Genomic DNA, 576,716 nt, shown 5'->3' with positions numbered 1-576,716 from the left:
GGGCCAACATATAATGATCAATGGGACACTGCATCAAGAAGAAATAACACTTATAAATATCCCTGCACCCGACATAGGAGCACCAAAGTTCACATAGCAACTATTAACAAACCTGAAAGAAGATATCAAAAATAACACAATAATAGTAGGGGACCTCAACACCCCACTCACATCAATGGACACATCATCCAGACAGAAAATCAACAAGGAAACAGTGGAGCTAAACGCAAAGCTAAAACAGTTGGACATAATGGACATGTATAGAACACACCATCGAAAAACAGCAGAAAACACATTCTTCTCAAGCACGCATGGAACATTCTCAAGGATAGACCATATGTTAGGAAACAAGGCAAGCCTCTACAAATTTAAAAAAATTGAATAATGACAAGCATCTTCTCCGATCATAATGCTATAAAGCTAGAAATTAATTACAAGAAAAAAGCTGAGAAAGGCACAAGAATGTGGAGACTAAACAACATGCTATTGAACAAGCAATGGATCATTGAAGAAATTAAAGAAGAAATCAAAAAATACCTGGAGAAAAAGGAAAATGATAACATGCCATATCAACTCATATGGGATACAGCAAAAGCTGTATTAAGAGGGAAATTCATCGTAATACAGGCACATCTTAACAAACAAGAAAAATCCCAAATAAGCAATCTTAAACTACAGCTAACTGAACTAGAGAAAGAAGATCAAACAAAGCCCAAAGTCAGCAGAAGGAGAGAAATAATAAAAATCAGAGCAGAAATAAATGCTGTTGAAACAAAAAAGGCAGTAGAAAGGATCAGTGAAACAAAGAGCTGGTTCTTTGAGAAGATAAATAAAATTGAGAAACCCCTAGCCAGACTTACAAAGAAAAAAAGAGAGAAAGCTCAAATAAACAAAGTCAGAAATGAAAGAGGAGCAATAACAACAGACTCCACAGAAATACAACGGATTATAAAAGAATACTACGAAAAACTATATGCCAGCAAAATGGATAACCTAGAGGAAATGGATAAATTCTTGGACTCCTACAATCTCCCAAAGCTCACTCAAGAAGAAGCAGACAATTTGAACAGACAAATCACAAGGAAAGAGTTGAAAGAGTAATCAAAAGCATCCCAAAGAGTAAAAGCCCAGGACCAGATGGCTTTCCTGGGGAATTCTACCAAACTTTCAGAGAGGACTTAATACATATCCTTTTCAAGCTATTCCAAAAAATTAGGGAGGATGGAACACTTCCTAACACATTCTACGAGGCCAACATCATGCTGATACCAAAGCCTGACAAGGACAGCATGAAAAAGGAGAACTACAGGCCATTGTCGCTGATGAACATAGATGCAAAAATTCTCAACAAAATTTTGGCAACCCGAATTCAGCAATTCATCAAAAGGATCATACATCATGATCAAGTGGGATTCATACCAGGGACACAGGGATGGTTCAACATCTGCAAATCAATCAACGTGATACACCACATCAGCAAATGGAGGAATAAAAACCACATAATCAACTCAATAGATGCAGAGAAAGCATTTGACAAGATCCAACAGTCATTTATGATAAAAACTCTGAACAAAATGGGGATAGAAGGGAACTACCTCAACATAATAAAGGCCATATATGACAAACCCACAGCCAACAGCATACTCGATGGGCAAAAACTGAGCACCGTCCCCCTGAAAACAGGAATGAGACAAGGATGCCCTCTATCACCACTCCTGTTTAACATAATATAACATAGTACTGGAGGTTTTGGCCAGAGCAATTAGACAAGAAAAAGGAATAAAAGGAATCCAAATAGGGAGGGAAGAAGTGAAACTCTCGCTGTTTGCAGATGACATGATCTCATATATAGAAAACCCCAAAGAATCCATTGGAAAACCTTTAGAAGTAATCAACAACTACAGCAAAGTTGCAGGGTATAAAATCAATTTACATAAATCAGTAGCATTTCTATACTCTAGTAACGAAATAACAGAAAAAGAACTCAAGAACACAATACCATTCACAATCGCAACAATAAGAATAAAATACCTCAGGGTGAATTTAACTAAGGAAGTGAAAGACCTATACAACAAAAATTACAAGGCTCTTCTGAAAGAAATGGGTGGTGACATAAAGAGATGGAAAGACATTCCACGTACATGGATTGGAAGAATAAACATAGTTAAAATGTCCATTCTACCTAAAGCAATCTACAGATTCAATGCCATCCCAATCAGAATCCCAATGACATTCTTTACAGAAATAGCGCAAAAAATCCTAAAATTCATATGGGGCAACAAAAGACCCTGAATTGCTAAAGCAATCCTGAGAAAAAAGAACACAGCTGGAGGCATCACAATCCCTGACTTCAAAACATACTACAAAGCTACAGTAATCAAAACAGCATGGTACTGGTACAAAAACAGGTGCACAGATCAATGGAACAGAATTGAAAGCTCAGAAATAAAACCACACATTTATGGATGGCTAATCTTTGACAAAGGAGCTGAGGGCATACAATGGAGAAAAGAAAGTCTGGGAAAACTGGAAAGCCACCTGTAAAAGAAGGAAAATTGACCATTCTTTTTCACCGTTCACCAAAATAAACTCAAAATGAATCAAAGACCTAAAGGTGAGACCTGAAACCATAAGGCTTCTAGAAGAAAATGTAGGCAGTACACTCTTTGACATCAGTATTAAAAGGATCTTTTCGGACACCATGTCTTCTCAGACGAGGAAAACAATAGAAAGAATAAACAAATGGGACTTCATCAGACTAAAGAGCTTCTTCAAGGCAAAGGAAAACAGAATTGAAACAAAAAACAACCCACTAACTGGGAAAAAATATTTGCAAGTCATACATCCGACAAAGGTTTAATATCCATAACATATAAAGAACTCACGTAACTCAACAAGAAAAACTCAAACAACCCAATCAAAAAATGGGCAGGAGACACGAACAGATATTTCTCCAAAGAAGATACACGGATGGCCAATAGGCACATGAAAAGATGCTCGTCATCGCTGTGCATCAGGGAAATGCAAATCAAAACTACACTAAGCTATCACCTTACACCCATTAGAATGACAATAATAACCAAAACAAATAGTAACAAACGTTCGAGAGGTTGTGGAGAAAAAGGAACCCTCATACACTGTTGGTGGGAATACAAACTGGTGCGGCCACTATGGAAAACAGTATGGAGATTCCTCAAAAAATTAAAAATAGAACTACCATACGATCCAGCTATCCCACGACTGGGTATCTACCCAAGGACCTTGAAATCAGCAATTCCAAAAGTTCCATGCACCCCAATGTTCATTGCAGCATTATTTACAATAGCTATGACATGGAAGCAACCTAAGTGCCCATCAACAGATGATTGGATAAAGAAGATGTGGTATATATATACAATAGAATACTACTCAGCCATAAAAAAGAACAAAATCGTCCCATTTGCAACAACATGGATGGAGCTTGAGGGAATTGTGTTAAGTGAAAAAAGCCAGATAGAGAAGGACAATCTCTGTATGACTCCACTCATATGAGGAATTTAAAAATGTGGACAAAGAGAACAGATTAGTGGCTAGCAGGGGAAAGGTGGAGTGGGGTGGACGCAAAGGGTGAAGGGGTGCAACTACAACACGACTGACAAACAATAATGTGCAAGTGAAATTTCACAAGATTGTAACCTATCATTAACTCAATAAAAATTAAATTAAAGAAAAAAAGAACGGCCTTAGAGTGATATGAAAAGGTAAACCCTGATTTTATCACTCATTAGCCCCTAACCTTGGACAAGATGCCCAAATTCTCTGAGCCTCAGTTTCCTCATCTGTAAAATGGAGATGAGAATAGCTACCTGATAGAGCTGTGGTGATGACTAAATGTGCAGAGTATCTACAGTGGGGATACGACTTGTGGTCGATAGGTGAGTAGTACTTATTAAATGGAAGTCAGTGGTACTAACTAAACGGAACAGTTATCACCATCTTTGGATCTTAGAGGGGAGGCAGGTGTACTGAGGTGTAAACAGATCCGGATGGGGATGTGGGGCCTGAGTTCAGCCCCAGTCCTGCCCCTGCCCCACTCCAGCCCTCAGCCTCCACATCTGTAGAAGCTGCCCCCTCGCAGGGCTGGCCAACCTCCGGCCTGTGGGCCTGTGATGCTGGGGCTCAGGGCTCGGTGACTGGCGGAGGGCTGCTATGGAGGCCCTCTGTACCCTCCGTCCTCTTCTGCTGTGATGCTCCACATGGTCTCCTAGCATCCCCGCCCCTCAGGACGAACCCTTCGGAGCAGCTGGGCTTGTTCTGGGCTCATGGAGGGCTCATCATTTCCAGTTGGGAATGTAAGCACATGTGGCTGATACCATGACAGCTGCCTCTCCCTCACTCATACTTTGCAAAGCACCTGTGATCCCCTGCTTTGCCTGGTCCTCCCAGAGCCCTGAGAGGAGACTTCTTACCCTCTTTTTTAGAGGAGGAAACTGATCCTTGGCAGGAGAGTGACTTGTCTGAGGTCTCATAAAAAGTTGGGGCTGATTTGGGACTGGGGCTTGCCTTCCCAGCCAAAGACAAAAATCACCCCTTTTTCTTTGAATGCCTACAACATCAGAGCTGAAGGACCCCTGGAGATCTAAGAATTGAAACCAACTCCTCTGGGTACATATGGGGAAACTGAGGTCCAGAAAGGAGTATGGACTTCCCTCGGTCCCACAGAGCAGCAGCAGGCTCCCTGGCCCTGCGGTCCTGCTGGCCATGCTCAGTGTCACAAGAGTTCTGCAGATGGCCTGCAGGGACTCCCAGGATACTCAAGGCCTTGGTAGGGCTGGCTTCAGGCCAGGACAAGAGTCCTGTAGGGTGGAGTTCACACCCCTTTCTGTGCCATACTTATAGGGCCAACTTGGTTTAGATGTTTAGGTCTCCAAAGATCCTTCAGCTCTGATGATCTAGCTGGCAATAAAAATCATGAAATAGGTGATTTTTGTCTCTGAAGCTGGCCACGTCCCGTCTTCCAACCCTGCCCCCAGGAGTGTGTGAGATGCCAGTGCCCCCACCTGCGAGTGGGTTAATGTGCCACCTTCCTTGGGGGAGACCATTTGTATTTTTAGACTCAAGGGGATGGACACCGAGGACTAGATTGCTTGGCTCACAGAGTCAAGTTCATGGAGTTAGTCTACTCCATACTATCATAACCCAAAAAGATGGAGATGCCTTTAGCTGCATTAACAGACAAATGACAGAAATAGGGACAGTGATAGGAACCCAGGGAAGAGGAATGGAGGACTCCTGTCAGAGCCAGGGCTCCTTCAGCCCCTGCAGCCAAGAGTCACACCCCTTACCCCTAACCTGGTCCTTCTTGCCTTCCTTCAGGACAAGCTCCCTGAAGACCCACCTGCCATGCTGCTCTGTTGGGGTTGACTCACTGCCTCTTTGCAGATCCTAAGGTTCTTACACCAGGGTCTTCACATGTCAAGCATCTTGGGGAGCCCCAATTTCCACCACAGCATACATGGTCACCACTCCTGCTGCCTGTTAGCTTCCCAAGACTCCCGAATGGGGAGTGTCTCATATATGGCTCATTCCCTGTCAGTCCCCCTCAGGGCCTGAAGAAGCCACTTGGAAAATTCGATCTGTTCAGACCCTGGGGCTCTGGGGAGCTAAGGACAGAAAGGAAGGAGGGAATGAAGGAAAGAGGACCTGAGGGAGAAAGGGAGGGAGGGAGGGAGGATGTCTTCAGCACTCCGGACAGCTCCAGAGCTGGCTGGGACTCCCAGGAGGAAGGAAGGATGGGTGAGCAGTAAACAAACCAGCGTTATTGAACATCCACTGCGTGCCAAGCCCTGTGTTGGGCACTATTTGTAGAACCCACTGAGACAGGTATCATTATTATTCCCACTTTACAGATAAGGAAAGTACAGCCCAGAGATGTTGGTAATTTGACCAAGTGCACAGAGCTAGTAAGTGGCAGAGCTGACTACTGGTCCAGACTTCTGCTCATCACATCATATTGATTCTTTGGAAATTATAATGAAGGCTTTCCAATCTTCCCTTTTGCTGTTGACCTGTATATGGAGATAGACACCATAATCCAGTGGACTTTCAGCCCTTCCTCCTCTCCCTGCTCTCTCCTACCGAGGTGAAATTAACCTTTACTAAGTACACGGACTATCTGCTCTGTGCTGGGGACTGCACACTCCCTCTCGTTTAACCCTCACAACAACCTTGTAAGTGGGTGTCATGTTTTGCTTTCTTCACACCACTTTATTCGGTCAACGATATTTACCGAACAACTACTGTGTGGCAGGCGCTGTCTGCTTGAGATACATCCACAAACAAGCAAACAAAAAACAAAGACTTTTTCCCCCCCTCACAGAGCTAATTTTCTAGCAGGAGTGGGGAGTGGTGTGTGAGTCACCAAACAACAAACAGGATAAGTAGATTCTTTTTTTTTTTTTTTTTTTTGGATGTTAGAAAGAGATAGGTGGTATAAAAAAGAAAAAGAAGGGGAATAATGTTGTATTATAATTCAGTGTGTGTTTTCCATATTACTACACAAAATTTATAGTTATAATTTCAATGGCCAAGGGAAACATCAAGTGGATGTGTCCTAAGTTAGTAATTATCGTTTTGTCGGATATTTTTATGTAGCGCTAATCTTGTTGTGGAGGGATTTTAGGGCCCCTCTTGATGTCCCAGATATATGCCTGTTTGCTCTCAGATCCATTCCCTGACCTTTCCAAACCCGACTGGGCTCCCAAGCAGGAGGTTAGGGAGGAAGCTCTGTCCTGCAGGGGGCTCACCCAGAAAACTTCACTTCCCAGCATCCCTTGCCTCTGGCTTCTGGCTGGATTCAGCCAATAGGAGACACTCACAGGAGACTGGAGGAGAGGAGAAAGGCAGAAGCCAGGAGATTTCTCCCCCTCTCTCTCTGTTTTAGACAGTGTCCCAGTGACGGCTATGTCCCCTCTCTGTTCTGACCTCTTCAGACACCCCTCTCTATGTGGCCCCAATTTCTGGGCTTGGGTACCACCGCCTCCTTCCTCCCTTTGTCCCCCCCACCCCAGAGGAGGAAGAGCTTCCTGCTGTTGCCAATCTCTGAACTGCTTCATATCCCAACACCTTTGTAATCACCCCCCCCCATTCTAATTTCCCACTGTCGAACTACTGGGGAGGACTCTGTTTTCCAGAGGGTACCCTAAGGGATACACTACATATCCGAGTTGTTTGCAATTTCTCACCATTAAGAGCAATTCTTTAATAGATATCATGCTTCTGTCATCTTTTGAATTTTTTCCTTATGATAAACCCTCAGGAATAGTCATACTGGATCAAAGAATATGAACATTATTAAGGCTCTAGTTACATGTTAATTCATATTGCAAGCTCCAAAAGATGTATTAATATCAAGATAGTCTTCAGATAATTGGAAACATTTGAATATGGACTGAACATTAGCTGATACAAGGTTATTCTTGTTTTTTAGATGTCATAATGATGAGATGGTTATGGAAGAAATTAGCCATTTTTTAAAATATGCATACTTGAATGTATGTAGGGGGAAATGACATGATGTCTGGGATTTGTTTTGAAATTATTATACAAAAAGAGAAGGATAAAAGAAAAATGGAAAAATCTTAATTTTTTAATCTAGGCCTTGGTTATGCTTGGGTTCATTATACTGTTCTTCCTACTTTTGGGTACGTTTGAAAACTTTCACAACAAAAGAAAGTAGTACTGATACCAATTAACAATGTAGGTTTCCAGGTTTCACCATCTCCTCCTCAGCATTCAGTATTCTAATTTTTTTCTAGTTTAACCAGCATTTTTTAAAACCATGCACTGTACTGGTTTTCTATGTTGTATAACAATTATCACAAAGTTAGTGACTTAAACAACAAATGTGTACCACGGTCTCTGTAGGTCAGAAGTCTGGGCACGCCTAGCTGGGACCTCTGCTTGGGGTCTCACAAGCTGCAATCAAGGCTTCAGTGAGGGCTGAGTTCTCATCTGGAGGCTCAGCCAGGGAAGGATCCACTTCCAAACCCCTCAGGTTGTTGGCTGCAGGATCCATGGCAGCTTGCTTCTGCAAAGCCGGCAGCAGAGCCAGTCTGCCAGCAAGATGAGTCTTATCTAACGTAAAATAATCTAACATAACGCAATCATGGGAGTGACACTCCAATACCTTTGCCATATTCTATTGGTTAAAAGCAAGTCACATGTTCCACCACACTCACAGGGAAGAGATTATACAGGGCTGTCAACCTGGAGGCAGAAGTCACGGGGGCCACCTTAGAGTCTGTCCACCACGTGCATATAATAGTAGGAGAAATTGACAGCCTGGAGATGTCAAAGATTTGAGTAACATCCCACAGGGAACTGGGTCAGGGCTGGAGCCAGAATCCAGGCCTCTCTATGTACATCATCACCACCCACTTCCTGGCTCTGCCAGGTGGGGGAGAGCCAGAGCCACATTCTTTCCTTCCCTCCACACCTTACCCCTGCCTTGCCAGGAGCCATGACCCTTGGTTGAGGGACACAGCCAGCCCAAGACAACCCTGCATGGAAGCAGCAATGGAAATAAATATCTCGACCTCACTCCTCCCTCCCTTTGATCTGCCAGGGCTCTCCTTGGCCAAACTCAACCAGAGGCCAACAGGCATAGTGTTCTGATGATGTTTCCCAAACAACCCAGCCTCCCAGGTCAGAAAGCTCAGTGAGGAAGGGTGGAGAGATCACCTGGCAGGCAGAGGGAAGATATCTGGCACAGTCCACCCCTTTGCCTCTCAGCATTCACTCTTGCCCTTCATCAGGGAAAAGTATTGTCTCTATGATAGAGGACCTGCGAAGTCACACCAGTTACTGTGTTAGCAAGGAGCTGTCAATGCACCTTACATCCATTTGAAACTACAATATTTGTCACTACTGATGTTCTTTATAGGAGAAAGTGGGTACAAAAGAAATAATAAACACAACACATGGCTGCTACAGTCACCATTTGCACAGCTGACTGGTAATCGAATTGGTAATCACCATCGCCCACCATTCTACATCCCCCTTAGCCTCTCACAGCTCCTCAGTGGGTGCACTTCTCTACCCAGTGAGGTGATCCAAACCTTCATTCCTGAAGGACTGGAGTCTTCAGTGGTCTGGTCTTTATTGGCTTGCCCCATTTCCTATTGACCAGGACCATTGGGCAAGCGAGTACCAAGGGGCTCCCCAGTTAATATCCTGGGTGCCAGCACAGTCCCGCTTGCCCCCTTTGTGAGGCAACAATGAAATTTCCTCGTGGTAATTGGGGTCCATCACCTTGTTTGGATAGTAGTGATTCCCTTCTCTGCCTGTTGATTCAGGGTCATGAGGAGCCCAAAACGGTCAAAGGGCAGTTTCAGCTTCCAGTTCTTCAGATGAATTACTGTGTTCTCGGCTGGAACTGTTCCTTCCCCAGGAACTAGGTGCTCCAAACCACCAAGTCCAAAATCACAGGCACAGGCAGCAAGCACTCTTCCAGCGAGTTTGTGGGGTAACAGTGGGAGAGACCACTCTTCTTTATTCTTTGGTTCCCGACCTATGCATTCTGACTAGAGGAAGATGGCGCAGTGGGGCACTGGTATAAAGCATATATTGCATCCTGTAAGTACAGGATAGTGTCTCCCAGATTATTCTGTAGCTGAGCCTTCTGCAGACCATTCCACAGTTCCATCAAGCCAGGTGCTTCTGGGTGATGGGAGATGAGGTTAAACCTGTGAACCCAGTGCTTCCATTCCTTTGCAGTCAGATGCTCCCCTCATCAGAGGCACTGTTCTAGAGGACACCATAGCAGTAGATAGGCCTCTCTTGTGAGACCATGAGCAGGGGTTCCAGCAAAACACCAAGGACAAGGAAGGCAAATCTATACACAGTTATATTCCCATCTCTGGGAGTAGAGAAAGCGTTGCCTCCTTTTTGAGGGAGAGATCCAACATAACCAACAGTGGCTGGCTGGTGACCCAAGGGAAGTGGTACCAGTTTGGCAGTGGCCTCTGCTGTTGGCAGGTTGGGCACTGAGCTGTGGCAGTAGTCAGAGGTGCCATGATGAGTGGAAATCCATGGTGTGGAACCCATGCACAGCCTCGGCTCTGGCTGCTGTGGCCACTTTGTACATGGGCCCAGTGAACAAACCCTGGGGTGCTGGGAAGAAGCTGAGTGATAGCCACAGGTCATCTTCTCCACCTGAGTTTAGAGGGCTTCCTCTGTCATAGGTGCCCTCTGGGGGCATTCATTTGGGACACGTGTATCTTCACACCCTGCGACTATTCTGAAAGGTCCATCCAGACAGCTCATTGACATCAACTTTCCTATTTTGTTTGTATCAAGACCTTGGTCATCCATACAGCCCATTATCACCTAACCATGAGTCAAAGTGAATCAGTAGCCCAGGCCATCTCTCCTTCTACACAAAATGGACACTCAGGTGTACCTCCTGAAGTTCTGCCTGCCAGGATGATCTCCCTTCACCACTTGAGTTTCAGAGCCAGCCTTGACTGGGGGTTGGAATGCAGCTGCCATCCACTTCTGGCTGGTGCCAGCCTACCACGATAACCATCCATGAACCAGGCCCACTTTTTCCTCCTCCACTAACTGGTGATAAGGAATTCCCGATGAGGCCATGGGTGTGAGTTGAGGAAGAAGTGGCAAAAAATAGGAGTAGGTACCACGGGAGTCTGAGCCATCTGCTTGGTCTCATATTTGCCACTTCCATTGTATAAGGAATGCTTCTGCGCGTGTCCATCTTTTGGTTCAGTGCAGCAGATAACACCCAGTTCAACTGCCAATTCTGGGAGCACAGTCACTTGGTGCTTGTGGTCAAATGTTCAGTCTCTATCAGAACCAGGAGCAAGTCAGAAGCTGCTTTTCAAATGGATAAAAGTTGTCCACAGAAAAGAATATGGCTTTACTCTAAAACCCTAGGGGTCCATGTTGTGATTCTCCTGTTGGAACTTGTAAGAGCTTCCATGTCGCATCTCTGACTGCACAGACACCACTGGGCCTGTTGGGTCACAAGGCTCCGTGGCAGGGAAATGTGACGAATCCTCTGAGAGCCCTTTCGTGCTCTGGGCTTCCCTCAAAACTGGCAGCTTGGTGCCGGCCCGGTGGCGCAGCGGTTAAGTGACATGTTCCGCTTCAGCAGCCTGGGGTTTGGATCCCAGGTGTGGACATGGCACTGCTTGGCAAGCCATGCTGTGGTAGGCGTCCCACATATAAAGTAGAGGAAGATGGGCATGGATGTTAGCTCAGGGCCAGTCTTCCTCAGCAAAAAGAGGAGGATTGGCAGCAGATGTTAGATCAGGGCTAATCTTCCTCAAAAAAAAAAAAAAAAACCAGCAGCTTTATGGGCTACCTGATAAACAGGTAAGGGCAACACACCCAAATGTGGTATACACGTTGCCGCCAACATCTGCACAGGCTCACCAAGCACTAATGTCCCTTTCTATGTGATGGGTGGTACAAGGTGTCACGACTTGCCCTTCGCTTTAGATGGGATAACCCAACATGGCTCAAGGACAACCAGATCCCTAGGAATTTCACCAATGTGGCAGCCCCCTGAATATTTGCAGGATGTGTCTCCCACTCTCTGGCATGTGTCACTAAGACAGCTCAGATGCTGGCTACTTCCTGCTCACCATGTCCAGTTAGCAAAATAACGTCAACATCATGGACCGGCATGGTGTTCTGTGACATATCAAGCTGATTCAAGGTTCCTTTGAGCTCTGTTATGACAGAGAACTGGATTGGTGACACAGCTCTGGGGATGAAACAGTAAAAGCATACCGTTGCCCTACTAACCACTTTTGATTTTCTTACTGATCAGAATGGAAAAGAAAACCTGGCCAGACAAATGGCCACATACCAGGTGTCAGGGGCTCTGTTGATCTGCTCCAGCGAAGGCATCTGGAATGGCAGCTTCACTTGGCACAGCCCTGTGATTAAGCTTGTGATAATCTACTATTATTCTCCAGGACCCATCCGGCTTCGGTACCAGTCAAAATGCAAGTTAAGTGGGGACGGGATAGGAATTACCATCCCTGCTTCTCTCAAGTCTTTGATGCAGGCACTGATTTCAGCAGTTCCCTGAGCAGTATAGTATAACTTTTGGTGGACTCTCTGTGCAGGGGAAGCCAGGTGGGGAGCAGCTTCAGAGCTGCTGACTCTTCTACCTGACTCTTCCTCCCACACAGCGTTCAATCCACAGGCCGGGGAACCAATGTGGGATTCTGCTAGTTGCTAAGTCAGTCTACTCCCATCACGCATTCTGGGGCGGGGGAAATAGCCACTGGATGGGTTGTGACCCCACTGCCCGTCCACTAGAAGTTCTCAGGCCAGGACTGTGCAGACCACCTGACCATCCTACTCTTTACCGGTGGCCCTCAGGGAACTTGGTTCTTCAGGCAACAGTGACAGCCAGTGTCTAGTAATCTCCTGGATGGTCTGGGTCGTTTTCTTGTCCCCAAAGAACAGTTGCCCTGGTAAATGGCCATAGGACCCCTTAAAGGAAGATTCACGACATACACTTTCCTCAAAGGGACCCAGAATCCTGCTCAGTCAAGGGCTCTGACCCCATGAACTGCTCAGTCTGGGACCTGGGTAAGAGGCAAGGCACCCCACGATGATGACTCAGGATAGGTTTCTACGCAGCAGACCTAGAATTTTCCTTTCAATGTATGTCAAGCAGCACCTTGAAAGGCTTCCACGTATTTTTCCCCTAGGGTCCCTGTGATTAATTAGCCAAACCCACGGATCCCTAAAACAAGCCACTAACCACTCCACACCTGTGGCTTCTTATGGTAATTGTGCCCATCTTCTTTCTGATGGTTAAGTGCTGCCATCTACCTGGGCTCCTATTATCCACACTCAGATCAGGCAACTTCACTTACAACACCCGCCACGGCCACCTCTGGCCCACAGCGGACAGCTACCATAGAGTTCTTCAAGGAACGGTGAGGTGCCCCCACGCCCATCGATGCATTCCTTAGGGCTTTGGTGAAGCGAATGTCCTCTGGCTCCTCCTCAGGGTGTGAGCAGGTCACATGTGGTAGACCCCTCCAACAAGTCCACCTTCCCGAGCCTTCAGACCTCCCTACATAGTATTCCACGGAAGTTCCGGCACTTAAACCTCATTCAGTTGAAGCCATCATTGTGTCCAAGCTTCAATTAGTCAACCTAGTAGATAATTAACCCACTCCTGGGAGATCAAGTCAAAATACTAAACCCTAAATCCTAGGCTGGGACACCCATGTCAGTGACTTTGGCCCAGTCAAGTCTTAAAATTCTTCCCCTTGGTCTAACTCTCTCAGGATTCACTCCCACAGGCTCCGCTGATAGAGATGGACATGGTCTTGTAAGTATTTCAAGGTGTAGACTCTTCTGGTGGCACAGGCTTCGTTCTTCTCTTCCAGGTTATGCTGGTCTTGAACTCTGGTTATGGCCTTTGAGACAATGAGGGACGGTGAGAGTGTGTTCTGAGAGGCACAGGTATCAGCTTCTAGAATGACTGCTTCCAGCGTGACCCTGAAAGGCTTTTATGCCGAGAAGTGGATGTGCTCAGACGGTGGATGGGCCTGCCTCTGCTGGCAAAGGAGGGTCAGGGGGCCTTGCGGATCACACTTCTCAGCCCATCCATGTGTCCCCACATGTCTCCACCCCATGTCTTGGGGTCCCAGTCCTCCCCCATTTGTGCCCCTCCTTGAATGTAGGAGACCTGGGGCAGGGGTGCTGCGACTCTGCAGCCCTCACCATTGATCCTGGGCTTGGGCCTCAGTTATGCCTTCCCTCCACCTACAGGACGTGAGGGACTCCTTCAAGCTGTCGTGGGCGCCTTCTGCTGTTCGCACAGGTTCTCAATTGCATGGTCAGAATTTTTCACTTATTTCCTTTATTGATGCTCTCTTAGGCTATAGGAAGAAGACAGGTGCCCCTACTGTCTTTATAATCAGTGTTTTTGCCACAGGGTCAAGAACCACAGCCACTCGATGTGCCACCAATGTGCGCTGCATCCCATGCTGCTGCCCATGATCATGTAACTGTGATGAACCAGATGCCAAGAATTGCTCGCATCCTCTTTCCCGCAGCAAGGAGATTATCTCTGTATTTTTCAAATACAGAACAAAGCCGATTCCAGAATTCCAGGATCTACTTCCTGTGGCCACTCCTGGCACTAGTTGGGGTCCCAGCAGGAAACTAAGAGCACTCTCAAATTAGGATAATCTAGGAGAGCTTGTTCATAAAGGTGGGGGGAGGGCTTCCATCAAGAATATTGCTAATGGTCAATGGTCAATGGTAAAGGATATTGCTAATGGTCAATGGTCAATGGTAAAGTGTATTGCTAATGGTCAATGGTCAATGGTAAAGGATATTGCTAATGGTCAATGGTCAATGGTAAAGGATATTGCTAATGGTCAATGGTCAATGGTAAAGGATATTGCTAATGGTCAATGGTCAATAAGGATATTGCTAATGGTCAATGGTCAATGGTAAAGGATATTGCTAATGGTCAATGGTCGATGGTAAAGGGTATTGCTAATACTCAAGGCTAACAGTAGCAGAACTATTGCCTCCCCAGGCTCAAAGGGGTGAGGGGGTCAGTTTTCTGGAGCCCAGAAGAAAAGAGTCGGCTGCCTCCAAAGGTAACAGGACACACCCAGACTACAGTGTTCCTCAGGAAGAGGAAACCCCATCCCATGTCTCCTCCCCCTCGGCCACAGCTAGGGCTTCTCACTGGCCAGACCCAACCAGAATCCAGGGGCACAGACTATGATATTGTCCACACAGGTCACCCTCTGGGGCCCAGCGGGGGTGGGGAAGGGTGGAGAGTGGATCTAGGGGAGCAGAAGGAAGACACTGGCACAACCACTTTTCCCTGGGAGAGTCAAGGGGCCACGGCAGTCAGTCCATCCCAGCTTGAAGAAGAGAAGGTTTTCCCAGGAGCAGATCATAGGAGGGCCCCTAAGGAGAAAGGAGTGACACGAGGAAATGTGCAGAGGCCGGGGAGTGCCAGGTCCATCCGGAGGTTGGCTGTGTGCCCAGAAGGAAGGTCAGGTCAACACGCACAGCTGACAGGCAGGCCTGGGCCCGAATTTCCCTTCATCAGGAAGACACCCTATTTCTGGAGTCTGTCCATCCTCCTGGCTTGGCACCTCCTGCGTTGGGCACCCAGAGACCTCAGGAGGCTCCGCTCACAGTGGTCCACCCAGGGCTGATACGCCCGGCTAGGGCCCCGCACCTTCTACCCTGCCGTCCAGCCGACATATGTGGCGTTTCCAGCCTGGTTCTCACCAGGGCTCACTGACCAAACTTAGCCTTTAATGAATTCATCCTGGGTGCCCAGCCCTGCCATCAGACATGGCTTCCACGCCTGCAGGGGCCACGGTCTGGTGTCTGCCTCTTAAAGAAATTCCTGTGGCAATAACAACTCTGAGAGAAGAAAGTACAAGGTGTGCACAGGGCCAGAATAGGGGGCAGACTGCCTGGGCAGAGGCGAGGAAGGCTTCAAGGAGGAGGTGTCGCCGGACTATGTCTCATGTGTTCACCAGGTCGAGGGAGAGGAAGGCGTATGAGGCAGTGGGCCAGCATAAGGAAGTGCCTGGAGGTACGGGAGCATGGAGAACACCAGGCAGAGGGAATGCCAGGGTTCCTGTGTCTGGGGACACCGCAGGGGATGAGGCTGGAGGGGTCTACAAGGACCCAATGAAAAAGGGCCCCAAATACCAGGCTGGGGAGTTGAGACTTTACCCTAGAGACAAGGGGCAGGTGTCGGGGGGTTCACATAGAGTGCATTTTCAAGGCGTTACTATCGTCCCCATTTTACAAGTGAGGAAACTGAGACTCAGGGAAGGTGTGTAACTTGCACAAAGTGGCACAGCTTGTGCAAAACGCATGCCACACGTTCTGTAAGTATTTTGTCTCTTTGCATCCTGGGGGAGACGAGCAGAGCGTGGTGTTGGGCTCCAGCAATCGAATGCTGGGGAACCGCCTCAAACTTGAAGGCTTGCAACAACAGCAGCCATTTATTTTGTTCATGACTCTGCCATTTGGGCAGGGCTCGGCAGGGAGGGTCTGTCTCTGTGCCACATGGCATCAGCTGGGGCAGCTCGCCAGAGGCAAGTTGTGGTGGGGGGGTGAAGGAGGGGCGTGAGGGGGCATGTCTAGGACCAGGAGGTAGTTCCTGGGAAGGGGGGTCAGGTCTCCACTGGTCTCTGAGGTCCGGGTGGAGGCTGAGCCATGAGCAGAGGACAGCTGCCTGGCGTCAGGGTCGCGAGCAGGAGGCAGCAGCAGGAAGCTCTGGTGAGCGCCACCAGGGGGCAGTACTGCCCAGGCTGGCTCCTCTCCATCTTGGGGCCTCTCAGAAGGGAGTCAGAGTCCACGCCATCATTCCCCAGAAAAAGCCCTTAGCTGAGGAAGGAGCTTCAGTGGCCTCTGTGCCACCTCTCAGACAGGACAGGAACTCCGTGTGATATCCCCACCCATGCTTGCATGCCTCCACTGATGCGCCACTCACTGCTCCCTGGGCCAGCTGCCCTATTGTGAGCCACTCAGCTGTTAAGGCTTCTGCCCTGAGTTGAGAAACCTGCCACACTCTGACCCTCCACCCTGGTCCCCGTTCTATACTCTCTGCCGCGGAGCAGGCCTGCCCACTCTGGCTTCATCAGCCCCAGACAGTCAAGAAGCATCACCACACATAAAGTACAGATAAATAACACCCATAGCGCCTTCACAACAGTCAGCACAATCGCAACAGCAAACCCACAGTGCACATTAAGTTCAGGAACGTTTTAGGTGCTTGGCGTGTAATGATTCATTCACTCGTCCCCCTCCTACCGGACAGGACAGGCTTTCCCTGTCTGGTTCCTTTCTGGGTCCCCAAGACCCTGCCCGGCACTTTTAGACACACAATAAGTACCTATTGAATTACTGTCTCCAGTTTGCTGATGAGAAAGCTGAAGCTCAGAGAGGTTATCACTCGCTGTGGATCACACAGCACTTAAGGGGCAGAGCTGCGACTTAGAGCCAGGCAGTCTCGGCCCAGAGTCCACGCCCTCAGCCCCAATGGGGAATGTTTGTTTTTTTTTTTTTAACATAATTTCAGCCATCCTCTCATTTTTTTTTTTCCGGGAAAGTATCTCCAAATCCTCTCACGTCCCTCATATAGTAACGACATGACAATGACCACATGACATAAAGGGCACTTACACGACACTGTGACCTATTCTCATCTCGTTTAAGCCTCATTATGAGCTCCACAGTGTGAGGTTCGGAGGAGCAGGGGCCTTTCCAGTCCTGGTCCTCGCTGCACCCCTGGGCCATGCCTGGCACGTAGTCTCGACACGATAAATCTAAGCTGAGAGCGTGAACTTTAGCGATGAGGGGCTGAGGTCCACAGAGCTTAAGAAACTTGCCCGAGGTGGCAGGATCGGTGAACGACAGAGACCTGAGTTGAAACCAGTCTCTGTCCCCAAAGACTGTTTCTACTGCACCAGGCTGCCTGGCCTCTCTGGGTCTCAGTTTCCCCATCAGTTAAATGGGGATCCTAAGTCTCCTTAGGATTGTTGTGGGGACAAGGGATGCCATGGATGTGAGGTGCTCTGCACACAGGAAAGGGGTACACAGATGTGGGGCCTCCTTGCTTCCTTCTCTGCCTCACTGAGGTCTATGCAAGGCCTGGTACAGGGCAGGAGCCTGGGGCGCTGCCATGAGAGCCCCAGTGCATGAAGGTGATGCCCGCAGGACATCAGTGAGACTGGGATGGGTGGGTAGAAGGACAGATGGGTGGGGATGTGGGTGAGCGGGTGTGTAAGTGGATGGGTGAATGGAAGGATGGACAGACCATGGGTGAAGAAATAAATGCCCTTTAGAAGACGGCTGGTATTTTAGTCTGTCTCCAGCAGAGGGCACCCAGGCTCCAATACTTGGCCTGGACCGGCGTCCTCGGCAGTAAAAGCCCCCTGCAGGAGCACGGGAGCCAGGCCTGGCCTGCAGCGTGTTGGCGGCTCTGGCAGGTGAAAGAATGGAGACACAGAGGAGACGCAGAGTCCATGGGGCACAGGAGAGAGACATAAAGAGCACAGGCCTAGAGACAGACCCCGGCACCAGCCTCAGGAATCAGGGGCCCCGGCGAAAGCCCTTCACACGCCAGAGCCCCATTCCCGTTTGTGAAATGAGGACTAAGGGTACCTGCTAGTCATGTGGTGAGGACTGAACGAGATACACTCCAGAGAGGGCTCAGCACGCTCGAGGCCCTCGACACTTACAGGGGAGGTGTTCACGGCCCAGAGAGGTTTGTCTGACTTACGGGAGGCCACCCAGCAAGTACGAGGTGGGAAGTAAAGACGGACTCTAAAATCCTAATGAGATTTCTAGGAGAATAAAGAACGTTCTGTTAGGATAAAAGTGGCTCTGGGGAACGGAGATAGTTCTAGGGGAGTGTGGAAGTTCTGGGGGTCGAAGCTGCCCTCAGACTGGGGAAGAATCTCGGAGACAAGCAGCTGAGTTGTGAACCCGTCCTGCCACCCCGTGGATACCAAGTACCCCCTTACAGCCCCCCTTGAGCTCCAGGTGCCCCTCTGGGATGTGGGAAATTAACATTTTAACCGGCGCTGGCACCTCCTTCAGGGTGTGAGCACCTCCTGGCTGGTGTGAATTTGCCGTCTTTACAGGGTGTCTCACGAGGCTGTTTTCCCTTTGGCATTCATTTCATGTGTTGCTGTCACTCCTGATGCCTGCCAGGGACTTATCACAGGGACTGGGCCTGGCTGGAATTGCCTCAGAATGAGCTCGTCAACAGGCGGCACCCTGCAGAGAGCCAAGCCCAGTTCTACAGGGCTTCAAAAAATAAACAGAAAACCCTGTTTTCCTGAAGCCAGCGGCCTTGCTGAGCTGAGGGAGTGTCCAGCCCAGAACGAAAACAGCAAGCAGGCTTCAGATCCTATGCTGGTCCTCCGGCCTGGGCGGGGGCCCTGATCCTGAGCAGGAGTGTCGCCCACACTGCGGTGCTGCTGTTTCAGAAAGTGGCTTGCCCCGCGGAGGTGCTGCAGCCCGATGGAGAGTGGAGCAGGACCCTACCCACCCCGGACGAAACCTACTTCTGCTGGGCCCAAGACCAGCTCGGGTTTCAGAGGCCCCAGTGCTGCTCACCATAGTGGGCCGACAGCTTCTGCCACCTAGAGAGTCTGTCTCTTCCACCAGCAGCACATGGCCCAACCCCCTGGCCAGGCTCAAGCAGGATCTTTGCCTTGGTTCTTGGTAAAGTTGCTCCGTGTGCATCCCACTCATGAGCCCAGCTTGCTGAGATTCCGCCCTTCATTCGTCTGTGACCTCGATGTTTTCTGATCCTCTAGTCTATACCAGCTCTGTCCTCAGTCCCTGGGGTACAGGGTGGCTAAGCCAGGGCCCCTGCTGTCATCTGGTTGGGGAGGCAGAGGGTTGCAACCTAGTGGAGGGTGGTGGCACAAAAGAAGGTGGGAGCAATGGCTTTGGGATGGATCCAGGGGTCTGGTGAACCTCGGCCCCTCGCCTCCTCATGCACGTGCCGGTTGATGAGCCTGCCGGCTGTTGCTTCACCCCAAGCCCCCAATCTCCAGCAAAATGACTGAACACGACAGAGGCAACAGAGGGCCAGCTGGTGGAGACCTGCCAGCTGACAAAGAGCCAGCAGCAAATAGCAAGGAATAGCTGGGAGAACCCAGAAAACCGTGAGCAACAGTGTGATGAGAAAGAGATGGGCCCCTGCCGGCACCCTGGAGGGCCTGGGGCTGAGAGCTCGCAGCCTGAAGTGCTGTCAGGTGATTCTCCATGGCCCCAGTGCCCCAGACACGGCAGGCCTGGCACCGTGTCTAGAATAACCAGGGGCTGGGAGCAGGACTGAATGCACAGAGCCAACACTAGGCCCTGCAGGCCTAGAGCCCACCCTGACTCATTCAAGGGGCCCTGGGCCGTGAGTGGAGGAAGGAGGCCTCTCCTCCCCAGGCTAGCAGGCCACCAGCCGGGACCCTTCTCAGTCTGACATCTGAAGCCACTTTTGGGGGCCTTCTTGCTTCCTTTAAGTGTGCGCTACCTGACATGTGACCTGCCCCACAACCCTCACCACATTCCCTCACCCCTAAAATGCAGACCCCAGGCCTTGGTCAGAAATCTGACCATAACGTGGCACCTGCTGGTACGTCAGACCTGACCGGCCGCATTTCTGCAATGTCTTTTCCAGGACTAGAGCCAGCTGTCAATGCTGTGCTTCTGCAGGCTCTCTCGGCTTCTCCTCCTACCGTCAAATTTTCATCACTGGGTTGTCACAGTGGGTAGAGGACAATACGGCAGCTCAGATTTGCTCAGGACTGGAAATTCAGCTTCTGACTGGCCTGTGACCTTGGGAGCCTGAGCCTCCACACCCATGAAATGCAGGACACTTGGGCCTGCCTCTCGGGCCTGCTCTGAGGCTTCTGTGAGTGACAGGTGCCCGGGCACTGGTAGGGAGGTGCCCAGTAAGTGTCTGTTAGATCTGGACTCTAGAAAGCAGGGGCCCAGATGGCAAGGGGCAGAACCTGTGGGTTTGATGGGAACAAAGCCAGATTCTACCCTATGGATGGGTCAGAATTCTCTCTCCCTGCTGAGTCTTGATCTGTGCCTAGTTGGAGAACATTCCAAGGGCTAGAAGCTTGCAATTAAGGCCAGAGCTGTCTCCAAAGAGAGGAAGCACTCTTTAGGTGAACCTGAGTGCCAGCAGCAGCTCCTGATGAGAGAGGAGCCAGTGCTCACGCCCAGCTGTGCGTGTGTGTGTGAATGTGGGTGTGTGTGCATGTGCATGTTGTGTGTGTATGCACGCACACACATGGGGTGGAGATTGATTGTGGAGCCAATGCCTACTCTCTGGGCTGTGGCAGCATGGAACACCCCATCTGAGCGCCGTATCTGACTTTCTAGGCCTTCTTTGAGACAGAGGCAGCCAACGGGGCCCAACGTGCCTGCAGGAGGTGGCCTCACAGCTGCTGTTTCCATTACAGGGAGGAGCCTGGCTCTGGTAGGGGCCGCGTGGCACCAGATCCCAGCCCCAGGCCAGGACATGAATGGGGAGGGACAGGAAAGGGGTGGGGACCCAGAAACATTGCTTCGGGAAGAGGCTGGGAAAGCAATGTCAGGCAGGGAGTTGGGGCCAGTGATCAAGTAGCAATGGGATAAGAAGGAGAAACGGGATTCAGAACAAAGTTCTCACAGACAGGGAAGAAGTAGAAAGCCAGAGAGAAGGACAGAGAGAGGCAGAGACCATAACGTTGGAAGCAACAGAAACAGAGAAAGGGAGCGAGACAGAAAGAGAAAAATAGATTCAAGAAATAGAAATTAAGATAGGAAGTAGCTGTTCAGAGGGAAATAAAGTCATAGAAAAAGGAAGGAGGAAGATGCCAAGAGAATCAGAGGCAGAGAGGAAAAAGTACACGATAAGTAGCCAAGGAGCAAAAAGAGACGTGGCAAATAAAAGGACATGTGCCAGAGACGGGGGCCAGGAGGGGACAGAGCCAGGAGGGTCCTTAGGATCTACCACGTTCAACCCTCTCCCCATTTTCCAGACGAGAAAACTGAGGCCCAGCAAATCAGCGGCAGAATTAGACTTAGAATACAGGCGACAAAGATAGTGAAAGGAGAAAGAAACCTGGAGAAAAGCGGAGAGCCCAACAGAAAGCCCCAAAGTAGAGGGGGCAAGAAAAGACGGGGAGGACAGGGCTCAGAGTCCGGTCCCCAGGCCAGGCAGGCTGTGGCAGTGAGACCGCAGACCCCCAGAGCAGTGAATGCCTGGCCTCTCCCTAAACTGGAGGCCTGGCAGTGGCAACAGCCCCAAGGCCCTCCTGCCTGATCCGGGGCCCAGCTACAGGCAGAGAAAGTGGGTGTGGTGTGGGCTGAACAAACACTGACACAGGGATTCCCGTCTCCACACAATCCTGCCAGGCCCGCCTTCTGGCTCCTTAGACCTCTCCAGATTAAAACCAGTGAATCAGAAGGAAGCTCCCCAGGGGTGGACGCAGGGTTGACCTAGGAAATATCAGCTGACAGGACAGGAGGTGGTATAGTCATGAACAACAGACAGCAGGAGTCACTGCGTTTCTCCATCTGGGACCACGCAGAGCCTCAGAATCCCAACATCGAGTGTGCTCACCCATGATTCACAGTCTTCGGGAACGAGGAACCACCCGCAGCGACTGCTCACAGAGGTGTGGAAGCCTCACACGCTTTTAGAAAAAGGGTCTCAAGTCAGGGTACAGGGTTTCTATGAGGATATTTTTATCTGTGTGTTTTCCTGATTTTGACATTATTTTTATAGTTCTTCTCCCAGTTAGGAAAGCAAGTGAGTAAATTTTCTAATTCAAAATTAAAAGGTATTTCCATAGAATAAGACTTGAATTTCTTAAGTCAGAGTTACTCAAGAAACGTTGACCTTTACTTCTCCTTTGCCAGGCCCTGGGCCCATCTAGAGGCTGGCCCGGCCTGGAGTCTCAGAGCAGAGAAAGGGTGAGGAGGGTGTCCACACGAAGTGGGGGGCAGTGGCTGTGCTGGGAGTTTGGTTATATATGATCAAATAAGTAAACATATTCAGGATAATGGGAGCCGAGTTTCTCACTGTTAGAGGAGAGAGTAGCAAATATGGAAAGGGAGAAAAAGAGAATTAGCCACGTGGAGTTGCAGTGGAATTGGAGGGAGTGGGGTGAACTCATGGTTTTCCAGATAGATCTGCTCTCTACCTCTCTCAACTGAGAGGAGCTGGGAGTAGTAACACCCCCATAGCAATGAGCACCCCTAACTCTTAGATCTTGGCTTCTAAAAGGAGCCAGGGCTCCGTGCAGAAATGGCTTATTCCAGGCCCAGGGCAGGGAAAGAACAAAACAAGCCTGGAACAGCTTGTTCTGCAAAGTAAGGAAGCGCTCAAAGAATGATGGGGATGTATCAGAAAGACACAGATGCCACTGGTCAAATCTGGAACACTTTGTGCATCAAAATAAATAAGGAGAGTAAAAGATTATAACTCACTGAATAAAATAAGAAACCATGAGTCCAAACCATCACGGAGGGCGGGAAGGAAGGAGGAGGAAGGAAGAATTGGATGAGGAACGGGATATTTATGTAGTTTCAAAATACCTCCCCACAAAATACTTACTCATTACGAATGGAAAAGGAGTATTTTTTCCTGTGGAGAAGCTTGGCAAACACCATCAAAATGATCAAAGTGAACATAACCAGTAATGGGACAAACTGAAATCGTGTGCCACCCGACAGGATGCAATGAGAAGAGCCAGTGTTACTTCTGAGCTATTCCTGCCGAAGATTCAGAAGCTGAATCTAATCAGGGGGAAACCTCAGACGAACCAACACTGCACGGCATTCTACAGAATAACCGCTCTATAACCTTCAAAAGTAGCAGGCTCAGGAAGGTCAAGGAAGGGCTGAGGAACCGCTCGGGCTGAAGGAGACTAAGAGACACGACATAACACGAGATGCTGAGCTGGATCCTTTGGCCATAAAAGACGTTACAGGGACAACTGGAGAAAGATGAATGGAGCCTAAGAGTAGTTACAGTGATGGAAACATGTCCATGGCCTGATTTTGATGGTCCTTTTGTAGTTGGATAGGAAAACATCCTTGTTTGTAGGAAAAGTAAATTATGGGTACTCGCAACTTTTCTGTAAATGAAATTGCTAAAATTTTTCTTTAATCTTCCCACAATAAAACTTCCATAATAAAGAGTTTCTCAGATGCGTAAAGCCAAACCTTCAAAAATGAGTAACCTCTAATTCGTACAACTTTTCCATACCAAAATCAAAGTTGGCGTGGTAAAATTATAAGCTTATAGAATCTATGAACATGTATATAAAAATCCCAAATAAAACATAAACAAAGTCTCGGGCACCAGCCTCTAGGAGACTTTCTCTGAGCCAGCTGGCCGGCCTTCGCCCCTGCCTCGCTGGGCCCCCTCTCCTCGAGGCAGGTGACTGTGCCTCTTCAGGATGCCATCTTGGGTCCTGGGAGGTGACTGAGCACAACATGGGAGGATCCGGGGTGTTGAGCTCTTCCCTGAGCACAGCTGCCAAACTACCCCTGAACTGCCTTCTTTAGACTGGTCTGTGAGAAAGGCATACTCCTCTTATGTTTAAGCAACTATTATTTGGAGGTTTCTGTCATTCACAGCTGAATTTTACCTTAACTAATATTCAACAGTAGCAGATTAAAGGAGAAAAGCCATATTTTTATCTCATAGATGAAAAAAATATTCAATAAAATTCAATATTCATTCAAGATTTAAAAAAAAACTCTTAGCAAACTCAGAAGAGACAAAAACTTCCTAGGCCTCGTACAGAGTACCTACGAAAACCCCACAAGCAAACGTCCTATTCAATAGTGAGCTGTTTTTTTTGTTTTGCTTTGTTTTGTTTTATTAATGTTATGATAGATTACAACCTTGTGAGATTTCAGTTGTACATTTTTGTTAGTCATGTTATGGGTACACCACTTCCCCCTTTGTGCCCTCCCCCCACCCCCCCCCTTTTCCCTGGTAACCACCGATCAGATCTCCTTGTCAATATACTAACTTCCACCTATGAGTGGAGTCATATAGAGTTCATCTGTCTCTGACTGGCTTATTTCGCTTAACATAATACTCTCGAGGTCCATCCACGTTGCTGTGAATGGGCCAATTTTGTCTTTTTTTATGGCTGAGTAGTAGTCCATTGTGTATATATACCACATCTTCTTTATCCAATCATCAGTTTCTGGGCATGTAGGTTGGTTCCACGTCTTGGTTATTGTAAATAATGCTGCAATGAACATAGGGGTGCAACGGACTCTTGGGATTTCTGATTTCAGGTTCTTAGGATAGATACCCAGTAATGGGATGGCTGGGTCATAGGGTATTTCAATTTTTAACTTTTTGAGAAATCTCCATACTGTTTTCCATAGTGGCTGTACCAGTTTGCATTCCCACCAACAGTGTATGAGGGTTCCTTTTTCTCCACAACCTCTCCAACATTTGTCGCTCTTGGTTTTGGATGTTTTTGCCAATCTAACGGGTGTAAGGTGATATCTTAGTGTAGTTTTGATTTGCATTTCCCTGATAATTAGCGATGATGAACATCTTTTCATGTGTCTATTGGCCATATTCGTATCTTCTTTTGAGAAATGTCTGTTCATGTCCTCTGCCCATTTTTTGATCGGGTTGTTTGTTTTTTTGTTGTTGAGCCGTCAATAGTGAGCTGTTTTTAAAAAATCTTCTTTAAAATCAAGAACAAGACAAGGATTTCTTCTGTTGCACTTTTATTGAATTTGGTTCTGGAACCCCTAGCCAGCACACTAAAATAAAGAGAAGAAATGAGAAGTATAAAGACACAATAGGAAAAAGCAAAACTCTCAATTTTGCAGATGATATTATTGTCTACATAGAATCTGCAAAGAATCCTCAAAGAAATAATTAAAATGATAGAACTTAGCAAGATGGGTGAATATAGATAAATACATAAAAAGCAGCTGCATTTTTATACACCAGCAACATAAAGTTCGAAAACGTGATTTTTAAAAAGATGCATTTACACTAGCAACAAAAATTGAAATGTACCTTGAAATAAATTTCTCAAAAAGCATGCAAGCCCTTTTATGAAGAAAGATTTTAAACTTTATTGAAAAACATTCAAGAAGACCTTTAAAAAGTGGGGAGACATTTAAGATTCATGGGTAAAAAATGATCAATTATCAGTATCAATTATCTCCAAATCGATTTATAGATTCCATCTTATTCCAATCAAAATTTCAGCAAATCTTCTGGAGAATTTTGCAAGTCGATTTTAATGGTTTTTTTTTTTTTATATAGGCAAGCAAAAAGGCCAACAAACTCCTGAAAAAGGAAAATAGGGTGAAGGGCCTGCCCTACCAGGTATTGAGAACTATCATAAAACCATAGAAATTAAGAAAGTGTGGGTGTTGACACGGGTGATAAACAACCAGAGCAATGGAACAGAATAGAGACCCCAGAATAGGCCCCTGCGTATATGGCAACTGGATCTACAACAGCTGCATTGCGGGTAAGCAAGCACTCTTCAGTGAATGGTGCTGACACTTCTGGTTATCCTTCTGCAAAAAGTGTAATGTGATCTGCACCTTACACCATGCACCAAAATCAGTTCCAGATGGATTAAGAACTTAAATGCCAGAGCCAACTTTTGGTGTTAATTTTTGGAGAAAATAGGAACATTCCTTTGTGAACTTAAGATAGAGAAGGACTTTTTCAACAAGACATTAAAAAATGCAGACTTAAAGGGAAAAGTGCAATCAATTTGTCTGCTATGGAGTTTAGAACTTCTGTTCATCAGAAGAGACATAAAGAAAGTGAAAACTCAAGCTGCAAAGTGGGTGTGGCAAATTTTATTTTTCAAAGATGGCTGCAACAGTATCTCCCATCCCACGTGGTCTTTGAGCACCTTTGCTGCTCCCCTTCAAGAGGCAGAGTCCATGTCAGCTCCCCTTGAGCCTGACAGGCACTTGTAACTGCCTTGACCTACAGGGCACAGCCACAGCGGTGCCATGTGACTCCCAGGGCTAGGACACAAAAATGCCATCCACATTAACCTCCCTCGCCTCCTTCTGGCCGTCTCCGCCCCTCCCCACCTGCACTTTGCAGGTGACACAGAGTCACTTGCTGGCTCAGGGCCAGGCTTCACCACAACTGATATGCTAATATTTGCTCGGGCATGGCTTCTCCAACTGTGCCAGCAAGACCCTCCCCCAGGACCACCGGGCCTGGAGACCTGCCTTGGCCTTACCTAGGGCATGTATTTTCACAGTCTCCAAACTCAGAGGTGGAGAGAGGCACAGAAAACAGAAATCAGAGACAGAGCCAGCATCCACTTGTGTTGAGGAGTCAGGGAGAGGAGGGTGGCCTGGAGCAAGCACCTGTGGGTAAACTCAGAGTGGGTGCCGTGTCCCCACCTGCTGCCTGCTGCTGTCCTCTGGAGTCATGCCCAGTAAGGGTGAGTAAAGGTTGGGACCTGGACACTTCAAGCCCTTGCTCTGTGCCTGATGTGTTGTGTGACTCTGGACACGTCACTTTGCCTCTCTTGTCCTCAGTTTCCTTAATGCCAGGGTTCCTGTGTTTATCATTTTCATCCATCTAATACCTGGCAGGGGGGCCTGATAGATGGAGCAGGTGCTCCACAAATGGAGTTGAAGGTATGCCTCTTGCCCTGCCCCCCACCTTGTACATACCCTGCAAACTTCTACTCCTTAGTCAAGACCCATCTCACACGTCACCCCTACGGGAAGTCTCCATTGACTCATCAAGCCAGCTGGGGGGTCTCCGTGCTTCCCTCCATCGCAGTACTGACTCTGTCTTCCATCTCAGCCGCTCCTGACCATGAGCTCCCAGAGAGCAGAAATCGTCTGAACCACCTCTGGGTCCCACAACCCAGCCAGGGCCTGGCACAAAGCAGGTACCAGGGAGTGGCTGCTGAACTAATTATGTAATTAGCACATAATGAAACTGGTTCCTTTAAGAGGACCTAGAAGGGTCTGCTCTGGCTGACGGCCGCTCTGGCTAAAGGCCACACAACGTGTTACGGGCCAGGTTGGGAACTGAGTCCCTGTGAGCGAGGCCGGTCACGGGGCTGCCGGGGAAAGTCACCGGCTTCCAGACAGCTGCTTTCTCAGCTGATCTCATGATACACATGAGTCTCTCATTCATTCATTTATTTTCCAATATTCCAACAGTAACATACTTTTTTTCTGGTAAAATCTACAGACATATATGAGGATATTAATTGTCATTGATGCTGATTTAAATACATCTTCATACCTTTCATGCCTTAGTCAAAAGGCACAGGGTAAGCGCCCAGTTATCTTCATGTGGATTGTCCAAGGCCACTGTGGACTCCCAGGTGGCTTCCCTGGGCCTCCTGGGCCACCTCCCCGTCTCATCTGGTGCTAAGGACGCAACCTTTCCAATTTAACATGAACGAAATAAAATCTGATGTCCTGAGGCTTGCTCACACACCACTGCCTATTCCAGTCCAGGCCCGCCCAGCCCGGCTCAGCTTGGACTGAACTCAGACAGCAGGCAGTCCGTGGACCAGGCTGTAGCCCCTCACTGAGCCGCCCTGTGGGAGCCAACCTGTCCACTGCCCTCCGCCTGCTTCCTCTTTCCAGATGGTTCAGCCCGGGACACGGTGTCTCTGAGAGACCCCTGCAGCTGCAGGGTGGAGACGGGCAGGAGGAGAGACGGAGGCAGGAGACCAGTGTCGCAGACGCTATGATGTCCTGCTCTGGATCCCCTTGGACCACCCCTGGAAACCCAGAGGCAGCAGTTCCCATACAGCTGACAGCTTCCCACCGCACGCGCCTTCCTCTCTCTGTTCTCTCCCTCAGGGGAGAAGGGCTTTCCCGGGAGCCTGCTCAGCCCTGCAGTCTCCTCCAGGGGCCCAGGAAACCGAGCTCTGCTGTTCTTACTCCTCACTTATTGTGTTCTCCCCACTGCCTGATTCACTCCTAGGATCACCCCCTAAATAAACTATGTGCGCCCAAGTTCCTGTTTCAGGATCTGCTTTTAGGGGAACCCCAATAAAGACAGCCAAGGAGGAGGCTGGTGCAACGGTGCAGGGGAGAGGTGAGAAGGGCCTAGCCCAGCAGAGGGGCTGTGAGGGTGCAGAGAACTGTGGATCCCTGAGAAGTGGCAAAGGCAGAATGGGTGGGACTGGCAACTGATTAGATATGGGGGTGCAGAGCGAGAAAGACAGAGGAGGCGAGGTGACACCCAGGCGTCTCATTCGAGCAACACCTTCCCTGCGGTGAGGAACCATGGAGGAGCAAATTTGGCAAAGGAAGTGCGACAGATTTGCATGGATTACAATTTCCAATTTTGCGTATATTATAGTTAATCCTCAAACCAACCTTGTAAGATATTCATACGGATATTGACTTCTCAGCATGTCAAAAAGAAAAAAGGGATTTAAGCTGGCTTATAAGATCTTATAAAAATACAAGATGGTACATATACAGAATTGTATATCAATCAATAGAATGTCGAAAGCACTTGTAAAAATGATGATGTAGAAGAATATTTAATGACATGGAAAGATGTTTATGGCATTTTATTACGCTAAAAAAAATTAGCCTACAAGGTGAGCGTGAACTGTGGGAGTATGTATGTACTTGGGTCCGTGTAATGGATTCCAGTTGCAGACCACTTAGATGCATAAAAAAAGTGGTAACTTCATTTCTCTAACTAAATTTAATTTCTATTAGGAATCCCTGTTCTGCGAGGTGGAAACTTACTCTCAGTCATTTCTGGGTCCCGCGCCCACACAACCCGCCCCACCTCCTTCTCCTTGTTCCTACAGGTAGGTCCTCAAGGACCATCTATCTGTCCACAGTGGTGTCCCCTGTGACCTCCCATCGGCTTGTCTGAGCCCTGGCTGTCAGCCCCCACTGGGCACCCCTTGGTCAAGCCTTGTTCCTGGGCACACAGCCCTTCGGTTCTGGGGCCCCTGGGGCGGGCAGAAAGAACAGACCCTCCCCCAAGACGTAGTCACTTCCTAATCCACAGAAGCTGTGACTATTACCTTATATGGCAAAAGATGAATATTGCCTTATATGGCAAAACTTGTGATTAAGATAAAGACTTTTTTTTTTTAAATCTGGTCCCATAATTTTGAAGAGGAGGAAACTGAGGTCCAAAGAAAGGAGTTCCCTTACCCCAGATCACCCCCAGAGGCCCCTAATTTTTCCTCTTCTCTCCCTCGCATCAGAATAGAATGTAACGGGGCTCGATGATGTAGAAAAATGATCCCCCGGATACACTGAATTCCTTCATGGCTTCAGCACCTGACACGGAGTGCTCTGCCGGGCCCTGGGCTCCCGGACCCCTGCCCTCACTGCGCTTAGACTCTAGTGGAAGGAAGGAATCTTCCTCCACCTTTCTTTAATCGGTCTCCTATGTCCAGAAACTCTAAATAACATCTCCAACCCATCAGAGACCTATAAAATGTTCTTTCCTTTATTCTGCATACATTTTGTGCATTAAATTGGGCCCCTTCACTCAGGCAGAGAAAGTGAAAGAACAGCCGTGACTCTTGAGCCCCGCCTCCCTCCGCTCTTCTTTGGTCCCTGCACAGCAGGCAGCCACGCAGGGCTGAAGCGTGTGCGTGCACGCACATGTGGGTAGAGTGGGATAAAGAGCAGAAGACTGACGACTTTATTTTATTCTCACCTAGGACATAAATAAATTTATTTATGTACTTAATTATTTATGATTTTTAATGATTCGCTTATTTTAAACTATTATGATGTGTTTATAATTTTACTTATTTTTAAAATTTTGTTTAATTATTTTTATCTTATTTCCAGGATAAGTTTTTTTCATTGGGATATATTTGACATATAACGTTATATTAGTTTCAGGTGTACAGCACGATTTGATATTTGTATATTTTGCAAAATGGTCACCACAGTAAATCTACTTAACGTCCATCATCAAACATAGTTACATTTTTTTCTCATGATGAGAACTTTTAAGATCTACTCTCTTAGCAACTTTCAAATGTGCAATACGGTATTAGTAACTATAGTCACCATGCCATACATTGCATCCCCAGGACTTATTTATTTTGTAACTGGAATTTGTACCTTTTGATCCCCTCCACCCATTTTGCCAGCCCCCTACCTACCCTCCCCTGGCAAACACCACTCTGTTTTCTGTATCTACGAGTTTGTTTTTTTTAGATTCCACATATAAGTGAGGTCATGTGGTATTAGTCTTTCTCTGCCTGACTTATTTCACTTAGCGTAATGCCCTCGAGGTCCATCCTTGTTGTCGCAAATGGCAAGATTTCCTTCCTTTTTATGGCTGTATAATATTCCATTGAATATATACCACATTTTCTTTATCCACTCATTTATTGATGGACACTTAGGTTGCTTCTATATCTTGGCTATTGTAAATAATGCTGCAATAAATGTGGGGCACCAATATCTTTTGTTAGTGTTTTCGTTTTCTACAGATAAATACCCAGAAGTGGAATTGCTGGATCATATGGTAGTTTTATTTTTAATTTTTTGAGGAATTTTCATACTATTTTCCATAGTGGCTGCGCCAATTTACATTCCCACCACCAGCGCACAAGGGGTCCCTCTGCTCCACATCCTCACCAACACGTTATTTCTTGTCTTTGATAACATCTATTCTAGCAGATGTGAGGGGCTCTCTCATTGTGGTTTTGATTTGCATTTCCCTGATGATTAGTGATGCTGAGCATCTTTTCATGTATCTGTGGCCATCGTATGTCTTCTTTGGAAAAATGTCTATTTAGATCCTCTGCCCATTTTTTAATTGGATAGTTTGGGGTTTTTTGCTGAGTTGTATGAATGAGTTCTTTAATACATTTTTGAGTATTAACCCCTTATCAGATGTGATTTGTAGATACGTCCTCTTGTTCAGGAGATCACCTTTAACTTTGTTGGTAGTCTCCTTTGCTGTGCAGAAGCCTTTTAGTTTGATGTAGTCCCACTTGTTTATTTTTGCTTTTTTTTAAGATAAGGATCTTGAGAGGAGGAGCTTACCCTGGATTATCCAGGTGGGTTTTAACTGCATTCTCGTGTATCTTTATGAGAGCAAGGCAGAGGGAGATTAGACAGACACGAAGATGGAACAGAGAAAGGTGCAGCCACAAGCCAACGAATGCCAACAGCCACAGAAGCTGGGAGAGGCAAGGAGAAGATTCTCCCAGGAGCCTCTAGAGTCAGGGTGGTCCTGTCAGCACCTTGATTGCAGCCCAGTGAAACTGACTTTGACTCTGGCCTCCAGAACTATGAGAGAATGAATTTCTGTTGTGTGTGACATCTGTTACAGCAACCACAGGAAACTGGTCCAGCTACATAGCAGGTCCCCTGGGACTGTTTTACTTGTGTGTGAGCCAAGGGGAACCTGGGAGCCCTCCATCACACCCCACCACCCCCAGCAGCCCAGGACCTCCCTCTCCCACCCCAAGCCTCTCTACAGCTGTGGATCATTCTGCGAGGCTCTCGGCCCATCTGCTTGGACTTCCGCAGTCGTCTCTGCTCTGCCGTGCAGAGCCTAAGCAGGTGTAAGACAGTCAAGGGCCCTGGCCTCCCCAGGCTCTGCTGAGAAGGAGGCTCCGGTCCTCCCCGCTCATGGAGTCCCACACATCCCTCTGCCTCTCTGGGGTGGTCCCTGCACACCCACCTCCTGGGACAAAGCAGGGCGGAGGAGGGAGGGGGAGAGGGGAAGGGTGGGCGATGCGAGGGCCCCTTTGCAGCACCCACAGTTCCTCACCCACGCTCCTCTCTCTCCATCTGCTCTCCATTAGAATACTCCTTGTCTGGTCTGGCATCTGGGGTGCTCGACTCTTCATCAATTCTTCCAGATGTGTTGCTAACACCCAAACCTCAAAAGCCAAGTGTTCGCTTCCTTTAGGGTCTGTGTTCCACCATGAGATGAAGGTGCCATCCCCTGCAGCGTGGGCGAGGGCAAGGGCACGGGGTTAAAAGAACTATAGCGGAGGAAAAACAAACATTTCATAGCTCTATGTTTGTCTAGAGATATATGTGTGTGCATATATATATATATGATCAAAAAGAAATACTACAAAAAAGGTTAAAAGTGGCTGTCTTTGGCCACATATTTTTTCTTCATGGTGCTTTTCATGTCCATTTCCCAAAATATCTAACATTAACATTAACATATATTATTTCTGTCACTGAGGAAACACTGTTATTTTAAAGAAATTATTTAAAGGGCATAACATTAAAAAAAAATTTTTCAGCAGGCGTGGAGAGAAACAAGCACAGTCACGAGGCCGCGCCAGCCGGGAGACCTACACGTTCGAGCAGGCAGGGCATGAGCTCGGCGTTCAGCTTCCCGGCCTCCAGCAGGCGTGAGAAACGCAGCCACTGTGTTCACGAGACTGAAGTGGCCCAACTGCTCCGAAGGATGGCTATTCTTAGGCCCGAAAGCAGACAGGAACGTCTGCCAAGGATCTGTTAGACACATAGTCTTAATCTGCTTTTTTACAAAGAGGAAACTGAAGCTGAGTGGCAAACTGTCTCACCCAGGGATGCCGCGACAGAGAGGCAGAGCTGGGGTTTGAATCCATAAGGTAGCCACACAGAGTGATCCTTTTGAAACATAAGTCATGGGTGAAGGTGGTCAAGAAGGACAAACTTCCAGTTATAAGCAAGTCCTGAGGATGGAATGTACAGTGTGGTGACTACAGTTAACAATACCATATTGTATAATTGAAAGTTGCTAAGAGAGGAGGTCTTAAAAGTTCTCATGACAAGAAAAAAAAATTGTTTTTGTAACTATGCATGGTGATGGATGTCAACTAAACTTACTGTGATAATCCTTTCAAGATATGTGTATATATATAGAGAGAGATCAAATCATTACGTTGTACTCCTAAAACTAATACGATGTTAGATGTCAATTACCTCTCAACAAAAATAAATTAACAAAATAAAATAAAATCATGTCACTCTTGTGCTCAAAACCTACAATGGTTCCTTAATTCATTCAGGGCAAAAATCAAAGTCCTCAAGATAGCCTGTAGAGACCAGTAAAGTGGCCCGGTAACTGCCCTGGCCTCACACCCTGACCCTTTCCTATTGCCCTTCTCCGCACCAACAAGCGAAGTCAGCTCCACCTTAGGGCCTTTGCCCTGGCTGCTGCCCTTAGCCAGAAGCACACCCTCCCCAGATAGATCTGTGTGGCCAATGCGCTCACCCCTCGAGCCTTGGCTCATAGGTCCTCTTCCAAGGAGAACTGCCCGACACCCTATTCAAAGCTGTAACCCACTCCCGTCCCCCACACTCCCCTGGCACGGCTCTCTTTTTATCCACGGCCCTTGTCCCCTTCTAACACTCCCTATGTTTGCCATTTGTCATCTGCTCCCTCTGCTAGAAGCCCACTCCCCCAGGACAGAATCTGTGATCTGTGTTCACTGATGGTACCTCAGTGCTGTCAACAGAATCTGGCATGTGGTTGATGCTCACTAAGCGTTTGTTGAGAGGCTGAATGATGCTCAGAGAATGTTCCCCACGTTCCTGGCACACGGTGAGCGCTCAGAGAATGTGGCCCTATCCATCTTGTGACAGTCAGGGCCGGGGCCACTCCCCCTTGCGTGTGTCATGTTGGGCCGAGTCCTGCGTTAGGCACTGGGGAAGAGCATAACCCTGTCCTCAAGCACTTCCCATTCTGATGGGAACACATGCCAATAACGTAAGGGGGACAGCCGAACAAACGTTCTATTGGAGAAAGACAGAAAGCATCAGGATAAAGGAGAATTCATGTGCCAAAATCATGCTGGACACTTCCATGTGAGTCTTCTCACTCATGCTCATAAGACCGACAGGAAGGAAGGAACAGTCCCATTTTACAAATGAGTTCACTGAGGCTCGGTGAGTCAGATGACCTCTCCAAGGTCAGGTTGGCGCGGGAGTCACTCTGACCCAGGGAGACTGAAGGGCTGCAGCAGAGCTGGCAGCTGAAGATTGAGCAGGATAGTAGCAGAAGGAGAAGGCTGGACCACACATCCCAGGTGGCAGGGACAGCGGGAGCCAAGGCAGAGATGTGGTGGCATGTGGGACGTGTTCAAGGGCAGCCAAAATCCAGAAGGGGCAGATCTGTCTGGCTTGCCACTGGGGTCCATGCTTAGGTGGGGCAGGGGTCCGGTGGCCAGCCTGGGGAGAGGATGTCCCTAGGTTCACAACCAAGATGAGTTGAAGCCTGTAGTCATGAAAACAGCCTCATCCCTGGCCTATGCCCTCACGGCAGGACTGGCCGCCTGATCCTGGCCTCCTTGGATCTGCTCCAGGCTGCAGCTTCCCTGGGTTCAGAGCTCTGCTCCTCACCAGCCACCCTGGCCACTTGGATGAGAGCCTGCAAAAAACAACTTCCAGGCACCTTCCCTCAGTCGCCGTGAGCCTGAGAGCCACTAAAAAGCAGGTCGGGCCCTTTGCCCATGCTTCTTAACAGTTTGGGCTTAAATGGGGCAACTTGGCCCCATCTATAAGAATAAGGATTGACCCTTATATATTGAGTTTTTTCTTTTACTTCTTGTGCTATGATTATTATAATTTATATGAGGGCTAAGATTGAGCACAAACCATGCAATTTTACATTCCTTACTTAATCTCTTTCTCACAACAAGGCAAGGTTTCTCCATTTCACTGAGGACCTGGGACTTGCGCAAGGCCACCATCGATTGGTGACTGAGACTCAGTCATTCCTCCCCTCATCCCTTCATTTATTTACTCTTCAACGTTTTTTGAGAGTCCTCCCCATACCATCCGCCCCCGTGCAGCCTGAGGAGGCAGAGACGGGATTTGAACACAGGTCCCCCGACTCTGAGCTCCTTCCTCGGTCAGGCACTCAGGTTCCATCTCCAATAGCATTTAGCGTGAGCCTTCAGTTTGGGTGTTTTTTTTCATGTCAACATTTAATCCTCATAACAGAGCACCAGGAGGGAATCTCCTGTCCCATTTCGCAGGAAAGAGAACAGAGGCTCAGGAAGGGGACGTGATTTGCCTAAGACGACCCTACTGGAAAGGGGCGGAGCACAGAACCCAGCTGGGTGGAATCTCAAGCGTTTAATTCCCACCTCAGTTCTCACATTCCAGTCTCACGGTTGCCCTTGGGTTCCCTTACATCCCTCGGGCTGGGTCCTGGGGTCTGATTCCTCTCAGCTGAACAGGCTGACATCTAATAGCCCAGCCCCCAGCAGCCTCTGCAGGAAGAAGCCGGCAGAGCAAAGCAGCCCCCTGGGCAGCCCATGAGTGCAGCCCTTGTTTGGGGGGCCACTCCCCGGCCAGGGCACTGCGCAGTCAGGGACAGGAAGGGGGCCAGGCTGCTTCACATGGGGTGGGGGTGGGGTAATCCAGGCCGGAAAAGGCCCAGACAACCCTCTGCATGGGTCACAGCCACTCCCTCCTCCCCCTCAGGAAGGCAATGCCGGGAATCTGCGGGTCCAGCACGCTCCCCCTGACTGTACTGGGGTCAGTGCTGTCCTGAAGCTCCCGCCCCACAGAGGGGTGGGGATGGGGATTCAGGCTGGCCAGGGTTCGGACAGGAGCCAGGAGGGGGCTTTGGGAAAAACCGAGACCACCCTTCAGCCAGCTTGGGGAGGCTAATGCCTATGGAGGGGAGGGGGCCACTTGGGTGGGAAAGGGGTCTGGAGAAAGGGAACAGGAGAGAACACAGAAAATCCAAGACGAGGAGAGAGGGACAGAGACGGAACCCCAGATGGAAAGAGCAAGTAGAGAGAGAAAGGCAGAGAGAGAGAAAAGACAAAGCCGGAGGCCAAGAGACAGACACACAGAGAGAAGGGAGAGAGAGACAGCGACAGAGGAGAGAATAATACACGAAGAAAGAGAGGAAGAGCCTGAGTGGAGGAAGAGGGATCCCCCACAGCCGCGGGGCAGGGAGAAGCCTGGGGCAGCTCCCCAGCCACGCTGCTGCTGGCCTGCTGGACTCTGGGAAAGAGGCAGGGACCACACCCATCTGGAAGCAGTCAGGGTCCCCAAGGAGGAGGGCACAGGGAGGAAGCCAGACATGAACCACGTCTGGAAAGAGAAAGCGGCAGAGTTTTGCAAAGGCCTGAATTGGCAGAGGACAGGGAGGTCGCATAGGCTGGGTCCTCTGGTCTGGAATTTCTCCGTGGGCGGAGAGGACAGAACGCCACGCGGTCCTGGGCTCCCAGGAGAAGGATGGGGTGGGCGGCATGTCACAGAGAAGCCCGGCTCCCGCCTCCACCTCTTTGTAAATGGAAAACAGAGGCCCATGAAGGGAAAATGTCCGGCCCAAGATCACATGGTCTCCAGGTCTTCTATAAAGGAAGCCCGTCTCATTCATTCATTCCCTCACTTATTCAACAAGCATTAAGTGAGCACCTGCCAGGTGCTAAGTCCGTGCTAGGTCCTAAGGGTTCCTTGATGAATAGTAGATGGCCTGTGCCCCACCCAGAGCTCACAGTCTGATTGGGGAGGCAAGCAGGACAACACAGTGCGCCAAATGCTGTGATAAAGGGAAGCTCTGGGACGTGGAAGCCAGTCTAGGGGTTCAAAGCAGCTCCCTGGGGAGCATCAGGGCTAAAGGGACGGGTGGGGAAGAGCCAAGGGGAGGGGAAGAGGGGAAGAGGGGAAGCAGGCAGGCAGAGGAAACCAACTGCACAGTGCCCTGCGTGAGGGCCACCAAATTCAGCTCAGGGTGCGCTCCAGAGCACAAGGACGCTGTCAGTATTTCGTTTGTTCTTAATCTGACAAAAAGTTGGAAATGGACTAATCTGACAAAAAATTGGAAATATGGAAAAAAATGACATAACGTCATCTAATGTGATTTAAATCTCCGTCTGATATGATCATTTAAACAGTCTCTTTAGGTCATATTCAGTCTGTCCGTGTATAAAGATGTCCCATCCCTCAGGCAGCTTCCACCTCCCCCTGCCTCCCCAGCTGTGGGTTTGTGGAGGGGCCTTCACGTGAGCAGCTGGGCAGAGACAAGCCTGCCCTCAAGAGGGGATGCAGTCCGTACCCCCACCCCCCTACCCCCGGGGGATCCTGTACCTGCTCAGTGGCTGGACTCCTCATGGGAGGGCTCCAGCCCAGGCCACACCCCCAGCAGTGGCCCTGGCTGACCTGGCTACACCTTGGCTCGTCGTGCCTGCAGACCCACAGTCTCTGCCTTGTCCCCCATCTAGCCCCCTTCCTGGGGGTCTCCTCGCAGCCTCTACTGCCCAGGTCCCGGGCCTGTTAGCTCACTGGCTCTCAATTCAGCCTGCAGGTCACTTGGAACACAGCTCAGGGGAGCAAACGCCCAGGCCTCCCTCTCTTGGACCACATTATAAGTCCAAGTTGACAGGGCTGCACAGTATTGCAAACTTGGCTGCATGATATTGCATAGAATGAATGCACCATCCCCTATTGTTGCACATTTCCTCCAGTTTTTCACTATGGTGAACAATCCTGTAATAAACATCTTTGTTCCTTCCTCTGTGCACGTATGCAGGTGTTTCTCTGGGGTCGACAGGAGGAGGTGAACCGCTGGGTCAAGTACACCAAGGTCCGTGTATTTTAAATTCTGATAGAGTCTGTCAGTTGGCCTCCAAAGAGGCTGGATCAACTTACATTGCCAGGGACTCTTACCAACATTGGCTATCATCAATATTTTTCTTTTCTTTTTTTTTTTTTTTTTTGAGGGAGATTAGCCCTGAGCTAACTACTGCCAATCCTCCTCTTTTGCTGAGGAAGACTGGCCCTGAGCTAACATCCGTGCCCATCTTCCTCTACTTTATATGTGGAACGCCTACCACAGCATGGCGTGCCAAGCGGTGCCACATCCGCACCCGGGATCCGAGCCGGCGAACCCAGGGCCGCCAAGAAGCGGAACGTGCAAACTTAACCACTGAGCCACAGGGCTGGCCCCCAATATTTTTCAAAATTATCGATCTCATAGGCAAAAACTAATTTCCCGATCAGTGTTTGTTTTAAACTGTAGTTTCCTGGAGGAGCAGCAGGGCAGACGTCTTTGCTCGCATAAATCCTTCTTATTTCTTTTGTGACTTTCCTGTTCAAACACTTTGCCCAGTTTTCTACTGGGTTGTCTGTCTTTTCTTGTTGATTTATAGGAGTTCTATTTTCCAGACATTGATCTCTTCTTCCATACGTGGCAAATATTTCTCTCAATTTGTTATTTGTGTTTTGACGTTATGTTTTCTCTCGTTACAAAGAAGCTCCTGATATTGATATGTCAACTATAGCAAACTTATCCGTTAGGGCTGTTGTCTTTTATTTTTTCTAAATTAAAGTTAAAATTTCCTCAGGTCTCCCGAATTTTCTCCTATACAAGGGACTTCGTGACCCACCGAGGGCTTAGTCCACTTTCCCAGCAGTAAGCGAGCACCTGTGCCCAAGCGGCCACTGCCACTATGGCTCCTGTCTGCCACCCGGCCTCGCCATGGGGAAACCTGCCCCCACCATCTGACAGCCCAGGCGGGGCCCTCTGCCAGGCCACTTGTTCCTCGAGAGGCCATCCGGCCGCCTCCACACCACGCTCAGATAAAGGTGCGCAGCACTGGGGCCCCTTGCCTGGCAGGTCTGCCTGCTTGGCCCGCAGCCACGGGTGGTCCTGGTGGGGTGGGGTTTGGCCTCCATCCTCCGCTGGATGAGACTTCAGTCCCTTTTCCTCCTCTGAATCTGGCAGCTGTTCCTTTTCAGCCCAGAAAACACTCTAATTACACTCGCTCTCCCTGACCACACTGCTGGCCCCACCCAAGGATGGCTTTTCTCCACGTCTCTGTCCCCACGCCCATCACAGGGTGGCTGTGTTTCCCAGAGCAGGCAGAAGATGAAGGCTCTGGCATCCGCCTCTCTCCTCGCAGCCCCTCGCACCCTGACAGCCCGAGCCATGGCAGCTCTTAGGGGTCCCCCTTCTCGGTTTTCCTTCCCGGGCAACCCCACAGCCAGGGATTCAGATTGTTCCCAGTGTCTGCCTTCTCAAGAACCCTGACCCACCACCCCCTCGCCCCAGGAACCTTCACCCTCCTAGGACCTTGGGGCCTCTCCTGCAGCAACCTTCTAAGGAAGGCCACACTCGGAGAGTCCAAGGTCACTTTCTGCCCGCAACTTCTCTCATTAAAGAAAACATAACTGAATTCCTTACAGGGCAGTCTTTCTGATGGGGTCCCCACTGCCCATCTGAATTCTAGGGTGACCGCTAGCATGCATATAGCACTCAGAGTAGCAGCCATCAGCCACTGTCGGAAATGTCGCCATATGTATACTCCCTTCTGCCATGTAAGATACTGCCTTTTTGTGATTCTTCCTTTAAATGCAAACATATTCCGCTCTTTATCTTTATCATGAGTTAGTCTATCATTGGGCTCCTTTGTGACAAGAAAGACCATGACAACCAGATAGTCCAGATTTCCCAGGGACATCCTGATTCTAAATATCAAAATATTATATTAATTGATATCTGTATAACCAAAATTTGTACTGCCTTGATGTCATTCTGTTCTTTTCAGTGAAATGATGTGCTAAGTATGTGACTACATATGGTTTCATTTTTTTAACTTATTGACACTTAACCCAGTGCCAGGCCCAAGAACAAAGACATTGTCCCTTGATTGAAGACGGAGCTCATGGCCACAGGGGAGGACAGGGGGGCAACAATCATACCAGCAGGAGAGAAATGCTGGCATGGAGGTCTTTTTTTTTTTTTTTTTTTTTTTTTTAAAGATTTTATTTTTTCCTTTTTCTCCCCAAAGCCCCCCGGTAGATAGTTGTGTATTCTTCGTTGTGGGTTCCTCTAGTTGTGGCATGTGGGACGCTGCCTCAGCGTGGTCTGACGAGCAGTGCCATGTCCGCGCCCAGGATTCGGGCTAACGAAACACTGGGCCGCCTGCAGTGGAGCACGCGAACTTAACCACTCGGCCACGGGGCCAGCCCCTGGCATGGAGGTCTTGACCCAAGCACTTGGGAGCCAGTCCAGCTGGGTAACTAACTGCCTGAGGAGGTGGGGAGGGAGGACCTCTGGGCATGGCCAGGTGGAATACACTGTGAAGGGCATTTCAGATAGATGGAAGGGCTATGCAAAAGCCCAGAGAGCAGAGACAGCATCTTGCTTGGGGAAGTGGCGGATCCCCTGGTGCCGTCAGGGCCAGAGATCAGGGAGTATGGGGGTGGGAGGGAGGTGGCCAGGCAGGGCCAGGTCAGGAAGGGCCTTGCATTTACCAGGCTGGGAAGGAGATTGTGGGTTTCATCTTTTATTAATCAAGAGCCCACGGAGGATTTCATTATTTACTTATTTTGACTTTTTATTGACATACATACAGAAAAATTCACATATCATAAGTATACATCTTGATGAATTTTTACAAGGAGCCCACCATGTGGACCAGCATCCACATCGGAATCTTTAACATTTTCAGTACCCAGGGGGCCCCCTCAGGCTCCTTCCAGTCGTTGCCCCCATGCGCCCCCACCCACCCAAGGTTAACCACTGTCCTGTCTTCCAGCACCAGAGACTCATCTCACCTGTTTTTGAACCTTATGTAAGTGGAATCATGCATTATGAACTCTGTTGTGTCTTTTTTTCCTTTCAACAGTATGTCTGTGAGACTCATTGATATAGTTGCTGTAGCAGCAGCTTGTGTGAAAACACCACTATCTGTCTGTTCTTTCGACCGTTGATGGGCGTTTGGGAAGTCTCCAGGTCTGGGCTATCAAGCATAGTGCTGGGAACATTCCTGTCTATACCTCTTGGTGTGCGTGTGCACACGTTTCTGGGTATATTCCTAAGAGCAGAATCGCTGGGTCAGAGAGTGTACACATGTTCAGCTTTAGTATGTGGTGCCAAATAGTTTTCCCAAGTATTTGTAGATGGAGAGTTTTAAGTAAGGAGGAGGCAGGATCAGGCAAACCCTCTCTGAACAGGGTGAGTGTGAGGGGCGTGGGGACTTTCCAGCGGAGCGGTCCTGAGGCTGGGGGATGGTGACTACGGAGCTGGCGGAGATCTGGGAGTGGTCAGAGCAGGGAGGATGGAGAGTGCGTGGAATGGGGAAGGACCGGGACCAGGGACAGGCCTTGGACACAGCCATAGCGAGGAAGCCGTGGAGACAGGAGCCCTCAGAGGCGACTGAGAAGGCACAGGCTAGGGAAGAGGAAAGATCCAGCTAGGGGAGGGGGAGTGAATCAAAGGTACCAAAGGGGTTGTCTAAAGAAGGAAGGCAGGTCTAGAGCACCAAAGCCACTAAGGGGGCCAGCCGATCAAGACCAAGTGAGAAGTGCCCACTCAATCTGACAAGGAGCTTCCAGGGGAATCTAGTGGAGGGTGCAGTCAGTGGGTTGGTCTGCTCGCCAGACTGCAACAGGATGAGGCAGGAGAGCAATAAGGAAGGGCTTAAAGAGCTCAGCACTGCGTCTGTAAACATGATGTTGGTCCTACTGAAGTCATCCCACTGGAGGCTGGGCCGCACCTCCCTCGAGAAGCAGAGGCCGCCTGCTCCTCCCTCTGTCCTCTCCTCTCCCCAGCACCCTCCACGCCCCAAGTTCGGTAGGACTGTCCCACTGCTCCAACAAATAAAGGTCTCATGCCCAGCGTTGCAGAGGAGGGGTGTGGAGTAAAACGTGATGATTCAAGGAGATTAACAGTCTGAAGGCCCAGGCACTTCTCTTGACAATTCCACTGTTTATCTGAAGCTTAAATGTTATTAAGAGTGTAGAAATGGGAATGATGATTCTTCGTGGGATAAGAATGAGAGCAAAGAATTCCCCATGCTTTGTTCTTGGTACAAAGCAAGTCTGTCACTGTCCAGGTTCTCTCCTCCCTGGGGACACTCTGCCCTTGACTCTTCCCGGGCGTGGCACCCTCACACCAACCCCAGGGGACCTCCACTCAACACTAATGACGACAGCCACCCATGAGTATTGAGCCAGGCCCTGTGCTAAAGGCTTCCCACACAGCATGGCTTTTAACTCTCACAACAATCTGAAGAAGAAAGTAGAGTGAATCATTACTCCCATTTTCCAGGTGAGAAAACTGACTCAGGGAAGTGAAGTGATCCAGCCTAGGTTACCCTGGGGGGCTTACTGGGGGTTACTGGGGGGCTGCAGACACCCATTCAAAGCCTCTGTGTACTCCTGACCCCACCTCATCAGCCTCCCCTACACCCAGGGCTCTTGGGATCTTGGAGTTGTGTTGACCACCCGCCTCACCCTTTGGGAAAGCCCAGACCTACCCCTTTCTTCTGCATGTCCTCAAGTGGGAGTTCTGTCCTGCGTTAGGGAACAAGGGGGCCACCATGATAGGGTGGAGTTTTTCACTGGCTGCATGACCTTGGGCAAGCCCTTGCCCCTCTCGGAGCATCTGTTTCTCCCCTGTAGAGTGGGGACAATAATCTAACCTGCCAGGGTGGTGGTGAAGAGGAACTGAGTTGTAGACAAAGGGCCAAGCGCAGGTGTCTCAGAGTAACCGGCCCATCCAGCTAAGTTCTGTTCCTTCCTTCTTCCGGTTTCCATGCGAGGACCTCCCCACCCCCTTTCGTGCCAGAAGCCTGATCCTCTGCATGGACGGATCCAGTGATGGTCTTTGCTGTAAGAGCTGAGCGACGGTTTGTGTTTGTTTTGGGTGACCCAGAATATTTCCCTGGTCCTTGACGTTAGCCTCTTCCTACCATTTCAGCCTGAGGGGCCCCTCGCCCCAAGACACTAACGGACTCTGCAAAAAACTAGAGCTGGCATCTCGTCTCAGAGCCACTGAACCAGCCGACCCGACCCAGTAGGCTAACTGCTGGGATCCTCGTCTGAAACACACACCTCAACTCAGAGGCTGACGGGCCAGTAGCACTCAATGGGTCTTCATGCAGTGTTCTCTGGCTTTTTTCATTCTATGAAGTTCCACGTGTGGGCACACGTCCTCACACGCAAGCCTCACTCACGCTTATGTTCACAGTCAAGCCCGCAGTCACACACACTCAAGCCAAGAATGTATTCTCCCAGGAGTCAGCTACCACCAACTGAGTGGGGGGTGCAGCTGGTGGGCAGGGTACAGAACTCTATGTTGGTGGTGATGTCATGGTCCTGCACAAATGGGGTTCTGTTTCAGCCCCCACTCCAAAGGCCAGTGACGCTTTCCGCTGGAAGAAGCTTTGATGCTCCTCCCGTTACAGCAGACGGAGGGTGCTGGCCTCCGAGACTCAGAGATGTGACCTGGGCTCAGGCTGGAGAGAGGGATGGGCTGCTCAGCCGTGTCACAGGTGCAGAAGTGGAACCTTCAATCTTAACTTCTGCTGCTGATGGACCCAACTCTGGTCAGCTCAGGGTTCTCTCAGACAATTCAGGGCTTCTCCCCTCCCGTCATACCTGGGGTGCTGGAGTTCTGCAGGTTGGTAGGGTGCCCCGAGCCAGGGCAATGGTAAGGGCCACCTGTCCTTGGTCACCTTTGTTCCACAAGGGCAGCCCTCAGTGCCCCCGCATTCCCACTGGTGGCTCTGGCCACCAGCCTCTCCCCCCGACTGGTCTCTGCCGAAGGGCCCACATTCCCATCTGATCAGACCACCTTAGAGCTGGGCAGAAGGGCCCCTGCCCCGGCCTTGCGCTAGAGGCTCACGCATATAGACTGAAATACGGATACAAAGGTGTAGATTTAGAGACATAGTCTTGTAAGAAACTATTTTGGAAGTCCAGTAGTCGATTAAGCAAACAGAAATACCAGAGATGGAAGTGAGAGACAAATTGCCCCCATCCCTCCAAGGCCAGCGCCCCCAGGGCTGAGAATCCATCCCTGTGTAGGCATCAGACATTCCCGTGTCGGATTCCTGGGTCAGAAACACCGAGGTGTCAGGAGGCAAAGGAGCACGGAAAGACGGGACCCTCCCCCTCACACAGCCGGGCACACTCTCAGCGTGCCCGGCCCCCTGGGATCTGTACCACCAGTGCCATTAACCTCACAGCAAGTCTGGGCGCCCCTCAGAGGGGCTTTGGAGCAGCAATTAAATCAGGGCCAACAGGAGGGTGGAAATTGAGTGCAGGGAAGTGAGGCAGCAACTTCAAGGTCCTGAAGGCAAACAGAGGCACAGAGGCATTCACAAGAGGCCTGACAAAGCTCTGGGGGCGGCATGGGGAAGGGGACAGGAGTCTCCAGATGTGGCCTCCTCCCAGACTCATGCAACCTCAGAGCCGGAGGTCCCAGGAGCCTCTGTACAGCTGAGGAGGCAGACCCAGAGGGAGGCAGGGACTCTTTCAAGGACACACAGCTGAGCTGGAGTAGAAGCCGGGGCTCTGGATAAGTGGGCTCTGCCTACCTCCTCATGCGCCGCAGGAGCCCTGGAAGTTCTGGGGCTGTGACTTGTTCCTACGTGACTGGGGCTTTGTTTCTTCACCATAACATAATGATGCTAATGAGACCAAGGCACTGAGCCTTGACTTGGCCCTGAGCTGCACCCTTCAGCTCCTGACTACAGCTCTGTCTCATAATCTTAATAATTGGTCAAATGAGTAAAGTTAGCAAATAGCTTTTCTGCTGGTTGGACTGTTTCCATCTCATCTGACCCACCCACCTCCCCTTACCCCCCAGACCCAGGCAAGGAAGCAGGCAGCCCAGATCGCATCTCAGGATGATCTCTCAGTGGTTTGTGAGCAATTCAAGGGCAGGATCTGGGTCCCACTCCTCCCTGGGTCCCCAGCACCCAGCCCAGATCTTCTCACAGAGGCCTCAAGGGTGCTTGATGAAGGAAGGAAGAAAGAAAGGGACCACATCTGTTTTGCCTAGGATAATATTCCCATACCAACAGCAAAGCCTGACATGGCGCCACGGCAGGAGAGACATGCAGGGTGGACAAGTGGATGGATGTGTGCAGGGTGTCTTCCCAAGGCCCTCCAGTTCTGTTCTCCACCCTTCTGCACCCTGCTCTGTGCCCCGGAGGCTGACCTGAAGGGACCGCATCAACTGACTCCAGTGACCTTTGGCTTCTGGTTGGGTTGGCTGAAGGGGAGCCCAGGAGGAGATGGGGGGAGAGAGGAAGGGAGGAAACTGGGGTACCTGTTCCTCAGGCCCCCTCTTTGTGCGGTACCTCAGACTGGCACATCTGTTTACAAAGGGTGCAGCTCCTATCAGGTCCTCTCTCTCCCCAGGTTCCATTAACATCTCCCTCCCCTCACCCCTTCAGGTTCTAGGCAATATCAACCTTGCTGTTCCTAACCCTAGGATACTGCAGGATCCTGTGTGGTTTCCCTTCTCAGCACCCCCTCCCCATCTTCATAAATAGGCGCTTTACGAAGCCCACTTTGAACGATCGTAATTTAAGTGTGAATGTGTTTTCTACTGTGATCCTGTCTGATACAAATGGGTAAATGGTTAGACGGATGGATGGATAGATAGATGGACAGATGGATGGAACTTGTAGAATGTGGTAGTTAAGAGCCCAAGTTTTGTAGCCTAAATTTGTATCCAAGCTCTAACCACTTATTAGATGCCTGAACTTGGACAAGTTATATAATGTCTCTAAGATTTCATTTTCTCAGCTGTAAGATGGGAGCAGAAATAGTAACTTACAGAGCTTTGATGAGGATCAAATGTGATAACAAATGAAAAGAATTGAGCACCTTGCTTAGCATACAGTGAGTACTCAATGAATGCTCCCCATTGCTGCTATGGCTGGCCTGTCAGACGGTAAGACGAAGGCCCACAATGCCTCCCCCATCCTGCGCCATCTGAAGTTCATGAACAAGGAGGTCAAGCAGGTCATGGTGTAAATCATCTGTGAGTTCTCTCCCCAGGGGCCGCCAGTCTCGCCTCACCTCCCCTCCCCCAGCCTGGCTGTGGAAAGCGCCGATGTTCTCACTCCTCCCCTCGAGCTCGTTGGGCAGTTAGCTGAGGTGGGCAGACTGACAGCTCTTTCTGTCCCCTGCTGGGCATTCCTATGTCTTGGTCCTCTTTCTCTAGGGCCGGGGTGGGGAGCGCGTGGCTGAGTGCTCGGTGACGTAAGTGACTGTGGTGGCTCTGGGGAAGCCTCGAGTCCCACTTTTAGGAGGCCTAATAAAGGTCAAGAGCCGCAGACCTTCCTGTTGAGGGGCTTCCCAGGCTATGGGCTGAGAGTGGTCCCTAGCGTCTCCCCCATTGGAGGCCCGTCTGAGGCCTGGGCAGGGAGAACTAGCCCTGCCTCCAGGAGGCAGCCTCCACCTGCCAGGAGCAGCCCTGGCCTCCCTGCCACTCGCCCAGTGCCTGCAAGCACCCACACAGTGCCACAAGCTCCCTCCCGCCCCACAGTCAGTGAGGGTTCACTGATGCCCCTTCTGAGCCAAGGGCCACCCCAGGCACCAGGAGCACAGAAGAGGCAGACATGGCCCCAGCCTTCGGTGCACAAGGCACGCATGCAGAGGTGGGCACGGCAGGAAACGGGCGAGCGCAACCCCTCCCTTAACAGATGCCCACAGTGAGCCCCAGAGAGAGGAGGGACCTGCCCGAGACCACCCAGCACTTTGGGGCAGAGTCTGTTCTGCTGGGGTTTCCCAACCACCAAACCAGTGTCTTTCCACCTCCTGAGTCAGCATGAGTTGTAGGCAAGGAGACAAAGTACGTCCTCGCAGCTTGAGGGGCTTTGGACACTGACCTGACTTCCAGGCCCTGCCCGCCACTGACCCCCCGGCGGGGCGATGGCGTGTCACCCAATCTCTCTCAGCCTCCATCGCCTCAGCTTTGAAAGCAGAATAATAACTCCTTCCTTTGCAGAGAGTTCCCGTGAGAATAAGGAGAACATCCTGCGTTGTGCCTGAATAACACATATTAGGTTGAACCATAAGAAATTGTCAGTTTTTCAAATAACGGTTTCACCTAATAATTATCATTTTTGTTAGGATTAGAACAATCATTGTCAACTGTGTGCCCTTATACATGCTACTTTATCTCCCAGTCTCCTCATCCAAAAAAAGGGAGACGCTGTGCAAAGCGCCCAGAGTCAGACCTGCCGTTGCAGACTCTCGCTGACGCCTGGGTCCCTCCTGCCCCTTCCCCTCATCAGGCCTTTCTTCCGTGGGAGGCCATAGCAGGGCCTGTCCTCTTTTCTGAGTACCACAGCCCCGTGGGGATGAAGACGAAATTGTGACCGAGAGATGGGAGAAGAGTAAGGAGCTGGCTTCTCAAATCATCTTCTCAGAGCAGTTTGAAAAGTTAAAAGAAGGGGCCGGCCCCGTGGCCAAGTCGTTAAGTTCACTCTCCGCTTCGTTGGCCTGGGTTTTCACCAGTTTGGATCCTGGGTGTGGACATGGCACCGCTCATCAGACCACGCTGAGGAGAAGAAGTAAAAAGAAAGATTGGCAACAGATGTTAGCTCAGAGCCAATCTTAAAAAAACTAAATAAAAAGTCAAAAGAAAAAACACCAGGTTGTGTTTTTAAAAACCTGACACAGGGGTCCACCCCATGGCCCAGTGGTTGGGTTTGCGTGCTCCCCTTCGGTGGCCCAGAGTTCAGAGCCTGGGCAGGGACATGGCACCGCTTATCAGGCCATGCTGAGGCGGTGTCCCACATGCCACAACTAGAAGAACCCACAACTAAAATATACAACTATGTACCGGGGGGCTTTGGGGGAAAAAGAAACCTGACACAGTGCAACTCTATCGAATCACGCCCAGGACTTCAGGTCTCAGGGACGGGGAGACAGAGCCCCACGGATGGAGCCCCTCCCTCCTCCATTCCCCACTGCTGACACTCTTCCAGAATCGCTGAGCGGGATCTAGCAAGAAAGTTCAGCGTGTTCTGGGTCACAGCTGAGAAAACAGCCAAAATGTCCTTTTGGCAGCTGGATGCCACCTGGAGCCGCAGCAGAACGGAAGATTCCACATCTGGGAAGGGCCTGGAGTCCTGAGGCCAGCCCCTTGCATGTAGATAGGTGGCTGTCAAACCCTGAGGGCTGAGGCAGGTGGGTGCTCTCCAGGATGGAGGTTCCGCCCTCCCTGATTCCCCCGCAGGGTTTATCTCCTGCCAGTCAGGAAGCCCTTTCCTTTGTCAGCCTCAGCCCTTCCTTCCTTCATCCATTAATCAGGAGCCCCTGACAGCATCTCTGTGCTGGGCTCCTGTGTGCTGGCCCAGGGAACACCGGGACAAACAGAACAGCCCTGTACACTCCCCAGGCTGTCTCACTGATTCTTGTTACCCACGTAGCACCTATCCCTCCACCAGCCTGGACCCAGGGGAGGCAGGACCCAGCAGCACAGGACACACGGGAGCTACTCCCTAAGTAGTTGTTCAATGTCAAATGAATGGACGAACAAGTGAATGAATAGCCAGGCTCCACAGGAACATTTTCGGCAACGAGATGCTCCTACTTCACAGGGAACCCATTTCCCTGGAGGGAACAGTTTGGAGGTGGTGGGCCCAAGCCGAGGCAGGTCCAGCTGGCCCCCCAGCTCTCCTTCTGCCAGTGGGGAGGCGGTATCCATTGGAGAGGGCACGGAGCTTCCCACACACGCCTTGACTCCCAACCAGGAGCTGGGGGATCCCCAGGTCTGGAAATTCCCTCGTACCTGGTTCTGGACTTTCCCACTCCGCTCCCCGTCTCCCACAGGCCTGGACAGTCTCAGCACCATTTCTTGGAAGGAGGCATTGGCTCAGGATCACAGGTTCTGGGATTCACTACAGGAAGTTGCCGTTTGAATAAAGGGAAAGGACCCTGACTGAAGAGCAGAGAAGTCTGGGTTCTGATCCCCACTGCAGCACTACAGGCATGGGACGTGGGAGCGGACAGATCTGGGTTCCACTCCAGCTCTTCTGTTTAGGAGCAGTCCCGTTTCTGGCCAGTCATTCACCTCACTGAGCCCTGGTTTCCTCTTTTTAAGAGGGGATTATAGTATCTGTCTCAGCAGATTCCTCAGAGGATTATCTGAGGAACCAGGAGGGCTGACATTCAGCTGGCATGCAAGTATTCCAAATTACTCTCAGTAAAAAGCTGCTGCTCGGTGCCCCCTGAGCACCCCTGCCATCCAGCACCTCCCCCCATGATTCAGCAACTAAAGGGTGAACATCTAGCCCTATAGCGGGTCTCCAGGACTCTGGGGACCCTTCTGATTGGTCGGGGCCCGTGTTAAACTAATAGGTGTGAGTGAATGCGTTGTAAACGGCCAGGTGCTGGTTAAGCCCCACATCCACGCCTCCAGCTCAGATCCGTCTCCTGGTCCTGGATATTCAGCCCTGCCTCCTGGGCCCCGACCCCGATGTCTCATGGGCATGGCATGCTCTCCACTCCCAGACTGAACCGAGTCCTGTTAAACCCAGCCCACAAGTAAGCTCCACCTCTGTCCAGCTGTTCCCAGCGGCTTCCATACCCAGTCTCTCCCGTGTCTCCCAATTCTCTTTCCTCTAAGTCCCCCAGGGACATCCCTCCTTCCTGCCCCCACCCTCCTCGTGCCCTCATCATTCCTCTGCTAAGTCGGAACAACCTCCTCACTGGCCTCTGGGCTCCAGCCCCGCCTCCATTTCAATCTCACACTGTGGGCAGAGCCACCTTCCAAAACCAGGGGTCTCTTTTTTTTTTTGAGGAAGATTAGCCCTGAGCTAACTACTGCCAGTCCTCCTCTTTTTGCTGAGGAAGCCTGGCCCTGAGCTAACATCGTGCCCATCTTCCTCTACTTTATATGTGGGATGCCTACCACAGTATGGTGTGCCAAGCGGTGCCATGTCCACACCCGGGATCCAAACCGGCGAACCCCGGGCCGCCGAAAAGTGGAACGTGTGAACTTAACTGCTGCGCCACCGGGCTAGCCCCAAAGGGGTCTCTTTTTGACCCTCAACAAGATGTCAACCATCCTCGACATTCTTCCATGATGGTTGTCAGAGCTTGGCTTCCTGGGGAAGGGGATTCTGAGATGAAGATTTGCTGGCAGGAGGTTTATTGGGGATTGACTTCAAGATCAATACCTGTAGGGCAGTGAGTGAAGCAGGACTGGGCAGAGGGACAAGCTGGGCTGTGATGCAGACCCCACAGAGGTGTCAGCCCACCTCTCAGGAGCTCTAGAGCTGGAATGACTTTTCACAGTTACCCAAATTGGAGCAAGGGAGCTGGGCCTTTATACCCCTACATGGACCAATCATTAGATGCAGGCTGGTCCTGGGAAGGGGAGTGACACTAAATGTGGAGGGTCTCTTAAGTCTAAGGCAATGGTACGGAGGGCAGTCTCAGCTGCGAGCTGTCAGGCATTGGAGGGGAGAAGGCTCCGGTCTGAGGGGGGAGGCGCGGCATCCGAGCGGTGCATCACAGCGCCCACTGCGAAGGTGCTGTGTGTCGAGTAGATCCTCGGAAATGTTTGCTGCATGATGAAAAGAATGACTCTTCGTTGCCTTCAAGATAAATTTTAAGTGTCTTAGTTAGAACACAAGGCTCTTGATGCTCCGCCCCCAACATCCTCTCCATTCCGCTGTCATCTCTCACCCCTCCACACTTGCTCCCAGCTCTCTAACCATATTGTGCTTCTCGCAGTTTCCCAAGCTCGACGTGCTATTTCACACCTCTCTGCTTGTGCACATGTTATTCATCTGCCTGAAATGCCTTTAAGTGGAAACAGAAATCCTATTCTCTTCTTCCAGCCCATTCCTACTCCTCCATCAAGACTCTGGCGACATTCTCCCTCCCCCGGGAAGCCTTCTCCTAGTTTCTGCAAAGCAGGTGCTCCCGCCACGCGCCCAGGCGCAGCCGTTGGCTGCTGGTCTGCGTGGGATCTTCATCCAGGCTCAGATCCACAGGACGAGGTGCCGCGAGCGCCCTCGGTTACTCAGGATGCATTTGTGGAACTGCAGTAGAAGAGTCTGGGGGAAGGGCAGGCTGGAGAAGAGACTGAGCGCAAAGCGTGGAGGTGGGAAAGTACCCGCGTGTTGGGAGAGGGCCCGGCAATGTCTCATACTGTCCAACATGATGGTTGTCATCATCCTTCTCCTCTCACTGCCATCATCACCATCATCATTGTCACCAAGGCTGCACTGATGAGTGCTTACTACATACCAGGCTCTGAGCCAAGTGTGCAGACACACTGGCCTATAATCCTTATTTTATCCTCACTATTAATAACCCCCAATAGGAGGTACTGTTATTATCACTACTTTCCGGATATGGAAACTGAAGTTGAGGAAGGTTAAGAGCTCCACCCGGGGTCACACAGCTGGTTAACGGTCCGTCTGACCCCAACACTATCCACCTCACCAGGAGGCAGCTGGGCCACACTGCTCTGGTCCCTTCCCGCCCCTTCCTGTCCCTTCACTGTCTGCAGAACTCCCTTCCTAAATGAAAGGACATCCCGCTGAGCAGATGGAGGGCGGGCCCAGCTGCAGCCCCAAGAGACAAGGGAGGGGCTTTGGGAAGGGGAGGGGAGGACGTTCAGAACCCCATCTGCCCCTCCAGATCAGCCTGAGACACGTTTGATTCAGCTACAGTTATGAGTGTTGCTCGGAGAGCTTGTCCCCGCCTCCTGTCTGCAAATAAGAACTCTGAAGCCCTGAAGGGGAAGAGCCCCATCCAAGTCACACTGTGTCAGGGCCAGCCGGGGCTACAGCCCGCACTCGGGGCTCCCGGACCAGGGCCCTGCCCACTGCCAGGCTACTGCAGCAAATGCCACATTTAAGATGAAATTGGAGGGCACAGTGGGGAGACCTCCTCACCACACAAAGGCGGACCTCCCAAGGCCCCTGGAGATGCTGGAGTCCCTCCAGGGAGACGAGCCTCCTGACCCTCACTCAGGCCCACAGTCTGCGCCCCTGTTGGGAGCCCCCCGCCCTGGCTCCCCCGCCTTAGGAAATGCACGAGCAGCCAGGGTCTGGTTCTGAGGAGGCTCTGGAAGGGAGCAGACCCCAAACCTGGTCATGACAGGGACGGATGGACAAATGAGAAGCAGCAAGTCCAGGGAGAGGCTTTTCGCCAGATTGGTTTTAATCCGGCTCCAAGGGTACTAAGCACATGAACCTGGGGGAGGTAACTGATTGCTCTGGGCCTCGGGTTCCTCATCTACAGAATGGGAATAAGTGTTACTATGGGGCAGGATTCAACGAGGTATTGAGGGTATTTGATGAGGCAACGGGGCCCGGTGCCCAGAAGGAGATGTAGACGGCAGCTGGGATTATTACTGAGGCTGAAGTCGCGCAGAACTAGCAGATTTGTCCACATCTCTCCAGTCCTTGCTGGACAACATGGAAACTTCTTGGCCAGGCACCTGACACCCACACTGCCTTTTCACCTCTCCTCACTCATGCTCTGCTCCAGCCCTTCCAGAGTTCTCTTTCATACCCTAAGCTTTTCCTGAAATTGTGTGTTTGTTTACTGGTCTGTCTCCTCAACTTGACAATGATCCCCTAAAGGACCATGACCATTCTGGTTCCTATGTGTCCCCGGAGTCCAGCACAAGGCCTGGCCAGGGTGCCCAGTGCCTAGGGTCTATTGAATTGTATGGGGTTCTGCAGCCTCCAAAGGCAGAACCAAGCCCAGCGGTTGGGTGATGCAGGAAGACAGATGCAGTGTGAGGAAGGCCTTTCTGCTAGAACTCTCCAGAGATAGAAGGAAGTTGCAAGAGAGGTAGTGAGTTTCCTGGAAGCAGTTAAGCAGAACCTGTGGGTATTTGGCAGTAGCGTGATCACCAAAAACCAACTGGTTCCACAGAATCGCTCAGCCTGGCAAGAATATCTGAGCTGGAGAGCCACTCAGAGGCCCTCGGGTCTGTGAAGGATGACATGAGTGGAGTCATATTAAAACAGAGGTGGAGCAGCCATCTCAGAGAAATTGCCTTGCACATCTTGTCTTCTTTATCTTCCAAACTGGACCAAACCACCATCATTCTAAGAAGTCAGAAAGGACAAGAATATCCTGTCTGTAAGGACTGATGAAATTGGACTTTGCTGATGACCGAATCGCTAACCAACCAATGAAGGACAAGTCTAGCTTTTTGCCTGATGACCGAACCTCAAGCCGATGTTTGAAGGACAAAACCAACCCTACCTCTTCTAGCTCCAATGAACTCTTCTTTAATACAACTCACCTCCTTCTTCTCCCTTTTTCCCATTTAAATCCTAAGGCTCTCTCCTGTAATTGGGACACTATTTGGGTTTCTAGCTGAATCTGTGCTCCCCGAATTGCAATTCTTTGATCCCAAATAAACGCTTTGCCTCTTAAACTGGCTCCTGGTTTTGTAGGATGACAAGTCCAACCCTCTCAACATACAGATGGGGAGACTAGAGCCTCAAAAGGGGACAGACTTGCCCAAGGCCAGCCAATGCCAAGTCCAGGATGAGGAGCAGGTCTCCTGGCTCTGCAGAGTGAGGACAGGCACTGTTACATCCAATTTACAAAGGAGGAGACCAAGGCCCAGAAAGAGGCAGAAATTTGCTGAGGTCACCAAGAGAGTCTGCGACACACCAAAATCCATCTCACTGGCTTTAGTGCTCTCCCATGGCTGCCTGAGGCAAAAGGTTTCTGGCTGGAGGAGTAGGAGCCAGAAGCCTGATCCCCACCTGTAGCGAGGCTGGAATAAGTCACACTTCCTGGAGCCATCGGGCAGCGTCTTCAGGCTGGAAAAGCCACCACGCACTCCCCTGACCCTGTTCCATCCGCCAAAAGAATCCCGGAGGGGAGGCCTGCAAGGCACATTACCCACCCACTGCGAGTCTGAGGACACTGGGCTCGGAAAGGGGAGCGGCTGCTCCCAGAGCCCCTGCCACCCTGGCCTGGCCTCAGAGTGGGGGCAGCGGGGGGCCTTGACCCTAAGCCTGTTCTCTCTCAGGAGAGAGGCAGAGAGAGGCACCAGTTCAGAGGGCAGGTTGCGCTAACCCGGGAGAGTCGGGTAGGAAGGAGCCGACACCTGCAGCCGCTTGGCAAACAGGCAGCCCCTGGGCAGCACTACCTCTCAACAAGAGGGAAGCCTTTGAGAACCTGAAGAAAACAGCTTGGATTTGCACATCCCTCAGCTGTTCTCCCATCAGATCCCCGCCACTGTTCCCTCAGGTACCCCTGCCGGCCCCTGGCATCCACGGTCCCAGTTGCTGCCCTATCTCTACGCATCAGATGCCTCTAACTCCCATGATCTCTCTTGCCTTCCTGCCTTTGCATGTGCTATTCTTGGCCTGGAATGCTGTCCCCTCCCTTGTCCTTCTGACTCCTATGCCCGTCTTCAGCTGAGGCATCTCTGAGAGGCCTCCCAGGCCCTCCCACCCAGCCAGCCCCTCCTGCTCCCTGAAGCAGATCAGATGCCACATGCTCTGGCTTCCCCCAGCCCAGGTGCCTCCTTCCCTCTGTCACAGTGCAGGTCACACCCATGGTCACTGCCTTTGTCTGTGTCGTGTCTGCCTCCCCCACCAGACTGGAAGCCTCTAGAAAACAGGGCTGGGCACTGACTTAGGCAGTATCCTCAAATACAGCAAAGGGCTGACCACAAAGGATTAAGTCATTCATTCATTCATCCTTCATTCCACGAATAATGACCAGGCACCAACTCTGCCAGGCCCTGTTCCAGTGCAGGAGATGGAGCAGGGTACAAGACAGACAAAACCTGGCGCACGATCATCATTCTCTGGGGGGTGTGGATGGGGCAGATGAAAGTGAAAATATAGCGGTCCAAAGAAGTTTGGATGGTGACAGGTGCTGTAAAAAAGTGAAACAGTGTTTACTGAACCAGGAACTGCAAATAGGGAGACAAGGGTTTCAGACAGGTACAGGCGGCTGGGGGGAGGAAAATTCCAGATGCAGCTGCCCACTGCCTCTAGGTCCCTCTGTTACATTCTCTCTCCAGGGCTGCCAGGCTCTGGGGGAAGGAGGCATGTGGGAAGGAAGCCTTGGGCCCCCTGGAAGTGCCAGACGTCTCTCCCACCCACAGACACACTTCCTGGCTCTCCAGGAATTCAATTCAGCAACAGTTACTGAATAGTTAGTTATGAAAGTCACAAGAGCTGCCAATGATCATGGGCCTCGAGAGTTCCAGGGGCAGAGATGGCATCCCTCTCTCATGGAGCCTCGCACAGCCTGGTGAGGTGGGGGCCTTGCCCAGGGTCACACAGCTGGTCACTGGCCCAGGTGTGGTGACTCCTGGGTCCACGTGCTTCCCACGACACTCCCCAAGCCCCCAAAGCCTTGGAGGGCAAACAAGTGGTCCCAGTGGCAGAAAGAGCTGGAGCCTGAGTCTAGATTCCAAGGTCCTAATTCCAGCATGGGTTTGCTGAGTTGGGAGGAGCTCCTTAACTCCTCTGGGGCTCAGTTTCTCTCTGTTTCAAGAGGAGCCCCTTAGCGCAGTGCACCTGAAAGTGTTGCCAGGAGTATCAGATGAGATAGTGTGCAAGTATTTTGGAAAAATCACCATGACACAACAGTCCGCTCCTCCACCCCTGAGACCCCCCACCCCAGCCACCCTCCCTACCCCTCCAATCTCTCCCCTGTGTCAGGGGCTACACCAAGCTGGCCCCTCAACGGTGGCACTCAACGGTGAGTTTGCTGCTGAGCATGGCCAGAAGCAAAAGCCTTTGTGAACCCTGATCGCCTGGCAGTCTGGCAGACAGAAACCCAGTGTAAAGGCCAGGGGCAGAGCTGAGGGCAGGATTGCCAGTCTGAGGAAAGGTGAGGGCCAGATCAAGGGTCACGTGTCCTGCAGGTTCCTGCTGAGGCAGGATGACTCAGTAATATCACCACTCTCCTCCCCTGAGAGAGCCAACTGCAGTCCTCAGCTTATAGGGGAGGCAGAGATAGCATTTGCTAAGGGCCTACTATACGCTGGTGCTCTCTTAGGCATTATCTCATTTAATCTACTGTAGGAAGCACAGAGAAAGTTAACTACCTAGCTCGATGTTGCAGAATGAGTGTGTCAGTTTGCCAGGGCTGCCATATCAAAGACCCACAGACTAGATGGCTCAAACAAGAGAAATTTATTTTCTCACGGTTCTGCAGGCTAGAATCTGAGATGAAGGTGTCTGCATGGTTGGTTTCTTGTGGGGCCTCTCTTACTGGCTTGTAGATGGCCGTCCTCATATTTGCGTGGCATTCTCCTATGTGTGCGAGTGTCCCAATCTCCTCTTCTTATAAGGGCACCAGTCATATTAGATTAGGACTCACCCTAATGACCTCATTTTAACTTAATTACTTCTTTAAAGACCCTACCTCCAAATACAGTCATATTCCATACTGGGAATTAGGACTTGAACATATGGATTTTGGGGAGATTCAATTCAGCATATAACAGTGAGTAAGTGACAGAGCCAGCCTTTGAACTTGAGTCTTTCTGGCTCAAAAACCTACCCTCTTTCTATCATACCACACTACCCTCCTCCCTCTCCCCTGAATCCAACTGTCTCTCATTGGTCTGCCACAAGGGGAACTAAAATATTCTGACTGTCTACTGCATACCAGGAGCTTTGTCCCCATTTTTCCATTTAATACAACAACGCTGTGAGATGGGCACCTTGAAGAAACTGAAACTGAGACAGGGAAGTGGCCCGAGCACACCCAGGAGTTAGCGGCCGGCCGAGTCAGGGCGTGAAGTCATGTGTCTGATCCTCTCCACCATGACATACTGCTTCCCCTCCTGTTGTGATATTCATATTACTTGACTACAGCACAGTTGCACAGCAAAATGGCGGCATGGCCAAATGGACATTGGCACTTCTGGCTGGGCAGAGGGCTGCCAGGCATTAACCATTTAATTACTGGAGTACCTGGGCCAAATGGGGAGCACCAGGAGAAGTTAAGGGAAATGGCTATCTACCAACCAACATAGAAGTGTATCAATCTTTTTTTTTTTGAGGAAGATTAGCCCTGAGCTAACTACTGCCAATCCTCTTCTTTTTGCTGAGGAAGCCTGGCCCTGAGCTAACATCCATGCCCATCTTCCTCTACTTTTTATATATGGGACGCCTACCACAGCATGGCTTTTACCAAGCAGTGCCACGTCTGCACCTGGGATCCGAACCGGCAAACCCGAGGCCGCCGAGAAGCGGAACGTGCAAACTTAACTGCTGCGCCACCGGGCCGGCCCCTGTATCAATCTTTTGACACCTAGTAAAGCAGTTCTGATGCATAGAGTCTGAACGCCAGCCCTATTCTTCTTCATCAGACACTCTTTTGGGGGTTAGGACCGTCATTAAAAGCCAGGATTAGCTGGTGGGAGTAGAAAAACTGCCAGGAACTTCCCCTGACCTTAGAAGGTGCTTGACAAGAAGGAGTTTCCTTCCTCTGAAAAGAGAAGCTACGTCTAAGGAGTTATAACTCAGAGCAGAGGGTACAGGGCCGGCAGGCCTAAGAAACCATGCTGTCCAAGCCCCTTACCATACAGATAGGTAGACTGAGGCCCAGGGGCAAGGATTTGCCCGAGTTTGTGCAGTGAGCTGGGCTGGAACCGGGGCTGGAACCCCAGGCTCTGGTCTCCCGGACCACATCTGCCCAAGTGCCTTGACCCCACCAGAGCCATGAACTCACTCCCCTCATTGCCTCATGCGAGTTCAACAGCCTCTTGGTCTGCTGGTTTGCCCCAGAGACAAGAATTCCAGAACAGGGCACCAGAGTTCCCTGGAGTGTCCTCACCTGCCCTGACCCAGGCTGGGCTGAATGAGGCTGGCAGCCATCCCGGAGGAGGTGCCTCATCCACCTGCCTGTCCAGGGCGAGGCGAGTTGACCGTGCCATAGACCACAGGGCCTGGGTGGGCCCCTCTCCGTGAGTGAGAGGGCAGGGGCCTGGTGGCATAGTTGGAAGTCCCTCTACCTTGAACCCCCATGTAAGTGAAGCAGTTAAGAGCACAGACTCTGAAACCACAGGACCTGGATTCAAGTCTTAGCTCCACCACTTACCAACTCCATGAATCGAGGAAGTTAGTTAACATCTCTATGCCTCAGTTTCCCTTTCTGTAAAATAGGGATGATAGCAATAGTGTCTTCTACATAGAGTCGTGAAGAATAAATGAGTTAACAAGAACTATAGCCTGCCCGTTGTAAGTTTCAGCAAAGTTGCTAACTTTAAGTTTTATTTCCTGGGGCCATTGTCACAGGTGCCAACAGCACAGTAACTATCTTCAAATCCCAGCTCTGCCTCTTTCTCACTGTGTGGCCTTGGACAACTGCTTCCCCTCTCTGAGCTCCAGTCTGTAAAAGGAGGGCATGAGCCCCACCTCCCAGGGTCACTGTGAGCATCAAAGCTGACCACAGCATGAGCCCCACGAAATGCTCTATGAATTTAATTCCTGTGACTACCGCCAGAAAATTTAAATGAAAGTCTCTTTTCTTCTTTTAGTGCAAGCCTGCCCTGCAGCTCCAAAGAGTAGGACTTAGAGCTGGCTGGGGTGGGAGGGCGGTTCAATGACCCCAGCCGCTCACCGTGGACTGAAGCACCCCTCCTTTGTTTGATCATCCCCAGGATGTCTGTTCCGACAGCACGAACGAAGCCCTTGGCTGATGAACTTTCCCCACCTCTCTGGCAGGGCACGGCGTTCCATCACGTGCTGGCCTTGGGCACACGCCCTTATGTAACCATGTAACTGCCCTGCTCACTCCCCCTCTCCTCTCCCTCCTGCCCTGCCTCCCTCCTCCTTCACCTCCGATTCTGTTTCCTGCTCCAAAACGCAGACCCTCTCACTTCCTCTGCTCAGGCCCTGGTTCAGAAGACAGACCTTGACCTCCCAGCTCCTAGGCCTTTAACTAGAGACACTCAGGATTTCAATCTCTGGGGATACGAGAGCAGTCATTATGAATAGTGGACACAGCAGAGCAAAGGTTGAGTGGATAGAAAGCACAGAAGTGTCTGGGGACCTGTCACCTAGTGGGGGTGACTACCGGCTAGGTATGGAGGTGGGCAGATGTGTGGAGGGAGATGAGGCCGGACAGGCAGGGGGTCCTCACCTCGTGGTCGCTCAAGAACATTGAGAGGTTGAGACTGGCAGAAGGAATGGGGCAAAGCCCCGATGGTCAGTGTGCTCCCTGGGACCAGAGCCCACTCAGAGGGCCCAGCGTGGCCCAGCACAGGGCATGGAGCAGGGGACTTCTCATGGGGGAGCGAAGCTGAGTGTGAGTGTGAGTGTGGAGGGGTGGGGCCGAGTGATCATGGGCTCTCAGGCCCAATAGCCAGAGGTTTAAATCATTTAGCCACTCACAAGCCATACAACCACTTCCCCTCTCTGAGCCTCAGTTTCCCCAACTATAAAATCAGACTAATAATTTCACCTGCTTTGTAGTGAGCATTCACAGAGGCGATGCTGGCGATTATGACATGTAGCACAGTGTCTGGGCACACAGCAGGAGCTCGACAAATCTTAGCCTCTTTCCTCTCCTCCACTCCATTCCCCTCTGCTCTCAGCTCTGAGGGCAGGTGTGTGAACTGAGTCACCCCAATTGCTCAACAAGTCTTCACGGAACACCTACTTCTAAAATGTTTATATAAGAGATTATCATTATTGATAGCAATAGATACTTATTGTGCAATTACTATGTGTTCAGACTGTGAACCATTTTACGTGAGTGATTCCATTGAATCCCTTCCACCGTCTTGCAAGGTAATAATTTTCTTCATTTTACAGAAAAGGAAACGGTGTCATTCAGGGGCTCGATGGAAGTGGCAGAGCCAACATTCAACCCCAGGTCTGTGTGATATAAGAGCTGAGCACTTCCTCACTTTTCTTGCTGTTCCCACCATATTTTTTGGCCCATCCGTTTTCCCCGCAGCCTCCCCGCTCTGTCCGCCCACCAGGGCACGAGGCAGTGGGTATCTAAGGGAGGCAGATTGGCGCAGCAGAAACAGCAAGGGCCTCAGAATCAGAGACCTGGGCTCCAGTCCTGGCTGTTCCAGTTATGAGCTGAGTGACGTTAGGCAAGTTGTTTTACCTCTCTGAGCCTTGGCTTCCTCATCTAAACACGAGAGATAAGAGGAAGTAATGGATGTGTGTGCTCAGCCCAGAGCCCGACCCAAATGCCTCTTCTCTTCATCTCACACAGGGATGTGAGAAACACCTTGTGCGCAGGACATTGCTGTGGTCCTGTAAGGAATAACTAACCAGAACTCTCTGCTTAGTCGGTAGACCCAGAATGTAATGATCTGGCACCTTCTGAAGAATGGACTCTGAGCATCACTGTCTTCAGAAACCCCAAGCGTTGTTCTTGTTGTTCCAGACCAAAGCCAATGCCTCCAGATAGCCTAGAATTAGGGAGGTTGGGAATTTAAGAAGAAGCCTGACTCGGAGCCTAAAGGAGTGGCCAGCTGTGCCTCTGTCCCAACATGCTGTGTGACTATGGACAAGCCCCTACCTTCTCTGGGCCTCAATTTCTCCATCTGTAAAATCCAGGCTTCTAAGGCAGGTCAGCCTGTCCTGATTATAGAGAACTCCTCCTGAAGGGCTCTTGTCCTCACGCGCAGACCCTAACCCTGAGCACTGATGCGTGCCAGGCCGGGCAAATAGGCCCCAAGGCACGCTCAGCTTGGGTAAAATAAGCCAATGAAAGCCTCGCAATCAGAGCCCCAGGACAACTGCTGAGTTGCAAAGAGGCTCTCCCAGGCCAGACAGCCCCGTCGCTATCACAGAGGGAGCAGAATGTACACATTCACAGTCAGACTTTATGGTCTCATTGCTCACAATCCAGACTGGGCAGGCAGGGCCTCTGATCAGCACTTTATAAAAAATAAAACCAAAAGTCAGAGAAAGGGCTTCGTCGGCTTGCTCGAGATCCCAGCTGGGACATGGTGGAGCTGAATGGTTCTCTGGTCCATGAGTCCACATTCTGTGAATCCAACCACTGTATTTCCTTGATTCCAACTTCCCGTGACTCTGATTGTAACCGTCTATGTTCCAAACCTCCAGTTACTGTCCCTTCCTCACACTGTGCTGCTGCTATCATTCATTAAGTCAAAAAGCCCATTCTTCTACCCATCCTCACTGAGGGCCTACGATGTGCTAGGTCCTGACTCGATGTTGGGAACACAGCAGCAAGCCCAGGGGAGTCCCTAGACTCGCAGAGCTTACAGTTGGGAGGCAGAGAGGACAAAAATGAGCCAAGTATGGCAAAGTGTGGTGAGGGCTGAGGGAAGAAGCAGAGGGTGCGACAGGAGCACCGCCTGGGCGGAGCACAGGACCACACACGGTGGGTCAGGGAAGGCCTCCCGAAGAGCTGACGCTAGGATGCCACCGACTGGAGGAAGCAGTGGACTTTAGCCAGTGCTCCAGTTAGAGAGGACAACGGGTGCAAAGGCTGGGAGGGGGAGGGGACCGTGTCCCTGAGGTGTCACTGAGGTGGTTGTACCCGTCTGGAAAACAGAGGTACAGGCAAGAGGTGAGGGAGGACGGGGAGCTGGGTCGGATCACGCGTGGCACTTTGTGACGCGGTCAACAGCTGCAGCCTCACCCTAGAAGCGACAGTCACGGGAAGATTTTAAACCAGGTAGAGACAAGATCAGTATTGTGTTTTAAAAGAAACCCTCTTACAGGTCCAAAGGGCTTGATCTGGAGGTGATGATATGAAGGCAGGGAGACATGACGGAGGTGATTTCTGAGGTCTAGGCAAGAAATGCCATCAGCTGGACCAGGATCAGGTGATGCAAAGAGAGAGAAGAAGGATTTGAGAAACTTGGGGATGCACCGAGTATGGGCATAAGGAAGAGAGAGGAGTCTCAGACCATCCCAGTTTCCTGGTTTAGACAGCTGGGTGGGTGGTGCCACCTTTCATCAAGATGAGGACTTGGGAGAGGCAGGTTTGAGTGGGAGCTAAATCTTTGCTTCAGGGAGTGAAGTGTGAGGTCTGTGGGACCGCCCCCGGCAAGTGGAGATGCTGAACAGGCACTTGGCCAGAGGTCTTACAGAGGCGGACATGAGAGGTGACAGCGGGAGCTACAGACACATATCCTTCAGCAACTGAAGGCATGGGGAGTCTCCACAGGCCAGCCCAAGGACACAGTATCAAAGGGAGAGGAGTCGGGGTGCAGGGCACAGCCTGGGGGGCAATCATGTGTGGGCTGGGGACCAAGGAGGAGCCAGTAAAGGGGAACAAGAAGGGCAACCCATTGTCCAGGGAGAAAATGAAGAGGGAAGCCAAGGAGAAAGAGAGAGTCAGCTGTGACAACGTCACACGGCGAGGGCTGGTGAGGCATTGCTGGCAGCTTAGCAGTAGCAAAGGCCAGCTGACGGTTGTCTAGAGGGGATGAACAGGAAGGTGGGAACCACGAAACTGGACTGTCATTTAAGAAATTTGATGCAAGGCGAGGAACTCAGTAAACATTCCTTGAGCTAATGGATCAGAGGGCCGGGGAGAGACCGGGGCAGCTAGGCTGGAGGGGGAGACACTAAAACAGAGGTTCTCAAACTTCCCCTTGCACCCTTTTGGTGGGATGCAAAATCAATTTACAGGGTTGTGACCACATTGTTATTCCTAACGGATAGAACAGGATAGAAATAAAATAGCAGACTGGGAAGGGTAAGTATTGTTCTGTCAAGCTTTTGTTTCAGCTTTATATACATGTCTATGTCCCAGTGTCCCGGTTCTGTGATAATATCCATTTCTTACTACGGGCTGTCATCAAAAAAAAATCTGGAAACTCCTTGATTGGACTTGTTTGCTTACGGACAGGAATGACTCCACTGTTCTCTGAGAGTCAGCCTCTGTGAAGGCAGCGTACTGTTTGCCCTGGGACAGAAGGTAATAAATTGAGCACACAGCCCTTTGCACGCAATAACATAATCATGCAACCCAAGCCTGATAACGAAGGTCCCCGGAGTTCACAAGGTCCCCGGAATTCACTGGCGCACGAGGGCTAGACCTTGGCAGGAAGGCACCACGGTGTGAACGAGTCATCTTCCCCTACAGAGGGCACAGCAGCGAGGGGCCAAGGAGACAGTGGTCCCACAGACTCGGCTGAAAGTGGCCCTGCACATATGTTGTCATCAATAAGCTGCTCCGGCCCACCTCAGCTGGGGACGAGCTAGGACTGGGATCCCACGTCCTGACCCCGTCGGGCCTGTGTGCCTGCAGAGTGTGGTGGTCCGATACGATCTGTCCCCGGTTGGGGAGACGGGACCACAGGAAAGAGGGGAGGGTCCAGGTGACTGATAAGCACTGAGAGACTCAAGGGAGAGAGACAGGGGCCGAGGGGGACCCTACGGAGGGAAGAGGGAATGAATAGTGCGTGGAGGCGAAGACAGAAAGCAAGAGAGAGTTGCAGCCCTCAGGGAGGAGACTCAGGCTAACAGGAGGGGAACAGGGCCCCCCAGAGCCTTCCCTCCTCCTCCCCGGGCACCCTTCACTGAGGTTCTCTCAGTTGAGCGCCTGACACGCAGAGACCACCTGCTCGTGACAGAGGTCTCCCCACTGTACCCGGGAAGCACAGAGGAAGGCCCTCCAATGGTAGAGTTAAGTGTTGAGAAGATCAAGGGAGGCCTCCTGGAAGAGGTGACACTGAGCGGCATTTGGAGTGATAAGTAAGAGACGTGATGGGGCAAGGGGCACTTCTGTAGGGTGGCCAGCAGGAGCAAAGGCATGGAGGCGGCAACCAACTGCCAGAATCTGCGAGGAACCCCAACAGCTGGGGACATGGAGCATCAAGTTGCAGCAGGAGGCAGCGCTGGAGAAGGGCTACACAGAGACACAAACCAAATGCTCCCAGGCTTGAAGGAAGAGAAACTGTGGGAAATGGAAATATCTTTGTGGAGGAGGCGCAGGTCTTGGAAGAGAGCGAGGACCGCAGCTGGCAGACTGGGCTGAGACAGTCATTCCAGGCACGGGGAAAGCAGGGAGGTGGGAGAGTGGGAGAGAAATATTTAGGGAAGCGTCTGATTTGGCAGGAGAGGAGCAGTGCTCATCACGCAGTGATTGCTGAGATACCAGCAAAGCCCCTGCACAGCCTTCTGCCCCGCACAGGAGTGACTGGGGCGACCCCAAAGGCCAGTTTTACCTTCTAGCTTTGTGACCCTACATGAGTCACTCCTGAGTCTCAGTTTCCACATCTGAAAAATGGAGGTGATGAGCGACTACCTGAGCAGTTCACTCACACGTTTAAAACGAGAATGCGTGTGGAAGGACTTTGCAAACCCTCCAGCAGACGTGCTGCCACGTCCCCCAACCCCGAAGCTGACATCAGAAGCACCGTGGACGCTTTTGAAAACCCCAGCATGCTGTGGCGGCCTCAGACCTGCAGAATCAGAAGGGAGGCTGGACAGGTATTCTTTTTCTTCCAGCTCTTCTTTTCTATTATTTCCTTACGTGGTCCTGAAGCTCTATTAACTTCAGATCTGCCAGCTTCTGACAACTGAAAAAAAAGAAAGCGCAGCAAGAAAAACAGAGATCCTGGAGGGTCATGGGAACACACTGGATGTAGAAGGTTTTCTGGCAGAGCTTGACAGCTAAGATAAAGCAGAGAAAAAGAAAGACCTTTTACCTTTCTCAAAACGTGGGGTATGAGCCAGGCAGCCAAAGGGACTAATGGTGCCTTTGACCTCCAGTCTGGAGAGTTCTGAGGGAAAATCCCAACTAATCGCCCTCAGTTGAAAGATGGCTGGTCAAGTCAATCAATTAAAAGCGCTCAGCACCCTACTGTATACAACATATTTGCATCTGTATGAATTCGTTTGCTCCTCCATGTGTCCCTGTGAGGTGGGGCTTCTTATTTATCCCCATTTTACAGGTAAGGAAACTGAGGCTTGGGGGAAGACGTGACTAGCCCAAGTTCATGGACAGCCGAGGATAGAGCGATGATTTGCACCTGGACTCTAAGGCTCCAAGGCCTCTCTGTGACAGCACATTCTGCAATCTGTGTTGACTGCAAGGTAGCAGAAAGAGCACTGGAGCCCAAACTGTTGTTCCAGCCCTACAAAGAACATGCTGTGTAACCCTCGACAGATCTCTTGTCCTCTCTGGGCCTCACCACTATCGATCGATCTAAGGCAGCTATCATAGGGATGAAACAATGTAATGATCTTAAAAGTCTCCCAGCACAGTGCCTGGCAGGTGATGACCACCAGGTTGACCACAAGGAGGGTGAAGAGAGTGGGGAAAGTGATAGCTCCCATGAACAAAGGGCACAGCAACATAATAGAAGGAAGGACCAATTTTGCCAAGCAGAGGACTTCCTGGGGGAGGCAAGTTTGGACAGAGACTTGAAGAATGCAGAGACACTACCCTCCCTGCCCTCCCTCCCTCCCCCTAGTTTCCATTTACTAGAGGACTAGAGCTTGGGATGTGAAAGAGGCAGCGGCCAGAAATGAGGCTGAAGAGGTGGCGGGGAGGGGCACATCACAGGGGCCTTGAATGCCAAGCCAAGGAGTTTGGGTTTTGCCCTTGAAAGGTTTTAAGCTGGCAAGTGTCATGATCCATTTCACAGATTGGCAGTTTAGAAAGGTTGCTTTTGCTGCAGTGTGGACAGCAGACAGGAAGGGGTGCCTGGAGGCAGAACGACCGATGACAAGTGTGCGGCACAGTGCTAGGGGAGAGGTGGGTAGGCTGCTGGTGGTTCCCTATGCAAAGCCCCTGGGGGCCACCTCCCAGTTAGGGAAGATCAAGGGAAATGATAAATGCAGAAGTGCTCAGAAACCGCCGCCAGCCACGAGCCAAGGTGGGAGGGGTTGTTTGACTTTGTTCAGCAAGAGGCCCTCCGGAGAAGCCTGGAGCCTCTGGCCCAGCTGGCTGGACCTGCACACAGAGGGCAGTGGGATTGCATCCCCAGTCCCCGGGGAGTTGGGTATTCCTCTCCATTTCTCAGAGGCGGAGGAGAGCCTCACTCCACAGCTGCACAGCCAGGGAGGGGAGGATGAAAGTCCCAGGAAAGTCCCAGGCATGGGCAAAGGGGGGTTCCTTTGAAGGAAAGCCCCCTCCCCAAGGGAGGGGAGGAGGCGGCAGGCAGGTGGGCTAAGCCGCCCGAGGGTCAAGTGACCATTCCCCTGTCTCCTCCTCTCCCAAGCCTGCTGGGCTTTCCAGACTCTGCCCCACTCCCTGACAGGAGACAGACATCTTGATACAATGATACCGGTGATAAGCACACACAGTGGCTTCCTGTGAGCCAGACTCAGGCTTTACCAAGTCACCCTGTTTACTCCCCACAACTGCATCTTTACAGGTGCAGAAACTCAGAGAGGTCAGGGAACTTGCCTAGGGTTAGCCAGAGCTGGTAAGTGGCACCGCAGGAGCCTGTCCAAGCTCGGGGCTCTGTCTCCCCTCCAGGCTGAGACGCCTGAGGCCCCAGGACTCACAGAGACCCGATTGAGGGATGTGCAGTTGAAGCGCAGCAGCCCGTTCACTCAGCTCCATCGTGAGGAGGTGATGGATGCAAAGGGGCCTCTGGTACAATTTCTAAGACTTTTCCATGAGAAGTCTGAGCTGGAAGGCCCCCGCTGGCCTCCCACTTCTGGAAGCAGGGGTTCTAATTGGGGGAGGACACAGGGCAGAGAGGAGAAAGGGGAGCTCTCCTTGCTCCCACCCTGAGAAGACCAGGATCCCAGCCTTCTCCCCAACCTCCCTAACTGGCAGGGGCGGCGGGTCTCAGCCCGGGTGAGTGGAGTCGCCAGGACCACACAAGGTCTTTGAGTGTAGGGGGAGGACTTGCAAGGGCACTTTGTTCTCCAGGCAGCAGCTTTGGTTTTGCTGCCCGGAGGCCTGGGGTAGTGGCTTCCACGCCTCCCTCCCTGTCTCCCCCCTTGCTTCTCCTTCGCCAGGCAGACAGGCAGACACAGACACACAAGCCCAAGCAACTTTTTTAATTAAAAGAAAAACGTAATAGGGAAAGAAGGAGCAAGAAGACTGAGTGTGCAAGTCTGGGCCACTGCAGGGGAAGCACTGTGCAATCTCTGCACCCAGGGGCCCTCTCCACTGGAGGGGAAACTCCTGGGAGGTCCAGGGTTCAAAACCAAAGCCTGCTCAACCCCCTGGCCAGAGGCCTGGGGTGTCTGAGAACGCGCCCCCCCTTAACCCCACTTGTCTGGGCACATGGACTGAGAGCCTCAAACTCACCCCCCCTTGTAGGAAGTGCATCCACCAGGCAACTTCTCCCTCAACCCTGACAAATAGAAATGGCAAGCAAAAGGACATATTGGAGTATATGAGGAAGCCATTCGGCGTAAACCTAATTTGGTCTGACTTTGTTTTTTCCAAAAGGGCCTGACCCTGCCTGTTGAGCATGCATTGTATGTCTGCTTTAAACATTCACTAAGGCAAGATCAAATGCCCTTAAGATAAAGGTGCAACTTCCCCTACGTTGGCATTTCCTTAAGGATAAGCATCTTTCCTTAGGCTAGGAACTGATTGCTGTGCTCCCCTTAGACCACCCAGCTCACCTGTGACCACCCAGCTGAGACAGCAGACCTGCCACCCTGCTGTTTCCACCGAGACAGCAGACCTACCTGCTGTGTCCATCAATCGCTGTGCCAACAGAGCAGTTTTGCAACTATTACAAAAGGGACATTTCAATCATATGTGAAACATCCTCTTTGGGGGTATATAATCACTCTGTACACCCCACTTCTTTGGTGCCCTTTCTTCCTTCGGGAAGAAAGGCCCCGGGCCATGGTCCTCACATTTTAGCTCAGAATAAACTCACCCAGATTTTCATTTATAGATTGGTTATGGATTATTTTGGTCCACAACCGCCCATTTTCAAAAGCTTTTTGGGTGCTTTCCTGCCCTTTTACCATAATGAGGGATGGGAGGGACAAACAGACTTCAACTGCTGCCTAGGCACACATGTAGATTCTCTTCTTAGAAATCCAACCAGACGTCGAAGGTTCCCTCCAGAAAAAAATAAGTCTGTTGCTTTCTCTCTCCTCTCCCGCCAGCTCTTCTGCCGAAGCCAGACTCTCCTCTCTGCGAGTTCGTCTGTCAGCCAGTCTCTCTCGGCTCCAGGTTCTTGGTCTCTCTCTCCCTAACGTCTCTGGACCGCTTTCACCCGTTTAAAAAATGGGGGGACGAAGTGGAGAAGAGGGAACCCTCCCCCTTGCCCACTCCAACTCTTTCTTACCAACCTCTTTCTTTCTAACACACACACACACTCACACTCTCTCTCTCTCTCTCTCTCCAGCGACCTCCAGATGTTCCCGACCCTGGGGCCATCTGCTGAGAGGGCCGGGGCTCTCCCGGGGAGGGGGCGGGGATCCGGGACGCAGGAAGCCGGGAACGAGGCCGACTGGAGCGGGCGGGAGCTGCGTGCGCACTTTTGAGACGCTCCCTCGGGTGGAACCCGGGCTCGGCGCGGCTCCGCGGGCGGGCGGGGGGCGGGGCGCGCGCCGGGGAAGGCCGGCACTTTGGCGACGCTCCCTAGGCCGAGGCCCGGGCGGCCGGCGCGGGCCGCCACTGGGCGCCGGCGGGTGGGGGGCGCGCGCGACGGCGGGCGGGGGCAGGGGCGGGCCGCGCGGCGGCGAGAAAAGCGCCGGCCCGGGGGCCCGGAGCCGGGCCGCCTGGGTGAGCGTGCCGAGGCGGCTGCGGCGCAGGCTTCCAGGTGGGTGCGGGTCCCCGGGCGGAGCTGGAGCCCCCGGCCCCATGCCGGCCGCCCCATCCAGCGGGCGGGCGGCGCTGGGCGCAGGGGCGGGGCCGGGGCCCCTCAACTTTTCCTGGACCCGGGGCGTAGGCAGCCGCCGCCGGACGCCCGGGGCTCGGCCGGAGAGGGGAGCCCGGAGCGAGGGGAGAGGGCTTCCCGGAGACAAAGGCTCGGGCCGGGGGCCCAGGGCGTGGGCCGGCGTCTCTGGGGTCTTTGTGCCGGCACGTGCATCTCGCGTTTGTGGGTCTTTGTGAGTTTGGGTCCGGGGACGTGAATCTGCCTGCGCCTTTGTGTGTCCGTGCCTTTGCGTGGTTGTTTCGCGCCTGTGTCCATGTATTGTCGGCCCGCGTTTGGTTTGGGTGTTGGTGGGTGCATCGTTGTGTCCGCGTACGTGGTGTGTGCCTGTCGACGTGTCTGGGTTGGGTGTCCGTGGAGTGTGTGCGCGCCGGGAGCCAGACGCCGCCCCGACTCCTCGCTCTCCTGCTGTCCCCAGGGCCCCCGACTTGGCTGCAAACTTTTCTCCCGGTTCCTGGGGCAACAGCCAGCCCCCGTCCTCCTCCTCGCTGCAGCCCTGGCAGGGGGCGCTGGCAGCCCTCCTCTCCTTCACCTCCTAGGGTCCTTAGGGCCGTGAGGGGACGGCATAGGATTGGGGTGGGGATCGGCCTCGTCTGGGGACCGTCCCGGGCCAGGGCTGGGCGGAGCGTGCCGGACACCCTAGCCGAACCGGCTACGGGGAGGGAGGGAGACGTCCGGTCCTGGGCTCCGCCGGGGGCTGGAGAGAGGAGAGGAGAGGACGGCCGGCGTTGCCTGCCCCGCGCTTCTCGGAGAGAGAGTGTGTGACCGAGAGAGACGTGTCTGCTAGGCGGAGAGGCCGGCCCCAGCCCCTGGCTCCGCTTTGAGATCTGCTCTCCGTTTGCCTCCCGCCTCCGGGGTGGGGGGACAAGCCATCTGATCCCATAGGTGAGAGGGCGATAGCTTCTTGGGATCCGGGCCTGCCCGAGGCGCAGGCTCCAGGCCCCCGAGCTGGGCTTCGGGGAGTGGGAACTTTACACATACTGGTGTCGAATGGGACGGCCACTGGCCCACTGTACGGCACTGGACAAGTTGCGCGGCCTCTCTGAGTCACAGTGCCCTGTTAGGGCTGGGGCTGAGAACTCCCTGGCGGCGCAGAGCCTGCGTTCGGGATAACCAGCGCAGCGGGAGCCGGCTGAGAGCAGGGCCCGCCCACACTTGGCCGGGCGAGGTGGTGACTCAGGAACTTCTCGGGTCCCTCCTCTCTTTGCTCTACCCTTCGGATAAGTCCAGACTTGCAGAGCCCAGGTCTGGCCCGAGAGGGAGGGCTCAGGTGGCGGGAGCCTGCTGAGTTTTTGATCCTGAGTCGAAAAGATAACCCTGACACCTTCCTCCCTACCCCCACCCCTCCCCAGTCCTTGAGAACTTTGTTGGATGCTGCAGACCTGAAGCAGGAGCACAAGCCACTCACTTGGGAAGGAGGCAACCGTGGGCACTTTCGTTCCCCTCTCTGGGCCTCAGTTTCCCTTCTGGAAAGGGAAGTGTCGACTGCCTCTCTCCTCCCTTCCTGTTCTGGCTGACTGCTGGAGATCCCAGAGCCTGGAAACAACTGATGTTTATGTAACACCTCCCTCCATTCTGACCTGACTGATTCCCAGGCACTACTTTGCTCTTTTGAAGGAGGGGAAGGAAGGTGGCTGTGAAGTTAGGGGAGGGACAAGTGAGGTGGGCCTGGAACCCCTGGAAGGGAAGGCTGAGGAAGCCAGGTGAATATACCTGGGAGCCAGGAAGTGTCTCCCACAGAGGGAACAGCGCCTCACTGTGCCTTCTGATAACAGCACAGAGATGGTCAGTCTTTGGGACTGTCGGGTCCAAGATCTTGGCGGGAGGGAGGGGGAAGTGGAATTCAGCCTGAGGCTAGAAAGGAAGGCAGGCCAAATATGAGGGCCTTGAATGCCAGGTCTAGGAGCTGGGGTTTGAACCTGTAGGCAGTGGAAAGCTGTTGGAGGTTTAAGCAAGCACGACAGGGTGAGATTGGTCATTCTAAGAAACCTAGGACTGGTGGTGGTGCTGGAGGCCAAGGGCTCCAGCCTCTTTGAGTGAAAAGACCTGGATTTTACTCCCACTCTTGCTTCCTAGCTCTGTGGCCTGGGGCAAGTAACTTGACCTCTCTGGTTCTTTGTCTCCTCGTCCTTCGAATGAGAATAGCAATTCCTGTCTCACTGATCTGCTGAGTGTTAAATAGGATAATGAATTACCTGTGCTAATAAAATGAGAAGAGGTGTGCAGACAGCTGTGGGACTGCACTGACAATAGAAGGCGGAGACCATCTCCTGTGGTCCTGAGCCCGATTTCACCACCTGACAAAGCCCTAAGTCCCCTGCAAGCTTGAGCCAATTGTTATCCTCTCCAAGCAGAGGGAAGCTTTCTGTCCAGGACACTTCATTCATACGGTTTATCCCCCTTCACATCTCCCATGCAGGAGAAGAGCTGCACACGGTCAGATTCTGAGACGGCCACAGACTGCAAATTGTGTCGGGACATTGAGGGGGCAGCCCAGGGGCCACAGGAGCCCGGGGAGGGTGACCTTTTGCTGGATGAGGGGCTGGTTACACTGGGAAGGGCTCACAGAGGAGGTGGCTTTTTTTGTTTTCTAAGATTGGCACCTGGGCTAACAACTGTTGCCAATCTTTTTTTTTTTTTCTGCTTTATCTCCCCAACCCCCCCCCCCCCCCCCCCGTACATAGTTGTATATCCTATTTGCAGGTCCTTCTAGTTGTGGGATGTGGAATGCCACCTCAACGTGGCCTGACGAGCGGTGCCATGTCCGCGCCCAGGATCCAAACCCTGGGCCGCCGCAGCGGAGCAGCAAACTTAACCATTCGGCCGTGGAGCCGGCCCCAAGGAGGTGGCTTTTGAATCAAATGAGTGAGGGTTTCCATGGTAGGCCGAGAAAAGAAGGGCATCTGTTGTCACCTTCGTCAGAGGGAGCAGCCTGTGCAAAGGCTCTAGGAGCGAGGTGGGGCTCTCTGCTGGCACGCTGTCTTCCCGGGATGAGTTCAAACAGGGAGCAGTGGTGGGGTCTGTTGGAATTGCTCTCTGGCGCCCAGCCTGACTGGCAGTAGGAGGCAGGGGGTCAGGAATGAGGCTGTTGCAGGTGTCCAGGCCAGGAGGCCTCCTGAGCCAGCCCTGGGCGGGGTGAGGTGACTGCCTGGCTTGGGAGCAGTGGAGACAATGACTGACCCGCCTGGGGTAGCTGCTGATTCTGGTTCTGTCACAAGCAACACAACTACTTCCACCTGGCTCGGCCTCTGTGACCTTTCTGCTCCCCTTACTAATTCCCCAGGAGAGCCTGGGCAGCACTCATAGCCCGAGGGGGACTCTGGGGTGTGGGTGCACAGGAAGAGAATTCTAGGCCTCAGAGGATGCATTTTGGATTCTTGGTTTTTTTAAAGATTTTGTTTTTCCTTTTTCTCCCAAAGCCCCCCGGTACGTAGTTGTATATTCTTAGTTGTGGGTCCTTCTAGTTGTGGCATGTGGGACAGTGCCTCAGCATGGCCTGATGAGCGGTACCGTGTCCACGCCCAGGATTTGAACTGGCGAAACCCTGGGCCGCCAAAGCAGAGCGCATGAACTTAACCACTCAGCCACGGGGCCGGACCCGCATTTTGGATTCTTTATCCTCTGCCCCTGCCTTGCCTTTCTTGGCCCCTGAAATTAACCATTAGGGGGCAGGAGGCTGCATGCAGTGAGCACCAGTGTGTGCCAGGCCAGGCCGAGTCTCCACTTTACCTCGTGTCATCATCCCGGTGACGCGCTGGGAGCCGTGCTAGGATTCCCACCACACTACAGAGGCAGGCACTGTGGGGTTGGAGCCCGGTCTGCCTGGCTGCAAAGCCCACTTCTTCTGCCCCACGTTGCCTCCCTTGTGTCCAAACGTGCTGCCTCAGGCCAAAGGGAGCTTGAAAAGCTTCAGGAAGAAGACGCATTGGAAGGAGAAAATGGTATCTGGAGCCTTGCCCATTTCCCTGTGGATCATCCTCCTTGGATGAGGTTGCTGGGCCTCCAGGCCCACCTGCACCGGGGATGATGTCACAGAGGAGGCTAGGTACCAGGTGTCAGAATACCTAGATCCTGAGTCCAGCCCCTGTCCTCACTGGCTGTGTGACTCTGGACAGATCACTGAACCTCTCTGGGTCTCTATGCAGCTGTAAAATAGATACGATGCCATCTGATCTGCTGATCTTATAGGGTGACCAGACAGATAATAGTTGAGGAGGCGCTGGAAAGGTTGAGAATGTCCTTGGTGAGGTGGAGGTATCCTAAATACCTAGTATGTCTTCATATAGTACCTTCTTTGTGCCAGGCCCAGTGCTCGGCTCCAAGGACATTAAAATGAATCGAGCCCCATCCCTGGCCACAGGAGGACAGACAGGTCAACGCAACTACAGTCGAGCACGGTCAGCTCCAGCTGTCATCCACACGTGCCCATTTGTAAGCTGAGGCACAGCAGTAGAAGGAGCACTGGATTTGGAGCTTGGACATCTGGGTTGGAGTCCTGGTTCCTCTACTGCCCAGCTGGTAATGTCAGTCTCCTTGTCTGCAGAGCAGGGATGGTAATCCCCACGGTCAAGGATGGCAGCGAGGTAGAAACAAGATGCTGGCAGAGACGTGGGGGGCGGGCTGACGGGTTTGTACAGAGTGCAGCATTAGCGGTGCTGTTGGGAGGGCCGGCCCTCAAGGCTCCGGGAGTTGGCCCTGAAATTCTTTCTGCCTTATGTTTCTGGAACTGACTCAGTGGTCGAGGGGCAAGACGTTAATGGCATTTCCACTTGGAGATTTCCTTGGCGTCAGCTAGAGGGAGCTGATGACGAAGGGGAGCAGGGTGGGGGGCAGCTCCAAATTGAGGGGTGGCCGATGGAGGAAAGGCCTGTCTCGGGTGGATGCCGGGGCCGAGGCTCAGCCCCCTGCCCACCTCGTCCTTGTGCCAGGGGCTCCCTCTCGGAGTTGTGATGAAGCGCTGGGAAGTTCTATGGGCCAGAGATGCTGTGGTGCAGCCCCAGGGGCAGGCAGCTGGGGCCAGGAGGGCCGGAGCTGGGACCCCTGACCCTAGAGAGGTCTCTTCAGACGAGCGGGGAGATTGGGGCCTTGCCAGCAACTCCTGCACAGTGACCGGAGAACCTTAGCACAAGCGGTCACAGGCCTGCCGGGTCCCTGGCACTGCATGGGGTACCTGGGTAGAGAGGAACGTAAGGAAGAACATGGTCATTGCCTTCAGGAAGCGTAATAAATCGTCACCATTGCTGTCTACCATGCACTGAGCACTTAACATGTGGCAGATCCTCAACTGAATGCCACACGTGCTGTCCCTTAATGCCTTCACCAACCCTGTGTTGTCATCCCTGCTCTGGACACTGAGACTTGACAAAGGAGAGAGTGGCCCAAGCCCGGTAGGTACAGGGCTGGCTTCACACCGGGGCTGAGTCCAGCGGTTGGCTTACCTGCCGGGCTCTCCATTCGTCCAGCAGTGTTTGCCGGGCCCGCAGGCCTGGCTGTTGCCCTGAGTTGGGGAGGGATGCGCAGGTGAAGAGGGCAGGGTCACCGCCCCTCGCCGAGTACACTTCACGTCAGGAAATGGGCAGGTACAGGAGGGCAGAGAATTGACTGCGTTGTTTGGAGGTGTGCCCGTGGTGAGATGTGAGAGGAGGCAGGGAGGGCGGCCCGGGAGCCCGAGGGCACAGATGGGCTTTGTTCTGCTGGCAGGGCCAGGGCAGGCCGGGGGATGCAGGCAGTGCAGGCAGCAGTGTGTGGCATTGGGACCCAGGTCCCAGGTCCTGCTCTGCTGTTTCCTGGCCGTCACGGTCCCTCTCTGGGCCTCCGCCTCCTGTGGTCTCTGAGAGGCCGTCCAGCTCCCCAGCTCTGGAATTCCCTGAGTTGAGAGAAGCGTGAGCAGAGGCTGAGAGTCGTCCAGAGGCCGTCACCTTGGGTTCAGAGCAAGATGGGGGCTCAGCCGGGGCAGGGAGGAAGATGGGGACAACCTGCAGATGCCTCTATGCCAGGGAGAACCCGATTTCTGTAGGTATAAGTAGAAGTCAAGGAGTTTTGTGGCCAAAGCTGTTTTAGGGGCTCTAGCAGGGTCTGGGGTGTCACAATGGGGAGACCTGTAGGGCCACACCGTTTACCGACCTCACAGGCCATCAGCAAACTTTCCTGAGAGTCTCTGTGGGCCCAGCAATGAGTAACTCGAGGCCCCTGCCCGGGGGACCTTACACCCTGTCCCCCGCACCAGCGGCGGGTGCAGTTTCCGGGCCCTCGGCCTCCCTCCCGCCCTGGTGTTCTGCAACCTGGCCAAAAGTGCGTGTCTTATCTGCAGGTCAAGTTTGGAAAAGAAGGAATGTTATCTTGGGCCAAAGATCCCTTTTCTCCCTCGGCCTGCCTTGGTGGCCACCTCTGTGCCTTTCCCTTTCTCCCGTGGGTGGAGCACAGGCCCCAGAGGGAGGCAGAGTTCATACCTTACACAGAGGAGCAAACTGCGGCTCAGAGAAGTCAAGAAAACTGCGAAGGGCACACAGATAGTGCCCTTCCAGATGGTACCCGCCAGACAGTGGCAGACCTGGGGCTGGAGTCCTGGTCTCCTGGGTCCGAGGCAGGTGCTAGTGATCTTGAGCTGAGTTGGTGTCCTGGCCCACCCCCCTACCCCCCCAGCCCAATGCATACCTCACACGGCCTAGCACAGTGCCTTATACTTAGAAGAGATTCAGTAAATGCAGTTGTTTAATTCTGAGATGCTGGAGCTGGATTGTTTAGACTAAGCCCCTTATTATGAAGCAGGAGAAATGTTTAGAGAGGGGAGGGGACATGTCTGAAGTTGTGAACAGGCCACGCAGAGCAGGGACTAAGACTGGGGCTCCTGACTGCCTGCCAGGACTGTCTTGTCACTATGCACGGTTGCCCTGTGGCCTCCCCTCCAGTCCCCCTTCTAGCCTGTGGCCTAGGAGAGACACGCCACCCGCTGACTGTGCCTCTGTGGGTGTCCTGGCGCTGTGACCGCTAGTCCTCACAGCAGCCCCTTGAGGAAGGGATTGTTGTCTCTGATGTGGAAACAGGCTGAGAGAGAGGAAGTCGCTTCCCAGAGTCGCCCAGGTTAGCAGGTGACTTCTGTTCCCCGGGCTGTAGCTCCTTCAAATCAGAGAATTGATCCCAGAATGACAGTTTTCCTCTCTAGAGCCAACTCCGATCGGTGGGTAGAGGCAGTCTGAGCACCACGTCCAGGAGAGTTCTGAGGTCCCCTGCAGATTGCCCAGGAAGCGGTGCTGCGATTAACTGTGTCTGCAGTGGATATGGGTGAGTTAGATGAAAAGGCACAGTTTTTCCATTCTGTGGCTTCCACTCCTTGGGGCTTCCTTTCTCTGTGGGAGCGTTCAGCTTCTCAGTCTAATCTTCACAGCTTCCTCTCTGAGGCCGATGGGACCTGCATTACCATCCCAGATTGACAGTTGAAGGAACTGGTCCAGGGAGGTAAAGCGACTTGCCCGGTTCACACTGCAAGTTGGTGTGCAGGGCCTTCTGGCTCTCTGGGGGGGTCTTTCCTCTCCACAGAGCTGAGGCCGGTGGTTTTTGTCAAGAGGAACTCACATGACTCATCCCTCCCCAGATCCAGCAGCCCTGTTGAGAAACCGCATGGTGTGGCCTCCATGGAAAGAACTGCTCTCGGGGAGGCGCGGATGAGAGCCCTGACACATGTGGGACATGTCTGCTGAAGGAGGGAGGAGGAGAGAGCGCAGCAGGGGCAGGCCCACCTGCCCATCGCCACCTCGCCTCTCCCTCAGCTCCCAGGAAGCCAGGGCACCCACACTACGCCTTTCCCGTGTCCCAGGAGCCCTGCTGGGTGCCTGACTTCCACCATTTTGTTTCATCTTCATGATAGTCCTGTGAGGTGGCCGTTACTATCTCCATTTCACAGATGAGGAGACTGAGGTTCAGAGATAGTGACCAGCCCAGACCAGAGAGAGCAGAGATGGCCATGCAGCCATCCTACTAGGAGTCTTGGTTACTCAGAGTGTGTTTTTTATATATATATATATATACATACATGTTTTTTTATATATATATACACATATATGTATAAATATATATATAAATGCATATATATGTACATATATATTTATTTATTTATTTATTTTGGAAAGGAAGATTGGCCCTGAGCTGTCATCCATTGCCAGTCTTCCTCTTTTTGCTTGAGGAAGATTGTCACTGAGCTCACATCTGTGCCAGTCTTCTATTTTATGTGAGATGCCACCACAGCATGGCTTGACGAGCGGTGCTAGGTCTGCGCCTGGGATCTGAACCCGCGAACCCTGGGCTGCTAAAGCAGAGTGCACAAACCTAACCACCATGCCTTCAGGCCAGCCCCTGTATATATTTTTACTATAAGAGAGGAAAGGAGATTGAGATGTTGAAGTCACTCAAAGTCCTGCCATCTAAAGGAAAACCACTGTTGTCTTGATCTATTTTCTTCTCGGCTTTCCAAAGTTAGGATTTAGGTGGGGTTTTTTTTAAAGCATAGTTATTATTTTCTTAGACATGCATTTTATCCTTATGATAGCTGGCATTGTGGTATCAGCACCCTCCGTGAGGTTACAGACTCTTCTGAGCGTTACTTTTATGCACTCAGTAAGGTCCGTAGGAGACTTAAACAGCCGTCTTGACAGATGGGGAAGCCCTGGGCCTGGAGTCTGAGTATCAGCTGCCACCGCCTCACTGGGTATCCGCAGACCAGTCACTGCAGACTCCCTGGGCCACAGATTTGTTGCTAAAGCAAGAGATTGCACACCCTGCTCTGTGGCCCTCACAGCATCACATGAGCAAAGGCCTCTTGTAAACTGTAGAGGGCTGTGCCCCAGCAGGAGTTTCCTTATCTTCCCTCAGTCTCCTGGGAGAGTTCTGCCTTCCCCTTGGCTCCAGAACCTTTTTGCTAAGGGACTTGGAGTAGCAGTGCCAGACGTCAGCATCTCCCGTGACGACTTGACGAGAAGTGCCCCTCATATTACCCCAACGGGGGCATTTCCTCTGAGCAGAGCAGGGCGCTGACTCAAGGACTGCCAGCCCACACCCCCGCTTTGCCCCTCTCTGGGTCCAAAGTTGGGAAGCCTCTAGGGATTCCTCCCTTCTCTTCTCCCAACAGCCTGGGACACCCCTGAGAGGCTCTGGGCTCTGCTGTGACCTCAGGAAAGCCCCAGAGCCGTTGGGTGTTGAAAAGCTTGGCACCCACGTCATCAGTCTTCATGGCAGCCGGAGCCTGGCCCTCGGGCTCTGGACGCTTAGCTCTTCTGTCCCCAGCAACACAGAGAAGGTTGTGCGCCCACTTGAACCCAACTGATTACAAGGTTACAAAGCCCCGAGATCAGTTCCCGCTGTGCCACTTTCCTTTTCTGAGCCTCAGTTCCCTCCACTATAAATGGGTCCTGGAGGACTGAGGGTTGAACGAGAGAACGAGGGTCCAGCTCTAGCAGATAGTCAGGACTGGCTCTGACTGTCACCATCCACGCTTTCCACTGAATGTCCGGGTCTGGCACAGAGCAGGGGCCTGGGGGGGAGGTGTCCGCTGCGCAGGGCTGAGCAAGGACCCCATCCAGGGTGCCCTGGGAGCGTTCATAAGCGCAGGCATCCAGGTGGGTCTCAATCCACGCTTCTGCTCCCCTTACCCAGTCAGGTCCTCATCTGCAGCGGCCCCATGCTGACCCCCTGCATGCGTGCACAGCCCTTCGCAGTGGGCATTGCACTTCAGAGAGAGCTGGGTCAACTTCTGTGAGGGGGCAGGGCAGGATGACTGCCTCATGGTACAGGGGATAAGGCTGAGGCCTGGGGGGCGGCCAGAGGCCCTCTGGAAGGGCAGCATTTGGGCCGTGTTGGGGCTGCCAGTTACATAAGCGGGAGCTCAGGAGGGGTCATTTGGCATTTAATAGGCACATTGTATAATCACCTTTGGGGACCAATGGGTAGTCTAGGGGCCTTTTGTGTGTGTGTGTGTGGTGTTTGTGTAAACCCCAGGAAGGACGGGTATGAGCAGATCAGCTTAGCAGGGGGGGTGCAGCCGAGCGGTAATGAACCCCTGTGGTGAGGGCCCCCCCCTCCCCAGGGACAAAGGCGCCTGAAGCAACTTAATATTTTCCTTTTTGTTCCAGACATTGGAACACTCTGTCCTGCCTCATTTGGGACCAAGCCCAGGATGCACCTGGGCCGGGTTTAATCCTCAAATTGGACTCTACAAAAGAAAGGGGCGGGAGGGGAGGGGCCCCACTTCTCCCTGCCCCTGCACAGCGCTGAGTGCGGATCAAGTGGCTGCCCCTTTCAAGTGTTCATGGAGGACTAGTAAAGCTATCCTGCCGCTCCCTCGCCACTCACCCTCAGTCCAGAAGGTGAGCAGGTCCCAGGTCCGCCCCTCCCAGAAGGCCGGTGGGAGGGACAGGTCCGGGGAAGACTGCAGAGGGGGCCACCCCAGATGAAAAGTCCTGCTGGGGTGAGGCTCAGGGCTGCTGTCCCCCGGGATGAGTGGCCGCTGTGTGATGGGAGGGGTAACCACAAACTGCAGTTAGAAGCTCTCTGTGCTCGTCCCTCATCCTCCTGGGAGCACCACTGAGCACCACTGTCCCAAGAAACACAGTGGGCGTGAACTCGGGCCTTGGGTCAGACACGTGTGCATGAGTATGAGGACTGAAGGTGGTGAGGTGCATGTACTGCCTGGCATCCGTGGCAGCTGCTGTTATAGTTGTACAGGGAGGGAAACTGAGGCCAGGGGAGGGAATGTGGCTTGTGTCATAGGATGTGTCAGCGGGGAAAACCCACTGGGGACCCTGTCTCTGCCGGCCACCCTGCCAGGCCTGCTGGAGGCAGCAGGTGAAAATGGAGGAATTGGAATTGAGCAGGCCTGGGTTCTGATCCTGCCTTGCTTTTTACTAGTTTGCAGTAAGACCTTTTTCTTCTCTGAGCCCCATTTCTTCATCTGTATATTGGGGAGACCAGCCCAGCTGCCTGCGTGGGTTAAAGGAAGGGCCCAAGAGAGGAAATGGCTGTATCAGCTGGGGGTGAGGCAGGGCAGGGGGAAAGGGGCTTGGGACGGGTGTCCCCAGGGCCCTTCTGGAGGTCTAGACGCTGGGTCCCCAATTGGAATGAAGGGGGGTCCTGCCTCGAGGACAGGCCAGGTGAGGGGGCTTAGGACTGTGGGGATAGTCATTGCAGCCCCCCTTGCAGGGAGAGGCCTCGGTCTGGGAGGCTGGAGCGTGGGTCTCAGGCATGGCTCCTCCACTGCTGAACCACGATAGGGAGCCATGCTTCCTCTGTATGCCATGAGGTTCTGCTCCCACTATGTGTGGCCGTGCGTGACTCCTGAACCTCTAAGTCTCAGTTCCCTCTTCGAGAAGCAGTGACAGAAACTGCTGCCTTGCAGTTTTTGTGGTTGTGGGGGTTAAGCGAGACCGGGCTGTGAGGCAGCTGGCTCAGCACCCAGCACCTAGCACCTGTCAGCAGAGGTGAATGGAACCCCTAACCCCAAGCCCTAGGCTGTGAGCCCGTCCCCAGTAGGAGATGGGTCGAGAGTAGCCCATGGACCTAGACAGTTGGAGCTGGAGCAGCCAGCTGAAGACCTGTCTAGTCCAGTGGGTTTCCAACTGGGTTCTTTAACATCCTCCAGCACGGATGGTGAGCAGGCATGGAAGGCTCCAGGCCCCCACCCTCGCTTCAGCCAGAACAGCCCCCTTTCATCTGCTAATCTTACTTAAGAAAGGGTTCTGCTGTTTCTAGTTTAAAATCGACCAATCTGGCCTAACCCTCTTTACCATACAGATGGGGAGACTGAGGCCACAGAGGAACGGGGACTAGAAATTATATGAGGAGGGGTATCCAGGGAAAGCATCCCAGGGGACTGAGGGGCTGGCGGCAACCTTCAGCTGTGCCTAGACACATCGGCTGGTGTCTTAGGGGGTGGGGTTCAAACCATGTGGTCTGGGGAGCCTGCTGTGGCCCCTCACCTATGGCTCTCTTTCTAGCCCCCACCATGCCGTGGCCCCTGCTGCTGCCCCCGCTGCTGTTGCTGGCCGCAAGCGGGGCCCAGACGACCCGGCCATGCTCCCCCGGGTGCCAGTGTGAGGTGGAGACCTTTGGCCTCTTCGACAGCTTCAGCCTGACGCGAGTGGATTGCAGTGGCCTGGGCCCCCACATCATGCCCGTGCCCATCCCTCTGGACACAACCCACCTGGACCTGTCCTCCAACCGGCTGGAGATGGTGAACGAGTCGGTGTTGGCAGGGCCAGGCTACACCACGCTGGCTGGCCTGGATCTCAGCCACAACCTCCTCACCAGCATCTTGCCCACTGCCTTCTCCCGCCTTCGCTACCTGGAGTCCCTCGACCTCAGCCACAATGGCCTGGCAGCCCTGCCGGCCGACAGCTTCACCAGCTCACCCCTGAGTGACGTGAACCTTAGCCACAACCAGCTCCAGGAGGTCTCAGTGTCCGCCTTCACCACCCACAGCCAGGGCAGGGTGCTGCACGTGGACCTCTCCCACAACCTCATCCACCGCCTCCTGCCCCATCCCGCAGGGGCCAGCCTGCCCACACCCGCCATTCAGAGCTTGAACCTGGCGTGGAACCAGCTCCGCGCCGTGCCCGACCTCCACGACTTGCCCCTGCGCTACCTGAGCCTGGACGGGAACCCACTGGCTGCCATCGGCCCAGGTGCCTTCACAGGGCTGGTGGGCCTGACACACCTGTCGCTGGGCAGCCTGCAGGGTGTCCCCCAGCTGGCACCCTATGGCTTCCGTGAGCTGCAGGGCCTGCAGGTCCTGGACCTGTCGGGCAACCCCAAGCTCAAGTGGGCAGGAGCCGAGATGTTCTCTGGCCTGGACTCCCTGCAGGAGCTGGACCTGTCGGGCACTGCACTGGTACCCCTTCCCGAGATGCTGCTGCTCCACCTCCCGGCGCTGCAGAGTGTCAGCGTGGGCCAGGGTGTGCGTTGCCGGCGCCTGGTGCGGGAGGGCGCCTACCCCCGGCAGCCTGGCTCCAGTCCCAAGGTGGCCCTGCACTGCGTAGAAGCCCAGGAATTGGCTGCCAGGGGCCCCGACACCTTGTGACAAATGGTGTGGCCTGGGGCCACACAACAGACTGCTGCCCTGGGCTCACTCAGGTCCCAGGTAATTCATATTTTAACGTGCCAATGCCAGTGGGGACTCTGCAGGCTTCTGTGGCAGCATCATTGAAAGAAAGGCTTTGGACCTGGACCAACACCCAGGAGCAAAGTCTTGCCCCTTTGTCTGTGTTGCCCCCCAAACCATTAGCAGAGGGTCTTCCATGCCAAACCACACAGCAGTCCCCTGCTGTCCTTCCCCACTTGTCCCCAAAGTGCCTTCCCTCAGGCCTGGGCCAACCTGACCCGTGACAGGAAAGGGTGGGAGGGAGATCCCACTGCGGGGCAGAGGTCAGGTCCATGGCTGAGCGCCCCTGGGCCCATGGTCTAGTCACTCAGGGGCATGGGTTTCTTTTATGACAAAGCCCCCTCTGCTCTGGGCACATGAGGCCCACTTCATCCTTTTCTTTTCCCCTAGAACCCTGGGTAGAACTTTGGTTGTAGAAAAGGCTGGAGAAAAAATCAAGTCCACCTCCTCATGTGACAGATGGGGAAACTGAGGCCTAGAGAAGGAAAAATGCAGATCTGAGGTACCACATCAGCAGAGGCAGCACTAGACCCAGCGTCCTGCCTCCCAGCCGGCCCCTCTGCACTTTTCTGACTTCTCCAAATCATGCCCTCCCCTCCCCTTCCTGGGCTCCCCCTTGCTGCCAAGACCCACCTCCTGCTGTTTGTGACCTGTCCCTGTCATCCTCAGGACAGGCAAGGGCCTTGGACTCTGGGCCCTGTGACCGGCTGTGTGGCACAAGCTAAGTCAGTTCACTTCTCAGGGTCTCTGGAAGCTTCAGGCATGCCAGGCTCAGCCCTGCCAGTTTCCCACTCTGGGGTGGGGTCCCCCAGCATCAAGACTGGAAATGCACCCACTGACCCCTGAAGTGCATGCTCCCCAAGGAGTTGCTGCAGTCCTGGAGCCCCACCTGGCCCTGAGCCCAACAGTCCCTGAGTCCATCTCACCCTACTGAGGAGGCAGGGAGCCCCCACCTGTCTATGCGCCCTGCCCCAGGGTGGCATCTCAGCTTCCCAGCCCTGGGCTCTTTCCTTAGGGTTCCTTTTATAAAAGTTGTTGCCTTTTTAATGGACTGTCACTTTCAACCACGCCACCCCCCACCCCTGCTGGCAGGGGATGGAAACGTGTCATTTGTAAAAGAAGAAAAAATTGCATTTGTTCACTTTTGTAATACTGTGTCCTGGGGATGTGCTGGGAGGAGGTGTTGGATGGAAGCCAGCCACCACTGGCCATGTGGGCATCAGGGGGCGGGGCCCACAGAGACGCCCACAGAACAATGAGGGCTCTGTCCTCCCCCACCAGCCCCACCCAGCACCTACTGGTCCTTGGTTTAATAAACACTATAAAGAGCCCCTCTTTCCATCGGTCGGCCAGTGTCCACTGACATTCCCTGGGCTGGACCCTGAGGCCACAAGGATGAATCGGGACCAGCTCTGCCCTGGGCAGCTTGTTCTCCCTGAAAAGCCCGATGACCTCCCAGGATTTGGGGACTGAGGTGACATGAGGGAGGGAGTTGCTCCAGGGTGGGTGGGATCTCTCGCAGCAGCTTGCGCCCTGTCCACCTTCTGGATCCCCCAACTCCATGAACTCGGCAGGCCCCTGCACACTTCTGCCTTTGCTCAGGCTGTGGCTCTGGCATCTTGCCCTTGCCCCCACCCCTGCTTCTAAACTCCCTTCCACCCTAACGGACCCAGTTCCTGCCTCCCCTCGGGAGCTTTCCTTGAGGTCCCTCTCCTCTGAGCTCCAACAGTGCTTTCTTCCCTCTTGGCATTTGGACCACTGTGGTACCCTAACTCCTGTTTGCACACTCCCAGTGACAGGGAGCTCATTTCCAGCTCACCCCACTGGCTCTGCTGTCAGCAAGTTCTTCCTTCTAATTGGCCGATTTCTGCAGGAATACCCATCACCATCTTCACCAACAATGACAAGTTTTCCTGATATCTTCTCTGCCCTAAGGGGACTCACATTCCTGGGGCGGCGGGGGGGGGGGGGGGGGAAGGGGGAGGAAGGACACAGGACAGCTGACTAAGAGCAGCACAGGTGGCTGTGAGTGCCCTATACTAGGGTTAGGAAGGCTTCCTGGAGGAGGCTCATCCACACAGCCAAGGACAGCGGGGGCTCACACTTGGGAGGGGTCATAGGTAAGCAATAGTACAGAATGCAGAACATTCAGGCCACAGGTATGGGTGGGGAGCTTGCCCATCTTGTTACTCAGGCTCCTCCGCAGGACCTGGGCCCCCTGAGCCTGAGGCTGCCCACCACAGTCAACACGGGAAGGGGCTGAGGCCTGGTAGGGGGCTGTCAGGGTGAGACCCCAGCCCCCACAGTCCTGGAATTAGTTCCTCACCCCTCCTCCATTCCCTGCAACGAGAGATGCTTCAAATGTTGGGTTAGGAGAGGGATCTCGGGGTCTTTCACCCAGTGGCGCTAGGCCCTCCCAAAGCCCCCTTGAAGGAGTCCTCCTTGGGGGTGGGCCATGGGACATGCGGGTCTTAAAGTCAGGGAGAAAGCGAGGCTGAAGGTAGGGGAGGGCAGGCCGGGCGCTCACAGTGAGCTCGGGGCAGGTCGCCTCCGCCCTGAGCAGCAGCTGCACGTCCGCCAAACGGGGCGGGGGGTGAAGCTCCAGTGGGAGGATGGGCCGACGCTGTCACCCCCGCGGGGTCCTTCTTCCTGGTGGGGGCATGACCCCGCACACCCCGCAGCCCTGGCTCTCCACATGCCTTAGGGATAGCAGGAGCCCCGCGGGGCAGCGCCCGACCGGGTGTCCCCGCGGCCCCTCCAGAGGCTCCCGGCCCGCAGCGCCACCTCGTGGTCGCGCATGGCCAGACACGCCAGGTCGGAGGGGTCAGCGAGCAAGGCCCAGAGCGGCGGGAGGAGCAAGCGGACCTGCGCGGTTTGCACGGCCCGACTGTCTTTCCCTATCCCGACCGCCTTCATTCTGCCGCGCTCCACCCTCCCGAAACCCTGGAGCCAAGAGTGAGGCATTAAAACCTTACAGAATTATAGAGATTTCGTTTTGGTGTTCACAGAAGAGGGTTAAAATCCTGGGTCCATCACAAACTAGCTGTGTGACTTTGGCCAAGTCACTTTACCTCTCTGAGGCTGGAAAATGGGGATGGAAATATCTCCCCTCCATGGGATTATAGGAAGAATAATGGAAGTAACATTTGTCAAGAATGAAGTACAGTACCGGGCACAAAATACTCCCTCCACAAATGCTTGTTGCCTCCCTCACGCCACCATAGAAATAATGAAACACAGAACCACGTAGTCTTAGACTCCTATTTTGATAACTGACTCAGAACTGAAGAATTTCCTAAAGGTTGAGGATTGTAGAATTGCGAATGCTGCAAGCAGAGGGTCTTCACTCTGCGTGCCCACCGTGGAATAGGCCTTGCCCTCGCCCTTCAGCTGAGTTTCAGAGACGGGAAACAGCTGAGGCAGTTTGCCCTCATGGCCACGCTGGGTCACAAACATTTCCTTGCATTTCATTAATACAGTTGCCATTTACAGGGCACGTGTTCTTGGACTTGGTGTGTGTGCTGTCATTTCCTCAGGGATAGTTGTCACCATCCAGATGAGGGGGACCAGCCTGGGCCTGGCTTCATCTGGGATTCCATTTATTTTTCTGTTGAAAATAAATTGGGGAAGTTACGCAGCTCTAAATACCTGCAATCAGACCATTGATTCTAAATCCTACAACATGAAAAGCCAAAGATCCAAGTCCCTCCCCTCCTGGCCCCGTTTCACAGATGGGGAGACTGAGGCCCAGAGAGGAGCAGCCCAAAGTCACATGGCAGGTGGCCGAGTCTGTGCTTCAGAACTGGCTACAGAATTTGTGGGACCCAGAGTCAAATGAAAATGTGGGGCCTCTTGTTCAGAAGTGTTAAGAATTTCAAGATGGTGAGAGCAGAGCGTTAAACCAAGCACAAGGCGCTTCTAAGGTCCGGCTGCCCATGAGGCCAGCCTGCCGCGCTTTGATCATATCATCTACAGAGAAGCAAGGGACACACGCCCGGTGGTGGTCAGGACGGCAGAGCAGAGTCTGCGTGGATGTATGTGTAACCCAATCTGTCTGTAACTCAGAGCTAATTAAACTCTTTCTAAACCCAGGAATTTCCCTCCATAGCTGTTGTGACACCACTCAAATTGTCATAGCCAAAGCGGTTTCAGAGAGAGAGGACAGACAGAGATGTATATACTAGCACCCACCAACTGCCTCCAAACCAGCTCAGAGGATGTTTCCCTGGACAAGACTGCCAGGCATGGGGCAGGTGGGGCAGAGGCCGACTCTGTGCTCAGACTTCATGTCCACCAAGACAGGAGAGGTCATCAGAGGCTAATAGAGCCTTGCCCATCAATGTTCAATGTTCCCTGTTGGCTGATGTTCACCAGGGATCAAATGTCCATTAATACCTAATATTTACCGATACCTAATATCCATCAGTGACGGCCCTCACCAGTGGCTGATGTCCACAAAGGGAAGATGTCCAGTGGTGGCAATGTCCACTACTGCTGAACACACACCAATGCCCAGTGTCCGCAGGTAGCTAATTGCAATCATAATTGCCCTGCGCATCGACCCCTAATGTCAGTCTGCATCTCAACATCTGGCAACAGCAAACAGCCATCCAGTTAAGTCACATGCCCTGTGTTTATTCTTCCCTTGTATTTATTTAAGTACCAGTGGTTGTGTTTATGGGGATTATTGTGTTTGTTGAGCTAGGCGGGAAATTCTTCCTGTGTTTACTGTTTAATTCCAAAAGCTATTTATTATTTTGTTTTGCATACCTGTTAGTCAAAATATTCTGAATTAGGAGCACAAACACATATTTATGTTTCTTGAAATATACGCATATGTCTAGGTACCATGTATATATAATGATTACACACATGACACAGCAAGACAGAGAAAAAGAGAAACTGGTTTGAGGACAGAAGTGTCAAACTAGGAAAAATTTTCTAATTGGTTGATTCTTAGAAGTAGCAACTTTTCCAAATCTGAGTGATGGTTCAAGGCATCAGCCCCCCTGCTCAGGCAAAGAGGGACAAAGAGCCCTACTGTGGGCTGCAAAAAGCCAGGTTCCTTAATAAGGTGGAGGCACTGACATGAGCGCTTCCTTACAGCAACATAACCAGAGGTTCAGGCACAGGCTCAGAGGGAGAGCGCCTGGGCTCGGAGCCCGGCTCTGCTGCCGAGTGGCCTGGGCTAAGCCACTCCACCTCTCTGTGCCTCAGTTTCCACATCCATAAAAGGGAGATAGTAGCTACCTCATGGGGTTGCCGTGGGGAATGAGTAAGTCAATGTACATAAAATACTTAGAATAGTTCATAGCACATAATAAGTGCCATTTAATAAATAATATGAAATACGGTGACCCTCCACATCCATGGGTTCCACACCTGCAGATTCAATCAGCCACAGATGGAAAGGCCTGCAATGGTTGCATCTGTACTGAACACGTGCAGACTTTTTCTTCTTGTCATTATTCCCTGAACAGTACAGTATAACAACTCTTTACACAGCATTTACATTGTATTAGGTATTATAAGTAATCTAGAGATGACAAAGTATATGGGAGGATGTGTGTAGGTCATATGCAAATACTCCACCGTTTTATACAAGGGAGTTGAGCATCTGTGGTTTTGCTATCTGTCGCGGGGAGGGGGGTGGTCCTGGAACAAATCCCCCACAGACACTGTGGGACAACTGTACTATGTTTTTGGAAAATTCTTTATTTTGTCAAACTTAGAAGCATGCTATGACTCAAAATATTCTCCGGCAGGGTTCTTCCGTGGCCATCGGCTCTCAGCAGTTGCCCTCATAGAAGCTGTTATGTTTAGGAATTTGAGAAGAGGCTCTACCCGCCGCACCAGTACATCGAGACCGCCTCACCACGAGCTTCCTTCTGACCCAGCACTCGTATGGACACAGGGCTGAGGAGACATCGCCATGACCCTCCTCCCCAGGCCCGGAAGTCACGGAGGGAATGGCCCACCTGCTGTGATTTGAGAGCAGGGAGAATCTTCCACTCTCCTCGCTCTCCTGACAGCCTCACTGTCTGAGATTCCACCATTGCTCGCTGGCTTAAGCCATGATTGTTGTCTGGTGTCCTTGCTAGATAGGCAGGGGCCCAGGACAGCAAGAGTGCGATTGGGGGACGGAGGCCAGGGCATTCACTAAGTAATGAGGAGTGAGGGGTACCCGACCACTTCCCAAATGCGATCCACCCTAAGCATGATTTCAAGGCGGCACATGGCAGTTGCTAGGGCTGTGACACTAGAGGCAGGACGGGAGACTGACAGAGAAGGTGGCTCACAGATGAGGTCTTTACACGTGCTGCCATCTCTACCAACCAATGTGATGCCCCGTCATACTGAGGCCCCATGACCCACACCTCTTAGTATTATCACCCTCTGTAGAACCTTCCTCTTGGATCCGGGAAGGGCCCGGGATTTGTTTTAGCCACAGAATACAACAGACGTGGCTCTGGGCCAGTTCCAGACCGAGTCCTAGAACGGCCTGGTGGCTTTCACTTTGCAATCTTGGGAGTCAGGAGCTTCCTTTTACGGAGTCCGGTGAGACCACGCGGAGAAGCCCTAAGGCTATCTGGAGAGAGAACAGCTCAACGGTCCAGTATCCCAGCCCATCTCAGACCCGGCCACCTCCGGCACACAAGAGTGACCAGAGCAAAACCAGCAGAAGAAGCAACCAGCTGATCCCAGCCCTGGTTGCAGGATCATGAGCAAATGAAATGACAGTTGTGCTAAGCCATTATGCTTGGAGGGGTTGCTTACATGACAACAGCTACAACCATGTCACAGGCTCCACGTCCCCCCAGCCCTGTTGCCCCTCCTCCACCCCTCTGGCTTCCCTGGGAAAAGAACTGCTAACCTGGCCATGGGACATGAGCAGCTGAAGATGCAAAGATGCCAAATGAGAAAGCAGACCACCACGGCCTCCTCGAGCATGGCCAGTCTGAAGGGACCGGGCAGAGAGGCCCAACTGAGAGAAAACACATGTACCCAGTGTTTTTAAAGTTTATGAGGGGCCGCCCTGCACATGAGGTCATCTCTTGTTATATTTTTGTCTCCCAGCCACCCCGCAGGCTTGGCCTGTCTCCCCGCAGCCTCACACTCTCCTCCAGCCCCCGTCCCCAGCCCAGACAAATGACTAGTGGTCCCCAGACCCACCCACTCTCGCTTCCCCTTGTCTCTCCCCACAGCCACAGCTGGGAACTGGCAGAATAAAGACCTAAAGCCACTGTCCTGCCAAGATGCCTTCTCCTTCCCTCAGGGGCTTGCCTCCAGACGGAGGGGCTTACATGAGGGGAATTGAGGCTGGTCGAGGCCAGTCATGGGTGGGGGCAGGTGAGAGCTGCTCAGAGGAGAGGAGGCAAGAGGGGAGCCGGGCAGGAACCCAGCAGCCCTCCCAGCAGACCCTGGGAAGGGTGTAGCTTTTTGGTGCTTTCCGCAGACTGTGGGCAAAGTCATACTTAGCACAAGCTTTAAAAATACCCTCCCACACGCAGACACAAACACTGCCGTTCCCTTGACTGGCCCGACCCGCCAGTAAAATCCTATGTGGTGTGCAGACACATGGGGGTGTGGGGACCAGGATGGGTGCTTGGAGGGACTTTGTCTTGGGTTCTGAGCAGACCCCTCAGGAGCGACTACACAGAACTTCCCTTTGCTAACATGTTCTCGAGGAAAGTGACCCTCGAAGGAGAAGGGGAGGGGCAACGAATGCTTCCCTGTCCTCACACCCAGCAGCCTGATTACCTCCGACTTACCCTTCCTGTCTCAGGAACTACGCCACCTCCTCCAGGAAGCCTCCCTTGACCACCTCCCCCCATCCTACCTCAGGCAAGATTACATGCTCCTCTGCTGTGCTAACCTGGTACCCCATCTTCCCTCCAGAGTGACACTCATCAATTAGTTTCTGTTTAGTTTCCCAGCTTCCACTTTACACTGAGGGCAGGAACTGTGCCTACCTTGCTCCCCAAAGGGTCCCTAGCACCCAGGCTGGTGCCTGGCACATAGTTGGTTGTCAGTACACACCTGATAAATGAAAAAATGGGTCTGTTACGCCCATGTTATTTGATGGTTAAATGGAGGCTCAGAGAGGTTAAATGACTTTCCCAAGGCTGCAGAGCCAGCTTATGGCAGAAACCAGTTCTCCAGACTTCCAGTTCCTCTGCAACAGGAACCTCCCTTCCATGCCCCCTCTTCTCTCCCTCAGAGGGCAGGTGTGTGACTGATAGGCCTGAACCTGGGATGGAGCAGTTGTCCCCTGTGAGGTTCCACCTCCTCTCCAGCTCCCTGGCAGGGACCCACGTCTGCTCTGACTTCCTCCCGGTGACTAAGCCTGTGCCCCACCTCCTCCACCCCAACAGTAGCCCCAGTGGCTACAGAGCAGGAGGGGCGAGACCACCTCTCCGAGCCTCTTCCCCAGCCGTAGGACGAGTCCACACAGGAGACCACGCGGCTCCTTCTAACTTGTGCACCCTGTGAACAAGGCTGGCCCAGCGGCATGCTGCTGGCGGCAGGGCACAAAACACAAGCACCAGAAAGACCCCGAAATCTCATTTTTTCAGATGTGCCGGAAGTTTACTTCGATGTTGCATAAGTTTTCATCTTTCGCTATCGCGTGTGCGTGCGTGCACATGTGCCCATGAATGGCGATGGTGGTAGTTTCCAGGTTTTAAAAACAAGCAAGGCAGGCTGATTTTACGGCATAAGCAGGTTTGGGCAACACTTCACACAGATCTTACACGTCGCATCCAGACCTCGTGTGCTCTTCATAACCTTCTCGTGCGGAAGGCTGGGCAGGGCTTACCACTAACTCGTTTCACAGACGGGGACAGTGACGCCCAGAGGGCCCGGGGCCGAACCCGGGACTTGCACTCAGTAGTCCCGTTCCAAACGCCGTCTCCTTCCCACTTCCCACTCCTCCGCGGAGTGATTCAGGTTCAAAAAAAAAAAAAAAGGAAAAGGGCGAATACGATTACTTGGCTGGTAGACCCGCGCGAAGAACTTGGTCAGCCCTGGCAGAGAGCGACATCGTTTGGTGGGAAGCCATCCTCTGGGAGATGGGGGATGACAAGAATAATAAAACTCTGGGACAAAGGCAACAGGATGCTGAGGGAGTGACTCAAGGGATCCGGGCAGCCCAGGGGGCGCGCCCGCGGGCCTCGGTGGGTGCCCAGGCTCCGCCCCACACGCACCCTGCAGCCCAGTGTTGGTCCGAGGGGCATCGCCGTCCCGGCCGCGGGCCGCGCAGAGGAGGACCAAACGCACCCCTGCCCCGCGGCGCCCGGTCCGCTGCGGCCCACGGTGGCAAGTGGCTACGCAGGCCGGGCTGGAATTCGAGTTCCCATCCGACAGAGGGGCTATATGGGTGACCTTGCAAGACCCGAGCTGCAGGCAGAGCCCGGAGCAGAATGCGGGTCCCCGTCCCCACCAGAGGGCGCTGCCGGGGGCCCGGCTCACGGGATTTGCCCCGTTTCTCCGTCCTGTTCCCGGAGTGGCCTGCTGCCCCAGGCCGGGGCTTCGGGGCTGCCCGCCGGAGAGCAGAAGGCGCACCCTGAGAAGCACAAGTCTGATGAACAGCAGCTCTCGGCGGTCACCAGGGCCGTCGTTGCCCTCACATCTTCCCCTCTGATGAAATAACTCCCAATTTTTGTGTTTTACAAAATTTTAAAACTAACATTTATTCAGGTGTTTTTTTTTGGTTTTTGGGGTTTTTTTGCTGGGGAAGATTAGCCCTGAGCTAACATCTGTGCTAGTCTTCCTCCACTTTATATGACTGTCGCTGACACAGTATGGCTGACAAGCATTGTAGGTCTGTGCCAGGGATCCCAACCCGGGAACCTAGCCGCCAAACCTAACCACCATGCCAAGGGCCGGCCCCTCAGGTGTTTTTTTGTTTTTTAATTCAACAAATAGTCGGTGATTATATATTGATTTATTTCATGCTCACTATACAAAAACAAAAAATGTTTGATAGATGAGAAAACTGAGGCTCAGAGAGGTCAAATAATTTGCCCAAGGTTGCACAGCAGGTAAGTGACAAATTCCAGATTTTAAAAGCAAGTCTTTCTGATTCGGTAGCCCTTAAATAAGCTGCTCAGTGCATAGAACGGAAGGCAGAATGCTAACCTAACAGAATCAGAGACGGAGAATCCTAGAGTGTTAGCCTCCTTGGCTCTTCCCTCACAGAGGCCGACACTGGGGTTCGGTGGGGACCCTGGAAGGGACTCGAGGTCCTGCAGGCCAGTGGTCCGACTGCTTTGCCCCAGGCTCCAACCCTATCCTCCGACCTCTGAGCAGCATCGGGCAGGAGCAGCTTCCGGTCCCCACACTTGGTTGTTCTCCTGGCCAGGGGCCGTCACTCTGGGGTTGGGAAGCTCCCTACAGAAAAGCCATATGAGCCCAAGTCTTCATTCTTCCCCTCTCGGGGAACCTGCTCAAGGCCACCCAGCCGAGTGGGCCTGGCTTTGAACCTGGGTCCTCTGACCTTCCTGTCCAGGCCTCCTCCCTGCCCCTCAGGGCCCTGCTCAGCACAAGGGAAAGCTGAGAGCAGGTTGTGAGCCGCTGCGCCTGGCGGAGGAGGGCGCTGTGTAGTCCCTGCTCAAGCCCAAGTGGCTTTTGAACAGGGGCCGCAGAGAGTTAACTAAAAATAATTTTGTGATGTGGGAACACCTCCAGGCAGGAAGGTAGGTCAGCAGGGCAAATATTTTGCCTCTTAAGTCAGGTGGCAGGAAAAGTTGAGGGCACGACACATCCCATCGCTCTTGCCACTTTCTAGATGCGTCGCCCCAGCCAAGGCCTTTTACCCGCTGAGCTCCAGCTTCCTCGCTGGAAAGTGGGGACGTGAACACTGTTTACACGCTCCAAGCCCCCTTCACGTGGCCCGGCACATTGAGGGGCTCAGGCAGTGTCAGCTCCTGCCTCTGCTCCCCAAGGCTGAGGGTCAGGGTGCAGATCCCAGGACAGGGCCCCACGTGGGTTTTCACTGGACAGTACTGGTGCACGCTGGTACTTAAATCCTGTGACTCTCTGCCTGCTGCCCCCTAAGCCATTAGGTCTAATCTGGACTCCAGTGGGGATTGGGTCATCGCTTCATTGACGCTCAGCCAGGGGTGCTGATCAAACAAATTATGCTAACGCAAAGTGTAGCCAGACATTATGGAGGAAAAGGAACTAAAAGTAAGTAAAATTTGTAGTGCTTATCTACCATCTGAACAGCATGTAATGTTTCAAAGCAATTGGATGTCTGTGTTGTTTTGATCTTAACAAAAATCTTAGGAGGAGCTAGGATGGCATTCTTAGCTCCCTTTACAGAAGAGGAAACTGAGGGTCAGAGAGGAGGTGTATGGTTAGTCCAGGGCCGTACATCCAGTGACAGAGAGGAGAGTAAACTCTGGTCGCCCCATCCCCTGACCTGGTGAGAACCAGTGAGTGGGAAGACACGGGGAAAGAGGAAAGGATGTGCGCACACAGAATCCCCCTGGATCTGCTCCCCAAATTACCCTTAGCAAACAAAGAAATACAAATGAAAACAGAGTGGAGATACCACTTGCAGTGTTCTTGTTTTATTTCTAGGAGTTGGTCCCTCCTTGGAGGAAAAGACTAGAAAGAAGACTGTCTCATGCCCAGCTGGAGAGAGAACGTTGGCACAAACTTCGCTGAAGAGTGGTTTGGCAATACAAGCCCAGTGCCCTAAAAATTACCACGGTGATTCCACCTCTAAATGCTCTTCTTAGGAAACGGTCACAGAGAAGTAAAAGGTTTACCTATGAGGGTATCCATTGCTTATGGATAATAGCAAAATATCGAAAACAATCTAAAGATTCATCAATAGGGTGGCTGTTGGAATAACTTATGACATGTCTAAGGATAGAATGTTGGCCAAGCCTTAAAAATTAAGCTGCACATAAGCAAAAGCAAAACAAACAAACAAAAAAACCCTTAATCTAAACTCCACACTTTATACAAAATTAACTTAAAATGGGTCACAGACCTAAATGTAAAATAAAATTATACAACTTTCAGGAAAAAAAAACCCAGCAAGATGAAATCTTCAAGATCAAAGGCTAGGCAAACAGATCTTTAGAACTGATATCAAAAACACAATCCATAAAAGAAAATATTGATAAATTAGACCTCATCAGAATTTTAATTTTTGCTCAGTGAAATACTCCGTGAAGAGGGTGAAAAGACAAGATACAAACTGGGATAAAATAGTTGGGAACCACACACTTGACAAAGGACTCTATCTAGAATATATAAAGAACTCTTAAGTCTCAATAGTAAAAAGAACAAACACCTCAATGGAAAATGGGCAGAAACACATGAACAGACATTTCACTGAAGAAGATACACAGATGGCAAATAAGCACGTGAAAAGATGTTCAACATCATTGGTCATCAGTACAACGCATGTTAAAAACACAGTGAGATATCACCCCACACCTATCAGAATGGCTAAAATAAAAAATAGTGATGACACCAAATACTGGCGAGGATGTGGAGAAACAGGATCACTCAAGAATTGCTGGCGGAAATGCGAAAGAGAACAGCTATTCTGGAAAACAGTTTGACAGTTTGTTATAAAACTAAGCAATGCACTCACCATATGACCCAGCAATCACACTCTTGGGCGTTTATCCCGGAGAAATGAAAACTTATGTTCACACAAAACCTGTACACAAATATTCATGATAGTAATTCGCAATAATCAAAAAGTGGAAACAACTTAAATGTTCTTCAACAGGTGAATGGTTAAGCAAATTGTGGTGTATCCATACCATGGAATACTACATAGCAATAAAAGGGAGCAAATTATTGATACATGTAATAACTTGGATGGATTTCAAGGGAATTATGCTGAGTTATAAAAGGCAATCCCAAAAGTTTACATACTATGCTATTCTCTATTTATATAATAGTCTTGAAATAACAAAATTATAGAGATGGAGAACAGATTAGTGGTTTCCCAGAATTAGGGGTGGGGAGAAGAGAGTGGATGTGGTTATGAAGGAGGAAGCCTTGTGGCACTAGAACAGTTATGTATTTTTATCGTGGTGGTGGTCACATGAATCCATACAGTGATAACAATGCATAGAGCTATACACATGTGCGCGTGCACACAGAGTACGTGGAAAACTGGTGCAATCTGAGTTCTCGGTATATGATAGCGATGTCCATTTCTCAGTTTTGACATTGTGCTATCGTTATGGAAAATGTTGCCACTGGAGGAAACTGGGTGAAGGGTGCACTGGACCCTCCTTACATCTCTTTTGCAACTTCCTGTGAATCTATAATTATTTCAAAATAAAAAATTTTGAATGAAGTTGCAACTCCTGGGGTGGTGGGGGAGGTAGCGGCTGGGAGGAAGCCTGAGGGGACCCTCTGGGGAGGCTGCTAATATTCTGTACTGTTGATCTGTGTGCTGGTTACACAGATGAGTTTGATTTGAGAAAATTCAATGAGCTGTACACATAATGGCCCATGCACTTTTCTGTATCAATATTATACTTCAAGAAAAAGGGATTTTTGTTTAAACCTGTAGAAGAATATTAAGGATATAAGAAAATGTTCACATATATATATATATATATATATATCTTAAGTAGAAAGAAAAGCAGGGTACAAATAGCATATATTCTTTGACACAGTAGTTGGGTTAAAATTATATAAATGTATATATGCACAGAAAAGTGACTAAAGGAAGATATGCCAAAATATTAACAATGGCTATCTCTGCGTGGTGGAATTGTGGGTAATTCTAAATTTTCTCCTTTGATCTCTGTATTTTCCATATTTGCTATGATAAATATGTATTACTTTTGAAAAAACACATGAAAAATTTGTTTTAGATGCTAATCTTTGATATTTGTTGGGAATTTCCTAGCTTACAAATTGTTTTTTTAATAACTGTGTTCTTAGAAAGATCAGCAGGACAGAGGTTATTATTCTATTTTATTTATTTTATTTTTTTAAGATTTTATTTTTTCCTTTTTCTCCCCAAAGCCCCCCAGTACATAGTTGTATATTCTTCGTTGTGGGTCCTTCTAGTTGTGGCATGTGGGACGCCGCCTCAGCGTGGTTTGATGAGCAGTGCCATGTCCGCGCCCAGGATTCAAACCAAAGAAACACTGGGCTGCCTGCAGCGGAGCGCGCGAACTTAACCACTCAGCCACGGGGCCAGCCCCTATTTTATTTTTTTATTTTTTTTTCAGGTCACCTTGGTCTATGACATTGTATGAATGAGAGATTATTATTCAATTTTAAAGATCAGGAAATGGCAGCCCAGGGAGGGGGAGCCACCCATCCAAAGTCTCGCCACAATTACATATTTGAGTGAAGGCTAGTGCTCAGGTCTCCTGGCTCCAACCCGGAGCTTTCCCTATCACTCCCCTGCTAACATGGGCAAAGGACCATGCTGGGCACAAACAGGACTTCAAAGGTACTTACAATCATAGCTTTCTGAGTTGGACCTCACATATCATTCAGTCCTATCCTACCATCCTCTGCATCATGCCCAAAATTGGCCACCTGGTCCCTACTTGCATATCTCCAATGACAGGGAACTCACTACCCACTAAGGCAGCCCCTTCCGTTCTAGAGCTGCTCTAGTGCTCAGTAAATTGCCCAGCACTCCCACTGATGCCAAATATACTGTCCCTGTCTCTAGTTCCCAGGGATAGGATTACAAGCATCTAATTTTCTTTCTTTCTTTCTTTCTTTTTTTTTTTTTGAGGATGATTAGCCCTGAACTAACATCTGCCGCCAATCCTCCTCTTTTTGCTGAGGAAGACTGGCCCTGAGCTAACATCCGTGCTCATTTCCTCTACTTTATACGTGGGACACCTGCCACAGCATGGTTTGATGAGCAGTGCCATGTCCGCACCCAGGATCCGAACCGGTGGACCCCGGGCCACCAAAGTGGAACGTGCGAACTTAACCACTGCACCACCGGCCCAGCCCCAAGCATCTAATTTTCTAGATCCAGATCCTCAGGCCCAGAGAAATTGAGTGACTTGCCTAAGGTTACACAGCAATTTCAATAGATGATTACTGAGTGTCTGCCATGGTATAGCACTCTGTTGATTCTGCTGATATGGCTGGAGCTGCCTGGACACTGGGGGTCCACCTGGGAGCCCCCTTTCAGGAGTAGGAAGTGGCAAGGAGACAAAGGAGATATCTCAGTGCCAAACCTGCTCTGGGGTCCTCTCGGAGCCATAATCACCATCCCCCACAAGATACACACACACACATGCACTCCAGCCACATACCTTGCAGCCCAGGAACCACTTCCAGGCCCCTGAAATCCCTCAGGTTCCACCAAGAATCCCAGCTCTGCTCTTGCAACCCTGAGGGATGAGTCAGGCAGGAGGAGCTGAGGAAGAGAATGTGAGGAAGGAAGGAAACGGTTCCTGGTCTCCCTCAAGAGGTTCTGAGGTGACCTTGAGCAAGTCACTTCTCCTCTTAAGACCTAGCTTCCTCTTGCCAACCAGGAAGCCGGTCCCTGCCCTCAACCAGGTCAGTGCCGCTGTGAGGATCCAATAGGATCAGGGGTGGGGCAGGGTTTAGAAAAATCAGGGACCTGGGCTAACAGAGGTGCTGCTGCTGTTTAAAGCCATCTGAGACCCTCCTTTCTTCCCTTCTCCTTCACTCACTCAATCACTCACTCACTTATTCATTCAGGCCTCCTCTCTTTGCCAAGCCCGGGGCCAGGCACTGGGGAAAGAGAGATGAGTCAGCCAGGGCGCTACCCTCAGGAGTGTCCATGGTGGCGGGAGGGGGATGGAGAAGGTGGTCAGAATACAGACGAGTAAACCAACATTGCAAATAATCCAGAGCAGCTCAGGGCACTGTGGGAGAATCCAGAGAGATGGAGTCAGCTCAGTCTGCGAGCCACAAGGAAGGAGGAAGTAGCCTTGGGCTGGGATTCGAAGAAGGAATGAGAGTTCGCCCTGGTGGACAAGATGGGGAAGGCCGTAGCCTACTCACAGAGCAAGGGCATGCAAGTGAGAAGGGGCCTCCCCCTTGTGGTCCAAGAAGAGCTGTCTAAAGATCCCTACGAAGATGGGAAGACCTCCTGGAAGGAAGGCATGGGAAGGAGCTGGCTCTGTTCGTGAGGCTCTGGAGAGACAACAGCAAGTCGAGAGCAGAGAGGCTGGAATAAAAGGCTTTTCGGGTCTTCCTGAGGTCTGAGATTCAGAGTTGACCCTGACTGGAAGGAAAACATAAAGTCATTTTTCCTCTCCATCCAACAGGCAGTGTCACATCTCAGGACTACAGAAGTGTCTTGAGCCAAAGTCACAGGATTACAAAACTCACAGGTGGGGATCTGTATGCTGTTGCAGGCAACCTCCGACACGCACAGCCTTCGTTTTCCCAGAATCCAGCTTTTAGCATCCCATTCTGAGCTTCTTAAGGAAGGGCCTCACCCCACTCCTCCTGCCAGAGCGAGGACCTGTGACAGAGCAGGTTGGCAGAGTAAGGGCCGGGAAGGGCTGCAGCCAATGACCAGGGGCTGAGCTCGCGGTGGCAGAGCCAGTCCAGCCAGCGCCCTGACCCCCAGGACTCCCAACAGGCACCCAAGCGATTCACAAGTCCTTTCTCGTTCTGAGACTGTCACCGATTTCTCCTCTTTCCCAGACACCTGCCTCCTTAAAACAGTGGCACGGTGATCCCCATCAGATACGGTTTTCCTGCTCTGCCAAGACAAGCAGCTTTTGGCTTCTTTCTCTATCCTCCAGGATGGTAGGTGAGTAACCTGAGTATCATCCTGGTTCCAAGATGACTCAGGATGGAGAGGAGGAGAAACTGACGGGGCCTGCAGGAGGAGGCCTTTGTGACGGCCCAGAGAGGATGGATGAGGTCTGAGCTGGTGCTGAGACCCCGGGAGGAGAAGGCCACTTGGTGACTGACTGCACAGGGAGGGGTCAGGGTTGTCTCCAGAGTTCTGGCTTGGCTGATAAGTTGGGGGTGGAAATACAGAAGGAAAAACCAGGGGAGAAGGATACGCAGTGAGTTAGCAGGAAATGCCCATCATCTTTTTAAAAATTCACCTTTTGCATAATAGAAAAACATTGTAAACAACTTAGACGTCAAGAGACACAGTAAGTGAAGTAAACTGTTACATCTATACTAGGCAATATTATGAAATATGAGGTATGAGGAAATAGTCACAATAATTTATGCTTTGAAAGGGGATAGTAAAAATGTATTGCACAATAATCCTTTTTCGTAAAAATAGATGTATGTGTCTATACATGAATTTTGTTTAAAAAAGTGAAATAATAAACATCAAAATGTTGAAAGTGATTATCTCCTGATGATGAATCACAGGGCATTTTTACTATCTTCTTTGTGTATTTTCCTCATTCTTTTGTAAGGAACAACAAATGTTACTTATCTGTGTCCTCTGCCATGAAGATGTGGAGTCTGGATGGACAGTCCCTTGGAGCAATGCCGAAGGGTCTGAAGGTACTTCTGCCCCTGTGTGTGTGTGTGTGTGTGTGTGTGTCCTCGGCCCCCCGGGTGTTGTGTCCCACCGGGAAGCAGCCCCTTGGGCTGAGTGTACGCTTCTCTGTGCTCTGAATGGCACAATCCCTCTTGATTCTTGGGTCCTGGCCCAGGTGGGAGAGAGGCCGCCAACAAATTGCATCAGGGTCTCTGGCTTAGGAGGGGCTGGGAGCACACTCCAAGTAGGATGAGGCCAAAATACCAGGGCCAAGAATCTGGCAGAGGAAAAGGACAAAGGGCAGAGCTGTGGAGCTGGCCCAGGGGCACATGGTAATGTTCAATAAAAATACATTGGATGAACTAATGAAAGGGCAAGATCAATGTTGTGAATCTTTTGAATACATTGGGAATTCTTTTTTTTCAGATGACAGGTGAATTAAACAGAATTATAAAGAAATTGAATCCAACACCAAATGCTCGTCACAGTTTCTCAGCTGCCCCAGATTCACAGAGCTCAGTCCTAGCAAGATCCCACGGGCAAGAGACACCACCGGCCCCTTGAGATCCTGCTGGGTTCTGGAGCCAGAGGTCCTGCTCTTCTCTCACAGCAGGACCCAGGCCACAGTGGCAGCTCAGTTACATTCGGCTAAGTGAAGAGAAGGGGCTGGAACCAGGGGCCTCACCAGCTGCATCTTGTCAGTCCCCTGAGCTCATTAGATTCTCACACTTCCTTCCAGAAGTTCTGCACAAAGGATGTCCTTAGACACTTGACTGAAATCGGTGGAAAGCCCCTGACCTTTTCCTAGCAAGAGCATTATTAATGTTCGCTGATTCTAGAATGACAGCTCGTTGTTTTTTACTTCCTTTCCTGAAAACCTATTAACGTAGGAGTGTCTGGGGAATTTCAAAGTTGGTAATGACCTTGACGGCTTCTCCAGCTGCTCTGCCTGGGGAGCCCTCAGGCATTCAATGGTATTTCATGGGCTCACGTGAGCCCTCCAAGAAGATCCACGATTTCTAGGCCAATTCCCATCTAAACACTCTGACACCTTCTGAGCAGACGTGGTTGCCCTGCCCTGGTATTTACCCCTCATTCTGCTCCCTCTGTTGTGCATCCCTGTGATTTCTGCCCCCAGCATTGGCAGAGGTTTAGAATCAAACACTGAGTTCATGCCCTCACGAAGGTCAGAGCTGGAGGGGGCCTGGGAGAGACTTGGGTCCAATCCCCTCACGTGAGAATTCATTTCAGTTCTTTTCACCCAGCGTTACCAAGCCACTACTCTGTGCCAGGCTCAGTGCCAGGCTCTGGGGGCACAGAGCTGGCGTTCCTCAGTCTCCCTGGCAGCCCTTGAAGAATTTGCTCACAGTCTGAGGGTAGAGACAGACTGTAAACTTACCAAATTCGTTCAGTATGATAAAGCTTCAATAGAAGGCTGGGTAAAAAGTCCAGGAGTGGGGAACACAGGAGCTCGGAGGGAAGGGCTGACTGGACTTGATGAGGTCAAAGAAGGCATCACAAGTGGAAGGGACATTTAAAATTTAAAATGTGACATTTTAAGGATAACGGTTAAGGATTTTTCAGGGAGATGAGGGAGTGACAAACATTTCCAATAAAAACAGAGTAGCCTCATGATGCAGAGCATGAGCTCTGGGGTCAGGCGGATTCTGGGTTTGAGTCCACCGCTAACAGGCTGTGTGACCCTGGTCAAGGTAGTCAGCCTCTGAGCTCAGCTTCCTCAGCTGTAAATTCATAGACACCTGTATGCAGGTCTGTCACACACAGTCATGCAGAACGTCAGGGTGCTCCTTCTGAGGACGTGCCCTTCACCAGTAAGAGCTGTGTTTGTCGTGACAGTTTTCCAGTGGATAGTAGTCAAGGGTTTGCTTTCTCAAAATGTCATGATGCTTATGACAGATGGAAGGAAAGTGTCTCGAGGAAGGATGCCTTTTTCTAATTTGCACTAAGGAACCAAGTGAGCTACAGGTGGCCTGGTCCCCATGGTGTCTTTTTTTCTCCTGTCAAAAGTGAAACTTTTCTAACAGGTAGGGGTCAGAGGAGCTTCAATCTTCTTGCCTCTCTAAAGTTGTCCCCAGGAGCACTCCTGGCTGTTTGTGGCCACCGTCCGTAGGGCTGCAGGTCTCTTCCTAGGCCCCTGGGCCGAGGTCCCCTCAATGGGATGGTGACTACCTGCTTCGTGCCGGTCTCAGCCTGTCAATAACCAGTATTGTGGCTGCACCAGCCCTTGTGGTTCTTATTACTATTGCAAGACGCCCTTCAGCAACAACCATCAGGAAACTTTGAAAAAATGAAAGTTTATTACTTACAAGACCTGGAAATTACACAACACACCTGGGGCCACACAGCAAGGTCACAGGTGGAAAGAGAGAGAAAGAGTGGGCACACGGGCTTGGGGTTCTGCTTTTACTGGAGTCGGAGGTGAGGGCCTGGGGTTTTGTAGGCTCACTCTTCATTGGTGAATTTAAAACATAAGAGCGGGGATTTAAAGGGCGGGAAGAGAAAAAAGAAAAAACCTCAACAGCCCAAAAGGTCAGTTATTGAAAGCAACTGGGATCTCTACAACAAATGGGCTTCAGTTGGGGGAGGCGGCCTGGCTCTTTATCTGGGGTGTGGCTGGCAGTGTGTGTATCTGAGATAGCCCTCCTTGAAGTGGATACCATTTGAAAGGGATGCCTCGGGCAATCAAAACTTAAGTCGGGCACTTACATTATAAAAAAGGAAAAAAATCAACTGTTACAGTTGAAGCTACACCACCCTTCTCCCCAGAAGCCCTGGAGGAGAAACCCTATGGATCTTTCATCAAGGGACAGGTTCCCCCAGGGCACAGCCCAGTTTCTAACTTCCCCTCCCCTGCTCTGAGATTCACACCTCTCTTCCTCCAAATGCCTCTTTCTCTCAGGCCTCTCTATCCTCCTCTATTCCAGCCCCATGGAAATCCAGTCCCCACCAAGGGGAGGGAGGTCTTGCTCTCTGGATCCATCCTCCTCCACCCCCTCCCACCCCCAGGCCTGCTGAATCAGGTTCCTTGCTGGTGAGGCCAGAAATCTGTGCTTTTAACAGGGTTCCCAGTTGGTTTTTAGACACACTGAGGCTTGGAAACTTCTTTTTTTCTTTCTTTTTTTTTTTTTTTTGAGGAAGATTAACCCTGAGCTAACATCTGCTGCCAATCCTCCTCTTTTTGCTGAGGAAGACTGGCCCTGAGCTAACATCCGTGCCCATCTTCCTCTACTTTATATGCGGGACGCCTACCACAGCATGGCTTGCCAAGCAGTGCCATGTCCACACCCGGGATCCGAACCCGCGAAGCTCAGGCCGCTGAAGTGGAACAGGCACACTTAACTGCTGTGCCACCGGGCCGGCCCGAGGCTTGGCAACTTCTGCCCTTGGTTCTCTCCCTCAAATAAAGGAAGGACTCAGATTGACCATCCTCGTAAGGATTTTACTAAATTCTTTAGTTTTTCTCATGGTGTGTGTGGGATGTGTATGTGATGTAGATGCATGTGTTTTGGGGGGTGTGTGTGTGAGGTGTGCATGCGTGTGCGTGTGCGTGCGTGTGCGTGCGTGTGCGTGCGTGTGCGTGTGCATGCGTTGCGTGTGCGTGCGTGTGCGTGCGTGTGCGTGTGCATGCGTTGCGTGTGCGTGCGTGTGCGTGTGCATGCGTTGCGTGTGCGTGCGTGTGCGTGCGTGTGCGTGTGCATGCGTTGCGTGTGCGTGCGTGTGCGTGTGCGTGCGTGTGCGTGTGCATGTGGGTGTGTGGATGTTGAGAGGGTAGCGGGCGGGCGACCGGAGGGTAGATCAGTTTTTCACACCACTGACCAAAATGATAAAAGTGCTTATCTCCGGGTGGTAGGGTTGACAGCTATTATTCTTTTGCCTTCTCTGTATTTTTCAACTTTTCCAAAAGGAAAATAAACGACTTATGTAATAAAATGAAAAAAATTAAAAGGAATTCACCATATTCTGTCATCATCCATCTTGAATCTCTTAGTCCTCGCAAATCTTGTTGGCATCCAGCTATCCTAACATGATGTGACAGTGGGAGAGAGATGACAGATTGCTCTCAGAAAATGAACTGTTCATTGGAGCCCTCTGGAAACGTGGACCCCACCCTGTTCTGTCATCCAGGGCTTGCTCAGATGGCCTGATAGGGCCTTAGCAGGGTCCTGAGCATTTGGTTCCCAGAGTTCCAGGCAGCTTTGGAATGGATCCTGGCCAAGGAGAGGGAACCACGTGCAGGGGCCAGCTCTGGGGAGAGGCCTGGGGAGAGCCAGGGTGGCCCAGAGCAGTCCCACCCAAGGGAGCTGCCGCAGCTCCTCACCTCCGAGTCATGCACTGTTCTCCTTGTATTGTGTTTTGAAATCAGGGTGTATCTGGAAATTGACATGTACATTACTGACGTGCTGTTTCTTGTTTTCCCAAAAGGCTCATATTAAATCTGCGAGTTATACACAGAATGGAGCACAGTGGCTGGCTCATAGGAGATGCCAATAAGCGTCTTTAATAAATGATTACATATATGAAAAAGGAAAAAATAGTATCTGTCTTTTTGTAAGAGCGATATGCCTCCACTCATCCCAAAGTAAATGATGTTTATTTTGGGGTCTCCCTTGGGCTTGGTTAGCTTGGCACAGTGCCCCTGGGGAATGTGCAGGACACAGTGACCTGTGAGCCCTGCCCAAGGAGACAGGCATTTTCCCCCATGTCTTTATACACACTGTGCTCCTCAACCATCTCCCCAAGAGCACGAGAAAGTTCCTGGTGCAAAGCTGATGCTCAGCGCTGGGTTCCACCACGCCACAGCCCCCTCTCGTCAACGGCACATGGAGATTCCTGCCAGAGCAGGGCTTCTCCTTCAGGAACATCTGTGCTCACAGAAGGTAAGGGATGGACCTGAGCTGCCACAGTGTAACCAGATGTTAATTTAAAGCAACAGGAACATCCCACTCCTTATTCCAAGGCAAAGGAATGACGATATTTAAAGGGACATTAGACAGAACCTTACTAATGTTAAAAAAAAAAAAAAAGTGATCCATTCCAGATGTGGAGTATTTCATCACTACCAGAAAATTCATTATTTTGAATAATTGTCGCCTTTGCCTCAGAAGGGAGTGACTGAGTTCAGTGTCCACAGGGGTGTGGCATCTAGCTTAGTAATCTCTAAGTGGGTCCCCTTGGTGGGCTGGGGCCCTCCACCCCATCCTTTAGCTGCTGTTGTCCCCCCACACACTCTAAACCCCATTAAGTTTAGGTTTAGGCTAACAGGAGGAGAGATAAGGGGCAGCCAGCACCTGACTTGACTGGTGCAGATATAACTCAGCACTGGGGCCTCTTCAAGATGGCCGTGTGATCGTGGCATGTGTCTTGAGGGAGGGGCCATGGGGAGCGCACACCCTTTCCCACCCCTGGAGATCTTCCACCTACAGTATCTTGACTTGGCTTTGCCTTCTCTGACTGAAAGCTTTGCCTATTCCCTCACCTCAGCTCCTGTTCGCCCTCTGAGGGGCCACCTCCCCTACTAGAAGGTCCTCTTAATCCAGCTCCTCTCCATGCAGCCACATCTGGCCATGGGAGACCCCCAGGCATCTGTGCCCAGCCAGAATCTGGGCCATTCCCAAAGCTCCAGTGGGCACTCTAGCTGAGCTTCTCAGCCATAGAGATTTTCAGGTGTGGGTCAGGGACCGGTCCTACACCCACCGAAGATCAAGCCACACGGACCATATTCTCTGGATGGTTCCCTGCAAGCCCCCCTCAATTGGCTTAAGTAAGGAAAAGGCTCCCCTTTGCCCTTCCCACATGGGGCTTGGGAAGGGGCCCAGGCAAGGACACAGATGGATAATAGGGTCCACTCTCCAATGAAACGTTCATTTCTTCATTTTCCACTGAAGTCCCAGCCTTCTGTGTATCCTCATGTTGGGGGTTTTAGTTTCTTAGCACGTCGGCTGTCTTGCCCTCGGTCTTTGGCGCCTCCTCGGACACTCTGAGACAAACAGGAAGTCGTTTCAGCCCTGTCAGGCTTCACTGGTTCCAACACCCCTTAGATTCACACAGAGTCAGTGGAATGTGGATCAGATCCCTGTCCTTTGCTTAACAAGCCCCTGGGGCAAGTAGCTGAACTTCTCTTGGCCTTAGCTTCCTCACTTGCAAATTGGGCTTAAAAATCCTTATTTCTTGAGTCTTGGGAGAAGTTTAAAAAGATAATATGCCCTGCGGGGCATGGGACCCAGTGCCTGACGTAATAAATGCTCACTAAATGGGAATCATCATGGACGCGGTCCTGCTGAGACGTGAGCTTCCTGCCCAGGAGGCATTCTGGCTTTCAAGCGCTCTTCCGCAGGTAGCGGGATAACCTCATCCGTTATGCTGCCAGCTACTGGCTTGGCTCCCTGAGGCGGTGGGGAAAGACCACAGGTGTCGTCTTCACACAGGGCCTGGTTCGCATCTTACCTGGTCACTTCTCAGCTAGATGATCTTAACATTGCTGAGCTTCAGGTTCCTCCCCTGAAAAGTGAAGACAACATCAAACTGTCGTGGAAATAAACCCTCCTCAGCCTCACCAGGCTGCTGGTAGGATGAAATTAGGCGGCATATGGCAGGTGTCTGGCAGAAAGCTTGCGACCTCGTGGTGGGGGGGGGGGGGGTCCCTCAGCAGTGGTTAATTCCCTCCCCTTCCACCCTGAGACGGAGCAGTGGGGGTGGCATCTGTCACCTACATGTCTTAATCCACAAAACTGTTGTGATGGTTGAAGAAAAGAGCACGCAGAGCGTACATTGTAAAGGGTCGCGTGCATCGTAAAGGGCGAGTGGGCTCTGCCGATGAGCAGGAAGAAAGGAGGGGCCAGAGGAGCTCTGGGAACTTCCTGAAGAAGGAGCCACCTTAGACTTCCCTCCCCAAGGAGGATTCAAGGCAAGCTGCTCTGCAGAAATGTGTTTCTCCCTTGGAAGAGCTCGCACACGATTGGTTGAGGGCGCACAGCGTCCTTATGATGTTGAAGCCGCATGGATTCATATATGCAATATATTCCAGCATGTTCGTTTTGAAGTCCTCAGGAGCGAGCTTTCGCACAACTAAACAGGAAGTTGGACCATGTTTTGAAGCCCTTACGAGAATGCTGGAAATCCTGCAGAAGTGCTCTCCTCGGCGCGGGTGGTCAGAGTTAGCGGTTTTGAGAACCACTCTCCCTCCCGCGGTCGGGCTCTCTGGGGAAGCGGAGACTGCAGATGAAGAAGCTGCGAAGCTACTTCCCCACATATTTAAGAAAAAAAGATTTTGTTTTTGAAGAAGTCTAACCCTTAGATCAGGCTTTGATGAATCCAGTCTCCCTCTGTTGGAGGCGGATGCAAGGGTCCCACCCCTGGAGGAAGGACAAGCTCGGGGCCCAGGCTGCCCCGCGCTGGCGGCGCTTTATTTAGCCCTGCTGCTGTGTGATGGGCATCGGTGCTGTTTTTGTTAGAGCTCTGCTTACAAGGACCCATAGATTCTCAGTGGTCTGCCCCAAACTTATTTTTTTGTTAAACTCTATCATTTTTACACAACATGATTTTGTAAAAGCCTTTTGTTTTGTTTTCAGAATCACATATATTGCATTAGGGCAAAAATGCTGTGGACGAAAATAACCCATAACCAATCTATAAATGAAAATTTGGGTGAGTTTATTCTGAGCTGAAATCTAAGGACCATGGCCTGGGGCCTTCTTCTCGAAGGAAGAAAGGGCACCAAAGAAGTCGGGTGCACAGAGTGGTTATATACCCCCAAACAGGACGTTTCACATATGATTGAAATGTCCCTCCCACAATAGTCACAAGATTGCCCTGTCAGCACAGCGCTTGATGGACACAGCAGGTAGTGGGTCTCCTCTCTCCGAGGGCGTAGCAGGAGGCAAGTCTGTTGTCTCGAGCTGGGCGGTCACAGGTGAGCGCAGCAATCAGTTTCTAGCCTAAGGAAAGATGCTTAATCCTTAAAGAAATGCCAACGTTGGGAGGGGGAGGGAAGTTGCACCTTTATCTCAAGGGCCTTTTGCTCTTGCCATAGGGAATCTCTAAAGCAGATATACAATGCATGCTCAACGGCCTCGGTCAGGCCCTTTTGGAAAGACAAGGTCAGGCCGAATTAGGTTTACACAAGATGGCTTCCTCATATACTCCAATATATCCTATTACTTGCCAGTTTTATTTGTCAATGCCCACATCAGGATCCCCGTGGGCAAATCAGGATCCCCTAAACCTCCAAGAAGCAGAACTAAAGTGTTTTTGGGGTAGTTTGTTTCCCCTCAAACGCAGGTTTTCCAGGTTTGGTAAAAGCCATGACACCAGGACAAGAGAAAACTTTTCATATAGAAAAAGGCGAGACTGTTACCAATTGAGCTCTCCCCTCAACGGGGAGAAACCTGAGGAAGAGCCCTCTGCCCCAGGCTTGTTCTGAGCAGGCTTCTGGTTAATGTCTTATGGGATCACTGGGCTGGGGAACAAATCTCAGATGTCACCTCCTCCAGGAAGTCCTCTCTGCAACCTTCTACCAGGTTGGGTAGGGTCTCCTCCTCTCGGTTCCCCCAGCTTCCTGTGTTTCTGTCTGTCTCTGCTCAGGTTACATCATGTGGTCATTGCCTATCCTATGTCCACTTCTGCCCCCACCCCACAACCTGGTCTCACTGGTCTTTGGGGCTCCAGAGCCCAGCACAAGGCCAGGCAGAGGGATGGCGTCAGGAAGCATTGTGAACAGAACAGAATGATATAGAAGTGGGGCTGAGGAATATAACAGTGTGACTCTCTGCCTGTCCTCCCCCTCAGTGAGAGATTTATTTCGGAGTTTACCATTGTAAGCCAGTAGTAAGCCTGTGTGTAAACACTTTTTACAATGCTTGTGAAGTAGTTCAGTTTTGTTTACTAGCCCTGGCACAGGCTTCTTCAGAGCCTAAACATTCCTCCCCCTGAGCCTTGCGGAGATCTATGGATGCACACAAAACTGAGGGCAGGACCCAGAATGCTGTGTGTAAACAACAAATAAAGCCGGAGCAGTGGAGTGTAGGGGGACAAAAAAGCACTGGGCTCTAATAAAGCCACGCTCTAAGCCACACTCTGCCATTCACGTGCTGTGTGACCTGGAGAGCCACTTTGTAGTCTCTGGGCTACCATTTCCTCATCTGCAGAATAAAAGCCTTGGAGTAGGTGCCTCCATTTGTTCAACGTACACTGATCTGCAGGACCTGTGCAGTTCCACAGAGGAAATGATGAAGACAAAGCTGGCCTCAGGAGGTCACAGCCTGGAGAGTGAAACAGCTCAGGCCTGCAGAGCCCCTCGGTGCAGGGCGGAGGAATTAACATTGACTGAGCACCAACTGTGTCCCTGCCACCGTATATCTAATATCTAATTTAACGCCTCCTCTAAGGTAGGCTTTATTACCCCATTTTATAGCTGAGGAAACTGAGGCTCATGAGGTTAAGTGCCTTATACATGCTTGTGGGACTAGCAAGCAACAGGGCTGGCATTTGAGTCCAAGTCTGCCCGACTCTAAAGACTAAGATGAACACCCAATGAACAGTCTATGACTCCATGATTATAAAAAAAAGATTGGGGGCCAGCCCCGTGGCCAAGTGGTAACGTTCTCGCGCTCCGCTTCGGCAGCCCAGGGTTTCGCCGGTTCAGATCCTGGGTGCAGACATGGCACCGCTCATCAGGCCATGCTGAGGTGGCGTCCCACATGCCACAACTAGAAGGACCCACAACTAAAATATACAACTATGTACCGGGGGGCTTTGGGGAGAAAAAGGAAAAATAAAATCTTTAAAATAAATAAATAAATAAATACATAAATAAATAAAATTTTAAAAATATTAACTCAAAACAATTCATGTTCATTTCCTTCCTTAGATCTGTGCTTTTAATCAATTAAATTAAAAAAAAATTCTGAGTTAGGAAATGGATAATGTCCTGTTCTAGAATATATGTTACAAATAGCTGAAAGATGGCTCATTTGTTCATTCATTCATTCATTTATTCAACAAATACCTATAGAGTGTCTACTATGCACCAACCACAAATTGTTCTAAGCACTGGATAATCACAATGAACAAAGACAGATGAGGTCTCAGCTCTCATGGAAGTGACACTGCGTTGGGAAGACAGACAATAAAGGTGTACACAACTACATACTATGATTTCAGTTTATTCTAAGCTCTAGGAGAATTGATGTGGCAGATTGGGGGGTCCATCTCAGTTAAAGAAGTCAGAAATGGCCTCTCTGAGGAGGTGAAATTTGAGTTGAGATCAGAAGGTTAAGAAGGACTTAGCCATGTGATGGCATATGCTGTTCCCTCTTCTTTGAAGGACGCCCCACCTCCACACCCATCTGCCATTATCTGATAAATGGCTGTTCACGCCTTAAAACCCAGTTCTGGTGAAAGCTGTGAAGGAGGAGATGGCTGACTGCACGAACACCCCCCACAAATATGGGGCATTCACTGTGCACCAGATTATCCCTCTGGGCAGCTCCTGTCCGGGTCTGATAGTCAGATTCCTGTGGTTGCAGCCATCACCCTGGGTTGAGATGAACTGTGCTCCTACCTGCCTCACTTCCTTGCCTGGAGCCCTGAGGTCTGGACTGCTCCTGAGCGCTCACTGAGTGCTTCTGTTGGCCACTGAGTGCTAACACGGTGCGGGAGACCAGCAAATGAGATGCACTGCGTGGACAGGAGGGGAGGGGAGGAAGTCAGGTGGGGAAGAGAGCAGGACAGCTGTGAAGGTCCTACCCAAGGCTGACAGGGTCTCTTGCGTCTTATTTTAGGGTCCAGGATCCTGCTGATCCACAGTAAAAAGACATTTCAGCTTCAGCCGTCCTGGGGCTCCTGCTCAGACTTCAGTGAGTGGTTCTCAGTGGCAAAGTCCTCAGGAAATTCCTTGCACCCCCCAAAATGCTGGGCCAATGAATAGGTCATACAGGCTGCTGACAGCCCAGCACAGTGCGAAATAAGGCCTCCTTAACCGTGAGGGTGCAGGGAATAAGTAAGTCCTGGCCTTGGCTTTGACTATTCAGACCCTCAAGGTGTCCACTCTTCCCTTAACAAAGCTCGCTGATGCCCGCTCTGTGCTTGGCGCTGAGGACAGAGAAGGGAGTTAGATTGCTCCTGCCCTGGAGAAGCTCCTTGTCTGGGGAAGCAGCCCGTGTGCTCCAGGACACTTCCCTGACCCAGTCAGTCACCACGCGGCTGAGCGCCAAGGAGTGAGCTCCTGAAGGAAGAGGAGCATGGTACATTCTAGGAACTGAAAGAGGACGAGTGGGGAGCACCAGGAGATTAGGGAAAAGACCCCAAGGTGAACCTGGAGAGGTCGTGCAAGGCAGGGGTGGGGGAGCAGCACAGCCTCGTAACTCTAATGACAGTGAACGTTTCTGTGGCTCTCGCTATGTGCCAGGCACTCTTCTAGGTGTTTTTCACACGTTAACTCCTTTCCTTGTCCCGATACACTATGAGGTTAATAATTGTGATTATTATCTGATGAGTCATGGGAAGTCATTGAGTGGGATCAAGCAGAGAAAAGAGATCAGTTCATATATGAGAAACTTCCTCTAGCTCTGGGGTGGAGCCACTGAAGGGGGTCTGAGTGGATGCCAGGAGCCCCATCAGGAGGCCTCCGCGGTGGTGGTTCAGGGAGAAAGGCCAGGAGCTTGGACTTGGGGGGGTGGCTGAGGGGGTGGAGAGGAGCGGACATATCTGTGAGCTATCAGGGGGAGAGCTGACAGGACTGGTTAGCACTTACTCATTCATCCGGACTCAGCCCTGCCTCCAACAAACCTCCCCTCCTCCGGGCAGGCGGGTGGAGCTAGGGCCCCTCCTCCAGGCTTGCCCACGCTCTGCTTCCTACTGACGGCTCTGATCTTCCCACACAGACTCTAGGTCAATTTCCCAACAAGCAAATCACAGAAAAACAGCTGCCCAAATGAATAATTCCTCAAGGCATCATTTTGCCAAATGGGTAATAAGCCAGAAGCTAATTCACCAAAAGCCAAATCCTTCAAAGCTAATTCCCTAAATTTGCTTGCCTCTTTTTAAAACTATTATGTCACTACTTACAGCAGTTGGTATTACTGGTATTACATGGGATGGGTTTTCAATTGTTGGTATTAATATTAAGTAGGTTAAAAAAGATACTTATAAAATACGCATAAGGTATAAAAAACAATGATACAACAAAACTCCTGCCCCCAAAACTAGTTTTTAAAAATGAACATTACTGGGGCCGGCCCAGTGGCACAGCAGTTAAGTGCGCATGTTCCACTTCAGTGGCCCCAGGTTCACAGGTTCGGATCCTGGGTGCGGATATGGCACTGCTTGGCATGCCATGCTGTCGTAGGCGTCCCACATATAAAGTAGAGGAAGATGGGCATGGGTGTTAGCTCAGGGCCAGTCTTCCTCAGCAAAAAGAGGAGGATTGGCAGCAGTTAGCTCAGGGCTAAACTTCCTCAAAAAAAAAAAAAAAAAAGAACATTACATTTACCTTAAAAACCCCGAGTGCTCCTCCCTCATCCCATCGCCTTCTTTCTCACCCCAAAGATAATCACAGTCCTAAATTTTCTGACTTTCTCCCTTGCTTTTCTTTCTTTTTTTTTTTTAAGATTTTATTTTTCCTTTTTCTCCCCAAAGCCCTCTGGCACATAGCTGTATATTTTCAGTTGTGGGTCCTTCCAGCTGTGGCATGTGGGACACGGCCCCAGCATGGCACGACGTGCGGCGCCATGTCTGCGCCCAGGATCTGAACCGGCGAAACTCAGGCTGCCGCAGCAGAGCTCAAGAACCTAACCACTCAGACACAGGGCCCGCCCCTCCTTTACTTTTCTTTATAGTTACGTATTTGTATCCTCAAAGAGTATTTTTTTTAGCCTGGCATATTTTTGAACTTTAATAAAGGAGTTAGAGTGTATATATTTTTCTGTGACTCATTTTTTTCATTCAACATCATGTTCCTGAGATTCATTCTTATTGATGCATAGAGTTCTAATTCATTCATTTTCTTGGCTGTATAGTGTTCTGTTTTACGATTCTTTACAACAATCATGTGATACATATAATTAGCCTTATTTTATAGGTAAAGTATTTGATGTCCAGAAAATTTAAATTACTAAAGATATGAGTCTGATAAGAAGTGCAAGACTTTTTTTTTTGAAACAATTATAAAATGAGTATATATTTAAGTGTTGCAGGGGTTTAAATGAGGAAATATAAGGTTGGGAATATAGGCCTGATCCAGAGACTTGGGACAACTGCCTACAACAGATGCTGTGTTCTTCTCATCCTGGTTGGGAAGTGTTTGTCTCAGTCAGTCGAAGTCAGGTGTCAGAAACAGGAGTTGAAATCCACTCATACAGAGGAGCCTGGTGGGCTCTGGGGGCATCTTGGTGAGATGAGGGACCTCTCTGGAGACTGAAACATTGGTGGGGGCCATTGTTCTGAGCTGGTCCAGGCATCAGTGCAAGACTTTTATACATTGAATCTCCTCGTGTCATGAAGTGGTGTCTCAGAAGAGAGACCCATCCTCTGACCCATTCCCTAAGCAAAGAGTTCATCTCTGGACAACTCCTACCCTTTATTCCCTCCCCCAAACCCCCAGCCCATGCTTCACAGCATCCTTCCAGTCTCTCCTTCCCAACCTCATTCCTCCCTGTCTGCTTCCTCTCCATCCCTAAAACCCACCATTGTCCGTGTTTCAAATTGATGCTGACCACCCACTGAGTTAGAACTAAGAGCCAAGGAACTTAATCTCTATCTCTCAGCCTCTGGCCGCCAGGTAGGCGTCTTCCCGCCCCCTCTGACACCCACAGCTCTGCCCTGCTCTGATGAATTTAATTACTCTGCCCAGGATGCAGCATATCCCTCTCCTAGATGAGAGCTCTTTGAGTAAGGGACTGGGTCTTTCATGTCTTTTCCACAGCAGTTCCAGAGAACTTCACTAATGGTGTTTAGCACCTTTTATCTCATGTTATAAAGGACCAGTTTTATTCTCCTTTCTCTCCCTAGGACCCAGTTCAGAGCCTTGCACAGAGTAGTAACAAATATTTAATGATGGGATCAATTTTCACCCTAACCACTTCTCATCCCGTGCTTGGATTAATTTCAGCTAATGTTTACTGATCCATTTTAAAGTACCAAATACTGCGCAAAGCCCTCCTGCTCTGGGCGAGCCAATCCATTCCCTCCATCTCATCTCACCAGGCTCAAGCATAGGGCCGCCCCTGCATCTGGTACCTTGTTGGGCACAGTCTGCTTCAGGAGACATCTTAAAATTTTAGCCCACGGGGCCGGCCCCGTGGCCAAGTGGTTAAGTTCACCGCTCCGCTTCGGTGGCCCAGGGTTTCGCTGGTTCGGATCCTGAGTGCAGACATGGCACCGCTCATCAGGCCATGTTGAGGCAGCATCATACATGTCACAACTAGAAGGACCCATAACTAAGAATGTGCAACTACGTACTGGGGGGCTTTGGGGAGAAAAAGGAATAAAATAAATCTTTAAAAAAGAAAAATTCTACCCCCTAACAACAGGCACTAACACTCACGTAGCTCTTTCAAGTTTAAGCAGTACTGTTGATGCGGGGTCGGTGAGCCGAGGAGTCGAAAGAAAGATTTCTTGGACTCTCAAGATCTGGCAGTAGTGCTCTTTTATTTAGAGAATAGTGTAGCATGGGGACAGGACCCATGGGCAGTCAGAGCTTCTGCTGCCACCATGGGGACAGGACCCATGGGCAGTCAGAGCTGCTGCGTGGGGATAGGGCCCATGGGCAGTCAGAGATGCTGCTGGCATGGGGAGCTGCTGCTGCTGCCGCTGGCATGGGGACAGGACCCATGGGCAGTCAGAGCTGCTGCGTGGGGATAGGGCCCATGGGCAGTCAGAGATGCTGCTGGCATGGGGAGCTGCTGCTGCTGCCGCTGGCATGGGGACAGGACCCATGGGCAGTCAGAGCTGCTGCCGGCATGTTGCTGCTGCCACTTCTGCTGCTGCTTCTGGTGCGTGGGGACAGGGCCCACGGGCAGGAGGAGCCGCTGCTGCTGCCGCTTCTGCTGCCCACATGGGTGGAGAGTAAGGCTAAATTTAAGGCATAGGTACGTGAGTTATCTCTTTACAAGACAAAAAAAAGTTAAAATGGTACCCGTGCTGGTAGGGTCCGGCCATTGGGCAGTCCCACAACTTTTAGATAAGAATCAAACCGGATTGAGTAAATGGCAGAAGTCACCGCTTAAATATTATCCTCAGCTAAAGACAAAAGAGGATTTTGGGGGGGGGGGGTCAGTTACATGAGGTTGCCAGACAGTAAACAACTTAAGTCCTTGCCTTCCCCATTAAGAGTTTCCAGAGATAAGGCCATCCCCCCTTCCTCCTGGGGCAGAGAGGGAGGCATGGAGATTTCCTTCATGAATGCAACTGTCTCTGATCAAAGGGCAAGCAAATTCCACTCCTCGGAGCCTGCTTCTCATCTGAAGTTTTAAAATTAACCAGCCTAAAATCCTCGTCACTCTCAGACCCATTTGATCTGTCCAGCCACTCACTGTTAAGGTGTCATCATCCCCATTTTGCAGATAAGAAAATCAAGGTCCAGAGATACCAAATGATTGCCGTGGTCCACACAGAACGTCTCCAGAATTGAATCCAACTTTTCTAACTGCAGAGCCCTTGCCTCTCCACTACACTAGCCATCTCCTCCATGAAGCCACCATCAAGGCAATGGAAGTTGACAAGGTAGCATGATGTAGTGGGAAAGGATGCCAGCTGGGGGTAAGTCAGCCTTTGAGTTCGCGTTTGCGTTTTAGCTCCATCACTTATTAACGGTGTGACCTTAATCAATTCACTGACTTCCCTCATCCTGAGTGCTTCATCACCCACCTCACAAAATTATGAGGATTCAATGAAAAAAAATGTGTAGTAATTGCCTTACATGTAGTCAGGACTCAGTACATGTTAATCCTCACCTGGCTCCACCATGCTCTTCCCCCTTCTCAGTCTCTATGACAGTAATCCAATACTCCAAATTCCGTGCCCTAAACCAAAGTATTAGTCTGTGCACAAGGCAGATTGCTCACCCACAGAAGATGGGGACACTGAGTTCAGCACAAAAGAAAAATGCATAGTAACTTCCTCCCTCTCTGCTCCAGCTCTTTCTTTTCCTCTTGTTGCTTGCCTTTTCTGAGACTTTTGAGAGCACATGTACTTGGGTGTGCCCACAGCCTCCTGTGGCCTGCTTTAGCTACAGACCATAGTCTCAGCCTTCCTTCTGCTACACTGAACCCTTCACCCCACCCACCCACCAGCTACGAAGCTACAAAGGAGTTTGTGGGTCCTTGAAACCCACATCACCTTCAAGGGAATTTTTTTTACAGCTGCTTTTCATCTCAGAAAATATTCCCTGCCAGGCAAACGATCTATCAGTCCATTTCTGAAGACTTAACAAGTGTCAGTTCATGTGCCACACACCCGTAATAATTACTATCGTGACTGCACCTGGCAGTTACCGGGCATTTGTATGTGTGCAATGGCATCAGGGCTTTAGACATATGATCTCATCGAATCTCTACAATAAAATCTTGGGACCAGTGGTTACCCCCATCTCAAAGATGAGAACACTGAGGATCAGAAAGGTTTGGTGACTTGCTCAGGACTACTCTAGTCCCAGAGCTATGGTTCAAAACCCTGAGTCCAAAGCTTGAGTTCTTTCCTGCCCTACGAATCTCCCTTAATGGGACACACAAACCCAGAAACAAATACTTCATTCATTGCAAATGTCCCTTTGTTTCTGATTATAAAAATTGGTTCTGAATACAAAAGTCCCCCTCCGGGAAGGAGGACTAAGGCACTGGAGTGCGAGGAAGACTTTCTTTTTGAGTGCTTTTTTGTACTTTTGATGAATTTTTGAGTGTAATTATTATTTTTTTTACCTGATGAAGGGGGGTAGAATATACCACTGCAAAATGTGCCGCTCGGGCACGCACGTGGATCATTTTGAGCTGAAGGCAGTCAAGACCCAGCCGACTCAGGAAAAGCGTTTTACCTGACCTCCCTTTCAGCTGCCTAAAAGAATTTAGAAAGGGAGCCTGCACCAGGAAGAGAGCTGTTCCCACAGATAAGGCTTATCTGTATGGCAGGGCAAACATTTGCTTACCAAACACTTCTTCTCACCTTCCCCTGCATTGCCTTTCTCACCCCTCTGAAGCCCCAGGCCTCTAGCCCCTTCCTTAGCTCAGGCTGGTATATAAGCCTCAGTTGCCCAGCTGCCTTTGAGTCTGAAATCTTTGTGGGAATTTGTTTTTCTCCTGTTAATCTGTCTTTTCATTCCATGGGGGTCTCAGCCAAGAACCTAGAAGGGTGGAGGGAAAATGATTTTTCCTCCCCTATACTAGTTTTTAAAAACAATTTAAAAACATAGTAGAACATTGAGAAAACACAGTCAGCAATAAAAAAAATCATTCCTAATCCCACTTTACGTAGACACTCATTTCTGGCTTTTTTTTCTAAGCACAGGCTTAAAAATGGGATTCTATTTACACGCACTGTTTTGTCACCTGCTTTTCACTTATCAATATTTTACGATACGTGACGACATCTTTTCATGTCCATGAATATAGATCTGATGGTGCTGACGAAGTTCAGGTAGCATGAGAAGGCTGAGGTGAACTTTTGCGAACGGGCATTGGCTGTCCCCCGTGCACGCCTACGGCTCAGCTCCGGCTGACGTCCCATGCGGGGAGGCAGGGACTGCGGGCTGGCCGCAGGGCATGCTGGGTCCTGGCGAGCTGTCGCAGGGAGTGGGCGGGGCCGGGGCGGGGCGGGGCTGGGATCTGCCCAGGCTGGTAGCCGGTGGCCTGGTGTCCTCCCACTGCAGGCTCTCCGGTCTGCCTTGAGCTGGGCGGAGCAAAGGTTGAGCTGCCTAGGTTCCTGGCCGGTCCCCGCTCTTGGAGGGGGACTTTGGTACCACTCCGGCCCTAAGCTCACAGGCACTGGCGGGCAGGCATCTCTGCCTGGGGAGGTTGCAGACCAGGTCACACGAGTGCCCAGGGCTTGCTAGACCTCAGACCTGCGGGCTCCCAGAGGCACCGGTCAGTTCTCTGACGCTGACCAAGGGCTCCTGTAAGGGTAGGCGCCCAGGCACCTAAGAGGCTTGGGGAGGTAGCCACCATCAGGGATGGCGGTAGAATGGCCCAAGGGAGATTTAGGATGTTTCTGGACCCCAAAGTCCCTATTCTATGTGTTCTTAATGAAGCCTTTAAAAAATTATAAAATAAGGCATACACAAAATAGAATAATGTAACTAATCTCTAAGTACCTAGCTTAGTCACATCTTAGTATTTTCCTAGATTTGTTTCAGCTCTTTTGTTCTTTAAGAAATGAAGCATTAAATATACAGCTGAATGTCTCTGTATAGCCCTCTGTAGTTCCATTTCCTTCTCTCCCTATAGGTCACTGCCCTCTTAAATTCCAGGCTTATCAATTTATCAGCTCAATGTGTGGTTTGTTGTTTTGTTTTTTTGAGGAAGATTAGCCCTGAGCTAACTGCTGCCAATCCTCCTCTTTTTGCTGAGGAAGACTGGCCCTAAGCTAACATTCGTGCCCATCCTCCTCCACTTTATATGTGGGACGCCTACCACAGCATGGCGTGCCAAGTGGTGCCAGGTCCACACCTGGCGTTCCGAACTGGCCAACCCCAGGCCGCCAAAGCGGAGTGCGCACTTAACCCCCTGCGGCACAGGGCCGGCCCCTCAATGTGTGTTTTTATGTTTCTAGTACATATGTATTTATCCACAAAAATTGATGGATTGTTTTGCGTGTTTTAAGCTTTATATAAACGGTATCCTCCTGTGACTGTTCTGAAACTTCCTTTTTTTCCTCAATATTATGTTTTTGACATTCATTCAATATAACTGTTGTATACTATTTCATTTTGTGATTATACTTCAGTTCATTTAAACATCCTTCTGTTCAATAATCATGCAATAAATATTCTTGTACGTACCTCCCAATACATAGGTGTGAGAATTTTTTTAGGAGTGTATTCACTGAGTCATGGTGTATGCACACCTTCGCCTTTGCCAGACATTGCTCTGGAAAGTGATTATGTCATTTTACATTCCAACCAGCGATGTATGAAAGTTTATGTTGTTCTACATGGCTGCCAAACTTGATTTTTTCTTTAATAAAACCTTAAAAACTGTCTTTTTTAACCAAGTCCAAATTTCATATTTTCCTTTGCTCTCGATTTTACCTTGTATGAATTACTTTGCCTCTCTAAACCTTGTTTTCCTTTTCTGTAAAATGAGGATAATGATAGTTATCTTGCTAAATGACTGGGAGAATTAAATGAAATAATGCATATAAAAATGCTTACTCAAACACCTGGCTGGAATTCTTTTATTTATTTAATTTGTTTTTGAGATAACATTGGTTTATAACTGGCTGAAATTTATTGGCAGTCCATGAATGGTAGTCGCCATTGTCGTCATCATCATCATCATCACCATAATAAACGGTCAGTCTGTACTGAGTTCTTGCTGTGTGTCAGGCATTGTTCTAAGCGCTTTAAACTCCTTATCTCATTTACTCATCATTACCTTATGAGGTTGGCACAAGTAGTAGCTCAGTTTTTCAGGTGAGGGAGCCCAGGTGTATATACTTCAAACTGCTCAGAGTCACAGAGGCACTGCTGGATTCCAGTCTCAGGTCTGTCAGGGAGTTTGGACTTGAACCTGCAGATAATGGAGAATCACTGAAGGAGGATCACTTATTTATTTGTTTGTTGTTTGCTTATTTGCCCATCTGACAACAGTTTATGCTTCCCTGTAAATAGTAATCATTATTATGTGGATGAGGCAATGGAGAGGAGCGAAAGGAGAAGGGGCTGGAATTGGATAATACACTTTGTGCCTGGCCGTCTGCGAGGCACAGGGACATCCTGGTGACCGAGCCACTTTCCTTGCCCTGAGTTGCCTGAGTCTGGCTCAGTGTTTCTCCAGATCCAGTTCCTGGACCATCGGCCTCACAGTGGCCAAGCCTGCTTGTTCAACATACAGATTCCTGAGCCCCCAGAGATTCTGATTCTGTAGTTTTCTGGAGGAGCATAACAAGCCTCAGTTCTAACGTTCTCATAAGTTTGAGAGCCACTGATCCTGCTGGTGAGGAAGACAAGTAAACAGACGGCTACACTGCGTGAGGAGTCATAAGAGTTCCAATGGCTTACAACGGCGGGCCCAGGAAGAGTTTCTGGAGGAAGCCTCGTCTGACCTGAGACCTGAAAGGCAGGAAAAAGTTAGCCCAGGCAGCAGGAAGGGAAGGGAAGATTCAAACTGAAGGGAAAGTGTTCACAAAAGCGCAGCTTGAGAGAAGTGGCCCTTTTAGGGAGGAGTATTTGAAAGTATTTTAGTGTGACTGGAGAGTGGAATGCAGCAACGAGGCCTGAGAGGTGGGAAGGGTCCTGGTCACAAAGAGCCTTGTTGATCAGTCAGGGAGTTTGGACTTCATCCCATAGGTATTGGAAAATTACTGAAATTTATTCATTTGGAGGAGGGCATTGATAGTTTTGAATTTAAGAAACAACCCCCTGGCAGCCACAATGTAAAGAATAAGCGATCAGAACAGGGCAAGACTTTCCTCAGGGTGATCAGGCAGGGCACAGGCAATCAGGACCTGGACTGAGACAATGACAATAGAAGAATCCATAGGGGTGATAACTGATTGGATGTGGCTGGATGGAGATAGAGAGAAGTCAAGCCTTCTTTCTTTAGCAAACTAGGTCAATGGTTGTAGATTTCACTGCAGTAAAAAGTCACTGGAAGAGAAGCCAGTGTGGAGGGAAAATGACCAGATCTCTTTAGGACATACTGAATTTGAGATCCTTATGAAATATCCAAGTAGAGCTGTTCAGAAGATAGTTGGAAATGTGGGTCTATGGGATATCCTGCCAGTTGCTCACTTAATAGCCTCTCCCCCTTCTTCTTTCCTAATAGAAGCCAACTTTGTTTGGGACAACTTGGATGTGCCCAGTTAAAACAGCCACCCTCCTAGACTCTCTTGCCAGTCTTCCCAGACTCTCTATGGTTGGTCAGGAGACCCAGTTCTGACCAATAAGCTCTAAGTGGACGTCACTGGGTGGCAGTTCCAGAGAAGCTATTGTGTTTCTGATAACAATGGAGAGGCCCAGCTGACATTTGCCTTTTGCCCTTGTCCTTCCTTCTTCCTGCCTAAACAGAGTTGTGATGCTTGGACAAGATGCAGCCATTTTGTGACCATAACGATGAAGGGCCTACACTGAGAGAGGCAGAGCAGAAAGACAGAAGGATTCTGGCATGGTGGAGCTGTTGTAGGGCCCTGGGCTGTCTGCCATCTGAGAAAAATAAACCCTAATTTAGTTAAGCCACTGGGATTGGTTTTCTGTCACCTGCACCAAAACATGATCCTAATTGATTCAAGGGCTAAAGCTGCAGAGACAGATCTGGGTTAGAGATAGAAATCTGGGTCAGCCTCTAGACCATAACTGACAGCATTTGGGTCGATACAAGAAAACCAGGCACCCAAATATGCTCGTATGTAAGTGATTCTTATGAATTCAAGGACAGAGAGGGCTCCGCTTGTAAGCAATGTTGGAAGGAGGAATTCCTGTTCCCAGAGCCAGAGCCTTTGGGTTACTACTTTTTTATTGCTGATGTTTCCATAGCCTCATTCAAAACAAAACAATCCATTTAGGGATATTCAATTAATACTCAGCCCCATTCCATTTATTTTGGAACAACTTTCCAGGTGCTTAACTAAGGTCTGATGACTTTGGCCATATGTGTGGTGACTTACCTCCCAGGGTGTGGCGTGTTTGGGGCTCAGGAGCCGACTTGGTGATCCTCAGCTCTCCTCTGCTTTCCACAAGGTAGGTGCCCCTGGATTTCCTTCCGGGAAAGCTAGTGTGAGGACTGCCCAGGACCTGTTTTGCAGCTGAACTTGACTGTCCTTTCTCTTGCCAAGTTTATTTCCCACAGCCTCCTAATTGGTCAGGAGGCTGATCAGGCTAATTTTCCTCATTCCTCTCTTCTCCCCACTCTACCTCCTACAAAAAAATCCAAAAACCAAAAAATCTATTTTCCCTAACACATGGCAATGTGTTATTTTTTTCTTGAACAGTTTTGTTATGTATAGGATAAAGCCCAAACGCTTTATGACCACAGAGGAGGCCCTAATCTTTCCATCGCAGTCCCTGATCATTGTCCTCACCTCTCCCCCATCTCTGCACATACAGTGAGCCACACCAAATGTGTCATCCTGCCCGCATTTCTCTTGCCATTTCAAGCCCTTGCAGACTGTTTTCTTGTCCAATAATGCTTTCTCCGCCTCCTGCTCTGACTACCCCCATCCACCCACTGCAGCCAGATTAATTTTCCGGTCCTCCAGCAGCCGGGAACGGCTGGAAACTCAGGAGCGGTCCACCTCCTTCTCCCTCAATCCTTCCCCCCAAACTCTCTGCAGATCTTATTGATTCTACCCCCTGAACATCTGTAAATTTGTCCCCTTCTCTCCACCACTACTGCTACTGACCAAATCACTCCTATGGTCTCTTCAGGAGCCTTCATGTTTTCAGTCTTTTCCAAGTCAGTGACTCTGACCTTCCCTCTGCAGTTTCCCCATCTCCACTTCTTCCTTAAAACCCTTAAGGCCCTTAATGGTGTTGTCCCTGAAGACCTCTCAAGCCTCATTTCCCACACTCTAGGTGCAGAGAGAAATCAAACCCAGTGCTGGCCCACAGTCCTCTCTGTCTTACACAGCAGCCCCCTCTTCTGAGCCCCTGCGGGGCCAGCTTGGCACAGTAGTTAAGACCATGGCCTCTGGCACCAGATTGCCTGGATTCTAGCCTCTGCTCAGCCATTTATTGGCTGGGTGCCCTTGGATGAAATATTTAATCTTACTGTGTCAGTTTTGTCATCCGTGAATGAAGGCTAAAGGTAGCCCTCATTCATAAGGTTGTTAGAGAGATTTGAAAAGGTAATACTGAAGAGTACCCAAAACAGTGTTAGGAACAGAGTGAATTTTATACAAGTGTTATTGTCTGTTACATTTCATTTTGATCCTTGAAATGTGTCTGTTTTGTCCTCCTCTGTTGCTTAGAGTAGTGCAGGAGACACAGCAGTGGATGGCTTGTGGCTAAGGTACTAGAGAGAGGGCTTCATGGGGAAATGTTGGGAGACCAGGGGCCGAGGAAGCTTCGTTATCCCAAGGAGTATGAAACTGATTTTTCCTTCTCTGTAATCCAAGTTTAATCGTAGTTTAGAAAACAGGTTTATGGGGGGCCAGGCTGGTGGCGCAGCGGTTAAGTTCGCACGTTTTGCTTCTCAGCGGCCTGGGTTCGCCGGTTTGGATCCTGGGTGCGGACATGGCACCGCTTGGCAAAAGCCATGCTGTGGTAGGCGTCCCACGTATAAAGTAGAGGAAGATGGGCGTGGATGTTAGCTCAGGGCCAGTCTTCCTCAGGAAAAAAAGAGGAGGATTGGCAGTAGTTAGCTCAGGGCTAATCTTCCTCAGAAAAAAAAGAAAAAGAAAAGAAAACAGGTCTATGGGATAATAGGGCCCAAATGTTCCCCACCGCCTCCCCTCTGCCTGGTGGACAGTATGATTTCCTGTGCTTCACCAAGGAGGCTTTCTCCTCCCCTCAAAGTAGTGAGAATACCACAATACCGTGAGATGTATTGATCTCATTCCATTTCCCAGGCACTGTATTTTGCAACTATTTTTTCGTTTAATCCACACATGAAGTGGGTACTGCTGCTTCCCCATTTTATAGATGGGGAAGTTGAAGCTTAGAGAGGTTAATAGGACCAAAATCCCAGCTTATTAGGAGGTGAGTTTGGGATACAAGGTCATATTGGCCACGTTCCAGAGCTGATACCGTTAGCCGCTTCATAAAAGTGGATTTGTTACTTAATCTGAGAAATATCTACGGATTTGCTCACACGTTAGGCCCAGTGTTGGGCACTAGGAACACAGAGATGAATATAGATGATCCTTTCTCTCCAGGAACTCATAGCTGCCTTGTGAATACAAACTAGTCAACAGACAGTGAGGCCAAGTGTGGGAAATGCAGAGGGGGCCAGGGAGCAAGGAGAAGGAAGCATTAACTCTGCCTGAAGAGTGGGGCCTGGGGTCCAGCTAGAGAGGCGGCAATTGTGGCTCAAAGTCTGGAATTGGGAGTGATGATTACTCTAATGATGTTTCTAGAAGCATAAGCATCAGCTGGTGCATAAAACATTTATTCTTGGGGCCAGCCCAGTGGCCCAGTGGTTAAGTTGGCGTGCTCCACTTCGGCGGCCCAGGGTTTTGCTGGTTCAGATCCCGGGCACAGACATGGCACTGCTCGTCCCCGTCAGGCCATGTTGAGGTAGCATCCCATATGCCACAAGCAGAAGGACTCACAACTAAAATATACAACTATGTACTGGGGGAATTTGGGGAGAAAAAGCAGAAAAAAAATTAAAAAAATAGAAAATAATAGAAAACATTTATTCTTTAATGCTTATCACATATTGTAAGTGAAAACAGGAAGCTCCAGAACGATCTGTATTTTTAAACTCTGCACATATTGTTAAACATACACACAGAGAAAAATGTTTGGCCAGTTATACAACAAAATATTATCAGTGGTTACTATCGAGTGATGAAATTTCAGGTGACTTTTTTTTTTTAGGAAGATTAGCCCTGAGTTCTGCTGCCAATCTGCCTCTTTTTGCTGAGGAAGACTGGCCCTGGGCTAACATCCATGCACATCTTCCTCCACTTTATATGTGGGACGCCTACCACAGCATAGCTTTTGCCAAGCGGTGCCATGTCTGCACCCAGGATCCGAACTGGCGAACCTGGGCCGCCGAGAAGCAGAACGTGCGAGCTTAACCACTGGGCCACCGGGCCAGCTCTGTCTTTTTGACTGTAGCTTTCCTACCATATATGAAGTGACATCTTGTTGTGGTTTTGATTTGCATTTCTCTAATGGCAAGCAGGAACATTTTTTCATGTGTTTTTTGGCCATTTGTATATCTTCCTTGGAGAAATGTCAATTCAGATGCTTTGCCCATTTTTAAATTGTGTTATTTGTGTTTTTATTGAGTTGTAAGACTTCTTTATATATTCTGAATACAAGTCTCTTATCAGATACATGGTTTGCAAATATTTTCTCCCGTTTTCTGGGTTGTCTTTTCATTTTCTTGATGGTATCATTTGCAATAAAAAAGTTTTTAATTTTGATGAAGTCCAATTTATCTCTCTAGTCTTTTATTGCTTGTGACTTTCCTATTTTATATAAGACACCATCGCCTAACCCAAGTTTACAAAGATTTACTTTTATGTAAACTTCTAAGAGTTTTATAGTTTTAGCTTTTACATTCATTTTCAGTCAAATTTTGCTTATTGTGGCAGGAAGGAATCTAATTTCATTCTTTTACATGTGGACATCCAGTTGTCCCAGCACCATTTGTTGAAAAGATTATTCTTTCCTTATTGAAGTGCCTGGGCATCCTTGCTGAAATCAACCAATTGTAAACATAAGGGTTTATTTCTGGAGTCTCAAGTCTATTCCATTGAGCTACATATTTATCCTTATGTTGGTACCAACTGCCTTGATTAGTGCAGCTTTGTAGTAAGTGTTGAAAGGGGTAAGTGCAAATCCTCCAACTTTGTTCTTATTTTTCAAGATAGTTTTGGTTATTCCAGGTCCCTTAAATTTCCATGCATTGCTTTTATACCCGGGGGGAAAAGTATTTTAGAAAAGGGAGAAAGGAAGATACATATCTATTGCTGAAGGAACCGTGAAATGCATTTTGCGTTTTCTGAGATACTACTGTAGAGCACCGTTTCTCTTGAGTAGGGGAATTTTTCTCTCCTAGATTTTGTCCTGGTCATGGTAGTCCCCACCCCCACCCCCGCACCTGCTGTTGATGAACAATGTGCAGGGTGTTGATTTAGTCAAGCCCTCATCTCCTGCCTTGAGTCACCTGGCTGAGTCAGGTGTTCTTTCCATTTAGAGGATCGCACAACATTCTCATTTTGGGTTTACTCCTAGCAAAGTATTACTACACTCTATTATTGTGGTCTCTACACTGTTTCTTAAAAATTTATTTAATTTATTAATTTACTTTTTGCTGAGGAAGATTCACCCTGAGCTAACATCTGTGCCAGTCTTCCTCTATTTTGTATGTGGGTCACCACCACAGCATGGCTGCTGACCAGTGGTGTAGGTCTGCGCCCGGGAACTGAACCCAGGCTGCTCAAGCAGAGCACACCAAACTTAACCACCAGGCCTCAGGCTAGCCCCCTCTACACTGTTTTCATTGCAATCTCATCAGCAAATAATTTTTGAGTATGTATTTCTGCATATGCTTTTTGAGTATGTGAATATATGTATATTTTTTCATTTATAAATTATATACACTTATGATTATTATACATATTTAAAACATACACAAAATGGAAATTTTAGAGGATGAGATAAAAAATGACTAGAAACAGAAGTTTCCCCACACCTCAATGGCTTTTATTGATCTCTCTGGAGACTGACTGCCCTCTTGGATCTTCCATGTACCTCCACGTGTTTCTAGCACCCAGCCAAGGGCCAGGTATACCCCTGAAGCTTAATATTTTCTGTTCAAAAGAACCATTTCAGATATCCCACTATTTCTATTAAAATACACCACTTCTACTCCTAGGGTTTGCACCCTGAAGATAAAGGTTCTGCATCTATCACCTGCTAGGCTGGCTCACTTTGGAGAGGGGCTGTGGGCTCCTCATGTCTCCTTGTTTTCTTTTTTACCTTTGATTACAACTTATCTGACATATTTATTTAGAAAATAGCAATTGTATCATTCTTAACTAAACTCTTCATTTCAAACTACTTGGTTAGGCAGAGTCCTGGGTGCTAGAACCATAAAGAGTGAAAAGCAAGCTTTCTGATCAGGTTGCATCACAGGATAATGTGACAAAGGGCAAGAAGGATCTTGGGGTGAGAGTCAGGGAGGGTTTCAGGAAGCTGGATTTAAAGGGCCAGTGGGAGTTTACCAAATGGCCAGGGAGGAAGGTGATCCTAGGTGAACCCCACGAAGAAAGGCAGGAAGAGGGGAGTAGCCCCAGCTCAACCTGAGCTAGGGAAGAGTTTGGCAGAGCTGAACACAAGAGGCAGGGGTGGGTGCACTTGTGTTGTAAAAAGATCCCTGGGGCAACTCTGTGGAGTATTAGAGTCTTGAGGCTGGAAGTAGGGGAGGCTGCTGGTTGTCTGAGAGCAGGGCACCATTTCAGTTAGAGGGTAGAAACCTCTAGGGTTGAAAGTCCAAACTGAAGCAGGCCAACTCTGCTTTAGCGCTCCGGCTGCATTCTTTTTTAGGATCGCAAAACTCTTTTTTTTTTTTCCGATCCAGGGTTGTTGCTCTTTCCCTCTGTTCCCAAGAGACATGTACTTATCCCTGTATCAGAAAATCACTGTTTTTCTCCTGGGAGTTCCGGGTGCTGGGAGTGTTGTGTGTCTGGGCTCCATTTGAGGCCTGCAGCCAAAGGAAGTGAATGAGGTGCATCTCTGCACAGGTCTTACCAAGCCAGGGCTTGACTGAAGGCTTCACGCCACCCCAGGCCCGATAAAATGAAACCACACACACAGATACAGACGTAGACACATCCTGACAGAAAACAGCCTCCGGGATATCAGGAACCCCGAATCTGCAGCCACGGGCGTGTCTGGGCGGGGCAGGCAGCGCCGACCCCCGCCGCCAGCCTTCCCGGATCGCCAGCCTTCCTGGGGGAGGGGGGCGGGGCCACTCGGCGCCCACAGGGTGGGCGGGACCGGCGCCGGTGGGCGGGGCCTCCGCCGGGCGGGGTCTGTGACGGCGCCGGCCCCGCCCCTCGCGGTGGGGGGGCGGGTGGGGCGCGCGGCGGCGGCTGAAGCAGGGCCGGAGCTGGCCTGGGGGCCCGCGGAGCCGAGCGCAGCGAGCGGAGCGCTTGGGCGGCGGCGGCGCGCGCGATGGCTCCGGCCGGGGACCGCGAGGGCTACTGGGGCCCCACGACCTCCACGCTGGACTGGTGCGAGGAGAACTACGCGGTGACCTGGTACATCGCCGAGTTCTGTGAGTGTGGCTGCCGGCGCCGGGGCCCCGGCCTGAGGGGGAGGGAGGCAGAGAGGGCGCCGGGGTGAGGGTGCCGCCGGGGGAGGTGGCAGGCCTGGCCGGGAGGCGGAGGGGGCCCGGCCGGCGGGCAGGGACGCCGGCGCTGCGGAGGAGGGGAGCAGACGGGGCACCCCGCGTCCGGTGAGGAGTGCCGGGGTCGGGACGGGTTGGGGGGCCTCTGAGATGGGGGCAGAAGAGAAGCGGGGAGCCCCCGCCAGCCCTCAGGGGAGTCCGAGGGGCCGGGTCGCGCGGGGCGGCGGCAGGCTGGGGCAGCCCGAGAAGCGGTTGGGAGAGGGGAGGACTCGGCTCCTTTGAATGAGGGCCCGGGACACCTGCTCCTGGTGTCGCTGCCACCACCTTCGCCCTAAGGGCACGGGAGAAGGGAACAGTTCCCAGCTTAATCTTGCCCCTAGTACGCGAGGGGTCTTTCCCTTCCTCTTTCTCTGTTCCTATTAGACCTCTTTGGTCGCCTGCAGGGAACGGTTTTCCCAGGCTGAGATCCTGACCCCCAGCCCCCACCCCGCTCCCGCCCGGGCTGTCTTCAAGTGCGAGGGCTCATCTGCTCTCCGAGTACGACTGTTCATTCAGCCATCTCCTTGCAGCACAAGTAGAAGGCAGAGGACCTTAGTCTGTACCTTCTTGCTCTTGCCAGGCTCCCAAGAGCGCAAGGGAGTAAGTCCCTGCTCCACTCTGCCTCCTATCCGACTACCTAAGGGTTAGGGTTCTTTGAGGACACTGCTGCCACTGATTGCACCTTCTGAGGACCCTGGGACGAGTCCTCCTCCAGCTGCTGCCCCTGACAGGCACCGCTGGCCCCCTAGGCTTTGTGTGTGTGTATTTATCCGGGTGATCCTTCCTGCCAGGCTAGGAGAGCACCGGAAAAATCTGCCATTTCTTTTTGTGTAGTTTACTTTGGTCAAGTTTGGAGAGCACAATGTTTGATCCTTCTTCAGGTCCCAGCTTCTGGCAAGGTACAGAGGATATTTTTTGGCTAACTATTACGGCCTTCTTTTAATTGGATCTACTTTCTCAGGACGTGAAGCGTTTTTCTTTTTAGCTAACCTTCCCATTGTTGGGTCCTTCTCCCAGGCGAGCGTTTGGCTTTGCAGGAGAAAGGCAGGCGTTTCATGCCAGCTGATGCTACTTTATTCTGTTCATAGTTATTGGCTCAGTTAAAAAAAAAAAAGAAAACAGAACCCTTTTTGTAGTTTTCAAGACTTTAGTACCATTCTCTTTAAACCGTGACAGACTGAGAGTCACTTTTTCTGAACTACTAGTTTAAATTAATAATTTTTACGTAATAGCGGGAGACTATGGGCAAAGGGATCATTTATAGTATCGTTACTTGGCAGCCCGAATGTTGGCAAAAGAAGCGCTTTACCATTTTTTATTAGATCGTGTTGGCAAGCCCATACCTGGTCCAGAGGAGGTCCAGGAGGGAAGGGACTTAACATCATGCCGTCTGAGCTGGAAATGTGTGACATGGGAAAGAGAAACTCAAGGGTCTTCAAATATTGGATGGGCTGTCATATCAAGCTGTTAAACTTTCTGTATTTCTCTAGAATGTAGAATTATAGCCTATGGCTGGAAGCCAACTGTAAGGGGAGAGATTTTGCTTCAACATAAGGAAACTTTTTAGCTAAAGATATCCTCATGGAATGGATTGACTTGAGAGGTAAAGGGCTTTCTGTCGCTGAAAGCGATAAAACAGGTGTTGCTCAACTATCTCATGAATATTTTAGGGGGAATTAACTGTTTAGTAGAGAAAAGGGGTTGGCTTTAGTTGGCCTTCAGATCCTTTGCAACTTTATGGGTTGATATAGGTAATAATGACTCTTAGTTTAGAACCGAGGATTAGAATCAAAAGAGAAAACTGCCAGTTAAGTCATGTGAGCTATGAGAGAGCAAGATACTACTGTTCTGGCAGATAGCTCTGAGAAATGGGAAATGGCTTCAGTCTTAATGTCCTCAGAAGAGGAAACTCCGAGCAGATGCAGGGGGGGTTTTGACATAGGAATCAGGGGTTGCAAGAAGAGGATGAATGAATGTTGGCAGCCCTTTGCACATGGACCTTGGGAGAAAATGATCTGGAGGAAGGTGAGGTCAAGTCTTCTTACCCAGCAAGTGGTGGGTATCTATCATATCTTGGAGTAAGAGAACTTGTTTTTGAAAAATATGCTGATTAATAATGATGTGTTTAAAATAAATGCAACTTTATCATCTTTATAATCTTTACATTAATGATTGAAATATTAAAGATAATGATAACAGCGATAACAACTATATCTAAGTGCTTACTTAACTATGTACCATACTTTGCTAAGCACTTTATATATCTTATCACTTTCTATATTTACCATCATTCCAAAAAGAAAGTATTATTATCCTCATTTCACAGATTAAGAAATTGAAGCTCTAAGAAGTAACTTCTGTAAGGTTGCAGAAAGTGGTGGAGAGGTAGTATTCAAGTTGAAGTCTGACTCTAAAGCTACTATACCATATGACTTCTATCACACATTCATTGTTTTGCCCCTGCATGCAAGGGATGAGGACAAGCAGAAAAGAGTATAGTACTATCACAAGGGAGAAGCTGAAGAACTGTTTAAGAAGCCTGCCTTTTAGCATTAGGATGTGTGTATTTTGGGTAACATAAAGACGAGTTTGGGGAATAGCGTTTTCAGATATGGCAACGGTTCTCAGTCACTGAAAACCTGAGAAGCTATCTTCTTGACATCACTCAAGATCAGTTCAAATTCCTTTTTTGTTTGAGCAGATTGTAAGGACCAAGGGAAAAGGTCGAGGGTTTCTCTTTAGTTGTGGGAGGAGCGCCTTGCTGTGGCAGAAGTTGCAGTGCAGGCAGTGCTCATTTTTCATGGTAGTGTGGGATAGTACAAGTGACCGCACAAGTTAGAACCTGGCAGAGCGATCATAATCATCGATGGGAAAAGGTGCAATTGTTCTGTGACCTTTAAACATTTTTCTCAATCATTGCAAACCCTTTTTGTTGATTATAAATATAAAGAGAAATGAAAAAAATAGTAAAACTAATATTTATTTAGTACACTCATTTAAAACATTAAAAACAAAATTAAAATGTTTTATTTCTTTGTAAAAGAACTTCTCAAGAGTAGTTTGAACAGTGCTTGCCTTCTTCTTGTCATATAATTTATGATAGGGAATCGGTAGTTTTTCTTTCCCTTGGTGAATTTTTATACTCCTTTCTAAGTTTGAATCACCTCCCAACATTTTGTTCTTTGCACTTTCAGTATTGTGAAATATCTCCGAGAGTTCCTTTAATGCACAGTTTTTTTCTGGCTCGCTTCTTCTGGTCCATCTCCATCCTTTTCTCACAACCACTTTCTTTGTTTATGTTGATAAGCTTGCCTTCACTAAATTCCTCTGGCTGGATTTCTAGAGTCTCGAATGGCAGCAGAGTCATTGTCATGGTCAGCTGTTTCTTCTATAACTCCGTTTATGTTTGATTGGAATTTCACTTCCAACATTATCACTATTTGTTTCTTTGCTGCACTTTCATCATTGTTGGTCAGTTCCCTCTTTCGGTTATTCATTTATGTAAAATGCCGCATATTTTCATCACCACAAGGCAAGGAAGCAACTCAACTATAGGTTTTGTTGTCTGTATGTGAACTGAACAACGGATGTGCGTTGACTAATCCCCAACAGACTTTGCCTTGATGTTTTATCCATAGTTAGGCATTTAGGTAGAGAGTTATTTTTCCCCCAGCTCTGTGAAGATATTATTCCATTGTCTCCTGACTTATTGCTGCTGATGAGAAGTCCACCAACAGCCTAATTATTATTCTTTTGCAGTTTATTTTGTTAAATCCACCAACCGACTTGGAAAGAAGTGACTTGGTTAGTCGCTGGTCATGCTGTGCTTCAGTTATTTATCTAGTAATGTGGGGACTGAAGATCTAGTAGTGCAGTTTGTACTGTATTCAGTTAGAGTTAGTGTACTGTGGTAACTGAAATTTGAATTGTGTTGTTGGGGGATTGATATTATTTAACTAAACTGTGGTAGCAGAAATTTGTGCATATTAGAACCCTGTAAAGTAAAGATTTCCTGTGTACTTCTCTTTTTTTTGAGGAAGATTAGCCCTGAGCTAAAATCTGCTGCTAATCCTCCTCTTTTTGCTGAGGAAGACTGGCCCTGAGCTAACATCCATGCCCATCTTCCTCTACTTTATACGTGGGACGCCTGCCACAGCATGGTGTGACAAGCAGTGTGTAGGTCCGCACCCAGAATCTGAACTGGTGAACCCCAGGCCACCAAAGCCAAATGTGCAAACTTAACTACCGGGCCGGCCCCAATTTCCTGTGTACTTCTGATCCTTACAACATTCCTATTAAGTATGTGGTGTTATCCCCATTTTATAGATGAGGGTTAAGTAACCTGCTCAGCATATCATACAGCTAATAACTGGCAGAAATGGTGTTCAAATATAGGTCTAACAACTCTCTTTACAAGACATACTGTCTGCCAGAAGTGGAATTTCAGGTGCTGTTGGTTTCGTGGAACAAATATTACTTAAAGGGAAGTGGAAGGGAATTCTGTGTTTTGATTATGGTCTCAGAGGAGAATTACTCAGTTAAAAATTATTCAGAATGTTTCACTTATTCAGCAAATATTTATTTATTTGAGGAAGATTATCCCTGAGTTAACATCTGCCACCAATCCTCCTCCTTTTGCTGAGGAAGCCTGGCCCTGAGCTAACATCCATGTCCATCTTCCTCTACTTGATATGTGGGACGCCTACCACAGCATGGCTTGCCAAGCAGTGCCATGTCCGCACTTGAGATCTGAACCGGCAAACCCCGGGCCACTGAAACAGAACGTGCGAACTTAACTGCTGAGCCACCGGGCTGGCCCCATCAGCAAATATTTGTTGAACACCTATTTTGTCAGTGACTCAGAATACAAAGCTATGTGACGTCTGTCTCTCTGTTCAAGGTAGCTAAGAGGCCAGTAGAGGTATGAATAGATAAGAACAAATAGGCGTTTATTTCCTACTTCAAGGGAAATGCATTCCTAAAAGTGTATTTGATAGTAGAATGTTTAAGTATTGGCACATCATGAAAGAGGGTTTATTTATCACAAAACTAAAAAATATTTTAAAATTTCTCATTATGGGTGTTATAGGGGCTACCTCAGTCTGAGGGGGTAACCTAGTTAGTAAGACTTTTATGGATGGGAAGAATGGATGGTAACTTCCGGTAGGATCATGTAGCCGTCTCCCTTTTGTCCTTGGGCTAGGATGATTCAAGCTGGGTAGGTATCGTCCCTTCTTACAGGTTTGCTGCCCCTCTCCCCATCCTACTCGTAGGAATTGGGCAGAAGGAAAGTAGGGCAACCCTCAGTCTTTCTGCCTTTATTATGGGCTTCACTTAGATGGGGTAAAGAGGTCTTTCTTTCCTTGCCACTGCAGCTCAAGACCAGAGGGGCTTTCACTAGCTGCCTCTGCCACACATGTGCCACTCAGGGCACCTAGCTGCTTGTGGCTCATTGCTACCTTTCCTTTTCTTTCCTATTTTCCAGGCCCCTTCCCACCATCTTCTCTGAATAGTAGCCTCAGGTAAGTAATCATGCTTCAGGCTTCTTTTGGTCCCGGGATTCTCTGGCCTGGCAGAGGTGACATCCTTGCTGCCTTAAGGAAGACAGTCTTTTTCCTGAGGATTATTGACAGGCCAGCAGCACTGCCTCTAACTTATCGCTCAAAAGCACCTTAAGTCAACTGAAAAATGAAGGCCAATTGAAGGGCCAAATTTAGTGTTCAAAAGGCTTTAGATTTGGGGCCAGCCAAGTGGCGCAGCGGTTAAGTTCGCACGTTCCACTTCTCGGCGGCTGGGGGTTTGCTGGTTCGTATCCCGGGTGCGGACGTGGCACCACTCATCAAGCCATGCTGTGGCAGGCGTCCCACATGTAAAGTAGAGGAAGATGGGCACGGATGTTAGCTCAGGGCCAGTCTTCCTCAGCAAAAGGAGGAGGATTGGCAGTAGTTAGCTCAGGGCTAATCTTCCTCAAAAAAAAGGGGTTTAGATTTAATGTATGCAAGTCAAAGGCTGCCAGTGGATTGTTTCAGATGCTGTGATGGACATGTGACGTGGTACATTAGAATGGCAGAAGGTGCTGATTAAAAACTTAAAACAAAAAGGCTTTACAGTGTAAGTGCTGGAAGAACTGCCATACCAGCAATTCTTATTCTTTTTCTTATTTTTTAAATTGTGGAAAAATACACATAACATTAAAACTTAACATCTTAACCATTTTTAAGTGTACAGTTCCGTAGTGTTAAGTGCATTCACATTGTTGTACAACGAATCTCTGGAACTCTTTTCATCTTGTGAAACTGAAACTGTACCTATTAAACAACTCCCCATCTCTCCTCCCTCCAGCCCTGGGCAACCGCTCTTCATTCTGTCTCTCTGAATTTGATACTCTAGATGTGTCATACAAGTGGAGTCTTATGGTATTTGTCTTTTTGTGACTGGCTTATTTCACTTAGCATGATGTCCTTGTGGTTCATCCATGGTGCAGCATGTGTTAGAATTTCCTTCTTTTAAACGGCTGGGGGCCAGCTTGGTGGCTGAGTGGTTAAGTGTGTGCGCTCTGCCTCCGTGGCCCAGGGTTTCACTGGTTCTGATCCTGGGCATGGGCGTGGCACCGCTCATCAGGCCATGCTGAGGCGGCGTCCCACATGCCACAACTAGAAGGACCCACAACTAGAATATACAGCTATGTGCTGGGGGGATTTGGGGAGAAAAAGGAAAAATAAAATCTTTCAAAGGCTGAATAATATTCCGTTGTATGTATACACCACATTTTTCTTATCCATCCACCCATTGATGGACACATGAGTTGTTTCCAACTCTTGGCTATTGTGAATAGTGCTGCATGACATGAGTGTACAAATATCTCTATGAGACCCGAAAGTGGAATTGCTAGATCATATGGTAACATAGCAGCTATTTTAACCTTTTCATTAGAAAGAAGCCTTTTATTATTTTCTTTCTTAAGCCCCATGAAGTTATTATTACTCTTACATAAGTTGTAATTAATTATTACTTCTACATAAGTTGTAATTATTAATGTACTTTATCTCCATTTTAGTTAATCAGAGACACAGGTAACTGTCAATCAGAGATGTAGTCACTGTTACCACACTGTATTGATCCATATGAGATGCAGTCACTGATTACCTTAATGTATTGATAAATTCTAGTCCCTGTATATTTATTGCAGCCTTATTGTGTATAAATGGGAATTTTGAAATATTGGAAATAGCTAATAGAAATAATAATAGCTCACATTTTGGGGCACTTAATGTGCAAAGTTCTCTGTCTATATTATCTCATAAGAACCCCTTATTATAATTCTTAAAACAAGCCTTAGAAGTTAGATTCTGTTAGTAGTCTGCTTTTAAAGATTTGGAAATTTGGGGCAGAGAGGGGTGAGATAATTTGCACAGTTTTCCGCTTTGCAAGTGGCAAAGTGAGGATTTGAACTCACACACTTTGACTCCAGAGCACATTCTCTTCTCTCTCTTTCACTTTTAAAATTAGTGTTTTGAGGTATAATTTACTTAAAATAAAATGTATCCACTTAAAGTGTATAATTTGGAAAGTTTTGACAAATGTATAAATCTGTGTCACCACTGTCCCAATCAAGATGTAGAGTCTATCACCCTGAAAAAGTTGCCTAGCAAAGCACTCATTTGTGACTATATGATAAACTACTTGATCCCTGAGGTGGATACTATTATAATCCTAATTTTGCAGTTGAAGACATTGAAGTTTAGGAAGGTTAAGCGACTTGGCCTACGTTACACACTATTAAGTGGCAGAGCCTAAGTGACCCAAGGGCCATTTGATTCCACAGCTATGCTCTTAACTACCATACTGTCTAACCTCCCTCCATTGCCGCTTTGTCAGACTCTAGTGATCCAGGGGTCACAGGTTGGGAATTAGTGGTCTGACCTCATTTTACATATAAGGAGAAGGACCTTGAGAACTGAAGTGATTTGCCCAAGATTATGTTGTAAATCAGTGGTGAAACCTAGACCAGCATCCACGTGCAGTAGTTCCTCAGTATGGGAAATGGGGAAAGAGGAGGGAAGACAGTGACCAGTGTTGCTGATGTCATGTTGTTAATGACTTATCGGATCATAGGACTTCTTCTGAACAAAACAAGCTCCTAATGAACTGTTTTTTGTGGTGAAGATAGCTAACATCTGTAGTGTGACTTACTGAAGCAGTGCTTCTCAGACTTTAACGAGCATGTGAATCACACGGAGATCTTGTTGAAATGCCTTTTCCCATTCGGTAGGTCTGGAATGTGGCCTTAGAGTCTGCATTTCTTATAAGCTGTCAGGTGATCACAGTGCTGCTGGTCTGGAGACTCTACTTGGAGAAGCAAGGCTTTGCAGTTCACAAAGCACTTTTAATTCTTTTCTCCTGTGAGGTGTAGATGTTATCTCTGTTTGTAAGGAAATCAAATTCAAAAGGATAAGTGACTTGTTCAGGATCACAAGCTAATACTGGAACCTGGATTTCTAACTTTGAAAACCAAGTTAGGTGTTGATTTGTCCCGCACAGTAACAGGCTAAGAACACTGCATGTGAAGGAAAGTTTGAAAATGATTGTCCTGGATAATGAACTAAATTGAACTTACTACTTTTTCATTTCAGAAACAGGTTTCATTCTCATTTGCTCCTAATACCTTCGCCAAGCTCAAACCAAGCCACCTTTTAGACTTGTCTGTAGTTAGTAATTAGAGCTTAGTAATACTTGAAGGCTAAGTACATTTTTAAGTCTAATCTTGACTTAACATTTACCCAGGTCATTCAAGGTATTAGCTAGGAAGAATTGGGATTTGGTAGCACATATTGGAAGAAATGATTGATTTTTTTTTTTAACAGAAGGTAATTGGTGTATGGGTAAATTTTGGGGAACTTCACTCAGGTGGAATACATAGAATAGTAAACATTTAAATGGAAGTCTCACCCAGTGCATTATTATTTCAGGTTAAAGTTTTAAGTTGTTTCTTCAATTTTGGGTTCTGCCCTTGTCCCTTTGCCAACTATTTCCCAGTCAGTGGAAAAAAACCTTACCTGGACAGTTTTAGGTAATGCAGAAGAGCATTTTAAAAGGAGTGGAAAAAAAATAATGAAAAAATAAAAGAAATAAAGGCATGAAGAAACATTTTAGGACCCAGAAATGTGATAAAGCCCAAAAGACACAGCAAAATCAGTTTATGGTGACATGAAAGTCCTACATGTTTTACTGTGGGGAAGGTATGTGGTATAATGGCTTGGAGTCAGAATCAAGATTCCTATGTGAACTTTGCTCCAATAAACCTTGTCACTTTGGGCAAATCACTCAATCATTCTTTGATCAGTTTATTTTCTGTAAAATGAGAATAATGAGATTTGGTAAGGTAATGAGAATTAAATGGCATGATATATGTGAAAGCTCATAGTGAAGTGCCTGAAATACTGGGTGCTCAATAAATATTAGTTGAACTGGAATCTAATGAGAATAAGTTGAAAAAAAAATAAACCATGCTTTGTTATAGTTGTGGCTTCCTACCTGTGATGGTTGGTTTTATGTGTGAATTTGGCCAGGTTGTAGTATACAGTTATTTAATCAAATACTAATCTAGGCATTGCTAAGAAGGTGTTTTGTAAATGTGGGTAACATCTAAAATCGGTTGACTTTAAGTAAAGATTGCCTTCAGTAATGTGGGTGGGCCTCATCTGATTGGTGGAAAGGCCTTAGGAGCAGACCCTGGGTTTCCGTGGTAGGGTGGAGGAGGAGATTAGACTTTTATTTGGGGAGGGCTCCTACTTGACTCCTCACCTTAGTGGCCTTCCCTCCTTTCTCCTATCTTCCCTTTCTTCCTTCTCTGTTTCACTTGTTTGAATATATTGTGAACATACTGGAATTTTTAGATGTTTTTAGCTGGAAGGTCTGCTGGAGGATCTGGTTTATCACACAACCTTAACCTGATTGCTTTTGCACGTGCTGTTCCCTTGTTATTTGTAGCTGCATTCACTCAGTTAGTAGATAGTTCTTTAAACCCTGACTGATTACTCCTTACAGAAGTAGGTGCTTCTGCTATTTCCCTTTGAAGACTTTCTGTTGACTGAAAGATAAAGGCCAAATTCTAACATGACGTAAAAAGCTCTTCTTTTTTTTAATGAATATTTTCACACATAGAATAAGGTTGAAAGAATTTTGCAGTGACTGTCTGTTCACCTGCTACCTAGATTCTACCACTAACATTTTACTATACTTGTTTTATCACTTACTTATCCATTTGTTCATTCCTCTCTTCATCTGTCAGTTCATTTTATTTTTTGACACATTTCAAAGTAAATTGCAGACATCTGTACACTTTCCCCTAAGTACTTCAACATGCATATCATTTACTAAAGTTCAGTTCTTTATGTTTTTTCTTTTGATGTAAAATTTATATTCAATGGAATGTATAATGCACAAATACTGTATCTGTTTGCTGAATTTTGAGAAATGTGTACATCTGTGTAACCAAAACCCCTATCAAGATATAGACATTTACTATCGAGCAGGAAAGTTCCTCATGCCCCCTCGCTGTTAATTCCCATCTCCACCTTCCTGCTTCTCTCCAGGGGCAACCACTGTTCTGACCCCCCCCCCCCCCCATAGATTGGATTTACCTGTTCTAGAGCTGCATATAAGTGGAATCATAGTATTTACTATTTGGTGTAAGGCTTCTTTCACTCAGCATGATGTTTTTGGGATTCATCCATATTGTTGAATATATTGGTAGTTCCTGTTTATTGCTGAGTAGTATTCCATTGTATGAATATACCGTAGTTAGTTTATCTGTTTTCCCGTTGATGGATACCTGGCTGTTTTCAGGTTTTGGCAATTATAAATAAGGCTGCTGTGAATATTCTTGTGCAAATCTTCTTTTGCATATCTTTTTGATTTCTTGTAGGTAAATATCTAGGATTGGAATAACTGTGTCATAGGGTAGTTGTATGTTTAGTTTTATTAGAAACTGCCAGACCTTTTCCCAAAGTGGTTATAGTAGTTTGTATTCACAGCATTTGATCCACGTCCTTGTCAACATTTGGTGTCAGTCTTTTTAATTTTTGCTGTTCTGGTGGATGTGTAGTTGTGGCTCATCGTGGTATCCACTTTATTCTAAGCTCTTCAGCCTTTCTTCCTCCTTTTCCCTGTACTACATACTTTCCCTGCTTTCACTGTGCTCCTGCCCAAACAGGCTGTTTACATGTACGTTTATACTCCTGTGTACCTTTCATCGTTCATGCGGGCCCCTTGAGAGAGAGTAATAAATTGCTTTTTAAAGCCATGAAGGTTTGGAGTGGTTGTTATTCGATAATGGATAACTGAAACAGTGTCTGAAGTTGAGTTTTGAACAGTTTTGATTTCCTGTTGTGTAAACTCAAGAGTGAACCAAATTACACCATACCTTCTATTCTTAGAAGATGACTTTAAACATAATAATAAAGTTTAATACTTTTATAGGCTCTTCGATCTGAAGATTTCAAAGAATTTTATAAGCATCATTTTATTTATCCCTATAATGAACTCATGAAACTCAAAAGAAGTACTTTACCCAGTGAAAGTAAATAAGTACTTCAAGGTTGAAATAATTCAGTTGTGGAGCTGGAAAAATCTTTGACTCATGGTAGGTGTGGACTCTTGCTCTTAAAGTTCTTTAACTTTACAGGGCAAGCTGCTTTTAGCAGCAAGTGGAAAGACTGAATAGAGTCAGAAAACAAAACAGAACTCCAAAGTTATGCATGTTAAAATCCTTTTTTTTTTTTGAGGAAGATTAGCCCTGACCTAACTGCTGCCAATCCTCTTTTTGCTGAGGAAGACTTGCCCTGAGCTAACATCTGTGCCCATCTTCCTCTACATTGTATGTGGGATGCCTACCACAGCATGGTTTGCCAAGTGATGCCATGTCTACACCAGGGATCCGAACTGGCTAACCCCGGGCCTCTGAAGCAGAACGTGTGCACTTAACCGTTGTGCCACCGGGCCGGCACCTGGATTGATTTTTTTTAAAATAAAACTTGAAATATTTTAAGTCAGCATATCTTCAGTATTTTTGCTACTTTGTTTTCTGTTTCCTCTTTCTAGTACACCAGTTATACATGTATTAGCATATATTAAATAGTCTGATATTATCTCACCTGTCATTTCGTTCTTTTTTTTCTTGCCTTGTTTCTCTCTGTGCTTCAGTTTGTATAGTTTCTATTCCTTGGGTTCAAGTTCACTGATTCTTTTCTTCTGTTAAGCACATGCAATTAATTTTTCAGATACTGCATTTTTAAGCTCTAGAACTTCATTTGATTCTTTTTTATAGTTTATATTTTTCTCTTTGTTTTACTCATGTTTTTCTTTAAATCCTTGCACATAATTGATGATAGGTGTCTTAAATCGTCATCTGCTAATTCCACCCTTTTGTTTATTTCTAGGTCTGATTTTTTCCCCTGGTAATGTGTCACCATTTTCCAGATTTTTTACACATAGAGGAAAAAAAAGTACATATATTTACATGTAAATATAAATAAATATATATTTGTTTTAGGAAAAAAACACACTTTGAAAACAATCTCCAATGTAAAGAATAGTTGTAAGTACAGTACAAATAACTTTTTCTGAACCATTTGAAAGTAAGTTGCCAACATATCCCTTCATTACCCCCAGTACTTTATTGTGTATTTCCTTCAAACAAGGATGTTGTCCTACATAACTACAATACAACCACTAAAATCAGGGAACTAACATTGATGTATGGCTAACATCTAATCCTAAAATCCCGTTTAACTTTTCCTAGTTATCCCAATACTGCCCTTAATAGCAAGAGTATCCAATCCAGAATCATGTGTTACATTTAGATTTCGTGTCTTTTTAGTCTCATTCGATCTGGAACATTTCCTAAATCTTTTTTTAGCTATTATGACCTTGACACTTCTGACGCTTACAGACCAGTTGCTTTGTAGAATGACTGCTAGTTTGCTTGCTGTCTGGAGACTCCCCACTACTAGGAGCGGACTAATTGCAGTTTTTGTAAGGGAAATACCTCTTCCCTCAAATCAGATTAGGATTCTAACCTGATCAGACTCACAAAACCGGAAACCTGGCATCCAGGACAGAACTCAGACAGTCACTGCTTTAACTCGGCACGCATGCTGTGGATCTGATGGTCAATAAAACTGTTTCTAGTAATCACGATAACCACAAGAGGTTAAATTCTGTTCTGCAGTTGCTTTGCACACTTGCTGATAACTCTGAAGATTCTTTCAGTGTAAACGGCTTGAAGTACGTGGTTCTGAGCAGTTTAGAAATGCACTGCAAAAACAGGCAGGCTCCTCAGGGGGACCCTGGTGAAGGTCGTTTTTATCTTTCTCTGCCAGCTCTTATCTGAGTCTCTTGAGCCACAGTTCTTCAGTTGCTGCTGTCATATGGGTTGCTCTTAGTGCTAATTGTTGAACTAAAAGAACAACAACCCTCAAATTCTTTATTTAAATAAGAAATCCGTTAGAATCATAGTTTTATTTTACTTTTATGTATGAAGGGGGAAGGAAATTCCCAAAGCTCTTCTAAGCAAATATTTATCTTTTAAAAAACATTCATAGCCCCTGAGATGACAACAGTTTAAATATTGTTACAAGGCAATAAATTATCAGGTTTATCTCTGGTTAATGTAGTTGGGTTTGGGTCTACCATTTTATTACTATTTTTATATTAGTTTTCTCTATTCTTCATTACCTCCCTTTAAAAAAAATTTGAGTATTTTTGAGAATTCCATTTTAATTTTCCTGTTGGCTTTCCGACTGTACTTCTTTGCGTTATTTATTTAGTGGTTGCTCTAGGGATTACAGTCTGCAGCCTTAGTTTTTCACAGCTCACTTCATGAAAAATGTAGAAACTCGCAGAATAAGGCAACTGAAAAGGTCTGTAACCGACCTACCTTGTTCTTTATGCTATCGTTGTTATATGTACTACATCTACGTATGTTAGGAACTTCACAACATTATATATTAAAAGTAGTTAAGTAAATGAAAGAAAAAGGCAAAATAATTTATTTTTGCCTTTCACTGGAGGTTTACCATTTCCAGAGCTCTTCACTCCTGAAGATCGGAATTTCCCTCTGAATCATTTCCCTTCAGCAAGTTGAGCATCTTATATCTATAAATTTCTGTCTTCAATCACATTTTGGAAAACTTTGGTCATTCTTTAATTATTTTTTTTCTGCTTCGTTCTCTCTCTCCTATCATTTGGTTCCAATTACTGGTATGTTGGGCTATTTGATCGCATCTAACAACAGGTTTGTTACGATCTATTCATTTTATAAAAAATCTTTTTTTCTCTATGCACATGCAGGTTGGATAATTTTGATTGATCTGTCTTCAGGTTCACTTACTTTTTCTTTCCTGTCATCTTCATTTACCTGTTAAATGCATCCAGTGAGTAATTTATTTCAGATATTGTATTTTTCAGTTCTAGAATTTCCATTTAGTGGCTGGCTCCGTGGCCAAGTGGTTAAGTTTGCACGCTCTGCTGCAAGGCGGCCCAGTGTTTCATTGGTTCGAATCCTGGGCGCGGACATGGCACTGCTCATCAAACCATGCTGAGGCAGCGTCCCACATGCCACAACTAGAAGGACCCACAACTAAGAATATACAACTATGTACTGGGGGGATTTGGGGAAAAAAAAAGGAAAAAAATAAAATCTTAAAAAAAAAAATTTCCATTTAGTTCTTTTTTTTTATCATTTCTGTTTTTCTCTGGAGATTTCACATCTTTTTATTATTGTTAGCATATTATGTTTTAATTCATTCAGGATACTTACAGTAGCTGCTTTTTTTTTAAAGTTTATTTTCTTTAACTTTTTTTTATTATTTAAAATTTTTTTTTACTGAGGAAGATTGGCCCTCAGCTAACATCTGTGTCCATCTTCCTCTGTTTTATATGTGGGACACTGCCACAGCATGTCTTGATAAGCAGTGCATAGGTCCGTGCCCTGGATCTGAACCCACGAACCCCAGGTTGCTGAAGCAGAGTACACAAACTTAACCACTATGCCACTGGGCCGACCACTACAATAGCTGCTTTAAAGCCCTTGTCTGCTTTTTCTAACATCTGGGTGATCTCAACGTCAGTGTCAGTTGCTATTCTTTTATCTCAAGTATGTGTTTCATGGGGCTGGCCCCATGGCCTAGTGGTTAAGTTCGCGCGCTCCGCTTCAGGGGCCCAGGGTTTTGCAAGTTCAGATCCTGGGCTCGGACCTAGCGCTGTTCATCAGGCCATGGTCAGGTGGCATCCGACATGCCACAACTAGAAGGACCCACAACTAAAATATACGATCATGTACTGGGGGTCTTTGGGGAGAAGGAAAGATAAAAAATAACAGAAATAAAATCTTTAAGAAAAAAAAAAGAAGATACTTCATTTTCCTGGTTCTTCATATGTTGAATAATTTTAGACTTTATTTTGGACATTATGAATGTTAAATTGTGGAGATTCTGGTTTTGTTTTGTTTTGTTTCTGATGAATATTGTTTCTTTTGTTTTAACTGGCAGCTATCTTGACTAACTTGACTTGAACTCTAACCTTTGTTTCTTGGCCAGCGTCTTTTGGCCAGCATCTCTTTTGTCTTTAGCTGAACTTCTTTCAATCCATCATATGCGTGTGTGGTTCATGGATCAATTAGAGACACAGGCAGACAGAATTTGGGGATCCCTTCTCTGTCTTTTTCTCTTTTGGGGATTCCTCCATTCTCTTTAGTGGCCATGTTTGTTTCTGGTTTCTTTGGTTTTCTGGTTCTCCAGGCCAGAAAGCCTGTGGTGTTATATTCCTCTGCTCCTTGTGTGCTGTGCCAGCTGTTCTTGGCCTAAAGCCGAAAGCTGTGAAAATGGGAACTCACTTTGTACAACTCCCCTTCTAGTATGTACTCCCCGTTAGAGTCTGTCTCCCTCTCTTTTACTCTCTAATGCTTTCAGGTAATCTCTTTTTGTATTATTCTAGATTTTACCTTTTTTTTTTTTTTTTTAAGGAAGATTAGCCCTGAGCTAACTACTGCCACTCCTCCTCTTTCTGCTGAGGAAGACTGGCCCTGAGCTAACATCCATGCCCATCTTGCTCTACTTTATACGTGGGACGCCTACCACAGCATGGCTTTTGCCAAGTGGTGCCATGTCCGCACCCGGGATCCGAACCAGCGAACCCTTGGTTGCCAAGAAGGAGAACGTGTAAACTTAACCACTGTGCCACCGGGCCGGCCCCTAATTATTATATTTTTAAATGCACAGCTGAGCTCCCAAAAGACTAAAGGTAATACCCAGAGGAGAAAAAAAATGAGAGGAAACTGAACATCAATAATGGTAGCTGGGCTATGACTGTCTTACAGAGGGAAACAGGTAGGACAGTAAATTGCCTGTCTCAGTACCATAGGAGGTTGAGTTTCATTGCTCACACAGGAATAGGAGATGAGTATTGAAAAATTTTGGACAACTATTTTGGACAAGAACTATTGATACATTTTTCAAAAAGCATATCTAGGTATTTGTAATGAGAGGATTTTTAGATTTTCTGCCATATTGCTCAATAGCTGTTTCTTTATTTTCTTTTAGCTAAGGATTTATGTATTTCAAAACTGGAAATACTATTTACTATTTGTACATATAAATATGTATACTTATATATAATAAGAACTTCAGATAATGAGGAATATATAGTTGACAAGTATAGTGTGTAAAGACTCACAATCTAGCCCTTGATGACTTTTTTCCCCCCTAAGGAAGATTTACCCTGAGCTAACATCTGTGCCAGTCTTCCTTTATTTTGCGTGTGGGTCACTGCCACAGCATTGCTGACGAGTGGTGTATGTCTGCCCCCAGGATCTGAACCTGTGAACCGAGGCCACCAAAGTGGAGTGTGTGAACTTAACCACTACGCCATGGGGCTGGCCCCCTTGATGACTTTTCTGATGTAATCTCTTGCCTTTCTAAACACTTATATGTTATACTTCAGGAATATAATTCAGCTTTTATTCACTCAAACACAGAATGCAACTTCATGGTTTCATGTGTTTGCATACATTATCCTTTCTGTCTGGAATGTCCTGCTTTATTCTCTCGTCTCTTTACTTGGTTAATTCAGCCTTATGTTTTTTTCTCCTAAATTCTCTTTTTCTCTGTAGTATTTTTAATTATTATATTTCTCATTTCTAAAAGTTTTATTGTTTCTTTTTCAAATCTGCCTCACAATTTTTGATAGTTTTTTTCTCCCTTGGTTATTTCCTGTTGCTTTCCTTTACTTCTTTAAACTTATCAAACTTACTTATTTGTATTCATTAATTTCAGTATCTTTCATCTCTGCTTGTCTGTTTCTGTTGTTTATTGTTTTACTGATTTTTCCTTTATGGCTGCATGTTTCCTCATCTGTTCTTGTCATTTTTGACCATGAGTTCCTTTTTCTGACATGTGGGAAATCTTTGAGGCCATGTTAGATTGTACAGTCGATGAGGGTGGGAGCCCTAGGGTCTTGTTCACTGCTGTATCCCAGGGATTGTTAGAGTGTTTAGTATATGAGACTTTCAGTAAGTATTTATTGAATGAATGATGTGTGTACCCTTCACCCAGTGTTGTAATTATTTGTATACATGTCTGTATTCTCCACTACATTGATAATGCCTTAAGTTAAAAAACTTTTTAGCTTTGACTCTGTATCCGTAGCTCTTAGCACAGTGTCCAGTATAGATTAAGTTCTCAGTAAATTTGTTGAACCAGTGAGGAATTGCGTGGCATATTCTGCCCATTGTCATCTACATAATAAAAAAGATTGTTTTTACCTGGTTGTCATTATGAAGCCATTTTGATAAAATGGAGGATACCAGAGAAATGATGAATCAACTCAGATAACCAGTAGTATGTTTTGGTCGTGATTGATTAAAGCAGAACGCTTTTCCAGACTGAAATCCAAAATCAGAACTTTTAAATCCAGTGTCACTGAAGGCTAGTCCCATCATCAACTATTCAGGTACTTACTGATTTCAAGGCATTGTGAATGTACAAAATATTCAACCAACAAATATTTACTAAATACCTACTATATGTATATTACTTTGCAATGTCCTGTGATAGATTTTTTTCCTAATAGGTTATGTGCTAGCTGGGTATGAACTTAAAATGTGAAAAGGTAAGTAGCACAAAAGATAAATGGTTCATATAGCAGTGAAAGAATTGTCTCGACAGGACCATTTCTTTAATCATATGGATGACAAATGAATGAATTCTATAAAAGTTCAGATGAGTCTAATATAGTTGCCAGAATTACATGATTTGCTTGCCTCTTAAGAATTGTTGTTATAATATACATATAGAAAACTGAAAAGTAAGTTTAGAAATTCAATAGTGGAGACACAATATCTGAATAATGAGACTTATAGAAAGAGAGAACAGAGAAAGTGGAAAGAAGGAAAATATTACAGAATTAATTCAAGAAAAATTTCCAGAAATGAGGAACTGTTTCCAGATTGAAAGGGCGAATTGAATATCCAGAAGAGATGCAAATAGATTCAAACTAGCATCATGCATCAAACTAGCATTCAAGACATATCATCATGAAACAGAACACTGGAGACAAAAAGAATGTCCTAGAAACATCAAGAGGGGTGGGGTTGGTGATTGTAACATATAAAGGATCAGAAATTGGTTTTCCGTGGGAAACTAGTACAGTTATTAAATCTGAAGAAAACAAAAAGTCATACAAGTTATGCAAAAAGCTATGCAATATAATCAGAGTATACTACTTCACTACAAATATTAAATACTCATAAGAAGGTAAAACACTGAATATACTATGTTACTATGCGGGGAGGAGGATGGAAGGAGGAGAAGCATAGACATGATGAAAGACCTTGATTTTCATCTTTCATCATGAAAAGCCAACAGTTAATCTCAATCCCCATCACCCACTCCCTCCTTCTCTTCCCAATTGGGTAGTACACTGTAAACAGGATTATTTAGGGATGTGGAGATAAATGCCAATAGAAACAGCTCCAAGATTTATAGGCAGTTAACTCTGGGGGTTCAAAATGGTGGAAAGGAAAGCTATAAAGAGTAATAGTTTTCATAATAATTCCTTTAGAAAAATTTAACACTTAAAACTGTGTCTGTATATCATTGATTAAAACAAACCTAATTAAAAGGAAAAAGAAACAGCGTGGGATTGGAAATAAAACTGTGTTTCAATTCCAAAAAAAAAAAGAATTGTTGTTATAGACCGACACTCGTGATCGTATCTCTTTTGTCCCTTCTTCTCTTTTGCTTTTTCTCTTTGCATGATGTGGTAGGAGGAGCACAGCTTGTCAGCAAGAAAAGACGTGAGACTGAATCTAGATCTTCCCACTTAGGAGCTTTATGACACTGGGCAAGCTCCTTATTCTTGCTGTCTCCAATTTTCTGATAGATAAACTAAGAATGGTAACACCTAGCTCACAATGTGATACTTTATATTAAAAGAGATAGTGTAAATAAAGTCACTAGCATGGTTCCAGGCATCTAAACTCAATAGATGTTAGTACTCTCCTGCTTTATTTTTTTTCTTTTGTTATCTAATTTGTGATTTTTTCCCACTATTTCATTCTCTCAGTTTTTTAAAATAAAATCAAAATCAAGTTTAAAAATAAAAAAATCCAGTATTTAGATTAAAGGTTACTGGGAAAGACCATGGGACATATTCCAGTTGTAAGCGTGTGGGTGTAACAGTGCTGCCCGTTCAGTTGGATCACAGAGAAAACCTCTGTTGGCCATATGGGCACTTGTCTTGGCTGACCTATCTCATTTTCTCTGGTTTTCCTTAAAGCAACTTTTTTCAGATGTATTCTTTTGTAACAAATACTTAGTTGTTTACACTGTTAAAGAATGAAATACTGGGGCCACCCCGGTGGTGCAGCGGTTAAGTGTACACATTCCCCTTCTCGGGGGCTGGCGTTCGCTGGTTCGGATCCTCAGTACGGACATGGCACCACTTGGCATGCCATACTGTGGTAGGTGTCCCGCATGTAAAGTAGAGGAAGATGGGCACGGATGTGAGCTCAGGACCAGGCTTCCTCAGCAGAAAGAGGAGGATTGGTAGCAGTTAGCTCAGGGCTAATCTTCCTCAAAAAAAAAAAAGAATGAAATACTGCTAAACATTAACAACTATTGGTACATTTTTCAAAAAGAATTCCACAACTCAGAAAGCTTTTCATGTTTAGAAAATACAAATCTAAATTTAGTTATTTGTTTCATTATTCATTTTGATCTGGAGGCTGACTAAAAGAAATGAATGATTTTTATTTCATTTGCCAAAAGGTTGAAATTACGAGAAGGTTAAAGGTATGTAATTCAATAAATATTTAAGAAACATATTTATAACCATTAATTAGAGAATGAAATCATCTCTAAGATTTAAATTACTTTATTTTACTTTAAAATTCGAAATTATAAATAATTATTATAAAATAATTAAATATTTTACTTAATTATTTTCATTTTGTGGATTTTTTTAAACAAAAAATGAAATAGGATGTGTAAGTTCAAATTAACTGAAGAATAAGAGAAATAGTTTATAAAGTGTAAAGAAAAAAGATTATTAGTATCCTTGCATTTGAATCTTGACTTTGCCTTATATAAACTGTGTGATCTTGTATCTATTAGGACGAATTACTTCTTTTTTTCTTAAAGATTGACACCTGAGCCAACAACTGTTGCCAATCTCTTTTTTTTTCTTTTTCTCTTCAAATCCCCCCAGTCCGTAGGTGTATATGTTTTTAGTTGTATGTCCTTCTAGTTGTGGCATGTGGGACGCCACTTCAGCATGGCCTGACAAGCAGTGCCATGTCCGAGCCTAGGATCTGAACCAGCAAAACCCTGGGCCGCTGAAGCAGAGCACATGGACTTAACCACTTGGCCATGTGGCTGGACCCCGAATTACTTATTTTTGATTTTCACTTTCCTTAGTTGTGAAGTTGGATTAAAAATACCTCAAGATTTGTTTTGAGAGTCAAATTAAACAAAGTAATGACCTTATATACTCTAAAGTATATAAATGTTGGTTAATGGCTTTCTTAAGAATTTAGAATATCAGGGCCAGCCCTGGTGGCCTACTGGTTAAGTTTGGTGCACTCTCCTTTCACAGCCCAGGTTTGGATCCTGGGCACAGACCTGCACCACTCATCAGCAGCTGTGCTGTGGCAGTGACCCACATGCAAAATAGAGGAAGATTGGCAAAGATCTTGGCTCAGGGCAAATCTTCCTCAGCAAAAGAAGAGAATTTAGAATATCAGATTATGAAATTAAATTCAAACTTTCTTTCATCCATGAACTGAAGAAGTATTAATTTTTCTGCTTTAAATTCTCTCACTTTTTCACTAAAATTGTAAGCTATGCCTAATACAGTGCTTACGCCCCCATGATAGGTACTCATATAATTGTGGAGTGAAGGAATGAATATATGCAACCTCTTGATATCAACATTATATATTACTATTAACTTCTTTAATAAATAGGTAAATGCAGATGCCTGTGTCACTTGTTTCAAGAAGCCTCAGCAGGACACAGAGCTATTTCCTTAAACCCTCAGTTTACAGCATAGGCATGTAATTGCTGCAAACTTTCGAGGCAGCCTAGTACAATTGATAGGCTTGGACCTAGGCTTTGTCCAGTTCTGCCCCTTTCTGGTTGAGCAAATGTAGATAAGTCATTTAATCTTTTAAGCCTGAGTTTCTCCAGTAGATGTTGAGACCACCCCTTTATAGGGTACTTTGGGAGTTTAGTGTTAGTGGATGTGAAAGTATTTATAAACCGTAAAGTAGTGTAATATGTAGAAATTTTTGTTTTATTGAGGTTGACAAGGATATGAACTGGGCCATGTGGCTTATTTTTCCATTTGTGAAAGTATATAGAAAATATTATTGCCAAGATTTCACAAGTTTGGCTATTTGAAAGGACTCACAAGTCTCTATAGAGCATATTCACTTAACACTTTTATTTAAAGGCAAAGGATATGGTGCAGCAAGAGAGGGCAGACAGCATTGAGGACGTGGGGCATCAAAGGAAAACTCCCCAGGATCCTATTTCACACACACATCCACTTCATCTCTGGATTGAACCACCAGGATCTGTGTGATAAATCTTGGGTGCAGGAGAGCTCAAGGCAGAAGTTCCCGGTGGGGTATTTTTATGTCGCTCTGGTTATGTAGTCAAGTCAGGCTGGCTTACCAGTCCTGTCAGGTGAGAACCGTCAGTAAAGAAACTGGTTCACAGATGACCCGGGGAGTTTTAGACTTTAAACAGTACATCATAAATCCAACTGACCTTATCTTCTCCAAGAGCCAGACATCCAGGTATCCCCAGAGATAAGGATAGAGCTTTCCTAGTCCAGCTGTAAATTAATTTTATCCTACACAACTATATTCAGAGCACCTCCTATGCGCAAGGTATATGCTATGCCTTTGGAATACCAAAGGGAGTAAGACGTCATCCTTGACAACTGGAGAGATCAGAAATTAGTGAAGAAAAAATAGAAAATCAACAAACTGGTATTGGCCTTTAGAGGAGTAAGTAACTATGTCGGGCTGTCTGGGTGACTTCTTACTGACTCATTTAAGGCTTCGCTGAGGAAGTAACAATTTAGATGATTTTAAATGTTGAATAGAATTTTGAACAAGTGCCTGCCTGGCCAAGTAGACTTTCAATTAGTATTTGATATGTTTAATTATAGGGCACCTAAATTAGGCAACAGTATGTTCAAATCCATAGATGATGAAACTGCAAAGCTTCTCTGGGGTACAGATAAGCTAATGTGGTTATACATAGAATGCATGGGGTGATGGAAAAGTGATTTAAGGACAGATTATTAAAGCTCTTATGTGACATCTTAATGAGTTTCAATTTTATCCTATAGGTAGTAGGATGTCCTATAGACTAGCAATTCTTATTATAATTTGGTTTTGGAACCTGTTATACTCTGACAACTTAATTGAGAACCACAAAGAGCTTTTGTTTATGTAGGTGGTGTCTATCAATATTTGCCATATTAAGAATAAACATATCAGCTCACCTCTCTAAGCATAGCTGCAAGCATCTTTGACTTGGCTCTGTGCGTGCATGGTTCAGGAATCTGCCAGAGACCTGGGCAGAATTCATACACAGAATTTAGGGACTCCCCTTTTCTCTGTCCCTCCCATCTTTGTTTCTCCCATTTGTTTCATCTTTGTTTCATTCGGGGTGGCAGTGGTTGCCCTGGGCTCCTCTCCATTTCCTCAGGCCAAAGACTAGGCTTTCTCTCTGGGGATTACCTGCACTATTATGGCTGTAACTTGCTCTTAGGCCAGACTGCAACAACAGGAAATTCACTCCATGTCAGTACCTTCTCTGCGAAGGGATTATTGCTTTCAAATGTTTGAATTCTTGAAACATCTTTTACACATGCACTATCCATTAGATCCTTACTATTGCACCAAAGCCCAAGCTTCTGGAGCTGCATTGGGTTATCATGAAGTTTCATCCTTCCTTTTTGTCCTCACATACCCTGGTTAAGGGGCATAAAAAAGCCTAATGGAATCTCCCTTCAGGCAGTCTCACTACTGTTGCACAAAGTGGAAATCTGTGAGACAGAGGTGCATTATGGGAACTTTGCTAAAGGAGACCCCTTTCCACCCCCCAGTTGTGGCTGTTTCTGAAAGGAAGATTGGTAGACTGTGGAAAGTGTGCTAGGCTAGTGGTCTACTCTCCTGTTCTCAAACTTTTTGCTTTCAGGACCCCTTTCCACTTTTAAAAATTGAGGACCCCAAAGAGCTTTTATTTACATATGGGTTTTATCTTTTGATATTTACCATATTAGAAACTAAAGCTGAGAAAAAATTTGAGTATTTGTTTTAATTCATTAAAAAGTAGTAAATCTATTACATGTTAATGTAGCATTTTTATGAAAAATAACCAAAACAAAATTTAGTGATAAGAGTGTCATTGCTTTACATTTTTGGAGATCTTTTTAATGTCTGGCTAAATAGAAGTCATCTAGATTCTCACATCTGCTTCTGCATTTAATCTCTTGTAATATGTTCTTTTGACGGAAGTGTATAAAGAAAACCAGGCTTTACACACATATGTAGGTGGAAAAGGGAGGATTATTTTAATAATACTCTTTCTAGATAATGGTGGATGTTCTTCTTTGATAGTATACCAAAACTTGACAAGTGGCAGTCTTAGGGTTAATTGGAATGTGGAATCTAAGATCACATCATTGAACTTTTCTTACTATGTTACATTAAAATCCGTTCGTCTGTCTTACACTTTGAACGGACTTTTACCCAGGCATGATTTTGTAGCCTCATGCATCAGTCACATGGAGAATACTGGTTCACTGTTGATGTGGATCTTCCAGGTGTTGACATATTTCTTAATATAATATGCACAGGTCACATTTATTAATATGTCATCTCTGATTTCATGAGAAAAATCTTTTAAGCATTGGGAAGCTGTCAAACTCACAGTGGTAGATGCAAGTTTTCCAAAATTCTAAAGCTTGGATTTTATCATTGGCAAAAATACTGTCAGTTGTTGTTCTTGAAGTGACAGGCTCAGTTTACTCATTTTCAGGAGAACATCTTCCAAATACCTACCCCAAAATGAATAATCTTAATTTACCTGTCAGTTCTTCTTTTAAGTAAAAATAACATTCCATGGAAAGAGCAGCTAGTTGAGATCACAACTCAAAACAGTCACAGAAATGCTTTTCCTTGAGACAACTGTCATACTTCAGTATATAGTAGAAATTCTTTATGCAAGCTCTCACTTTATTACAGAGAGTATTAAAAAGATGTGCACTCAAGAGTTTAGCTTTAATACAATTAGTAATTTTTATTTTCATCAATATAAAAGGCATTGTTAAAAACCTTCATCAAAATAAAAGGCTTTATCAAAGACACTGTTAATTGAAACGGGTTTTAAAAAAAGATTTTTTTTAACGGTGACTTTTTTTAAGTGGTGGGGAAGAACAGTGACTGTAGTATAGTGGGGTTGCTACTGCCCTGATTTGTGCAGAGTTGCCAGCAGTGGTACCTACCATTGCTTTTCTGCAGCAGTGCGAATGTCAATACAGTGAATAAAGTAAATAATTCTCAGTATGAAAATAACTTTGACCTCAGGGACTCCTGAGAGGGTCCACAGACCATAGTTTGAAGAACTGTTGCTCTACCCTACTGAAAAAGATTTGTCCACTCTCACACAATGTTTAACCTTTAGCTTTTTGGAGTCTGTTACTTTGTAGAGGGGTTTTAATGGAGTATATTTTAGCAGGAAGTAAGAAGATATAATTAATTAGCTAATTAGGTAATGGATCCTACTCCATGCACAGACATGTTTAAAATCCTCATTGCTGACCTGCCTACCACTGTTAGATAGTTTTATGTACTTCCTCTTCTATTTAATGACTCTTTCAACAATTAGATGTGATGAAATTCCTTATGCCCCAGGCAGCAGGGAAGATTTAAAATCTGAGAACTCAGGCCAAGATTTCAAGGGGGAACCACTGGCTATTAGTTAAAGAATATACAGATTTCCAGGGAAAATGAGTTTCTTTTGTGGCCTTTTTGAGAATATTGAAAACAACAATATTAATAAAGTAGTTCATATTTATTGGCATTTACTATGTGCCAGCCACCATGCTAAGCACCTTATTTAATTATGATGAAAAATCTCTTTAGGGAATATATTTGATGATGGCCCTGCATATTTAAAGTTATTTCCTCCTTTCTTCTTTGGAAAGAAAGCAGGTAACTTTCTTAACATTTCTGACATTTTATTAGTTTTTTCAGTAGAGTAATGATTACAGATATGCATGCTTTTGGTTGCTTTTTGCATAACCAATTGGGAATATATTCTTTGATTATAGAAAACTCTCTTAAATGAGTCAAATTCATGCCTTCTCTTCCCTCTTCCGCATCTCACAGCCGTCTTAGTTCAATGTCTCATCATGTCTTATTTGGATTATTGCAGCAATGTCTTATTTGTCCCCGTTCTGCCATATCCAGTCTTTCAGGCTTATCTTAAAGTTCCTTGTCTTTTTATTATTCCTCTGCATCACGTGCTCTCCATTTGCTCTCTCTCCGGAATGGAGTGCAAACTTTTTACAGTTTGGTAGGGAGGTCACAGACATGTTATCCATGTTTATCTTAGTTCCGGTTTATCTTAGTAGCTTTATCTCCTGACCCAGTTTGCCCCCTAGACATAATATAAGTTACATCTTATGGTGTCCTTGGCACACCGTGTTTTTTCTTGCTTTTGCACATGCATGTATTATCTCTGCACTGAATACTGTTCTCTGCACTTGTCTAACTCCTATTCACCATTTAAGGCACACTCAATTATTATATTTTCTGTGAAATTTTTTTTTGAGGAAGATTAGCCCTGAGATAACATCTGCTGCCAATCCTCCTCTTTTTGCTGAGGAAGACTGGCCCTGAGCTAACATCTGTGCCCATCTTCCTCCACTTTATATGTGGGACGCCTACCACAGGATGACTTGCCATTGTGCCATTTCTACACCCAGGATCTGAACCGGTGAACCCTGGGCCACCAAAGTGGAACGTGCACACTTAACCAGTGTGCCACCGGGCCGGACCCTTCTGTGAATTTTTAATCATTTATACCAAGATGAAGCTTAATTAATTGACACCATTTTCTATCAGCCTCCATTATGGCATTTGTATTTTTTTATTGGTGTTATGTTCATATGAATTTCCTTTGTGAAAACAGCTTTTCTCGTTTTTCTTATTAGAAAGTAATTACCTTCCTATTATAGAACATTTTGAATCAGTCAGCAGATATTGATTGATTATTTTCAATATGGCAGGTACAATACTAAGCCTGGGAGAAACAGTGGTAAAATCTTTACAGAGCTCATAGTTTAGACTTAAGGAAGTACTTACATATTTCAACTCTTCAGAATGTTGTGAAGGAAAAATATAGAAAATACAAAGAAGCAGAAAAAGAAAATGAAAAGCACCAGTAATTACTCTACCTGGGATTACATTATAAAATGAAATTGGTAAGAATGAGACCTGGCATAAGCAGGTCCATGAGGCACAACTAAACTGCACAAACCGGTGGCTTAGATTCCATTGTACCAGCTCCTACTGCATCACTGCCTCACCCTCAGCCCACACCTGTGGTCTCGTGAAGAGTTTCTTATGACTAGTTAATTATTTGCTATGTATCTTCCAGACTGTTCTCTCTTTCTCTCTGTGTATATATATGTATATATATTTTTTTAAGTAAAAATATGATTATGCATTATGTAATATTTTGTGACCTGATTTTCTCACTTAAGGAGTATAGGGAACACTTCCATGTCTGTAAAAAATGATTTAGAAGATAAACTTTTAAAATTCTATATGAGCTTACCTTTATATTAGAAAATATAGAGGTCAGCCCGGTGGCACAGCAGGTAAGTTTCCTCATTCCGCTTCGGCGGCCCGGGGTTCGCTGGTTCAGATCCTGGGTGCAGACATGGCACTGCTTGGCAAGCCATGCTCCACATGTAAAATAGAGGAAGATGGGCATGGATGTTAGTTCAAGACCAGTCTTCCTCAGAAAAAAGAGGAGGATTGGTGGCAGATGTTAGCTAAGGGCTGATCTTCCTTGAAAATATATATATTGAACCTATATTTCTGTGTCAAAAGTGAAGCAATATCTGTTGACTCCCCTTGTATAAAATAATACATTTAGCATGCATTGTCCTTTTACTTTTTGCTTCCTTTACTTTTTACTATACAAGTCAAGGGAAGAGGGCCTGCAATATGGCAGTGATAGAGAGGATGCATGTAAGGGAACTCTGCTCTGTGAGCATTCCCATCCCTTGTCCATTGACCTTCTGCCTCCTGTGATAGCTCAGGACCCCTTTCCATCTCTTTCTCCTCTTTTCCTTTTCTTCTCCCCCAACTAGGAAGACTCTTCTATATGTATATAGAGGATAAAGCAAGACACTTGCATAAATGTACATAAAGAAGGATGTTCACTGAAATATTGTTTAATAGAACAACATAGAATGTTCATTGGTATGGAAGTGGATAAGTAAACTTTGATATATTTATGTGATACTAAACAGCAGTTGAAAGGGATGAACTAGAGTATGTATTTATCTATCCAGTGGATCTCTCAATCATAATTTTTATTGATAAAAACTGTATGCAGAATGATTTATACAGTTATCCTATTTAGATAAAAGTCAAAAACAAAAGTATATGTTTATGAACACATATATGTAAAGTAATTTTTAAATGAATTACAAGGATGTGCACTAAATTAACACTAGCTATTATCTCCAGAAATGCGTGAAGGGGAATTGGACTGGGGAGATGGGAGATGGGTGACTTTGACTTTATTTGTGGTAATTTATTTCCTTTAGTAAAATAGAGACATGACAATATGTAAATAGTGATCAGTTCTAGATGGTGGATGTGTTTGTTGTATTATTCTTTTTTCTGAATTTTAGAGTTTTTTTTTTTAAGGATTGGCACCTGTGTTAACATCTGTTGCCAATCTTGTTTTTTTCCCTTATTCTCCCCAAAGCCCCCCAGTACATAGTTGTATATTCTAGTTGTGAGTGCCTCTGGTTGTCCTATTACAGTTTCTGAAATTAACACAAAGGTCGTCTTGTATCGCAGCTGGTACCAGATAGATATTTAATGAATTTCAGTTCTCTGCCTGTTTTCTTCATCCACTCGTACAGGAAGAGTAGATCGGTAACTTATTTACACAGCCAGTTTAATAGTCCAGTTATTTAAAGCTTCTCCAACCACTTTAAAGAAACTCCCTTCCTTGATGATGTCCTAAGGTACAAATTCAGGAAACAAAAATTTTTCATGATAAATTGGGCCAGGAACTGGTTGTTATGAGAAATACTAATGATTCCTGTCTAGCAACTTTTCTGTTATCTGGTTATTACTTCTACACTTGAAAGTCTACTGTAAGAGAGAGTGACGTCAGCAACATTCAGCAACATGGCGGCGTGAGCTCACCCGGGACTCTCTCTCCTCCAAATTACAAACAAAAAGAGCAACTGCTTTCCAACCAAAAAAAAAAAAAAAAATCCTAATAACAGAAATCGTGGGAGGCCCACAGCAGCCAAATGACGGAGGGCGGAGAGGCTGGAGCCGCCCTCAGAGGAGCTGGTATGGGGTAAGAGAGATCTTCCCTCCCCTAGAGGCTGAGATCGCTCCCTTGGGTGAGAGAAGGAGCAGAGGAGGGCCTGCGTGTCCACGGGATCATCCAGGACTCCCACGGCCTGTGCAGTGGAAACCCTCTAAAGCAGGAAAGCTTTTGTTTGGCAGGACCCCATCAAGCCAGGGCCCTGGGGGACCACAGAGCGAGAGCTGATCGGAATCCAGGTCGTCGCAGGAGAGAAAGTGCCCCTCCTCCCCCAACCCGTGCTGCATGCCACCATCGGGCTGAAGGCAGAGGGCTCAGAATGCGCAGCTCTCAACCCCCATCTAGTGGCAACAGGCTGTAACTGCAACCACATAAAAGCATCATGTGCAAAAACCGCTCCTTTACCATCCAGCAATTTATAAAAGCTGCAGTCCACAAGGAAAATAATAAAAACACAGAAGTATGTCCTGAGGACTTGGAAATAGGCAAGCTAAGTGAAAATGAGTTCAAAATAGCTATCATCAAAAAACTCAATGAGGTAAAGGGAAATATAGAGAAACAAGTCAACGAGTTCTGAGGTTACTTCACAAAAGAGATTGAAACTATAAAGAAGAATTAATCAGAAATAGTAGAGATGAAAAATACAATGGATCAGATAAAACAGAATATGGATTCCCTGAATGCCCGTGTAGACACCATAGAGGAGCAAATTCGCAGAATTGAAGATAGACAGGCTGAATGGCTCCAGACAGAGGAAGAAATAGAACTAAGGAAAAAACTGAAGAAAATCTCCGAGAAATAGGTGACTCAGTGAAAAAATGCAACTTAAGAATAATCGGAATTCCTGAAGGTGTGGAAAAGGAAAATGGAGCAGAAAGTGTGCTGAAAGAAATAATAGCAGATAACTTCCCAAATCTAGGGATTGAGAGAGAAATGTGTGGGCAGGAAGCTTTCACATCTCCTAGATTTGTCAATGTAAAAAGACCTACTGCAAGGCATATAGTAGTAAAAATGGCAAACATGAATGACAAAGAAAGAATACTCAGGGCAGCCAGGCAGAAGAAAATAACCTACAAAGGAACCCCTATCAGACTTTCAGTGGATTTCTCTACAGGAACCTTACAAGCCAGGAGAGAGTGGAATGACATATTCAAAACTTTAAAGGATAAAAATATTCAGCCAAGAATACTCTATCCAGCAAAAATATCCTTCAGATATGAGGGAGAAGTTAAAACTTTTCCAGACAAACAAAAGCTAAGGGACTTCGTAGCCACAAGACCTGCCCTACAAGAAATCCTCAAGAAGGCTCTCATACCTGGAAAAGGAAAAGAAGAGAGAAAGAGGTACAAAACACAGAGTAGGGAGACAAATAGATAGAATCAGAATAGGATAGAAAATATTCAACTATAGCATTAGGATAAAGGGAAGGAAATCAACAAAGCAAAGACAATCTTATCACTCTAACCTCAAACTCACAACACAAGTTGGAATAAGAGAGGAAAATAATAATTTAGGAGGAGAGGAGGAAAGGGACTGAAACAGTCTAGGCTAAGTAAGTAAGAGACCACCAGAAAATGGACTATGTTATACATGAGATTCTGAATCCAAACTGCAGGGTAACCACTAAACTGAAAACAGAACAGAGCCACAAAACTTAAATAAGGAAAAATCTAAGAAACCCAGCAGAAGAAATTGCAGAAGTCAATGGGTAGGCTAAAACACACAGGACGAGAAACAAAGAAAACACAGGAAAACCGGAAAACGAGCAACGGAATGACAGCATTAAGCCCTCATGCATCTATACTCACCTCAGTGGAAACGGATTGAACTCTCCAATAAAAAGACACAGAGTGGCAAAATGGATTAAAGAACAAGATCCAACAATTTGTTGCCTCCGGGAAACACACCTCAGCCCCAAGGACAAACACAGGCTCAGAGTGTAGGGGTGGAAGACAATACTCCACGCTACTAGCAAACAAAAGAAAGCAGCTGTTGCAATACTTATATCAGACAAAACACACTTCAAGATAAAGCAGGTAAAGAGAGACATAGAGGGCCAATATATAATGATCAAAGCGACACCGCATCAAGAAGAAATAACACTTATAAATATCTATGCACCCTACACAGGAGCACCAAAGTTCATAAAGCAACTATTAAGAAACCTAAAAGAAGATATCAAAAATAACACAATAATAGTAGGGGACCTCAACACCCCATTCACATCAATGGACACATCATCCAGACAGAAAATCAACAAGGAAACAGTGGAGCTAAACGCAAAGCTAAAACAGTTGGACATAATGGACATGTATAGAACACACCATCGAAAAACAGCAGAAAACACATTCTTCTCAAGTGCACATGGAACATTCTCAAGGATAGACCATATGTTGGGAAACAAGGCAAGCCTCTACAAATTTAAAAAAATTGAATAATGACAAGCATCTTCTCCGATCATAATGCTATAAAGCTAGAAATTAATTACAAGAAAAAAGCTGAGAAAAGCACAAGAATGTGAAGACTAAGCAATATGCTATTGAACAAGCAATGGATCATTGAAGAAATTAAAGAAAGAATCAAAAAATACCTGGAGACAAATGAAAATGATAACATGCCATATCAACTCATATGGGATACAGCAAAAGCTGTATTAAGAGGGAAATTCATCGTAATACAGGCACATCTTAACAAACAAGAAAAATCCCAAATAAGCAATCTTAAACTACAGCTAACTGAGCTAGAGAAAGAAGAGCCAACAAATCCCAAAGTCAGCAGAAGGAGAGAAATAATAAAAATAAGAGCAGAAATAAATGCTGTTGAAACAAAAAAGGAAGTAGAAAGGCTCAGTGAAACAAAGAGCTGGTTTTTTGAGAAGATAAATAAAATTGAGAATCCCCTAGCCAGACTTACAAAGAAAAAAAAGAGAGAAAGCTCAAATAAAGAAAATCAGAGATGAAAGGAGCAATAACAACAGACTCTGCAGAAATACAACGGATTATAAGAGAATACTACGAAAAACTGTGTGTCAGCAAAATGGATAACCTAGAGGAAATGGATAAATTCTTGGACTCCTACAATCTCCCAAAGCTCACTCAAGAAGAAGCAGACAATTTGAACAGACCAATTACAAGGAAAAGAGTTTGAAAGCAATCAAAAACATCCCAAAGAATAAAACCCCTGGACCAGATGGCTTTCCTGGGGAATTCTACCAAACTTTCAGAGAGGATTTAATACCTATCCTTTTCAAGCTATTCCAAAAAATTAGGGAGGATGGAACACTTCCTAACACATTCTACGAGGCCAACATCACGCTGATACCAAAGCCTGACAAGGACAGCACGATAAAGGAGAACTACAGGCCAATATCGCTGATGAACATAGATGCAAAAATTCTCAACAAAATTTTGGCAACCCGAATTCAGCAATTCATCAGAAGGATCATACATCGTGATCAAGTGGGATTCATACCAGGGACACAGGGATGATGGTTCAACATCCGCAAATCAATCAATGTGATACACCACATCAACAAACTGAGGAAGAAACCCCACATGATCATCTCAATAGATGCAGAGAAAGCATTTGACAAGATCCAACAGCCATTTATGATAAAAACTCTGAACAAAATGGGGATAGAAGGGAACTACCTCAACATAATAAAGGCCATATATGACAAACCCACAGCCAACATAATATTCAATGGGCAAAAGCTGAGCGCCATCCCTTTGAAAACAGGAACAAGACAAGGACACCCTCTATCACCACTCTTATTTACCATAGTACTGGAGGTTTTGGCCAGAGCAATCAGGCAAGAAAAAGGAATAAAAGGAATCCAAATAGGGAGGGAAGAAGTGAAACTCTCGGCGTTTGCAGACGACATGATCTTATATATGGAAAACCCCAAAGAATACATTGGAAAACTTTCAGAAGTAATCAACAACTACAGCAAAGTTGCAGGGTATAAAACCAATTCACATAAATCAGTAGCATTTTTATGCTCTAATAACGAACTAACAGAAAAAGAACTAAAGAACACAATGCCATTCACAACCGCAACAAAAAGAGTAAAATACCTCGGGGTGAATTTAACTAAGGAAGTGAAAGACTCATACAACGAAAATAACAAGGCTTTTCTGAAAGAAATCGATGACGACATAAAGAGATGGAAAGACATTCAATGTACATGGATTGGAAGAATAAACATAGTTAAAATGTCCGTTCTACCTAAAGCAATCTACACATTCAATGCCATCCCAATCAGAATCCCAAGGACATTCTTTACAGAAATAGAGCAAAGAATCCTAAAATTCATGTGGGGCAACAAAAGACCCCGAATTGCTAAAGCAATCCTGAGAAAAAAGAACACAGCTGGAGGCATCACAATCCCTGACTTCAAAACATACTACAAAGCTACAGTAATAAAAACAGCATGGTACTGGGACAAAAGCAGGTGCACAGATCAATGGAACAGAATTGAAAGCCCAGAAATAAAACCACACATCTATGGACAGCTAATCTTCGACAAAGGAGCTGAGGGCCCACAATGGAAAAAAGAAAGTCTTTTCAACAAATGGTGCTGGGAAAACTGGAAAGCCACCTGTAAAAGAATGAAAATTGACCATTCTTTTTCACCGTTCACGAAAATAAACTCAAAATCGATTAAAGACCTAAAGCTGAGACGTGAAACCATAAGGCTTCTAGAAGAAAATGTAGGCAGTACACTCTTTGACATCAGTATTAAAAGGATCTTTTCACACGCCATGTCTCCTCAGAGAAGGGAAACAATAGAAAGAGTAAACAAATGGGACTTCATCAGACTGAAGAGCTTCTTGAAGGCAAAGGAAACAGGATTGAAACAAAAAGACAACCCACTAACTGGGAAAAAATATTTGCAAGTCATACATCCGACAAAGGCTTAATTTACATAATATATAAAGAACTCACCCAACTCAACAACAAAAAATCAAACAACCCAATTAAAAAATGGGCAGGAGACATGAACAGACATTTCTCCAAAGAAGATATATGGATGGCCAATAGGCACATGAAAAGATGTTCATCATCACTGATCATCAGGGAAATGCAAATCAAAACTACACTAAGATATCACCTTACACCCATTAGAATGAGAAAAATAACTAAAGCAAATAGTAACAAATGTTGGAGAGCTTGTGGAGAAAAAGGAACCTTCATACACTGCTGGTGGGAATGCAAACTGGTGCAGCCACTATGGAAGCCAGTATGGACATTCCTCAAAAAATCACAAATACAACTACTATACGACCCAGCTATCCCACTACTGGGTATCTATCCAAAGAGCCTGAAGTCAGCATTTCCAAAAGTCCCATGCACCCTAATGTTCATTGCAGCATTATTTACAATAGCCAAGACGTGGAAGCAATCTGAGTGCCCATCAACTGATGATTGGATAACGAAGATGTGGTATATATGCACAATGGAATGCTACTCAGCCATAAAAAAGAACAAAATCGTCCCATTTGCAACAACATGGATGGATCTTGAGGGAATTATGTTAAGTGAAATAAGCCAGATAGAGAAGGACACTCTCTGTATGACTCCACTCATATGAGGAATTTAAACGTGGAGAAAGAGAACAGATCAGTGGCTACCAGGGGAAAGGTGGGGGTGGGGGGTGGCCACAAAGGGTGAAGTGGTGCACCTACAACACGACTGACAAACAATAATGTACAACTGAAATTTTACAAGATTGTAACCTATCATTAACACAATAAAAATTTAAAAAAAGAAGAAAGTCTTCTGTAGATTACAACTCAGTAGACACTATTTCAAATGAGTTTATTGTGAAACCTGTGCTATTTAAGTAGTTTGTTCTTAGTGGACATGCTGTTGGTGTGATTATATCTGTTTCCGTGGTTGCCTGTTCCATATTGTCAGCTACAAGCATAACTTAATCATGTGGACGTTATACCAAGTACATGTGAGTGACTCTCTTCAATACTTTAGTTTTCACTTTGAGTTTTTCTTTCTTTTTTTTTGAGGAAGTTTAGCCCTGAGCTAACATCTGCCGCCAATCCTCCTCTTTTTGCTGAGGAAGACTGGTCCTGAGCTAACATCCATGTCTATCTTCCTCTATTTTATAGGTAGGACTCCTGCCACAGCATGGCTTCCCAAGTGGTGCCATGTCCGCACTTGGGATCCGAACTGGCGAAACCCGGGTCACTGAAGTGAAATGTGTGAACTTAACCGCTGTGCCACTGGGCCAGCTGGTCACCTTGATTTTTAACTGTACAGATTTACAAGATTATTTTTGAATCGAAGAAAATAAGCCAACAGTGTCCAGTTTTATAAAACTATTGTTGCTTATCATGGAATACAAACTATAATTTTCACGGATGAGTCTTAGAATAACCATTTTTCATTTTGCTTTTTTTTGAAGATTATTTCTAATTCCAATGACTCTATTACTGTTTTTTCTAACAAATGACTATAGGTATATATTTTTCTAAACTGTTTTACCTTATTAGAATAAAACTGTTATACCTTATTATTGAATAAAATCTTTTTTTTTTTTAAAGATTTTATTTTTCCTTTTTCTCACGAAAGCCCCCCGGTATATAATTGTATATTTTTAGTTGTGGGTCCTTCTAGTTGTGGCATGTGGGATGCCACCTCAGCATGGCCTGATGAGTGGTGCCATGTCCACACCCAGGATCCAAACCAGTGAAACCCTGGGTGGCTGAAGCAGAGCACGAGAACTTAACCACTCAGCCATGGTGCCAGCCTCTAGAATAAAATCTTAAAAACGAACTAACATTTATTGTGCACCTACTAAAATTACTTAGCGGTATTTCATCTTCACAGTGATAGGTATTATGCCTAATCTACACATGAAAAAATTAAGCCTCAATTTAGTTAAATAACCTGAATAAACATTTCATGAAATAAAGTATACCATTAATAAACACAAAGAAGAATGAATAAACAAACATAAAAATAGTTCAGTAACCTAAAGAAATGTAAATTAAAACAACAGTCATATATAATTTTCTCTCTCTTAAATAAGATATATTGTTCAGTGTTACTAAGGTTATCGTGTGAACCAGTCACCCTACACACTGCTAAATGGGAGCATAATTGGTCCAACTATTCTGGAAAACAGTTTGCTTATGCTGTGTAATGTACCCACAAATAAAAGGATTAAACAAAGTGATTATTATATGGTGGAACATTATACTGCTGTCAAAATGACATTTTAAATGATTATTACATTACCTGGATGAATACTCATGATAATGCTAAGTAGGAAAATTGGCATTCAGTGCTATTGAAATTATAGTGTGATTCTAAATTATGGTATGATTTTGAATTGTTTTAAATCTTAGATGGAAATATATGAGAGTATTGGCAGTATTGTGGAGGGCTTATGGATGATTTTGATTTTATATTCTTGTATTTTCCTCTTTTTTTCAATGTGCCTATAGTGCTTTTAATTTTATTTTTATGTTTTTGAGGACCATTAGCCCTGAGCTAACACCTGCTACCAATCCTCCTCTTTTTTGCTGAGGAAGACTGGCCCTGAGCTAACATCCGTGCCCATCTTCCTCTACTTTATGTGTGAGACATCTGCCACAGCATGACTTGCCAAGCGGTGCCATGTCCACACCTGGGATCCAAACTGGCGAAATCCCGGGCCACTGAAGGGGAATGTGCGAACTCAACCGCTGCACCACCGGGCTGGCCCTGCATATAGTGCTTTTATATTCATAAATACAATGACTATATTTAGAGCGGAAGAGTCATTTATAGTTATTAAGATTACTCTCTATAGTTTCTATCACCATGTGTTGTTTCCTGTCTGCTTCTATCTGCCCAATCTGCCTTTTTCCTCCTTCTCTATAGAATAACTTTCTGCTTCATTATACACTTGGCTTAAGTATGGATTTCTTTCTTTCTTTTTTTTTTTTCTGCTTTATCTCCCCAAATCCCCCTGGTACATAGTTGTATATCTTAGTTGCAGGTATTTCTAGTTGTGGCACATGGGACGCTGCCTCAATGTGGCCTAATGAGCAATGCCATGTCTGCGCCCAGGATCCAAACCGCCGAAACCCTGGGCCGCTGCAGCAGAGCGTGGGAGCTTAACCACTCTGCTGCGGGACCAGCCCCTAAATATGGATTTCCTGACTTTAGCTTTTATGCCACCTTCCAGTACAAGTATCCAAAAGAGTGTCGTTTTTATTTAAGTCCTAATCCTAATTTTCCAGACAAAAAGTCTGGAATTAGTATGAGATTTGTCGATGGGTATGAGGGAATGGGGAAGATCTCGAAACTTGCTGCCCACCCCAGTAGCCGCTGAGGAGCCAGATCTAAAAGGAAGCTGGGCGGTTTGTCCAAGAGGAGATTCTACTCCTAGAAATTCATCCTGTGAGCTTAGTAACAGTGAATAAACAAAGAAATACGTTCAAGGGTGTTGTGGCTTGAATGGTGTCTCCCCAAAATTCATGTCCACCCAGAACCTCAGAATGTGACCTTGTATGGAAATAGGGTCTTTATGGATATAATTAAGTAAAGATCTTGAGATGAAATCATACTGGATTTAGGGTGGGTGCGGAGTCCAACGATTAGTATCCTTATAAGAAGAAGAGAACCTGCAGAGACGCAGAGAGAAGAAGGCAGTGTGTAGATGGAGGCTGAGATGGGAGTGATGTGTCTACAAGCCAAGGAACACCAAGGATGCTGGTGTAGGGGAGGAGGACATTTCCTCTTCCCAAGTGTGGGTTCGTCTGGCTGGAGAACGAATTAAATTCACATGAGACAGAATAGCAAGAGAAAATTAAACAAAGCTTTATGAGCAGCCATGGCCCGGGGCCTTTCTTCCCGAAGGAAGAAAGGGCACCGAAGAAATGGGGTGCATAGAGTGGTTATATATCCCCAAACAGGGTGCTTCACGTATGATGAAATGTCCCTCCCACAATAGTCACAAGATTGCTCTGTCGGCACAGTGCTTGATGGACACAGCAGGTCTGCTATCTCGGTGGGCCTAGCAGGAGGCAAGTCAATTGTCTGGAGCTGGGCGGTCACAGGTGAGCGCAGCAGCAATCAGTTCCTAGCCTAAGGAAAGATGCTTAATCCTTAAAGAAATGCCAACGTTGGGAGGGGGAGGGAAGTCAGTTACAGGAGGTTACCAGAGAAGCACAATAAAATGCAGATTTAAGTCTTTGCCTTTGGTATTGATTAAGAGTTTCTAGAGAGAAGGTCATCTCCTTTCTTCTTCCTGGTACAGAGAGGGAGGCACCTTTTACAGATAGAGATTTACCTTACAAATGTAAACGTGTGCTAACAAAGGGCAAGTTCCATTCCTCAGAGCCTCTTTCCCTGTCCCAGTTTATCAAAAGCAATCAGCCTCAAATAATCCTCATGCCAAAGAGACATATCTTGGGGTGGCCAATTCCAGGTCTCCTCGCTGGCAACAAGCAGGAGCTGGAGAGAAGCATGGCAGTTTTTCCCTCGGAGCCTCCAGAAGGAACCAACCCTGCTGACACCTTGATTTCTGGCTTTTGACTTCCTGAACATTTTTTGTTTGTAATTTGTAATGGAATTTGTAATTTGTGGTGGTAGCCTTGGGAAACAAATAGAGATGCTCACAGTATTTTTTTCAGCGTCAAAACCTGGAAATAACATGACTGTCCACCAATAAGGGATTGATTACATAAATTATAATATATCTATATGATATAATACTATGTGATCATTTTTTTAAATGGTAAATCTCTATTTATAGATTAAAGAAGGCGATGATACATTGCTAGAGAAAAAGAAGATTATAGCACCCAGATTACTAATCTTTGAGGAAAGAGCCCTGAGAGTCTTGATTATGATGAGGATTTTTAGGCTGCTTAATTTTAAAATGGCTTATGATGAGGATTTTTAGGCTGGTTAGTTTTAAAACTACAGATGAGATTCAGGCTCCAAGGAGTGGAATTTGTTTGCCCCTTTGTTGGGAAACATTTACATTTCTAAGGGAAACCTCTATCTGTGAAGATGCCTCCCTCTTTGTGCCAGGAAGAAGGGGGGATGGTCTTATCTCTAGAAGCTCTTAATCAATGCCAGAGGCAAGAACTTAAGTTGGTTACTATCTGGCAACCTCATGTAACTGACCCCCCCCCCCAAATCCTCCTTTGTCTTTAGCGGAGGATAAAATTCAAGTGGTGACTTCTGCCATTTACTTAATCCGGTTTGATTCTTATCTAAAAGTTGTGGGACCGCCAAATGGCCAGACCCCACCTGCACTGATACCATTTTAACTTTTTTTCATGTTCTTTCCTTTGTCTTGTAAAGAGATGAATCATATACCTATGCCTTAAATTTAGCCCTAACCCTCAACTCGGGGCAGCAGCAGGAGCTCTGACTGCCCGTGGGTCTTGTCCCCACGCACCAGCTCTGCCTGCCCCTGGGTCCTGTCCCCATGCCAGCGGGGGCAGCAGCAGCGGCTCTGCCTGCCCCTGGGTCCTGTCCCCATGCCAGCGGGGGCAGCGGAAGCGGCAGCAGGAGCTCTGACTGCCCGTGGGTCCTGTCCCCATGCCAGCGGGGGCAGCAGAAGCAGCGGCAGCAGAAGCTCTGACTGCCCATGGGTCCTGTCCCCATGCTATTCTATACTATTCTCTAAATAAAAGAGCACTACTGCCAGATCTTGAGAGTCTAAGAAATCTTTCTTTCGACTCCTCGGCTCACCGACCCGGTATCAATTTAGAGTATCTTGGAGGCAGAGTAGCACTCAAAAAAAAATTTTCCCCCCTTGTGCCTAATATATCTGAGAATATGCTATTTAAAAACTTGTTTTGCATGTTTTAAGGCAATTTAGGAATTTTTTATGCCATTCTAAAAAACTTAATGAAAATAATCAAAGTGTAGACGGTGTCCTTGGTGAGATTTTAATAGTAATAAATAGTCTGCATTTTTATTAATGTTAATTTAGTCTAAAATTTTAAATGCATTTTACAGGACTTGTAAGTTCATGATTTTTTTTTTCCCAAGGAAGATTAGCCCTGAGCTAACATTTGCCACCAATCCTGTTTTTGCTGAGGAAGACTGGCCCTGAGCTAACATCTGTGGCCATCTTCCTCTACTTTATACATGATGCCTGCCACAGCATGGCTGACAAGGGGTGCCATGTCCACACCAGGGATCCAAACCAGCATACCCTGGGCCGCCAAAGCGGAACGTGTGAACTTAATGGCTGCGCCACTGGACCTGCCACTCGGTCATGATTTTTTTTTTTTGAGGAAGATTAGCCCTGAGCTAACATCTCCTGCCAATCCTCTTCTTTTTGCTGAGGAAGACTGGCCTTGAGCTCACATCCATGCCCATCTTCCTCTACTTTATATGTGGGACGCCTGCCACAGCACAGCTTGCAAAGTGGTACCATGTCTGCACCCGGGATCTGAACCTGTGAACCCCAGGCTGCTGAAGTGGAACGTGCGCAGTTAACTGCTGCGCCACCAGGTGGCCCCTCATTCATGATTTTTAACTTGCATTTCAGCTCTAGGTGAATTAAAGAGTGAATGTAAAATTATGGTGAAGTTAGTTTGGACTGAAGGATGAATCTGTTACATCAGGTTAATTTGGGAGAAAAGAATGACTTCATTACATCATAATTGAATTACATCTAAAATAATGCCTATTAGGTTTTACATATCTTAACTATTTTGTGAATTTGGTACTAGTTTAATTTGCATGACAGCAGAATCTGAGTGGTTTTCCTTTGTACTCCCTTATGGTGCCTTTCATAGTAGATGATCAGTATTTGCTATTGAATGAGTGAGTGAGAGGCTACTGCCTCTTACGAAATTTAACTTAAGGAGATAAGACGTAAATGTTTATATTCTAATTTAGTGAAAAGATTGTTATCTGTGCAAGACAGTATATGCTAAGTGCCAGATGAGAGCTTAGAACAGTAACTTTGCTGCAAGAAGAAAAGGGAGTGATCATTTTCAGTAGGGTGATTAGGCAAAACTTGCTTTGTTGAGTTGGTCCCTGAAAGAAAGTTTCAATAAAAATGGAGAGGAAGTAGGGATTTTCAAAATAATCATTTTCAGATTTTGTTATTTCAATAATGCCTCTTCATCCTGCTTTGGAAACTTCCCCTTTTTGACCTTTGCGTAAATCTAAAATCTTCATCTCACCAAATATTTCTCCAGGGAGTTCAAGATCGTCTTACTTCCCTTATTTTTCTAACTCTTCTCTTTTCCATCATGCTTATCTGTTAACTGTTTGTTCTCACTGTTTGTCTTTGAACCTTCCTCAGAGCAGTGTTTACACAAGTAATGCTCCTTTCGCTGAGTCTTTCCCCTCCCCTGTACCCTCCATCTTGTTAGGTTGGAGTTTACCTGAGCCGGAACTGATATGGAGCTCCCAAGTTCTTTTCTTATCTCTTTACCACTATGTACTTGAGCCTTTCTTTCCAAACCTAAAATGTACTCCCTCTTGAATTTAATATGAACATTTCCATTTTTACAATATGTAGTTTTTAAATATTTTTGTTATAATTTAAATACATTGAAGTGAAAGTGCAATGTATGTTTTTAAAAAGAATGTGCAAACCAGTTTTCATAGTATACTTTTATTTTTTTAATGTATTTTTATTTTTGTTTGAAGATATTTTCTTTTCTTTTTTTCTTTTTTGAGGAAGATTAGCACTGAGCTAACTGCTGCCAATCCTCCTCTTTTTGCTGAGGAAGACTGGCCCTGAGCTAACATCCGTGCCCATCTTCCTCTACTTTATATGTGGGATGCCTGCCACCGCATGGCTTTTGCCAAGTGGTGCCATGTCCGCACCTGGGATCTGAACTGGCGAACCCCGGGCCTCTGAGAAGCAGAACGGGCGAACTTAACTGCTGCACCACCGGGCCAGCCTGATAAGTAATTTTTTGAAGCTACTATATGTACTTCAAAGAAAATCGATGATTCTTGTATTGATGAAAATCCTTTTTATCTTTCTCTTTTCGGGGCGTAGCTGAAGTCCCTCCCCCTAAGTATCTTGTTGGTGCTCTTTGGTCCTGTGGTTCTTTCTCCCTTGCTAGTTCTTTACTTGCATCTCTTTCCTGCTAAATTATATAGATTTTTTCCTCAGGATAGGAACTAGGGTTATTCACTTGCTAACCTTTATTTATATGTCCCAATTCAACCCCTTACCCATAGAAAATACTTAGTAAATGTTTGTCAAATTGAACTGAATTTGTGTCCATCACTTTTTAAAGTAAGACATACCTGTTTTGGTTTCCTGGTTTTATTCCGCTATCTTTCTTAATTAAAAGCTACCGAGGAGTACCTAGTGCTGTAACATATTTATATGTTTTTTTTTAACTTTGGATGAACCAGAGTACCCCACAACTTACTTTCTTATTGGTCTGGATTGGAAGGCATTCTCCCTTGTGACGACAGTTCTTGAGCTAGTCCAAGTACCAAGACAATTCTCAGTCATCACTTAATAGTTAGCATAGCAAAATTGTGGAAGTTCCTGTATAATGTTCAATGGATCTTTCTCATATCAGAAATGATCTTTATATGCATTATTTGGTTATATTTATACTTCCATTGTATTTAATTATTTAAGTAATTTAAATATTACTGGATTTTCCCCCCATTTTACAGGTCAAGAAACTAAGACTTAAGCATAAATAAGTTGCCCAAGTTCACACAGCTAGGAGTTGGTGGTAGGTATGAACAAAGTGTTGCTTGCTATAAATTGAGGAGATTAAATTAGATGATCTCCCTGTCTTCTAGCTCAGTAATCTCTGAAGTTCTGGGGATCTTTAACATTATTTGGACATTTGCATAAGCAGTAAACTATCTGACAAAATCAACTTGCTTTGGGGAAAGTGCCAGGTTGCTTTCAGGCTCACACCGGCTCCTGCTTTCGTCTGGCTCATTTGCTGACTGTGCAGGAGGGCTCCTTGCAGAGGCACAGAAGCTGTATAGATCGCTTTTTCAGCTTCACCAGGTTTTAATGGTTCTGTTTTTTGTCTTTAGCTCTAGGTGGTAGTTATACAATTGTAAATACCACTGAGCTCTAAATTGTCTACCCAGTTGCCCTAGGGCTCTGTGTATCCTGCCAAATTCTGCAGAGCTGACTGCTGTGCACACTGGCTCCACCTACTGTCGCAGGAGACAAACGTCTTCCTTCTTATCTTCATTCAGAGTTGTTTCAAATTTACTCTTTTGCGCATTGCTTTTCTCCCCCGACTTTCTTTCCTATACTTCTGATTTTTGAGTTTTCTTCTTGCTTGCCAAAAGATGACTTTACCTATTAAGGAATCTGGAAATTATTGGAATATTGTCAACCTTGCCTATATTTTGGGGGTGAGAATACAGAGATTGTGTTTGGGGGTATAAAAATATCATAGCTTTCATATTTTTAAAAATCGCTTAAGTCTTTATCCAAACAGGACTCTCCTCTAGAAAAGAATAAGATTTTTTTACTTTAATGTTTTAATACACTATTGTGTGGTATATGAATGAATCTTGTGGGGTTTTTTGTTGTTTTTTGAGGAAGATTAGCCCTGAGCTAACATCTGCCACTAATCCTCCTCTTTTTGCTGAGGAAGACTGGCCCTGAGCTAACATCCATGCCCATTTGCCTCTACTTTGTATGTGGGACGCCTGCCACAGCATGGCTTGATAAGCTATGTGTAGGTCTGTGCCCAGGCTGCCGAAGCAGAACGTGCGAACTTAACTGCTGCATCTCTGGGCCGGCCCATGAATCTCTTGTTTTTATTTCTGGAAAAAAACTGTTTTAATTGAATTTTCCAGGAGCACCCCAACCCGGTTAAACTTAGTAGAAGTAATTTAGCCTTTATTTTCTGTGATTCATTTATATTATTAATGTTTTAATTTTAAATTGTAAAAACAATATAACCACATTGTAGAAAATATGGAAAAAAAGAAGAGGGGAAAACCCCATTATTTCACCATCTTAAAAAACACTTATTCTTTTCTTTTTTTTAAGATTGGCACCTGAGCTAACATCTGTTGCCAGTCTTCTTTGTTTTTGTGTATGTGTGTTTTCTTCTTCTCCTCCCCAAAACCCCCCAGTACATAGTTGCATATTCCAGCTGCAAGTGCCTCTGGTTGTGCTGTGTGGGATGCTACCTCAACATAGCCTGACGAGCAGTGGTATTTCTGTGCCCGGGATCCGAACCCGGGAAACCCTAGGCCACCGAAGCAGAGCACACGAACTTAACCACTCCGCCACGGGGCTGGCCCCTTAAAACATCCATTCTTATCATTTTGGTGCTTGGGGAACCCTTACCAACCATAGTTTTGGCCAGCCACGATTGGTGAAAACATAGTTTTATAATTGTGCTGGTTATCAATTTATTACCCCCAGCTCCAAATTCATCATTCATTGCATGCTCTGTGAAAATGGACCTGGGCCTTTTGAATGTTTCCTTTGACAGCTGGCAGGACATTAAACTTTGTCAGTAGAGGGCACTGAAGAGTCGTCGCAAGAGGAAGTTTTCCTTCCTGGTTGTGGTGTGCTAGCTTGGCAGCTTCTCCAGTACCTACCTGCCTATTGCGGTGCAAATGGTTTATCCAGCCTCTGCCTTGTGGGATGCCTGAGGATTCCACCAGTGTGCAGATCCTGAAACTTAGTCAGCTTCTCCACTGCCAGCTCTTGCAGAGGATTGCAGTTAGCAGCACCTAGTGGCCAGGAGCTCCCCTCTACAAGGGATCACCTTCCCCTGGCACTCCAGAGGGCAGATTAGGGACAATTTCCGAAGGGTGGATTTTTGGTAATCCCTGCAGGCATGGCGTCACAGCAACTTCTGCTGTTCGGAGAGCCATAGTCATGCCCTCTCCGATCAGGTCTGGATCTCAGCCCTCGCTGCGACCTCTTCTTTAAGGGTGTTCTATCTCTGTCTTAGGGGTAGTGGCTATTTCTTACATCTGCTATTCCTAAATTCTATAGAGTTCTCTTTACTTCTTACTAGCTAATCCCTCATTACTCCAGTTCCCTCTTATAGTTAATGATTCTTTGTAGTAAACTTTCCCTGTTCAAATTAATCTGTGGTTTATCTCTCCTGATTGTACCCTAACTGATACCATTTTTTAACCAAAAATTTTTATTCTATGATCAATTGGTATGAATTTTTTTGGTTCAGTAAAGTTAAATTAGCTAATATTTATATATCCCCTTGTTTACAAAGCAATTTCATGTCTCTTATTCTTTAAAGCAGCTTTTTAAAAACAACTTTTTATTCTTTTTGACTTCATAATCTTAGCTTCTTTACTTTATAGTCTTTTTGCCTTTGTGGTTAATCCTTTTCACGTCCTGTTTAAAAACTCATTGCTACTCCAAGGTCATGAAGATGTTCTCCCATGTTTTCTCCTAAAAGTTATATTGTTTTATCTTTCACATTTAATCCACAGTACATCTGGAATTTATTTTTGTGTAACAAATATGAGCTTGGGGTCCAGATTCATTTTTTTTCCCATGTAAATATCCAGTTGATCCAGTACCCTTTGTTGAAAAGACTGTCCTTTCGATACTACACTGCAGGGTCACGTTGGTTATGTAACTGTTGACCGTAAATGTTAGTTCGTTCTTGGAATCTTATCTGTTCTATTGTTCTGTTTGTCTGTCCTTGCTAATAGGCCTTGATGTCTAGTAGTGTAAATATTCCAGTTTTGTTGTTGTTACTCAAGATTGTCTTGACTCTTCTTGGCTTTTTAAATTTTCACATAAAGTTTAGAATAAGCTTATCATTTTAGAAAAAATTTTATTGAGGTCATAATAGCTTATAACACGAAATTTCAGTTGTGCATTATTTTTGGTCAGTCACCATATATATGTGCTCCTTCACCCCTTGTGCCCACCCCTTCTCCCTGGTAACCACTAAACTGTTCTCTTTGTCCGTGTCTTAGCTTATCTTCCACATATGAGTGAAATCATACAGTATTTGTCTTTCTATGTCTTCCTTATTTAGCTTAACATAATACCCTCAAGGTCCATCCATGTGGTTGTGAATGGGATGATTTTTGTCTTTTTTTATGGCTGAGTAGTATTCCATTGTATATATATACCACATCTACTTTATCCGATCATCGGTCGATGGGCACTTGGGTTGCTTCACTTCTTGGCTATTGTGTATAACGGCTGCAGTGAACATAGGGGTGCATAAATCTCTTTGAATTGTTGATTTCAAGTTCTTTGGGTAAATACCCGGTAGTGGGATAGCTGGGTCATATGGTATTTCTATTTTTAGTTTTTTGAGGAATCTCCATATTATTTTCCATAGTGGCTGCACCAGTTTGCATTCCCACCAGCAGTGTAGGAGGGTTCCCTATTCTCTATATCCTCTCCAACATTTGTTATTTTTTGTCTTGATGATTATAGCCATTCCAATATGTGTAAAGTGATATCTTCAGCTTATCAGTTTTTACCCAAAAAACTTGCTGGGAGTTTTATTAGTATTGTGCTTGCACATCTTTTGTTAGATTCGTACCTAGGTACGTGATATGTTTTGCTGCTGTTGTAAATTATATCTGTAGCACCACAGCTGCAGTTACAGGTTCAAGTTGTCAGTCTGACTCAGGAGTCAGAAGTGTCTTTAATACTATGTTTACTTGGCTTCAGAGAGAGAGAGTAGGTATAGAATCTTTATCTGATCTGGATGCCTAATAGCTGCTCAAATACACAGATTCAAGATAAAGAAAGAATTCATCAGGAGTCTAAGCAGAAAAGCAGGTCATTTACAAGGGAAAAATTCAGGCTAGCTTCAAACTTCTCCATCATAATGTTCAATCTGGAAGACAACAGCACTATACTTACAAACATTTGAAGAAAATAGAAACCTCAAAATTTTATAGCTAAGTCATCTTTTGAGTATAAAAGCTAAAGACAATATTCTCAAGCACTCAGGAAGTTGGGGAATACAGTACATGTAAATTCTTAAAAAACTGTATGAAGATGGATGATGAAATCTAAACAAGTAAAACTTGATTAGAAAAAAAAAAGAGAAAATGGAAAGAAAAGCCATGGAAAAAGACTGGTGGTGGGCACTGTATCCATTTAATAGAGAATTGAGGCTAAAAACAAGGATGACCATAGAATGACCGTATGACCCAGGAATTCCACTCCTAGGTATATACCCAAGAGAAATGAACACATGTCCACACAAAAACTTGTATATGAATGTTCACAGCAGCGTTATTCTTAATAGCCAGAGTGGAAATAACCCAAATGTCCAACTGATCAAATGTATAAACAAAATATGGTATATCCACACAATGGACTATTTGGAAATAAAAAAGATTGGAGTTCTAGATATATGCATGCTTCAACATGGGTGAACCTTGAAAACGTTATTCTAAGTGAGAGAAGCCAGACACAAAAGACTACAGATTGTTTGATTTCATTTATACGAAATGTCCAGAATAGCCAAATCCATAGAGACAGAAAGTTTATTAGTGGCTGCCAGGGACTGTGGGGAGGAGAGATGGGGAGTGACTGCTCCTGGGTTTGGGGTTTCATTTTGGGCTGATAAAAATGTTCTCAAATTAGATAGTGATAATGGTTGCACAAATCTGTGAATATATTAAAAACCACTGAATTATACACATGAAAAGGGTAAATTTTATGATATATGAATTATGTCTTGGTAAAACTTTTATTTAAAAAAAAACACAAGGATAGAAAATGCGCTTTGCAGAACTAAATGTAAATCCTTGACAGTGTGAAATATATAGTCCTTGACAATCTGGAAATGACTAATAAAATCAGTAAGTAGGGGAAGGGAGATGGTAGAAAATCTAGGAGTGTGAAGTTCTTTATGTTTCACAGCAAGTATGCATTTGCTATAAAAGTTAAACGTGTAAAAATCAAGACTCTAACCTTTTAGTCATTTTCATATTCAATTTTACTTTCTTTTATTAAATTAAGATATTTTTAATACTTTTTTTAAAAAAGAGCATATCTAATATCCTATACAACTTCGTCTTTTCTTTCTTAATTTATCCATCCATTTGTCTCTCTCTGTATATGTAAAGCTTAGCAAATATTAATGATGATAATTTCTGGGTGTTGGGATATTTAATTATTTAATATTTCTTACACTTTGCTGAATTGCTCTAATTTTTTATAGTGAACATTTGTCACTTTTGTTAGAGTGAAGTCATTCTAAAATAAACAAGCCACCATCTACTGTCACCAAGTCAAAAAAGTAAATAATGCATAATTTTATGACTAATACCAGAGGATAAAGGAGAAGCCACTATACCCAGGTTTCAGCAAGCAAGCATTCATGGATTTATTCATTCTGTCAGACTTTCCTGACTGCCTGCTCTGTCCTTGCTACTGTGCCAAGTGAAAAGCTTTCGAGTAAGACGTGGTCCTTGCTCAAAAAAAGTTCATAGTCCAGTAAGGCAGCTTGTTAGATTTTTGGGGCCAGCTCTAATTTTAGAATGTTTTACCTTATATTGAGGGGAAATCAGCTTCTCTGTAACTGCATTGGCTTTAATTTTGATATTTTACAGCAATGAGTCTCCTTCACCTTTAGTTTAACAATCTCAGATATTTGAAGGCAGCAGTCACACTATTCCTTCTATGACATGTCTTATTTACGTAAATGATTCCTTTACTTTAGTCTCTTTTGTTTAAAGTAGGGCGCCCCAATTGGTAAGCATTTCAGAGAAGCTGAATTAAAGCAGAGGGAAGTAGGATGACCACTACCCAGCTCTTTCCATATTTACCTCTATATATTGCTTTGAGGTAGTATGTTGAGATTTTCCCGTTCTTCCCTAAGAATAGTCTAGTGTCTTCTTTCTGTCTTTGGATCTTTCTCTCAGAGTTGTCCTTATTTCTTCTCAGCACAGTAGCCTGTATTTATGGTTTGCAATTCCTCATTCTAATTTGTAAAACTTTGCATTGTCCTTAATTGAGTTTCATGTAGTTTATAGGACCCTCCTCCCTGCCTCCAGGTCATTTGAAATGTATTTCTGACTCCTGTGGTATTGACATCTAAGCTAAATTTAATATTATCTGTACGTTTGGGCATGTTTCAATTCCTTTATCTCAGTCATCAGTAGAGATTTTCATTAGTTTGAATTCTAGGGCCCTCCTGAATGGCGCAATAGTCACATCTACAGGTTTACTTAATTGTTGTCAACAGCTGTTGATAACTGCTGTTTGAATATATGTATAACTTTTGATCTGTCTGGCTCGCTACCTCACATTTTCACCTTCCACCTAGGCAAATTTCTTTGCTATCTGTACAGTTTGAAATTTACTTAAACATTTTTAATAGAATAATCTTTGATATAAGTTTTAAAATATTGGTAAGGACCTTCCTTGTGCAAACATTGTGCTAGTGCATTTAGGGGGAGGAACATTGGCTATAAGAATAGATAGACTTGGAATAAAGTCGTGGCTCCATCATTTGCTTATTGCGAGAACTTGGATAAATTATATAATCTCTTAGCCTGACTTTATTGTTTCTGTAATGGGGCGATAATTCTTCACAAGGTAACGTTGTGAGAAGCAAGTAAGTTCCCACACGTAATGTGAGGTCTGGCACCTGGTGCTTAATAGACTCAGCAAGTTTTAGCTCCTTTCTCTCCTTTCAGGGACTAGCTCAAATCTTATCACGTCTATGAAACTATCTTAACTATTTTATTCCCTTTCCTAAAAGGTTCTTTAATTACTTTTTATTTTATCAAAGCAATACATTAAAAAATAGATAAAAATCCAGCTAGTGCCGAAAGGCTTGTAACAAAACCAGGAAGCTGTGCCCTTCCCTCTTTCCTCTCTACCCTCTAGTTCTACTCCCCAGAGGCAAAACTTTTTTTAAAAAAAAGCTTTATTGAGGTAAAGTTGACATACAATAGAATACGCCTATTTCAAGAGTACAAGTTAGGTTTTGACATAGGTATACAGGTGAAAACTATCACCACAATCAGGATAGTGAACGTATCCATACTTCCCAGTTTTCTCATGCCCCTTTCTAAATCCTCCTTCTCCATCCCTCCATCTCCTCCACCCCAGCCTCACCCCACCCACAACCACTGATCTGCTTTCTGACACTATAAGTTAGTTTGTATTTTCTAGACTTTTACGTGAACTGCTTTAATCCTTGTCTGCTAATTCTAACATCTGTGTCAGTTCTGGATTGGTGTCAACTGATTATTTTTCTCATCCTGGGCTATTTCTTCCTTATTTGTATGCCTGGTAATCTTTGATTGGATGCTAGACATTGTGATTTTTACCTTGTTGAGTGCTGGATATTTTTTGTATTGCCATAAGTAGTCTTGAATTTTATTCTATGACTCAGTTAAGTTACTTGGGAATAGTTTGATCCTTTTGGATTTTTTTTAGGTTTATTGAGGTATAATTGAAATATAACACCATGTAAGTTTAAGGTGTTTAATGTGTTGATTTGATACACTTACATATTTCAAAATGATGACCACCATAGCATTAGCTAACACCTCCATCCCGTCACATACTTACCATTTCTATTTTTGTGGTGAAAACATTTAAGATCTACTCTCTTAGCAACTTTTAAGTATATAATACAGTATTATTAGCTGTAATTACCATGCTGTATATTAGATATCCAGAGCTTGTTAATCATATCACTGGAAATTTATACCCTTTGATGAATATCTCCCCATTTCTCCCACTCCCAGCTTCTGATAAGCACCACTCTGTTCTCTTTTTCTCTAAGTTTGGCTTTTTTAGATTCCACATATATTTGAATACATGATATCATCCAGTATTTATCTTTGTCTGACATATTTCTCTTAGCATAATTCCCTCAATGTTCATCCAAGTTGTCGCAACAGGCAAGATTTCCTTCTTTCTCGTGCCTGAATAATATATCATTGTATATGTATACCACGTCTTTTTTATCCAATCATTCGTAGATGGGCATTTGGGTTGTTTCCACATCTTTGCTGTTGTGAATAGTCCTGCAGTGAAGAGGAGGGTACAGACATCTCTCTCAGATCCTGTTTTTATTTTCCTTGGATATGTACCAAGAAGTGGGATTCCTGGATCATGTAGTCTTATATTTTTAATTTTTTGAAGAACCTCCATACTGTTTTTCATAATAGCTGTACCAACTTTACATTCCCACCAACAGTGCAAAAAGGTTCCCTTTTCTCCACACCCTCCCCAACAGTTGCTATCTCTCTCCTTTTTGATGATAGCCGTTCTAACATTGTGCTTTGATTTGCATTTCCCTGATGTTAGTTATTTGGAGCATTTTTTCATGTATCTATTGGCCATCTGTATGTCTTCTTTGGGAAAATGTCTATTGAAATCCTCTGCCTATTTTTTAATCGAAGTTTTTGTCTATTGAGTTGTATGAGTTCTTTATATATTTTGGATATTAACCCATTATCAGATAGATGATTTGCAAATATTTCCTCCCACTCCATAAATTGCCTTTTCATTTTGTTGATTGTTTCTTTTGCTTTGCAGAAGCTTTTTAGTGTGATGTAGTCCCCCATTTATTTTTGCTTTTGTTGCTTGTGCTTTTCATGCTGTGTACAAAAATATCATTGCCAAGACCAATATCAGGGAAGTTTTCTCCTATTCTTCTTCTCAGAGTTCTACAGTTTCAGTTCTTATGCTTAAGTCCTTAATCCATTTCCAGTTCATTTTTGTGAGTGGTGTAAGACAGAAGTCCAATTTTGTTCTTCTGTGTGTGGTTATCCAGTTTTTCTAACACCTTTTATTGAGGAGACTATCCTTTTCCCACTGAGTGTTTTTGGCTCCCTTGTTAAATATTAGTTGATCGTATATGTGATGATTTACTTCTGGGCTCTTGATTCTGTTCCATTGGTGTATGTATCTATTTTTATGCCAGTACCATGCTGTTTTGATTACTATAGCTTTGTAATATAGTTTGAAATCAGGAAGTGTGATGCCACTGGCTTTGTTTTTCTTTCTCAGGATTTCTTTGGCTGTTAGGAGTCTTTTGGCTCCACACAAATTTTATGATTGTTTTTTCTATTTCTATGAAAAATGCTTTTGGAATTTTGGTAGGAATTTCATTGAATCTATAGATGGCTTTGGGTAGTATGGACATCTTAACAATATTAATTCTTCCAACTCGTGAACATGGGATAGCTCTCCATTTGTTTGTGTCTCCTTCAATTTCTTTCATGAAAGTCTTTTGTTTCTCTACGCTCAAGTATTGTCTTTTTTTTAATTGTGGTACCATTGCTTTATAACTATATAAATTTAGGGTGTACATCATTATATTTAGATTTTTGTGTAGATTACATCATGTTCACCACCCAAAGACTAGCTACAGTCCATCACCATACACATGTGCCTAATCATCCCTTTCATCTTCCTCCTTCCCTGCTTCCCTTCTGGTAACCACCAATCCAATCTCTCTCTCTATGTGTGTGTTTGTTGTTTTTATCTTCTATTTGTGAGTGAGATCATATGGTATTTGACTTTCTCCCTCTGACTTACTTTGCTTAGCATAATACCCTCATGTTCCATCCATGTTTTCCCAAGGGGCCAGATTTCATCGTTTCTTATGTCTGAGTAGTATTCCATTGTGTATATATACCACATGTTTATCCATTCATCCCTTGATGGGCAGCTAGGTTGCTTCCAAGTCTTGGCTATTGTGAATAAAGCTTCACTGAACATAGGGGTGCATATATCTTTACGCATTTTTGCTTTTATGTTCTTTGGATAAATACCCAGCAGTGGAATAGCTGGATCGTATGGTAGTTCTAGTCTTAATTTTTGGAGGAGTCTCCATACTGTTTTCCATAGTGGCTGCACCAGTTTGCACTCCCACCAGCAGTGTATGGGAGTTCCCTTTTCTCCACATCCTCTCCAACACTTGTTATTTCCTGTCTTCTTAATTATAGCCATTCTGATGGGTGTGAGGTGATATCTCTTTGTAGTTTTGATTTCATTTCCCTAATAATTAGTGATGTTGAACATCTTTTCGTGTGCCTGTTGGCCATCCGTATATCTTCTTTGGAGAAATGTCTGTTCAGATCTTTTGCACATTTTTTAATTGGGTTGTTACTTTTTTGTTGTTGTTGAGATGTATGAGTTCTCTATGTATTTTGGATATTAACCCCTTATCAGATATATAGTTTGCAAATATCTTCTCCCAATTGTTAGGTTGTCTTTTCATTTTGTTGATGGTTTCCTTTTCTGTGCAGAAGCTTTTTAGTTTGGTGTAGACCCATTTGTTTATTTTTTCTATTGTTTCCCTTGCTCGGTCAGACATGATACTTGAAAGTATGTTGCTAAGATCGATGTCAAAGAGCATACTGCCTATGTTTTCTTGTAGAAGTTTCATGGTTTCAGGTCTTACATTGCAGTCTTTAATCCATTTTGAGTTAATTTTTGTGTATGGCGTAAGATAATGGTCTACTTTCATTCTTTTGTATGTGGCTGTCCTGTTTTCTCAGCACCATTTGTTGAAGAGACTTTCCTTTCTCCATTTATATTGTTGAAAATTAGCTGTCCATAGATGTGTGGGTTTATTTCTGGGCTCTCGATTATGTTCCATTGATTGGTGTGTCTGTTTTTTTGCCTACCATGCTATTTTGATTACTATAGCTTTGTAGTGTATTTTGAAATCAGGGATTGTGATTCCTCTAGCTTTTTTCTTTTTTCCTCAAGATTCCTTTGGCTATTCAGGGTCTTTTGTTGTTCCATATAAATTTTAGGATTCTTTGTTCTATTTTCTGTGAAAAAATGTTATTGGAACTTTGATAGGGATGGCATTGAATCTGTGGATTGCTTTAGGGAGTATGGACATTTTAACTATGTTAGTTCTTCCAATCCAAGAGCACGGAATATCTTTCCATTTCTTTGTGTCTTCTATTTTTCATGAAAGTCTTATAGTTTTCATAGTACAGATCTTTAACTTCCTTGGTTAAATTTATTCTTAAATATTTTAACGTTTTGGTTTATATTGTAAATGGGATTGTTTTCTTTATCTTTCAGATGTTTTGTTGTTGTATAGAAACACAACTGTTTTCTGAATGTTGATTTTGTATCCTGCAACTTTACTGAGTTCATTGATTAGTTCTAGCATTTTTTTTTGAGGAAGATTAGCTCTGAGCTAACATCCGCCACCAATCTTCCTCTTTTTACTGAGGAAGATTGACCCTGAGCTAACAGCTGTGCCCATCTTTCTCTACTTTATATGTGGGACACCTGCCACAGCATGGCTTGATGAGTAGTGTGTAGGTCGGCACCTGGGATCTGAACCTGTGAACCCCAGGCTGCCGGAGCAGAGCATGCAAACTTAACTGCTATGCCCATGGGCCAGCCCCTAGTTCTAGAGTTTTTTTGGTGGAGTCTTTAGGATTTTCTATATGTGATATCACATCATCTGCAAATGAGACAACTTTATTTCTTCCTTTCCTATTTGGATGACTTTTATTTCTTTTTCTTGCTTGATTGATCTGGCTAGGATTTCTGTTACTATGTTGAATAGGAGTAGTGAGAGTGGGCACCCTTATCTTGTTCCTGATCTTAGTGGAAGAACTTTCAAGCTTTCACTATTGAGTATGATGTTGGCTGTGGGTTTGTCATATATGGCCTTTATTGTGTTCAGGTGTGTTCCTTCTATATCCAATTTGTTGAGTGTTTTTATCATCAAAGGATGTTGTTTGCCAAATGCTTTTTCTGCATCTCTTGAGATGATCATATGACTTCTTTTATTCTGTTAATGTGGTGTATCACATTTAGTGATTTGCATATGTTGAACCATTTTTGCATCCCAGGAATAAATCCCACTTGATCATGGTGTATGATCCTTTTAATGTGCTGTTGAATTCAGTTTGTTAATATTTTGTTGAGAATTTTTGCATCTGTATTCACCAGGGATATTGGTCTGTAATTTTCTTATTTTGTAGTGTCCTTATCTTGCTTTGGTATCAAGGTAATGCTGGACTGGTAAAATGAGTTTGGAAGTATTCTCTCTTGTTCTATTTTTTTTGGAAGAGTTTGAGAATTGGTGTTAATTCTTCTTTAAATATTTGATAGAATTACCACTGAAAGCACTTGTCCTTAGCTTTTCTATGTTGGAAGGTTTTTGATTACTGATTCAATCTCATTACTTGTTATTGGTGTATTCAGATTTTCTATTTTTCCCTGATTCAGTCTTGGTGGATTGTATATATGCAGGAATTTATCCATTTCTTGTAGGGTTTCCAATTTGTTGGCATATAATCATTCATAGTAATCTCTCATGATCCTTTGTATTTCTGTGATATTAGTTGTAATTTCCTCTTGCATTTCTGATTTTATTTATTTGAGTCCTCTCTGTTTTTTTGGAGTTAGTCTAGCTAAAAGTTTGTCAGTTTTGCTTATCTTTTCTGAAAACCAGCTTGGCGCTGGCCTGCTGGCACAGTGGTTAAGTTCGCACATTGTGCTTTGGCACCCCAGGGTTCACCAGTTTGGATCCTGGGTGTGGACCTAGACATTGCTCATCAAGCCATGCTGTGGCAGGCATCCCACATATAAAATAGGAGGAAGATGGGCATGGATGTTAACTCAGGGCCAATCTTCCTCAGCAAAAAGAAGAGGATTAGCGGCAGATGTTAGCTCAAGGCTAGTCTCCCTCCTAAAAAAAAGAAAGAAAGAAAACCAGCTCTTAGTTCATTGACTTATTTCATTTATTTCCCTTTCCTAACTTTGGGCTTAGTTCTGTTTTTTTCCTCCTAGTTTGTGAGATGTAAAGTTAGGTTGTTTATTTGAGATCTTCCTTTTTTCTTAATGTAGGTGTTTATTGCTATAAACTTTCCTCTTAGAACTGCTTTACTGCATTGTGTAAGTTTTGGTATGTTGTGTTTCCATTTTTCATTTGTTTCAAGGTATTTTTTTTTTTTTAAAGATTTTATTTTTTCCTTTTTCTCCCCAAAGCCCCCTGGTACATAGTTGTATATTCTTTGTTGTGGGTCCTTCTAGTTGTGGCATGTGGGACGCTGCCTCAGTGTGGTTTGATGAGCAGTGTCATGTCCGCGCCCAGGATTCGAACCAACGAAACACTGGGCCGCCTGCAGTGGAGCGCGCGAACCCAGCCGTTCAGCCACGGGGCCAGCCCCCTCAAGGTATTTTTTAATTTACCTTTTGATTTCTTCTTTGCCCCATTGGTTGTTTGGGAGTGTGTTGTTTAATTTCCACATATTTGTGAATTTCTAGTTTTCCTCTCATTTTTGATTTCTGGTTTTAAACCATTGTGGTTGGAAAAGATACTTTGTATGATTTCACTCTGTTTAAATTTGCTAACACTTGTTTTGTGACCTATCATATGATCTATTCTGGAAAATGTTTTGTGTGTGCTTGAGGAGAATGTGTATTCTACTGCTGTTGGATGAAATGTTCTGTATGTCTGTTAGGTCCATTTGGCCTCAAGTGTAGTTGAGTTCAACTTTTCTGTATTGATTTTCTGTTTGGCTGATCTATCTATTGTTCAAAGTGGGACATTGAAGTTCCCTACTATTATTGTATTGTTGTCTATTTCTCCCTTCAGATCTATAGCTTAATATATTTGGATGTTCTGATGTTGGATGCTTATATATTTACAACTGTTATATCCCCTTGATGAATTAACCCTTTATTATTATATTACATCATGGTCTTCTTTGTTGTTCCAAGTTTTGGCTTAAAGTCTGTTTTGTGTTATATAAGTTTAGTTACTTGTGCTCTCTTTTGGTTTCCACCTGCATGGAATATCTTTTTCCATCCCTTCTTTTTGAGCCTCTGTGTGTCCTTAAAGCTGGAGTGAATCTCTTGTGTCCAGCATATAGTTAGGTCTTGTTTTTTGGTCCATCCAGCCACAATATGCTTTTTAATTGGAGAATTTAATCCATTTACCTTTAGAGTAATTATTGATAAGTAAGGACTTAACTAATGCTGTGTTATTAATTGTTTTCTCGCTGTTTTGTAGTTCCTTTATTTCTTTCTTCCTTTCTTGCTGTTTTCCTTTGTGAATTGGTGATTTTCTGTAGTGGTATGCTTTGATTCCCTCCTCTTTATCTTTTGTGTGTCTACTGTAGGTCTTTGCTTTGTGGTTACCATGAGGCTTACATGAAACAGTTTGTAGATACAACAGTCACTTTTATGCTGATAACAATGTAACTTCACATACTAAAACTCTACCCTTTTAGGGTTTTGTTTTTTTTTTTGAGGAAGATTAGCCCTGAGCTAACTACTGCACTCCTCCTCTTTTTGCTGAAGGAAGCCTGGCCCTGATCTAACATCCATGCCCATCTTCCTCTACTTTATATGTGTGACGCCTACCACAGCATGGCGTGCCAAGTCTGCACCCGGGATCTGAACTGGCGAACCTTGGGCCACCGAGAAGTGGAACATGCGAACTTAACCGCTGTGTCACCAGGCTGGCCCCAGCCCCTTTTAGGTTTTTGATATCACACTTTACCTGTTTTTTATAGTGTATTCATTAAAAAATTACTGTAGCTGTAGTTATTTTTAATACTTCCGTCCTTTCACCTTTATACTGGAGTTAAATGATTAATACACCATCATGTTACAGTTATTAGAGTGTTCTGAATTTGACTATATACTTACTTTACTAGTGTGTTGTATATTTTCATGTTACTAATTAGCATCCTTTCATTTTAGCTTGAAGATCTTGTCTTTTTAATGTAAGCATTTATAGCTATAAATTTCCCCCTTAGCACTGCTTTTTCTGTGTCCCATTAATTTTGATATGTTGTATATTCATTTTAATTTATCTCTAAGTATTTTCTAATTTCCCATGTGATTTCTTTGTTGATCCATTGGTTGTTTAAGAATGTGTTGTTTAATTTCCACAAATTTGTGAATTTTCTCGTTTTCCTTCTGTTATTTATTTCTAACTTCATTCTGTTGTGGTTGGAGGAGATGCTTTGTATAACTATCTTTTTAAGTCTATTGAGGCTTAATTTATAGCTAACATATGATCTAGTAGCCAGCCCTGGTGGTCTAGTGGTTAAGATTTGGTGCTTTCCCCACCACAGCCTTCATTTCCTGTGGGAACCACACCACCCATCTGTCAGTTGTCATACTGTGTCTTTTGCATTTTGCTGTGATGCTGAAAGCTATGCCACTTGTATTTCAAATACCAACAGGGTCACCTGTGGTGGACAGTTTTCTTTGTAGCTTATGGACTAGACATACTAGGACCTGGGCACTTCTGAAAAAATTGGCCATGAAAACCCTATGAATAGCAGTAGAGCATTGTCTGATATGGCTCCAGAAGGTGAGAGGATGGCGCAAAAAGACCAGGCAGGGTTCTACGCTGTACACAGGGTCACTAGGAGTCAGAATCAACTCAACGTCAGTAACAACAACAAAAAGCATATGTTCTATCATGGAAAATGTTCCATGTACTCCTGAGAAATGTATATGCTGTTGTTCTGGGTGGAGTGTTCTCTATAGGCCTGTTAATTGATATTTATCTTGAATCAGCTCCCATATTGAAAATCATTCATTTGGAATTTTGAATGTATTGTGCCACTTTATTCTACTTAGAATCAGTTTATAAAATAGTTTAGCCATTTCTTTTCTCATTTTACTACTTCTGCTGTTGGGGTTATTGTTTCTTTGCTATTCATGTTTGACCTTTGTTTTTTAAAGACAGGAACAAAAATCAGATTAAGATCCATTACTTTTTGTCTTATACTAGAAACATAGAAACTAGAAACTAAAAACATTACTACAAAAATGAAATTTTAAAAAGACATGCAAAATGCAAACCCCAAGTTTTTGCTGTTTGATTCAACAGAGAAAATTAACTGAATTCTGTGTTTGATCTTGTCATGCTGTATCTGTGGATCACCCTTCCAGTAGCATTGGTGTAGGCTGCCTTCTTTAACTGGTTTTTTTTTGCTGTATCTTTGAGGTTCTTTCTGAGATACATTTCCTTTTTATGTTTGGAATGTAGAATTTCCTTTAGTTGATGTTCTAGTTGAAAATTCTTAGTTTCATATGTCTGAGGGTATCTTTATTTTACTTGGATTCTTGTAAGAAATTTTTGTTGAGTGGAGAATTATTTTTCTTTAGCGCCTTGTAAATATCTTTCCACTATGTTGCTGAGAAGTCACCTATTTTGTTTTTGTTAAGGGCCAAGTGCATGTATCTTTATTTAAAGTGGTATTGATGAATCTAATTATCTTCTTGTGTTTCTGTCCTATAGGGAATACAGTGAGTAACCTGATTATGATTATACCTCCAATTTTTGGTGCAATTCAGAGTGTTAGAGATGGACTGGAAAAGCGGTACATTGCTTCTTACTTAGCACTCACCGGTATGTATAACACTTCATCTAAAAAATGATATACAGTGTTCAGATGGGCTGTTTTTCTCATTCATTCCTAAAATTGGTTTTCAATTTTGTATTGTTTATTACAGAACTTGAATATATTCTGAAACGTCTGAAGTAAAATTCCACAAATCTTGCCAGTAAATTGAACTGCATTTTGATAAAATTTTTGAAAAATCATAAAATATTTTAAGCAGACAGAAACGAATGGAGATAACATAACAAATATACCCATGTATCTTACCACTCAGTGTTGTCAGAGCTTAACACTTTGCAATATTTGTTTCAGATCTTACTTTTTCTTTTTTAAAGAAATAAACTAGTATAGATAAAAATTGAAGCTCCCTTTGTATTCCTGCTTGATTTTACTTCTGTCATCTTCCCAGCTCACCCTCCAGAGTTAACTTCTGTACTGAATTTGATTATCATTTTCTCAAATGTTTTTGTCTTTATGCTACATATATATGTATCCTTAAAAGTATGTATACTATGGTTCGCAGATTTTTAAATTTTTGGTAAAGGATACCATACTGTATCTAACCTTCTGCAACTTACTCAATTTCCTGTGCTTGTCTGTGGGGCAGGGACTGTGTTTTAGGTATCTTTGTATCCCTCTTGTCTGGCAATTTAGTGGTCCTCGATAAATGTTGGATGGATAGATGAATGAACTTTACTAGAGCCTAAGATGGGAAAATCACTCTGTCATGTTCTTGCATTATCATTATAGAGACAAAAATAGCAAAGAAAGTGGATTCTAGTTTGTTTCTTCTACATAACTTTCTTAACTAAACACAATTTCTTCCATTTTAGCTCATGGTAGATATTTATGCATGGGCAGAAAGGACTGTTAATCACCACAAAACTGTAAGCCATAGTGTATCATATCACATTCAGTCATAATTAGATTCATTATTGGATATGAGAGACTTGAATTTCTGAATCTGTTTCTCATATGCATGGTGTTTTAAGAAAGTTACTTGGTTTGTCTTCACAAGGAAGACTTGTTCACCAACTTAGCCCTTTGCTGTATTTCCTGGGTTGTTTGAAGAATGTTTATAAAATACTGCCAAATCACAATCAGTAATAACCAATAAGAATAAAAAAGATTTGAGGGACTTTAAGGTTGTCCTTGCATAATGTGGCCTCCTAAGTTAGAATTTGTCCACTCATCCTCCCAGAAAACTATACAGATTAAGAAGGAAAGTAAATAAAACCACACTTAACCCAGACTTTCACTCTTACTAGGAGAAAAAGAATACTGTGAACTTCAAATTGATTTTAAATAAGAAATAAACACCAAATTACAATAGAACTATCTTTGCTGTTTTAGACTGTGTCCAGTATTTTTGCCATAAACATCTTTGCTGCAAGCAGTTTTGCCACAAACACCTTCACTACACAACTAAATTGGTTGTAAGGCAATTTTGCTGTAAAAGAAAAATAACTTGTTGATTGGTAGTTTAGGTTTTATTTGGTTCCAAATGGCTTTCATTTGGTTCGTATGGTTTTCATTTGGTTACAACACTTCTAACTGAACTAAATAGTCTCAAACAAAGAAATGAATCAAAAATTTAAAAACTAATAACAAAAATAGCCCCTTCTCCACGTAAAAGAAATAAAATTAGAATTGATTAAAGCTAGGAAAGAAATTAAGGCTGAATCACAGTGTGTTGAATAATAAGGGCTATTTAAGAAAGACAGAGAAACAAGCAAGAACATGAAAATGAGATAGAGTCAAAGAGAAAGTGATTGAAATGGAAGACAGGCAAGGAAGATCCAATATACATATAATTGGAGACCCTGAAGAAGAAGAAGAAGAAGAAGAAGAAGAAGAAGAAGAAGAAGAAAAACAACAATGAAACAGAACTTATATTTAAAACTGTAAATCAAGAAGACATTTTGGAAATGAAAGAAGATCTGAACCTCTATATTAAAAGGTCCATTTTTACCTCATAAAACTGACTTGGAATGGTCAGCTCTGAAACGTAGACTGGTAAAACTACTGCATTTTAAAAATGAAAAAATCCTCAAAGCTCTAGGGAAAAAGACCAGATTACTTACAAAGGCAAGAAAATTAGGCTGGCATTAGACTTCTGCAGCAACATACAAAGAAGGGTACCAGTGGAGCAGCATTTTTAGTGCAAGCCAAGGATTGTTTGTTCTAACCAAATTGTTTTTTAGGTATCCAGGTTATAGAAAAACAGTTTTAAGCATGCAAGTTCTCGTTGAACACTGTGCACATGACTTCTTCCTGTCGAATCCACAAGCACTGCGTTGTCTAATTTGCATTACCACATTAATCTAATTAAATTACCACATGTGGTAATTTAAATTTAAATTAATTAAAATTAAGTAAAATGTAAAACTCAGGTCCTCTGTCACACTAGCCACATTTCAGGTGCTCAGTCCCCATATGTGGCTTGTGGCTATCATATTGGGCAGTGTAGATACAGAACATCTCCTTCATCACAGAAAGTTTTGCTGACTGCATTGTACTAGAGAATGATGTTCATCCAACTAAGAGAAGACTGGGGAACCTTTGGCAGAATGTCTAATGATGAGCATTTGATATATTTAACTATAGATCCAAGACTAAAGCAGAGGTGGGATAAAGATCAAAGTATATGGATGTCATGTGCTCTGATAAAGTAGAAAGAATGCAGTTTTTCAAATAGGGGAAGGAAAGGGCAAAGTAGAATAAGTTAATTGACTGCTGCCTAGGTAATAAGTTGAGCATTAAAGAATGTGATATAAAAGTAACAAACCAGATAGTAAAAGGTTAGGTAGGAAAAAAAAGGGGGGGCCAGGGTACTGTAAAAGGCATAAAATACAAAAGTAAGCCCAGAACAAAAAAACCTCTTTCCTCAATACCAAAAGAATTTTTTAAAGAGCAATAAAAGACATCTCACTTACAGGAATAGACATTAAATATAAAATAATTATATATAGTAAATATAAAATAATATGCATTTAATATAAAATAATATATATAAGGTCTAATGCCAGCCTGATTTTCTTGCTTTTGTAAGTAATGTGGTCTTTTTCCTTAGAGTTTTGAGGATTTTTTCATTTTTAAATGCACATAATAAAGCAGTAATTATAGTAAAGTATATTAAAGCAATATAGTGAAGTATAGTCACATACTTTATAGTATAGTAAAGCAATATAATGTGACAGAGTTGAGATTAAACATATCAGTCATATCAATCAATGTGAATCAGCTTAACTTACTTATCAAAAGAAAAAGATTTTCGCATTTGCTCACTAAACAAGATTGAACTTTATGCTTTATACGAAAGGCACACCTAAAAGAAAGTGATTCAGAAAAGTTAGAAACAGAAATAATAAGAAAGCAGGGATAGTGATTGTAATATCATATAAAGTAGAATTTCCTTCAAAAGGCATTAAATGTAACAAAGAAGGACTTTATAATGCTAGAAGCCATGCTTCACAATGAAAGTATGACAGTTATTCATATCTCTGCACCAAATAATACAGCCACCGCTTTTATATGGCTACAAGAGATAGAAACAGAAATTGATAGAAACATAAGAATAATAGAAGATTATATGCCACACTTAGGACAAGACAGGTAAAGTGAACAAAAAAAACTCAATATCTAAAAGATCTAAACAACAGAACCAATAAAGAAGATGTTGTGGATTTATGCTGAACTTTACATCCTGATGATAGAGAATATGCTCTCCTTTCAAGTAAACATAGAACAGTCATAAGAACAAAACAGTAAGTTCCATGAAGTAGAACTATTAAAACAATGTCCTCTGATCACAGTGCAGCCACACCAGAAATTAACAACAAATTCAAACCATAAAAAGGCTCTTTCTTTCTGAAATTTTAAAATCTTCCATTAACTCTTGGTTGAAAGGGAAAATACAAACTGAAATTATAGACTTCCCAAAATACAATTATAGGAAAACTCCACATACCAGAATGGATGGGGGTTGATTTAAAGCAACCATAAGATAATACGTAGATAATACATAGGCTTAAACACTTAAGTAATAATAAAAGATAAAAACGGAAAGTGAAAAAGTAAGATCTCAACTCAAAAGGCAAGAAAAAAGACCACAAAGTAGGCCAGATGAAAGTTCAAGGGAGAAAATTATAAAGATAAAAGCAGAAATTAACAAGATAGAGGACAAATATAGTTCTACTTAATGAATCAAAATCCATCTTTTTAAAGAAAAAGTCAATAACTAGCTAAGTTAAACAAAAAGGAAGCAAGCATAAACATGCAAAATAAGAAATGACAAAGGGGGAATATCCATTGAAACAAAGGAAAAAGGTTTTAAAACCTCTATATAAATAAATTTAGAATTGGATAATTTCCTAGGAAAATAAAGTTTACCAAAGTTGACCCCAGGAAAAAGATAGAAAGCTTTGAACAGGCCAATTTCTATGTAGGAAATAGAATAAGTTATGAAGAAACTCCTCCAAAAAAAAAGCACACAAAAAAGCGCCAGGCCTGGATAGTTTCACACAGAGTTCTACTAAGCCTTCAAAGACCGGATAGTCCCAATACTACGTAAATTTTTCGAAAGCATAGATAATGAAGGAAAACTTTCAAGTTAATTTTATGAAACGAACAACATTGTTATGTAAATCTGATAAAAATGCCATAAAAAAGAAAGTTAAGGACAAATATCATGAATGAATATCAATGAAGATATAAATAATTAGCAAACAAAAAGAAATGAACTACTGATACATGTAACATGGGTGAATCTCAAAAACATTATGCTAAGTGGGAAAAACTAAAACACAAAAGACCACAGGTTTTATGATCCTATTTATACGAAATTTCTAGAAAAGGCAAAAATAGAGAAATAATATCTAGAAAAGGCAAAAATTATTAGTTACCTGGGGTTTAGGGTGGGAGTAGATATTCCCTTATACAAATGGGCATAAGGGAAATTTTTTGGGTGATGGAAGTATCATAAAACTGGATTGTGATTATTGCACAACTCTTAAATTTACTAGAACTCATAAAACTGTACACTTGCAATGAGTGATTTAATGGTATATCTCAATACTTGTTTAAAAAATAAAAGCCAACGGACACAGGAAATGGAGGAATGTGCTCATTGTATGAGAGGAGGGATATTTAGTCCTTATATCTTGGATGGGGTCAAAGGAAGAAAGAAAATAGTAGAACAGAATAGAGAGAGAGAAAATTGTAAGTCCGTGGTCGCGTGTGTAGGTGCTGTAATTCTTCTCTAGTGAGGTACAACTGCAGTCACGCTTCCCGTAACGGCAGGGATGTGTTCCGAGAGGCAGCCTTAGGTGATTTGGTCACTGTGCAAACATCATAGAGCGCACTTACACAAACCTGGGTGTATGGCCTGCTACACACCTGCGCTTTATGGTACTAATCTTGGGGGACTGTTGTCATATGTGTGGTCTGTTGTTGACCAAAGTGTCATTGTGTGACGCATGACTGTTCTTTTCCCATTGTTCCTGATAGTTAGCATCTGGGCAGCCACTCCTAATTGTTCAGTATTAGATAAATCCTATTTGTCACCCTGAGTTTGAGGATTTTCTCTTCTCCCTTAACAAGGATGACTGTCTGAAGTGATTTCCTTTGCATACTGATGACGAAAAGTCATTTTTTGATGTTTATACAGATGTGATGATTTGCGTAACTCTTCCACATATTACGGTAATCTGCCCTCTTCTGATATTCCTGTGAATGTATAGAGGTACGTATTTTCTAAATTACTTTTTCCTGTAACCTTCCAGCTGAAGAAGGTTGGGGGTAATTAAGGGAGCTGAAGATATGGCTCAATAGAGGCACCATGATCCAGTTCTTAACAGGAGACAGGCCTCTTTTTGTATCAGTATTATCTCTTCGTGGAAAACATCCTTATAAAATTCAGCCTCTAAAGTTCAGAGAGGGCCCTTGAGCTCAATTCTTTTCTTTTAAAAGGCAAAAGACTTATACGATCTGAAGAGAAACCAGAGTCTATCAATGTTTTTCTTTTAATTTCTTCCAATTGCATCATTAATATGGATTGATGAGTCCTTATCCAAATCCTTGGGACCAGAAGTATTTCTGCATTCAGATCGTTTTGGATGTTGGAGAATTAGTAGATGGTGTATGCTACAGGGTACCTCCTATGCCCCGGGACTGGGGGCAGCCTTCTGGGCGAGCATGTTCATGTTGCTGCTTAGCAGATGAATGCTCACACTGACTGGGCCAAGGAATTCCTGTTAATAGCCTCATGTCCAGTCAGGTCAGTTTTTGTTGTCAAAAGAATTTGTGCCAAACTTAAAGAATAAAACAGCTTTTGGTTTTAAAAGCTTTTTTTGGAATTATATTATTAAACAAGAGATTTTGAATTATTTAACTTTGTTTTCTTATTTTAAAAAGTAGTAAATAGTAAACAGAATCTAGCCCAACATTTGGAAGATAGTACACCATAACAACCAGAGTTTGTTTCTAGAGTGAAAGACCATTCAAATTTAGGAGATCCGTTAATATAACTTACTATATTGATAGATTTAAGAAGAAAAGCCATATGGTTATCTCCATAGATGCTGAAAAAGCCTTTGTCAAAATTCAACACCTATTTGTGATTAAAGAAAAAAAACCTCAAGAAAATAGGAATTGATGAATACTGTCTTAACATGTTAATATACGTACCTCACTCCTAAAGCTAGCGTTTTACTCAGTGTGGAAGCACTAGAAGCATTTCTACAAAGGTCAAGAACAAGGCAAGAATGTCTATCTCCACTGCCATTTAACATAGTACTGGAAATGTTAATCTGTGCATTTATACCAGAGAAAATGATCAAGGGCCTAAGAATTGGAAAAGAAAGAAAAATCTCTCTTTACAGATATTGTAGTATTCCTGAAAACTCTAGCCTACAGAATTAATTAATTATCAAGCTGATTCAAACAATAAAACTATTTAGTTAGATATCAGGTTTTAAGTTATCATAAAAAACAATAGCCTTCATATATACTAACAATATCACATTAGGTATAATAGAGAAGAAAACCCCATGTAAAATGGCATCCAAAAAAAGATAAAATATCTAGGAAAAATTTGATAAGAAATGTGTAAAGTCTGTATGAAGAAAATTTTAAAACACTTCTGAAAGACACGAAAGGTTTTAAACCTGGACAAATGAGAAGTTGTTTTTGGAAAGACAACTTAAAGATGTCAGTGTGTCTAAGTTAATTTATTAAAATAAATAATACTAATAAAAATACTAATAAGGCTTTTTTAGTAAGACAAGTTGATGCTAAAGTTCCTATGAAAATAAAAACATGCAAAGATATCTAGGAGATCTTTTAAAAAGAAGAGCTATAGGGATGTACAAACTCTCCTATATATTAAAACTTACTGCAAAACCTGCCTAGGTAAATCGTGTAGTACTGGCATGCCGATAGGTAATTCAGTGAAATGAAAAAAAGGCATGAATAGACCCAAATCTACCTTAAAGTTTAGTATATGATAAAGTTGGGATCTCTAACCACTGGGACAAAAATGAACATTTTAATAAATAGTGTTTGAAAAAAGAACAGATGTATTCCTTACATCATACATAACAATAAGTTCTAAATTGATCAGAGACCTAAATGTAAAAACTAAAATCTTATAAATAGTAGAAGAAAACTTGGGAGTTCTTCTATATCCGGTGTATGGGGAAAGTCTTTGTAACTATCAGTCAAAATCCAAATATAATAAAAGAAAAGGTTGGCCAGATAAATAAAAACTTTGGCATGGCAAAAACCACCATAGGCAAAGTCCAAAGCAAAAGGCCAAATGGTGAAAATATTTATGACATACACTACAGGTAGAGATTTAATGTCCCTAATACAGAAATGACTTTTAAACGTTGAGGATAAAAAGGACCAAAAATCTAATAGAAATAAATGGTCAAAGGCAGACAGAAAATTCTCCAAAAAGATATTAAAAAATAACCAACACATATAAGATACTCAGTTCACTCATAATAAAAGAAGTGCAAATGAAAACTACACTGGCATATTATTCTCATTTATCAGATTTGCAAAAAGTGAAACACTTGACAACATACTCTTGGCAAGGCTGTGGGAGAGAGAGGCACTCTTCACACATTCCTTGTGAGAATGTAAAATTTTTGTAGGTGAATTTGGCAATAGCTTATATATGCGTTTATCCTTTTGACTCAGCAATCACATTTTTAAGAATTTTCTATGAAGATATATCCCCAGTAATTCAAAATTAAATGTAAATGTGCACAAGATTATTTATTGCTGATTGATTTCTAATTACAAAATAATGTAAACAGCTTGAAAGCCCATATGTAGGAAGTTGGTTGAATAAACTGGTATATCTACATAGTAAGTACGGTGCAGATGTAGAAAGGATGAGGAACATCTCTGACTGATACAGAGTGATTTCCAGGATTTATTGTCAAGTGAAAGATGCAGAATGTAAAAGTGTGTGTGTGTCTGTATACACACATATAAGTATACATATATGACAGTGGTCCCATAAGATTAGTACCATAAAGCCCAGGTGTGTAGCAGGCTATACCATCTAGATTTGTGTAAGTACACTCTATACATGAGAATGTTAGATGAATGAATGAATACTTTATTTTAAAAACCTCTAACAACAGGCATGTTTTGCGAAGACTTTTTTCTCATATACTAGTTTGAATTTTTCAGTGAGATGTCTCCCCACCACAAAAATATATGTGTGTGTGAGAGAGAGGGAGACACACACAGACAGAGCAGACTTTATCTGGAAACGGATATATGATTAACAAATCAGGGACATTTACTGAATACCATAACAAAATTTACAGTATTTTAATTTTGTGACCAAAAATCAATAATAATTAATTTATATGCACTTAATTTTTGGAGTTGAGGGAGATTTTGTAGAAAGAATTGGGAATTTTGGCTTTGTGTAGAAGTGTATTAGGAACAGACTATTAGTAATTTATGAGGGCATTGTGTTCTGGCTTAGAGCCTAGATCCACTAAGAATTTAGTCACTTTTTAATTAATTCAACAGATATTTACTGAGAATCTATTATGTGCTAGGTATAGTTCTCAAACCGTTGTTCATTGGAGCTTATAGTTTAGCAGGGGAGACAGACATTAATCAAATAATTTTATAATTAAGAATGTATTAACAGTTGTGTTATGAAGAAAAGGTGCACAAGTACAATGAGGAAGAATTAGGGAAGTTGAGTTAAAAATATTACTTTCTCATATTTTTTCCCATCCTGTGTCCCTGAGCACTTGCCAGCTCTTCCAGTCCTCTGATCTGTTTCATGCACCATCCCAGTTACAGCTGCTTTGGAACCACCCAGTTGCTTTGTCTAATGTGTTTCTCTTCCTCTTGGTTTATTTTTCTACTATATATTGTCCCAAATATACACATTTTATGAAAGGAAGAGACTCTCATAACAGATCAATAGAAGAATCAAAGATGTCTCTCTGATTATTTTTCTAATAGATCTCTTAGTAAAACTTGCTGTTAAATTGAAGGGGGAATAAGAACCTAATATTTGTTTTAAGTAAACATTTTTAAAAGCAAAATTATTTTTCCTTTTGTATAGAGAGAAAGATGATGAAGAATTCAAATGAGTGTAATACTCCTTGTCCCATAATAAAACCAGGAGAATAAATTGAAAAGTAAAAGCAAGTTATTTGAAGTGAAATTCTGCCTGCCTGGTTAGTATGTAGTGTTTGACATTAGAATTCTTAGAATTTCCAAGCTTAATGTGATATTGGCTTAGTCATTAATTTTTATGAGGCCGTGAAATTTGCTGTTAATGTTGTGGAGTTTCAAGAGACAACAGTAATTATCATTCATAGAGCATTTATTATCTGCTAGGCTCTGTGGAAAGTACATTAATTTATATTATGTCATTTAAAACTTTCCACAACCTATGAGGAACTCCTTAATTTTGTTTTATAAATGTATATTTGAGAAGAGAGGTAACTTGACCAGGATCACACAAGTAGTAAATGATAGAGCCATACCTTGAACCCAGATCTATATGCTTTTAATCTTTATGCCATAAGCCAGTAATTTAAAACTGTGTATTATCTGAAATAGAACCAAGCCAAAAGAAATCTTTTCCATGAGATTTAATTTTTTTTCATGAGATTTAGTTTTTCTTTTTATTCTCAGAGTCACGCATTGTGGTTTATCTTATTCCTTTAAAATAGAAGTGTGTTCACTTGTTCTTTCCTTAACAAATATTTTTTGAGTACATATTATGTGCCAGCAAAAAGACAAAGTCCTTGTCCCCAGAGAGCTTGTGTTACATTGAGGGGAGATGAACTGCAAATAAATAAACAACAACAAAATCTATTTGTAGTTGTACAGATGTATTTGTGCAGTTATCTCAATGAGTAGGTAATTGGCAACAAGAAAAATAAAATGTTGTAAAATAGTCAAATCATAAATAAAAAAGAAGGAAAAAGAAGTCTATTAAAGAGTTTTATTATCTCTTTCTAAGTCCAATGCTGAAATAGAAAGTTACTGAAGTAGAAATGTCACAGAGACACAAAGTTATTTCCCCATGAAAAGGACCATTGGAAATTCTTTGCATGGAGCAGCCTTAAGTTTAATGTGATCATACCTATAGTGTGTCACTACCAGACTGAATCAGAGTCATCTGAAATGATCTTCACGTTATGCCTCTTGTCAAGGGGAAGGTGAGAAGACTGCATGCTAGACTCATAACCTTTTAGATTATACCAATTATGTTTAGTCGTGAAACATAAAATCAGTGTACTGTGGAAAGGACCTTTGGAAATCATTTTATAACTTGCCTGCTAACTTACCTTTTCAAATCCTTATTTAGTCCCAGTTTTCCAGACAGTACCAGAAACATCAATGATTTTTTTTCTAGTTTGTTGAAAAAAGTAATGTGATAGTAACAATGAAGACGAATTTAGAAAACAATGCAAAATACCCATAATCTCATCACCTAAGAAACAAAATATTTTCCTTTTTTGGTTAATAGTTCCTAATCTTTATACGTCTGCAGTTGTGGTTTTCATGTGACTACACTTTGAATAAACATGTCCCACCTAGTTACCAAAACTCAGGGACAGGCTCAGCCAGAGAAGCAGGAACTACAGATGGCTGAGGAGCCTGTGTAGTCAGTGGCCACGAAGTGAGGAAATGAGGTGGCCAGGAAAGCAGCTTGGTAGAAAGTAAAAGTAGAAAGGGAGAAAGCCTGGTAGAATAGAGCCTGAGGCAGAAAGCAGACAGCTGTAAGGGCTCTTCATCTGGTTCCTGTGGCCTCACTTGTGGCTTATATTTCAGTGTGGTTTATGGCCTCAGTGTGGACTTTTTTTTTTTTTAAAGATTTTATTTTTCCTTTTTCTCCCCAAAGCCGCCTGGTACATAGTTGTACATTTTTAGTTGTCACTCCTTCTAGTTGTGCTATGTGGGACACCGCCTCAGCATGGCTTGATGAGCCGTGCCATGTCCGCGCCCAGGATCCTAACTGGCGAAATTCTGGGCCGCCAAAGCGGAACGCGTGAACTTAACCACTCGGCCACACGGCCGGCCCCCTCAGGGCGGATTATGTTTCAGTGTTTTAGGCTGGAGCCCGAATAAGACAATAATTGAATGCCAATTATTTTCTAGGAAAATAAGTATAAAAAATCCTAACAGCTAGTCTCATTTCTGTTATTATCATGTCTGTTGTTATCACGCTAGCTCCGTTCTGTTTACCCTCATTTGGCTATAGATATCCTTGAACAGAATTATCCTTGTTCTCCCTTCACTTGCCATATTCTCTCTCAACCACTGTTATCATTGTTATCTTGTATTCTTACTTTTCCTTTGCCTGTGGAACGTTTGTCTTTTGCTAACTTAACCTGACTGAAGGCTTGGATAGGTGTCCAGAAATAGTATGAATAGAACTAAAGCAAGTCACTTAGGTGGCAGTGCTTTGTTGGGCAAAGTGTATTTGGAGCACAGCAGGCAGGAGGTTCCCCTCCCAGTTCTTTGTTTTTTTAAGTTGAGGTATATTTCATATATAGTAAAATGTAGAAATCTTAAGTATATATACAGCTCAATAAAATTTGACCTGTGTAACCACTACCCAGATCAAGATACAGATAATTTCAGTCACCCCAGAAAGTTCCCTTGTGCCATTTCTCAGTCAACATACCCCCTAAAAGATAACCACTATTCTGAATTCTATTCACATATATTAATTTACGTGTTCTTGAACTTTATAGAAATGGAATCATATAGTATGTATTCTGGCATCTGGCTTCTTTCACTTGATGTAATGCTTTTGAGATTCGTCTGTGTTGTTTATATCAGTTCATTCTTTTTTAATCATATGTAATATTCCATTGTGTGAATATAATAAAAGTCATTTACCCATTTTCCTGCTAATGGGCATTTGGGTTGTTTTCAGTTTGGGACTTTTATGAATGAAGAATCTATGGATATTCTTGTATATGTCTCTTGATGGACATATGTAGTCATTTCTTTTGGGCATGGGTCTGGGAGTAGAATTGCTAGGTCATGGTAGTCTGCATTTAAATTTATTAGAAACTGCCAACAGTTTTCTAAAATGATTGGACCATTTTAGACTCCCACCAGCACCATCTGAGACTTCCAGTTATTCCACATTGTTGCCTACACTTGTCAATCCTTTTTAATTTTCGTCATCCTGGTTTAGTGTGCAGTGGTGTCCCACTGAGGTTATGATTTGTATTTCTCTGATGAGTAATGATGTTGAGCACTTGTCAGAAATGTATTTGCCTTTTGGATATCATCTTTTGTGCAGTGCCTCTATAAGTCTTTTGCCCATTTTTAGATTGGGTTGTCTGTCTTTTTCTGACTGTTTTTTGTATCACGTTTTCCAGATATCAGCCTTTTGTCAAATATTATATGTGTTGAAAATATTTTCTCTCAGTCTGTAGCTTGCCTTTTTACTTTTCTAATAGAGATTTCAGATGAGCTGAAGTTCTTAGGCAAGAATTTTAAAAGACACTTAAGATACCAGTTTAGTAACTAGAATACTAGCCATCTGTTAGTAATTGTATTGGTTTTCTTTTTTTTTTTTTTTTTTTTTATTAATGTTATGATGGATTACAAGCTTGTGAAATTTCAGTTGTACATTTTTGTTAGTCATGTTGTGGGTACACCACTTCCCCCCCCGTACCCTCCCCCCACCCCCCCTTTTCCCTGGTAACCACCGATCAGATCTCCTTCTCAATATACTAATTTCCACCTATGAGTGGAGTCATATAGAGTTCGTCTTTCTCTGACTGACTTATTTCGCTTAACATAATGCCCTCGAGGTCCATCCACATTGTTGTGAATGGGCCAATTTCGTCTTTTTTTATGGCTGAGTAGTATTCCATTGTGTATATATACCACATCTTCTTTATCCAATCATCAGTTTCTGGGCATGTAGGCTGGTTCCACGTCTTGGCTATTGTAAATAATGCTGCGATGAACATAGGGGTGCAACGGACTCTTGAGATATCTGATATCAGGTTCTTAGGATAGATACCCAGTAATGGGATGGCTGGGTCATAGGGTATTTCTATTTTTAACTTTTTGAGAAATCTCCATACTGTTTTCCATAGTGGCTGTACCAGTTTGCATTCCCACCAACAGTGTATGAGGGTTCCTCTTTCTCCACAACCTCTCCAACATTTGTCGTTCTTGGTTTTGGATGTTTTTGCCAATCTAACGGGGGTAAGGTGATATCTTAGTGTAGTTTTGATTTGCATTTCTCTGATGATTAGCGATGATGAACATCTTTTCATGTGTCTATTGGCCATATTCATATCTTCTTTTGAGAAATGTCTGTTCATGTCCTCTGCCCATTTTTTGATCGGGTTGTTTGTTTTTTTGTTGTTAAGCAGTGTGAGTTCTTTGTATATTATGGAGATTAACCCTTTGTCGGATAAGTGGCTTGTAAATATTTTTTCCCAATTAGTGAGCTGTTTTTTTGTTTCAATTCTGTTTTCCCTTGCCTTGAAGAACCTCTTTAGTCTGCTGAAGTCCCATTTGTTTATTCTTTCTGTTGTTTCCCTCAACTGAGGAGTTACAGTGTCCGAAAAGATTCTTTTGAAACTGATGTCAAAGAGTGTACTGCCTATATTCTCTTCCAAAAGACTTAATGTCTCAGGCCTAATCTTTAGGTCTTTGATCCATTTTGAGTTTATTTTGGTGTGTGGTGAAAAAGAATGGTCGATTTTCAATCTTTTGCATGTGGCTGTCCAGTTTTCCCAGCACCATTTGTTGAAGAGACTTTCTTTTCTCCATTGTAGGCCCTCTGCTCCTTTGTCGAAGATTAGCTGTCCATAGATGTGTGGTTTTATCTCTGGGCTTTCAATTCTGTTCCATTGATCTGTGGACCTGTTTTTATACCAGTACCATGCTGTTTTGATCACTGTAGCTTTGTAGTATGTTTTGAAATCGGGGATTGTGATTCCGCCGGCTTTGTTTTTCTTGCTCAGGATTGCTTTAGCAATTCGTGGTCTTTTGTTGCCCCATATGAATTTTAGGATTGTTTGTTCAATTTCTGTGAAGAATGTTCTTGGGATTCTGATTGGGATAGCATTGAATCTGTATATTGCTTTAGGTAGTATGGACATTTTAACTATGTTTATTCTTCCAATCCATGTGCAAGGAATGTTTTTCCATCTCTTTATGTCATCGCCTATTTCTTTCAAGAAAGTCTTGTAGTTTTCATTGTATAGATCCTTCACTTCCTTGGTTAAGTTTATCCCAAGGTATTTTATTCTTTTCGTTGCGATTGTGAATGGGATAGAGTTCTTGAGTTCTTTTTCTGTTAGTTTATTGTTAGTGTATAGAAATGCTACTGATTTATGCACGTTAATTTTATACCCTGCTACTTTGCTGTAGTTGTTGATTATTTCTAATAGTTTTTCTGTGGATTCTTTGGGGTTTTCTATGTATAAGATCATGTCGTCTGCAAACAACGCGAGTTTTACTTCTTCGTTACCTATTTGGATTCCTTTTATTTTTTTTTCCTGCCGAATTGCTCTGGCCAGCACCTCCAGTACTATGTTGAATAGGAGTGGTGAAAGTGGGCACCCTTGTCTTGTTCCTGTCCTCAGAGGGATGGCTTTCAGCTTTTGTCCATTGAGTATGATGTTGGCTGTGGGTCTATCATATATGGCCTTTATTATGTTGAGGTACTTTCCTTCTATACCCATTTTACTGAGGGTTTTTATCATAAATGGGTGTTGGATCTTGTCGAATGCTTTCTCTGCGTCTATTGAGATGATCATGTGGTTTTTGTTTTTCATTTTGTTGATGTAGTGTATCACGTTGATTGACTTGCGGATGTTGAACCATCCCTGTGTCCCTGGTATAAATCCCACTTGATCATGGTGTATAATCTTTTTGATGTATTGCTGTAATTGGTTTGCCAAAATTTTGTTGAGGATTTTTGCATCTATGTTCATCAGTGATATCGGCCTGTAGTTCTCCTTCTTTGTGTTGTCCTTGTCAGGTTTGGGGATCAGAGTGATGTTGGCTTCATAGAATGTGTTAGGGAGTTCTCCATCTTTCTCAATTTTCTGGAACAGTTTGAGGAGAATAGGTATTAAGTCTTCTTTGAATGTTTGGTAGAATTCTCCAGAGAAGCCGTCTGGTCCTGGACTCTTGTTTTTGGGGAGGTTTTTGATTACCGTTTCTATTTCCTTACTTGTGATTGGTCTATTCAGATTCTCCATTTCTTCCTGATTCAGTTTGGGGAGATTGTAGGAGTCTAGGAATTTGTCCATTTCTTCCAGGTTGTTCAATTTGTTGGCATATAGTTTTTCATAGTATTCTCTTATGATCTCTTGTATTTCATTGGTATCTGTTGTGATTTCTCCTCTGTCATTCCTGATTTTATTAATTTGCGATTTCTCTCTTCTTTTCTTGGTGAGTCTGGCTAGGGGTTTGTCAATTTTGTTAATTCTTTCGAAGAACCAACTCTTTGTTTCATTGATCCTTTCTATTGTCTTTTTTGTTTCAATATCGTTTATTTCTGCTCTTATTTTTATTATTTCCCTCCTTCTACTGACTCTGGGCTTTGTTTGTTCTTCTTTTTCTAGTTCCGTTAGGTGTCGTTTGAGGTTGCTTACGTGAGCTTTTTCTTGTTTAGTGAGGTGAGCCTGTATTGCGATGAATTTCCCTCTTAGGACTGCTTTTGCTGCATCCCAAATGATTTGGTATGTCGTGTTCTCATTTTCATTTGTCTCCAGATAATATTTGATTTCTTCTTTAATTTCTTCAATGATCCATTGTTTGTTGAGAAGCGTGTTGTTTAGTCTCCACATTTTTGCACCTTTCTCTGCTTTTTTCTTGTAGTTGATTTCTAGTTTAATAGCGTTATGATCAGAAAAGATGCTTGATATTATTTCAGCTCTCTTGTATTTATTGATGTTTGCTTTGGTTCCCAAAATATGGTCAATCCTTGAGAATGTTCCATGTGCACTTGAGAAGAATGTGTAACCTGCTGTTTTTGGATGAAGTGTTCTATATATATCTATTAAGTCCATCTGGTCTAATTTTTCATTTAATTCTATTATTTCCTTGTTGATTTTCTGTCTGGATGTTCTGTCCATTGGTGTTAATGGTGTGTTGAGGTCCCCTACTATTATTGTATTGTTGTTGATGTCTTCTTTTAGTTCTATTAAGAGTTGCTTTACAAATTTTGGTGCTCCTGTGTTGGGTGCGTATATATTTATAAGTGTTATGTCTTCTTGGTGGAGAGTCCCTTTTATCATTATATACTGTCCCTCTTTATCTTTCTTTATCTGTTTTGCTTTGAAATCTACCTTGTCTGATATTAGTATAGCGACACCTGCTTTCTTTTGTTCATTATTAGCTTGGAGTATTGTTCTCCATCCCTTGACTCTGAGTCTGTGTTTGTCTTTGGGGCTGAGGTGTGTTTCCTGGAGGCAGCATATTGTTGGATCTTGTTCTTTGATCCATCCTGCCACTCTGTGTCTTTTGATTGGGGAGTTCAATCCATTTACATTTAGAGTGATTATTGAGACGTGGGGGCCTACCACTCCCATTTTGTGTCTTGTTTTCCGGTTTTCTTCAGTTTCCTTTGTTTCTCGTCCCATGGTTTAATCTGTTCTGATGTAGAGCTGCTACTCTCTGTTGTTGTCCTTCTACTTATCTCCTCTGCTCTTGGTTTTGTAGCCCCTTTCCTTTTTTGGATTTTTCAGGAATGAGGGTTTTCCTGAGGATTTCCTGAAGAGGAGGTTTTGTGGCAATGAACTCCCTTAATTTTTGTTTATCTGGGAAAGTTTTTATTTCTCCATCGTATTTGAAGGATATTTTCGCTGGGTAGAGAATTCTCGGCTGTAGATTTTTGTCCTTCAGATTTTTGAATATATCATTCCACTCTCTTCTAGCCTGTAAAGTTTCTGCTGAGAAATCTGCTGATAGCCTGATGGGGGTTCCTTTGTAGGTTAGGTTCTTTTGCCTGGCTGTCCTTAATATTTTCTCCTTGTCGTTGACTTTTGCTAGCTTCACTACTATATGCCGTGGAGTTGGTCTTCTTGCATTGATAAAGTTCGGAGATCTATTGGCTTCTGTCACCTGAAGATCCATCTCCCTCACCAGATTTGGGAAGTTCTCAGCCATTATTTCTTTGAATAGGTTTTCTGCCCCTTTCTCCTTCTCTTCTCCCTCTGGTATACCTATAATCCTTACGTTGCATCTCCTAATTGTGTCTGATAATTCTCGGAGAGTTTCTTCATTTCTTTTAAGTCTTGCTTCTCTCTCCTCCTCTGCCTGCAACAATTCTATATTGCCATCTTCCAAATTGCTAATTCTTTCCTCCATATTATCGGCCCTACTGTTCAGAGCATCTAGATTTTTCTTAATCTCCTCTATTGTGTTCTTCATTTCCAATATTTCTGTTTGGTTCTTCTTTATCGTATCAAACTCTTTTGTGACATAGCTCCTGAACTCGTTGAGTTGTCGGTCAGAGTTCTCTCTTAACTCATTGAGAATCTTAATGATGGCTGTTTTGAAGTCATCATCATTTAGGTTATATGTCTCATTTTCTTTGGGATTGTTTTCTGTGTATTTGTTACTTTCTTTCTGTTCTGGAGATTTAATGTATTTTTTCATATTGCTTGATGTTGTTGATTTGTGCCTCCGCATGGAGATAGAGTTTAGTTGCTCCTTTCACTTGTTTCAGCTGCTGCGGTGGGGGGAGCAGCTGTTTATACTTCACCAACCAGGAACCCTGTCCGTAGTTGCTAACTGGGCCTGGGCCCCTCTTCGTAGCCACAGTGGCCCTTTGGATTCCCTCCTCTGCCGTGGGGGCCGTCACAGGGGGGCTTCAGGCTGCAGGTGCCTACTGTTGCAGCCCACCTAGATGTGCTCTCTCCTTGGGGTCTGCAACGGTGTCATGGGCTTTTCCAGCGGCCAGGGGTGGGATCACTTATATTTGTCGCTCCGTTGCTGTCGGCACCCACCAAATCTCACTTGTCCTCTATGGGTCGCAGGAGAGCTATTGGCATCTTCTACAGTCTGTGGTTAGTACACCTAGCTATGCTGCTTTTGCCCTGGGGTCTTCCAGCCTTGTGGCTGGCGGCTGGGTGCCTTCTACTGGTGCTGTGCAGAGGCTTTCCCTAAGGCTGCTGTGAGCCTGTAGGGTTTCCCCCTAGGCTACTAAGCTGGGTCTCTGGAACTCTCTCCAGCCCCAGTCCTCTCTGAGATCTCCGGCAATCCCTAGACCCACGGGGCGGGCAACGGCAGCTGGGGGTCGCCCCGCCCTCAGGGTTTCTCTCCGGGCCTCTGCCAGAGCCGTGAATGCTGGGCGTGGCCCCTCTGCTAATGGCAGACAGAGAGTTTTGTCTGCTGCCTGGCGGAGCTCCGGCGCTTCCCCTCCGGGTCGCAGAACCGGCCTTTGAAAGTTCCCCCCGCCCTAGTCCTCTCCGAGATCTCTGGCAATCCCTAGCCCCACGGGGCGGGCAAAGGCAGCTGGGGGTCGCCCCGCCCTCTGGGATTCTCTCCGGGCCTCTCCCGGAGCCGTGAATGCTCAGCGTGGCCCCTCTGCTAATGGCAGACAGAGAGTTTTGTCTGCTGCCCGGGCGGAGCTCCTGCGCTTCCCCTCCGGGTCGCAGAACCGGCCTTTGAAAATTCCCCCGGCCCCGGTCCTCTCTGAGATCTCCGGCAATCCCTAGTCCCACGGGGTGGGCAACGGCAGCTGGGAGATCTCCGTGCCCTCCGTGTCTCTCTCTGGGACCGTCCGGGCGCCCCGAGCACCAGGCTGGGTCTCCCCGCCAATGGCGGGGAGAGACTCTCCCCACGGGCTCAGGTGTGCAACTCCAAAGTTTCCCTCTGCGTTTAGGAGTAATTGCAGGGGGTTTAGGTAGGGTTCTGGTCACCTGTTTCCACCGTCGCTCCTCTGTTGTGTTCTCGCTCCTGCCCTAGATGTGTGTGGATCCTCTGGGGGCGTCCGTTGGAAGAAAGCCGCTTGCGGGTACTAGGCTGCCCGTCGGGGTCGGAGAGTTTTCACCTATTTCCACATCCTCCCGGAGGAAAGTCCATCCGCCTTCCGATGTATAGTCGCGTGGGTGTCTCAGACGTCCTGAGATGCTGTCTGGATATCCTTTGTCAAGCGATAAGTGTCCAAATAATTGTAGACTCGAAGGGCGAGAGACAAAGAGGACTACTCACGGCGCCATCTTGGCTCTTCTCCGTATTGGTTTTCTATTGCTTCTGTAACAAAGTACCACCAATGAAGTAACTTAAAATAATAATTAAGGTAAATTTATTATCTTACAGATTTGTAGATTATAATTCTGACACAAGTCTCACTGGGCTAAAAAAAGGTGTCGGCAGGTCTCTATTCCTTTCTGGAGGCTCAAAAGTCAATTTCCTTGTCTTTTCCAGTTTATATGCCTGCCCACATTCCTTGGCTCATGGCCCCTTTCCTCCATCTTCAAAGTTAGTAACTTTACATCTCTCTGGCTATTCTTTCATAGTCACATCTCCCCCAAATTCCCCCTTTTGAGGATTGAAGTGATTAAGATGGGTACACTGGAATAATCTGTGATAAGATAAACTCCTTGTCTCAAGGTCCTTAATTTAATCACATTTGCAAAGTCATTCTTGCCACTTAAGGTAACATAGTCACAGGTTCTGGGGTTAGGACGGAGACATCTTTGGGAGCCATTATTCTGCCTACCACACTAATGTAGTTCCTACTATAGCCCCCGAGTTGCTAAACTAATGTAGTAGCCTGTCTGCTACTAATGTTGCAGCACCCTTATTGGGAGTGGGAAGGGAGAAAGTAATCCAGAATACATTGATAAGGTTAAATGGGATATTCTGGCCTCTGTGTGTGTGTTGCTATAATAAGGTTATACACTAGAAAAGTGGTAGATTAGAAAAGGGAGTGAGTGATCAATTCCCTTTAGGGTAGGTGGGGAAAAATTAGAAAAGCTCTTTTTAAATACCCTAAGTGGCTTCCCATCTGCTTAGGGATAAAGTCCAAACTTCTTAGGACAGCTCTCCAAAGTTCATGCTTTTAGTCACTACACTCTGCTGCCTCTCCAGTGTGATAGTGCGTTTGTTTCTACTGTGAATGCTAACTTCACCTGGAAAGGACTATCATGCATGCCCTGTAATTGTAGCTGGCATTGTTCTGACACCCCCAGTAACACTAAAAACCCTACCTGAGTTCATAGATTTTAAAAATAATCACACATTACACCATTAATGCCTTTGATACTTTATAGTAAATGCCCATCTCCTTTTTTGTTTATTCTGGGTCCCTTCTTACACATCATGGTAAATTATGATGTAATTTAAAAGGAACTCATAGTGTTGTTTGGGCCTTTAATTTTCTGTCATGGTAAATAAGCCGACCTACTTCCAAAATCGAATGACTCTTATTTTCTGTGCATTTGAGCTTTTTCATAGCTTGACTTAGGGACTAGAAAATAAAATTTGTTGATACCTATTCTATGCCAGGTACATGCTAAGTAATCCTCACAGCAACCTTTCATGATAAACATTGTTATCCTTATTTTACAGCTGAGGCAACTGAGTCTCAAAGAGATTTAAGCCACTTGCCAAAGTTGATAAGTGATAGACCTAATTTAGATCTGATTTAATTTAGATCTGATTCTAATTTAGATCTGATTCTAACACCCTTGTACACCTTCCCACAATGTGATCAGTCAAATGGCTCAAAATAAATGTGTATCAGAATATATTGTATTCTTTTGTAACCTTGAAAATCTTTGACTGGTACCATGTGAACATATTTGAATCAAGAGGTTCCAACTCAGTGAAATTCTATTATATGCTTGAGAGACTCTTAAAACTGTAGTAAAGTGCTATGAATATGAACATCTAATTATAAGATGCAGATGGTATGTTGACCTCTTTATTCCAATTCCATTACTGTTTGACTGCCTCAGTTTTCACATTAGTCATAGCCATGTAGGGAAACTTGTCCGTTATTTGTTTTTTGAAATGCTTTGGATAATTCCTACAAATGTGTATTTTATTTTAACTTTGATGCCTTAGAGTTTATAAGGGGAACATAGTGATGAAATGTTGGCTAAGAGCTACCCTTATATTAATTAAATGTTTTATTCTCCATGTGACTGAATCAGTCAGTTTGCATTCAAGAGGAAGAAAAGGAAAATGCTTAGATTCCTCTTTTAAATATCTCCAGAATTTCTAATTTGTATAATTTAAGGATCAATGAATGTTCTTTTGCTTTCACACATTTCACATTTGTTCCTTTGGCTTAAATAACTCAACTTCCCTATTCTTGAATTTCTTATTTGTGCCAATTTGGATAACATTTCAGAAAATATACACCTGTTGATGAATTGTAGCATGTCAATGGTGAAAACTGGTTTATTATGCTAAATTTCACCAGTGTTCTCCGGTCAGGTGTGCCTCTTTCAATTCACCCATTTTCTCTTTAAATGAGAAAACCTATTTGAAAATCTATATTCCTTGGCAGGTTGGTCCTTATTAGCCTCATCTTCCACAAGTCTCCACGTGGACCTTACACTTTAGCTGTATCAAACTACTTGCTGTTTTGGTACCATATATATGTTTACATCTCTGCCTTCACCCTCTCTTGTCTGATGAACTCAGCATGTTTGTCACTTAGGACTCAGTTTAAGTGTCGTTTCTTCTAGAAAGCCTTCTTTTAAACCTTCCTCAGCCCCCTCATAGAATTAGATGACCCTTTTCTGTGCTCCCACTGAACAATGCATGTCCTTGTCACAGTGCTTAATGCACCGTATTGTAATTATCTGTTTCCTTTCTACCTTTTCCCTTATATTCTGTGGTAGTTAAGAGGAAAGTGGCAGAATATGAGGTTGGAGAGATTTAGGCAGGGGCCAGATCATTCAGGGCCTTACCATAGACCAGAGTAAAGAGGATGAATTTTATTCTAAAAGCCAGCAGAGAGTTTTAGCGAGAGAGCAACATGATCCTATTTATGTTTTAAAAGATCACTCTTGTGGCCCTGTGGAGAATAGATGTGAGATTGAAGTTCAGAGGTGAGGCTTAGGCATCATTGTCATAAAGCTGGTATTTAACACCTTGGGAACTAATGAGATCACTGAGGGAAAGAATGTAGAGAGAGAAGAGGGCCCAGAGATGAACATAAATATCACAAGTTCATCACCCAAAGGCAGAATCTGGCATGCAGACGTGTTTTAGTTGGCCCATATTTAAAACTTAACCATGTTTTAAGTTAGTTGCCTACATGTGAAAATTGAGAGAGTTCCCATAAAAATCCTTTTTTGCCTTCCCTTGATAATTGGAAGATGCACCATCACTGGGCCTGTATTTCTGTGCAGTAACAGTCAGCTCAAGCTATTCTCTTTAGTATGATCTGTCCAGTTGACCACAATCTCTACACTGCTCCTTATTTTTCTTTCACTTAGCCTATTTTACTCAGATGCCTTTCTGGGCGTATGAATTTACAGTCCCTGGTTTAGATCTTAAGGATAGTGGGAGCCAAGAAAGGAACCGATGAAGAAGCAACGATGAGATAGGAAAACCAGGAGAATAGGATTATAGAAAACTAGAGAAGAGAATGTTTCAGTTATTAAATGCTACTGAGAGATTGGGTAAGATGAAGACACAAAAGCGCTGTTTCAGTGCTGTGAATAGATTTGAGGAATGGATGGGGAAGAGAGGTGAGGAAGTCTGGAGGCAGTTCTTTTGAAAACTCGGGAAAGTGTAGAGGCACAGGTAAATGGGGCTGGAGGGTGGGTTTTGGAGATAGTAGAGAATATGTGAACAATCCATTAGACAGGGAGAGATTGATGATACAGGAGAGAAAGGTGACAAAGTGAAGATCTTAGAGAAGAGATGATATCCTAGAGCACAAGAGTCTGCTTGGCCTCGGCCAGGAGGAGGCATGCTGTTTCAGGGATGGAGGGAAGGAGGGCATTGGTCCTTGACTGAAATCAGTCGTGCAGATCTTAGTAACTCTGGTGGGGCTTTCAAAAAATTGTTCTTTTGCTTTTGTGACTTGTTGATTTTTAGAGCTAGAAGAGTTTTTACTTCCCTCTACCCCTTTAAAGCGTTGCTTTTTTTTTTTTTTTTAAAGATTTTATTTTTTTCCTTTTTCTCCCCAAAGCCCCCGGTACATAGTTGTATATTCTTCGTTGTGGGTCCTTCTAGTTGTGGCATGTGGGACGCTGCCTCAGCATGGTTTGATGAGCAGTGCCATGTCCACACCCAGGATTCGAACCAACGAAACACTGGGCTGTCTGCAGCGGAGCACGCGAACTTAACCACTCGGCCATGGGGCCAGCCCCCCCTCCCCCTTTAAAACATACAAGCACATTATAGTTTTCCCTTGCATCTGGGTATAGTCACCATGATAAACCATTTTAAGAGACTCAAAATATCAGTGTTTATCCTCTTGGTCTTGTTTTCTTTCCAGTATTTTACTGTGTCTGGAGAACACTTGAGTTAATCACTGATTAGCGAGGAAGTAACCAAAATAATTCCTGAACACTCCTTTGATTACTTGTGAGATGTGGAGATGAGGCTGAGTCTCCTCCATCTGGCTCACATTAGAGAGCTGCTTCTGGGCAGCCTAGTTTCTCCCCCATCCCTTTGCAAACCACCTCCTGCTCTTGTTTCCTGTGCCCCACGTTTGCTAGGTTCTGGGCACAAAACCAGTTTCATCCTTGACTAGTCCTCTTCGTCCTCTTCTCTGGACTCCCATATTCCTTCATTTGCCAGATCTTCAGGTTCTATCTTTGTGATTTCTAGATGTGGTCACCTTCTTTCCATTTTTAGTGCCATCATTCTATTTGAGAACCTGTTTTTTCCTCACCTGGACTTCTCCTTATTAACATCACAGGTGGCATGGGCCACCATGCAGTCTTTTCCTAAGTAAAAGTTCTGTTCTTTTGGACACCTGCCTACAAGCTTAGCAAAATTCTGAAATTTCTCTTCATTACCTCCAAAGGTAGATGTGACACAAGGAAAGGCTTTAGGGCCAGACAGACTTTGTTTCTTTTATTTTTTATTTTTTAAATTTTTTTGTGAGGAAGATTGGCCCTGAGCTAACATCTGTTGCCAGTGTTCCTCTTTTTGCTTGAGGAAGATTGTCACTGAGCTAACATCTATGCCAATCTTCCTCTATTTTATGTGGGACGCTGCCACAGTGTGGCTTGATGAGCAGTGCTAGGTCCGCACCTGGTATCTGAACCTGTGAACCCCAGGCCACCAAAGCAGAGCGCACGAACTTAACCACTACGCCACTGGGCGGGCTCCCAGACTTTATTTCTAATCTCAGCTCTGCCACTTAACTAGCTATTTGACCTTGGCCAATTTCTAGACCTTTCTGAACACCACTTTCTTCCTATGCAAAATCGGGATAATAATGTAGGAGTAATGATAATGTAGGAATTACCTTGTAGGTCTTGTGAAAGATTTGGAGATAAAGTACATAAAGTACCATGTCTGGTGCTAGTATCATAGATGCAAACTTCAAAAACCACTATATATGCTCCCAGCTCACCCCTCTGCCTTGTTTTCTATTCCTCTCTTAGACTCACTGCAGTCCTACTGAATGAAGTGCTTATCCCTAAACATTTTCCACATCTCCATACCTTTACTCGAACTGTATATATGTTCTCCCTCACTATCTCTGCCTGTGAATCTTTCTAAGTTCTATGTCAGATGTCACCTTGTTAAGTAAACCTTTCCATTCTTATTGTCCACGTTCCACTCAAATAACATTCTTTCCTCTTCAGAACTCGTTTCCTCTATTATATTTTCTCAATTCAGGGACGTTCCTCACCATCCTCTGCCGTATCTGTACATACTCTTACTCTAATGTGAAATGCTGGATCGTCAAGGGAGAAGGAAAAAAATCACCCAATCAGCAAATACTTAGTAATGCATGGCACTGTGCCAGGTTCTGGAGTTTCTTTAGTGCACTATGGAGAGCTGGACCATGCCTTTATGAATCTTAGAATTTAACAGTGGTCTTTGGCTTTTGATGTTCAACAAAATCATTAGCAGGCCTTTAAAAGACAGGTACCAGGGCACCCACTGAATCAGGACTTTCTGGACCGAGGGCCGAGTATATATAAAGCTCTCTGGGCAAAACAGTGTTCCCCAAAAGCTGATAACTACTGACCTTGCCAGACATTATTAGATGCCTTGCACAGTTGACTTCTTGGGGAGGAAGCGGAGAAAGATTTGATTTAGGAGGTGACATTTAAAATGGATTTAGGATACACACTGAAGTATTAAGGGGTGAAAGGACATGATGTATCCAATGTACTCATAAATGGTTCAGAAAAATAATAGTAATATATATATAAACATAGCAAATTGTTAAAATTGGTAAATCTGAGTAGAACATATACAGGAATTCTCTATACTAGTCTTTCAACATTCCTGAAGTTTGAAATTGTTTCAAAAGAGAAAAACTGAAAGGAATAAAGAGCAAAAAATAAGTTGGATCGAGAAGTTGCATAAGATTTCAATAAGCAGAGACATAGGTTAGGGGCAGGTAGGATTGGACGACAGAGGGGATGGGTATTCCAGGCTGAAAGGACAGGGTAAGCAGTGAAGAGCAAAGGCAGAGCAGACTGGAGGTTGATGATGGGAGATAAGAGATCAGTTGGGTAAACGGTCAGTGTGACTGAACTACAGGTTGCGGTAAAAGAAACTGGGGGAGCCAGGTTATGAAGCCCCGTGTATGCCTTGCAAGGAGGTTAGTCTTTTTCATTTAAACTAGCGGTCACCAAGTAGGATGCGCACACCACAGGTGGTGAGACAAATGATCTGTTGGAGTGCAGAAAGAAGACTTTGTGACTTCTTTTTGTATATATGTTATTTTCTTAGCTCATTTTTCTAAATATATTTTATATGTTTTAAAATATATGCAGTATCTTAACAGAGCAGTATATATACAACTTATAAAAAATTTTTTTTGCGGTCAAAGTTGGGAAACTACTCATTTAGATATTTTCCTGCCTTGTAACCAGAGTGATATTTTTTAAAATGCAAAACCAATCACGTTAATCCCTATATGTATAGATATGTATGTATGTATTGTATGTGTATATGTGTATGTAGTTTTTCAGCGTACTACTTACACATATGCAACTTTGTCTTCAGGATAAAGTCCAAATCGGAATCAGATTGTAACCTGACTTTAAAAGCTCTTCTCGGGGCTGGCCCCGTGGCCGAGTGGTTAAGTTCGCGCGCTCCACTGCAGGCGGCCCAGTGTTTCGTTGGTTCGAATCCTGGGCGCGGACATGGCACTGCTCATCAGACCACGCTGAGGCAGCGTCCCACATGCCACAACTAGAAGGACCCACAACAAAGAATATACAACTATGTACCAGGGGGCTTTGGGGAGAAAAAGGGGAAAAAATAAAATCTTTAAAAAAAAAAAAAAAAAAAAGCTCTTCTCGGTCTATTGCCTACAAATCATGCCAGTCTCCTCACTGGATCCCTATTCCAGCATTGTTCGTGGTCTAAGCCAAGCTCTTTCAGTTCTTTGAATGCACTACCTTGCCTTTACTCTGGATGATCCTTCTACACAGAATGATCTCATTTAAAAAAAAATTCTAGGGCTGGCCCTGTGGCCGAGTAGTTAAGTTCGTGCACTCTGCTGCAGGCAGCCCAGTGTTTCGTTGGTTCGAATCCTGGGCACGGACATGGCACTGCTCATCAAACCACGCTGAGGCAGCGTCCCACATGCCACAATTAGAAGGACCCACAATGAAGAATATACAACTATGTTCCGGGGGAGCTTTGGGGAGAAAAAAGGAAAAAAAATATTAAAAAAAATTTTTCTCACCTAGTTAACTCCAATTTATTCTTCAGGTCTTAGCTTATGTGTTACTTCCTCTGATAGCCCTCTTCTCCCTCCCTAGACAGGGCACAGACTCCATAGCTGAAGCAGCCCCTTTCGTATTTTTAATGGCTTGCTTTGAGTTCTGAGGACAGGAACTATATCTTTCTTGTTTACTTCTTTATGCCAGTGGAAATGCTAGGAACATTGTTAAGTGCCCAGGAAATAGTTATTGAAAAGGGAATGGGGTTGTGGAGCAACAGGAACTCTCACTCATTGCTGGTGGGAGTGCAAAGTGGTCCAGCCACTTTGAAAGACAGTTTGGTGATTTCTTACAAAACTAAACAGTGTCTCACCATATGATCCAGCAATCAATCACACTCCTTGGTATTTACCCAAAAGGGTTGAAAACATGTCTACACAAAAACCTGCACACAGATGTGTATAGCAGTTTTGTTCATAATGCCAAAACTTAGAAGCAACCAAGATGTCCTTCAGTAGATGAATGGATAAATAAACTGTGATACCGCCAGATAAAGGAATATTATTCATTGTTAAAAAGAAATGAGCTATCAAGCCACGAAAAGACACAGAGGAACCTTGAGTGCATATTACTTAGTGAAAGAAACCAGTCTGAAAAGGCTACACACTGTATGATTCTAACTATATGACATTCTGCAAAAAGGCAAAATTATGGAGACAGTGAAAAGATCAGTGATTGCCAGGGGTTAGGGAAAAGGGAGAGATGAAATGGCAGAGCACAAAGGATTTTTAGGGCAATGAAACCATCCTGTATGATATTATAATGGTGGGTATATGTCATTATAAATTCGTCCATACCCAAGAGTGAACCGTAATGTAAACTGGACTCTGTGTGCTAACGATGTGTCAGGGTAGGTTCACCGGTTGTAACAAATGTGCCATTGTGGTAGGGGATGTTGATGGGGAGGAATGTGGGGGGGGTTTATATGGAAAATCTCTGTACCTTCTGCTCAATTTTGTTGATAACCTAAAATTGCTCTAAACAATAAAGTCCGTTAAGAAAACAGAATCAGACAAATCTAAAATTTGGAACATTCTACTAGAAAAGAACAGGGAATAGGACAGTCATTAGGGAAATGCTCGTCAAAACCACAGTGAAATACCACTTCAGTTCATTAAGATGGCTACAATCAGAATGACAACCAATAGCAAGTATTGGGAAGATGTGGAGAAATTCATGTATTACTGATGGGCATGTAAAATGATGCAGCCACTTTGAAAAACACTATGGCAGTTCTTCAAAATGCTAAATATAGAGTTTCCATATGACTTGGAAATTGCACCCTTAGGTATATACCCAAGAGAAATGAAAACATATGTCTGCACAAAAACTTGTATGTGAATGTTCACAGCAGCATTATTCATGATAGCCAAAATATGGGGAAAAAAACCTTAATGTCTGTCTTAGCTCAGGCTGCCATAACAAAATACCATAGACTGGGTGGCTTGAACCATAGACACTTATTTTTCACAGTTCTGGAAACTGGAAGTCCAGGATTAAGATGCTGGTTGCTTCGGTTGCTGGTGAGAGCCCCCTTCTTGGCTTGCAGCCAGCCCCCTTCTCCCTGTGTGCTCATGTGACCTATCCTTGTCGCATGTAGGCGGAGAGAGAGAGTGAGGTCTTGTTTCTTCTTCTTCTTGTTGGACACTATTCCCATCATGGGGACCCCACTCTCATGGCTGGTGTCTATTTTCCAAAGGAGAAATTAGAAGGTGCAAAGGTGGATAAATCAACGGAAGGGGGAAAAAATCAAACCCTGTGAGTTAAAGTCACACAATATACCAGAAGTAAAAAAATAAAACTGAAGTGGGATGACTCTTCATCCTGAAGGCAGACTGGCCACTTGATCAGGCCTCGCTCAAGGACTGTTTTGCTTCCTCCTTTCTTTAGTAGAACGAGTACAGTAACTCTTTCCTTTTCTTATCTCATCTTGAGCAATAAAAAATGATGTGATAATGTACATAGTGATTTTTTAAAAAGCAAGAGTAACAAAGAGTTTGACATTTTTCTCAAGTGGCTTTGTACAGATTATTTGGTGACACCCCCGTTTACCGTGTTTATTGGGCTAACTCCTTTGGCATCATTCTTGCTTTCTCCTGACATATGTGCCCCTCTTCTGTGTTCCCATGGCACTCTGTGCATATCTCTATCATATCTCCATGTACTGGCATCTTCTATTTATCTGCCTGTCTCCTCCATTAGACTATATGCTTCATTAAGGCCAACGACTGGATCTTTTCTTTGTCCCTCAGCATCTGTAACTGAATTTGGTGAATAGGAGGGGCTCAGTAGATGCTTGTTGAACTGAACTTAATGAATCACAGTGGAAGCCCTATTATCAGATGTGATAGGGGCTGATGGTTGGTCAGTTAATTTTTAAGACGTGAAAGAATATAATTATTGAAAAGTATGTATATACTGACAAAGTTTTATTTTAATTGAAAACATATAGTTTTATAATCTTTGACAATTATTTGATGTAGGGCATGGCCTTTGAATATGGGACCCTAATTATAGTTCTACTTAGTCTTTCTTGCATTAAGAAACAAAGGAAAAATTTTAAAAACCCTAGAGTGAAAAGTTTATTTAAAACAGAGGCACTTGGGAAGAACTTTGAGACGTGAATACAGAATCTTTAGATTTTTACTGTTTTTCCCAACCTGTAACAGAATCTTAACCACACCTAATTCAATAGAAATTTTTATTAGTAACTGTCTTTCATTGAGTATGTTTTAAGCATTTTAAATAGTTTTGGTAGAAACAATAGCTCTCTTTTTGCAGTCATATTTCTGATAACTAAATACAGTGGTGTTAACAGGTTTGGGAAGAGACATAACTGACTGGCTTTTAGTAAGCATACAGTTTAGCTATTTGGATCAGAAGTGCAGGAAGTACTACACCAAAATTCCATCAATTATAGAGCTTATGCAGAGTCTGCTCTATCCTGCCACAAGATTTCATAAACTTTGTTCTTCTTAAAACTCAGTGTTGTGAAATGTCTTATTGTCTTCTCAAGTTAGTCTGGCCACCCCCAAAGACTTTTATGCTAATTGGTTTTTTTATTTGTTTGTTTTAATTTCAGTGGTAGGAATGGGATCCTGGTGCTTCCACATGACTCTGAAATATGAAATGCAGGTCAGTAATGAAATAATTGACTAACTGCTTATTTCTCTTAATCCAGTGACACTTCAAATTTGAGAAAACAGCACATCACTGGAGGATGGTATTGAGACAAGAGACTGAAAAGAAAAAAGGGACTTGTAATCTCTGGAGTTCTGTACTTCAGGCCAAAGAATCCAAATTATCTAAGTGAAGTAAAGAGGCAAGCAAATAAGTTGTGCGTAGAAAAAACAAGTGAGAGCAGTATAGCTGCCTGACCCCCTCTTGCAGGCCTGTCCAGTTCTAGGGCAGGATTAGAGAGTAGAGGCCTATGGAGACGTCTTAAAAGACATAATCAGTTCACCCAAATACTGTATTCTTACTCTTAGATGCCTGCATTCCCTCATGTCTCTCTTTTATGGCATCCAGTCAAATAGTCTTGTCCCTCTAGCTAGCAAAGTTTTAGAGCGATGCAAGAATTTTTATTTACTGTCCTTGCTCTAAGGAGGCCATATAGCTAGTCCTCAGTCTTTTGACCTCTTTGTTCCCCATCACTAACCCAGAAACTACTAGAATAGCACTGTCCAGTAGAAATATAATGTGAGCTACAGATGTAATTTAAAATTTTCTGGTAGCCACATTTTAAAAAGCCACATTAAAAAGAAATAGGTGAAATTAATTTTAATAATATGTTTTATTTAACCCAGTATATCCAAAGTATTATTTCAACATGTAATCAACATAAAAATTGATTAATGAAATATTTCGTGTCCTGAAATGAGATATATATTTCACACTTGCAGTGTATCTCAATTTAGATTAGGTTTATTTGAAGTGATCAGTAGCCTCATAAGTCTAGTGGCTACTGTATTGGACAGTGCTATTCTGGAAGGATCTGTGTATACAACACTCTATGAATTATTAATTACAACTATATTAAATGTATAAGAATTAATTCCTAGGATTGATTCTAATGTTCCACACATATTTATAATAGGGTGTCGTGTGCTGTGCATGCTGTGCTTGACTTGGAGAATACACAAATGACTAAAACACGGGTCTGAGCTAATCAAGCAGAGAACACCCTTCTTCCCACACTTTCTGCCTGGGAAAACAGACTTATAAATAATAATATAGTATGAAAATTATTTTTAAAGAAGTACAAATAATCTATGGTAACATGGTGGAGCTTGAAAGAATCTATGAAAGTTAGACATTTAAACAAAATCTGAAAGAATTAGTTGAAACTTTTTAGGTAGTGAAAGGATAGAATGACGTACCAGACTTGCACTATGACATAAACAGAAGCAGGGAGTCATTACAATGTGTAGTATATCTGACAAAAATGGTAAAGCTAGAACTTAAAATGTGTTTGAAGAAATGGCAGGAATGATATTCAAAATATTTAACAACTATATGGCAAAAGTACCAACAATCAGAATGGTGATCCTGTGGGCAACAACTGAGTGATAATCCTGACAATGAGGCTTTGCATTTTATCATACTAAAAAATAATTGGAATTTGTCCAGCTCTGGCAATCATCAAGTGCTTTTATATATAGTATCTTAGAGAGTTATTACTCATGTTTTACAGATTCCAGTACTAGAACTGAAGGAGGCTAATTGATTTGACCAAAACCACACACAGTTTATAAATATCTCATATATATTTGTATATGAATACATATTTCTATACACACAACTATATGTTCATTCTCTAGCTCCGTCCATGAGAGCACCTGGGAGCAGAGAACCCCGGTTCCAAAGAGCACACCAGCAGCCAGATCTGGTTTCTAAATAGCATTCTCCATTTAAAGGAACCAGAGCTGATTCCAAGGGCTGACGCAGAAAAAAAGGACAGTATGAGCCTGGAACATCTTTTTGTGCCAGAAAGAATAGAAATGCTAAAAGAGTGATGGGGACATGTCAAAAGGACACTGAAGCCAACTTGAAGGGGTTCCCACTGGCCAAATTTGGGATAATTTGAGCATTAAAATAAGTAATGATAGTAGTAGATTATAGCATTTATCAAACTCATTGAATATATACCCCATTGAGTAAAGTGGGAAATCATGAGTCCACACTAAAATAATAGACAATATAATAAATGAAGCGATAAGTGATTATAGATAAACGAATAAATTAGAAGTTATGTTGAATTTACATAGTTTCAAAGTACCTCATCACAAAATAATTATATTGGGAAATAGAGTAACTATACAATGGAGGAGCCTAGGAGATATTGACCTTATTTAAGCAATCACAATGAGTCTCTTCAGTAATGGGACAAATCAAAATTGTGTGCCGTCTGATAGGGCACAGTGGCAAGAACATAGCATCACTTCTCTGATGTTCTTACCAAAGATGCATAATCTGAATCTAGTCATATGGAAACATCAGGCAAAATCAAATTGAGTGACATTCTGTAAAATAACTGCCATGTAATCTTCAAAAGTACCCATGGTCATAAAATTGAAAGACTGAGGAATTGTTCAAGATTAAAGGAGACTAAAAAGACATGACCACTAAATATATCTGCTCCTGGACTGGATACTTTTTGTGTGCGTATGTGTGTATGCTTATATTTATGATATTATTGAGACACTTAGAAAAACTTGAATGGGGTCTAAGGATTACATGGTAGTAATTAACCAATGGTAATTTCTTGATTTTGTTGATAGTATTGTGTATTTGTAGGTGAATTTTTTTTTAAAGATAGAACTCTCATACCATAAAATTCACCCTTTTAAATTATACAAGTTGTTTTGAGTATGCTCACAAAATTGTGGAACCATCACCATCATCTAATTCCAGAACATTTTCATCATCCCAAAGAAAGACCTCATGCTCATTAGCAATTATTCCCATTACTCCCTCCACCTAGCCCCTGATAGCCACTAATGTACTTTCTGTCTGTGTGGATTTGCTTGTTCTGGACATTTCATAGCAATGGATAATATGTGGCCTTTTGTGTCTGGCTTCTTTTACTTAGGCCAAATAATATTCCATTTTATGGATATACCACATGTTGTTTATCTATATATCAATTAATGGACGTTTGGGTTGTTTCCACTTTTTGGCTTCTATGCATAATGCTACTATGAACATTCATGTACAAGTTTTTGTGTTGATGTATGTTTTCAGTTCTCTTGGGTATATTCATAGGAGTGGAATTGCTAGGTCACGTGGTAACTCCATGTTTAACCTTTTGAGGAGCTACCAGACTTTTTCAAAGTGGCTGCACCGTTTTACATTCCCACCAGCAATTTCTCCATATCCTTGTCAATACTTTTTATAGTCCGTCTTTTGATTATAGCCATCCTAGTGAGCGTGAAGTGATATCTCATTGTGGTTTTAATTTACATTTCCCTATGACTAATGATATTGAACATCCTCATGTGCTTATTGGCTATTTGTGTATCTTCTTAGGAGAAATGTCTATTCAGATCCTTTGCCCATTTTTAAATTGAGTTATTTGCCTTTGTATCATGGAGTTGTAAGAGTTCTTTATATATTCTGGATACTGGACCTTACCAAATATATGGTTTGCAAATATTTTCTTCCAATCTGTGGGTGGTTTTTTCACTTTCTTAATAGCATCCTATGAAACAAAAATGTTTTCAATTTCGCTGAAGTCCTTTTACCTATTTTTTTCTTTGGTTGCTTGTGCTTTTGATATCACATCTAAGAAACCATTACATAATCCAAAGTCATGAAGATTCATACCTATGTTTTCTTCAAAGAGCCTTTATGGTTTTAGCTCTTACATTTAGGTCTTTGTTCCATTTTTAATCAATTGTTGTATGTGGTGTAAGGCAGGGGTCTAGCTTCATTCTTTTGCATGTGGATATCCAGTTCTCCTAGAGTCATTTGTTGAAAAGACTGTTCTTTCCCCTTTGAATTGTCTTGGCACCACTGTCAAAAATCAGTCAATCATAAATGTATTAATTTATTTTTTAACAGTCAATTCAACTCTCAATTCTGTTGCGTTGACTTATGTGTCTATCCTTTATGCCAGTGCCGCACAGCTTTGATTACTGTAGATTTGTAGTAAGTTTTGAAATTGGGAGCTGTGAGTCCTCCAAATTTGTTCTTCTTTTTAAAAATTGTTTAAGCTATGCTGGGTCCCTTGCATTTCCACATGAATGTTAGGATCAGCTTATTGATTTGTGCAAAAAGTTGGCTGGGATTTTGAAAGGGATTATATTGAGTCCACAGATCACTTTGGAGAGTATTGCCATCTTAATATTAAATCTTCCAATCCGTAAATACAGGATGCCTTCCTATTTACTTAAGTCTTTAATTTCTTTCAATGATGTTTTGTAGTTTGTGTGCAAGTCTTGACTTTTTTAAATTAAATTTATTAATATTATATTCTTTTTGGTGCTATTGTAAATAGAGTTGTTTTTTTAACTTCTTTTTCTGATTTCTCATGTCTGATATATAGAAATACCAATGATTTTTGCATATTGCTCTTGCATTCTGCAACCTTGCTGAACTTGTTTTTCACCTCTAATAGTTTTGTGTGTGTGCATGTGTGGATTCATTAGGGTTTTCTGTGTACAAAATCATGTCATGTGCAAATAGAGATAGTTTTACCTCTTCCTCGTTGATTGGATGCCTTTTACTTATTTTTCTTGCCTAATTGCCCCGACTAGAATTTCCAGTACACTGTTGAATAGAAGCAGAGAGAGCAGACATCCTAGTTTTGTTCCTGATCTTAGGAAGATGGCTTTCAGTCTTATACCATTAATTAATGGGGTTTTGTGTAGATGCCCTTTTTAGGCTGAAGAAATTCTCTTCTATTCCTAGTTTGTTGAGTGTTTTTATCATGAAAAGATGTTGGACTCTTCAAATATTTTTTCTGCATGTTTTGAGATGATCGTGTGGTTTTTCTCTTTTATTATATCACAGTTATGCACTGCATAACAACTTTTCAGTCAATGACAGACCACATATATGATGGTGGACCCATAAGAAGCGTATCATATAGCCTAGGTGTGTATTAGGCTATACCATGCAGGTTTGCATCAGTACACTCTATGATGTTCGCACAGTGAAAAAAATCACCTAGCAGTGCATTTCTCAAAACGTATCCCTGTTGTGAAGTGACGCACGACTGTAGTGTGGTCTAGTACAATCTGATACACTGACTGATTTTCATATGTTGAACCAACTTTGCATTCCTGTGATAAATCCCATTTGGTCAAGGCAAGTAATCCAAGTGAATATCTCTGTAGGAAACATGCATTAAAGTACTTAGGAGTAATGGAACCTCATGTCAGCAACTTAGTCAAATGGTTCAGGGAGAAAAAAGTTCTTTGTACTGTCCTTCAAACTTTTCTGTAAGTTAAAATTCTTTCAATTTTTTTTAAAATAGAAAAACAATGTACATATCCTTTGACTCAGTAATTGCACTCCTAGGAACACATCCTAAGAAAGTAATCAGAGGCAGAAAAAAGATGTTTCACAAGGATGTTTATCACAGTGTTATACATGATAAAGATTTTTAAATAGTCTAAATGTTTAATAGGGAGATTGTTAAATATACTATCATATATCTATGTGTTGAAATGCACTGTAGCCATTTAAAATAATATTGTGAAGACTTTTAACATGGTAAAATGTTATAAAGACTTAAAACTTTCTGTATATGATATCAATTTTATAGACAATAGAAAAAAGACTGGAAGTACATTTTGCCTAACTTCTTCTCTTACCGTTTTGCAAAATTTGTAATGTGTGACCCAAAATTATAACTCCCACCCACCCAGACAAATATCCTTAAAGCTCTTGCCCCTCTTTCTGAGCAATGCTCAACCCAGATCACGCTCAGTTATCTGCCTGTCCTGTGCCTGCACTGAGTAGCTAGATATGGCTCATAGATCACATCCCTTTGTTAAATGATTTCACTTTGAAATTATTGAACAATAATCTCAAATAACCACTCGGTTCCACAAAGCAGAACCATTACATTTCCCTGCCAATTTTACCTTCCATTCTCCAGAACTGTTATTTCACCCCGTTCCTCTTTCCTTAGATTTCTTTTTGTGTTTCTTTTGCCTCATACCCCCTTCTCTTTGCTCAGCATTTCACTGAGAATATAGAAAGAATCAATCAGGAACTCCCTCATCTTTCTACCACCACCTTCTTCCTCCTATTATTATGGAAGAAATGTCCCAACTTCTATCAAAGGCCAGTGTCCCCTTCCCCAGGCTCTGAATTTATCCCTCCCTCCTGCTCGAAAGAGTTCACTCCTGTGGTTACATACCCCACCCCAGTCTCTTGCTCCACCATAGTCTTTAGAAAGTCACTAGTCACTGCCATCTGCATACAACCATCCTCAAATAGCTCCCATCTTTAGAAAATTACTCTTCCCTTTACCCTGTGTCCAGCCCCAGCTATTGAGTCATTTTTTGTTCCCTTTCACATATAAACCACTTGAGTGTCTCTGCTCTCTCCACGCTTACCTCCTTCTCTTTTCCTCCCATTCTAGTTAGGTATTTCTTCCCTTCACGTCACAGAAACTGCTGTTGTCAAGGTCATCGGTGACCTTCATCTTGCCAGATCCAATAGACACATTTTTATCTTCTTATTTAACCTCTCAGTAGCATTCCACATATATTTGCTTGTTTCTTCATGAACCATTTGTCTTAGCTTCCCAGTTTTCCTTGTCTTAAGGAAAAGGAAGTTCCCTTAGCTTTCTTCCTTGCCTCACTGGTCACTCTTTTAGTCCTGGGCCACCTTCTCTATATTCTTTCCTAGGTGATCTCATATAATCTCATGGCATTAAATATGACTTATATGCTGCTGATTCAAAATATCTATCTTCAGCTCTAACCTCACCTTGGAGCTCTAGATTTGTATGTCCATCTGTGCGTTTGACATACGCTTCAATGTCTAGTAGAAGTCTCAGCCTTTAACATGGGCATTATGTAATTCTTTATTTCTTTTCCCATACCCATTCTTTCCCTAGTGTTCCTGTAGTATTCCCCATGATGCCATCACCCACCCAACTGCTGAAGCCGAAAACCTAGAGTTATCCCTCATTTCTTTCTTTCCCTCATCCCTCACACCTAAACTGTTAGTCCTTCCGCTGGTTTTACCTTTAAAATACACTTGACAGGGGCTGGCCCAGTGGTGCAGCGGTTAAGCGCTCACGTTCTGCTTTGGCGGCACGGGGTTCGCCGGTTTGGATCCCGGGTGTGGACATGGTACTGCTTGGCAAGCCATGCCGTGGTGGGCGTCCCACGTATAAAGTAGAGGAGGATGGGCACGGATGTAGCTCAGGGCCCGTCTTCCTCAACAAAAAGAGGAGGATTGGAAGCAGATGTTAGCTCATGGCTAATCTTCCTCAAAAATAAAATAAGATACACTTGGATCTGCCTACTCTCTCTGATTTTACTACTCCTACCCTAGTGTAAGCCATCACTGTCTCATTTCTTGATCACTGCAGTAGTCACCATTGCCCCTCCAACCAGCAGGGTGATCCTTTAAATTTTAAATCAGGTCATGTCATTCTGCTTAAGACTCTCCAAGGTATCCTTTTGCACTTGAAGTGAAATCCAAATTCTTTAGTGGCCTCCATGATCAAGCCGAGGTCTAGTTCTCCAACCTCTGCGTTGTTCACTACACTCCAGCCACGTTGGCCTTGCTGTCCTTTCGAAACTGCCTCAGGGCCTTTGTAATTATGTCCTCTGCCTGCAACACTTTCTCAGATCTCTGCATGTCTAGTTCCTTCTAATTCCTCAGATATGCCTTTTCTGACCATTTTGTGTAAAGCAACCCCTTCTGCAAATTACTTTATGTTATGCTTTTCATAGCACTTATCACCATTTGAAATTATCTTATTTTGCAGTCTCTCCCAACTAGAATAGAATGTAAAGGTCTGGAGAGCAGAGATCTCACCTGTGTTAAATACCACTGTATCTTTAGCATAGAGAATAATGCTGGCACGTGACCTGGGCACAGTAAATACATCTTAGAAGGGAGTGAGGAAGGAAGGACATTTAATTAACCATTTGCGTGAATGACTAAGAGATGCATTGAAATATTAAATTGTAGTTATCCCTGGATTGTGGAATTATAGGCAATTATATTTCTTTCTCTCTGCATTTCTACATTTTCCAAATTTTCTACAATAAACATGAAGCACTTTTATAGTAAGGAAAATACATGTTTATGTTTATCTTTTAAAAAAGAGACTTTAAACGACTCCAACGTTGCTTCCGAGGAATAATAGTACTAATCAGCCAGTCAGAATACCCACCATCCTAAAGCAAACTATCTTGTTCCTGGGGTTTTGAGTTTTATTTGTGTTGTAGATTATTGTGTTTTCCAAAGATATCTACACCAATATATCCCATCCCACCTGCTTTTCTTACAGGGTGGTGTTGACCCTGCTCAAGAGGTAGGATCTTTGTTCCTTGCCCTTGAATCTGGGCAGGACTGTGACTGTGGTGGGCATGAAGCTATACACCTTCCAAGACTGAGTCTCAAAAGGCAATAAAGCTTCTGCCTAGTCCTCCTGGGATGCTTACCCTTGGAACCCAGCACCATGTTGTAAAGAAACCAACTAGCCACGTGAAGAAGCCATTATAGATGTTTCTGCCACAGCCTCACCTGAAGGCCCCAGACTTCAGCCAGCATCAGCTGCCAAGTATTTCAGTGAGTGAATCTTTAGATGATTCCAGCCCCCAGCCTTTGAGCTATCCCAGCTGGCACTGAGTGAAGTAGGGATGAACTATCCTCTCCTAACCCTGCTCAAAAATGCACACTAATGAGCAAAATAAATATTGTTATTTTAAGCTGCTGAGTTTTAGGGTGGCTTGCTATACATTAGCAGATAGCCAGAACAATTTACAAAACATCTAGTCTAATTCTGTGCATACAATAACCTCTGACATTTCCTTAACACCTGTTTTCTAAGACTTAGATAAATTTTAAAATCTCAAGGATCATTCTGCTGTCCATTATATTATTCCTAAAACATTATTGCTGGAACTAGTGTGTTCTGCCCCATATATGAAGGAACAACTGGATGAATGTGTTGAGACAAGATGTCAGGCGAGACTAAGCATCTCAGTGAGGGAGGGGATAGGCTCCCCTACTGTGCGCTGAGCAGATCATGACAAGAAAATTGCATTCATTTCTGAGGAGTGATCTGGCTTGTGTTCAAATGAGAAACACCAGAAGAAAGAACTAAAACTCTAGTCATGATGCCCGAGAGGAAGGACCAGGAATATTTAACCTGACAAGAGAAGACATGCTCACTCACCCCCACTCAGCTGTGCACACCAGACTCTGTGCATTCTATGCTCTGGCCCTGTTGTTCATGTCTGACCCTATTGACTTCCCCTTCTCCCATGGACAATTCCTGTGCGTCTTTAAAGTCTCAGCCAAAGTGGCAGCTCCTTTAGGAAGCCTTCCATGGCCCCAGGGTGGAATATGTACCCCTCATATGTTCTTCCATAACACTTTGTGCATTTCTGTTACTGCCCTTATTGCTGTTGTTTTATAAATATATTTGTATGTCTGTCTTGTCTATCAGAATGTGAGTTACCTAAGAGCAGAGACTCTCTCTGGTTAACCTTGGTGTATCCTTTACTTCTATCACGGGTCTGGAACATAGCACTACATAAATCTTTTAAGAATCAATGTTTGAAGGGTTGACATGTTGAAGACAGTTAGGTTTATTCTGTATGGTCCTAGTGGGGTTAAAGATAAAGAGACATCTTGCTTAACCCAGGGAAGAATTTGTTGAGCCAGTAGGTGGTAAGGGCTGCCTTGGGAGATCTTGAGCCCTCTGTCCTTGGAGGTGCCCAAACTTAGGTTAAACAAACACTTTGATTAGTTCAAAATTTTTTATTTGGTACCTGGGCAACAGCTATGCATAGGTAAAGATGATATAGGCCTTCCCTCAAGAAGTCTATGCTCTAGGATTGAAGATAACATGTTAGTGAATGCAGTGATAAAGGGACCTACAGGGTGCTATGGAAATGGAAAGAGAAACTATTTAGGTCAGGAAGGTCAGAGAGGGCGTTCACATAGATGACTCAGATCCATGTTTGAGTTGCATCTTCAAAGATGAATAGGAATTTGCCAGGCCAACTAGAACCCACAGAGTTGTGAGAGTATGTCTGGCATCTCAGGGCACTGCAAGAGGTACATTATGGTTGTAGCCATGGAGTGGGAGTATGCGGTGATGGTGGTGATAGCGCTCCCAGTAATAGTAGCTAACATTTGTTACATTATCGAGTACTTGCTCTGGGCCAGGCATTGAACTAAGTGGCAGGAGATGTGGTTTAGGAAACTAACCGGAGGCTAAATCTAAGCCTCTTGGATTTTATCTTCTGTGAGCCATTGATGGATTTTAAGCAGAGGTGGGACACACTTTGATTTGCATATAAACTTAATTGTTGGCTAGGTTGTTACCTAGATAGCACAACGTTTGGATGGACAAGATGGCCTTTGATGCTGAGATCTTTGATTCTACTCTTTATCATTACTGTAATACTACTTTATCAGCTTCATGGACAAATCATACAAGTGCTTTGTTTCCTTCCTCTTTTGAACTACAAAGTTGTGGTTTTTGTGCTTGCTTAAATGGGCAGAAATGACCTATGACCCATTTTCCCAGTGATTGAGGAGGAGGGAGGAATCATCAATTTTGAAGGACTTGTTTCAACAGCTTCTTCATCTCTTAATCTGAACATATGATCATGAATATTCCTTGCAGGCTCCCTGTCTTGTCTCCACAAAGCTGGATAAGTTTGGCTCAGGTGGGCCATCATTTGTTATGCACAGTCACTGAAACAAAGTAAGAAAAGGCAGTGCTGCCGCGACCTGTCTTTGGTGGTCAGTGAACCATTCCATCAGCCTGAATTTAGCGTGTAGGTGTAAAGAAATTGGAGGCCCATGTTTCACTTCTGCCTAAACTGAGCACGAGAAACATTGACAGTTCTGTGTTAAGAATGATTTGGAGCTTGGATGGTATTTTCTTCAGATTTATTATCGCCAAGTGGCTGCTTGAGTCCCAGGTCTGATTCTATTACTTTACTACCTATTTGAGCATAGACATGCCATTTAATCTTGCTGAGCCTTAGTTTTCTCATCTCTCTAATGGGTCTGTAGGAGTATTGTGAGGATCAGTTGGTCAGCATGTATGAAACTGCCATCATAGGATCTGGTAAGTAAGTGTATGGATTTTTGAAATTTAGTCCAATCTACAAATTTTATAAATGGTAAAACAGGCCAAGGGAGGGGAAATGACTTGACTAGAAGTTACATGGAAAGTTAGACAAGATTGGGGTCCAGAGTTTGTTTTGTATTCTTTGTTTCCTTTACCTGTCTTAGGACTTTGTCCTATGTTGATGATGGTAAGAGTATAAAATCTTTAAGTTTTTAGGAGACTTCTCCCAGATTTTCTTTTCATTTAGTCACTCATTCAACTCATTCTTTTTTGCTGTCTGGGGGAGGGTAAAATTAAAGGCAATTTCTCAATTTTTTCTTTATGTTTTTCTGCTTTTTCCAAGTATTCTGTACTGAGCATGTAGTTTGTTGGATATTAGGAAAAAAAATCAATGCTAGTAATAAAAGGCAGTATTCACCTGTTTCTCATAAGTAAAAATAAATAAATTTATCTTAGAAAATAAAACCAAAGAAAAATATTTGTTCACCTATAACTTTATTTATAATACAAAACCAAAAATAGCTTAAATGTTAGGTAATAGTGTAAGCTAATTCAGACTTTGTAATGTAAACAACAAATGTTCTGTTACAAATACTACCCTCTTTCTCCTTTGCTTCCTATCTCAATGAATGGAACCACCTTACACTGGAAGCCCAAGGCAAAAACCTATGATTCATCTTTAATTTCTCCTACTTTCTCACCTCTGCAAACACTAAAACCTCTCAATTGAACTTTCGTGATAAGTCTTGACCACATCTACCTCTAGCTGTCTCCATTGTCGCTCCCTTAATTCATCATCTCCAACCCAGATTCCTGTAACTGTCTCCTAATTGATGTGCCTGTCTCCCCAGTCCCTTTGTCACACTGGAACAGAAATGCTCGTCCTACAAACAAAACTGTTTTCATTCTTTGACTAATGTTTGCTAGGCTTTTACGAGTGTTAGGGATGAGATGTGTAAAATACAGTCCCTGCTCTCCAGATGGTGTGTCACTTTCTAAATCTCTTTAATATTTCCCGTAGTTCGAGCTCATAAAGTGAACCATAGGCTCTGTGATCTGGCCGTGCCTACCTCTCCAGACTCCTCTTCAGAATGAATGAAGCTTATTTGTTCACAAACAATAAACTGAATATACACACTCAGAGTAAATTAGTTGATGATAAATATATAAAAGAATTAGTAAAAGATATTATATAGTTAGAGGTAACCATATTAATCATTCTGATGTTTTAATTTGCATAATAGTTGCAACTCTACAGTATTCATATCTGTCTTTGTTTCTCATAGCTATTGGATGAACTCCCGATGATTTACAGCTGTTGTATATTTGTGTACTGCATGTAAGTATTTATGTTTAAAATTCACTTGTTTGATGTATTTTAAAATTTATGTTTGCCTCATAGCGAATTAAGTAGTGTAACTAACTCACTTATGTTGCTGGCGATTGTAATAGTGTAGAAGATTATAACTTTGTGATCTAAATGTAGACTATAATCTCTGGGAAGTGATAATAATGTTGTTCATTAACTTTTGTAATCTCAAGACCCTATAGCTAATTTAGATAGACTCTTACTTAAATTTGACTTAAGTTGTATTTTTGCCTTTCCTTGAGTTATGAATGTGTACAAATTTAAAGTTTTATATATTATGCCATAAAAATAATATTTATCTACTTTGTACCTGTAATTGTGCTAGGCAGCATACCAAGTCATCTCTAATTCTCACAGTTGTGCAAGATAAATGGGTATTGTTCCCACTTTATAGATGCTGAAGTGAAGCACAGAGAGGTTTAGTAACTTGTTTGCAGATATGAGCAGAGCTTATCTTAGATGTCTTGCCTAAGGTCATGCAGTTAGGAAGTGTCAGAGTTGGAAATTGTACTACAAGTTTAATAGCTTTGCCTTCTAAGTATACTTTCTGTTCTCTAGCACTAATAGTTAAGACTTCTCTGAACCCCTTACGTGATGGTTATCTGATTTCTTTCAATATGGTTGTCACTGATAGCTCAAGAATATCTTCTTCTAAAGATATGTAAAAATCAGAATAGTTTGAAAAAATACGTTATTACAAAGAGCTCATCTGAAACTCTTTCTGTAAAGGGCTAGATAGTAATTATTTTAGGCTTTGTGGGCCTGTGGTCCCTGTTACAGCTCTTGAGCTCTGCTGTTGTAGCGTGGAAACAGTCATAGATAATAGGTAAACAAATGGTTGTGATTATGTTACAGTGAAATTTTATTTACAAAAATAAGGCTTAGGCTGAGAAATTGGCTCTTGGACTATAGTTTGCTACCCTTGACTTTAAAAATACTTTTAGATGAGCTCCTGTTAATAAGTCATCAAATCGCAGACTTTAAAGGTAAAAGAGATCTTAGAAATCATCTGGGGCAACCACCTTTCTTTACAGATGAGAGCTAGGAGTTGGGTCCAATTCCCACAGCAAATTAATTAGTAAACTGAGAACTGTCCCTCAGCTTGTACCAAAACATAGGCTCAAAGGTTGGATACTTAATTGATGGCTAAATGTTTGTTGATATTTCCTTATTTACTGAATCTTTCCTGTGTGTCAGATAGTATCCTAGTGACTAGATATATGAAAAAAGGTTTTATCCCTGCACACAAGGAATTCTCAGTCTGGTTGGGGAGACAGATAAGTAAAGAGACAATTATAATAGAGTGATATTTTCTGTAATAGTGTGTCTTAGTCAGGGATCCTTAGTGGCAAGATGTACAAACCTACTCCGGCCAGCTTGAGTTGAGAGATTTATTTATTGTAGGGACATGAGGAAATTCTATAGGATCCAAAAGCAGGAGAGACAGCCTCACTAGAACTGGAAGGACGGCTTCTCTCTCCCTCCCTCTTTTCTCCATTCCTTTCTCTCCACATGGTTTCAAGTCTTTGTATCTGCTTTGTTTTTCTCTCCCTACAGATCACTTCTCTGCTCATTCATCTGCTCGTTCATTCAGTTTTGTTGCCCAAATATCAGCATCAGATCTTGAATCCGTATGCCTTTATACTTTGACTCTACATGTAGTTGATTCAGTCTAATTCAGTCTGTGGCTCCCAAACTCCACATTTCAGAGGCGAGCCTCTCATTGGCCCAGTTTAAGTCAGGTGCCTATTCCTGGTCCCCACCGCCTCTTGAAGGCTGTAGACAATGTGGGTTCTCTAGGATGAGAATGTGCGTGGGAGGAAATGATGGGCATCACTGGACCTACAGGCATGTATGCAAGTGGTAAAACAGCATTGTATTTGTTTTCCTAGTTATATGTTCCCAAACATGTTTCTTTTTCTCTCTTTTTTTAAGGTTTGAATGTTTCAAGATGAAGAACTCAGTAAACTATCATCTGCTTTTTACCTTAGTTCTCTTCAGTTTAATAGTCACCACAGTAAGTCACATTTTGTTTCTGAAAGGTTAAGCATACGGAATAGCCATTTATGGAATTTGGCACATTTTGCTTCCAGTGTTTGCTTCATGCTTTTTAGACTGAAATGTTTCTGCACGAAACTCACAGATTTGTTCCATTGTTTTCTGTTTAGGTGTTATTTCTCAACAAAAAGTTGAAACAACTTTTTAAAAAATCTGTTTTTTTTTTTTTTTGTGGAAGATTAGCCCTGAGCTCACTACTGCCATTCCTCCTCTTTTTTGTTGAGGAAGGCTGGCCCTGAGCTAACATTCATGCCCATTTTCCTCGACTTTATATGTGGGACGCCTACCACAGCATGGCGTGCCAAGCGGTGCCATGTCCACACCTGGGATCTGAACTATCGAACCCCGGGCGGCCGAGAAGCAGAACGTGTGAACTTAACTGCTGTGCCACCAGGCCGGCCCCTGTTTTTTTTTTTTAAGGTGGGACAATGTCAAAAGGCAAATATTTAGTAGCAATGGAAAAAAATTAACTTTTTCTCATGGATGGACATGTTACCTCCTATTTGTTAAAAAAAAAGAGATTGGGGGCCGGCCCCGTGGCCGAGTGGTTGAGTTCGCGTGCTCCGCTGCAGGTGGCCCAGTGATTTGTTGGTTCGGGTCCTGGGTGCGGACATGGCACTGCTCATCGGGCCACGCTGAGGCGGCGTCCCGCATGCCGCGGCTAGAGGGACCCACAGCGAAGAGTGTGCAACTATGTACCGGGGGGCTTTGGGAAGAAAAAGGAAAAAAATTTAAAAAAATCTTTAAAAAAAAAAAAGAGATTGGCTCTGCTCTGTTGGGCCTAGTATGACTATTTAATGGTTAACCTCCTAATACATTGAGATAACTGGTCATTTCTGATTCTACCCTAGTGCTTTTTTTCCTCAAGTGTATTGCATTTTGTATTAAGAGAGACTCATTTGGGGGCTGGCCCCGTGGCCGAGTGGTTAAGTTCACGTGCTCCGCTTCAGCGGCCCAGGGTTTCGCCCATTCAGATCCTGGGCGTGGACATGGCACTGCTCCTCAGGTCGTTCTGAGGCAGCATCCCACGTAGCACAACCAGAGGCTCTCACAACTAGAATATACAACTATGTACTGGGGGGCTTTGGGGAGAAGAAGACGAAAAAAAAAGATGGGCAACAGATGTTAGCTCAGGTGCCAGTCTTTTACAAAAAAAAAAAAAGAGATTCATTTCAACAAACCTTTATTGCAAACCTACCATATCAGGCAGTAGAAAATACAAAGATGACTGAGAAGCAGTTGCGGTGCTTGAGGAGTACAGTCTAGTAGGAAAGTCAAACATGTAAACAAAGAATTGCATCAAAAGATGGTAAGAGAGGTAAAAACTAGTTATACAATGATGAGATGAAGGCAGATCAATGAAAACTGCTTGAGGGGGTCCAGGAAAACTCCAGAGAGGAGGCACTCCAGCTGAGTGTTAACTGATGATTAGGACTTCGCCACTGTCCACAGGGGTAGAACCTTGGAACAGTAAAATGAATTATCATTTTTAAGTGCTTACTATGTGCCAGATACTGTACTGAATACTTTACATTTATTTTCTCATTAAATCATCACTGCTAATAAAACTGGGAGAGATTTAATATGGCTGGAACGGATGTAACGTGGAGAGCAGTGAATGAATCTAGTGAATTAGACAAATGTCAGATTATAAAGACCTTTGTACACCATGTTTAAGTTTGAATTTTTATTCTCAAGTAGTGTAGAGCCATTAACTGGTTGAAAGTAGAGGAAAAACATAATTAGATATGTGTTCTAGAAAGATTACTTTGCTTGTAGAGGATGGATTAGGGGAGTTGGAGGCCAGACCCATGACTTTTGCATTTGCGTAGGGCAGATATGAGACTCAAACTGAGGTAAAATAGCTGTGGGGAGGAAAGAAGCTGTCATAATAGCAATCCACACGACTTGTGACCCACTAAGTAGGGGGTTGGGAATGGAGTCAAAAGAAGGAATTGTCTAGAATGATTCCTTAGTTTATGGCCTGTCCATCAGGATACATCTAGTAGGTCCTTAATTAAGATAGGAAACTTGGAGGAAGAGCGGATTTTGCAGGAAATGTAATGTTAGGTTTGTGTCATGGGATAGGGGTAGCTAAGTTCCGTTTGGAGTGTGTTGAGATGGAGGTGCCTGATATTAATGATATCTGAGGCTTAACAGGTAAGATGGACTAAAGATGTGGATTGGGGGCTGTCAGGGTATAGGGAGTACTAGAAATGTGGGAATAGATGAACTGGCACAGAGAAAGCATAGACCATTAAGATGACCAAAGATATGACCCTTTGGAACACTGACTTTTTTCTTTTACAGAGATAAACAAAACAGTATAATTTATGATATTATATCCTAAAAGTTACAGTTGATTTGTCTCTCTGACATTCAAAGCCTGTCAGTAGGCAAACTCTTTATGATAAAATTAGGATACCTCTTTTCATAATGCCTAAAGATTTCAATAAGAATCAACATTTTTTAAATAAAAATTGTATACATTTAAGATGTACAACATGATGACTTGATATACATAGTGAAATGATTACTACAGTCAAAGTAATTGATATATCTTCTCGCATAGTTACCGTTTGTGTGTGTGATGAGAGCAGCCGAAATCTACTCTCAGCAAATTGCCATTGTTCAGTCCAGTATTATTAATCACCATGCTGTATGTTGGAACACTGACATTTGAGGGTCAGGTGGAAGAAATGAAGCCAGCAAAGGAGACTGAGAACAAGTAATCAGAGTTGTAGGAGAACTCAGAGAGCCTGATGTCACAGAGTGCAAAGACATTTCTAGAAGGAGTAACAGTATTAGTTGCCTCTGAGAGGATGAGTGAGATGAAGATTGAGGTTTGACCCATAAAAATTTCGGTTAAAAGACCAAGTAAACGTAATAAGGATATTGTGAGCAGTAGATTGTTGGAAGCAGAAGCTTGATTTCAGTGAGTTGAAAAGGTGAATAGGAGACTGAAGGAGCATTTTCTTATGTTTCTGCATTGCCCTGCATAGTCCTTTGCATAAACTACACACTCGTTAATCATGAGAGAATCCTAGAATTTCAGAGGTGAAAGGAAGTCTTGCTACTGTATAAAAGAAAAAAATAAAGTCCAGAGAGATTTATGACTTGTCTGGCCAACCAAGTTCACATGGAGAATTGGTAGGAGAGTCACGACTAGACCCCTTTGTAGGTTAAGAGCTGATGTGGTTGAAACACAGGCTTGGGAGTCAGTCAGATCTGAGTTTGGACCAACACTGTTACTTAAGAAGTGGGACGTTGGGGAAGTTACTGAATCTCTCTCTGCTTTGGTTTTCCTCATCTGTAAAATAAAGATAATTGCATACATTGCATATTAGTTCTGAGAATTAATACCTGGCACATAGTAAGGACTCCATAATTCTTTTGCCTTAAAAACATGTCTTTAGGGGGCCAGTCTGGTGGCATAGTGGTTAAGTTCACTTGCTCCACTTTGGTGGCCTGGGGTTCATGGGTTTGGATCCCAGGTGCCGACCTATACAGTGCTCATCAAGCCATGCTGTGGTGGTGTCCCACATACAAAATAGAGGAAGACTGATGTAAATGTTAGCTCAGCGACAATCTTCCTCACCAAAAAAAAGAAAAAATACCTTTACTAGACATGTCCTTTTGCATTTCTTTTATTAGCAACAGTAGAAACCTGAAACTATAAAAAGGGAGATTAGTATTTTGAAGTAATAGATTTCAGAGATTAAAAGCATTCTTCCTCACTGAGTTTAGACTTACAGATACCTGTATAATGTCTCATACACATCTTACTGTTAAAGCTCTGTGAGTGCTTACTTAAAGGAAATAGCGTGCCCTCGTTGCAATGAGGGTAGGAACTTCCTCCAGAAATAAGAAATTTTGTAACCAAATTATAAAATTATGTAAAATTTTGTGAGCTCAGCACTGCATTAAATGGGGATATAGAGATATCTAAGCACAGTCCTTGCTGTCAGAGAGATTACTGCCTTGTAGGGGAGAGGAACAAATATCCTAATAAATGCCGCGAAGTTTATACTTGGACAGTGAGGGTACAAAGGAGGGTGAGTGGTTGCTTCTGCCGAATAGAGAGGGATCAGAAAAGGCCTCGAGCACGAGGTATAGTTTGAGCTGAGTGTTGAAAGATGAGCTTTTGCCGGCAGGGGAGGATTTCTGAATAAAGTAAAGAGCAGCATGTTTAAAGATACAGAAGAATGAAACTAGCGCATTTGGGGAAGCGCTGTATGCTCTGGAGCCTAGGATGAAGGAGACAAGAAGAGAGCAATGAGGCCAAACAGAAAGGCAGGAGTGAGATCATGGAAGGCTTTGAAATTTGGACTTTGTCTTGTAAGTGATGGGAGTCATTTCAGGGTTATAATTTGCATTTTGATTCCTCTCTACCATGTCATTTTAAAGGTGTACTCCTATAGGGCAATAAATGCATGCTAAATCTTAAATAGGCATTGAGCTTAATCACCCACATGGCCGTGGAGCTGAAAACTAGGGTTTGTGTAACGGGGAATGCATCTAGGTGAGTGACTTGTGTGTCTAGGTGAGTGAGTGAGAGGTTTTTGGAAGCAGAGGAAAGCACAAGAAATTTGTTTTAAATGTTTTCACTTATTGAGCACCTATTATATGCTACACTTCCACATATTTTAGCTTATTATTCCTTACTGATATTATTCCTGTTGTCCAAATAGGGAAAAATACGTCTTTTGGTTAAGTGACTTGCTCAAGGCATGTAGCAAGTAAGTGGCAGTCTGACATTTAACTCCTGTCTCTACCTCTAAGCGCTCTAGAGCAGATCTGCTATAGGGATTGTCGGCATAACCTCTTCAGCCCTCTTGAGTATCTGCATCTTTGCCCCTCCTTGATACTGATGCGGAGGCCAGGAGACCAGAGTAATGCACAACAGCTTTGAAACATTTAGTTTACCATGGTAAACTAGCACTAGGGGATCCCCACCTGTGGGTACTAGCCCCTCTGTAGCATGCCAACTAACCTAATTGGTTAGATCTGGCTGGAGTCACATCTAAGCAGCAGGACTACAGAAGCAGGAAATTTACTTGGGATTTGCAGAATTGTTGGAATAGGTTTTCTTCCCTCTCCATAATGCACTTCATTCATATGTGTTTCTTTTAATATTTTGCAGGTTTACCTTAAGGTAAAGGAGCCTATATTTCAGCAGGTAATTTTTAGAAATTATTACACATTTGATTGTTTAGCAATACTTGCTGCCTTGTGTTTTCCTTTTCTAGTAAATTATACGCAGATACAGCTTCTGAAAATGAAATCGTAGATATCCTGAGAAAGTCCATTGTTTAAAACGGAGGTTGCAAATGCAAACGCCTAGAGGAGCCAGGTGTGGATAATAGGAGTATACCTGGGACAGCCAGTGCCCAGGCCCGGCTGGCTGTGGGGAGTCAGTAACGCAGATGCGGCATGGCTCTTAGAAGCAGGAAAAAACCGGAAGCGTTATGCACATACACATATAAAATCTTTTTTATGACAGTATTTTCTAGAAAAGATAGACTGAAAAATCCTTGAATATTTTCCCCTAATGTATATTTTAATGAGACTTTTGTGGGGGAGGTTATTTACATTGAGGGAAGCAAACATAGGAAACTTTGCTGTAGGAAATAATGATTTGAGTGCATCCCACAATGAAACGAGAGTGAAATAAAGTAGCAGACCCTAAATAAAGAGAGCTTTTGTTTATTGAGTGCTACCATGTGCCTGGCACTATGCTCATTACTACACCAGACTCTGATCTCCCCAGCAGTCCCACAAATTAGCAATTATTGTCCACATTTTAAGGGAGATGAGCTCAGAGATATTAATTTGCCCCAGGGTTACACAGTTAGATTTGTTTAAATCTTGTCTCCCTTTTTTCAACAAAGTAGCAAACAAAAATAAATAAATAAGCACACGTTTCCAGGAGTATTGGAGGCTTTGTAGTTTTAGAATATTTTGTGCTTATATAACAAGTAAATGTTCCTGTAACTTTTTAAGCTTAAACTAGACGATAATCATCTGACTGAGATCTGTTTTTTGAAATAAATTCCAAAACCACATTATTGTGCCTTCCTTTTCTACAGGCCAGCTGAAAGTAGATGTCACGGGAGAGGTCATTCTCACTTTCCTGTTGATCATAGCTTGAAATGGTGTCATTGTGTAATTACCCCTTTATTTAGAAAGATTTATTGACACAGTGTAAAAAATGAAGTAAGTTTATTTATATGAAGAATACTTCAGTTTTTATGAATTTCTTGTTTGCCTTTATAAGAAAGAGAAATCATAACCACCAAAAACCAAAATTTAGAAATTTGGGATTAATTTTTATAAGTTTATGACCATCAAGTTCCCATTTTCTATTTTAGACCTATTTTGACAGTATGTTTATGTAATAAAAGTAACCAATTATTCATATAACTTCCAATGCTGCAATTTCTATGTGTTTTTCCCGTCATAAATATTGTCTTGTCTGTATATGGTGGGGATGAGGTTTGCTGATAGGAGGGGAAGCAGGATGAAAGCTTACAGCTATGGTTTATATCCTAAGCCTAGAGATTACAAATCAGGATAGAGAAGTGCAGAAGGAGGGCAGTGCTCAGGTAAAGTGGATAAGCAACTGAGGGTAGAAGACATTCATTCATTCAACAGATGTCCACTGTGTACGTTCTCAGTACCAGATTCTGAGCTGGGAGTTGGAAGGAGAGAGGCAGCAGAGCAGAGACTTTAAAATCTGAAGTCAGGCAGACCTAGATTCAAATCTAGTCTCTCCACTTACTAGCAGGTTTGAGCTTTGGTTTCCTAATTATTCAACAAACACTTTTTAACGGCCTTCCAATATGCCAGATGCTGTCCTAGACACAGGAGATATACTCATGAATGAAATAACGAAGTCCCTGCTCTTAAAGAGCTCATCATACTGCGTCTCTGAAATTGGTATAGTAACCTCCTGAGGTTGTCTGAGGTGGAATGAGATAATGCGTGTAAAACCCTTAGCACATAGTAAACACTCTGAATGTTAGCTAATACCAAAGCAAATAAGACATGGCTGCTGGTCTCAAGGAGCTCACCGTCTGGTCAGGAAGATAGACTTGTAAAAAATATGTGTAGTTTATGTCTTGTAACGCATATGCAGAAGCAGTGCTAACATAGACGGGCACAATCTGCCTGCTTAGATGACTCAGGGTAGGATTACAAAATACATCTATTGCATACAGCTACATTATTACTTACTCTGGTATTGAAAAACAAGTTAGGGAAAGTGACCCACTATTGTGATCCAATGGTATTTCTCACTGCTTTATTTGAGCTTTATTCAAAGAGGCCTTTGCCTCAGATGTCTAACCTGGAATGTCCTGTGCTGATCTAAGTAGTTAGAATTGATACTTTCTGTTTATACTTAGGGCTTTTAAAAATCTATCCCTGATTATTTTCTGAGTATCATTCTTAAGAAAAAAGAACTGCTTTTTATGAGAATCTTCTATTTGTCAAAGTTTAGAGTATTGCTCTCATTCTTTCATATGACTGTTGGTATTCTTATGTACCAAAACTTAGAAAAATTGTTTAGGAATTTCTAAGTGGAAAAATTGTTTGGGAATTTGTGGGTAGATTTATAATAACTTTTAAGATCTTTAAAATTATGGAAAAGGAGAAGAAAGCAATGTTGTCTAACCTGAAGGACCTCTAACTTGAGAGTTTAGAATCTTGATTTCTTACCACTTTGATTTCCTGAGCTTTGGAATCTTGTTTTTTGCCACTTCACTATCCATGGGCAAATTTCATGCTGTGCCTGTTCTTACCTATAATACCCCATTCTCATCTGTAAAATGTTCAAAACTGGGAGAGGTATTATTTCACAAGGATAATGTAAAAATAATTAATATAAGATAATGCAAAGCACAAGGCAATAAACATAGTAACACAGTGTGATACTAAAAATACACATTAAGATGGAAGGTGACATGCATAAATTTCTACCTGTGATAATCACGAAAGCTTCTGAAAGGAGATATTTGAGTTGGGCCCAGATAAGTATGTAGTGATATACAGTTAGAAGAAAGAGTTAATAAACACTTTAAAAGTATCTGTCGCCAGCAGGATGATTGCTAATCAGATTAGCTTCCCTGAGGGAGAAAATACTGATAACAGTCCTACTTTACTGTATCAAATCCAAGGTGATGCAAACATCTCCAAAGGAAACCCAGTGCTGTTTGTTTAATTCAGTGCCCTTGCAAAGGACAACACTCAAATCACATCGCTGTCACACTCAATAGAGACACCAGTATATCTTAAGAAGGAAACAAAAAGAAAAGCATGCATGAGAAGAGATTAAAAGACCATTTAAGAACAATGGAATACTACTCAGCTGCAAAACAGAACAAAATCATTCCATTTGCAATAATATGGATGGACCTTGAGAGAATTATGTTAAGTGAAATAAGCCAGCAAGAGAAAGATAATCTGTGTATGACTCCACTCATATGAGGAATTTAAAACTATGGACCAAGAACAGTTTAGTGGATACCAGGGGAAAGGTGGGGTGGGGGGTGGGCACAAAGGGTGAAGTGGTGCACCTACAACATGACTGACAAACATTAATGTACAATTGAAATTTCACAAGATTGTAACCTATCAATAACTCAATAAAAAAAAAGAGAGACAAAAAAAACATTTAAGAAGTTAGTGAACTCTCTTTAAGTAGCTAACTGACAAATCAGTAATTGAATATCTCAGATGAGATCTCATCTAATGTCTCAAAGAGTCCTGTTGCTTAAAATCTTCCTGCCAAAGCAGATGTCGCCTCAAGATTGTTTCTAGACATGACTGTCATGTCATTGCCTTCCAGTTTGACCCTCAGAGTTTGCAAGAAGGAACACACTATGTACACAATTTGAAAAATGGGAACTTAAGCAGATATATTTAAATTTTATTCTTTTCTTCATTTGTGCCATTTTATTACAAATTGGAGATGTAAGAAAACTACTGTGTAAGCACACTTGGAAAGGAAGCAAAAGAAGCTAACATTTTTGAGTGTCTGCTCTGTGCTAAATATTGTATAATCTGTCGTGTAGTTTATATAGATTGACTTACCTGTTATCTTGCTAAAATATCAGCAAACCTGTGTAGAAATTCTCACCTTCGTTTTATAGGTGAGATAGATAACTGAGAGTCAGAAAGGTTAAGTAATTTGCCCAATATTTCTCACCTAGTTACTGCAGAGCTAGAAATTGAACCCAAGTGTTTTTATTCCAAAGCCCATATTCCTTCCATGAGATGATGATGCCCCTGCAGCAGAATCTGTACTTTGAAATCTAATTTATCAGAAAGATTCATTTTTAAAAAGAATGAAAAATACTATTTAGATTTTAGTGTGATGATGAAATTATTAGAAAAAATGTGAAGACTGAATATGTAAAACTTAGGTAGAGCTAAGCCAGAATTCAGTTATCAACTTTAAAAACTGCCCAGAGTCAAATATAAGTGAAGTGCTTTGGGAATAAAAGAGATTAAGTAATTTCTATAGAAGGATTTCAGCAAGACTTCACACAGGAGATGATGTTTGAGTAGGATTTATTTGACCATTGAAATTTTTTTGTTTATTTATTTTTTTTGCTGAAGAAGATTAGCCCTGAACTAACATCTGTGCCAGTCTTCCTCCACTTTATTTGTGGGTCAGGTGGTATACATCCGTGCCCATCATCCAAACGCATGAACCCGTGTCACTGAAGCAGAGCGCACCAAACTTAACCTCTATGCTACAGGGCCCAACCCCCGTAGAACTTGTTTTTATACATTATCTCTTAACATCTCCCAGCACAATAGTATTCTGGGGGATACTATTTGGGAAATCCTGTGCTAAAATACAAGCTCCTGCAGGACATAAGAGAGGAAGGAAGACTGGTCCAAATTGGGAAGCACTAGATGTCATGCTAAAGTTTGGATCTCATGCTTTGCCATTGACGGAGGCATGGCATTCTAAGATCTATGTCAGATGCTTCTGGCAGTCATGTGTAGGAGGGATTAGAAGGCTGTATAGTTAGGATTTTAAATCATTTCTAAGTGTCTACAAAAGCTTTTTTTTTTACCATTAGACCTCATTGCCTTATGAGACTTGTGAAGTTGTTTTATAGTTACAAAGTAATATCTACATTTAGCCTTTTAGCATTTAAACTATCATCTAATTATGTAGGAAACACCAACCTTTTAGTCTTATCATATAAGAGTAACTTATATTAACTCCCAAAATAAAATGCTTCCTTACATCCCTATTTTGACTATAATTATAGGAAGATGAAACCACAGTCACCTAGTTCAGTCTCTTTATTTTACAAGTGAGAGTCCAAGGCCAAGGTAAATGAAATGACTTGTTCAAGATTATATAGTGAGGCAGTAATCAGTTTGTAGAAAAATCTAGATCCCCCAACCCCAGCCCTTGGCTTTTTCTGTTAGAGGTTCTTTACCATGTTTGGGCAATTAATTATGATAATTATGATTGTCATTAATGTACTGAGTGAGTCAATTACAAACTCCAAATGCCTAAATCCCATTTCCTGTCACCACAGGTTCCCGCTTACTGGGGCTTTATCCACAAATCCCTACGTGATGTCCCACTCTGATGAATTGTTCTTTTTTCTTTCTTTAATTATTTTATTGAGGTCATATCAGGTTATAACATTATATAAATTTCAGGTGTACATTATTTTATGTCAGTTTCTGAATAGACTGCATTGTGTTCACCACCAGTACTCTAGTTTTATCCGTCACCATACAGATGCGCCCCTTACCCGTGTTGTCCGCCCGCCCCCGTCTGATGAACTGTTCTTGATCACAGGCGAGCTGAGTGCCTTTCTCCCAGAGTGAAAGACTTGAGCTCCCTCTGGAGATTCAAATGTGAAATTAATGATTATTCTAGTGGGTTAGTATGGAATTGTTTCTTTATTGTTTAAATATGTCTATTTTTAGACACTACCAAACTTACAGAAAAGTTGTAAGAACAGTACAAAGAACCTTTTTCCCCTGAACCACTTGAAAGTATGTTGTCAACATGTTGGAACATGATCACTTAAGATAGTGTCCACCAGACTTCTCCACTGTAAAATTATTGTTTATCCCCTCAAAATTAATAAGAACTTTGTAGTAGCTTTGAGATTTATGAAAATACTCTGTTAATTATTAAACTTTCAACTTATTTATTTTTATTTCTGTGGACTCATATATTCCTACTTTATTCAATGAATTACGATTTGTTACTCATTTATTTTGGTTTACAGATTGTCTGAGATCTGGTGTTTGTGTCCTTTTGACATGTTCCCATCATGCTTTGAGTATTCCTTACTCTTTGGCATGAGAAGATGTTCCAGGCTCATCTTGTTCTTCCCCTGCCCAGGCCTGGAGTCAGCCATATCTCCACGGAGCCCTAGATCCTTTTAGTGGAGAATGGAATTTAGAAACCAGATCCAGGTGCTAGATATTCGATTACATATGTGTCTCCTCTACTAGACTGAGCTCACTGAGGTCAGGAATAGTGTGTCTTTTCATCTTGGAATGATGGATGCCTAGTCCAGTGGCTATCACCCAGTCAATATTCAGTGAGCACTTGTTAGAAAATAAACTGGTCAGTTATGTGGAACTCCTCTCCGTGTTTTGGCTTAATCGGAGGAATAGACCGTAAGGAATGAGTTATGGAGAATGTTAACTCTGAAGAAATATTGAAAGTCAGTCTTCCTCATTATCATCAGAATAATTATTGTATATCTACAGTCTCCAAGGGCCCACACTACAGCCCTATCCCACTTACTTTGCCCTCTTTTACCTCTCAGTTTCATCTGTCTTCAAATCTTTCCACACAGGCATCTGACTGCCAACTCACAGAACAAAACATTTGTCTTTTTCTGCTTTTCTCAAAATACCTTACCTTTCTTTTTAACTGATAAATAAAAATATAATATGCTTTTTTCCTAGGCTATAGGTTCCTTGAAGATAAATACCAGGTCTCAGTTTATACACAGCATATTTCTAGGATGCTTTAGCAGAGAGAAAACACTAATATTTTCATAGTCTTTGGAGCTTGGAGACTGAAAAAATAATTAAATATGGAAAGCTATAAAAATTCCTCATAGGGCTGGCCTGGTGGCGCAGCGGTTAAGCGTGCCTGTTCCAGTTCGGCGGCCCAGGGTTTACTGGTTTGGATCCCAGGTGTGCACATGGCACCACTTGGCAAGCCATGCTGTGGTAGGCGTCCCACATAGAAAGTAGAGGAGGATGGGCACGGATGTTAGCTCAGGGCCAGTCTTCCTCAGCAAAAAGAGGAGGATTGGCAGATGTTAGCTCAGGGCTAATCTTCCTCAAAAGAAAAAAAAACCTTGTAAAAATATTTTTAGATGAAAATTGCAAGGAGCAGAAAAGTATGTATTCTATTTTCTTTTTTATTTTAAAAAATGACTAATATTAGACTATGCATAGGAAAAAAGTTGCGAGTGTCATGTTGCCACCTCTAGCTGCCAATCTTTTACACTTGGACATATTGCCAGCTGAACAAAATGAGTCTTCTATAAAAACAGAAGGAGAAAATGGATACTGAGTAGACCACTAGGAGGTTCTGCCACAGATTCCTAGGGGAGAATCAGAATATATGGGGTGGAGGTGCTTGTGGAGAAAAGAAAATTAATTTGCAAAAGCCCCGTTACGCTGCCAGGGTATAGGTTCTGTCTTATCCAGCATTTGCTATGTCTAATGTACTCCCTGACAATCCGTTCTGCTTGACTTCTGTATGCTGATGATTTGTGTATCTGTTTCTTTAGCTCACATTTTTCTTATAAGTTTAGACCCAGATAATCCAACTCCTGCCAAAGAGCTCTACTCGGATACCTCAGCAGCAACTCAAACTCTGATTATATCTAGAAATGAAGTTGCCATTTTCCTCCCCAATCTTTCTTCTCTTCATGTATTCTCTAACCCAGTAAACAATTTCACCATGCACCTAACTGCCCAAATCATAAACCAGGCCATCATTGACTTTCCCAACGTTTCCTAACTCCCATATTAAATTAATTGTCAGTCCCAGCCCTAAGTATCTCCCTAATCTGTCCATCTCTCTCCATTCCGCTGATACTGGCCTAGTTCAGGCCCCATCTCTCGCCTAGGTTACTGCAATAGCTTATCATTGGTCTGTTTTCCATCAGTCTTACCTCCCTCCAATTCATTCTCCACCCAGCAAGACAGGGACGTCTTTCTAATACGTGAATGATCATGTTGAGCTACTACTGGAACTGTCATTGAGTTCCATAGCTCTTAAGATAGCATCCAACTCCTTAACATGACTTGAAAAGCCAAACTTGACCTCTACTTACCTTTCTGGCTCCATTTTTCTCACTCTTTGCTCCAACAATGTATTCTAGACATGCTGACTTTCTTCTAGTCCCCAGAATATAAGCTATGCCAGTTACTCTCTTCCACTTTCTCTTAATAATGTTTCAGTTATTAATAATAATGCTTCTCCTACTAGTGCTTCAGTTATAAAATATCATATCCTCCATGAAAGTCTTTCTGATCTTCGTAAGTCTGGATTAGGTAGCCTTCCTACATGTTTACAAAGTACTCTGTCCAGTCCCTCTCACAGAGTTAAAATACTACATTTTAATTGCCTGGTTACTTATCTCTCCTCACTAGACTGTAATTGCTGTGAGGACAGGGAGCACGCCTTTACTGTTCACCGTTACAGCACTGTGGCTACACTTATGGATTTAAGCTGCCAATCAGACTCTCACAGGCTTTAATCTAATACTGTGTTTACTTAGCTTTATAGGAGGATACAAGTTGGAGGATACAGCAGGTACAACACTATCATCGGGAAATTCAGAGCTGTCCATGTACACAGCTTCTTTTGCCCTCTCATCCGCATAAGTTACATACAGCTGCAGGGATGAGAGCTAAGCGCAGTCGAGGTTGTTGTAACACATAGAAGCTACAGCCCCTGTTTCTGATCATTCTTTATAATAGGCATCTTTTAGACTGTTCTGCTTCGGATCCCAAGCCTCCAACCTAGATACAGTCCTTCACCACAACCACAGCAGACACAACATTCCCCATTTATCTTAACTGTTGTATTCAAGGCTGGGACACTGAGGTCATTTTCAACCAGGCCTGCATCAGCCCACTCCGGATCTTAACCCTTTACTCACAGCACTATATCCCCTCGGTGTAGTATAATACTCAATAAACGCTTGTTGAATTCCACTTAATAGAGACCGCAAGTAGTAGGCAAGAGTCATATCAAGGCCTCATAAGAGAGTCCACCTAAAACATCAAGATATAGAAATGTTGAAAGTAAACGTATGGGAAAATGTAAACCATGCTAACACTAAGCAAAAGAAATATGATATAGTTGTTTTAATATCAGACAAAATAGACTTTAAGGGGACAGCGTTTCTATTGATAAAGAGGGATTACTTCATAGTATTAGAAGTATTCAATTCATCAGAAAATTATGATAATCAAAATTTATATGTACCTCTAATGTATATAATGCCTCAAAATATATAAGGCAAAGATTGACAGAACTAGAAGAAAAAGAATACAAATCTATAATCTTAGGTGACTTTAATACATAGCTTTCAGTAATTGATAGAGGATATAGAAGATTTAAACAACATGATTAAAAAACTTGACCAATAGGGCAAATGTAAAATACCGCACCCAGCAATCGCAGGAACACGTTTTTCTGTAGCGCTCAGAGAACAGTTACGAAAATTGACCATGTGCTTGCTCACACAGCAAGTCTTAAATTTCAAAGTATTGGAATCAGAATATAATTTTTGACTATAATGACTTATGTTAGAATATAAGTAATATAATTCTAAATAACACATGGATCAAAGAAGTCATAGAAATTGGAGAATATTTTGAATCATAATGAAAAAAATACATGTTAAAACTTGTAGGATTCAGCAAAATTAGTACTTGAAGGGAAATATCTAGCCTTAAAATGTGTATAGCAGAAAAAAAATCTAAAAAAGGAAAGATTTAGCATATATGTCAAGAAGAGAGGGAAAGATAAAAAGAAAAATGAATACAATAGAAAACAAACATACTATAGGGAAAGTCAGCAAAGCCAAAAAGTGCTTCTTCAAAAGACAAGTAAAATTAACAAACCCTTGGTGAATTCAAGGGAGAAGAAGGCAAGCACAAATAATATCAGAAATGAGGAGATACCACATGAAGTCCTAGAGGCATTAAAAAGTTAATTGAATATTATGAACAACTTTATGCCAATACATTTAAATTTTTATTTTTTTTAATGGACAAATTCCTGGAAAACTTAATACAGCAACTTAATAAAAAATAGAAATCCTAGGGGCCGGCCCCATGACTGAGTGGTTAAGTTTGTGTGCTCTGCTTCCACAGCCCAGGGTTTTGCCAGTTCAGATCCTGGGCATGGACATGGCACTGCTCATCAGGCCGTGCTGAGGTGGCGTCCCACATAGCACAACCAGAGGCACTCACAACTAGAATATACAACTATGTACTGGGGGGCTTTGGGGAGAAAAAGGAAGAATAAAATCTTTAAAAAAATAAAAAAAAAAAACCACAATGAGATACCACTACACACCCAACAAAATGGCTAAAATCTAAAGGACTTTATAGGGGCCGGCCCCGTGGCTGAGTAGTTAAGTTCGTGCACTCTGCTTTGGCAGCCCAGGGTTTCGCTGGTTCGAATCCTGGGAGCAGACATGGCACCGCTTGTCAAGTCATGCTGAGGCAGCATCCCACATGCCACAACTAGAAGGACCCACAACTAAAAATACACAGCTATGTACCAGGGGGCTTTGGGAGAAAAAAAGGAAAAATAAAATCTTTTAAAAAAAGGACTTTATAGTACCAAGTGCTGGCTGGCAAGGATGTTAAGGAACCCTCATACACTGCTGGTGGGAGTGTTAATTGGTATAACCACTTTGGAATACAGTTTGTGTAAACTACTAAAGTTGAATTTATGTATACTGTGTGATCCAGCAGTTTGACTCCTAGGCATATGCCCAAAGAAATCCCTGAACATATACACCAAAAATATATATTAAAATGTTTATAGCAGGGTTATTATAAATAGCTAAAAATCAGACCCCAGTGTCCATCAGCAGTAGAATGAATGTGTAAAATACACATATTCAAATAATGGAATATTAGATAGCAGTGAAAACTAATACACCACACAGTTCATATAACAAGTTAAATGAGGCTCACAAACATAATACTGAGTAAAACAAGCTTGACACAAATAAATATATGCTATAGAGTTCTTTTTTTTTGTTTTTTTTGTGTTTTTTTTAAGGAAGATTAGCCCTGAGCTAACATCTGCTGCCAATCCTCCTCTTTTTGCTGAGGAATACTGGCCCTGAGCTAACATCTGTGCCCATCTTCCTCTACTTTCTATGTGGGACGCCTACCACAGCGTGGCTTGGCAAGCGGTGCCATGTCCGCACCCAGGATCTGAACTGGTGAACCCTGGGCTGCCGAAGCAGAATGTGTGCACTTAACCCCTGCACCACTGGGCCAGCCCTAGAGTTCCATTTATAATGAGGTTCAAAACAGGCAAAACTAAACTAATGTTAGAAGTCAGCATAGTGGTAAACCTTGGGGAAAGAGGTTATTTTTTGTGTGATAATCATCAAACTGTGTTTATCTTTCGAGCACTTTTCTGTGTGTGTGTTATAGTTCAATTTTTAAAGTTTTTTAAAGCTAAGAAAGGAACGAGTAAGTAAGAAAATGACAATCAAATGAAAAAATAGGTTTGAACAATAGAGGACATCAAATGGCCAGTAAACATAACATACAACGTTCAGCTTGTAATCAGGGAAATACATATTAAAAACCACATAGATTGACAAAACTTTAGAAGTCTGACTATAGCATGTGTTGGTGAGTATGTGGCACAAAAGAAACACTCATACACATTGATTGGAGTAAACATTGGTATAAACACTTTGGAAAATAGTTTGACTTTTTCAGTAATTTTGATAATGCACATAGCATCTCACCCAGCAGTTCCATTCCTAAGTACATAGCCTAGAGAAACCTGCGTGCATGTGCACTGAGAGGGGTAAGAATGTTCATAGCAGTGAAAACTGGAAATACCCAGAAAGTCCATCAACACAAGGGTGGGTAAATAAATCGTGGTATTTTTATCCAGTTAAATGGTATATAACATCAAAAATGAGTGAACTGTGTCTACATACATAACCTAACCGAATCTTAAGACAAGATAAAAACAAGTGTATGCAATATTCTATTGTAAATTAAAATTCAAAAAACAGTATTTTTTAGGAATGCATATTTAAGAGACCAGTTCAAGTTAGTAAATATGTAAAGAAAATCAAGAAAATATTTATTATGAAAGTCAGGAGAGTGGTTTCCTCTAAGGAGCAGGGGAGAGGGTGAACTGGGAAGAGATGCCTGCAGTGCTTCTGGGCTGTTAATGGGGATCCGTTTCTTGACTTGAACGGTACCTTCCCAGCTATTGGTTTTATAAATACTTGTTAAACTGTGCATTTCTATTCTATGCAAAATTTTTTGTATTTAATATTTCATACTTTAAAAGTTAAATTTTCCTACCAGGTTCAATTTTCCAGACAGTAGTACCTAACCAGTGCTCAATATAGAGAGAAAGAGGTTAGTTGATGGAGCCAAGTCTAGAAAGATGTGGGAGCATCTAGAATAAACACAGGGGAATCGGTTAACCTCAGTCAGGAAGAAATGGACACCTGTTTCTCTAGAGATTAGGAATGGGAGAAAGAATGCAGGGAGAGGGCCAGCCCCAGTGGCCTAGTGGTTAAGTTCAGTGTGCTCTGCTTTGGAAGCCCACGTTCAGTTTCCAGGCGCGGACCTACACCTCTCTGTTAGCAGCCATGCTGTGCTGGCAGCCCACATACTAAAAAATATAGACGGAGATTGGCACAGATGTTAGCTCAGGGCAAATCATCCTCAGCAAAAAGAAAAAAAATGCAGGGAGAGGATACATATGAATGTGGAAACATTTAGGAGGAGAGTTTAAAAGAGTTCAGATTTATGTTGTTACAAAATGGGAAGTAGAGTCATGTGCTGAAAGTGAAGCTAAAGACAAATGAAGGGTCTGGGGAGTATGAAGCCAAATTATACCATTTGTTCAGGTTTCAGCAGATATTTAAAATGTCATGTAACCATTCAGAATTAAAATTGATTATGGGACTTCTGATATTGGTTGTTTATAAGCAGGCTCTTAATTCTTCATAATTACACATTTAAAAAAATCCTGTTCTTTAAAATGTATGAAAGAGAATAAATATTTACATTTAATTGGGAGGGCAATTTTTGTAGGCAAAATGTACTTCCTTTGCCAAAGAATAATGATTTTACTAACTTCATTTTTCCTTTCTTATTCAGGTCATGTATGGAATGTTGGTCTTCACATTAGTACTGCGATCTGTTTATATTGTTACGTGGTAAGTAGTTTGGGTCACCAGCACTATAATTAGGGTATATTCGGGTGGTAAATCTATAGCCTAAATTGAAAAACCACGTAAAACCCAACTCCAGCAGGGATGTTGATAGAATACCATAACTCAACATTTATTACGGTGGATTACGAGAATATAAGTTGTTAATAGGCATTACAAGAAGACAGGAGTTTCAAAATTAAAGAAATTTGAGAAGAGTTGTGTATGATGGCCTCCTTTTGAATATTTATAATGTATGTTAATATATTAAAGGCCGTGAGAAATCCTACAAAAAAAAAATTGTTTTTATGTTTCTCAAACTACTTGACTAGGGAATGCTTTTTACAGAACACCTCTCAAGGAAGGCTGTTAATGTCACAAAGAATCAGTGTTCCAGAAAGATCACTTAGGAAATAGGCATAATCTTTATAGGGTTTATGAAGATTAAATAAGAAATGTTCATGTGAGTACCTTACATAGGGCCTGGCCATACAGCAGGTGCTCAGTAAATAAATAGCATGATTTATAGGTTTCTTCTTTTTTTTTTCTTTCTTAATGAAACTTTTTATTTTGAGGTGATTGTAAAAGCTTATTTGTAAAAAATAGTAGAGAGCAATCCCCTCTACCATTTACCAGTTTCCTCTAATGATAGCATCTTGTAAAACTATAGTACAGTATCACAACCAGGATTTGACACTGATGGAATCAAGATACAGAACAACTCCATCACCACAGGATCCCTGTGTTATCCTTTTATAGCCACACCCACTTCCCTCCCACCCTACCCCCACCCCCATCCTTAACCCCTGGCAAACACTAATCTGTTCTTCATTTCTATGATTTTTTTCATTTCATGAATGTTATGTAAATGGAGTTATACAGTATATACCACCTTTGGGATTATCCTTTTGCACTTAGCATAATTCACTAGAGGTCCATACAAGTCATTGAGTGTATCAGTAGTTTATTCCTTTCTATTGCTGAGTAGTATTCCATGGTATGGGTGTTCCACAGTTTAACTGTTCACCTGTTGAATGACATCTAGATTGTTTCCAGTTTTTTTTCTTAAGATTGGCACCTGAGCTAACAACTGTTGTCAATCTTCTTTTTGCTGCTTCTTCTTCCCCCAAAGCCTCCTAGTACATAGTTGTATGTCGTAGTTGTAGGTCCTTCTGGTTGTGCGATGTGGGACACCGCCTTAGCATGGCCTGACGAGCAGTGCCATGTCCGCACCCAGGATCTGAACTGGCAAAACCCTGGGCCACCGTAGTGGAGTGCATGAACTTAACCACTCTGCCACGGGGCTGGCCCCATAGATTGTTGGCAGTTTTTGACTATAATGAATAAAGCTGCTATGAACATTTCTTTACAGGTTTTTGTGTAAATATAAGCGTTCATTTCTCTGCAATAAATGAACAAAGTGGAATTGCTAGATTGTTTGATAGTTGTATGTTTAGTTTTTCTCAAAAGCGCCAAACTGTTTTCCAGAGTGGCTCTGCCATTTTATATTCCCACCAGCAGTCTGTGAGTGATCCAGTTTCTGCACATCCTTATCAACATTTGGTGTTGTCACTATTTTTTATTTTAGCCATTCTTATAGATGTTCTGGTACCTTATTGTGGTTTCAATTCTAATTTCCCTAATGTCTAATCATGTTGACATATTTTCCTTGCTTATTTGCCATCTATATATCCTCTTTGGTGAAATGTCGTTCACGTCTTTGCCCATTTTCTAATGGGGTCATTCTCTTCTTTTTCCAGTTGAGTTCTGAGAGTATATTCTAGGTACTAATCTTTTATCAAATATGTTGCTCACAAATATTTTCTCCCAGTCTCTATCTTGTGTTTTCACAGAGTCTTTCACACAGCAGAAGTTTTTAGTTTTGATGCAGTCCAATTTATCAATTTTCCTTCTATGGATCATGGTTTGGTGTCAAGGGTGAGGACTCTATGCTGGCCCTAGATTTTCTCCTGTGTTTTTTTCTAAAAGTTTTGTATAGTTTTACATTTTACATTTAAGTCCATGGTTTATTCTGAGTTAATTTTTGTACAAGGTGTGAGGCTTCAGTTGAGGTCCATTTTTTTACCTATGGGTGTTCACCTGCTCCAAGACCATTGGTTAAAAAGATGATCCTTTCTCCGTTGAATTGCTTTTGCACCTTTCTCAAAAATTACTGCATATATTTGTGTTGGTCTACTTCTGGGTTTTTTGTTCTGTTGCATTGACCTATGTGTCTATCCCTCCACCAGTGCCACAATCTCTTGATTACTATAGCTTTCGAATAACTCTTCAAATCATGGAAACTGAGTCCTCTCACTTCTTTCTCAAAATTGTTTTCGCTGTTTGGGTTTTGTTTTTTTTTTTCCTTTTTTGTCTTTCCATATAAATTTTAGAATAGCATTGTCTATATTTAAAATCTTGTTGGGATTTTCATAGGAATTACATTAACCCTGCATATCAATTTGTGAAGAATTGATGTCTTTACAACGTTGTCTTCCAATCTGTGAACTCAATGTCTCTCTCCCTTTATTTAAATTATCTTTGATTTCTTTCATCAGCATTTTGAAGTTTTCAGTTTTTGAGCAATTGTAAATGGTATTGTATTTTACATTTTGGTGTCCACATGTTCGTTGCTATCATATAGACATAAAATTGATTTTCTTTATGTTTATCTTGTTTTCTGCCACCTTGCTGAACTTAATAGTTGTATGAGACTTCTGTAGATTCCTCAAGGTTGACTGCAAATAGGGAGAGTTTGCATCATCCTTTCTAATGTGTGTGCTTTGGAGTTGCTTTTTTGCCTTGTTGCCCTGACTAGAACTTGCAGGGCTACGTTGAATAAGACTGGTGAGAGCACATAGCCTTGCTTTGTTCCCAGTCTTAGGGAAAAGTACTCAGTCCTTCACCGTTGAGTATAACATTAGCTGTATGGGTTTGTAGATGCTCTTTATCAGGTTGATCATCTCTTTACCTCATTTTCTGAGAATCTTTATCATGAATGGGTGTTGAATTTTGTCAGATGCTTTTTCCACATCAGTTGATTTGATATATGTTTTTTTCCTGTAGTCTGTTAGTATGGTGGATTGCATTGATTGATTTTCAAATACTGAACCAGCTTTTATTCTGAATGAACCCCACGTAGTCAGGGTGTAAAATTCTTTTTATGGATTGCTGAATGATACTTGTTAATGTTTTGTTAAGGATTTTTAAATCTATATTCATGAAGGTTATTGGTTTATTGTTTTATTTTTTGTGCTGTCTTTGATTTTGAGAGCAGGGTAATACTAGCTTCATAAAATGAATTGGGAAATGTTCCCTCTTGTTCTGTTTTCTGGCAGAAATTGTGTAGAATTGGTGTTAATTCTTTAAATGTTTGGTGGAATTTTCCAGTGAAATCACCTGGGCCTGTAGTTTTTTCAGGGGGAGAATTTTAAAATTACGAATTCAGTTTTCTCAGTAATTAACAAGGCTTTTCAGATAACCAATTTCCTATTGGGTGAGTTGTGGTAGTTTGTGTTTTTTGAGGCATTAGTCCATTCCATCTAAGTTGTCAAAATTTGTGTGTGTAGAGTTGTTTATAATATTTTCTAGTTTTCCTTTTGATGTCTGCAGGGTTTATAGCAACAGCCCATTTTATTCTTGATATTGAGGATATGTGAGTCCTCTCTCTCTCTGTCTCTCTCTCTCTCTCTTTTTTTTTTTTGGTCAGTCTTGCTAGAAATGTGTCAGTTTTATTGATCTTTTAAAAAACAGATTTTTTTTGTTTCATGGATTTTATCATTTATTTTTCAGTTTTCAGTTTCACTGATTTCTGCTCTTTATTTCCTTGCTTCTGCTTGTTTTGGGTTTATTTTGCTCTTTTTTTCCAATGTTCTTGAGGTAGAAGCTTAGATTATTGATTTGAGACTTTTCCTCTTTCCTAGTAAGCATTTAGTGTTATAAATGTCCCTGTCAGCACTAGTTTAGCTGTGTACCAAAAATGTTGATATTTTGTATTTTCATTTTCATTCAGTTCAGTGTATGTTTTTAAATTTCCCTTGAGACTTCCTTTTTACCCATGGATTGTTTAGAAGTATGTTGTTTAGTATTCAAGTCTTTGAATATTTTTTTGTTATCATTCTTAATTGATTTCTAGTTTGATTCCATTGTGGTGAAAGAACACATTCTGTATGACTTCATTTCTTTTAAATTAGCTGAGGTTTGTTTATGGGCCAAGATATGGTCTATCTTGATATATGTTCCATGTGTGCTTGAAAGGAATATATTCTGCTGATGTTAGGTGAAATGTTCTATGAATGTCTGTTAGATTGTGTTGTTTGATGGTTGTGTCAGGGGTCCCCAAGACCACCCTCAGGTTCAATGATTTGCTAGAAGGACTCACAAAACTCAGAAAAACTGTTGTACCCGAGGTTACATTTGTTACTCAGAGGTCAAACTGTTACAGCATGGCCCAGGGCCCCAAGCACACAAAAACAGGCATTTACTATTAATCACATTATTAGTATAAACTTTATTCTTTGGCCCAAGATGTCAGGGGATATAAGACGGTCTTATAGAGCAGGGTATTCTAAGAACTAAGGTTATCTCACAAGAACCAGCCAAGGGCCACTCCTTTCTTTGGATTGTGCAATGTTTGCATACCCCAGGCCGACTGAATTAGCCATTTGCTGCACAGTGGTGTTGTTGAGTTCCTTTATATCCTTGTTGATTTTCTGTCTAGTTCTTCTATCATTAGTTGAGAGAGGAGCTTTGAAGTCTCCAAATACCAATGTGGATTTGTCTGTTTCTCCTTCATTCTGTCAGTTTTTGCTTCATCTTGTCATTCACCTCCTTTTGCAGTTCTTTTGTTTGCTGCATAGACATTTAGAATTGTTATGTCTTCTTGGTGGATTGACCTTTTCGCCAGGATGTAATGTCTCTGGTCATTTTCTTTGGTCTGAACTCTACTTTATCTCATATTAACATAGCCATGTTAATGTAGGTTTGTTTTGACTAATGTTTGCATGATATTTTTTTTTCATCCTTTTACTTTCAACCTGTCTATATAGTTATATTAGAGGTGAGTTTCCTTTGGACATTGTATATTTGGGTCATGATTTTTAATCCACTCGTCCAATCTTTCTCTCTCTGGCTCTCTCTCTCTTTTTTTTTTTTTTTTTTTTGCTGAAGAAAATTCACCCTGAGCTAACATCTGTGCCAGTCTTCTCTTTTTGTATGTGGGCCACTACCACAGCATGGCCATTGACAGACAAGTGGTATAGGTCCACACCCAGGAACCAAACCTGGGCTGCCAAAGTAGAGCATGCCGAACTTAACTACTAGGCCACAGGGCCAGCCCGCTAATCTCTCTTAATTGGTGTATTTAGATCATTTACTTTAATGTAGTTAATATATTAAGGATTAAGTCTGCCATTTTGTTTTCTGTTTGTTCTGTATGTTCTCTGTTTTCTTTTTCCTGCCTTCCTATGCGTTACATGAACATTTTTTAGAATTCCATTTTAGTATATCTGTAGTGTTTGTGACTTGTTTTCTTCGGCTAGCTTTTTTAGTGATTGTTCTTGGTATTACATTTTATATATATTTGACCATATATATGACCAGAGACAGAGAAGGACATTACATCCTGACAAAAAGGTCAATCCACCAAGAAGACATAACAATTCTAAATGTCTATGCAGCAAACAAAAGAACTGCAAAAGGAGGTGAATCAGAAGATGAAGCAAAAACTGATAGAATGAAGGAGAATATATATATATATATATATATATATATACACACACACACATCACAGTCTAATGGTGTCAGCATTTTACCAGTTCCAGTGACGTATAGAAACCTTATCTCCTCTTTACATACCTGTATTAGTGTCCTAGAGCTGCTGTAACTAAGTACCACAAATGGGGTAGCTTAAAATAACTGAAATTTATTGTTTCACAGTTCTGGAGGCTCTAAGTCAGAAATCAAGGTGTCAGTAGGGCCATGCTTTCTCTGAACCTTGTAGGGCAATCCATCTGCACTTCTTCCTGGCTTCTGGTGGTTTGCTGGCAGTCTTTGGCATTCCTTGATTTTTCCCTGCATAATTCCAGTCTCTGCCTTTGTCATGACACGGTGTTCTCCTGTGTCTCTGTGTCTTTACATGGCTCTCTTCTTATAAGGACAACAATCATATTGGATTAAGAGTCCACCCTACTCCAATATGACTTCATTTGAACTTAACTAATTATAACTGCAATGACTCTATTTCCAAATAAGGTCACATTCTGAGATATTAGGGGTTAAGACTTAAACATATCTTTTTAAGGGGAAACAATTCAACCCATAACAGTTGAAATATTTCAAATATTATAAATATTATAATAAACATATATAAAAACTGCCCCATTTAAAATATAATTATCTTAAATATTTTCTCTACATGCATTTGTAACCATATTAGACAATATTATGTTTTTTGCCCCAACCATAAAACATGATTTAGAAACTCAAGAGGAGAAGGAAAATGTATTCTATTTTCCCATATTTTTACTCTTTCCATTTCTTTTTCTTCCTTTTTAACATTCCAAGATCCTTTTCTCATCGTTTCCTTTCTGTTTAGAAAACATCCTTAGCCATTCTTTTAGGGTAGATCTGTTGGCAACATATCCTCTTAGTTTTCCTTCATCTGAGAATGTCTTGATTTCTGTTTCATTCCTGAAGGATATTTTCACTGGATATAGAATTCTAGGTTGACAGTTCTTTTCTTTCAAAACTTGAAAAATGTTGTGCCACTTCCTTCTGGACTTGAAGTTTTCTGATGAGAAATCCTGTCATTCAAATTGTTTTTCCCCTGTAGTATAGGTGAGGTGGTGTTTCTCTCTCACTGCTTTCAAGATTTTTCCCTTGTCTTTAGTTTTCAGAAGTTTGACTATGGTGTGTCATGATGTGCATTTATTTGGATCTAACCTGTTTGAGGGTGGCTCAGCTTCTTGACTCTCTGGGTTTATAGTGTGTTTTTGTTTGTTTATTTATGGTTATTTTGCCAAATCTGAAAGTTTTCAGCAATTATTTCATCAAGTACTTTTTCAGCTCTGCCCTCTTTCTCCTCCCCTTCCTGGACACCAGTAACATGAATGCTAGATGTTTTGTTATAGTCCTACAGGTTCCTGAGTGCCACCTCCCCCCTGCAGGTACTGGTAGCAGTCCAGGTTTCTCCTCAACCTCTCTTGGCACATCATGGGGGAAGGAGCTCCTCATTACTGCTGGGATGAGGTAGGAATTCCCACTCTCTGCTGGGCCTTTCTGATGCCACCCTAATTATTTCTTACCATGTGGCCTCCATTGACACCTCAGTGGTTTGACCTTTTTACCTCTGGCCTGTGGTAGAATTTCAACTCTCCAGTAGATCTCCTCTCACACCACTGTGGTGGGGAGGGAGAAGAACACCTCATTGTTGCCACATGAGAATGGAAGTCCAGGATCTCCACATGGTATGCAGGGAATGGGGAGCTCATGACTGCTGGGTGAGGGTGAAAGTCCCAGCCTCTCCCTGCTTGGCCTTAGCCTGGCAGGAGGTTGGGGCATCTTCTTACAGCCTGATGAGGAAGTAAGTTTAGGCTCGCACTCAGCCTTTGCAGCATGGATGGAGGTGAGGCCACAGTTTTTTCTGTGGTGTTTGACTGTAGAATAGTGTTTGTTGTGTAAGTTTTCTGTCTTGTTAGGATGCTTCTTTCCTGGTCCTTTGGCTAGAAGGAGAAGGCTTTTGTTGGGCAGTTTTTTTGTTTGTGCCTAGTGGCATTTCTGGGTTGCTAGCTTCTTCAGTCCCAACTCTGGGACATATGAGGCAAAAATAAAATACATGGAACTCATCACTGTAGTGTTACTCAGGTCCCAAAGTCCCTAACCAGTGTGCCTTCTTCTCTCTACCTTTCAGAGTTTCATGTTTATATATACTATTCAGGGTTTTTTATTGTACCTAGAGGGAAGAATAGGGGATTGTATGTCTGTTTCATCTTCCCAGAGCAGAAGCCCCTAGTTCACTCTGTTTTTAGTCTAGGCACTTTAGAGAAATGTAAAGAAGCATAAAACACAGTCCTTGCCTTAAATTAAGTCTGATAGGATACTGATACTTTTAGAAACACAAATGACAGACCTTTAAAAAGTATGTAACAGTGGAAATCCTATGAAATAAAAATATCTTTCTTCCATCTGCCTCACCACAGCTTTTTTCTTGTATATCCATTTCTGGATCATTTCATTTATTACTGTTCATTGTTTACTTATCTGTCTTCCCAACTAGAGTGTGGGTTTGTTGAAGTCTTAGTTATCTTGGTAAACTCTGGAACTCAGAATAGTGCTTATCAGTAAAGATTTTTTAAATCAAATTGAAATTCTGACACTTCTGTTTCTTTTAATATGTCTAACAAGATATCTGAAAATCTCTCCTGTGACAAAACATCTAGAAATTCTGGATAAAATACAACAAACATCCTTTTAAATGCATAACTAAGCTCAAAAGACTATAAAGAAAATTCCAGAGCATCAGCTCCAAAGAAGGAGCTGCAAACTAGATTGACAGATGAGTTCTAAGATCATGATCAACTTGAAGGCATTTGCATATGCCAGGAAATCAGAGCCTTAGGTTTGAATAGCTTCAAGGGAGATAGAAGACAAAGCTTTCTGCATATGTAAGATGGGCAGTTGGAACTGTTTCCCCACTGCCCCACACACCTGTACACATAAAGCCACGGCCATAAAGAGATACTGTCGGTGAAAGGCTAGGCTAGAAAAACATTTGCCCTTCAGTAACAGGAGGTTACAAGACCACTTGTCTTTCAGACTCAGTTTTAGGTAGGAAACATGACTCCTCTGAGAATTTGTAATCACTATTCTGCCTTCATATAGGTTTGGGATTCAAATGTACATAACCTTCATTGTCTGGGAGACCTCAAGGTGTAAAATTAACTCTAAATTGATTCAGCTTTCTCGGAGCCCCAGTTTTCTTATCTGAGGGATCTGAGGGAAGCAAAAGCAAATTATCTTCAAAGAAATGTACCCTTAATGTAGGCCTCTCAAGATTTCTGAAGATTTGGAGATCAAACATGTGCTAACAATCAATAATTCCAAAACCAGAGGAGGAAATAAGCTACCATAAGCAAAAGTCAGGAGAAAGAGAAAACAGCAGAAATAACACCTCCCCCCCAGCATGAGATGCTGAAATATAAAATAACTACTTTAGAAATATTAATGAAATGATAGACAAAATGAAAATGTGACCAAGGAAAAGGAGATTATCAAAAGTGAAATTCCAGATTTGAAAAAGAATCAGAGAACTTCTGACATTGAAACAAAACACATTGAAATAAAAAACTCAATGGATAAATTAAAAGTAGATTAGACATAATTGAAGAGAGAATTGATTGAATTGGAAGACAGATGTAAAGAAATAAGCCAGAAAGCATCACAGAGTAATAGCATGTCTAATTGCAGTTCCAAAGGGAGAGGACAGCAAAAATGGAGAAAGAAGAGATATTCAAAGAGATAATAGGTGAGAATTTTCTAGAACTGATAAAAGACATGACGACTCAGCTTCAAGAACAATTCCCAAGAAGGATAAATGAAAGAAGATCTTTTTCAGGTATGGCAGATTTGCTAGATTAGCTCATTCACCATTTTTCCAGCCTCCTTCAAATGTGCCTTCCTGTAATGTAGATGCTAAAAAGCTAAAAGGTATATTTCCCATATTTCCTTTGCAGGTAATGTTCCAGATACATTCAGGTTCTGCCAATCACATGTATTCACATGAGACTTGAATTCAGAACCAAGTTAAGTGGAGGAGAGAAGTGGTAGTCTCTAAGGCCTCCATTTATTGGTATGGATCTAAGATATGCGTCATGGCTCTGCAACAAACAGGTGTGATGGCAGCTTCCTGATATGTGAATTATAGCTAAGATGCTGTGATGCTGGATGCAACAGTTGGTTCAGAAGCTTCCCAATTCTTCAGCTTACTAAATGTGAAAAAGAGAAAAGTTCATTTGGCAAGATAATTCTGTGATAATGTTCATAAGTCATCCTGGAGGACCTAAATCTTGCTCATTCAGCATTTCTGTTGGAATTAAAAGTATTAAATTCTTTTCTGGTATAAATAGAGATATTATCTGCAGTTGAATCCTCATTGAGACCTGTAGGAAAAGCATACTGGAATTGCTGAAATCCAAAGGCAAAGATCTTGGAAACATCCAGAGATAAAGTACGTATTACCAAGAAAGGAATAGTAGTCTATAGCAGACTTATCAATAGCAACAATGGAAGCCAAAACAGAGTACACTGTTATCTTCAAAATGCTGAGAGAAATTAACCATCCACTTAGAATTGTATATGCAAATATTTTTCAAGAACATGGGTAAGATAAAGACATTTTGAGACAAGCAAAAATGGAGAAAGTTTACCAATACACCTCGCTAAAAGACCTACAAGATATTCTTTAGGATGAAGAACTGAGATACAAGAAAGAACAATGAAGGAGAAAAAATGACAAACCTATGGGACTATCTGAACAAAAAATTGTGACTTTGAAATAATAACTAATTTGAGAGATTAAAAAATGCAACTAAAATGGTGGACAAAATAACGTGAGATACAAGAGGATGATGGTTAGTTACATAGTTTCTAAGGTCCTTTTTATTTGGGAAGAGGGTGTTTACAATGATTAGTTTTAGATTTTACATTGTGCGTTTTTGGTAATCACTAAAAACAGTAATTGATTTTACAATAACTTTCAAAAAAATAAAGGAGTAAGTGGAATTATAAAAACTGAATCCAAAAGAAATCAGGAGAAGAAGAGGGAAAGGGAAGAAGAGAAGAGGCAACACAAATACAATAAATAAGAGAGTAGAAATAATTCAAAATACATTGGTAATCATGGTAAATATAAATGGACAAAACATAGTTAAAACATAAATACATAGTAATTTTGAAAGAATATGGTATAAAAACTTATGTCACACAAATCACTAAGACAAAGTTAGACTAGCTATTTTAATAATGGTCCAAAAAAAGTTAAGGCATTATTTGAAACAGATGTGTTCACTACATTATTATTGAAAGATTTCATTTACCAGAAAAAAATGACAATCCTAAACTTGTATGGAAAATTTTAAGCAAAAATTGACAGAATTGTCTTTGACAATTACAAAGAGAGATAGATAAATGTTCCGTCTTGCTGAAATATTTTAACACAGTAACTCAGACCAAAAAAGTATGAACAAGGATATAGATAAAACTTGAGTAACACAATAACAAAATGATCTGATACACTCAACAATTAAAGAATGCATTGTCTTCTTAATCATGCATGGGATAATTAATAAATCTACCAGATACTAGCTTTAAAGCAAGGTTCAACAAACTGAATTGGTACCATGCATAATGTGTTCTCTGACTGTAGTACAATTTGTCAAAATAAGCTTAGTCAAAATAGCCCGTATAGGGGGCCAGTCCCATGGCCGACTAGTTAAATTTCCACACACTGCCTCAGTGGCCCACGTTTGCAGATTCATATCCTGGGCGTGGACCTACTCCATTCATCAGCCATGCTATGGAGGCATCCCACATACAAAGTAGAGTAAGACTGGCACAGATTAGTTAGCTCAGAACTAATCTTCCTCAAGCAAAAAGGAAAAAGAAGAGAAAGATTGGCAGGGGATGTTAGCTCAGGCCAAATCTTCCTCACACACACACACACACACACACACACAATAGCCCATATAGTTGGAAAATTAAAACCACACTTCTAAATACAAGTAAAAAAAGAAATCATAATAGAAATATTGAAATACTTAGAATGGATTCATAATGAAAATACTACATACTGAAAAATCAAAGTGAGATGTAGCTAAAGTGGTTCTTAGAGGGAAATTTGTAGCCTTAGATGTTTACATTAGAAATAGAGGGGCTGGAGAATAATGAACTAAGCATCCAACTTCAAATATTAGAAAACAGATGAATAGAATAAACCCAAAGAGAAATGAAGAATGGGACTAATAAAGGGCAGAAATTAATGAAAAAGAAAATAGAGATATAATGAAGATCAACAGGTATCTAATTTTGGTCCCTTCTGAAACTCTACTAAGACTACAACAAAGGAATTTATTTACAAAGCATAAACCCACAAAGAAGATATTCAATAAAATTTTAGAAGCTGGAAACTAAATGGATTACTGCTAACTGCCTTAACTAACCCAAGAAAGCCAAAGTTCTATTCCAAGAACCTCCAACTTAGATCAGAGAATTTTCTTAAGTATCAGGCATTAGCAGCAACAGGCAAGTTTGGAAAAGGAGATGGAGGAGGGGTCTAAAATAAAGAGGATCATTTAAAAGCTTTGAGAAGCTGTTAAATGCGTAGATCCCTTCACTCACTTCATCCCTGAGCAACTCTAGAAGTCTGGAGGTTTATTCTCTCAAAAGGGTGAACAGTATCTCTAGATTGGATTTTGCTGGGCACAGCTGAGCCTGTGAATACCATATTGAAATCCAGGAAATTGGGTGACCTTATGCGTTCTGAATACTGAATGCAAAGATCTCTAGGAAGAAAATTGGAAGTCTTCTTTTAGGGAATATGAGCAGCCTAAAAGACCTAAAGATACTGATATTGGGAGTTCCCTAACTATTGCCCCAGCAAAATAAACGTACAGTGAAGGTTACTAGTATAAAGGCCTCAGCTATATGCTTAGAGGTTGTGGTCACCTTTTTAGTTTCCCATTCTTAAGAATGAGGAGATAGTGCCAGACATAGGATGAAGCCGTCCAATATGAAAGCTAGAGACCAAAATAAATAATAAGGAAAAAATGAACTTGGAGGAAACAACTTATGCGTGAAGAAGAAAACTTCAAAAACAACAAAACAGTATTATTAATTCACTAATATTCCTTGAAATATACTGTATCTATGAATCAAAGAATAGGATGCTAGACAAAAGGAACATCTAGAGAATACAATAAAAAATGATATTAAAAATATAAAATGAAAAACTGTAGTGATGGTTTTGAAAGATAAAGTAGGCACTGGAATCCCATCTCCTGTACACACATTGTGATTGGATTGTGATCCATCACCCCCCCACCCACCAGCGAGCATCCACCACAGGTGAAGCACTAAACCCATGGTATTGTCCAGAGTAAATAAGACAGCATGGGGCCTCAGGACCCTTGGGCCCACTCCCGCCACTGCTATGGCAAAAAAGCAAGATGTTTCCTCAAGTCCACGGGCTTGACAGTGGAAAGGGCAGAAGTAAAGACAAACACACACACACACACACCCATGCACACATGCACACACACCTTGGGGGCCATCAGGACGATGAGAAAGAAACGGAGACTAGAAGGAACTCAACAGGAATATTACTGGGCCAGAATAGAAGGACCAACAAAAAAAGGGGCAGGGGGAAGTGTGCAAAGAAAATGGAAGGGAGGAAATCATCACCAAAATAATTCAAGATAATATCCTATAATTGAAAGACATGAGTTATTAGATTGAAAGAACCCGCTGGCACAATGGGTAGAAATAGACCCACACCAGTTTAAGAATTCTAGACAAAATTCCACAAGTTTATAGAATTAGAAGGCAGGTATACATACAAAGGTCAGGAATCAGAATGGCTCTGGATTAAACAAAGCAAAACTATAAGCTAGAATTACAGAATTCTAATTTAGAATTCTGTAGCCAGCCAAAATATCAATAAGATATGGGGACAAAATACATTTACATAAGTTCTCAAAAGTACTTATATCCCATAAACTGTTGCTCAGTAACATATTGGAGGTTGTGTTTGACCAAAATGAGAGAGTAAACCAAAGAGGAGGAAGATGTGCAATGTAAGACAGGAAATCCAACACAGAGAAAGGTGAAGGCAATTCTCAAAGTGAAGGTCAAGGTCAAGGGAAGGGATTTCTCAGATGATAGCCCTACCATTAGACAGGCAGCCAGTCCAGAATGAAGCCGTGTGACTCCAGACACACACATGTTGAGGGCCTTCTGTACCTGATAATATGTGGGTAGTCTGTCCCCAGAGTCTTACCTGTACTTAGCTTGCATGGACCATGTGCTGATGAAGTTCTTGCTCTCTCCTGCCCACCCTGCTACCTGGATAACCAAAGACATTCATTTCACCCCACAGAGGAATTTTGCTTTGAACTACTACTGAGAGCTGAAGATTGGCCCGGGTAAGTAAGCTTAGAAGCAGAAAATAGAGAGTATCCTACTCCCCCCACTGATCATATTTCTGTCACATGTCAGCACCTTGCCTGCACTGCAACCCTGTCAGATGCCTTCACTATGTTGAGCCCTATTTTCCTGGGACTCATCTTCCCTGCTCCACATGGGGCTATGAGAAATTCTCTGAAAAGCTGAAGACAGACCATGACTCTCTTAAGCTCATCATCTCTGACAACCTCCATCAAACAGTGGCAATAATTCCCTTTTCATGCACAGCCAGGTTTGTGCTTTCTTGATGATTTTTAAATTCATCAACTTTTTCATTCATTTATATACAAATACTTATAGTTGAAATAACAAAAATATTTGAGAGAATCTGTTCTTGTCATTCTCCATATTAAATAAGGGAGAAAAACTACATGATGGTAGCAATAGTTTAGAGAAAGCATTCTGTAAAATGCAACACCTATTTATGATCTTAAAAAAAATAAAACCCTTTACAAATTAGTAATAGAAGAGAACTGTCTTAACCTGTAAACTCTACAGCATCTAACACATTTAATCATGAAACGTTAAAAAAATTCTCTTTAACATGAAGAATAAAACAAGGATAAATATTATCACCACCTCTGTTCAACATTATACTGGTAGAAGTCCTATCCAACATAGTATTTGCAAATGACCTGATCATGTACAGAAAGTATCACAGGACATATACCAGAAAACTACTAGAAGCAATTAAGTGGAATTCATGAAGGTCACAAGATTCAAGTCGATATTCAACAACTGTGTTTCTATGTACTAACAGTGAACAATTGGAAAGTGAAATTCTCAAAAGTACAATTTACAGTAGCATCAAAAAACATCAAATGTTTACGGATTAAATTTAGCAAATATATGCAAGACCTGTATATTGGAAACTACAAGGAACAGTTTTTTGCTGAGAGAAATTAAAGAAGACCTAAATAAATAGAGAGATTTACCAATTTTCATGGATTAGAACACTTGAGATTATTAAGGTGTCAGTTCTCCCCAGATTCATCTATACAATGCAGTTGCAATCAAAATCTCTGCAGACTCTTTGGTAAAAGTTGAGAAACTAATTCTGAAATTTACATGGGAATGTAAAGGATCTGGAAAAGCCAAAACTGTTGAAAAAGAACAACAAAGTTAGAGAACTTAGACTACTTGATTTGCTCTGCACTACACTAATCAAGACAATGTGGTATTGGTGCTAAGGATGAACTATAGATCAATAGAACATCCAAAAATAGACACACACATCCATACTGACCTGATTTTAAATAAACATTCTAAGGTAATTCTGTGGGGAAAGGACAGTCTTTCCAACAAATTGTGCTGATACTACTGGATATTCTTATTTAAAAAATGAACTTAAACTCACGCCATTATAAAAATTTACTAGAAGTGAATCATATCCCCAAATGTAAAAGCTAAAATTATAAAACTTCTAGAAGAAAATATAGGAGAAGTCTTTGCAACCTTTGGTTAGGCAAAGAGTTGTTAAATAGGACGTAAAAAGTGCAAACTATAATGAAAAAATTGTTAAGTTAAACTTCATCAGAATAACAAACTTCTTCAAAAGACACTGTTAAGAAAATGAAAGGCAAGTCACAGACTTGGAGAAAATATTTGCAGATATATATTTAACAAAGGACTTAAATTTAGAATACACAAAGAATTCTTACAACTCAATAAGAAGAAGTCAAACAACAATTTTTTGTATTGATGGCAAAGATTCAACAAACACTGTATTGGATGGCAAATAATCAGATGAAAAGATGCTCGATAACATTAGTTGCTAGGGAAATGCAAATTAAAACCACAATGAGATACTACTACACACCTACTCGAACAACTAAGATGAAAAAGACTGACATCATACCAAGTCTTGGTGAGGATGTAGAACAGAAAACGCTTGTACACTACTGGTGGGAATGTAAAATGATACAATCACTTAGGAAAACAGTTTAGCAGCATCTTAGAAAGTTTAGCATTCACCTCCCATAGAATCCAGCCATTCCTCTCCTAGCTTTTTACCCAAAAGAAATGAAAGTGTATGTCCATAAAAAGACTTATATATGAATGTTCATAGCTACTTTATTTGTTATAGAAAAATCTGAAAACAACACAAATGTCTACCAACATTTGGACAAATAAAACAAATTGTGATATATCCATAATGTGGAGTACTACTTAGCAATAAAAGGACATGAAGTATTGATGAACATAACAACATGAATGAGTTTCAAAATAATTACACCAAGTGAAAGAAACCATATAACAAAGAGGGTATACTGTGTTATTCCATTTATATAACATGCTAAAAAAAATACAAACTAAGTTTTTGGAGGTGATATAGATAGGTTTATTATCTTGATTGTGGGGTTGGTTTCATGGGCATTTACAGATGTCCTCATCATATGTACACTGTAAATATATGTAGTTTAATGTAAGTCAGTGATACCTCATTGAAGCTATAAAAAATATATAAGCTACTGTTAATATTTTGGATAACTCACCAAGCTTCAGTTTCCTCATCAGTGAAGTGAAAAGAATAATACCTGCCTCATAGGGTTTATTTGAAGATTTTATTCATAGTTGTGTGCTTATTTATGTATATTATGTGTGTATCTAATTTACAGTAGTGCCTGACACAGATCAGGTGACTCAGTCAATGTTAATTCTCTTCCACCACCCCTGCCTCTTCCGTGGGACTGATAAAGGTGTTGGGGGCGTTCAGATTGCCTTCTTGATACCTTTAGGGAAGTCTTACTGGCACATTCTCTCTCAGTACCTTTTAATGGCAAATGTATTAGAGAATTTAGTAGATAGATTTGCTTTTAATACTAATGAAAACCTTTCCTTCGCATGAAAGTGGTGACCTCAAGCCCTGATTATGACATGACTTGACAAAATTTCATTTTGCTTTTCTTTTTTTCCCCACAGGGTTTATCCATGGCTTAGAGGACTGGGTTATACATCCTTGGGTCTATTTTTATTGGGATTTTTATTATGGAACATAGATAACATCTTTTGTGAATCACTAAGGTAAGATATATTTTCAATCTTTGAGAATTATTTTTGGAAGCAGTCTGTTATACAGAGAATTTCATAGGCATATAGAATTATTAGTGCCCCTAAGTGAAATTTTGCCATTGTTAAAGTTAAAAAGATATGTACAGCACATTAAGGTCAAATACTGGGAATACTTGTTTAAATTACCTACAATTTGGACCTGAGAATATTTCATAACATCTGTAGGGATTTATGTGTGTGTGTGTCACAGAACTATACAGTTAATCAGATATTGACTAGGTCTTTGAAATCTGCCTCATCTGCATTACTGAAGACCTAAGAATGATCTGTAATAAGCGTATGAAATACACGTATATAATTTTGTACTTTAATATGCTTAAAGTTATTTTCTAAGAAAGGCAAGTGTTACTTTAACCATCTTGTAAAAAATTGTATATTGACTCACCCTGGGTTTCTGGACCCTAGTCTGTCACTAAGACACTATCTTTCTGGGCCTCAATTTCCATAAAATAAACTTATTGAATAGGTTAAACTAGTGGGTCCTTCCAACTCAAAATTCTGTGACCTAACAGCTTTTCAGAAACATAGAGGACAGAGGAAAATATTGAACAGCACCATAGAGAGGCCATCAGCAACATTCAGCCTGTGGGAAATCTACAGGAAGAGTGACATGGTCTCTTCAGCAAATGAATTGCAGTGGGGAAAAGGGGAGGAGGAACACACAGACTAAAAGAGACTTAAGAGACACAGCAACTAAACACAATGTGTTGACCTTTTTTGGATCTTGATTCAAACAAACTGTAAAAAAAACCAAAAACTTATGAGACGATTCTAACTTTGATTACTAATTGAATATTTGATGATATTAAGGGATTATTGTTAATATTTTAGGTGTCAGAGTGGTATTATGGTTAGTTTTAAAGAGGTTTTAATCTTTTGGAGATATATTCTGAAATATTTAGAGATAAAAAGATACAATATCTGGCATTTGCTTCAAAATAAAATGAGAGGGGAGAAGTGGATGAGAGTTTAGATCACACAAGATTGGCCATAAGTTATAATTGTTGAAGCTGGGTAATGGATATATTAGTATGTTGCCTATTTTTGCACATGTTTGAAATTCTCCATAATAAAAAATTAAATAAGTAAATGTAGACTTTAAATGTACACAAACAGACAAGTACTCAGAAAACTAAGATCTAAGCGAGTGTTTCTGAATCACTAAGATCCATCAGACCCCCTACTGGAGCTTTCACACTGTGGACATAAGTCATCACCCTCTGGGGGAGAGTCGCTAAAAAACAAAGTAGGTTCTTAGAGATGGCAGTCGTCCCAAAAATTCATGGGAGTATCTAGACAAATAATATGTTTCACATTGATTTTTCCCCTCTAATAAGTGAGAATATTAATATGGTATGCACTTAATCAAAAGATCTAGAATTTGAGATTCAGCTGTGCCACTAGCTGACCGACTTGGGCAATTCAATCTCTCTGAGTTTCAGGTTCCTAATTTATAAAGCAAAGGTCATAATAGCCACCTCAAAGACTCACTGTGAAGTGAAATAGCCGATATGAAAGGACTTGGTAGACTGGATGGTGCTCTTCTAATGTGATGGTTGTATGTAGGGCATGGGAAAAGCGTGCATCTAGTTTCTTGAGTGAACAGCTAAGCAGATCAGTGTTTCCCAAAGTGTGTTCCAGGAAACACGTGTTCCATAAGGTGTTAAGATCTTACCTGAAAAAAGGGCTTATGGATTAGATTACCTGAAAAAAATGAAGATAAACTCTTTTAATTATGGTAGGACTTTTCAAAGCCTTTAATCTGTTGTTAATATGCATTACAAATCTCCAAGAGGGCAATAAACTGTGTACTGTTTCTCACATTTATTTTGACCACAGGTTCATTTCTTCATGGAACTTCTGCTAGGAATACTATTCCTCAAAATGCACTTTGGAAAACGATAAGGCAGACTACAGCAGACTTAAGGAAACTAAATAATAGCTATCTTTGAGAATGACATTTCAGAATGCTCTAAGACTGTCAGCATTAGTTGCTAAATATGAAAAAAAAATTAACATGATCATTTTTTTTCCCCTCTCCACACAGGAACTTTCGAAAGAAGGTGCCACCTATTATAGGTGTTACCACACAGTTTCATGCATGGTGGCATATTTTAACTGGCCTTGGTTCTTATCTTCACATCCTTTTCAGGTAGGAAATAGAGACTTTTAGCCTAGTATTGGAGTGTTTTTTTCTTTATGCTTCTAATAGGAGGTGTAAATATAAAATGTCAGAGACGGAATAAGGAACTTACGTTCCAGCTTTGTCTCTGCCGCTAGTGACCTTAAGCAAGTCCTTTCCCGCCTCTGAAGCTCGATTTTCTCATCCTTAAAGTGAGAGAATTGTACTGACTGACCTCTGACACATGATCTAGATTTCAAGTAGATGATTCGTCTCCTTTTTTAGTGCAGGTAGGATATAAACATTTCCGTTTCTTGTTGATCAGCGGAGCTTTGTTTATAGAGAACAAATTGGGGTGGGGGGAGCAGCCAGATCCCCTGACGAGGGGACTGGGAAGGCATCAGTAGCTGAAGTCCCAGCTTAATTTGTCTCCTTTCTGGAAATAAATTGATTGCCACTTCTCTTCCCCTGCTCCCCTAATAAAGGGGCTATTGGAAGTCAGCCATTTACAGCAAAAATGGCATCAGAATTCTCTGTGGTCACCCTCTTCAAATAGTACCTCCATCTCCCTCCCCCTTACCAGACCTTATTTTCCTTCAAAGCATTTATGTATGTCTTTATTTACTTGTTCACCTCCCCCAACTAAACTGTAAGTTCCTTGAGAGCAGAGGCTTTATCTTATTCACTGCTCCTCTCCCAAATGCTGAGAACAATGCCTGTCACACAGCCATCAGTATATATTGTTAAAGGATTTAATGAATGAAGTGTACATATTGATCTCTTTACCAGGGGCTCAGGCTATGTTTAATCTCAAATTCTTCTCGAGAATTGAGAGAGCTGAAATATTTGTAGAAAGGGGAAGGAAATTTTCCTTAAACCATTGTGAAAATTTACTCAAGTGAGATTTTTAGAATTCCTCCCCAAAATAACATTTGCACTTCACCTATGTGGAGAGCTTATTCAGGCAACTTGAATGATTTGAAATCTAACTGACTCAGAATTACATAAAAAGAGCTTCCGGGCAACTTTGAATAAGAACCCCTGAATCCACGCCGTGAAGAGCTCAAGGTTATTGATCATGGAAGAGCTCTGTGAACTCTGCGCTCCAAGTACATTTATTTTACTATTACTTTCTGCAACTTCTTAGTGCATTGATTATTTGGATTCTCAGCCCATAGCATCTGAGAAATGTCTGATTTAAAAGGAAAAGTATATGGGTGGAAATATTTGGGGAAATTGATGAGTGATAGAAAAGGAGAAACAAGAATAACTATAAAGCAAACCCAAGAATTAAAAACTTGGCACCTTAACACTGCCAAGAGGTCTCAAGGACGTTTCTGCAGTGTAATACAATACAGTAAGGAGTTTCTATAGTAACTACTCAAAAAGAGGGGAAATTAGACTCATTTCATTTTAAAAGGCCGGGGCTTCCTACTTTCCTCTTCCATTTTCCACCTTACCCTTTCGATCTTGCTTTCGCTTTCTCATTCTTCTCTCCTCCTGGTGTGGAAACCCTTCCAGGAAGCAGGGCAGTGAGGGGAAGAAGTGCTGTGCAGAGTTGTCAGCATTCAATGTCCAGGAACTAGGGAACGTGAAAAGAAGGGGTCAGTGGTAGCAGCATGCTGAGCTTCCAAGAAAATCTGGCGGTGAAGAGGAAGGGGCTGCTGTGTGGAGCAAGGAAGTGGGGTGATGGGGGCAGGGCTGTGGAGGGGGGAAATGAGAAGGTAGCTGGAGCTGGGAAATGGGTTACATTGAACAAATAAATTAATTGATTAAACAGTAAGTAAATACATTGAGGATAACAAAAGCCTGATTTCTCCACCGTCTCAGAAGGGATTTGCAAATAGAGAGAGAGAAAACTAAAAGGAACTCTGAGCCGTTTAGATCGGAATTAAAAGTATTGGTGTGAACTCATGAGTGTGTGACACACACATACATATGTACACACACTCAGATATAGAAAAACTTAGATGTACGTGTGTTGCATAAATTTTAAATATATGTATACATATGTTTACACATACCTATATTGCCTACCTCTGTCCCCTTTGAAGGCTGCAAAGCAAGCAAAAGCAACCGTTGGCCAAAGCTAAGATAATTTGAGTATCAAAATTAAATAGGAAGAACATCAGATTATAATCTATTGAATAAAATAGGAATCTGTGAGTGCATACTAATGTAAATAAATAAATGAATAAATAAATGAGGAGAAGGGAAAGATGTTCTTTACAGAAAAATGCCAACTAATAAATGTAGAAGGAACAATGGAAACAGATAATCATCATTTGGCAGCCATCTTCGGGATAGTTGATAGGCATTAGTTATCAATGGATACCCTGGCTAATGGGCGGAAGTTTGATGAGGAACACGTATTGGCGTAATTCAGAATGTCTTCCAATGAAATACTAATACAAAAGGGAAAATGGTGACTTTACAGTGAAGAAAATTGGCAGCAATCAACTTGACCATGCATCTGAGGCTAACATTGCCCATGATGGAGCAGTCAGTGTAGTGTGTCTCCTGATGTAATGCACTGAGATGAGCTCAGCATCATTTTAGTGGTATTCCTGCCAAAAATACATGGCCTGGCTTTGGCCGTGGGGAAACAATGCTGGACCCATGTTGAAAGTCCTACAGAATGAAAGTCCTACAGAATGAAAGTCCTACAGAATGAAAGTCCTGTACTGTTTAAGACAATCAAGTACATGAGAGACAAGGAAAGACTGAAGAACTTTCTAGTTAGAAAAACACTGTTAAGATATGACATAAAGGGGCTGTCTCCATGGCCAAGTGGTTAAGTCCGCACGCTCTGCTGCAGCGGCCCAGGGTCCGGATCCTGGGTACGGACATGGCACCACTCATCAGGCCACATTGAGGCGGCATCCCACATCCCACAACTAGAAGGACCTGCAACTAAGATATACAACTGTGTACGGGGGGCGGGGGGGGGGGTTGGGGGGGTTGGGGAGATAAAGCAGGAAAAAAAAAAGACTGGCCACCGAAGCGGAGCACGAAAACTTAACCACTCGGCCACAGGGACAGCCCCCAAACCTCCTATTTTTGCTTGAGGAAAATTGTTGCTAACATCTGTGCCAATCTTCCTCTGTTTTGTATTTGGGACGCTGCCACAGCATGGCTTGATGAGCAGTGTGTAGGTCCATGCCCAGGATCCAAACCCATGAACCCCGGGCCACAGAAGCAGAGTGTATGAACTTAACCACTCCGCCACTCGTGCCACTGGACTGATCCCTCCTTTTTTTTAAATTAAAAAATAGCTTCAAACTTACAGGAAAGTTACAAGATTGCTGTGAAGAATTCCTATATCCCCTTCTCCCAGATTCCCAATTGTTATCGTTTAACCACATCTGTTTTATACACACACAAACACCAATACACATATGTACGTGTGCTAATCCTTAGGGGGAAAAAAAAGATATGATATAAAAACTAAATGCAATGCATCTTTCTGGATAGGAACCTGGATTAGCTCAGGGCTACTCTTCCTTAAAAAAAAGAATTATTTTATTGAGGTCATTTTGGCTTATAACATTGTGTAATTTCAGGTATACATTATTATATATCAGTTTCTGTATAGACGGCATGATGTTGTATTTACTTTAGCCTTTGTCCACATGCAATCTAGTTTTTACACAGGTTAATAATTACATATATATGATTTTAGTCTAACTTAAAAATCAAAATATCTTTCCATGTTACTATAAATTTTACATATTTATTATTTTAAATGGATGAATAAAAGACATACTATAACTTACTCTGTGATTGATTCTGCATTAATAGGTAGTTGTTTTATTTTTTTTTCTATTATTATTGTTGTTTTGCTAAACTAGATAACCCTGTGATAAACATTTTTGTGTTTACATACAGATTTTCATTTTTCTGGGTTATTTCTTTAGGATAAATTCTGAGTAATACAATAACTTGGATAAAAAATATAAATATTTTATTTTCATGAACACATGTAGTGTCAAATTTCTTTGAAATGGGTTGTATCAATTTTCACTGACAAGTAATGGGTGATCATACCATTTTCACTGCAACTAAAGAATACAGAAGGAAATTTCAAAATGCTGTAGCTCACTTAATGGATATAAAAAAAATCCCATTGTTTTATTTTTAAATTATCTTTTGAATAGGTAATATAATCATTTGGTAAAAAATTCAAACAGTATGAAAGAGTATACAGGAAAAAGGAGGTTTGTCTTCTACCCCTGCCCCTCAGCCCGGACATAACTGCTGTTACTTACCAGTCGACATATTCTTACAGTTTATGCATCTATAAGCATATATGTAAATTTAGCCCCTTCTTTTTCACAAAAATGAATATCCTGTTGTTTTAGAAGGCATTTTTTGACTACCAGTGAGGTGATCATTTTTCTAATTGCTCGTTTACTACAAATATCTCAAAAACACATATTCTGGAGGCCAGGCCTTCTCTCTTCTCTCTCTCTCTCTTTTTTTTTTTTGGTGAGGAAGATTGGCCCTGAACTAACATCTGTTGCCAAACCTCCTCTTTTTTTTTTTTTTTAAAGATTGGCACCAGAGCTAACAACTGTTACCAGTCTTTTTGTTTTTTCTTTCTTTTTCTCCCCAAATCCCCTCCTTGTATATTTTAGTTGTGGGTCCTTCTAGTTGTGGCACGTGGGATGCCGCCTCAATGTGGCCTAATGAGCAGTGCCATGTCTGTGCCCAGGATCCAAACCAGCAAAACCCTGGGCCACCGAAGCGGAGCACGAAAACTTAACCACTCGGCCACAGGGACAGCCCCCAAACCTCCTATTTTTGCTTGAGGAAAATTGTTGCTAACATCTGTGCCAATCTTCCTCTGTTTTGTATTTGGGACGCTGCCACAGCATGGCTTGATGAGCAGTGTGTAGGTCCATGCCCAGGATCCAAACCCATGAACCCCGGGCCACAGAAGCAGAGTGTATGAACTTAACCACTCCGCCACTCGTGCCACTGGACTGATCCCTCCTTTTTTTTAAATTAAAAAATAGCTTCAAACTTACAGGAAAGTTACAAGATTGCTGTGAAGAATTCCTATATCCCCTTCTCCCAGATTCCCAATTGTTATCGTTTAACCACATCTGTTTTATACACACACAAACACCAATACACATATGTACGTGTGTATATATATTCTATAGTCATTGTATGACGTGATGCCCATCACGCCTTAACTATTCCAGTGTGTATCACCATGAAACAAGGGCACTCTTAAGTTACCGTAATAGCACCCTTCCACTCAGGAAATTAACATTAATTCAATACTACCATCCAAGTCAAGGCATCATTCAAATTTTGCTAACTGTCTGAACAATTTCTCTTTCTTACTTTCTTTTTTTTTCCTCCTTCGTCTCTCCAAAGCCCCCCAGTACATAGTTGTATAATTTAGTTGTGGGTCCTTCTAGTTGTGGCGTGTGGGACACCGCCTCAGCAGTGCCTGACAAGTGGTGCCATGTCTGCGCCCAGGATCCGAACCAGTGAAACCCTGGGCTGCCAAAGTAGATCACACGAACTTAACCACTCGGCCACGGGGCCGGCCCCTGTGTAACAGTCTTGAACCAAGTTATTTACTTGGCTCTAAGCCTCAATTTCTTAATCCGTTAAATAAGGATAAAACTATTTACTCCCGTAGATTGTTGAAATGATTAAACAGGACTTCCTTTTGCAATTACGTCAGCCTAGGTTATTCAAACAGATTACCTGTCAAAAACAACTAAAAGTGTTGGGTAAAATATTAAAACCTTGAAAGACTGGCAAGATTAAAAGAAACTAACAAGTCATAAAGTGTAAGAGAAAGCAGGTACCTAAAAAGGAATACCACAGCAACTTTGGGCCAAAAGAATTTTTGTCAATCCATCAAATTTAGTCTCTGATTTCATGGCTTCATGGAACAAAGGGGACAGAAATCACGGCCTAGGGCTAACCTGAGGAGAGGAGCCAGCCCAAGGGAGGGAGTCAAATGGAAGACTCCCCCACATCAAGCTCGATGAATCAGTAGTAAACTTGCTCTATACTCCATCCCCAATTAACTGCAAAGTAAGCTGTTTTGGCACTGAGCAGAACAAGAAGGAGGAAAGTGGAGAAGAGGAATATGTTCCACAGAAGTCATGGCCATTAGCCACCCCTCGCAAAGATTTGCAGCCCATCCACCTGAGTGATCTGGGGAACTTCATGCCATGGAGTTGAGGAAGGTTGTCTTAGACCTGTAATATTCCCCAAGTGCCTGGCAAAAGCGAACACCAAACCTTTCTGGAGAAAGACTTCATCACAGTTTCCAAAGAATCTTCACAAGCAATTTTTAAGAAGAGTAAGCAGTGCACTGTCAAAAATAACCAAGCACACAAGGAGACAACACACCATGAGCAAGAACCCAACAGAAATAATACAGCAGAAAGAGACCTGCAAAAATATCAGATATTATAATTATTAATGATTATAAAAATGTTAATTCCTATGCTTGAAATCAATCAAACTTAAAAATAACTTCAAGGAAAAAGAAAAATTATTTTCTTTTATAATCATTTAGTTTTATTTATTTCAAATAGTAAGGTTTTAATTTTATTATTTGTATATGACAGTTTTTTAGAACACTGGAAAACCTCAGCCACTTAAATCACCTGATATATCTCCCTTAGACTTTGTCTTGTGGGGTCATGTCAGATTCTCAAGGATGCATCAGTACTTCATTCACTGAATAATCCAAGGCCAGGGTTACAAATGTAATCCCTTTAGTCACTAAGGAGCAGCAACTGGTGAAAGTTTTTACCGAGTTTGACCTTTTTTTTATTATTGAGTTCATAATAGTTTACATCGTGAAATTTCAGTTGTACATTATTTCTTGCCTGTCACCACATCAGTGCTCCCCTTCACCCCCCATGCCCACCCCCACCCAGCTTCCCCTGGTAACCACTGACTGTTTTCTTTGTCCATGTGTTTATTTATATTCCACACGAGTGAAATCATATGGTGTTTGCCTTTCTCAGTCTGGCATATTTCGCTTAGTATAATTCCCTCCAGGTCCATCCACGTTGTTGTTAATGGGATGATTTTGTCTTTTTTTATGACTGAGCAGTATTCCATTGTATATATACACCACATCTTCTTTATCCAGTCATTGGTCGATGGGCACTTGGATTGTTTCCATGTCTTGGCTATTGTGAATAGTGCTGCAATGAACATAGGGGTGCATATGTTACTTTGGATTGTTGATTTCAAGTTGTTTGGGTAGATACCCAGTAGTGGGATAGCTGGTTCGTATGGTATTTCTATTTTTAGTTTTTTGAGGAATCTCCATACTGTTTTCCATAGTGGCTGCACCAGTTTGCATTCCCAGCAGTGTATGAGGGTTCCCTTTTCTCCACACCCTCTCCAACATTTGTTATTTTTAGTCTTAGCAATTAGAGCCATTTTAATGGGTGTTAGATGGTATCTTAGTGTAGTTTTGACTTGCATTTCTCTGATGATTAGTGCTGTTGAACATCTTTTCATGTGCTTATTGGCCACCTGTATATCTTCTTTGGAAAAATGTCTGTTCATATCCTCTGCCCATTTTTTGATCGGGCTGTTTGTTATTTTGTTGTTCAGTTGTGTGAATTCCTTATATATTATGGAGATTAACCCCTTGTAGGATATATGATTTGCAAATATTTTCTCCCACTTGATGGGTTGTCTTTCTGTTTTGATCCTAATTTCTTTTGCCTTGCAGGAGCTCTTTAGTCTAATGAATTCCCACTTGTTTATTTTTTCTTTTCTTTCCTTTGTCTGAGAAGACATGGTATTCGAAAAGATCCTTTTAAGTTTGATGTCAAAGAATGTACTACCTATATTATCTTCCAGGAGTTTTATGGTTTCAGGACTTATCTTCAAGTCTTTGATCCATTTTGAGTTTACTTTTGGGTATGGCATGAGATGGGATGTCCCTTTGATCATTATATACTGCCCCTCTTTGTGTCTCTTCACCTGTCTCATCTTGAAGTCTTCTTTGTCTCATATAAGTATTGTGACACCTGCTTTCTTTTGTTTGCCATTAGCTTGGAATATCGTCTTCCATCCCTTCACTCTGACCCTGTGTTTGTTGTTGGAGCTGAGATGTGTGTCCTGGAGGCTGCATATGGTTGGGTTTTGTTCTTTAATCCGTCTCACTGCTCTTTGTCTTTTTATTGGAGAATTCAATCCATTTACATATAGGGTGATTATTGATGTATGAGTGCTTAATACTGCCATTTTATCACTCATTTTTCTGGTTCTCTTGCATTTCCTTTGTTTCCTACCCCATGTGTTTCGGTCTACCAATTGACTTATATTGTTTTTTATGTTGGGTTTCTTAGTTTTCTCCTTATTTATTATTTGTGTCTCTGTTCTGCTCTTTTGTTTAGTGGCTACCATGAGATTTGTATTCAAAATCTTGTAGATAAGATATTTTCTGATGGCTCTTATTTCCTTAGACTAAACTGATTCAGTCCCTTTCCTCTTCCCCTCCTAAGTTGTTTTTCTCATATCTTATTCCATCCTGTGTTGTGAGTGTGTGCTTAAAATGACAAGATTATCTTTGTTTTTGGTGTTTTCCTTCCCTTTATCTTTAATGTTATACTTGAGTATTTGCTATCCTATTCTGATTTTGTCTGCCTATTTATCTCTTTACTCCAAGCTTTGTAACCCCTTCTCCTCCTTTTTTTTTTTTCAGGTATGAGGACCTTTTTGAGCATTTCTTATAAGGGGAGGTCTTGTGACTATGACATCCCTTAGCTTTGGTTTTTCTGAGAAAGTTTTTATTTCTCCATCATATCTGAAGGATATTTTCGCTGGATAGAGTATTCTTGGCTGAAAGGTTTTGTCCTTCAATGATTTGAATATATCATTCACGTCTCTCCTAGCTTGTAAGGTGTCTGCAGAGAAATCTGCTAAAAGCCTGATAGGGGTTCCTTTGTAGGTCATTTTCTTCTGCCTCGCTGCCCTTAGTTTTTCTTTGTCATTCACTTTTGCCAGTTTCACTATGATATGCCTTGCAGTAAGTCTTTTTACATTGACATATTTAGGAGATCTGGTAGCCTCTTCCACATGGATTTCCATGTTCTTCCCCACGTTTTGGAAGTTCTCTGATATAATGTCTTTGAACAAGCTTTCTGCTCCCTTCTCCTTCTCTTCTCCCTCTTGAAAATCTATAATTCTCATGCTGTATTTCCTAATTGCATCGGATATTTATTGTAGACTTTCTTCACTTCTTTTTAGTCTTAGTTCTCGCTCCTCCTCTATCTGGAGCATTTCAACATGTCTATCTTTGATTATGGTGATTCGCTTCTCTATGATGTCCGCTCGAGCATACAGGGAATCCATATTTTGTTTTATCTCATCAGTTGTGTCTTTCATCTCCAGTATTTCTGATTGATTCTTCTTTATAGTTTCTATCTCTTTTGTGAAGTAGCTCCTGAACTTGTTGAATTGTTTCTCTACATTCTCTTTTAATTTGTTGAGTTTTTGATGATAGCTATTTTGAATTTTCTGTCATTTAGATTACATATTTCTGTGTCCTTGGGACTGATTTCTGGGTACTTGTGATTTTCTCTCTGGTCTTGAGATTTAATATAATGTTTGATACTGCTAGAGGGTGTGGCTTTGTTCTTTCGTATCGTGGTATTATTTGGTTGCAGTTACCACCTATCGCCACTGGATGGGGAGTGAAGAGCCACGTATTCCGAGCCCTCTGCATTCCGCTGGGATCCTAGGCGCTGGGTGGATGGGGGAGAGGCGCTTTCTCCTATGAACTGTCCGAGGCTTACTTGCTCTGCTCTGGCTGTCTGCTCTCCTGGGATGTTTGCTTGATGAGCTCATCCCCCCGCAATAGCTTTCACCACAGTAGGGAGCTTCCCCCTAGGCTGCAAGGGCCCTCGGGGATCTTTGATGTTCCCACAAATGGGCATCCCCTCCCCTCTTCGAGGCCGCTTGCAGTCCCAGATCACAGTCTTTTGGGGAGGGAGTGAAGTTTTCTCTTACCCCGTTGCACCTCATCTGAGGGGGGCTCCAGCCTCTCCACCCTCTGACATCTGGCCGTGTGGGTCTTTCAGACGTCTTTTGTGTTGTGTGGATGTCCTCTGTTGGAGTGTGAATGTGTTTTTCGTTGTATCCTGGAGGGGAGAGATCGCCAGGAGGACTGACTCTGCCATGATGCTGACGTCACTCCTGAAAAAGAAACTTTTTCAAGGAACTGTGAAAAAGAACCAAATAGAATCTCTAGAAATGAAAACTATAGTAGCCAAAATGCAAAACTCAATGTACAGTACAGGACTAATAACAGATTAGATTCAGTTGAAGAGGGAATTAGTCAACTAGGAAATAGGTCAGGAAAAAATTAACTTAAATGCAACAGAGAAAAATACAAAAAATATGGAAGTGAGGTTAAGAGAAATGGAAGATAAAGTGAGAGAGTCTAACATACATTTAATTGGAGTTCCAGAAGAAAAGTAGAGAAGGGCTGGGGCATATTTCAGTTAGTAATGTTACACAACAACCCCAAATTTACCATCTTAAAATAACCATTTTATTTGCTCACAGTTTGCGGGTCTTGCGTTTGGAAGGGCTCAGCTAGGTGGTCCACACATGGAGTCTCCATAGGGTTGGTGTCAGATGTCAGCTCAGGCTGTGGTCATCTGAAGGCTCCACCTAGAATGGACACCCAGGATGGCTCACTTAGGGTGTCTTTTGATTCTGGCTGTCATCTAGGAGCACAGCTAGGTCTGTAAACTGGAGCTGCCTCCACATGGTCTCTCCAGTCTCAGTGTTGTCAGCCTTCTTACGTGGCAGATGGTGTCTCCAGGGGGAGCATCTCAAGAGAACCAGGCAGAAGTGGCAGGGCCTTTTATAACCTAATCTCAGAATTCATATGGTCTCATGTCCACCAAACTCTGTTGGTCAAAGTCACAGATTCAACTAGAAGGAGCACAGATCCTGTCTCTTGATGGGAAAATTATTAAAGAATTTGGGGACTCCAAACTCAGGTGTGAAGAGGAGACATGGCTCAGCTGGTGCTGGTGTCTGGGCTCACAGGAGAGACGCCAGGGGCTGGGACCCAGGCCTCTTCAAGGCTCTGCTGCTAGAGGGACAACCTGCTGCTGCCACTGTGACAACGTTCTGTTGGGATGCTGTTGACAGGAACCACAAGCCAACAACCCCTCACAAAAATAAAACAAGAAGGAACAAGTCCCTTCTTTCTCCTCCAGCTTTGCAGTCTCTCTTGAATTTTAAGACAGTGGAGTATTCTTCATAATATCTCATGCTCCTCTTTACAGTTTTTGTTGTGGGTAGAGCAGAGTGGCATCGTAGCCACATTAAACTACACAAATTCAACTAGCCATGCTCCTTCACTTTTTCTTTCTCTTGTTTAAAAGAGAAAACTTTTCACACTATAAAATTATGTTTTGCATATGTATTCATGATAAACTATAGCACTATTCATAATAGTGTACTGTACATAAAACTGTGTATGCTATATGTTATGGACAGTTTAATGAATTTTTCGAGGATAAATTTAACTTTACTTTCGCTAGATGCACTGGTTTTAGAATCCGAGCTTATCTTACAGAGGTGATTCACATTAAAGGAGAGTATGAAGAAGACTTTCCGTTACCTTCCTGCTTATCTCATTGTAACTCTGATAAAGCTGATATAACCATTTCCAAAATATTCTAAGAATACTCTGCTTTAATCCTTACTGCCTCTAATCCTTTAATCCTTACTAATCCTTACTTTAATCCTTACTTACTCAAAGATGAAACGGGCACTCGTGATATGAATCATATCAAGCATGAGTGGAATGCTCCCTACGAAGCTGCAAACATCCTGAGGTCACAACCTGAGAGTTGATGATTTCTCCATCTTCCTTGGCTTCTTGCCAACTGTTCTGCACAGAGTAGATGCTAGAAAAAAAGCTTGCAAAATGAACAAAGGATATACTAATGTTGCTTTTTCTCTGTATATACTGAGGCACTATGGTTAAATTTGTCAGTAAGCCAGTTTGCATGGATTAAAAATTTAGTCTGAAGAGCTTTCTCCCTCTCCCCTGTTCTTTCAGTTTATATACAAGAACACTTTACCTGAGATACAGGCCAAAAGTGAAGGTAAGGCCCATTCCTGGGGGCGGGGTGGGGGGGGAGAGAGAGAGAGAGAGAGAGAGAGAGAGTGTGTGTGTGTGTGTGTGTGTGTGTGTGTGTGTTGAGGGAATGGGGGGGGGCTGGGAGGATGGGATGGAGGTGCAAGAAGGTAGTGGAGAGAGTACAGGCTTTAGAACCAGATGCTCTTGAATCGTAAGTCTTCTGCCTACTGTTCTGCAAATGCCCAGCTCCATGCTTGACAAAGTAGATGCTTAATACATTTAAATAAATTAAATAAGAATAGTTTTTGAGATCTTGTGCAAGTCTGGAAAGAATATGCCGCACTCAGGCTACTAATACCAGGACAACTGCTGGCAAAGCTACCAAGCACTGTAGTCATAACCCATAGATTCTATTTCAGGGAAAACGTGGAACAATTTTATCTTCTTTCATTTTGTCCTAACTTGTTTCCCAAACAGTTTCTCTTTGGAATCTGGCCAGTGATCCTGTTTGAGCCTCTCAGGAAGCACTGATGAATTATTCCACCAAGAAAACAAAAAAGCACCTACTACAGGCCAAATGAATAAGGAAGTTCTTAAAGATCTACGCATTCAAGTATATCATGACCATCACAGCAAATGAGTGACTTTCCGACTAATGCTGCCAACCACACAGAGAATGAGGAATGGGGCTTGTTGGATGTTTAGCTCATGCCTTTATCTCATTTGTCCTCTTCCCCCTCCCCGTCACCAAAGATGTTTAAAATGAAATAGATGTGATGTGTGTATATACTTGAAAGCTGGAAAAATTGGGCTTTTCTTGATGGTTTAACAGTTTTTGGTGATCATAGGAAATTAACCTTTTTCTCTTTTTTGACAAGGGTTGCATGCGAATTATACTTTTCTTAACATTTGATTAAATAATGAAAACAGCTAAGGGCTGGCAAAACCCCATATCCAGATGGCCAGCAGTGAGCTGGCACTTAGCTGTGTCAGCCTTGATTTATATTTTTGTCATAGTAACCTCACGGATGGTTTTCCAAGGTGAAAAAGAGCTGTCTGTGGGATTCTGGCTGCCTCCCTCTGTGTAGTTGGAGGGTCATAAGCAAGCTCAGACCTGCCACTTGGTCCTATACTTGTCACATCCCAGATTTGTGGTGGGCTCTGGGGTTGTCTGTGTATGGCCATAGCCAGTCAGAGTGGGCGGGTCATCTTGTAACCTTTCTGAAGGTCCACAAGGCACCTGTAGAATGTTGTACCTCCAGCCAGTTAAAGTTGCTCTGTTTCCTTTGATCTTTGCAGATCTTTAAGTTGTCACTGTTTTTATGGCTAGGCAAACTTGATTTGTGGTCTGGCCTACCCATATTCCATCCTCCTAGCATAGTTTATTTGAAGTTACCAGTTAAGGTCATTATACTCTGACTTTTTAAATTATGCAGTATTTTCCAGTTTTCAGAGAGGCCATGGTTATGCCCAGGGAAATGTGTCGAGTTAACTAGAGCTAAAATGATCAGGATTCTATTTACATAAACCCTATTAGAATACCTGATCCTTCATTTTTTGAAGGAAATAGATATAAGGATTAAGAACAGCTCTAACTTACTTGAACTTGTAACAGAACTCCCAAAAATTAAAGTGCCAAGAAATGGTAGTGAAATCTCATTGTAAGGCAGCTAGTTCTAATTTGGATTTGAATGTATAACAAACTGAATCGCCTTTCACAAATATAACACCTGCCTGGAGTAAACCCCTCATCTGACCCCTTTGCTCGTATATCACTGTATTTGGAGCTCTGTGCCGTGTAGCAGTTTACCACTTTTCCTGCTTACATTATTATAAAATCCAGATTGTTTTTATCACATGGTGACATTACCCCAGATTAAATGCTGAGCTACAGCTTCAAAAAGAACACCTTTTTTTCTTATGCAAAGGTATAAAACACTTCTGTCATTTTCCCAGTATTCAGTAAGTAGCCTTGGTACACATTTAAAACCAGTACAAATTTCTTTGTTTTCCTTCACCTACTGACTTTAGTTTTTGTCCAAGTAACTATTTTCCTTACTTTAGCAAGCCAACATGCCATTAGGCAGATACTTCCACCTACTTTCATGATCTTCCAGCGGGAGAAACACTTGCCAAAACAAATCTAAAAAAACTTTGGTTGTGCCTTAGCAAAGTATAAAATTAAACAGTTCTAAAACACTGTTCTTTCTTTTGCCACAAAATTCTGGCTCCTGGCCACATTTCCTGTGCAGCTACCCTGGCTATCAGCTGTCTTACATTTCTTAATGAGTGCATTTGTTTCCCCCTATTGTCCTTCTGTACTGCTCATTCACGATATACTTGGGTGTGCTTGATATAACAACAAAGGCACTTCCTTCCTGACAACGCTGCTGAACACTGTGAGCCTGAGGCTCTGCAGGGTTAACGGCAGATTAGGGTACAGGGACACACCCTCGCCCTGCGCAGTTGAGTGCATAGTGTTGAAGAAGCAGTTCAGCCGCCCCCAGCGCTGTCGCTTGTTGAATAAAGTTGTCCAGACCTCACTGGAGGAGCATCACACCACTGATTGAGTTGTAACAGTGCCACCAGTTCTTCAGAGACCCTTGTTTCTCTTGTGAAAACAGACAGCATGAAAGCGCAGCAAAAAAATATTTTAGGAGTGTTGAGCAGAAAGCAGAGACTAAATTTAGGCTCTTGAATTTTCTACGTTACTTTGTGGCTCTCTTTTTCACAACCTAAGTGTGAGCACACTCAAGACTCTCGCTCTGCCATTTAGAGTCTTATGGAAATACAGCTGACCTTCAGGATATTGCTAAACTGTCTTTATTTCACTGGCTTTCTTTTTTTCCTTCTGGGATTCTGGGTGGGCATTACAAGTTGGATTACCACCCCCTCCCTTCCTTTTATCTTCTTGAAAGACTTCCTGTTAACTAGAGTGTACAAAAAGCCTGTCTCCTGCTGAGCCAGTGATGGGTTTTTGCATGTCACCTGATGTGAAAGGTGCTCATCGCAAGCCCGGTGGCAAATTATACTTTAGGAAACATTATTTTATGAGGACCTGAAAGAAGCAGTTTGCTAGCACATTTTAATATCCTTCCCGTGCTGCCATTTTCACTCCAGAAAATTGAAAGCAGTTCGACTTTTTTTTAAGGGAAAACTAAGTGAAAGGTGGTGGTTCATCTGCTTAGTCACTCCACCTGCCCCTCCCCACCTTGGTGCTTTCAAGAAACATTGTCTCCACCTGAAGTGATCTCTTTTATCCTTTGCTATTATATAAATTGATGATTAACAGGAGAAACATTTGTTTTTGAATAGTCTACAAATGAGAACCCCAAATAGTGGTATTTGGTTTAGCAGAATTGCAATTAGATCAAATATTTTGGTTGAACCTTAGTGCAGATTTTCCAGGACTGTTAATCTGGGCTTTCCTTATACTAAGAGGGCTTTCTTATATGAAGGAGAGGAGGTGTGAGTCAAAGAAAACCAAGAGATCAAAAACTTCAGGTACACTGTGCATGAAAATCTTTAAATGCCTGAAAAGAGTAAGTTCTGTTTTAATGCAGCATCTTCAGAATTTAACCAATGCCCCTAAAAGTGTCTAATAATTTAGTTTAAGGTTTTCTCATGAGTCCTATGGGTTCCATATTACTTTGCTCTTGAAAAAAAATAGTTTGTTGCTAAGTTTGACGGTTTTAGGTCTCAATTCCACATTTACATGACAGAAGAAATTCTTTTAACCCTGTGGTTTATGCTGTGCTGCCGGATAAGCATTTATGTAAAATTGCTGTCTTAAAGAGAAGCAGTTAGAATTGGCATTGGCAGCTGTGTGGTGGCTTGTGGATCTCCCTCTGTCTTACGTTTTACATCGTATCAATGCCATGATATAATCAGTTTGACCACTTTGTCTTGTTTTTCAATGTGTAAAATTACAGCTTACTCACTATGCTGTAAACATTTGGAAATAATGACTGAAATTTGACTAAAAGCAGGTAAACTTTACTCCTTTGTGGAGGAGGCTGCAAAATGAAAAAAAAAGAACAGTCATGACCCATCTGATTGCAAGACTTCAATGCTGTTTTTTAAACCGTTGAACTTCCTTTAAGAATAAGAAAACCTTTTTTTTATGTATATAACTAACTGTAGTTGCTAGATGAGAAGTTGCCTGTATCGCTGAGGTTATGCGAGCACGCCACTGGACTCAACCATTGCCTGCTGGGGAGAAAAAATCTCTCTGCTACCCTCTTAGATTCAGTGCTTGAGGCCTGTGAATTAAACCGACGAATTAGCAATCAAAAAGGCAGATTTTTATTCATGTATGTACATGAGAGTTCAAGGTGACTCAAGGAGGCAGAATTAGAGGCTTATATCCCATCTTAGTAAGGGATGGGGAGGGGGAGAAAGGGCACTGATGGGAAAACAAATGATTTTTAGGAAAAATAAATGGTCCCTTAGAAGAATAGATGAGAGATATGATAGTTTTGTGATGATGTCTGTTTTGGTACCAAAATTCCCCCAGGGGAGAAGATTTAGGACAGTTGAGTTCTTTTGGGAAGTTCTGCTTTTAGGAGGACACAGGGAGTTCAGGAAAAAAGCCTCTACCTGCATCTGTTGATTCTTAGATGCCTTCAGCTCAAAATAATTTTCATGCCACATGGGGTATTCTGGACGCCTTTATTTCCCCTGTCTAAAACTTCCCAAGAAGTTTCACAAACCAGAAGCCGAGTTGGAGGCTGTGGAGAGAAGATTCGAGTTAGAAGTTGGGAAGTAGGAGATGTGCAAAGGGAAAGAAGACAAAGACATAGACGTAGACATTTTGTTTTATGGAAAAACAAAAACTAATGGCTGGAGCAGGTTATAAACTCAGTTTTTAAGTCAAGAGGGCAGTCAGTCAAAAGGATTTCCAGACCTTGGTCTCAAAGCATCTTTAGATGGTGGAGTAAGGATGGTAGTGGGAGTCTCACAGTCATGGCTATTTCCCAGAGCTCAAAGGATTATGTTCTGGTGAACTTCCTGAGTGGCCCAAACTGTTGTGGTAAAGCCTATAACGTTATATCAAGTTGTCCAGCTTCAGGAAAAGAGCATTTTTAGTTCTTCGTGATGCTAAGTCAGAAGGGTGGAAGGAAACTAGAAATGTTAATTACTGACAAAAGGCTCAAGATGGCAGGATCCAGCTTACACAAAGGTGAAAATAGCTCAAAGAGAACGAACAAGACTAGAATCTGATAATCCACAAAGGAGGATTAGTGTTTTCCATTGAAGCATAAGATCTCTCTCATAATCCCTCCTATTTTTATCAAAGATAATCAAGGTAAGACTATTTTTGTTTACAAGACAAGTCTAGTCTCATCAAACTTGGCCTGATTGTTTATGTAAGTTCAGCAAGAATAGTAACTGACAACATAGGTCTTTTTAAGTTTGTTTTGCTGGAACTTTTAATAGGAATCTCAGATTGGATTTTTAAAAGCCTTGAGGCTAGGAAGCCAAGCCAAGAACTTACCATCAGACTTCACTTGTGGTACCTACAGATTTGGATGAATTCTTCCTTCTCAAGTTCCCCAAAATATCCTAAGTGTCTTGGGGCTGCGAGGAAGTAGGCGCCCTGATGCACTTGTGAGGTAGGAGCACTGTAAGCCTGGTCCCAGGCCGGTTGTCCAGGAGGGCTTTGTAGGCACTGGCTCCTAAAGTCAACCTTAGTCCCTTAAAACTGGTCACACCTGGTTCTGCGCGCATCATTCTCAAGTCGGACATTCCAGTCAAAGCCTTGGTGATAGAGCCAGTGTTTCCAATTGTGTCTCGTTACAAGGAGAACGAATTCTCATTGAACTTACTCAAATAACTATATTGCCATGAAAATAAGAATATTCAATAAGGGTTTCCAAATTTTGGAGGCATCAGGCAGGGAGAAAAGATAAATGTTTCATTTTTGTTTACAAAGATATAATTTACTAAGTTGCCCTAAGTCATAGATAGGTTAAGAGAAAAAGGGTTCCTTAAATCCAAAAAAATAGAACATAGAAGAACCAGCGGTATTCCGAGCAAAAGTCGAAGAAATCATAGTTGTTCTTTATCGGTCCACTCAGTCCCATGTGATAAATCCAGGTCTTTGTTGATCTTGGGTTCCATTAGTTCTGGAAATCATTATTCAGTTCAGTGGTATGATCTTAAAGTTATGTAAGCAGTGACATCAGAAGCCTGTACCCCAGAGTATCTGTTACAGTCTTTTCCATGCTTCTCTGAGAGAGTCCTTTTTTTTGTTGACAGTGAAGCCTGCAGCAGATTACAAGAGGTTTCAGAAAAGTATCAGTAACACACTATCTGTGAATGACATAAGGCTTAAAATGGCCATGCTTAAACATCTGATGTGTTCATTATAATACAATTGACAAGGAAATTTGGTTGTCTCTGTGACAGTCAACATGTTAAGATAACTGGAGTTGTGAAGGATAACATTATACCAGGACAGATCATCGACAGCTAGGATGAACAGATTTCTACCGGCCGGCCCAGTGGCGCAGCAGTTAAGTGCAAACGTTCCACTTCAGTGGCCTGGGGTTCGCCAGTTCGCATCCTGGGTGCAGACATGGCACCGCTTGGCACGCCATGCTGTGGTAGGCATCCCACATATAAAGTAGAGGAAGATGGGCACAGATGTTAGCTCAGGGCCAATCTTCCTCAGCAAAAAGAGGAGGATTGGCAGCAGATGTTAGCGCAGAGCTAATTTTCCTAAAAACAAACAAAAAACACAAATTTCTAGAAATTTCATATGCTTTCTGAAATATTTATATTAATAACATATACCCATACAAATATAACCTAGAGAGGGTTAACCATCACTTCTTATTTGGCAGTGCTTGCCATGCAATTTAACTTATCAAGTAAACCCAATTAGTTTAACATCTCTCTTTTTACGAGTGAGACACCAACTCCTTTGAGATTTTCCAGGGGTCCTCTGGGAAAAGTCAGAGGTCAAGAATACTTCATTTAGAATTCTATTTGGGGGAAGACGTCTCTAGGTTTGAACACCTGATTAAAGAAGATCTCATGTGACTGTGAAACACTAGTTACCCACGTGACTGGAGTGACAATAACTACAGTCTCGTACTAGGAGCAGACCAGGAATCCAAGAAACTGTCCTTTTAACAGAGAATTTCAACCTCCAGTTTTGCATCAGTACATTACTGAGCTCATTAAAATATATATATATATATAAATATAAATAAATGCATTCAACCTTAGCCTGATATGAATAAGGTATTTGCCCCCCCACTTCCCTCCTCTTTCCCCCTCTCCCTCCCGCCCCTCCTTCGGCAGACCCTTTACAACTTGCTATACTCGCTCAGGTTTTTCTCCTTCACTTTCCTCCTCATTCTAGAACAACCTTTAAACCACCACCAAACAACTACTTTAGGACCAAACTGCTTTCCTTTTTTCCTTAACAAAAACACATGCTTCAGACTTTTCAGACCTTTCTGATTGCCTCCCTTCTTTACTGTTTCTAGTATTTTCATTTACTTATTGAGCAGAGTTCTTAACCCTTGGTAACCTTAATTTTTAGTGAAAATGAAGTAGACAGTTGTGATCTGTCTGTCACACAGCAGCAAATGAGGAAGTAGACATCTGTGAACTGTCACACAGCAGCATTCTCTAGGAGATTAGCAAACTTATGACTAAACCACCTCTATTTCTAGAGACACATGTTTCTTTATAGTATAGTTTTTGTGGTGAAAGAACATGTTTATTAACAGACCCGAATATCTTTTAATCTCTCGGTAAAAATAAGTCAAAAGTAGATAAACTTATATTTAGTAATTAATGTTTCAGTATTTTATCTTATTTGGAAATGACCTACACCAAGATATAGATACTCCTTCACTTGAAATTCAAATGGAAGATAAAACTCTAGCTTTGGACCATAAACTTTCACCTTGGGTAATGAAACCTTGCCATTGTAGGGGAGGAAGACATGTCCTCTACCCTCTCTGGGTTCTTCTGGCCAGAGAATGAATTAAATTCACATGAGACCAAATAACAGGAAAATTAAACAAAGCTTTATAACTTGTATACATGGGAGAGGCTCAGGCAACCTGAGCAACTCGCCAAAATGGCCAAAGCCACCACCTTAAACATCATCTTCAGCTAAAGGCAAAGGAGGATGTTGGGGGTGGGGAGAGTCAGTTACGGGAGATTATCAGACAAGTACAGTAAACAAGAGTCAAGTTATTGTGCAGATTTAAGTCCTTGCCTTCGCGTTGATTTACCAAGAGTTTCTAGAGATAAGGTCATCCCTCCCTTCTTCCTGGTACAGAGAGGGAGACACCTTTACAGAGGGAGATTTCCTTTACAAATGTAAATGTCACTTAACAAAGGGTAAGTAAATTCTACTTTTCAGAGTTTCTTCCCTGTCTGCAGTTTTTTTAAAAGTAACCAGCCCAAAATAAAATCCTCATGCCAAAGAGACATATCGGGTGGCCAATTCCAGTCCCCCACATCTACTACGGTTTCTATCTTTGGCAGTGACCAAAGTGCCATCTACAAGACATAAAACAAGTTAGAATTCCCACAACTCACCGTTTCCCACACCACAGCTTTCCTCTTCTTTTTGAGGTAACACTGGTTTATAGCATTACGTAAGTTTCAGGTGTGCATCATTATATTTTGATGTCTATGTAGATTACATCATGTTCGCCACAAATATTAGCTTTTCCAGCCAAGCCGGCTTGGATGGGCAGTTTCCATCACTGCTTCACTGCTGACCATATAGTAGATTCTTCATCAAGTCCTTCCTTCATGTGTCAGGGACAGACAGCCTTGCCTGGACCAACAGACAGTAGCTGGCAAGAGATGAACCAGGAACCCTTGCTGACAGAGAACACGAGAGAATCTGCAAAGCAGTTTGGACTGTGTTTTGTAAAGGAGATGACTGAAAAGGAGTTAGGATTGCTTTAATTTCACCTCTAAGCAGTACACACCTTTCTAAACCAGCCTGCCACACAGACACAGGCATCCATTACTTGATTTAACACATTTTTATTGAGCTTACTCTGGGCTCAGCTCTGGCATGTGTTGACGCAAATAATCCATAACCAAACTATAAATCAAAATTGGGGTGAGTTTATTGTAAGCCAGATCTGAGGACTATATAGCCTGGGAGAGTCCTTTCACAAAGGAATGGAACACTCCAAAAAAGCGGGAGTGTACAGAGCGGTTATATACCATCAAACAGCATGCATCACATAATGATTGGAATGTCCCTTTTACAACAGTCATGAAACTGCCTAGCTGGCACAGTGATTCACACAGCAGGTGATGAACAGAGCAGGTAGCAGGTCTGTGGTCTCCAGCTGGGTGGTCACTACAGGTCAGCAATCAATCCCTAGCCTAGGGAGAGATGCTTGCCCTTAGGGACACGCCCATGTTGGGGGAAGTTACATCTTTCTTTATGTTAAAGGGCACTGTTCTTGTCTTTGGGACATGGTAAATACTTAAAGCAGATGGACAATGCATGCTCAACGGCCACATCAGGCCCTTTTGGAAAAGCAAGATCAGGCCGAATTAGTTTTACACCAAATGGCTTCCTCAGATCCTCCAGTATATCCTATTGCTTAACATTTATTTATCACATGTCTGGGATGTCCCAGCTTTTTTTCTGGCTTCAGCCCCAGGCTGCAATGCAGAATGGGTCTACCCAGGTGAGAGAGAAAACAAGAGCTGTCTGACGTGGTAGGGTGGCCTAGTCTCAAAATAGGGCTGGATTCTCAAAGGACAACGTAAAGAAAGCATAAAAAGAGAAATAGGATTCATTTCTTGAGCCCTACTATATGGGGGCCATAAGGCATAGTGACATTCATTCAACAAACTTTGGAATGCTGTGTCCGTGTTAGATGCTAACAGTACCGTGCAGAACAAGACAGATGCCTCACAGCACTGACAGTCTAGTGTCTCACAAATAATGGTGCCAGTTACATTTGGGATAAGTGTCATGGAGGAAGGGTGTAGAGACCTCTGGGAGGGGGCACTAGCGAACTGGAGAAGGGAAAACTTCCCTGAAGATGAACATTATGTTAAGAACTGAAGGATGAGAGGAATCAGGGAAGGAAAAAGAGGTTGGTTATAACAGAGAGAGCAAGAGGAGAGATGAGCAAGAATTAAGTCACCCAGGGCTTTGAAAGCCATGTTAACAATTTGATTTGGGAAGCTCCTGAAAGGGTGGAGAATGGCTTACAGGGAGCCAGTGTGGATATAGGGATACCAAATAGAAGGAGAAGGCAGCAGTCCGAGTGAGAGAGAGTGATGGATGGTGGCACTGGACATAGAAAATCAAATATATCTGAGTTACATGGGAAAAAGATTTGAGTTACGTTATCAAGTAAATCCGGGATTCACTGAGTTTGAAGTCTGAGTGAGATATCTATCCTAGTGGAGAGCTTAAGGATAGTAAAAAGTGGATCTGGAGCTCAGCTGAGAGATCTGGGCTGGAGATATAAAATTGAGAATCAAAAGTATACATGATATTTGAAGCTATGGGAGTAGATGAGATCACAGAAGAAAAGAGGGTCTCAGACTGAGTACTAGAAACCAAAACCATTTAAGGATTAGGTAGAGGAATTTTGATGGACAAAGTCACCTCCAGCCAAAGGAAGCCTGGGGTGAGGGCCTGAGCTCTCATTCCCCAGGGTCTGTGGATGCCAGCGGCTGGGCTGTGTACAGCTGTGGCTGTTGGCAGGGCTAGCTACATACGTGGTCCTTCACGTGGCATCAAGGATGGAGGGCAGTAACCTTGACCCAAGATGGCGCTGAGGCAGCAGGATCTGGGTTGGAGTCCATTGGCATTAGTCCTATCAGGGTGCGGTTACATACTCTATATCCTTGTCGGTGTCTAAAGACCTGGCTTAGGATCCTGGTCCCCCACTGAAAAGCTGTGTGATTGTGGCCCGGTCACTTTAACTGTCGGATTCTACATCTGTAAAATGTAGGATTGTCTTGAAGGTTAGCACCATGATGTAGCATGGACTTAATCATCTTGGGTTTTCTGAATAGGATTCTTTCTGTAAGAGTAAGAGTGCCTGGCCTGGGCCTGCCAGGGGTACCTCAAAACTGCTGGACAAACCTGAGGTGTCAACCCCTCTTCCGGATCCGTCTCCCACTACCAGTTGGACCTGGAACAAGAGACCATCTGACTTTCCTTCCTGGTTGTCAGGCACCGGTCTGTGCCCACAGAACCTGTTTGTCTTGGAGATGGGGACAGGTTCCTCTGCCTTATGCCACCCCAGTTTTTCAGACTAAGGTGTGTCAGACTAAGCACTGGACTGGTAAATTTTACATGAAAACCCCCACCCATTGTAAAGGGGAGGCTGAAAAGGAGTTAGGTATGCGTTAATTCCGCCTCTGAACAGTACATGCCATTCTGAAGCCACCCTGCCACACACACCCACTACATACATCACACTCACTTCCTCCCCGAGCACCCCAGAACCTTCCTGCAGAGGTCACAGCTGCCTGGCCTCAAGTTTACTTTACTCCAGTAAACTTACCCCCATTTAACTTTCTCCCCCCTTCAATTCATCCCCAAACTTCCAAAAATACATTTCTGCTAAGGAGAAAAGATGAATTTGGGGGGCTTGAAGAAAATGAGTTAACAAAATTAAGTCATTTGGGGGGCCGGCCCGGTGGCATAGGGGTTAAGTTCGCACGCTCAGCTTCGATGGCCCGGGGTTCACCGGTTCAGATCCTGGGCGTGGACAAGGCACTGCTTGTCAAGCCATGCTGTGGCAGACGTCCCACATATAAAATAGAGGAAGATGGGCACGGATGTTAGCTCAGGGCCAGTCTTTCTCAGCAAAGAGAGGATTGGCAGCAGATGTTAGCTGAGGGTTAATCTTCCTCAAAAAAAAAAAAAAATTAAGTCATTTGGCCAACCCGAATAGATGTCGGCTCTGTGCCAGCCTTTATCTGTCAGCCATGAGTCAGTCTGGAGAGGAATATGGTCAGGTCCCTCCCTGGAGCTGACTCTTGCCCTCACTTATGTCAAATTTAATTGGTGTTCCCATCCTTTTTCTGTCCTTCACCCACCCTGAAGTTGCCAGTAAGTCTGGGCTTCACTAATCCTCCAGATATATCTCGCTATCTCCATCTGAAACCTATCCTATCCTCGAGCCCCCTGCCCAACTCTCCCCCTTCCTCCCACCACTCGCTTCCCTCCTCGTCCTTGTCTCTCACTCTTCTCTTATCCAGACATCCCCCCTGCCCAGGACCCTCAAAATTAGCAAGAAGGACAAGGAGCCTGAGGGGTGAGCATTTTCACAGAATACCCAGGAAGTCACCAAGCTAGGAGGACACCATCCCTACCACTCTGACGGCCCCTGCCAGACCTGGGCCTCACCTCTCTCCCGCGATCACCGTAAGAACCCCCACCGGGTTCCCTGCCTCCAGTCTTGCCCTCTCCAGCATCTATACCAGCAGGGGCTGCTATAATGGACTCGAAAACAGATTTGGACTTGTCGGAACTTTCAAAGGATCAAGGTAAAAGTCCAGGCATAGCATTCCAGGCCCTTTTCCGGATCCCTCCAATCTATCTTTGCACTTTCAACTCCCAATATTTACCCCTCCAACCACATTAAACCTGGAATATTTCCCAGACACGTCCTGTTTATTCCCACCTCTGTACCTCTGCCCGGAGTGCCCTCCCCCTCTCTACACCGCTCCTTGCCTCCTGGGAAAACTCCTGACCGCCTCAAAACTCAGGTGATAGGTTAAATATGGCCACAAATCTTGGGGACTCTTCCTCACCTCTTGTATCTGGGCTGGTCTTTGACTTGCGTTGACCAACAGAATGTGGTGGAAGTGACGTCATGCATGTCCTGAAGCCCAGGCCTCACGAGGTCTTGTAGTCTCTGCGTCGTCCATCTCGGAACCTGAGGCCACCAGGCCATGAAGCAGCCCAAGATGCAAGAACACAAGGAGAGGGAGGCCCAGCCGTCCCAGCTGAGCCCAGCTCCCAGCTTACACATTACCTGAATACAGACACATGAGACAGTCCAGGTGGGTCTAGCACAAGAACCTTCTGGGCAACCCACAGAATCTTGAGAAATAAGAAATGCTGGTTGTTTCAAGCCATTAAGTTTGGGGATGGTTTGTTACACAGCAATAGATAAGTGATACAGTCCAGTTCTAACGGGAAGTCTTCCCTGACCTACGCAGGTTCCCTTCTCCAAGCTCCCTCTCTGTGTTTTGGACACATCACATCACTTGATAACCATTTAGTATCTGGCTCTCCCAAGAGATGGTGAGCTCTTGAGGACCAGGACTGAGTCTGCTTCACCTCTCTCCCAGCCACTCACAGTGGTCATGGAACGAAGCCCTTCAACACTTGCCAAATTCAGTATACTCAGATGTCATTAACGTGTTCAGAAAGTATGTCTGTCTGAACCTTTTACATGCAACTCACTCAACAAACGTTTTAAAGCACCCCCTATGTTCACAGAACAGGTCCCGGGCCCTGGAGTTGCCCTCAGTCTAGCAGGGAAAACCCATCATTACAACACAGCACTAAAGGGTCATCGCTGGGGGAGTGCAAGGCAGCTGGTAGGTGGAGGCGTCAAGAAAGCTCTCCTAGAAGAGCCGACATTGAGCTTCATCAGGAAGGGTAAGCAAGCAGTCTCTGCTGGAAGGAAGCTTGGAGCTGTCCCCCCTTCACCCGGCCCCTTGGGAGGAGGAGGGATGTCATGGATTGGTCAGGTTCAAGAATACTGAAGTACGCCACCCTCCTGGGGGTGGGGCTTCAGGTGTGAAAGAAGGGAGTCAAAGGTAGGTTCAGTCTGGGGACTGCCTCTCTCTCAGACACTCAAGGTAAGATGGGGGCTTGGGCTTCTTCCCACGGGCAAGGAGGAGCGTCTTCTCCTCCTCCCCACTCCCCTCTCCTTAGAGCACCAAGCAAGAGCCAGAGGGAGGCCAAGGGCAAAGGAACCAGGACAAAGCCCCTGGGTTAGGGCTCCACATGGGGGGTTGGGGCCAAAGGGAAGACAAGGTTTATTTACCTGCCATAGCCACTGTGCATAGGGTCCCGAGGAATACCTTGTGTTCGTAGGGGGCTGGTGCAGGACCTGGGAACCTGCATTGCAATCATTTGTCTCTTGGCATCAAGCCAGAGGAGGGAATAACCAACAGGAACTTTTCCTGTTCCTGGGAGAATAAGGGGAAAAACATTCCAGGCAGAGCAAATAGCATTGTAAAGGCAAGCAAACCTCTATGTGGAGCAACGAACGGGACAGGAGAGGATGGCGATAGTCACAGAGGAACTTCATAAAACGCTGTGTGAGAAGGCTAGACTTAACCCATAAAACGATGATCTACTCTGTCCCGTGAACACTCCTGGGTTAGGTGGTACTTACTGTGTGCCGGGCATGGTTCTAAGTGCCTTATGCCAATCAACTCACGTCACCTCCTGAGGTGCCAAGATAAACAACTTGCCCAAGGTCCCACAGATGAGGGACCCGAGGCTCAAAAGGGTCACATAAGTGGCAGGTCTGCGCTCTTTCACGAACACTGCGGCTCTGCAACCATGTTATCAACAAGGACACAGGGTCCATTCAGCGGGACTTACCAGGAGGTTTCCTGAGGAGGCGGGACTTGAGCTGAGTACTGAGGGTCCATGGATCAGGGTGAGCAGAGGCCAGGAAAGCTTAAGCTGCGGGGGCTCCAGGGCACTTTGAGAAAAGCAGGGAATCCAGAAAAAAGAACCACAGAGGGGACGCCCAAAGCTTCAGAGCAGCAGCATCCGGAAACAGTTCAGCAAACCAGCGCCGCCCTCAGGACAAGGCCTGGCCCAACTTTTGGTGCCCTTTATATCAAAAGGCAGCATTGATCCGCGTTCCTGGATGAAGTTTATCAAAGTAAACGCAAGTCTGACGGAGACAAATTACTGTTGCGTTAACATTGAGATGGTTTTTGTTTCTGGAGATGATTCTACACAGGGAGAGGAGGTAGAGAAGGCTTTTTCATCATTTTTTTAACTAGCATCCGTCCGGCACTTTAGCATTGACAAAATCATTTTCTTGCTCTTTTTTTTTTTATTTCCTTGAGTGATGAGTGTTGACTTTCTCAATTTTTCAGATGAGGAAACTGAAACCTAGGAGGTTCACGAATTGAAACAAAGGCGCACAGGCAGGGAAAGAAGCCCACTCAGGCCCAGTTATCCAGACTCCAAATCCTGTTCTCGTTCATTCTTTTATTCTCTCATTCATCGCAAAAAAATGTACCGCATGTCCCACGTGTGCCAGGCACGGGACGAGGCCCTGAGCACATGGTGATGGCAAAACAGACTCAGTGCCCCTCGCTGTCTCTCTTCTCTCAGCGCAGCAAACACTGAGGCAGGCCTACTTAAGAGCTCCGGGAACCCACCTCCAGGATTTCTAATGGACTCAGCGATTCCACCAACACCTCTGCCAGGTCTGTTACTTTTCTTTGTGGTTAACTGCTGCCATTGTTCACTGAACACCTGCTTTGTGCTCATCTTGTGCTGGACATTGTGTGTGGACTATAACACCCAAGCACTAGAGAACAATGCTATCCAGTAACTCCTCTGTGTGCTAACGACCCAATCTCAAATTATTTCTCGAGCACATAGTTTGCACAAAGTGTTCATTTAACAAATATTTATTGGTGCCTCTGATAATCATAATAGCTAGTATTTGCTGACCACTTACCATGTGCCAAGTACCATGCTAAATTCTTTACATACATTATCATTTAACTTTCACAATAACTCTTAAGAGATAGGTATTAGCTTAAATCAGCTTACTCAGCACATGCAGCTAGAAAGTGGGAGAGGCAGAATTTGAACCCAGGCCACTAGTATTTTCCATCACTATGTGGTCCGGCCTCCAATCCTGTGCAGGTCACTAGGGAGACAGCGGAGCACAACACAGGTGCCATCCCTCCCTCAAGGTGCTTACAGACTAGAAGAGAAGATAAACTTTAAACGAATAATGCTCTGGTCTCCTTTGAGCCACATTAAAACTTTGCCAAGGAGATGCCTCTTCAAGCGGACCGAGAGGAGGAGGCTGTGCTGTAGGCGAAGGAGGGGGACAGAGGTCCATCCAGGCAGGGGGACACACCAGGGAAAGCTTCTAGGGAGGGAGAGCTCTGCCTGACGGCCAGGGACGGTGGGTGGCAGTGGGAAGCTGAGGAAAGGAGTGAAGAGCGGCATGGAAACCTGCATTGTTCACAGGTTCCTCCAGCCGCTGTAGCGGGGGATCAGGAGAGAGCGAGAGCGCGTGCAGAGACCCAGCAGGATCCCCTCCTCCGAGCAGCAGGTGCCAGTGTGGCCCAGCCCCTCGATGGTGCGAATGCAAGGGGACAGACTGAGGAAATACTTTGGAGTTATAACTGGTCAGCTTGGGTGGGGCGATGAGGGAAGGGAGAGAGCTGTTATCCAACACAAACACAGGTTCATTTACCTGCCGCAGAGGAGGGCCAATAGCTGGAGCGTCAGACTTGTGGCAAGGAAAAAGAGGTTTACCATCGACGGGCAGCCAGAGGAGGAGATGGGAGGTAACACTCAAATCCACCTCCTCAAAGGGAAAAAGGTAGGGGTTTTAGGGAGAGGAGTGGGGAGCCTGCCTGGGGCTGTAGGTAGGGGAGAGGAGGGGAGCCTGTCCTGGGGCTGTGGGTAGGGGAGAGGAGGGGAGCCTGCCTGGGGCTGTGGGTAGGGGAGAGGAGGGGAGCCTGCCTGGGGCTGTAGGTAGGGGAGAGGAGGGGAGCCTGCCTGGGGCTGTGGGTAGGGGAGAGGAGGGGAGCCTGCCTGGGACTGTGGGTAGGGGAGAGGAGGGGAGCCTGTCCTGGGGCTGTAGGTAGGGGAGAGGAGGGGAGCCTGCCTGGGGCTGTGGGTAGGGGAGAGGAAGGGAGCTTGCCCTGGGGTTGTAGGTAGGGGAGGGGAGCCTGCCTAGGGCTGTGGGTAGGGGAGAGGAAGGGAGCTTGCCCTGGGGTTGTAGGTAGGGGAGAGGAGGGGAGCCTGCCTGGGGCTGTAGGTAGGGGAGAGGAGGGGAGCCTGCCTGGGGCTGTAGGTAGGGGAGAGGAGGGGAGCCTGCCTGGGGCTGTAGGTAGGGGAGAGGAGGGGAGCCTGTCCTGGAGCTGTAGGTAGGGGAGAGAAGGGGAGCCTGCCTGGGGCTGTAGGTAGGGGAGGGGAGGGGAGCCTGCCTGGGGCTGTAGGTAGGGGAGAGGAGGGGAGCCTGCCTGGGGCTCTAGGTAGGGGAGGGGAACCTGCCTGGGGCTGTAGGTAGGGGAGAGGAGGGGAGCCTGCCTGGGGCTCTAGGTAGGGGAGGGGAGCCTGCCTGGGGCTGTAGGTAGGGGAGAGGAGGGGAGCCTGTCCTGGGGCTGTAGGTAGGGGAGAGGAGGGGAGCCTGCCTGGGGCTCAAGGTAGGGGAGAGGAGGGGAGCCTGCCTGGGGCTCTAGGTAGGGGAGGGGAGCCTGCCTGGGGCTGTAGGTAGGGGAGAGGAGGGGAGCCTGCCTGGGGCTGTAGGTAGGGGAGAGGAGGGGAGCCTGCCTGGGGCTCTAGGTAGGGGAGGGGAGCCTGCCTGGGGCTGTAGGTAGGGGAGAGGAGGGGAGCCTGTCCTGGGGCTGTAGGTAGGGGAGAGGAGGGGAGCATGCCTGGGGCTCTAGGTAGGGGAGGGGAGCCTGCCTGGGGCTGTAGGTAGGGGAGAGGAGGGGAGCCTGTCCTGGGGCTGTAGGTAGGGGAGAGGAGGGGAGCCTGCCTGGGGCTCTAGGTAGGGGAGAGGAGGGGAGCCTGCTTGGGGCTCTAGGTAGGGGAGGGGAGCCTGCCTGGGGCTGTAGGTAGGGGAGAGGAGGGGAGCCTGCCTGGGGCTCTAGGTAGGGGAGAGGAGGGGAGCCTGCCTGGGGCTGTAGGTAGGGGAGAGGAGGGGAGCCTGCCTGGGGCTGTAGGGAGGGGAGGGGAGGGGAGCATGTGGCCTTGCTGTTTGGGGCCTTCCCCCCAGCCTACTTTGGCCTTGAAGACTGAATTTCTTTCCCCTTGACTTGACCTTTCTGGTCAGTTTTCATCTTCAGCCAGTGTTTGGCCTTGTGACGCTGAATCTTGACGTCTGGACCTTGACATCCTGGTCTTACAGGAGCAGGAAGTATACACACTCCTATACTGAGGAAAGACAGAAAGAAGCGGTTAGTTTTAAACAATAGTTGATTCTGCTGGCAGCACAGCTGCTGTTAGCAAAGCTTATCTCAAAGGTTTTGCTCCACGTGAGATTTTTAACTCCTTCCTTCTCAGTTTCAGAGTCTGTCCCGGGTTTTGGCTTGAGTACAGGGTGGTCAGTGGCACTCTGGGACCCCTCTGGGAAGGAAGGTGAGTGCTCCACACCCACCTGGGTTGCATCTCAGGTGGCCGTGGATCGCCCAGGCAGCTGTTAGGTACTAAGTGGTGGCTGGACACACGGTTCTGGAGCCTGGCAGTCCTAAAGTGGAAGGAGATCATCTTGAACAAAGGTGAAGAGGGTCTAAGACACGGCCCTGGAGACCACCCACTACTAAAGGTCGTCAGAGAGGAGGCAAAGGGCAAAGGGAACAGAGAGACAGCGTTACAGAGGCAGGAGGGGTGCCAGGAGAGAGTGGCGTCTGAGAAGCAGAGAGGTGTGGCTCTCGAGAAGGCAGGGCCCAGCGTGACTGAGTAAATACAGGACAGACCGTGGTGGTCTGGGATTTGTCCTGGGGGGTCTTCTCGAAGGCAGGGGTCCGGGGCACCTGCGCAGGTGGGGGGCAGTTGGACGCATGGACGAGAGGGCCTGCCTTGGCACATCTGGGGAACAGAAAATAATACCAGCAGGTAGAAATAGAAGGAAGTGGGGCCAGAGGATGCAAAGAGATTAGAATATTGGTGCCATTCATTGACTGGCCACTTTATGCTCATTTAATGCTCCCAACATCCCTCCACAGTAGGAGGTTACTAACCCTTTGTTATAGAGGAGAACACTCAGCCCCAGAAATCAGCAATGACTTCTTCAAGTTGGTACACATAAGCGGTGATGCCAGATTTCTGCCCTGGGTCTGAGTCCAGTACCATCACCGCATCATCACCATCATCAGGTGGCAAGGAAGGAGACAGACTGGAGAGGGGCAGGGCTGGACAAGGAGGGAACACATGTGGAGAGGGCTGGATGCAGAATCAACACGATGTAGAGGGTGGATGCAAACTGAGGGTGGGGAGAGGGTCAGGGCCTCTGGTTGGAGCAACCAGGTGGAGGGAGGAACCATTTGCTCAGGAGAAAAAAGCAGGACGTGGATTCCTGGAAAGATGAAGACTTTGACTTTGACATGACGAGTCTGCTGGGCCTAGGTGACATCCAGGGGGATGTCGGGGGGGCGGGCAATGAGATACACAGGTCTGTAGGTCAGAACACTCTGGGCTGTGGGAGAGGCGAGAGGCATCAGTGTAATCCGGAATTGTGGCTTCTTTTTACCCTCTTAACAGCAGAGCTCAGAAGAGGCTGGTTCTGGGCTCTGGGAGAGACATGATGGGGGCAGGGTGCCATTCCGCGGATTCACAGACGACTCCTGGCTCACCTCTGATTCGGTTCCCCCCACAGATGGCTTTTCCCTGCCGCAGGTCGATAAAGAACCCCAAGACTCTGACCAGCCTTCTGGTGGGTGTGAGTTTCCTGGCCCTGCATCTGTGGTTTCACCAAGTGCCCAGCTTCCAGCAGGAGAAGAGGGGGGGTGGCTCCCCCCACGCTGCCCCTGTGACCCCTGAGGCCCCTGCTGCCGCGCAGCCTTCGGTGGTCAGTTCAGGGCCCCCGTGTGTGGCCAACGCCTCGGTGAACGCCACGGCCGGCTTCGAGCAGCTGCCCGCGCGCATCCAAGACTTCCTGCGCTACCGCCACTGCCGCCACTTCCCGCTGCTCTGGGACGCGCCGGCCAAGTGCGCGGGCCGCCACGGCGTCTTCCTGCTGCTGGCCGTGAAGTCGTCGCCCGCCAACTACGAGCGGCGCGAGCTCATCCGGCGCACGTGGGGGCAGGAGCGCAGCTACGGCGGGCGGCCGGTGCGCCGCCTCTTCCTGCTGGGCACGCCCGGGCCCGAGGACGCCGAGCGCGCCGAGCGGCTGGCGGCGCTGGTGGCGCTGGAGGCGCGCGAGCACGGCGACGTGCTGCAGTGGGCCTTCGCCGACACCTTCCTGAACCTCACGCTCAAGCACGTGCGCCTGCTGGACTGGCTGGCGGCGCGCTGCCCGCACGCGCGCTTCTTGCTCAGCGGCGACGACGACGTCTTCGTGCACACGGCCAACGTGCTCCGCTTCCTGGAGGCGCAGTCGCCCGACCGCCACCTCTTCGCTGGGCAGCTCATGGACGGCTCGGTGCCCATCCGCGACAGCTGGAGCAAGTACTTCGTGCCGCCGCAGCTCTTCCCCGGGCGGGCCTACCCCGTGTACTGCAGCGGTGGCGGCTTCCTCCTGTCCAGCCACACCATCCGGGCCCTGCACACGGCCGCTCGCCACACGCCGCTCTTCCCCATCGACGACGCCTACATGGGCATGTGTCTGCAGCGCGCCAGCCTGGCGCCCAGCGGCCACGAGGGCATCCGGCCCTTCGGCGTGCAGCTGCCCGGCGCCCGGCACCCCTCCTTCGACCCCTGCATGTACCGCGAGCTGCTGCTCGTGCACCGCTTCGCGCCCTACGAGATGCTGCTCATGTGGAAGGCGCTGCACGACCCCGGGCTGAGCTGTGACCGGGGGCGCAGGGTCTCCTGAGGCCGGCTGGGCCGCGCTGGGGGGATGAGCAGCCTCCAAATGTGACGTTTTCCGTGGTGAGAATGCATCTTCCCTGCTCCGGATACCTTCTATCCTACCCATCTTGGTGCAGCTGAATGCCAGCTGCACGTTGGAATCATCTGGGTGGGGGGAGGGGGGTATGGAAAATACCTCAGTCCTGGTCGCATCTCCACAGGTTCTGATTGCAGTGATCTGGGATGCCCTCAGACGTCTGGGTGTTTGTTAAGGTCCTCAGGTGACTCGAATGTGCAGCTCGGAATGGAGCCCACTGGGTTAGGAATGTCCGTTATCCTTCCAAACCCACCTCCATTGCTTCCTCTTGGAGCCGTCTAGGGCGCCTAGCTCCTGCACTCTAGTCACTGTGGGCAATGGAGCAAGGGAGGTGTCGGGGCCAGGATCCAATGTTACCTGTTGGGTGCAGCACACATACGAGTTGTCACTTGTATCATTTCCTCCACAAATGAGCAGAGCTGGAACTGGAGCTGAACTGACAGTCACGCGATGCATTCCCCTCCCCCGGAAGTCAGTCTACACTTGGGACCTAAAAAGCGACACCCTAGAGTCAGAGCTGAGAGTGTCTGAGAGTGTCTTCCTCCCACCCAGTTCTCTCCCACCCACTGTGAGGTCAGAATCTCCGCGTGCAAAGTGGGAACCGAGGCCGGGTCAGGGCAGTGGCTAATCCAGGGCCATGTCGTCCCCTCCATGCTGACCCGCCCGTTGGGGCCCCACCCAGGCATGCTTGCCCCACCAACACTCACTCCCCGGGGTCAGAGAAGCCTCTGCATCTTCGCACAAGCACTGATCTGTCTACTTGAAATGTCCTCTGACCGCACCACCATACCTGTCTTTTGCGTCAGTCACAATGCCGGCAGGGGAGGCTGCCAGCCCTCCACCAAAATCTGCTACCCTCTTCCTCCTGACACTCTCCAGACCACACTTCCCAGCCCCCGTTGCAGCTGGCGCGGCCGTGTGACCAGGCTCTCTCCCATGGATGTGTGTGGACGCGATGAGGACCACTCCCGGACCCAGGCTCACCTGTGCTCGCTCTCTCCTTCCCCTGGAGTGGAACATGGATGGGCCTGTGACCCATCCCTGACCTCGCAGATGAGGACAACATCCCAAGCTGGAGCTGGGGTTCTCGACCTCGGCACTGCTGACCTTTTGGGTCGGGCAGCTCTTTGTTGTGGGGGCTGTCCTGCGCTTTGGAGAACATTTAGCCGTGTGTCCTGTCCTCTGCACACTAGAAGCCAGCATCACACCCAGAATCACGACAACCAAAAATACCTCTGAACATCGCCAAATGTACCCTGGTGGGCAAATTTGCCCCTGGCTGAGATCCTCTGGCCTAGAGGAAGGCAGAAAAACAAGAGCGTCTCTCAGTTGCTGCCTAGAGCAGAGCTGGCCATGGACTGACCTGGAATACTCAGGCCCGACTATGGAGAAGAACAATGTAAACTTTTATGTGTTTTCAGCCTCTGGGGTTTTGTGGGCTCTTTGCTACAGCAGACTTGCCCCACGTAACCTAACGTGTCCTCTCTGCTCGCTTGTTTCTCCCCAGTCAGACTGGCTGCCCCCAGAGAGAGGGACCACGCCTGATTCACATCGAGCTGGCACAGATTGGCTCCGAGGGGACCAAAGGCAAGTCCTGTCACGCCCACTCTGGGAACCTGAGCAGGCCAGCTCACCTCTGAGCCCCTCTGTCCACGCTGATGATCCATGGAGGGAGGGCATGCAAGCGCAGCCCTGGTATCACCTGGACTCACCCGGCTGCGCCCGGCTCTTCTGGCTCTTGCGCCCCACGGCCACCAGGGGGCGCCCTCCACCCACCGTTTCCGCGCGGAGGCGGGCGGCGGGTCCTTGGGTCGGTGCAGAGTCGGTGCAAATTCGGGCTCCGGGAGCCTGTGCTGCCGACCCCCTTTACTGGGCCTGCGAACTGACAAGGGCCCCCTGAGCAAGGGAAATGATCCTGTCTCCCTCGCAAACACAGGCGCAAAGTCCTACACGAAATGCCAGCAGACGGAACGTGGTACTACGTAAAAAGGGTAACATCAGCACCTCGGTGGGTTCATCCCCGAAATTCGAGGTGGGGCTAGCGTTAGAAAAGGAATCGGAATATACGAAGAAAAGAGGAAGATCTGTCGATGTGGTACATCACACCAAGAGAAATATGAGTACCTCAGATGAGGGAGAAAAAGAGAATTTTTGATAAAAAATATCCATTCGTGATTTTAAAAAAATCTTAGTACAAGGTGAAAGCATTTCCTCTAAGATCTGGAACAAGACCAGATGTGCCGTCATCACCACTTCTGTTCAGCATTGTCCAAGACTTGAGAGCAGAGCAAGGCAAGGTAAAGCTTCAAAAATATAACAACTTGAAAAAAGAAAGAAAATGATCAAAACCTCAGAGGTTTGCAACCCTATCAGATCCAATTTCCCCTTTCTGTAACAAATTGATGCCGTACTCCCTATCCTGAAATGGAATTCTTAGATAACATAATCTGTCCACACAGACATTTTCAAAAAGTCGATATAATTTTTAATTGTAATGTAAAAGATTAATAAGAAATACTTTAAAATAAATAGTATGAATTTTGATGTGTAAATTTTGGGGCATAATGACAAAAAACTCCCTCGCAGATTTCCAAATCTCCTCCTAAGGGGCAATACGCCTCACTGAGAACCGCTGCCTTATATAGAAAACCCACCAAAAAGCCACACTCAAAAATCCTAGATAATTGATTAAATTAATAAAATGTACCAAGTTTTCCAGATACAAAATTAATGTACAAAAGTCACCTTAGTGGAGCCAGCCTGGTGGCGCAGTGGTTAAGTTCGCACATTCTGTTTCAGCGGCCCGGGTTCACAGGTTCAGATCCCGGGCACCACTTGGCACACCATGCTGTGGCAGGCGTCCCACATATAAAGTAGAGGAAGATGAGCACGGATGTTAGCTCAGGGCCAGCCTTCCTCAGCAAAAAGAGGAGGATTGGCAGCAGTTAACTCAGGGCGAATCTTCCTCACCAAAAAAAAAAATAAATGTAGTTTCTATATTGTAATAAGCAGTCAGAAAAAGTCCTTTTTGAAAAAAATTTTTGAGTTAATGATAGCTTACAACCTTGTGAAATTTCAGTTGTACATTATTGTTTGTCAGTTGTGTTGTAGGTGCACCACTTCACTCTTTGTGCCTACCCCCCACCCCACCTTTCCCCCGTAAGCCACTAATCTGTTCTCTTTGTCTACATTTTCAAATTCCTCATATGAGTGGAGTCATTCAGAAATTGTCCTTCTCTATCTGGCTTATTTCACTTAACATAATTCCCTAAAGGTCCATCCATGGTGTTGCAAATGGGACGATTTTGTTCTTTTTTACGGCTGAGTAGTATTCTATTGTATATATATACCACATCTTCTTTATCCAATCATCTGTTGATGGGCACTTATGTTGCTTCCACATCTTGGCTATTGTAAATAATGCTGCAATGAATACTGGGGTGCGTGGGACTTTTGGAAATGCTGACTTCAAACTCTTTGGATAGATAGCCAGTAGTGGGATGGCTGGGTCATAAGGTATTTCTATTTTTAATTTTTTGAGGAATCTCCATACTGTTTTCCATAGTGGCTGCACCAGTTTGCATTCCCACCAACAGTGTATGAGGGTTCCTTTTTCTCTACAACCTCTCCAACATTTGTTACTATTTGTTTTGGTTATTTTTGTCATTCTAATGGGTGTAAAGTGATATCTTAGTGTAGTTTTGATTTGCATTTCCCTGATGATCAGCGGTGATGAGCATCTTTTCATGTGCCTATTGGCCATCCGTATATCTTCTTTGAAGAAATGTCTGTTCGTGTCTCCTGCCCATTTTTTGATCAGGTTGTTTGATTTTTTGTTGTTGAGTTGTGTGAGTTCTTTATATATTATGGATAGTAAGCCTTTGTCAGATATATGACTTGCAAATATTTTTTCCCAGTTAGTGAGTTGTCTTTTTGTTTCAATCCTGTTTTCCTTTGCCTTGAAGAAGCTCTGTAGTCTGATGAAGTCCCATTTGTTTATTCTTTCTATTGTTTCCCTTCTCTGAGAAGACATGGTGTCCGAAAAGATCCTTTTAATACTGATGTCAAAGAGTGTACTGCCTACATTTTCTTCTAGAAGCCTTATGGTTTCAGGTCTCAGCTTTAGGTCTTTGATCCATTTTGAGTTTATTTTGGTGAATGGTGAGAAAGAATGGTCAATTTTCATTCTTTTACATGTGGCTTTCCAGTTTTCCCAGCACCATTTGTTGAAAAGACTTTCTTTTCTCCATTGTAGGCCCTCAGCTCCTTTGTCGAAGATTAGCTGTCCATAGATGTGTGGTTTTATTTCTGGGCTTTCAATTCTGTTCCATTGATCTGTGCACCTGTTTTTGTACCAGTACCATGCTGTTTTGATTACTGTAGCTTTGTAGTATGTTTTGAAGTCAGGGATTGTGATGCCTCCAGCTGTGTTCTTTTTTCTCAGGATTGCTTTAGCAATTTGGGGTCTTTTGTTGCCCCATATGAATTTTAGGATTCTTTGTTCTATTTCTGTAAAGAATGTCATTGGGATTCTGATTGGGATGGCGTTGAATTTGTAGATTGCTTTAGGTAGAATGGACATTTTAACTATGTTTATTCTTCCAATCCATGTACATGGAATGTCTTTCCATCTCTTTATGTCGCCACCCATTTCTTTCAGAAAAGCCTTGTAGTTTTCGTTGTATAGGTCTTTCACTTCCTTAGTTAAATTCACCCTGAGGTATTGTATTCTTTTTGTTGTAATTGTGAATGGTATTCTGTTCTTCAGTTCTTTTTCTGTTAGTTCGTTATTAGAGTATAGAAATGCTACTGATTTATGTAAATTGATTTTATACCCTGCAACTTTCCTGTAGTTGTTGATTATATCTAAAAGTTTTCCAATGGATTCTTTGTGGTTTTCTCTATGTAAGATCATGTCATCTGCAAACAGTGAGAGTTTCACTTCTTCCCTCCCTATTTGGATTCCTTTTATTCGTTTTTCTTGCCTGATTGCTCTGGCCAGGACCTCCAGTACTATGTTAAATAAGAGTGGTGATAGAGGGCATCCTTGTCTCGTTCCTGTTTTCAGAGGGATGGCGTTCAGTTTTTGCCCATTGAGCATGACGTTGGCTGTGGGTTTGTCATATATGGCCTTTATTATGTTGAGGTAGTTCCCTTCTATCCCCATTTTGTTCAGAGTTTTTATCATAAATGGCTGTTGGATCTTGTCAAATGCTTTCTCTGTATCTATTGAGATGATCATGTGGTTTTTATTGCTCAGTTTGTTGATGTGGTGTATCACGTTGATTGATTTGCGAATGTTGAACCATCCCTGTGTCCCTGGTATGAATCCCACTTGATCACGATGTATGATCCTTTTGATGAAGTGCTGAATTCGGGTTGCCAAAATGTTGTTGAGAACGTTTGCATCTATGTTCATCAGTGATATTGGCCTGTAGTTCTCCTTTATTGTGCTGTGCTTGTCAGGCTTTGGTATCAGCGTGACGTTGGCCTCATAGAATGTGTTAGGAAGTGTTCCATCCTCCCTAATTTTTTGGAATAGCTTGAAAAGGGTAGGTATTAAATCCTCTCTGAAAGTTTGGTAGAATTCCCCAGGAAAGCCATCTGGTCCAGGGGTTTTATTCTTTGGGATGTTTTTGATTGCTGTTTCAAACTCTTTCCTTGTCATTGGTCTGTTCAAATTGTCTGCTTCTTCTTGAGTGAGCTTTGGGATATTGTAGGAGTCCAAGAATTTATCCATTTCCTCTAGGTTATACATTTTGTTGGCATATAGTTTTTCGTAGTATTCTCTTATAATCTGTTCTATTTCTGCAGAGTCTGTTGTTATTGCTCCTCTTTCATTTCTGATTTTGTTTATTTGAGCTTTCTCCCTTTTTTGCTTTGTAAGTCTGGCTAGGGGCTTGTCAATTTTGTTTATCTTCTCAAAGAACCAGCTCTTTGTTTCACTGAGCCTTTCTACTGCCTTTTTTGTTTCAACAGCATTTATTTCTGCTCTGATTTTTACTATTTCTCTCCTTCTGCTGACTTTGGGCTTTGTTTGATCTTCTTTCTCTAGCTCAGTTAGCTGTAGTTTTAAGATTGCTTATTTGGAATTTTTCTTGTTTGTTAAGATGTGCCTGTATTGCGATGAATTTTCCTCTTAATACAGCTTTTGCTGTATCCCATATGAGTTGATATGGCATGTTATCATTTTCCTTTTTCTCCAGGTATTTTTTGATTTCTTCTTTAATTTCTTCAATGATCCATTGCTTGTTCAATAGCATATTGTTTAGTCTCCACATCTTTGTGCCTTTCTCAGCTTTTTTCTTGCAATTAATTTCTAGCTTTATAGCATTATGATCGGAGAAGATGCTTGTTATTATTTCAATTTTTTTAAATTTGTAGAGGCTTGCCTTTTTTCCTAACATATGGTCTATCCTTGAGAATGTTCCATGTGCACTTGAGAAGAACATGTTTTCTGCTGTTTTTTGATGGTGTGTTCTATACATGTCCATTATGTCCAACTTTTTAGCTTTTCATTTAGCTCCACTGTTTCCTTGTTGATTTTCTGTCTGGATGATGTGTCCAATGATGTGAGTGGGGTGTTGAGGTCCCCTACTATTATTGTGTTATTTTTGATATCTTCTTTTAGGTTTGTTAATAGTTGCTTTATGAACCTTGGTGCTCCTGTGTTGGGTGCATAGATATTTATAAGCATTATTTCTTCTTGATGAAGTGTCCCTTTCATCATTATATATTGGCCCTCTATGTCTCTCTTTACCTGCCTTATCTTGAAGTCTGTTTTGTCTGATATAAGTATTTCAACACCTGCTTTCTTTTGTTTGCTAGTAGCGTGGAGTATTGTCTTCCACCCCTTCACTCTGAGCCTGTGTTTGTCCTTGGAGCTGAGGTGTGTTTCCTGGAGGCAACAAGTTGTTGTATCTTGTTCTTTAATCCATTTTGCCACTCTGTGTCTTTTTATTGGAGAGTTCAATCCGTTTACATTGAGGGTGAGTAGTGATGCATGAGGGCTTAATGCTGTCATTCCGTTGCTCGTTTTCTGGTTTTCCTGTGTTTCTTTTGTTTCTCGTCCTGTGTGTTTTAGCCTACCCATTGACTTCTGCAATTTCTTATGCTGGGTTTCTTAGATTTTTCCTTATTTAAGTTTTGTGGCTCTGTTCTGTTTTTTAGTTTGCTGGCTACCCTGAAGTTTGTATTCAGAATCTCGTGTATAACATAGTCCATTTTCTGGTGGTCTCTTACTTACTTAGCCTAGACTGATTCAGTCCCTTTCCTCCTCCCCTCCTAAATTATTATTTTCCTCTCTTATTCCAACTCGTGTTGTGAGTTTGTGGTTAGAGTGATAAGATTGTCTTTGCTTTGGTGATTTCCTTCCCTTTATCCTAATGCTGTAGTTCAATATTTTCTATCCTATTCTGATTCTATCTAGTTGTCTCCCTACTATGTGTTTTGTGACCCCTTTCTCCATTTTTTTCCTTTTTCAGGTATGAGAGCCTTCTTGAAGATTTCTTGTAGTGGAGGACTTTTGCCTACAATGTCCCTTAGCTTTTGTTTGTCTGGAAAAGATTTAATTTCTCCCTCATATCTGAAGGATATTTTTGCTGGATAGAGTATTCTTGGCTGAATATTTTTATCCTTTAAAGTTTTGAATATGTCATTCCACTCTCTCCTGGCTTGTAAGGTTCCTGTAGAGAAATCCACTGAAAGTCTGATAGGGGTTCCTTTGTAGGTTATTTTCTTCTGCCTGGCTTCCCTGAGTATTCTTTCTTTGTCATTCATTTTTGCCATTTTTACTACTATATTGCCTTGCAGTAGGTCTTTTTACATTGACATATCTAGGAGATCTGAAAGCTTCCTCCACACACATTTCTCTCTCAATCCCTAGATTTGGGAAATTCTCTTCTATTATTTTGTTGAGCACACTTTCTGCTCCATTTTCCTTTTCCACACCCTCAGGGATTCTGATAATTCTTAAGTTGGATTTTCTCATTGAGTCCTCTAATTCTTGGAGCTTTTCTTCAGTTTTTTAAATTCTTAGTTCTCTTTCTTCCTCTGTCTGGAGCCATTCAGACTGTCTATCTTTGTGCTAATTTGCTCCTCTATGGTGTCTACATGGGCATTCAGGGAATCCGTATTCTGTTTTATCTGATCCATTGTATTTTTCATCTCTAGTATTTCTGATTGATTCTTCTTTATAGTTTCAATCTGTTTTGTGAAGTAACTCCAGAACTCGTTGACTTGTTTCTCTATATTTCCCTTTACCTCATTGAGTTTTTTGACGATAGCTACTCTGAACTCATTGTCACTTAATTTACCTATTTCCAAGTCCTCAGGACATAATTCTGTGTTTTTATTGTTTTCCTTGTGGACTGCAGCTTTTATAAATTGCTGGACGGTAGAGGAGCGGTTTTTGCTCATGATGCTGTTATTCTGTTGCAGTTACAGCCTGTTGCCACTAGATGGGGGTTGAGAGCCGCATTCTGAGCCCTCTGCACGTGATGGCAGCGTGCAGCATGGTTGGGGGAGGAGGGGGCACTTTCTCCCACGCACAGACCTGGACTCTGATCAGCTCTAGCTTTCTGGTCTCCTGGGGCCCTGGCTTGATGGGGTGTCCCCCCACCTCGTGAAAGCTTTCCCCCATTGGAGGGTTTCCACTGCACGGGTGGTAGGAGTCCTGGATGATCCCTGGCCGTGGGGCCCCTCCCCTGCTCCTTTCTGCACCAATGGCAGCAATCCCCATCTCTAGTGGAGGGAGCGAAGTTCTCTCCTACCCTGTTCCAGCTCCTCCGAGGGTGGCTCCTGCCTCCACCCTCTGTTGTCATTTGGCTGCTGTGGGTCTCTGACAATCTGTGTGTTACTAGGAATTTTTGGTTGGAATTCGGTTGGTTGTAGTTTGTACTTTGTACTTTGGTTGTAGTTTGGAGAGGAGAGAGTCCCAGGTGAGCTCACTCTGCCATGCCGCTGACATCACCGCTCTAGAAAAATTCATTTTTTAAAGTACCATTTATAATAGAAATAAGAAGGTACTTAGGACTGAATCTATAAGATATGCAAGAAAATAATGAAAAATTATTTTAAGATATTGTTTAAACATCCAAATTAGTGTTGAGAGATATCACGCTATAAAGCATCTCTAAGCCCTGACTGCCCTGGGTCCTCACCCCAACCAGGGAGCAGGGATAGCATCATCCCAACTGCCAGATGTGGAGACCCAGGCCCACGGGAGTGACCTGCCCAAAGTCCACAAGCCTGTGGGGCCTGGGTCCCCTGAGCCCTGACCCCCGCCCCAGCCGCCGTGCCTGCCGTCCACTGAAGCCTGCAGCTGCGCAAGGCCAGAGGCTGGGTCTCTGGGCTCCAGAGATAAGGAGACAGACACCAGTTCTGCTGTGTGCACACACTCACACACACACACACACACACACACACACACACACACACACACGGCCAGAACATTATTCATGCCTTCAGTAGGAGGAAACCTTCCTCAGCTCCACCCATCTCGATGGCACTGGGAGCAGGAGCCAGTGGCCTTTGGATGCAGGAGGTGAGGGTGGGGCTCCAAGGTCAGGCCCCACCTCAGTTGCCCCCACCCCAATGCCCTACTTACCCACTCCCTCCAACCTGGAAGAAAAGAGCAAATAACGTTTATGGGGAGACAGGAAGTCTGAGCCCGATGAGCCCTGAGAGATGCCTGCCCCACCCCCACCCCCAATGAATGGGAAGGTGGGCCCGGAGAGGAACAGTGGCCAGCCCAGCCTCACACAGGAGATCTGTGGCAGAGCGAGGAGGCCAGGCCTGACCCCAGCTCAGAGTCCAGCCCTGGGGAGGGGACACTTTGGGATTTGATTGATAGACCTTGTGAGTGTTTGTCTGTCTCTGGACTCCCGAGTTCAGTCGGGCAAGGCTACATTCGCCTGTGCCAGGGATGATGCTGGAGCACAACCAGAGCCCGTACTGGGGAGTCCTGCCTGGGTTGGGGGGCACACAGAGAAGGGTCCCCAATCTAGTCTGGAGCAGCAGTTTTCAAACAGTGAACTGAGACCCATGAGTGAGTCACGAAATCAATTCCGAGTCTGAAACCCACATTAAAAACAAGTTGAAGAACAAAATAGAAATATCAAGTGACTACAGAAAGTAAACATACAGGATCATGATGTAAAATGTAACACCACTTGTGGTTGTGGCTTAAAAAAATGCCAGCAGGCCTGTAGCAACTGGGTTGCCAGATTCAAGATCAACATGCAAAAACCAAAGCATTTCTCTAGACCAGGCATAACTGGCTGGAAAATGTCGTTTTTATAGGATAACACTCATGACGTTTGGAACTTACTTTCTAATGGTTCAGAAAAAATCATGAATATGTGAATATATGTGAAAGAGAGAGGTAGGGAGATAAAGCAAATGGGGCAAAATAGTAACAATTGGGGAATTCAAGTGAAAGGTATAAGGATGTTAATTGTTCTTTCCACTTTTTTCTAGGTTTGGCATTTAAAAAAATAAAATGTAGGGAGAAAATACCACTTACAATAGCAACAAAAACCATAAAGTATCTAGAAATTAAGTGAATATACAAGACTTCCATGGAGAAAAAAATATTAAACTTTAATAAGGGACACAGACAATGATCTGAATAAAAAGATAGTTCATATTCTTGGATGGAACTATGTAGCAGCACAAAGATGTCAATTATTTTTTATTTTTATTTTTTTTTGAGGAAGATCAGCCCTGAGCTAACATCTGCTGCCAATCCTCTTCTTTTTGCTGAGGAAGACTGGCCCTGAGCTAACATCCATGCCCATCTTCCTCTACTTTCTATGTGGGATGCCTACCACAGCATGGTGTGCCAAGTGGTACCATGTCTGCACATGGGATCCAAACCAGTGAACCCCAGGCCACCGAAGTGGAACGTGCTCACTTAACCACTGAGCCACTGGGCCGGCTCCAAAGATGTCAATTCTTCCCAAATTAATCTTCAATGAAGCCCTAATTCCATTTGGAATATTTTTTTTAAAGAAACTCAATAAGCTTACTCTAAAACGTAAACAAATAATTGTCAGCCTTAAAAGTGAAGAGTGAAGGTGGTATTACCACAAAGTTGTGGCGAGATGAAAAGTGGGACGCTATGGCAGAACCCGCCAGCAAAGAGAGGTGAGAGCTCGAGGCCAACCGTGTGTGTGGGGACCTGACCAGCTGGGACAGGGTGCAGATATATACCGGATGGCGTGGCTCACTCTGTGGAAACAAGTACAACTGGGTGCTGACTAATGCGGCATTTAAGGATGAACTCTAGTTGGGTTAGGGGACCTAAATCTGAGATGTAAAACCATAAAGATAACAGAGGAAAATACAGGAGAATGTCTTTGTGACCTAGGTGTGGGGGAGGACTTTTCAAACAAATTTCAAACTTGTAAACCATAAGATTTTTTTTTTCTTTCTTTTTTTTTTTAGGAAGATTAACCCTGAGCTAACTGCTGCCAATCCTCCTCTTTTGCTGAGGAAGACTGGCCCTGAGCTGACATCATGCCCATCTTCCTCTACTTTATATGTGGGACGCCTACCACAGCATGGCTTGCCAAGCAGTGCCGTGTCTGCACCCGGGATCTGAAGCAGCGAACCCCAGGCCACCAAAGTGGAACGTGCAAACTTAACCACTGAGCCACCGGGCTGGCCCCTAAAGCATAAGATTTTTAAAAGCTGGAATTTAAATATATGATGCGTAAAGATTTCTATTCAATGAAGAACAAAGATAATAGAGGCTGACAGTAGGAGGGATGTTTACACCATCTAAAGGCAACAATGGATCGATATCCAGAATCCACAAATGAAGACTCCAACAGAAAAGAGGGCAAAATGTTCAGAAGGAGGACTCCCAAATGTAACAGCACACAAGGAGATCCCCAAATTATTAATGATCATGGTAAAAACCAAATTAAAACTATGAGATATCTACACGTATAGACGAGTTATAGAAAGCCCTATAAATGCCCCTGTCGGCAGGGATGTGTTGTTATGAGCCAGTGGGGGCTGACGGGTGGGCTGTCTGAATACTGTCCCATCTACCTCATTAAATTGAGTGGCCCGATCTCTCATGCTGTTATCTGTCACACACATGGGTTCTTTACCTGCCACACGAGAGGGGCCAAATAAAAACTCGAACGCCAGGTGTATGGCAAGGAAAGGGTTTTTATTTGGGGTGACGTCCGCCAGGAGAGGAGAGTGAGCCCTCAAATTTGCCTCGTCTCCCCAAAAGATGGGAGGCAAGGGATTTTTAAAGGTTGCAAGGAATGCAGCTGCTTGCAGGGCTAAGCCTGTGAGATAAGGGAATCTGCGGATGGCTGCCCTTGGTTGTCTGCTTCCGTGGTGGATGGTGGATTTCAGCACCCGAGGGCCTGGGAAGCTGCAGCTTCGTGATATTCTCTGGACATCAGTTTCCCTGTAATATACTTCCAGGACCCATGATTAGCCCACGCTTTAGTGTGAGCCCAGCCAGAGGCCACCTGCACTTTAACAATTTGTAACTTCTATTTGGTTGTGAAGCTCAGGGAGACAAAGGTTAAAGACGCAGATATTTACACATGAGTGTAACTAAAGAAGCCGGAATGGGGTGCGTGCTTTTGGTTTTAACCCCATATGTGCTGGGTTCAATGTAGGGGAACTGATATCAGGGCCAGTATCAATGCCACCCAACAACAGGGCTCTGAGGTTGACACCCCAAAGAAAGTCTCCTCAGCCGCCTGTGGGGGGGGGTGTTCATTGCACCCTGATTCCTGGCAGCGGGTTTGGGGCCATCTGGTCGTCCGTGTCCCAGAGCAACCAGTGAACCATGGGGGAGACACGCCACAGAGGGCCACACCACATTCAGAAGCAACAGTTCAGACCTTATACAGAGACAAGGAGAGATCTTAAAAACTAAGTGCTTTGTGCAACAAGTAAGAAACAGATGGAGATAAAATTGCATTGGTGTAAATAAACAAGACATCACCTAAGAACACATGCAAAAGACGCACGTTAAACAGTTAGATTGGTTGCCTCTGGCACGAGGGGAATGGAAATGGGGATAAAAGGGAAGAAAAAAATTAAACCAGAGTTAGGCCTAGCATGGTCCAGAGGTGATCATGTGCCAAGGACCCAGAAGTGGGTAAACCTAGCGCCAGGGGTCTAAAACAGCATGGAGAGCCTCTGAGCCAGGAGGTGCTCGCGGAAGCCCAGATGGGGTGATGGAGGGGCAGGACAGGGAGGAGCAGTCCAAGCAGTGGGAGGCTCCAGAGAGAGAGTGTCCTGGGGGAACTGAAAGAAAGGGGTGCTCCTGGAGTGATGCTGCGCCAGCGGGGGTGGGGTGGGGGAACAGCCTGGGCGACCCCGTCACCTTGGCCAGCTAGCCTGGAGCAGTGCCACAGGGCTGGCCTAATGCCCCAGACATCCCGAGGGCGCTCAGGTCCCTACCTCTCCCCTCCCCACCTTGGCAGTCACATCCCACCGATAGGGGTGCAGAAGAAGCCCATCCTCCAGGTCTCTTTGAGAGGCATTGGAAGCACAAGTGGTCCTTCAAAAGGAGGAAGCACCCTTCCCTCTGGATTTTTCTAGAATTGGCGGGGCAGGGGCGGGGGGTGGGTGCTCCAACACAGAGAAATTGTTCACCCAACTGCTCCAGGGGCATTGGGCCCTCGTTCGTCCCAGGCCTGGGAGAGCTGATCACACCTATTATGTTGAGTGTGTTGGGGCAAGTGGGTCATACTGACACCACCAGCGCCCCACCTCCCCCATAGCCTCTCAATCTGGAGATGGGGACTACAGCTCAGACCAGCCCGCCCTCCGCGTTCTTCAGGAAGGACCTCTCAGAGATGGCTGTGGAGCCCTTCACTGTCCAAGCAGAGTGAGGACTCGCCGCCCCCTGCCCCACCGAAGCTGGGCTCTGTGCCCCCTATCCTGAAGCCAGGCCAGCAGGAAACACCGGCTGTCCACTTGCGGCTCAGCTGCCAGCCAGGGAAACTGCCCATCTCTTACTTAGCGTTCAATCCACATTATAACGACTTGTAGAGATGTCCGCTCTCCATCCTGGGAGGGTCATTTACAGAATTTTTGTGTAGTGCTGACGACCCTCTGCTCCTCTCTAGCCTAGACTCAGCCCCACTTTGGGTGACAAATAGGCTTATTCATGGATTTTTCCCAGTAGGGCAGTCTTTCGGGAATGCTAATTCTAATGCTCCCAGGGACACAGAAATGACACTAGTTTTTTAAATGTCATCCTTTGCTCTGTACTCCTGATCTCAAGAGTTTGAAGCGAAAGTAGGAGCCTGGATTTTGGAAAGTTCACTAGGCTGCTGGAGAAGGGATCTGAGGGGCAAGAGGAGTAGGGAGTGGAGAAGTGACTAGGAGACAAGGAAGGAGCCTGACCTGGAAGGGGCAGGAGAAAGAAGTGGGGGGTCCAGAGGTCACGGGGAGGTGGACTGGGCAGGGCTTGGAGCCTGGGAGTGCTGGGCGGTGCGGGGGAGGGAGGGCTTGTCAGGGCAGAGAGGAGGCGGCTCAGGTCCTGCCCTTGGGGTGGGGTGACCGGGAACAGAGGGGTCCAGCAGACAGGTGCCTTTTGGGCCCCTGGGTTGGAGAGGGTGTCCGGGCACCTGTATATGGAGACTGAGGAGGCTTGGGGGCCTGTGGCAGCAGCTAGGGGCACAGAGGTTCCCTCACAGCACTGGGACCCCCCCACCTCATCCCCACAGCTCTCCAGCATGCGGGCAGAGGGGGGGCCCTGAGGCTCTCCGGAATGTTCTACAGCAGGTGTGAGCCAGGCTCCCCCGTGCATCCCCTCCATGGTGGCCGTGCTGTGGGCTGGAGGCCATGTCCCAGCCCTCACTGCGGGGCCAAGGCTGACATGTCCCCCACCTCCCACCTGAGAAGTGCTGGGCTCTGCACAGAAGTTGGGAGACGAGAGCCCCTCAAACTCTCAGAGATGGGGGACAGCTGCCTGTGTGGCCTGAGACTCCTGATGCAGCCCCCACCCAATCCTGGTTCAAATCTGGGGTGTCCAAGGGGCTGGCCACAGCGGAGGGGCCTCAGAGCCCCTCCCAGGTGCCAGAGTACCTGAAACCTTCAGTTAAAGCCAAAAGCTTCTTAGGTGATGAGCTCCTGTCCCTAAGTGCCAGAGGGGACACCAGACCCACCTCTCCCTGCCTGCACTCTGGACCTAAGCAGCTTCTAAAGCCTAACCAGGACCTCTTGGGCACCCTATTCAGCAATATTCCACCCCCGTCCCCACCCCTCACCCCTGCCTCTTCAGTGCTGAGCTGGGAGCCCAGAGCAGAGCCAGATGCCCCTCAGAGGGGATGCGGTGGGAGTGATGACTTCTATCTGCCTGAGGGAGGGCCACGGGCAAGTGCCGCCTCTGCTGGGTCTCAGATGGTACAGGAAGGACCCAGGGCACCTGGCACCCCTCCTTACTGCCCCATCCCACCCACTGGTGCTGGCCTGCACAGGACACTGGGGGATCCAGGCACCCTTGGAATCCAGCTGCCCCACCTTGGCAGTGGCCTCCAGGTGCCAGGTCGGCTTCAGCTCCCTCCACCTGCTGAGGCCACGGGCAGGGTATTTCCGCTAAGAGGATCTTGGGGTCTGTGTCAGCGACTCTCAGGGTTCAGTGGGCAGGATGGCGGCTCTCCTGCGGATGCTCTGGGCTCTCTGGGAAACAGTCTGGCAGTTCCTCAAAAAATGTCACGTGGAGTTACTCTGTGACCCGGCAATTCCACTCCTAGGTATACACCCAAGAGAAACGAAAACATGTGTCCACACAAAAACTTGTACATGAATGTTCATAGCAGTGTTACCCATAAGAGCCCCAAAATGGGAAAACCTCAAATGGGTCAGCAAAATGTAGTATACACACACAGGGGAATAGTATGGAGCCATCAAAAGGAATGAAGTACCGATCCATCCAACAACATGGGCGAACCGTGAAAACATTCTGATTCTCCTGACGTGAAATGTCTAGGACAGGCAAATCCACGAGGCGGAAAGTAGACGAGTAGTTGCCAGGAGATGGGGGAGGCGTGAATGGGGAGTGACAGCTGATGGGCACAGGATTTCTCTCGGGGTGAGCAAATGCTCTGCTCGGGAATGAGATAGTGGCGATGACCGCACAACTTTGTGAATAGGCGAAAATCCAGTGAATTTTACACTTTTAAAGTAGTGAATTCTATAATACGTAAATTATATTTCAACAATAAAAATTGAAAAAGATAGTCTGAGAAGCCGCGCTCCCTCCTCTTCCCTGCTCTCTGTCCCACTCCCCACTTCCTTCCACCCCGTTCCACCTGCCCCTTCTGGGTAACCAGTCCCTTCAGCTTCTCATCCATCCTTCCTGCAATTCCTTCGACACACGAGCAGACACCTGTGTATACGCCGACATTCTCTTCTTCCTTAGGTGAGGAGTACCATGCTGTATAGATACACTCTTGGCCTTTGCTTTTTTCAGTTAACAGTGTGTCCTGGAATTCATGCCGTGTCAATTCAGAGCTCTTCTGCTTTCTTTTTTCATGGCTGCCTAGTACTCTGTTGTACGGATTTGCTATAGTTTATTCATCTCTCTCCCATGTATGGGGAGATTGTTTCCAGTATCTTTCAATTAAAACTCATGCTTCAGTGAAAAGCCATTTGCATATGTATTTCCACATTATTGGAGGTATATCTTCCTAGAAGTGGAATCACTGGGTTAAAGGGTAAGCACATATTGAATTTTGGTTGGTATTGCCAAATTTCCCTGGAGAGGAGCGTACCAATTTGCATTTCCACTGGCAATGGACTGGAGCATCTGTTTCCCTACAACCTTGCCAACACAATGCGTTGTGATATTTTTTATTTTTTGTCAGTCTGATAGGTGAGAAATGATGTCTACCTATGTTGTTTTAATTCGCCTTTCTCAAATTATGAGCGTCCTTGAGCATTTTTTTTTCATGTGTTTGAGGACCATTTTTATATCTTTTTTGGTAAATTTTCTGCTCATGCCTTTCCCCTCATTTTACTATTGGATTTTTGGGGTTTGTCCCTCAACTTTTTTTTTTTTTTTTTATTAATGTTATGATAGATTACAACCTTGTGAGATTTCAGTTGTACATTTTTGTTAGTCATGTTGTGGGTACACCACTTCCCCCTCCGTACCCTCCCCCCACCCCCCCTTTTCCCTGGTAACCACCGATCAGATCTCCTTCTCAATATACTAATTTCCACCTATGAGTGGAGTCATATAGAGTTCGTCTTTCTCTGACTGACTTATTTCGCTTAACATAATGCCCTCGAGGTCCATCCACGTTGTTGTGAATGGGCCAATTTCGTCTTTTTTTTTGGCTGAGTAGTATTCCATTGTGTATATATACCACATCTTCTTTATCCAATCATCAGTTTCTGGGCATGTAGGCTGGTTCCACGTCTTGGCTATTGTAAATAATGCTGCGATGAACATAGGGGTGCAACGGACTCTTGAGATATCTGATATCAGGTTCTTAGGATAGATATCCAGTAATGGGATGGCTGGGTCATAGGGTATTTCTATTTTTAACTTTTTGAGAAATCTCCATACTGTTTTCCATAGTGGCTGTACCAGTTTGCATTCCCACCAACAGTGTATGAGGGTTCCTCTTTCTCCACAACCTCTCCAACATTTGTCGTTCTTGGTTTTGGATGTTTTTGCCAATCTAACGGGGGTAAGGTGATATCTTAGTGTAGTTTTGATTTGCATTTCCCTGATGATTAGCGATGATGAACATCTTTTCATGTGTCTATTGGCCATATTCATATCTTCTTTTGAGAAATGTCTGTTCATGTCCTCTGCCCATTTTTTGATCGGGTTGTTTGTTTTTTTTTGTTGTTAAGCCGTGTGAGTTCTTTGTATATTATGGAGATTAACCCTTTGTCGGATAAGTGGCTTGTAAATATTTTTTCCCAATTAGTGAGCTGTTTTTTTGTTTCAATTCTGTTTTCCCTTGCCTTGAAGAAGCTCCTTAGTCTGATGAAGTCCCATTTGTTTATTCTTTCTATTGTTTCCCTCAACTGAGGAGTTACAGTGTCCGAAAAGATTCTTTTGAAACTGATGTCAAAGAGTGTACTGCCTATATTCTCTTCCAAAAGACTTATTGTTTCAGGCCTAATCTTTAGGTCTTTGATCCATTTTGAGTTTATTTTGGTGTGTGGTGAAAAAGAATGGTCAATTTTCAATCTTTTGCATGTGGCTGTCCAGTTTTCCCAGCACCATTTGTTGAAGAGACTTTCTTTTCTCCATTGTAGGGCCTCTGCTCCTTTGTCGAAGATTAGCTGTCCATAGATGTGTGGTTTTATCTCTGGGCTTTCAATTCTGTTCCATTGATCTGTGGACCTGTTTTTGTACCAGTACCATGCTGTTTTGATCACTGTAGCTTTGTAGTATGTTTTGAAATCGGGGATTGTGATTCCGCCGGCTTTGTTTTTCTTGCTCAGGATTGCTTTAGCAATTCGCGGTCTTTTGTTCCCCCATATGAATTTTAGGATTGTTTGTTCAATTTCTGTGAAGAATGTTCTTGGGATTCTGATTGGGATAGCATTGAATCTGTATATTGCTTTAGGTAGTATGGACATTTTAACTATGTTTATTCTTCCAATCCATGTGCAAGGAATGTTTTTCCATCTCTTTATGTCATCGCCTATTTCTTTCAAGAAAGTCTTGTAGTTTTCATTGTATAGATCCTTCACTTCCTTGGTTAAGTTTATCCCAAGGTATTTTATTCTTTTCGTTGCGATTGTGAATGGGATAGAGTTCTTGAGTTCTTTTTCTGTTAGTTTATTGTTAGTGTATAGAAATGCTACTGATTTATGCACGTTAATTTTATACCCTGCTACTTTGCTGTAGTTGTTGATTATTTCTAATAGTTTTTCTGTGGATTCTTTGGGGTTTTCTATGTATAGGATCATGTCGTCTGCAAACAACGAGAGTTTTACTTCTTCGTTACCTATTTGGATTCCTTTTATTTCTTTTTCCTGCCGAATTGCTCTGGCCAGCACCTCCAGTACTATGTTGAATAGGAGTGGTGAAAGTGGGCACCCTTGTCTTGTTCCTGTCCTCAGAGGGATGGCTTTCAGCTTTTGTCCATTGAGTATGATGTTGGCTGTGGGTCTATCATATATGGCCTTTATTATGTTGAGGTACTTTCCTTCTATACCCATTTTGCTGCGGGTTTTTGTCATAAATGGGTGTTGGATCTTGTCGAATGCTTTCTCTGCATCTATTGAGATGATCATGTGGTTTTTGTTTTTCATTTTGTTGATGTAGTGTATCACGTTGATTGACTTGCGGATGTTGAACCATCCCTGTGTCCCTGGTATAAATCCCACTTGATCATGGTGTATAATCTTTTTGATGTATTGCTGTAATCGGTTTGCCAAAATTTTGTTGAGGATTTTTGCATCTATGTTCATCAGTGATATCGGCCTGTAGTTCTCCTTCTTTGTGTTGTCCTTGTCAGGTTTGGGGATCAGAGTGATGTTGGCTTCATAGAATATGTTAGGGAGTTCTCCATCTTTCTCAATTTTCTGGAACAGTTTGAGGAGAATAGGTATTAAGTCTTCTTTGAATGTTTGGTAGAATTCTCCAGAGAAGCCGTCTGGTCCTGGACTCTTGTTTTTGGGGAGGTTTTTGATTACCGTTTCTATTTCCTTACTTGTGATTGGTCTATTCAGATTCTCCATTTCTTCCTGATTCAGTTTGGGGAGATTGTAGGAGTCTAGGAATTTGTCCATTTCTTCCAGGTTGTTCAATTTGTTGGCATATAGTTTTTCATAGTATTCTCTTATGATCTCTTGTATTTCATTGGTATCTGTTGTGATTTCTCCTCTGTCATTCCTGATTTTATTAATTTGCGATTTCTCTCTTCTTTTCTTGGTGAGTCTGGCTAGGGGTTTGTCAATTTTGTTAATTCTTTCGAAGAACCAACTCTTTGTTTCATTGATCCTTTCTATTGTCTTTTTTGTTTCAATATCGTTTATTTCTGCTCTTATTTTTATTATTTCCCTCCTTCTACTGACTCTGGGCTTTGTTTGTTCTTCTTTTTCTAGTTCTGTTAGGTGTCGTTTGAGGTTGCTTACGTGAGCTTTTTCTTGTTTAGTGAGGTGAGCCTGTATTGCGATGAATTTCCCTCTTAGGACTGCTTTTGCTGCATCCCAAATGATTTGGTATGTCGTGTTCTCATTTTCATTTGTCTCCAGATAATATTTGATTTCTTCTTTAATTTCTTCAATGATCCATTGTTTGTTGAGAAGCGTGTTGTTTAGTCTCCACATTTTTGCACCTTTCTCTGCTTTTTTCTTGTAGTTGATTTCTAGTTTAATAGCGTTATGATCAGAAAAGATGCTTGATATTTTTCAACTCTCTTGTATTTATTGATGTTTGCTTTGGTTCCCAAAATATGGTCAATCCTTGAGAATGTTCCATGTGCACTTGAGAAGAATGTGTAACCTGCTGTTTTTGGATGAAGTGTTCTATATATATCTATTAAGTCCATCTGGTCTAATTTTTCATTTAATTCTATTATTTCCTTGTTGATTTTCTGTCTGGATGTTCTGTCCATTGGTGTTAATGGTGTGTTGAGGTCCCCTACTATTATTGTATTGTTGTTGATGTCTTCTTTTAGTTCTATTAAGAGTTGCTTTACAAATTTTGGTGCTCCTGTGTTGGGTGCGTATATATTTATAAGTGTTATGTCTTCTTGGTGGAGAGTCCCTTTTATCATTATATACTGTCCCTCTTTATCTTTCTTTATCTGTTTTGCTTTGAAATCTACCTTGTCTGATATTAGTATAGCGACACCTGCTTTCTTTTGTTCATTATTAGCTTGGAGTATTGTTCTCCATCCCTTGACTCTGAGTCTGTGTTTGTCTTTGGGGCTGAGGTGTGTTTCCTGGAGGCAGCATATTGTTGGATCTTGTTCTTTGATCCATCCTGCCACTCTGTGTCTTTTGATTGGGGAGTTCAATCCATTTACATTTAGAGTGATTATTGAGACGTGGGGGCCTACCACTCCCATTTTGTGTCTTGTTTTCCGGTTTTCTTCAGTTTCCTTTGTTTCTCGTCCCATGGTTTAATCTGTTCTGATGTAGAGCTGCTACTCTCTGTTGTTGTCCTTCTACTTATCTCCTCTGCTCTTGGTTTTGTAGCCCCTTTCCTTTTTTGGATTTTTCAGGAATGAGGGTTTTCCTGAGGATTTCCTGAAGAGGAGGTTTTGTGGCAATGAACTCCCTTAATTTTTGTTTATCTGGGAAAGTTTTTATTTCTCCATCGTATTTGAAGGATATTTTCGCTGGGTAGAGAATTCTCGGCTGTAGATTTTTGTCCTTCAGATTTTTGAATATATCATTCCACTCTCTTCTAGCCTGTAAAGTTTCTGCTGAGAAATCTGCTGATAGCCTGATGGGGGTTCCTTTGTAGGTTAGGTTCTTTTGCCTGGCTGTCCTTAATATTTTCTCCTTGTCGTTGACTTTTGCTAGCTTCACTACTATATGCCGTGGAGTTGGTCTTCTTGCATTGATAAAGTTCGGAGATCTATTGGCTTCTGTCACCTGAAGATCCATCTCCCTCACCAGATTTGGGAAGTTCTCAGCCATTATTTCTTTGAATAGGTTTTCTGCCCCTTTCTCCTTCTCTTCTCCCTCTGGTATACCTATAATCCTTACGTTGCATCTCCTAATTGTGTCTGATAATTCTCGGAGAGTTTCTTCATTTCTTTTAAGTCTTGCTTCTCTCTCCTCCTCTGCCTGCAACAATTCTATATTGCCATCTTCCAAATTGCTAATTCTTTCCTCCATATTATCGGCCCTACTGTTCAGAGCATCTAGATTTTTCTTAATCTCCTCTATTGTGTTCTTCATTTCCAATATTTCTGTTTGGTTCTTCTTTATCGTATCAAACTCTTTTGTGACATAGCTCCTGAACTCGTTGAGTTGTCGGTCAGAGTTCTCTCTTAACTCATTGAGAATCTTAATGATGGCTGTTTTGAAGTCATCATCATTTAGGTTATATATCTCATTTTCTTTGGGATTGTTTTCTGTGTATTTGTTACTTTCTTTCTGTTCTGGAGATTTAATGTATTTTTTCATATTGCTTGATGTTGTTGATTTGTGCCTCCGCATGGAGATAGAGTTTAGTTGCTCCTTTCACTTGTTTCAGCTGCTGCGGTGGGGGGAGCAGCTGTTTATACTTCACCAACCAGGAACCCTGTCCGTAGTTGCTAACTGGGCCTGGGCCCCTCTTCGTAGCCACAGTGGCCCTTTGGATTCCCTCCTCTGCCGTGGGGGCCGTCACAGGGGGGCTTCAGGCTGCAGGTGCCTACTGTTGCAGCCCACCTAGATGTGCTCTCTCCTTGGGGTCTGCAACGGTGTTATGGGCTTTTCCAGGGGCCAGGGGTGGGATCACTTATATTTGTCGCTCCGTTGCTGTCGGCACCCACCAAATCTCACTTGTCCTCTATGGGTCGCAGGAGAGCTATTGGCATCTTCTACAGTCTGTGGTTAGTACACCTAGCTATGCTGCTTTTGCCCTGGGGTCTTCCAGCCTTGTGGCTGGTGGCTGGGTGCCTTCTACTGGTGCTGTGCAGAGGCTTTCCCTAAGGCTGCTGTGAGCCTGTAGGGTTTCCCCCTAGGCTACTAAGCTGGGTCTCTGGAACTCTCTCCAGCCCCAGTCCTCTCTGAGATCTCCGGCAATCCCTAGACCCATGGGGCGGGCAACGGCAGCTGGGGGTCACCCCGCCCTCAGGGCTTCTCTCCGGGCCTCTGCCGGGAGCCCTGAATGCTGGGCGTGGCCCCTCTGCTAATGGCAGACAGAGAGTTTTGTATGCTGCCCGGGCGGAACTCCGGCGCTTCCCCTCCGGGTCGCAGAACCGGCCTTTGAAAGTTCCCGCCGCCCCGGTCCTCTCCAAGATCTCTGGCAATCCCTAGCCCCACGGGGCTGGCAACGGCAGCTGGGGGTCGCCCCGCCCTCTGGGATTCTCTCCGGGCCTCTCCCGGAGCCGTGAATGCTCGGCGTGGCCCCTCTGCTAATGGCAGACAGAGAGTTTTGTCTGCTGCCCGGGCGGAGCTCCGGCGCTTCCCCTCTGGGTCACAGAGCCGGCCTTTGAAAGTTCCCCCAGACCCGGTCCTCTCCGAGATCTCCGGCAATCCCTAGTCCCACGGGGTAGGCAACGGCGGCTGGGAGACCTCCGTGCCCTCCGTGTCTCTCTCTGGGACCCTCCGGGCGCCCCAAGCACCAGGCTGGGTCTCCCCGCCAATGGCGGGGAAAGACTCTCCCCGCGGGCTCAGGTGTGCAACTCCAAAGTTTCCCTCTGCGTTCAGGAGTAATTGCGGGGGGTTTAGGTAGGGTTCTGGTCACCTGTTTCCACCGTCGCTCCTCTGTTGTGTTCTCGCTCCTGCCCTAGATGTGTGTAGATCCTCTGGGGGCGTCCGTTGGAAGAAAGCTGCTTGCGGGTACTAGGCTGCCCGTTGGGGTCGGAGAGTTTTCACCTATTTCCACATCCTCCCGGAGGAAAGTCCATCTGCCTTCCGATGTATAGTCGCGTGGGTGTCTCAGACGTCCTGAGATGCTGTCTGGATATCCTTTGTCAAGCGATAAGTGTCCAAATAATTGTCTGTCCCTCAACTTTTAACAGTCCCTTATATGGGGGTATCTGCCCTTGTCTATGATATTCTGTTATGAATATTTTCTCCCAGTTTGTGAGTTGTCTGGGGACTTTGCTTACAGTGTTTTGTGGCACACAAAGTTTTTTTACTTTCATGTGGTCAAATTTATCAGTCTTTTCTTTTATGGCATCTGGGTTCTGAATCGTAGTTAGAAAGCCTTTCCCAACACCGAAGTTAAAGAGGAAGTCATCCATGTTTTCTTCTGGTCCTTGGATGGTTTTAGTTTCTACACTTATAGCCCCCATCCTTGTGGCTTATTCTTTTGTTGGGAGTCACACATGGAGCCAATTTTATCTTTTTCTAAATGGCTACCCAGTTGTCCCAGTGCCATTAATGACAAAGTCCATCTTTAGTATGTACCAGAGCTGGCGTCTCAAATCACCAGGGCAAAGACGTATTTGGGTCTATTTCTAAATTTTCTAGTCTATTCTAATTTGTCTATTCATGCACCAGTGCTACCTATTTTTAATTATAGGAGCTTTTATTTATTTAATGTCTGGCAAAGCTAGTTCTCCCTGTTAATTTTCTTTTCCAGTGTTTTCCTACCTACTCTTGCTTGTTTACTTTTCCATGTGGACTTTGGTATCAACTCATCTGTCATCATAAAATAGCTTGCTGGTATTTTTATTGGGATTGCATTGAATTGACAAATTAACTTACTGAGAACTGACATCTTTATAATGTTGACTCATCCTATCCAAGAATGGGACATCCTTCCATTTATTCTTCTTTAGTGTCTTTCAAGTTTAAAAAAATTTTCTCATACAGGTTTTATACATTTCTTATTAAATTTGTTCCTAAGCATTTACTATTTTTGTTGTTATTATAAATATGGTTTTCTCTACCTTTATGACCTCTCTTTATTTTTTGTATATATAAAGGCTACTGAATTTTTTTTTTATTGTGGTGATGTTGGTTTATAACATTATATAAATTTCAGGTGTACATCATCATATTTCGATTTCTGTGTAGATTACATTATGTTCACCACCCAAAGACTAATTATAATCCATCAGCATGGACATAAGCCTAATTGCCCCTTTTGCCCTCCTCCCTGGCCCCTTCCCTTCTGTGTAACCATCAATCCAATCTCTGTTGCTATGTGTGTGTTTGTCATTGTTTTTATCTTCTACTTATGAGTGAGATCATACAGTATTTGACCTTCTCCCTCTGACTTATCTCCTTAGTGTAATACCCTCAAGGTCTACCCATCTTGTCACAAATGGCCAGATTTCATACTTTTTTATGGCTGAGTAGTACTCCATTGTGTAAATATACCACCTCTTATTTATCTATTCGTCCCTTGATGGGCACCTAGATTGCTTCCAAGTCTTGGCTGTTGTGAATAATGCTGCAATGAACATAGGGGTGCATGTGTCTTTATGCATTTGTGCTTCATGTTCTTTGGATAAATACCCAGCAGTGGAATAGCTGGATTGCATAGTAGTCCTAGTCTTAATTTTTTGAGGAATCTTCATACCATTTTCCATAGTGGCTGCACCAGTTTGCACCCCCACCAGCAGTGTATGAGGGTTCCCTTCTGTCCACATCCTCTCCAACACTTGTTGTTTCCTGTCTTGTTAATTATAGCCATTCTGACTGGAGTGAGGTGATATCTCATTGTAGTTTTGATTTGCATTTCTCTGATAATTAATGATGTTGAACATCTTTTCATGTACCTGTTGGCCATCTGTATATCTTCTTTGGAGAAATGTCTGTTCAATTTCTTTTGCCCACTTTTTAATTGGGTTGTTAGTTTTTTTGTTGTTGAGATGTATGAATTCTCTATATATTTTGGATTTTAACCCCTTATCAGACAGATGATTTGTAAATATCTTCTCCCAATTGTTAGGCTGTCTTTTCCTTTTATTGATGGTTTCCTTTGCTGTGCAGAAGCTTTTTAGTTTGATTTAGTCTCATTTGTTTATTTGCTCTATTGTTTCCCTTGCCTGGTCAGACATGGTACTTGAAAATATGCTGCTCAGACCAATGTTGAAGAGCGTACTGCCTTTGTTTTTTTCTAGAAGTTTCATGGTTTCAAGTCTTAAACTCAAGTCTTTAATCTATTTTGAGTTAATTTTTGTGTATGGTATAAGATAATGGTCTACTTTCATTCTTTTGCATGTGCCTGTCCAGTTTTACTAACACCATTTATTGAAGAGACTTTCCTTTCTTCATTGTATGTTCTTGGCCCCCTTGTTGAAGATTAGCTGTCCATAGATGTGTGGGTTTATATCTGGGCTCTTGATTCTGTTCCATTGATCTGTGTGTCTGTTTTTGTGCCAGTACCATGCTGTTTTGGTTCTTATGGCTTTGTAGTATATTTTGAAATCAGGGATGGTGATGCCTCCAGCTTTGTTCTTTTTCCTCAAGATTCCTTTGGCTATTCGGGTTCTTTTGTTGTTCCATATAAATTTTAGGATTCTTTGTCCTATTTCTGTGAAAAATGTCATTGGAACTTTGACAGGATTTCATTGACTCTGTAGATTGCTTTAGGCAGTATGGACATTTTAACTATGTTAATTCTTCTAATCCAACAGCACAGACTCTCTTTCCACTTGTTTATGTCCTCTTCAATTTCTTTCAAACAGTGTTTTATAGTTTTCAGTGTACAGGTCTTTGACCTCTTTGGTTAAGTTTATTCCTAGATATTTTATTCTTTTTGTGGCAATTGTAAATAGGAATGTATTCTTAATTTCTCTTTCTGCTACGTCATTGTTAGTGTATAGAAATGCGACCGATTTTTCATTTTGTATCTTCCAACTTTATTGTATTCATTTATTATTTCTAAAAGTTTTTTGGTGGATTCTTTAGGGTTTTCTATACATAAAATCATGTCATCTGAAAATAGTGACAGTTTCACTTTGAATTTTGTATTTTCATTTTATGTCCTCCTACTTCCCTAAGCTCTTTTATTGTTTTATCATTGATTCTATGGGGCTTTTCAGGTATAAGATTATGTCATCTGCAGATAGAGGTAGTTTTCTTGATTGTTTACTCAATCTTAGGCCTCCGATTGATATATCTTATCTAATAGCATTGGCTAATACCTCTAGTATAATGTGGAATAGAGGTGAAGATGGTGGCCATTCACCCCTTGTTCCTGATCTTAGTGGAAATACTTCCAGTGTTTCTTGATTAAGTAAGATGCTGGCTTTAGGACTATATATTATCATGTTGAGAAAGTATCCCTTACTTCCTATTTCACTGAGTGTTTTTATCATGGATGGGTGTTGACTTTTGTTAAGGCTTTCTTGGCATCTATAGAGAAAATCATATGATTCTCCTCTCAGTTTTATTAATATGGTGCATGCTTGTTATGGATTGAATTGTGTCCCTCAAAAGATGTTGAAGTCTGTCCCCCAGTATCTCAGAATGTAACCTTACTTGGAAATAGGGTCTTTACAGAGGTGATCAAATTAAAATGAGGTCATTAATATGGACCCTAATTCAATTGACTGGTGTCCTCATAAAAAGGGGGAATTTGGACATCGAGATGGACACACACGCAGGGAGAACACATGTGAACATGAAGGCAGAGATCAGGATGTTGTGTCTACAAGCAACGGAACCCCAAAGATTTAGAGCAAACCCCTAGAAGTTAGGGAAAAGGCACAGAGCAGATTCTCCCTCACAGCCCTCAGATGGACTCAGCCCTGATGACATCTTGATCTTGGACTTCTGGCCTCCAGAACTGGAGACAATAAATTTCCATTGTTTAAGCTGCCCAGTTTGTGGTACACTGTTATGGCAGCCCCAGCAAACTAATGCTGTGAATAGATTCCCTAATATGAAACCAACCTTGCATTCCTGCAATAAATCCCACTTCTGGCTGTTTTTCAAGAATATCCAGGATACTAAGGAAATATAAGCAGCGTTCCAGAGAAGCATGGAATTGAGAGCAACTCAAAGGTCATTTTGTCTTCCTTATTCCTGTTTTCCATGATGTCTGCTCTGCCCAGGAGGCCAATGCAGCCCTCCCATTTCCTGACCTCTCAGGAGAATACCATTAGCAGCCACTCCCAACATAAACGTTCTGTGCCTCTAATGCAACTCCTCTCCCCACAGTTCTGACCCCTTGGCTAGACAGGACTGAGGAAATCAGTTAATATGGTTCCTTGAATGCTCCACCGCAAGCCACCATGCCTTAGGAGCCTCCATTTGGAGTCACTCCCCATGCCAAGGGGCTTCCTTTAGGGTTCTCAAACAATAGCTAGACAATTAGATCTGCTGGGCTTTTAAAAAGAAATTGTTATTATTATTGGAACAATAGTAATTCTTTTAAAAAAATTATTATTAGTATAAGACTTCTGCCTGGGAAACCCTGTTACATACAGGAGCAGTGAAGATGGGGGTTTCCTGGCCTGGAGAGGAGGAGATTCTGTCTCCAGGGCTTTGGTGGGGTGCAGGGTACGGAGTCCTGCAGAATTAGGAAAAGGGAGGTGGGTCAGCTCTGGGTGACAAAGGACACGCCCAAGTAGAGTGGAAAGGGCTGCCCTGTGAGGGGATGAGCTCCCCGTTACAGGGGGATGCAAGCAGAGGTTGGATAGCCAGTCAAGGAGCCTATAGGAGTAGCTTCTCCCTGGAGGAGAGAGGAGGAGGAAGAGGAGAAGAGAGGAGTCGGGGTGGGATAGGTACGGATTACAGTTCTGCCATTTCCTAATTGTGTAACCTGGGGCATCTCCCTGAGGCTCAGTTCTGTCATCTGCAAAATGAGGCTACTGAGGGCTCCTGCAGGGGGCGGTTGAGAGAATTAAAGGGCAAGAGCACCCACACAGCAGGCCCCCTGATGGCACCATTAGATGACTCAGTTTACGAAAGCTGCCCAGCAGGGTCCGGGGGCTACAGCATCATCAGCGCCCCAACCCTTCCCCAAACTTGTCGGGAGGCCAGGCTCTTCCCAGCTTGTCTCGAAACCTCCTCCCTCCCCTCCAACAGGAGCAGGGCCAATGCCCCCCCCCCCCCACCAGCCTGGGTGCCTGGGCGGGTCACTGTCTCCCTGGAGACCTCCTCCCTCATCTGCTGGAGAAGGTGGGAGCTGCCAGAGAGGGGCTCTGAGGTGAGCCCTTCCAGTTCTAACATTCTGGGATGCCTGCTTCGAAGCATCCATGTGTACTGTACATGTCTCTGCTTCTGGGGACCCAGTGTCCTCACAAAACGAGGGGTCGGGCTAGATGAAAATAACATCCCCTAAGCCACGCTGAGCACTTACTCCAAGCCAGGGGCCACCCCAGGGACTTTACACGGACAGGCCCATTTAATTGCCACAACAACCCCATCATGTGGGTGCTACTGTAGGGATTTTATGGGTGAGGAGACGGGCACAGAGAGATTGGGTCATTTGCCCAAGGTCACACAGCTAATAGGAGCCCAGGCAGTGAGTCCAGAGTCCAAGCTTGCCACCACCACACAACACCCTTCTTGCGACTCCAACACTCTGAAACACAGAAGGGGCCCGAGAATCCTTCCAACTCCACCGACTCGCGGGCTAAGGCAGACATGTTTTCCCGGACGTGACCCCAGCCCGACCTCTGAACACGTGGGAGCTGCCCAGCCCAGAAACAACGTGCCCAACACTCTTCATGCCAGGGCCTTATTGGGCCCCACGACTTGCCTGTACCTGATCCCCGCGCACTTCTGCGAGAAGCCCATTTCACAGTCAGGAAATGAGGCTCTGCAAGGAGAGAGGACTTGCCTGGATCACATGGCCAGTAACTGGCAGAGCGAGGACCAGAGCCCGGAGCTGCCCGGCCTCACCAAGTACTAACTGTTCCCCGGGAATGAGCCCCAGCCGCATCCTCCAGGAGACTCCACCCCTGACTCCAAGAGAGGCAGCATGAGATTCGGACAAGCGAGGGGGCAGGAATGTTCAAGATGGGGGAGTGGGCGTTCACGGTGGAGACACGCACTAGAGCTGAGGCCTGGTGTCAGGACATGCTGTGCGGAGCGGGCAGGAAGAGCCTTCCAGACAGCCGGACAGGGCACATCAGCACCAACAAGGTTGAGGGTGGCGCAGCCCAGAGTGCTTGAGAGGAGTGTGGCGGGTCAGAATCGGCTGCCCCAAAAATGTGTCTTCTGGGCTTGATTACCTTTAAGGACAAGAGACTCTGGAAGAAACTTTGACCTTCCCCAAACTGCCTAAAAGACTTTAAGACAGAAGGACTGGCCCAGGAAGGAGCTAATACCGCAGATAATGAGAGTATAATATAAACTAGGTGTGGTAGATAGAAGGATCCTTGCTAAGCCCATTCTTAACAACGTTCCCTCTCTCAGGTCCCAGTGTCTACAGACGGCCCCGCAAACATTTGTCTACCAAACATTTGCTTTTCCATCTCCATGTCAGCTGCCTTTCTCCCATTTGAAGGCTCAAAGTACTACCCGCAACGTCCTGGTTTGTCTTTAGCTGAGATGGTATTTAAGGTCAGCCGGGGCCATTTGGGCGAGTTACTCAGCTTTCTTGGGTTTCTCCCATGTATGCGTGTTATTAAATTTTCTCCTGTTATTCTGTCTCATGTGAATTTAACTCTTAGAGCAGCCAGAAGGACCTAGAGGGCAGAGGAACATTCCTCCTCCCGTACAGGAGCACTGGGGGCTTGGGGCGGCTGCAGCCCAGGGCGCAGGCAGTGGAACGGGGTTTGGGTGGGGGAGTCAGGTGGGCAGTCTTGGAACATTGTTCTGTGGGTGGAGGTCATGGCTGTCTATCTGAATCTTCCTTGTCTGGATAGGGGCTCCCGAGGGGGCTGGAGCTACACCCAGGGGAGAAACATTCTGGAGGCCTGGGACAGAGGCTGTGAGGTGCTGGAAGAGGCCCTATTAGCTGGAGTGACTGAGACGTGGATGAAATCACTAACCGAGACTGGGAACACCAGAGGGGGAGATGAGTGGGCCTGAGTTTCTCCATCCGCCACGTGGGCTGATACAGGCTTCCAGTCAGTTGCTCAGACGCCTGTCTGCCCTGCCGTCCTAGGGCCACCGAGAGGAATCCCGCATGCCTGAGCTCCTACTGTGTGCCAGGATTGGTCATTCACAAACCTTCTCAACCTTATTCCCACAACATGCCCCTCCTGCCGCCATCCTAACACAGCACGGGTAAATGCTCACTGTGGGACCCGAGCCACTTTTCCCCATCTGACGCGGGCCCTCTTTGAGCCTCTGGGGTCTGGGTCCCCATCCTCCATCCCGAACCTTGGGGACGGATGTGGACATGGAGATGGGGACGAGATGGGCGCTCGCCTTTTCAAGTCCTTCTTTTCCCAGCCCCCTGTCTTGGGCCCAGCCGGGCTCACTGTTCGAGATGCAGGTCCAAAGCTCGCCGGCCTGCAAGCCTTTTGCGGGGCTCGCACAGAACCTTCCTCGGCCAGCTGTCGAGCTGGGCTGGGCCCTGGGGGGCTCCCAGAGTATTGCACAGCGGACAGAGCGGGGCTGGGAGGAAGGGAGGGAGAACCGGGGCCTGACCGAGCAGAGCGGGGTCCAGATGAACCGCGCGGGCCCCAAATCCGCCTCCTACTCCCCAGCGGGAACACAGCAGCCATCTCCCAGCCGGTTCTCGCCACAGCCTGGCGCCAGTTCGCATGCGCAGCGGTCCCGGCCCTCCCGACCCACTGGAGACCACGCCTCTGTCCCCAAATGGGCGGAGGCCGCGGGGCGGGGCGGACCGCAGCGGGGGAGTCTGAGCCCCGGCCCCGGCCCCAGGCCAGCCCCAGCGGATCCGTCGCGCGGACCGGTCCAGCCTCGGCTCCAGCGCCCGCGCCGTGCCCTGCATCCCCGGAGTCTGGCTCAATCCACGGCGGCGCGGCAGGTAGGAGGCGCTGCGCAGAGGGAGGCGTGTGCGGCCGCGCGTGTGTTCGTGTGTGTGTTTCGGGGGTGTGTGTGCCGCTGCAGCGAGGGCCAGTGCGTGTGCCCTGTGGGCATGAGGCGGTGTGGGGGGTGCACATCCCGCAGCCAGGGGAGGAAGGAGGTGAGCGCTGGCCTTCAGCCCTGGGGGGGCGGGGGCCTCGGGCATCCGCCGCTGCCCCGGGGTTCGTCCCCATCCCCACCCCCGCCCCGCGGCGAAGGGCCCCCCAGAGTCCGTTTCCTAGCTCAGACGCGCTGGGGTTTAACCCCCGGGGCTTGACCTGCTCTTCCCCTTCTCTTCCTCACAATTTCCCTCTCCTGTTCCCTTCCCAGCCCTCCACCCATTCGATTCCACAGCCCCTCCTGGGTGCCCCCATCCCCCGTCCCTGGAGGCTTGGGAAAGGGGCTAAGGCCAAGGCCGAGTCCCTTCCTGGCCCTCCTCTCGGGTGGAATAGGGGCCCTTTTTCGGGGCTGCTGGCCTTGGGTGTGTGTGTGAGGGGGTCGGGGGGAGGCGAGGAGATCTGGGAGAGAATGGATCCTGGGCTTCTCTGATCCTGCCTCCGCCCTTCAGAGCTGGGGGTCCGTGGAGAGGGGCGTGGGCTCCAGAGGTGAAGCGGGACAGATGGTCAGTAACAGGTGCCGAGTTCTCTCCCAGCTTCATTTCCTGTAGTGGGATTCAGCGCCAGACCCCACAGGGATGAGGAGGGCGGGCACAGAGGGGTGAAGTGAGCTCCTTTCTCTCTCTCAGGGCTGCTGAGCCAGAATTTGAACCTGGGTCAGCCTGGCTTTCAAGCCAGAATCTTCTCCCTGCACCAGGGTTGGAGAGAGAAGTGCCAAGGGCATATTCCTCGGATTCTAGGGAGGGAGAAATCTGAGCAGACTTCCTGGAAGAGAGGGGTTTGAGGGTGGGACTCAGTCTAGCCTATGAGTGTGAGGCCTCCTGGGGGACCACTGTGTTCTGCTGCAGGGATTGAGACACCCTCCCCCCACCACCCCGCCCCTGCCCAGGGTCTTTGGGTCTGGTCCTTGCTCCATTCCCCAGAGTCTAGGGGTGGGGATGGGGAAGCCTGGCTGCTTTCCCTGCTGAGGGACTGGGCGCGGTAGGGTCAGGCCCAGCTGCTGCTGCTTCAGCCCAGTCTGGAGCTGGGTGCCAGGACAAAGTGGTGCTCAGGCGGGGTCATTGCCCTGGGGCGCCCTCTCTTCTGACTGGTGAGGCAGATGGGTCAACAGATAAGCCTCTGCCCAGAGTTGCACCCCGTGCTGGAGCCCCAGGCAGGGCCAGTGTCTGCCTGGGAGCTGGGGAGATTTCCCCTGGATCCATGGGCGCTGAGCCGAAGGAAGGATGGAAAGTTCACCGAGCAGAAGAGAACCGGCAGGGCGCTGCAGGCCCGGGGATAGGCGGGGAAAGGCCTGGGGCTGTGAGACTGACTGGCAGTGTGGGGAGCGGCACTCAGTAGTCTGGAGTGTGTCTGAGAAGGGTCGTCCTCGGCTACTGCAGTGGGTGGGTTGCTGTGGAGCCCGAGCAGGGGGAGGCCCGCTCCCCAGCACCCCACCCTGGGCCAGGCTTGGCACGGGAGGAGGCGATGTGATAGGGGTTCCCAGAGCAGGGGTGGGGGCGAGTGGGAGGCGCTAAGGGGCTGCACAGGGCCCTAGCGTGGGGGAAGGGTGGGGGAGCCCCCTCTCTGAGATGGGGTGTCCACTGGCGGTGGACAAGCCTGGACGAAGTCAGAGAGGTAGGAGTTGCACAGAGTGATTGTGAGAGGCCCAAGGGCTTTTAGGGGCGACATCCAGGACGTTGCTCCCAGGCTGGTGCTGTCCCTGGCTGCTTCTGCCCTTGCTTTCCCCAAGGGTTCTCAGCACAGTCCTGAAGCCCCTCCTTGACCAGGCGGCCCTCCTGGACCCCCAGTGGGCACTGGGAAGGCTCTCTGCACGACCCCTCCTATCTACAGGGCCTGTCATTGTGTCCAAGCTTCTTTCTTGCCGGGGTTGGCTCTGCAGGGGACCTCAAGGCAGGGAACTTTCCCTGTGGGTCTCAGTTTCCCCACTTGCAAAGTGGGGATGAATGCTGCTAACCACAGGGGTTTGGGGGATGAGAGCGCTGAAGGTAGACAGGGTCACTAAAACGGCTTTACGAAGTACATGGAGTTTGTTAGCCGTTCCAATTCATAGTAATTAGCCATCAGCATCCCTTAGTCCCTTCCTCCCTGGGGGACAGCCCCAAGGAAGGAGAGGCCGAGTGGGAGAAGAAGGGTGAAAGGAAATGTGATCGCTCCTGTTGAAGTGGAAGCCCCTCTTAGCTTCAGCTGGTGAGGAGGGGAGCGTGACCTCTCAGACCCCTCTCGTGGTGGTCTCATCATCTGCCTGACCAAGTCCCTGGGCCTCCCAAAGGCTCCTGTTCCCTACAGGTCACAGGAGAAGCTCAGCAGCGGGCCCTGGGCCCCCCGGCCGAGCGCAGGTCTGCAAACCCCGCGCCCGGGGCAGCTCTCTGGCTGTCTTGGGGTGGGGCCCGGCCGATGGGGAGATCTGTCTGCAGCTGCTCTTGCCCCCTCACCCCTGCCTTTCTCTGCCCCCCAGGCCTCAAGTGTTTTGAGTGACTTTAGAGCCCCCTCTCTTCTACCTCTTGAGACCCCTTGCCCTTCCTGCTTAAAACATTCCTTGGCTGGTAGTGGTCCCCTCAGGCCTCGCCTTCAGGGCCCCCCACCTCGGCAGCCCGCTCCCTGGGTGAATGGTGACGCCCTGGGGTTACCTCTCTTCGGTTAGGCCCAGCACCCACTTCCTTTTGGCCTCAGGCCTTGCCTTTCCCTGCTCACTAAAGGCAAAATGAGCCAAGTCCCTTTGGGCTGCTAATCCAGATGTTTCAGGAAGCCAGCCCTCGGGCCTGGACGCGGGAAGTTGTGGAAGCTGAGCATTTGCTGCTGTAGTGGCCTGAGTTACCGCTCCCCATTCTACTTCTTCAGAGATGGGTTTCTAGGGCCCCCCAGCTTTCTGGGGGAGAGGGGTGTAAGGGTGCCCATGGCTGAGGCTCTGCTGGCCTGTGGGTGTGTGCTGTGGTTTTCTGCCATAGTGGGGCATGTGGCCAGCTGTGGGAGAAGTGGCTGGTGGCCAGAGCAGACAAAGTCCATCCATTGGCATGCAGCTGACCATCACTCTCGGGGTGTGCCAGGCGATGACCACAGGAGCTTGTAGCCTGGGGCAGAGAGCCTGCTGGTCTGCCCAGCCAGCCCCCCGTCCCAGTGTAACTTCTGTCATTCAGGGTGAGGTGGGACCCAAGTGGTTTGTCACTAATAATGGTGATTAAGACATCGAAGTTTGGGGCGACTTTTTCTTTTACATTGGAACAGTTCAGGGAGGAATAACTTCATCCTCACTCACTCACTGACTTCCTGGAGCAGGAGAGAGGCTGGAGGCCACGTACCCACCCTCCCTGTTCGTCGCGAACAGTATCCGTTTCCTATTGCTGCTAACTTACTGGCTTAAAACAGTGCAAATTTATTCTCTTAGAGTTTGGGAGGTCAGCAGTCTGAAATGAGTCTGATGGCGCTAAAATCAAAGTGTTGGCAGGCTGGTTCCTTCTGGAGGCTCTGGGGAGAATCCCTTCCCGTCTCTTCCAGCTTCTGGTGGCTGCTGGCCTTCCTGTGACCTCGTCACCCCATCTCTGCTTCCCTCGTTGAATTGGAATTGCCTTTTCCTCTTCTAGAGTCAGACCCCCTCCACTTCCTTCTTATGAGGACACTTGTGATGAGGTTTAGTGCCCACCTGGATCATCCAGGATAATCTCCCATCTCAGGATCCTTAATCACATATGCAAAGTCCCTTTGACCTTATAAGGTAACACTCACAGGTTCCAGGGATCAGGACGTAGATATTTTTGGGCGGCCAATATTCAGCTACCACAGGTGCCAACTGCAGCCTCCTTGCAGGCTCCATTCTCAGGGACCTCCTCCTCCCGGGTGCCCACAGCCGCTGGCTTCCCCTGTGAGGTCACCCTCTGTGTCCGCCTCCCCCGCAGCCTAGGAGCTTTATTGGGCCGAGCCTGGGCCTGCTGCCCCTCTGGCCCCGGAGCCCAGCCTGAGTCACGGTAGCTAGAGCTCAGCAGTGTTTGGCAGGGGGGATGTGCCAGCATGTGCCCATGGGTCTGCCTGACAGCCAGACCCCATCCTGCATTTGACGGCGTGTTAGGCCTTTCGGAGTGGAGTGTGGCTCAATTCAGACATTCTTCAATAAACCCAGTGCTGTGCGGGGTCGATCCCCACCATCACGCTGTGAGGGCTGGGGCCCAGCTGGGAGCCCCATCGTGCGGATGAGAATACCAAGGCCCGTTGAGGCTGAGTCCTGCCTGGAGCAGAGGGGTGCGAGGGGAGCATGGGGTGGGCCACCTTGGGCCAGTCGAGCAGAAGACCTTCATTTTACAGATGAGGACTCTGAGGCGCTAGGAGGTGACTATTTTGCCCCTCCCTGGGCCTCAGTCTCCCCATTTGAGGATGAGGATGTGGATGGGACATGCTGGGGCTCTGCATCCTCCTCTGCCTGGGCACAGGGAGGAGGAAACATTGGTATTCAGGGCTGCCACGGGCAGGAACATGACATGGTGCAGAGCAGTGCCAGAGCATGGAAGTGCTGCCAACACACCGCTCACCTGGAGACCTGGTTGTCGTCCTCTGAGGCAGTGAGCCTCCCGGTGCATCCGAGGCAGAGCCCCCAGCCAACCCCCAGGGAGCCCCAGGCCTGCCTGCTGTAGACCCCGCCCCAGTGTGGGTCTCTGTTTCATCCCACGGCCAAGGCCATGCCACACGGGCCCTGCTTCCCTCAGGGGCCGTTCCTACAGGCTCGTCCCCCTGCCTGCGTCCTGGGTTCCTCTCCATCGGACCTTCTTGGGAACTGTCCACTCCCGAGATCTTGGCCTGGCTTTCAGGGGTGCCATAACCCAGCAGTGGCCGGATCTCTATGCTAAGCCCTTCCTTCTTCCCCGTCCCCTGCACGCTGTCCTCCAGACTCGCCTAAATGGTTTCTTCCTCCCAGAATGTTCCATTGTCCTCTGAACATTCCTCATCCATCTCTTGACATCACAGTAACCCTTTGAGATCCCTCCTCCGCGAGCCTTTGGTGCCACGTCTGGTGAGTGACTGCCCTTTGAGGGCAGATCCCAGCCTGGTCCTGGGGTCGCAGTCTCTCTCCTCCTCCAGCTGACCCCTGGCCAGAGCCCTGTCTGACTCCTCGCTGTCCCCTTGGCCAGGTGCAGAGCAAGCGTGGGGGCAGCTTGGATGGGGGAATGCACACTGAGTGGGACTGCCAGGGCCTGGTGGGTGGGTCGTTGTCTCTGGCTGAGGGAGCAAGTGGGCCGGGCCGAGCAGAGCCCTGACTTGAGACAGGCCCCCGGCTCAGTCGTGAAGGCATCTCTTCCCTCTCCTGCCCCTGGACTTTGTCGGTCCTGTGAGAACAGGACAGCTCCTTTCTGAGGTTGTGCAGGAGCATGACCTAGGAATTGAGCCTCAGTTTGCCAGTCTGAGAAATGGGCACCATCTCACAAGGTTGCCCACCTTGAGTCTTGGAGGCAGGTGGTGCTGGGGCAGAGACTGCTTTGCAGGAAGCAGGACAGGAGGCACTCCTGGTGACAAACCCTGCAGATTGGAAAAGAGCAAGAAGTGTCCCACTCCCCACCATTCAGTGGTGAGAACCTGCAGGCCAGAGAGGGCAGGCACTTGCTTGGGGTCACACAGCGCAGTGGAGCTGAGATGGCTTCAGTGACCTGATCAAGTCACATTTTGTCAGCTTGTTTCCCCTGTGGGGAGTCAGCAGCACCTGGCACCTGCAGCTCCAGATGCTTCACCCGCCCCCAAGAGGAGAGAAGGGCTTCTGCTGGGGGCCCTCAGCTGCATGTGCTCCTCTTGCAGCACCTTCTGGGCAGGACGTAGTGCTGGCCTGGGAGCTGAGACGGGTGACCAACTGCCCTGGGTATCTGGTGCTCGGGACTTTCAGTGCCACACCCACTGAGCCGCTTGCCCTGCCTGAGGCTGAGCCTTGGCCCACCGCCTGCCCAGGGAAGCCCCCGCCCCAAGAGCAAGGCCGGCTTCCCAGCTTCTTCCTGTCCCTGCCCACGTCCCATGGGAGCCCAAGCTGGAATGACACCTTTGGAGGTTCCTCTCCCGGAAACACCCAGCTGACTGAGGCTTCCCGGCCCCTCCTCACAACACCCTGGGACCGGACCCAAGTCCCAACGAGGAACAGCTGTGGGGCAGAGGCCTCGGGACTCAGCCAGGCTGCACAGACAACCGGCCCAGAGGCTGGCTTCTCCCTCAAATGCATGTCCAGGGAACATCAGTACCCCAGGACGACTGTCGCCTGGGACCAGCGAGAGACCCTGAGCCCCGGTTGCCTGACCCTGCCCCTCAAGTCCACTGTGTTTCCTAGTAGGCGAGCCGCTTGTCGGGTTTGTGTGTGAGCAAGAGCCGGTTCCATCTGGGTGGAGCCTGGATTGGACACGGCCAGAAGCGATAAGGCGGGGGGAGGAAGACAGACAGGATTTCCCAGCCCCAGTGCCAGCCTGCCTGGCACTGGGTGGAGTGACTCACTGGGCCTGGCCCCCCAGCTCTGCTGCCGGAGCCCAGAGCCCGAAACCCCGGTGGCCCCAGCCCAGCTCTCCCTCCTCACACTCACCACCCCCCCACCATCTCCTCCTCAGGACACAGGCCATGGGGGAGGCAAGGTCCTGGAGGCCACATTACACCCACAGTGGCACAGAGATTCGCAGTAAGCGTGTCACTGAAATGGTGGCTTGTGGGGCAAGAGGAGACTGGGAGTGAGGTATGGGATCGAGGGGTGAACATAGCAACAAAAACAAAACCACATAAATAAGCAGGCAGTCACCAAACGTTGAGGCTCTGCCCTTTCCAGGCCCTGCTGCCCGTGCTGCACGACGGGTGCCCGCAGTGGAGTGTGGGGGATCCTAGCGGCCCTCCTGCCTTCTCCCTTTCTCCCCCACAGCTGGCTGGCCGCCAGGTAGAGTTGAGTCTCCTTTCCCTGCGGCGCTGGAACCTCTGCTCACCATTCACACGTGAGCGTGCCGGCTCAAGTCCTACGGCCTGCCTTCTGGTTTTTCTGCTCTAGTCTTGTCCTTTCCAGTGTGTTCTCCATGTGGCAGCCAGCTGGATCTCAAGTCCCTCCCCTGCCAGCCTTCCCCGGCCCCCCGACACCTCAGGATGGAGCCCACTCCCTGCCCCTGGCGTTCCAGGACCTCCGGCTGGGGTCCTGGGTGTCCCCCTGCCGTCAACTCCACTGTGGCAGCTCAGTCCTTTTCCGGAGTGCCGGGCCCGCCCTCGGGTCTGAGAGCGTCTCCTGGGGATGGTCCCTGGCTGGCTGGCAGAGGAGACCTTGGACCTCCAAGATTGGGGTGTGGGGGCACCACCTTCTCCTTGGTGGACCCTCTCTTGGACTAGGGCACCCCAGGGATCAAAGCCACAGTGTTCTGAGAGGTGGAGGTGGCTCGCAAAACGTCACACTGCCTGAGGTGACAAGGCCAGGCCAGGAGCAGTGCTCTGACCCAGCCTGGGGCTCCTTCCCCGCTCCCCTGGGTGCCAGGTAGGTCCCTCCAGATGTATGGGATCCAGCCCGACAGGCTAGAGCTGTGGAGGGCCCAGAAATGGGGGGATCAGGGTCACCAGAGTCAGCCAGTCCTTCTTCCCAGGGCCACCGTGCTGGCTTTTTTGGTTTAACTGTTTATCGAAGGCTAACTGACCTGCAGAACAGCGTGCAGGTCGCGGGCTGCAGCTCAGCGATCCACCCATGTAGCCGCCACCCAGATCGAGAGGCAGTGTTAACAGAACCCAAGAGCCCCCGTGCCCCTTCCAGTTGCTCCCCCCAAAGGAGCCGCTCTCCTGCCTTCTGTTCACTGGAGATGGGCTACGCCTGCTTTTCAATTGTATATAAATAGCATCGCAGTTTTGCTTCTCTGGTTTAATATTTTGCTTGGGAGCTCTGTCCGTGGAGATGCGTGCAACAGTTGCTTGTTCAACACTCCTTACATCGACACGTTTATCCTTTCTTCTGCTGGTGGACATTTGCATTGTTTCTGATTCTCACCTCTAGCAAATACCACTGCGCCAAACCTTGTACATGTATTTTGCTGAGTTTATGCACACATTTCTGGTCAGTGTATACTTCAGAGTCAAATTACTGCATAGTAGAGTACGTGTTTGTTCAGCTTTAATAGAGATGGTGAAACGGTTTTGCACACTGATTGTATCAATTTACGTTCCCACCACCAGTGTAGTGGCGCTCCGCTTGGGCGTGTGTGTGTGTGTGTGTGTGTGTGCGCACGGTGCTGTTCACTCTATTTTTATTTATTTATTTACTTACTTACTTACTTAGAGGAAGATTCACCCTGAGCCGACATCTGTTGCCAATCCTCCTCTTTTTACTGAGGAAGGTTTGCTTTGAGCTAACATCTGTGCCCGTCTTCCTCTGTTTTATACATGGGTCACCGCTACAGCATGGCGGCTGACAGGTGGTGCAGGTCTGTGCCCAGGAATTGAACCCGGGCCGCCAAAGCAGAGTGTGCCAAACTCAACCATTACGCCATGGGCCAGCCCGGTGCTGTTCCCTTTAGCAGTTCCGGGTGTGGGTGGGGCAAAGTGTATCTCATGGTGGTGTTAATTTGCATTTCCTTGATGATTGTGAGGTCCAGCACTTTTTCTTCCTATTTATCGGCCATCTGGACGTGCTCTTTTCTTTGTTTTCTTCAGAGAGCCTTGTTGTTTCACCTTTGGGGTCTGTGTGGAATTGTTTCTTGTGGAGACTGGGAGATCGGAGTTAAGATGAATCCTTTTCCGTCCGGATGGCCAGTCGACCCAGCACTGTTCATTGAAAAGACCGTCTTTTCCCCAGGGCACTGTGGCGTCACCTTTGTCCTGAATCAGGCGTCCTTGTACTCGTGGCGTCTTTCTGGGCCTTCTGTCCTGCTGTTGGTCAGCACGTCTGCCCTGCGCCGGGACCAGCCTGTCTCTGTTCCTAGAGCTCTTTGACAGGCCTTGTGAGCGCCAGCAGCCATCAGCTTGTTCTTCTTCAAATGGCCTGGGCTCTCCTTGGCCCTTGTGTGCTGGCTCCATCACCCCACCCTTAGAGCAGAGCCCCCACCTCAGAGAGGTAAAGTGACTTGTGCCTGCTGTACAGCTCCAGAATGGGGTCTCGGCCCCTTCCTCAGCCGCCCCCTGCCCTCTGCGCCTTGGTGCCATGCTGAGGCTGCTGCCTTCGCCGCTGGGAACTTAGCAGTTCTCTTTAAATCAGCTTCCTTTTTCCTTAATATTTCTTAAAGGAAGCTGTGTGTCTGCTGTGAATAGAAAGTCAGTATTACTTCCTACACATACAAGGTAATTGAAGAGTCTTAAAAGCAAAAACAACAGAAAAATCCATTCAGTCCCAGCTGGGTGCTGTTGCTCTGGGCCTGAGGCTGCTCCTCCTTTGTTAGGTAGGTGGGCAAGGCAGGGAGTTCTCCTTGAGAGAGGCGTGGACGGGGAGTAACTTTCTGGCTGACTTCTTTATTGCCGCGTCAGTATACCCAAGAAAATCATCACAATACTAACCCAGGCCCTGCTTTGGGAAGCCCTGGTGTGACGTGGAGTCTGGAAGCTTGGGGTCCACCTAACAGGCTACAGATTTGGGACACATTCCTTGATGTTCTTGTCTACAAAATGGGACTGAAACTCTGTCTCCCGTTTCTCCCTGGCCGTGGCAGCTGGAAAGGGTCGCTGGTGTCAGCCCCTCCTGCAGCTGGCTCAGTGTGGCCTGCTACGAGATGAGCCCTTACTCTGCCATGTGCACAGCCGGGCTGTCCCCGCCACCTCCAGTGGGTCCAGGGAACAGCAGACTATGCCACACCCTCCTGAAAGGAGGGACACACCATTTCCAAGGATAGACAGAGCTCCCATAGGGCAGGCCCAGGGCAGATGCCGCTTTCTTTCTCTGCCACCTTAGAGGCTGGAGCTGGGTAAGGTTGATAACAGCTCAGAGGGGTTAGCTACTTAACTCAAGACACACAGCGCCAAGTGGTGCAACTGGAACTCACACTCAGGTCTGACTGACGTGTTGGAAGGCTGGGTTCTCCGAGCTCCCTGGCCAGCATTCCCATGCCCTTGTTCTGACCCAGGTCACGCCCCTGTGCTCAGTCCACAGGCTTCACTCTGTCAGGCTGGGTCTGAATTGCCTTGCACTTTCCTGCCACTGAGCCTTTGCTTGGGCTGTTCCCTCTTCCTGGAAGGGCTTTTCTCTCCTGAAGGACAGGTGACTTCTGGGGCCAGGCCTTTGTGAAGGCTTCCTGGCGCCCCTCTTTCTGGAACCTCTGAAGAGACACATGTTCCATTCTGCCCTGTGTATGCTGGCCAAACTAGCCAATGAAGTTCCTTGGGGACAAGAACCCTGAGTTGTTGGAAGCTTCCTGGCAGGGGTCTGGACACACTGTAGATGTGCCCCAGATGTCGATATTGACCTCCCGCTGTTCTGTGCGCCGGGGTCTCATTTGACCCTCCCAGAGGCCCTGGCACATTATCTCTTCCTTCCAGACAAGGACCTTGCAGACCAGAGAGGTGACGTGGCTTGCCCTGGGTCACACAGCTGAGGGGACGTTGGGGAACTAAAGCCAAGCCTCCGTCAGGAGCTGGAGCAGGGCTGGGCCGCAGTGGAGAAGCGAGGCTGCAGGGGCACCTCCCTCGCACGGCAGGGTGTGGGCCGGGGCTGTCCCCCGCCATCAGGAGGGGGTGGGGAGGAGAGGAGAGGCCAGATCGGATGGGAAGAGGTGGGCCCTGGCCCTCCGGAGACCTGAGAGCGGGCGTGTCTCTGACATGGAAAGCTGATCCCCCTTGGCAGCCCGGCTGCCCTTTGAGCCTGATTTTGCCATCCGTGAAGAAATTCCTGCTGTGTCACCTTTGTTGGTTCATTCAACACGGATTTACTGAATCCAGCCCCCAGTGTTGGACCCTAGGAGTAGAGAGAGGAGCTGGACTTGGGCCCTGCCCTGGAGATGTGTGGGTGGGGCTGGGAGACCGACAAGTCATGTGTAGCTGGGGTAGAACATGACAGGCTCTGCCACAGGGGTTCCAGGATGGTGTAGGCAGAGGGAGGAGATGTCAGGGCAGGTGGGAGGTACTTGGCCTCCCTCTGAAAGGTGACCAGGAGTTCTCCACATATGGGTGTGGCGGGAGCAGTGTGTGCAAAGGCCCTGGGTAAACAGCTTTAGGGGACTGCAAGGAGCTCAGAGCGTAGAAGCTTAGGCCCAGGGGGGAGAATGGTGGAGGTGGGGTGTAATTGGCAGGGGCGGAGGGAAGAGGGCAGGCTGATGGGCAGCTGGGAAGCTCGGTTGTCCCGTTAGTGCCCGGCTCACACACAGTGTAACGATGTTCAGAACACGGAAAGTGCCACGGCTCCAGGCTTGGGCCCAGACAGGAGGCGCAGGGTTGGCAGCCAGCTTTCTGACTCCTGGTCTGTCCATGGCCTTCAGTGGTTATGCCTGGAACCACAGGGAGAGAGCAGAGCTCAGAAGCTGGGGACTCTGTGACCCCACGGGGGTGTTGACCCCATGGATAGAGTGGGAGGTGGCCTTGGGGCAGACGGAGGGTGCAGGAGGGCAGTGAACATGAGGTGCAGCCTGTGCAAAGGCCGGGGGCCAGAACAGTCTGGCATAAGGAGGTCAGGGTCAGCCAGGATGGCAGGGGTGAGGCTGGAGGATGGCTGAACTGGGTCACACCCTCAGCCAGCCAGGCCTGGCCCAGCCGAGCTTTCCCCTCTCTGCCTCAACCTCCCTTCTGTCCTGCCAGGAGCCTTGGCCTCTGTGTGGCCTGGAGGGCAGCCCAAACCCTCCTCCTCCACCTGCCAGGCTGTGTGACCTCGGCCACCTTGCTCCCCCTCCCTGGCCCGCTGGGCTCTGAACACTGGAATCGCTAGAGCTGATGTCTGGGCTCCTGCCTTCAGCTCCTTTGATTTAATTCTTTCAGCTTAAATTGCTTCCTGAGCAGGTCCTGCCAGAAACCGTGATGCTAATGACTCTCCTGGGTGGCTGTGTGCCAGGAGCCCAGGGGCTGGCTCTCCCAGCTCCCCTCTTCTCTTTCCCTCAGGCCCCTAACGCGAGGAGGGTGGGTGGGAAGGGGCAGGGTTTTTGGCTTTCCTGGGCAGAGGGAAGGCCAGAGAGGTTAATTGGTTGTCCTGAGATCACACAGCAGCTGAGCAGGCCCCGTATGGATGTGGGGGCCGAAGATGGAGTGGCTGTGGGTCCAGAGCTGGGGACAAACCACTCTCAGCCCCTCGGCAGCTTCCGTCCGTCTGGGTCCTACACTCACCACCCTTGCCCTTTCTTGCCACCTTCCCTTCCTGCTTCCCCCTTCCCTGTCTTTCCATTCCTGAGGGAGGCTGGCTCAGCCCGGTGTGGGTGGGGTGAGTCCCGCCCTGCCGTGCTTCAGGGTCACCAGGACAAGTTGGAGGCACCAAGGTCAGAGGATGTGAGTTCGAGTCGAGACTTTGCCGTGGAACTTGGGGAAGTCGCCTCCCCTCGCTGAGCCTCAGTTCTCCATTCTGAAAAATGGCAACAGTGAAAGGCCTACGTGTTACTGTTTGCAAACTGCACGCAAACCTCTGGCTGGGTGGTTTCCCCAAGGCGGGTGCTGGAGGAGTGAGGGGCTCTCTGGGCAATGAGAGGCGGTTCATCCACTTCTCTTCTCCTTCTTCCCTCTGGCCCGCTTGCAGTCTCCTCTGCCTTTGGTTAATTATGACGCATCCTCCAGTTATTGAAGCAGCATTGTTCCCATTGTGGAGATGAGACAATGGGGACTCAGAGAGGTTGAGTGACTTGTTCTAGGCCACACAGGAGATGAATGGTGCAGCTGGGACCAGCCCACATCAGTCTTACTCTCAAACTCGTGTTCACCCCAGAAGCCAGCCTGCCTTGCCTCGGTTTCCCTCAGCCGGGCTGGGAAGTTGGGGCCTGCACCCAGGCAGGGTTGTGGAGTTGCTCTGGGCGGGCCACAGGGTGAGTGGACTGGGGAAGTGTCATGCTCTGCCCGCAGCCCAGATGGAGCCTGCGACACGGGGACAGAGATGGGCTGTCATTTAGGTGCCTGGCTGTCAGGGCATCTGTCAGGGTGTCCGATGCGTCAGGCCCCACCAGCTCCTGCTCCACCCCACCCTCCCCTCCTCCAGCACATGAATACAAGGTTCTGGATGCTGGGCTAGGGACCACCTGGACCCTCCGGGGCTGAAGGGAGGATGCTGATGCGTTACAGCCACCTCCTGTGTCGGGCTCCCTGCCAGAGGCTGCGTGTGCAGGAGGAACAAACCAAGTGCACCCGGCCGTCTGGGGCTCCTGGTCTGATGGGTGCTTGTGGTCCTGTCCCTGGGCTGGGGGATGGGGGAGGTGTGGGAGCAGCTGAGTTCATTTGGGATTGGTGTCTGTGAGGGGCCCGTGGTCCTCATAGGGAGGGGGTGGGCCAGTCGGGGGCCCAGAAGAGGGGTCCAGGCTGAACACGGGGATATGGGGTCATCAGCAGGGGGGTGGTGAGCAGACCACTGGGCTTGCTGCAGCCTCTGGGGGACCCCGAAGGAAGGAAGGTTGGAGGTGGGAGGGGTCAGGAGCAGCCCCAGAAGCCCCTGCAGCCCTGGGTGGGGGCGGCTGTGGAGGAGTGTGGGACGCCCACGGTCTGCGAGGCTGTCGTGGGAGAGCCGGGTTTAGGGGATTGGGAGGTCATGGGTCGGGGTGGGGGGTCTTCAGGGGAATTAGGTCAGTGGGATTAAGGAGCGATGAGAGCGATCCCTGTGGAATTGGAGACGTTTATTCCAGAAGTGCCGCCAAGAAGGCAGTGCTGGAGGGAGGGGGCAAGAGAATGGATGTGAACGAGCCTGGAGGGGGCGCCCGGGTCAGGGGTTTTCCACACCGGGCGGGAACGTGTCGCTCTAGACTGAGGGATGCGATCTGGAGGAGAGGGACTTGGTGACAACCCTGCTGCCTTCCTGTGGGTGTGACCCCAGCCCGGGAGCTGCCGGTCACCACTAGTCTGATTCAGCCCCGGGGAGGTCTTGGGAGGGCTGGGGAAACAAAGGAAGGGAGGGGCTGAGTCCCCAGAGTGGCCCCGAGCACCACTGTGGTTGTGCCCTCGGCCTGTTGGCCTGCTGACTGGGCGTTACCTCTAACCATCAGAAATGGGATAATTCAGGCTGAGTCAGGCCAGTCGGTTCTTATCTCTGCTCTGCTGTGTACCAGCTGTGTGACCTTGGGCGGTCCAGTTCCTGGCCTGTGGGATGGGGATGAGGATGCTCCCTTCATAGGGGCCCAGCAAGGGAGCACCCAGGGAGCACCCCACTCAGCGTGCCGCAGGGGTGATGATCTTCTTGCCTTCTGTCCTCCCAGGGCCCCCTGGAGCCGCCCACGTACCCACTCAGCCCTCCGCTGCCTCGTCTCCGCCTCCCCTCCCGGGACAGCGGCCACCATGTTCTCGGGCGTGAAGCCCTATGAGAACCAGAACTACTCGGCCCTGAAGCGGGCCTGTCTGCGCAGGAAGGTGCTCTTCGAGGACCCCAACTTCCCAGCCACCGACGACTCGCTGTACTATCAGGGTGCCCCCGGGCCCGCCGTCAGGTGGAAGCGGCCCAAGGTCAGTGTCCGCTCCAAACTGGAGCTGAGGCGAGCGGGCCCAGACCCACCCAGTCTGCGGGGAACAGTAGGGTGGCCGGGAGGGGTCATCCCGAGGCCCCAGGTGGCCGAGAAAGTGGAGGGGCTGATCCTGGGCCCTCTTGTGCGGGGTTTGATCTGGATGACGAGCCAGGAGAACCGGCCCTAATCCCGTGGCCGCCATGCCCAGCCAGGAGCGCCCCCGCCCCGGGCCTCAGCCCCCTCACGGGGAAAATGGGGCCCTCTGCCCTGCTGCCCTCCTCCCAGGGCGCTTTATAGGGTAAAAAGGAGATGATGTGGGTGTGACCTTTTCTTAGAGAAACGTAGTGACATTCAAGTAGGAGGAATTTACTTTGCTGTTTATTGTCCTAATGATTTGAAATGGTCATTTGCTGTAAATGAAAAGTATTTATGATGATGATTCATCAGTAGTAATAGTAGTAAAAAATCATAGTACTTCATGGAGTGCTATTGGGGTAATAGTACCTCATGGAGTAATAATACTTCATGGAGTTGTGGTGAGCATTAAGAGAGATGATGCACGGAAGAGTCCAACTGGCGCCCTGGTTTGGGCAGCTGTCACCATTACTACCGAGAATGGTGAGTTATTCTGGCTGCCCCCTGTCCTGGCCTTGCTCACTGAGGCTAGAGTGTGTCTAAGAGAAGTGTTTGGCCTCGTGGTGTGATTTCCTCCTCTTTAACCCCAATTCCTGAGTGTGAGAGTGGGTGCCTCTGGGGGCCTGGGTGATGGGGACGCTGTTGGAGGTCAATGCCCAGCCCCCCCGCCCCCAGCCTCCAAGGCCCTGCTGGGGACACTGTGAGAGCTGGCTGCACGGGAGGGACTTCAGTGCAGGAGACCATCCTGTCTCACCCGAGGTGCTTGGGACGGGAGAGACTCCCGCTGCCCAGGAGTCAGAGAAGGCATCTCAGAGTTGATGGGTGAGAAGGCACAGTGTGAAGGGCTTATCTGGGACGTGGCAGGCGCATACGCTGGAGGGGAATGAGGGGAAGAGGAAGCCCGGGGCCCAGGGTCAGCAGAGCGCCCGTGGCTTGTGTGCTCGGAAGCGGGGTGTGACAGGGAAGCAGGGTGTGACAGGGAAGTGGGGTATGCCAGGGTCGGGTTTGCATTTTACAAACTTCCCTCTGGTCCCCGGGGTGCTTGGGGAATGGGAAATTTAGATCTCGTGTTCCTCCACTAGGCTGGGTCTCAAGTCCCTTCCTACTCAGAAGGCCCCGTGTCTTTCCTCGGACTGGGGTACTTGAGAGGCAGGGAAACTGAGGCCGAGAGGGCAAGGCATGTGCCCCGCCTGCCCAGCGAGCAGGTGGCAGGGCTGGGCTGGGACCCAGGGGTCTTGCCTCCCAGCTGAGTACCCTGCCTCCCTGGGCCCCACTCCCCTGCCCCAGATAAGGGGTCCCTGGTGCGTCTGACCTCAGCCCCGAGCTGCCCCTGAGCCGTGCCAGGGTCTCCAGAACCTCCAGCCTGGCTGCCAGATTCCTGCCTCTTGCTCCCCACCCCGCCCCGGCCCTCTTCCGTCTCCTTTGTCTGGTAGATGGGGAAGGAGACCAGCCTCAAAGGGCCTTTGTGAGGCCTTGGGTGTGGGGAGGGGGTACTAGAGCTCTCTGCCCTCCTCTCTCTCCACCCCCTCGCTGCCCGAGTCCTGACCCTCCCCTGCTCTCCGGTCATCACCCAGACACTTCAGACCCCTGGCTCTGGAAGAAGCCTGGTGAGGCGTGGCTAGGGAAGGTTGGATTTGGTGCAGTGATAGGAAATGCCAGGCTGGCTGGGCTCAGCATCCCCCTGCTGTGTGACCCTGGCAGAGTCACCTGCCCTCTCTTGGTCCCTTTGCCTGCCGATTCAGCAGTCCTGCAACGCCACCCTCTCCTTCACTGCCTTCCTCACTAGGCTTGGTGCCTTGTCCTTTCTAGACACTGAAAGAGGAGGAGCAGAGCTGCCCCTGTCCAGGATGTGGAGGCCAGTGACAGATGGCGTGGGGTGGCGGGTGTTGAGAAGGGGACGTCTGAGGGGGGCCCAGGGATGGTGGGGGATCCATGCCGGGTGGGGAGGCAGTTCAAGGCCAGGCACGGCTGAGCCGTGTTGGATGAGGAGGTGACACGTGCAGACCAGGGTGTGATGGGCGGTCCGTGAGTAAGCCATGTCAGCTGGGTGGTGGCAGGGCCAGTGTGCCGGGCAAGCCCACACTCAGCTGATGGGATGGGGGTTGGTGGAGCAGGAAGTCAGGCTCTGCTTGTTTCAGGCAGGTAGGGCGCGTCAGGCCAGTGGGGTGACCATTTCCTCCCAGCTGCTTGGCCCTTGGCCAAGGAGATGGAACTTTGGCCCCAGGCAGCTGAGTTTCTGTGGAATGTCACTTTCTGGGTCTTGTGACCTGACTATTTACAAACAGCAAAGAGCCAGCTTTCCCCACCGCCCAGGAGAAACCTTTCTTCACCCCTCTCCACCCCACCCCAGCTCCTTCCCTTTAACTTGGTCCGTACTGTGGCCTCTGTTCTTGGAGGAGTTCCTCAGCCAGCCTCCCTGGCTGCTGGCCCTCTTCCTTTCTCCCAAAATGGCAGGAGGAGGCTAGTTTTTGAGCCAGATGCACTTGGCCCTGCCTTACGGGAGGTGTGACCTTGAACAAGTCCTTCCCCTCCTTGGACCTCAATTGCCTCATCTATAAATGGGGAGAGTACTTCTTGCTGGTCCTGGTTTCTGGAGGCTGAAATGACTTCGAGGTATCTGTGGTGTCAGATTCACGGGAGGCAGATGACAACCTGGCTCCCCTCTCTCCCCGACCTGCCCCTTGCCAACCCTGTGTTGGGGACCCAGAGCCAGCCCTGCCTGGGAAGGCCCATCTCTTGTGGACTCTGCAGGCGGGCCAGGCCTTGTCCACTTCGGGCCCCATCTGGCACCTGCCTCGGGCCCACACCCTCCTGCTCCCCCAGGCTCATGGTCTCTCTGTTCCTTCCAGTTCAGTAAACATCTGCTGGCCTCCCCCACAGGCCAGCCAGGGAGATGAGGGGAGACAGGGACTGTCACAGGCCTGTGACTCAGGAGGAATCCCCAGGCTGCGGATGTAAGGAAGGGGGGACTTACTGCCTCCCTCAGGCCCAGGGCCTTAGTAGGGGTCTCCTCTCACCCCTGTGGGGGTACCCCCACACCCCGCACTCTGCCTCTCCCCATCTCTGGAGATTGGCCTGCAGGGCTCCTGGTGGAACCAAGGAGGGCGTAAGTGGGGCTCCTACAAACAGACGTCAGTTTTGGAACCTCCCAGGCTTCTCCCAAGGTGGCCTGGTGGTCCCCAGCCTGTGCCCGGGGCTCGCGCTCATCACACCAGCCCCTGGAGAAGGCCCCGCTGCATGGCCGTGCTGAACAGTAGGCCCCTTAATGCCACGAAACAGGCCGTTGGCACCGAGGCCAGCCATCTGGGCCTCTGCCCTGCGCGGGAATGATGCCCTGCGGACATGTGCTCAGGTGGCCTTGAAGGACCGGGTTGCCGGGAGGAGAGGGGAGCACAAGGCAGGCCAGGCAAGGAGGCGAGTGTGTTGCAGAGGGGGTGGGGCACAGGCTCTAACCCCTGAGAACGCTGCCCTTTCCTGCTGCTTCCTTCCTGGGCTCCGGTTCCCCAGCTCTCTGGTTGATCCCTGTTGGGATCTTAGATTCCAGGAGGGAGGTGATGGGGTGAAGGTGGATGGATGAGAGAGTGGGAGGAGGGGGTGGGGGCGGGGGAGGATCCGCTCTCTTGCTGCATTCCTGTTTGCACCCTGGGCCCAGAAACCTGAAGTTCTTGTTGTGCTCCTGCGGGAGGTGGTTACGGGCTGTGACCTGTGTCTGGTGGAGCTGGTCTGACGGGCCGGGCCGAGAGGGGCCGAGAGGTGAGAGATGACCACAGGTGCAGAGGGCTGTGCCGACATAAGGGAGGGTCACCTCCCAGCTCTAGGGGATGGCTTGGCCCAGGGCTCATTGCAGGCACCTGTCCTGTCCGATCCTGCTGGCCACTCTGCCCTCCCGTCCTCCCAGGCCTCCTGCCTGCAGCCCCAGTGGAACCTGCCAGGCCTTGTTCCTGACCCTGGAGATAGGCAGAGTCGGCCCGGCTGTGCCCTAGAGCTCACAGGCATGGACAGTGATGGAAGGGAGTGGGCGGCTGAGGGCCCAGGGGAGGAGGGTGTCAGGGGTGTCGTCTGTCTTGAGGCTGTGACTGGATCCCGCCTTGGGGGCGATGTGGAGTCCACATTCCCCTCTAGAGTCTCCTTGCCCCCCTGCCCTCTCCATGCCTGCTCTGCTGGCGTCACTGCCTCCAGGCAGCCTCCTCGGATCTCTCTCTGGGCTCCAGCTGTCACAGCTGTGCTTACACAGAGGGTCATAGTCCGACTCCTCCCCCTCGAGGGCCCTGCCTGTGGCTGGGAGCTTTCTGACTAGCTCTGTGCTCTGCCTGGCCGATCGCCCAGGAAAACTGGAAGGACAAACACCCTCCAGCTGGGCTAAGGACAAGTGCAAGGGACAAATGAGGGAAGTATGGCTTGGCCACTCATAAATCTTAGCCCATCTGGAGGCTCTGGAGCTGACTGTGTGAATTTGAATCTCAGTTCACCTTTTCTTGTGTGGCCCTGGGCAAATGACTTACCCTCTCTGTGCCTTGGTTTCCTCGTCTGTAAAATGGGGACGGTAACAGTGCCCATCTCACAGGTTGTTTTGCACAGGGCCTGGCACACAGCAGGTGCCCAGTCATCAGGAGCTGTTTCTATGATTGTTCCCTTCTGGGTGTCCTGAGGTGGCTGCTGGCCCCTAGGCAGGCCCCAGGTGCCGCCAGCCTCGAGTGGTTTCTCTGGGTTTGGGCTGGTGGACTTGCCCCTCTCCTGGCCGTGGGCACAGGCTCAGACTGCCCTCTCCGCTCTGCTCCCTCCCAGCTGGCAGGTTTGCCCATGGTCCCTGCCCGCCACAGGGAGTCAGGGCAGTGCAGGGCCTGGAACCCGGACTCCCGCCTCCTGAGCTCAGTCTGTCTCTCAGGGGCTGGAGAGGTGTCTGGGTCAGAGCCCTGTTCTGGGGCCATAGGGACAGGCTGGGATGCTTGGAGCTGCCCACAGGTCTGCCCTGGCAGGGCTGCTCAGTGTGGAGGAGAGCCCTGGCCGGGAGCCCAGCAGACCTGGGTTCTGGCCCATCGGTCCGCTCACTTGCCTTGTGACCTTGGGCATCACTGACCCCTCCTGGGCAGCATCCTCCTCTGTGGAATGGGGGTCCCTGTCCAGGGCCCTGGTGGGAGGATCTGAAGGGGAGGGGTGCTGGGAGGTCACCTCTGCAGACCCTGGGGACACCAGGTGGCAGCTATCTCTTCCCATGGTGGGGATGAGGCTGGGGTCCTCCAGATAGGAAGCCCCCTCCACCCCCGTCCTGTCTGCCCTTCCAGGACCCAGGGAGGCAGATGCTAAGTCATGGCTCCCTGTGCTGGGCTGGGCGTGGGCCAGAGCCTCGGGGAGGAGATAAAGAGGGTGGAGGGGGGGAGGCAAGGCTTCTGCCCGGGCAGCTGCTTCCTGAGGCATGAGCCCTCCTCCGGCCCCATCCGCCCCGCAGCCTCTGTGACCCGGGATGATATTACTCAGGCATCTGTACTCTGAGGAGGCTGATTTACAACTTGGCCGTAGGGCACCTGAGGTGCCACCTGGAGCTGCTGGTGCCCTCAGGGCAGTTCTGGTCCTCCATTGGGCCCTCCAAGACCATGGTTTTCTCAGGCAGATGTGGCAACAGGAGTCCCAGAGCCTTTGTGAGGACTGAGAGCCTTTTACCCCAGTTTCTGCTGCTGATTGCTCCCCCTCCATGATCTGTGGTGTCCTCACACAGCCCTGCAGGGATAATAATCTACCTCCCTTGCACAGGTGAGGACACGGAGGCTCAGAGAGGTTGAGCCGCTAGCCCAAAGTTGCACCAGTAATAAATGGTAATAATGGGGAGCAGGAATTTGCGTTTCTTCTTCCTGACTCTGTTACCCTCTTCTGGCTGCCTGCGGTAGAACCTCAGTAGCTCTGTTGTGATTGAACTAGCTTGAGAGCACTGGCTGAAGTGGAGGCAGGCCCCTGCTGTGTGGCTGGGGCATGTTATTCAACCTCTCTGGGCCTCAGTTTCCTCACCTATAAAATGGGCACAGTGCTGACCTCTCAGGACCATGTAAGGATTGATCATGGTGCCAGCAGGATGCTTGGCACATGGAAGGCATGTCTCAGGGTTTACCTCCCCCCCACTCTCCGTTGTGCCCCACCCCGGGGAGCGGTCACTCTCTCTCAGCTCTGTGGAATGAAGATGCTGATGGAAGAGGAGGAGGGGCCTGGGGCAGGCCTGCTGGACACAGGGGGACACGTGCATGTCCTAGAAGGGACCTGGATTAGGAAGAGGGAAGGGAACCACCTTCACGCCCAGCCCTGCCCCAGCCTGGCCTGTTGGGCCCACCTTGGGCACACAAAGGGCACTCCCGGAGCACTGGGGATGTCTGCTCAGCTCTGCTTTGCATTTGCTTGCTGTGTGCCCTTGACAAGTCACTACCCCTCTCTGAACCTTCATTCCTCCTCCATAAAATGGCATAACAACCTCGCACTCCTCAGGTGGGGTGAGGGTCAGATGGTACAGCCCGAGGATGTGCCCACACGGGGCCTGGCACATCAGTTCCCTTCTTCGCACTCATCACATGTCATTTTGGGGTGTTTCTGCCTTGCGCCCCCTCCCCACTTCATGACCATGGGCGCCTGAGGGCCGGCTGAGGTGGGCATGCCAGGCTGCTGGTGCTGGAGAATGATGGAAACTGAGCCCTTGCTGGGCAGGGAAGACCGCAGAGGGAGGAGGAAGGCGGGGGCCCAGGGTCCAGCCCCCGGAAGTCCTCCCACAGTGCTCGTTCACCCATGAAACCTTTGGCACAAGAGCAGAGTTCCTCAGCCAGGGGAGGGGGAGCGCGTGAGGCAGCACATGTCTTTGAGGAGACCGACTGGCCCGCGGGGGCCCCCATCCACAGGGGGAGGTGGGCGGATCTCCGCGCTGACCTGAGGTCTCTTGGCTTCTCCGCAGGACATCTGCGAGGACCCCCGCCTCTTTGTGGACGGCATCAGCTCCCACGACCTGCACCAGGGCCAGGTGGGCAACTGCTGGTTTGTGGCGGCCTGCTCGTCTCTGGCCTCCCGTGAGGCGCTGTGGCAGAAGGTGAGGCCTGGGTTGGACAGGGGTTCTGGGGAATCTCCCCAGATCGGGGAGGTGCCGCCTGAACGTGCAGGGGAGACTTTATGGAAGCCTGTGTGGGGATGGGGTGGGGTGACCCCTGGGCTCCCCAGCACTGGCTGAGCATCAGAGTCGCCTTCCCCTCACCTGCCAGCTTAGGACCCCTGGGTGGGTGCTAGGAATCTGTATAATTCCCAAGGGGATTCTGATGTGTCCCCTTCCCAGCTATCAGGGGCCCATAGTGTCCCTGGAGCTGCTTGGCAGGATACACACCTGTGAAATGTGGATGCTGCCTGATGCTACTAACTGGGGCCCAGGAGACCCCTGCCAGCACCCGCTGTGTGACTTAGCCAGTGCTTGACCTTCTCTGGGCCTCAGGTTTTTCACTTGTTCAGCAGGAGTGGTCCAGGCCATCCTGTTGCATGACTCATGGTTCCAGGCGGCTGAGGCCCTGGACCAGCGCCACAGGGTTTCTCGTGGAATGGGCTCTGGTGCTGACATTTCGCCCTCTTGTGGCGGCACTCGGCATTGCAGCCTTTAAATCCGACCCTCAGAGCTCCCCTCCTGGGGAGGCAGGGAGGCTGGAGTAGAGGCTAGACTTCTGTCTAAAGAATTATTGACAAGGACTGCATCCTGGTTCCTATGCCAGCAAATGCAAGTCATCTTTCTCATGTCTGCGCTTCCTGCTCTTCCTGTACGGGGCTAGCATCCTATAAGAGCACTGAGCATCTCAGTCTTACCGGCTTGATTTGAGCCCCAGCCTCACCATTCGGTAGCTATAATTAGCCTCAGGTTATTCATTGGAAAAATCAGGACATCAGGTAGCTCCCCCTCGGGGAGTCGTGAGGGTGGAACGAGCTGCTGTATTTGAAGGGCCTTGCACAGCCTGGGGCTCAGGGACGGCGGCTGCAGCCGCCGGTGTTAGGATAATTAGTATTCATAACGTAATGAGTGTTCTTGTGCAAGCAGGGTGCCAGGAGCACCGTGAGATCGTTCTCCTCTGAGACATCCTGCAATCATCAGAGGGAGCTCTGCCCTTGGCCGAGGCTGGGACCATGCTAGGGGCCCTGCTCTCATGTTGTCTGAACAGGAGTGTGACCTCTCAAATCCACCTGGGGTGGGCATCCCCGGGGGCCTGGCCCCTGATGGTCCTGTGGGGGTGGGGTAGCTGCATGCTCCAGGGCCCTTGCAGAGGTCACTGCGGCGGCCTGTAGACGTGGGTAGTCATGGCATGTCTGAGCTGGGAGGGCCTCGGAGAGCCACACTTGGGATCATTACATTCGTGGGCCTCACAGCCCAGAGAGAGTCGGGGCCAGGAGCTGTTCTCTGGATGTGGGGCTGTCATCCTCCTACTTCCAGGCTCCAACCCCGTTCTCTGAGCCCAGAATAAGGTGCCCCTGCCTCTGAGCCCCACCCCCAGCTACGTCAGGGCTCAGGCTCAGGCCAGACGTGGCACGTGGGAATCCTGTGGGGTTGGCCCCACGCCTCCCACCCTGCCGTTTAATTGCTGTTTATCTGTGGTCTCTCCTCTTGAGATGAGCTCCCCCGGGCAGAGCTCATCCAACTTATGTCTTCCTGCTGAGCCCTGCGGAAGCCTGGCATAGAGAAGGCTCAAGAAAGTTTCGAGAACAGAGCCCCTCCCCAAATCGTCAGATCTAGCCACTGGCTAGCAGCCCCCCAGCCACCTTGCTGCCCCAAGCCTCCTGGGGCCTTCAGTGGGGCCCGAGCCAGGCCCACGTGTCCCCTCCTGGGAATGGGCTGTCTGGTCATTTGTGTGTCCTGCCCTGGGCCTGGCCCTGGGCTATCCCCTGGTGTAGTTCCCCATCTAGCAAGTGGATGAAGGGGCCCAGGATCTGCAGGCAAGAGAGCTGTCATTGATGCTGTGTGACCATGGGCAGGCCTGTGTTTGTCTCTGGGCTGAAAGTTCTTCTTGCAGGGTTTCGGGGCATCTGGCCTGCCTGGTCTGGAGGTGTCGACGGCTGCGAGGCTGGGTCCCCGGGGAGGCTGGGGCACAGTGGGCTGCTCTTGGCTCATTGCGCTCTGCCTTCTGCTGTGGTGAAGGCCCTGGGTCCCGGCAGGAGGCGCAAGGCCCTGGGGGGCTCATTACTGCGCCTCACCTCCCGTGCTGTCCCTGCTGACTGGCCCTGTTTGTTGTCACCCCTCACTTTCTGGGCCCGTTGCTGTGCGGGGCCTCCCCTGCCCCACCCTGTTCTCTCCATGGAACTAGGGTGCTCAGCCTGAGCTGCACCCCTGCTCCCCCCTTGCTGGTCGTGTGACCTTGGGCAGGTCACGTTGCTTCTCTTGGCCTGTGTGTAAACCTGACCTTTCCAGTGCCTGGGGTCATGGGGGGATTAAAGGAGCCCGTGGAAGGCAAGCCCTTGGCCTTAGGGCCCTCTGCACGCGTTAGAGCCCCTCCTGGCCCTCCTCTGGGCTCCCCGCCTCTTCCTCTGTTCTGCCAGATACCTCTTGGCAGTGGGCCTCCCCTCCTATGGGACCCTGCGGGCACCTTGTGGTCTCCCTGACTTGATTGTACCTCCCCTGCGGGCAGGGCAGTGGACTTGAGGGAGCCAGGTTTTGTGGACCAGAAATCAGGATGTGATGGTAGGTGGAGCATTTGTCATCAGGCCTGGTCTGGCCCAAGCCAGGTGAGTTCACCTCCCCAGAGCCTGGCGCAGCCCTGGGCATGGGCACAGGCCGCTCCCTGCCCTGAGCCACAGGCTGCTCGGGCCCAGGAGGAGTCGGCTGGGCCCCTGGCCGGAGGAGAGCAGAGTGAGCAGAGTCCCCCGAGCGCCTGGATGTCCGAAAGCCAGTGTGGGGGTGGGCAGTCCTGGGCGGGGCCTGGGGAGGCGCCTGGTGGCAGCGCCGGCTGTTTTTTACTTTAGGAGGTTTCCGGTCCGCCCTGCCCCTGTTGTGTAAGCAGTTCACGCCCTTTAGCTACACAGCAGTCCGTTCAGCACACGGTAACCATTCTAGGTACTGGGGACGGATTTGGAAAAGTCCACAGTCACGTGAGGTTTTGATTATCTGGAAACAACCAGTGTTAAGGGTTTTCTGTATTTCTTTCTTGTGTTTTTTTCCATTTGGGGTTATAGAGGTGTTTTTTGTTTGTTTGTTTTGCTGGGGAAGATTCTCCCTGAGCTAACATCTGTGCCGGTCTTCCTTTATTTTCTATGTGGGTCACTGCCACAGCATGGCCACTGACGAGTGGTGTAAGTCTGTGCCCGGGAACCAAACCCGGGCCTCTGAAGTGGAGTGCGCTGGACTTAACTACTAGGCCTCCAGGGCTGGCCCCTATTTTGATTCTAATACACATTTTTGCAATCACTTATGCAGGTTTCCAGCTTGCTTCTCTCCTCTCTGTTCATTCCTATGTCCAGCTTTTCGTGGGCCTTTCCAGGGCGTCTGGTGGCTGAGCAGAGGCGGGTGGTCGGCAGTGGGCCCAGCCCCAACCGCAGCCTCCTGCCTCCCCGCCCTTCCCCCCGCCCTTCCCCCTCTGACCTTCCCCCCCGACCTTCCCCCTCTGACCTTCCCCCCCTGACCTTCCCCCCTCTGACCTTCCCCCCCTGACCTTCCCCCCTCTGACCTTCCCCCCTCTGACCTTCTCCTCTCTGACCTTCCCCCCTCTGACCTTCCCCCCCGACCTTCCCCCCTCTGACCTTCCCCCCTGACCTTCCCCCCCGACCTTCCCCCTCTGACCTTCCCCCCCTGACCTTCCCCCCTCTGACCTTCCCCCCTCTGACCTTCCCCCCCTGACCTTCCCCCCCGACCTTCCCCCTCTGACCTTCCCCCCCTGACCTTCCCCCCTCTGACCTTCCCCCCTCTGACCTTCCCCCCTCTGACCTTCTCCTCTCTGACCTTCCCCCCCGACCTTCCCCCCTCTGACCTTCCCCTCTCTGACCTTCCCCTCTCTGACCTTCTCCTCTCTGACCTTCCCCCCTCTGACCTTCCCCCCCTCTGACCTTCCTGGCTCTCATTGCCCCCTCCCTCCTGCCCTGTCTGTCTGGGAGGCCCAGGCCCTGGTAACAACTTCTACCTTCAGCCTCTGCTGCCCAGGCTGAGACCAGGTCCTCCCCAGGGTCATGTGGCCCCTGGGTCCCCATCAGTAGAAGCTGATCACCTCTCCCCATGTCCTGCAGGTCCAGAGCCAGGGCAGCCTTCTCTCTTCCCTCAGTGCCGCCTCCCTATATAAACCCCTACGGGAGCCTGCTGTTTGCCTCCCCCCACCGCCCCAGCCCACCTCATTGCCATCCCTGCCACCCAGGCACCAAATGCCCGACACCTCCAGTTTCCCAGCCTCCCCCACCGACCCCACTCAAGCACTGCTGTGTCCCAGGGATTACTGTGCCCGTGTGGCTGACACCCTGCCCTCATCTCCCGGCCTCGCTTCTCGATCGCATCTCCGTCAGCCGCCTCGGCCTCTTGCTCCCATGGGGGCCGCGCCTAGATCCGCCCTCCCTGCAGGTATTCAGCTGAAGGATCAGTCTCTCAGCCTCGCCTCCTGGCATCTCCCTCCCTCCTCCACTCTGACGCACACCTGTCCCTAATCCTCCTTCTGGCCTTGGGCATTGCCCGTGGACTCTCTCCCTGTCTGCCTGTCTTCCTCTTATTGGCCTTGGCCTTGGGCTCCATGGTCCATCACCTCAGCCCTTCTCTCATCGGTGTCCTTCATTCATGCATTCATTCAACAAGCCTGTTCTGAGGGCCTCCTGTGGGGCAGGCCCTGTTCTAGGCGCTGGCTTAGAGTGATGAACGAGACAGATACCATCCCTGCCCCCTTGGGGCTTCGGGTCTAGAGCAAATGTACCAATAAAAAGCAAAAGTTAGGGCTGGGAAGGAGAGAAACACTCCTCCTTAGAAGGAAGGAGAAGCCACCCCAACAGGAACTCCTTCCCCAGCCGCCTTGCTCCCTTCTCCTCTGCCCTCCAGCTCCACAGTAAGAGGCGCTGTGAGGGCCAGGCCCTTTGACATCTCCCATTCTCTCAATACCCTTGGGGAATTGCCAGAACTTACCCCAGGCCTTGAGGTGTTGTCTTAACGGGACCAGGTGCTCTGTCCCCGTTTTTGTCCCCCTGCTGTTCGGGTAGCCCAAGATCCCACTCACTTACTTAGCCTCCATCTAGAAATTTGACTGTGCTTGTGGTCCACCAGACCCTTCAGATTGTTTCCAGTTGTTAAACTTTGGCCTGTGCCTCTGTCCTCTTTTTTGTGTGTGGCACGTCATGGCAGCTTCCCCTCTCCCCAGCTGCACTCACACACTCTAGGTCTTCCATTTGCCCGTTTGTGATAGCTGAGCTCCTGGTTCCGCCTCAGACACTGGGGATACAGATGTTTGTCGGATTCTTCCTCGGCCTCAAGTCTCCTGGGGGAAACTGAGGATCCATACGGGTGGAGTAAGTGGTGGGATTTTAGTAGGAGAGAAACCTGGTCACGTGGCCGCCATGTAGCGCAGGGCTGAGGCAGGGCCAGCACGCAAGAATCACCTGGGTCAGAGATTCTCAGAGCACGGTCTCTGGGCCAGCAGCGCCAGCATCACCCGGGAGGTTGTTAGAAATGCAGACTCTCGGGCCTCATCAGAGACCTATTACATCAGACACTCTGGGCGTGGGGCCCACCGTCTGTGTTTTAAGTCCTGCAGGTGATTCTGATGCTCACGAAAGTTTGAGAACAGGGGTCTGGGTGAGAGATGGTCGTGCCTGCGCTGGAGTCCTGGCAGCTGGGAACAGGGGAAGGGGCCTCAGGGCATCAGGGTATCTGGGAGGCAGAATCGACAGGCCTTGGCGATGGCGTGTGGAGGGGTGAGGGTGAGGCTGAGTCAAGGATGGCTCTAAGGTTTGCTTGGGTGACTTCAAATCTCAAATCAGTGGCCCTGTGGTCCTTGTTCCCCCCTCCTGCCAGAGGGTCTTCCAGCCTCCAGTGAGCTCCTGCTCCCCACCCCCCTCCCCCTCTTGCTGCGGGTTCTTCACAAACAAGCCGCTCCCAGCCCATCCGTGGTAGTCAGGGCCGTTGCCACAGCAATTGACATCACGGTCTGGTCCCGGAGGAGCCTGTCACCCTCTTGCCTGCCTGCGATGCCTCCATTACAGCTTCAACTGGCAGTGGAGAGGAGGCATTTGGGGACTCCCATCCTCCTACACACCCCATTTTGAGGACTGGGTGGGGCTGAGGAGGGCCCTTGGCAAAAAAGGGAGGGAGGGGGGGCCCTCCTTGGTGGCCTCTTCCCTTGGTGGCGAGGCCCCAGCCACTCGGCTCGTGGACGGTGGTGGCAGCAGCGGCAGTGGGCCATGGCAGAGGATGAGCCGAAGCAGCTGCAGCTGGAGATGCCCCTGGTCCCCGACGAGTACCTGACCAGGCAGATGCGGCTGCGCGTGGAGAGCCTGAAGCAGCGTGGGGAGAAGCGCCAGGACGGCGAGAAGCTGCTGCGGCCGGCCGAGACCGTGTACCGCCTCGACTTCGTGCGGCAGCACAAGCTGCAGTTTGAGCGCTGGGACGTTGTGCTGGACAAGCCGGGCAAGGTCACCATCACGGGCACCTCCCAGAACTGGACGCCCGACCTCACCAACCTCATGACCCGCCAGCTGCTGGACCCCACCGCCATCTTCTGGCGCCAGGAGGACTCGGAGGCCATGGGTTGGAACGAGGCCGATGCCCTGGAGTTCGGGGAGCGCCTGTCGGAGCTGGCCAGGATCCGCAAGGTCATGTACTTCCTGATCACCTTCAGCGAGGGCCTCGAGCCCGCCGACCTCAGGGCCTCCGTGGTCTTTAACCAGCTCTGATGGTGGCTGCTCGCTGCGGCCCCTCCGCTCACCCACTTGCCCTGTCCCCTGCCGGTACCCGCTTCCCCCAGCCGTGTGTCTGGGGAGATTCTTCCAGCTGCTGGCCTCTACTCAGCTTGGCGGGGACCCCCGAGCCTCGTCCTTCCTCCTCTCCTTTCTCTGGTGCTGGCGCTCCTGCTCAGGGAGGCCGATGCCCAGGCTCTAGAGTCTAGAAGCTGCGCCAGCTACCACTGCTTTTGCTGTAGACCAAGACGCCTGGCCAGGGCTAGTGCGGGAGGACGGAGCAGCCGTGGGTCTCTGCCGTCCCTCTGCATCATTGTCAGGAGAGCAACTGAGAGGGACCGAGAGACAGACAGACACGGACACAGGGAGCGAAATCCAAAGAACCAGCCGTCGGGCATCTTCTGGAGATGGGGAGACAGAGACGATAGAGCAGCCTCCTTGGAGAATCCAGCAAACGGGCGTCTGCACCCTTTGCCGCCGCCCGTGTCCAGAGGTGAATGCAGCCTGAGGACCCAGGAAGGCGCCGCTCCTGGCATGGGCCTGGTGTGGTCCCTCGACACCTCGGGGACCCTCAGGACATCGGGAGGCTACTGTGGGGTCGATTTGGGCAGTGGGGAGTGGCCGGCACGCTGGAGGCTGTGCAGGGCAACTCTTTCTCTTCTGGGGATGACTTCAGGACGGGAGAAGTGAAGGGGAGAGTATGAAAAAGTCACATAGAGATCTATCTATCCACAGACATCAATATTGAGAGAGCATGCTATATTCACATGGATATATTCTAGAGTCTATATGCCCCCTGCGAACAAGTCTGATTGTAGGTTATCTATTATATAATTGTCCAGCCGGTTCTCGGGTGGCCTTTAGCAGAGGCTTGGTCAAAATGACATTGGGGAGGGGTCCTTCCTGAGCTGGGAGACTTTGAGGTTCCCACAGTGAAGCGGGGAACAGTGTGGTGCAGGGGTTTCCCTCTGTCTGGGGAGCTGGATAGATGGATCCGGAGCCCTGGCGTCTTTAGTGGATCAAGGGACAGGTTGGGGGCAGGCTGATAGGGCAGTTATGATGGCTGAGGGTCAGAAGTGGGCTGCAAGTGACAGTGGGGTGTGACAGTGGGACAGTGGCCTCAGGTCATTGGGTGCAACCCACTCACCAAACAGACGGCAACGGAGGCCTGATCGTCAGCAGATTCAGTGCCGGCCCCCAAGCCTCATTCCTACTCGCGCTGCACAGGCCCAGTGACCTCTTCTTTGAGGGAGGAGTCTGCCTGGCCTGGCATCAGCCAAAGGCCCCTCAGGACGTGCCCCCGACACCCTGTCTCAAGGCCAGCCCTGTTTTTTGTCAGGAACGTGCCTGTGACATTTCCCTCACGAAGCCGAGCCGTCGGGGGGCCGCAGGGCCCTGGGAACAGATGCACTGAGAGACAGAGGGTGCGAGTCATCTGTAATTGCCAGGGCTGCCGGGAGGGGGAGCCCCACTCCAGAGGCCTGGAGGCCTGCCAGTGGGAGGGGGGTGTTGAGTCGGGGGTCTTTAGCTGGGAGATAGACTGTGGTGTGAGCTGTGGTCCTTTCTAACTCCTGGCTCTGGGCTGTCCCCTACGTGCTGGAAGAGGTCCCGGCATGGCCTGCCTGGCTTCTCCGCTCGCTGTGGGGGGAAGCCAGACCCCTGGGGGTGGCCCTGCCTTTCTGCCTTTTTGCTTGACCTCTCCCTGCAGCTCTGGGAGCAGACTGCCTGTACCCGACCCTCCCCCACCACATCTGCACCATGTGGGCATGTGAGTGCCTCTGCTGTGCCCACAGTGTGTCCTCAATAAAGCCTGTGTCCCCGCCTCGGTGGTGTGCAGTCTTTCACCGCAAGCCACCCCCTCCCGTTCCAGGAGATCTTATCACCACCCTGAGCATACCCTCCCCTGCCCCTCCCACACTCCTGACCCCTTCTCCCGCCACTTCCAGGGACAAGGCCCAGAGCAGTCAGGTGACTGGCCCAGCGTCAGACCTCAGGATGGAGTTTAGAACCAAGACACCCAACCAGGAACCAATGCCCCCAACAGTTCCTCTCCACTGGCCCGCAGCCCGGCCTCTGTCGGGATGTGGAGAGAGCCATGCTGAGTCTACAGGGAGGCGCCATCGCCATCTGGTCCTTGGCAAGCGAGGCCTGGAGGGCCTGGGTGGGGACACACCATGCCATGTTCAATTTTGAGACTCCCTCCTTTGCAGGGTGGCTGGGCAGGGGGTAGACAGGGCAGGGGCATGGCAGGGGTGGGCTGGGGTCAGGCCTGTGCCCAGGTTTAGTCCAGACTCTGTTGTCGCCAATTTGCTGCATGTCCTCGGGCAGCCCCTGACGCTTTCCCAGACTCCGACTTTCTAGAGGGAACAGCTGGTTCTGTGAAGTCCCTTCAGCTCTGCCCCACTGGCCACATCACCTCAGGGCCCCGCCCGACCTTCTTCAGGGCTCGGGCCCTTGCCTCTCTCTCAGGCTCACCCATTTTTTGGACAGAGACAACCGAGGCCCAGAGGAGAAGGCCACCTGCCCAAGGTCATAGAGGCCAGGGAGGGGCCAGAGGAGGGGTGTGAGTGGACCATGCTCTACGTCTGTGGACCTCTGACCCTGTGACGCTGGCCCCCTGGGATGGGCAGGGGCCATGCGCCCACCACACCTGAGGGCCAGACCCGGGTGAGGCCAACTTCTTCCTGGAGACCAAGGTCAGCCCCTGCTTCAGAGGCCACACTTGGCCACACTTTGCTTCAAAATGCTCCCCCAGGTCTCACACCCCCTCCTCCTCCACCCCAGAGCCACCTCGCTTCCCTTCCCCAGCCCTGCCCCCACCTCCACCTCTTAGGGCTCTCTGCTTCCAGACATAGCCCTCCCCAAGCCCTGCCCTTCCAGCCATGGCCTCTGCCACTCCTGAAGACGCCTCTGGGAGGGGTGGGGCAAGTGGAGATGAGCGACCCCGCCCTTCCCTCCCCCTTCCCAAGCTCTGTGCTGAGACTGAGACTGGTCCTGGAGGGAGTGCCGGGAGTGGGAAATGAGGAGCCATCTTGCATGGAAACCACCAGAAACCTTGGAGCAAAGAGACCTGCCAGATTCCACGGAGACAGTGGGGCATAGGGACCTGTCCCGGCTCTGCCACCCGCCACCTGTGTGACCCTGGGCAACCTCTCTGAGCCTGTTTCCTCATCTGTTGGGGGTGCTAATAATGGTGCCTCCCTCCTAGGGTCATTGTGAAGGGTAAATGGGTCAGTGTTCGTAAAGCATCCGAGCTTCAGGACTGGAATGTGGGCACTGTCTCTCGGTTTGCTCACTGTTATTCTCTCGTCACTGTAGACACGTGGTCTCACTTTTCAGTTATTCTGAAAAGAGGGCAGTAGGAGAAGCTGTTTACCTAGGAGGAGCGCACGGTTCAGAGAGGTGCCTTGAACTGCCTGAGGCAGCACAGCAGCCCAATGCTCATGGCAGCAGGTGGAGTGAGGTGGAGGGACTGGCAGGGACTGGGGCCAGGCCTGGCTCTGTAGTTGCAGAGAGTGGACACGGGGGAATGGATTCTCCTCTGCCACTGTCACCAGGCCCACAATGGCCCATCTGAGGGGACCTGTAGCCCTCACAGTGTAGCTGGGGAGCCCAGCGGGAGGGGGCCTGCCCCAAGGCCGGGGTCCCCGCCCAGGTCTCTGAGCCTCTGGCTGTGCTCACGCCCTGCCCTGTGAGCTGGAGGCCCTGGGGCCCCTGCAGGTGTGTCAGCGTCCTGCTCTCTGGAAGGCGAGCCGGGGGCTCTGCTCTCCTGAGGTGGCAGGTGGGGGCGCCCCATCTTCCTGGTCCCTTCCGGTCATGGCATCTGAAACTCAGGAATTTGCACCTCTTGGGGTCAGAAGCTGAGAACTTCAGCTTCAGGAGCTTCAGATGCTCAGGACCAGGGACCCTGTAATTTTGAGGACTCAGAGGCCTGTGGCTCTCCTCCCCTGCCGTGGGTGACACGGGAAACCCCACTGTGACCCCTCATCCTGAGGCCTGGCCAGCCTCATCAGAAATGCTCCGCGCTGGCCCTCGGGGGTCCCAGGCAGAAATCTTTGCAAAGCTCCTTCCCTGGGCCAGGCCCGCACGCACACTCACACATACACTGACAGTCACACACTCGCACACTCACGTGCACACCCCAATCACACATGCATCCCGAGCAGTGCTGCACCCCCCACCCCGGGCTCTTGACCCTCCCAGCCTCTCCTCTTCTCTCTGTCACATGCCTGGGCAGGGGTCCCAGGAGGATTTGAGCCCAGCCTCTTGGGTCTAGGTGGGACCCCCCCCCCCCCCCCCCACCCAGGGAAAACCCCGGGAGCACCAGGGGATGCTGTGGTGCCTGCATCAGTGGGACCCTGGGGTTTCTGTGCCAATTCTTCAGCGGCCGGCTGTTCACGGCTCCCCTGGGTGTGAGGGGTCTCTAGCCCCACGCGGTCCTGTCTCACTGCCTGGTCAGCCCAAGCAGGTGCCTCAGCCCCTCAGGCCTCGCTTTCCCACCCGCACGGGCGCTGTTGTTGAGGTCCTTCTCTTCTGGAGAGGGGGCTTGACCAGGTCACCTCCGCTCCCTCCCAGGCCCGAGGTTTGTGGCCCGTTGTGTGAGTGTGCACACTTGTACTCCAGACACCAGCAGGGATGGCCCCTCATGGGTGCACTGCCCTCCAAGTTTACGCAGCCCTGCCAGGCCATTAGTGACCTTGTTTCCCACAACAGTCCCGGGGGTGGGGTAGGTCGACGCAGACGCGGGGCTGAGAGAGGTGGCCCAGTCAAATCCAAGTCCTTGCCCCACCCTGCAGTCAAGAATGTGGTGTCTGGTAGTGGGGACGGCGTCACCAGCTGGGGCCTCGCTGCGGCCCATGCTCGGGGATTTTCCTCCCAGAAAGACTCGACCGGCTGGGCTGTGGAGCTGGGTCAGGCCCCGTGCTGGGTGCCGGGGGTTGGGGCGTGAGCATGGCTGGGCCCTGCCTTTGAGGGGCTCCCGCCGTAGTTGGGGAGAGAGCCTGGGGAGCGGCTGCCCAACAGTGCCCGAGGGGACGTGAGGTCAGGAGGCCCCTGCAGGCCCCTGCTCAGCTGGCTCCTGAAGGACAGGGACCACAGTGCCACCCATGGGAGCCACACATGCCTAGCAGAGGTGGCCTGGAGCATCACGGGGTGTCGATGTCCTGGGGGCCTGGGGGAGGCAGTGTTCAGGGGTGAAGCTGAGAGAGTCGGCAGAGCTGGTCTGCAGGGCTCCAAGTGCCAGGCCGGGGAGCTAGTGTCCTGGTGATGGGGCCTTTGAACTGGAGACAGCATGAGGGGGGAGAGCCGGCCTGACGGGCTCGCTGTACCCGTCCCTCTATAGCTGTCAACTCGTGGCCCATCTCCTTTCCCCTCCACCCCCACTTCCCCCAGGCAGCGTATCATTTCATCCATAGATATTTCTGGATGCATCTCTGGATGATAAGGACATGTTAAAAACAAAACAGAACAACAACCAAAAAGTAACCATAATAGCATAACACAGCTAAAATAATTTTACAATTATTTCTGAATATCATCAAATAACCAGTAAATGTTCTGGGTTCCAAATTGTGCCATAAATGTGTGTGTGTGTGTGTTTGTTGGAACCAGATCCAAACAAAGATCCATACTGCAGTTGGTTGGTCCCCTTCATCTTTTCATTTTTTTCCTTGCAATTTATTTGCTAAAGAAACCAGCCGTCCTGTGGCGTTTCTGACTATCTGGATTTTGCTGGCTTCATTTTCCTGGTGCCTCCGAACACGAGCTCCTTCCCCTGCGTCTCCTGTCAGCTAGGACTCACTTCTGGAAGCTTGATAAGGTTCAGGTACAAATTTTTGTCGTGACTGCTTCATAGGAGACACTGTGTACTTCTCTCCGGAGGCACATGGTGTCTGGTTGTCTCTCTTTTTTTGAGATGTTAGAAGCCACTGATGATCCTAAGCTGTGAAGGTTAGAAGCCACAATTGCCTAGATCCATGATTTGTCAGTGGTTGCAAAATAGTAGGAACCTCATATTCTAATTTCTTAGCTGGAATTCATCTCCAGATGCGAAGCTCTGTTCGTCTGCTATTGGTTAACCTCTGGTGCAGTTTGTATAGAAAAGGCAGGATAAATCCTCGGTTCTTTCCCTTAATTTTTCATTTTCAAAAAAATGAGTTGAGGGGCCGGCCCCATGGAGTAGTGGTTAAGTTTGGTGCGGTGCACTCCGTTCCAGTGGCCCAGGTTCACAGGCTCGAATCTTGGGCACAGACCTATACCACTTGTCAGCCATGCTGTGGCAGCAACCCACATACAAAGTAGAGGAAGACTGGCACTGATGTTAGTTCAGGGCTAATCTTCCTCAAGCAAAAGAAAAAAAAATGGAGGAAGATTGGCAACAGATGTTAGTTCAGAGCTAGTCTTCCTCAGCAAAAAAGAAAGAGTTGATTTCCTGCCATCCTCCAAGAGTGACTAATTATTTGTTTGTGTAAGTATCATTGTGACCTCATGGATGTAATATATTTGATGTGTTTTCATCCATCATAGTTTTTTTAGCCAGTGGGAGCCTGTTCGGATTTGTTCCTGAATCTCTTGACGTGGTCCTGGGGGTCTTTGGTCCCTTCGTTGATTTCTGGCGTGAACAGATGTGGTGTGGAAGGGTTTTTAGTTTATGTGCTATGTGGACACACCTTCCTGGACAGTCTCCTTCTCGCAGGGAACCCCGGCTGGCAGCAGAGGGGCAGAGGGCTGAGAGGGCTGATCTGGGTCCACCCCATGCCAGGTCCAATGGCTGTGATGCAGGAGCGGAAATTGAGGCCCATGGGGATCCCTGACTCTGGGTCTCGAGGCCCTGGAGCCTCCTTAGCTGCTTTTTGAGCCACAGCAGGCTAAGAGCCGAGGCCTGGGTTTGGCTGGTGATGCTCCTGTGGTCTCAGCGAGGGCTCCCTCCTCCGCCCCGTGCAGTCCAGAGCTTTCAGAGCAGGGAGCAGTCGGGGAGGGTGCAGTGGCCTGGCCGTGTTCTCAGCTTCCGACTCCCCATCGCTCTGCGTGCTTGGGTAGCTCCTTGCTCCTCCCTGGACCCCAGCCTTCCCATCTTTGCAGGAGCGATGGTACCCCCACCCTGCACGTGCCCCGTTTTGATACAGCTTTCTGTCCTGCAAGCAACATGGGAGAGAGTGTGGGGGTCAGGGCCGAGGCCGGCCTGGGGGTTTTTACTTAGAAAGGATGGAGTTGACCGAAAAGGGACCAGCCAACATCAGGCCCTTGCTGGGTTCCAGACCCGGTGCAAGGCTCCAAAGCCCTGAGTTTGAATCCTGCCTCCCTCACCCATGCCTGGGTGGCCTTCTGCCCGAGACTTCCCGTAGTATCGCTTCAAAAGATAGCAATGAGGATGAGGGGTGAGGAAACAGCCAGCCAGCGGGCCGCGCCCACACCCTGCGGGGCTCCATTAGTGGCCTCAGCGCCTCTCCCTGAAATGCTTTGCATTTTCATTTTCTTGGTCTCCAGTGTCCCCCCAGGGAGCATTTCTCTTTACCAGCATCCCCGTTGCTGGTTGACGGTAAGAGGCGTGTAAACAACAGCATCCTTAATGGCTGTGGGGGTTGGGGAGCGGCCTGGGCCTGACATCTCTGCCCAGGCCCGTCTGGGCCTCTGGATTCACAGCCTCCTCACGCATCTCTGGACGGCCACCCCTGCGCCCGAGGGTGGTTTTCTTCTAGAAGCAGCTGGTGTCAGGGGGATGTTGTCCAGTGCCCAGCAGGGCCAGCAGGTCCCCTCCCTCACTAGATGAGGGCTTTTCCCTCCCTGCCCACCTCCTGCTGCCCCCATGCCACTGTTTGTCCTCATCCACTTGGGGGACCCCTCTGCCAGCTCTCAGGGCGCCTGCTCAGAAGCTGTGCTGGCCCTCTGGGGTCGGGCCCACCACTCCCTTCTCCCCACGCCCCCACATGCACCCCGTGTCAGCCTCGCATTTGCCTGCGTGCCCCCACCAGGCTGGGAGCCTCCCGAGGGCAGGCACTGTGTCTGGTTCATTTGGTTCCTCGGTGCCAGCGTGGGGCTGTGCACAGAGCTGTCCGCACTGATAAAGAATGTGTGTGTTTTCTCACCATGTGACCCTGGACAAGTTTCTTGCCCTCTCTGAGCCTCGGTTTTCTCATCTGTAAAGTGGAGATGGATAGTAGTAATCTACTCATGGGGTTTTTGCACAAATTTAACCGAGATAACCCGTGGTGGTCACAGGCTGGGTACCTGACATTTCCAAGATGCTCCATAAACAAGCAGTATCATTAGAGTTCCAAGCGGTGCCTATGAACGTAAGCATTCGGTTAACCCCTGTTTATCAAGCACCCTCTGGGCCAGGCCTGGGCTACGTGCTGAGTAGATAACAGTGACCAAGACTGATGTGTCTCTGCCCTCAGAGAGCTGACGCACCAGTGAGAGTGTCAGAACTGAACACAACATCACACACTCGTTTAATTAAAACTGGGCGAAGTGTCTCAGAGAAGTTCCGGGGGCCACAATGGACAGGGGTTCTGGCCTAGTCTGAAGAGTCAGGGAGGGCTTCCTGGAGGAAGCGGAGGATGGACCCTAAAGGACAAGTGAGAGTCAGCTAGAGGAAGAGCCTGGAGGAGGGGGCAGGGGTGGGGGGTGGGTAGAGAGCCTGGGAGGTGGGGGTGGGGGGCAGAGCACATTGGTGCTGGACCTCATTTTCCGGGGAAGTGACTGGATCAGAAAGATCACTCTGCTGCTGTGGCGGGTGAGGGCAGATGTGACCCCTGATGCTGTTACAGTGTGCAGGGGCCACGAGAGGGGGACTGGGCCTGGGCGGTGTCAGGCGGATGGAGAGGAGACAGATTTCAGCAGAATGTAGGAGCTCGGATCTACCTCATTGGTTGGAGAGAGGGAAAGCGAGGAGGCCAGCGTGGCCCAGCTTCGGGCTCGGGCTGGACTGGGTGGCCGGTGGCACCATTCACCAGGTGGAACTGGGATGGATATGGCAGATTTCTGAGTGGGGAGGATGCAGATAGAGGCACGAGGAAGGGAGGAGGAAGCTCACAGAAGCAGAATGACAGAGCTGGAAGGAGCCGAAGGGAGTCTGCAACCACTGCAGAGATGGGGAAACTGAGGCCCAGAGATGAGAAGGGTTCACCCACGTCCCACCTTGGTTCGTGGCAGAGATAGGGATTGACCCGATATTCTTTTCCATTTGGATCCCCTGGAGGCAGGCACCCCCATGTCCTCAGGAAGCCCGCTGTGCCCCTCACTGTGTTCCCATCCTGTTCCCCCACCCCAGGTCATCCCGGACTGGAAGGAGCAGGAGTGGGACCCCAAGAAGCCTGACGCCTATGCGGGCATCTTCCACTTCCACTTCTGGCGCTTTGGGGAGTGGGTGGACGTGGTCATCGATGACCGGCTGCCCACGGTCAACAACCAGCTCATCTACTGCCACTCCAGCTCCCGCAATGAGTTCTGGTGTGCCCTGGTGGAGAAGGCCTATGCCAAGTAGGTGCTAGCATTGGGCAGGCGGGCGGATGGCCAGGCTGGGGCGACAGTCCTGATGGGCTCTGCATGGGTGTTCCTCCAGCCAGGGCTCCAGGCACAGAGACATGAGGGGCTGGTGTAAAGTCACACAGCAGGCTGAGAGCCTGGGCACCCAGAGCTGAGCCTGTGCTGGGTGGGGTGGAGGCCTGGACTGAAGGTCCTCTGGTACGTGGTGTCAAGTCCCCACGACCAATCCACACATGGAGGAATAATTACTCTCACTTCCACCGGAGGAGACTGAGGCCACAGCAGGTGTCTTGCAGGTGGCTGGGGACAGAGCCTGCGCTCACATTCAGGTCGGTGGTTCTTTCCCAAAGATCCAAGCTGCCCAGCCCTCCCCAGGGGTCTTGCTGGGGCTGTGGTGGCTCTGAGCCTGGGCTGGCTGTACAGGGTGGACCAATTGACCTCCTTCCCTGCTCACTGGGCTTCCCTCCTCCACCTGTCCATCTGTCTGCCTGCCTGACTGTCCGTCCATTCTGTCTTTGCTGACCCTCCTCCTGCCAGCACGTGCACCAGCAGAGGTTTGCTGAACTGTGGAGGGCTTTGGAGCAGAGTGACCATCCCAGACCCCTGCAGGACAGGGCTGGCCTGGGGCAGGAGGGCCAGCGGGCTCAGAGACCAGCCCCGCCAGCTCTGGGGGAGCCTCTCCTGGTTCCTCCTCCCAGGCCCATTTGTGAGTCTCCTTAGATGATGTGTGTCTGTGTCCGTGTCCGTGTGTGTGTTTGTGTGTGTGTGTGTGTGTGTGTATGAAAGGAAAAGGAAAAACAGAAACTCCCAACATCAAAAACAAACCCAAGAAAACACAACGGTTGACAGATTCCGTTTTTAATCCTAAGACAGCAAAACCTGCCCCCTGGTGGTCACTGAGTCTCCGTGGTCCGTGGTGCAGGCCCCTCGCCTCCCACTTCCAGGAGAGCCCCCAGGGGGCTTGCTCGGGTTTTTTGTTTTTGTAATAGTTTTATTATATTTTTACTGTGGTACAGTAGAGTATTTATCAGTTTGACTGTGTATAAATGTACGATTCCGTGGCATGAGTTGCATTCACAGTGCTGTGTACCCATCACCACTGTCTATACCCAAAACTTTGTCATCACCCCCAACGTAAACTCGGTACCCGCTAAACAGTAGCTCCCGCTTCCCCGCTCCCTCAGCCCCTGGGGACCTCTCTTGTGCTTTCTGTCTCTGTGGATTGGCCTATTCCAGGGAGCTCATGTGAGTGGAATCACGCAGTGTTTGTCCTTCTGTGTCTGGCTTCTTTCGGTTAGCAGAAGGTTTTCAAGGTCCGTCCAGGTGTAGCTGGTGTCAAAATTTCATTCCTCCTTGTGGCTGAATCGTATTCCGTTGCGTGTCTGTGCCGCACTCTGTTTATCCAGTCCTCTGTCCATGGGCACTTGGGTTGCTCCCCTGCGTGGCTGTTATGGATAACGCCGCTGTGAACGTCGGTGTTTGAGGCTCTGCCTTCAGGTCTTTGGATATGTACCTAGGAGTGAATCGCTGGGTCTTATGGTGGTTCTATGTTTAAATTTTTGAGTAACCACCAAACTGTTTTCCACAGTGGCTGCACCGTTTATACTTGTTTTTTCGTTTATTTACTTTTTAAATTATAAAACGAATGCACGTCTGTTGTAGCAAATCCAGAAAGTATAGAAAAGGGGCCCGTGTGTTCAGGACCTGCTCCGCCATGGTCCCCCCTGCATGTCCCCACTGGCTCCCTTTGCCCTCTGTGCCCCTCCCACACCCTCCCCGACCGCTGGCAGCTCTTTCAACATCGTTGATGCATCTTTTTGTTTGTGGGTTCCTTACAAAACCTGTGTTGCTGTTTCGCTGGCATGTGTTTTCAATGTACGTAAATAGTGTTATGTTATATATCCCATTCTGCTTCTCACGTTCACATCCAGCACCCTGCCTGTAAGCCAGGCCCCAGGCCTTTTCCTAACATTTAAATAAGGAGCCACAACTGGGTCCCCAGCACCTGGTGTGTTACACATAGTAGATGCTTAATATATTTTAAGTGAATTATTGCATACCTTTTAAATGTGACAGGAATCCAGCTATATTGCTTTTTCAAATGTAACAAGTGAGTGCTAGCGTTTCCCTCCCAGGGGACTTCTTCGGCAGTGCTGTGTTCACTGGCTGCTGAATGTTCCAGAGTGGAGACCCAGCATTAGTTTTTAAAACCAGTTCCCTTGTTGTTAGACATTTAGGTGATTTCTAGTTTTACGTTGTTATAAATAATGTTACTCATCCAGAATTGATGTATCAAAAGATATACGAGCATTTAACATCAGGGCTGGCCTGGAGGTGTAGTGGTTAAGTTTGCGCACTCCGCTCAGGTGGCCTGGGGTTTGCAGGTTCAGATCCTGGACACGGACCTAGCATCACTTCTCAAGCCATGCTGTGGCGGCATCCCACATGAGATAGAGGAAGATTGGCACACATGTTAGCTCAGTGACAATCTTCCTCAAGCACAAAGAGGAAGATTGGCAACAGATGTTCGATCAGGGCCAATCTTCCTCATTAAAAAAAAAAGATATATGAGCTTTTAATGTTTTTGAAAAGAATTAACTAGATTTCTGGACAGCTTATTTTTGAAGATGGGGCTGTGAAGGCAAAGGGGAATTTGAGTGATATAATGGTGTGGGTCAGTGGGACAAACGTTGGCCTGGGAGCTGGAGACCTGAGTTCTAGTGTTGGCTGTCCCAGGGGGCCTGCTGTGTGACCTAGAAGTTTGCTTGACCTCTCTGAGTCTCAAAAATCTTCCCATATGGATGGTTCAACATGCGCAAGTCAATCAACGTGATACACTACATTAACAAATTGAGAAACAAAAACCACATGATCATCTCAATAGATGCAGAGAAGGCATTCGACAAGATCCAACATCGATTTATGATAAAAACCCTCAATAAAATGGGTATAGAAGGAAAGTACCTCAACATAATAAAGGCCATATCTGACAAACCCACTGCCAACATCATACTCAATGGACAAAAACTGAAAGCCATCCCTCTGAGGACAGGAACAAGACAAGGGTGCCCACTTTCACCACTCCTATTCAACACAGTACTGGAGGTGTTGGCCAGAGCAATTCGGCAGGAAAAAGAAATAAAAGGAATCCAAATAGGTAATGAAGAAGTAAAACTCTCGCTGTTTGCAGACGACATGATCTTATATATAGAAAACCCCAAAGAATCCATAGAAAAACTATTAGAAACAATCAACAGCTACAGCAAAGTAGCAGGGTATAAAATCAACATACATAAATCAGTAGCATTTCTATACACTAACAATGAACTAACAGAAAAAGAACTCAAGAACTCACTCCCATTCACAATCACGACAAAAAGAATAAAATACCTTGGGATAAATTTAACCAAGGAAGTGAAGGATTTATACAATGAAAACTACAAGACTTTCTTGAAAGAAATTGACGACAACATAAAGAGATGGAAAGACATTCCATGCACATGGATTGGAAGAATAAACATAGTTAAAATGTCCATACTATCTAAAGCAATCTACAGATTCAACGCTATCCCAATCAGAATCCCAATAACATTCTTTACAGAAATTGAACAAAGAATCCAAAAATTCATATGGGGCAACAAAAGACCGCAAATTGCTAAAGCAATCCTGAGTAAGAAAAACAAAGCTGGAGGCATCACAATCCCCGTTTGAAAACATACTACAAAGCTACAGTGATCAAAACAGCATGGTACTGGTACAAAAACAGGTCCACAGATCAATGGAACAGAATTGAAAGCCCAGAGATAAAACCACACATCTGTGGACAGCTAATCTTCGACAAAGGAGTGGAGGGCCTACATTGGAGAAAAGAAAGTCTCTTTAACAAATGGTGCTGGGAAAACTGGACAGCCACATGCAAAAGATTGAAAATTGACCATTCTTTTTCACCACACACCAAAATAAACTCAAAATGGATCAAAGACCTAAAGATTAGGCCTGAAACAATAAGTCTTGCAGAAGAAAATATAGGCAGTACACTCTTTAACATCAGTTTCAAAAGAATCTTTTCGGACACTATAACTCCTCAGTTGAGGGAAACAATAGAAAAAATAAACAAATGGGATTTCATCAGACTAAAGAGCTTCTTCAAGGCAAGGGAAAACAGGACTGAAACAAAAAAACAGCCCACTAATTGGGAAAAAATATTTACAAGCCACTTATGCGACAAAGGGTTAATCTCCATAATATACAAAGAACTCACACGGCTTAACAACAAAAAAACAAACAACCCGATCAAAAAATGGGCAGAGGACATGAACAGACATTTCTCCAAAGAAGATATAAGTATGGCCAATAGACACATGAAAGATGTTCATCATCACTAATCATCAGGGAAATGCAAATCAAAACTACACTAAGATATCACCTTACCCCCGTTAGATTGGCAAAAACATCCAAAACCAAGAACGACAAATGTTGGAGAGGTTGTGGAGAAAAAGGAACCCTCATACACTGCTGGTGGGAATGCAAACTAGTGCAGCCACTATGGAAAACAGTATGGAGATGTCTCAAAAAGTTAAAAATAGAAATACCTTATGACCCAGCCATCCCACTACTGGGTATCTATCCTAAGAACCTGAAATCAGAAATCCCAAGAGTCCTTTGCACCCCTATGTTCATCGCAGCATTATTTACAATAGCCAAGACGTGGAACCAACCTAAATGCCCAGAAACTGATGATTGGATAAAGAAGATATGGTATATATACACAATGGAATACTACTCAGCCATAAAAAAGGACAAAATTGGTCCATTCGCAGCAACATGGATGGACCTCGAGGGCATTATGTTGAGCGAAATAAGCCAGACAGAAAAAGACGAACTCTATATGACTCCACTCATAGGTGGAAGATAACATATAGACAAGGAGAACTGATCGGTGGTTACCAGGGAAAAGGGGGGGTGCAGGGAGGGCACAAAGGGGGAAGTGGTGTACTCACAACAAGACTAACAATAATGTACAACTGAAATCTCTCAAGGCTGTAATCTATCATAATCTTAATAAAAAAAAAAAATCTTCCCATATGGTAAAGGATTTAGACCAGCAGGGGAACAGGAACTGGGAATTCTTTCCATATTGCTCCCCAGGCTGGCGGGCTGTTACCAGGCCCTCGATGGAGGCAACACAGCAGATGCGCTGGTGGACTTCACAGGTGGCGTTTCCGAGCCCATCGACCTGACAGAGGGGGGCTTCGCCCATGACGAGGCCAAGAGGAACGAGCTCTTTGAGCGTGTGTTGAAGGTGCACAGCCGAGGAGGCCTCATCAGTGCCTCCATCAAGGTGAGCGCAGAGCTGGGCCCCAGAGGCCGCCCCTCCCCGACACCAACCCCACGGGGCAGGAGGTGGGGGCTCTTTAACAAACCCTCAGCCTCATGAGAGGAGGGAGCAGTTGGAGGGTGCAGCCCCCTCTGTGCTGGGCAGCCCACCCACAGGCGTCCCGCACTCCCTCACACACTAGGAAAGCCTTGCCCACACTGTCCGACCAACATCTCCCTCTCCCGGGCCTCTCATGCTGTGCTGATGGGTGTGGATGCCTCTGAGGGTCCCTCCGTCAAGGTCTGAGGCTAGAAGGTGACCAGAAGAGGGGAGGGAGCCCCCCTGCCTGCTGGCACGGGCCGGGCGCTTTAAGAGGATCATCTTATTCCGGGTGGGAAAGCTGGGGCTCAGTGAAGGCAGAATTTGAACCCAGGGTTGGCTGACCCAGTGACACATTGATAAACTGCTCTCTGGAAAAAGAAAAGGCCCTGATTTGCAGCATTTGCTAACTTCTGTGGTGTAAATATTCCCACCATGCCTTGCAACATTGAGCCGGTTGACTCCAACCCCCCTCACGGGACCGACCATAGACCATACTGCAGTCTCTTCCTCGGCCCCACACTGCTGCTCACAGAGCGCCCCGTGAAGGCTGTGCCCCCCAGGCTCGGGCCCTAACCACACAGGAGCCTGCTCGCCCCTTAGTGCAGGGCCGCCATTCCCGCCCCGTCCTGTAGCCTGACCCAGTGCTGCCTCCCGCCAATGGTGTCCTCCTGCAGGCAGTGACAGCGGAGGACATGGAGGCCCGCCTGGCATGCGGCCTGGTGAAGGGCCACGCATACGCCATCACCGATGTGCGCAAGGTGCGCCTGGGCCACGGCCTGCTGACCTTGTTCAAGTCGGAGAAGCTGGACATGATCCGCCTGCGCAACCCCTGGGGCGAGCGGGAGTGGAATGGGCCTTGGAGCGACACGTGAGGCCCGGGGAACAGAGGGTGGGGGAAGGGAGGAGGCACAGGGCAGACCCCAGGGGGACGGCCCCTGGTTTGATGGCTCAGGTGAGGACAGGGGTGGGCTTCCTGGAGGAGGTGGCACTGGGGCTGGGCCTTGAAGGATTTGGGGGAGGGTGACCTTAGGAGGACGCTTCCTTTGGAGTGGGTGTAGGGGGATGGACTCAGCATGGGCCAAGGCCTGGAGGTGGGGATGAGCTGATTCCTGCAGGGCCGTAGAGACCAGTCTGGCGAGTGAGTGGGGAGGAAAGCAGGCAGGGAGGCCACCAGGGCTGAGGATGGGGGTGACTGCTCTGTGCTTGGCTCCTGGCCCTGGTGAGGCAAGGAGAGGAGCAGAGTCCAGTCCCCAGTGACGGAGCCCCCTCATGGAGGGTCGTCCCTTGCTTGCCCCCCAACCTGCAGCTTTGCTCCCAGACCTCTGGGCCCCTGGTGTGGTGGCAGCCACGGTTGCCTGCGGGAGTGAGCAGATAGGGCTTCTCGTAGAGGGGCTGGCCCTGGGCCTCGGTGCCCCTGGCCATACCCACACTGATGGGCTTCGTGCCGAGCTGTCCCTCGTGCCTCCTCTTCCTTGCCAGGGTGGTCCTGGGGGGTCCCTCCTCTCATACCCCTCCCTCATCCCTCTTCCGTGCTCACATCCCAGCTCAGAGGAGTGGCAGCAAGTCAGCAAGAGTGAGCGGGAGAAGATGGGCATGACAGTGCAGGACGACGGCGAGTTCTGGTGAGTGTGCTTCCGCAGGCTGGGGAAGGAGCCTCCTGTGGGTTGGCAGGGAGAACTGGCTGGTGGGGCAGGAGCCAGGGCGCTAGCAAAGGCCCCACCGTCACCTTGCTGTGTGCCCTTGGACAAGTCACGCCATCTCTCTGAGCCTGGTTCCTCCTCTATAAGATGAGTTGGGCAGTAATGGGCCCTTTTATTCCCACAGTCCCCATGCCCACCTTAGGGTACCCTGGACTGCTCTGGCACCCAGGCTGAGCCCTCGGCAAGGGGGCCAGGATGCCAGCCGGTGGGGGATTGACCAGAGGACAGGGGCATGCTGGCAGCCTGATTATCTAGAGCAGGTAGGGGAGAGGAGAGGCCTCACGGAGGAGCTAGCCCCTAAGCTGAGACTTGGGGTGCTGAGGAGCCCCTGGTGGGCAAGGAGAGAGCCCCACTCAGAGACAAGAGAGCATGCCTGGGTCTGGGAAGAGCGAGGCTGGGGATGTGAGGGGAGCTTAGGAGGCACACGGGTGGGGGGTGGGCTGGTAAAATGGCGATAGCCTTGCTTAAGGAGCCTAATAATGATTCTTGCGTTCATTCATTCATTCGTGCAGCCTGCATTTATTCACTCCTACATCCATTCTCTCCTGAATTCGTTCACTCCCGCATTCATTCATTCACTCCTGCATTCATTCAGCCTGCATTCGTTCACTCCTGCATTCATTCACCCTGCATTCAGTCCCGTCTTGGGCCAGGCTCAGTGTCATTCTTCAGCAGGACACTTGATTTGGAGAATCACCCATTTCCTGGATGGATACGGGGCGCCCCATGTGCGGTGGACATTGTGAGAGCACCAGGCCGGCTCAGAGGCAGATGGCAATGATCCTGGCACCCTAGTGAGGACCCCTCCTGCAAGTGTCAGGGGAGCCACTGCAAGAGGCCCTGCAGGCCCTCTGGTCTGGGCTCCTGTGGACGAGATCCACTTTGTCCAGTCTGCCTCAGGGGTCAGTCAAATTAAAACCTGGCACTAGGAAACCCTCGTCAGTGGAAAGGGCTTCTTCCTAAGGCCTTCTCATATGTGTTCACACCTAGTGCATCTGCGTGCATGTTCTCATATATGAGTACCCTTGAAGGGAGTGAGCATCCCCATCCCCAGGCTCTTGGAGGTGTGTGCAGTGACATCCTGGCCACTGCAGCATGCTCACCGAGGGGTTCCTACCCCCAGCTTATTCAGGCCTCACAACAGCTATGGAAGATAATGGATGGAGGCATGCTCTATAAACTATAGGACTGTACACATCAGTTATTCATACTATTAATAATTGTAACAGCCAGCCTTTTCCAGCTCCTTCTTTCTGCCGGAAGTTGTGCTATGTGCTTTTCTCGCCTCACTTAGTTCCTACACTAACTCTGAGATAGGCAGCTGTTGTTAGGTTCATCCCCATTTTACAAATCAGGAAACTGAGGCCAAAAGAAACGTGAAGGGTCCCAGTGACGCCGTGTCCACGCTCGCTCCTGTGTGGGCCGTGGTTCAGAGCACGCGGGGCAAGTGGGAGGGCAGCTGGAGGGGTGGGGGGGATCTGCCCAGCTCAGCCCCTTGCTGCGCCCAGGATGACCTTCAAGGACCTGTGCCAATACTTCACCGACATCATCAAGTGTCGCCTGATCAACACATCTTACCTGAGCATCCACAAGACGTGGGAGGAGGCCCGGCTGCACGGCGCCTGGACGCACCACGAGGACCCGCATCAGAACCGCAGTGGGGGCTGCATCAACCACAAGGACACCTTCTTCCAGAACCCGCAGGTGGGCGTTCTCAGGGACCCTTGAGCAGCTGCGGGGGCCCTGGCCGCTGTCCTGCCGTGGACTCCTGCGTGACCTCAGGCACATGTCCCTCCATGGGCCTCAGCACACCTGTCTGTACAGTGGGGCTGCGATGGGCACGTCTGGGCGGTCACATGGCCCCACTCTCACAGTCTGACCCGCAGAAGCTAAAAATGCGAAACCTGAGGCTCTGAGCACTCGTGAGTGCCTTGTCCAGAGTTACAGGGACATTTAGAGGATGAGCCAGGGGCTCCGGCCCCTTGTTTCCACACACACAACGCTGCTGCTTCTGGGGAATGTGGCCAGGTGGGCTCCCACGCAGGGACCTCTCCCCTGCAGCCTCCTCCGTCACAACCCCGGCAACTGCTTAGTCTTCACTCTTGGTGTGCCTTTATTGAGCACCAACTGTGTGCAGGCTCTGAGCTGAGCATCCGTGATCTCCTTGAGTCCTCCCACCCTGATGCAAGGTGGGCATTGTAGGCCCATCCTACAGGTGAGGGATGGAGGCTCAGAGAGGTGATGTGGCTTGCGCAGGCTCACACAGCTGAGCTGGGGCCCGGCTCTGGGCCCAGCTTCTGGGAGCCAGTAGCATGGTCTCACTGTGGTGTTTCTCTTCCTCTGCCGAACCTGTAGTACATCTTTGACGTCAAGAAGCCAGAAGATGAAGTGTTGATCTGCATCCAGCAGCGGCCGAAACAGTCCACCCGCCGGGGCGGCAAGGGTGAAAATCTGGCCATTGGCTTTGACATCTACCAGGTGAGGTCAGCTGGGACCCCTGCTCTGGGTGAGGAGAGCAAGGGATCTGGAGTTTGGGCCGCCTGGGCCTGGAGGAGAACATTCTAGAACACCTTGGTCACCAACATCACTCCGCCACCCTGGCCACGTTGGCTGACACCACGAGCATGTGGCATGGGTCCTGTTTGGAATACCCACAGAGGGCCCAGCCCACCCTGGATTGGCTCCCGTGGGAGCTCTCTGCCTGATTTCTTCCTGCCCCAGCCCCACAGGCTATTTGGTGGGTGGCAAAGGGGAGGATTGCTGGGGTTTGGGGCCGGGCTCTGGGAGGCCCCTGCCTCTCCTCCCTCAGGGCTCCGTCCCCCCTGAGTTGGAGGCTGTCCTGGGCGCTGGGGAGAGGCGTCCTGGGCAGAGCCAGGCAGGCTTCCTGCTGGCCACTCCCCCGGCCTGGGCCCCGCGGCCCTATGCGTGTTGTGATGCCTGGTGTGTGATGACACTCAGCGTAGTGGGACACCAAGGACCTGCCAGACACCGAGAACCCAGTGAAATCGCGTGAATGTGCGAGGCACGTGGTCTGAGTCGAGTCCCTGGCATTTGATGTGCTCCCACTGTGTCATAAGAGCTGCTCGTGTCGTGTTGGTCACTCATTGTGTGCTGACGTGTTGTGACTTTGATGTGTTGTGAGCTTCCCGGATGTGACTACAGCTTGTCGTGGCATTTGTTTCTGGAAAGGTCTAGCATGTCCTGGCAGCTGGCCATGTCGTTTCATGGGCACGAGCTGTGACCGGGGCAGACAGTAATAATTGATTCTGTTGTGATGGTCAGAAGCCCATGGACATTGTCATCAGGGGGATTCCTATTGCGCCCCCCTCCTTTTAACAGCTGTATTGAGATATGATTCACATACTGTACGATTCACTCATTGAAAGCATACAATGACTTTTAGCGTATTCATGGAGTTGTGCAGCCTTCACCTTAATCAGTTTTAGAACATCGCCCCAAAAAGAAACCCCACACCCTTTAGCCATCACCACCCAGTCCCATCCGCCTTCCTGCCCCCGGCCCGGCAGACGCACGTCTACTTCTGTCTCTGTAGGTTTGCCTGTTCTGGGCACTTCATGTAAGTGGATTCTGTCCCTCTGTTCACAGCTGCGAGGGAGAGATGTGGGATGTGGGATGGGGCGAGGTGGAGTTGGGGGGGGCCCTGGGTGACCTGGCCCCTCCCTCCCCTGCAGGTGGAGGAGAACCGCCAGTACCGCATGCACAGCCTGCAGCACAGGGCCGCCAGCTCCATCTACATCAACTCGCGCAGCGTCTTCCTGCGGACAGAGCAGCCCGAGGGCCGCTACGTCATCATCCCCACCACCTTTGAGCCAGGCCACACCGGCGAGTTCCTGCTCCGAATCTTCACTGATGTGCCCTCCAGCTGCCGGTGCGCGGGGCCCAGGGCTGCTAGGGCTGAGGTCCGCACCAGGCTGACCTGCATCTGCAGCTCGGCGCTGTTCAGTGTCATCCCAAGGCATGGGGCCCAGGCCTCCCGCCTCCCTGGGCTGACCCAATGCCGTCTCCTTCCTCTCCCTTCCCCCGCTCCCCTGTCCCAGGCTCTGTTGGCCACATAAAGGAACAGCTTCTCACATGTGCACGCTACTTCACAGTTTACGAAGAAGCTTTCCCTCATCTCATTTGCTCTTTCCAAACCCTGAATGGGAGGTCTGACCCCTCCATTTTATGGATCAGAGCTGGGGATGGAGGTCGGGGGACAGTAGAGTCGGGCTAGGGGGACTGCTGAAGTCATCCCCGGCTCTGCTGGGGTGCAGACCCTGTGGGTCCCACACTGCCCTCCCACCTTGGGAGGTAGCCCAGGTTCCGTGCTCCCTGCCCACATCCCAGGCCGGGAGGCAGCTTTTGTGGTGGGATCAGGGTACCTCAGTCCTGCTAGTCTAGACTCCACTGCTCCCTGGCGAGCCTCATGCTCCCTAATCTGTAAAATGGGCATAATAATACCTGCCTCCCAGGGCTTTGTGAGGATTAGAAACAATACCTGTAACTGCCAGCAGAGGCTTGGCCCACAGGAGGTGCTCAGTAAATTGCTGTTCCTGTCGGGGAGCATGGGGCCCCCTTGGGTGGGGATGGAGCAGCAGGAAGCTGTTGGGAGTTTGCCCAGGATGAGCAATGTCCGGACTAAACACTGCTCCACTCCCCCTCCCCACTTCTTGAACCCCCTCACCTTCCATCTCCCTGGCCCCTCTCCGTCTTTCCCCTCTGCCCTGTCCCAGGGAGCTGCGCCTGGACGAGCCTCCCCGCTCCTGCTGGAGCTCCCTGTGCGGCTACCCCCAGCAGGTGACCCAGGTGCACGTCCTGGCGGCTGCTGGTCTCAAGGAGTCCCCGTCAGGTGAGCTTGCCCGGGGAAAGCCCTGGCCCTCCTCCCCGGGGAGGTCGCCCCGGGCCCTCTCCCCTGTCCCCAGCCACGGACACCCAGCCTCCAGAGCTCTCCTGTCTTGCTCATTGAGCGAGCAACTCTTGCCTGACCTCCTTCCACTCTGGGCCCAGCCCTGGAATGAAACTGTGTGCAGAGAGAGGAAGCAGCTCTGCCCCCGGCTCTTGGGTGGCTTCCAGTGTGGTGGGGCAGTTAGACCTAGGACAGGCAGCTGGGAGGGAGGGCTGGGGGGGGGGCTTCCTGGAGGGGGTGGCCTTCTGCAGGCTGAGGAGGTGTTAAGGTATGAAGCCTGGTGACGTGGAATAGGAGAGAAAGGTGTTCTGGGCAGGGGAAGAGCATGGGTGAAGGCCTGGAGGCCAGAGATTGCCAGGGTGTCCCTGCTATCTCTGGAAGTCAGGAAGCGGGCCAGACTCTGGTCTCCCTTCTGCTGAATATGTGAGCTCAGGCTTCTGCTCCAGGTAGGGGATCTCACTTCCCAGACGTTTGTCCCGTCTGCGCCCTGCCCCAGCCCCCACCCTAACCCCATCGCCCACTCCGTCTCTCCAGAGCCAAACTCTTATGTGATCATCAAGTGTGAGGGGGACAAAGTCCGCTCGGCTGTGCAGAAAGGCACCTCGAAGCCCGAGTACAATGTGAAAGGCATCTTCTATCGCAAGAAGCCGGGCCAGTCCATCACCATCCAGGTGAGCCCACCCGTCCTGGGGCCCCTTCTGGGCCCCCAGCCTGATGCCTCCCCACTCAGAGGGGCAGGGCCCAGGGTGACAGAGCCTTGATGGGGACCCAGGAATGCTGGGTTCTGGTTCCCACTCTGTCCCTGACACTTGTGGCCTTGGGAATTCTCTTGCCTGTGCCTCCTGGTGCCCCTGCCTCCCCTCTGTGGGGTGAGCGGATTAGCCGGTGTGATTCTGACCCCACCAGGGTCAGTCTTCTGGTCAGTGACAGTGGTCATCTCTGCCAACCTTGCCCCAAAGCCTTTGGAACTGTTCCTTAAATCCCGCGTCGGTGGGTTTACCTGCAAAAGCGGCACTGAGACGGCGTATGGTGCAGGTGGCTGTTTCCTGAGAACAGGGGACCTCCCCTCTCAGGCTAAGGTGGCCAGTGACAACAATTCTGAGCTCATTAGCAGGAAGCCCTCTGTCCCCCAGGCCCAGGCCACCGTGTCTCTGGGTGAGAACCGTCTGTAAACAAATACTTGGGTGCCCCGGGGGAGCCACTGGGTCCCACTGGATCAAATCACAGACCTGTAGATGTCAGGGCTAGAAGGGCCCTTAGAGGCCATTGATCCAACCCTCATATTACAGATGAGGAAACCAGGCAGAGGGTGTATCATGTGTCCAAGGTCACCCAAGGTCAATAGCAGAGCTAGTAATAATAGATTTAGCTTTATATGTGAAGGGGGCCTTGACAGCTGGGAGCAAGCCCGAGGCTCCAGAAGGGGCATAGTCTGGCTCGAGGTCCTGGGGAGCCCGAGGCAGTGCCAGTCTCCTCTTCCTCAGCCGGGCTTGCCCTGCAGAAGGGGATCCAAGGCCCTGCCACTGCTGCCAGCACCCCACAAACCTGTGCTCCTGGTCTTGGAGATGCACCCCATGATCTCTGTCTCCCCCCAGATCTGGAACCACCGAGTCCTGAAGGACGAGTTCCTGGGCCAGGTGTGCCTGAAGGCTGACCCGGACGACCTCCAGGCCCTGCACACCCTCCGCCTCCAGGACCGCAACAACGGGCAGTGCAGTGACCTGCCAGGCACAATTGCTGTGCGCGTACTGAGCAGTGCCTCCCTTAGGGCTGTCTGACTCCTGCCCGCCCACCTGGCCCCCACAGCTCTCACCACCACCTGCATGTCCCCAACCAGGCCAGGGACTAGCCTGGGAGCCAGGACACTGGGGTCCTTTTCCCAACTTTTCCACTGACTTGCTGTGTGACCTGGGGAGGTCTCTGTCCCTCTCTGGGCCTCAGTGTCCCCAAGACCACAAGGCATCCCCTTCTTATGGAGGAGTCTTCTTCCCTGAGATTCAAAATAGCCCTCCTTACCCCACCTGTCACCACCACTAAGGGACTCTTATCCGTTGAAAACATTTTCCCAAGGCCCTGCTGTCTGCCGATGGAGTGCCAAGAAGATGTCACTTGTTTACACACCAACTGCCAAGTCCCCCAGCCCCACTCTTGCCCCTCGTGTCCTGGGCCTGCTCCCATGTCCCAGACCTTGCTTTCTCTGTCACCTACACCTGGTTTTCCAACCACCTTGAAAAGACTCTTGGCTCTTGCTGGGTTCCTGCTCAGGCTGGAATCTGGGAGATAGACAGGTGACATCCGTTCATTCTCTCATCCCATCCATTTATTTATTCAGCAGAGATTTGCCAAATGAGTAAATGATGCCTGTGAGCCCCTAGCAGGAGCTGGGCCCCCCCAACCCCCACAGCCCCCGGAGATCCGGGCTCCGTCCTGGGCCTCGCCTCTGCTCTCAGGTCCTCTCAAAGGAAGGTGCCCAGGTGCCAGGAGGGGCTGCGGCTACCCTCTCATTCCAGGCTCTGGTTGCCTCCCAGCCCCTGGGGTAAGGTCCCTGGAGAGGTGGTGACAGTGTGGAGAAGGGCCTCTTCCTGCCTCCACTGCCCTGAGGCCAGAAGGAGTGGGTGAGGGGGTTGGGGGGGCGGCATGGGGACCCCCTTCTACTGCGAGACCCATTGGGCTTGGTGAGAGATGGGTAAATCCATCGCCTGACCAGAGGCCCCTCCACCAACATTCCCCCCAAGATGCAGCCAGAGAGGCCACAGGCCTCTTGCTGCCAGGACCAAAATGTTACTTTTAGTCCTCAACATTTTATATTCTTTCTGTTTTAAAACTCAATTTTAACCAGGGGTTTTTAAGGCAGGCTGAAAGTCTGAGCCCTTTTTCCTCCTTAAACTCCAACTCCTGTGGTCTCTGCTTTTATTGCGACTCCACTGGGGGAGGGATGAGGGGATGTCCCAGCGTCTCAGAGGCAGCCTGGAGGCGGGGGAGGAAGAGGGCGTTTTGTAGTGAGTGTTTTGTAAGCTGGCCCCAGTCGCGTTCTTGGCTAGTGCTGGCGCCATGACCCGCATAGGGCGGGTCATGAGGAAGCACAGCTGGTTCAAGAATGGGAATGCCTGTGGCCCTCTGGGAATCCTTTTGGGAAGCTGAATTTTGGCTCCAGATCTGGCCGTTAGTCCAGTGTCTGGCTGGAGGTTCTGGATTCTGGACTTTGCCTCCTCGCTCCATGGCCACTTCTGCTCCTGTGTCCTGGCCTTGGGCCACATGAGAGGCCGGGAACTGAACGACAAGGAGGACAAGAGGATTCCTTCCGAAAGCCGGGACTTCCCTTCGAGAACCGGTGCCTGGGGCCAGGACTCTGCGCATGACCAGGAGCAAGTCACTTAAACCTCCTGTGCCTCGATTTCCCCCTTCTGCAGAGTGGGGCCAACGATTCTTGTTTGTTAGCACTGTCCTAACAAGTGCTGGATAAGGGCAAAACCACACCCTTTCTCTGTGTATCTCTGTATGCGTGCACACTCTATACACTCATGTAATCACCTCTGCTCCGTGTCTGTTTCCACTGGGGACTCCTGAGTCAGTGTGAAGAGGGAAGGGCGAGATAAGCCAGCTTGGGGCCTCTGGGGCCAACACTTGGGTCTTTGCTCAGCCGTGTCCACCTGGGCTACGGGGCAAACCAGGACTAACTGGCAGACTCGTGTGGGCTTCAGCCTGGGGGCTGGGCACTGCCCCCACCAACAGAACCAATTTGGCAACACTTCCCTTGCCTTCTGCCCCTCTGCGTGGGCCAGGCTGGCTACTGGCTGGGCGGAGATCCCTGGTCCCCAGGAGGCCCTGGGGGCTGGGCAGGTGAGGATGATGTTATTCCAGGCTGGGACTGGGTTCTTCCAGGTGGGAGAGCAGTTGCTCGGTTCTGATGGACCCTTCAGCCCATGGAGGCCTGAGTCCCCATTTGCAGGTGGGTGGGGCCTCCCATCCACACCACCCGGTCTGGGCTTTGCTCCCCTCAGGGGTGCCCGGGGGTCAGGAGAGCAGAGACCTGTTCTGTTCTCAGAATAAACATTGCCACATTCCCAGAAAGACCTTCCTGTGTCTGTCTGTCCCTCTGGGGGTAGGGGACAATGGAGGGACTGTTTCCCAGCCTTGGGTGACTGCTCTGGTCAGAGAGACACATGAGGGAGGACTTGGATGTTAAGGCGGAGGCTGCGCCCTGCTGCCTGTCCCATGCGTCTGTGAGCAGAGATCACCAGCATCGTTCAGTCGTTCCTTCTGCTGGACTCGTCCCAAGCACCATCCCAGGCACGGGGGCTGTGGGCAACCAGCCACAGTCCCTGCTCAGGGGCAGTCAACAAACTAGTGGGGAAGACCAATAGGCACACTGTGGTCCTGACAGCCACCGCGCAGAGGATCCCTGGTGAGGCAGTGTGGGAGTCCTGGGAGCTGTCAGGAAGGCCTCTGCCTGATGCAGTGGTGAAATGGAATTGAGGAATGGGGGGGGCACAGGAAGAGGAGGTGGGCCTGTGGGGGCACGAGGGATGTGGGGGGAACAGGGTGGAGGCTGTTGAGGGGAAGATGCTGGCGGCTCGAGTCACGAAGCCAGGGGTGGCGATGGGAGAAACTGGGTTAAATTTTGACGGTAGAGTGGACAAAAGTCAATGATTGCGCTGAGATGGAGAGTGAGGGAAAAAGAAATGAATTAAGGCCAATTCCTAGAATTCCCCATAGGACCATGAGAAAAGGACATGAATTCTGTGACCCACTTAGCGTGGGTGTTGAGTAGATGGTAGCTGTTACGGCATCTGGAGGTCACCCCACATCCCCCCAACTTCCCTGCCTCTCCACGCCCTTCCCTCACAGCTCAGACCTGCGTTCTGCCTCGGTACCGTGGTCCTCTCGGCGTCCCTGTTTTCCTGTGTGCGTAGGGCTGCCAGCACTGGCCTGGCCGCCCTGGGAGGCTCAGCAAAGAGAGGCAATCGGAGGAGTGGGAGGGACCAAGTGCCAACAGCAGGTGCAAGTTCAGGAGCCGGGACAGCGTTTGGAGGAACTCCTGTCGGGGCTGCCCGGCCAAGCGCGGTCCAGCAGCCAGGGGCCTGCAGGGGTCAGGACTGTGGGTCTGCTGGAGCCCCCGGTCCAGCAGAAGCCAAGTCCTGGCGCTGTCCCTTCCCTTCTGCAGCCCCAGGCAGAGTCTGCACGGTCAGCCTCGCTCCCCTGGGGGCGCCGAGGGGCGGCCGTGCCTGTGCCCAGCAGGTGGCGCACTTGAGCCGTTGGACCCTGCTGGGCCCCAACCCCATCCCCTTCCCTGTGGACACATCCCGGTTACAGAGGCTCAGATCCTAAAGATCGCCTCCCTGTACCCAGGCCTAGAGCTGCCCCAGGAGAGGCCTGCATTGATGGGGCAGCTGCCAGGGTGGCCGTGGCAAAGGGTTGTGACGAGGAAGTGCCAGGTCCCTCTCAGCCGGGAGTCTTCGATGTTACTGTCTTTGCCAGTGCTAACAACCAGCCTTTTGTTTACTCCTTGTTTATGCCCCGCCCCCGCTTTAAACTCACACATTTCACTTCAGTTTGTGTGTGTCCCTTGGACAGGCAGGGTTGCTCCAAGTTGGCTGGTTTGAGAAAGTTTCCCGGGTCATCACAGACAGCCCGCGCCCCTCCACCCCCAGAACAGGTTGTGGGGGCAGTGGCGAAGTGCCGCGCTTTAGGGGGCCCGTCTGAGGGGAGCCCTCGGGGAAGTGGTCTGGCATGAGGGAGAAAGGACTGGATCGTGGGGCTTGCCACCGCCTGCCCTGCCTGGTCCTTTCCTCTCAGAGTCTCAAACAGCCATTTACAGAGCAGAAAACGGACTTGGTGGAGGGCGGGCAGCGGCCGAGATTCAGCAAATCGGTCACCAAATCAGGATCCAAGTGAAGTTTCCTGCCCAGGTGCTGAGAGAGCAGGTGTTTGATTGCAAATGACAGGAGGCGGAGGAGGCCAGGACGGGCGGCCCCTGGCCTGGATCCCTTGCTGGTCAGCAGCACAGCCCAGAGAGACCCCAGCGCCCCTGCCTCCCCGCTGGGCGGCCAGTGCTCCGCACAGAGCCCTGGGCAGCACAGCCCGCCCCCCACGCTGATGTCACCGCACCCAGACCTTGGAGGCCCCTCGGACTCCGCCTCCTGGGGGAAGGCTCTGGAGTGGGGAGATGAGGGCAGCAGTGCTGGCCAGCCGGCTGGCTGCCCTGGGTAGGAAAGAAAGGGAGAGACTGAGAGGGAGACGGAGAGTCACACAGTGGAGCACCCAGAGACCCGGAGACAAGTAAGACACAGGGAGAGAGGACGTGTGTCTGCAGATTGTCCTGGACCTGTGACCCCACTTCCAGAGCCCTCTGTGCAGGTGGCAGCTGCACCCAGGCTGGTGGGCAGCTGAAAGCGGGCAGCTGGGCCCCAGGTAAGGATGGGTGTCTGCTGTCCCGGGTCCTGGGAGAAGGGTTTCCCGGCCTTCGGGAGGGCCATGGGCTTGGGCCACCCTGGAGCCCCTGCCCCGACAGCCACTTGCTCCTGGGTTTGGACCTCCTGCCACCTTTGGGGGCTCAGCCACTGCAGCTCTCGAATGAAACTGTCCTGAGCCTGGAAAGATGGAGGCTTGTACCCTGGAGAAGGGAAGAGCCAAGGGCATGGTGTCTATCAAAGTGTCTCTGACCAGGGTGAGCCCGGGGCAGACACGCTGGGGTGACAGAGAGAGAGTCCTCTGTCCCTGTCTCTGTCTTCTTTGGCCTCTCTCCAACCCTCTCTTTATCTTTTTCTTTCTCTCTCTCCCTGGATAAGTCATTTCCTGCCTCTTTTCCTCGAATTTCCCATCTGTGAAATGGGAATATGAAGCCCCAACAGCCAGGGTTGTTGTGGGAAGGAGGTGAAATCAGGCATGGGCACAGAAATGCAAATAAAATTCTGCACTCCTTGCTGTCAATTTAAAAAGCAATTTACTTGACTATGGACTAGTTCCTATTTTTAGAAAAAAAAGATGTCTATCTTGTAGCTTTTTCCTTATGTGTGGCCCTTAAATTCTAAGCTTTTGCCAACTCCTTCTACCCCTTCAAAGCCCCAAATCTGGGTTTTCTTTAACAAAAACCCTGGTTCTGTTCCCTGGCCCTGGTGGCTCATGCTGGCACAGGATGCCAGCACGACGGCTGGGCATCGTCTTCGGACATAGCTCCCCATGGCAGTCCCCTGATTCCCAGCCCTGCCAGGAGCCCCGGCCGGGTGCAGGCCTCTGGAAGCACCGTGTGCCCTCTGTGTCCCAGAGCTCCGGGGCAGGGGTCAGGGCTCAGGTGTCAGGCAGTGTCATGGGCAGAGGATCGAATGCCCCGGCGCCTCTGAATGGGCCTTGTGAAAAATTGATGCTCATCCTGGGGAGCGGGGAGGGGGCCAGAGGGGCCTCATGCCAGGGCCTGTGGGCTGGGGCTGCCCTGGATCACCACACTCCACCCCACAGACCCTTCCTGAGCCACCTCTGGGCCTGGTCCTGTGCTGTGTGAGGCGACAGCTGAACCCCTAGATCACTTCCCCAACTTTGGGGGTAGAGGTGCGGACAGACCTCAGCCAGACAACATAATGTGTATAGTCAGGGCTGGATAGAGGGAAACATCGGGGCTCTTGGCAGCCTGGGGGTGGTCAGGGAAGGCTTCCCGGAGGAGGTACCATCTGAACTGAGCCATGAAGCTTTGGTGGGAATTTACCAGTCAGAATTCCAGGTGGAGGGGCCAGTGTATGCAAAGGCCAGGAAGTATGAAAAGGGATGGCACGTGTCCGGAATAGTGAGGGCTGAGGAGGGCCCAAGCGCAGGTGTGGGGAAGGAAGACAGCAGTGAGAGGCAAGACTGAGACATCAGCAGGAGCCACACAGTGCTGGGCCAGACTGGGGAGCTTAAAGCCTTCACTCTGAGGGCAGTGGGTGCTCTGGAAGGGTTTTAGGCAGGGCGTGCCATGAGCTGGTCATGCTCGGCTTGTGACCCTTCTTTTGGGCCCGGCTGCCCCCATCACCCGCAGTCCTGGGGCAGCCCTGATCTGGGGGCCAGAGACCAAGTTCTAGGTCTGAACTTGCCCTGTCCTGCTGTGTGATCTTGGGCAAGTCTTGGTCCCTCTCTGGGCCCTTGGCCCATATGTCCAGGGGAGGGGCCTGGACTTGCAACTTCCTGAGAGCCCTTTGGGAATCTCTGAATGACAGTGGCCAAGAGAAGAGCTCAGCTGCTCTGGGCAGGGGAGCTGGTGACAGTGGCCGAGGCTCAGGTCACACAGGCTTGGTTATGGCCCAAGGGGAGGGTGCCCCCGAAGGCAGAGGGGTTGGGGCTTTGGGAAGACCCCAGGCAGGCTCAAGGCTGGCAGGCTGGCCTGTTCAGAAGTGTGACATGGTCTCTCCCTGCGCAGAACCGTGTTGGCCAGGCAGGCCACAGGAGCATCTGGCAAAGGACAATGGTGATCCTGCAGCAGGTGAGTGCTCCCGCGCCCCACTGGCCTGCACCTCTCTGTGCCAGAAGCCCTGGTTGGGGAGCTTATCCGGCCCCGTCTGTGATTCCCTCATTCATGTGCTTAGCTATAGCACACCTTCTCCAATCCTTTCTTTTAGAAAACTCCTATCTATGCTTCAAAACCCAGCTGTGAAACTTTTCCTGACTCTTCCAGGCCCAGTCTAGAACTCCTCCCTCTGATATATCTGTGGGGACCTACCTTTCTCACCGCACTCCCCACACTGGGTAGAAATTATTTATTTACATACATCTCAATCCCCAGGCATTTCAGGCAGTGGAACAGTATGTGCAAAGGCCGAGATGTGGGAAAGCCCTTGGGGAAGGGGAAGAAAAGTTGGCAGGTCTACTGAAGCCAGACCAGGAAGGGCCTTGAGCCTAACTGGGGAGCAGTGAGTGAGAGATGACACGGCAGGAGCCGGAGCCCCCTGGGGTCATGTGGGGAAGAAGCGGAGGTGCTGTCCCCAGCTGAGTGCTCCACCCCCTTCTTCCCAGGGCCCCGCTGGCCCCAGACCCTCAGCCCTTCCCCGTGATCAGCCTGCGGCTCTAATGAGCTCCTGGTCCCCAGAGCCAGGAATGTGGGCCCTGAGCCAGCTGGGCCTGGCACCAGGCCCCTGGGCTGGCGGGGGAGTGTGCTGTGGGGGCTTGACCAGTGGCTTTGTGTCCTCTGGGCCCATCACAGGCCACTGGGCAGCCTTGTCTTGCAGATGTGTTTGTGTGTGAGTGTGTGCACGTGAGAAGGTGGGCATCGGGCAGTATCGGGATAGACAGTCTTCCATCCCAGGGCTGGAGGAGACCCCTCCAGAGCCCCTTGGCCTGAGAGCCTGTTCAAAGGCCCATCAGAGACGGCCAGGACCAATGGAAAGGAAGCCGCTGTCACTGAGTGTTGGCTGTGTGCCAGGGCCGAGGCTGCAGGCGGGGCTGGGAGAGTGGGGGCATGCGCAGCCCTCCAGAGGGAGGGCCTGGGCCCCCAGAGCCATCCGAGGGTGTTTTCCTTGGGCGCCTCTGATGCAGACCTCTGGTGACAAGCCCTTCCCCACCCCTGCCCCCTCTGAGCGCCGGCCCACCTCACCCTGTGGGCGGCCTCTGCTGGGTGCGGTGTCTGCAGGTGAATGCGGCTCTGCCCACCCCTCGCAGGGAAAGTCCACTTCTGTTACTTCTTCTGTCCTGAAAAGGGTCCCAGCGCTGGGAAGCCAGCCAGCTGTGCAGCGCCCCAGGCAGAGCCCACACACCTGGGCTCCGCCGTCCTGTCCCGGGATGGCTGTTGTGAAGACAAAATGCCTCACAGGGGATCAATCAAGGTGCTTCTTCTTTCACCTGCCTCCTGGGGCTGCGTGCCCCTCCCTCATCCTGCCACTCCTTCCTGTCTTGAGAGACCCACGTGCTCTCTCACGTCCTGGCTGTCTGCCCAGAACGTTCTGTCGCCCCTTTTCTGGCCGGCTTCTCGTTAGGCCTCACCGTGGCCACTGCTGCCTTTGGGAGCTGCCCTGCCCTGCCCACTTTGCAGTCCGGATCACCCCACCTTCTTCCCCTGCTCACCCAGCACCTCCTGGGGAGCCTGGAAATGGGGGACGGCCTTCATCCCGCTCCCACTGTCTCCTCAGCCCTGGCACCAGCCCACTCAGAATGAACAAATAATGTGATTACAGCCTCATTTGGTCTGAGGGGGTAGGGCAGACAGTGGTACCTGCTTCAAAGGGATGTTTGAGAATGAAATGTCATAGTGCAGGTACCGTGCTCAGCCCAATGCTGGACACCATTCAATAGAGGTTAGCTGCCATGATGACTACTATTAATAAAATCATATTATGTATGAGAGTTCCCCATTCTTTCCTCCCCCTCACTTTATTTGGGATAAAAATCTCAGGGGACCTCAAAGGATACGATGCTTTTCCCCCACGTGTAGAGTGTCCCCATATGGGACATATCAGTGACAGAGATTCACGCCTCCCTCCTTCCACTCATTCATCCACCCAGCCATCCGTCTATCCATCCATCTATCCATCATGCAAGCCTTTCTGAGCCCCCACAGGGTACCAGGCACAGGAAACACCTTCATAAAGGTGAGCTAAGGATCAAAATCTCTTCACCAGTGAAAAAACTTTATTCATTTGTTGAGGGTTACAAGTCTTCAAAAGTAGCATCCACATTGGTCCTGCTATGTGCCGGGCACTCTCTATACATGATCCCGTTTTATCATCATGAGGCTGTGAGGTAGGCATCTTTGTGCCCATATCACAGGTGAAGAAACCGAAGCCCAGATAGGGTAATTTAGACGTAAGCTGGGGCAGGTCCAGACAGGGTAGAGAGCCACGCTCGTGAGGGGGCAGCAGGCTGGGACAGCAGATCTTGGCAGGGGGCTGCTGTGCAGGGCACAGGGTGTGGCACAAGGAGCAGGCACAGGGCTTAAGGGAGGAGAGGTCAGACTGCCCCTGTCTGGTGGCATTTGCAGAGCATGGGCTCTTTCCTAGGAACCCGGTGGCAGTCTGGGCAGATGCATCGTGTTGATGGCTTTGGAAGTTGGCTGGGGGGGTGGGGGGTTGGAGATTGCTAGTGTGCCAGCAGCCACCTCCTCCAGCCATGTTCTCACTCACCCACCCAGCAAAGCGGCACTGAGTCTCTTCTCTGACCAGGCTGGGCACCAAGGACGCAGAGATAAATTGACTGCTCCCTGGCCTGGAGGAGATCCTAGACCAGAGAGGGAGGTGGCTCAGAAACACAGCAAGGGTGCGTGTGAGCAGAACTGTGACAGCAGGAGTCCAGGAGCAGGGGGCAGCCTGGGGATGGGGCTCTTCTGCCCTGCCTGAAGTGGCTGGGTGGGTGGGTGTGTGGGGAGTGTTCAGGGGAGGCTCTGAGGCTATTGCAGTAGCTTCTCACATACAGATGGGGGACTGAAGTCTCAGGAGGAGGGACTTGCCCCAGGTTGCAAGGCCAGCTGGTGCTTGCAAGAACCCAGAGATGCGTGGTGCACACCACCCACTTCTTTAAGGACCTCACGGAGGGCTGCTGTGTTTCAGCAGGACACGATTTCCGGCTGCGTGGTGGGGCCAGACTAGGGACTGGATGTACTTTGCCCAGATTCACGGGCAGAGGGAAGTTTAAAGATAAACTGTGGGCTATTGGTAACAGCTGGTTTGACCCTTTTATTAAAATATAATATCCTTCTCTGTCTCTTCTAACAATTTTTATCTTAAAACCTATTTCATATAGCCTATATCAGTATAGGCCCCCGGCTCTCTTTTGGTTACTATTTGCATGGAACAGATTTTTCTATTCTTTCACTTTCAACCTATTTTGTGTCTTTGGATCTAAAATAAGTCTCTTGTAGATACCATTTAGTTGGATCATGGGTTTTTGGGGGTTTTTTTAACCTAGTCTGCCAACCTCTACCTTTTAATTGGAGAGTTTAATTCATTTCCATTTAAAGACTTACTTCTGCCATTGTGCTATGTTTTTCTATATGTCATATCTTTTTTCTTTCAATTCCTCTATTACTGCCTTCTTTTGTGTTTAACTGATTTTTCCCCCAGTGCACTGTTTTGATTTCTTTCTCACTTCCTCTCTGTATACCTATATTCTAGGGGTTGCCCAGGGTTCACAATTAACATCTTACATTTAGAACAATCTAGTGGGAGTTAATGCCAACTTAGCTTCAATCGTACATAAAAACTCTGCTCCTAGACAGCTCCATCTCTCTCCCTTTATATTGTTATTGTCAGAAATTACATCTTTAGATACTATGTGTCCATTGACATAGATTTGTAATTATTGTTTTATGCATTTGTCTTTTAAATCATACAGGAAAAAAAGAGGAGTTACAAACAAAAGTAGCAATAATGCTGGCTTCTATATTTACCTTTGTCGTTGCCTTTCCCAGGTGCTTGATTTCTTCGGGTGGCTGGGAGTTCCTGTCCAGCGCCCCTTCATTGCAGCCTGAAGGACTACTTTTAGCATTTCTCGTAGGGCAGGTCTACTGGTGACAAACTCCCTCAGCTTTTGTTTATCTGGGAATATCTTAGTTTCTCTTTCACTTTTTATTTATTTACTTTTTTGAAATAAATGACAGAAGTTTATTTCTTAGAGTTCTAGAGCCTGGGAAATCCAAGATCAAGGTGCTGGCAGATTGGGTGTCTGCTGAGGGTCCGCTTCCTTGTTCCCTGTGTCCTCACATGGCGGAAGGGGATGAGGGAGCTTTCTGGGGTCTCTTTTATAAGGGCACAAATCCCATTCATAAGGGCTCCACCCATGTGACCTGACCACCTCCCAGATGCCTCACCTCCTAATACCATCACATTAGGGGTCTCTTTCACTTTCGAAGGATAGTTTGGCCAGATGTAGAATTTTTTTTGACAGTGTTTTGCTTTGTTTTGTTTTTCTTTCAATGCTTTAAATAAGTCATACCACTGCCTCTTGGCCTCTGTGGTATCTGATGAGAAATCAGCTATTAATCACATTGAAGATCCTTTGTATACAATGAGTCACTTCTCTCTCACTGCTTTGTCTTCGTCTTTTAACAGTTTGATTATAATGTGTCTCAGTGTGGCTCTTTTTGAGTTTATCATACTCAGAATTTCTTGGGCTTTCTGGATTTACAGACTTACATTTTTCATCAAGGTTAGGAAGTTTTGGGCCATTGTTTCTTGAAATAGTCTTCCTGCCCCTTTCTCTCTCTTCTTCTGGGATTCCCATTATGCATATGTTGGTCCACTTGATGTTCGTCCCACAGGTTTCTTAGGCTCTGCTCATTTTTCTTTTTTAAAGATTTTATTTTTCATTCCCCCCCCCCCCAAAGCCCCCTGGCACATAGTTGTGTATTTTTTTTTTAGCTGTGGGTCCTTCTAGTTATGGCACGTGGGACGCCACCTCAGCATGGCCTGATGAGCAGTGCCATGTCCGTGCCCAGGATTTGAACTGGTGAAACCCTGGGCCGCTGAAGTAGAGTGCACGAATTTAACCACTCGGCCATGGGGCCACCCCCCTCTGCTCATTTTTCTTAATCCTTTTTTCCTTTCTACTCCTCAGACTGGACAACCTCAATTAACCTCTTCAAGTGTTTTTTTTCTGTTTTTTGAGGAAGATTAGCCCTGAGCAAACATCTGCTGCCAATCCTCCTCTTTTTGCTGAGGAAGACTGGCCCTGAGCTAACATCCGTGCCCATCTTCCTCTACTTTATACGTGGGACGCCTACCACAGCATGGTGTGCCAAGCAGTGCCATGTCCGCACCCGGGATCTGAACCAGCAAACCCCAGACTGCTGAAGCAGAATGTGTGCTCTTAACCCCTGTGCCACCGGGCCGGCCCCTCTTCAAGTGTTTCTGATTCTTCCTTCTGCCTGTTCAAATCTGCTGTTCACCCTCTAGTTAATTTTTTGTATCAGTTATTGCACTTTTCACCTCCAGGATTTCTATTTGGCCCTTTTTAATAGTTCTGTCTCTTTATTGACATTCTGTATTTGGTGAGATGCTGTTCTGGTTCCCTTCAGCACCCTGAACATGTTTAAGAGAGTGGATTAAAGGCTCTGTCTATTAAGTTCAACATCTCAGCTTCCTCAGAGAAAGGTTCTAGTAATTTCTTTTTTTCCTGTGAACGGGCCATACTTTCTCATTTCTTTGCATACCTCATAATTTTTTTTTGAAACTGGACAGTTTGAATATTATAACGATGATAACTCTGGAAGTTAGATTCTCCCCTGTCCCCAGGTTTGTTGTCGCTGTTTGCTGTGAGCTGTGGTTTTGTTTAGTGACTTTTCTAAAGCATTTTTGTGAAGACTGTCTTCTTTGTTCCCTGTGGTCACTGAAGTCTCTAAAACACCTGGAGCCAAAAAAACCCCAGAGCACCAACCTCAGTCTTTGCAGCTGGGCTCTGTGTGTCGGCGCACGCCTTCAACGCTCAGTCAGGCCATTTACAGCTCTGCCTTAGCCTTCACTTCCTGTCTGCATGGAGCTTGACGGTCAGCCAGAGGGGAGAGCTTAGGGTCTCCTTGGGTGTTTTTCTGAACATTCGTCCAACCCTGGGCATGTAGGTGGTCTTCTAGATCCCCCAGTATATGTAGGAGTTTTTCAAAGCCCTTATTCCCCGAAGCATCTCACTCCCCTGCCTTTCCTCCAGGCTTTTTGGAATGTCTATTGTTTACTGCAACTGATTTTTTTATTCCCCAGATGCTAGTGGGTAGTTCATTTGCCTTTGGATGTTTTTGACCAATGTCCTCCATAGCTGCTTCTCCATCCTGCAGGATTTCCAAGTTAGGGAAATAAGGCCAGCTCTTTGTACTATTCCTTCAGAGAGCCCCCAGACAGGTTAAAACAATCACGATTCTTTGATAACAAAGTCTGTTCTGCTCCCTCTGGCCCCAAGCACCCACACCAGGGATGCAGGCTGCCATCTTCAAGACTGCCACCAAGGCAGGGGTGGGGTGTGGGGTGGGGGGATGGGGAGGTTAAAACACCACAAAGCTCTCCTGTTGGGTTTCAGTCACCTTTCTCTTCATTAAATGTTCAGTTGATTACTGTGAACCTTTGACTATTTTCTAGAGTTCCAGCAAAGTTGATTCTGACAGTTTTGGCCACGTTTTTTGGTATTTCTGCAGAGGGATGGGTTCTTGGGGTTCCCTACTCTGCCATCTTTGCTGACGTCACTTGCTGGTGATAGTTGGCACAGTTATTTCCTGAAAGCTTTTTGTCCCAACTTTCTATGTATCCTTGAGTAGGTCCCTTTGCCCTCCTCTGAACCTCAGTTTCCCCATCTGTAAAATGGGTGGCCAGAAATGGACTGGAGGGTGGTGTGGTGGGGTGAGGGCAGCACCATGGGTCTACATAAGGTGCCAAGGGAGTGCAGAAAGGAAGGTAGTGGGGAGAGGGTGTGGGGACCAGGGAGGGCACATGGCTCAGTGGAGCCTTGGTGGGTGGGTGGGAGCAGGGAACAGGATAGTGGGGTGAAGCATTCCTGACACACGGCTCAGAATAAGCAAAGGTGAAGATATGGAGGTCCTAACCCCTGTGGCCAGGGCAGCAGGAGATGCGGCTGGAGCAGCAGGCAGCCCTGGTTCTGGGGGAGGCTGTGGTGTGATGCCAGAGCAGGTCACGGGGCCATTAGACTAGCCGCCCGGACCTGGCATGCAGGCCCCCTGCAGGGAAGGGGTCTATTCCCCGGCCTCAGTTTCCAGGTGGCCTGGGTGCAGGGGCTCGAGCCGTGGGTCTGGGTCAGGCAGGGCCAGGTTCTCAGCACTTTGCTGACTCTCCCCCACCACGCCTCTCTCCATCCACCAGACCTCCTTCGCCACTGCTTCCTTCTTACCTCTGCTTCTCTGTGCTCGGCTGTTCCTTCTTCTGGAACGCCCTTCCCCTTCATGTCTGCCTGAAAAATCACATCACTCAAGTGTCACCAGTCACATGACTTGCTCAGTTAATAATAACCAACACTCATACAGCATTTGCTCTAACAGGCACATCTGAGTTACACACGTTCTCCTGTTTAATCGTCACGAGTGCCTCATGAGTTACTCTGTCATTGGACAGATGAGGGAACAAAGGCACAGAGAGGGTGAGGTACTTGCCCAAGGTCACACTGCCTATGAGTGGCCTAGCTAGAATTGAACCTAAGCTGTCTGCCTCTGGAGTTCCAACCTCTTAGTGGCCATACTATCCCGTCTCTCCAGGGCTAATCCGCCCCCTACCTGGTGGCACCATGCTTATCTGTGTCCGGGTCTGTCCACCCCCAGACTGGGAGCTTGGAGGACGGTGTCCCCTAAGCTTTAGTCTGAGCCCGTGAAGGGTGGTTATGTGGATGGATGAAAGCATGCTGGAAGCCCACCACCGGCACCTCCTCTGTCTGAGGGTCTGAGTCCTGTGCCTGTGGACTCCCGTGGATGGGGGGTTGCTGGTTCTGGGCTTGACGGAGGGAAGGACCCCTCCTGGGAGCAGGGGCCCTGAGGGCGCAGGAGGTGGGTGGGAATTCCTGCCGTCAGTCCGTGTTGGACTGGGTGGCAGAGCACTGGGGTCCCCGAGGCTGGGACAGGGGCCGGGTAGAAGGTGGCGGGGGCTAGCGGGGCAGCTCCGAGTCCTGTGCAAGGCATGGCTGTCTCTGTGCCATCCCCCTACCTCCCACCACAGTTTGCTTGTTTGTTGTGGGAGCAGCTGGGCTTCCAGGATTCCAGACAATTCCAAAAACAAGAGGCCTGGAAGAGAGAAGAGAAAGAAGGAGGCAAGAGGGGAGGAAGAGAAAGATAAGTGGGGAGAGGAGAGAAGGCAGGAGTGGGAGGGGATCACAGGGCCTGGGCATTCCACACCCTCTGGATGGGATGGTGGCTGCTGTGGCTCATGGCCCAGCATGGACCCAAGCCTGGTGTCCAGCCCTGTGTGGCTGCCAGGACACAGGAGCCCAGCTAGACGTCCTCTGTGGGGTGAGCTCTGAGCCATCAGGGGTAGCTCACTGTCCTGAACCCGGGAGCTCCCTCCCCCAGGCCTCAGGGCCTCCTCTGCAGGCTGGCCATCACCTCCTAGCCGGCCCCAGAGGCCGGGTGAGGACCAGCGCCAGCGTCTTCAAGGGGTTTCCCTCCAAAGTCTTGCGACCCCAGGAAGATTTTTATATGTCCTCACTCCCCAGGGGAGCCAGTGAGCTAGAAAGATTTCTGATGCACCTTTCCCTTGAGTCTTAAGAATTCACAGAGGTTACTGTGTTCTACTCCATTACCTCCCCATGTTTCTCTCCACGGAAGAAGTACTGATTTCCTCCAAAACCGCAGTCAAGATGAGTTCCAGGCGCCTCGTTTGTGCCGGGGCCCGCAGCTCGAGAGGCCCGGGTGAAGCCGGCCGGGAATCCCGACCATGTTGGGGTGTTGGGGGTCCCGCCGAGACGGGAGGGGGCCGGGGCGGGGCGGGCGCCCCCTCCGCGTTCCCGCCCGCAGGCGTCACCTAAGCTGCCGTCGCCATGGGCCCGCGGCAGATGGCCGGGTCTAGGGTTCCCCGGCTGGCGGCGCGCGCGGGATCAGGTGAATTAGGGAGCCCGAGCCCTGCGGCCGCCGTGGCCGCCGCCAGACCCTCCGCGCCATGGAGCCCCCCGCGGACCCCGCCGACCCCGCGGACCCCGCCAACCCAGGGGCGCGCGCCAGGCCGCCCGGCAAGTGGGCGCTGGTGCGCAGCCTGAACCAGGCGTTGAAGACCTACGCGGTCATGCCGGTGAGACCCGGGCCGAGAGCGGGTGGGCGCACCCCGGAGACCCCGCCTCGGGCCTCAGTTTCCCTGCCTCTCAGGAGCCAGGCGGGCCTCAGGGTCACAGAGCCCCAGGGTGCACGCACACGGGGACACTCCGGAGCCGCATGCTGTCCCAGCGGGAACTTGGCCCCGGCGGCCCTCCCTGGCGGCGGTGACTTTTGCATCCAGGCATGGTGGATGGGCCAGGGCGGGGAGGGGCTTCCCTGCCTTTGCGGGGTCGGAGCAGGCGGAGCAGCCTGATGTACGGGGCGGGGGATGCCTGGGGGACTTTGCGGCCTGGCCTGCGGACTAGTAGCAGGACAAGTCCTTGCTCACAGGCGCCTCTGGCAAGTCGGTGGGCTCACCTTCCCCACCTGTGAAAATGGGGCTAATAAAACCATCGTCCCAGGGTGGGGTGAGGCGGTAAATGTTCTGAAATAGACTCCTTTTCATTCCACAAACAGGGACCGAGCCCCAGGCCCTGTCACCGAGGAGGGAAGAGGCATAATGGACTAAGGCCCCATGGGGAGTTAACACTGATCCTGCCGTGGGCAGATGCCTGGTGGGGAGTCAGGTGGACCTCAAAGACAACTCCCATTTTTCTGGGTCTCTCCTCTTTGCCTGCGTTGACTCCTTCCATTTTAAGGCCTCTCTGAGGCCCAGAGAGACTGAAAGACTTACCCAAAGTCACACAGTGATACTGGCAGAACTGGGACCTGAACCTAGATCTTAACTAGGGTTCACTGTGCCTGTGTGCTGGCTTCCCTGGGGGGAGGCCCCACTGCAGTTTTCGGGACCCTTGAGAACTTTTAAACAAACCCATTCTAGGAAATCATGCCTCTGGAACTGGGAGAGCCTCTGCTCCAGCCACCCATGTGACATCAGAGAAGCTGGAACTTGCTTCAAGTTACCCAGGCACACTGAGGCACTTCTGTTGGCTGTGTGGCCCTGAGCTCCTTGCTCAGCCTCTCTGAGCCTCCATTTCTTGCTCTATTTCATGAGGTCTTTAATTTTGGTTATTCTCTGTTCCCTGAGTGGAAGCATTTTCTGTGAGCCAGGTCCTGGGCTGGATCAGGGATACAGGTGTCTCAGAGAGACCCCTGCCCTCCAGCTGCCCACAGCTGAAGCTTCCAGCTTGCCTTGTGGGCCCATGAGCCATTTACAGCCAGGCACCCCATCAGGGCTTCCCAGTTTGCTCACAGATCTGGGTTCAGGGCTGGGCCCAGGGTATTTGGGGTTTGGGTTTCATTCCTGGCTCTACTGCAGAACAGCTGTGTGACCTTGGACACGTTTCTTGACCTCTCTGAAGTGAAGTGGAGATAGAGTCCTCTGCATAAGGGCTGTCCTGGGGGTCAGTGAAACAGTTCATTACAGAGACGCATCTCACTCACAACCCAGCCTGTGTGGCGTGTTGTAAGCCAGCACAGAGCAATGTGCTGGTGCCACGTCCCCGTCACGGCCTGGCCCAGGAGTCAGTCCGTCTCTCTCTTTCTCTCTCACACGCACACACGACACATGCTCATCCTCTCATGCACACTCTGTCACGTGCTCCCTCTCTTACACACTCACACTCACTCTCTCGTTTATTTCCTCATACACACACCTTCTCTCCCTCTCCCTCCTGGAGAAGCAGATTCTATTTCTCTGTGTGTGACTCTGTTTGGCTCTGGGGAGTCACAGGTGAGAGACTCAGACCCAGGCTAGCGGGGATGCCGATGGCGATGACCCAGCATGGAGCTGGCTCTGCAGGGCAAGCCAGGGGCCGTGGAGCCATTCTCTTCCCAGCAGCCCGAGTCAAAATTTGAAACTGGAAATCCATCGTGCCATTCTCCTCTTAAAACCTTCCGGTGGCTTCCTGTCATACTTACAAGAAAGTCCAAGTCCCGTCCATGGCTTACAGGGCCCTGTGCGACCTGCTGCCCCCCACATCCTCACCCCATCTGCCTCTAGGCACTCTGCCTTCCGGTCTGTCCCCAGAGTCTGGAACAGGACTGGCCCACAGCGGGCTCTCCACAAATGTGTGCTAATGAATAAATGAACTCTTCAGGGGTGGGGAGGAGGCAGAGGAAGGTGGGGACGGTGGGGGGTGGTGGGAAGGGAAGAGTTGCTATTTGCTCTGGGTCTGGACAGATGGTTGGGTGTCCATTCAATGGAAAGGTCGGCGGGGGGGCAGGTGGGGAGCAGGGGTGTGTCAGGTGGCCCTTGGAGTGGAGAAGGGGTGCGGCTGGCAGCCAGCTTGGGCTGGGCTAAAGCAGTCGTGAGTATTCAACGGGACAGTTTGTGGGGCAGCCATGTAGCCCTGGGCACACAGTAGATGCTCAGTAAACTTGTGAGTGCCTCTCCCCTCCCAGAGGCTCTCTAGTTTTTCTTTTTTTTGAGAGAAAGCTTGGGTTTGGAGCTGGCATGTCTCTAACATGTGCTAACCTCCCAGGGAGCGAAGGCCCACAGTGGCATAGTTGGTTCTGATGGGAACAGGAGGAATAGTTGGTTCCGAGAGGAGCAGGAGGAGGCTGAAACAATGATGGCTTGGGCTTGGGACTCACCGAGAGTGTAGAGACCGAGGCTTAAAGAGGTCAGCGACTTGTCCAAACCCACTTGTCCAGGTCCTGGAGCTCAGTCTCCTGACTAATGGCCCAGAGCTGTTTCCACTGGGCCGTTCCTATGGGCTTATTTCATTGTGAATCAGTTTTATAAGCTGTTATGTTTCTAACTGCCACTTGATAGTAAGTTGGAATCAGGATGTCTATGTTCGCTTACCCTCCTGGGGAATTGGGGAAGCACCCCAAAAGAATACTCTTATTGGTATTAGAATCACATCCAAACTTTCACTTCCAGGACAATCTGTGTGTCCTGGTTCTTGCCCACCCCTGACTTCCCCTCTCTCTCATCAGGTCCTGCCACAATGACCTCCTTGCTGTTCCTTCCTGCCTCAGGGCCTTTGCACTTGTCATTCCCTCTGCTCAGATTCCTATCCCTGCTCTTTCCCTGTCTGGCTGCTTCTCACCCTTCAGGTCTCAGCTCAGGGACTTCCTTCACAGAGTGGCCTTCCCAGGTGGCCGGCTCAGTCACTCTCTGCCATGGGTGTGCTTCTTTCCATCACAGCACGTGCTGCTCTCAGGGGGGAGGTCAGGTTGAGCTGCTTGCTCAGTTGTTTGTTTTCTGTCTCCTCCTGCCTAGAATGTAAACTTCACGGTCACTGCTCCATCGTCAGCACTTAGATCAGTCAGTGCCTTGTACTCAGTGGGTGCTCAATATATGTTTGTTGAATGCATCTTTGCTGAAAGTGGTTGTTCTAAGTCCACTTCTCTGACTCTGGGTTTTGGATTTGGCTTCCCTGAGCCCTTACTGAACGTGTGCTGAGAGCCAGGCCCTGTGGCAAATGCTGCAGGGGATGCTGACAGGATGCCCCTCTCCCTCGAGGTTGGGCTCTCCCCACAAGCCAGGGGACAGCATGGCTGAGAGCCGTGTCAGCTTGTGTCACAGGGCCCGACACAGAGCAGTGTCCCTGTGAGGAACCCATAACTATGAGTGTGACAGTGGACCCTGGAGGTGACGGAGGCTGTTTGGATGTCCTGTGGGGACCCCTTCTTTGGGACAGAGGGGAAGCTTGGCGTTTCCGCCTAAACCTCGATGAGTCCGCTGTCCACGGCTGGAGTGCAGAGCCGTGGCAGGAGCCACACTTTGGACAGGCCTGGGTTTGAAGCTGCCCAGCTGTGTGCTCGTGGCTCGTCCCCTCCTTGAGCCCCTGCTGACTCATCTGTAAAATGGGGACAGTAACGGCCACTACAGAGGAGGGATTGGTGACCCTGCCTAAGTGCCCAGCCCAGGGCCTGGCACCAGACAGCACCCGGCAAGTGCGAGCTCCCTTTTCTTCCCTCTCCTGTGGTCAGCGCTGGAGCCTCTGGTAGAGGTCAGGGCGGGCACAGGACTTCCTGGAAGGGGTGCCAGATCTGCTCCCTGCTCACCTGGCCCAGGACTCTCTCACCATAGGGGGACTATGTCTGGATGGACCTGAGATCCGGGCAGGAGTTCGATGTGCCCATCGGGGCAGTGGTCAAGCTCTGCGACTCCGGGCAGATCCAGGTGGTGGACGATGAAGGCAATGTGAGTAGTCCCCTGCCTCTCCTGTCCCCATGCTTTGGGGAGGACGCAGGCTGACAGGTAACCGGGGGGAGGGCCCACGCAGTGACCTACTTCAAGGGGATGGAGGCGGGGCCTGTGCCTCACTTCTGCCTCTCAGACCCGCTCCTCCATGGAGCTTTCCCCGCTCCCCCTGCTCTATTTCCACAAGCGCTTCCATCCATTCTGCCTGGTATTAGAGAGGGTGTCTGCGCGGGCAGGTGTGTGTGTGTGCGGTGGGGCAGCGGTGGCACTAAGCTGGGAGCTCCTCAGGCACAGGGGTGCTTTGGGGTCAGACAGACTGGAATCAAATCCCATCCTGCCCTCTTTCTAGCTATGCAACTTTGGCCAGGGCTCCTTCCCTTCCGAGCCTCAGTTTCCTCTTCTGTAAAATGGGAATAGTAGTAATGCTCTCACAGGCTTGTTGACCCGCAGTGAGCTCACACATGGAGGAGACCTCAGTAAAGTGGGAGTTAGTCTGGCAACGCCCACCGTCTCATGCTCTTGGGTGAAGGCATCATCTGGATTCATTTTCCACCTTAGCATGGCATGGAATCAGTCCAACAGATTAACCCTTTATCTCTTGTGGCCCTGAAGGAAAGGGACACAGAAGTGTGAGTTGGCAGGTAGTGAGAGTGGGGCCTTGGGGAGGGAAGGAAAGGTCTGAAGTCACGGTCCTGCCCTGGAGGAAGTGGGTGGTCCTGATGAGGGCCTGGGGGAACCTGGGGCTGCTGAACACATGCGCATGTGTATTGCACGTGTGCATGTGTATTGCACGTGTGCGTGTGGCATGGGGACATGTAGATGTGGTGCAGAGAGAGGGGTTGCAGCTACGCAGGGACATGAGGGATGCAGGGCTTCAGCTCCTCCATAATTTCAGTGGTTCCTGGTGCTGGACATCTAGAGACAGGACCGAGTCCCTGTCTTAGTCTACTAGTCTGATGGGGGAGAAAAAGGGTGCAGTGGCTTACAGCAGAAGGGTCTGCTGGGGGCAAGGACCCTGGAGGCCTGGTCCTGGACATGGAGGGGGCAGGGACATCGTTGTTATCCAGGATAACAGCCCCCCAGGACACGCCCCAAGGGGTTTGCAAAACCCCTTGACCTACATTCTGTCTTTGGGTCCTTACACCATCTGTGAAAGGCAGGGAGGGCAGCTACTGTTACCCCAAGGGTAAACTGAGGCACATAGAGGGATCACCAGGACTCATCACACAGCGAGTAAGTGACGGTGCTGGGATTAGGACCCAGCACCTCTGGCCTCCTGCATGTGTTTCCTCTCCCAGTATCTCAGTGGCAACTTTGGGGCTCAGGTTCTGTTAACCACACTTTTGTCCCCTGGGCGTTCAAGCTGGAGTGCCTGCACCGTTGTTCCAGGGGCTCCTGTTCTAGGACCCTTAGGATGCCACTGCAAGGCTGCAGCCACAGAAGGGGGCACAGGTTTGGCTGACAGCACACACAGGACCACAGACCTGCTGGAGCCCCCAGGGTGGGGCCCAGGGACTCTGCCTGCAGGCTTGGGTTTCACCTGGGTCATGTTGCATGTCAGATGGTGTCCCATAACGGTGTCACCAGATCCCAGAGTTCCCTTCCCACTTGCCCCCACCAAAGCTCTGAGAGTAAGGGCTGGAGGGGGGGAGGGACGTGATTGGCTGGCTAGGAACAGGTTAGGGAGGCTGGGTCTGCTTCAGCGGCATTGGGCCCGGGGCTTCTGGCCTCCTCTTTCAGGAGCCTTTCCCACTCCCATGCCCTCCCCTGCCCCCAGGCCATCATCTCTTACCCCTGTCTTCCTACAGACTCCCTCAACTTGAGGGCGGGAACCAGGGGAGTCACATCTGGTTCCCTAGAGCTCAGCGAAGGGTCTGCCCAGAGAAGTTTCTCTGTAAGGACTTGCTGAATGAATGAATGAATGAATGAATGAAAGGTTCTGGTTCCAGTCCTCCGTGGAATCCTAACACTCTCCCTTTGCCTGAGCTGTTCTCATTGTCAGGTGCTCCCCTCCTCCCTTTCCTCTATGGGGCACGTGGTCCCTGTCTCTCCAAGCTCAGGGTCAGGCCAGCAATTTCCTAAATATGTCCTCAGTCCCTGGAATTGGCTGTGTCCTCCCTCTCTCTGTCTCTCTCTCTCTGTCTGTCTCCCTCCCTCCTTGTCTCTGTCTGTCTCCCTCCCTCCTTCTCTCTGTCTCTCTCCCTCCCTCCCTCGCTCTCTCATTGGCATTCCTCAGGCCAGGCCTCATTCCTTGTTTACACTTTGGTCTGTGCAGTGGTGTCTGTGGACGTTGACCTGAGGGGTGCTGACCTCAGCCAGGAGACCTTCCATGAAGGAAAGGGGTGGGGAGAGGCTGGGCTCTGCCATGTGATGAGGTGAACCACTTGACCTCTGGAGCGTGACTCCTCACTGTAAGACGTGGGGGGCAGTAATTCTGTTATGGGATGTTGTGAGGAAGAAATGGGTAGCAGGCATCTCCTTTGCAAAGCTAGACAGCATTAGAGTAATAAATACCCAGCATGGTTGAGCAATTACCAGGCACCAGCGCTTTGTAGACCTGCAGGAGTCAAACAAAGGTTGGCCTTTATTGTATTCATTAATCCTCCCAACAGCCCCCTAAAGAAGGGACTATTACTCTAATTCCCATTTCGTAGATGAGGTTGGGGAGGCTCAGGGAGGCAAAGTGCTGTGTCACGCCATGTCTGAGCCACCTTTTAACTCTGTGCTGAACTGTGATGGGAAGAATTATGGGACCAGAGGTCGGCATCGAGTGGAGAAGGCAGATGGCCTGCCCAGGAGTCTTCCCCTCTCTGGCCCACGCCGGGGCCTAGGACCAAGTCAGGGAGCCCGGACCAGGCAGAGGGAATTTTCCAACTGGATCAGCTTTTATCAAGAAATAGGGTGCCTGGGAGAGTGGAATGTTCCACATGGGATTGGAAAGTCCAGGAGCATTCTTTGATCTCACCACCCAGCTCTATCATGCCTCGGGGAGGGCTGTGTGAGGGCCTGACCTGGATTGAAGTGCTCCTGGCCCAAGAGATGCCAGGAAATGCCAGGGAAACTGGAGTCCCCGGCAGTGCTGGCCCTGTCACTGATCCCTCTGAGGGCCTTGGGTAGGCCACCACCCTACTCTGATCCTATTTTCTCCTGTGAAGTGAGGGGGCTGGAAGAGGGGACTTCCGGGGTCTCTCCATGACTAGGACTCTGCTTCTAATTCAGACCTGGTTCCCAGTAGTCCCCAGCTGGCCACCTGTCTCATCAGAGATCCCCTGCAACATCATTAGTGCCTGGCCCTGTAGGAGGAACCGGGGACCAGGGGTATAGCAGACATGGAATCTGACCTCCCAGACTTGGGGCAAATTGGGAGGTCAGAGACAGAACTGCCCTCAGACAATGGCAACCCACTGTGACCACTGCCTTGCAGTGGGAGACCCAGGCAACGTGGGAGCCCAGAGGAGCCCCCAACCCAGCCTGGAGGATAAGTCAGCTTCCTGCCTGGTCCTGAGTCTCCCAGGGTTCTGGCATTTGGCAACAGGGAGGGGTCCACGAGGGCTGCGGGGGTTTGACTCAGGCTGTGGCCACACCCCAGAGCACAAGTCAGACTCTCACTTTCCTGAGAGGCTGGGGGTGTGAGTAGAAGGTGCTGGAGACCACGTAGGGGAGGGGAGGCTCCAGCCCTCCGTGGAGACCGGGCTTGGCCAACTTGTTGAGCCAGCCAGGGCTGTTGCCCAGACGTGCAGCCGTCTGCCACCCTGTGGCAGCAGGAAATATTGCAGGGAAGAGCAGGGGGGCCGGGAAGGCAACCTCCGTCCTAGTTTCCGCTTCAGCTCCGGCGTACTGGAAGTTCACCCCGCTCCACATCCATCCACAAACCCGGTGAAATCTGTCCTGAATGCGCCCACCCCTCTCCGTCTCCACCGCTACTGCACTGCCTTCCGGCTTTTCCGTGACGGTGCCAAGCCTTTGCGCGCCTCAGAGGCTTGCTTTTGCTATTCCCTGGGCGTGGAATTCCCTGTCCCCACCTTACAGTGGTCTCTTTTTTCATCGTTCGAAGGTCACCTCCTCGAAGAAGTGACCCCTGACCTCTTACCTAAAGTAGCTCCCTAGGTGATTCTCCGTCCTATATGCCTGTTGGTTTATTCTTGGCACTCTCTGAATAACTTTTTGCGCATTTGTTTAGCGGTGCCGTGATTGGAAGTCAAGTCTAAGTCCAATGATTACGCTTTCTAATCCCCTTTATGACAACCGTAAGGTGAGGCCACAGTCCCTGCCCTGCCCGCCTCTTAGGTCTGTAGAGAGAACCCCCGCAAGAGGAAGTCTATCAGGTGTGGGGTGGGCGGTAGCAGCCTCATCGACTCGAACCTGTTGGAACCGATAGTGTTTGGCCACTGGAGAGGACGAGGCCCTTACCAGGGTCGCAGAGACCCACCAGGGCCCCTTCCCGAGCACCGCACAGCCTGGCCCAGGAGAGCGAGCTGACGTTAGCCGCCGTCCCCCCTCCGGCAGGAGCACTGGATCTCCCCGCAGAACGCCACGCACATCAAGCCCATGCACCCCACGTCGGTCCACGGCGTGGAGGACATGATCCGCCTGGGGGACCTCAATGAGGCCGGCATCCTGCGCAACCTGCTCATCCGCTACCGGGACCACCTCATCTACGTAAGTGCCGCCCCGCCCCCTCCAGCCCGCCCCGCCCCGCCCAGGGTCTCAGGCTCCGGACGCTGCAGGTCCGCTGGGCCATGGGGCGCCAGGGACTTATCTGCGTGCAGCCGCTCAGGCTGGCTCATCCTCTCTTTTGGGCCGTGGCTTGTGTGGTCTGTGGCTTGGGAAGGAGGAGGTTTGTACCACAGGTTCATGTGCTTCTGTAGGCTTGAAACTGCTGGGAGACCAGGGCGGTCGCTGCTTTGCCCAGGGACGGGGGAACTGCTACCCTTCCCTGGTTTGCTGTGGGGTCACCACCTGCCGTCGGTCCTCAAGGTCAAGAGAGGATAGGTCAGGAGTCTGTATCTTGCATGAAGGAGGGCACATGTTCCTTGATCCCCCAAAACCTTGATGTTAGAACCAGTCATACACACACCCGACACTCCTCCACCTTGAAACTCAAGAGGACAAATAAAGACGGTTTCACTCAGCCGCATCCCAAGCTGATCTCAAGAGGTGGCCTCAGAGACCGTCAGAGCAAGAAGGACCCACGGAGATCATTTAGACTAGAGGTTCTCACACTTTTTGGCCTCAGGAACCCTTATACTCTTAGAAATTATTGAGGACCCCAAAGAGCTTTTGTTTATGTGGGTTATAGCCATTGAAATTTACAGTATTAGAAATTAAAACTGAGGAAATTTTTAAAAATTATTAATTCATTTAAAAATAACCATGAAAAATCCATTACGGGATAACATAAATGACATATTTTTCTGAAAAATAACTATATTTGCCAAAATAAAAAAATAGTGAGGAGAGTGTCATCGCTTTACAATTTTTTCAAATATCTTTAATATCTGGCTTAATGGAAAACAACTGGATTCTCGTACCTACTTCACATCCAATCTGAGGTTTTTTTTAATTGAGGTCACATTGGTTTATAACATTATGTAAATTTCAGGGGTACATCATTATATTTTGGCTTCTGTATAGACTGCATTGCTTTCACCACCAAAAGTCTAGTTTTCGTCTGTCCCCATATGTAGGTGCCCCTTTACCCCTTCGCCCTCCCCCCCTGAAGTGATGTTGTTTTGGTTGAAGCGTATGAAGAAAATCTGGACTCACAGATATGGAGGTGGAAAAGAAAAGACCTTGCAGACTTCTTGAATGGGTCTTGGGGACCCTCAGGGATATTTGGATCACACTCTGAGAACTGATCTCGTCCCATAGTCCCATTTTACAGAGAGGGAAACTGAGTCTCCACAAGGTTTAGCCAGGCACAGAGCTGTGCACTGGAGTCCCTGCACAACTCTGACCCAGACCCTCCCTCAAGCAGCTCAGGGGTGAAGGAAACCATGAATGTGCCACAACAAGGAGAAAGCAGGGGGTGGGGGATGGGGGTCCCGAGGCAGCTCCCCAGGCCCTGAGCAGGCTGGTGTGGAGGGCATGTTCGGGAGCTGTGGGGTGATAAGTGCCCCAGAGAAGTGCAGAGTGGATTCCGAGGGGTCTACAGGAGCGAGGTGTCACTCCCAGCTCGGGGAGAGCAGCAGGGCTCCTGGAGCTGGGTGAGGGTGGCCGGTAGAGATGGCCTTCAGGAAGGGGCACACAGGAATAGAGGGCCAGAGGCAAGACCATGCCAGGCGAGTGAGGAGCACAGTGTCACTCCGGTTGTCTGGACCACGAAGGGGGAAAGCCAGGGAAACAGGGCTGGAAAAGTCTGAGGGAGCCCGGGGCTTGTCCCTGAGGAATCACAGGAATGAACTCTCAGGGCCAGTGTCCATCCCCTCAGAAGCCCTGGCATTGTGGCCCCTCAGCTGCCAGGAGGCCCTCCACACCCTCCCCACTCTGGGTCCCTCTGTGGCTTTGGGCTCCCAGGGAGAGGCTGTGCTCCAGTCCTTGACGACTGTCTATCACATAGGTGGAGCGGGCAGGGCCCCTTAGGCCCTCTCACTCTGTCCCTCACCCAGAGAGGGGCAGGGCACGGATGGCAGCTCCAGACGTGAGGAGCATCACTGAGCTAGCAAGTTGGGACTAGAAGTCCAGCCCAGGCCTGAGTACCCCATGGGGAGCCACTGGTGTCTGCACCCCGGTTCTTGGTGGTGCCCTCCTTGGCAGGTGGACACAGGAGGGTCCTGGGGCTCGCCATGGCTGCTCACCCACGCCCCGGCTGAGTCTGAAACTCGGGTCTGGAAGTCAGCAGGGAGCCCCCCTCCTGCCTGCCCAGGAAGGCCACTGCCAAAGCTGATGTCCTGAGCCAGCCTCCTGTCAGGAGGAGGCCGAGGGCCCCTCCCAGGGAGGAGCTGAGTGAGACAGGAGCTGTCTCCACCGGGACCCCGCAGACCATGTCTAAGGATAACTCAGAGGCATGTACTTGGTTATTTTGCGTGCAGGTTAGTGATTTTGCAGGCAAACTGGTTCCTCACATGTGGGGAGTCGATTGGTCGCTTGAATCAAGGAGGAGAGGCAAACAGGATTCATGGGGAGAGGGAGGAAAAAACCTCAGACGGTCCAGGCTCAGGGAACCCTGCTTGTGGCGTTGGGGGCGTAGACTGGTGAGCTGACAGCTAGCAGAGAAATCAGCCTGGACGTTGGGTCCTTGAGTAGGCCAACCAGGGGATCCAAGAAAAGACTTCCAGAGCTGTCTGGATTCTCCAGGAAACCTCGAGATCTGCACCATTTGCCTCATTAGGAGTTTCTCCACTAACCTTTCTGCCGCTTTTCCGGATGAGGGAAAGGAGACGGGAGGGGACAGGGGATGCAGCCGTGATGAGGGGTCTCTGCTGCCTTCTTGTTCGGGGCCTCAGGGTTGGGAAACCAAGCCGCGGCCCTGGGAGAGCCGCAGCATGGATAGTCCGTGTGCCTAAGAATCTGGATGTCGGTTGATCTGGGGAGCCGGGCTCCAGACCTGTGGGGTTCTGGGAGGTCTCCTCCATTTGCCGGCTCCCCACTTCTGTGACTGAGGAGGTGAAGGAGGGTTAGAGCCGGGCTTTGAAGAAGCGGCCGGGCCATTGTCCCACCCAGAAACCATCTCTGTCCCTAACCACGGCAGCCCCTCGTCACTTCTCGGCTTGGGTTACCCTGGGCACAGGCCATATGTCCAGGATTTCCTCAGATTGCTGTGCTGCTCCCAGCCGTGGGCTGGGCGGACGCTCTGTCCCTGACTGTCTGCCCTGGGCCTGCCTGCTCCGGCTGGCCTGCCCCCAGGAGCCTGAGGGACAGCAGCCCAGGGCCATACATCAGCCCTGCGCACCTGAAATTGGGGAAAGCCCACAGAGGACACCTAGCAACCTCTACTGGGTGGTCTCGGGGGCTGTCCCTGGGTCCTGCGGGGAACAGGTGGCAGGGCTGCTGGGGACCTGAGCTCCTCAATGCAGAACAGAGGCTGGAGCCCTGGTCTGGGAGGTAGGAGGCCTGGGTCCAGGTCTTGGCATGTGGCCTTTGGGGAGTCCCTGCCCCTCTCTGGGCTCAGCCTCCCCTCTGGCACAATGGGGAGACTTCTTGGGTGGGCACCTCTGTGACTCTGGGAAGCTGTGTGTGTCCCGGGATGTGTGTCTTGGTCTCTATGGCCCGCTAAGGGGGAGGCCCTGGGGCTAGCAGGCCTGGGGGCCTTCCTGGAGGAAGTAGAGCTATTCCTGCCACATCTCCTGGGGCATGTCTCTGGTGCCAGAGAGGCCCTCTCATCTCCACCTGGGCACTTGGGGGCCCCTAGGGACCTGTGTGCTGTGTCCTTGGCTTAGAAATAGTCCTTATCCTCCCCGGCCCCAGCCCCTGGCCCTGCAGGGCAGGTTTTATTACTGGAGACTTGAGCAGGAGGCCTGTGCTGGGCAGCTGGGCATTAACACTCTGCTGACGTGGGCCCTTGGAGAGAGAGGGCAGGAGGGCTCAGGGGGCAGTGCCGAGAGCCCTGAGGGATGGACAGCACTGAGGCCCACAGCGGGGCAGGAGGGGCCTTGGTCTCACTGTCAGCAGTGGCCAAGCTCCTTGCTTCCTCCACTCCCCTGATGGCCAGCTTAGCAGTCCCACAGGTGCATTCCTTGGATTTGGGGAAGCCCAGTTGGGGAGGCGAGCTGGGGCTCTGGTGCCAGGGTCCCTACTTCCTCTCACTCCCCGCTTATCTGCTGTGTGAACTTGGCAAGTCCCTCCCCTTCTCAGAGGCTCATCTCTCCCATCTGGGAAGGGGGGACATGACCACACCTCACAGTGGTGGGGGGAAGCTGCCAAGTCCTGCCTTCCGGGCAGCTGCGGTGACCTTGCCCTTCTGCTGGGGACGGTCCCCTCCCCAAAGGAAGAGGCCGCGTTCTTATCAGTTATTTTGAAACGGGCTGTGACGGATCACACAGGAGGGTGCCCGGCTTCCTGCAGGGGGGTCATCCCAGCTTGGACCTGAAGGATGAGCGGAAGGTATCTGGTGCACAGGCAGGCGGTGGAGTGTGGTGCCTTTAGCTGAAGATTGAATGTGGAGGGAGCCTCTGGCTGTGGGCTGTGGCTGGCGGGGCCAGGGCTGGGGCTCAGGGCTTGGGGTCTTGTGGGAAGGGAAAGGATATGGACTTTGTCCTGAGGCCATGAGAAGCCACCTGAGGGTTTTCAGCAGGGGCATGACATGGGCAGGTTCTTTAAAAGCTGACCCTGGCTCCCAGTGGAGGATACATTGTAGGGGGTAGTGGGGAAGCCAGGAGCCCAGAGGCGAGGTGCCTGGCCAGGGAGGTGGTCGTGCCAATGGAGAGAGCTGGGCTGGTGTGAAGGAGAGAGAGGCATCGAGGGGCCTTCAAAGTCTCGCCTTGGGTGAAGGATAGTGGCGGCACTGTTGGTGGAGACGGGAGGCTGAGAAGGAGCAGGGTTGGAGGGGAGGGCGAGCTCTGGGCTGGACAGCTGGTGGACATCAAGTGAGACTTCCAGGAGGCAGGGCGCTGAGGGGCCTGGGGCTCAGGAGGGCCCCCTGGGCTGTGGGCAGATGGAGAGGGCCGTGGAAGCTGTGGGTGGGACAAGAGGGTCCAGGTCCAGCCCCAGGAGGGCTTCTCGTGGTGTCCCAGTGCACACTTCACTCTCTCTGGCACTGCCCCCGCCCTGTGCTCAGGCCACCTCTGTCTGGCTCTGACTCCCCCATTGCCTGGTTCATTAGGTCTGAAACAGCGTCCCGGGCTCCAGCCTCCGCAGCTGCTATTCATCCTCCCACGGCTGCCAGGGTGACCTTTCTCCAGCAGACCTCCCAAATGGCACGCCCTTTCACGCCTCTGTGCTTGATTCCCACCGACAGCCCTCTGCTCCCCGCTCCCACCCCTCCCACCTCGAGGAACCCACGGGCCTCCTCTGAGCTCCCACATCCCCGGGCTTTCCCTCCCTGTCCTCCATCCTCCCCGGGTGTCTCAGTGAAGGATTCTCGAACGACTGTACGGAGCCAGCCTCATGCTGTGTGATCACGGGCCAGAAGGTGGAGGATCACATTATTGAGGAAGTATCAGGAAGAAAGGAAGGTGGCACTTAAGGACAGCCAGTCTGTACCAGGCAGCTGTCAAAGGTTACGCCCTTTGGTCTTTACAACAGCCCTGGGAGGTGGGTGTTAACTGCACCCCCCTTTTCCAGATGAGGAAACTGAGGCTTAGAGCAGCAAAGTGATCTGCCAGAGGGATGCTCATTGTGGCTGACTCCCCCACCTGGGGACCAGAGTCTCGCTGCTCCCACAGCTAGGCAGGGCCGGGCTGGAGGGGATGGTGGCTGAGGTGTCCTGGGGCGGGAGGTCACTGGGTTCTGCTTGGAGGAGTTAGCCCAGCCCTGGGCCATGTGGGCTGTCATTGGTGGAGAAGGCCCTCATGCCCCACTTACCCACTGACTAGCTCCCTTCTCTCCTGCCCCCGACTTTCCAACCTCAGACCAACTGTGGAGGGCGGGTGAGTGTGGCCCAGCTCTGGCCATGTGCTCGGCCTGGCCGCTCCCCCTAGCCTCTCTCCCCAGCCCGCCCCGTCTCTTCCCGCTTGGGCTCTTGCGCATGGTCAGTCGGTCAGCATGGCGAGGCTGAGCTGCTTCTGGCGTGGGCTGCTTAGATGGGAGAGGAGAGTCCTCTGGGGCCCAGGGGAGGGCGGTCTGGCCAGGTCTCCTGGCCCAGGGAGGGCAGAGCCAGGACTGGAGCCTGGGTCTCAGGTGCCCAGGGCTGCTTTGTGTGGCCACCTGGCCTGGGGTGGGCGTTTCCCTGGCAGGCCGTGTGGCACAGTGCCTTCCCTGCATGGCCACCTTGGGCTGAGGCTGCTGGGGCACAGTTGTGGTCTGGTGTGATGCGCTGAGCCCTGGGCTGGACGAGGTGGGCGGGGCTGTCACCTCCCCTGTGCCTTCACATCTTCCTTCAGCCTCTCCAGGCCCAGAGGTCAATACATCCATCACCAGTTATGGGCTGGGCCTGACCTTTTCAAGCAGAGGTGGGGAGGGTTGGGAGGAGGGAGCATTCTGAGTGCCTCATTCCACCCTGGCGGTAGGAGGGCCAGGCCATGCTGTCCCCTGTGTGGCAGGGCCCTAGGCCCACAGCAGGACGTGTTGCACACAGGTAGTCAATCTACGCACTGAGAAAGGAGCCCAAGGAGAGAAAGCCCCCCAGAAGGCTCTCTGAGGTGCACCTGGCCCCCGCACCTGTGCTACCCAGGACGGCTGGGGGTACCATGTCGCTCAGAGCACGGGCTCCTCTGCCCTGAAGCAGTCCTGCCGAAACTGGGGCCCACCCAGCCCCCAAACCACACACCTGGCCCCTTCAGCTCTTTGTGGCTTCCCCTCCCCTCTCCCCAGCCCAGCCTCCACTCTGAAATGGTCCAGTTTATGGATTTCACTCCAAAAGTTTGGGATGCAGGCCTTGGAGGCAAGGGCGGAGCCAGTACTGGAGGAGTACGTGTGCTGTGAATTCCACAGTCCACTATTTCCATGAATTTTCACACACAGTTATATTCTGCCCATTTTACAGATAAAGGTAAGGCTATGGAGGCTTAGAGCCCCTCCCTCCTCTCCCCGTTCCCTCCTCGCTTCATCAAACGTCACTGAGCACCTGCTCCGAGCCAGACCCAATGCTAGTCTGAAGGCATCACCCCCAGCTCATAGGGAGGCAGGATTCTGACCCCAGGTCTGTGTGACTCTAAAGCCAGTGCTCTCCCTTCCAGAAGGATGGAGCAGCGCAGAGCTGGAGAGCTTTCTAGAGGCAGAGCCGCCCACATGGGAAGTGGTGAGCTCCCTGTCCTTTGTTGCCCGCAGACATACACGGGCTCTATCCTGGTGGCCGTGAACCCCTACCAGCTGCTCTCCATCTACTCGCCAGAGCACATCCGCCAGTATACCAACAAGAAGATTGGGGAGATGCCCCCCCACATCTTTGCTATCGCTGACAATTGCTATTTCAACATGAAACGCAACAGCCGAGACCAGTGCTGCATCATCAGGTGGGTGGCCCAGTACCAGCGTGGCACTCCAGGCTTAGCACCCAGATCTCCAGCTCTGAGCCCCACTAATGCCTCTGGGGATTGCCTATACAGTCAGAAATGCCGTGAAGCTCAAGAACCAGACCGTATGTACTCTGTGCTGCATCCTAATGTAGAGAATCACCTCCTCTTTCCCAAGTCTTATATCTCTATTAATGCCACCAAAGCTCATGTTAGCTTTTGAGTCCAGCTTTGTTTACTGCTGGCTCCTATTAAACTATGATCACTTGAAATCTCAGGCTCCTGTTCTCTCTTGGGCAGAGGGTATAAGGACAAAGCATTGATGGAATATCTAACAGGTGCATGCTCTATGGCAAGAATGGATGGAGGGGTGTGAGTGTCTGAATGAAGGAGAAGGAAAGTAACCCTTGGATGTGGCAGAGCACTGAGCTCCTTTAGCCCTCCCCTAGCCCTGGAAGGTCCTTACTGTCAGCCCATTTTACAGATGGGGAGTTTGGGGGGGGGGAGGTCGGCTGGGGGCTGTGACAGGTCCTGCCTCTCCCTGGGCCTCCTCTGCAGTGGGGAGTCTGGGGCAGGGAAGACAGAGAGCACGAAGCTGATCCTGCAGTTCCTGGCAGCCATCAGCGGGCAGCACTCGTGGATCGAGCAGCAGGTGCTGGAGGCCACCCCCATCCTGGAAGGTAGGCCTGGGGCTCTCAGGGGGTGGCTGGGTGCCAGGGCGGGGGGCGAGGGGAGGGGCTGACCTCGCCTGTGAGCCTCTCCTGACCCCGCAGCGTTCGGGAATGCCAAGACCATCCGCAACGACAACTCCAGCCGCTTTGGGAAGTACATCGACATCCACTTCAACAAGCGGGGCGCCATCGAGGGCGCCAAGATTGAGCAGTACCTGCTGGAGAAGTCACGCGTCTGTCGCCAGGTGGGCCTGAGCCCCGGGGCAGGGCTGTCCCGGCACAGGACCCTTAGCCTCTGGGTGGCTAGGACACATGGGTTGCACAGCCCGCTTGTCCCTCTGCAGCTGGCTGCCTGCTGGCCTCAGTGCCTGCAGTCCCACCAGGACCCCCACCCTGGGGCTCGTTCATGAAACCACTGGTTGACATAGTAAATAAACCACGTTTGCTGTCTCCCCTCCCACGTGGACCTGTCTGGTTCCTAATGGCCTTCCCCCGTCCTCCTGACACCTCACGACCACCTCTTCAGGCCCCAGATGAACGGAATTACCACGTGTTCTACTGCATGCTGGAGGGCATGAGCGAGGAGCAGAAGAGGAAGCTGGGCCTGGGCGGGGCCTCCGACTATAACTACTTGGCCATGGTGAGGTCCAAGTGGGGCACCTGGGGAGGGGACGCCCATCCCAGCGAGGTGGGGGCACCCACCCAGCCTCTCCCCAGCTCCAGGCCTGGGGGGGTGGGAACTTCCCTGTGGGCTTTCACCTGTCCCCTGACCTGCCCAGGCTGCCCTGGGCCTGTATATGCGGTAGGGCCTGTCCCCTACTTGCAAGCACGCACCTGCTTGCACAAGCATCTAGATAATTTCTCACCGTAGATGCATATTCCTAAACGGGTGTAGTCCTCCCAGATGCAGGGACCCATAGACACACACGTGCCCCCATGGACACACACATGAACCTGCCCGCACACGTTCGCGGTGTTAGTTCAGTCGTTGAGGACGTGAAGACTGGTTGCTCAGCCAGGCCCCCAGGGTTGTAGGGCGCAGGCTGCTGCGGCTTCAGCCTCGAGGGCTCACTGGTCTCAGGGCCCAGGGGCCAGCCTCTTGCTGCTGTCAGGCCACCAAGGAGAAGTGGGCCCTGGGGCCGTCGCTGCCTCCTGCACCAGTGGGGGACCATGCGCACAGCAGGCTGTGTTGGGGGCAGCAGCTTCCTAAGCCGTGGGGAGAGCCCGTGCCTGTTTGCCTGGAGCTGGGCCAGGCCACATGGACACAAGTGTGGGCTACGGCACCTGAGGGATGTGGGACAACAAAGGGGGGTGTGTGTGTGACGTGGCACTCCCTGTGGCTGGCTGACACACTTGAACACATATACACGCACACACCACAGGTCTCATAGGCACACACAGTGGACAGACCCCTGTCGACGCTCCGAGTGTCTACACTTCCCCCTCCTCCTTCCACACCAGGCTGCCCCCGGTGAGGGCTCAGTCCCTGAGTGCAGTGTCCGTGGGGCGGGGGAGCATGGGAGGACCTTGGTGCTGTGACTGCCTGGCAGGGTGACGGGCAGGCTTGGCATCAGTGACCCGGCTCCTCTCGCTCATGAGAGGAAGGGGCATCGGGGTCCCCAGAGATGGGAAGTGTGTTCTTGAGAAGCCCAGGCAGGAGCTTTCTAGATTTCCAGAGGAGTCCTGGTGCTTACTGGGCGAGGTCGGTGCCCAGGGGCCCCGGGCTGGCCTGGCAGAGGGTCCTTCAGCCCAGGCACTGCCTCTCTGGGGGCCCCCATGGCCTCCCTGACGCCTCCTGCACCCACTGTGCCCCTGTCCACCAGGGGAACTGCATAACCTGTGAGGGCCGGGAGGACAGCCAGGAGTACGCCAACATCCGCTCGGCTATGAAGGTGCTCATGTTCACCGACACAGAGAACTGGGAGATCTCGAAGCTCCTGGCCGCCATCCTGCACCTGGGCAACCTGCAGTATGAGGGTGAGGGGCCTGAGTGGTTCCCCCAAGCCTGCACTGGATCCAAGGGCAGCATGACACCCAGCTGTCCATGGGGTGTCGGTGGCTCAGTTTCTGTCCCAGCATGTACCCTCTTTGGGATGGAAGCTGGGGTCAATTCACCTGTGGGTAGATTTGAACAGGTCTGCTAGCCTCAGGGGTGGTTTCACTGTGCTGAAATTCCACCATAGGGATGTACAGATAAAGTATATGGGGGTTGATTATGGGCCCTTTAAGACCCCTTCTGAATTTGGTTTCTTCTTTAAGGTCAGATGTCTTGGAGAGAGGATAGATCTAATTCATACTAAAGTGTGAGTGACCGAGCCGCCATATTCAGAAAAGGGGGAAGGCTAGGGAAGGGAACATGTTCACTCATCTAACACTCCCTGGGCACCTACTATGTACTGGGCTAGGAGGTGGGTCCTCTGAGGCAGGCACCAAGTCCCACTCTGCTCTTGCTCTTGGTACCCAGCCTGGTCCCTAGACAGAGTAAGACCTAACCCTGAAGTCAAAACTGTCCCTCTGGGGAAGTTTGCTCCGTGAATGAATGAGTCATCCCAGCTCTAAAGGAGCTCACAGTCTAGTGAGTCTTGAAAGATTAAGAGACATGGAGAAAGGATGCATTAGGCTGAAGGAAAAGTTTGTGCAAAGGTCCTGAGGCCTGAAAGAGCAGGGCATCTGTGGGGAAGGGCAGGCGGTATCAAGCACTGAGCTAGGCAAGTCCACGAAGCCTGTCTCATAGGAGCCACTGAGAGCTCTGGGGAGTGGAGGTTGGGGGAGAGGAGTGTGGCTGCCAGTGTCTGCTCCTCAGATGCCAGGCGTGGAGCCAGGTGCTGGTGTCCACAGTTCCCACACTCATGGTGCCCGTAGCTCATGGTGAGAACATACATCAAACATATTGACCCAGAGAGGCATGTACTCACAGTGCTGCTGCCCTCTGTGACGGGGAGGCCCCTGAGAACAGGCCTGGCAACCTGGGCCTCCGAGCCGGGCCCCTGGTCCCCACGGTGCCCGCCATCCTGACACTGCGCCTTCTTGCTGCCAACAGCCCGCACGTTTGAAAACCTGGATGCCTGCGAGGTCCTCTTCTCCCCGTGCCTGGCCACAGCCGCGTCCCTGCTCGAGGTCAGTGTTTGGCCTCCTGTCCCTGCAGCTGCTCTGTTTATCTCAGAGGGACAGGTCTGACTTCAGGCTCGGGGAGCTGGGCAAGTAGGGACTGGGGGGCTGGGGCCCTCTGCCCAGAGAGTTCCGGAAGTTCCATATTGAGAACCAACTGTGTGCAGGGTCTGTGCTGGACCCGGTCCCAGCGGAGGAGTGGAGCCGGAGCCTGGGCCTCTCACAGCCCGTCCCAGCCCGGCGGCCCTTGGGGGTGGCAGGGGCATGGGGGCCCTGGGCTGGGGCCCTGAGGACGTCAGTCTGTCAGTCTTTTAGCAAACGCTTACTAGGTTCCGCCCTGGGTTGGAAAACTGGGATGAATAAAGCCGAAGTCAGAGCCAGTTGTGGGAGGGACAGGCGACCCGCTGGCGGGGGGTGGGGAGGTGGGGGGGTGCTGTCGACGAAAGAGCCGCTCCTTCCAGGCAGCGTTTTCGCGGGATTTGATCATCGGTGGGAGGATTTGGCTTTGGGGCCATGGGGAAGGGCCTTCTCAGTGAAGGGAACAGCCTGAGCACAGCCTGGCTGGAAGGCAGGAGCGAGGTGGAGGTGTGGGCAGAGGGAGGGCCGGGCTGGCGGGCAGCTGGGTGAGCGCCTGAGGTCACCCCACCAGGTGAACCCTCCAGACCTGATGACCTGCCTGACCAGCCGCACCCTCATCACCCGGGGGGAGACGGTGTCCACCCCGCTCAGCAAGGAGCAGGCGCTGGATGTGCGAGACGCCTTCGTCAAGGTGGGCCATGGTGAAGCGGCCGCCGGCTCCCCTGCCCCTCGGGAGGTTGGGGTGTTGATGCTCAGGACCCTCAGATTCCATAGAGCTGGAAGGACATGGGGGCCTTGACCCCAAAGTGGCCTTGGGTCCAGACTCCGGCCACTGGCTCTCTCTGTGGCCTCGGCAAGAGTCTGTCTTCCCCTGAGCCACATTCGTCCCACAAGGGGCTGGGTGTTGTGCTCTCCAGGGGCCGTGCCAGCTCTGGTCCCCTCTAGCCTTCCACCCCTGGCCTGCTTTGATCTCCAGCCCCTTGGGCCTCATGTGGGATCATATTCGTTGGGCACTCGGTCTGCTCTGCTGTTCCCAGCCCAGGGGACACCCTCTCTGGTGTCTCCAAAGAAGACACCGCAGAGGATGTGGATTGGGTGGGGAGGGTCCCCAGTCCTTCCTGTTCCCACCTTTGCCATTCATTGAGCGCCTCCCCTTCACCGGGTCTGTGCTGGGCTCTGGGACCCTTGAGATACCCAGAGCTGATGGGACAGACAGAGATGGATGAGAGATGGAAGCCCAAACACAGGAAGCTCCTTCCCAACCGGCAAGGTCAGGGAAGGTTTCCCGGCAGAGCTGGTGTCTCAGCAGAGCTTTGACAAACGAGGAGGCATTGTTCCAGCAGGAAGGGTGCTCCCGGCAGAGGGAACAGCTTGAGTAAAGGCTTGGGGGTTGCAAACGGCATGCTGTTCCATGGAAGAAGCTTGAGTGGGGCCGCCAAGGGCCCAGAGCCTGACCTGTCTCCCCGGGAGGTGCGGCTGGCCCAGGAGGTGCGGCCGGCCCAGCGGCTGATGTGGCCGGCCCTCTGCTCAGGGCATTTACGGGCGCCTCTTCGTGTGGATCGTGGACAAGATCAACGCAGCGATTTACAAGCCGCCCTCCCAGGAAGTGAAGAACTCTCGCCGGTCCATCGGGCTCCTGGACATCTTTGGGTTTGAGAACTTTGCTGTGAACAGGTACCACCTGGGGGTCTGCCCTGTGGGGATTTTCTTCTACAACATGGGCCTGAGAACTGTCACATCTCCCTTTAAACCATGTTTCGTTGGCTCCAAGCACACTCTGGCGGGCCGTTGGAAAATTTGACTTCAGTCGTCCCGGTGGGCCCCATCCCCACCAGTGCCCGGGGTCAGCTGGGGCCAGCAAGGGTGGTGGGGATGCTCTACACGCCAGGCCCCACCGCTGATCTGGCCGGTGTCCAAGCTGCAAGGGGCCTTGAAGCACGCGAGGCCGGGCTTGAGCCAAGCTTGAGATGGGCCACGCTTGGGGTCCTGCACCCCTTGGGGGCCATGTGAGGGGCTGACGGATGGAGCAGCCCACTCTGCCCCACCTCCTAGCTGCGTGACTCCTGGAAAGTCACTTCAATAATTCAATTCCTGCAATGTGTGACGTCTCAAAGCCCCCACACTGAATACACCAGGTGTCACCTGCGAGCACGCTCAGTCGGCGGCTCATAGATGTCAGCTGTCAGTCAAGGCTCTGCTTGCCAAATCTCATCAGCCCCCTTCCCACGTCCGGGCACTTTGGGTCTCTCTTTTGGCCCACCTTCCCCGCGCCCTGGCTCTTCCCATCCCAGGGGCTCTGTCAGGGGTTTGGTGCCCACCCGTCAGCCCTCTCACAGGGCCTGGTCATGCAGGGTTCTAGCCTCAACTCTCCTTCTGACTCACTGGGTGACCTCGGGCAAGTGCTTTGCCCTGGCTGGGCCTCGGTGTCCTCTTCTGAACGTGGAGGGGGTTGGAGTTGACGATGCCGCCCTGGCTCAGAGGTTGGAGATTCCATGATGGGAACAGTATGGCCAAGGGCACGCTGCATGTGGAGCAGAGCCGGGCCCCTGAGCGGTGGAGCAAGGCCTGAACCACACCCCCCCTCCCCGCCCCCGTGTCCCCCGTGCCCCGGGGCCCTGCAGCTTCGAGCAGCTCTGCATCAACTTCGCCAACGAGCACCTGCAGCAGTTCTTTGTGCGGCACGTGTTCAAGCTGGAGCAGGAGGAGTACGACCTGGAGAGCATCGACTGGCTGCACATCGAGTTCACCGACAACCAGGACGCCCTGGACATGATCGCCAACAAGCCCATGAACATCATCTCCCTCATCGACGAGGAGAGCAAGTTCCCCAAGGTGGGCCTGCCACAGGGCGGGGTCCCCTGCTGGCCGCGGGCAGACAGCTCCCCTGCGCACTCCGAGCCCCAGCTTTCCTCATCTGTAAAATGGGACAATGACACCCATCTCTCAGGGTGGCTCTGGGGCCAACTCAAGTGCGTTCATCTGGCATTTGGGGGTCACCTACAGTCCCCTGGGTGCTGGACCAAAGGATGAAGATCTGAGCACTCAGCCGGCACAGAGTAGGTGCTGCAGACACGGAATATGTCTCGGAGTCGGAGAGGGACTCCCAGGATTTTAATCAATTTTAATCATGGGAAATAGATTTTCTAAACTGGAATATACTATCAAGGTGGTGTAGTTGCGGTTCACCCACTTAACAGATGGGGAAGTGGGGTCCACAGAGCTACTGTGTGGGGTATAAATAAAGGGAGGGGAAGCTTTTAAGAAAGACAAAAGATGGGGTGCAAAGACGTGGGGCAGGAAAGGCAGCGCGGCCTGGTGGAGGGGGGTGGGGAGGAGAGGGCGGCTCCACAGCGGCCCCTCGGTCCCCACAGGGCACGGACACCACCATGTTGCACAAGTTGAACTCCCAGCACAAACTCAACTCGAACTACGTTCCCCCCAAGAACAACCATGAGACGCAGTTTGGGATCATCCACTTCGCAGGTGTCGTCTACTATGAGAGCCAAGGTATGGGCGCTGTCGGCCACTGCCTCTCTCGGCCTGGGCCCTCCCTGCCTCCTCCAGCCCAGGACTGAGACGCCAGGGGCCTGGAATGCAAAGAGGGAAGGGGCCTTAGGGAACACTGGGCTCAGGGCTCTTTTTAATTTTTTTAAGAGATTTTTAAAAATTGTGGTAAAATAGATGTAAAATTTACCACTTTAGCAGTTTTTAAGTCTATGGTTCGGTGGCATTAAGTGCCTTCACAATATTGTGCGCCAATCACCGTTATCCATTCCCAGAGCCTATGCGCCACCCCAAATAGAAGCTCTGCATCCATTAAACAATAACTCCCCATCCTCCCACCTCCTAGCCCCTGGTAACCTTTATTCTATTTTCTATTTCCACGTATTTGATTATTCTGAGTACCTCATATAAGTGGATTCATGCAGTGTTTGTCTTTTGTATTTGGCTTATTTCACTTAGCACAGTGTGCTCAAGGTTCATACGTGTTGTAGCACATGGCAGAATTTCCTTCTTTTTTATGGCTAATATTTCATTGTACATATATACACACCACATTTAATTTATCCATTCATCTATTGATGGATATTTGGGTCGTTTCCACCTTTTGGCTGTCGTGTATAGTGCTGCCATGAACACGGGTGTGCAAGCATCTGTTGGAGTCCCTGCTTTTGTTTAATTCTTTTGGGTGGGCTCAATGCTCTTTGGTACACATGGGGAAACTGAGGCTCAGAAGGGACGGGTAACTGTCCTTCCATGACATAGCCCATGAGGTGCAAAGCCAGGCCTCGAACCGGGCCGGTGACCACCAAGGTTCTCTCAGCAACAAGACCAAGTGAGACCTTTGAAGGGGATGCACCTTCTTCCTCCTGGGACACGCAATCGGGCTCATTTTAAAGGTAGAAGTGAAGAGGAGGGTCACAACCGTCCGGCTTACCCACTTGGAATTCCGACAGGGACCGTCAAAAGTTAGCAGACCGCCCTTGCCAACCCTGCCCTCCCACCGGATGTGAGGGGCTGGCCTCAGCCTCGGGTGAGGGCGAGGGCGCAGCAGCTGTGGGATGTGTCTGCGTTAACTCCTGCCGCTCAACCCCAAAGAGTCCCACCCACAGTTGAAGGCCAGGGAAGTTCAAAACAAGCCGGCCAAGAGACATGGGTTTCAGACTTGCTTGTCGCGTTGGTCCAGAAGGCGGTAGCTTGTGTCAGTGAGCCGTGCTGGAATCTGAAGGCTGCCAGCCCTCCTTAAAATACTGGATGTGAGATCTGACCCCGCTGTTAAAGAGGAGGAAGGCAACGTTATGTTTGAAGGACTGTCGGGCAAACAAACGGGGCTGTCGTTTGGAGTAACAGAGGATTGTGTTCTTCAGTTCGGTTCAACCACCAGTCACTGGGATGTGTTACGTACCAGGCTTCAGGCTGCTGCTGAGGATGCAGAAATGGAAACTGAGTGGACTCTGTGCGAAGCTATAAAACTGTAGAATGTTAGGTCTGGAGGGAACGTAAGGGTCATCTACTTTCATGGATTTGTAAACTGAGGCCCGGAGAGGGAAATGACTTGCTAACTAACCAGTTTTGAGCTGCTTTAAACACTTCAACCAGCATCTCCTGGTTTGCAAAGTACTGCTTTAATCCAGCGTTTCATTTATGAAGTGGGTGGCGTTAGGTGATTTGAAGACAAGCAAGAGCTTACGGGTAGTATCATCCCCATCTGACAGGTGAGGGAGCTGAGGCCCAGAAGGGGACCTTCCGAGGGTCCCAGAGTGAGTCTGTCACAGAGCTGTAATTAGAGCTTAATTCCATCCCAGCTCCAAAGTCTGTGAGGTGCAGGGCAGCCTCCCTGAGCTGGCACCGGGGTCCTCGGTTTGAGTCTTAACTGCCTATTGTGGCTCGCTGTGTGTTGTTAGACAACTTGCTTAGCTTCTCTGAGCATCGGTTTCCTCCCTTGTGGGATGGGGAAGATAATCCCCTCCTGTCCTGCACACACAGGGGGAGGTGTGAGCAGCGGTGCTGTGGCGGTCTTTGTAAATAGAACACAAGGCACTGTCCAGACACGAGGCATTTTAAATGAATTCCTTTACTCTTAGCTAGTACCGCATCCACATGTGCTCTCTCCCAGGTGACACACTTACTTAACAAGGGTTTCTAGCACTTTCATTCAAAAGACCAGGGCTGGCATTTCAGGCACTGGGGAATCAGTCAGGAAGGTGGCCTTGCTCCCTTCCGGGGATTGGGACCTCCTGCCCTTCTCTTTGACCAGGCCTGAGAGGGGACTGTGTGGTCGGGAGACAGCGTTCCAGTTCCAGCTCTGGCGCTGCCTTTCCCTGTGATCTTGGGCAAGCTGCTGTTCCCTCCAGGCCTCTGTGCCCCCCACTGTAAAATGGGTGTAGTTGGCCTGGATGAATTTTGAGGGTCCTCCTGGCTCAGACATTGCGGATCTGGGCAGGGCTGAGTCGTGTCGGCGGGAGGCTGCCGGAGCCGGCAAGATGTGACTGCTCTCTGTCGCTGCCCAGGCTTCCTGGAGAAGAACCGGGACACCTTGCACGGAGACATCATCCAGCTGGTCCACTCCTCCAGGAACAAGTTCATCAAGCAGATCTTCCAGGCCGACGTCGCCATGGTAACGTGGGGGCGGGGCTTCCATTGGGTGGGAGGGGCCCGCAGAAGCCGGGTCTGTGTCCGACAGCTTCACCTGAGGGGACATCTGCTGTGCTGTGAGGGGGGCTTGGGGGCCTCCAAGATCCTCCCGTGTGGTCCTTTTGTACTGACTGGGGGTTGTGGATGGGGTCACATGACAGGTCACAGAGCGGAGCCTGATCAGGACTCTGTTTACCCTGGGGGTCCCCCCTCCTGGGACCTCCAGCCATTAACAGGGAGCGCTGGTGAAGGGAGCATGTCCAGCCTCGAGGACGTGGATGAGTGTGGGCGTTCAGAGAAACGGGCACAGAGGGTGTATTTGCGCCAGCCCTGCACCCATACGGGGGTGGAGAATTTTCCATCCTCTGCATTGCCTTTGTCCCTAGAGTGGTGGTCTGGTGGACTTGTTTCCTGCAGGAGTGTATGCCTTTTGATTTCCTATTTTCCTCCATCCCATGGCTTCCTGGAGGGTGCGTCAAGGGGCTCACGAGGAAGGCACAGCGGCTGCCCCCTCGGTGCCTGTCCGGGTGCCCGTGCTGTCCTGGCCCCCAGGAGCCCAGACCTCTGCCCTGAGCATCCTCCTCTCTCCCTGGTGGGTTTGGCCCTCCGTTTTCTGACCCACCACGTTCTCCTTGCCCCCCATCTCGCCCTGCACTGTGGTTCCTGGCATAGTTTCTCTGTGGTTATTCATCGGGCACCCTCCGCCAGTCAGCAGCTGCTGCGAAGGTAAAAGACCCTGGCCCCGGCAGAGGATGGTGGGAGAGGCCTCGGCGGCCCCTGGGGAGGCGCTGAGGCTTGGGGAAAGGGCTGGCTGTTTCTTCTTTTTCTTTTTTTTGGAGTGTGTTTTTTTGTGGCGTGGTTTGTGGAGTGGTTTTGTTTTTTGGGTTTTAGTCTTGTGTACTGCAGGCATCTCAGTTTCTTAAAGGAGGAAACTGAGTCCTAGAAAAAGAGGCAAGACTTGTCCAGCGTACCCCGTGAACCGGGGGCAGAGCGGGTACTTGAACCCCTGTCTCTCAAGCCCTGCGCCCATGTTGAGTCTCCCTGAGGCATCAAGTCCTGCTCCTTCCTCCCACCAGGCCCTGTGAAGCATTTCTCCATCTGAGCCTTGGTCAGACCCTCTGATAACCTTGTGGAGCAGGAGGGGCGGTGGTATTTTCTGCATTGGCAGATGGGGGAGTGAAGCTCAGAGATGGTGTGTGACTCACCCCACGTCACACATCCTGGGGAGCAGGGACTAGAAGTCATCACCCTGGACCTCCTTGGGTCCTGGAGCAGCATCCCTGCTGTGTCCTGGCAGCCACCGTCAGGTCATGGCTCCCCAGGTGCTTTAGGCCCCAGAGGTGCCGGGTAACCCTTAGCAGCAGTGTGGCTCTGCCATCCCCTTGGCCTCCCTTCTCTCTTCTCAACCCTCGGTTTCCTCTCTGCCTAATACTGACATCCTCCCGCATCTGGTCTTATGCTCAGTCCCTCTTCCTTCCTGCATGTCTGGCATCTCCCTGCTGCCCAGCGCCTCGGAGAATTCTGAAACGATTCACGAAACCCACGGCAGCTGAGCAGAGCCTCAGGCATGTCAGGGAGCCTGCCTGGACGGCGGCCTCTGTCCTCTGCCTGTGGGTCGGCTCTGTACCCCCCACCCCTGTCCAACACTGTGGCCCAGCCGCTGAAAAGATGAATGTAGGGCCACCAGCAGAGAGGGACCCTGGGCACTGAAGCTCCAGCCTCCAGCAGTTCCCACCCAAAGCCCGAGTGTTGTAGGGTCGCAGCACCCGTGAGCCAGGTATGGCTCTGGGCTCTCCCTCGTTCTTTCCTCTGGTCTTCAGCCCCCTACCCAGGTCCACCCTTCCTCCTGATCTTGGGTAGTCCTGGACAACCATCGAACCCATCTTCTCCTCCTACCCCTTCTCTGCTTCCAAACCGCCGGGAGGCATCCAGGTTCCTGTTCTGAGGCTTCTCTCCCTGAAGTTTCCTGTTCTGAGGCCCCTTCCCCTGGACCCTGGCACTAGAACCCACCGGTTGAGGAACCATAGGGTCTCCGGAAGTGGCCCACTCCTGAGGGAGTTTTGGGAGCACAGAATTAGAACACAGCAAGGACAAATTTGATACCAATGATATCTACTCTTCTGGGCCACGCTGTGAGCTACACACTTACACAGCAACCCTGTGAGTCTACTGCCCCCACATTACAGGTAAAGAAGCTGGGGCTCAGAGAGGCCAAGGTGCTTGCTCCAGGTCACACAGCTTGTGACACACAGGGATCGGACCCAGGTCTGCCTGGGGGAGGTGTGGGACTTGTCCAAGGTCACATACAAATGAGGGCTGGAGTGAGGCTTTTCAGGTCCCTGCCCCTTTTCACTGTACTATGCTGTCTCTGTAAGCGTCCCCTCTAGGGAGAGAATGCTTTGTAACTGCTGGAAACATGATGGCTCTGTAAAGGGAAGTGGAAATCCGCTTGGTGAAGGGAGAGTGAGTAGGTCAGTTTATCCGAGGACAGAGTTCTGGTGCAGCGCTGTCCTCAGGCTGGAGGCCCGCACCCTCCTCCCAGGGATCTGAACGCCCGTCCTGCAGGTCCCCGACCCCTGCACCTCCATCCTTGGACTCTTGTGTCTGCCTCCCCCGGGCGGCCCCACCCCAGCCACTGCTGCTGGAGGGATGGTGAGCGGCGAGGATGGGGGTTCTTCCAGGGCATTGTACACCCCCCCACTGATGTCTAACCCCAGTCACATGTCCAGGGCCCGGAGTCCACAGGACTCCTGTTCACTCCTTGTGCAGGTGCCTTCTCCCATCCACTCTTCCAGCCCCGTTCACCGCACGCTCAGGTGTCTGCCCCTCAGGTCTCCTCCGTGGAGTCATTTAACACTGACCTTTAGCCTTTTGACTTCCGCCTGTCCCCCAATCCCCAAATACCTGCAGGTTATCCCAGAAAACAATGAATATCAGAAAGGACAGCCCTTCCCCTCAATGAAATAAAACTACCTAGGGCAGAAACCCAGGGCAGTGAGAGCAGACCCTGCCACTCACAGCTCCCATTGGCTCGTTCCTGCATTCAGTCACAAACATTTATGGAGGGCCCGTCACACGCCAGACATTGTCCTATGTCCTGGGGACACACTAGTGAACAAAACAGAAAAAAGTCTGTGTCCTCATGGGACTTACATTCTGGCAGAAGGGGAAATAGTTAAGAAGCAAATAAAATAAGTAAAATATATAGTATGTTGGACGGTGATATAGGAGACAGAGAAAAATTAAGGAGGGAGGAGAGCCGGTGGTGGGGCTTGCGGTTTTGAGTGGGGGTCAGGAAAGGCTCGACTGAGAAGTTGATGAGGAGGTGAAGAAGCCAGCCACGGGCATTCTGGAGGAAAAGCATTGCAGGGAGAGAGAACAGCAAGTGTGAAAGCCCGAAGGTGCTTTTGGAGGCCCACGCCTGCCTGGTGTGTTCCAAGAAGAGCAGGGAGGCTGGAGCAGCTGGAAGGGAGTGAGCAAGGTGGAGGAGAGACTGGAGGAAACGGGGACCAGTCTCTGCGGGGCCTTGTTCGTCCTTACAAGGACCTTGGTATTCATGCTGAGTGAACTGGGGAGCCATCGAGGGTTTGGAGCTGGGTAAGACGTGACTGGATTTGTGTTTTGACAGTCTCCCTCAGGCTGCTGTGTCTGTAGTGCAGTGGGGGGTGGTGTGGAATGTGGGGGACAGAGGGAGCGAGGCCAGTTTGGGGGTGATTGCCATAATCTGAGAGAGCCATACTGGCGCCCTGGACCAGGCTGACAACGGGGGAAGTGGTAAGAAGGGTCCGACTCCGGCTTCATTTTGGAGGTAGAGCCAATAAGATTTGCTGACATATTAGATGTGAGAGGAGTCGGGGACGGTTCCTAGATTTTTGGCCTGAGCAACTGGAAAGTATACAATCTTGGCGAGCCCACGAACACTAGGAACCAGTCCAGCACCGCTTCAGCTCAGCAAAGTGTTGTGGCTTTTTACGCGTGCCAGGCCCTGGGGCACAAACGAGGCGGACCTGCGGGCTCACAGCCCAGCAGGGAAGACAGACAGAAGTAGTTTCAGTGTGATGTTTGAAACCAAAGAAGGGTGTGTGTTATGTGTAATGTGTGTGTGTATGTTGTATGTGTGTATTGTTTGTGTGTGCTGTGGGTATTGTGTGTGTGTGTGTGTGTGTATGCTGTGTGTCTGTGTGTCTGTGTGTCTGTGTGTATGAATGTGTGTCCTGTGTGTGCTCCTGGCGGGGGCTCTCACGCATGCTGAGGACACCCAGCCTGCACAGGCAAGTGGGGTGGTCACCCAGTGCTGCCGCTGGACGCGGTTCTGAGGCCACCGTGGGGCTGACCTGACGCTCGTCCCACCCCAGTGTGAGCACTGCCAGCTTCCTCGGCAAAACCCTAGCGTATATTCCACATAAACTAAAACGGAAAATGCGGCCCATTTCAGACCAGCAGGTGTTCGCTGTCTCTTGGCCAGTTCCCCTCAGTCTGGGGACGTGTCGTCCAACGTCAGCACGGGCTCAACGCCTCTGTCCGCCCCTCCCCCCGGGCCCCAGACATCAAATGCACACTGCTGGTTTTTGGTGCTACAGGATATCAAATAAAATTATGACTCATTTAAATATAAAATCTTACAATAATAATCAAATTCACCAATAAGAAATTCTCACCCACATGAAATTGCCACGAAAGCGGTAACATCAAAATGCTCTGGAATCCAACCTGCTTTCAGCGTCCAGTTTTTCCATAGCCGTCTGAGACGGTCGCCTTCCGTCTGCTGCCGCTCAGGTCGTCCCCCAGCAGCCCACCTCATCTCACAGCGTGTGACAGGGCCCAGCAGGGCAGGAGCGCAGGGGCTGCTGGCCAGCTCACCCGCACCCATGGCGGCTGGCTCATTGGGCCTCGGGGGGCTGCAGAGTGGGAGGCCGGCTGGGTGCCTTCTCAGCGGCTTATGGGGCCACCCTCCCAGCCTGCTGCTGACCTGCTAATCCCACAGGGAGGGGAGGGGGCACAGGCAGCACCCTGCCACACACCCCCACGTGCACGCACGCACGCACACACATATCCCGGTTCCCAGGTTGCTGTTTACCAACACGCGCCCTGCCCACCCTCCTCACAGCCCCGTCAGCTGGATGTATGGCACCATTCCCACTTAGGAAACTGAAGGTCAGCGCTGTTTAGTGACCTGCCCGAGATCACAGCTAGGGTGTCGTGGGGCCAGGGTTTGAATTTAGGTCTGTCTAACCTGTCCCTAGAGACGACCTCTGTGTCCCAAGGTGACCAAGTCCGGCCACTCATTTATAGTGGGAAGGAAGGAGGGAGACTCAGAGAGGGGCTGTGCCTCACCCGGAGTCATCCAGCTCACCAGGGCAAGAACCCTAGGCTCCTGCTCCGCGTGCAGCGCTCCTCCTGGCCCAGACGCCACACCTCTGGAGGTCCTGGGAGGCTCCCCAACGGGTTCGTCCGGTGGGGTCAAGCTCCAGCCCAGACCCGGCGGGTCACAGGAAGACCCCAGCGCCGCTTGCCTGGGCCGGCGGCTCTCCCTCGGGCCCTGACCAGCGCCCTCCCCGCCGCTTCCCTTCCCGGAGGGCTGAGGGCCCGGCCAGCCCCTCCCACGCCCGGTCCGTCCCCCAGGGCGCCGAGACCAGGAAGCGCTCGCCCACACTCAGCAGCCAGTTCAAGCGGTCCCTGGAGCTGCTGATGCGCACGCTGGGCGCCTGCCAGCCTTTCTTTGTGCGCTGCATCAAGCCCAACGAGTTCAAGAAGCCCATGGTGAGCTGCCGGGCCCGCCGGGCCAGCGGGGACCAGCGTGGGGCGGGATGGAGGGCCGGGCGGGGGCTGGGCGGTGGGAGACTTGGTCGTCTCTGGGAACTGCAAGGTCCCGATTTACTGGAGGCAGCAGGTGCCCTGGAACGAGCCTGGACTCTGCAGCGGGCCCCACGCAGGTTCAAATCCTCACTCTTAACACCTTCAAGGTGGGTGACTGGAGACAAGTCACTTAATCCTCTCATGCCTCAGTTTCCTCACTGGGCAGATGAAACTGGGCAGATCCTACCCACCTCCTGGGGGTGTTCTGGGCAATAATGCAGCAGACTGCCTGGCCTCTAGGAGGTGTTCAGTAAGTGGCAGCCATGGTTCTTGCTGTGGTCCCCACTTTGAAAGCCCCTTCTCCTTCAGTAGGACAACCACCACCTCCTCCTTCAAGCCTTCCTGGATTCCTCTGGCTGGTTGGGAACATTCTGTTTTGGCTCTTCTGAATAACATTTATTGGGTTCTTTCTGTGTGCCCGGCACAGGCCAGATTGTCCCTCTGCAACCCCATTCAACCTTCTCGATGGTCTAAGAGGGAGGGACTGTTATGGCCCCACATCTGAGATGCGGGACTAGAGGCTCAAGGACATTAAGGGGCTTGAGGCTGCACAGCCAGGAGCCTGGGCCGCTCCTCACTGGGGGCCCTCTCCTTCCATGGCTCTGGGAGGTGTTGTTTACCACAAGGCTCTTCCCAGAGGCCCAGGGGGAAGCTGGGGCCTGAGGGGTCCGGGGAGGGAAGGAAGGCGGGAGGCCAGATCTGGGCCAGGGAAAGTGCCTGGAGGGAGAGGAAGCAGGTGGCGGAAGCCTCCTGCTGGCCCTGCCCCTGCCCCCTGCCCCCAGCCCCCTGCCTGGAAACATTGCCTAGAGTGGGCTGGCCAGTCTCCCTGGGGCTCAGGACGTGGTCTGCAGGGACACGAGGGTCAAAGAGGGCTCCAGGGAGCCCCTCTAAGGCAGAGGGTCTGGGGACTGAGGCCAGGGACCAGCCAAGGCAGCTGGGTACTGTCTTTCCTGCTCTCAGATGCTGCCGGGACCTCCTCTGGGCCCAAACCTCAGCATCTGCAGCAGGATCTCCTCACTGGTCTCCTGCCACCCCCCTCCAGCCTCTCCTCCCCTGCAGTGAGAGACTTGGGTCTCAAATGCAAATCTGACCTGGTCACTCCCTGCTGCCCCACTAGTCTGGCCTCTGAGGTCCTCCCCAACCCTTCTGGGAGCCCGGGGCCAGGCCTGCCCTGTTGCCATCACAAAAAGAACTTTATGCCCGTTAGAAAAAAAAAATGTCTCCTCCTTAAGGCACCTTACTGTCAGCAGCCAGAAAGTTGTCTCAGTAACTAGAAATCTATGATGGCTGTAATATGAAGGGGGTCCCTGGGGTTGTGCAGGGCACCCACCACTGCACAACCATAGTCTTGGCATGGATTAGCCTTCTCGGTCCCCGTGAGTCCCCCGCGGCGTCCTTCGCTTTCAGGCTTCTGCACCTCTGCACATGCTTGCCCCGCCCCGCCCCCCCCCCCCCCCCCCCCCCCGCCCCAGTGCCCTCTCTCCTCTCAGGGTTAGATCAAAGACCGCCTCCTCCATGAAGCCCCCTTGAGATATGCCAAGAGGAATTAAGCCATCTCTCCTCTGTGCCCCCAAACCATGCAGCTCACCCCACGTGAGAGTCTCATTTTGTGCTGCTTGTGGGTTTGAACTGCAGATTTGGGTCCATTCCTGCCTTTGCTCCTCATGTGCTGTGTGGCTTTGGCCTCTCTGGGCCTTTGTCTGGGGCTGGGAGAATGCGGAGCAGAGCTGGCCTCCCAGCGGGAGCCTCCAGCGCTGATGCCCTTGGCCCTGTGCCCGGCAGTTGTTCGACCGGCACCTGTGTGTGCGCCAGCTGCGGTACTCTGGGATGATGGAGACCATCCGAATCCGCCGGGCTGGCTACCCCATCCGCTACAGCTTCGTGGAGTTCGTGGAGCGGTACCGAGTGTTGCTGCCTGGGGTGAAGCCAGCCTATAAGCAGGTGCAGGGCTGGGAGCACAGACACTGGGAGGGAGGGTCCCAGCTCTGGGCTGGACGGGGCCCCAGTTTTCTCATTGGAGCATCACCTCATCCATCTCAGCTACAGCTGGGAAAATTGGGGGTCAGGCACTGGAGTGCATCTGAGGGCTTCGATTGCCACTCTCAGCTGACATCAAATTCACACATGTGGTGTAATGAACAAGATCAGGGCTGCCGAGTGGGCCCTGGATGTTAGATGTGGGAGAGGGTTTTGAAATCATCCAACTAAGCTAAGGAGAAAACTGAGGATCAGAGAGGGCAGGACCCGGCCAGGGTCACACAGACAGTCGGGGGCAGCGCTGGAGCCAGAGCCCTGCCTCCCAGCCTCAGTAGGGACACTCAGGTGGTCTTCTACTGGCTGGGCTGCCCATTCCCTTGTGCACCCCCAGGACGACCTTCGGGGGACATGCCAGCGCATGGCCGAGGCTGTGCTGGGCACCCACGATGACTGGCAGATTGGCAGAACCAAGATCTTCCTGAAGGTGAGCATAGCCTCTGACCTTGGCAGACTTGGGGGGCTGTGAACTCACCGTCGTGGTGGGGACGGGTCCTCCTGGCCTCTGTGGAAGAGGTGCAGCCGCAGAGGGGGCAGTGCTGGCCCCGTGCAGTCCTCCTGCCCTGCAGCTGTGGCCGGGAGGAGCCGGTGTGGGGCAAGTCTCTGGTGGCGGAGGGGAAATTGGTACTGAGACCATCTATGACCTGGGGGTCGGGTCAGAGCACTGGATGTGGGTGAGGAAATGGAAGGCCAGAGGTGGGCTCACCACGGAGTCCTGGATTCAGTCCTGACCCTGTGGGGTCTGCCCTGGGGCTTTGGGCAGGTCGCTGGCCCTTTCAGAGCCTTGTTTTCCCATCTGTAAGATGAGATATACCTGTGTGTTGGGGCGGGGGAGGCTCATGAGTGTATCTTTAGGTCCCTTTCTGTGACTTCCTGCCAGATGGGGTTCATCCTAGGCTATGGTCGGCCATGGGCCACCCCCTCGCTCTGTAGGAGACCCGTTCCCACCCCCCTGAGCATGCACGTGGAGCTCCTCTGGCTCCCATCCCAGCCTGGTCAGGACACAGGGAGCTGGGTGGTTGGGGAGCAGCCAGGGCTGGGAGCAGGAAGCTGGTCCATGGGGAGTCCTGGCCTTGGAGCAGAGCTTGCTGGGAGCTGGTGGTGGCGAGGCAGCTGCAGCGGGGTCAGCGTGAGCTCCCAGTGTGCCAGCTTCCCTCTTTCCATTTCCGCTGTACTAGATTTCTGGTTGTCCTGGGTGACAGGGCAGGGCTCCTTCCTCTGGTGTGGGTGGGGCTCGGGCAATCCAGGGATGGGAGGCGCCCAGCCTGAGCTGGAGGGAGTCCTGGGGTCTAGTTTCATCCCTCCCCGGCTGAGGGGCCAGAGGCCCATCCCTTCGTCATCCTGAGCCATCGTTTCCTCGCCAGAAAGGTGTGTCGATTGTACCGCCTGTGCATCTCACAGCTGCCACCTGGAAGGCGCGTTCTGTGCGCCAGGCCCGAGTGGGGCTTTTTGTCCATGATCTCATTTAGTCCTCCTGGCAGCCCTGTGAGGTAGCATTATTCTGCCCATTTCAGAGGCTCAGAGAGGAGAGGCGAGTTGCCCAAGGTCAGGTGCTGACCTTGAACAGAGAGCAGGGCTTCCAGCCTGGGTTGGTCTGACCCCAGCCTGTGTGTGTGAGGGAGGGTGTGCAGCACAACGGTGTCCAGTGCCGGAGAGCTCTGAGGATCATCATCGTCCCCATCCTCACCTCTCTGGGCTTTTCAGAAATGGGCAGTAGTTTTGAGAGTCCAACGCCCGCTTCTCATTCATTCATTCATTCGTTCAGCCTTGGCTGAGCAGCTCCCCTGTGCCGGGCCCTGTCCACGAGTGATGTGGTCTGTGACTCTCTGTGACTGTCTGAGACCCCCATGAGACTCAGCCTCCCCAGGGCAGGGCCCAGGTCTGCGTGGCTCACTGCAGCCCCACCCCAGCACCTGGCACAGTGCTGGCACGTGCAGACATTCGATTCATATGTATTGAATGAATGATGGAGCTTCGTCTAACCGAAGTGAGGGTTGGGGGCTCGGCAGGGGTGAGGAGGAGAGAGGGCTGGAGAAGGCAGCAGGGCTCGATCGTGGAGGGCCTAAGTGCCAGGGGAGGAGACCAGGCTGGATCCTGGGAACCGTGGGGTATCCTGTGAGATCCCCCCATGAGGGAGATCCAGAGGGGGAACACCAGGGGCCAGGACACTGGCTGGAGGCTGCTGCCAAGATCTTGGAGAGAAAGGACGGTGGCCTGGCTCAGGTCAGGGGCCAATGTGACAGAGACATCTAGAACAGTGGGAGCTTGGGCACAGATGGCCCAAGGGATTGGGCTGAAACCAGAGTGTGTGCCTGTGGGGCCCTCTGATCCCATCCGGTCGAATCAGGCTTCTCCTGCTCCGTTTGTCCCACCCGGACCTCTGGGAAACAGCCACAGTTACCCTTCTCTGTATTAGTGGCTGCAGGAGGCTGCCCCATGGGGCCAGAGCAGGGCTGGGAGCTTGTGGGGCCCAACTGAGCCCCAGGCCTGGGCTCCCAGTGAAGGACAGGGCCCACCTGGGGCGGCCTCCGCCCTGGGACTGGAGACATTGGTGGGGGTACCGCTCAGGAGCTCTGCCCTGCAGGACCACCATGACATGCTGCTGGAGGTGGAGCGGGACAAGGCCATCACCGACAGAGTTATCCTCCTCCAGAAGGTCATCCGGGGGTTCAAAGACAGGTACCTGCCAGCCCCAGCTCCTCCCCACCTCAGCCCACACATTGATGTGTGTGCGTGTGCTTGGCTCACCTCTCTTCCCCCCACATGAACACTAGGAATAAACATGCGCGCCATGTGCACACACATAGCATGCACACACGATCGTGCAGACACTGATGAACACACAGACTCATGATTACACAGACCTGTTCCCGTCAACACACAACACAGTACGCTCACCTTCATACAAGCACGCACACGTGGATATGTGAGGTGCACACACATGGCCACTCTGCTGGTCTTGGATGCCTGATGAAATTTCTTACAGAGGAAATTTGAGACTTTATAAATTACAAAGTGTGTCCCATATTCCACGTAAGGGACAAGCTGTGACAATTCACAAATGGCAGGGCTGACTCTGGAGTGTGATTCAGGCTCCACAAAAATCCCACAACCTGCCCCTTTTGCAGTTCATCTAGTCACTCCCTCCCTTTCACCATCTAGCCGTCTGTCCATCCATCTGTCTATCTGTCCATCCATCCACCTGTCCATTTAACCATCTGTCTGTCCACCCATCTCTCCATCCTCTCCACAGTTGCTCTCAGTGCATCCAGGCGTGGCTTGTGGGCTCCCTCACACGCTGACACATCCACCCTTCACTCCTCCTTTATTTGTTTCTACACTCAGCAGACACCTGCTGTTTGGTTTGTAGTCTCTTTGTCCTCCATCAGGTCCAAGGTGACCATCGTCCTGTAGAAGCCAACTGGCATGTGCAGGGGGATGGCACTGCTCTCAGAGTCCGTCAGATGACATGAGCTCAGTCCCAACCTCAGCGAGTCTCAGTTTCCTCATGTATAAATGAAGATGTTAGTCAGTAATACGTGATGTTTACAACGTTCAAAGCTTTTGATCTTTTTTTTTTTTTTTTGAGAAAGATTAGCCCTGAGCTAACATCTGCTGCCAATCCTCCTCTTTTTGCTGAGGAAGACTGAGCTAACTTCCTCTACTTTCTATGTGGAATGCCTGCTACAGCATCTTCCTCTACTTTCTATGTGGAATGCCTGCTACAGCATGGCTTGATAAGCGGTGCTATGTCCACACCCGGGAGCCGAACCAGCGAACCCTGGGCAGCCGGAGTGGAACATGTGAACTTAACTGCTATGCCACTGGGCTGCCCCCAAAAGTTTTAACCTTTTATAGATTTTATTTACTTGTTATTCACACCCTTATTCATTCAGTAAACACCTTCTGAACGCCTACCTTACTGGGTTTCTGTGACTAGCCTGTGAGGCAGGCAAGGCAGCTATCAGTCTACCCATTTCACAGGTGAGGAAGCTGAGGCATAGAGAGGTTATACGCCTTTGCCCAAGGTTGCGTAGCTGGAGAAAGAGAGCTGGCACTGGCCCTGCTCTCGCGATTCCAGACCCCCGTACCCTGGCTGCCTTCGCCCTGGTACTCTGCTCCGAGATCCTCCTGCGTCCCTGCTGTTTCAGGTCCAACTTCCTGAAGCTGAAGAACGCCGCCACACTGATCCAGAGGCACTGGCGCGGCCACAACTGCAGGAGGAACTACGAGCTGGTGAGCCTCCCCAGGGGCCGCTGCCTCCCCCAGGAAGCTTTTGAACTCAGCCTCATTGCCATGGCAGCAGGCACTACCTGTGCCTGGCCTGGCTGGCCTCCTGCCCTGCCGCGGCCCAAAGTCCTTGTCTGCTCCTTGTGGCTCATCCCTTCTGGTCAGCAATGTTTGCGGCTTTCCTCCTGGAGTGTTTCGGTGGGTCATGAGCACCTGGGTCATTACAGACCTGGGAGGAGGCCGGGAGTCGGGGCTCACATGGACCTCTGCAGAGCACTGGGGCTGCAGCCTGGACTTGGGGCTGGGGACGGGAGGGAGACTAGCTTCTGATCTGAGGTTGGAGGTCCCTGGGGGGGGGTCCCCATTTCCGGAGAAGCCAAGGCCACTCCCTAGGGAACATTCCTCTGAGAGGAGACATTGCTTAACTCTGGGGTGCCCTCCTCTGAGAGAAGAGAGAGCTGTTGCCCTCGGGGCCTGCCAGTGGGAGAGGGAGCCCAGCGCAGGGATGCCCCCATTGGCGGGGCCGGGCTGGAGCGGGCTCTGAGCGGGCGGCTGTCCTTCCAGATGCGGCTGGGCTTCCTGCGGCTGCAGGCCCTGCACCGCGCCCGGAAGCTGCACCAGCAGTACCGCCTGGCCCGCCGGCACATCATCGAGTTCCAGGCCCGCTGCCGCGCCTACCTGGTGCGCAGGGCCTTCCGTCACCGCCTCTGGGCCGTGCTCACCGTGCAGGCCTACGCCCGGGGCCTGATCGCCCGCAGGCTGTACCGGCGCCTCAGGGCCGAGGTGAGGGGTCCCGACTCCTCCGCACCTGCGGCTCCCAGCCCCACCAGAGTGTGTCCTCCGTGGGGTGCTGCTCCACCTCAGACAGATCACCCAGCTTGTTGGCTGAGGCCTATGAGGGGACAGAGGGCTACGCCTCCTCTGAGGAAGGCACAAAAGTGGGGCCAGACCCCCTCATTGCCATCCTCCCAGCCAAGGGCAGGGCTGGGGCCCTGGTCACTCTCCTGAGTCTTTGGGAGGCCCAGGCCAACCAGGTTTGGCTTTGGGATCAACAGTGCCGCCAACTCCCTGCGTGACTGGGAGAACTTCTCAGCTGCCTCAGTTTACCTCTCTGCCAAATTATTTGGCAAAGTCGCTCTCAGTCCCAGAACTCAGTGAGGGTGGGGTGGGGCAGAGCCGGTGGGAAGCACCGTGACAGCTACACATGGTTCGGTGCCCACCTGGCTGCCCCTTCCCTCAGTACCTGCGGCGCCTGGAGGCCGAGAAAATGCGGCTGGCGGAGGAGGAGAAGCTCCGGAAGGAGATGAGCGCCAAGAAGGCCAAGGAGGAGGCCGAACGCAAGCATCAGGTGAGCCGAGGCCGGCAGCACCTGCGACACCCTTTCACTGGTTCAGCAGCTTTCCTCCAGCACCGCGGATTCTCTGTCCCCGCGACCTTCCTTCCTTCCTGCATGGGTGCCTGGTCCTGTGCCAGGCAGAGGACAGGGGTAGTGGCTCCAGAGTGAGAGGGTCTACGCCCTCAGGAGCGTGGAGGTGACGCCCAGGTAAATAGCCTGAGCCGGGGCGACAGCACCCTGTGGGGGAGCCACCAGCCGCCTGGCTCCTGAGCCCATGAAGTGGCAGAGCACTCACAGTGTAAAGTACACACTAGGTTTTGAAGACTTAGTAAGGAAAAAACGGAATATAGGGGCTGGCCCAGTGGCGCAGGTGGTTAAGTTCGCTCGTTCCGCTTCAGCGGCCTGGGGTTTGCAGGTTTGGATCTGGGTTGCAGACATGGCACCGCTTGGCAAGCCACACTGTGGCAGGTATCCCACGTATAAAGTAGAGAAAGATGGGCACGGATGTTATCTCAGGGCCAGTCTTCCTCAGCAAAAAAAGAGGAGGATTGGCAGCAGATGTTAGCTCAGGGCTAATCTTCCTCAAAAAATAGAAAATAAAAGGAATATAAAATATCTCAGTGCTATTGTTAAAATATTAATTACATGTTGAGATAACATTTTGGAACTATTAGGTTAGATAAAATATATTTTTGAAATTGATTTCACCTGTTTCTTTTTACTCTTTTAAGCGTAGCTGCTACATACGTGGCTCCCATTCTATTTCTGTTGGGCGGCCCTGGTCTAGATTCTTGAAACGATGACTGTGAGAGTTCTGGGTGGGTGTGGTCCTTTCCAGCTGGGGAGGCATAAGCAGGCTTCCCCGAGGAGGTAGTTCCCCGCTGAGCCCCAAGGACAGGCAGCACTATTCTCTAGGCTTGTCTCAAGGCTTCTCTGTGGCCTGGGGCTGGGCTTCTGGCTGCAGTGGACTGTGAGGGCTGAGCTGGGCGTGGCCCAATATGGAGAAGCTGAGACTCAGTCCTTCCCGGGCAGAGGGCCCCAGGTGAAGGTTGGGACTGAGGCCTAGCTGCCGCAGGGCTCTCTGGGGCTCCCTGAGCAGGGCTTGCTCCCCGATGCTATGGCCCTAGGTGCTGACACCCATCTCCTCTGCATCACCCCCCCCCTCCCAGGAGCGCCTGGCCCAACTGGCTCGTGAGGACGCGGAGCGGGAGCTGAAGGAGAAGGAGGAGGCTCGGCGGAAGAAGGAGCTCCTGGAGCAGATGGAGAGGGCCCGCCATGAGCCCATCAATCACTCAGACATGGTGGACAAGATGTTTGGCTTCCTGGGGACTTCGGGCGGCCTGCCAGGCCAGGAGGGCCAGGCACCTAGCGGCTTTGAGGTACCAGGTTGGGGACAGGCCCCAGAGTGATGGCCTTCCCTCCACTTGCACCCTTTTAAAGTCCACCTGGTCCCCTCTGAGCAGAAGGCAGCAATGATGACCTGGGTCAGGGGCCACAAGTCCCAGGCCCTGTCCAGCCAGCAGCCTGCCACGTGACCTTGAGCCAGTCAGTGTTCCCCTCCATGCTATTCACAAACTTTTTTCGTTCATGTATTGAGGACCTACTATGGGTCAGGCTCTGTCTGGGTAGCGAACAGGATGACACAGCCTCACCCTTGTGGAGGAAGGGCTGGCCCCACAGGGACAGGCTGGGGGACCACAGCCCAGCCCTGAGTCTGCCCCCCCGGCAGGGAACCCCTCCTGTCTCCTCAGGACCTGGAACGCGGGCGGAGGGAGATGGTGGAGGAGGACCTGGATGCGGCCCTGCCCCTGCCCGACGAGGATGAGGAGGACCTCTCGGAGTATAAATTTGCCAAGTTCGCTGCCACCTATTTCCAGGGCACGACCACGCACACCTACACCCGGCGGCCACTCAAGCAGCCGCTGCTGTACCACGACGACGAGGGCGACCAGCTGGTGAGGGCTGGGCTGTGCTGGCAGTGTGGCTGCTGAGGTGGCGGGTCCCTGCTGTGCACGGATGGGGCCTCATGGGCCAGATCCTGAGGAACCCCCATAACGCGCTCAGCTCAGGGGCCCGCCCGCGGGTTCTCCAGCCCTCTCCCCAAACCCCCGGGTTATTTTGATGGCTTTAGCAACATGCTGTGCCCGGGCTCTCTGACTCGGCGGCTCTGTCTGCAGGCGGCCCTGGCGGTCTGGATCACCATCCTCCGGTTCATGGGGGACCTCCCTGAGCCCAAGTACCACACGGCCATGAGTGACGGCAGCGAGAAGATCCCTGTGATGACCAAGATTTATGAGACCCTGGGCAAGAAGACATACAAGAGGGAGCTGCAGGCCCTGCAGTGTGAGGGCGAGGTGAGGCCCGGGTGCCCTCTGGTAGACGTCCCTCCCAGGCCAGTGGGGAGGGCTGCCCAGCATCCCCAGCCTTGGGGTCCTCAGCAGAAGGAGCGGCCTACCTAAAATTGGCCTCTGCCTCACTTCCCCGACCCCTGCTCTCCTCTGTCTACTTGTGGGAACAAATGTGTGAGCATTTTGTAAACTGTAACGTGCTGACCGCGATTGAGTGAGGCCACATGCAGAGCAGACGGGCTTTGCGGTCAGAGCCAGCGCCACTGTGGACTTGTTGGGAGGTGTTGTGCAGGTCACCATGCTTTTCTGAGTCTGTTTTCCCACCTGTCACTTGGCTGGTGGGATAGATGTTGGGGGGGGTGGGGAGGGGGTGGCAACGTGGGGAATACCTCATCACCCTTAGTGTGAAGGTGAGACAGTCCTCCGGGCACAGCCCTGTTGTCAGCTGCTCTTGTCATTATTTTGGGCCCAGTCACTTGACCCTGACCCCTATTGGTCCTGCAGGCCCAGCTCCCCGAGGGGCAGAAGAAGAGCAGTGTGAGGCACAAGCTGGTGCACTTGACCCTGAAGAAGAAGTCCAAACTGACGGAGGAGGTCAGAGCAGACCCCGGGCTGCCTTAGGTGGCTCAGGCTGGGGCAAGGCTGGGCTCGGGACCCACGGGGACTGGAGTGGGAGCGGACACTGCCTGTCCCCAGGGGTCCTGGCTGGACAGTGTGGGGAGTGATCAGGCAGACAGGGCAGTGAGCTCGGGCTGGGGCCGGGTCAGGGAGGGCTTCCCAGAGGAGGGGACCTGAGAGCTGGGGAGGGCTGGCGTGGCAGCTGGTGAGAGGGAGGACGTTTCCTGCCTGCTGGGCCCCGTTACAGCAGAGTCAGCCTCTTCCTCCGGGCTTCCACAGCCTGCTTTGCCTCCGCCCCTGTCCTGTTCTGTGTCTGAAGCTCAAGTCCAGTCTTGCAGCCACGTAGCCCCAGAATTGAAGGCCAGCCCCGCCCCTTAGTATGCAAAGGCCCAGGGAAGAAAACCCCTACTCATGGGTCCCTGGCAAGATGGCGTGAAATGATGGCTGTGTGTGCCCAGCAGGCGTGAGGACCTCCCACACCCCTCCCGTCTGCAGGGGCTCTGCTACCCCTCGCCCTTTCACTCACTGCGTGTCTCTGGGCAGAGCGAGGGGTGGCATTGTGGGCTGTGTGGGACCAGAGAGGAGAAACGTGTCTGTGAGAACCCGGGCCTGGGGCTGTTCACTCAGGGGCGGGGGGCACTGGTGACGGTGATGGTGACCGGGTGGTTGGAACCTGGGATGTACTTTGGGTGTCAGAGTTTGTTTGGATCCCACCCCAGAGAAACAGTGATCCCACCAAGAGTCAGGGGAGCAGGTCTCAGTCCTGGCTGAAAGGGCTTCCCTGGGTTGGGGGCATGGGTGGGTGTCAAACAGCTGCAGAGGAGCCTTATCTCCGGAAGTGGGTGGCACCAGGCCAGTGCTCCCTGGTCGTGTGGCCCATTCATTGGGTCAATGTCTGTTCTGCACAGGCCGGGGGTATGACACTGGTGGGGTATGACAGAGCTCAGGGTATGACAGTGGCAGGAACTGGCTCTTCTGGCCCCTCTGGGATTCTGCTCCCGGGGGAGGGCAGACTCAGCACGGGGCAGGGCCCCTCACTTCACCCTCCCTGGTCAAGCCTTGTCCCCTCCCTCTGGCCAGGTGACCAAGAGGCTGCACGACGGGGAGTCCATGGTGCAGGGCAACAGCATGCTGGAGGACCGGCCCACCTCCAACCTGGAGAAGCTGCACTTCATCATCGGCAACGGCATCCTGCGGCCAGCACTCCGGTCAGCGCCTGAGGGGCCGGGGCGCAGGGAGGGGCGGCTGGCGGGGAGGCAGCCCGCTCTTCCTGGAGTGTGGCCCTGAAAGGCTTTTGGTGGCTGCTTTGTGGCTGTCACCTTAGCAACAGATTAAGCTGAACAGGCCGGGTTTAGCTGTGCTGCCAGCTAGTCGTGTGACCCTGGTAGTTATTTCATCTCTCTAAGCTTCAGTTTTTCATCTGCAAAGGGAATACATAACAGTACCCACTCACGGTTTGTGGGCGGATAAAACTACGGGGTGTCTGACACAGGACCTAGAGAGCAGGCGCTCAGTAAATTGCGGCTGCTGTTAACATTGTCTGACCTGCATTTTCTGCTTCAACCCCATCCTGCCAGCTCACCCTCAGTGTCCCACACGCAGGCCCATGGGCAGGGTTACCGTGCTCAGCATGACTGGAATCCTGTAAGTGCCTCCTTCTCCACCCAGGCCCTGCAGAGGCCTCTATTCAGGCCCCTGGGGTGTTGGGGAGGAGAGGAGAGGATCCAGGAGTCACTGGAAGCAATCGAGGACTCAGCTCAGCTGGGTCAGTGGAGGGACAATGGATAGTACTTTTCTGAGAACTCCTTCTGCACGGGATGGTCAGTGAGGAGAGCTGATGCCCTGAGCCCGTGCATGCTGGGACGACAGCAGGATGGAGCCAGGCAGGGGAGGGTTGAGCCCCATTTTACCAAGGGAAAAACTGAGGTCCGGAGAGGAGAAGAGACTTGCCCAGGGGTCAGTAGCCTCCCAGACCTCCTGCGTTCCAGCCAGGCTTCCATTGCTCCTTGAGGCCAGTTACTACCTCGCCAGAGACGGGCATAGCACCCGGGTCACCGGCCTCTAGGAAGAAAAGGTAGCCGCCCAAGCTGTGTTTAAGGGGCACGATTTTGCCGCCTAATTATCTCACATCAGACCTGGAGTTGTCACATCTTAGAGAACACAGAGCTGGGATGCTGGACCAGGAGTCAGAAGGCTGGGGCGTCGACTCCCGGAGGGACCACGGTGGATCCCTCCCTTCTCTCTACCTCGGTCACTCCATCTCTCTGTCCATAAAGTGAATGGGGTCAGGGGCTCCCAGTGGCAGGTGATAAAGTTTCACTGGTCTGTGACACGATGGGAAAAATAAGAATGTTTCTGAAGCTAAATTTGACTTTTTTGAAGGACTGATCTTTGTTCTGAGATTTCACCCTTCCTACTTTTGGATATAAAATTACCTTTGTTTCTGAAATGATTGAGATAGATCGTGAGCAGACTGTGTGTATAAGTGGCGTGTTTTGAATGTCCTTATTTATTGTGCTAAAAAGTTAGCACCCTCAGAATTTATTTTGGAGTTGCCCTGGTCTGTGAACTCTCAAAACTGAGGAGACGCTGAATGGGACTGCCCTGCCTTCCTGCCCAGGCCTGCCCTTCAGGGAGGGAGGAGTGGCCGCGGGCGCCCCCTGGCGGTCACGGCTTCACTGTGGGTCCTGCTTTGCCTCTGACCAGGCGGCAGCTACACTGTAGCTGGGCGGGCATTATTGAGGGTTTACTGTGCCGGGCACCCTGCCGTGGGCTTTCCACGCCTCGGCTAGTGTTTCTTCACAGCAATCCTATAATTTCCCTTTAAAAAAAAACCCCACAATACTTCCTTCATTGCTTTCACCCGATTATGAAAATAATACGTGGCCACTTAAATATTCAAACGTTACAGAAGTTTATCAAGATAAACTCGAAGTCCCTACTCATTCCATCTCCCAGAGAAACTCCCCAGATGTTTTCCTGTCTCTGCTCCGCCGGGTGCCGTTAGTAGAAATTGCACCTGCTGCTATGACTATGCGCTGGGCTCAGAGAGCTGAACTCACCTGCCTGGGTGACCCAGCTGGCAAGGGAGGAGGCAGGGATGGAGCCCATGCTGCTCAGCAAAGTGGTCACCGGTGGTTGTGGCCACTGTGTGCCAGAGCAGGACCCACACCACCCTCTGGATCCTGGGGCCCCAGCATAGATCTGGGTTGGAGTCAAAGACATGCTTCCTGCCTGATGAGCCTGTGTCCAAAGCCAGACCCTCTCCAGTAGCTCCCCAGAGCCCTGGGCTCAGCCTTCCCCACCGGCCCCACCCCGCCTCCCCCTGGGTGGTCTCAGGCAAGTAGGAGAGGACAGCAGTGTGTCCCGCCTGCTGCTGGGAGGGGCAGGGCTGTTCCTCTGAGGCAGTCGCCCTTCCTTGCTCCCCGGCCTGCCTAGGGATGAGATCTACTGCCAGATCAGCAAGCAGCTCACTCACAACCCCTCCAAGAGCAGCTATGCCCGGGGCTGGATCCTCGTGTCTCTCTGCGTGGGCTGCTTCGCCCCCTCCGAGAAGTTCGTTAAGGTAGGAGAGGCACCTGGCCTCCTGGGGTGGAAGGGGAGCTGGACCGCATGCCTGGCGTCGAGGGGAGAGAGCGAGGGGGAGAAGCCAAGAGGGGCTTGGTAAGGAGGCGCCTCCTGAGTCATGTCTCAGGCCTCACAGTCTCCCCCCAGCCCATCCTCCTGGGCCGTCCTCCCAGGCGCCCAGCACTGCCCTCTGTTCCCCGCTCAGCCCCATTTCATTTACAAGGAGACTGAGTTTGACAGCAGCGTCTCCTGGACCCTCATGTGTCTTGGAGCAGGCACTTTAGTTCGTCTCATCAAGTCACTTTCTTGACTGCTCCTTGGTGCCAGGCCCTGGGTGCTGGGGACACAGAGGCAGAGCAGGTGACAGCAGGACCAACCCAGCTGGTCAGCGCTGTGGGGAGGAAAGCACTTGCCCAGGTGGGAGGCGTCAGGGAGGTGGGCCCTTGAGGAAGAGGCGCAGTTACGTTTGTGAGGAAGGGGTGTCGCCTGTGGGCTGAGACTAGACAGGGCCAGATTGTGGTGGCCTTGCTGCTGGGCTGAGGCATGCGGCCTAGATCCCAAGGTCAGTGAGAGCCACGGAAAGCAGAGGAGGGGCATGGGCGGACGTGCCTTGAGGATCAGGTCCTGAGTGTGGGTGGAGGGACCTGAGGCAGGAGACCCGGCGAGGCTGCTCTGACCGTCCAGGTGGGGAGGCCAGGGTGGGGCGCCCTCAGTTGGTCCTCTGTCTGCAGTACCTGCGGAACTTCATCCACGGGGGGCCGCCTGGCTACGCCCCGTACTGTGAAGAGCGGCTCAGGAGGACCTTCGTCAATGGGACACGGACACAGCCGCCCAGCTGGCTGGAGCTGCAGGTGTGGCCCCGGCCCCACCCAGGCGTGTGTGTGTGTGTGCACGTGTGTCTCCAGTGCCCCAGAAAGATTCCCTGCTTTGGGATTCTGTGGTTCTTCAAGCACCCACCCTAAAGTTCTGGAATCCCAGGCCTCTTGGAACAGGAAAGCCCCCAGTGGATGATTGACCCCATCTGCTGGCTTTATGGTCAAAGTGACTTGGGCAGGGCATTCCCTCTGTGTCTCAGTGGCTTCATCTGCAACATGGCAATAACAGTACCCATTTCACAGGGTTTTGTGATAGTTACGTGACGAGAGGACAGAAGCTCCTGGCATGTGGCAATGCCCGACCTCCCAGCCCCAGTGCCTTGGCTCAGGGACCCTAAGGGTCCTATCCCAGTGGGGAGCACAGCTGTGACCAGGGACAGGCAATGTCCCAGTGGAATGCTGGAGTCTGGGGGTTCTGGGGCAGCCCCAACCTCATAGGAAGCAGGGAGTCAGGAATGCAGAGGGAGTGAGCTGGTCTGAAGTGAAATGATTCCCACAAACTCTTTTGGTCACTTTCAGGCCACCAAATCCAAGAAGCCCATCATGTTGCCCGTCACATTCATGGACGGGACCACCAAGACCCTGCTGACGGACTCTGCGACCACAGCCAAGGAGCTCTGCAACGCACTGGCTGACAAGATCTCGCTCAAGGACCGCTTCGGGTTCTCCCTCTACATTGCCCTGTTTGATAAGGTATGGCGGCCCTGAAGCGCCACCTCCTGGACCAGCCTGGGCTGTCCACCCGCTCGATCCCAGTGCTGCCACCTATTGGCTCAGGTGCCCTTGCGCGGTTACTTCCCTTCCAGGGCCTCCGTTTCCCTGTCAGCCAGTGATAACAACCCTGGCTCTGCCTGACTCATTAGGAATGTGAAGATCTAGCATCTAAAAAAAATCCAACCGTACACTGTGCATTGAAACCCAGAACTCACTTCGGTCACGCCTGCCCAGGCCGAATCCTCTGGCGCTGGAGAAAGAACGTGGCAGAGACAGCCATGCCCCCTGGAGGGGCACACGGCCTCTTGACTCTCTGAGATTCGATTTCCCCATTTGTAAATGGGAATCTAACTCCTTATTAGGTTGCTATGGGGGTTTCTTTTCACTTGTTAGTGACCACCTGGAGTGTGTGCGTCCCAGGGGCACATCTGGGCCTGGAGCCTTCTCTGCTGACCTGGACCTGGGGGTGGGTGGTTTGGCCTCCACACCTAGCAACGTCACACACCGCAGAGGTGCCCCCACCTCAGCAGGTCCAGGGACAGAACCATGTTGTCTGACCCAGTTTGCCTGGATTTTTCTCACCTACAGCTACCTCCTGTGTTTTCAGTGACCGTGGTCTATTAGGGTTTCACATAAGGCTTACACTAGGAAACAGGAGCTATGTGGCTGTGCCACTCAGAGCCCGTGGCTGGGACCTGGGGTCCCGTGCTGGTCTGCTTCCTGGACGCATCCCTGCCTCTCTCTGAGCCTCGTTCTCCATTTGAACGAGAACATTTGGCACGGTTGTGGGCTCTCCGTAGTCCTTCCCTGGCTGCTCACCCTTCTGCTAGGTGACCTCCAGCCCTATGCCCCCAGGTGTCCTCCCTGGGCAGTGGCAGTGACCACGTCATGGACGCCATCTCCCAGTGTGAGCAGTATGCCAAGGAGCAGGGGGCGCAGGAGCGCAATGCCCCGTGGAGGCTTTTCTTCCGCAAAGAGGTCTTCACGCCCTGGCACAACCCCTCGGAAGACAACGTGGCCACCAACCTCATCTACCAGCAGGTGGTGCGAGGGGTCAAGTTCGGGGAGTACAGGTGTGAGAAGGTGAGTGAGTGAGGGCGAATCTTCTGGCTGAGCTTGCTTGGCTCACGGCCACCTCTTTCCGAATCTGACCCACCATCAGCTAATGCGGAGGTTGGCCTGACTGAGGCTTCTCCTGGGTTTAACACCACCCATGGGGGCAAGGGCTTTGAAGAAGAGCCCGAATTCTGCCAGTGGGAGGTGTTCCTACGTGACTACAGTGATTGTATGGAGTACGTGCTTCAGAACTTGCTGAATTGTTCTGAGTTAGTCTGGACAACTCTGCTCTGAAGGAGTGAGAGATCCACTCATCTTTAGACCAGAGTTTGCAAATGGGTATCCTTTTATCTCCTGAGGACAGGAGCGACGTGGTTGTTTTGATTTTGATGATGATGGTGATGAGGGTTCTCATGATACTTATGATTCTGCTGGTGATACTGATGGAGGAATGAGGATGGGGATGATGGAAATGAAGGGGATGGTTGTTGTTGGTGGTGATGATGGTGTAGGTGGTGCTGATGGTGCTGTGTTGGTGTTGGTGGTGACAGTGGTGTTGTTGGGGATGGCAGTGGTGTTGGTGTTGGTAATGATGGTGAGCTGATACTTGGGCAGAATGCATAATGCAGCCATATCAGTTGCCAAAATTCTGAAATACTTTGAACTAGTTGGAAAATGCCTACTGCCTTCAAGGTGCCCAAGAGCCTTTCTCTATTGCCTCTGCTGCCAGAGCCCTCGGAAGCCCCGGGCAGGCATCGCTGGGGCTCCGTCCACCAGCCCCAGGCAGAGAAGGGGCAAATGCCCAGGGCCCATCTGGCCCCCTGAAGCATTCAGCCTACTGGTTGTTCAGTACTTTGAACGGGTGGGGAAGTGATGGTGATGGAGACAGTAGTGGTTATGCCTTCCCCTCACTCCAGCCATCTCTAGTGGTACCCAGGCCCCCCATTCTCCAGGGCAGTCCCTTCTCCTTCTCTCGTTTGTCAGCCCCAGTCGCTCTCTTCTGGGGCTGAGAATGTCGTGGCTGACTCATTACTGATGGGTTGGCTGGTCTGTCTGGGTCAGCTCGTGTCCCCCTGGGCAGGGTCCAGCTTTGTGCTGATGCTGAGGGGACCCAGGAGAATGCAAGAGGGTGGCCTTGCCCTTAGGGAGCTCATGGTTCCACCAGGATCAGTGACAGCACAGGTCCCAAAGGCCAGGCTCTGAGCACTACAGGAGGCAGGGGCTGGCAGGTGCTATGATCTGGAGGGGCTTCTTACAGGGTGTGTGTGTGAGACCTCCCCGCCCTGACACCTAGGAGGACGACCTGGCCGAGCTGGCCTCCCAGCAGTACTTTGTGGACTACGGCTCCGAGATGATCCTGGAGCGCCTCCTGAGCCTCGTGCCCACCTACATCCCCGACCGTGAGATCACGCCCCTGAGGACGCTTGAGAAGTGGGCCCAGCTGGCCATTGCTGCCCACAAGAAGGTAGGAGGGCTGCGAGGGGTCTTGGAGGATGGGCTCTGTGGTGACCTGGGCCGAGGGGCAAGGACCTGGGGAATCAGAGGGGTCACAGCTCTCACCCGACAGGTGTCTGCCCATCAGGCTGCTGGGGGATGGGACAGCACTCTTGACTTCCTGTCTCCCGACAGCCCTTCTCCATTGTGGACATCAGTCCACTTGTGTCTTCTGCCGTCTCTTCTGGGCTGGGTGCCAGGGACACAGAGATGGATCAAATCTGGGCCGGCGGCCTCTGAGGGAATGGGTCTGTGGGTATTGGGGTCCCTGCTCCCGGCCTCGCACCAGCCATGTGCTAGAGCTCCAGCTCACGAGTGTGGTGCGTGCTGGGGGGGCTTCTAGGAAGTGCACCCTCCTTTCTGCCTGAAAGAACTTGGGCCCAACTTCCTACTTGGGGAACTCAAGGTACAGGCCCCCTCCACCCCTTGCTTGAGGCCCCAGGCCCATAACCAGCCCTGAGTAGCTCTTGTCCAAGCTAAGGGACCTACCCAGGTAGGGCAGTGGTAGCCTGGGGAGGAAGAGGGTGGGGAGACCTTGGCTGCTGGAGGGGACGCACAGGCCTCCCCACCGCCAGGCCCTGGTTGTGTAAGAGCAGAGTCGTCTTTGCACACAAGTTGCCGAGGGCTCCTCAGAACAGCACTCTCCCATCCCCTACACCACCCAGCCTCTTCCCTAATCCCGGAGCCTCCTCCGCCTCTCTCGGCTCTCTGCCTGCCCGGGTAGCTGCCCATACGCCTGGCGCACACATGGCTCTCCATCCGTGTTTGTCGAGAGATGATAAAAGCCACGAGTTCGTTCCAATCCCTCCCCTTCTCCAACACTGCCGAGTTCTCATTAGGGCTCGGAGGGGTATTTTTAGATAATAAAGCGCCAGTGCTTGAGTTGTTTGCTTTATCCACCGGCTGCTGCACCCCTTGTCTACGCCCCCATCTTCCTAACTCCCGGGCTCGGCTGTCAGTTTCCGCTGGAAGCCCAGTCTTGTGCGGTGGCCTCACCCACGATTCCCTGTGACCTGGCTCCGGGCCTTTCCCATTCCCTCTTGCTGGTCTGGTCTGGTCTGGCATGCACAGCCCAGCTTAGCCACACGTATGTTCCCCATACGCCTCCCTCTGATCCATGGCTTTGGGCCTCACACGTGCGCTGGCTGAATTGTGGGCTTTTCTGTCACTCTGCTGAATTGGGAGCTCTCCATGAAGGGGACCCACGGTTCTCTAGTGAGTGGGCACTGCTGTCAGTGGCGGAAGAGGAAGAGAGGGTGGGGCTGTCTGTGCGCTGCTGGGGTGGGGCGGGGCCACGGTGCACAGGAGGGCGCCGCAGTGCGGGGCCGCTCCTGGCTTAGGGGCAGTGACATTTGATTTCCAGACAGAGCCTGCATGATGTCTTGTGTCCCCTGTCGCTGTCTGTCCCCATCCAGGGGATTTACGCCCAGAGGAGAACTGAGGCACAGAAAGTCAAAGAGGACGTGGTCAATTACGCCCGCTTCAAGTGGCCCTTGCTCTTCTCCAGGTTCTATGAGGCCTACAAGTTCTCAGGTACCCCTCAGCCCCCTGCCTCCGGTGTCCCCAGGGCCCTTTTCCTGCCCTCTCTCCGCGGCTCCAGCCCCCGGCGGAGGGAGGGGAATGGCCGGAGCCGCGCCCCCCAGTCGGCCAGGCTCCTGCCTGCGGGGTGGCTTGGTTTCTCCAGGTCAGTGCGTGGAGTGGGGCCTGCCTCCTCGCAGTCTAGTAGGGCTCCGTGACACACAGTTGGTGCTCGGTGACACACTGGGTTGAACAATTGACTGAGTATTGAGATCATTAAAGCACCTACTGTGTACAGAAGAGGGTGGCCCAGAGAATGGGCTGGGCCAAGTCTATGCAGCTGAGAGTGGATGTGGCCGACCCAAACCCACGTGGCCACTTGCCCAGCCCTGCTCGGGCCATCACCACTGGGCATGTGCTCCGTATCCGGCCATGTGCTGGTGCCAGCTTCACAGAATCACCAAATACAAGGCCGGAGGGAACCTTGGGGCTCCGATGGTCCAGTCCCCCCCACACCCGGCCTCACTGCAGGGCAGGGACTGGTCCAAAGCTGCCCAGGACAGTGGCAGGGATGGGACTCAGTCAGTTTCCTGACTGCAGCACTCTCTTCCCACTCTCCTTAGGTTTTGGCTTGTAGGGAGGTTGTGGTCTCCGAGCCTCAGTTTCCCCAGCTGTAAAATGGAAATCCGTCTATTCCCCCCGGCCACCTTCCTGGTAGTTATGAGGATTGGGAGGGTCAGGGCCCGGGAGAGGGGGCGCTCCTCTCAGTGCCTCGGTCTCTGCCCCAGGCCCCAACCTCCCCAAGAATGACGTCATTGTGGCTGTCAACTGGACGGGCGTCTACTTCGTGGATGAGCAGGAGCAGGTGCTTCTGGAGCTCTCCTTCCCCGAGATCATGGCCGTGTCCAGCAGTCGGTTAGTCTGAGCCCCCCAACGTCCCCCGTTCATGCAGATGGGGAGTTGTCCACAGCTGCACACAGAGCAGCGGCAGGGCTGGCGCTCGGGCCCTGCATGCTGGTTCAGTGCTCTCTGAAGCGAGGAGGGCGGGTGGAGACGAGGTGGAGGGACGGGGAAGGGAAGGCTCCCGGAGCTCTGCTGCGGGGCGTGGGGCCTTGACAGAGGACGTCACTCAGGTGCAGAGACCCGCCGTGGCCTGTCCTGGTTCCATGTGATTGAGGCATTTGTGTGCACTGTGCAGACCCCTCAGCATCTTCCTCCTGACTGGGTGGGGGTCTTTATAGCACGTTGCTGGTTGATCTGAGATGGGCGGTGGGAAGGACAGACAGCGGCAGCTGAGTGTGTACAAAAAGAGCCTGGCCTGGGTCTCAGGGGCTTGGGCGAAACTCGCCTCCATATCCTCATTCCTAAAATAGAGAGGCCTTAATACTTTCCTTCAGTAACAGCGGTGAGGAATAGATGCAACAGCTGATAGGGGAGCTCTGTGTAAACTGAGAAGTGCGGTGCACATGGGAGCAATGGTGGGGAGGGGTACCTGGAATAGACCAGCGATCCCAGCAGTGCCTCCCCCATCCAGGGCTTGTAGGAGTGTCTCTGGGCGGTGTCCAATGTGGACCTGGGTTGGGCCATGTCCAGCTCTGACCAGGCAGGTGCCAGGCACAAGGGATACAGTGGTGACAAGACAGTCCTTGCCCTTGTAGCTTTAGTCGAGAGGGAAGATGGACATTGAACAAGCCATTTTAAAGCAGGAAGCAGCATGCTAAGGGCTGTGGGATGGCAGGGAGGACTTCCCGGAGGAAGTGGTATCTGGGCTGAGACCTAAAAGTGAGTGGGAATTAGACGGCAAAGGGGAAGTGGGCTGGGCCACTGCAGGCTTTTCCCCTGCCATGTGTACCTTTGGCCGGGCCATGTCTGACTCAGGCTGAGCTGTGTCCGACCTGGGCCGTGTCTCACCTGGCTGGGCCACATCTGACTGGGCTGGCCTTGGTCTCCTTCAGGGAGTGCCGTGTCTTGCTCTCGCTGGGCTGCTCTGACCTGGGCTGTGCGGCGCCTCACTCGGGCTGGGCAGGACTGAGCCCATCTGGGCCCTGTTCTCCGTGTTGGTCATGCAGGGGAGCAAAACTGACAGCCCCCAGCTTCACGCTGGCCACCATCAAGGGGGACGAGTACACCTTCACTTCCAGCAACTCCGAGGATATCCGTGACCTGGTGGTCACCTTCTTGGAGGGGCTCCGGAAGAGGTCTAAGTATGTGGTGGCCCTGCAGGACAACCCCAACCCTGGTGAGTGGCTCCTGGCATGGGCTGCTAGGCACTGGGGGTCAGGGCTTCAGGCAGATCACACACCTTGGCCTTGGCCTGGCCTCTGAGGCTGCTAGTGCCTTTTACCCATCCTTCCCCAGACACCCTCGGCTCCACCTGGACCAGCCAGCCAAACTTGTGCCTCCCCTCTGTGCCCTGTAGGGAATCCACCTCCCTCCCCATCTCGGGTCCTGAAATACCGTCTCCTGTCACCTTCTCCAGGGGAGATCAGGGGTTCCTCCTCAGTGTTCCCCAAATACCCACCATCTCCAAGTGATGGCAGCAGTAACAACCACCCTGACTGAGCATCCCCTGGCCTCCTGGGCGGAGCGGGGAAAAGACAGAGATGGAATGGATGGAAGCCCCACCCTCAGTGGGGAGAGGGGGTGGAAGCAGACAGTGCAGGGACCAGGGAGGCCCAGAGGCTGTGGAGCCTGGAGGAGAGGCCCCCATGCAGCCGGGTTCAGGGAGGACACATGTGAGCAGAGTTTGAGGCAGAAGGAGAGCACGGACGGAGCACAGGGGCTGGAGAAGGCAGGCGTGTCTAGTACTGTGGATAGTTGGGTTTGGCTGGCAGGGGCGAGGTGAGGGAGGAGGGGCATGAAGTGAGGCGGATGAAGTCAGAAGGCCAGCCCACAACAGGCCTGTGAGCATGTCGAGGAGTGTGGGCTTTCTCCTAAGGGCAATGGGGAGCCATGGAAGGCTTTTGAGCAGGAGAGTGGCCCTCTCCGCTGCCTGTGTCTGTGTGGAGGGATATGGCAAGGTGGAAGGAGGCTGACCACTGAGCAGATATGAGAGGGAGAGGCCTCAGTTCTTCAGTGGGGAGGAGCGGCTTATACGTCTTCCACCCAAATAGAGTAGTTCCAACTCAGCCTCTCTCTCTACCCCCACGTGGCCCCGCTCACCTCTGCCTCTCAGCGGGCGAGGAGTCTGGCTTCCTCAGCTTTGCCAAAGGGGACCTCATCATCTTGGACCATGACACTGGCGAGCAGGTCATGAACTCAGGCTGGGCCAATGGCATCAATGAGAGGACCAAGCAGCGTGGGGACTTCCCAACCGATTGCGTGTATGTCATGCCCACTGTCACCATGCCACCGCGGGAGATTGTGGTATGTGACCTGGGGGTGTCAGATGGATGGGAGGCTCCCCGGACCCCTCTTTGTCCTCTTCCCATTTCTGTAAAATGGAGTGAGGGATTACAGTAGATTCATGGTCCGCAGTTTCTGGGAAGATGATCTGGGGGTCTTATGGGACCACAGACTTAAAGTTGGGGCAGGTTTCAAACCTCTGCTAGGTGGAGAGGGACCTAGAAACAGTATCAGAGGAGGAACTGCCCAGGGGAGGGGGATGGGAGAGGGGGCATCACCTTACACTGTCTGAAAGGGCAGTGAGGGCAGAGTTGGGAAGGGAGGCCCTGGTTCTTCCGGAGCCCCCTGAGCACAGCACTGAGGACTCGGGGCCCAGCCTTCCAAGGAGCTCCTGAGCCAGCTACTGTTGACTGCGTAGTTCTCATATCGTGTCCCCTGCCTTGTCCAGGCTTTCTGACTGACCCAGCCTGGCTCAGACGCCGGGCACCAAGGGAAGGGTCTTGAGCCCAGCATGATGGAGGCAGAGTAACTTCAGAGAGCCCAGGAGGAAAGGGGTTCCCAGGGTCAGAATGGGGCCCAGGGCCCACCTCCATGGAGCAGTCTCCTCAGCCCCAGTCTGGAAGGCTCCAGCTGTACCGTGTTGACCCCAGGGACCCCAGGCAGGGAGCTGACCTCAGCCCCTGTCTCTTGGCCCCCAGGCCCTGGTCACCCTGACGCCCGACCAGAGGCAGGACGTCATCCGGCTCCTGCAGCAGCGAACAGCGGAGCCCGAGCCGCGCGCCAAGCCCTACACGCTGGAGGAATTTTCCTACGACTACTTCAGGTGACGGACACAGGGAGGGCCGGATGGCAGACACAGCCTCTGCTGCTCTCTGGTGGCCTCAGGGGTTGCTCTGGGCTGCCCGCCGTGAGCAGGGCCAGGGTCAGAGGGTGCTGGAGGGCCGTTTCTCTCCGTGGAACTGACCTTTCTCATGTGTCATCTTATCCTTCCTTCATTTGCGGAAGTGACTGTGCCCATGGAGAGGGAGGGTGGGGTGTCCTGGGCACTCCCCAGATCCCGGTCCTGGAGGGGAGACAGGCATAGAACCAGGCAGATGTGATTCTGGGCGCCCAGTGTTGGCGATGGAGCTGGGGACAGAGAGGAGGCCTCCAGGAGGAGGTGGCATCTGAGCTGAGCAGCGAGGGGTGACCGGTGGAGGAGTGCTGGGGGCAGCACGTGCCGAGGCCGGAGCAGAGGGACCAGAGAGGAGCAGGGGCGAGCAGACAGGGCAGGCGGCAGGGCTGGCTGGGCTGCGACGCTGGGTTGTATCTCCATGTCTTACTGAGAAAATAAGGCCTAGGGAGGGCTGGGGTCTCTTCCCAGGTCACATGGTGCCACAGGGACGGGCAGGGCCTGTTCCCTCCCCTCAACCTGGGCGCAGGGCTGGATGGGGATGGGGTCTCAAGCCTACGAGTCAGTGAGACTGTCCCTGTGCCGTGCAGGCCCCCGCCCAAGCACACGCTGAGCCGCGTGATGGTGTCCAAGGCCCGCGGCAAGGACCGGCTATGGAGCCACACGCGGGAGCCGCTCAAGCAGGCGCTGCTCAAGAAGATCCTGGGCAGCGAGGAGCTCTCGCAGGAGGCCTGCATGGCCTTCATTGATATCCGCACCCTCGGGGATGGGCCGCACGGAGGGTCAGGGCAGGCGCCACAGGGATGGGGACCCCAGGGCAGGGCAGGCCCAGGCTTCTAGGGTTTTGGACAGAGATGGAGGGGAAGTCTGTGGAGTGGCTCCATCCATGTGCCCAGCACCTTACGGTGTGCGAGGGGCTGCCTCACCCATTGTCTCCTCTGACCCTGTCATTTGGTTGACAGATGTGTATTCTGTTGTGTGCCGGGCCAGGCCTGGAGACACAGCAGTGACCAGACCCAGTCCCTGGCCTCATGGTGCTTACACTTAGGAGGGGAGATATGCGGATCAGGGTGGGTGCTGTGATGGGGCTGGGCGGCACAGTGACCTGACTCGGCCTTGGAGGAGGGCAGGGAGGGCTTCCTGGAGGAAGTGGTGTCTAGGCTGAGACCTGAAGACTGAGTAGGCCTTAGCCAGTCAAAAGGGAGAGGGGCAAGGAGTGTTCCAGACAGAGGGAGCAGCTTGTATAAAGGCCCTGAGGCAAAACAGAGCAGGGCCGTTTCGAGGGCACAAAATAATTCCGCACAGCTGGAAGGCAGAGTTGAAGGGAATCTGAAGTGGTGGGCTGACTGACTAAGGGCTCCCAAGCCCTGTTAAGAAGCTTGGACTGTGTCCTAAGGCTGTGAGGAGCCACTGGGCAGGGGTGGCATGGTCAGACTTGTGATTCGGGAAGCTTGTCCTGGTTGCTGTGAGGACTTTGGATGTGGGGTTGGAGGCCTGAGGCAGGATGGCCAGTGAGGAGGTGGCCAGAGGAGTGAGGAGGAGGGTGGGTGGTGAGTAGCCTCAGGCTTTGGGCCCCATCACCAGGCGGTGGGAGGGACACACCCTGTCGGAGAGTGTGGCCTCCTGCCCCCCGGCCCAGTGCTCCCCCATCGGCCGCAAGCCCTTCCTTGACGGCTCCCCACCCGTGCTCAAGTACATGGGCGACTACCCGTCCAAGAGGATGCGCTCTGTCAACGAGCTCACCGACCAGATCTTTGAGGGCGCCCTGAAGGCCGAGCCCCTCAAGGACGAGGTGTATGTGCAGGTCCTGAAGCAGCTGACCGACAACCACATCCGGTGAGCAGGGATGGCGGGCGGGCGAGGGGCAGGCCCCTACCCCTGGTGCTCGCAGCCAGAGGGGATCTTAGCGGTCCTCCGCCCGTTGTGACGGGGAGCTCATTCCCTCGGAGGCAGCGGCTGGCTCTGCCTGGAGCAGTCCTTCCTCACTCAGAGCAGGAGCTGCCCTCAGGCCCCATCATGTCCTGGCTCTGCCTCAAGGCCCAAGGAGAACAGGTCAAGAACCGATAGGGGGTGGCTGTGCCCTCTGAGTCTGTCCTCCGAGTTCTACAGCCCCAGCTCCTCCTGATGTCCTGCCGCTCCCTGCCTGAGCCTCCTCCGGACAGCCCTCCCCAGCCCAGACTCCGCGGTCTGCCTGCAGGCTCAGCTCCTGAGCAGATGGCCATCACTGGCTCCACAGAGCTGGCTGTCAGTCAGAAGCTCTGGCTGAACACTCCGGTGGGCTGGGGGGTGGGCCCCAGAGGGTATCACTGTCTCCCCCTGCTGGGCCAGACAGGCCCGAGCTGGAAGTCAGGCACACGCTAGCCTCAGATCCTGAGAGAAGCCCCACCCTCTGCCCTTAGACCCAGACCCCCAACTCCCTCCCCAGCTTTGTCACTCTCTACATCTCCTACACAAGTCCACCATCGAACCATACATCACATCTTTTCACACTGCCAAACCTTTGTACATGCCGTGCCCACAGCCAGGAAAACCCTTCATCACCTTTGCATATCAGAATTTACCTCATCTTTCAAGGCCACCTCCTCCTAGAAGCCCTTCAAGCTTCCCTCCTGCCAGGCCCAAAGAGCTCAGAGTGGTGCCAGAGGGAGCCCAGGGGCTGGTCGAACTCAGTGCTACTCAAAGAATAGATGAGTTAAAGAGCTTCTGCCAGAATAGGAATCACACTGCTTCTTTCATAGGCAAGGCTTGCTATAGAAAAAAATCTTAGCTGAGTACTTGGTGAAATAGTCGGTTTTCATTCTGGCACCAGCCCCTTATCTCCATGTGGACTGGTAACTGCGTGGCCTGGCGTGGCGTGGCTGCCCACGCTTCAAGTAGCACCAGTTGGATCTGGCTGGCAGGGAGGTGGGTCCGCGGTGGTCCTTAGACAGGGGTGGGGGTCAGGGCCGGCATGGGCTTCTGTGGTGAGGAGCCGAGGGGGGTGTGGCCCCTGGGGGTGCTCAGGGATGGTCTGGGGGGTCCGCAGGCCCCTGCTGGACACGGCACCACCTCCTCCTCCAGGTATAGCGAGGAGCGGGGCTGGGAGCTGCTCTGGCTGTGCACGGGCCTTTTCCCGCCCAGCAACATCCTCCTGCCCCACGTGCAGCGCTTCCTGCAGTCGCGCAAGCACTGCCCCCTCGCCATCGACTGCCTGCAGCGGCTCCAGAAAGCCCTGAGGTACAGCTGTTCACATGGGGCGGGGGGCAGGCACCGGGCTGGGCTCCTGGCCACACCAGGCTTGTGGGACGGGTCCCTTGGGGATGAGGCCATGACCACGGCTACCAGCTGGACAAAGGTTGCAGTACCCAGTGCCCACAGTGGACACAGTTGGAGAGTCTGGTTGCTCAGAAGGGCTGGGCTCCTCCTGCCTTCAGGTCTGTGGGGGAGGCAGATACCTGGGCCACCTTTCGTACTGTGCACAGCCCGCGTGCATCTTTCGCTCCCTTACGTCCCCCCAAGCCCTACGCAGCAGGTACTGTTATCATCCCATTTTACAGAGGAGAAACTCGAGGCTCTGAGAGGTTGAGTGACCGTCACCTGGTAGGAAGTGGTGGACGAGGATTAGAACCAGGGTCTGTCTCCCAAGTTCCCTCTGTTCTCCACTCCCCATGGCCCCATGAACCCCTGGCTCCTGACTTTGCCACCCCCCACCTGTTTTTCAGAAACGGGTCCCGGAAGTACCCTCCACACCTGGTGGAGGTGGAGGCCATCCAGCACAAAACCACCCAGATTTTCCACAAGGTCTACTTTCCCGACGACACTGACGAGGTGAGGACCGCTGGCTTCTTGGTCCGTCGATGCCCCTGAGGGCCCCAGCTCCCTTGGGGACACAGGGAGCCTCCGTGATGCCCCCCCCCCCCATTGTCCTCTTACCCTTGAGTGGAGTCAGGGCTCAGCCAAGAGACCGCAGACTCTGCGGGGGGCGGTTGGCTCCTGGTTCCAGTCCCCTTTTCCTTGAACCGCTTCCTTGGGACGGTCTTCCCTCCTCGGCCCCTCTGAGGAGGCTCTGCCTTGGAGAAGGGTGCTTGCTCCCTCTGAGCTGAGCTCGTGCGGGGGCCACCTCCCTGATGCCAGCCCTGTTCCTGGGCACAGGCCCATCTGCCCCCTGGCCGCGGCCTCTCACATTGCCCTGAGCCCACTCTCCTGCAGACCCCTTCCTGCCTCCTCCACCGACCTGACTGCGGGTGCCCTCCACCCTTGTCCAAAGGTCCTATCTGTCTGCCCGTCATTGCGCCCGTTTGGTCAGGCTGCCTCCTGACCTCCACTCCCCGCCCCACCTCAGCACAGCGTGTTCTTCAGACAAACGAGCCCACATCAAAACTTTCAGTTAGAAAAGCAGTTTTAAAACTTGTCTAGAGACTAGAGACTCAGAAATGCCATGACAAGATTCTGGTCGCAAGGACAGAGAAACTCCTAAAATCCTTTGCTGTCCCCTCCCGTGGAAGGTTACACAAAGCAGCACCACCCCCTCATCGCACTCCTCCCCCATCCAACTTCCCCAGACTCTCAATCCCTCTCCCTTTTCTCCTCCCCCTTTCTGGAATTTGCTTTCTTCTGCCTCCAGTCTTTGTCCTCGCAGTCGCCCCGGTCCGTGCTCCCTCAGCCTCTGCCATCACTCACGCTGCTCGTACAGCCAGGGGGCCCTGTACCCTGGAGGCCATGGCTGAGTGGCGTGTGGATGGCTGGGGAGGACAGGATCCGGGAGGACCCAGATAGGAGTTGCTTCTTCCTTTTCTTAAATGCCGGCCCGGCTCTGGACCCTCGGGGAAGCCCCCTCAGAGGGAGGGCGTCTTTCATGGGAGGGGGCTCCACAGAGTGGGAGGCACAGCCAGAGGGGCGCCCGAGGCCCCAGAGAGGCCCCGCCAGAGCCCAGCAGGTGCCTCCCCCCAGGCCTTCGAGGTGGAGTCCAGCACCAAGGCCAAGGACTTCTGCCAGAGCATCGCTGCCCGGCTGCTCCTCAAGTCCTCCGATGGATTCAGCCTCTTTGTCAAAATTGCAGACAAGGTGGGTGGTGGGTCCTTGGCCAGCTGCCTGCCTGCTCTTGGTCTGTCTGTTGGGAAATTTGCTGGGGCCATAGGCGCTCCTGGGGCTGCAGCGGGAGGGGCGGGAGGCATAGGAGGGAGGGAGAGAGAAGGAGGGAGTGGCACTCTTGCATGCGGCATCTGACTGTGCCCATCTCCTTCTTACCTGCCTGCCTCAGCCCCCAGACATGTAGCAGCCCCCTCAGTCTCTCTCTGCAGAGGCGTTGTACAGCATGGCCTCAGACCTCTTGGGAGCCACGTGGTGCTCTGTGTCCTGGACACCCCAGGCTCCTCACCCTCCCAACACGCATGTACTTTCCACATTTGCTTGGTCTGGTCCCTCAGCTGCCAGTCTGAGGCCAATTACCCTTGAAATAACCCTAAAGGGAGGGTGATTATCCCCACGTAATAGATCACAAAACCTGGGCTCAGAAAGGTTAAGTAACTTATCCAGGGTGACACAGCAGGGACTCAGATCCAGGTAGGTCTGACTCCAAGTGCAGGCTCCTCACCATCCCACATTGCCCTCCCCCACTTCTCTGCCCACGGGGGTCAAAGGCCCGGGGGAGGCTTTCCCGTCCATCTCAGGCAGATCGAGCCCTCCCTCCTGTTGCCCACTCACAGTTCCCTGTGTATCCATGTCTGTCTCCTCCCTTCCTGACTGTCCCTGTGGCAGACACTGGTGACCCAGAGGTGACCTCAGGGAGGTCCTGCGAGAGCAGCAGGACACGGGTGCTGGAGAGTGTCCAAGGCAGGGGCTGGGCCTCACTCTGGGCCCCTTTCCTGGGGCGTGGCGCAGCGTCCAGAAGATCTTTGCTGAGTGACTGAGTGACCTTCCCTTTGCTGAGTCACTCGGGGCAGAAACTGGGCTGTGTTCTGGAGACGCTCTGTAGACACCGTCAGGGCGGGGCAGGGCGGACACACGGATGATGCCCCTCCTGGCTGTGAGTGGGAGTCTTTCTGGAGAAGGGGCCGCCGGGAAGGCCTTGGGTGGGAAAGTCAGAAGAGTTAGTGTTGCTGGAACTAAAATGTGTGGACCAGAATGGCCATGTCCCTAGGTCATCAGCGTCCCCGAGAACGACTTCTTCTTCGACTTCGTTCGACACCTGACAGACTGGATAAAGAAAGCGCGGCCCGTCAAGGATGGTAACGTGAGGCCGGGTCCTGGGATCCTCTGAGGCCCGGAGCAGGGCAGGTGCCGGCTCAGGGCCATACAGCGAGGCCCACACGGGTGGGACCTGAGCTAGGGCCACCTCTGGGGCTGATGCTGAGCGTGGGCACCCCCTGTGTTGGAACCCTCTGGGTGACCGCCGGCCCTCTGCCACAGGAATCGTGCCCTCGCTCACGTACCAGGTGTTCTTCATGAAGAAGCTGTGGACCACCACAGTGCCGGGGAAGGACCCCATGGCTGACTCCATCTTCCACTATTACCAGGTGGGCCCCCAGCACCTCTCTGCTGCTGTTGCCTCCATGTGCTGCTGGCCTCGCTGTACTTGGACTGTGAAAGCAGAGACCTGCTGTCCTAGCCAGGGGAGGGCGGGGACCCCCTAGAGTGGCCCCACCCGGACCCTTCTCCTTCCTAACCCTCCGGCCCCCGGGGGCTTGCTCATGTCTTCTGAGCTCCCAGTCCCCACCTGTGCAGGCCCTTCTCTTGCTGAGGGGCTGTCCTCGGAATTCGGGATTCTGATGCTACTCTTGCGTGTATCTGAGGCCTCAGTGTGCGTCTGTAGACGTTCTCCAGCTCAGGCACGTGCCTTCGGGAAGCCAGGAGGGCGCTCACATGTTGAGCCCTTATTAGGTGTCTGGAGCTAGTCACTCATTCTGCCCTCCCAACAAACCCCAAGAAGTAGGCATGTTGTTCCCATTTTAAAGAGGGAGAAACTGAGACTCAGAGAGATCAAGTGATGTAACTAGGATCACAGTGGTGGGATTCCAGGTCTTGGCGACCTCAAACTCAGCCGTCTTTTCTGGGTTAGCCCATTAACTGTTCTGTGGGGAAGAGAAAGCAGGATGCAGGATAGGCGGGGGAGGCAGAGATGGTGGCTGCCGTGGTAGAGGGAACCCTGGCCTGGGAGTCAGAGAGCTGCCCTCATTCAAACCTGGGATCACCTCTCCCCCACGCCTCCCCCCACCCTCACTCCACGTTGCCCGTTTAGTGAATGGCACCATCAACTACCAGTTCTCCTAAGGCAGACACCCGAGTCAGTCTTGACGTCTCCCTCTCCTGCCTCTCCCTTGTCCCGATCATTCGCCTGCCAACTTTACCTTCTGATATCTCTAAAATCCATCCACGTCTCTCCATCACCACCCCAACCAACGTGGGTGTGTCTGCCATCTTCTCTCATCTGGATGAGCCGGTAACCTTTCCCCTGATCCCCCCATCCGTGTTTGTCCCCATTCAATCCCTTCTCCACATGGTGGTCATCATGCTTCCCAGGTCCTCTCCGTGGCTCCCCTCGCTCTTAGGGTAGAGCCCCAAGTCCTGACTGTGGCCTGCCTGGTAGGAGGCCACTGCCTACTTCCGCTTCCTTGTCCTCCACCCAACACCTGTGCTTAGTTCACTCCAACCACATTCTTTCAAATTCTCAGGTTTGCCACAGGGCCTTGGTAATGTCCTCTCTTTTGGGATGCTCGTCCCTCGGTTCTTCCCCTCGCCTACTGAGCTTTGAGATGTCAACTCAATCATCTTATCTTAACTGAAGTCTTCCCTGACCCCAAGACTAGATCAGGTCACCTCGTTCTATGCTCTCACAGCACTGAGAACACTGCCTTCAAGGACTGTCATCATACAGTGATTTTGTGTGATGATTAACATCCGCTCTTGCTTTGACTACAGGTTCTATGAGAGTAGGGAGCATATATGTTGTTGCTAAAGGGCCTGGCTCATAGTAGATGCTCCATAGATACTTGTTGGCTGGCTGGATGGGTGACTGTGTGAACTGGTGGCTCAGTGAATGGATGGGTGGAAGGAAGGATGGTGAATGAATTTGTGGGTGGATATTGGTGGGTGGATGGGTGAATGGGTAGGTGGCTGGGGGGGGTGGGTGGGTGGATGGATGGACAAATGGGGAAATGGATGTGGGTAGGTAGACGCATATGGGTAGGTAGGTAGCTGGAAGTATGGCTGGGAAGATAGGTGGGTGGGTGGGTAGGTGAAGGGGAAGATAGGTGGGTGAGGAGGTGAAAAGATGGGTGGAAAATAACTGACTCATGTTTCTGACCTGCAGTGTGTCCTCAGGCCAGCGTCAGTTTCCCGACACTTCAAACAGCAGATAAGACAGTTACAAGGCTCCAGGAGCCTGTGAGCAGTGCTGGCCCTTTAGAGGCTTCATCTTTTTTTTTTAGTCCACTCCTCATCCTCAGTTTCTCTGGTTCTGGGTCTGGAATCTCAAGGTGGGGAAGGGGCTGGTGCTGCTGCTGAACCAGCAGGTCTCAAGGGAACACAATGGGAGGAGGCCAGCCTGACAGATTTTGTTCCATGGAAGAACAGACCTGGGAGATTAGGGTTGTGGAAGGGTCTCAGGTTCACCAGCTGGTCACTCTGAGTTTCTTCGTCTTTGAAATGGGGCTGCTGGCCTCATGGGGCTGTTAGAGGGGAAATGGGATAACATTCATGCCTGGGAGAGGGGAAATGGGATAACATTCATGCCTGGCTCTGCTTCCCAACTGTAATGTGCTGCACCTGTGCAGGCAGAATTGCTGTTCCCTGCACTGCGCCATCTCCCCTCGGGTGGGGAGCAGGGTCAGCTGAGGCTGGAGAAGTGGGTGGGCCCAAATGTGGGGTAAGGCAGTAGACCTGGCGTCGGGGTGCAGGGAAGGAGGCTGCTTCCTCCAGGTCTCTCGACGCCCGTGACCTGTCCCTGGCAGGAGTTGCCCAAGTATCTGCGAGGCTACCACAAGTGCACGCGGGAGGAGGTGCTGCAGCTGGGGGCGCTGATCTACAGGGTCAAGTTTGAGGAGGACAAGTCCTACTTCCCCAGCATCCCCAAGCTGCTACGGGAGCTGGTGCCCCAGGACCTCATCCGGCAGATCTCACCTGATGACTGGAAGCGGGTGAGCATGGGGGCGGCGGCAGGAACAGGGGCGCCCCACGAATGGGTCTCTGGGCGCAGCCGGGGTCAAGGGGACAGGTGCTGGCCAGCAGCCCAGGGAAGTATCTCTTGTGGCCCCTGTATTTGATAAGGTCACCCTCCCATTCTCCCTTCCACCTGCTTTAGTCTCCAGTCCTCGAGGCAAAGGATTCAGCTGCCACTTGGCAGTAATTTGTCCTGTCCTGGTTACCATGGTGACCTGCTTTTACTTGCCACTCTTTGGCCTGCTTGCTTGGGGGAGGGAAGGGAGGTCAAGAGTCCATTAACTAGGATGGGGGGGCCTTCATGGCCCCCGAGACCCGCATCCTACTCCTGGCCCTCCAGGGCCATTGACAGCTGCTGACAGTGCGGATGGGGCAGGAGTAGCTGAGGAGGGGACTCTGACCCACCCTCCCCCTGCAGTCCATCGTCGCCTACTTCAACAAGCACGCGGGGAAGTCCAAGGAGGAGGCGAAGCTGGCCTTCCTGAAGCTCATCTTCAAGTGGCCCACCTTTGGCTCAGCCTTCTTCGAGGTGAAGGTACACGGTGGGCGGCTTCTCAGAGAGAAGGAAGGGGGCAAGGAGGGGGGAAGAGGGCACAGAGACTCCTCCCCAGGACTGTGGGAAACAGTGATGGCTTCTGCCACGTGCCCTGGCAAGGAAAGGAGAGAAGCACCCTCAGCCTTGTCCCAGCGAGGTGTCTCAGCTAATGCTGAGCCCTGGGCTCTGTCCTGGGACACAGAGGGACCAGAAGCTCAGCCTGGCAGGGGAAGCAGACATGTAAACAGATCAGAGTAACGGAGGATGATCTGAGCTGTGACAGTGGGGAGCCGTCATTGAGATGGCAGAGCCTGGAAGGCCTACCCAGACTGTGAAGGCTGAGGAGGCTTCCTGGAGGAGGCAACACTTGAGCTTTCCAGGGAGACCCTGGGGAGAGTATTCCTGGCAGAGGGCCTAGCATGAGCAAAGATGCAGAGGTGCGAGAGCTCAGGCCTGGGCAGGATGTGCAGGTGGTTGAGTGTGGAGGGGTGGAGGGTGTGAGGGGAGCAGACTGCCCTGAGAGGCAGGCTGGTGAGCAGGCGAAGGGGTTGGTTTCCTCCTCCAGGTGGCGGTCAGCCTTGGAGGGTTTTAAACAAGGATGGTGGGGCCAGAAGCCCACTCTGACTGTGGGGTGGGGGGTGGATCTGAGCGGCGTGACCAGAGGCAGGAGAATGGTGAAGAGGCTGGTGTGAGAGGATGGAGAGGAGAGGATGGCTTTCTTACACATCTAGGCTGGGATGCCTTTTGAGAAGCCTGGCTGTGCAAGGAAGAGAGGGAGGGAGGGGCTGGAGGTAGGCATAGTGTTTAGGGAAGGTTTTTAAAGATGACAGACATTTGGGCTGAGAGAGAGGAGACAGCAGAGACTCCTGGAGAAGCAGGAGAGAAGGGAAGAGACTGCTGCTGGGGAGAGTGGGAGAGGGCGTTGTTTGGGGACCCATGAGGGAACTTGGGGTAGCACTGAGGGCCCAGCAGAGGTGGAAACCATGAGGTGGTGGCAGGACATCCAGCACCGCTGCACTCCTGGCACCGGGTCACAGCAGGAGGGGTCAACTCAATCCTAGCTGGGCACCGCTTCGTTCCTGCCCCAAATGCACACAGCCTTTCCTGCTCTGGGTCTCCATCCGATGGTTTCTGGCTTTCTTTACTAGCAAACTACGGAGCCAAACTTCCCTGAGATCCTCTTAATTGCCATCAACAAGTATGGGGTCAGCCTCATCGACCCCAGAACCAAGGTGAGCGGTGACAAGAAGAGCAGGCAGGGCAGGCTTCTCTGTCTGCACCTCTAACAAAGGCCCCCAGCCCCAAACCCTGGAAGCTGCTGCCAGCCGCTGTCCTCATTTCATCTGCCCTCTTGGCTACACATCTTGAGAGGGTGTCTGTGTTTTTGTGTCTGCTTCCTTACCCTTCATCCACTCCATCAAAATTGCTCTCCTAGAGTTCCTAATAAACGCCTTGCTACTAAACCCAGTGACCTCTTTTTAGTACCTGGCCTTTCACCGTCCTTTGACGCTCCCAACTGCTCCCTCCTTCCAAGGTGCTCTCTGCCCGTATTGGTCAGGATGGCAGGCTGTGCTGGAGAAACTGCTGCTCTTAGCTATGGCCCAGAGCAGTCCTCACCAAGGGGTCCAGGAAGCACAGTCCTACCACTGGCACAGGAGGGCTCAACAGGACCATTGGTGAAGGGTGCCAACGACCACCATCTTCCCCTTGGCTTCCTGGGCCCCCCTTTCTCGGTTTTTCTCCTATCTCTCTTGGTCATTCCTCTCAGACACTTTTGTGGGCTTCTTCTCTACCCAGCCCATACACATTGTGTTCCCCAAGGCTCTGTCCTGTCTTCTTCTTGTGTCTCTGGACCGTCTCCTCCAGGACCACAGTTTTAGTTCCTTCCAGCCTCCCAAATTTCCAATTCTGGCCCCACATACCCAACAGCCTGCTGGACTTCCTTGAGTGTCCCACCAGCTGCTCCCAGCCAAGGCATGGAGACAGAAAGCACCTGCCTCCCTCAGCAGCTTCACAGCACAGCTGGCCTCTACCCTCTTGCTCCTTTTCTCATATGAGGGCCTGGGACCTTTTGTGTGGGTGGTGTTGGTGGGCTGGAGTTGAGGAGAGTGAGGCGAGAGTGTCCAGGTTGTGCACCTTCTCTCTGCTTTCCCTCCTCCCCCAGGACATCTTGACCACTCACCCCTTCACCAAGATCTCCAACTGGAGCAGCGGCAACACCTACTTCCACATCACCATTGGAAACCTGGTGCGCGGGAGCAAACTGCTCTGTGAGACGTCACTGGTGAGCGCTTTTGCTTCCAGGCTTGGCGGGCTCCCCTGCCTCGCCTGCAACTTCAGCCATCTGCCCAGCCCATGGGACAAACATGAGGGGTGTGCAACTTGGCCTGGGGTCAGGATCAAGAGTCAGGTTGGGGCCAAGGTCAGGTCAGTCTGAAGCTCAGCTTAGGTCTGAGGAAGGGGCTTAATCTGAGGCTGAGGCACAAACTCCTCGTTCAGTAACTATTGTTTGAGTGCCTTCCGTATCTGGGCCCCTGAGATCAACAGTAGAACCATCAGCAATGGTGCCTCCTAGACTGAACTCAGCTTCCAAGGCATAGCTTAACTGGTAGGGCCTGTAGAGGCACTCCTGAGGTAGGCATCTAGGATTTGAGGGGCTCGCGAGCTAGGGCCTTAATGGGGAGTCATAACAGCTTAGAACCCTAGACATCTGGGTGGATGAATCCAGCCCTTCAACTATGCGGCTGGGGAGACTGAGTCTAGAGCAGGACAGGATTTGCCTTTGTCTAGGGTTCTGCCCACTACTGAGTTTCCTGGGAGCTGTGTTTTGGGTCTCAGCGGGCTGGCCCTGTCCCACTTTGTGCTCTGTTTCTCTCCTTGCCACTGTTTCCAGGGCTACAAGATGGATGACCTCCTGACTTCCTATATTAGCCAGATGCTCACGGCCATGAGCAAACAGCGGGGCTCCAGGGGTGGCAAGTGAACAGTGGGGAGGTGGCACTGGCCCTGTGCCTGCTCTCTAGGCAGCAGCTGGCTCAGGCTCATCAGCTACGTCTGCAACTGGGGAAGAGCTTTGCCATCCAGGCAGGGAGGCCGGGCCAGCCGGCCAACACTGACTGCACCAACTTGGCCTCTGATCCTTCTTCCAGTGAGGCAGCCTTGCTGGGATGCAGAACTCCCCTCCTGAGGCACCTGGGTTGGTTCTGTCCTGGCTTGCTGTGGCCTTCCCAGTTTTAAGAGCCTGTGCTCCTTGGATGCATTTCTTATCTCAGACCAGCCCTACCATGCAACCTCCTTTGACTTTCTGTGTACCACTGGGACAGGGAATCAAGAGGACAACCAAGTTCTCTGTACTGGGAACAATGAAACCAAACCAACCAAACCAAGAGTATTCTGAAACCTAAGGGAGTGGCTTAGTTCCCCTAAGTCCAGGCTCCTCAGCTTGGGTGAGGGACACAGACCACTTTTACAGATTGCAGTGTGAGTGCTGAGCCCCTGCTTGAGTTTTGCCTGATCATCTCAGGGCATAAAGCATGTGTTTCATCTTCTGGCCCTACGGTGTCTGCTGGGGGAAGGGGAGAGGGAGGGGGAGAGTGTGTGGGGCCAGTACGGGGCCCTGTTGGGGAGTGGCCTGTATGACTGTCTCCTTGGTCTGTGCATGCAGGGCCAAGCTGGTCTGGGTTTGGATGCCTGAGCCCAAGCTGCACTTGAAAGAGGCTTAGAGGGACTTGCTGGGCCCAGGGCAGGTTAGGGGGAAATGCTGGACATCGGCCTGGGAGGTGGGGACCTAAGTGTGCATGGGTTGGGGATCTAGACAAGCTTCTGGGCCTTAACTAGAAAGATCTCCTTGGCTCATCAAGAAACCTCTAAGAACCCCAAGAACAATGCTGCCTCGGGTTAAATCCTATGTCCAGTGGTTACCTGTAAAATGTTACTTTGTGACCAGGATGGAACAACCAAGTTTGTTCATGAACTGGGCAGGTCTGGGGGTGAGGGCTTTAGACAGGGAAGATGTGATTTGGGAGTGGGGCATCCTCCTGGGCCGTCGCTAGGATGAGCGCCAAGAGAAGAGATAGTGAAGAATACCCTTGAGGTGGGCATGTTTGTGATCTGTCCTCAAGGTCCCCCTGATAGCTCAGCAGAGTCAAGTCCTGCTTACCCTCACACTCAAGTGTCTGGGGTCGTCTGCATCTAGGTGCCCAACACTTTGCAGAGAGTGCTATTCCTGTTCTCCCTAGCTGCCTGTGTGGGAGGGGGAGCGGTTGGTTGTGGAAATGGAGGCCCCAGATCAGACAGCCCTGCTTTCTGGGATGATAATTTGGACGTCTGAGGCAGCCCTACGCCACCAATGTTTGCAGGACTCCACAGTCAGCCCAGGATAAATGTGAGCCAGAAGAAAGGTGCTGCGGTGGTCTGTCTCTACACCGTCACTGTACAGCTGGGGATACTGAGGCCCAGAGAGTGTGTGGATAGGTGAAGGTCACATAGTGGAACTAAATTCACTGCTTCTAATATTAGGCTCTCAGAAAGAAGTGGCTCCAAATGCTCGCTCTAAGCTCTAGTTTCCCTTCAAGGCCAAAGGCTATTGGGTGGACATGGGATTATGCACATCATCCCATTGGGGAATAAGCCATCAACAAGCTATTAGGAAGGATCCCACTGCACACTAGATCACAGAATGTGTATGTGGGATGAAATCTCTGCCCCTGACTCATGCCCATGCCACCTCTCATTCTCTTACTCAGGATGGCATCACTTTTGCACTCATCCCCTAGTCTTTGTCAGTCTGAGTAACCAGAAAGGGATCCAAAGAAGACACGATTGACCTTCTGGCTTCCTGAGAGGTTGCCTTTATTTACAGGCTGATGTTCACCACAGCCACTCCTGCAGCAGGGAATACTATGAAGGGTTAGGATGAGACAAACCCTCCAACACCCAGAGAACAACCAACTCCAGCTCCAAGACCACAACTCTTTTTCCCTTGCCCATCCCCTTGAGGTACATTCTTTATATAAAGGTTAGACCAGAATGGCTCTCCTGCACCCTTTCTTGACTACCCCCCCCATCATCACCCTTAGACACAGAGAGGAAGAGGAAGAAAGGGGCAAGATGTGGCTAATTATTCTTGAAGACAGCCCAAAGGAGGAGAAGGACATGCTGGATGTGGTGGAAAACATAATAAAAGATGATTATTGGGAGGATTCAACAATGGGGGTGTAATCTGGTTGTGTTTCAGGATGAGGGACCTCTGCAGAAGAAATTGTTGGTTCATTCGCCTTCAAGTCAGGCAAAGCAGTTTTGTGGGTGGCCTCTCTGGTGGGTTCCTGGGCGAGTTCAAAGTCCTCCTGGGTGGGCACTGGTTGTGTTACGTCATCTTTGACAGGCTTCAGTGGTTTGCTGGCTTTCTCCTCAGGGACTGCTGAAAACTGCTGAGGGCCTGGGTGTTTCCTTGTGCTTCTCGTTAAAGCTGGGGTGAGGGCTTCTAAAGTCCAAGGGCTTTCCTTAACTCGGGGGGGTGGTTTGGATATAACAGAAGCTCCTGACTTCTTAGTTTTTCCCTTTGGGAGGTTCCGAGTATCTGTGGGATGGAAAAGACAAAAATGTATTCCTCAACTGTCACTTCTCCAGTCTTTGCTGGTCACGTGGTGAAATCCTAGTCATCTTGAAAATGTTAGTCCCTTACTTACCATCTCAGGCTCCTTCCCCCTAGTTCTCTCCCTATCCCAGACTTTGTGCAGACTTTATTGCGGTCCTCCAATTCAGCATGGTGCTGGAGTTTGAGTCTATTGTATGAGGTTCTGGCTCACCGTGGCAGCTCTCAGAAGGGAGAGACTGATATTTGCTTAAATTTCATGCATTTCACAACCTCTGCTTCCAAGTCAGTTTGAATAGAAAAATGAACACATCCTTAATTAGAACAGGAGCTTTTTAAAGGCAGAGACTTTATCTTGCTTGCCACTGCATATAGAGTGCTCAGAAGTATCTGTCACACAATAAGTGCTCAAAAAAATAATTTTTATCTGATGGAAAAAATAGATGATGGAAGCTTCTTCCAGTGATGGAGCTAGGAAATTGACTCTTATCAAAGACAAATTAAAAACTGGATAATATACCAAACCAAGAAAACATCTTAAATTTATCTAAGAATTTACAACATGGTAAGGAACTATGGGGCCAAAATCTAGAAGAAAGTGAGAATCCAAAGAAGCCAGCCCAGAACTCAGTTATTTTTGCCCTGAGTGTAATTTCAATCTTGAAGAAACAGGTGTACATGTGAGCTTGATTGTTTGTCAGCTTCACAAGAGGGTTTTTTATTGCACTTGAACTGAATTTGTAAGTAAGTTTCATGACGACTAACATCTGTAACATTAGGTGTTCTAACTCATGAACGTGGTATATTGCTCCATTTATTCAGGTCTTTGTCTCAGTACACTTTTGTAGTTTTCAGTGACCAATTATATATCTTCTTTGAAAGGGCTTGCAACATTTTCCTTAAGTTCATTCTTATTTTATGTTTTTGTGCTGTTGTAAATGATGCTATTTAAAATTTTTTAGAATACTTTTCGTATATTCACCTTGTATCCTGAGACATTGCTTAACTCACTTATTAGTTCCAGTAGGTTTGTTTGTTGTTTGAATCTTTAGAATTTTTTAATGTAAATAATAATATCTTCAAATCAGGAGTTTTATTTCTTCCATTATGTCTGTTATTTATCTTAGTAAACTGGCTAGGATCTCTGGTACAGTGCTGAATACAAGAGGTGAGAGCAGATACCCTTGCCTTATTTCTGATCTTGGAAAATATTCATTGTTTCACCATTAAAAATTATACTGGCTGAAGAGGTTTTTTGTAAATATCTTCCATCAGATTGAGGAAGTTTCATTCTATTCCTAGTTTGTGCAGAGCTTTTATCATAAATGGGTGTTGACTTTTGTCAATACACTTTTTCTCCTGTATTTTGTTGATATGGTGAATTATGTTAATTTTCAAATGATGTATCCATCGTGACTACTGGGCTAAACCGCACTTGCTCATGATCTATTATCCTTTTTATAGAGTAATGGATTCAATTTGCTATTATTTTGTTAAGGATTTTTATGTCTGTAAATCTAGTTCTTGAAATGTCTTTGTTAGGTTTTATATGAGAGTATTACTGGCCTCAAAGAATCAGCTAGGAAGTGTTCCTTCCTCTTCTTTGTTTCTGAGCTGGTATAAGATGAGCATTTCTTAAATATTTGATTAACCAGTGAAACTTTTTGGGCCTGGACTTTTCTTTGTGGCGAGATTTTTGATATACGAATTTGATTCTGATAGTGAGTTGTTAAAAATTTCTATTTCTTCTCTCAGTTCTGTTAAGTTGTGTATTTCAAGGAATTTGCCTACTTCCTTTAAGTTGTCAAATTTAATGGCATTAAAACACTCATAATTTTCTTTTTTATGTCTAGGATCTGGAGAAACAGTCCCTCTTTCATTTATCATTCATCATGTTGACAATCTCTCTCGTCTGCTAAGAGTTTATCAATTTTATTAATCTTTTCAAAGAACTAACATTTTCTCTGTTTGTAGTTTTTGTATTTTATTGATTCCTGCTATCTTTATTCTTTCTTTCCTTATACTTTAGGAAAAATTTACTCTTCTTTTTCTAGATTCTTAAGGTAGAAACTTAATATTAAACCTTTCTTTCTTCCAACATTTAAACTTACAAATTTCCCTCTAAGTCCTGCTTTAGCTGTGCCCCACAAATTTTGCTATCGTATATGTATTATCCTTTAGTTAAAAATATTTTCTAATTTCCCTTGTGATTTATCCCTTGATCAATGGGATGTGTAGAAATATGTTAATTTCCAGCATTTAGAGGCTCATCTAGATATTTTATTGATGTTTGTTCCTAATTTAATTTTATTGTGGTCACAGAACATATTCTGAAGATTTCAGTTTTTTGGAAGTTATTTATTGAGACTTGTTTTATGGCTTGTCATGTGGTCTATTTTGGCAAATATGCCTTGTACATTTGAAAATATTGTACATTCTGCAGTTGTTGGATGGATTCAATTTGGTATTGAATATACTGTTTTATGTCAGTTAGGTCAAGGTAGCTGAAAAGTGTTTAGATTTCTGTATCCTTTCTGATTTTATTTTTTTGTGTGTTTAGTTGTTATTTCAGGTACTGAGAGAGGAATGTTAAAATTTTCAACTGTGATTTCTCTTTCAGTTTTTGTTTCAGGTGTTTTGAAACTCTGTTATTAAGTGTACAGACAATTATGATTATAATGCCTTCCTGATACGTTGACCTTTTCATCACTATGAAATCTTTGTTTCCAGTAATGTTCCATGTTTTGAAGTATATTTTTTCAGATATTGTTTATAATGCTTATTGTTATGCATGGCATATCATTTTCCCATCCTTTTACTTTTAATCTATTTGTGTTTTTGTATCTTAAGTATTTCTTTTGTAGACAGCACATGGTTGGGTCTTGCTTTTTTCTATCCAGTCTGAAAATCTCTCCTTCTAATTTCGGTATTTGGTCCATTTATATTTAATGCAATTAATAAAATGGTTAGATATATGATTACCATGTTTCAACTTGTTTTCTATTTGTTTTGTCTGTTATTTTGCTTTCTTTGTTCTCTTTCCTGAATCCATCTGCTATAGAGATATCTGCCTGCTGGCTTTGAAAAAGTAAGCTACCATGTGGTAAGAGGGCCATATGGCTAGGACACAAAAGTGGACTCTAGGAGCTCAGAGCAAAGCCCTGCCAACAGTGATCAAGAAAACAGGGATGACTTCAATCCTACAACTGAAAGGAACTAAATTCTGCCAACAATCAGTGAGCTTGGAAAAGGACTCTGAAGTCTCAGATGAGATTGCAGCCTAGGACAACACCTTGATTTTAAACTGGTGAGACCTAAGCAGCAGACCTAGCTAATCCATGCCTGGGCCCTTGGCCCACAGAAACTGTGAGATGATAAATTTGTATAGTTTTAAGCTGCTAGATTTGTGGTACTTTGTTACACAGCAATAAAAAAAACTAATGCATACAGCAATAGAATCTACCAAAAATGAAGCATAGAAACTAAATAGGTTAAAAATAAAAATGAACAAAGTCTCAGTATCCTATAGGATAACATCAAACTGTCCAACATCAATGTAACTGGAATCCCAGAAAGAGGGTAGGGGCAGAAAAATATTTGTAAAAATAAACACTAAAAATTTATCCAATTTGATGAAAATTATACTTTGATCTAAGAAGTTCAGCAAACTCCAAGCAGGATAGACAGACACACTCACATACACTAAGGTAAACCATAATCAAATTACTGAAAACCAGTAATAAAGGGAACAATCTCAAAAAGCAGTCAGAGAAAAACGACATATTACGAGTAGAGGAAGAAAGATAAGAAAATGGAAGACTTTTTCTTTTTTAAGACTATTCATAAGAAACTATATGAGACATAACACAAAGGATTTACCGCTGAAAAATACATCCCAAAGCTAGAAAGATGATCAGTGGCTTCTGGTGGCATCAGCAGGTACAGCAGTACATGCCCATCCTAGAGGTGGTTGTGGTGCAAGATGTGACAGTGTGCTTAGTGTTCAAGGCTCCATTCTCCTCAACCTGAATGGATATTGGCTATGGTTTGGGCTTTCCAGTCTTCCTTGTTCCTTCCCTGATTCTAAACTTGGTCCTGCACCTTCTAGGGGTCTCTTGGAGGTACTCAAACAGCCTTTTGATACATTTTCTTTCTGCTTATATCAAGCAAAATTGGTTTCTGTAACAGGCAACTGAAAACTCTTAAAAACAGGAAAAACTCTTATTTTCTACTCACCTTATTTTCTTATCATCATTTCAATACGGTGGGGAGTTGGGGTCAAGTTAACTAAATACTTTTTCTAAAACATGATAGCCACTTCATTCATCCAAATTCATACAGTTCTTTGAATTTTCCTTCGAAATTTCTCTCTCTCCCACGCCTTCCTAACCATTCCCATGTTCTTTTCACGTCTTGGCTGGCTGCTGTTCTGGGCTGACTCGTGCATCCCTCGAATCCAAATGTTGAAGCCCTAATGCTGAGAACTTCAAAATCTGACTGTATTTGGAGGTGGGGCCTTTAAAGAAGTGATTGAAAGGAAGCTATTGGGGTGGGCCCTAATTCAGTCTCACTGGAGAAGAGAAAATTTGGATGCAGAGACACCCTGGGGGTGCGTGTGTGCACAGAGGAAACACTGTGTGAGGACACAGCAAGGAGGCGGCCACCTGCAAGCCAAGGAGAGAGGCCTCAGAAGAAACCAAACCTGCTGACACATTGAGTTTGGACTTCCAGCCTCCAGAATTGTGAGAAAATAAATGTCTGTTGTTTAAGTCACCTAGTCTGTGGTATTTTGTCATGGCAGCCCTAGAAAACTAATACAACTACTGAAAGTTATAAGGTGGCTGGAATACAGCCTTCAGACTTCTTAACAGCCAAGAGAGTGATCTTCTTAAAGTCTGTGTAATTCAAGTGTTACTTGAGGTCTCTCTGCCCCTTGAGAGATTTGAGTGAGCTTGGTTTGAACCTTCAGTTTCATAGTGGGAAAGACCATTGCCCTCCATTTAACTTTTTCAAATTTCTGAATTTATTCTTTCATGGTCCCAGTGGATACATTCCTGCAATTCTAAGTATTGTATCAGTTCAACCCTCTGCCAGCTGGTAAATAGCATCTTAGGATCTTTACCACTGTCCACAATGAGTTAATTCATGATTTTGTGACCGTACCAACTTTACTTAAGGCTGCAGGATCTATGGAAGGAAACTATATCATGTACTACACAGTCCTCTGCCTCCTGATTGGTTTTCCCTTTGACTTTGGCTTCCCAAACCAGTAACTCACTGGGTGATTATCCCCACAACCTCTCAAAAAATAAAATCTAGCTCTCCTTGTCTTTACTGGGCCTATCTCACTTCCTCAGCCTCTGAGTTATTCTACTGAATAATATTAAGTTACTCTGTTATTCCATCCCTCTACACAGAAATCTAAGCATAGTGCTCCCTTGTCTTTTTTTGTTTTGTTTTGAGGAAGATTAGCCCTGAGCTAACTCCGCTGCCAATCCTCCACTTTTTTTTTTGGTTGAGGAAGACTGGCCCTGAACTAACATCCGTGCCCATCTTCCTCTACTTTATATGGGGGATGCCTACCACAGCATGGCTTGCCAAGTGGTGCCATGTCCGCACCCGGGATCTGAAATGGCGAACCCCAGGCCACCAAAGCAGAACATGCTCACTTAACCGCTGTACCACTGGGCTGGCCCCTGCTCCTTTGCTTGAAACTCATTTGCCATCTCCCGATTGCTTATATGCAGAGCGCAGACTCTAGTCCAGCATTCCAGGGTCTCAGCAGTTTTCTCCCTCCACCTTCCAACATATATCACCCATAACTGTAGCCCCATAAGAAACATTCCGCCCTAATGGGCATGGCAGCTACTCTGTCCTGGACTCAGGTGCCTGGTCCAATGGCATCAACGGCTCTACTTTTGCCTGCTTCCTCACTGCTCTCTGTGGGCCAGCCCTCCTCTTTCTTGGGCCAGCCTCCATAGAGAGCTTTCAGTTATCTTGAATCCCTCTCAGAGTGCCTGGCACAAGTGGGTATTCGATAACTGGTGAATGAATATATGAACAGGTGAACAAATAAACACCCATGTTCAGAATTTTCCAAGGGGTCTCACTGTTTAGAGGGTGAAGTCCAAAACGAAGCTGGATGTGAGGGCCCTCCAGAAATCTGTGCCTAGCCTCCACTTCTCAACTTCTCCCTGGTCCCTACCTCTCCAATTTCCCTGACTCCCTTAGCTCTTCTGAGAGACATGAAAAGCAGGCCCTGTGTCCTGGAGGCAATGAGTAGGGATGAACAGATAGGAGTGGGCTAGCCCTCTGACTTTACCTTTATGAGTACTGGTGCTTTTGAAGAATTTTTCTTTTTCGTTCTCATTCCACCTGGAAGGAAGCAGACTATCAATGAGCATCACAGACCTCTTCCAAAAAAAGGCAATAATCTAAGGCAGTGGCCAGAAAAATACATTATCAAGTCAAATTCTCACTTAAGCAGAGGGTTTGTACTTTCCACCTTTAAAGGATAACTTTCAAATGAAGAAAAGATGAGCATGATGAGGTCTAAACAACCATAGTCTCCTGTAGCTGAAATTCTTCTACTAGGATGTTCCCTCTCCCATTTTGAATCTTGCAATCCTGTAGCATTTGCCCTGCAAGAATTCTCAAATCTCATTTTCTTGGGCAGATAAAAAGACTATGGCCTGGAAAAGGGCAATGATTTTCCCAGGGTCACCCAGCAACTAAGGGGCGAAGCCAGGGCTAAAACCCAGGCTTCTTGGTTTGTGAACTTGCTCTTGCAGAGCATGCTGCTACGTCCAGTTTCACGGAAGGTGCGAAGATGGAGGCATTTGTTCTGGAAAACCTTCAACCCCTGTCCTCTCTCAACTGATCCACACTGAATATGTAGTAATAGGCTTTGACTAAGCTTTAGTGAGAGTCCTTAGAGTACTGTCTCGTGTTGAGGAGGTGGAAGGGGTGTGAGGAGCTGCAGGCAGCATGAGAAGAAATGAGAGGTTCAGATTATAAACCCTATCTTCCTGACAATTTGCCATGTGGGATTACAGGAAGAGTGTAAAAGAGTATAACTGTTTTCTCTCAACTTTCCATAAGAATCACTTATACTTTTATTTTGGGAAAAATTCATTTAAAATTACAAATATATGCTTACCAATGAAAATAAAATATGGCAACAATGAAAATTGCAGAAACACTATCCACGAAAAGCCACATGAAGACATAGTAATTTGGCGTCTGCAACACAGAAAACAAACCACAAAGAACTTTACAGTTGGAAGGGATTTAGATCATATGGGCCAAGTCCCTTGCTCCCCTGCGAGGGCTGGGGGAGGTGGTGGCAGACCAAGGGGAGGAACCTTTATTGATGCAGTGGTCTCAAACACAGAGAATACCTGTGCTATCCTAACAATCACCGCTTACATGTGCTGGGGGCTCTACAAGTGATAAAACGCTTCACACCCTTCACCTTCCTTGACCCTCAAGACAGGGGTCTGAGAGAGCCCCTGAGAAGTCACACAGCAAGTCTATTCTGGACCCAGGACTACAGGCTAAGTTTCTTGTCCTCCAGTGCTCTGTTTGCATGGCTTCCCCAGCTGGCTGTGCATCCAAATCTACCTGGGCAGCTTTTAGTAATACAGGTTCCTGGTCTCACTACAGACCTCAGGAATTTGAATTTCTGCATTTTTTAAAAAGCTCCCCAGGTGATGCTAAAACAACTAGTCTGTGAACTAGCATTTAGGAATCATTGTTCGAAATCATCATGCTTCAAAGAAAGATGACGAAACTCTAATTTTCCCTTACCTAACATGCCCTCTTCTCCACACTCCTTGACTGAATATCACTCATTCCCCAGAGCTCCAGCTCCTAGGTCCTCTTGTGTGAGTTTTATAATTCCCTGGTTTGATCATCCCTTTCCACTCCATTGTTCTCCCTCCAATTGTACTTGATGCTACCGGGGCTGGCACTTTTTATTCTTTCTTAGGTCATTCTCCACCCTATCCCAAGGCCTTGCCTTGGATTGAACAGTAATACTAATAATAAGAATAACACTAATGATCAATAATGATAACAATAACTAACAACTAATGAGCATTTATAGGAGCTAAGGAAGTGTTCTAAGCACTTTAAGAGTATTTTCACACCTAATCCTCACAACAGCCCTACTAGGCAGGTACAGTAGAAGCTCTTAACCAACTTCCACTAAACTGAGGCTCTTAATCCTTTTGGGAAACATACTGACTAATGCCTTGGCCTACTCCAGGATGCCCACCAGGTGAGCTGAACGTTCACCACAAATCAGTTGTTCTTGCTCCCCAAATGGCTTAGAACAGTTGTACTTGTTGTTATAATTGTGCAGTGTAATTAAACGTTACCTAAATTTGTAAAATTTGAGTGAAAAAAAAGTACAGCATTTCCAAGAAAACTAAGTCAATGCTTCAAAAAACTCAGTGAAGACAGCATAGGTCATTAAAAAGTAAACTGCAAGTGAATTAGGTGTGAGTGAAACACTGTAAGAGATTGGGGCAGGAGAATTATAAAAATATGAGTGCATTCTTCATTCAGATTGTTTTTTCTAATGACTTTAAGTTTTTGTTCTGCTTTAAAGAAACAAAACTTAGAAACCATAGTTGGTTCATTTGGCTGTTTCAATAATCAAGAGAATACAGAATTCAAATAGCTGAAGTATCCTCAAAGAAAAGATCTTGACTCTATGTCAAAGGAGTGAATATTTTAAATTAAAATAAAATGTGTGAGGTATGTGTGTGGTAGATTGTTTGGAAAAATGACCACAATATTCCTCCCAAAATGCAGGCTCCTATGCAATGTGACTTTACTGTGTCACCTTGAATCTGGACTTGGCCATGTGATTTTCTTTGGCCAATGGAACATTAGCAAATATCACACCGGAAGAACCTTGAAAAGTGCATGTGCATTGGGTCTTGATTTTTGCTGCTGGGAACCCATTGCCATCAGGTGAACATGTTCAAGTTGGCCTCCTTCAGGATGAGTGACCACATGAAGAGAGATTCTCTCAGTAAGACCCTAGACATATGACTAAGGCCATCCTAGACTATCCAGCCCAGACAAGCAGGCTCAGACCAGAGGAAATATTGAACCATCATATAGAATGTGACAAATAAAAAATATTTGTCTTAAGCTACTAAGTTTTAGGTGGTTCTTTTTGAAGTAGTAAAAGCTGATAGACATATATCATTTTTAAATGATTCTCCACTTCCATTTTTTCAACAGACCAATGATTAGACCAGATTGCGTTGGATAAATGTGCTTCTACTGTACTATTATTATCCCCAATTTACAACTAAAAAAACTGAGGCACAGACAAGTTAACTAACATTTCTAAGTTCACACAGTAAGAAGCACAGCCAAGATTTGATCTGCATATTCTAACTCCAGAGTGTGGGCTGCTTGGGAAAACCCGTGCGATACTGGCCCCACATCCCTGAACAAAGTGACATTGGGTCCTTTAAAAAAGCCCCAGCCAGGTGGAGGAGGAAGTCTTTCTTTTTAACTTATATCCTTTTATACTTTTTGAATTTTGAGTCACATGAATTTATTATCAATTCAAATATTATTGAATCAAGTGTTAAAACAAAAGGTTTTAGTTAATAACATTTTATTTAATATACCCAGCGGGACAATTTTGAGACATTACTGATTTAGGGGGATAGGATTATAGAGGGGTGTGTTGCTTTCTAATTTACGCATTTTTGTAATGACTGAATTTTATATAACGAACAAGTTTACTTTGTAATCAATTTTTAAAAATAAAAATGTTAGAAAAATATATAGTACATACATGAAGGGGTATTGTATGGGGACACATAAGTTAAGAGGCTTCACCTATGCCAAGAGATCTGCCATCCAAGGTTTCTTTCAGGGTCATCTCCAGAAAGCTGCTCAGGCCACCAAGACAGAAAGGGTCAGCAATTTTACACTGCCACCAGAGGGCCTCAATGCAGTACTGGCCCTATGAGAATGTGCCCTTTACCCTGATCCCCCTTCTCTTGGTCCTGACCCTGAATAGGTCAGAAACAGAGGCTAAGGCTGGAGGTATGGAGAAGGCAATCTGAAACATTTAGGCTTCTCTGCCTAAAGCTTTACTTTTTTTTTTTTTTTCTCCCTAAAGCCCCCTGGTACATAGTTGTATATTCTTCGTTGTGGGTCCTTCTAGCTGTGGCATGTGGGACGCTGCCTCAGTGGTTTTGATGAGGAATGCCATGTCCGCGCCCAGGATTCGAACCAATGAAACACTGGGCCGCCTGCAGCGGAGTGCGCAAACTTAACCACTTGGCCACGGGGCCAGCCCCTAAAGCTTTACTTTTAAGGCAGTTTGGAGTCTGGGCTGGACACTTAAATTTTGAATTGAGGCTTTTTGGTGACTACAAGTGAACTTTTAAAAATTACTTAAGAGTGACTAGGAAAGCTATGGGACCTGAGCAAGATTTCATTCAGGAGCAGAGAAAGGCCTAGCTCACAGAGCAGCTTAAAGAGTCAACGGAGAGAAATGAAGCTGTTTCCTGTTATATGCCATTGTGTCCCATTCAGTCAATCTACTCTACACAGACAAGAATAAAGGACTCTGTTGCAGTTAATTGGTTAGCCAGGGGTCCCTCCACAGATAATAATAGATAGGATTTAGCTGAGATTCTAACCCAGATCTTCAGGTCCCCAAGCCTCTGGCAATAAGCAGTAGCAGGGCCAGAAGGGGAAATCAAGCTAGGTGACTGGACAGTGGCTCTTGTCTTCAAAAGCATTTTTTTCAGTACACATGGTTTTCACTTGGGGGTCAAGGACATTGGTTTTCTCTCTATATCCTGTGCTACAGTCATTGTTGCCATTCCCCTAGGAAGGTGGGGCTGCAGTAACAAAACTCTGGAGTTAGACCTCAATCTGAATCTTGCATCATGCAACCATGTGCAAGGATCTTAATATCTTTGAGCTTCAGTTTCCTCATTGGGATAATAACAGTGGCTAACTCAGGGGATTAAATTACACAATGCATGAAAAGCACATTGTGAGGATTCAATATATGGCAATTATTATAAGAATATTAATTTTCCCCTGAAAATTACACAAGGATCTGGGTTAGAGAAGGAAGGATGCCACATCGTCAATATTCAAAGAAGTCTCTGCTCTTGAGTAGCTCTCCTGGGGACTGCACAGTACACAACGTAGAGATGGGGTGGCAGACATAGACTCCTACTGTACCAGACTTGGAAGAAAATGTGGACAACAAGCTCACCATAAAGAAGTAAGGGTGATTTAGCTGACTTAGGGTCTGAATGTTGTCCGTGGTCACGGAGTGAATCCTGGAGCACCAGGCCAGTGAGTAGAGCCAAGGCTCATTCACGAGGTATAAGTTGATGGTGATGTTAGCTGCTTTATAGTCTCTGGAAAAAAACAGAACCCACAGGGGATTTAGACTTAATCTCACTCTCATTATATAAAAGGGGAACAGCCACCATGCTGTGAAAGGCTGTTGCTTAAAGTGCCAGAAGCAGCTGGTCCTGGGACAACTTATGACATGACCTGTAGAATGGGGTCATGTTGCAATGAGATAAAAGACTGGATTTAATACCGCTGCTCCTATACCAACGGTAGTATGTTGGTAAACTGGATGTCCTAAGGGAGAGAAAGAAGGAGGGAGAGGGGGAGGGAAAGAGGGAAGGAAGGAAGGAGAAAGAGAGAGAGAGAGAGAAAGAAACGAAGAAAAGGAAAGCCCTATTTGTAGCATTTGCCAATTTCCACAGTGTAAATACTCCTACCACAGCCATTCTCAGCTACCACTGGTAAAATAGGTTTGAAAAGTTTCTGAATATTTAATAATTGGCTCCCATGAGCTGCAATGAGCCAGCTCCAGCACATTATTGCACAACACCTATACTTACTTCCATCAGAGCACTTACCACCCTCTACTCTATTTATCTGCTTTCCTATCATTCTTCTTTACTTGACTACAAGCAAATTAAAAGCAGAAACTTACTCATCTTTGCGTATCCAGTACCTAGCATAATGCCTGCCTTCATAAACAGTAATTGAAGGAATGAATACCAATCTGGTGAATATTTAAATTTCAAATATGAAAAATTTATACAAGCATTGAGTAGGGGGAATGGAACCCAACTTTGCCCAATGCACTAAATATCAATAGATACTTGTGCACTGTCTACAGAGACAGGAAGAAAATAAGTAGAGGAACATCTAGCAATTCTAGTAAAATTGTCATTTTCAGGGATTAAATTTCTCAGAAAATGCACCATGTAAGTGCCTTCAAACAATTTTTTTTAACTCTGAGATGGTGTAGCATATTGGAAACAGCTCTTTACAAGCTTGAATTTCAATCCCAGCTCTGTCATATACTAGCTTAGCAAGTTCTAGGCTCAGTGTACAAACTATAAAATAAAAATAATGATAACACCTTTGCAGGAGTGCTTGCAATTAGTTACCCAATATGTTGGAATTATCTCTAAGACAATTCTACAGACCACCTAAAGATAAATTAAAAAAATAGAAATAAACAGTAGTAAAAAGCCACTTTTTAAACTTTTTGAAATCAACACAAAAGCCAATCACATTTCTGTATATTAATGATGAACACACAGAAATTTAAATTAAAAACACAACACTATTAATAGTCATTCCAAAGAAAAGTAAATACTTAGCTATAAACTTAACAAAAGAAGTTCAGAATATGTAAGCTGAAAACTTCAAAATATTGATGAAAGTAATCAAAAAAGATTTAAATATATGGAGAGACATTTGTGTTCATGGACTGGAAGACTCAACATCATAAAGATGTCAATTCTCCCCAAACTGGTGTGTAGACTTCATGTAATTCCTATCAAAATCCAGGCAAGGTTTTTTGTTCAATTAGGCCAGCTGATTCTAAACTTTATATGGAAAGGCACAACCCCAAAATAACTAAAATAATCTTGGACAAGAAGAATAAAGTGAGAAGGAATCACTCTATCCAATATTAAAGTTTACTATATAGCTACTGTAATTAAGACAGTGTGGTATTAGAAAAGGGACAGACACATAGATCAGTGGAACATAATTTAAAACCCATAAAGAGACCCACACAAACATGCCAAAATGATTGTTGGCAAAGGTGCAAAAGCAATTCCATGGAATAATGAGAGTTTTTTTCAACAAATGGTGCTAGAGCAATTGGACAGGTATACGCCAAAAAAAAAGAATCTCGACCTACACCACACACTTTATATAAAAGATTAATTCAAAATGGATCATGGGGCCGGGCCAGTGGTGCAGTGGTTAAGTTCGCACGTTCCGCTTCTCGTTGGCCCAGGGTTTGCTGGTTCGGATCCTGGGTGCGGACATGGCACCGCTTGGCACGCCATGCTGTGGTAGGCGTTCCACGTATAAAGTAGAGGAAGATGGGCACGGATGTTAGCTCAGGGCCAGGCTTCCTCAGCAAAAAGAGGAGGACTGGCAGTAGTTAGCTCAGGACTAATCTTCCTAAAAAAAAAAAAAAAAAAGGGATCACAGACTTAAATATATACTGCAAAACAATAAAACTTTCAGAAAAAAACAGGAGAAAATCTTCAAGATCTAAGGGTTAAACACAGAGCTCTTAGACTTGACTCTAAAGCATGATCCATTAAAGGGAAAAAGGGTAAGTTAGACCTCATCAAAATTAAAAAACTTTTAGTCTGTGGTAGACCCTGTTAAGAGGATCCTACAAACTAGCCACAGACTGGGACAAAATATTTGCAAATCAGATAGCCAACAAATGACTAGTATCTATAATATATAAAGAACTCTCAAAACTCGACAATAAAAAAAAATCAAGCAATCTAATTAAAAAAGATATGAAGGGATATTTCACTGAAGAGCATATACACTGGCAAATAAGTACAAGATAAGATGTTCAACATGATTAGCCATCAGAGAATGAAAATTAAAACCACAATGAGATATCACTACACATCTATGAGACAGGTTACAATAAAAAATAATGACAATGCCAAAAATTGGCAAGGATGCAGACACTCTGGATCATCATACATTGCTCATAGGAATGTAAAATGATATAGCTCCTCTGCAAAAGTTTGGCAGTTTCTTATAAAACTAAACAAGTAATTACCATATCCAAACAATTGGATTCTTGGGCATTTATCCCATAGAAATAAGAACTTACATTCACAGCGGGGGATTCTGGGAAGATGGCAGAGAAGAAAGCACCAGGAATCTGTCTCCCCACCTAGACAACAACTGCACTGGCAGAATCTGTCTAATGTAACTATTTTGGAACTATGGAGTCTACTGAAGGCTTGCAACTTCCAGGGGAAGGTTTGGATGGTAAGTTATGGTTAACTTTGGTCAACTTCAGCACTTAGCACAGTAGCAGTTACCCATCCTACACCCCCAACCGCATAGCAGGCAGTTGTGCACATGAACCTGGAGCAGCTTGCGGGAATCAAGGTGGGTCAAAAGGAACCTATCCTCTAAATATTTGGGATCTGTTTGACTGACAATACTGACTGCTGCTTCTGGTCACAGAGGTGCAGATAAAGAAGAGGGCATCCATTGCTGTTGACTGCAAACCCCTTCCCTTCCAGCTGAAGTGACTTCCCGGGGATTTAAAGGGCCAGTTCTCTTTCCTCCCCATCTTTCATTTTTCTCTTTTTTCCCTTTTGCAAGCCAGATATTAAAGACTAGGACATTTAAAAGCAACTGCGTATACAGGGATAATTAGAAATTGACTGTGTATGCTCAGGGAAATGTACAGAAGAGATCTGAGAAGGCCTCAAGTTTATACCTCAGGCTGATCCTTGGCACAGAGACAGCCAACAGCAACAAACAAATAAATAAATAACAAAAAAGCCCAGCAAGCCCTGGTGAAGGAGGAGAATCTGCTTTCCAGAGTTACCAGAGTACTAGATTCAAATGTCCAGTTTTCAACTAAAAACCACAAGGCATACAAGCAAACAAGAATGTAAGGTCCATTCAAAGGAAAAAATAAATCAACAGAACTGTCTCTGAAAAAGAGCTGATGGCGGATTTACCAGACAATGGCTTTAAAACAACCATCTTAAAGATACTCAAAGAATTGAAGATGTGGATAAAGTGAAAAAAAAAAAAAAGGTAAGAACAAAATAGAAATATTAAGGGAAAAAACCTAAAAATAAACAAAAAGGAAATTCTGGAGCTGAAAAGTACATTAACTGAAATGAAAAATTGAGTATTAGGACTCAAGGGCAGATTTGAGCAGGCAGAAGAGAGAATCAGTGAACTTGCAGATGGAACAACAGAAGTTAATGAGTCTGAAAAACAGAAAGAAAAAAGACTGAATAAGAGTGAACAGTGTCTAAGAGATCTGTTGGATACCATCAAACAGATTAATACATGCACTATCAGAGTCCCAGAAGGAGAAGAGAGAAAGAAAGGGGCAGAAAGAATATTTGAAAAAATAATGGCTGAAAATTTCCCAAATTTGATGAAAGACATGAATGTAAATATCCAAGAAGCTCATGGAACTCCAAAAAAGATGAACTCAAAGAGACTCACACTGAGACACATTATAATCAAACTTTCAAAGACCAAAGATGAAGAGAGGATCTTGAAAGCACCGAGAGAGAAACGACTCGTCACATATAAGGGATCCTCAATAAGATTATAAGCAGATTTCTTATCAGAAACTTTGGAGGCCAGAAGGCAGTGGGCCCACATATTCAAAGTGTTAAAGGAAAAAAACCAAGAATCAACCAAGAATCCTATATCCAACAAATGGTCCTTCAAAAGTGAGGAGGAAATTAAGACATTCCCAGATGACCTGAAGCTAAGGGGGTCTGTGGCTACTAGACCTGTCCTGCAAGAAAAGCTCAAAGGTGAAATGAAAGGACTCTAAACAGTAACTTGGAGCTGTATAGAGAAATATATAGATCTCAATAAAAGTAGGTACACAGGCAATTATAAAAGCTAGCATTATTGTAACAATGGTTTGTAACTGTACTCTTTGTTTTCTACATGACTTAAGAGACAAATACAGCTGGAGGAAAAAGCAATTATTAGTCTAAATGCTAGTATTATTATAACTTTGTAACTCCAAATGTTGTTTTCCACAGAATTTAAAACACTAATGCATTTAAAAGAATTATTAATTTATGCTTTTAGGCACACAATGTATAAAGATACAATTTTCTGACATTAACAACAAAGAAGGGTAGGCATGGAGCTGTAAAGGATTAGTTTTTGTATGTTATTGAAGTTAAGCTTCTATAAATTCGAATTAAGAGTGTTACAATTTTAGGATGTTAAATGTAATTACCATGGTAACCACAAAGAAAATAGGCATAGAATACACACAAAAGGAAATGAGAAAAAGATTTAAACATTTCACTACAAAAAAAATGAACTAAACACAAAAGAGAACAGTAACACAGGAAATAAGGGACAAAAAACTATAAGGCATCTAACAATAACAAAATAGAAAAAAATAACAAATATTTACAGAAATGAGAGAAGTAACAAATGACACAAGTCTCTCCTTATCAGTAATTATCTTAAATGTAAATAGATTAAACTTTCCAATCAAAAGACAGAGACTGGCAGAATGGATAAAAACACATGACCCAACTTTATGCTGTCTACAAGAGATTCATTTTAGATCCAAAGACACACATAGACTGCAAGTGAAAGGATGGAAAAAGATATTCCATGCAAATAGTAACCAAAAAGAGCAGGGGTAGCTATACTAATATCATATAAAACAGGCTTTATATCAAAAAAGGTTACATGAGACAAAGACAGACATTATATATTAATAAAAGGTTCAATACAGCAAGAACATATAACAATTATAAATATTTACATACCTAATGACAGACTAGCAAAATTTATAAAGCCAAAACTGACAGAATTGAAGGGAGAAATAGAAAGCTGCATAATAAAGTTGGAGACTTCAAGATCCCACTTTCAGTAATGGATAGAACAACCAGACAGAAGGTGAGCAAGGAAACAGAAGACTTAACACAAGAAACTAACTAGGTCTAACAGACACATACAGAACATTCAACCCAACAGCAATAGCATACACATTCTTCTCAAGTGCACATGGGACATTTTCCAAGATAGACCATATGTTAGGTCACAAATTAAGTCCCAGTAGATTTAAAAAGATATATATCATACAAAGCAGCTTCTCCAACCACAACAGGATGAAATAAGAAGTCAATAACAGAAGGAAAATTGGAAAATTCACATATTTGTGGAAATTAAACAATATACTTTTAAACAACCAATGGATCAAAAAACAAATCATAAGAGAAATTAGAAAATACTTAGGGACAAGTGAAAATGAAAACACAACATACCCAAACTCATGAGATGCAGCAAAAGTGGTGCTAAGGGGGAAATTTATAGCTATAAATGCTTACATTTAAGAAACACAAAAGATCTCAAATCAACACCTAACTTTACAACTTAAGGAACTAGAAAAAAGAGAACAAATTAACCCAACAAAGCAAAAGGAAGAAAATAAAGAGTAGAGCAGATACAAATGAAATAGACAACAGAAAATTAATAGAGAAAATCAGTGAAACCAAAAGTTACTTCTTCAAAAAGATCAACAAAATTGGTAAACCTTTAGCCAGATGGACTAATAAGAAAAAAAAAGAGAAAAGACTCAAATTACAGAGATCAGAAATGAAAGTGGGGACATTACTACCAATCTTATAGGAACAAAAAGGATTATAAGAGAGTACTAAGAACAATTGTACCTTAACAAATTGGATAACCTAGATGAAATGGACAAATTCCTAGAAACACAACACCTACCAAGACTGAATCATGAAGAATTAGAAAATGTGAAGAGGCCTATAAAGAATAAGGAGAGTGATCAATAACCAAAAATCTCCTGACAAAGGAAAGTCCTGGACCCTATGCCTTCACTGGTGAAGAACTAATACCAAACCATTAGGATGGCTAAATAATAAAAAAATGTATATATCAACAAGGATGTGGAGAAATTGGAACCCTTGTGCACTGCTGGCATAGCTGTTACAGAAAACTGTGGTAGTTTCTCAAAAAATTAAAAATATAATTACCATATGATCCAGCAATTCCAATTCTGGGTATATACCCGCCCCCCCCCAAAAAAAAACCCTGCAAGCAGGGTTTTGAAGAGATATTTAAACCCGTGTTCACAGCAGCATTATTCACAATAGCTAACATGTGGAAGCAACACAAACGTCCATTGATCAATGAATGAATAACCAAACTGTGGTATATACTTACAGTGAAATATTATTCAGCCTTAAAAAGGAAGGAAATTCTGCAATAGATGGATTCAACATGGATGAACCTTAAGGATTTTACGCTAAGTGAAATAAACCAGTTGCAAAAGACAAACGCTATGTGATTCCGCTTCTATGAGTCAAAATCATAGAGACAGAAAGTAGAGTGGTGGTTTCCAGGGTCTGAGGCAGCAGGTTATTGTTCAGTGAACAGAGATTTTGAGTTCACAAGATGAAAAGAGATAGGTAGATGGATGGTGGTCATGGTTACACAATGTTATAAATGTATATTAAAACCAATGAACTGTACATTTAAAAATGATTGAGATAGTGAATTCCATGTTATGTATATTTTATCATAATTACTACATATTTTTAGAAAAATGAAGGTAAACTGAATAAACTATAGACTTTTAGTTAAAAAAAACTTATGTTGGGGGCCAGCCTGGTGGTGCAGCAGTTAAGTTTGCACATTCTCCTTCGGTGGCCTGGGGTTCAGATCCCAGGTGCAGACCCATGCACCGCTTGTCAAGCCATGCTGTGGCAGGCACCCACATATAAATTAGAGGAAGATGGGCACATATGTTAGCTCAGGGCCAGTCTTCCTCAGCAAAAAAGAGGAGGATTGGCAGCAGATGTTAGCTCAGGGCTAATCTTCCTCAAAAAAAAAAAAAAATGTTAACATGAAAACCTGTACACAAGTGTTCATAACATATTTATTTATAATAACTCATAGATGGATACAATCAGATATCCTTATGTTGGTGAATGATTAAACTTTAATACATTCATACAATGGAATACTGCTCAGCAACAAAAAAGAACACACTACTGATACAGGCAAAAACCTAGATGAATCTCAATGGAATTATACTGAGTGAAAAAAAGCCAATCACAACAGGTTTCTATGATTCTACTTATGTAACATTCTTGAAATGACAAAATTATAGAAATGGAGAACAGATGACTCATTGCAAGGAGTTAGGGTTTGAGGTGAGGGGAAGGGGATGGAAGGAAGGTGAGTGTGGTTATCAAAGGGCAATACAAGGAATACTTGTAGCAATGAAGCTGGTCTATATATTGGTTGTGGTGTTGGATCCACAAGCCTACAAATGTGACAAAATTACACAGAACTATATACGCCAAATACACAAAATAATGAATATAAGTAAAACTGGGAAATTTGAATAAGCTTGGTGGATTGTATCAGCGTCAACATCTCGGTTTTGATATTGTATTAAAGTTTTTCAAAGTGTTACCACTGGAGTAAACTGGTTAGAAGATACACAGGATCTTTCTGTATTATTTCTTACATGTTAACAGACATCTCAAAACAAAAAGTTTAATTTAGAAAGTGCTATTGACTATTTTTAAAATATAATAAAAATGTACTGTGGGGTTTATAACACAAGTATTATTTAGAACAACAACAGTACAGAGGGTAGCAGGTAGTAAATGGAATTATGCTGTCCTAAGGTTTTAATACTCTATATTGTGGAATAATATTAATTCAAGATAGATTGTAATAAGTTAAGGATACTTTTTATAATCTCTAAAGCAACCACTAAAAAATAATTCAAAAATGTAAAAAGCTAATAGAGAAAACAGAATAGAATACTAAAAAAAATAATCAATTAACTAAAAAGTAAAAAGGCAGGAAAGGAATGACCAAAATAACCCACCAAGAACAGAGAGGACAAACATAAAAAATAGTATGACAGTAACATAAACCCAAGTATATTAATTAATAAATTAAATATTAATGGACCAAACATTCCCATTAAAAGACAGAGATTGTCCTACTAAATAGAAAAGCCAGAACCAATGACATTCTATTTATAAGAGATGCACTTTAAATATAAAGATACAAAGCAGTTGAAAGGTAAAGGACAGAAAAAGAAATATCACACAAACACTAATGATAAGAAAGCCAGTGTCAATATTAATAAAAGAAAAAGTAATCTTTAGACAAGAATTATTACCAGAGACAATGGACGTTTCATAATGAAATGGCCAATTCACTAAGAAGAGCTAACAATTCTAAATGCAAACACACCTAATAAAAGAGTTTCAAAACATAAGAAGCCAAAACAACGACAACAACAACAAAACAGAGCTAAAGGGAGAAATACACAAATCAACAATTGTAGTTAGAGCTATTAACATCCCCTTCTCAGTAATTAACAGATGAGGCATAAAAGAGCCATTCCTTTCTCTCCCATTGGGGAGGTTGCTACCAGAAGAAAGAAGGCAGAAGACTTGATCTAATCTCCTTGTCAACATGATAACTACATCTTTTATAAATAGAATAATGACATTTACTAGGAAGAGAGGCCTTATATAAAGAAAATGTTCTTAAAAGGATGTTCCTGGTTAAGTACTTCTTTATTACATATTTCGGCCGGGAAAGATTGACCCTGAGCTATCTTCCTCTTTTTTTTTCCTCTCCAAAGCCCCAGTACATAGTTGAATACTACAGTTGTAAGTCCTTCTAGTTCTTCTATGTGAGCCACCACCACCACATGGCTAGTGACAGACGAGTGGTGTGGTTCCATGCCTGGGAACCAACCCTGGGCCACTGAAGCAGAGCACCTCAAACTTTAACCACGAGGCCATCAGGGCTGGCTCCATATTTTTAAAATAAATACAGAATGTGGATTTACGAGGCACGGGCCCCTGGAAAAGGCCACATAAGCTATACGACTCTCTGGGAGAATTTAATGGAGATGTTTTGTAACTCAAATGCTCTGCTTCTATGTGAAATAATCCTGCAAAAACTCACTTGGAAGCCTTATCTATTACTGTGGACCATAGAGTTTGTATCCAATAAAGGAAGATACCTACAGAGTCAGAATCAATATCTCTGACCTATCCTTGCTTTGTCTGAGCCTCTGTTTTGTCTTCTTTTCTTTTTGAAGAATATTAGCCCTGAGCTAACATCTGCCACCAATTCTCTTCTTTTTGCTGAGTAAGATCAGCCCTGAGCTAACATCTGTGCCCATCTTCCTCTATTGTACACATGGGACACCTGCCACAGCATGGCTTGATAAGGGGTATGTAGGTCCATGCCCGGGATCTGAACCCACGAACCCCAGGCTGCCAAAGCAGAGCATGCGAACTTAACTGCTATGCCACTGGGCTGGCCCCTGTCTGAGTCTCTTGACTGCCTGCTGTATCTCTGAAATAAATAATAAAGCTTGATAGGCAAGTTCTCTGATGTGTGCACAACCTAATTCTTTGTGTTAACTCAATAGAAAAAGCAGGGAAAAAATTCAATATGAAATGTTTGAAAAGACTATCAACCAACTTAAACTGATTGACATTTATAGAATACTATACCCAACAAATGAAGAGAGCACATTATTTTTAGGTGAACAGGGGAAGTTTACCAAGATAAACAATACAGTGGGCCATAAGACAAGTTTAAATATATTTAAAAGTATTGAAATCATACAAAGTTGTTTTCTGGTCATAATGAATTTAAATCAGAAGTCAATAACACTAAGGTAGCTAGAAAAATCCTCACATTTTTTAAAAGTCAGCAACATACTTCTAAATAATCCATGAGTCAAATGAGAAATGAGGAAAATTTAAAATATTTTAAATTGGATGCTAATGAAGATATATCAAAATTATTTGTGGAATGCAATTAAAGCAATGCTTACAGGAAAATTGGTAGCTTTAAAGAATTATATTAGAAAAGGAGATCTAAAATCAGTTACCTAATTTTTACCTAAAGAAGCTTAATAAAAGAAGAGCAAACTAAACCTAAAGTAATAGAAGAAAGAAAATAATAAAAAGCAGAAATCAATGAAATAGGAAAGCAAATGTGCAATAGAAAAAAGCTAACAAAGCCAAAATTTGGTGTTTTGAAATGAGTAATAAAATACCTAAACCCCTGGCAAGACTGACCAAGAAAAAGAGGGAAAATAAAAATTTCTAGTATCAAAATGTATTGGAACTAGAGGTGATAGTTACACAACATTGTAAATGTACTAACTGCTGCTAAATTTTTCACTTTAAAATGGTTAATTTTATGTTATATGAATTTCACCTCAATAAATTAATTTTTAAAATTAGAAATTTTAAGAAAAACACACTTTAAAAATTCCCACATCAGAAATAAAACAGAGGGCATCTCTATATTCATATAATTTTGATTAAAATAATGTATTTAAAACATTTTCAGTCAAAATAGCAAGATCACAATGTCTCATGACAGTGGTCTGATGGACTAGGAAGTGAGTACCGATCCTAGAGAATGTATTGGAAATGTGATCATAATCACAAATATTCTGATCATAAACATTAAATAAATAACTTAAGGTACAACTGCTTAATTTTTTTTAAAATTTAGTGGTCATCAAGGGGAATGATTTGGAATAAAGTTCAGCTCATGAATTTATCATGATCAACTTTGTAGTATAGCTATATGGAAAAGGCCCTTATTCTCCCATACTAGAGTATATGGTTTCCTTAAGGAAAAGGATGATGCCTTGCTTATGCTGACTTTCACATAAAGCTAGCACAGTACACTGTACATATAACTACTCAGTAAATATTTGCTGAGCTAAAATAACTACTTGATTTTATAACAGAACTCAGGATATGATCCCTCTTAAATCTGATGCCAGTTGAAACTATGCCCACATAACTATGGCCAAGGAATAACTCTAAAAGCCTAGTGGTGAAAGAATCTGGACTCTAGATTTTGCCACACCTTTAAATCTTTAAAGAATTTTATCTTTAAATCTTAGTTTGGTTTCCTACTGACCAACTGTATTAACTTTGGTGAATTACCTAACCTGTCTGAACACTTCCTCTTTATAGGCAAGTTTCCTCATTTCCAAAAGAAAGATGATGATAACTTCCAGGGTACAGCATGTAAGGATAGTGATGATAAAAGCAGCAGCTAACATTTATTGCATTCTTCCATCTGCCCAGTATTTTGTTATGTGCATAACATGAATGATCTCACTTAATCTTTTAACCATTCCATCAGATTATTCTTACGCTCAATTTATAAATGAGAAAACTAATGATTAGAAACTTGTCTATAGATTGCTGGGAAGATGGCGGCATGGGAGGACTCTAAACTCACCTCCTCCTATGAACACAACAAATTTACAACTACCCTTGGAACAATTACCCCTAAGAAAGAACTGGAAACTGGATATAAAGAGCCCTCACAATCAGGGACAGTGATGACTGAGATTGAGAGGCAGAAATAACTTTCTGGATAAGAAAAATGCCAGATTCTAGCTGTGGTGCTTCATAGCTGGGAGAAATCTTAAGGTAGGAAGTTTTCCCTGTAGGAGCAGGGGATCTGAGTGGGAGAGCTATGCCACAATAAGCAGCTTTTAAACTCAGCACAACCCAGTCATAATATCTGGCTTTGCTGGCTATTAACAACAATGGGGAATATCCCCAGAAAAGCTACTGAACATAAGAGAAAGAAAAGCCTGCTCTTAAAAGGCCCACACACAAATTCATCCATTTCAGAAAGCAACAAAAAATCACCAGGAAGAAAGGTGCACAGTCCTTTGGTGAAAAGAGACTCACCCGATATGCTCTGGGCACACCTCAGGGAGGCAGGAGGTGGCTGGAACCACCTCCCCAGGGACTGAGACATTGGCGGCAGCCATCAGTGTGACCTAGTACAGGTGTGCTGATTCAGATGCTAGCAGATGCCATTGGAGTTCTTCCCTTGGCCTTTTAGGGCAGGGGTTTGCCCTGCCCACTAGAGCACCGATTTAATCCAGCTCAGCCAGGGCAGGGAGCCCTCCGTAGGGACTGGACCCACCCACTAGCAAGCCCTCAGGTCACTTGTGGGCTTGCATGGGCAGGGGATATGGGACCTCTGCAGTGAGGTGAGTGGGTCCACCTTTGCAGGGCAGTGTGCGTGTGAGGGGCAGGCCTGCACTAGTGGAGTGTGTGGAGCTTCTGCAGCAGGGTGACTGGGTCTGCTTCAGTGGGATGGGATGTGCACATGGGCCAGGACTCTGTGCACAGGGTACATGGGCCTGCAGGCAGTGGGGCTTGTCAGCTTTAGCAGACTTGTGCTTCTTAAACAGCCATATAGACGATCTACCCCACCTTCCAGTGCCTGAAACAACTGTGTGCTGCCATGTCTGGGTCTGGCCCCACCCAGCTGCACTACTAAGAGAGCTTCAGGCCAGAGGTCTACAGCAATTGTGAGGCCCCAAGCCTAGCACCCAGCCATGCTGGGGGCCTAATCACTTAATAGAAAAACTGCAGCAGGAATGTGCTATTAGACCTTGGAGCCAACTATGCTGAGGCTCCCCTCGCCCAATAAAGTGACTGAAGGGATCAAGCGGCCACATGCAGCTGAGTCTTACAATCAGCTGGCCAGGGGGACATCCTAGCCTTCTCATGCACCTACAGTAAGAACAACCCTGCCACAACAGAAGGACACATGTAGCCCACACAGGGGACATTCCTGGAACATTTGGAACTGGTGATGAGAGGGAAGCACACTGAGGGGCTGCATAAGGCATTTGACATAAGGCCACTTCTCCAAGATTGGAAGGCGTAGCTGATCTACCTAAAACATAGATAAAAGCACAGAGAAATAGACAAAGTGAGGACAAAGGAACATGTTCCAAATAAGGGAATAGGACAAATACTCAGAAAAAGAACTAAACAAAATAGAGATAAACAATCTACCTGATAAAGAGCATAAATTAATAGTCAGAAGGATGTCCACCGATCGTGGCAGAAGAATAGATGAATACAGTGAGAACATCAACAAAGAATCAGAAAATATAAAAAAGAACCAATCAGAACTGAAGAATACAATAATGGAAATGAAAAATTCACTAGAAGGAATCATAAGCAGAGTAGATGATACAGAAGAATGGATCAGTGAGCTGGATGAAAGACCAGAGAAAATCAACCAAGCTGAACAGAAAAGATAAAAAGAATTAAAAAGAAGGAGGACAGTTAACGGACCTCTGGGACAACATCAAGTGCACTAACATCCATAGTATAGGTGTCCCAGAAGGAGAAGAGAGAGACAAAGGGGCTGAGAATCTATTCAAAGAAACAATAGCTGAAAAATTCCCTAATCTAAGGAAGGAAACAGACATCCAGCTACAGGAAGCACAGAGAGTACCAAACAAGATGAAGCCAAAGTGGCCCACACCAAGACATATTATTATTAAAATGTCAAGAACTAGGGGCCAGCTCAGTGGCATAGTGGTTAGGTTTGAGCACTTTGCTTTGGCAGCCCAGGGTTCATGGGTTCAGATCCCAAGTGCAGACTTACCCATTGCTCATCAATCCATGCTGTGGTGGCACCCCATATACAAAGTAGAGGAAGACTGGCATAGATGTTAACCCAGGGCAACCTTCTTTAAGCAAAAAGGCAGAGTGACAACATATGTTAGCTCAGGGACAATCTTCCTCACCAAGAAAAAAAAGATGTCAAGAATTAAAGACAGAGAGAATCCTAAAAACTGCAAGAGAAAGGCAACAAGTTATATACAAAGGAAACTCCACAAGGCTATCAGCTGACTTCTCAGCAGAAACCGTACAGGCTAGAAGGGAGTGGCATGATATATTTAAAGTGCTAAAAGGAAAAAACCTACAGCCAAGAATACTCTACCCAGCAAGGTTATCATTCAGAATAGAAAGAGAGATAAAGAGTTTTCCAGACAAGCAAAAACTAAAGGAGTTTATCACCAATAAACCAGCCTTACAAGAAATGCTAAAGGGACTTATTTAAGTGGAGAAGAAAAGACCACAAACAGGAATAAGAAAATTGACCAAAAAAATAATAAAATCACTGGTAAAGGCAAATGTACAGTAAAGGTAGCAGATCAACCACCTATGAAGCTAATTCGAAGGTCAAAAGACAAAAGTACTAAAATTATCTGTTTCCAAGATAGGAGGTTAACAGATACACACACACACACACACACACACACACACACACAAAGAGGTTAAATATGATATCAAAAACAAAATGTGGGAGGAGGGCAGTAAACGAGTAGAGCTTTTATCAAGAGGTCAAACTTTAGAGAGCATCAACTTAATATAGATTGTTTTTATGTAGACTATTATAGATGAACTTCATAGTAATCACAAATCAGAAACCTACAATAAATACACCAAAAATTAAGAGAAAGGAACCCAAACATAACACTAAAGAAAGTCATCAAACCACAAGAGGAGAGAGCAATAGAAGAAAGGACTAGAGAAGAACTACTAAAACACCCAGGAAAATAGTAAGAAAATGGCAGTAAGTACATACTTATCAATACCTACTTCAAATGTCTATGGACTAAATGCTCCAATCAAAAGGCATAGGGTGGGGGCCAACCTGGTGGCATAGTGGTTAAGTTCACGTGCTCCACTTCAGCAGCCTGGAGTTCATTGGTTTGGATCCTGGGCACAGAGCTATGCAACTGCCTATGAAGTCATGCTGTGGCAGGCATACTACATATAAAATAGAGGAAGATGGGCACAGATATTAGCTCAGGGTCAATCTTCCTCAGCAAAAAAGGGGACAATTGGCAGTGGATGTTAGCTCAGGGCTAATCTTCCTCAAAAAAAAAAAAAAAAAGACATATGGGAGCTGACTGGATAAAAAAACAAGACCCATATACCCATATATATGCTGCAGATAAGAGACACACTTCAGATCTAAAAACACTCACAAACTGAAAGTGAAGGGCTGGAAAAAGATACTCTATGCAAACGGCAATGAAAAGAAAACTGGCATAGCAATACAGACAAAATAGGCTTTAAAACAAAAACCATAACAAGATACAAGAAGGGTACTAAATAATAATAAGGGAACAATCCAACAAAAGGATATAACACTTGTAAATATCTATGCACTCAGCATAGGAGCACATAAATATATAAAGCAATTATTAGTAGACATAAAAGGAGACATAGATAGTAACACAGTAACAGTAGGGGACTTTAACACTCTACTTACATCAATGGATAGATCATCCAAACAGAAGATTGATAAGGAAATATTGGTCTTAAATGACACATTAGACCATGTGGACTTAGTAGATATATACAGAACATTCCATCCAAAAACTGCAGAATATACATTCTTTTCAAATGCACATGGAACATTCTCCAGCATAAATTACATACTAGGCCACAAAAGAAGTCTCAATAAATTTAAGAAGATTGAAATAATACCAAACATCTTTTCTGACCACAATGGTATGAAACTTGAAATCAACTACAGGAAGAAAACCAGAAAAGCCACAAATACGTGGAGATTAAACAAAATGCTACTGAACAACGATTGGGTCAATGAAGAAATCAATGGAGAAATAAAAAAATACCTGGATACAAATGAAAATGAAAATATGACACGCCAAAATTTATGGGATACAGCAAAAGTGGTTCTAAGAGGGGAGTTTACAGCAATACAGGCCTACTTCAACAAAGAAGTAAAATCTCAAACAAACAATGTGACACTGCACCTAAAGGAACTAGAAAAAGAAGAACAAACAAAGCCCCAACCAATCAAAGGAAGGAAATAATAAAAACCAGAGTGGAAATAAATGAAACAGAAACTAAGAAAACAATAGAAAACATCAATTAAATTAAGAGCTGGTTCTTTGAAAAGAAAATTAAAATTGACAAACCTTTAGCTAATCTCACCAAGAAAAAAGAGAGAAGCCTCAAATAAATGAAATCAGAAATGAAAGAGGAAAAATTACAATGGACACCTCAGAAATACAAAAGATTATAAGAGAATACTATGAAAAGCTATATGCCAACAAATTGGGTAATCTAGAAGAAATGGATAAATTCTTAGAATCATACAACCTTCGAAAACTGAATCAAGAGGAAATATAGAATTTGAATAGACCAATCACCAAAAGGAGATTGTAAAAATAATTGAAAACCTCCCTAAAAATAAAAGTCCAGGACCAGACGGCTTCCCTGGTGAATTCCGCCAAACATTCAATGAAGACTTAATACTTACCCTTCTCAAACTCTTCCAAAAAATTCAAGTGGAGGGGAAGCTTCCTAATTCATTCTATGAGGCCGACATTACCCTAACAACAAAACCAGACAAGGATAACACAAACAAAGAGAATTATGAGCCAACATCATTGATGAATATTGATGCAAAAATCCTCAAAAAAATACTAACAAATCAAATACAACAATACATTAAAAAGATCACACACCATGATCAAGTGGGATTTATTCCAGGGATGCAGGGATGGTTCAACATGATACACCACATTATCAAAAGAATAAAAATCATATGATCACCTCAATAGACGCAGAGAAAGCATGTGACAAGATCCAACAACCGTTTATGATAAAAACTGCGAATAAAATGGGTATAGAAGGAAAGTACATCAACATAATAAAGACAAACCCACAGCTAATATCAGACTCATTGGAGAAAAACTGAAAGCTATCCCTTTAAGAACAGGAACCAGAAAAGGATGCCCACTTTTGCCACTCTTATTTAACATAATATTGGAAGTCCTAGCCAGAGCAATCAGGCAAGAAAAAGAAATAAAAGGGATCGAAACTGGAAAGGAAAAAGTGAAACTGTCACTATTTGCAGATGACATGATTTTATATATAGAAAACCCTAAAGAATCCACCAAAAAACTTTTATAAGTCATAAGTGAATTCAGGGTCTGGCCCAGTGGCATAGTGGTTAAATTTGCCCACTTCACTTCAGCAGCCTGGGGTTTGCAGGATCTGATCCAGGGCGCAGACTTACACACTGCTCATCAAGCCATGCTGTGGTGGTGTCCCATATACAAAGTAGAAGAAGACTGGCGTGATGTTAGCTCAGGGACCATCTTTCCCAAGAGAAAACAAGGAAGACTGGCAGCAGATGTTAGCTCAGGGCCAATCTCTCTCACAAAAAATAAATAAAAATAAATACAGTAAAGTTGCAGGAAACAAAATCAATATATAAAAATCGGTGGCCTTTCTGTACACTAACAATGAAGTAGCAGAAAGAGAAATTAAGAATACAATCCCATTTACAACTGCAACAAAAACAATAAAATACCTAGGAAAAAATTTAATCAAAGAGGTGAAAGACATACATTGAAAACTATAAGACATTGTTGAAAGAAACTGAAGAAGACACAAAGAAATGGGAAGAGATTCTGTGCTCTTGGATTGGAAGAATTAACATAGTTAAAATGTCCATAATTCCTAAAGCAATCTACAGAATCAATGCAATCCCTATGAAAGTTCCAATGACTTTTTCACAGAAATAGAACAAAGAATCCTAAAATTTATATGGAACAACAAAAGACTCCCAATAGCCAAAGGAATCTTGAGAAAAAAGAACAAAGCTGAAAGTGCCACATTCCCTGATTTTAACATATACTACAAAGCTATAGTAATCAAAACAGCATGGAACTGGTACAAAAATAGACACACAGAACAAGAGAACAGAATTGAGAGCCCAGAAATAAACCCACACATCTATGGACAGCCTATTTTCAACAAGGGAGCCAAGAACATACAATGGAGAAAGGAAAGTCTCTTCAATAAATGGTGCTGGGAAAACTGGAGAGCCACATGCAAAAGAAAGTAGACCATTATCTTACACCATACCCACAAATAAACTCAAAATGGATTAAAGACTTGAATGTAAGACGTAAAACCATTAAACTTCTAGAAGAAAACATAGGCTCTGCTTCTTCGACAGCAGTCTTAGCAGCATATTTTCAAATACCATGTCTAACCAGGCAAGGGAAACAATAGAAAAAATAAACAAATGGACTACATCAAACTATAAAGCTTCTGCAAAGCAAAAGAAACCATCAACAAAACAAAAAGACAACCTAACAACTGGGAGAAGATATTTGCAAACCATATATCTGATAAGGGGTTAATATCCAAAATATATAAAGAACTCATACCTCTCAACAAAAAAACAAACAACCCAATTAAAAATGGGCAAAAGATCTGAACAGACATTTTTCCAAAGAAGATATACAGATGACCAACAGGCACATGAAAAGATATCTGATATCACTAATTATCAGGGAAATGCAAATCAAAACTACTATGACATATCAACTCATGCCCCTCAGAATGGTTATAATTAACAAGACAAGAAATAAGTATTGGAGAGGATGTGGAGAAAAGGGAGCTCTCCTACACTGCTGGTAGGAAGGCAAACTGGTGCAGTCATTATGGAAAACAGCATGGAGATTCCTCAAAAATTAAGAATAGAACTACCATACAATTCAGTTATTCCACTGCTGGATATTTATCCAAAGAATGTGAAAACACGAATGCATAAATATATATGCACCCCTGTGGTCACCGTGGCATTATTCACTATAGCCGAGACTTGGAAGCAACCTAGGTACCCATCAAGGGACGAATGGATAAAAAAGATGTAGTATATATAGACAATAGACACTACTCAGCCATAAAAAATGACAAGGGGCCAGCCTGGTGGCATAGTAGTTAAGTTCACGTGCTCTGCTTTGGTGGGGTTCAGAGGTTCAGATCCCAGGTGCCGACCTAGCATCACTTGTCAAGCCATGCTGTGGTGGCATCCCACATAAAATCGAGGAAGATTGGCACAGATGTTAGCTCAGGGCCAATTTTCCCTACACACACAAAAGACAAAATCTTGCTATTTACAACAACATCCCTCAAGGATGGACCTTGAGGGTATCAGGCTAAGTGAAATAAGTCAGAGGAAGAAAGTCAAATACCGTATGATCTCACTCATAAATACAAGATGAAAACAACAACAAACAAACACATGGTGACAGAGATTGGACTGGTGGTTACCAGAGGAGAAGTGGGGAGGGAGGAGGGTGAAAGGGCTGATTAGGCACACGTGTATGGCGATGGATGGTAACTAGTCTTTGGGTGGTGAGCAAGATGTAATCTACACAGAAATCGAAATATAATGACGTACACCTGAAATTTACATAATGCTATAAACCAACGTTACCTCAATAAAAAAAGAAAGAAACTTGTCCAACTCAGAAGTGCAGCTGATGGGGAGGCCAGGATTTCAAAAAAATCATGTGGTCTACCAAGCACAGAACTTGACACATAATAAAGGCTCAATAAATGGAAGCTATTATAATTATTTTCAACTAATAGATTAATCTAAATTATGATTAGGAGAGAAGGAAATCATTTTAGAGCCATTTTCTATTTGAAAAAAAGTAAAAGGAAATAGAAATACACTCGAAATAGAGGAGGAGTTGGGCAAAGAGAAATCTTCTGATTGGGAAATAGAGATAAAATATATATAATTTTCCAATGCTAAAAGAAAAAAGACATATTTTATGACCTACCACCCCATGGCCAGCGAGGAGGAAAAGCAGGAAGAGAGGTGCATTCAAAAGCCTAGCTTATGGCTTGAGATGCAGAAAGGTATCTAGGGGAATTTTTATTAAGCCCAAGGAGATTTTGGAGATATATATATATATATATATATATATATATATATATATATATATATATCGCCAAGGAAGGCTGTCTCTGAAGCATTTAGAATTATCTGAAAAAACTTATTTCTAAATGTAGGAGAAAGGGGATATGGATTAAATTAAGCAGTGATTAATAACAGTTAAGTTTGAAAACATTACCATTTTATTCCCTGGTGCGTTTAATTCTGAAAATCTGTCTCTAATTATATACTTACAAATGTGGTGTTTCATAATTTTAGTTTCTTCTTACGTTTGGTTGTCTTAAGTTTTTTGTTTTTGTTTTTTTAAATAATGATTTAACTATGTTCTTAACTATGCCTATAAGAAATCTGGCTTTCTGGATGACAAAGCTATTTAGGAGGTACTGCAATACATCTGGTAATGACAGGAGGAAATAACTTTTTAAGTTCTGACTTTTCAATGATCGCCTTGTATAAAAACAAAAACACAAAGCATACAAAAAAGTGTATTGAATGATGAGAGATTAGAACACAGAGGAGAAGGGGCTGAAGTCTATGTTCCAGGGATATCGTCTATACTTGATAAATGTTTATTGGCAGAGGGAGGGAGGAAGAGAGAGAGGGAAGGGCAAGAAGGGGAAAACAGGAGATTCCAAAAAGACAGCCACACAGAGTAATCCTGAGATGGGAAGGGGAAGCTGAGTAGCTTGGTTGGAATGAAGATTTTGTGCAAGTAAGGCAATACATATCAAGGCCGGTATGGTCACTTACTTCAATCCATTGTAGAACAATTCCTTATAGTCAACATTTATTATACTCAGATTTTCATATGCAAGGCTTTCGATGGAGTAAAGCCGGCCGACTTGCTGAAAACCAGGAGCTGTGCTCCTGACATAGTCCCTATCAAAACCTGGCAACCAATAAATCTGTAAAGAGAAACAGTAAGTATTTCAGTGGATAATCAGCTGTCTAGGTATAAAGAGCCCCATGTAGAATGGATGGAACTCCATTCCAGCACGGGTAACAGTCTATAGGGAGCAGAGAGATTCTAGCCCTTGCTGAAAGAGTCAAACTGGCTTAATATTGTCTAACAAACAATTATAATGCGACTTTTACCAGGGGTGTTCTGGAGCTGAGTTTTCTCAGTTCACATCATGGGTCAAGGGCCCATTTTGTGTAGATAGTCTCACACTAGCCAAACTGGGTGAGGACTTGGTAGGTGTGGATGAAGGTGGGAATCATAAACTTCTCCTCTGGCTGATGATGCTAAAATAATCTTTGAGAAGGGTCATTTCCTGCCAACAGGGAATGCTTTTATGACTCATCTGTGGAAATAGTTCCATTTGCAAAAAGACACATATTTGTTTCACTTATAGCACTCTTCCATATTCTGAGAATTTAAGAGATTTGGGATGATTGACTGCCCAAATGCAGAGAGTTGCTTCTGAAAAACATGATGAACAAATCTCTGCTCAAATAAGACCCACCTATTCTTTCTACCTTTGAGCCAAGTTCTCAAAGTCTTAGTGTTACCCAGGCCCTTTCTAATAGTTCTATGTTGGTGATGGTGCAGATAACATCATATAATCATTACACTTATTTCTTTTTAACAGAGTGCTGATATTTCATTTGGTTTGGAATAACAAACAGCCTTGATGTTTCTCCCTAGTGAGATAAATTTAATTGGGTCATTCTTAGATTGCCACATATAGCTATATAAGCAACAATCTCCATTTCTATAGAGAGCAAAATTATTTAAGGGTCCCAGGGAAGATCTATAAGGTAGGTCAGCTTCAACTGTTATGCTCCTGGGACATGCTACCCGCCCCCCAATCTCTACCATAAATACTAAGACAGACATACCAGATGTTGCTCAATTTTAGAGTCAAGGATCACGCTTACTACATGGCGGACATACGTGTTTCTGTGAGGATGTTTTTGTTTAGGGCTGTTAAGATCAAATATCACAAATTTTTTTTCCTTCCGTGCAAGTTCCAATAAATCAGCTAGTTTTGGAATCGTCTGACTTTCTGCTTTTTTACTATCAGCCTCTGATATGGGTTTCATATTGTAAAATGGTTTGAGCTAAAAATAAATACATTAGAGAATACATTGGCATCTATGAAAAGCATTTTCCAATTCTCCTGTTATATAGCCCCACACCCAGCCTTACCTCCATGTTGCTCCATTACCATTCAACCCACCAGGCCCTCTGAAATACTGGTCATGAAATAAAAGTTGCCAAGGAGAGAAATTAAACGCAATCTCCATAGGTAATTATGGTATTTGGGATGATTTCTTCTATACCATAGAAGCTGTTGTATTTGCACTGAAGGTCCTTCATGTTCTTGTCTGGACCTTCCTTTTCAGCCTTTTTTCGATAACCCACGGTAATACAATCCCTTTTCAGTTGCATTGGCTTCCCATATTTGCTCTCACTGTTCTAATTTTGTGTAATAGAAAAAAATAGGCTTTGGCTTCAGACTGAATTGGATATTGGATTCAATCCCAGCTCCACCATTCATTTACCTTCCTGCCATATTCACCTGTTAAAATCCTACCCTCAACCTGCAAAGCCCAGTCAGTCCAAACACTACCTCCTTCATGAAGACTTCCTTAAATGTTACTCGAGAGACTTTGATGGTGTTAAACTCCAATGGCCCATTTTTATGCCTCTGTAATTGTATGTCTCATTTTCTCTTCCATAGTTATTTGCATATGTCTTAGACCAGATTCAAATCCTGGCTTCATATGCTTCTTGCTGTGTAACCTTGGTAAAACCATTTAAATTCTCAAAGTCTTCATTGACCAAACTATAAAATGGGGAAGGGGAGGGGTGATCTATGTATTCCTCAGGATTATTTTGAAGATTAAATATGATAAAATATTTACGGGGTCTAGAAGCACGTCTGGTACATAGAAAAGTACACAATTCACATTAGTTCCCTCACTCTCTACTGCTTCTACTGGAATGTGAATCTCTCACTGCAGGAACTGTCATATTTTCTTTGCGATACACAGTATTTCATCTTACACTTCAGTCCATACACATATTAGCTATATTAAATTTAGTAAATAGCTACTTTTATCATCATTTGCCAATTTTAGATCATTCGTGGCTGAAGTCAGTGATAAAAAGGCTATCCCTCAGGAGAAGGAAGCAGCAGCTACCTCACATTTTCTCAAGACTCAAATAATCTCTCTCTCTCTACACAACCTTGTCTTCATTCTCATTCTCACTCTTTCTATTTCCTCCTCTTGACCTCCTAAACAAGCTGCCCTTTCTTACCTTTTTCTTAGGAAAGAAACAATCACATCGCACAATATCCCCAGGCTAGACCAAAAGGTACATCATAGAAGTTGAATTAAACCATGGTCTAGATCTGAGTTGAGCTCTACAATTAAGAGTTAATTCTCAGGAAGTAATAAATTTGTTTCAGAATTCAAGATTTTGTTCAACTCTACCAGATCTAGACCGACTGATTCACTTAACAGTTAGACCTTCATGTGGGGAAAATCGTTAAAGAATAGGATGGGAAAGACCAAGACAGGATTTAAATAATTCAGCTGTGCATAATTTTTTAAATGCTCCTAAATGGGAAAAAAAAGGAAATGTACAATCAAGAACATTTATGAAGCCTTTCCCTTAAGGATAAATTGGATGAAAAATTCAAAACAGCAAAAACTATAAAGATTAATTAATAAGAGAGTTTAAAACTAGACTCCAGTAAGCTTTAAGTAGTTTTATGGGATAGATCTAACAGCTGAAGTAAATCGAGTCTCTTTTTTTTTTAATATAAAATAGGGGTCTTAGAAAAATAAACTGGAATGGGACAATGCCAGTTTAAACTATCTACAATATGTGATTGAACATTTTCAAAAACCCCTAGGAAGTAGCAAGCTAGAAAAGAAAACAAAATCCTGGTTCTCCACACAAAATATCTGGTTCCTCAAATAAAAACAATATTTAAAGGTCCTCGGTTCTCTAGACCTATGCTTAGAGAAATTATAAGTAGAAAGGCTATTGGATGATCCAATGTATCATATTGGTTAACAAATAGCATAATTATCCAAAATCTGCCAATGATGCCACTTAAAGGAAACCATTAGCACTCAACAGAAAATTCTGAGAACTATTTGTAAAAACTGATGAACAACAATATGGTTTTCTTGTCAATACAGGTGTCACTAACTTTACTATTAATCCCGCTACCATAGAAAATCAGATCTCTCAGAGTACTAAAATCATTCAAGTAGTAGGAATCGCTAACAATACTAAGTCTTTGTTCATGCCCCAACCTGTAACTGTTAGTTTGAGACCACAGTCAGAAGAACACTCCTTTCTTCTCTATGGCATTTTTCTATAAACTTCATTGTCAGGAATCTACTTTGCAAAAAGAACCACCTGAAGAAATATACTGCAGACAAACTGTTTTCAGGAGTCACAGAAAATTCTACTGCACATTATCAAATTACAGCTATGGACATTAGTCTGTTGATTCAAAAAATAACCAAATAATTGGCCATGGTACCAGAACCCCTGAGGGGAAAAGAGGCAGAATAATTGGAGTGAAACCCATAAGAGTTCAGATTGATTCTGTTGACACTGTGGCCTAAAATCCTCTTAATGCTGAAGTTAAGGAAGATCTAAGCCAACTAAACAGACTTAATATAACAAGGATTAATTATCCATTGCATTAGTCCAAGCAATGTCTGTTTCACCTGTTTAAAAAAAACAACAAAAACTGCGATGGCGAAGGATACAGATTCATCCACTGTCTGTCAGCTATTAACCAGAGTTATACCTCATTCTCTAGTATTGTCTAACGCAAATGTACTCCCTTTGGTCCTATTTTTACTTTCTTTCATGTCCTTAGCTGATGAAAATAGCCAATATATATTGCCTTTACCAGGGAAAAATCAACAATTTACCTGGAAAGCTATACTTCAGGCATTTACTGAAGCCCCATCCTACTTTTCTCATGTCTTAAACCAAGAGCTTACGGATATGCAGTAACCCATCTTGAGATTCTAAGATTGGCTCTATAACTCTATTCAAACAAAACAAAGAAACAAAGTTTCTAAGGCAAAATTTTAATTCTACAAAATAACAGTTAATTATCCAGGGTTTAGCAAACTTAATCTGTGAAGGGCCAGATACTAAATATTTCTGATTACACTCAGTATTTTTATCTTTGTTGATTAATTACAAAATAGTTACTTTCTCTATCTCATACTACCATTCACCAGTATAACACTCTTAAATACAGCAACTGTATCGTCTTCACCAATGAAGGAGAATCTCATGATTTCTGTAATTTGAGAACTGTCCATACCTGTCCATACCTTTGTGAGACATATAGTCTCTGTCACATCTATTCAACTCTGCTATTATAGTGCAAAAAATAGCCATAGACAATTCATAAGTGAATAAACATGGCTGTGTTCCAATAATTTTATTTATAGACACTGAAATTTGAGTTTTAAATAAGTGTTATACATCATGAAACATTATTCTTTTGTTTTTTTTCAACCATTAAAAAATGTCAAAACCATTCTTAGTTCACAGGCTGTACAAAAACAGCCAGTGGCTAGATTTCGACAGGAGGCCATGGTTTGCCAACCCCTGATCTAGGCCATGATATATCGGCTAGGAAGGACATGGTCTAATGAGAGATCACTAATAATCCAAAATGACCCAAGGCTGACCACTAAAAGCAATTAAGATGATTTTTGGGATTAACTGGATATTGTAGAGTACAGGTAACAAGCTTTTTCTGAAACAGACAGGCCTCTATATGATTTGACTTAATCAAACATCTTGGAGTCATTCTCACAAAATGCAGAAAACAAAAAGACCTTCAGTGATCAAAATATTTCTTCAACAATATTCTTTTCAGACCTTCCAGATCATCATAAAGCTTTCTTTTTGAAATACACAAAACGAGAGACCGTAGTCTAAGGGTATTAACTCAACAACGTGGCACCCATCAAAGACCCATTGCCTCTTAATGCCTATTCCTGATCTAGCAAGGCTTTTTAATCTTTGTCTTGGAAAAAATGCAATCTTAGCTAAATTACTCTAAGAATCTTCAGATCCTGTACTAGGTTCATCTTTCTATTTTATGGTATCACATTCGATACAACCCCTGTTGTTAACTGAAAAACACTCAGTATTTTTATCTTTGTTGATTAATTACAAAATAGTTACTTTCTCTATCTCATACTACCATTCACCAGTATAACACTCTTAAATACAGCAACTGTATTGTCTTCACCAATGAAGGAGAATCTCATGATTTCTGTAATTTGAGAACTGTCCATACCTGCACAAAATTTGGCCCCAATTTTTTTTTTAAAGATTTTCTTTTTTTCCTTTTTCTCCCCAAAGTCCTCTAGTACATAGTTGTATATTCTTCATTGTGGGTCCTTCTAGTTGTGGCATGTGGGACACGCCTCAGTGTGGTTTGATGAGCAGTGCCATGTCCGTGCCCAGGATTCGAACCAACGAAACACTGGGCCGCCTGCAGCGGAGTGTGCGAACTTAACCACTCAGCCATGGGGCCAGCCCCTTGGCCCCCAATTTTTAAAAGAAACACTAGAACTAATCAGGTTGCCAGATTCACGATGGCTATGTGGTAGCACCAATTAACCTCAAATGGATACTTCCCCAAATCCTCCATGACACAACTCACCACAGTAGGGATAAACTGACTGCAGTATTAAACAAACACTGGTGGGGGTAACTTTTCTAAGGTATCAGAAGATGTGACCAGTTCTTTCCTCATCTGTAACCAACATAATCCTGGGAAAACTATAAAAGTGAGACATGGATTGGAACCTTGTCCAAAGGGACCCTTTGAGGATCTCCAAACAGAGTTTGTACAATTTCTTCCCTCTGTGGGTTAGGAATTTATACTAGCAATTGTGTGTTTATTTTTTGGATGGGCTAAAGCAATTCCTGATTGAATAGTTACTGCAACTTAAAATAGCTTTAAAAACTACTATATATTTGTGTTCTCTACCTAAGCTATTCCAACTTAGCCATCCAGTGATATGGGAAAATATTTTACTGGGATAGCTATTTATTTATTTATTTTGCTGAGGAAGATTCACCTTGAGCTAACATCCATTGCCAATCTTCCTTTTTTTTGCTTGAGGAAGATTTGCACTGAGCTAACATCTGTGCCAATCTCCCTCCATTTTGTATGTGGGTCATTGCCACAGCATGGTGGACAAGTGGTGTAGGTCTGCACCCAGGAACTGAACCCGTGAAACCTGGGCCACCAAAGTGGAGCACACCAAACTCAACCACCAGGCCACGGGGCCGGCCCCCTGGATATTTATTTTGAATTACGCAAAACTTTGCCGCTTACTAAAAAATCTCCTATCCTTATATACACAATACCCTGGAAAAGTGGGAAGAATACATGAAATATAAAAACCAAAATCAGCCAAACTATCAGATACCCAGAAATCCCATACCCTCAAGGACTACCCTTTTTCTCTTAGGCTTTGTGTTCTTTCCCGCCAGGAAGTCCTAGATTACCTCCCTGTCAACTACTCACTTACAGGCACATGCCTGAGGAATAGATCCATCCAAACTTCTTATCAGTCCTTTACAAAAACTCTTTTAGCTAAGTATTATAAAAGATTAACCAATATATCTCAGTCCTTTCATTAACAGAAACAGGCTGCCTTTCCTTGCCAACCATCTAATCAGTGTGATCCAGTACGCTAGAAAACAGCTCATAGAAAGACTGTCCCTGAACATCACTGGACAAAACCACATCAGATACTCTTAACTCTAATAGAACAGTAGAAGTAGAAGGAATTGACCCTTGGATACACATTTCCCAACAAAAATGGCATCACCCATCTGACAAGAATTGGCAAGTTACACCCTGAGGGCTCATAAACTTAGTCCTCCAGAGAGAACCACCAGCAATCAACAGCTGACTCAAGATCTTTGGAACTAGCAAACAACTCCATAAAGCATGAAAAAACAATGGAAAAAGATTCTCCTGATAAATGCCAAACTCTTTTGTTCCTTATCTTTTTAGTCATACCGTTTCTTTTTATTGACTTAAGGTTATACACTTCTGATTTAGCCTATCATGGTCTTCTCACTAAAAACAATGATTTGCCTAACTTTAGGCTTTTCTAGACAATCATCACTCTAAGTACAATTCAGTTCCTCCACGCTACTACTAGTGTAGATAACTTGAAAACATACTGGATATATCATCCCTTGCCAACTCCTAGAAAATCCAAAATTAATGCTTCTAAAGTAAATTTTGGTCAAAAAATATTCTCATCAATAAAGAGCCTTAACAGATGTAAGACTACTATCTACTGATACATAGATAGACAGATATAGTCAGTCAGTGGAGGACTGCCACAGCTATACTTATAGAAAGACTGTGACTCAACTTGATTATATAAATCAGTCTAATTCCCAATCATACTTCCCCTTGACGGTTACCCTTATTATTTCCTTTGTAGTATTAAGGCATATCAAATCCCTAAAAAGACTCAAAAATTTAAAGCAGTGTGTTAATTCCTATTAATTGAACAAAAGTTTAAGTTGTTCAGGTACATAAATAACTGAAGACAATATAAAGACACCTTATACTAACTGTATTAGTTTCTGAGGGCTGCTATAACAGATTATTACAAACTTGGTGATTCAAACAACAGAAATGTATTCTCTCACGGTTCTGGAGGCGAAATGTTCAAAATCAAAGTGTCAGCAGAGCCATGCTCACCCTGGATGTTCTGGAGGGGAATCTGTTCCCTGCCTCTACTAGCTTCTGGTGTCAGCTGGCATGCCTTGGCTTGTAGCCACATCACTCCAATCCCTACCTCTGTGGTCACATCGCTTTCTCTTCTCTGTGTGTCTATTCTCTCTTTGCCTCTCTCTTATAAGGATATATGTGATTGTATTTAGGGCCCACTCAGATAATTAGGAGAAGCTCCTTCTCTCCAGATCCTTAACTTAATCACATCTTTTGCAATATATGATAGTATTCATAGGCTCTAGGGATTAGGATGTGGACATATCTTTTTGGGGGCTGCCAATCAACCTACTACACCAATTTTATCAATAATGATTATTTTTGTAAGTAATACCTAAATGAAAGGAAATATCCTTGACTTAGTAGTACAAGACAAAAATATTCTTGGGGTATAACAGTGAATGTTTATCACAACAATTCTCAAAGAAAATATACTTAAAACTTCGGCGAAGTTGACTGTATTTCTTGTAAAACTCCTGTGTTAATATGCGGGAATCAGGCTTTTTGATGTTAACCCAGGGGAAGGTTAAATGTTCTGTGGGGCTGTTAGACCTGTCCAATTGTAGGACTCCCTAACCCCTCAGTAGACAATATCACTCTATAAAGAGTCTGAAGGAATAGCATATTTCCTAGGAAACAGCCTTCTAAGGATACTGATCCCATCACCAGAAACTGAATAATTTGAGGTGATTATAAAAAATTTGTCTTTCACTTTGGCTGTATGATAAATAATAGAGCCCTAGCCCTAGGTTTCAGGGCTTGGCCTGAAACAGTTTCAACTCCTTGGCCTGAGTAGTTAATGGAGAATAGAAAAGCCCTGGATTTACTTCTGACCAACCAGCACCGTCATTAACACTTTTTGTTGTACCTGATTAAAGATAAATTGAGGCTTGATTAGGGAGGGGTTTATTAAATACAATTATAAGAACTTGCACTGGACTTGGTTTTGTGACAGTGGATGCTGCTTGCAATGCAGTGTTTCAGAAACATAAACTTACGGATGCCATTAACTGTACATTTTCAATGACACTGAGAGAGAAGAAAGGAGTATGACACTCAGACTTGTTTACTAAGCTCTGGATACTACATAATCATTCATTCAGCAAGCATACTCTGTGTGCTCATAAAACACGATTCCTGCTCTCAAGGTACTCACAGTTTAGTAAGAGAGATAAGACAGACAGGCAAATAAAACATGATAGAAGTTCTATGACAGTGGTCACTTAAAAGTACTTTGAGCTCTTTTTAGAGCTGGACTATGGTAACGATAAGACAAAATTTCTAAAAAAAAAAACTAAAACGCATTGTTCAATTTGACTTCAGAATACTCTTTATTAAAAACGAGAAAACTGAAGCTTAAAAAGGATAAATGACATGCCAAATTATTCAACTTATAGGTAAACGATAAGTGACACGCCCAATCATTCAACTAATAGGTGAACAAGTCCAAGAATAAAATCCACCCCTGAAGCTGGGATTTTTTCCTTGGGTATATTATTTCTCACTATATATATCATGCTAGAACAAGGCTAGTCAAAGTGCTGGTTAGTAATGAGATGGGGAGTTTGTACTAGAAGACATTTTAACAAACTACTTTCTTCACCAAGAAAATCTTGCTATGAAAAGAAAAAAGTCAACTAACTGATAAACAGTGTGTTTAGTGATACAGCTGATTTAAAGTATCCAATTACTCTAGAATGTGAAACAAAATAATTAAAGACAAATGAGTGGGTACAACAAGTTATAGAAGATTTGAGATAAAGTATATTTGCTTAATTTATAATACCTGCAAATAATGTGTGGTAAGAAGCAATGAAATGTGTTAAAATTTTGACAAAGTTGGTTTAGTTTAACTTAAGATTTTTAAAGAGCTTGTAAATCCTTTACTAACAAACGTTATACTACTGCAAGACTATCATTTAATTTTCTGTTAAAATAACATACTGATCTTTGAATATTTAATCTTCACCTTAAACTATGGAGTAAACCTTTATTTACATTGTGGGTCATATGCCCACATAGCAGAGGTCCTATATCTCCCCCAAATAATTGCGTGCTTTGTGCTAACTTTGACATGTCCTTTATCATTAGAAAATAACAAAAACAAAAGTTATTTACTTCTGAAGGAGCTCAAGTTCCTTAAAATTATGTTATCTTCTGCTATTTTTATTTTGAAACATTGTATTATCAGTCTGATTAATAGGTAGTCAAACTGCCATTCACTGTTCTCAAGTATCTAACACTCCTGTCTTAAGTGACCAACCTACTATGCCATTTTTTTACACTGCCTTTCAAACATAGGACTCTAAATTCAGAAGAAGAAAGTTGTTAAATGTTTCTTCATCCCAAATCATGTGCTATTTCTTAGACACCAAAATATCAAAGGTTGGTTCCTTTATGCTACATTATAGCACAGTCATGCATCACTTAACAATAGGGACACATTCTGAGAAATGCGTCTTTAGGTGATTTTGTCATTGTGTGAACATCATAGAATGTACTTACACAAACCTAGATGGTATAGCCTAACTATACACCTAGGCTATATGGTATGAATCTTATGGGACCACCATCATGTATACAGTCCATCATTGCCCAAAATGTCATTATGTGCTGCACGACTATATTTGCAATCAAGAAGGATGCCAGAAATAATTAGATATGTTTGGTATGCTTCATATTACTTCTACTCTTGGTAATATTCCTTCTCTTGAAATCTGTGGTAAGTGTATGTTTAACATTAAACTATGGTTTTCCAGAGTGGTTGTATCGTTTCACATTCCCACCAGCAATACATGTGAGTCCAACTGATCCACATTCTCACCAGTTGTTGGTATTTCAAGTCTTTTGTTTTTTTAAGTCATTCTAAAAGGTATACAGTAGTATCTAATTGTGGTTTAAATTTGCATTTCCTTAATGACTAATTAAATTGAGAATCTTTTCATGAGCTTATTTGCCATCCATGTATCTTCTTTGATGAAGCGTCTATTCAAATATTGGGCCCTTTTTTAAAGTGAGTTGGTTTCTTATTTTTGAGTTTTGAGTATTTTTTGGATACTCTAGATGCAAATCCTTTGTCAGATACGTGATTTGGAAATATTTTCTCTTAGTCTGTGACTTGTTTTTCCATCCTATTAATAATGTCTTTCAAAGAGCAAAAGTTTTTCATTTTGATGAGGTCCAATTTATCTATTTTTTTTAAGAATCATGCTTTTGGTGCTCTAAGAACTCATTAACTCAGGGTCATCACAATTTTCTCCTACATTTTCTACCAGAAGTTTTATACTGAATACGAAAAATAAAACATTTTATTTTAGCTTCATTTATTCCTTCTCTGACACTCTTTATGTAGATCTGAGTTTCTGATCTATATCATTTTCCTTCTCTCTGAAAAACTTCTTTTGACATTTCTTTCAAGGCAATTCTCTTGGTGACAAATTCTCTCAGCTTTTTTTTGTCTGAGAAAATCTTTATTGCTCCTTCAATCTTGAAAAACAATTTTGCTGGATATAGAATTTTAGGTTTTTTTCTTTTGTTATAAATAGTTTGCTCTTTTCTTGTTTGCAGGGTTTCTGATGAGAAATCTGATGTAATTCTTATCTTTGCTCTTCTATAGCTTAAGGATTTTTACTGCCCCCTGCCTTCTGTCAAGATTTCTTTTCCATCTTTGGTTTTCTGCAGTTTGCCTATCTATAGATTTTTGGCATTTATCCTGCTTGGTGTTCTCTGAGCTTTCTGGATCTGTAGTTTGCTGTCTGTCATTAATTTTGGAAAATTTTCAGCCACTATTACTTCAAATATTTCTTCTGTTTCTTTTCCTCTTTCTTCTTCATTTGGTATTCCTATTACAGGTATGTTATACCTTTTGCAATTGTCCCACAATTCTTGGCTATTCTGTCCTGTTCTTTTTATTCATTTTTCTCTTTGCATTTCAGTTTCTAGTCACGTATCTTCAAGATCACTGATTCTTTCCTTATCCATGTCCAGTCTACTGATAAGCCCATCAAAGGCATTCTTCATTTCTGTTGAATGTTTTTGATTTTTAGCCCTTCCTCTTGATTCTTAGAGTTTCCATCTCTCTGCTGACATTACCTATGTTTTCTTGCATGTTGTCCACTTTTTCCATTAGAGCCCTTAATATATTAATCAGAGTTATTTTAAATTCTCTATCTGGTAATTCCCAAATCTGTGTTATATCCAAATCTGGTTCTGATGTTTGCTTTGTCTCTTCATACTGTGTTTTCTTTCTTGTATTTTAGCATATCTTATACATTTTTTTGCTGGAAGCTAGACATGAGCCAATGGGTAATAGGAACTGAGATAATTATGCTTTTAGGGTGAGGTTTTGTATTAATCTTGCTAGGACCTGGACTGTGTTTAATGTTTGCTATAGCTATAGGTACACAGAGGATTCAGTTTCCTTATTTTGTTTTGTTTCCTCTCCTATTGTCTTTGGGTTCCTTAAGAACTCCTTCTTAAACAGAGTCTGTGTGGCAGCTCACTCAGTTGTAATCCACTATTATTATCTGAAGCCCTGTTCTTGTAGTGGTAAGGTGCTGGGGAAGGGAAGTGGTCTACAATCTTTTATTAAATCTTATTTGTTTAGTGGGTCTGAGTCTTTGGGCTATGACTTTCAGAAGCATATTTTTAGTCTTTTTTTCTCTACCCTTATATGAGACAGGAAGGCTGGAGGGGGCTGGAGTTGACTAATTACCCTCCCCACATGTTAGATAAGGTTCTGGTAAAGTGGTTTGCCCTGGAGACTAGGCCTTTGTAATGGAGAACATTCTGGATCTATTTTAAAAGTGCTACTTTTCTCCTCCTCCTGCCCAAAACAGGAGAGATTTTGTTCCATGATCTTCACTACAAGAACCTGATGGAATTCCTGGAGGTAAAACCCACAAAAGTGTGGGGCCCTATATAAAACTAGGCCCCCAGAGGTTTTTAATTCTCAAGCTGGTCCACACTCAGCCTCCAGCAATTAGTTACAATAACCACTTATTTAAACTGTTCCTACCAGTTACTGGCTCCAATGGTCTCTGCTTCTGGTAAGCTGATCTTGTCTGTGATCCTCTGTAGTCACCTGTCTCTCCAGATTTTGGAGTGGTGGTTTACCCTGTGACTTCAATTCTCTGATGGATCTAAGAAAAATCACTGATTTTCAGTTTGGGTTTTTTCTTGTTTTAAGGGTGTGAGCAACAACTTCCAAACTCTTTACATGTTCAAGTTGAGACCAGAAGTCTTCCCTGATTAGATTCAGGTTTTTTTGGTTTTGTTTTTTCTTTAAATATTGACCTTGTTTCCTGTGTCCTTACTAAACTCACCTATTAGTTCTTGGATATTTTTTGTAGATCCCTTGAGATTTGATACATATACAATCAGGTCCTCTGCAAACAGAAATAGTTCTATTTCTTTCTTTCCCAATCTGTATGCCTTTTTCCTCCCTTATTGCACTGGCTAGGACTTACAATATGATGGTGAATAGGAGTAGTGAGACATCCTTCCTTTTTCCAGGTCTTACAGAGAATGAGTTGTCTTTCACCATTAAGTGTGTGCTAGCTGTAGATATACTGGAGAATACCTTTATCAAGTTAAGGAAGTTCCTTTCTATATTTAGTTCTATGAGAGTTTTTATCAAAAATGGAAGCTGAGTTTTGTAAAATGATTTTTCTGCATGTACTGAGATTATTATATGATTTTCTTCTTTCTGTATGTTAACATGGTTAAATTCATTGATTTTAACTGTGAACCAGCCTTACATTCTCAAGATAAAACCCCTTTGATCATGACATATTATTCTTTTTATATGCTGCTGGATTCAGTCTCTTAATATTTTGTTGAGTTTTGCATCTGTATTCACAAGGGATATAAGTCTCAAGATTTCTTGAAATGCCTTTTTGTGAATTTGTTATCAGAGAAACGCTGGCCTCATAAAAATGCACTGGGAATTATTCTCTCCTTTTCTATTTTCTGGGAGATATCTGTAGAATTGGTATTATTTCTTCCTTGTGCATTTGGCAGAATTCACCGTGAAAACATCTGCACTTGGAGTTTTCTGTTGGAAGTTTTTAAACTACAAATACAATTTCTTTAATAGGTACAGGACTATTTAGGTTATGTACTTCGGTGAGTTTTGGTATTTTGTGTCTTTCAAAGAATTGTTTCATTTTATCTAAATTGTCAGAATTATAAACATAGAGTTATTCATAGACAATGGCATGCTTCTAAATGTTTAACAACAGGCTCTCCAGGAATATAAAGACCTGATTTGTAGTGTTTGCCAAATTTTGTTGCTTAAATACTACAGCCACACCTAATTTCATACTGGTTTAACAACTGGTTCCAAAAGTGCCGAAATGTAATAATTGGCTCTTGTAAGCCAATATGAGCCAGTTTCACTGTTCATCATATTTCATTATTATCCTTTTTAATGTCTGGAGGGTCTATATCGATGAACCTTCCTTCATTCCTAATATTGGAAATTTGTGTTTTCTATCTTTGTGTCTTGGTCAGTTGGCTAGAGGTTTATCAATGTTGTTTATCTCTTCAAAGAATAAACTTTTGGGGCTGGCTGTGTGGCGTAGTAGCTGAGTTCAGCACACACTGCCTTGGTGGCCTGGGTTCAGGGGTTCAGATCCCAGACATAGATCTATACCACTCATCAGCCATGCTGTAGCGGCAACCCACATACAAAATAGAGGAAGACTGGTACAGATGTTAGCTCAGGGCCAATCTTCCTCAGGAAAAAAAAAAGAATAAGCTTTTGTTTCATTGATGTTTTCTATTTCTCTGTTTCCATTTCATTGATTTCTGCTCTTTATTATTTTCTTCTGCTTACTTTGGATTTAATTTGTTCTTCTTTTTCTAATTGATTTGAGACACTTTTCTAATTAAGCAGATAATCCCAGGGTTTTCATGTAAGCGGTGCTTTAGTTGTATTCCACCAATTTGAATATGTTGTATTTTTATTTTCATTCGGTTCAAAAATTTATCTAACTTTCCTTGAAATTTCCTCTTTGATATATGGGTTATTTAGAGACATGTTTTTAAAAATATTTTGGAATTTTCCATTTAAAAAAAGAATCAAACAGAAATTCTGGAGCTGAGGAACTCAATAAATAAGATGAAGAATGCATTAGAGAAAGCACTGGAAATACAGCAGATTATATAGAAGAGAGAATAAGGGAGCTGGAAGACAGGAATCTAGAAATGATTCAGGTGGAAAAGGAGAGATAATTAAGATTTTTAAAAAGTGAAGAAAGCCTACAAAAGCTATGAGACTCCACTAAGAAAGCCAATATAAGAATAATGGGTATACCAGAAGGAGACAAGGAAAAGGGGGCAGAGAGTTTATTTAAAGAAATAATAGTTGAGAACTTCCCAAATCTGGGGAAGAACTGGAGATATAAGTCCATGAAGCAAATAGATCACTTTATTATCTCAATGCAGAAAGATCTTCTCCAAGACACATTGCAATGAAGCTGTCAAAAGTGATTGATAAAGGAGGAATCTTAAAGGCAGCCGGGGGGTGGGGGGTGGAAGTAACCTACAAAGGAACACCTTTAGACTACTAGCAGATTTCTCAGCAGAAACTCTACAGGCGAAGACAGAGAGTGGAATGACATATTCAAACTACTAAAAGATAAAACTTTCCAGCCCAGAATACTCCAGTAAAGTTATTCTTCAGGTACAAAAGAGAAATAAAGTCTTTCCTAGATAAATAAAAACTGAGGGAGTTCACCACCACTAGAACTGCCTTACAAGAAATGTTGAAAGGAGCTCTTCTACCTGAAACAAAAAGAGAGATGTACACAAAAACTCTGAGTAAGGTGATAAAGAGAATCAGAAGACTGTAACTCTATTTTAGAATACAATATTAAACATTTAATCATAGCATAAAGGTTAAAGGAAAAGAGCATTAAAAATAACTATAGCTACTACAATTTTGTAATGAACTTGCAGCATAAAAACAGAGAGTTTCCGACAGCAAAAATATAAAAGAGGAGGAATAAAAGGATTGAAGCTGTTAGGCAAATGAACGTAAGTTGGTATCAGCAGAAAAGGGCCTATGTTATCTATGAGACATTTTATGCAAACCTCGTGGTAACCAGAAAAAACAAAATCTAGAGTAGAGACAAGAAATATAAAAAAAGGGGAAACTCAGTAAACCATCATGGAAAACCACCAATTTTTAAAGGTAGTCAGAAATACAAGAAAAAAGAGACAAGGGAGATTAAGAAATAAGAAGAAAACAAAAGATAAAATGGCAATAGTAAGTCTTTATGTATGAATAATCACCCTAAATGCAAATGGACTGAACTCACCAATCAAAAGGCACAGGGTGGCTGGGTGAATTAAAAAATAAGACCCAACTATATGCTGCTATTAGGAGACTCATTTCAGCTCTAAAGACACACATAGGCTCAAAGTGAAGGGGTAAAAGATGATACTCCAAGCAAATGTTAACCAGAAGAAAGCAGGTGCAACCATGCTTATATGAGACAAAATAGATTTCAAGCCAAAAATGGCAACAAGAGACAAAGAAAGTCATTATATAATGATAAAGGGGTCACTACATCAAGAAGATATTACAATCATAAATATATATGCTCCCAATGCCCAAGCACCAAAATATATTAATCAAATACTAATAGATCTTAAAGAAAATAGACAACAATACAATACTAGTAGGGGACCTCAGTACCCCACTATCAGCAATGGATAGATCATCCAGATAGAAAATCAATAAGGAAATGGAAGTGAACCAAACTTTAGAACAAATGGACTTAACATACATACATAGAACATTCCATCCAACAGCAGCAGAATACACGTTCTTCTCAAGTGCACATACAACATCTTCCAGGATGGAACATATGATAGGCCACAAAACAAATTTTAGCAAGTTTAAGAAGACTGAAATCATAACAACTATCTTCTCTGACCACAATGGTATGAAATTAGAAATCAACAGTAACAGGAAAGTGAGTTGATCTACAAATATGTGGAAACTAAACAACACACTTCTCAACAACCAATGGGTCAAAGAAGAAATCAAAAGGGAAATTTTTTTTCTCAAATCAAATGAAAATACAACATATAAAATTGTATAGGATGCAGCAAAAGCAGCTCTGAGAGGAAAATTTATAGCAATAAATGCATATATTAAGAAATGAGAAAGATCTCAAATAAACAACCTAACTTTACACCTCAAGGAACTAGAAAAAGAGGAACAAATTAAGCCCAAAGTTAGCAGAAGGAAGGAAATAAAATTTAGAGCAGAAATAAATGAAATAGAGACCAGAAAAACAATAGAAAGGATCGACAAAATTAAAAGCTGATTCTTTGAAAAGATAAAGTTAGTCTTAGCTAGACTAACTAAGAAAAATAGAAAAGACTCAAATAAAATTAGAAATGAAAGAGGAGACATTATAACTGATACTACAGAAACAGACAGAATCATAAGAGACAACTATAAACAATTATATGCTAACCAATTACATAATCTAGAAGAAATAAATACATCTCTAGAAACACACAACCTACCAAGACTGAATCAGGAAGAAATAGAACATCTGAACAGACCAATAATGAATCAAGAGATTGAGTCAGTAATCAAAAAGCTCCCAACACAGAAAACTCCAGGACCAGACAGCTTCACTGGTAAATTCCATCAAACATTTAAAGAAGAATTAACACCAATCCTCCTCAAACTCCCAAAATATTGAGGAAGAGGGAACACTTCCAAACTCATTCTATGAAGCCAGCATTACCTTGGTACCAAAACCAGATAAGGATACCAAAAGAAAAGAAAAACAATATCCCTGATGAATATAGATGTAAAAATTCTAAACAAAATAATAGCAAACTGAATTCAAGAACACATCAAAAGGAATATACACCACGACCAAGTGGGATTTATGCCTGGGAAGCGAGGATGGTTCAACATATGCAAATCAATAAAAGTAATTCATCACATCTATGAAATGAAAGATAAAAATCACATGATCATCTCAAAAGATGCGGAAAAAGCATTTGACAAAATACAATATCCTTCCACGATTAAAAACCCTTAACAGACTGGAGATAGAAGGAATATATCTCAACATAATAAAGGCCATATATGACAAATCCACAGCTAATACTATACTCAATGGAGAAAAATTGAAAGTGTTTCCTCTAAGGAACAAGACAAGGATGTCCACTCTCACTACTCCTATTCAATATAATACTGGAAGTCCCAGCTAGGGCGATTAGGCAAGACCAAGAAATAAGAGGCATCCAAACTGGAAAGAAGTAAAATTGTTGCTATTTGCTGATATGATCTCATATATAGGAAGTTCCAAAGAGACAACCAAAAAACTGTTGGAACTAATCAATGATTTCAGTAAAGTGGCAGTACACAAAATCAACATATCAAAATCAGTTGCATTCCTTTACACTAATGATGAAGCATTGGAAAAAGAAATAAAGAAATCTATCCCATTCACAATAGCATCAAAAACAATAAAATACTTAGGAATAAATTTAGCCAAGGAAGTGAAAGATCTGTACAATGAAAACTAGAAGACTTTGCTAAAAGAAATGGAAGAAGACACGAACAAATGGAAAGACATCCCATGTTTACAGATAGGAAGAATTAATACTGTTAAACTGGCCATACTACCCAAAGCCATCTACAGATTCAGTGCAATTCTCATCAAAATACTAAAATGCATCCTTCACAGAAATAGAAGAAACAATCCTAAAATTTGTGTGGAACCCCAAAAGACCCTGAGTAGCCAAAGCAATCCTGAGAAAAAAGAACAAAGCCGGAGGTATCACACTTACTGATTTCAAACTATACTACAAAGCCATAGTAATAAAAACTGTATGGTACTGACACAAAAACAGATACATAAACCAATGGAACAGAATAGACAGCCCAGAATTAAATCCCAGCATATATGATCAACTAGTATTCAACAAGACAGCCAAGAACACGCAATGTGGAAAGGACAGCCTCTTCAACAAATGGTGCTGGGAAAACTGCAGAAATACGTGAACAATGAAATTGGACCTCTATCTCACACCGCTCAGAAACATTAACTCAAAATGGATCAAAGACTTAAACATAAAACCTGATACCATAAAACTCCTGGAAGAAAACATAGGGAAGGAACTCATCAGTATTGGTCTTGGCAATGATTCTTTGGATGTGACACCAAAAGCACAAATGACAAAAGTAAAAGTCAATAAATGGGACTACATCAAACTCAAAAGCTTCTGCACAGCAAAAGAAACAATTAACAAAATGAAAAGACAGTCAACAGAATGGGAGAAAATTTTTGCAAACCATATATCAAATAAGGGGTTAATATCCAAAATATATAAAGAACTTACACAACTTAATAACAAAGAAACCATTAATTAAAAAATGGGTAGAAGAACTAAATAGACATTTTCCCAAAGAGGGCATCAAAATGACCAATAGGCACATGAGAAGATGTTCAACATCACTAGTCATCAGGGAAATGCAAATAAAAACCACAATGAGATATCACCTTGCATCTGTTAGAACAGCTATCATCAAGAAGACAAGAGACAACAGGTGCTGGCAAGGATGTGGTGAAAAGGAAACCCTTATACACTGTTGATGGGAATGTAAATTACTCCAACCACTACGAAAAACAATATGGAGGTTCCTCAAAAGAATTAAAAATAGGGGGTCGGCCCCATGGCCGAGTGATTAAGTTTGTGCGCTCAGCTGCGGTGGCCCAGGGTTTTGCTGGTTCGGATCCTGGGCACAGACATGGCACCGCTCGTCAGGTCACAGTGAGGCGGCATCCCATATGCCACAACTAGAAGGACCTGCAACTAAGATATACAACTACGTACCAGGGGGGATTTGGAGAGATAAAGCAGGAAAAAAAAAAAAAAAGAATTAAAAATAGATATACCATACGATCCAGCAATTCCACTGCTGGGTATATACTTACAGGAAATGAAAACAGGAGTTCAACGAGATATATGTGCTTCCATGTTTATTGCAGCATTAATTACAATAGCTAAGATGTGGAAATAACCCAAATGCCTATCAATGGATGAATGGATAAAAATGATGTGGTATATATACAAAATGGAATATTATTCAGCCATGAGAAATGAGGATATCCTGCCATTTGCAACAACATGGATGGACCTTGAGCACATTACGCTAAGTGAGGTAAGTCAGAGAAAGACAAGTACTGTACGATATCACTTATATGTGGACTCTAAAAAAGTCAAACCTGTAAAAAAAAAACAACAAAGTAAAACAGTAGTTACCAGGGGATGGGGGGTGGGAGGATAAGACTGATGGTGTTTAAGGGTACAAATCTGTAACAAGTACTAAAGAAGCCATAGAGATCTAATGGACAACATATTGAATACGGACAATAATATTACACTGTACATTAATGTGATAAATATTATTACAACAGCAACATTACAATGTATAAATGTATCAAAGTAATATGCTATACACTTAAATTTACACAATGTTACATGTCAAATTTATCCAATTAGAAAAAAGAAAAAGAAATCAAACGTTTGGGAATTTTACAGCTATCTTTCTGTTAATGACTTCTAGTTTAACTCCATTTTGCTCAGAGGACACACTTGATATTATTTCTGTTCTTTTAAATTTGTCAAAATTTGTTTCATGGCCCAGAACATAGTCCATCTTCTACCTATTTGCTGATTTTTTTGCCTACTTGTTCTGTCAATTACTGAAAAAAGAGTGTTGAAACATCTAATTGTGGATTTTTCTACTTCTCCTTTAAGGTTCTATCAGATTTGCTTCATAAAATTTGAAGTTGTATTGTTCAGTGCATACACATGCAGGATTGTTCTGTGTTCCTGACGAATGGACCCATTTATTATTATGTAATGTCCCTCCTTTATCACTAATAATTTTCCTTGTTCTGAAGTTTACTTTGCCTGACATTAATATAGTCACTCCAGATTTAATTTGATCAGTGTTTGTATGGCATGTCTTTATGCATTATTTTACCATTAACCTATAAAACAGATTAAAATAATACAGCAGTTATCGTTGAAATGAGCTTCTTGTAGACAGCATGAAGTTGTCTGTTTTTTTTTAATCCAACCTGATTATCTCTGTTTTTAATTGGTGTGATTCAACTATTTACTTTTAATGTAATTATTGATATGGTTGAATTTAGGTATTTCAATTTATGATTTTCTTCTGCTTGTCCTTTCTATTTTTGTTCCTTTGTTCTCCTTTCTCGCCTTCTTTTGGACTATTTGAATTTCTTTTAGTGTTCCATTTAAACTTACCATTTATATATATACATAAACTGCACATATAACAATAATTTGGCTATATCTCTTTGTACTATTTTTAATTGTTGCTTTAAGGATTACAAAATATTTTCCTACTCTAACCTTTCACAGTCTATTTAGAGTCAATATTTTAACACTTCAAGTAAAATGTAGAATTCTTACAACTATATAGGTCCCTTTACCTTCTCCCTCCCCCCATTATGTTATAGTAATTCTATATATTACATCTACATACACTGAAAACTTCATATGAAAATGTTACAATTTTCACTTTTAACAGTCACAAATTTTTTAAAAATTAAGAGAAGTAGTCCATCCTATTCACCTACACATTTACCATATCTGTTGCCATTTCTTCCAGCTTAAAGTTCCAAGTTGCCTTCTGATATTTTCTTTAGCATTCCTTTTAGAGAGGGCTTCTGGCAATGAATTCTCTAATTTTTCCTTCATCTGAGAAGGCCTAGATTTCACCTTCATTCCTGAGGGATACGTCAGAATTTGCTATTATGTTTCTTTGATTTTAGCCATTCTAATGGGTGAGTAAGGTTATTGCATTGTGGTTTTAACTTGCATTTCCCTAATGACCAATGATATTGAAAATCTGTTCATATACTTATTTGCTATTTGTGCATCTTATTTGGTGAAGTGTCTGTTAAGCTCTTTTGCCACTTTTAATATTGGCTTGTTTTTTAATTGTTGAATTTCAAGAGTTGTTAATATATTCTGGATGCAAATCCTTTATTGGACATGTGATTTGCAAATATTTCCTTCCAGTCTGTAGATCATCATTCATTCTCTTAATGGCGTCTTTTGCAGATCGAAGTTTTGATTTTTTTTTTTTTAAGATTGTCACCTGAGCTAACAACTGTTGCCAATCTTTTTTTTCTCCCAAAATTCCCCCAATATATAGTTGTATATTTTTTAGTTGTGGGTCCTTCTAGTTGTGGCATGTGGGAGGCCACCTCAGCATGGCCTGATGAGTGGTGCCACGTCCTCGCCCAGGGTCCGAACCAGCGAAACCCCAGGCTGCCAAAGTGGAGTGCGCGAACTTAATCACTTGGGCATGGGGCCGGCCCTGAAGTTTTGATTTGAATAAGTCTAATTTATCATTTTTTTATGGATCATGTTTTCAGTATCATAACCAGAAGCTCACTGCTAATCCAAGGTCACAGAGATTTTCTCCTATGTTCTCCTCTACAAGTTTTATAGTTTTATGTTATATATTTAATTCTATGATCTACTCTAAGTTAACTTTTGTATAAGGTGTGAATTATGTTACGATTCTTTTAATCTTGTAATTTTGAAATTTTTTCCAATTATTCTAACACCATTTCTTCCAAAGATTGTCGTTTTTCCAGTGAATTGCCTTTGTACCTTTGTCAAAAATTAGTTTCTTTTGGTGAAGGTCTATTTCCGGGATCTCAATTGTGTTCCATTGATCTTTGCCTATCCTTTTTTACCAATACCATAAATTCTTGATTACTTTAGCTTTATAATAAGTCTTGAAATCAGGTAGTATGAGTTCTACAACCTTGTTCTTTTTCAGAATTATTTTTTCTTCTAGTTCCTTTGCCTTTTCATACACATTTTTAAATCAGCTTGTTGATACCTTAAAAAAAAAAAGCTCACTTGGTTTCTTTCATCACTGTTTTATAGTTTTTAGCATGCAGATCCTGCACATATATCTTTTTAGGTTTATGGCCAAGTATGTGATTTTTTTGGATGCTATTATAATAGTATTATTTTAATTTCAAATCCCAATTCTTCATTACTGGAATATAGGAATACAGTTGACTTTTGTATATAGACCTTGTATCCTGTGACCCTGTTAAACTGATTTAGTAGTTCTTGGAGCTTTTTTGTAGGTTATCTTGGAATTCCTACATAGACCATCAGGTTGTATGTGAATAGAGACAGTTTGTTTCTTCCTTTGAAACCTATTTGTCTGCATGGCTTTTCTTTCTTTTTCATTCCAAAGTATACTGTCTAGGACTTTCAGCATGATTTTCAATAGGAGTGGTAAGGGAGGGCATTCTTATCTTGTTCCCAATCTTAGGAGAAAAACATTCGCTCTCTCATTGTTAAGAATGATTTTAGCTGACTGATGTGAACCAATCTAACACTCCCAAGATGGACCCTACTTGGTCATGATATATTCTCTTTTTTATATAATCATGGGTTTGAGATGCTAATATTTTGTTGAAGCATTTTATGTCTATGTTCATAAGTTACTATTATCATGAATAAAGAGGGCATTATATCATAATTAGTTTTCTATTGCTACTGTAACAAATTACCACAAACTTGCTGGCTTAAAACAACACAAATATAACATCTTATTATAGTTTTGTAGGTTGGAAGTCTTGTATGGGTAAAGTCACAATGTGGGCAGGGCTGTGTTCCTTTTTGGAGTCTCTGGGAAAGGAAAATCCATTTGCTTCTCATTCAGGTTGTTGGCAGAATTCAGTTCCTTGTGGTTGTAGGACTGAGGTTTCCATTTCCCTATTGTCTGTCAGGTAAGGGGCATCCTCATCTTCTAGGGGCCACCTGAATTTCTTGGCTCATAGCCTGCTTCCTCCATCTTCAAAACCAGCAATGGTGGGTTGAGTCTCTCTCATGGTTTGAATCTCTCTGACTGCAGCTAAGAAAGATTTTCTGCTTTTAAGGATTCATGTGATTAGATTGGGCCCACCCAGATAATCCAGGATAATCTATTCATCTGAGGGTCCATAACTTCAATTATATCTGCAAAGACCCTTTTACCAGGTATAGTAACATATTACAGGTTCCAGGAATCAGGGCATGGCCATCTTTGGGAGGCCATTATTCTGCCTACCACACTTCATGACAAAGGGTCAAATTCTCCAAGGAGACATACCAATCCTAAATGTGTATGCTCTTAAAAACAAAGCTTCAAAATACATGAGGCAAATATAGATCTGAAAGGAAAAATAGACAAATCAACAATTATGGTTGAAGACTTCATTACTCCTCTCTCAGTAACTGATAGAATAGGCAGAAAATCCATAAGGACGGAGACAACCTGAACAACAATATTAGCCAATTTGACCTAATGACATTTACAGAACACTCTACCAAACAATTGTAGAATACACATTCCTCTCAAATGCACTTGGTACATTAATATAGGACATCTTCTCGACCATAAAATGAACATTAATAAATATAAAAGAACAGAAATCATACAAAGTAGGCAATCAGACCAGAACAGAATTAAAACTAGAAATCAATAATAAGAAGATAACTGGAAAGTCTGAATACATTTGGAAATTCAAAAAAATCTCGGAATAACCTATGGGTCAAGAAAGAAGGCTCAAGAGAAATTTAAAAATATTTTGAACTAAATAAAAACTAAAATGCAACATACAGTTGAAACAGTGGTTAGAAAAGAAAGAAAAAAATCTAAAATCAATAACCTAAGTTTGCACTTTAGCAAACCAGAAAAGATAAAATCAAAACCAAAGAAATTTTGAAGGAAAATAATAAATATTTGAGCAAAAATCAATGAAATTAATAATACAAAAACAATAAAGAAATCAATGAAACCAAATACTGTTTCTCTGACAAGAGCAACATAATTGATATATCTCTAGCCAGCTTAACAGAAACAGGGGATTGGAGAGAACTACAAATTATGAAAATCAGGAATGAAAGAGGGAATACAACCACTGATCCCACAGTCATTAGAAGGATAATAAAAAATATTATGAATAACTCTATGTCCATAAGTCCGACAACTGAGATGACATAGACCAATTCCCCAAAAGACACAAACTATCAACAATTATTCAAGAAAAAAGAGATAACCTGAATGCCCTATATCTATTAATGAAATTGAATTTATAAGTAAAAATCTTCCAACAAAAAAACTCTAGGCCCAGGTGTGTTCACTATTGTATTCTACCAAACACATAGAAAGAAATAATACTAATCCTTTCCAATCTCTTCCAAGAAATAGAAGAGGACAGAACATTTTCAATTCATCTTATGAGGTCAGCATTACTATATCAAAACCAGATAATGACATTACCAGAAAAGAAAACTGTGGACCAATATCCCTCAAGAAAATCCTGTGGATTTTTAAATTCAGATATTGTAGTTTTTCAGTTCTAGAAATTCTATTTGGTTCTTTTTATATCTTACATAGCTCTCATTATCTTCTTGTTTTCCTTTGAGTCCTTGATACATTTGTAAAAGCTTTTAAAAAGTCCCTTTCCGTTCATTCTATTAGCTCTGTCTTTTCTGGATCTTTTCTTAATGAGCAGTTTTTCTCTTGGTTTTAAGCCACATTTTCCTTCTTCTTTATATGCCTAGTAATTTTATCATTGGATGTTGGACATTGAGACTGTTACACAGATCTTGATACTGCTGTCTCCTTTAAAGTACAATGGTGGGGTTTTTTTGCCAGACATTCAAGTTAATTAGGTTAGCAAATCAATTTGATATTTTTTAGAGCAGGTCTAAAATAGCCTTTAATCTAGTAGGGCTAGTTTAACCCTATTACTGAGGTGTGACCTTTCTGGGGTTTTTACTGAAGGCCACAGATGTCCAACAAAATCTCTCCAGTATAGCTAGTTAGAACCTGAATATCTTCTAGACCCATGTGAGCTCTTAGAATAGTTCAGCTAAAAGCTCCCTAGTTGTACCTTTCCCAGTCTTGAGGAGCCTCACCCTATGTGTGCATACTTTAGATATCAGCAAAATACTCAAGCAGACTCCTATGTAGATTTCTGGAGTCCTTTCTCTGGAGAGCTCTTTCTCTTTTCATATTCTTCCCTGAAAATTCCAGCCACCTTGACCTTTCCAAAATCCAGTCTCTCTCTCTTCAATTCTACAAGATAGCCATGCTTTGCTTAGGTTCCTCCTGCTGTGTGACAGGTGGAAAGTGCCTCCAGGCAGAACATGAGGGCAATCATAGGCTCTCCTAATTTGCTCCCTTCTCTCATGGATCACAGTTCTGCACTGCCTGTTGTCCAACATCGGAGAATGGCTGTTTCATATATTTTGCCTCGTTTTCTAGTTGTTTGCACAGGAGGACAAGTCCAGTACTTGTAAATTGTCATGGCCAGAAGTAGAAAGGTCCGTGTTTCATACATAGCTGAACACTGTTATAAAAACTGCCGGTTCATTAAGTCCTCATTATGACAGGAGCTGTAAAATATAAAAAGGGAACCTCTACCTTCCCAGTTAATACTGTGCAGGTAAAATAACAATATAAATATGCTTCAGAGTTTGACAGTTTTAAAAGTTTTAAAGAATGGATTGGAAGTACCAGGAAATCTGTTCATGTTCTCAATGCCTATCACATGTTTAATCTTTTAAAAATAGTTATGCATTATACTCTACTAATAGAGGACTTTATTCTCTTCCTTTCTGATATTGTTGTTTACTCTAATAAATTAGGAAGGCAAATTCCATTTTATTATGCTCAAGTGGTTTCTGCTTTATTCCCATGCTTGTCTGAAGGTTTCTTCTATAAGATACAGATCAGAAATTGGAAAGATTAGACTTAAAATCTTAGTTGAAAGGACTGTAACAGATCCTCTTACCTATTGATATGGCAAGGAATAAACTAATAGAAACAGGCTTCCCAGTGTAAACTGACATTGCCACTCAAGTAGACACCAATCCATCTGTTTTAGGGGACTGAGTCAGGATTTCCAAGATTAAATTTTTAGACCAAGAGCAGATAATTTTGTGAAAGCACACTGATAACCCAAGATATAGCAGGACATTAAGTATGCCAGATTGAATGAACTGATGAAGGCAATCTAATCATGCTTATTCATTTTGGAATTCTGTTGGTACTATTTTTAACATTCCATTATCTGATGGGCACATAAGAAAACCCATTTTCTTTTGACTTTCCTCTAACACTTATGCTTGTACAAAACATTCTTTGTATTTAGTATCTTATTCTCATCAACTCCTCAGAATTCAGGTACAAATACTTTTACTAAGCCTCAACTTTTCATGGCAATGCAGTCCTTTGCATAAATTGAATAAAAATCTGTCCTCCTTTTTGCTGGGATAGAATTGGACAAATTGTGCAACTGAGGCCATATCTGGAGGATCATATTTGAGAATCCATTCCATTCAACCAGATATCACAAGTCCCCAGTCCCCATCAAGGACATAGATGTAACTGATATTTGGAACCAACACCTATAAGCCTTCCTATGAAAACTGTCTGGTATCTGTTGTTGTACATTGTCCCAGAATTACAGGTAGTAAGAAAGGTCACTGCCTAGCACATTCTTTAACAAGCCCATCTAAGAGACATCTGACTCTTAGGGGAATGTACCTTTGTTTAAATTAGTATGTACTTTTGATTAGGACCAGACTATGTAAAGCTAGATGTTAACCTACAAAAAACTGATAAAAGTAGAAATGATTTTTGTCCAGTAGAGATGCAAGTGATTTTTGAGAGAGAAGATAACTCCAAAGATACGGCTTTTTTGTCATAGAGTATATTGACCAAGTTAACACACTAGGTTTGTATCTAACTTAGCAATCTAAATTCAGCATTTCTTTGTTGCACTAGTTATATACATGTTGGTTTCTCACTTGTTTTTGGAGTGGGTTTTGTCATCCTGCTTGTTCCCTCATTCATGTGCTAAATAAAACTTGTATTCATGCTCACTATATGCATAACAATTTTATTTTTGTCATTTTGAGAATTATACCTTCACAAAAGGATTTAAGAAAGCTCCATAGAAATGTTGATTTTGCTGAAGAAACAGGAACTCAGCTGAGCTTCCAGGAACAACTCCCAGAACTTCTGTATCTATTTTTATTCCATAATCAATCAGATTACTTAATTTTCACAAGTAATCTCAAGAATAATAAATATATTAACAAATAATAATGAACTCACCATCATCAATCCATAATCCAATGACGAGTGACATGCCACAATTAGAAGGACCTGCAACTAAGATATACAACTATGTACTGGGGGGATTTGGGGAGATAAAGCAGAAAAAAAAAAAAAGATTGGCAACAGTTCTTAGCTCAGGTGCCAATCTTAAAAAAAAAAAAAAAAAAGAGTGACAGAATAATCTTCACAAACAAAACCAATTTCTTTGCTATGAAAAATTATCCAAACATCCAAATCTTTTAAATCACATGCCAATACTACTTCAAACACCTCTGACCACACAGCATGCAAGCAAAGAAAGCTTGACAACCAAATCTAAAAATAAAGCATCCTAGACAACCATATCTGAACCTGAGGTTTCAGGATACTCCTCAGTAGCCATAGTAGTAGTATAACTAAACACTGCAAGCATACCACCTAAATATGCCAAAATAAAACTATTAATCCTAAAAAATATCCATCAAAATTTATTGCAATAACATATCTGACCCTACCACTTAGAATAAGTAAGACTTTTACAAGCCATACGTGACACATCAGATATAAGAGCCTTTTCATCTGGAACACACAATTTGCCAGAACATTAACTATGCCTAACCAATCCAATATAAACATTCTAACGTAGCATCTCTAGTTCGTATGTGTTCATTTATTCGTATATGATGGGACTTACATACAGAGCCTACATACACACAGAAACCTGGAATATCAGAGTGATCCCATTGTTTTCACACATGGAAAAAGCATTTATAGACTATGTACTCCTATGAAAACAAGTATTCTGAGGAGATGCATTAATTACTACTTTCAGTTGAAAAAATCTACTTTCAGATATTCCTTATATTAACACTAGTTAATAGAATGAGTCTGTGGTGGATGAGTCCATCCTTTTATAACTATTTACTTTTCACTACTTTTACATGAAAAAGGATCAAATATGTCCTCAGGATTAACATCAAATACAAATAAAATTCCATTCTACCCTTAGTACACAATGAAAAATACCTTAAGATTTTCCTAATTACCCAATTAGCTGATAAGAGAGTTATTACACAGCTGACCCCCACACCGTGCCATCTTTGCTGCCACAGCTGCTAGAAATACAGATGCCTGATTTCTGTCCTGCTCAGATGTTTATTTTCAAAATCAAAGTCTCAAATGAGTATATCTAATTGGTAAAACCTAGGTCACATGGATTTCCCGTAGACATATGATAAGCTAGAAAATGTAAGTTGTTTTATTTTCTGTAATCTATCTTAAGAAGGCAGGCTTAACTTATCAAATGCAAATCTGACCTTTTATTTCACCCACTTTAAAATACCCAGGGTAATTCCAAACTCTCTAACTTGTTATTTAGCATTATTATAATCTTCTCTCAACATGTTTTCCCAGATTCTTCTCCTAATCTATCTTCCATCTCCTTCCTATCCCTCTTTTGTCATTCTCCTTCCCTCCATGCTTCCCTTCCTTTCTTTCTTTTACACCCCCCCATATCCCCTCTTGCTCCAGTATACTGTAATCTATGAAACACACCACCATCGTTACCCATGGTTCCCCTTAGTAACGATCTTCCCTCAGCTCAAATGATACGTTTGCATGAAGTATTCAAGTCTCTCAAGTAGAACCAGTCACTCTTGCCTCAAAATTGCAATGTACACAGCACATGCTTTAAATATCACCACACCTTTATCAGCCTATATACCTCCTTCTTCCAGAATCCACCATTCCCATCCCTCAGAATGAGAAAGAAGTTGTTCTTGTGTGCTCCTAAGCAACCTGAAATTAACTGTAGTTCAGCACTTATAATGAATTGTAATTGCCTGTTATGCTATCCTGTGAACTCCATTAGGGCTGGATGTATGTTTATTCACCACTGTATTCCATGTGCCTAGTATCCAACAGATACTCAATAAATATTTGTTGAATGGTAAGAAGAAGGAATCAAGAATAAATATGTTTCTTACTTTGCCTCATCTATGATTGTAAACTATCCAAAATGCTATACACATGGTAGGCCCACTGTAAAAGTCTATGAAATGCTTGGATAAAAAGGAAATACATGACAAGAGCAGGTTTACAAGTTTGTTTTCAGAATTTCCAGTGAATGTAGACAGCAGTAATTACACTGACTGCATTACAAGAAAAACCCTCCTGCCAATGTTATAGTGCTGCTACCAAACTGGAATAAAATTGTGTGCATGTGTGATTATCTTCATCTAAAGTCTTTATCTCCAGGAGCAGCACATGACCTCGTACAGAAGAGGGATTTATTAAAAGTTTGTTGAGCTGGGGAATGTGTCTTACCTGTGGTTGTACAAACCATTCGCCTGCATTCAGAGTCGACAGGAAATCCCATGTGAAAGAAGAAGGGTGTGCAAAGGAGGCATTTGGCATGACTTTCCGAATATTGGTTGTTCTTCTCAGGTCATAGTCATGCATGAGAAAAGGCACGCTATCATAACTGCAGCCAGAGGGAGAAAAGAGGGAAAGGGGTAGTAGACTGAACTCAAACACCTTGGCAGATAGAGTTTTCAGAAAGCCTATCAAAGTCACAAGTCTTACTAGGGCTCCTTACTCCCTCCCAAATCTCAGCAAAGGACTAAGTACTAGATATTTACACTTTGATGCCAATATTTTTCTGCTCTATAGATCAATATTTTGTGATATATAATAATAATAATAGTAAAGAATAGCTTCCCTATCCAGGGCTTTCTGACATCAAGAAAACAATAGGTACAGCAGTGACCTGAGAGCAAGGTGAGTGAGGTTAGGATGGGGCAAGGCCCTGAGGTCCCCAGAACCATACTAAACAAGCATCCACACAATCTTTCTCTGTTTTTCTGACCCATTTCTCAGTTAGGCACCTGCCCTGAGTCCTAGATCCTTCACTCAGATGGTATTATTAGAAAAGTTCCTGGTTCCGTTATCTGCTATTTGCCTTGAAGAATCTCTGCTTTTATAAAAATCTCACTTCCTTGCTCATTAAAATACCTATTAGGAGAACTCTGTAATGGCCATGAGGGAGACTTAGCCTCCTGCCCATAAATAACTAGAAAATGGGACAAAATAAGAGAAATAACTTTTTCAGCCAATGGAAAAAAGGAAGCACAGTATGACGATCTCTAAGAAAAGGCAACGAAATGAAATAAGCTCTACCACTATGAAGGCTTCCTTCTTACAGGTGAATACTAGACTGTGGCACAGGACCGGGTAACCTACAAGGAACCCAACTATCATGCTGAAATAAAGAGAAAGAGATCAGATTAAGGAGAAGTGAAGACAGCTAAAATTTGTGGGCCAGAGTCCCATAGAGGATGGAGCTATGCAGAAAACAACAACAACAAAAAGAGTTCCAGGAAAATAAGTACAGAGGTTCCTTGAGTGTATGGCTAAATGTCAATCTGTACATGTGCAGAGTAAACTCTATGCAGCTTGCCAAGAACAACTTCCAAGAAAAGAAAAATTATCAGAAAGTTATCATGACAATTTGCAGAGCTCACAGAGGAGTGTCAATCATTCAAGTTCCATCCATGGAGAGTGGAGAGACCTCAATCATTACATGCGTGTTCTTTAGAGACTCCAGAGGGCAACACCTTAGAAATGAGGATAATTTAGAACTAGAACGATTTTAGAACCTCCATAAAAGAACTTAAAAACAAGCCTCCAAAGGATCAAACTAATCTGCAAGTAACTTAACTGCCTGCTAGAAAAAGTCCAAAATTCTTTAAAGGACTACAACAAAATATACCACTCAGCATGGTAAAATCACAATGTCCAGCATGTAACCAAAATTTACCAGACATGTAAAGAAGCAGGAAAATGTAACCATAATCAGGAGAAATTACTCAATAAGGACAAACTTGAAAATGAAAGAGACAATAGAATTAGTAAACAAGGGTATTAAATCATGTAAAACAAAAATATAGACGATGTATATAAGAAATGCAAAGGAAAACATAAACATAATGAAGATATAACTGTAAGATATGGAAAAACAAATTCTAGAGCTGAAAAAATATAATAACTGAAATAAAATTTTCTCTGGATAAAATTAAAAGCAGATTAGATATTACAGATTAGGTAAAGATCAGTGAATTTGAAGATGTAGCAATAGAATCTATCCAAATGACCTGTGAGACAATATCAAGCAGTATTTTATATGTGTGACTGGAGTTCTAAAAACAGGGGGAACAGAAAAAAAATCTGACAAAATAAAAGCAAAACAAATCTTCAAAATTTGATGGAAATTATGCATCAACAGATCCAAGAATCTTAATGAATACCAAGAAGAATAAATATAAGCATATACATACACATGCACACACCCCATATTTAGGATTATTATAACCAAATTGGTGAAAAACTGAGGAAGAAAAGAAAATTGTAAAAGTAGCCAGAGGGGGGGAAAGACATATCTAGAGGGAAATAAAGATAAGCAAAAAGCAGACTTCTCATCAAAAAAATATGACAGAAAACAACAAAAAGACATATTTTAAGTGGGGAAGGAAAACAACAGTCAACTTAAAATTCTTCAAAAATGAAGGGAAGAAGAGAGGATTTAGGGAAGCTGGCAGAGTAGAAAGCACTGGGAATCTGTCTCCCCACCTAGAGAACAAACAACCACATTGGATGATGTAACTGTTTTGGAACTCTGGAGTATATTAAAGGCTTGCAACGTCCAGGGGAAGGCTTGGACATAAATTGGGGTTAATTTCAGTAAATTTCAGCTCTTAGAACAGTAACAGCTACCCATCCTGCACCCCCAGCCACATGGCAAGAAACTATTTACAGGTTCCTGGAACAGCCTCCACAGCAGCTGGTGAGAGCTTAGATGGCAAAAAGGACCCTGTACTCCAAATGTAGGGCTCTGTGCTCTGGTTGCCGATTGCTGCATCTTGTCACAGAAAAGCAGACAGGGAGGTGAGCAACTATTGTTGTTGTACCTCCCCTCACTGTTGCAAAGCCCTCCCCCTCTAGCTGAAGTGACTTCTAGGGGATTCAAAGGAACAGAACCCTTTTTACCCCTCTTTTTTCTCCTTTTCCCCTTTTGGAAGTTAGACATTAAAGACTAGCACATTAAAAACAGATTCATATACAGGGAAAATTAGAAAATAACTGTGTATGCCCAAGGAAAGGATCAGAAAAATCTGAGAAGACCTTAAGTTTCCACCTCAGGGTGACTCATAGCACAGAGACATCCTACAATAATAAACAAACAAACCAGTAACAAAAACAGCAAACCCTGGGGAAGGGGGAGAATCTGATTTCCAGTGTTACCACATTATTAGATGCTATTAATGAAACTAAGACCCCTCTCCTTGGTCTAACAGGTGAATCTAGTAAGCAAGCTCGATAGGCTTAAAGTCAGTACAATAAAAATCCATGCTGTACGGTGAAGCAGCCATGCAGGCTATCTTAAGCCTGTGTCAGAATGACTTTGCAACCCCATACTTCATGACTGAAGACGCCAGCTGGATAGATCCACAACATGAAAAGATAAAGGTACACTCTCATATTTTCAAACCACATTTCTTAGAGATTGAGGGAAACAGTAAGGACCCTGGTCCTTGCCTCCCTCCATATATAAATAACACCAACACTCCAAGCCTTGTTTGATGAATAACCAAAAGGTTCTTGTCTATGTTATCTTTGAATTATACGAATATTAGATGTGTAAGCCTTTTTCTGCACATACACTACTTTGCTAAAAAGAAAAAAAGTATATAAACTACACTCAGATCTGTAGACCTCAGAGAAGTTCCTCAGAATACTCTGTTGGACTATTTCCTGGGATTTGAATTTCTCACTGATTATTGAATAAACTCCTTTAATGAACCTTTACCCAGACTCTCTATTTCAGCCGACAACACAAATGTCCAGTTTTCAACCAAAAAACAAATCACAAGGCATACAAACAAACAGGAGAGTATGGCCTATTCAAAGGAAAAAAATAAATCAACAGAAACTGTCCCTGAAAAAGAGCTGATGGCATATATATGAGACAAATTGTCTTAAAGATACTCAAAGAACTAAAGGAAAATGTGGATAAAATACTTAAAAAATAATGTATGAACAAAACGTAAATATTAATAAAGAGATTAAAAAAACAAATAGAAATTCTGTAGCTGAAAAGTACAATAACTAAAATGAAAAATTGACTGAAGGGATTCAAAAGCAACTTAAGCAGGCAGAATAAAGAATCAGTGAACTTGAAGATAGGACAATAGAAGTTATTAAGTCTGAGGAACAGAAAGAAAAAAGATTGTAGAAAAGTGAACAAACTTTAAGGGATACCCTGTCACCAAGGCCAGGCAAACACACTACAAGAAAAGAAAAACGCAAAATCCCTTATGAACATTGATGCAAAAACACTCAACAAAACACTAGCAAATAGAATTCAGTAGTGTATTAAAAGGATTATACACCATGACCAAGTGGGATTTATTCCTGAAATGCAAGGATGGTTCAAAATACCAAAATCCATCAATGTAATACACATCAACAGAATGAAGAGGAAAAAACCCACACTATCATCACAATTGATGTGGAAAAAGCATTAGACAAAACTTAACACCATTTCACGATAAAATACACTCAACGAACTAGGAAAAGAAGGAAACTATCCCAATATAATAAAAGACATATATGAAAAACCCACAGTGAACACCATATTCAATGGTGAAAGACTGAAAGCTTTTCCTCTAAGATTAGGAACAAAGCAAGTATGTCTCGTGTTGCCACTTCTATTCATAGTAGAACTGGAAGTTCTAGCCAGAGCAATAAAGCAACATAGAGAAACAAAATGGATTCAAATTGGAAAGGAAGAAATAAAATTACCTCTGTTTTCAGATGATAAGATCTTATATGTAGAAAGCCCTAAGGATGCCACAAAAAAACAAAACTAATAAATGAATTCAGCAAAATAGCAGGATAGAAAGTCAACCCACAGAAATAAATTGCATTTCTATACACTAACAATAAACAATCTGAAAAGGAAATTACAAAAACAATTTCATTTATAATAGCATCAAAAAGAATAAAATGCTTAAGATTTAACTTAAGCAAGGAGGTGAAAGACTTATACAATGAAAACTAGAAAACATTGATGAAAGAAATTAAAGAAGACATAAATAAATGGAAACACATCTCATGTTCATGGATTAGAAGACTTAAAATTGTTAAGATGTCAGTACTACTCAAAGTAATCTGCAGATTCAATGAAATCCCCATCAAAATCCCAATGACTTTTCTAAAGAAAAAGAAAAAATCATCCTAAAATTCATATGGAATCTCAAGGGATCCCAAATAGCTAAAATAATCTTGAAAAGAAGAACAAAACTGGAGGACTCAGACTTCCAGATTTCACAACTTATTACAAAGCTACAGTAATCAAAACAGTATGATACTGGCATAAAGACAGACAAATAGATCAATGGAATAGAGAGCCCAGAAATAAACCCTCATATATATGGTCAAATTTTTGACAAGAGTGCCATGATCAATCAACAGGAAAAGGACAGTCTTTTCAACAAATGGTGCTGGGAAAACTGAATATTCACATGAAAAGAATGAAGTGGCACCTTTACCTAACACCATAAATAAAATTAACTCAAAATGGATCAAAGACCTAAATGTAAGAACTAAAACAATAAAACTCTTAGAGGAAAACATAGGGGGAAATCTTCCTGACTTTGGATTTGGTAATGATGTCCTAGAGGACAACAAAGGCACAGGTAACAAAAGAAAAAATAGACATAGCCTTCACGAAAATTTTAAAATTTTGTGCATCAAAAGACACTATCAACAGAGTAAAAAGACAACTCACAGAATGGGAGAAAATATTTGCAAACCATCTATCTAATAAGGGATTAATATCCAGAATATACAGAGAACACCTAAATTTCAACAAGAAAAAAACAAACAACTCAATTCATAAATAAGCAAAAGACTTGAATAGACATTGCTCCAAAGAAGATTATGAATGACTAATAATGAAAAGATGCTCAACATCGCTAATCACTAGGGAAATGCAAATCAAAACTACAACGAGATACCACCTCATACCCATTTAGGATGTCTACTACCAAAAACCAAAAAACAAGTGTTGGTGAGGATATGGAGAAACTGGAACCCTTGTGCATTGTTGGTGGGAACATAAGATGGTACAGCCACTGTGGAAAACAGTATGGCGGCTCCTCAAAAAACTAAAAATAGAATTACCATAGGATCCAGTAACTCCACTCTTGGGTATACAGCCAAAAGAACTGAAAGCAGGGTCTTGAGATATCTACACACCAATGTTCACAATAGCATTATTCACTATAGCTAAAATGTGGAAGCAACACAAGTGTCCATTAACTAACTAATGGATAAGCAAAATGTGGTGTATATATATACAAGGGAATATCATTCATCCTTTTTTAGGATGGAAATTCTGCAAAATACAATATGAATGAACCTTGAGGACTTTATGCTAAGTGACATAAGCCAGTCACAAAAAAACAAATACTTCATGGTTCTACTTATATGAAGTACCCAGAGTAGTCAAAATCATAGAGACAGAGAGTAGAATGGGGTTGCCAGAAGGTGGGCCGAGGAAAGAATGCAGAGTTATCGTTTAATGCATATAGAGTTTCAGTTTTACCAGATGAACAGCGTTATGGAGATGGATGGTTGGAGGTGGCATAACACTATAAATATATACAATACCACTGAACTATACATTTAAAAATCATTAAGATGGTAAATTTTATGTTTTGTATTTTATAATTTTTTTAAAATTGAAAAGAAAAAAGGCCACCATAAAATACAGTCATGCATTGCTTAATGATAAATTGCTTAATGAGAAATGCATCATTAGGCAATTTTATCATTGTGCAAACATCATAGAATGTACTTACACACACCTACACACCTAGGCCATATGGTACTAATCTTATGGGACCACCGTTATATATGCATCCATCGTTAACTGAAATGTCATTATGTGGCTCATGACTGTATTCACTTGGCATAGAAACCCAGATGACATATTGTTTTCTTGGTAAATAAGTACATTCCAAAGTGGAAAGACAAAGAATTAAATAAGTCTATGGTTAAAACAATGATATGTATGTTATTAATATTTGTGCTTAAGGAATCTTTGGGTATTTGGTATTTTAAGTAAATTTGCAGTACACATTTAGGAGAATTTGGCTTAGGTTTGTAATTCAATTTTAAAATATGAAATTGAGTAACTGATCTAGATTGTGATTATAAGTTCAAATCTCACTACATTTATAAAAGGATTTGAAAGATATAAGAGCATTTAAGGTTTACATAGTTATACATTTACTGTATGCAATCTAGAAGAATTACTTAAGTATTCTGAAAAGATTTGTCAGACAACTGCAGTACCAAAAAAATAAAATATATTAAATGCATAACTACAGTTTAAAACATCTAAAGTACTTAACTAAAATGGGATTGGGCACTAATCAAAGGCCCTCAAAAATAATGGATAAAATGTTAGACTTATAAATGGAATAAGGTTTATAAGCTAAATTTAAAAGCTTAAGTAAGAACTAGGGTTCCGAATTTAATAAACTGAATATTTATTTTGATTTCAACCAAAGTAAAATGTTTCTGGCACAGAAAAATCACTGTAATGCACAAAATAAACTTATATTTAACAAACAATAAAGAGAAAATTAAAATGTTTTCATACAAAGAGAGGATAATTCATTTCTAAGACACCTGCACTATAAGAAAAATTAAAAGATGTTCTTAAGCAAAAAGTAGACACCAATTGGAAACTTGGATCTGCACAAAAGAATGAAGCATACCATTCATTCATTCACTACCAGAAATGATAAATATATGAGTAAATATTTAAAGCTTTTCTCTCATTTTTTAATTTTTAAAAATATTAGACTGCTTAAAGCAAGAATTAATAATATATTGTGAGATTCATGACAGTAACAGGTCAAATGATGGGAGAGGTAAAAGGGAAGTATACTGTTAAAAGATTTGTATTTTACACACAAAAAATACATATTTAAAGAACAGGTGGTAGGTTAAAGATCATATTGTAACTCTAGTGCAATCACTAAAAAATAAAAGAGGTATAGCTAGTAAGCAATAGGGGAGATAAAGTCCTAAAAAATATTCCATTAATTTAACAGGAGGCAGGAAATAAGAAAACAAATAGCAAAACAGTAAGGCACTCACCTCGGGCGTGAAATTTAAGGGAGGTGCCAAAAAACTCAACAATCAAGATAAATACTATTTTAATGCAATATTTTAAAAAATCTTAATTAATATAAAGATCCATTGTAAACAAAAAAATATGTCTTAAGTATACGCAGGATTAGTACTACTGATTTTTCCTTTTGCCACAGGCTCTAATGACTTGGCATGGCACATCCTTATTGAAATAGCTGACACTTTGTCCATCATGCATGTTAAAGGGTAGGCAATACTGAGAGAACTTACTGATCTCTCTCCGTCTCTCTGTCTCTGCCACACACACACACACACACACACACACACTCACTTGTTAGGTACAACATTTATATTTATTTCCCTTAAAAAGCTAAGTAAAGACTGAGTTGGTAGGGAAGGAATGGGGCAATAGGCCCACACAAACTTATTGAGATCTTTCAATTTCTCTGTCTCAGTGTTCACTGACACCCAGTGAGTGCTAGCAAGATTTCTTTTGGCTCACACGTGGAGGTCAACATGGCTTGAGAACACATAAACCTCATGGTAACCACTAAACAAAAAATCAAAGCAGAATGACAAATCATAAATAAAGAGCAAACTGAGAAACCCATCACAGAAAACCACCAAACTGACATGGCTGTCACAAATACAAGGGAACAGAAATAACGGAAATATAGAAACCAGAAAACAAGAGATGAAATGACAGTATTAAGCCCTCATATATCAATAATCACTCTAAATGTAAATGGATTGAATTCTCTAATCAAAAGACACAGAGTGTTTGGATGGATTAAAAAACAAGAACCAACAATATGCTGCCTCCAGGAACCACATATTAGATCTAAAGACAAACATAGGCTCAGAGTGAAAGGATGGAAGATGATACTCCAAGCAAATGGCAAGCAAAAGAAAGCAGGTTTTGCCATACTTACATGAGACAAAGCAGACTTCAAGATAAAAAAGACAATGAGAGATAAAGAGGGGCAGTATATAATGATAAAAGGGACATTCCACCAAGAGGACATACAGTTATGAATATATGTGCACCTAACACAGGAGCACCAAAATATATAAAGCAACTATTAATGGACCTAAAGGGAGAAACTGACAGCAACACAATAAAAGTAGAGGACCCCAACACCCCACTTACATCAATGGATAGATCATCTAGACAGAAAGTCAACAAGGAAACAGTGGCCTTACATGAAATACTAGATCAGATGGACTTAATAGAGATATATATAGAACACTTCATCCAAAAACAGCAGATACACATTCTCCTCAAGTGCACACAGAACATTCTCAAAGATAGACCATAAGTCAGGAAACAAGGTAAGCCTTAATAAATTTAAGAAGATTGCAATCATATCAAGTATCTTTTCCCACCACAATGCTATGAAACTAGAAATCAACTACAAGAAAAAAGCTGGGAAAGTCACAAATATGTGGAAACTAAACAACATGTTACTGAACAACCAATGGATCAATGAAGAAATCAAAGGAGAAATAAAAAAATACCTGGAGACAAATGAAAATGAAAACACAACATACCAACTCTAATGGGATGCAGCAAAAGCAGTACTAAGAGGGAAATGAATAGCAATACAGGCCTGCCTCAACAAACAAGAAAAATCTCAGATAAGAAGTTTTAAACTACACCTAACAGAACGAGAAAAAGAAGAACAAAGCCCAAAGTCAGTAGAAGGAGGGAAATAATGAAAATTAGAGTAGAAACAAATGAAATACAGACTTAAGAAACAATAGGAAGGATCAATGAAACTAAGAGCTGGTTCTTTGAGAAGATAAACCAAACTGACAAACTCTTAGCCAGACTCACTAAGAAAAAAGAGAGATGGCTCAAATAAATAAAATTAAAACTGAAAGAGGAGAAATTACAACGGACACCACAGAAATACAAAGGATTATAAGAGAATGTTATGAAAAACTATATGCCAACAAATTGGATAACCTAGAAGAAATGGATAAATTCATAGACTCATACAACCTCCCAAAACTGAATCAAGAAGAAATAGAGAATCTGAAAAGACCAATCACAAGTAAAGAGATTGAAACAGTAATCAAATTCTGCCAAAAAACAAAAGTCCAGGACCAGATGGTTTCTCTGGAGAATTCTACCAAACATTCAAGGATTTAATATCTATCCTTCTCAAACTATTCCAAAAAATTGAAGGAACACTTCCTAACTCATTCTATGAGGCCAACATTATCCTGATACAAAAACCAGACAAGGACAACACAAAGAAGGAAAATTACACGTCATTATCATTGATGAACATAAATGCAAAAAATCCACAAGAAAATATTGGCAAATTTAATACAACAATACATTTAAAGGATCATTCACCATGATCCAGTGGGATTTATACCAGGGATGCAAGATGGCTTAACATCCACAAATCAATCAGTGTAATACTACATATTAACAAAATGAGGGATAAAAATCACATGATCACCTCTATAGATGCAGAACAAGCATGTGACAAGCTCCAACATTCATTTATGATAAAAACTCTCAATAAAAAAGAAGGGGGCGGAGCAAAATGGCGGGGTGAGCTGGCCCAGGATTCTCTCCCCTGCAAAATACAACAAAAGATTGGAAGAACTGAATTTCAGAGAATAAACATAATGCCAGCTCGTTAGAGACCTACAATACCAAGAAGGCGGAGATCATAAACCTTGCTTACACCCTCGGAGGCGCTGGAACGGTAGGAGAGAACATCGCTCCCTCCCCTAGAGTCTGCGATCGCTGCAGCGCAGGTCAGGAAGGAGCGAGGGAGGGGCTGTGCGACTGGGGAATCATCCAGGACTCCTGCCGCTGATTCAGTGGAGACCCGCTGACGGGGGGAAAGCTTCCGTCCGCGGGGACCCCATAAACCAACGGCCTTGGGAGACCAGAGAACAGAACTGATCTGAACCCAGACCAGCGCATCTGAGTAACAGCCCCTCCGCCCCGGCAAAGCCAGTGGGCGCAGTCATCTTGCCCCAAGGCAGAGAGCTCATAACACGCGGCTCTTGACCCCCATCTAGTGGTGACAGGCTGTAACTGCAACTGAATTCTACCACCATGCGAAAAAACCGCTCCTCTACCATCCAGCAATTTATAAAAGCCCCAGACCAGAATGAAAACAAGAAAACATAGAATTAAGTCCTGAGGACCTGCAATTAGGTAAACTAAGTGATAATGAGTTCAGAGCAGCTATAATCAAAAAACTCAATGAGGTAAAGAGAAAGATAGAGAAACAAGCCAAGTTCTGGAGTTACTTCACAAAAGAGATTGAAATCATAAAGAAGAATCAAACAGAATTACTTGAGATGAAAAACACAATGGACCAGATAAAACAGAATACAGATTCCCTGAATGCCCGTGTAGACAACATAAAGGAGAAAATTAGCATAATCAAAGATAGATAGGCTGAATGGCGCCAGACAGAGGAAGAAAGAGAACTAAGAATTAAAAAAAATGAGGAAAATCTCCGAGAGATAATGGATTCAATGAGGAGTAAGAACATAAGGATCATAGGAATTCCCGAGAGTATGGAAAAGGAAAATGGAGCAGAAAGTGTGCTTAACGAAATTATTGAAGAGAACTTCCCAAATCTAGGGATCGACAGAGAACTGTGTGTAGAGGAGGGTTTTAGGTCTCCTAGATTTGTCAGTGTAAAAAGACCTACCCCACGGCACATAGTAGTAAAGTTGGCAAAAAGGAAAGATCAGGAAAGAATACTCAGGGAAGTAAGAAAAAAAAAGAGAATAACCTATAAAGGAGCCCGTATCAGACTGTCAGCGGATTTCTCTACAGAAACCCTACAAGCTAGGAGAGAATGGAGTGACATATTCAAAGCTTTAAGGGATAAAAATCTTCAGCCAAGAATACTCTATCCAGCAAGAATTTCCTTCAGATATGAGGGAGAAATTAAATCTTTTCCAGACAAACAAAAGTTAAGGGAATTTGTAACTAAAAGCCCTCCATTACAAGAAATCCTCAAGAAGGCTCTCATACCTGAAAAAAAGAAAAAAGGGAGAAAGGGGACACAATCCACAGAGTAGGGAGACCAATGGATAGAACCAGAACAGGATAGCAATTATTCAATTATAGCATTAGGGTAAAGGTAAGGAAACTACCAAAACAAGGACGATCTTAGCACTCTACCAATTAATAAGACGACTTGGAATAAAAAATGAAAATAATTATTTAGGAGGGGAAGAGCAAAGGGTCTAAATCAGTATTGGTCAAGTAAGTAAGAGACCACCAGAGAATAGACTATATTATACACGAGATTCTAAATACAAACTTCAAGGTAGACACTAAAATAAAGTATAGAACAGAGTCACAAATCATAAATAAGGAAAAATCTAAGAAACCCAGCATAAGAAATTGCAGTATTAAATGGGTAGTCTAAAGCAAACAGGAAAAGAAACGCAGGAAAACAAGATAATGAGTGACAGATTAACAGCACTAAGTCCACATGCATCAATAATCACTCTCAATGTGAACGGACTGAACTCTCCAATAAAAAGACACAGAGTGGCAAAATGGATTAAAGAACAAGATCCAACAATTTGTTGCCTCCAGGAAACACACCTCAGCCCCAAGGACAAACACAGACTCAGGGTGAAGGGGTGGAGGACAATACTTCAAGAAAATAGCAAGGAAAAAAGGGCAGGTGTTGCAATTCTCATATCAGACCAAGTGGATTTCAAAATAAGACAGGTAAAGAGAGACACAGAGGGACAATATATAATGATCAAAAGGACACTTCATCAAGAAGAAATAATGCTTATAAATATCTATGCACCCAACACAGGAGCACCAAGATTCATAAAGCAACTATTAACAGACCTAAAGGAAGATGTTAAAAACAACACAATAATAGTAGGGGACCTCAACACCACACTCACATCAATTGACAGATCATCCAGACAGAAAATCAACAAGGAAATAGTGGAGCTAAATGAAAAACTAAAACAATTGGACTTAATAGACATATATAGATCACTTCACCCTGAAAGAGCTGAATACACATTCTTCTCAAGTGCACATGGAACATTCTCAAGGATAGACCATATGTTGGGAAACAGGGCAAGCCTCTACAAATTTAAAAAAATTGAAATAATAACAAGCATCTTCTCTGATCATAGTGCTATAAGGCTAGAAATTAATTACAAGAAAAAAGCTGAGAAAGGCACAAAGATGTGGAGACTAAACAACACACTACTGAACGAGCAATGGATCATTGAAGAAATTATAGAAGAAATAAAAAAATACCTGGACACAAATGAAAATGATAGCATGCCATACCAACTCATATGGGATACAGCAAAGGCTGTATTAAGAGGAAAATTCATTGCAATACAGGCACATCTTAACAAACAAGAAAAATCCCAAATAAGCAACCTTAAAGCACACCTAACTGAACTAGAGAAAAAAGAACAAATGAAGCCCAAAGTCAGCAGGAGAGAAATAATAAAAATCAGAGCAGAAATAAATACTATTGAAATGAAAAAGGCAGTAGAAAGGATCAATGAGACAAAGAGCTGGTTTTTTGAGAAGATAAATAAAATTGACAAACCACTAGCCAGACTTACAAAGAAAAAAAGGGAGAAAGCTCAAATAAAGAAAATCAGAAATCACCATTCACCAAAATAAACTCAAAATGGATCAAAGACCTAAAGGTGAGACCTGAAACCATAAGGCTTCTGGAAGAAAACGTAGGCAGTACACTCTTTGACATCAGTATTAAAAGGATCTTTTCAGACACCATGCCTTCTCAGAGAAGGGAAACAATAGAAAGAATAAACAAATGGGACTTCATCAGATTAAAGAGCTTCTTCAAGGCAAATGAAAACAGGATTGAAACAAAAAAACAACCCACTAACTGGGAAAAAATATTTGCAAGTCATATATCTGACAAAGGCTTAATAGCCATAATATATAAAGAACTCTCACAACTCAACAACAAAACATCAAACAACCCAATCAAAAAATGGGCTGGAGACATGAACAGACATTTCTCCAAAGAAGATATACTGATGGCCAATAGGCACATGAAAAGATGCTCATCATCGCTGATCATCAGGGAAATGCAAATCAAAACTACACTAAGATATCACGTTACACCCGTTAGAATGACAAAAATATCTAAAACTAATAGCAACAAATGTTGGAGAGGTTGCGCAGAAAAAGGAACGCTCATACACTGCTGGTGGGAATGCAAACTGGTGCAGCCACTATGGAAAACAGTATGGAGATTCCTCAAAAAACTAAAAATAGAACTACCATACGATCCAGCCATCCCACTACTGGGTATTTATCCAAAAAGCTTGAAGTCAGCAATCCCAAAAGTCCTATCCACCCCAATGTTTATTGCAGCAGTGTTTACAATAGCCAAGACGTGGAAGCAACCTAAGTGTCCAGCAACAGACGAATGGATAAAGAAGATGTGGTACATATATACAATGGAATACTACTCAGCTGCAAAACAGAACAAAATCATTCCATTTGCAATAACATGGATGGACCTTGAGAGAATTATGTTAAGTGAAATAAGCTAGCGAGAGAAGGATAATCTGTGTATGACTCCATTCATATGAGGAATTTAAAATTATGGACTAAGAACAGTTTAGTGGATACCAGGGGAAAGGTGGGGTGGGGGGTGGGCACAAAGGGTGAAGTGGTGCACCTACAACATGACTGACAAACATTAATGTACAACTGAAATTTCACAAGATTGTAACCTATCAATAACTCAATTTAAAAAATTTTATAAAAAGGAAAAAAAACCCTCAATAAAATGGGTATGGAAGGAAAGTACATCAACATAACAAAGGCCACATATGACAAATCCACAGCCAACATCATACTTAATGGTGAAAAACTGAAAGCCATCCCTCTGAAAACAGGAACAAGACAAGGGTGTCTGCTCTCACTACTCTTACTCAACATAGTACTGGAGGGTTTGGCCAGAGCAATTAGGCAAGAAAAAGAAATAAAAGGAATCCAAATTGGAAAGGAAGAAGTAAAACTCTCACTGTTTGTGGATGACAAGATTCTATATATAGAAAACCCTAAAGAATCCATCAGAAAACTATTTATAAATAATCAACAACTACAGCAAAGTTGCAGGGTACAAAATCAACTTACTAAAATAAGCGTATATTTCTATACACTAATAATGAACTAGCAGAAAGAGAAGTCAAGAATGCAATCTAATTTACAATTGCAACAAAAAGAATAAAATATCTAGGAATAAATTTAACCAAGGAGGTGAAAGACCTATACACTGAAAACTATAAGACATTATTGAAAGAATCAAAGAAGACATAAAGAAATGGAAAGATATTCCATGCTCATGGATTGGAAGAACAAACACAGTTAAAACATCCTTATCACCTAAAGCAATGTACTGATTCAATACAATCCCAATCAGAATCCCAACAACATTCTTCACAGAAATTGAACAAAAGAATCCTAAAACTTATATGGAACAACAAAAGAACCTTAATAGCCAGAGCAATCCTGAGAAAAAAGAAAAAAGCTGGAGGCAACACAATCCATGACTTAAATTATACTACAAAGCTATAGTAATCAAAACAGCATGACACTAGCACAAAAACAAACACACAGATCAACGGAACAGAACTGAAAGCCCAGAAATAAAACCACACATCTATGGACAGCTAATCTTTGACAAAGGAGCCAAGAACATACAGCGGAGAAAGGAAAGTACCTTCAATAAATGGTGTTGGGAAAACTGGACAGCCACATGCAAAAGAATGAAAGTAGACCATTATCTTACACCATACACAAAAATTAATTCAAAATAGATTAAAGACTTGAATGTAAGACCTGAAACCATAAAATTCCCATAAGAAAATATAGTTGGTACAGTCTTTGACATCAGTCTTGGCAGCATCTTTTCAAACACCATCTCTACTCAGGCAAGAGAAACAAAAAGAATAACAAAATAAACAAATGGGACTGCATCAAACTAAAATGCTTCTGCAAGGCAAAGGAAACCTTTAACAAAACGAAAAGACAACCCACTAACTGGGAGAAAACATTTGCAAATCATATACCTGACAAGGGGTTAATTTCCAAAATATATAAAGAATTCATACAACTCAACAACAAAAGAACAACCAATTCGATCCAAGAATGAGCAGAGGATATGAACATTTTTTCAAAGAAGATACAGAGATGGCCAACAGGCACATGAAAAGATGTTCATCACCAATTAATAGGGACATGCAAATCAAAACTACAATGAGATATCACCTTACACCTGTCAGAATGGGATAATTACCAAGACAAAAAACAACAAATGTTGGAGAAGATGTGGAGAAAAGGGACCCTTCACACACTGCTGGTGGGAATGCAAACTGGTGCAGCCACTTTGGAAAAACAGTATGGAGATTTCTCAAAAACTTAAAAATATAAATACCATATGATCCAGCTATTCCACTACTGGGTATTTATCCAAAGAACTTGAAATCAACGGAAAGAGATTTATGCACCCCTATGTTCATTGCAGCATTATTCACAGCAGTCAAGATGTGGAAGCAACCCAAGTGCTCTTCTATGGATGAATGGATAGAGAAGATTTGGTATATATATCCAATGGAATACTACTCAGCTATAAAAAAAGACGAAATCGTCTCATTTGCAATAACATGGATGGACCTTCAGGGTATGATGTTAAGTGAATAAGCCAGACAGAGAAAGACAAACACTATATGATTTCACTCATATGTAGACGATAAATAAACACATGGATAAAGAGAACAAATTTAGTGGTTACCAGACGAAAAGGGGGTCGGGGTGGGCAAAAGGGGTAAAGCAGCACATATGCATGGTGATGGATAAAAACCAGACTATTGGTGGTAAGCACGATGCAGTCTATACAGAAACTGATACATAATAACGTACACCTGAAGTTGCACAATGTTATAAACCAATATGACTTCAATAAAATAATTTTTTAAAAAAACAACAAAACATGATTCAGTGTTCTCCAGAGAGGTGTTGCTCCATGCTCAGTTGAGGGCATTGCTGGCTGGGCTTTTATGCTAAACCTCAGCAGGAAGAACCATTTGCACAGATTCTTATCAGGGCCTCCCATAGACTTTCCTCCCATAGGCTTTCTCTCATAGGTTAAATATCTGTTTACATTACTTGCTTTAAAGTATAGACATGCCTTCTCCTTTTCAAATGTTTCCCCAAAATACCATGTCCAAATGAAAGTTTCATATAAACATGTTTGACATTTCTTAAAAACAACATAATTGCAATTTTACAAAGAGGAGTGAACAATGTCAAAACAGTTCACTTTGGGGGTAGGATGGGGATGAGAGTTCCTTCAGAAATATTTTGTCAAGTCTCAAGAATTCCAACATTTTGAGGGCAAGAGATTGTAGGAGTGAGCAAAGAAAATCACATAAGAAACAGTCAGGGAGGAAGAAAATGAGGAACATATATTCTGGAAGCCAAATAAAGCGTTTTTAAAATGAGGGATTATTCAAATGTTGAGAGGGTAAGATGAAAACTGAAAATTTACATCATGTTTGGGAAGTTTGAGGTCACTGGTAACTTAATAAGAGCTCAGTGAAATGGTGTGGAAAAAGCCTGGTTGGGGTAGGTTCAAAAGGGACTGGAAAAGCAAAAGGAAGACAGGGAGTAGAAATAACTTTTTGGAGGAACATCGCCTAAAATAAAGTAAAGATCTAGGGCATGAACTGGAACAGGATATGGGGTCCTGAAAACTTTTGAAATGTCAGGATGAATCATCTCCATTAACATATGAACGTGACACAACTCGTTAATTAATTATGCGTGTATGTGTATATGTATGTCTGTATATGTGTAGTACTATGAAATTTTATCACATGTGTACACTTGTGTGACCACCACAACTGGGTTACAGAATTGTTCCATCCCCACTAAAAAACTGTCTCATGCTACCACTTTACTCAGACCCTCCCCCTAAGCCTAATCCCTGGCAACCACTGACATGTCCTCCATCACTCTAATTTTGTCATTTTGAGAGTGAGAAATAAATGGAATCATACAGTATGCAACCTTTTGAGATTTTTTTTCCTTCAGCATGACATCACTGAGATTCATCTAAGTTGTTGCATGTATCAATACTTCATTCCTTTTTGTGGCTGAATAGTATTCCACTGTATAGAAATACCACAGTTTTCTTGTCCATTAGTCTACTGAAGTATATATCGGTTCTTTCCAGTTTAGGGCTATTACAAATAAAGCTTCTTTGAACATTAGTGTACAGGTTTTGTGTGGACATACATTTTCATTTCTCTAGGATAAATACCCACGTGTGCAACTGCTGGGTCATAAGGTAAGAGAATGGTTAACTTTATAAGAAATTGCCAAACTGTTTTACAGAGTGGCTATACCATTTTACATTCCCTCAACAATGTATAAGAAAATTAGTTGTTCCACAACTTTACCAGTATTTGGTAGCCAATATTTCTTATTTCAGGCATTGTGATAGGTGTGTAGTGGTGTCTTACCATGGCTTTAATTTACTTTTATCTAATGGCTAATGATGCTGATCATATTCTCATGTGCTTATTTGCCATCTGTATATTTTCTTGGGTAAAGTGTTGATGTCTTTTGCCTATTTTCTTTCTTTTTTTTTTTTTTAAAGATTGGCATCTGAGCTAACAACTGTTGCCAATCTTCTTTTTTTTCTTCTTCTTTTTGTCCCCAAAGCCCCCCAGTACAGAGTTGTGTATTCTAGTTGTGAGTGCCTCTGGTTGTGCTATGTGGGACGCTGCCTCAGAATGGCCTGATGAGCAGTGCGTAGGACCGCACCCAGGATGCGAACCGGCAAAGCCCGGGCCATTGAAATGGAGCACAAAAACTTAACCACTCGGCCTCAGGGCCAACCCCCTTGCCTATTTTCTAATGGGCTGGTTTATTCCTTTAGTGTTCAGTTCAGAGTGTTCTTTATGTATTTTGGATATAAGTCCTTTGTTGGATATGGGCTTGCAAATATTTTCTCCCACTCTGTACCTTGCCTTTTCATCCTCTTCACTGCGGCTTTCACATGGCAGATGTTTTTTTTTTTATTTTGATAAGGTCCAATTTAACAATTTTATTTTATGGTTCATACTTCTGGTGTCATGTCTAAGAACTCTTCACCTAACTCTAGGTCTCAAAGATTTTCTCCTATGGTTTCTTATAAAAGTTTTAGAGTTTTACATTTTACATTTAGATCTATGATTCATTTTGAGCCAATTTTTGTATAAGGTGTGAGGTATATGATGAGGTTCTCCCTTCCCAGTGCCATGGAAGTCCAATTGTCCCAACATTGTGAAGACTATCTTTACTTCATTGAAGTGATCTTTCACCTTTGTAAAAAACCAGATGGGTGTATGTTTAGGGGTCTATCACTGGAATCTCTATCTTGAATTGATTTACACATTCGACTCTCCCCCAATACCACAATGTCTGGGTTGCTGCAGCTATACAGTAAGTCTTGAAGTTATGTAGTGTGCTTCCTCTAACTATTCTTCTTTGTCAATACTGTTGTAGCTATTCTAGTTCCTTTGTTATTTCCACATAAATTTTTGAATCAGCTTGTGCCTTTTTTAAAGCTGATGGCATTCTTTTCTGTTTTTTAAATTTCTATTTTGAGGTAGTTGTAGATTCACATGGATTTGTAAGAAACAATACAGAGAGACCCTGTATACTCATAACCCAGTTTTCCCCAATAGTAAAATCTTATATAACTATACTACAATAATATAAGGAAATTGACATTGATAAAATCACTAACCTTACTCGGCTTTCATTAGTTTTATATGCACTTATTTGTGTATGTGTTTAGTTCTATGTTCATTTTATCACATATACAGATTCACGTGACCACTACCACAGTGAAGATACAGAGCAGTAAACATATAAGAACAGTCCCGTTCTACCTTTATAGCCAAAGTCACCTCTCTCTCCCACCTCTTTTCACTCCTAGGAACCACTGATTTATTTCCAATCACTTTAATCTTATCAATTTGAAAGTGATATATAAATGGAAGCATACAGTATGTAACCTTTTGAGACTGGTGTTTTTCACCAGCATAATTCCCATGAGATCCATCCAAATTGTTGCATGTGTCAATAGGCAATTCCTTTTGATCGCTGAGTAATATTCCATGGTATGGATATACCACAGTTTGTCTGACCATTTACCTCTTGAACCTCTTGAAGGACACTGGGGTTGTCCAGATACTGGCTATTATAAATAAAGTTGCTGTAAACATTAATGTAAAGGTCTTTCTATGAACATTAAGTTTTCTTTTCTCTGGGATAAATGCCCAGAACTGCAATTTCTGGGTTGTATGGTTAAGCACACACAATCCAGAAATTTAGTTTAGTTTTGTAAGAAACTGCCACACTGAGCAGAGCAGCTATACCATTTTACATTTCCACCAGCAATGTATAAGTGATCCAGTTTGTCAACAAGCATTTGGAGTTATCACTATGTTTTAAATTTAGCCATTCTGATAGATGAGTAGTGATTTTAGTTTTAATTTGCATTTTCCTAATGGCTAATGAAGTTGAAGATCTTTTCATGTGCTTATTTGCCATCTGTATATCCTCTTTGGTGAAATGTCTGTTCATGGATTTTGCCCATTTTCTTATTGGATTGTTTGGGATTTTTTTTTTTTTACACTGTTGAGTTTTAAGAGTTCTTCATATATTCTAGATACAAGTCTTTTGTCAGATACATACTCTACAAATATTGTCTTCCAGTCTGACACTTTCCTTTTTATCCATCTCACGAGGTCTTTCACAGAGCAAGTTTTTCACTTTAATGATGTTCCATTTATCATCTTTCCTTTTATGGATAGTGCTTTTGGTAGAAAGTCTAAGAACACTTTGTCTAGCCCTAGATCCCCCAAATTTTCTCCTACGTTTTATTTTCTGAGGGTTTTATAATTCACATTTTGTACTTAAATCTGTAATCAATTTTGAAGCTTTTTACGTTTTGCTGAGTTTTTCTGGTCTAACCCATGAAGTTTACGTCAAGGGTCATTTTTTTCCCTTTGGATGTCCAATTTCTCCAGGAGTATTTGTTAAAAACGCTAGCCTTCTTCCATTGTTCAGGGTTTTTTTTCCATTTATCTTTATGTGGTAAAATATATATAACATAAAATTTGTCATTTTAAAACTATTTTTAAGCATACAATCTGGTGGCATTAATTACATGCACAATGTTATGCAACCACCACTACGATCTATTTCCAAACCTTTTTATTACTCCAAACAGAAACTCTGTACCCATTAAGTAATAATTCCTCATTCCTCCCTTCTCCCAGCCCCTGGCACCTCTAATCTACTTTCTGTCTCTATGAATTTGCCTATTCTATATATTTCATATAAATAGAATCATACAATATTTATCCTTTTTTGTCTGGCTAGTTTCACTTAGCATAGTGTTTTTCAAAGTTCATCCATATTGTAACACACATGTTGTAGCAGACTTTATTCATTTTTATGGCTGAATGATATTCCACTGTATGTATCTACCACATTTTATTTATCCATTCATCTGTTGATGGATGCTTGGGTTGTTTCCAGCTTTTGGCTACTGTGAATAATGCTGCAAAGAACAATGGCATATAAGTATCTGTTTGAGTCCCTATTTTCAATTTTTGGGGGTATATACCTAGGAGTGGAATTGCTAGTTCATATGGTAATTCTATGTTAAGGTTTTTGAGGAAGTACAAACTGTTTTCCACAGTGGGAGACCATTTTACACTTCCACTAGCAATGTGCAAGGTTTACAATTTCTCCACATCCTTATTTATGTCATTGATCCATTCGAGTTGATTTTTATATATGGTGTGAGGCAGGGGTCACTGAATTGCCTTGCATCTATGTCAAAATCAGTTGGTATCAAGAAAACATAAGAACCCACATAATGGAACAAAATTTTTGCAAATCACATATTAAATAAAGGTGACCTCTTCTTTAATTCATCGATTATTTAGAAGTGGATTTATTTGGTTTCCAAGTGTTTGAAGATTTTCTTGTTGACTTCATTACCAATTTCTAGTGTGATTCTATTGTGGTCAGAGAAAGTATTCTGTATGATTTCAGTACTTTTAAATTTGTTCAGGTTGGTCTTATGGCCCAGGATATGACCTATATTGATATATTTTCTGTGGACACTAGAAAAGGATATGTCCTCTGCTATTCTTGGGTTGAGTGTTCTATAAATGTCACCTAGGTCCTGTTGGTTGATGTTGTTGTTCAGATATTCTTTATCTTTCATGGTTTTCTGTTTAGTAGTTGTATCAATTACTAAGAGAAGGATGTTGTAGTCTTCAACTATAGTTATGATTTATCTATTTCTCCTTTTAATTTTGTCTAGTTTTTGCTTCATGTATTTTGAAGCTCTGTTCTTGGGTTCCTACACATTTAGAACTGTTACGTCCTCTTGATGAATTAACTTTTTTTTTTATCATTATGTAACGTCCTTCTTTGTCTCTGGTGATTTCCTTTGCTCTGAAGTCTACTTTGTCTAATATTAGTATAGCAACTCCAGCTTTGATTAGAATTTGCATAGCATATTTTTTCACTGTTTTACTTTTAACCTACCTATATAAGAAGTGAATTTCTTGTAGACAGCATATAGTTGTGCCATATTTTTAAAATCTTTCCTGCCAGTCTCTGTCCTTTAATTGGTAGATTTAGATCATTTACATTGAATATATTTATTGATATGTTAGGATTTAAGTCTGCCATTTTAATATTATTTTTATGTTTGTTCCCTCTGATTTTGTTCCTGTGTTTCCTTTTTCTGGTTTTCCTGTTGGTTATTCAAAATTTTTATCTATGGTGTTTTTTAGTATATCTCTTTGTATAATATTTTGGTGTGGTTGCCCTAGAATTACTATATATATATCCCTAACTTAGTAGATTCTAATAGCGTCAACATTCTACCATTTCAAGTAGAATGTAGAAACCTAAACACTTTTTAGGTCCCTTTACACTACCCCCCTTCCTTTATGATATAATTGTCTTAAATCTCTTAAAATATATTGAGACCCACATCAGACAATGTTAGGATTTTTGCTTTTAATCATCAAACATAATTTTTAAACTCTGGAGGAAGAGAATTGTCTATTGTATTTACTTATATATTACCCTCTCTGTTGCTCTTTTTTTATTTCTGACATTCCAAGATGACTTTTTCCTCCATTTTATTGAGATATAGTTGACATATAACGTTGTATTAGTTTTAGGTGTACAACATAATAATTTGATATATGTATACAAGTTTACTTTTTTAATCATTTTCTTTTGTCTAAAGAACTTCTATTTCCATTTGTTTCTTCCTTAGTCCTTCTATTTCTTTGCTAAGAATTTCTACATTTTCATTTGTTTAATGAGTGCTCATAAATGTTTGTTGGAGACATTTTATGATAGCTGCTTTAAAATACTTAGATAGTTTCAACATCTGTTTCTCTTGATGTTGACATCTATTGATTACCTTTTCTCATTTAAGTTGAGATTTTTGTAGGTTTGGTAGGACGTAAAACTTTGGATTGTATCCTGGGCATTTTGAGAGTATTATGAGATTCTGGTTCCTCTTTAAATCTATTTTAACAGACAGTCAACATGTTTAGGTTCACGACACATGTCCTGGCCCATGTTTCTTGGCTGTGGTTCAAATACCAATTTAGTTTTCAAAGGCTTTACAGTGCTTTTCTGGCCTTTCCCACTAGGTGCTACCCAGAGGTCAATCTAAAACCTGGATGGTGTTCCAGATCAACGTTCAGTTATCAAATCTTCTGCTGTGTTGTGTCTGTGTGGTTTCATGCATGGGTTACACAAAGATCTGCACAGGATTTTACATACAAGTTTTAAAAATCCCTTTTTCCAGCATGGCAATTCTTCAGAAAATTAAACACAGAATTACTGTATGATCCAGCAATTCCACTTCTGGGTATATACCTCTCAAAAGTGAAAGCAGGGTCTTGAAAAGATATTTGTAGGGGGCCGGCCTGGTGGCACAGTAGTTAAGTTTGCACATTCCGCTTCAGCAGCCCAGGGTTCACCGGTTCGGATCCCAGGTGTGGACCTATGCACTGCTTGTTAAGCCATGCTGTGGTAGGCGTCCCACATATAAACTAGAGGAAGATGGGCACAGATGTTAGCTCAGGCCCAGTCTTCCTTGACAAAAAAAAAAGAAAAGAAAAGAAAAAAAGAGGAGGATTGGCAGCAGATGTTAGGTCAAGGCTAATCTTCCTCAAAAAAAAAAAAGAAAAGAAAAGATATTTGTACACTCACGTTCATAGCAGCATTATTCAAAATAGCCGAGAGATGGAAGTAATCCAAATGTCCATCAGCAGATGAATGGATAAGCAAAATGTGGTATATACATATAATGGAGTATTATTCAGCCTGAAAAAGGAAGGAAATTCTGACATACGCTACATCATGGATGAACCTTAAAAACATTATACTAAGTGAAATAAGACAGTCACAAAAAGAAAAATATTGTATGATTCTACTTATGTGAAGCATCTAAAGTAGTCAAATTCATAAAAACAGAAAGTAGAATGGTAGTTACCAGGTGCTGAAGGGTAGGGGAAAAAGGGGAGTTGTTTAATGGGCATAGAGTTTCCTATTTGTAACATGAAAAAGTTTTAGAAATGTGTTTCACAACAATGTGAATATACTTAACACTACTGAATTGTACACTTAAAAATTATTAAGATGGTGAATTTAATGTGCTTAACACAATAAAAAAAGAAGAAAAAAGGAAGGAAATTCTGACATATGCTATAATATAGATGAACCTTGACATTATGCTAAGTGAAATGAGCCAGACACAAAAGGAAAAACATTGTATGATTCCACTTATATGATATAACTAGAGTAGTCACATTCAGAGAGCTAGACAATAGAATAGTGGTTGCCAGGGCCTGGGGGGAGGGGAGATAAGGAGTTATTATTCAATAGATACAGTTTCACTTTGAGAGGATGAAAAAGTTCTAGAGATGAATGGTGGTGATGGTAGCAAAACAAGGTGAATGTTCTTAATGCCACTGAACTATATACCTAAAATTGGTTAAAATGATCAATTTTATGGTAAGTATATTTTACCACAATAAAAAAGTCACTTTCTCCAGATAACTTCTCTCAATAATTCTCCTCTCAGTCTCTAGTTGTGGGAGGGAGGACAGAAGAACCACCTGTTATTTCAGGACAGGAATGTAAGGGATCTGCCCATAGTCTCCGAGGCCCCAGCCCCAGGTGGGGAGAGGGAGGGAAGTGGGTTTTTTGTGGTGTTCACCTGAGTAGGGCTGGTATGGTCAAAATGTTTATATCCTGCTGGGCTACCCTTCTCCCAGTCCTCCCAGTACAAAAGAGCAGACTTTTGTGGGGGCCTTTTTTTTTTTCTATCTGAAGCTATAGGTGTTTCTGGGTTTCAGGTCTCTCCAGAGCTCATGTCAGGACAAAACAATAGTAAAAGAACAAAAAAATACAATAGGGAACTCACTCCCTACTAGGTAGTTCCTTGAGTCTTATGAATCCTAGCCAGTCTATCTTTTTTCTCCACCTTTCAGAGTCTTCTGTCAGTTGCTTTGTGAATTTTGTCCAGTTTTTAATTTTTTTCTTTTTCTTTAATTCTTGTAAAAAATAGGGTGGAATGTGCTTACTCCATTTTGTCTGGAACAGAAGTTCCAGAAGCTGCACTTGCTACTTTTGTACTCCCCAGGTTCCTCTTTTACCTCTTTTAGTAGTTGACCACATTTTGCTATTTGGTAAAATACTGATATTACATTTTCCTGTTCAAGTTACTGCTGTGGTATTCATGTCCTGACTGGACTCCAAGTGATATGCAATTTTTGGTAATGATAAAGCTTAGGGTATGGCCATCAGTGTGGATGGTAGAGGTATGTGGAAGAGACAATCATTGGAAATGAAGATGTCAACAAGCAGAGAAACTGAGGAGTTGGAAGGATCATCTACATCAAAATTGAAGCCACAAAAGAGAAGACAGAAAGACAATGTGCCAGGAGCTCACTGGCTCAGCACCTTTACCACATTATGCCATGACCACCAGGCATTTCCACAAATGAACCCAGGAGTGCTGACAGAACATCCAGTTTCAACTCTGATTCAAATATTGTTCATGGAACAGTTGTTATTGTTGGGTAATGTTAAGAACCCCAGTCTGGGGTCAGGAATCTAGTTCTGATCCTGCCTTTCTCATGTACATTCTAGCCTTATGATCTTAGTAATACATTTCCCTTCTTTGAATCCAGGTTCAAGCCACAATTCCTCATCTGTGAAACAGAATGTTCATTTCATTTCTGTTTGCCTCATAGAATGGCTGTGAAGGGAGTTTGAACACACCACATTCACTAGTATACTCATGCTGGAGATGAAGCCTTTCTACTTCTAGCTGCTCAGATACACAGATTCTTCAGTAAATCATGACTTTTTGCCCTTGCCCCTGCTCTGACCCAAGTCTTCCTTTGTTTTCCCTTGGACACTGCTACAACCTACTACTCATCTCCCTGACAATTCGCCCTCATAGACTGCCAGATGAGTCTTTCTAAAACATTATCTTTCAAAAATAACAATCTATCCTCTAAAACCTACCATGGCTGCCTTAAACATTTAGCGATCTCCATGATCCGGCCTCAGTGAGCCTCGCAGCTACACTTCCTCTTCACATAGTCCTCTCATGTCCCCAAAGCATATCACTTTTGGCATCCATACAGGTTAGGTCTCTGATCTACAAACTTGTTATTTCTCATTTAGATGCCTTTTGAATAAGCTGTTGCCTCTGCCTGGAATACCCTCTTTCCCCATCTCTGCTTGGTAAAATAGTATTTTTCCTTCAAGATTCAACTCAAACACAATTCTAAGGACACATATCTTTTACACACAATGGGAGGTAGCTTTTTCCTTCAGTGAGGTTCTGCTGCATTTGACTTATTCTTCTCTGAAAGGCACTCAGCACAAATGGTCTTATACTGTGGCTATTTATAAACATGCCATAGCTCCTTCACTGGCTAGGAACATCTCTTAGTCAGGACTATATCTTATTCATTTCCCCAGCACTCATAAGAACTCCTGGAATGTAGTAGATGCGCAGGGAATGTTAGTTAAACAGATTGCTAAGGTAGTGCTTGGGGTTAAGTTGTAAGCATGATTTGCAGTGGGGACAAATTTGAATTATGGGTGGAGACTACATAGAGTGTGTATAATTTATGAGGCTGTGATTGAGAATGTAAGGGTAAACATGTATGGTTTGTAAGGGAGAAGTGGTTCGTGTACGTGCTGTGTGCATATGTGCCATATGAACACAGGAGAAATTGCCCAGGACTTGTACTTTCCACAACTTGGGCCAGGTTGGGCATCTTCTACGGCATTGGCCTATCTCCTCCCCACCCCAGCCCCTGCTTTCCTACCTTAAGTATACGTCAGTCTCCAGCCCAAAAGCCCCGTGTTCAATAGCTTTCTCAAAGGACATCATGGTATTCTCAGGCCCCAGCTGTGGAAGAAAAGGACATCAGGCCCTATACGTCAGATCTCTCCTCTCAACATCCCTTTTATGGTAGGGAGGGATCCCAGTAATGAAAGGGCTTTATGAAGCAGAGTTTGGCTCCCTCGGCTCTTTTTTCAAAGAGACTGCCTATATTCTCCTCTACCCAATCTGATTCTGGGACTCTGCTCATCTGAGGCAATGTCACTGGGCACAGTAAAGAGAAATGGACTGAGAGTTAGGTGACTTAGGTTCAAGTCCAATCCCTACAATTAACTCTTTATTCTTGTCATTTCAAGCCAACCCCTTTCCTCTCCACAGGTTCTTATGGTTCTGAGGTCTCCTTCTCTCATCCACACACCCTATGCATACTTGTACTCACCCACGCCCATAAAGCTCAGACCTACCATGGGTGCACCTCTATGTCCAAAGATGTCTGGCTTGGGTCCCAATTTATCCTTCTCCTGAATGCAGGGAGAGTAAATCCCCAATGGGACCACATAGAGACATAAAAGGATAAGAAAAAAGGGCAATCCAATAGCCACTTGTAGAGCTGAAAAAGTTGGAAGGAGGGGGAAGTGAGGAAAAAAAGGAAACGGGGAACGAAGAACCATCCCAAGCAACTAACTATCCCAAAGGAGCAGGCAGTAAAACACCCAGCCCCTGGTTTCATTGACTCTGTGGACTGCTGATTTACTCTATACTTCTGTCACATCCACACTTACTTTCAGTGATCTCAAAGTACAGGACTATCCAAATATAGCATTATTATTAAGGCAATATTGTTGGAACTGTAAATTTACAAGGGACTGTGCAGGAGGTGGGAAGGGAAGCAAGGAAAGGGAATGTTAAGAAATAGCTTCTCAGAAGGAGGAGTACTTTGGCTGGTTCTGAGAAAGCCTGGAAAGATAAGCCTGTAAAGATCAGCCTAAAACGCCCCTATATTTACGGCAGTACAGTATAGTAGAAGGGTTACTGGTTGACAGAAATCTGAATTCAAAGCCAAACTCTACCACTTGCTAATTGTGAGACTAAGACTGTGCTGCTTAACCTCTCTGGGTCTTCATTTTCTTCTCTGAAAAATGCGGCCATCTTGCTGCTAAGATCCACCTCATAGAGGTGATAAGACAGTGTTGACTTATAATAGGTATTGAATAACTATTAGGTATTTGCGTCTCTCTCTCTCTGTTACACACACACACACACACCCCAACACACAGCCTGTCCACAATACCTGTTATCACTGGCCATTCCTGAACACTTACTATTTTAGACCTCTAAGGATTTTACCCATTTGCACATTTTTAAGTTTCCACCCAGGCTTCAGTCACTTTCAAATATAGATCTCCAGCTCTAACCTCTCAATTTTGCGAGTCTATCACAGCTCTTGACTCTTCTTCTCTCACGACTTGTCATCTTGTATTTTCTGATTCTAGCTAAAATTTAATAAATGAAAAAGAAAAGAGCTCATTATTGTCCCCTTTAAGCTCTTGCCCAGAGACACTTCCTAAAATTCATCCTCCACATGCATATACACACATGTACAAACACAATAGCAACACGACCAATCCAGTCTTTCTCTTGCCTGAATCCTTGCACAAGTCAGGAAGCAAACACTCCTTGTTTAACCAATAGTAAAAAGAGACACACAGAGAAAACAAGATCCTACCGGTTTCACAATAAGGGTGCTGAGAAATAACTCCATTCTCAAAACAATTTAGTGTATAGCTCTGATTCTCTTTTGTTTCCATGATATTAGAGGAAAGAATGGAGAGGAAACTAGCCTCAGAGGTAGACATTTCTGCAGGGGCCTGCTTTGGGTTACTAGGACGTAACCAGGATTATCTGGACCTAGTATAAGTTCATTAGTTAAAACTAATAATATATAAATACAAACTAAAAGAACCGTGACTTGTACCATCACTCTGGTTAAATAAAATTAAAATGGCCTCTACTACTCACCCCCCAAGTCCATTCCCAGATAGTCAATGTGTAACAAAATACAGAAAATTCTTATTTTTCTAGAAGGAGAATCCCTCTTTAGAAGACCTGTTTGGTCAGGGAAATGCTGTGACAGGCCACGTAGGGTTGTGAGTTTGACCACAAGAAGCATGCCTGAGTAACAAGCTAAATGAATTTCAAATAGGCACAGTGGTGACTATCTACCAATTTTGTGTTTTGTTGAGCAGACTATGCAAGCTAAAGTCAGAGTTAAAACGATCAGGCAAGGTTCCACCCACGTGACATACCTTCTCTTTCCAAATGGATTAAGTAGAAGGCCACAGGCCAGGAAATGAGAACCATCACAGGTATGCTGCTCAGGTGTATGTAGGGAGCAAAGACCTGGGAGGAAGCCAAAAGTCAGGCTGAACACATCTGGACAGACAGGGCCAGACCTACAGGATGACGCTTACCTTCAGTGAAAGCCCAGCTGTCAACCACCTGTCTTTCCAGTAAATGCTTAAAATCCACATAAAAAACGAGGATAGCAAAATCACTAGCAGAGTCAGGATCTAGGGAAACAGAAAGAATCCCCTTACTTCCAGGCACTAGGCTTGGATCAGAACTGTCCTTGAGAATTGTACTTGTGTCCCCACAATGTCAAGGACCTCATTTCCTCATCCTTTTAATCTAACCATCTTACAAATGCCCAATATTGGATGGATCCAATTATTCACCTTCTTTGCTTCCAAGTCTTTGTTGTATAGCATGGCTAGAAAAAAATTACACAGCTATGTGGTCTGATGCCTTTACTAATTTATCATCTCTAACCTCACCTGGGGACTCAATATTGCTTAGGGTCTCTCACTCAGTTTTAACAATGGCCATTACAAATATTTACCACTTGTTTACATGACTCAATGCAATCACAAGTAATTAATATTTTGCAATTTCCTTTTCAATGTATGTTTTCCCCAACAGACTATAAGCTTTATGAGGTCAAGGACAATATTTGTTTATGATTATATCCTCACTGCCTCACAGAATGTCTGACACACAGTAAGCATCCAATAAACATTGTTGAACAGATGAAAAAATCTGCCTGCCAGAACACTATTTCATAGAGAAAGAACACTGAGACCAAGAAGACATATCTTTAATCTCTTCCCCTTTGAATGTATAGTTTTTCTACATCTGTGTTGTCCTCTAAAGAGTGCTTAGTTCTCTCCTTTCTCTAATTTCTGGATCTATTAAAGTAACTGAATCCATAATTAAATCTTCTCACAAAATAATTCAGGCCTTACTGGCTTCAACGGTTAATTTTACCAAACATTCGAGAAAGAAATACTTCCAATCTTTAACAAACTCTTCCAGAGAATAGAAAAAAGATGGAACTTATCTTATGAAGCCCATAAAACATTGATACCCAAATTCAACAAAGGCATTACAAGAAAGAAAAGGTGTAGGCCAATCTCTCCTATGTACATAAATGCAAAAATATTAAAACCTATTAGCAAACCAAATATATCACAACATAAAGGTTTAATGGTCAAATCAGACTCATATGAATCTCATGCAATTCTGTGATCTTACCCAACACCAAACTTTACTAATGATTTAAAGGATACAGGCAATTAGTTACAGATAAAACATTTTCCTTTGGTGAAATCTGATCCTGTCAAATGCAGCTACTCATAAAAAGATCTTTCCTCTCCTATATTACAGTACACTTTGGTCTTGGACTTAAAATGTGCGGTGTGTTTTGCGCAAAATATGTCAAAACATTGCTTCACAGAAGGAGCTTTTTTTGGTTATGGAGCATCCTTATCTTATATCCCATTAATTATACAACTCCAGGCAGCCATGTCTCCCACCCTACAAATCTATAAATTTCACGTTTATTCACAATAAGCAACCCAAATATACCAGGTTATATCCTGATAGAAATTTTCATAGATAAGGATTCTCCATTAATTTTTGGCTAATAAATATCTTTAGTGCGTTTACCAGGAGGTTGGGTTATTAGCATGTTTACAAGAAGTTTTGATTAAGGTCATTCATTCCTTTCTGAGCACCCCGAGCTAGAAGGGGAATGGGTTATGAGCTGCTGCTAACCCTCTCCTTCTGGGTTTACTGAGTACACTAAAAATGAAACTCCAAGCCCCACAGAATCTCCCTTGCCAATAGAAGCAGTCTCTCTTTTCAAGTCTGATAAGCCTAGTCCTTCATGGTTTGAAGGCTCAACCAAGGTAGTTTCCTTCCAAGGGGATGCCAACTCTTCTCATATTCCACCTCCATCATTTCTCATTACCTACAGACTCATCGCTGGAATTAGATCCCAGAATGCCTCAAGAGATAAAGGCTTGTTAACTTATATTGACAAAAACCCTGTAGAATATGTGTGAGAATGAATCCTAAGGGTGCCAGACAAAGAGAAAAGAAAATAATTTTAGATCAGGCTAAATTTATTGACACAAGTGCACTTGCCAGAGATTCTGAATTCAATATACCAGAATCCAGATATTATGCAATCTTTAAGTGGTTCTAATTGTTTGTTTGGCTCAATAGTGGCCCATGCTTAATGAAATTGAGATGCCAGCAATTTCTTGGTATAATACTGAAGAAAGAATCCAAGGATTCATTGAGAAAAGGTTGCTGGAATGCTATTACCTGTGATCAGCTAACTTACTCCCTATCATGTTCTATGGGAGGACACAGAAAAACACTCTAGTGAGGAAAGTGTCAGAATCCTTGAAAAGCATTGTAGTGGCTATCCTCCATGCCTGAATAAAGGTGAGAGATGCTGCCATTGAAACTGGCTTCCAGATTTCAAAGGGAATGATCAGGTCCTGCTGTGGCAAAGGCTAAGTACCAGCACCAACTGCCAAAGGCAAGCTAAGCACAGTTTCTATAATAGACACAAGCCTGGAATGGTAATCTGAATGGTTTAACCCATAGGGATTCTTGGTAGTGACTAACTGATCACGGTGTCTCAACTCCAAAACAGGTAGTGATCTCAATAAGGCCTATTTGTTCACTTCTAATCTACATTTTTTCCCTATAAAATCTTATGACTTAATTTCCATATGTTCTAATAACTCTTAAATTTATATTTCCACTTCATACTTCTCATTTGAGTAAGAGAAAATTTAAGGGGACCTCTCAGAGAGTTTGACATGTTTCTGAATTTGAGAAAACACAAGGAATGGTATCAAAACAATGCCTGAAAAAAGTCTGTAAAAAAGCAAGAGGCTGTGGCTGGAGCTGCTCAAACCCATAGCAGAACAAAATGAGGGAGGATATGTTGGAAATGAGCTGTATGTCCACAGCTGTATGTCCAAAGATGCCTGCTTTCTGGGGACTAGATATGGATCCTTTAAGAGAAACAATGCAGGTGCCATTTTAGAGGGTTCCAAACTAAGGGAAGATCAAAAGGACCTCAACAGAGAAATTTCAGGGAGCATAGGAAGACAGGCATTGACTCCACCAAGAGTTGCAGTCAAGGTTCTCAGCAGAAGGGTCTCTGAAAATACACATAGAAAAAGCCCATGGGGTAAGGAGCCAACAACTGAGCATTTACCTGGTGCTGATGAAATCAACCCCAAATGACCCTTCTGCCTTTCCTTGAGGGACTGTCTTCTTTCATCCGATCTCCTTTCCCCTGGGCCCTCCTCTGGTGGAAGAGAGGTAAAGGACCATCGTGCTCTCTCCACCACCGCAGGATTTCATGCCCAAACAGAGGAGGGGAAAAGTCTTATAAAACTGGAGTTTGGGTTATTACAATGAACTGAAATCTTTAATGACTGAAACGAGAATGTTCTTGTGCCTATAAAGGACTGGGAAAGTAAGGGGACTTGCCTAAGATTTTATTGGGATAGGAAGAACAGAGTCACGGAGTGAGTTTAACAAGGAGTGGTTACAAAAAATAAAGTTTGGGTTTAGCTCCTTCAGTAAATCAGTTAAATCTATTAGAAATTTAATGATTTCAGTTAAAACAATATAAGTAGATCTCTTCTTTCTAAGGGGAACAATGAAAGAAAGGGCAACTATGTACTTAACACTGAGTGCCAAATAGGCACATTTAGTCCTGGTATAAGGTCTCCTAAGAAGATTCAGATGTCCTACCTTATGAAACCAGTGCAGCTGTAGATCATGCCTCCCATCCCAAATCAACAAAAATCCAAGTATCTGAAAAAGCAAAGAAAAAGGACGTTATTTTGAAATTACCAAGTTGCTGCCCAGAGCACTGTTCTGTATCTCAAAATTCCTTTCACAGTCTAGCACTACATTCACTTCTTGCTATACCTGCACTATTCAGCCTCTGGGTGTTTGTCATGCTGTTCCTCTGCCTGAAAAGCTCTCCCTCTCCATGACACTTACCCTTCAAAGCCAGTTTAAATTCCTCCTATTGTAACTTTCACCAGCACGCTCAGGAAGAGCTAATTATTACCTTCTCTGGGATTTCATAACAATCACCACACTGATACCCTACCTGAGTTCCTACCAATTTCTTTTCCTTGTGATGGATCTCATTCCTGGTATTACTTAGACCCGCTTGTGAGAGAACAGAGGTCTGGGGCCAGCCCTTCCAATGGTCATTTAAAAGCTCTTTCTTGAGGAACCAGTGCTGTTGTTACAACTGTTATTCACCATCATTAACACTGGTATTCAGTCAATAAATATCAGTTAGATAGGAATCTAAATCCAGTCAGTCACCAAATCAGTGTGGAGTTGGAAACTGAAAACTGGAGTCCTCAGATGCTTAGATTGTTACTGAGAGTTTGAATGTATAAGACACTTACCTTTTTATCAAAATAGTTTTATGTGTATGATTTCATTTGTTCTTTACTCAGCCCTATAAAATACCATTTTATTAAATATTTTTATTATTCTCACTTGAAAGAAAAGAAACTAAGGCTCAGAAGTTATATGACTTGACCAAGGCTACAAAGTAACCTAAAGATAGAGCTGGAAATAGAACCTAGGTCTCTCTCTTTGTTCACTGTTGTTGTCATTGAATGAATCCAAAAAGAGGTATGGTAAAGTAGAAAGTTTATTAAAATACATTGCCTTATTGGACACTAGAACTCATTCCCACCTTAGAAGCTAATTAAACCATTTCATATTTATTATGTATGAAAGCACTATAATTCAGTGGGCAGAGTCTGGCCCAGAGCATATCCTTCATCTACATTTTCCCCATTAAAAGGAAAAGTTTAAGTGGTCTCTCTACCTAAAGGCACCTTCCATACTACAACTTCTAGGATGATTTTCCTAAAAAAGAAATCTGATTTATACCAAATGTCTTAGCCTTACTTTCCAGGCCTTCCAAAATCTGCCACAAGCCTATCTTTTTAGCCATGTCCCCATTAATACTTCATTATGCCCTACATGCTAACAGAACTGACCCTTCTTTCTTATCTAGTTACACCCCATATCTTTCTAACTTGCCAACTTTGTTATGATGTTCCCACAGCCTGGAATGTTCTTCCCTATCCTCATATACACATGTCCAAATCCAACATCCCTTCAAGATCCCACTCCAATGCCACTTCTTTCAAGAAGCCTTACCTAATCTTCTTGGCTGGAAATCACCTCTTCCTTCTCAGAACCCTTGCAGAACTTTATTTAGGCCTCTCTAATGACAATTATAATGCTCTACGTGTGTTAATTATTTTTGTCTATGACTTAGTCACCCTACTAGATTGTAAACTCATTGAATTAAGGGACTATTGTAACTTTATAGCTCATACCTATCTCTTTGATGTGCTCTGCATGAAAACAGAAACTGCAAGTGTTTTGTTGATCTCTGTATACTCAATATTTATTATTCATATAATGATTAATAAATTTTATTGAAAGAAAAATTAATGCAAATGGCAACTGATTTAGGAGGTGGGTTCTTCTGTATCAGACAAGAAATCAGTGGGGACAAGGAATTTTGAAATCAGAGAAAGATACATATAAAAACTCCACTGACCTGAAAGTTATCCTCCCATAAGCTTTCCACTTCCACAGACTTTTCTCTTGCCTGGCCCGAATTTCTCACACTACATGACATTATTAGGAAATAGAGGCAGAGTCACTATTGCCAAAAGACTTCTGCTAAAATGTACTTTGCACCTAGACTAGGGGACTAGCACTTGCACATCAGAACAGGTTTAAAAAACCAGCTAACTTGTAAGGCCCAGAAAGACTGATTCTCAGGAGGTGGGATATCAAATGAGGTAGTTCAATGTGTATAAGTACTGCTAGTGTGAAGCCGTGAGTGTCTAAAATGACAATACTGAATGAACCATAAAATAGGCTATGAAACATGGGAATAGAAAAAGGAGGTTCTACCACTCATGCAAAGGGTCAAAGTGGTAAGACACATCCTTTAACAGCACAAGACTTTTTTCCCTCCATCTATCCATCATGCCTAAAATTCAAGCAGCTGATGTAAACCCCAACTCTGGTAAAACAAGAGTGATCTTAGGTTCTGGAGGCTCCCAGCACCAATTAGGTCCCATCCCACGACTGGAGCACCTCATGAGGCTACTCAGGAAGCGGGTGGGAGAAATGGGAAACATTACTCACCAACAGCAATGTAGAGTAGGCAGTCAGGATCCCAAAGAAACTCAGTAAAAGAATGGAACAGTAGAACCAGTTTCCTGTACCTAGAAAAACAACCCTGCAAAAATGTGTTTCAATCTTTAAAATATAGCAGAAATTAGCAGCACCTATGTCAAGGATGGGGGACAAGACTGGACTAGAATAGGAATAAGAAAATGGAGGTAGATAAGAAGAGAGGCAATTTGGTAACATAACTGTGAAAAGCTTTGGGGATATCTAGCTGAGGAGTTTTAACTCTGTCCTAGGCAATTGGGTACTCTAACATGGGTCTGCATAAGTTGTGTGATTTTTTTGGGGGGTGGGGGGTGAGGAAGATTGGCCCTGTGCTAACATCTGTTGCCAATCTTCCTCTTTTTGCTTGAGGAAGATTGTTGCTGAGCTAACATCTGTGGCACTCTTCCTCTACTTTGTATATGGGATGCTGCCATAGCATGGGTTGATGAGTGGTGCATAGATCTGTGCCCAGGATCCAAACCTGCAAATCCCAGGCTGCTGAAGTGGAGTGTGCAAACTTAACCACTATGCCACCAGGCTGGCCTCAGCCATATGTTTTTTAAAGTTATTTACAATATATAATCAAAAATTATGTCCTCTTTAAAAAACAATATAATAATACTGAAATTCTGGAATGCCAAAAGAGAAAAAAGTCATCCATAAGTTTACCACCTTAATAAAATACTTTCCACTTTTGCAGGTTTCTTGTCCATGTGCGTGTATTTTTTCTTACATAACCACCATCACAGCCACCATATTAATTGCTCTATTCTGTGTAAGAGATTTGGGTCCTTTAAAAACAATGCTGATATGTGCCTAAAGAGTTTATGAGAGAGTAGCAAATCTTAATGATTTGCTAAGAGAAATAGTGTTATACTTGCTCTAGGTATTATATATCAAAGAATTTAGACTCTTCATTTCAAGATAAGAGAAATTACCTCCTCTCCATATAAAATCTGGAGAAATTATATTTTAACAATGGAAAATATAGATTAGTGAATAGATAACCACATTAAAAATAAGAAAGGAAATTCTCTTTGGTCAGGCGCCATAAGACACACCACAAAGAAAGGGAAGTAGCCATCCTAGTGAGAGCAATCCCAGATCGAGACACTGGGAAAAGTACTCTGTATATGATAAACTCACAACCAGGAATAAGAAAACATGTAAGGAATGTCAACAAATGAACCCAATAAAGCCAACAAATAGAATAAATTGTACCCAAGAAAATATAAATAATAGAACAATCAGAAAAGAATCACAAAATAAATATATTTAAGGTCTTCAGAAAAATAAAGGAAGGACTCACAGCCATATAACAAGAACAGGATGTTTAAACCCAAGTACAGTGATCAATCAAAAAGAGATCTTGAAAAGAAAAACATGAAAGGTGGACTTAATAGCAGTCTAGATACAGCCAAAGAGCTAATCAAACAGCTTAACAGTGGTGATACTGACTTTGCTTTCCAAGTGAGAAAGAAAAGTTACGGTTTGCCATTTAATGATGCCTCTATCTTTTCTAATCATTTCTCTGGCCACATCAGATTTTTTTTCATTCCCTTTCAACCTACATCGTCTTTTGTATATTCAATCACATATAAATATCATTATCAGTTTAGTTCAGTTCAACACTCAGGTGAAGTTGCCACCCACCTGCTGTGAACTGCAGGCAAGTGAACTGTGATTTTTTTGCTCTTTTTCTCTCTCCCTCTTCCTCTTCTTCCTATCACATTCATTTGTACTCACTCTCGTGATGGTGATGGTAACAAAAGGGAGTGAGAAGAATGAAAATGAGTTTAAGTTACTGACTACACACCAGTGGGAACTGAAAAAGGAAATCTTGGCCATTACTTCTTTAAACTGGGAACATACAGATGCTGATGACTGTACTGTAGGCTCTCTCTATACGGATTGTCCAATTGGGGCTTCTTCTGACTTAGTATTTTCCAGCAGTTTTCTCTCTGCTTTGGGCCACTGTTTTACATCCCTCTAGCAGCATAATCATACCCCACTTTTGGATGAAGCCCTTCTCATGCAACAGAGACAGCCTTCTTGGGGCAGCCTAGTCAATGCAGTCTCCTTATCTAAATGCACATTCTCTGTACTAATGTTTAAAGAAATCTTCCAGGAACCCTTCCTTGTTTTCCCATAGCTGCAAGATGCAGCTTTCTTGCATCTTCTGCCAATACATACCCTACATACTACAATGCTTTATATCAGCACCACCAATTGTCAGCTGACAGTAACTCTGCAGAAAAAAAGACACATTGTGGTGAAGCATTGGGAACTTCACATAGCAAGAAATGGGGAGACAAGTCTAACCCCACAACACACACAGCAAGGGACAAAAGAGAAGTGACAGTTACCCCAACAAAAATTCTACTCTACCTCTCTCTAGCTAAAAGGAACTAGAAAAGCTGGACAATATGTTTTTAAAAATCTAAATGAAGGCATCAGAGAGCCAACAGACAGGGAAGAACTACAGAACAAAGATCCAAATAAGAGAGGAAACACAGAGACATAACTTAGCATTTGGGGTAATTTTTCTCTAGAAGAGGTGGCTGAGATACAGACAGGAAGGCTTCCTGTATCTTGCAGGACTAGGAGGACAAAAGGGGAGAAAGGTAATCTTGTAAACACTATTATATACTTTGATTTGGGACCTTCCAGTGCTACATTCTAAGAATAAGCACAAACTGGAAATAGACAGCTTTTTGGGGACTGAATCCTAGCTTTGAACCATCCAAATGTGTGAAATTGGATTAAAGCAAATAGGATTTGCTAATACCCCTAGTTACCTGTCAGAGTAACTCTCTAACAGGACATAATGTAATTCAAGGTTTCAAATTACATATACAACTTTTTTTTTAAGATTTTTTTAAAATTTTTTCCTTTTTCTCCCCAAAGCCCCCTGGTACATAGTTGTATATTCTTCGTTGTGTGTCCATCTAGTTGTGGCATGTGGGACGCTGCCTCAGCGTGGTTTGATGAGCAGTGTCATGTCTGCGCCCAGGATTCGAACCAACGAAACACTGGGCCGCCTGCAGCGGAGTGTGCGAACTTAACCGCTTGGCCACGGGGCCAGCCCCTACATATACAACTTTTTATATACAATGTCTGGCGCTCAAGCAAAAACAATCAGGCACATTAGGAAAGGAGACCACATTAGTGAACGTCAAAAGAAACAATGCACAACATAAAAAGATTTTCGGCAAATCTAGATAATAGAGGTATCAGATACAGACTTCTAAATAACTATCCTTAAAAGGTTTAGACTAAGAAAAAATTAAAAATTTCAGTAAAGAACTACTAAAAAGAGGACCAATTAAGAATTCTAGAAAAGAAACTATAGCAACAAAAATTAAGAACTCACTGAATGGATTTAAAAGCAGGTAAGAGAGAGCTGAAAAGAATTTGTTAAATAAAAGATAGGCCAGAAAAAATTAAGAATGAAACAGACACCTGAGAAAAAAACAGACAAAAAGGGATAAAGAAAAAAGGTCTCATATACATAAAACTGAAGTCTCAAAAGTAGAGGTGGTAAGGGCCAGCCTAGTGGCATAGTGGTTAAGTTCATGTGCTCTGCTTCTGTGGCCCAGGGTTTGCAGGTTCAGATCCTGGGCACAGACTTAAGCCGCTCATCAAGCCATCTGAGGCAGTGTCTCACACACAAAATAGACGAAGATTGGCACAGATGTTAGCTCAGTGACAACTTTCTCAAGCAAAAAGAGGAAGATTGGAGTGACATCAGCATCACAGTGGAGTGAGGTCTGTCATAAATCTTCCCCCACCCATATACAACAAAAAAAAAATCCACACTCCAACAGAGGACAT

At 46.3% G+C, this 576,716-nt stretch overlaps 7 protein-coding genes and 1 long non-coding RNA gene across 47 annotated transcripts; 6 read left to right on the top strand and 2 right to left on the bottom strand.

Annotated features, from left to right (window-relative positions):
• The first annotated feature begins 68,806 nt into the window (after positions 1-68,806).
• Positions 68,807-89,439, top strand: TSKU (tsukushi, small leucine rich proteoglycan). 13 transcript variants are annotated; one of them, XM_070490616.1, is made up of 4 exons: positions 68,812-68,929; positions 76,193-76,324; positions 79,165-79,398; positions 81,025-83,526. In XM_070490616.1, the coding sequence occupies exon 4, from the start codon at positions 81,033-81,035 to the stop codon at positions 82,104-82,106; it is 1,074 nt and encodes a 357-aa protein (XP_070346717.1). In that variant the 5' UTR covers positions 68,812-68,929; positions 76,193-76,324; positions 79,165-79,398; positions 81,025-81,032; the 3' UTR covers positions 82,107-83,526. The 13 variants fall into 13 exon arrangements, 11 of the variants coding, with proteins under 11 accessions (XP_044608208.1, XP_044608206.1, XP_070346717.1 ...); XM_044752275.2 differs by having other exon boundaries at positions 68,816-68,929; positions 76,206-76,324; XM_044752274.2 differs by lacking the exon at positions 68,812-68,929 and adding an exon at positions 71,705-76,123 and having other exon boundaries at positions 76,206-76,324.
• Positions 89,440-127,543: 38,104 nt separating this feature from the next.
• ACER3 (alkaline ceramidase 3) lies at positions 127,544-286,489 on the top strand. 8 transcript variants are annotated; one of them, XM_070490609.1, is made up of 13 exons: positions 127,663-127,763; positions 187,219-187,329; positions 192,990-193,064; positions 217,796-217,848; positions 226,199-226,479; positions 230,290-230,342; positions 232,308-232,389; positions 237,574-237,609; positions 250,845-250,903; positions 268,055-268,156; positions 270,252-270,356; positions 282,418-282,463; positions 282,916-286,489. In XM_070490609.1, the coding sequence occupies exons 5-13, from the start codon at positions 226,414-226,416 to the stop codon at positions 282,967-282,969; spliced, it is 603 nt and encodes a 200-aa protein (XP_070346710.1). In that variant the 5' UTR covers positions 127,663-127,763; positions 187,219-187,329; positions 192,990-193,064; positions 217,796-217,848; positions 226,199-226,413; the 3' UTR covers positions 282,970-286,489. The 8 variants fall into 8 exon arrangements, with proteins under 8 accessions (XP_044607967.1, XP_044607966.1, XP_014711297.1 ...); XM_070490611.1 differs by lacking the exon at positions 226,199-226,479 and having other exon boundaries at positions 127,564-127,763; XM_070490608.1 differs by lacking the exon at positions 192,990-193,064 and having other exon boundaries at positions 127,586-127,763.
• A 404-nt stretch (positions 286,490-286,893) lies between these two features.
• On the bottom strand, positions 286,894-297,535 carry LOC106840386 (uncharacterized). 2 transcript variants are annotated; one of them, XR_006516169.2, is made up of 4 exons: positions 297,038-297,535; positions 295,225-295,448; positions 291,007-291,319; positions 286,894-289,161 (listed from the first exon to the last, which is right to left on the bottom strand). It is a non-coding gene; the product is annotated as an uncharacterized lncRNA (long non-coding RNA). The 2 variants fall into 2 exon arrangements; XR_011495804.1 differs by having other exon boundaries at positions 291,007-291,269.
• Positions 295,443-315,474, top strand: B3GNT6 (UDP-GlcNAc:betaGal beta-1,3-N-acetylglucosaminyltransferase 6). Of its 17 annotated transcripts, none has more exons than XM_070490600.1 (6): positions 295,443-296,283; positions 297,547-297,882; positions 298,902-298,986; positions 300,483-300,606; positions 300,713-300,787; positions 302,025-306,124. In XM_070490600.1, exon 6 carries the CDS (start codon positions 302,025-302,027, stop codon positions 303,180-303,182), a length of 1,158 nt encoding a protein of 385 aa, XP_070346701.1. In that variant the 5' UTR covers positions 295,443-296,283; positions 297,547-297,882; positions 298,902-298,986; positions 300,483-300,606; positions 300,713-300,787; the 3' UTR covers positions 303,183-306,124. The 17 variants fall into 17 exon arrangements, 16 of the variants coding, with proteins under 16 accessions (XP_070346701.1, XP_044607962.2, XP_070346698.1 ...); XM_044752027.2 differs by having other exon boundaries at positions 298,902-299,021; XR_011495803.1 differs by lacking the exons at positions 300,483-300,606; positions 300,713-300,787 and adding an exon at positions 314,703-315,474 and having other exon boundaries at positions 298,883-298,986; positions 302,025-303,238.
• Positions 315,475-334,577: 19,103 nt separating this feature from the next.
• On the top strand, positions 334,578-388,167 carry CAPN5 (calpain 5). Its single transcript, XM_014855809.3, has 13 exons — positions 334,578-334,734; positions 349,150-349,393; positions 356,453-356,584; positions 372,647-372,855; positions 378,010-378,202; positions 378,955-379,148; positions 379,825-379,902; positions 381,489-381,684; positions 382,336-382,458; positions 383,673-383,869; positions 384,714-384,829; positions 385,421-385,557; positions 386,482-388,167. The coding sequence occupies exons 2-13, from the start codon at positions 349,229-349,231 to the stop codon at positions 386,662-386,664; spliced, it is 1,923 nt and encodes a 640-aa protein (XP_014711295.1). The 5' UTR covers positions 334,578-334,734; positions 349,150-349,228; the 3' UTR covers positions 386,665-388,167.
• Positions 360,568-371,967, top strand: OMP (olfactory marker protein). Its single transcript, XM_044752547.2, has one exon. The coding sequence runs from the start codon at positions 362,881-362,883 to the stop codon at positions 363,370-363,372; it is 492 nt and encodes a 163-aa protein (XP_044608482.1). The 5' UTR covers positions 360,568-362,880; the 3' UTR covers positions 363,373-371,967.
• A 2,865-nt stretch (positions 388,168-391,032) lies between the features above and the next one.
• Positions 391,033-475,709, top strand: MYO7A (myosin VIIA). Of its 4 annotated transcripts, none has more exons than XM_070490591.1 (49): positions 391,033-391,297; positions 393,273-393,335; positions 406,549-406,662; positions 411,169-411,321; positions 418,528-418,712; positions 419,271-419,392; positions 419,486-419,628; positions 419,910-420,023; positions 421,207-421,360; positions 422,424-422,500; positions 423,141-423,260; positions 424,101-424,243; positions 425,191-425,401; positions 425,941-426,076; positions 428,581-428,687; positions 434,327-434,464; positions 436,343-436,501; positions 436,929-437,021; positions 439,179-439,273; positions 440,746-440,830; positions 441,389-441,607; positions 442,065-442,172; positions 443,330-443,539; positions 444,038-444,115; positions 444,338-444,514; positions 445,013-445,102; positions 446,207-446,334; positions 448,565-448,691; positions 449,425-449,544; positions 450,088-450,261; positions 451,138-451,365; positions 452,633-452,803; positions 454,248-454,365; positions 455,139-455,265; positions 456,306-456,589; positions 457,526-457,716; positions 458,394-458,518; positions 459,178-459,335; positions 460,270-460,423; positions 461,648-461,803; positions 462,289-462,394; positions 463,517-463,630; positions 464,706-464,793; positions 464,975-465,081; positions 467,515-467,700; positions 468,141-468,257; positions 469,406-469,489; positions 470,422-470,541; positions 471,151-475,709. In XM_070490591.1, exons 2-49 carry the CDS (start codon positions 393,318-393,320, stop codon positions 471,238-471,240), a joined length of 6,522 nt encoding a protein of 2,173 aa, XP_070346692.1. In that variant the 5' UTR covers positions 391,033-391,297; positions 393,273-393,317; the 3' UTR covers positions 471,241-475,709. The 4 variants fall into 4 exon arrangements, with proteins under 4 accessions (XP_070346692.1, XP_014711294.3, XP_070346691.1 ...); XM_014855808.3 differs by having other exon boundaries at positions 391,034-391,297; positions 443,912-444,115; positions 456,420-456,589; XM_070490590.1 differs by having other exon boundaries at positions 391,034-391,297; positions 443,912-444,115.
• Positions 473,447-573,595, bottom strand: GDPD4 (glycerophosphodiester phosphodiesterase domain containing 4). Its single transcript, XM_070491515.1, has 15 exons — positions 573,552-573,595; positions 572,853-572,946; positions 570,399-570,461; positions 566,747-566,845; positions 566,582-566,675; positions 565,691-565,768; positions 564,740-564,885; positions 564,259-564,341; positions 536,878-537,034; positions 507,412-507,633; positions 506,320-506,474; positions 485,123-485,270; positions 481,010-481,092; positions 480,168-480,225; positions 473,447-473,803 (listed from the first exon to the last, which is right to left on the bottom strand). Exons 1-15 carry the CDS (start codon positions 573,593-573,595, stop codon positions 473,447-473,449), a joined length of 1,881 nt encoding a protein of 626 aa, XP_070347616.1.
• Between the last annotated feature and the right edge of the window lie 3,121 nt (positions 573,596-576,716).

The sequence above is a fragment of the Equus asinus genome, chromosome 20 (assembly GCF_041296235.1).
Source record: "Equus asinus isolate D_3611 breed Donkey chromosome 20, EquAss-T2T_v2, whole genome shotgun sequence".
NCBI classification, from domain to species: Eukaryota; Metazoa; Chordata; class Mammalia; order Perissodactyla; family Equidae; genus Equus; species Equus asinus.
The sequence above is the reverse complement of the archived record's forward strand: the minus strand, read 5'-3'. Positions and strand labels throughout refer to the sequence as shown.

Bases quoted from the DNA above. Each gene is read 5' to 3' on its own strand.
- ACER3 (XM_014855811.3), top strand. From the start codon at position 127,661: ATGGCTCCGGCCGGGGACCGCGAGGGCTACTGGGGCCCCACGACCTCC. The intron at 232,390-237,573 runs GTAAGTCACATT...AATATTTTGCAG, and splicing joins TCAGTTTAATAGTCACCACA to GTTTACCTTAAGGTAAAGGA. The intron at 237,610-250,844 runs GTAATTTTTAGA...TTTCTTATTCAG, and splicing joins AGGAGCCTATATTTCAGCAG to GTCATGTATGGAATGTTGGT.
- B3GNT6 (XM_070490595.1), top strand. From the start codon at position 297,849: ATGGACTCAGCGATTCCACCAACACCTCTGCCAG. The intron at 297,883-298,882 runs GTCTGTTACTTT...ACACAAACACAG, and splicing joins TCCACCAACACCTCTGCCAG to GTTCATTTACCTGCCGCAGA. The intron at 298,987-302,024 runs GTAACACTCAAA...TTCCCCCCACAG, and splicing joins GCCAGAGGAGGAGATGGGAG to ATGGCTTTTCCCTGCCGCAG.
- CAPN5 (XM_014855809.3), top strand. From the start codon at position 349,229: ATGTTCTCGGGCGTGAAGCCCTATGAGAACCAGAACTACTCGGCCCTG. The intron at 383,870-384,713 runs GTGCGCGGGGCC...GCCCTGTCCCAG, and splicing joins GATGTGCCCTCCAGCTGCCG to GGAGCTGCGCCTGGACGAGC. The intron at 384,830-385,420 runs GTGAGCTTGCCC...CCGTCTCTCCAG, and splicing joins TCTCAAGGAGTCCCCGTCAG to AGCCAAACTCTTATGTGATC.
- OMP (XM_044752547.2), top strand. From the start codon at position 362,881: ATGGCAGAGGATGAGCCGAAGCAGCTGCAGCTGGAGATGCCCCTGGTC.
- MYO7A (XM_070490590.1), top strand. The intron at 457,717-458,393 runs GTATGTGACCTG...CTTGGCCCCCAG, and splicing joins TGCCACCGCGGGAGATTGTG to GCCCTGGTCACCCTGACGCC. The intron at 459,336-460,269 runs ATATCCGCACCC...ACGGCTCCCCAC, and splicing joins GGCCTGCATGGCCTTCATTG to CCGTGCTCAAGTACATGGGC.
- GDPD4 (XM_070491515.1), bottom strand. From the start codon at position 573,595: ATGGACAAGAAACCTGCAAAAGTGGAAAGTATTTTATTAAGGTG. The intron at 564,886-565,690 runs GTTAGAGCTGGA...CAACTTTTTCAG, and splicing joins TAGACTCGCAAAATTGAGAG to CTCTACAAGTGGCTATTGGA. The intron at 564,342-564,739 runs GTAGGTCTGAGC...TTTCTTCCACAG, and splicing joins GACATAGAGGTGCACCCATG to CTGGGGCCTGAGAATACCAT.